Raw genomic sequence first — 559,336 nt, 5'->3', positions numbered from 1 at the left:
AGGTATAATGGACTTCAGGATTCCTTGAGCCAGTGGCTCAGCAATTTCATCAGAGACACAGTTTCCATTAGTCTCTGTTAGGTCTTCAGCATCATTAGCTGCGTGGTAGGTCTGGTCCCCAGTGCACAGGGCTGACTGGCAGTCGCTGGTAGTAAACCAGCGTAGAAGTACTAGATATTCCCTGTAAAAAGTTGCAGAGGTCTGCTAAATATGCAAATATGTAGGGGCTTCAGATGTTCTCTGTAAGAAGTAGCAAAGGCCTGCTAAAAGCCTCAGAAAGGAGGAATGTTGCAGCCACTCAGTGATTTACAAGCTAAGAGACCCCAGCCACCACATTTCTTCCCATAACCCCTATCTCCTCCCATTTGCTTGTGACTTGTTTGTAACATTTGCAAAGTTATATTTTACAGGATATCTAGCCTTTTGAAGATAGATTGTTTTACAGAGAAGCTGCACTGCTGCCTCCGGAGATAACTTTATGGCCCTGAGAACATTTGGCCTTGAGAGCTCCTGTTCCTGCTTGGCACCTGCAGCCCTGTTCTGCCCTCTCCTGCTTCCCACCGGAGAAGGAGCAAAACCCTATATAAGCCTTGCCCTATCCCCATTCGTTGTCGGTGCCATTTTGGAGACTTGGTCTCGGCCTGACCACCGGAAAATAAACCTTTTTGCTTACTTTATACACTGCTTCAGAGTGTTCAATCTTGCCTATGCAGCCACAGCACCAGCTGCATGTTTTCTCTTTCAGGGTGACAGACCACGTCTAGCCCAGCATGCCCAGTGAGAACACAGGGATTTGCTTTCAGGGGATCTCTTACATTACACAACTACCTTGAATCAAAAACTTTAGTGAGGGAAATGGAACGTTCTATGGGATTTCGACCAGGGCCATTTCTAAAACTAAAGGTGAGAGTGAGTGTTCCTGAAGCACATGGGCCAAGTGAAGAAAAGTATGAAAAATAAGTGAAAATATGTGTGTGAGAACAACCAGGTCATGGGATAGTAATGAAATGCCAGGTAGGGCGCTCACAGTAGACACCATGTGTAACCGCTTGAGTTTTCTCTAGTTGGCAATGTGGGTGCATACTTCTTCTTCTTCCTTTCATACCTATCCAGGCTTTTGAGTTAATGTCAAGGTTAGTGGAAGAATAATATCTAACAATTTTTCTTCCTGGCAAATTGCATAAACTAGATTTTTAAAAATTTTAGATGATTTTTCCCAGAAAATTAAAATTATTTCTGAAATAACGATTTTTATGTCTAGTTGCAAAATCACAGTGTGCCACAGGAACTGCACACCATGTGTGCACCAACTTTCTCCTCAGGTAATACACCATTGTCAGAGGGCACCTGTTACCTATCATCTGCACAGTTTATCTCTCCTGCAGGAGTGAAAATGACTGTAATTGCTAGGGTCATCCCTCATTTAGGATCTTTTCCTTTGTAATAAACCCAGGAAATTTTTACAAGGCATGGTGCCCATCAGAAATTAGTATAGAGTAGATTAGATAATAATCAGGAAATGATAAATAAAACAATGATTTTAAGATACATATATCCTTTAGAACAAAAAATGTCAACTACATTAGTAAATAAGTAAAACTAAAACTAAATTAGAAGTCATTTCGGATATGAAATCAGTGCTGTTAACAGTAGCATCCAGTGCTCATGTGAGAAGGCTTCTTGAACACTACTGATAGAGGTAAAATTTGGTACATTTTCCCAAAGGTTGAACAACTAGCAAGCTAGGAGAAAACAGGTTGATTTGGAGTGTTTTGCTTATTTCTATGTTATAAATACCCTTATCATGGCCAACTTCAAGGTACCAACATGATGTCACTGAATGCAGAGTCGGGAAGGCTGGTGCACATATGAGCTTGCTCTTTCTCAAGGGCAATTTGAAGAGATGATAAGACATTTAAATTCATGTCTAGGAGTTTATTCTTAAGGAAATATTCAGCTGCACAAATATATATATATATATATAAACATTCATTAGAGTTCTAGTTTTAATTGATGAAAACCTATCAATAGTCTGAATGTCTACTAAGATGTCAGTAATTAAGTAAATTGTTGGGTATCTATTCAACAGAATATTATGTGTACCTAGAGAAATAAATATAATAGGTCAGTGAAAAATCAGGAAATAATATATTTTCTATAATACCAATGTATTTTAAGTGTACTAGAAAAAAATACAGCAAGTGTTCATAGCAGTTTGTATGGTGAGATTATGATGTTTTCTGTTTTCTTTATACTTCTATACATTTTCCAAAGAACATATAATTATTGTAAATGGAAAGTAAATAGCATTGAGTACTCATTTTTTAAGCAAAAAGAGTACCTAAACAGCATTTGGGGGGTACATCCTGTTCAGTTCTCTTTTTCTATTTTTCACTAGTCAATTTCTGGACTAGGAAAAGACTGAATGTGTTTAAGTTTTTTATTTCTGTTTAACATTTCAGGTGAACTACTGTCAAAGGGCCACTGCTGACCCAGGGTCACTTTCCCGGCCCTGTATCCTTGTCTCCACTATCTCTTTTGCTATGGTGTCAGGAATTCAGAGTGGCTTCCTTTGTTTTGTGATGCCCAGCAACACATTTAATCCCTTGAGGTTGGTTTTTCCTTGTTTGGCCACAATAAAAAACAATGCTTTTCAGCTCTTTTTAGTTATTTTCCCCAAACACATTGATTTGTGTCCTTTTCTTTTCTTTCTTTTTTTTCTTTCATGGGCTGTTTTCTTACAATCATGGCCCTGGGACACTGCAGCTAACGCTACCACTACAGCTATCACTTATTAAGTGCTATTTTAAATTCTTTGTGTGTGTTAACTCATTTATCCTTCATAATGATTATATGAGGCAGTAATATTATCCCCATTTTTTAGATGAGAAAATTGTACAAGATCACATCTCCTAAATGGAGGAGCTGCGACTGAATCTACATTTTGGATGCAAAGCCCAGTCTCTGAGTCAGTAGAATATATTGCCTCCTAAAAACAGTAAATGAAGCTGTGAGCTTTCAGCTCTCATCTGTTTGGGGGTCAGAACCATAAAAGCTTACCCATTCCTCTTCTGATTCCACCTTTAGTAAAGGATATATATATATATATGCATATATGCTTTCATGCCTTGGAATCCTTCACAGAGACAACAAAATAAGCTGAGCAAATGAGAACGCGACCCCTGTCGGTCAAGTGAAAAATTTACATCAGAACTTTCAGAGTGATATCACATTCATTAGACTTCAGTCCTACAGAAGAATGATTCTTATCCTTTCTCAATGTTTTCTTACAACCACTTAAGACCTCTGTTGGAGTCATCTTATTATTGCAATCTATTATTAAGGTCCACGTGTAAGCTGGATCTCTCTGTTGTAACTCACTGACTTGTAGATAAAATTGGCTGTCAGCTCATGGAATTCAAAGCCCTTTCCAAAACGTCTCTTATTGTTCTGAGGGCTTCTATGCCTTCTGCCTCCTGGCATCCCGCTTCTTTACATGTCTTTGTTTTCATCATGTGAAGGCCTTTACCTGTCCACTCCCCTTCTGCTGCCCTGAACCCATATTACAGTCTTCACAGGACAGCCAGGCCTGGGAAGAGTACTATCAGTGTAAACTGGTTTAAAAATTTTAAATATTTTTGTAGTCATTTTAAGTCCACCACTGAGGATTCCTCACATTGTTCTTCCGTAAAGGAGTCTAGTCTCCCATCTCCCCATTTTCTCCCTCTCCCCATTTTCCTCTTTTTTTCCCCACCGATCCCCTGTGACTTTGCCACTGTAGGGAAGTAGCTCTCAAACTTGAGTGGGCATCAAAATCCCCTGGGAGGCTTTTTGTAAACATAGGTTGCTGGGCCCCACCCACAGAGTTTCAGATTTAGAAGGTCTGGGGTGGGACCTGAGAATTTGTGTTTCTGTTAGGCTGATGTTGAGAAATACTGCTTTAGAACAACAAATTCCTTTCCAAGCCTCGAAGGGAGCCATTCCATCCCCTTCAGCCTGGGTATTGCAAATACACAAACCCTTGTGAGCTAATATTTTATTGCAAGTGCTTACTAGTATATTTCCCCCCAAAATACAGGGCCTTTTCTAAAAGGAATGATAATGCCAGGTTTAAAGAAAATATGCTATTTTTCACTTTGTTATTTAATCATCATAATTGTCACTATTATTGCTATCTGAATTTATTATGTGATTCTTCTGTAGCAAATACTAAGCTGAATACTTTGCATTCATTTTATTCTTCAATTCCGGTGGGAGAAGATTTTCCGTGAATCTCTCACATTTCTCCATGTCTAGGCATCTTTAGTCAATTAGTTTAGATTTATTTTCCAGGATAGTAAAGACAGAGACCTCACCCTCTCCCCCCAAGGAAGATTTGCCAACATCTCAAAATAATAAATACAAGATTTTTTCCCCAGAGAACAGAGTGGGCAGGTTTGCCAGCAGCCCCTATGTAAGGTGGGGTTCCCCAAGCGTGGTGTTCTTCCTCTGTGACAAAGAATCACAGTGTGTACAACATCAACTTGGCCCCTCTTCATCACTTCCATGGAATCTGAGGGTTTATTGTCTCCATACCAGCCAAATCTGGGGACATATAGCAGCTGTCATCTGACACTCTTTAAGAACTACTTGACTTGTTGGCAAATCTCCAAGATTGGTTCATTATTCCAATTCTCTGGAAAAGAACCATTGAGGCTTAGTGCAGTTTAATAACTTGTCCAATACCACCAATTAGTAAGTGACAGTGACAGAATTTGATTTCATGGCTGCTTGGCTCAGAGTCCACATCCTTTGCATTTATCCATTTCTAGGAGCAATTCTGAGGCCTTTAAAGAAAAGCTGATAAGAATTGAAAGTCCTCACTACTTGCCGTAAAGCTCTAAGGAACCTCAAGGGAATATAGCAAAAGTTTCCACTCCTGTCCATATAACCAAGGGGAGTTATACCCATGTGCAAAATCTCTCTGAACAATCTTCTCTCAAAATCTTCCTTGAAAGCAGTGGCCTCAAAGTAAGGAGTGTGGGAGGGGAAAAGGCAAGCTCAGTGTTTCTGACAACAATCTAATAGTTTTCTTTTCCTTAGCTTCTCTTAATAACCATTTATGATATTTATAAATTTATAAATCCATTTTCTTTTTTTAAAGTATATTTTATTGATTATGTTGTTACAGTAGTCCCAAGTACCCTACTTCCCTCCAGCAATCCCACCCCCATTAGTTCATGTCCATGGGTCGTGAATATAAATTCTTTGGCTTCACCCTTTCCTATATTATTCTTAACTTCCCCCTGTCTATTTTGTACCTGCCAATTATGCTTCTTAATCCCTGAACCATTTCCCCATTTCTCCCCCTTTCCTCTCCCAACTGGTAACCCTCCAAATGATCCCCATATCTATGATTCTGTTCTTATTCTGGTTTGCTTAGTTGGATTTTGTTATTTCTTAGATTCAGTTGTTGATAGTTGTAAGTTTGTTGTCATTTTAGTGTTTATAGTTTTGACCTTCTTTTTCTTAAACAAGTCCCTTTAACATTTCATATAATAATGGCTTGGTGATGATGAACTCTTTTAACTTTACCTTGTCTGGGAAGCACTTCATCTGCCCATCCATTCTAAATGATAGCTTTGCAGGATAGAGTAATCTTGGTTGTAGGTCCTTGCTTTTCATCACATTGATTACTTCTTGCCAGCCCCTTCTTGCCTGCAAAGTTTCTTTTGAGAAATTAGCTGACAATCTTACAGGCACCCCTTTGTAGGTAACCCTCTGCTTCTCTCTTGATACTTTTAAAATTCTCTCTTTAATTTTACTTGTGGCATTTTAATCATGATGTGTCTTGGTGTGGTGCTCTTTGGGTCTAGCTTGTTTGGGACTCTCTGTGCATTCTGGACTTGTATGTCTATTTTCTTCACCAAATTTTGGAAGTTTTCCTTCATTATTTTTTCACATAAGCTTTCAAGTTCTTGTTCTTCCTCTTCTTCTCCTGGCAACCCTATGATTCAGATGTTGGCACATGTAAAGTTGTCCCAGATGTTCGTAAACCTTTCCTCATTCTTTTCAATTCTTGTTTCCTATTCTGTACTGGTTGACTGTTCTTTTCTTCCTTATGTTCCAAACCATTGATTTGAACCCGGTTTCCTTCCCTTCACCATTGGTTTTGTGTGGATTTTCCTTAATTTCACTAGCATAGCCTTCATTTCTTCCCTTATGCGTTTGCTGTACTCAAGCATATCTGTCAAGCCTGTGACCATCTTTATCACAAGTGTTTTGAACTCTACATCTGTGAGGTTGGCTATCTCCTTGTCGCTAAGTTCTCCCACTGGAACCTTGATCTGTTCCCTCTTTTGGGCCATACTTCTCTATCTCCTCATCTTGACAGGCTCTTGTGTTTGTTTGCCTCTGTGTCTTACATAGAGCTGTCCCACTTGTTACATTGTAAGGGGCAAAGCCTTAGGTATTTGTCAGTACAGGGAGATCCGTTTCACCACGTTGTGGCAATGTGGAGAAGGGGTCTGAAAGGGAACAATGCCACTTGCTAAGCACTCAGCCCTTTTCCAGGCACTTCTACCACTTTTGTTTGGGACTGGCACCTCTCTAGCTGTTGCTCTGGTTGTCGTTCCCTGAGTGGGTGGGTCTGCGGATGTTCTAGAACCATGGGGCCCTTTAAATAAGGGGACTCTGCTGAGAGACTGGTAGTTTCTTCCTTCACCCCACTCCCCACTGGTTTGCATAGTCAGAAGCAAGGAGGCTTTATTTTCCCCGATGCTGGAACCGTGAACTGCGAAGTCTGGTCTGGTGCTGGGGCCACTCCCCAGCTGTTTATCCTGACTTTTTAAAACGTGTGACTGCTTTCTGCTGGCCTGCTGCCGCCGCTGCTACTACCACCATCACACTGCGTCTTCTCTGCCCCAGCTCCTTCCCTCCTACCTGTCTGGGTGAGTATTTCTCCTTTCATATCTTTGTTTGTTGGACTCCATGCAGCTCTATTTTCTAGAACTTCTGGTTGTCTCTAGTTTTGAGGTAGTTGTATTCCTTCTTAGTTGTGTAGGGAGATGCAGTGTGTCTGGCTAGGCCTCCATCTTGACCGGAGGTCTAAAAGGAGCATCTGATTTTTTATTTTCCTACAATGACTATACATCACTTTCTTTGTTAACAAAATATTTGACCAAAAAAAAAAAAAAAAGAAGTGGCCAAAAGAAGAAATGATTTGCCTGCAGAAAGATCTTTTTCAAAGGTCATTCATCCCAGGAATCATGACCCATGAGCAAATTTTCCAATCAGTAGGAAATTCTCTTTCTAACTACTCCGAGGTAGCAACACACACGCACACATGCAGCTCCACGCAGTAAAATTTTTAAAATTAATTTTATTGATGTGACATTGGTAAATAACATCATTTAGTTTCAAGTGTACAATTCTATAATACATAATTTATATATCACATTTTGTGTTTACCACCCAAAATCTAGTCTTCTTCCATCACCATATATTTGACCCTCTTTATCCTCTTCATCCTCTTTCTACCTCATTCCATTGTCTGTATCCAGGACTTTGATTATTTCTTTTGTTTGTTCATTTGCTGTGAAGCAAAAATTAAACTTAAAAAAAACTTTATATACTACCAGGAGCCTGATAGTTTCCTAATATTCAGAAGAATGTGTTTGATGAAATCAGTGCGGATATTAACAAGTGTGATTTTTTTTGACATTGTGATAATGAAATTTGTCAACATTTGTAAATTACAAAATCTCATAAGGGCATATGTATACAAACTGATGAGTTTTCATGTAACAGAGGAAGAAAAGTTCACTGATATGGTTTGGGTTTCCCATTTAACCATTCTTTCAGAAGTTACCACTTTGTTTATTTGTTGAGTTCCAGTGTAGTACCGAATATAAATTTCAAATTATATAAGAAGGTTATTAAATACTCCTCCCTTCCCTGACTACATGTTCCTGTGGGATCAGATTTTCTTTATACATTTCAGCCAAATGACATATCACAATGGATTAAGGGCACATAAGCAGATTATGAGAATCTATTTTTCTTCTAGTAAACAAAACATTAAAAAAAAAAGAAATAGCCACAAAATAAAATAATGCTTTTGTAGTTTATTTTGCTTATTTATTTTAATAGTTAAAATATTTTTTTCAATTGTAGTTTATGTACAATATTATATTGGTTTCAGGTGTACAACATAGTGATTAGACATTTATATAACTTACAAAGTAATCATCCATAGCATTCATCTGGACTTCCGGCCAAGATGGAGGCATAGACAGACATGCTGCATCTCTCTCCACAACTAAGAAGGAATACAACTACCTCAAAACTAGAAACAACCAGAAGTTCCAGAAAAATCTAACTGTATGGAAGTCCAACAAACAAAGATATAAAGAAGAAATACTTATCCAGACAGGTAGAAGGGGAAGAGCTGGGACAGAGAGGATGCGGTGTGGTGGTGGCAGTAGCAGCGGCAGTGGCAGGCCAGCGGAAAGCACAGCCACATGTTTTAAAAAGTCAGGAGGGACACCTGGGGAGCTTTCCCAGCTCCTCACCAGACCTCGCAGTGCACGGTCCCAGCACTGGGGAAAATCAAGCCTCATTGCTTCTGACTGTACATACTAGTGGGGGTTGGGGAGGAGGCATAGACTGCTGGTCTCTCAGCAGAGTCTGCTTATTTAAAGGGCCCCCACAGACCTAGAACATCTGCAGAGCCATCCACTCTGGAAACGATGGCCAGGGCAGCAGCTGGAGGGGCGCCAGTCCGGTGCAGAAGTGGAAGAGGTGCCTGGAAAAGGGACAAGTGCTGGGCAGGCAGCATTGTTCCCTCTTGGACCCCTCCCCCAACATACAGAGCCACAACATGGTGAAACAGGTTGCCCTGTACTGACCAATCCCTAAGGCTCCGCCCCTTATAATGTAACAGGAATGACAGCTCTACCTGGGATGCAGAAGAAAACAAATGCAGGAGCCTGTCAGAATGAGGAGACAGAGAAATATGGCCCAAAAAGGGAAATGAGTCAAGGTTCTAGTGGGAGAACTCAGCGACGAGGAGATAGCCAACCTAACAGATGAGGAGATAGCCAACCTAACAGATGCAGCAGAATTCAAAACACTGGTGATAAAGATGCTCACAGGCTTGACAGATATGCTTGAGTATGGCAAACGCATAAGAGAAGAAGTGAAGGCTATGCTAAGTGAAACGAAGGAAAATCCACACAAAACCAATGGTGAAGCGAAGGAAACGGGGGTTCAAATCAATTATTTGGAACATAAGGAAGAAAAATACAGTCAACCAGTGCAGAATGAGGAAGCAAGAATTGAAAAAAAATGAGGAAAGCTTCCCAAATTTTGTGAAGGAGATGGACATACAGGTCTGGGAAGCACGGATGGTCCCGGGAGAGCTGGAGCCAGAGGGAACCACACCAGGATGCATCATGATTGAGATGCCAAAGATGAAAGATAAAGAGTCCTGGGGGCAGCAAGAGAGAAGCGGAGAGTTGCCTACAGGGGGTTGCCTATAGGACTATCAGCTGATTTCTCAGAGGACACTTTGCAGGCAGGAAGGGACTGGCAAGCAGTACTCAATGTGATGAAAGGCAACCTGCAACCAGGATTACTCTATCCAGCAAAGCTATCATTTAGAATGGAAGGGCAGATGAAGTGCTTTCCAGACAAGGTAAAGCTAAAGGAGTTCATCATCACCAAGCCATTATTATATGAAATGTCACAGGGACTTACTTAAGGAAAAAAAGATCAAAACTATGAACACTAAAATGAACACTCATAACTATCAACAACTGAATCTAAAAACTAAAAACAAAATCCGACTAAGCAAACCAGAATAGGAACAGTTCATAGGAATGGGGATCGTTTGGAGGGTTATCAGCTGGGAGGGGGGAGGGGGAGAAATGGGGATATGGTGCAGGGACTAAGAAGCATAATCAGTTGGTACAAAATAGACAGGAGGAAGTTAAGAATAATATAGGAAAGGGTGAAGCCAAAGAACTTATATGCACGACCCATGGACATGAACTAAGGTGGGTGGGACTGTTGGAGGGAAGGGGGTTACTGGGTGGAGGGGAGCAAAGGGGAAAAATATTAGAACTACTGTAACAACATAAACAATAAAATATACTTAAAAAAAATCTAGCACCCATCTGACACTATGTATAATCATTACAATATTATTTAGTTAATTTTATTTTAAAAACATGTTTTGTATGTGAATAATTTATTTAACATGTAATAGGTTTATTGTCATTTTAAAATACCTAAAAATGTCTTACAATTGATTTTTAATATCATACATATCAATAGATATTGACTCTCATAAACAAAAGTTCTCAATAAGTTTAATAGTATGATAGGTTTGTGAGGTCAAAATTTTGAGAACTGCTAAAAAAATGCAATCAAGAAGTTGTAGACTCCAGAAGCTTCTGACAGATTGCAAAAATTGTTAACCAGAGATGTCTTTCTTGACATGCCTGTCATTTCAGGAAGGTTTACAAATATCACAGTTCTAAGAACAGTTCTAGTTATCCACATGACTGTTAAAATTTTTGGTTGTTGCAATAAACAGAATTATAAATGAGTTACTTAATGTAAATGAGATTTTCTTACCCTATAAATAATAAACACTATAGAAGTATGAAAGACAGTTCGGTCCTTTGCTATAAGAAAAAAAATGGTACTTTATTAAAAGAAAGTAGAAGAAAAATGAATGGAAATTTGTATGAGAATATAAGAGCTTTGGAACCATTCTAGAGAAACAAGCCACTAAGAAACTTGGTGGTAAACAGGATTATAGAGCATTGAAAGATTAAAATTTTCAACTTGGCCAAAAGGATATTTGAAACAAGTTGAATAATATGTCAGCTAAAATAAAACCATAAGTTTAAGAAACATTCTGTTAATACTGTAGTTTTCATAAAGTATATGTTCAATGTAAATAACCAGATAAAACATATATTTTTTTATTCATGTAATTTCTCAGCTTCATGTCACAGAACAGCTGGGTCATGGCTATGGCCACGGTGACAAATAACAGCTCTTGAACTGACAGTTTGTAATGTGGATAGTTCACATATGGAGACTGGAGAATTTATTTTATGCAATTTAATTTTCCCTCTCTACCCAGTAGGGAAATTGTCTCCGATATTTTCCAGAGTAAATGATCATGTTTCCCCGTTTATGATTCTAGAGGTACAGTATTTTAATGCTAGTTAATTGAGCCAATGATTCCCTCAACACTCAGGCTCCACTGGCTGCACACAGGAGCTAAATGGGCCGTAACATAGCACTGGCTCAAAAGGGCTGTTGAACTACTCCATTGCTACACACATTCTGCCACAACGATAATGATTCAATGGTGGTCCAGATGGATGATGATGGCTAGAACTTACTGATGTTGCTGTACCACTGGCCATTTGTTTTACTACTCACTCACTTAAGTCTTGTCACAGCCCATCTAGTGTCTCATAAATTACTAGTTTAAAAAAATATATAAAAGCTTTAAAAAAATTGGGTTAAGGGGTCTATTTTCTCTGAGTGAAAGACTATAGATGAAAAAAAAATTGCTTTATAATGATTGCATTGTAACAACTGTTGTCGTGTTGAGTTCAAGTTAATTTTATGACACAGGTGTAGATGATGTTTGTGGGTTTTTGGTAACCAGTAGCTCTTGTCTCTTTCTCATAATAATTTTCTTTTGAAAACTGTTTTATTGTTCATTGACTTTAATCAGATAGAACATTTCTGTAGTTGAATGTGTTTGCCTGACCAAGCTAATGGCTTGGCATATAACCCAAGCTTGATGGATTTCCTATGAAAGTTAGATCTTGAGTGAACTGTCAGAGACTGACAATGGCTGAGTTGATTTATCTAATGTTACTAACCAGGGAAAGCTGTTCTTGCTGCCACTTCATTCCTGCTGCTCTTGTTTGCTAGCCCCTGGAGTTACCTTAATTACAGCCTATAAAGACCCTGCTTCTCCAGCTTGCCCATTGGTTCTCTGTACTCTTGATATCTTTGCAGAAAACTTTCTTTTTGCTTAAGGTAACCAGAACCTAAACATTCAGTTTTTGGCTTACACCCAAAGAACACCAATATAAACAAGTATCCATACATGTGCTACTACTATTTAACCTGTTCAAAGGATTTATAATTGCATACTACCTAACGAGAATTAACTTTAGCTGTCTGTAAGAGAGCTGGCATAAATACCCCAAACTTCCATCAATACAAACACCTCAAGTATCCATGAGAACAAAGGACTTAATTCAAGAATCATTGTAGAATACGTCCTCTGTGCCATTTTAGCATTGTGCTAAACCCTAAGCCAGGCAGTGGAAATGTGGAGATAAAAATAAAATGGCTGCTTGTCTTCAAAGAATGTATAATCTAGCAGAGTAAGGAGACAGATACACAATTAATTGAACCAACAAGATAAGTGCTGCAACTGAGGACTAAACAAAGGGGTGCAGGGGCCCAGAGGAAGCATCCATTTCCTTCTGCCAAGTAGTTCAAGTAGTTAGGCCTTGAAATAAACTTGATTTCTCCAACTAAAGAGGGAAAGAAAGGTATCTCAGAAAGAGGGAACACAGAGGAAAATTTAAAAGATTGTCAAAGATCATCACTTGTTTGGGGAACATGGAGAAGTTTGCAGTGGTTAGTGCTGAGTACAGGAGGTGACAAGGTGAGGACAGGGCTTGTGAGCATTGATGCAGGCCTGAGGATGAGTTTAGGTTAGATACAACTGGCTGTGGAGAGCCTGGACACAGTTTTGGATTGGGAAAAAGAATCAAGTGAACGATCAATCCTATATTTTAAAAAGAACTCATGAAAAATGGAGGCTGGAAAGAAAGGAGTCAAAATCACTACAGAGTGTACTGGAGTAGATGATGATACCATTAAATAAGATTAAAAAAAAAAAAGCAAGATGATGTGCAAATTTACAGGGAGGATATAATGATTCAGTTTAGGACAATATTAGGACTATATTACTAGCCACAGCAAACTTCTGAGCCACCTGGAAGGCATGCAGAGGACAGGACTGAGTTACAGTGACCTGACCCTCTGGGGTGGCAGCTAGGAAACAGACAGCCCTGAGATTGCTCCAGACTCTCTTGCCCGTCTCCAGTGTGGGGTGTGGTCTGTGGCAGTAGGGCCCTATTTTTACTCCCACACCTAGGATAGTGCCTGGTGTATCGCAGACATGGCATCAATGTTTGTTCAATAAATAGGCTGCTGAGGTCTTGAATCCTTCCCTTTCCCTCTTTCCTTCAGCTAGTTGCAGACGCCAGACTCTATTTTTTTTAATGTTGGTAATATCCCAGTTTCTTGATTTTAAATTTTAGTAGAGTGAAATGTGAGCAGTTGAGAATTATGAATTACTTGTATTTTGTTTTCATTATTATTATCATCGATACTCTTTAACACAACAACTGGTGCAGAATAGGTGTGGGCAGTTATTTGGGCTCTATTGGGCTCTCAGTTCATCTGAGTGTGCTACCTGGATAAAAAAATAAATGGGAAAGACACATTCCACCTCTAGACTGAATGGTGGGTTCTGAGAACCAGAGTAAAACAGTTTCGTGCAATTATGTCTCCAGCAGCTGGTCTTTGTTTCTTTCTTATAATTTTTTTTATGAGAAAATGGGCAAATATATATATATCTTCCTGCTACTCAAACTTACCCCTGTGAAAATTAAACCAACAAAAGAGTACAGTATCAGGAAAACGTTTTTTGTTTTCATCAACACATTTTATCATCCAGCAGGTGGTAGAACATATTTTTTGAATGATATAACTTTCAAAAGCTTTTATCATTAGTGACTGTATTATTGGTGATATCCCTTGCTCCATTTATCATAACTACCTCTTCTTATAGTAAACGATGTGAGTAAATATTGCCCCTGGCTGGTTTGGCTCAGTGGATTGAGCGTCGGCCTGCGAGCTAAGTGTCGCTGGTTCGATCTTCCAGTCAGGGCACATCAGAGAAGGAAAACTCTGACTCCAAAAAACCTCTGCTGCCTTGCGGCATACCTCTTCAGGGGAAAGGCTAAGGGAGTAAACCCCGACAGAAAATCCGGAGCCGGAGTCCCTAAGGCGGTTTGACGTTGTAGTCAACACCGGCAACTCCTGCGGCGCGCCTGAAGCCAAGCTGTATTGACTCCGTCTTTCCCTTGGACCCTTCAGCTGCGAAGAGAGGGGGGGTCTGCTGCATGGGCAACAGCAGACCCTCCATATCACCCTGCTCAGGCTCTGTAGCTTCAGCTTCACTGGAGAGGACACTCCAGCATCATCGCAAGATGTCGATTCAACACGGGAGGAGACAGATACCGTGTCACTCCCGAGTCGGACTGCACAACCATTCTCGGCGGTGCAGATATACTCTTAAGAAGCTACACCATCGTCTCTCGAGACGGACGGCTGCCGACGACGAAATATATATAATAAGGATATTACAAACATTGGAGATTTGCGGGGATTATTTTTAAGTACCTATATTTTAAGATTAGATCATAACATCAAAAGTCTATATACAGAGGACCAAGTCCTGAACAGCCACTTCACCTTAAATTCACTTATCAATTGATTCAAACATAGTTGTGAACCTCAGGCATGGGCAAGGGTCTCTGCTGGACTCTGAGGAGAGATGGTTGAGTATGATTGATGAGGGTTCTATTTGCCTACCTTTTAGCAAGAGAGGCAGAGATTAAACCACCAATTATGTAGTGAATTATTTCATTACAATTGTTGTCACAGCTAAAAAGATTAAGTACACAGTCCTCTGAGATCATGTGGCCTGACTGAAGTAGAAGTCTGTCCCTGTGACTCACTCACATTATTGCAGCTGGGGGTGGAGGAATCCTTCCTTAAGGAAATGCTGTTGTGGAGTCTTAACCTGAAAAATTAATTGTCTATTGAGGTGAGGGAAGAGCCTGGAGCAGGAAGGAACAAGATCAAGAGTGAGTAGCAGGAGCGCAGACTCTGTGACATACTTAGGAGTGTGTCAAAAAGCTCTGGCCTTAAGGTCACAAGAACCTCAACTTTTACTCTTGATCTTCTCTCTAATTAAGGTTGTATTTATAGTCATAGTATTTGGGAAGGTTTAAACCATGAGTTTATTAAATAAACATTTAAAAATATCCCATAGTTTTTGATTCCTTGTTTTATTATTTGGGGGGCTGGGTTCTTTTCTGTCAGAGGCATCAAAAATTCTATATGACTCAGGCTCCTTTCGCCTCAGTAAGGCTCTGCAGTTGAAAGATGGGAGTCAGGTCATACAGGGTCTTGCTGGGTGTGCTAAGGGTCTGGCTTCATATCACTAGGGCAATGGAGGCCTCAGAAGGGCTTCAGTTCATGCTTGAGAAACATCGTGGCTGTATTTCTCATTTATTATTTCTTTTCTACTTCTACCAGTGCCTGGTGAGGAAGATATTTTCAGTGTTATTTTATAAATGGGGAAACCAAGGAAAAGAAGTTAAGTAATTTCCCCAGGTCACACTGCTAGGAAATGTTTAAACTGACAGTTTAATACAGGGCTCTCTCTGCTGTCTAATAGCCACCCCATCGTACTGCAGATTAAAAAAAAAAAAAGATTTTATTTATGTATTTTTAGAGAAAGGAAAAAGGAGGGAGAAAGAGAGGGAGTGAAACATCCATCCTCCATTGGTTGCACACCCCCATTCAGGCACCTGGCCTGCAACCCAGGCATGTTCTCTGACTGAGCACTGAACTGGTGACCTTTAGGTTTGCAGGACTATGCCCAGCCCACTGAACCACGCCAGTCAGGGCTGCACCACAGAATCTTAAGAAGTATGAGCAACACTGGGGAGAAAGGAAATTATGGGCTGAATGCTGTCCTTCTCAAATTCATATGTTGAGATTTTAATCCTCAACACTTTACAGTGTGACCATATTTGGAGATGGGGTCTTTACAGAGGTAATGAAGTTAAAATGAAGTCATTAGGTGGGCCTTATGAGAAGATGTGCCCTTATAAGAAGATGCGATTAGAACCCAGAAATGTAAACATGAAAACAGAGAGAAGGCAGCCATTTACAAGCATTGGAGAGAAGCCTCAGAGGAAACCACCATTGCTGATAACTTCTATCTTGAAATTTTAGCCTCCAGAATTGTGGGAAAATAATTTCTGTTGGTGAAACTACCCAGTTTGTGGCGCTTGTTATAGCAGTCCTAGTAAATGAACACAGAGTCTGTTACTGTGTTTCTGTTTCTTTGCTGTTACTTTGTAGCTGAAATTGTTCCCTTTTCATAGATGCCCATGGTCCTGGCAGATTTCCCAATAAAATGTTCCATTGGCTACAGACAGTGATTTGTACACCTGGCCTTCTCCCAATAATTAAAAACCATCAACTTAATCCTCCTATAATATGATGACATATAGTTAAGTATTATGCCCTTTAAGCTAAATTCTGCCAATAATCAATATTAACCAACCAAATTGAGGTAAAGCCTTAACTCAGTTAAAGATGTTAACAATATTAAGACATAATTAAAATTCTTAAGAAGGAATGTGCATCTTAAGAATTTCAGGTAAAGAGGTTGATCAGAAGAGAGATTTCCATTTAAGGGAAACTTTCAGCATCTTTCGAATTATCCTCTGAAATTCACACATAAGGCTGACTCCACTGAAGAAAATATTTTGGCAGATGGAGATGCTGAATTTACTCTCTGTAAATTTATTCTCATTTACAATCTCTGGATTGTTTGGCTTCACTAATTGAATCAATATTTCTTGTGTATTTTCCTCTTTAAAAAAACCCCCACAAAACATATAGTACTAACCTAATGCCTTTAGGCGCTTGTATTTTATCTTCTGAAGACTTTTTACTGTTATAATTCCCTCGGCCACTTTGTAATTCTTTATTAAGTTTTAATGTGGTTTAAACTCTCCATCTGTAGACAATATTATATTTCCGCCTCTTTGCCAGCAGGTCTACTATTTCCCAGTAATCTGTTTTAGAGCTCCTTCTGGTGATTTAAAGCTATTATGACACGTCCATCTGTAGCATCTGCATCCATTTCATCTCACAGTGATTGCTGAGACCTGATCATCAAAACATAATGATAGAAGCTATGTTTTCAATGCAATTCAACAGAATGATGTCCAGATTTACAAATTAAGAATAATTATTCAACTTGTTACTGTCAGGAAAAGCAGGTCACAACCACTCCAGCAAATGGTCATTCTTCCTCTTGTGACTATAAAACATATTCTGAAGGATGCATTTTATACTCCTCTTGTTTGCTAAATTTGGCTAAATTTTTGGAAGAGTGGGAAGGTGGAGAAAGGGCTTTGGTTTTCTGTTATGTTTTAGCTCATGTTAATGTCATTTTTGAGGAGTGGCATATTAGAGTGTGGCAATATGATTAAGTATTAACCCCTTTCAAGACTTTCTGTTATTTGGTGATGAAGCATTAGTAGAAAGAGCTCAGTGACCTATGTTCATAATTGATCATTCACCTTCCAATCAAAGTCTCTGTGCCTTTCTTATTTATTTATTTATTTATTTGTCTTTTATTGGGGTGAAAACACATAATACAAAATTTACCATCTTACCCATTTTTAAGCCTACAGTTTCTGTGCCTTTCAGACTTTGCATCTTTTTCTATCTTTTCATGTCTTTCTCTTTGTCATTTCAAACAAATTTTAAAGTAAAACTTAAGTAATGATATTAAAATGAAATAAAATGTATAAGAATTATAATGATAAATTAGCCTACATAATGATGTGACCAGAAAAAGCATGTGAAAAACTTTAAAAACAAAAACAAAAACAAATCTAGATGTATATCAAAATGAATGTTTTCCTTTTTAAAGTTACAACATTGGAAAGTTAAATATGTAAAAGGATTTTATCTAAAATTGTAGATTTTGAAAAATATCTTAAAATAAATAATAATAAAATTGTTATTCATTTCAGAGAACATAGAATATTAATTATATTTTTATCATTGCAAAATAGTTCATCTTCAGAAGTGTTTTATTTAAGTATATTTTATTGATTATGCTGTTACAGTTGTTCCAATTTTTCACCCTTTGTCCCCCTCTACCCCATACCTTCTTCCCTCCAGCCATCCCTCTCCTTAGTTCATGTCCATGGGTTGTGTAAGTTCTTTGGCTTCTCCCTTTCTTATACTATTCTTAACATCCTTCTATCTATTTTGTACCAACCAATTATGCTTCTTAATCCCTGAACCATTTCCCCATTTCCCCCCTTTTCCCCTCCCAGTTGATAACCCTCCAAATGATCCCCATACCTATGATTCTGTTCCTGTTCCGGTTGTTTTGCTTAGTTTGTTTTTGTTTTGTTTTTTAGATTCAGTTGTTGATAGTTGTTAGTTTGTGGTCATTTTAATGTTCATAGTTTTGATCTTCTTTTTCTTTAATAAGTGTCCTTGACATTTCATATAGTAAGGGCTTGGTGATGATGAACTCCTTTAGCTTCACCTTATCTAAGAAGCACTTCATCTGCCCTTCCATTCTAAATGATAGCTTTGCTGGATAGAGTAATCTAGGTCATAGGTCCTTGCTTTTCATCACTTTGAGTACTTCTTACCAGCTCCTTCTCGCCTGCAAAGTTTCTTTTGAAAAACCATCTAATAGTCTTATGGGAACTCCTTTGTAGGCAACTCTCTGTTTTTCTCTTGCTGCTTTTCAGATTCTCTCTTTATCTTTCACCTTTGGCATTTTATTTTATTTATTTTATTTTTTAACCTATAAAATATGGTTTAATATAAGAAATAATTCAAACTTAATTTTGTAGGTTTACTTCTCGATAAACATTGAATAGTTGGTTTAAAAAAATAGCTCATCTTAAGGAGATTTCTTAGTATCAGACCCTGGGTTCAGACTTTGCCTTCATCATCTCTGAATCCTCACAAGAACCTTGTGAGGTGGTACTACTGGCATTGTCTCATCTTTTTTTTTTTTTTTATGTATTTTATTGATTATATTGTTACAATTGTTCCAATTTTCTCCCCTTTACTCCCCTCTCCCCAGCATCTCCCGCCCCCAGCAATCCCCCCCCAAGTCCATACCCATGGTTCGTGAAAAATAACTATCCCTCCCTCTCAGATATTAAGACCCTTTGTAATCTTGTAAAGGACAATGGGCGAAGATCTCAAGCTCCTCTAGCTGCTTCAAGCTGGACATGGTCATTGTCCTACCTACACTTGGGTCCAGAAAACCCTAATAATAGTGGGGGTGTGGAGGGGAGGGTGGCCTTCCCACATGGGGAAGGATCGTGCAGATTCCAGGTCAGTTGGCTGTCCCCGGACAACGACGTGCTTGGTTTAACAAGCTGGCATCCTTGTTGTGTTCTGGGGGCAACAGATTTGGCGAAAAGGGTTAAAAGACATCATTCAATCCATAACCACTAGTTGACAAAAGGCAGGGATTAATTTTTCAATGTCCCACATTAGGGAAAAGAAGGGCTTCTTTTCAGGAAGGTGTGCCAGGCACATCTCACCTGTCCAAAACCCTTTTGCCCACCATACTTAGTTTGGGCTGAGGGAAATAATTTAGGTTTCCCCCCTCTCAGACCTCTGGGACCTTTCTGTCCAAGCCTTTAGGATAGAAGAGAGAAACCAGTTTTAAAGTGAAGCCCACAGACCATCCCATTTTTCACCAACTAAGCCATTTAGTTCAGCCAAACCATTGAGTCTCAGGAGGCAGCGCTGCAGAGAGGATTAAGTGAGGCTTATGCGTACAGACAATCACTCAGGTAATGCGGTCATAGGCTTATGCCCTTTGAAAACAGAAAACACATGTTAATTTATGTAACATAACCCACAAACAAGTCTCTAAATCTGTAAGATTGTCCTATTGGGGAAACATCCAGTTGCAAGGCATTTGACATTCTACTTGCCTGCAACTTGAATATCTTTGATGATATCACAGACATGGTTTAATTTTCAAGTGAAACCATTTTTTAAATGAGAAGAAACTTTTAAGACTGTTAGTTGCCCTACTTTTTAGTCTACTACTGATCATTGTGATTTTCCTTGAATAATGATTTTTCCCCCTAAGATTACCCTCCTTGTCATTAAAGGGACTGCATTAAGTCCATTTTTAAATTATCCTGTTCATTTGCATAAACATAACAAGAGCAGCAAATGATCACTTATGATCTTTAGTTCTGCTTTGCTGGAACTTACCCAAGGAACATTTAGGGTGACCCTCAGTCTGCTCTTCATGGCACAGAAGTTGAGCCACATACCTGACGTTCATCCTTGCCCGTACACACCTGTCCTTTCCAAGTCTTTCTGGTTTTTCATTGTGCCTTATGGTCCTTTCTAGCCATCTTTCAGGAAAACAACCTTCGTTCCTTCCCTGGAAAGATTGCTGTGGACCGCACAACCAACCATGGTACCAGGCCTTTTATCTCGCGGGCTTTTATTACCTTTGAAAGTCATCCCCAGTTCCTCAGGACTTTTTGGTAACAACCTGAGCCCAAATATGTCTCCTTTAGGCTTGACATTCCAGTCAAAGACTTGGTCAACAAGACCTCTATTAACAACTGGTCTTATTAGTTCTATGCAAAGAAATTTCTGTCATTACTTACTTCTTTAGAATGCCAAACTCTGGAGGGATCAAATAGGGAGAAAAATATACAACGTGAAGGAAAATCTTTGTCCTAATATTCACTGAACTGGCAATTCCATTCTTCATATTTTCATTTTTCCCCCACTAAAAAAAATTTTTTTTTGTTTTTCCATTACTGTTGTCTCACTTTTTTCCCCCTCTTGCTTCCCTGCACCCTGCCCCTCCCTTCCCCCACATTCAGTCCCCACTCAGTTGCCCATGTCCGTGGGTCGTTTATACATGTTTTTTGACTTGACACTTCCCCTTCTTACCGCCTTCCCTCCCTCCCACCTCCCCCCTTGTTACTGTTAGTCTACTTCTTGTTTACATAGCTCTGGTTCAATTTTGTTCGTTTGTGTTGTTCATTAGTTTCCTGTAATAGGTGACAGCATAAGGTATTTTTCTTTCATTGCCTGGTTTACTTCGCTAAGCATAATTCTCTCTAGTTCCATCCATATTGTTGCAAATGGTAGAAGTTCCTTTTTTCTTTCTGCTACATAGAACTCCATTGTGTAAATGTACCACAGGTTTTTGATCCACTTATCTACAGATGGGCATTTAGGTTGTTTCCAGCACTTGGCTATTGTGAATAGTGCTGCTATGAACATTGGAGTGCATAGGTTCTTTTGAATTGGTGTTTCAGGATTTTTTGGATATAATCCTAGCAATGGAATTGCTGGTTCAAAAGACAATTTCATTTTTAATTTTTTGAGGAAATTCCAAACTGTTTTCCATAGTGGCTGCACCAGTCTGCATTCCCACCAGCAATGCACCAGGGTTCCCGTTTCTCCGCATCCTCGCCAGCACAAGTTGTTTGTTGATTTGTTGATGATGGCCATTCTGACTGGTGAGAGGTGGTATCTCATTGTGGTTTTTATTTGCATCTCTCTGATGGCTAGTGATGTTGAGCATACTTTCATATGTCTATGGGCCTTCTGTATGGCTTCTTTGGAGAAGTGTTTGTTCAGATCCTTTGCCCATTTTTTAATTGGGTTGTCTGTCTTCTTGGTGTTGAGTCGTATGAGTTCTTTATATATTTTGGAAATCAATCCCTTGTCTGAGATGTCATTGGTGAATATATTTTCCCATATGGTTGGTTTCCTTTGCATCTTGCTGATGTTTTCTTTATCTGAGCAGAAACTTTTTAGTTTGATGTAGTCCCATTTGTTTATTCTTTCCTTTATTTCCTTTGCCTTAGGAGATATATCAGTGAAAACATTGCTACGTGGGATATTGGAAATTTTCCTTCCTATATTTTCCTCTAGGACTTTTATGGTATCATGGCTTACATTTAAGTCTTTGATCCATTTTGAGTTTATTCTGGTGTATGGTGTAAGTTGGTGGTCTAGTTTCATTTTTTTGCATGTCCCTGTTCAGTTCTCCCAACACCATTTGTTGAAGAGGCTCTTTTCACTCCATTTGATGTTCTTTCCCCCTTTGTCAAATATTAGTTGACCATATAGACCTGGGTTTATTTCTGGGCTCTCTATTCTGTTCCATTGATCTATATGTCTGTTTTTATGCCAGTACCAGACTGTTTTGATTACCGTGGCCTTGTAGTATAGTTTGATATCAGGTATTGTGATTCCTCCTACTGTGTTCTTCCTCAAAATTGCTGTGACTATTCGGGCTCTTTTTTGGTTCCATATAAATTTTTGAAGTATTTGTTCTAGGTCTGTGAAATATGTTACTGGTATTTTAATAGGGATTGCTTTGAATCTATAAATTGCTTTGGGTAGTATGGACATTTTAATGATGTTGATTCTTCCCATCCATGAGCATGGTATATGCTTCCATTTATTTGTATCTTCTTTAATTACTTTCTTCAGTGTTATGTAGTTTTCTGAGTACAGGTCTTTTACCTCCTTGGTTAAGTTTATTCCTAGGTATTTTATTTTTCTTGTTGCTATGGTAAATGGGATTTTTCTTTCAGTTTCTATCTCTGAGTTTTTATTGTTGGTGTATAAAAATGCCTTCGATTTCTTAATATTGATTTTGTATCCTGCTATTTTGCCAAATTCACTTACTAGGTTGAGTAGTTTTTTTTGTGGATTCTATAGGGTTTTCTAAGTACACTATCATGTCATCTGCAAATAATGACAGTTTTACTTCCTCTTTTCCAATTTGGATGCCTTTTATTTCTCTTGTCTGATTGCTGTGTCTAGAACTTTCAAGACTATGTTGAATAGGAGTGCAGAGAGCAGACATCCTTGTCTTGTTCCTGATCTCAGGGGGAATGCTCTCAGTTTTTGCCCATTGAGTATGATGTTGGTTTCAGGTTTCTCATATATGGGCTTTATTATGTTGAGGTATGCTCCCTCTATTCCCATTTTGCTGAGAGTTTTTATCATAAATGGGTGTTGTACTTTATCAAATGCTTTTTCTGCATCTATTGATATGATCATGTGGTTTTTGTCTTTCATTTTGTTTATGTGTTGTATTACGTTTATTGATTTGCGAATATTAAACCATCCTTGCATCCCTGGGATGAATCCTACTTGATCGTGGTGTATGATCTTTCTAATGTGTTGTTGGATCTGGTTTGCCAATATTTTGTTGAGGATTTTAGCATCTACGTTCATCAGCGATATTGGCCTGTAGTTTTCTTTCTTTGTTATGTCTTGACCTGGTTTTGGAATTAGGGTTATACTGGCTTCATAGAACGAGTTTGGGAGTCTTCCCTCTTCTTGTATCTTTTGGAATAGTCTGAGGAGGATAGGAGTTAGTTCTTTCCTAAATGTTTTGTAGAATTCACTTGTGAAGCCATCCGGTCCAAGGCTTTTGTGTGTTGGGAGTTTTTTGATTACTGCTTCAATTTCACTAGCTGTTATTTGTGTATTCAGACTTTCTGCTTCTTCTTGATCCAGTTTAGGAAGACTATAGGTTTCCAGGAATTTGTCCATTTCCTCTAGGTTGTCAAATTTCTTGCCATACAGTTGTTCGTAATAATTTCTTATAATGTTTTGTATTTCTGTTGTATCAGTTGTGATTTCTCCTCTTTTGTTTCTGATTTTATTTATTTGGGTCCTCCCTCTTTTTTTCTTGATGAACCTGGTTAAAGGCTTGTCAATTTTGTTTATCTTATCAAAGAACCAGCTCCTACTTTTGTTGATCTTTTGAATTGTTAGTTTAGACTCTATGTCATTTAATTGTGCTCTGATCTTGATGATTTCCTTCCTTCTACTTGATCTGGGCTTTGCTTGTTGTTCTTCCTCTAGTTCTTGTAGCTGTAGGGTTAAATTTTTTATTAGAGATTCTTCTAGCTTTTTTAGGTAGGCCTGTATTGCTATGAACTTTCTTCTTAGGATTGCTTTCGCTGTATCCCATAGGTTTTGGGTTGTTGTGTGTTCATTATCATTAGATTCCAGAAACTTTTTGATTTCTTCCTTGATGTCATTGTTAACCCATTCATTATTTAATAGCATGTTATTCATTCTCCATGAGTTTGAATGTTTTTGAGTTTTTTCCTTGAGGTTGATTTCCAATTTCAAGCCATTGTGATCTGAGAAGATGCTTGATATAATTTCAACTTTCTTGAATTTGTTGAGGCTTGTTTTGTGTCCTACCATGTGGTCTATCTTTGAAAATGTTCCAGGTGCACTTGAGAAGTATGTATATTTTACTTCTTTGGAGTGAAAACTTCTATATATATCGACTAAATCCATTTGATCTAGAGTGTTGTTCAGTGCCTCAATATCTTTGGTGTTTCTTTGCTTCGAAGATCTGTCCAGTGTTGACAATGGGGTGTTAAAGTCCCCTACTATGAGTGTGTTGCTGTCTATATCTTTCTTGGAGTCTTTCAAAATTTTCCTTACATATTTGGGTGCTCCTAAGTTGGGTGCATATATATTTATAAGAGTTATATCTTCTTGATGGATTTTTCCCTTAAGTATTATGAAATGCCCTTCTTTGTCTCTTTTTATGGCCTTTGCTGTGCAATCTGTTTTGTCTGATATAAGTATTGCTACCCCAGCTTTTTTTTCATGTCCATTTGCTTGAAATACTTTTTTCCATCCCTTTACTTTCAATCTGTACAGATCTTTTGTTCTAAGGTGGGTCTCTTGTAGACAGCATATATGTGGGTCATTCTTTCTAATCCATTCAGTTACCCTATGTCTTTTAATTGGAGTGTTTAATCCATTTACATTTAAGGTTATTACCGATAAGTACTTGTTCATTGTCATTTTTCCCCTTTGTACTCGTGTTCTTCTCTGTCTCTCTCTGTTTCTTTATCTTCTTAAAGCAGACCCTTTAGCATCTCTTGCATTGCTGGTTTGGTGGAGATGTATTCTTTTAGCCTTCTTTTGTCTTCGAAGCTCTTTATTTCACCCTCCATTTTGAATGAGAGCTTTGCTAGGTATAGTATTCTAGGTTGTAGGCCTTTGTTTTTCATTGCTTGGAATATTTTTTGCCATTCCCTTCTGGCTTGTAGTGTTTCTGATGAGAAATCTGATGATAGCCTTATTGGAGCTCCCTTGTATGTTATTAGTTGTTTCTCTCTTGCTGCTTTTAGGATTCTCTCTTTGTCTTTGAATGTTGGCATTTTAATTATGATGTGTCTTGAAGTGGGCCTGTTGGGGTTCATCTTCATTGGGACCCTCTCTGCTTCCTGGATTTGCGTGACTTTTTCTCTCCTCATGTGAGGGAAGTTTTCTGTCATTAGTTTTTCAAAGAGGTTTTCTATCCCTTGCTCTTCTTCTTCTCCTTCTGGAATTCATGTTGTCCTTCAGCTGTCTTAGAACCTCTTCAGTCTTGTTCAGTCTTTTTTCATTTTGTTGCACTGTCTGGGTGTTTTTGTGTACGTTGTCCTTCAGCTCGCTGATCTGATCTTCTGCTTCCTCTAGCCTGCTTTTAATTCCTTCTACTGTGTTCTTCAATTCAGAAATCGTATTCTTCATTTCCTCCTGGCTCTTATTGATAGCTTCTATGTTCTTTTTCATGCTCGTGTAATTCTCTGTGAGTTCCTTGTAGTTTTTCTGGAGTTCCTTGTAGTTTTTCTGGAGTTCTTTGTCATTTCCGCTGAGCTCATTCAGCTTCTCCATAATCCATGTTTTGAATTCTGTATCTGATATTTTGCTCCCCTCTATTTCATTTAGCACTCTCTCTGGGGATTCTACCTTTCCTTTTGATGGGGGGTTGTTTCTCTTTCTCTCCATTTTTGTGATTCCTATTGTTTGTTGGTGCTATCTTAGAATGATCTGCTCTTCCTGTATCTGCCTCTGGTAGTGTCAGTTCATGTACCAGACTGGCCCTAGGCAGCCTATTGGAGACTTCCAGTGATCTACTGCCTTTTTCTGTTTTCTTTAGTTGTTAATCTACTCAATCTGTGATTAGCCATCGGGCTTAAGGACCGTGGATGTGACAGCTTAATTCCTGTAGGCAGGGCTTTTATTTCCCCTCAGGCTGATGCCACTTGGAGGGGAATGGTCTGTCTGCTGTACTGGGGCTGAGTCAACACTGGCTGGTCCTGGGAGGAGGTTAGTGTAGCTTTCACTTACTCCTCCGCCCTCTTGGATCTCCGTCTGTGTTGTCCTTGATGTTATTTCTTTAATCTGTCTGGTTGTATTTCAGCTACTCTTTGGTGGGTCTTTTTCTCTGGTTAGTTGATTGAAAGTCACTCTGCCCACCTTGTCTTGAGATCTTTTGTGGAGGTGCTGCTAAAACCTAATCACACAACCTAGGTAAGAAACCCACACCCTCCAATATCTCCCCCAACTACAATCTCGCTATAGGCTGCAAATGAGCCCGTATTAATATACTTGTGGAGATATTGGGACTCTTATTTCGTAGGAGAAACAGGTAAGAGTTGTTTTAAATGAAGGAAGGGTAATTTTTGAGCTGGAAGTTGATAGAGTAATAATATTAGCAATTGGGATCAAGGTTATGTAAGACAGCAATTAACATTTACACTGTATGTTTGAAAAGAAGGAGAAGCTTACAGTGTGGAGTTAGAAAGTGGAAGTGTATAGTGTATAGTGTATATGCTATATGCTATTTATAGCATATATATATATATATATATATATATATATATATATGTATAGTGTATAGTGTATAGTGTATATGCTATATGATTAGTGTGGGAGGGAGGATAGACACAACAGACATCTAGGGAGACAGACAGCCAGAAATTGAAAGAGAGGGCTGAGGAGGTTAGAAGGTAGGAAACAGATTGAGAAAGAATTTTTCAAGAATAAAAATACAGAGTAGAAAATAGCAATACAGGAAGGGAGAGAGGAAAGAGAAAGAGAAAATAGAGAAGAGAAGGGTAGGAGAAAGAACGCAAGAAGAAGGGGAGGAAGAAGAGGGGGGACTGATTTATTATTTTTTTAAAAAATTATATATTATAAAAAAGATTAGGAGATTAAAACATGATATAAAATTGCAAGATAGAGAGAAAGAGAGAATATATAGAGAGAGGAATAAGAGATGGGAAAGCAAGAGGATGGGGGAGGGAAAGAACACAGAGGAGGGAAGGATATCAGGAGGAAGAGGAGACATTAGGGAGGGAAAGATTGAAATTGAAGAGTTGACAAAAGATAGGATGAAGGAGAGAAATACAAGAGGGAGAGAAAGAAGTGAGGGGATGTGGTGGAAAGAGAGAAGGGGTAAGAATGGGAGGGTGAAGGGAGAGGGGGATAGATTAGAATTATAATTTGAATATTAAAAGATTAGAATATAAAGTGGAATAGGGAGAGAGAAAGAAAGAGAGAGAGAATATTTATAGGGAAATAAGGAAAATAAAGGCAAGGGATGAAAGAAAAACGAATGTAGATTGAAGGGGGACAAAATAAAGAAAGAGATTTAATAAAATTGAAGGTGCTTAGTGCAGAGAAAGGAGAGAGAGAGAAAGTGAGAGAACTTAAAATTAAAAAATTAACTGAGAATAGGATGCAGGGGAGACATGCTAAGGGGAGAGAAGGGAGGGAAGAGGAGGGGAGAAAAGGAGAGAGAATAAGAAAGGACGGGGGGGCAGTTAGAGAGAGAGTGAGAAATAAAAGAATGAGAGGATTTTAACTCAATTCAACTTTTAGGCACAGTCTCTGGGTATTTTGGTTTGTTTGTCTTTTTGTTTTTCCTTCCTTCCTTCCTGAGTCCGTTCCTATTCAAAATTCCATGAGTTTCAAATCTTTTCTGGTTGGTTGGCTGGCTGTGGGAGGGTTCTGTTTGATTCTGGGATTGCTAGTCTTTTATTCGTGGGCCTACCACCGCTCTGTTGTGAGCTGCATTCAGTTGTCCCCTCCTGAGGCGCCCTCAGCCCTCCTCAGGCTTGTCCAGCCACTCCCTCCCCCCGTTGATCCAGTCTGTGCCCCCCAGCAATCCCCGCCCTGCCTCCAGTCGTGTCTCTATTCCCAGGCCACAGCTTCTGTTCTCTTCCCTGTCTATATGCTTGCGCACCCCACCTCTCTCCCTGTCTCAAGATCGTCCCCCCATTTTGCAGGACTCTGGCACAGTCTGTCAAAGTGCTGGGCCCAGTGGCGCTCTCCTGCCCAGGGCCTCTCCCCTAGTCTGGAGCTGTGCAGTGGCTTTCCCACTCATGCTTTTCTCCTTGTCCCAAAACTGTCTCTATTCTGAGCTACAGCTTCCACTGGCTTCCCTGTCTATAGGCCTGCGCACTCTATCTCCCTCCCCGCCCCAGCACCATCCCTTTGTTCTGTAGGATTCCAGTGTGGTCAGTCAGCGCAGTGCTCTCCTACCCAGGAGCTCTCCCCCAGTCTAGAACTCCGCAGCAACCTTTCCCTTCTGGCCCCTCTCCCTGCCCTAAAACGGTCTCCACTCCAGAACTACCGCCTCCCCTGCACATCTTATTTCTCTCCTAGCCCCAAACCCACCTTTTGTCCTGTGGGATTCTAGCGCGATTGCTCAGTTCTCTCCCGGTCCGGAGTTCCGCAGTAGCCTTTCTGTGCGGCCCGTCTCCTTGCCCCAAACTGTCCCTTTGTTCTGTAGGGTCCTAGCACGAGTGCTGTGCACACACGGAATGCCAAGCTTTCGGTCGGAGGCTGCTGCTGAGGAGGTTTCCCTCCAGACTCAGATCACACAGTTTCTCCCAGTCCTGGTCGTTCACGGTTCTCTCCCTCCTCTGGCTTTTTCGGCCAAGTCTTCTCCCCAACTCCCTATAAGAATTCACCCACCGGTGTGCCCCTAGCAGGGGGAGTCTCCAAGCAGCTCTCGGTTAGTGAATTCTCTGGTTCAGTACTGCAGACACACCGAATCCAGCAATGACTCAGCCTGCAGTGTGTGGCAAACCCCTCCACCCCCCTCCACGCTGCTCCCACGCTCTCCTCCCTGTTCACACTATCGGAGATCCACACTCACTCAATCACTCCTCTCCGCATTCGTTCCTGGAGTCTCTCCCTAACAGGAGCGAGCTGAGAACACTGTCCCTACTCCGCGGCCATCTTCCCCTCCTTGTATCCCACCTTTGGCATTTTAATTATGATGTGCCATGATGTGGTTGGTCCTCTTTGGATCCAATTTGTTTGGGACTTTTGGGACTTCCTGTGCTTCCTAGACTTATATATCTATTTCCTTTGCCAAATTAGGAAAGTTTTTTAAAATTATTTTTTCAAATAAGTTTTCAATTTCTTGCTCTTCCTCTTCTCCTCTGGCATCCCTATGTTTCATATGTTGGTATGTTTAAAGTTGTCCCAGATGTTCCTAAGCCTCTCCTCAATTTTTGCATTCTTGTTTCTTCTGTTCTGGCTGAATGTTTATCTCCCTTTTGTTCCAAGTCATTGATTTGAATCACTGCTTTCTTCCCTTCACGGTGGTTCCCTTTATACTTTTCTTTATTTTACTTTGTGCAATCTTCATTTCTTCCTTTATCTTTTTTTGCCATATCCCATGAGTTTTCCAAGCAGCCCTATCACCAGTGTTTTGAACTGTTCATCTTACAGGTTGGCTATCTCCATTTCATTTAGTTCTTTTCCTGGTGTTTTGTTGTGTTCTTTCATTTGGGCCATAATTTTTTGTCTCCTCAATTTGGCAGCCTCCCTGTGTTTGTTTCTGTGTATTGGGTAGAGCGGCTTTTACTCCTGTCTTAGCAGCAAGGCCTATGTAGCAAAGACACCTATAAATTGTGTGGGGTAGAGTCTTAGACAATTGCCAGGGTGAGGCTACCCACTTCATTGCTTTATGGCTCTGTTTGTGGTGGGGGGCTCAGAGAGCGGACAATGTTGCTGCCTGGCTTCTGGAGATTTTCCCAGCACTTGTCCCATTTCCAGTAACTTCATCGACTTCTTAAATGTGATTGGCACTCTTACAGTTGCTGCTCTGGGGTTTGCGTATGTTCTTAGACCATGCAGACCCCTTAACTGGCAAAAATCCAGCAGTTTGTTCTGCTGTCTCAACTTCCCATCTTTTTTTTTACAGCCAGAAGTAATGGGGGTTTATCTTCCCAGTGCTGGAACCCTGGGCTTTGTGGTCTGGCCTGGGACTGGGATCACTCTCTCCCAGGGTATTCCTCCCAAGTTTTATCCACCACATGTGAACACAGAACCATCTGTTTTGCCCCTGTGGCCACCGCCACTTGGCTGAGCCATACAGCTTCTCCATTTCCCGTCTGTGACTCTGCCCCTCCTATCTATCTGGATGAATATGGCTTCTTTAAATCCTTGGTTGTTAGCCTCCCATATAGCTTGATCTTCTGATAGTACTGGGTGTTGTTTTTAGATATGGTTGTAATTCTTTCTATGGTTGCATGAGAAGGCAAAGTGTGTCTATCTACACCTGGAGACTGGCAGAGGAGATATAGTTAATAAAATAGATAATCAAGCTGAATCATAATTAGTGCAATGGTAAAACTGAACTATTAACTAATGAGTTGTCTTTTTCTATATAACTTGTTAATAGATTTTCTGGATAATTCCAAAATAGGAAATTAAAAAATATATTGGGAAATAACAACATTTTTGGAATAAATATTAGATAAAGGTACATAAGCTATTTAGAGGTTACAAAGCATTTCAACTTATATTTTCTCATTTGATCATAACAAACTAGAAATTAGATAAAAGAGATATTAATATTAATTATTACTATCCTTAACATGCACATAAAAAAATGAGGACTTGGGGAAGTAAAGTTTCTTCTTCAAGGTACCATACATAGCTTTTTAATGTGGGAGTGATAAATCCAGGCATAGAGAAGCAAATTCTATGGTTTTTCAATACCACCAGAACCTTTTAGTGAGACATGTCCAGGAGACATTCTAGGAGCTATAGCTTATGGCACTTTTGTTTCATGTAGAAAATCAGGTACTTCCTTATCACAAACCTATAAATTTTGTAAAATTCACAAACTATGTGCTGGGAGAGTAAAAAGGACTAGAAGAATATTTCTCCAAAATTGTTAACAGTTAATTGGTAATATGACTTTTTCTTCTTGAAACAATGAACATGTATAATCAGAAAAAGTGTTATTTGAAAAATCAATTAAAAAAAACTAATCGCTGAGTTCATAATTTGTAGTTTCTTTCCTGTTTATTAAGCTTTTATTTATTTATAGCAGTTTAAGGTTCATGGCAAAATTGAGAGGAAGTTACAGAGATCTCTCATATACCGCTTGACCATACACATACATATATAAGCTTCCACATTACCAACATCTTCCACCACATTGGTATATTTGTTATGATTGATGATCATGTAATAATCACCCGAAGTCCATAGTTTGCATTATGATTCATTCCTGGTGTTGTACATTCTATGGGCTTGGACAAATGCATAAAGGCATATATCTATCATTTTGGCATCATACAGATATTTTTACTGCCCCCCAAATTTTCTGTGCTTTGCCTACTCTTCTCCCCCACTCCTTCCAACCCTGGAAACCACTGATCATTCTATTATCTCCATAGTTTTGCCTCTTCCAGAATGTCATGTATTTGGAATCATTCATGGTCTTTTCAGATTGGCTTCTTTCACTTAGTAATATGCACTTAGTGTTCTTCCATTGCTTTCAGGATTGATGGCCCATTTCTTTTTAGTGCTGAATAGTATTCCATTATGTAGATATTTACAGTTTATTCATTCACTCAACTAGTGAGGAACATCTTGATTGCTTCTAAGTTTTGGCAACTATAAATAAAGTTGCTATGAACATCCATGTACATGTTTTTTGTGTGAACATGCTTTTTCAATTCTTTTGGGTAAACATAAAGAAGAGTGATTACTGGACCATATATTAAGAGTTAAAATGTTTTATAAGAAACAGCCTGTCTTCCAAAGTTGTTGTACCATTTTGCATTCCCAAAAGCAATGAATAACAGTTCCTGTTGTTCCAAATCCTCATTAGCATTTGGTATTGTCAGTGTTCAGGATTTGGCTATTTTCATAGGTGTAGAGTGGTCTTTCATTGTTGTTTTGATTTGCATTTCCCTGAACCTGTAGTTTCTTTAAAGAAATCTCTAGGATATTAGAATTGAAGTTTGATTGAAGAGCACCAAGGGAGATTTTTAGTTATGAATAAGTTCTTGAAAATGTATGTTGGAAGAAATCAATTTAAACCACTTATTCAATAAGAGCACATACAGTGGGGCTGGACTTTTAAAGTAATCTTTAATCTATTTTTTAAAACTCTTTTGAAATTCTAATGAAAACTGTGAACTTTCTCACTAGGAAAATGTATGTGATCTCAAAATTTTGCCTATAGTTTCAGAGAATTTGTAGGGTATCAAAAAACCATCCATGGGCCATACATGACCTATTCCTGTCCCCCCCCCCCCCGGGGACTTTTTTTCAACTATCAAAGTTTTTTCTTTTTTCATGTATTATAATCATGACACCACCTTCTTCTGAAGTTATTATTCAGATGTTGGGCCTGAAGAAATAATTTTCTTATATTTTCTCTCCCATTTTCTAGTCTTCTTTGTTTTACTTCCTGGCATATTTATCTTCTCTACTGGATTGATCCTTTATACCTCTTTGCCCTTAGTCTATTTTTTTAGAGAATTTTTTTACTCATCTACTATGTTTTACAAACTCTGCTTTTACTATTAACATTCAAGGTGCAGGGATTAAGAAGCATAATTGGTAGGAACAAAATAGACAAGGGAGTGTTAAGAATAGTATAGGAAAGGGTGAAGCCAAAGCACTTACATGCTCAATCCATGGACATGAACTAAGGGGTGTGAGATTGCTGGAAGGAAGGGCAGTACTGGGCAGAGGGAAACAAAGGAAAAAAATTGGAAAACTGTAACAGCGTAATCAATAAAATATACTTAAAAAATAAAAATAAAAAGGGAAAAAATACTTTCGTTCCCAAGAGTTCTTTATTTGCTTCCTGATTGTTCTCCTTCATGGCATATTGTTTTTATAGTGGAGTGGGGGAGGTTGTAATATTTCAGTTGTTCCTGAGTATACTAAAAATATATTTAAAATATTCATGTTTTATGAATTTTCTGTTTTCTCTTTGAATTTGGCTTCTCTGCTGCTTGTTTCTTTCTTATTCCTAATAATCCATGATTAACATTCTTATTTAAGAGAAGGCCTAGGGATTCTCACATGCCCAAATGAGATCAGGTATTTACTTTAGGCAGCCAAAACCCACACTAAAAACTTTAAAACTCCCCAGATAGCATTCATGTTTTTAGAAAATAGCCCTTTGGAATTTTTCCCCCAGAATTAAAAATGTTAGATTTCCTGAATACTTTGAGTGGTTAGGCAAGCTGGGGCATGGGAGGGTATACCATTTGTGTGCATGGGACTTGAATAAATTTTCTGTTTCTCAGCTCCACTTCTTACTCCTGCTCTTTGTCAGGTCTTCCGACTCTGAGCTCAGAGACTCACCCATTTTCCTGAAGGCAGAATCATCACCATCTCCCTTGCAGCACCGTGGAGCATATCCCCAATGGTTCCTTCCCCTGCTGTGTTTCATCTGACAATACATTCCATCCACTTTATGTGGTCCACCAATTTGTTGAAAATTATCATATGCTGTCGAGCCTTCTTATGTTCATTAATATTATAGAATATTCTTTTTTTCTTTTCTCCCTACCGGGTTCCATGAGGAATAGAGGGATATGTGCTCCTTTTCTTTTCATAAGTGCACAAAGGCAGTCAGTTTCAGATTATGCTCTGTTGTGGTCTGAGTCGAGTTCCTCCCAAATTCATAGGTTGAAACCTTAGTCCGAATGTGAATATATTTGGAAATAGGGCCTTTTAGGAAGTAAGTAAGGTTAAATAAAGTCATAAGGGTGGAGCCCTAATCCAACAGGACTGGTGTTTTTATAAGAAGAGGAAGAGATACCAGAATGCACGTTTACAGAGAGAAGACCATGTGAGGACAAAATGGGATCGATTCTATGGAAGCCAAGGAGAGAGGCCTCAAGAAAACCCAAACCTGACAACACCTTGATCTTGGACTTTCTACCCCAAGAAACATGAGTGATTAATTTGTGTTTAAATACCAGTCTATGGTATGTTGTTATGATAGCCTGAGCTGACTAATACATGTTCTAAGGAAAGAACCTATAATATATAATATATTACCAGGTAAGCGTTGGGCTTCCCATTTCAGTTGACACATTCCCATGAAAGTGAGGGGTCTAAGAAGGATGTTTATGAAGGAGAAAGCCATTATATTTCTTGTGAAATAGTTTGGGTTATATATATCATATATATATGTGTATGTGTCAGAGAAGGAAAACTCTGACTCCAAAAAACCTCCGCTGCCTTGCGGCATACCTCTTCAGGGGAAAGGCTAAGGGAGTAAACCCCGACAGAAAATCCGGAGCCGGAGTCCCTAAGGCAGTTTGACGTTGTAGTCAACACCGGCAACTCCTGCGGCGCACCTGAAGCCAAGCTGTATTGACTCCGTCTTTCCCTTGGACCCTTCAGCTGCGAAGAGAGGGGCGGTCTGCTGCATGGGCAACAGCAGACCCTCCATATCACCCTGCCCAGGCTCTGTAGCTTCAGCTCCACTGGAGAGGACACTCCAGCGTCATCGCAAGATGTCGATTCAACACGGGAGGAGACAGATACCGTGTCACTCCCGAGTCGGACTGCACAGCCATTCTCGGCAGTGCAGATAGACTTTTAAGAAGCTACACCATCGTCTCTCGAGACGGACAGGCATGGGCAACAGCAGACCCTCCATATCACCCTGCCCAGGCTCTGTAGCTTCAGCTTCACTGGAGAGGACACTCCAGCGTCATCGCAAGATGTCGATTCAACACGGGAGGAGACAGATACCGTGTCACTCCCGAGTCGGACTGCACAGCCATTCTCGGCGGTGCAGATAGACTCTTAAGAAGCTACACCATCATCTCTCGAGACGGACGGCTGCCGACGATGTGTGTGTGTGTGTGAGTGTGTGCATATGTATGTATTAGTAATGGAAAGGCTTTTCTGAAGATTATACTAGAGCCAAAATGCATAAGGGAGAAAAGTGATCAGCATAATCACATAAAAAAGTAAGAGTTCTATACAGAAAAAATAATGCCTTAAATAAGCTTAAGAGGGGAAAACCTGGGGAAGATATCTGGGCAATACATTTCAGATACATGGCTCAATGTTTACTAGATAAATAAAATTTTTAATGAAAAAGGTAAGCAGCATAATAGAAAACTAGGCAGAAAATAAGAATAAATGACTTACAAAAGAATAAATATAAAAGCCTAAAAACAGATTTTAAATTATAGCTGGTGTAGTACGCTTTTATCCCAAATAATACTACCTGAAACAGAAGTGACTGTAATGCTACTAGTCTTTGAATTATTCGCCACTAGCTTTTCATATGTATAAAACAGCCATTGTCTGTGGTACACTCCAGCTAATAAAAGCTAGGAGCAGAAAGAATTATGTACTCTGAGCCATGAGCTTTGGCATACTCTAAACTAGTGAGTGGGGGATGTTACTACTCACCTTTTAGAAATAAAAATAATTAAAAAGAAATTCTTTGAACATATGTATGGCAACAAGTAGGATAACCTAGATAAAATGGTCAAATTTATAGAAAGACACAAACTACCAAAATGAATTCAAGAAGAAATAGGCAATCTGAATAGATCTATAACAGTACAAAGATTAATTAGTAATAATTAAAAAACTACCCCCACAAAAGACCTAGATGGCATTAATGCTGAATTCTACCAAAAGTTTAAATAATTTTAATGCTAATTCCTTAAAACTCATCAAAAATATAAAAGAGGATAAACACTTCCCAATTAATTTTATGAGGCCAGGCAAAGACATCAAGAGAAAACTACAGACTACTATCCCTTATGAATACAGGTGCAAAAATCCTCAAAATACTAACAAACTTAATCCAGCAGTATATAAAATGAATTATACAGCATGAACAAGTGAGATTTATCCCAGGAATGCAAGGTTGGATTAACATCTAAAATCAGTTAATGTAATTCATAATATAAATAGATTGAAAAAAATTACATTATCATCTCAGTAGTTGCAGAGAAAATTAACAGACCTTAACAGTTAATCGTGATAACAGACTCAACAAATTAGAAATGGAAGGATTCTTTCTCAACATAACAAAGGACATCCAAAAAATAATCTGTAGCTAACATATTTAATGAATAGTTTCCCCCTAAAATCCAGACTAAGGCAAGACTGTTTGTTGTCACCACTTTTATTCAACATTTTCCTGGGATTCTAGCCAGTGCAATCAGGTAAGAGAAAATAATAAAAGTTATCCAAATAGTAAAGGAAGAAATAAAACTATCATTATTCACAAATGACATAATATTTTTTAAAATATGCCTTATTGATTATGCTGTTACAGTTGTCCCAATTTCTTTTCCCTTTGTTCCCCTCCACCCAGTGACCACCTTCCCTCCAGTTGTCCCTCCCCTTAGTCCATGTCCATTGGTCGTGCATACAGTTCTTCTCAACTTCTTCCTGTATACTCCACTCCCTCCTACTCGATCGGCAGCCGTCCGTCTCGAGAGACGATGGTGTAGCTTCTTAAGAGTCTATCTGCACCGCCGAGAATGGCTGTGCAGTCCGACTCGGGAGTGACACGGTATCTGTCTCCTCCCGTGTTGAATCGACATCTTGCGATGACGCTGGAGTGTCCTCTCCAGTGAAGCTGAAGCTACAGAGCCTGGGCAGGGTGATATGGAGGGTCTGCTGTTGCCCATGCAGCAGACCGCCCCTCTCTTCGCAGCTGAAGGGTCCAAGGGAAAGACGGAGTCTATACAGCTTGGCTTCAGGTGCGCCGCAGGAGTTGCCGGTGTTGACTACAACGTCAAACCGCCTTAGGGACTCCGGCTCCGGATTTTCTGTCGGGGTTTACTCCCTTAGCCTTTCCCCTGAAGAGGTATGCCGCAAGGCAGCGGAGGTTTTTTGGAGTCAGAGTTTTCCTTCTCTGATGTGCCCTGACTGGAAGATCGAACCAGTGACACTTAGCTCGCAGGCCGACGCTCAATCCCTCCTACTATGCTTCTTAATTACTGTACAATTTCTCTCCCTTTCCCCCCTTAACCCTTCCTGCTGACCTCCTCCCAATATGTTCCTCACACCTATAATTTTTTCTCCACTCTCAGTGCCTACTTAGTTTGCCTTTGTTTCAATTCCCTAGCTTATATTGTTAATCATTGTGATACAGTTTTCATCTTAATGTTCATAGCTTTGATCCTCTTTCTCTTAAACAAGTCCCTTTAACATTTCATATAACAGTGGTTTTGATCTGATGAACTCCTTCAGTTTTACTTTGTCCTGGAAGCACTTTCTCTGCCCTTCTATTCTGAATGACAGCTTCACTGGATAGAGTAATCATGGTTGTAGGTTTTTGCTTTTCATTACTTTGAATATTTCTTGCCAGTACCTTCTTGCCTGCATAGTTTCTTTTGAGAAATCAGCTGAGAATCTTACTGAGAACCCATTGTACATAATTCTCTTCTTCTCTCTTATTGCTTTTAAGATTCTTCCTTAATCGTTAATTTTTGACATTTTGTTTTGGTTTTTTTTTTGAAAGCTCAGCAAATGTTTATTATTCATCATTTTAGGAATGGAATGCTAGGACTGAGATCCTGCAATGAACTGATTAGAACTGAAGATCTGCATTAAGTGAAGAAGGGAGGTCTGGCATTTGGGGCTTGGAAAAGACCCCCATTCTTTCATCTCTGAACTTTGTATTTCCTCTGTGCAGACCTCCACCTGCAAAAGATTGGTGGCTATTTACATTGTTCTGCACCAAGTTCTGTCTAGAGACCTGGGAACAGGGGCAGGTATCCTGGCCCCACTCTGTCGCTGTCCTCTGCTAAGGTTCTGCTAAGTTTCTTTTCTTTTTTTTTTTATTTTTTTATTTTATTTTATTTTTATTTTTATTTTTTTAATGTGTTTTATTGATTATAATATTACATTTGTGCCAATTTCCCTTCCCTCTGCTCCCCTCCACCCGGTGACCCCCCTCCCTCCAGTTGTCCCCCCCTTTTAGATCATGTTCATTAGTTGTGCATACATTCTTCTTAACCTCTCTCTGTCTATTCCATTCCCTCCTACCATGATCCTTAATTCCTATATCATCTCCCTCCCTCTCCCCATTCCCCCTCCCTCTCCCCATTCCCCCTCCCTGTTGACCTCCCCCCAATATGTTCCCCGTACCTATAGTTCTTTTTCCACTCTCGTTGCCTGTTTAGTTTGCCTTTGTTTCAATTCCCTAGCTTCTGTTGTTTCTTGTGATGCAGTTTTCATTTTAGATTTCATTGTCTTGATCCTCCTTTTTCTAAACCAGTCCCTTTAACATCTCATATAACAGTGGTTTGGATCTAATGAACTCTTTCAGTTTTATTTTGTCCTGGAAACACTTTCTCTGTCCTTCTATTCTGAATGACAATTTCGCTGGATAGAGTATTCGTGGTTGTAGGTTTTGGATTTTCATTACTTTGAATATTTCTTGCCAGTCCCTTCTTGCCTGCAGGGTCTCCCTTGAGAAGTCAGCTGATAGTCTAATTGGGACCCCTTTGTACATAATTCTTTTCTTCTCTCTTGCTGCTTTTAAGATTCTCTCTTTATCTTTCATTTTTGACATTTTGATTATAATGTGTCTTGGAGTGGTTCTCCCTGGGTCTAGTTTTTTTGGAACTCTCTGTGCTTCCTGGACCTGTAAGTCTATTTCCTTCCCCAAGTCTGGGAAGTTCTCCTTTATTATATTTTCACTCAATTTTTCAAGTTCTAGTTCATCTTCCTCGCTCTCTGGCAAACCAATGATTCTTATGTTGGGCCTTTTATAGCTGTCCCAGAGGTTTCTGATCCTCTCATCGTTGCTTCCCATTTCCTCTCTCTGCATTGGTTGACTGCTTGTTCCTTCTCCATATTCCAGTTTGTTGAAATGAACTCTGGATTTTTTTTCCTCACCATCTGTCTCGTATGTGGTTTTGTTCCTTTCGTTATGAGTGTTTTTTGCTTCTTTCTCATCTTTTTCCAGATCTTTTGTGAATTCTGTAAGCCACCTGATAACAATGGCCCAGAACTGAGCATCTGACAGGTTTCTTATCTGTTCATCTGTCAGGTTCTCCATCTGTTGCCTGGTGAGCTGTGCCACCGGGATTTCTATAGTTGTCTGCCTCATTTTGACAGATACGTTTTGTTTTCTTGGGCCGGCTGTAGGGGGCAGTGCCTGTGTACTCGTAATGACCCAGCGACCGGTGCCTATCCGCGACCTATTTCGCAGCCCTGTGGCACTTTCTTTGGGGGCGGGGGTCCAATATGGATTCACACAGTTATTCCGCTAGGAGACCAGGATCCGTCCTCCCGCCCCCCTGGGCCTCACTGTTCAAAGCGATGTGGTGGCTGCTTTCCCCAGCGTTGGGGTCGCAAGCTGCCGGGGGTTTGACTGCAGCCGGGATTGTTCTCCCCGCCGCTGTCCCAGGTGCGACCGCAAACAGCTCCGCCCCCTTTCGCTCTTACCTGCCCAAAGGGCGCCGCTGGTTTATAACTTCATATGTTGGGCTTCCGTGTAGTTTTATTTTCTGGAATTTCTAGTTATCCTTTGTTTTGAAGTAGTTGTATTCCTCTCTAGTTGTAGAGGGAGACCTAGCGTGTCCGTCTAAGCCTCCATCTTGGCCGGAAGTCAATTTTTGACATTTTGATTATAATGTGTTTTGGTGTGGTTCTCCTTGGGTCCGGTTTTTTTGAAACTCTCTGTGCTTCCTGGACCTGTAAATCTATTTTCTTGCCTAAGTTAGGGAAGTTCTGCTTCATTATTTTCACATAATTTTTTCATTTCTAGTTCTTCTTCTTCACCTTCTGGCAACCCTATGATTTGGATGTTGGCCTGCTTATAGCTGTCCCATAGGTTTTGAGCCTCTCCTCATTTTCTCACTTTTGTTTCCTCTTTCTACACAGGTTGACTGCTTCTTCCCTATGTTCCAATTTGTTGATTTGATCCCTGTTTTTTTTTCCCCCTCACCACTTGTTTTGTATGTGTTTTTGTTCATTTCAGCAAGACTAGCCTTCATTCTTTTCCTGTGTTGTTTAAGATCTGCTGTCAGGTCTGTAAGCATTCTTATAACAAAGCTCTGAACTGTGACTCAGAAAGATTTCCTATCTGCTGATCCGTTAGATAGTTATTTGCTGGCTGGCCAGCTTCGTCACTGGGATCTCTATCATGATCTCTCCCATCCTGACAGTTATTTTTTTTATATTATTCTTTTTTTTAAGTATATTTTATTGATTATATTGTTACAATAGTTCCAATTTTTCCCCTTTGCTCCCCTCCGCCCAGCACCCCCCTTCCCCAACAATCCCCTCCCCAAGTCCATGCCCATGGGTCGTACATACAAGCTCTCCTACCTCACCTTTTCATATATTTTTCTTCTTCTTTTTTTAAAAATAATTAATTAATTAGTTAAATAATTTAACAATAAAAAATAACAATCCCTCCCTCTCAGACTTAAGACCCTTTACAATCTTATAAAGGACAATGGACAAAGGTCTCGAGCTCCTCTAGCTGCTTCAAGCTGGACATGGTCGTCGTCCTACCTACCCTTGGGTCAAGAAATCCCTAATAAGAGTGGGGATGTGGAGGGGAGGGTGGCCTTCCCACAAGGGGAAGGATCGTGCAGACTCCAGGTTGGTTGGCTGTCTTTGGACAACAGCATGCTTGGTTTAACAGGCTGGCATCCTTGTTGTATTCTGGGGGCAACAGGGTTAAAGGACATCATTCAATCCGTAACCACTAGATGACAAAAGACAGGTATTAATTTTTCAATGTCACACATTAGGGAAAAGAAGGGCTTCTTTGGAGGAAGGTATGCCAGGTACATCTCACCTGTCCAAAACCCTTTTGCCCATTATACTTAGTTTGGACTGAGAGAAATATTTTAGGTTTCCCCCCTCTCAGGCCTCTGGGCTCTTTCTGTCCAAGCCATTAGGATAGAAGAGAGAAACCAGTTTTAAAGTGAAGCCCACAGACCACCCCATTCTTCACCAACCCAGCCACTTAGTTCAGCCAAACCATTGAGTCTCAGGAGGCAGCAATGTAGACAGGATTAAGTGAGGCCTATACGTACAGACAATCACTCAGGTAATGAGATCGTAGGCTTATGTCCTTTGAAAACAGAAAACACATGTTAATTTATGTAACATAACCCACATACAAGTCTCTAAATCTGTAGGACTGTCTTATCGGAAAGACATCCAGTTGCAAGGCATTTGACATTCTTCTTGCCTGTAAATTAAACATCTTTGATAATGCTACAGATATAGTTTAACTTTGAAATGAAAACAAATTTTAAATGAAAAGAAACGTTAAAGACAGTTAGCTGCACTACTTTATAGTCTACCACTGGGCATTGTGATCTTCCTTGAATCGTGATTTTTCTCCCTAAGATTACCCTCCTTGTCATTAAAGGGACTGTATTAAGTTCATTTTTAATTTATCCTGTTCATTTGCATAAACACAACAAGAGCAGAAAATGATCACTTATGATCTTTAGTTCTGCTTTGCTGGAACTTTCGTAAGGAACATTTAGGGTGACCTTCAGTCTGCCCTTCAGGGCACAGAAGCTGAGCCACATACCTGGCATTCAGCCTTGCCTGTACACACGTGTCTTTTCCAGGTCCTCCTGGTTTTCCATTGTGCCTTAAGGTCCCTTCTAGCCATCTTTCAGGAAAACAACCTTCATTCCTTCCCTGGAAAGATTGTTATGGACCGCTCATCCATCCAAGGTACCAGGCCTTTTATCTCGTGGACTTTTATTACCTTTGAAAGTCAGTCCCAGTTGCTCAGGGCTTTTTGGTAACAACCAAAGCCCAAGCATGTCCCCTTTAGGCATGACATTCCATTCAAAGTCTTAGTTAAAAAAAAACAAAAAACCTCTATTAACAACTGGTCTTATTAGTTTTATGCAAAGAAACTTAGGTCGTTACTTACTTCTTTAGAATGTCAAATTCTGGAGGGATCAGATAGGGAGAAAATATATACAGTGTGAAGGAAAATCCTAGTCCTTCTAATATTCACTGAACTTGCATTTCTATTCTTTATATTTTTATTTTTCCCCCCACTAAAAATTTTTCTGTTTGTTTGTTTTTCCATTACAGTTGTCTCACTTTTTTCCCCCTCTTGCTTCCCTGCATCCTGCCCCCCCTTCTTCCACATTCAGTCTCCACCCAGTTGTCCATGTCCATGGGTCATTTATACATGTTCTTTGACTAGACCCTTCCCCTTCTTACCTCTTCTCTCCCTCCCATCTCCCCCTTTGTTACTGTTAGTTTATTCCTTGTTTACATACCTCTGGTTCAATTTTGCTCATTTGTTTGTGTTGTTTATTAGTTTCCTGTAACAGGTGATAGCATAAGGTAATTTTCTTTTGTTGCCTGGCTTATTTCGCTAAGCATAATTCTCTCTCGTTCCAATCGTGTTGTTGCAAATTGTAGAAGTTCCTTCTTTCTTTCAGTACTTATTCATTGTCATTTTCCCCCTTTATACTCGTGTTCCTCTCTGTCTCTCTCTGTTTCTTCATCTTCTTAAAGCAGACCCTTTAGCATCTCTTGCAATGCTTGTTTGGTGGAGATGTATTCTTTTACCCTTCTTTTATCTTGGAAACTCCTTATTTCAGCTTCCATTTTGAATGAGAGCCTTACTGGGTAGAGTATTCTTGGTTGTAGGCTTTTATTTTTCATTACTTGGAATATATTTTGCCATTCCCTTCTGGCTTGTAGTGTTTCTGCTGAGAAATCTGATGATAACCTTATTGGAGCTCCCTTGTATGTTATTAGTTGTTTCTCTCTTGCTGCTTTTAGGATTCTCTCTTTGTCTTTGAATGTTGGCATTTTAATTATGATGTGTCTTAAAGTGGGCCTGTTGGGGTTCATCTTCACTGGGACCCTCTGTGCTTCCTGGACTTGCATGATTCTTTCTCTCTTCATGTTAGAGAAGTTTTCTGTCATTAGTTTTTCAAAGAGGTTTTCCATTCCTTGCTCTTCTTCTCCTTCTGGAATTCCTATGATATGGATATTATTATGTTTCATGTTGTCCTGCAGCTGTCTTAGAGCCTCTTCAGTCTTGTTCAGTTTTTTTTCGTTTCGTTGCACTGTCTGTGAGGTTTTGTCTACATTGTCCTCCAGCTCGCTGATCCGATCTTCTGCTTGCTCTAGCCTGTTTTTAATTCCTTCTACTGTGTTCTTCAATTCAGAGATTGTATTCTTCATTTCCTCCTGGCTCTTATTGATAGCTTCCATGTCCTTTTTGATGCTGGTATAATTCTCAGTAAGTTCCTTATAGTTCTTCTGGAGTTCACTGTAGTTTTTCTGGAGTTCTTTGTAGTTTCCGCTGAGCTCATTGTGCTTCTCCATAATCCATGATTTCAATTCCATATCTGATAGTTTGCTCCCCTCTATTTCATTTAGCACTCTTTCTGGGGACTCTACCTTTCCTTTCGATGGGGGGTTGTTTCTCTGTCTCCCCATTTTTGTGACTCTTATTGTTTGTTGGTGCTTCTTAGAATCAGTACACTCTCTTCTTGTAGTTGAGCCTTGTTGTTGTTGGCAGGTTAATAGGAAAGTATTTACCCAGGCCAGTCAGCTGCAAAGACTGTGTGTGACCACTGACCACCAACCTCTTCCCTCTGTAGAGGATCAGCTGTGTTGGGTAGGGTGGCGTTGTTCCAATGTGGTCTGAAGCTCTCCCCTGGTTGCTCAGACTCTAGGTTTTCCTGGGTGGTGCAGGCCAAGGTCTACCCACACCTGATTTTTGCCCTAGGCCATGTTGCCTGAGCTTTAAATCAATCTGAGATAGCTGCTACTTGTGATGGCCTTAGAGATTCCCAGGCAAAAACAAAGCTGCAAATCTAGGCTAGCTGCTGCTAGTGCTTGACCTGTGGCTCACTGAGGCCAGCTTTTTCTCACTTAAAATGAGAAAATCCTGGCCTGGAAACATGACCTTGTAGGTTGACCTAAACTGAGGTTAGTCACATTCACTTCTTTGTGAATCTCTTCGAGTCTTGGACTCTGGGGAATCTCTATGTCATTGAGTGCATTCTTGCATGGTGTAGAAAAATGGCTTCTTCTTCATGAAGGTGAGCTGTGTTCTAAGCAAGGGAGCACATCAATGATAGCAAGAAGGCAGTCATGTTGAAGACTTCAAGTACCCAAGGTCTTCTGCCTGCAGGTCACATAGCAGCCACATCTAGTACATCACCATCAGTTAAACTTTGACTTGCAATTTCCTTCTGTTATTCTCAGGACTAATAAAAAGTGATCATCTTTCAGTCTAGTCTCAGCTCTGCTGTAGGAAATTAAGGGAAGTGTTCGCATTCATGCTTTGGCTGGAGTGGGAAAAGAAAAGGTGAGAATAGGTGCTGTGGTTTAATAGTTTCAATTATCACATGTACATAAAAAATTTCTTCCTAGATATATTTGTGCTTTCTTAAAACTGGCAGTCAATTTTGTTAGGTTGGTTTATTATTCAAAATTTGCTCATGATACTGACACAAATAACACCGAAGGAAATCTATGAGTTCTGTTTCATTCTGTTCACTCATTCTTTTCCTTATTCAATAGATATAGAAAGATCACCAGTTATCAACCAGGGATTGTTCTAAGTGTTGGAGACCCAAAGTGGATCCCTGCCCCATGGAAGCCAGACATGTAATGAAGAAGACTGATACCTAAATAAATTACTCCTTAGTGTGTAAGTGTTAAAATGGGACAAGAAAAAATAGTCTTTGAGACTCTAGTAGGAATAATTCTCTAGGATAAATACAGAATTACAAACCATAGGATTTCCTTAAAAAGAAATGGATTAAATGTTGGGCCTACCCCAAAAGACAAATGTTCTATGTAATAACCCTTGAGGAGGATACCAATATTATTCCCATTTAACTTATTAAAAAACTAAGGTGTAGAAAAAGTACCTAATTTGTACTTGACCACACAATTCATGAATGGCAGAACATGGATTTTAACCCATTTATGTCTGACTTCAGAGCCCAGACTCCCCCCTTCCCAAGTTTACTGAGAAATAATTGACATACATACATCACTGTGTAAGTTTAAGACATATGGCATGTGGATTGACATAGATATATTGTGAAAAGATTACAATTGGTTTAGCTAACATCCATCTTCTTATACAGATACAATAAAAAAATTAAAAAAAAACTTCTCTGTGATGATAACTCTTAGAGTTTACTCTTTTAACAATTTTACTATATGCCATGCAGCCATGTTAGCTATAGTCATTATTTTGTACATTATATCCTTAGTACTTATGTATCTTACAACTGAAAGTTTGTACCTTTGCAAAATCTGCCTCCAGTTTCCCCTATCCCCACCCTCCCTTCCACCTCTGGTAAACACAAGTCTTATCTCTTTTTCTGAGTTTGTTTTTGTTTTGTTTTTAGATTCCACATATGTGAGATAATACAGTATTTGCCTTTCTCTGTGTGACTTATTTCACTCAGCATTCCTCCAAAGTACTTTTGTGTTGTCACAAATAGTAGGATTTCCTCATTTTAATGGCTGAATAATATTCCATTATATATACAGGGCTAGGCAAAAGTAGGCTTACAGTTGTGAGTTCACAAAACAGAGTTTATTCTTATATTATTATTCACTTGTTAATCATTATATTACACTGGGAAACACAATTTTTGTTGAGTTAGATATGACACTTGTTTTTGACTAACTTTTGGCATTTGAATCCAAAAATAATCTCAGTTTTTCTCTATCACGTCAACTTTTTAAGGTACAGGATACCCTCCCTTTGTCCCCAAAATCATACAGAATGTACATACAAAGGAAAGTAAAGAAAAAATTACCTGAATATACTGTTTACTTAGAGTTATTTTATTAATATAAAGGGTATATATTGTTACTATAAGTCAAATTGTGTACAAGTAGTAAAGTTCTGCTACCAAACATACATATTAAGCTATTTTATCTTTTCAAACAACAGGCTAAGAAATGCCAAAATGAGATACTTGAAACAGTGTCCTTCAGTTAGTAAAGCTTTAACAAATTGCTTTATGAGATCCAGTTTATGTGCAAAGGTGTGAATATAATGTTCTTTCTGTCAACAAGTGGCTCATGGAAAATGTTTGGATCACCAGGTTTGAGGTCAGATCTTGGAGGCCAATTCAACTCCACCCAGTGCTTCTCATGAGCTCTGCTGTCCCACATACACAGAAAACAGGGATACTTGGTGTATCCACATTGCTGACCAAGAAGGAAGCAGACCATTTTAAGGTCAATAAGGATGATCCAATTGTGCTTGTGATATTGCAACAGATCAATGACTCTCTTTATGTCTTCATATCCTTCATGATAACAAACTGAATGGCCAATTGGAACTGTACCAAATAAATTGCCATTGTGGAGGAGGACACACTTCAGGCTCCACTTTGAGCTATTGATGAACAGTTGCCATTCAGTTGTGTTATAGATTGGAATTCCCAATTCATCCATTAAACCATGTATGTTATGGCAATACACGAAGCCACCATCACTTCAAAAGTACTGCAGAAATGCACTTTATCTTGATCGAAAGTAGGATACCTTCACTTCTTTTTCAAGCAAGTTTTTCTCATGCAATCTTGATGCTAGGAGTTCTGAAGCTTTTTTGGATAGTCCCAAATCTCATGCCAAATCATTCAACTCATGCTGATCAGATCCCTTACAAACTGAGTCATCTTCAATTTCAAAATCTTCATCATTGCTGTCACTTAGTTCTTCACTATACTCCTGTTTTTCGAAAGAGGGTAGTTCAATGAAAACTGGCATGAGGATTTCAGTTGAATGAGGCACTGGGTGTATAGCTGATGGTAGACTAGGATACTCTATTTTACATTTTTTTTTTGTTATATCCTCATGTTTTCACTATACAAAAGTAACAGTCACTTGAATGATCTCTGGCTCTCACCAAACCATAGGTATACCAAATGGCAATTGATCACGTGTTCCCTTCATCCACATCTGTAAACTCTCGACACACTGCTTGCACACCTTGTGAGGGGCCCAAGACTTATCTTGATCACCAAGCTTTACTTTAAAATATGCAAAATAGGCTTGCCTGACAAATGTGCTGATGTTTGTCCTTTGGGAATGGTGAAACTGCCACAGATATAACAAAACAAATCAGGGTTGTTTAGGCACTTATGATGAGAGATAGAGGGAGACATGATTTGAAGGAAAGGAAATACCGTAAGTACATATGTAAATAAAAAAATAAATTTTGCTAATTCCTTGTATACAGACAAGAACTCAGACTACACTTTGGAATACAATTCACTATATAGAGCTGCACACAACCTCTCACCACACTGTCTCATGTGTAACTGAATAGTCTAGCAAGTATGAACCTGTCTCTGGTCTCCAAGGTCATCCCTCACCCCTCCCCACTCGAGGGAAGTTTGCTCTCAGCCAATAGGAGAGCACTAGTGCTTCCCTTGATCCAGGCTCGATCCAGCCTAGAGTGGTCGCATTAAGATAAGCTGTACAGAAAAAACTTGACGTGATAGAAGAAAACTAACTGCAGCTTTTAAATCAGCATGCCTCTTGAAGTCTAAAACAGCTGAAAAACCAAACTCAACAGAAATTATGTTAAAAATTGTTCCCCAGTGTTATTTATTTGTACTTTTGTTCACCCATGTATCTCTCACAATTTCCTTATCTAGTCATCCATTTATGGACACTAAGGTTACTTCATATTCATGTCTTGGCTCTTGTAAATAGTGCTGTTATAAAAATGGAGATGAAGATATTTTCTGTTTCCTTTAGAGATATTTCCAGAGGTAGAATTGTTGAGTCACATGGTATTTTCCTATTTATTTATTTACTTATTTTTTCTTTTTAACTCTCACCCGAGGACATGCTTATTGATTTTAGAGAGAGTGGATGAGAGAGAGAAAGAGAGTAAGAGAGAGAGAGAGAGAAAGAGAGAGAGAGAGAGAGAGAGAGAGAGAGAGAGAGAGAGAGAGAGAGAGAGAGAGAGAGACATTGATGTGAGAGAGAAATACTGATCAGTTGTCTCTTGTATGAGCTTGACTGGGGATCAAACCCATAACGTTTTGTTGCATGGGACAATGCTCCAACCGAGTTATCCAGTCAGGACTGGTAGTTCTATTTTTTATTTTTTTAAGGATCCTTCATAATATTTTCTATAGTGGCAGAACCAATTTACAATTCCAACAGTGTACAGTTGGTTCCCTTTTCTTCACATCCATGCCAGCATTTGTTATCTCTTGTCTTTTTGGGTGTTTAAAAAGGTTATTTTTTTATTTTTACATTACAGTTGATGTACAATATTATATTAGTTTGAGGTATACAAAATAGTGGTTGAACATTTATATAAATTAAGAAGTGATCATCTCAATAAATCTGGTACTTATCTGACACCATACTTAGTTATTACAATATTATTGATTACACTTCCTATGCTGTACTTTACACCCCCATGACTATTCTGTAACTACCAACCTGTACTTCTTAATCCCTTCACCCTTTTTACCCATCCCCTCAACTCCTCTTTCATCTAGGAACTGTCAAAATGTTCTCTGTATCTGTTAGTCTGTTTCTATTCAGCTTGCTTATTTATTTTGTTTTTTAGATTCCACATATAAGTGAAATTATATGTCATTGTCTTGCTCTGACTTATTTTACTCAGCACAATACCCTATAGGTCTATCCATAGTGTTGTAGATGGCAATGTTTTATTCTTTTTTAATAGCTGTCATATTCCATTGTATATATGTACCACTTTATTCATTTGTCTCTTGATGAACACTTAGGTTGCTTCCTTATCTTAAATATTGTCAATAATGCTTCAATGAATATATGGGTGTGTATGTGTGGGCATTTCTGAACCCACAATCCCGCAATCGTGGATGAAGAAATTCATCCTGAGATGGATTGCCTTGGAAAGAGAAGGGAGAGTGCCCCTAGTGTGGGGTCACTCACATACTCCTTCCCAGCAGAGATTTATTGAGTAGGCTATGTGCAGAAATGCATGGTGTAAGAAAGTAGCCCTCCACCCAAACATAAAGAGTGTCAGTAAACAGAGATATGAATTAGCACACAGTGATATTCAGTTAGACTTTCTGGCATCAGAGTATAGTGTAAAAGTTCAGACTGTACTCCTGGAGTTAATCAGTCTGTTGATATAGATCTGGACTTACACAAAACAGAGCAGGCTTCACAAGCTTCAAAGGATACATTGCATTCCTCTTCCTCCTCCTGGAGTGTGGGACATCAGTGTGGTCATAGGATCGTGCCTACCAACTGCTTCCCATTTCTGGTCAAGTCTTATAGTCCTGTTTTTAGGCCTGGCTTGCACAGTGGTTACAGTTTCCTATTCCATACAAAATGGTCTCCCACACATATGTCTTTTTAATTTAGTGTTTTGGGTTTCTTCAGATAAATAACCAGAAATTAAATTGCTGGATCCTTTTTTGTCTCTTGGTATAGTCTTTGTTTTAAAGTCTGTTTTGTCTAGTATAAATATTGCTACCACTGCTTTTTATTTGTTTGTTTCTGTTTTCATGAAATATCTCTTTCCATCCCTTCACTTACAGTCTGTGTCTGTCTTTTGGTCTGAAGTAAGTCTCTTGTAGACAGCATATATAAGGATCTTACTTTGTTATTCATTCTGCCACCATATGTCTTTTGATTGGAGCATTTAACCCATTTACATTTAAAGCAATTCTTGATAGATATGTATTTATTGCCTCCTCCCCCTCCTCCTCTTCCTCCTCCTCCTCCTCCTCCTCCTCCTCCTCCTTCTTCTTCTTTCTTCTTCTTCTAGAAGACCCTTTAACATTTCTTGTAACTGTTTTTTTTGTCATGAATTCTTTAGCTTTTTCTTGTCTGGGAAGCTCTTTATCTGACTTTCAATCCTATATGATAGCTTTGCCGGGTAGAATAATCTTGGTTGTAGGTATTTGTGTTTCACCACTTTGAATATTTCTTGCCTATCTCTTCTGGCCTGCAAAATTTCTGTTGAGAATCTAGCTGACAGCCTATGGGAGCTCCTTTGCAGATAACTAACAGCCTTTTTCTTGCTGCTTTAAGGCTCTCTCATTGTTTTTAACCTTTGGCATTTTAATTGTGATGTGTTTTTGGCGTGGGCTTTTTTGGGTTTGTCTTGTTTGGAACTCTGCACTTCCTAGACTTGTATGTCTATTTCCTTCACCTGGTTAAGGAAGTTTTTTTGTCATTATTTAAAAAAAATAGGTGTTCAATTCCTTTCTTTCTCTCTTCTTTTTCTGGTACTACCATGATGGAAGTGTTGGTATGCTTGAAGATGTCCCAGAAGCTTCTTATACTATCCTCATTTTTTTGGATTCTTTTTTTTTTCCTATTCTGATTGTTTTTTTTCTGATTCCTTCTCTTGCAAATCACTATTTAATTTACTTTACTGTTGATTCCTTTTAATGTATGCTTCATTTCTGACTGGTTCTTTTTTATATTTCCTATCTCTTTGTTAGTGTTCTCACCAAGATCATTGAGCATCCTTATAACCAGTGTTATGACATCTGGTAGATTGCTTGTCTCCACTTTGTTGAGTTCTTTTTCTGGAGCTTTGTTTTGTTCTTTCATTTGGGACATATATTTTTGTGTCCTTATTTTGGCTGCTTCCCTGTGTTTGTTTCTATGAATTATGTAGAGCTTCTATGTTTCCTGGTATTAGTAGAGTAGCCTTATATAGTAGGTGTCCAGTAGGGCCTAATGGTGCAGCCTCCCTGGTTACCTGATCTGGGCACTCCTCCTGTTGTTGTTGAACTGTGCACCCTTCTGTTGTATTTGAGCCTTAATTGCTGTTGGCACATCAATGAGAAAGAAGAATTATTCCCAGGCCTATCAGGAGTGGCTGGGATCACAGAAGAGAAGATGCTATACATGGGCCCACCCCACAGAGCACCTTAGCAGGGCTCTGGTGTCCAATTAATCCACCCCTTGAGTATGTTGCTGGTAAAGGTTATTGGGTGGTTTGGTCTGAAGCTGGGGGCCCTGGTGTGGGGCTGGGACTCCTTGCTCCTGAGGGAAACCTCTGCGACTGAGATATTCCTCCTGATTTTTTACTGCCACATGTGGATGTGGGATGAGCCCATTTCACACCTGTGCCCTCCTACCAGTCATGACATGGCTTCTTCTTTATATCCTTAGTTATAGGTTTTCTGTTCACCTTGATTTCAGGTGTTTATCAATGATGCATGTTCTGAAGTTTAGTTGTTATTTTGATGTGGTTATGGCAGGATAGGAATACTGTGTTTGCCTATCTACCATCTTTACTGCAAGCTTCTCTTATCTTTTTGATGATAGCTATTTGAACAGGTGTGAAGTGATATTTCATTGTAGTTTTAATTTTCATTTCCCTGATCTGTTGGATTTTAATATATGTTCTTTGGAGAAATTGTTTTTCCAAAGAAGATATATTGGTTTTCATGACATTATGTAGTCTCTTCCTTTCGAAAGTTGGTTCTGGTAACTCACTTCTAACAAATAAAATACAGCAAAATTAATTTTTGATATAAATAAATAATTGATTAAATTAATTAAGGAGAAGAAACAGTTCCTTCTCACAATAGAATTTCAACTGATAAGTTTAAAAGAAGAGTGGGAAACAGTGAATCACATTAGGCAGGTACCATAGTAATTAACAAATGTTACAGTTAAGATCCACTCCTGGGTGTTAACGTAGGTGGAAAAAAGTTTGAGGGGAAGCAGAATTTGCCAAATCTCAAGTTATCTCCCTGAAGATACTTATCCATTTCATCAAGAAAGAGAGCAACTACAGTGGAAAAACACAGCAGACACCAATCTAACCAAGTGTCCAAGGCAACATAACCAGTAATAAGATATTACCAAAGCCTACATTAAAATTTTTTATTCATTAAAACACCTTAAAAGAGAGTGAAGAGCAAGACAAAGTAGGATAAAATATTTGCATCATATATAAATGACAAAAATCAAATTCAGACTATATAAAGCACTCCAAAAGCCAGTATGAAAATGACAACCCATTAAGAAATAGGTGAAAGACTTGAACAGGCTCCCTCCAAAAGATAAATCACAATATCCATGAAGCATATGAAATTACTCTTAACTGCACTGATAATCAGGAAAATGCCAACTAAAATAAAAATAAAATACCACTATTAAACAGCAGATTGTTTATAATAAATGAAATAGAGACCTAATAATAACAACTTTGGTCACTATAGGCACCACCAAAAGGTCTCATATTGCTGGTGGAAATGTAAATTTATACACCTGCTCTAGAAAATTTATTGGCATTAGATAACAAAATTGAAGATATGCATCCCCCAAGACAGGAATTCTACTCTTATGTTCATAGCCTTCAGATACACTTTCAGAATTGCATAATAAGAGGCATCAAAACACATGTGTGAGCACATTCATAGCAGCATTATTTATAATACTCTCAAATTGGAAGCACTGGATAGCAGAATGGATAAATAATTCGTTCAAAGGAATAGTATGTAGAAACAAAAATGAATTCATTGTATACCCTTCAATGAGTTCACTATACAACCATCAATGTTCTTGTAAATTAATCTTTAAAATATATAGTTAGGTGAAAAAAACCTCTCACCTACACACAGAGGCACGCACACAGGCACCATGCTCTGTGATTCTATTTAGGCAAAAATTTTAAAAAATTAGGGTTACTTAGTTTGAAGCTAAATTATAAACAAAAGAGAAGGGGTAACCAAGTGTCTTTTTCAAGTCTTAAGAATGCTTTATTTCATAATTTAAGTAGTGGTTACATTACTTTTATAATAATTCATTGTATTATACAATTTTTCTGTGAAAAAAGAATATAATATCTATTTAGTCTTTTGGGGGAACATTAAAATTTTCTAGTGCCACAAAAATATTTAATAAATATAGTAAGCTTAAGTACTTAGTTTTTACAATCATAAATATTTAGACTTTTCTGAACTTCGATAGTCATATCTTTTTTATCATAAGTGTTGTAGACAGAAAGATTCTTAACAAAATTTGTTGACAATGACAATCTGCTTTATCAAAATTTGCAGAAAATGTGGGCCAATTTCTTTTATTATAACCATATGTAATGTGAAACTAAAAGTCAAGATTTTCCTTAATTTACTCCCTTTTCAGTAAATGCCTCCAGGCATAAGAGGGGGCTGAATGAAATGTCTACAAGTGAGATTGCAATAAAAACATTCAGAATTTACTTCTTCGACTAGTCCACTTGATGGCACTAAACTAACATAGAATATGGGCTATCCTTCATATACATTTGATGCATTAATGTGTTTTTATAATCTTAGACCATGTGAATTCTAAAGGTCTTTTTTGGCTTAGAGCTTTGGATATATTCAGTAGGAAAAAAGGATTAAAAATTCTTAAAGAATTAAAGCTGGTTTTGAGAATTAAAGGAAGATATGGTATATTTAAACTGTCTAGGACTGGCAGAGCTTTTCATGTTTTCTTGTGTCTAGCTTCTTCCACATTTCCGAATTATAAACCCTAGAAAAGTAAATAATTTTTGCTCTAGAATTTCAGGTGATAGGGCTTAATAAATATATATGTACTGCAAAATTTTGAACTGAATTTTTTTGTGGGAGAATGAAATGGAGACAATTTGCTCCACATATCTTAGTCAGCTTGAGCTAATTACCATAAACCGAGTGCCTTAAAAAAACAAACATCTAATTCTCACAGTTCTGTTATTTGAGAAGTTTGAGATCACTATGATGGCAGATCTAGTCTTTGGTGAGAGCCCACTTTTTGGTTTGTAAATGAACATTGTATTCTTGTATCCCTACATGGAAAAGAGCAGAGATTGGGAGCAGGCTGTCCTGTCTCTTCTTATGTGGACACTAATCCCATTTTTTTTTTTTTTGTATATTTTGTTGATTATGTTGTTACACATGTTCCAATTTTTTCCCCCTTTGCTCTCCTCTGCCCAGTACCCCCATTCCTCGAGCAATCCCACCCCACTTAGTTCATGTCCATGGGTCATGCATATAAGTTCTTTGGCTTCACCCTTTCCTATATTCTTCTTTTTTAAAATAATTAATTAATTTTTTATAACAATAAAAGATAACAATTCCCCCCTCTCAGACTTAAGACCCTTTATAATCTTATAAAGGACAATGGTCGAAGGTCTCATGCTCCTCTAGCTGTGAGGGCTCCATTCTCATTACCTAATTACCTCCCAAAGGCCTCACCTACTGCTAGCATCACATAGAAGATTAGGATTTCAACATTTTGGGAGGATATGGACATTTCGTCCTTAACACCATGGTTCACGGACTGTGTACAGGGCAGAGTCAGGAAGGGCGAGAGCCTGAGCGCTGGCAACAAGGATGCAGGGAACCAGGTCTGGGTTCTGCAGTTCAAGGAGGATGCTGCTTTCTTTCTTGAAGGCATGTCTTTTCTTGGATCTTAAAGTAGATTCAGGCTTCTTTGCTGTGATTCCTCATCTGTAAGCACTGGGAATTGATTCTTGGCTGGTGAAGACAATTGGTAGAAGAAATGAGAGAGGTTATTGTTCCTTTTGGGTGCATTTACTGAAAAATGGGCAAATTAAAGTCTTGACTTCTATTTTCATATTACATATGACTATAAAAATGTCCTACATTTTTCCAGAGTGAAAAAATATTGCTTTATGTGTATCAAAAAATTGGTATTGTGAAACCATAGACAAATCTTTTAGTACTATGTGGAGCACCAATAATGATTATTAAGAAAGCGACAAGGATCTCTCTTCTAGGATTAACAGACCGTCTTCCTGATTTGTAATAAAGTAAGGCATTTCATCTAAATTCTTTTCAGACATCCTGTAAGGGCTTCAAAGTCCACACACCTTTTGTCAATAGCCACTGCTAGTGACAGGCTCTGTTTTCCTGGGAGACAGGAAGTTTCTTGAGAACAGACTGTTTTTTTTTTAAATCTCTATTCCTTACAACAGAGAACCCAATGACTCAAGAGTATGATGACTGAATTGTCATTCTGTTCAATCTAAGACCTGATCTTGTATTTTCATCCTTTCTGTGAAGATTTGGTTGTCTAATATTTCCATGTATTAATTATGGTATTACATCTCAAAGGTAGAAAAGTTTATAGCAAATGAAATAACATTGTGTGCATGGTATTAAATCTAAATGTTGTACTTTTTGAAATAAAGCATCACTGTGCTTTCCTTACCACTTCCTTCCTCTTTTGCTGCATAATACTTCAGATGACATTTATTTCCCTCAAGAATCTAAAAAGTTTGTAATCACATCTTCAGTATTATTTGACAATATTCAGCAATGCTACTTGTCTATTAAATTTTAAATATTACCCATCAGAAACAAAAAATAAATGTATTATAGTAATAGGAATTAAAAAAAAAGTAAACAGATCTTTTGGACTTAAAGCAAAACAAATACTCACATATGCTAAAAAACCTCACCAAAAGTGTGATCTTTTTTTATAATGTAGGACTCATCTCATTTTTGTTTCTTGAATTATCAGCCATTTGTCAAAATGCCAAAAGCAATGTCATACACAAGTGATATTAATTTTAACCATAATTCAGCTAGAAAGAGTTCCGTGAGCCAAATATGAATTCCATGCAGCCCACACACATTTTCTGAAGTATTTGAATAATAAGAAAAGATCACAGTGTATATTTTCTAAAATTTAACAAAATACAGTTTAAAAGTTATGAATCAAAAATCTCCCATCTTTAATGATAGTCTTTCCTAATATAGAAAAAAATCTTCACAGGCAAAATCCAGTATTTCCATCATAGGCTTTGATGAATATCTAAAACGTAAAATAACTTTATTGTATAAAAAATAAATTGTTAAAACAATGGTTTCCATGGGTCTCTCCGTCTGGGTCTAAAAATGTTTTCATATTCTGACTCTAAAGGTTGTTTTTCTTGCTCTCTGTCTACCTTTTAATACACAGAGGAGAAATGTTACTCATTAGCTGAGTTTGTCAACTAACAAATTTTGAATTTGTGGGTGAAAAGTGAAACAAAATAATCTCTAAGCACTGGATCCAGTGCAGACAAATGTTTCCTGATTTGGATGCATCCTCTGTGCCCAGCATAGTGCCTGGAACATAGTAGTTGCTTACTGAACATATTGAAAGAAGGGTCCACTGAACCCTGTGGAGTCTTCTTTCTCTTGAGATTTTAAATTTATTTTCATACCAATGTCATACTCTTATTTCTGGTCCTTCTCATCTCTGGTCTATTTGTTGTACTAGCCTATTAAAATATCTCTCTGGTGACTGTCATGTTTTTCTCTTATTCATTCTCTACAATGTAATTGATTTTTTTTTCCAAAGTAAAATTAGATCATGATAACAGCTAACATTTGTTAATCCCTAGTAGGTGCCAAAGAGTTTACATGCATCATCATATAATTAGATTCTTGCAGTGAGAGTAATAAGAGGGCATTGTTGTTCTTGATGTTAGACATAAATACACCAAGGCACAGAGAGGTTAAGTTAATAGACCAAAGTCAGTTTGGCTATTGCCATCTACCTTTAAGTGATATTATACCACCTGATGTGTTAGGGTGACTAATGATCTCAGTTCTGCTGGAATTGTCTTAGTTCAGCACTGCAAGTCAGGTGTCATAGGAAGTTCCTCTATCACAGGTAAACTGAGATATTTGGTCACCTTAAATATAGCATAAGAACTAAACAATAGTATACTTTTGTTTCTCCCCTGCAAACTGTTGTGCTATTTTATCAAATATTTTAATTTTCCATATGTGAGAAACCCCAAGCTACATTGCTAATATTTTTGTTTAAACAGTGAATTATTTTTAAATAAATCTGTCTACAGACACCCAGGTTGCTTTCATATCCTGGCTGTTGTCAACAATGCTGCAATGTATATGGGAGTGCATATATCTTTTTCAGATAGTGTTTTTGTTTTCTTCAGATAAATGCTCAGAAGTAGAATTACTGGATTATTTTACATGTTTTGAGAAACCTCTGTACTGGTTGCATACTTGTACCATTTTATATTCCCACCAACAGTGCACAAGAGCTATTTTTTCTTCACATCCTCATCAATACTTGTTATTTCTTGCCTTTTTGATAATAGCCATCCTAACAAGTGTAACAGCTGTGAGGTGATACATCATTGTGGTTTGGATTTGCATTTCTCTGATGATTAGTGATGTTGAACACCTTAGGCATTTGTATGTCTCCTTTGGAAAACATCTACCCAGTTTCTCTGCCCATTTTTAATTGGGCTGTTCTTTTAAAAATCTATTTAGTTATATGAGTTTTTATATATTTTGGGTATTAACCCCTTATTATATATGATTTGCAAATATTTTCTCTCATTTCAAAGATTGTCTTTTTTATTTTGTTGATGGTTTCCTTTTCTGTCCACAGACTTTAGTTTGATGTAGTCCCACTTGTCTATTTTTACTTCTGTTGCCTTTGATTTTGATGTTACATAAAAAAGAAATTACTGCCCTGCCAATGTCTAGGAACTTACCCTTATGTTTCCTTCTATGAGTTGCATGGTTTCAGGTCTTATGTTCAAAACTTTAATCCATTTTGAGTTAATTTTTGTGTATGATGAAAAACAGGGGTCCAATTTTATTCTCTTGCATGTTGCTTTCCAGTTTTTCCAACACCATTTGTAGAAAAGACTATCCTTTCCTCATTATATAGTCTTGGCTCTTTTGTTGTAAGTTAATTTATCAGATATACTGGGTGTATTTCTGTGCTCCCTATTGTGTTTCATTGATCTATATGTCTGTTTTCATGCAAATATCATATTGTTTTGATTTTTATAGCGTTGTAATATAGTTTGAAATCAGAGAGAGTGATGTCTCCAGCTTAGTCTTTCTTAAGATTGCTTTGCCTATTAGGGTCTTTTGTGGTTCCATACAAATTTTAGGATGTTTGTTATATTTTGTGAACAAAATGCCATTTGAATTTTGATAGGGATTGCACTGAATCTGTGGGTAATTCTTAATTAGATGAATGACATTACAAATTTCACCTTCTTGGTGCTAGCGTTCTTCTATTTGTATAAATATTGTTGAGGGGTTTTCCTGGGGCACAGTTAAGTTCCTGGGAAACATTTTGATCTTCTCAGGTCTTGATGTTAATGTTTGTCAGGCAGGATTTGAACTGTGCTCAGTCTAGGGATAATTTTTCCCCACTACTGAGGCAAAACTCTTCTGGATTCCCTACTCAAAGTTCCATGAATTATGAAGTTTTCCAGTCTTGCTGTTGAGAACAGGCACTATTCCTACCCCATTGTAAGTGCTGGGCACATTATTTCATCTTTTGGGTGGTTCTTTTCTTAGCCCCTGATAGTTTCCTTTCTCTGAATGCCCTGATGCCCTCACGAATCTTTGTGCAGCCTTCTCTTCTCCATTATTGTCTTGTGAACACTAGCTTTCTTGGTCTCCTTGGATTTTCAGCCTCATTTCCTCAGTTCAGAAAGTCCTCTGAGTTCTCCCTGGAACCCCCTGCTCCAACTTATATAAAAGGCTTCCCAAAGAAGTGAAGCTTGGCTAATGCATTAAAGGACCAAAGATATTCATCCTTGGGTGTTGGATGAAGAGCTCATGTAAAAGATTAAACACACGAAGAAACATGGAGTGCTAGAGAAAGTGCAAGCAGTCTGTACTGGACTGTTGTTCTGGTAATTTAGATTTTCTCATTTGGGTGGAATGTCTTTTGCATTCAGTAGGTATCCAGTCACAGTTTGTTGTCTGATTGCTTTTACAATGTTTTCTTTAATTATATTAAATTTGGTCTAAAAATGCCTATTGATGTGCTAGGGATTTTACAGACACATATGGGAGAATCTGACTATTGTCTGTGGCAATACCCATTCCAACTCCCTTATAAAATGCTAACAATTACATTTCCTGGACTTTCTTGATAGGGTCATGATTTCCCTCCATTAGATACAATACTCAGGACTTCTATCTCGAAAGACAAGGAGACAAGGAGAATATATGAATTATCCATATAACATGTTGAATGTGGCAGAGATGATGTGTGCACAGATTTTGCTGCTCTGGTGTCTCAGATTCATTCCCTTTGATCTCCAGCACCAGGGTAGCAGCTTGAAAGGCAACAGTGGCACAAAGGGAGGAACTGAAGTGTCTGACATCAAGGTGGCAGAGGCCATTGTTATTTTCTGAACCCTCCCCAACAGAGCCAGAGAACTGGCAAGCTGGTGCCATATCTGAACTCCATCAACTTGGCTAACACTGTTTGCCACCCCCACCCCCAGAAATTGCCAGAAACTCCATCCTACCCAGTTTGTGACCCACCCAAGCTGCTTTTTCATATGAATGGCTGATCTTGGCTCTTGCTTCATGACTTCTTAAAGCCTCTCAAACAAGCAATAGCCAGCCTCAGTGAGCCTCCAACCCCAATACCTCTAGCTAAGTGGTTCTAGGACCAACAGTAGCAGCAGTCAGCCTAGATTCACTGTTTGGCTTCACCTGAGAATTTACAAGGTGAGCACAAGTATCAGGCATCTCAGATTGCTTTATATAGCTCAGGCAGAGTGGCTGTAGGCAAAACAAAGGTTGGAGCTGACCTTAAGCTGTACCACACAGGAACACCAAAGGCTGTGCAACCACTGGACAGCTACAGACTACTTCAGAGCACCACCACCCTGCCCTCACACAACTGATACTCCATGAAGGGTGGAGGTTGGTGGTCAGTGGTCACAGCAAGTCCTTGGAGCTGACTGGACTGGCCTGGGTAAGTCCCTCCCATTGACCCGGCAACAGCAATCAAGGCTCAACTAAAAAATGAGGGTGTACTCAATCCACATGAAAGCCACACCTCGAGTATGCAATTGGGTTATAGATGAGATTGTGCCACTGGACCCTACAGGACACCTACACATTAGCCGTGCTACCAAGACAGGGAGTCATAGCAGCTTTACCTAATACATAGAAACAAACACGTGGAGGCTGCCAAAACCAGGAGATAAAGTAACATGGCCCAAATGAAAGAACAGATCAAAACCCCTGAAAAAGAACTAAAAAAATGGAAATAAGCAATCTGTCAGACACAGAGTTCAAAATGCTGGTTATAACAGTGCTCAAATAACTTCATGAGGATCTCAATTGCATAAAAAGATCCAGTCAAAAATGAAGAATAGAGATTTCTTTAAAACTTCTGGGCAAGATGGAAGTGTAGGTAGACATGCTGTGTCTCCCTCCACAGCTAAGAAGGAATACAACTACCTGAAAACTGTAGACAACCAGAAATTCCAGAAAATTGAGCTGCATGGAAATCCAAAAAACGAAGATACAAAGAAGTAATACTCATCCAGACAGGTAGGATGAACAAAGCTGGGGCAGAGAGGACATGGTGTAGTGGAGGCAGCAGAGGTGGCAACAGTGGCTGTGGCTGGCCAGTGGAAAACATAGTCAAACATTATAAAAGCCAGGGGGGACACCAGGGAAGCACTCTCAGACCAGACTGTGCAGTTTATGGTTCCAGCGTGAAGGAAAACAAAGCCTGTGAAAACCAGAGGTGGTTGAGGTAGAGGAAGAAACTACCGGTCTCTCAACAGAGTCCATTTGTTTAGAGGGCCCCCACAGACCTAGAACATCCAAAAACCTACCCACTTTGGGAACCATGGCCAGAGCAAAAGCTAGAGAGACACCAGTCTCATGGGAAGTGAGAGAAGTGCCTGGAAAATGGGCAAGTGCTGAACAAGTGGCTTTGTTCCTTTTCAGACCACTCCCTGACATAAGAGCTCCACAGAATGGAGAAATGGGTCGCCCATCACTGATGAATACTTAGGGCTCCACCTCTTACAATGTAACAGTGCAACAGCTTTACTTAAGACAGAGGCAAACACAGGAGTCTGTCAAGTTGAGGAGACAGAGACGTATGGCCCAAAAGAGGAACAGATCAAGGGTCCAGTGGGTGAACTAAGTGATGAAGAGATAGCCAACCAAACAAATGATAGTTCAAAACACTGATGATAAAGATGCTCACAGACTTTACAGATATGCTTGAGGAAGGCATATGCAGAGAGAGGAAGTGAAGACTATGCTAAGTGAAATAAAGGAAAATTCACACAAAACCAATGGTGAAGGGAAGGAAACTGGGATTCAAATCAATGATTTGGAATATAAAGAAGAAATGAACAATCAGTACAGAATGAAGAAACAAGAATTTAAAAAAATGAGGAGAGGCTTAGGAACCTCTGAGACAACTTTAAATATGCCAACATTTGAATCATAGGGGTACCAGAAGGAGAAGAGGAAGAGCAGAAAATTGAAAGCTATGTGAAAAAATAATGAAGAAAAACTTACCAAATTTGGCAAAGAAAACAGACTTAAAAATCCAGGAAGCACAGAGAGTCCCAAATAAGCTAAACCCACAGAGGATCAAACCAAGACACATCATAATTAAAATGCCAAAGAAAACAAGAATTGAAAAAAACAAGGAGAGGCTTAGGAACCTCTGGGACAACTTTAAACTTGCCAATATCCAAATCACAGGGATGCCAGAAGGAGATAAAGAGCAAGAAATTGGAAGCTTAAATAAAAAAATAATGAAGGAAAACTTTCCAAATTTAGCGAAGGAAAAAAAAACAACATATGAGTCCAGGAAGCACAGAGAGTCCCAAGCAAGCTAGACCCAAAAAGAACCACACCAAGAAACATCATCATTAAAATGCCAAAGGTTCAAGATTAAGAGAGAATCTTTAAAGCAGCAAGAGAAAAGCATAGCATTACCTACAAAGGGGTTTCTATAAGATCATCACCCGATTTATCAAAAGAAACTCTGCAGGAAAGAAGGGACTGGTAAGTATTCAATGTGATGAAAAACAAGGAGCTACAACCAAGATTACACTATCCAGCAAAGCTATAATTTAGAATGGAAAGTCTGATGAAGTGCTTCCCAGACAAGGTAAAGCTAAAGAAGTTCATCATCACCAAGCCATTATAAGAAACATCAAAGGGATTTACTTACGAAAAGGTCAAAATCATGAACATTAAAATGACAACAAACTCACAACTATCAACAACTGAATCTAAAAAATAATAACAAAATCCAACTAAGCAAACCAGAATACGAACAGATGCATAGGTATGGGGATGATTTGGAGGGTTATCAGCTGGGAGGGGGAAGAGGGAGAAATGGGAAAATGGTGCAGGGATTGAGAAGCATAATTAATTAGTACAAAATAGACAGGTAAATGTTAAGAATAATATAGAAAAAGGTGAAGCTGAAGAACTTATATGCATTACCCATGGACATGAACTAAGGGGTGTGGGATTGCTGGAGGGAAGGGGGTATGGTGCAGAGGGGGACAGGGTGAAAAACTGTGACAACAGTAACAGCATAATCAGAAAATATACTTAAAAAAAAAGAAATGATGGATACACTAATTGAAATAGAGAATAATTTATGGGGAGACAACAGTAGAGTGGATGAAGCCAAGAATCTAATCAATGATGTAGAACATAAGGAAGCAAAAAACAACCAATCAGAACAACATGAAAAAATAATCCAAAAAATGAAGATAGTGTAAGCAGCCTATGAGACAACTTCAAATGTTCCAACATTCTCATCATAAGGGTGCCAGAAGGAGAAGAGAAAGAGCAAGACATTGAAAATCTATTTGAAAAAATAATGTAAGAAAACTTTCCTAATTTGGTGAAGGAAATAGACATGCAAGTCCAGGAAGCACAGAGTCCCAAACTAGATGGATAGAAGGAGGCCCACTCCAAGACACATCATAATTAAAATGCCAAAGGTTAAAGATAAAGAAAGAATCTTAAAAGCAGCATGAGAAAAGCAGTCAGTTACCTACAGCTGAGTTTGCATAAGACTGTCAGCTGATTTCTCAAAAGAAGCTTTGCAGGCTAGAAGGAATTGGCAAAAAATATTCATTCATGAAAACCAGGGACCTACTGTCAAGATTGCTCTATGAGGCAAAGCTATCATTTAGAATTGAAGGGCAGATAAAGAACTTCTCAAACAAGAGAAAACCAAAGGAGTTCATCAGCATCAAGCCATTATTTTACAAAATGTTAAAGGGACAATATTTAAGAAAAGAACTTTCAAAACTATGAACAATAAAATGGTAATAAATACCTATCTATCAACAATTGAATCTAAAAATCAACCTAAGCAAACAAGAAGAACAGAGACAGAATCATGGATATGGAGAGCTCTTGATAGCTTCCAGATGGGAGAGTGGTGTAGGAGAAATGAGTGAAAACGTAAGGGGATTAAGAAGTACAAATAGGTAGTTACAGAATAGCCATGGGGATGTGAAGTAACTAAAGAATCTATACTGATGACCCATGGACATGAACAATGGTGTGGGGATTGCCTGAAGAGTGGGGAGTGTGCAGTGAAGAGGGGCAAAGTGGGAAAAATTGGGACTACTGTAATAGCATAATCAATAAAATATAATTTAGAAAAGATAGAAATGAAGCAGTGATTACTGAGCTTAGAATTCAGGCCATATAATTCCTAATCTAGAGCTCTTTTCTCTAAGTGGTCATTTGGAGAATAGGCTATTCTACAGGGAACCCACTGAAATTACACCTTTGCATTACTGAAAAAATTGTCATGTGGTCAGAACTCCCTAACGAAGATGCTCAACCCACTGACCTGTAGGTAAAAAGCATTGTGGTTCATTACTCGTCCTGTGAACCATCCTCTCTCACTTTAATAGCATGCTTAATGGAAACCCATCAGCTAAGTGAGAAGTATGTCATGTTACTATCACTTTCTTCACTACCTTCTTAGAGGTCATTTTGTGGCTCTATAAGTATAATGGAAACATTTATATTGAAATAGAAAAGCAAAAAGTTGCTCTAAAAGTTCAAAGAAATTCTTTTTTTTAACTTTAATTTTATTGTTTTTCTATTACAGTTGTCCCATTTTTTCCCTCATTGCTCCCCCCTTCAGCCCTCTCCTTCTCCCACAGTCATTTGCCAGCCCATTGTCCATGTCCACGGGTTATTTATACTAGTTCCTTTATTAAACCGTTCCCCTACTTACCCCGCTTCCTCCTTCCCCACTGCCCTCTGACAACTGTTATTCTGTTGCTTGTTCAATTTTTGTTCATTTGTTTATGTTATTCATTAGTCTCCTGTATCAGGTGATATCATATGGTATTTTTCTTTCATTGCCTGGCTTATTTCACTAAGCATAATTCTCTCTAGTTCCATCTATGTTGTCACAAATGGCAGGAGTTCCTTCTTTCTTTCTGCTACATAGTACTCCATTGTGTAAATGTACCACAGTTTTTTAATCCACTCATCTACAGATGGGCACTGAGGCTGTTTCTAGCACTTGGCTATTGTAAACAGTGTTGCTATGAACATAAAGGTGCATAAGTTCTTTTGAATTGGGGTTTCAGGATCCTTTGGGTATAATCCTAGCAGTAGAATTGCTGGTTCAAAAGGAAGTTCCATTTTTAGTTTTTTAAGGAAATGCCATACTGTTTTCCATAGTGGCTGCACCAGTCTGCATTCCCACCAACAGTGCACTAGGGTTCCCATTTCTCCACATTCTCACCAGCACTTGTTGTTTGTTGATTTGTGGATGATGGCCATTCTGACTGGTGTGAGGTGGTATCTCATTGTGGTTTTTATTTGCATCTCTCTGATGGCTAGTGATGTTGAGCATTTTTTCATATGCCTCTGGACCCTCTGTATATCCTCCTTGGAGAAGTGTTTGTTCAGGTCCTTTGCCCATTTTTTAATTGGGCTATCTGTCTTCTTTGTGTTGAGATGTGTAAGTTCTTTATATATTTTGGAGATCAATCCCTTGTCTGAGGTATCATTGGCAAATATGTTTTCCCATATGGTTGGTTCCCTTTTCATCTTGCTGATGTTTTCTTTTCCTGAGCAGAAACTCTTTAGTTTGATGTAGTCCCATTTGTTTATTCTTTCCTTTATTTCCCTTTTCCTTAGAAGATGTATCAGTGAAAATATTGCTACATGGGATATCTGAAATTTTCCTGCCTATGTTTTCCTCTAGGACTTTTATGGTGTCATGGCTTACTTTAAGTCTTTGACCCATCTTGAGTTTATTCTGGTGTGTGGTGTAAGTTGGTGGTCTAGTTTCACTTTTTTGCACGTCCTTGTCCAGTTCTCCCAACACCATTTGTTGAAGAGGCTCTTTTCACTTTATTTTATGTTCCTTCCCCCTTTGTCAAATATTAGTTGACCATATAGACTAGAGTTTATTTCTGGGCTCTCTATTCTGCTCCATTGATCTATATGTCTGTTCTTATGCCAGTACCAGGCTGGTTTGATTACAGTGGCTTTGTAGTATAGTTTTATGTCAGGTATTGCAATTCCTCATATTGTGTTCTTCTGTCTCAAGATTGCTGAGGCTATTCGGGGTCTTTTTTGGTTCCATATAAATTTTTGAAGTATTTGTTCCAGGTCTGTGAAATATGTCTATGGGAAGATGAGTTAGAAAATGGTAGAAAGCAGTAAAGCAGATATCATAGAGGGAAAAAGGAAAGACTGTTGCCAGTTCCTGACAATTCCTATTGTCGGGTTTGATAAATGTGGTTAGTTGGGAGAGCATGAGACTGGCCCACTAAATTTGGATTGTGCATGCCTGAATATTCTTTTTATGTAGCTCACATGTGATCTTTGCATGATGTTCATGCAAAATAAATAAAGACTCTTGCTCAGGACAGGCAAGAGTGTCGACACGGTAATAACCATATATATATGAAAACATGAGAAGATGAGTATATTTTTATGGGTGCATAAATTACATACACATCTCTGTGTCTTCTGATCTTTGCTACAGGAAACATTTTGAGTGGTGGTAGGGTTGTGAAGGAAAAAGTAGAAATATGTAACATATGGAGACTTACCATGGTTCAGACACTGTGCTAAGTATGCATTTTCTCATTAAAATTTCACAATAGTTTATGAAGTAGCTGCTTTTATTATCATTATTATTTTACAAATAAAAAATTTACAGATTCAAAGATTTTGTAACTTGACTGAGATAATAAAATTAGCGTTGCAGAGTCTCTGCATCTGTGCTCTTTTCCACAAAACTATAATTACCGTGCTGAGTCGTACTAACAAATTGGCTCCAGATGAATTCAGTTAAGTTGCAGGATACAAAATTGACACACAAAAATCAGTTGCATTTATATGTACTAATAAGTAACTATCTGAGAGAGAAATAGAGAAAGCAGTCCCATTTAAAATAACATCAAAAACAATAAAATATTTAGAAAAAAATTTAACTAAGGAGGTAAAAGGCCTTTATACTGAAAACTATGAGACAGTAATGAAAGAAATTGAAGACACAAGTAAAGCACAAGTAAATGAAAAGATTTCCCATGATCTTGGATTGGAAGAATTAATATTGAGAAAATATCCATATTTCCTAAAGATATCTACAGATTAAGTGCAATCCCTTTCAAAATTTCAATGGCATTTTCCACAGAAATAGAAAAAAATTATACTAAAATTTGTGTGGAGCCACAAGAGATCCCAAATAGCTGAAGCAATTTTGAGAAGAACAAAGCTCAAAGCACCACACTTTCTGATGTCAAAGTATATTACAAAACTATAGTAATAGCAACAATATGGTACTGGTTGAAAAACAGGCACATAGGACAGAGGAACAGAATAGAGTGCCCAGAGATAAACCCATGCATAGGTGGTCAGCTAATATTTGAGAAAGGCACCAGGAACACATGATGAGGAAAGAATACTATCAATAAGTGGTGTTGAGAAAACTGAATAGCAACATGCAAAAGAATAAAACTGGGCCCCATATCTTACAAGTTAACTTCAGCATACACTTCCATTTTGGTGCTTCCTCCTCTAATCATTGGAAACATTCTGTCCTGGAGCACACTTGTAGAGTCGTCTCTTTCATATCCTCATATCTTTGACAACATCAGATGTGAGCCAAGATAGGGACATCCCCTTAGATGTTTGACCACCTGGGAGATAAGTATCACATTCTTCCTTCCAGATGAATTTCTTTTTTAGAACCAACTCTCCTTCCTAGGTGTAAATTCTGATTTTAAGCACTGTTTTTCTCCCTGTTAATTATATACCTTGGGCCAAACAGCCAGAACTTACCCTAACACATGGCTAGACCAAGTACTGTTCACTGAATCTATCTACTTGAGAATGGGTAAAAACTGCTTTCCAGCACTTTTTCTGTCCTCTCATCCTTCCCAATCCTTTCTCTCTATGGTTGGTAAGGAACAAAAATTTGATGTCGGGATATCAGAGCATGTTCAATTTTTGGCTGATTATTGAGTTGATCTGGTACTCAAGCTGGCTTTCCATATCATAGGGAAAATAAACATTAGTCACCATTCTCCTCTTACACAGCAGCTGGACCATCTCAGCAGACAGCCTTCCCTGGTTATTGTGTTTCTTTACCCTCTCACTGCTTCAGACCATCCTCTGAGAACAATAACAGAGCCTCTCTGTAATAATGCAGCCTTAGGAGGGTTATAATACTATATTGATGGCCGTCTCTTACTCTGTTTAATTTTCTAGTTATACAACACCAAATAGAAATTTCCGATCCTCTTTCATATTGGTCACACATAGCATAATTAAGGAAGAATAAAAGAGCACTGGCTTATTCAACTTATATATTTAATTTTATCCAGACTACATATTCACAAATGGTAAGATGTAACATAAGATATAAGATATATATATGTGTGTGTTTGTGTATATATATACACAAACACACACATATATACATATAGGGTGGGGAAAAGAAACTTTATAGTTGTTCATATGAAAAATAATACAAGAATTGATAAATAACAATGCAAAAATAAACTGTTTTGCCTACTCACAACTATAAACCTAGTTTTGCTCCAATCTAAATATATATACATGTATACAGTACAAAAAACAAAAATAATTATTTGGAGCACCCGTGTAGAGGCTTAACTCATTTTCTCCCCAAGAGCCTATCTCAGAAAAGAGGATAGGCCATGGAATGCAATCACACAGAGTGAGTTTAGAGTGCCTCTACTCTCACTCCATACTGGGTTTAGATTCTGTTTGATTGACTGCCTGTCTTGTGGAGGGAAGATGCTATTAGATTTTACTCCTCTAAGGATATGAACCTTTATCACATATTCCAAGGTTCACTTTTTACTATGATTTCTGGAGGAAGAGTAGAATGTCACTTTGAACTCTGATGGCTTCTCTGTGTGATTGTAATGTAACAAAGAGGATAAACCGGATATCACCCTGGGTCCACAATTGGCTTCATTTATCATAGACAACATTAAATAGCAGTGAGAGAAAAATTAATTGAATTGTTGCCTAAAAATCCTTCTGGGCCTAGGGAAAAAGAGTTGCTGGTCTGTTATCTTCTTTTTAAAAAAGATTTTATTCATTTATTTTTAGAGAGAGGGGAAAGGAGGGAGAAAGAGAGAAAGAAACATCAATGTGTGGTTGCCTCTTGTGCGCCCCCAACTGGGGACCTGGCCTGCAACCCAGGCATGTTCCCTGACTGCTAATCGAACCAGAGACACTTCAATTCACAGGCCAGTGCTCAGTCCACTGAGCCACACCAGCCAGGGCTGTTACCTTTTATTTCTTGTTTGCACTTGGTCTTCTGACCCTGGCTGGTGTGGCTCAGTGGATTGAGCGTCGGCCTGCGAGCTAAGTGTCGCTGGTTTGATCTTCCAGTCAGGGCACATCAGAGAAGGAAAACTCTGACTCCAAAAAACCTCCGCTGCCTTGCGGCATACCTCTTCAGGGGAAAGGCTAAGGGAGTAAACCCCAACAGAAAATCCGGAGCCGGAGTCCCTAAGGCGGTTTGACGTTGTAGTCATCACCGGCAACTCCTGCGGCGCACCTGAAGCCAAGCTGCATTGACTCCGTCTTTCCCTTGGACCCTTCAGCTGCAAAGAGAGGGGGGGTCTGCTGCATGGGCAACAGCAGACCCTCCATATCACCCTGCCCAGGCTCTGTAGCTTCAGCTTCACTGGAGAGGACACTCCAGCGTCATCGCAAGATGTCGATTCAACACGGGAGGAGACAGATACCGTGTCACTCCCGAGTTGGACTGCACAACCATTCTCGGTGGTGCAGATAGACTCTTAAGAAGCTACACCATCGTCTCTCGAGACGGACGGCTGCCGACGACGACTTGGTCTTCTCCAGATGACTATGACTTTGCTCTGTGGGCCCAGCTTGCCTCAGGGACATTGTGAGTAGCAGTAAAAATTTGTCTCAGGGTGAGTTCTTTCCTTCCTCTGCCACATGCCTACTGGTGGTGGTAAATATGTGTGGGCATTCTGAAATGACCTTAAGGCAATCGAATTTTTTAGTACTGGGGAATGAGGAAAATAGGAAGCAATGTTCCTTTCAGCCCTATGGCATTTTCTAAGCCAGTTCTATGAGCAGGGAACCAGTTCTATTTAGAAGAACTATCTTTAATCAGAAACATTTTTCTAAGAAATATGTTTAATTACTGAAAGTTGAGAATCTAGGGCAAAAGACAACTAGTATCATTCAGAGCCTTGGAGTTGACAAGCTACAACTCAGTGATGCTCCTGATTCCTTCATGTGATTTGCAGGATGAGAACATACATGTCTCTATAGCTCCTGAGAACAACCATTTTCAGGGTAATTGGAGAGCAATTGTTTGTATCAACACATAATTCATCCAATTCTAATTATCAAACTAATTGGGTCACAATATGTTTACCTCAGATAAATTTAGCATTCATATCAAATTGACCTTTAACTAGTGGTTTGAAGACTCTGTGATCAGCTTCTATGGCAACCAAGAAAAATACAACCAACCTGTGACAGATTCAGCTGATCCTTATAAGCATTGTGGTGAAGTGCTGCTAAAAATGTCCATTTGCAGAAAAGTACAAATGTTGGCAGTTGTCCATATTAGCCCTGCTCAAATCCAGAGAACTTTTACAGATTCCTTTAAAATTATTAGGACCACTATCTCTTCTTTAATTAAAATAAATACTCATGTTCACTTTGGCAGTCTTTCTTTGTGTTTCAGTCAGGTTTTTAACATCTAAATTTACCACAGATACTCTTTAACGAGTTTCATTTTTATTCCACTTTTAAAAATTCAGATATAAAAGGCATCTGCATTATTAATATTCTTTTCAAAAAATGTATTTCAGTTCATTTTGAACAGTCACACATTTTCCCCCGTTTGGATGGAATCTTTTTCCATCTGGATTTTAATATAGACCAAATAAAATCAGGTTATGAATAAACTACCACAGCTGTTCAAAACATCATTACCACCATCACAATCATCAAACTCTTTATCATGTATTACATATAAGTAAAAAATACCTGAGTAAAATGAACTTATTTTAAAGACATATAAGCATACTCAAAACCTAAATTTTATATGCTATTTAAAAATCTAATATACTGTCAGTATGATTTTATATTAAAATTCTTTTCTGTAAATCTGTAGCTAGCATTATCAATGAGGCATATATAAAAACGCTGCAATCTTTTTTACGTATATTACTTTTTGCTTATGTTTTGATTGTGTTTTTAAAAAATTTTTATTGAGTTTATTAGGATGACTTTGGTTGATAAAATTATGTAGGTTTTGGGTGTACAGTTCTATAATATACATCATTTGTATATTGTATTGTGTGTTCAGCATCCAAGGTCAGGTATTCTTCTGTCACCACTTATCCCCTCTTCATCCTCTGCTACCTACTCCCAACCCCTTTCCCTCTGGTAATCATCATACTGTTAATCTATGAGGGTTTTTTTTTTTTTTGCTTAGTTCCTTCATTATTTTTTTACACAGTCCTTTAACCTCCATTTCCCTCTGACAGCTGTCCATCTGTTCTTTGTATCTATGAGTCTGTTTCTATTTTGTTTGCTAGCTTATTTTGTTCATTAGACTCCATATATAATTGTCTTTCTCTGATTGTAATACTCTCCAGTTCTTTCCATGCTATTGCAAAAGGTAAGATTTTCTTCATTTTTATGGCCAAGTAGTATTCCCTTGTGTAAGTGTACCACAGCTTTTTTATCCACTTATTCGTTGATGGACACTATGCTGCTTTCAAAACTTGGCTATTGTAAATAATGCTGCAATAAACATAGGGGTGCATATATTTTTTGATTCAGTGTTTTGGGTTTCTATGCAAATATTCCAAGAAGTGGAATCACTTGGTAATAAGGCAGTTCTATTTTTAATTGTTTGAGGTATCTCCATACTGTTTTCCACAGTAGCTGCACCAGTCTGCATTCCCACCAACAGTGCATGAGAGTTTCCTTTTCTCCACATCCTAACCAATACTAGTTGTACTATTTTTTTTTTTTTGATAGAAGAAGGACGGTTATAAAATTATATTTTTATATTATATTATTTGTTATGGGTTTTCTATACCCGCTGCTGTACTTTTCATATTAACTATAACATTGTGAGAATCAGATTCCCTGATTTTGTTCCAGCACTGATAATATTTCATCTAAGATATAAGACAGCTTTTTCTATCTCTTGGGTTTTATTTGGGCCATGAATAATAAAGTACTTAGTGGTTCTGGAAAAATAAGTGCTTCTTCCTAGTTCTGCTGTACAACGTATGTTCTCTCTCCTTTGTGGAGAGATGAAATAGGGTAAAGAATGAACAATTTTAAAGTAGTGACATGGAAAATTCTTAGCATTCTCTTTTTTAGTATCCCAAAAGCTCAACATCTCTCAGAAATTGAGCAACTGTCAGTATTTTGACAACCAAGAATATATTTATCTCCAAAACCTTTGCTATTTTAATTTCCCCTCATTAGATTCTCACCTCATCCCCTCCCAAAATAAACAAACCACACCCTCTAATCTGATCTGAATGGATCTTATATTTTCTATCATCATAATATAAATATTATTTTAATAAATGCATAAATCTGTAGCACAAAGTCCCACAAATTTGGAAGAAGCTTACGTTCTATTTTTTGACAGGTTAAATCATAGAATTTCCTGTTAAAAATCAGAGATTGCCAGAGAGACCTCTATATGTGCTACCTCTGATCTGAGTGCACACAGGTAACATGGGCTTTAGAACTCTTTAATCTGAGCACTACGGCAAAGTAGCCTGGCCTTTGGGCTAATGATAACTTTATTGAGAATTATCTGGAAGCCCAGCAGTATAGCTATTCAGACTGACTGCATTTTAAAAATCCATAAATTGCCTTTTAATTGTAATTATGTAAACCTCAAAACAAAGAAAGTGATGATGGTTTCATTGGAGTTGACTGGTCTCATTGCACACGGGATGATGGTAACCTCCATGGAGAGGTGCAAAAATTAGAGGTCTGCTGTATTTTGAAATCGTAGCTCATAGCTCAGTCTCCTTAAGCTTCTGGTTGGGCAGCAAAGCCAGAGGGCAATGACGAGGAGAGGGACAATCCCATGCTTGGTTAAGTCACTGATATTTTACATGAGAAACCAGGCCAACTTAGTACAGCTATTTGAGTATATCAGCAGTGGTTTCCAGAAACTATTGTTACCACAGATGTTACTGCAAGATAATCAAAAGAACACATCTAATTTGGGGATGTAGAGTACTTATTTCTGTTGCTGATTCTATCATTTGAAGCTTTCAAAGCTGAAGTCTTTCATGATTAAGCACATATTATTCTCCTGGAAGATATTTCTTTTTTGGCAGATAAGATAATGGAACAGATCCACTGTTTGTCAAGAGGAGTTACTATGTCATTAAAAAGCCTTTAACACAATGTTTTCTCTTTTCCATGCTGGTTGAAAAGATTTGAATGCAAAAGCACAGTATAACAATAACAGTACAAAACCTAAATTGTCCATGGAAAAGCTTAAACCAACTTGAAATTTTCCATTTGCCAAATGCTCTTCAGGCAATTTAAATGTAATTCAAAACAGGCACTCAGTAGCCACAGATGTGTGTTGTCTCCAAATGGTCTTTGTCTTGATTGCACACATCCAATTTCTTTCTAAAAATTGTCTCTATTACAGCAAGAGAAAAAATACACCTCAAATCAATTACAAATTTTATATGATTAAAATCTTTTTTGTTGTTGTTAATCCTGGAAAAGTATTTTCATTTACCTCAGAGAATCCTTTGAGTTTTAGCCTTATAAGTCTTAATATTGTTTTTTAAAACTTGACAAAAATGCCAAGAAGGGCTCTTTGCAGTGTAATGAGATTATTCAATATCTAGAGTTCTGAATTCAAGGAAATGATCTGAAACATCACAAATTTTGGGAACAGATAAGTGAGGCTTTTATTTTTTGCTCATTTGTATAATGAGGACATCACAACACCTTGTGTTGACTACAGCACAAAAATTTGCCCCAAGTATCTTTCAGAAGATTCTTGATGCTGCTAAGTGTCATCCCAAGATGCCTGTTCTTTCAAATATTAAAGTTCCTTGATAAATTTACAGTCCCAGATACACCTGAATAGAGGAAGTTATAAAGATTCCTGGGGATCTTTGGGGGTTAGTAAAGGTTACTGTTGCTCTAAGACTTTATTTGCCATCTCTAATCTTGGCCCACATTAGCACTACGCTCTATACAACTCTTAGCCTGAGTTTTCCCCCAAAAGATAGACTAATTTATGGGATGCTGCTCCACTTAGAGAATAGTCTCATTCCTTGAGGAGGATTCTCTCCCTCATTTCTTGGGTCCTCAGGAGATGAGAGGGCTCCTGGAGCTTTTGAGTTACCTCATTCAGTGGTCCTCTACCATGACTAGGACAGGGTAGTGACTGAAGTCTCAGACTTTGATTCATTCTGGCTGCATGCAATGCTGGCTTTCTCATAGAACTGGTGTATATAACTTCTCTGAGTCTCACAACTGGATAAGATTCATATCCATCTCACAGAGCTGTCAGAAGTAAATAGATTGCACATGGTAATGCTTGTCATAATGCCTGCTACATAGTAAGCGCTCAACAAACACTGGCAAGTGGTAGCACAGCTGCATTCATGGTAGCAATGTCCATTCTGATATATGGATGGGAATGTCTTACATTTCGAGAGTTCGGCTATGGAAAATGTTTAACAAAACCTCCATGAATAGTAGTGGTCCACTGTTTCTTTTCTTTCAACTTCCATGCAAGTACACTATGGATATGGATTCTACCTGATTTGTAAAGGCCAACGCAGGGCAAAAGTCATCAAGTCCACACTAATGGCTCTCTGGTGGCCTTTTATTTCACTTTGGGTAATGAGTATGTTTTGCGTTGGGTACTGAAAAGTTAATTGATAAAGCAGAAGGTTTATAATCTGTTCTCTTTCTGTGTTATCTTTGTGTAAACATGTTAATAGGAGACCTGGAAAACAAGCTAAATATTTTTAGAATGTATCATTTGTATAGGGTTGCTGTATTAAGCAAATCTGAAATCTGTGGATATATGGAGCATGGCCCCCTGGAATACCTCACAGAAGCTATGTAACTCCCTGAGTATAAGATGAAAAACTTTATGCATGAGATAACTCTCTATTTGTTGATGATGCAAACCACATCCATCACATAGAGATCTCACATGTTAATGTGGCCAGAGCTTGCCCACCATGGCATAAAATTCCCCAGAGAACCAAGTGAGGGTGACATACCTCTTCCTGCTTTTTCTGTACCTCACGATGACCTATATCCTTGAAGTCTTTAGTTAAGCTTGAGGTAAGGTCTCTGCTTCAATAGGCATCGTCACTGATAATCTGTGCTGTCATGGAGCAAGGGGAACTTTGTGGACACTTTGATTCTTAAACCACTCTGAAAGCTACAAAGGAAACATAGTATGTGATATACAAAAATGTTGTCCCCAGATGTTTGTTGAATAAATGGGTAAACCAATGAGAGTAAATGGGTACATGAATTAACAAAGACTTACTCTTCCTATTGTTGTTTGAAAATCACAAGAAGAAATTAGAAGAAATAAACCATTGAAGAGTGAATTTAATAGTCAATTTCCAAGCATCACAATTGACTGAAAGGGATATAAGAGGATCAGGAGACACCCAGAACTCATCAGACCTTGAACACTGTCTGTTTATGAATTTGTCTTGTATAACTTGTTTTTTTTTTTTTGAGGAGTTGGAGGGAGAGGGGTTGTTAAGTTTTTTGTTTGTTTTAAATATATAACAAAATGAATTAAAAAAAATTAAGTCAAGGTATGATTTAAACTGATTCTGCTTTAGCTTTTGCTTGTAGGTCATTTGTTGATTGTCCTGACTGCAAATGACCCTTAAGGGACAGTATGTGGAACAAAACAACTTATTACACTGCTGCACAGAGATCTCTTACAAAAAATTTCAGGACTTAAAAAAGCAAGAATTGGCAAGACCTCCTAAATATATTTTGGAATTACAGACTCCTGGCAGTGTGTAATAAACCAATCTTTACACCAAGATTCCTTATTAGCTTAAAATGAATCCTTCATTTTATGCAAATTGATGCCGGCATCAATGAATGGGATCTGGTTGGTCTTATTGAAATAGACTTGGAGGGAAAATAGAACTGGCACATCTGTCCTGGAGGAGACTTCTCAAAAGCCCTGTGTGCTTTATACCCAATAGAGTAGAACATGTATGATACTTCCAAGCTTTTATGCTGCACAGACCTCACTGAGGATATATTAAGGATTTATGATATTATATTTGGCATTACAAGGAAACAAGAGTTAAGTTGATAAAATTCTTTATAAATCTGATGTAAGCAATTGAAAACCCCAAAAGGAGATAACTCCACCACTGTTAGTTCTGTTGCTGTCTGTTTTGCTTACCTTTGTATTGTAGCCGTATTGCCTGGCACTTGTAAATGTTTGTTGAATTAATGTTTGGAACAATCAGTCTACTCACCCTTCCTATATTACCTTAAACAGCAAAATATTTATGTGTTCATCAGAACCTTGCTACATACAGTCATACTTTCTATGCTCGAGTCCTATTATATGGGAGCAAAAATGAGAAGGCACATTAGTTTGCTACTAGGGCAGTACTTATGAAAATTTCACAAGAGCAGAAAAAATTCCAGGCTCTGCTGTGGGAGCTACAGGCTAGCTAACTTCAGAGTAAGATATTTAAGGAAAGCAATCTTGTAATTATGTTAGCAGAGATTTGTAAATAGAAAGGAGCTACAGCCTGCCAAAGTATTTTTAAGAAGAGACATATTGTTGATTTGTTCCACATTTAACAACTAATATAAACAAGAAAATTCCTGCCTTTTGTCATGTGTCAGACATTTTGTCCTCTAGAATAACAGCAACTTCTTTAGAGAACACATCTGGTTTCTGAGCCCAGCCCTGTCCATCAATAAAGCAGATGGTTTTGAAAGAGAGACTCAGAAGGCGGGACCATGGATTAAGCCACAGGCATTTTTCCAAGTAGAATTTCCTTCTTGGCAATTTGAAGCTTGAAATATTCTCTGACTACCAAAACCTCATTTCATGTGTTTACAATGTGCTGTTGAAAATTAAAATATAGAAATAAGAGTGATGATAGGAACACAGCATTGGCTGTCCACATTTAAATTCTTAAAATCATAAATGAGGTTGCTTAATCTGTAACAATAGCAGTATGCTAGAAGATAATGAAAAGTGTCATAAAAACGCATAGGGCAAATTACACTTTGGCTTCCACCTTTAGGTAAATGGCTTAACAGCTCTGGTCTTAGTATCCTCACCTTCAAAGTAAAAAGGTTAGACAGGTGACTCTCATTTCTACTAGCCTTAGAATTATATGACTTGTATGTAATTTCATGGAATTTGATCTGCTACAATCTTTCTGAAAGACTTATTATAGAAAAATATAAAATATCCTAAAAATGATTATATATTTGGACTCTGTAATTCCACTTTCATAAATATATCCTAAGAAAAATAAATGGACAATATGAAAATATATACAGGCTATGTATTGCAGAAAAGTATAATAAGAAGATTTTGGAAGCAACAAAAATACTCATCTCCAGATGATTAGTATGTAAAAGCATTATGGTATATCTACAAGCTTGAAAAAACAAAAGATATTCTATGTCATGCTCAGCAACATTTTCTACTTACTAGATGGAATGACCAAAAAACAAAAAATAGTGAAACTATCTTGGACATAAACCTGGTATTCTAATAAGTGAGTCATCAAAATGGAGCCCTGCTCTAGTTGTTAAACACCTTGGGATTCCAAGTTGAAGCAGGAATGTAGGAAATGAACTATGGCTTGTCATGAGATTAGCTCATTGAGCTACCATTGGGAATGGCCTGGTAGTGGAGATTCAGGTAGGCATAACATGGTATCTAAAGAGTTCAGCATCAAGTCACAGTTTCTGTCACTAGCCAGCACCAAAGGATCCAGAAGTGTCTTCTCAGGTAGAGTATAGATAATGATGGGCAATCCAATCAAATGTTCAGGAAAGAAATATAACTCTTAATCCATGGCAGGGGTCAAGTTATGGGTGGGATTCAGAAACAAAGAAGTTGTAAGGGTTGGGGAGAGGGGAAGGTTAGAGAAAGATGGGCCACAGTATTACTACCTGAGAATGGGACATGTGGGGTGGGAAACACTCTGTAGGTATGGGAAATTGACTTTGGAAATCAAGCATAAACTTCATCTTCTCAGAACAGGTAATGGGGGAAGTGAGTGGCAACCCAGACTCAACTCAGAAATCTCATTATCTGGATCCATAGATAGCTATAGTTGGTTTAGCTGAGAGGATATCTGCAAGCTGCATTTCTAATAGAAACTTTCCCAGGTGGGGATGCCTGGTAGGGTAACACTGTGATCCTGTAGGGTGGTCTCTGATCTTTGCTGTTGCCTTCACAGGGAGCATCCTGATGTTATAGCCTTGGCTAAAGTCATACTTGTCAGTTGGACAGAAACCAAACCAGGAACACAAACAGAGCCAAGCAAAAGCTGGTAAGATGGTGAATTTCATGGTTACTTTTTAAATACCAACATGTTTTTTTAGTCCAGTGAAGTTATTGACTTTATACTTATTTTTGGACCATCATGTAGCAGCAACATGTCTTTATAGGTGTTTACTAAATAGACCTCCTTCTGCAGTCTAATTCAACAGGCATCTGTTGAATGCCCACCATGTGCCATGGACTGCACCCTGTCCCAGAGAAATAAAGATGAATCTTATATAGCTCTCACCTGTAAGGCGCCCTCTGTTAACTCCATCAATGGCAGGGTGATTGTAAATTCATAGACAGCAAAGATCATCTTTTCCTCTGAGTTCCCACATGGTGTTCACTGAACAATTGATTGATTCATGCATTGCCTCATATACCATTTCCATGTTTATTGGTACACAGACTTAAAAGACTTAAATACATGGCCCACTGCCATAATAAATTCTAACAATTACATAGCACTTAGGATATTCTGAATCCCTTCCTAAGATTTTATGTTATTACACTACAACAACCAAATGAGGCAAGTACTTTTATTATTCCTGAATTACAGGGATTAAGTAATTTGCGTAAGGTCACAGTTACTAAGTAGAAGGCTGGGGTTTGAACCCAAACAGTCCCATTTCAAAGTTAAGTGCTTAACAATTATGCTTTGTCTTATCAATAACATAGAAAAGAAGGGTATAGTCTCTACCACTGATAAATTTATAATCTGTTTGGGACAATAGAGCTAAATTGCTGAGAATAACAGTGGATGATAGAGCATTTAATGTATGCTGCAGACTGTAACAGCTTTAGAGGTTGAAGAAGTGTGAGTTCAGTAGTAGTGGAAGGCTAATTGTCTTGGGAAATTAATGGGATTTGGGGAGATAGAAATGCAAGGAGAGGGCTCTTGGTAGAATGGCGGGAAGTCAGGTGTGTGGGTGGAACACTGCCTGGTGCACTCTGTGGGCCAGTACTCAGTGCCAGGCATTGGGTCGTAGGAGAGGGTGCAGGGAAACCCAGGATGTGGTTTCTCATTTTTGCCCTCAAGGACAAAAAGTTTTCAGACTAACATCTTTTATTCATGCAGTACTATTTCTGTAAAGCTAAAAGTAACCTATAGGGTCTTTCAGTTTTAGAAAAGAAGACTTCTTCGCAGAATTTTCAAAAACTGGCAGGACTATTACAATTTTTAAACATTTGGGTTTTAAAAATATAATTGCTGTCCATTATATGCTCAATATATTTTTAATCTTCCTTAATGTGTGTACCATTATTCAACAGTCAGAACGAAAGTAATGACTACCATCGGGACTATACCTATTAAAAACACATTCAAACCTGATGTCTTATTTATTTTAAACTTAAGAGACGCTTAACAGTTCTGTGAAAGGAAGATAAAAGTCTGTGTTGTGATGATGCCAAAGCATTTGTTCATTTGATTCAGAGGGGAAAATAGGCTGAAACTATTGTCACAGCATTAAAAATACAAACAGAAAAGTAACATTTATAAGTACTTCCCACATGCCAAGATTTCTTTTAATTTTGCATGCATTACCTTCTTTAATATTTACAAATATTCTGTGAGAGAGATATTTACATCCTTATTGTACAGAGGAGAAAAGCAAGAGTTTGAAAGGCCACCGTTCCCAAATACCGTGTGTGGTAATGAGAGAGCGCAGATTTGAATTCAGGCTTTCTGCTTTATTGCTTCCATGTTCTTCATCTGATTTGGCTTAGTCCCCAGATGCAATCTGGTGTGACTCATGATGACTGCCTTCAAGGCCAGCACTGTGACCCTTGGTTCAGATTCCCTCTAGTACCTTCTGCTGCTGTGCAAATATGAGTGTTTTGAGGCAGTTGGTGAAGCCTGTGGTGGTGTGTGGATGAAATAACAGAGATTGTCTATAATTTTCAATGTTTTCTTGTATTTATGCTGTCATGCCAGAATATTTAATAGCCTACTCAAGATTTCAAAAAGAAAACACAGGACTTTTTCTCTAGCCAGAGCTCTGCCTGCTCATCTATTGGACTTTTACACGGCATCTCAGTGGAGCTCATTTCTAGATGTGGCCTGCAGATGAAAAGAATAAACTAAAAGAAGATCTCCAAGTCCTCTATGTTCTTTAATAAGAGAGTGCCTGCATGTATTAATAACTAGGTATAAGCTAAAGATGCAGCCCTTCTGGTTGGCTGTGCCTTATGTCCATGCCTCTCCACAAGGACTCTGTGAATTCAAAGCTCCTGGATTTTTTTTTTAAACAAATATATTTTAGTACCTCATAGAAAGAATTTAGTACATCTTAGACACGACAAATTGCACAGGTTAATGGCAAAAAAAACAATAAGTTGGGATAGTCATTAAGAATTCAAAAATAAAAGAATCACTCAGATTAAATTGAAATGTTCTAGCGGTTCTTTATAAAGGAACTTCTATTTTAGTTTTAATTTTTTATTTTTTAAAGTATATTTTATTGATTATGTTGTTACAGTAGTCCCAATTTTTTCCCCTTTGCTCCCATCCCCCCAGTATCACCTTCCCTCCAGCAATCCCACCCCATGGGTCGTGCATATAAGTTCTTTGGCTTCACCCTTTCCTATATTATTCTTAACTTCCCCCTGTCTATTTTGTACCAACCAATTATGCTTCTTAATCCCTGCACCATTTCCCCATTTCTCTCCTTTACCCCTCCAAGCTGATAACCCTCCAAATGATCCCCATATCTATGATTCTGTTCCTATTCTGGTTAAACTTGGTTGGATTTTGTTTTTATGTTTTAGATTCAGCTGTTGATAGTTGTGAGTTTGTTTTTTTAAATTTTGGAATATATATATATATATATATATTTCAACAAATGTGTTGGCATTTTAATTTTTAACAATTTTATTTATTTGTTTGTTTATTTATTTTTAGAGAGAGGGGAAAGGGGAAAGAGAGAGAGAGAAAAACATCATTGTGTGGTTGCCTCTCATGCGCCCCAGCTGGGGACCTGATGTGCAACCTAGTCATGTGCCCTGATTGGGAATCAAACCAGTGACACTTGGTTCTCAGGCTGACGTTCAGTACGCTGAGCCACAGCAGCCAGGATAGTTGTAAGTTTTTTTGTCATTTTAATGGTCATAGTTTTGACCTTCTTTTTCTTAAGTAAGTCCCTTCAACATTTCATATAATAATGGTTTGGTGATGATGAACTCCTTTAGTTTTACCTTGTCTGGGAAACACTTTATCTGCCCTTTCATTCTAAATGATAGCTTTGCTGGATAGAGTAATCGTAGTTGTATGTCCTTGATTTTCATCACTTTGAACACTTCTTGCCAGACCCTTCTTTCCTGCAAAGTTTCTTTTGAGAAATCAGCTGATAATTTTATAGGCACCCCTTTGTAGGTAACTCTCTGCTTTTCTTTTGCTGCTTTTAAGACTCTCTCTTTATCTTGAAACTTTGGCATTTTAATGATGATGTGTCTTGGTGTGGTCCTCTTTGGGTCTAGCTTATTTGGGACTCTCTGTGCTTCCTGGACTTGTATGTCTATTTCCTTTGCAAAATTTGGGAAGTTTTCTTTCATTATTTTTTCACATAAGCTTTCAATTTCTTGCTCTTCCTCTTCTCCTTCTGACACTCCTAGGATTCAGATGTTGGCACCTTTAAAGTTCTCCCAGAGGTTTCTAAGCATCTCCTTATTTTTTTCAATTCTTGTTTCTTCATTCTGTACTGGTTGACTGTTTTTTTCTTTCTTATGTCCCAAATCATTGATTTGAACCCTGGTTTTCTTCCCTTCACCATTGGTTTTGTGTGAATTTTCCTTCGTTTCACTTAGCATAGCCTTCAATTCTTCCCTTTTGCATTTGCCATACTCAAGCATATCTGTGAAGTCTGTAAACATCTTTTTCACCAGTGTTTTGAACTCTACATCTGTTAGGTTGGCTATCTCCTTGTTTGTTAGGTTGGCTCTCTCCTTGTCACTTAGTTCTCCCACTGAAATCTTTGTACATTTCCTCTTTTGGGCCATATTTCTCTGTCTCATCATCTTGACAGGTTCCTGTGTTTGTTTGCCTCTGTGACTTAGGTAGAGTTGTTGCATCTGTTATGTTGTAAGGGGAAGAGACTTAGATATTCATCAGTATAGGGTGACCTATTTACCACATTGTTGCACGCTTTATGTGGGGCAGGGGTCTGAGAGGGAATAATGCCACTTGTTCAGCACTCATCCCTTTTCTAGGCAATTCTCCCACTTCTGCATGGGACTGGCACCTCCCTAGCTGTTGCCCTGGCTGTCATTCCCAGAGTGGGTGGGTCTGCAGATGTTCTAGGACTGTGGGGGCCCTTTAAACAAGCAGACTCTACTGAGAGACCGACAGTTTCTTCCTCCGCCTCAACCCCCACTGGTTTGCACAGTCAGAAGCAATGAGGCTTTATTGTCCCTGGTGCTGGAACTGTGAGCTGTGTGGTCTGGTCAGGTGCTAGGAGTGCTCCCCAGGTGTTCCTCTTTACTTTTTAAAACGTGTGACTGCACTTTCCACTGGCCTACTGCTGCTGCCACTGCTGCCACCACCACACTACATCCTCTTCATCCCAGCTCTGTCCCTCCTACCTTTCTGGGTGAATATTTCTTCTTTATATCTTTGTTGGACTACCGATGCAGATTGATTTTCTAGAACCTCTGGTTGTCTCTAGTTTTGAGGTAGCTGTATTCCTTTTTAGTTGTGGAGAGAGATGCAGCATGTTTGTCTAGGCCTCTATCTTGGCAGGAAGTCTTATAAAGGAACTTCTTAGGATAGCACATTTTGTTATACATATAGATAGATAGGAAGTCTCCCCAGAATGTATCCAGCCAAACAATATGAAAAATAGAGACTTTTATTGAAGAAGCTACAAAATACAAGAAATCTTGTACATAAGACACTGACACCTCAGTTTCCTTTAAAGTAGCAACTTGGGAATTCACAGAGTTCTCCCAGTATCTCTTCTACTGCTCAAAACACTCTGCAGAATCCTTTGTGGGATTGTCATGAGTTAACCTGTGCTATTTTCTTGAATTTCATCAATGGTCTGAAATATCTTCCCTTTCAAAGGTGATTTTAGTTTTGGAAAAACCAGAAGTTGCAGGCACCAAATATGGGCTGTAGTGCAGCTAAGTCACTTGGGTGATTGTGATGTTTCACCAAAATCTTTGCATGAGACATAATACATGAGCAGGCGTATTGTCATGATGAAGCTGTTAATCATCAGTTGCCCATAGTTGTGGGTGTTTTTGAAGCGTTTTGTGCCATACTTTTATTTGCGCTGCACTTGTTGCATCATCTCTAAAAGCCTTTTGAATCATCCAAAAGTTTCAGCAGAGCAATGTTCAAACTTAACACAAAATCTGATGCAAATTCACTGCTCCTTTCACTCAGTCATTTTGAATGTGATGGCTACACAAGTACATATGCTCACCAGCAGAGTCTACTGCCCCCACAGACTAGTACAGTGAAGCCGACATTGTTTGTGCATGTGAATTTCAGTCCTCTCTCCTTGGCTGCCAGGTTACACTGATGTTGTGCAAACCATTCTCATTATATTAACAATGACTGGACTTTGGACTTTTTCTGGACAGACATATTTTTTTGTACACACATCTTTCCTAGAAGGCATTTATTTTGAAACCAGACTTTAGATTGTGCCTCTATTGTAGTTACAAAATACAAATTTAAAAAGATCAAACAAATAATAAATACCTCCTAATTACTCACCCTTTTCAAGTGTCAGTTTCACCTGTAAAGCAGATACAGTAATAGTACCCACCTTGTTTTCTTTCAAATTAAAAATTAAAAAAAATATCATGTGTAAAGATACTTAACACATAGTTCTTAGCACATAGGAAAAAATACATAATAGATAAAGTCATCATTAACAATATTATATTGTGGCCATTAGAGAATAGATATATCTTGACCTCTTTAGTAAATGAGCTCCAGTCTGTAAATCTAGAGTAACTCTACCCTGGTGCTCTCCCTTGCCTTTGAGTTGCAGACTCAGGGACTCTGTGGGGTGAGGCTATGCCCATTGTGATTTTTCCAGTAGCTAACATCACTTGGCTGGTTCCCAAGGCACACAAGTTTGCTGAATATTATATGACAAGTCTAAGACATCCATTCTGGTATTTATATATGAACGTTCTTAGGTTAGTTTTAAAATCTTTTGTTTTTGAGTTCATTTTTCTCTTTTTAAGTAACTTTATTTATATTATAGAATAATTGGAAATAATTTGGTTATGATAAAATCATCAGTGCTAAATAGCCTATTTTTTAAATGAATGATATGGTCACCCTTGGGGAATGTAACTGACCTCAAATTTAGAACTTATATTTGCTTTTCCTACACTGTGTCAACTTCTTGGAAAACACACACACACACACACACACACACACACACACACACACACACACACACATCATCCCTTATCTCAGGGAAGTGGTAGATGCTAATTATAAATGTTTATCTTCTTTTAACTGTGGTCTAGAAGATAGTTTTGCTACTTTATCACAGCTCTAATATTACAAGAAATGGAAGATTCATGCATGCAAATGTTGTTTATGAATATGGGGCAACTCTGGATGCATTTTTAATGAACACAGGACATTTGGCTTTGTACGTGGTAGCATGGAACACCTCCAGCTCTGCACCTTAGGAGACATCTAGATTACTTTATTAATACAATGGTTTCAATGACTCCAGGCACTTTTCAGGCACCTGAATTTTCATAAATGGTTCAAACCTCACTGATAGCATTTTATTTCCATGACTTTCAGAAGTTAGAGATCATTTGAGCTAGTTGGGTTTCTAAAAGTATAATAGGAAATAAATGCAAGCAAAGTATTAGAAAGCAAATTGGTTAATGCTTTATTTCATTATTGCTATTTCTTTAAGAGGTGAGTTAAATCTTGGGAGCTTGTGATGGCTGCAATGGACTGCAAGGCTTTCTCTTTAGAACATATCACGGGCTCACTCTGTTGCTCTCTAGTCACTTTCTTGATTTCTGGTGGAATAAATCTAATCTTTCTGGAGAACTTAATGAATAAATTGATTAATCCAAATCAATCTTTTAAAATTTTGTAAGTAGCTTATAATTATCTCTAACATTTATGTTTTCTAAGTATCTCTTCAAAAACTCCTATCTGTTTTCAATCTTACCCAGGCACTCTATTTTTTGAAAGAATTGGATGAAAAAAGATGACTTGGCTTTTAGTACAAAAGCCTCTAGAGAGCTGTGGAAAGTTCATTTGTGCACTTGTATCTTTTGACACTCACTCAGTAGGTGAACTTACATGGAAGAGAGCCGTGTCTAATAGGACTGTCTGATTCTATTTATTTTTGTTATCATTTTGTAGGGTTGTTTTTGGCATCTAGTTATTTTAGTTGCCAGTGTCCAAAAAACTGGGTAATCCTGTGCAATTTCAAGTTTTCCCTGAACACTTAAACATTGCCATTTTCTGTGCACTAAATTGTTTTTTTGCTTTTGAGAGCAACTAGAAAATTAAAGAATATGTTTCTCCTCTAGTGAGTAATTTAAACATCTTTAGGTTTCATTGAGCTTTATCTGTAAATGTTAATTCAAAGTTTTTTGGCTTCTATTTATTTTTATTACTATATATGCAACTTTTACCTCCCTGCTAAAAAATGAGTTTCGCACATTTTGACTTAGGTCTTAATGAGTGTGTATGTTTTGTATAAAGCTCAATGATAGTTTTATGTGTGTTTTTGGCTGAGAACTAGGAGACAGACACTGTCTAAGAATTCTAGAATTTTCTGAAACCTCAAAACACTCCCCTTAAAACAGTGTCTGAAAGCTTTTAAAAAATAATAATTTATTTAGTTATTCATGTTTGTTTGTTTTTTGTTTACTTACTTTTAGAGAGAGGGGAAAGGAGAAAGAGAGGGAGAGAAACATCAGTGTGGTTGCCTCTCACTTGTGCCCCCAACTGGGGACCCGACGTGCAACCTAGTCATGTGCCCTGACTGGGAATCAAACCAGCGACACTTGCCTCGCAGGCCGACGCTCAATCCACTGAGCCACAGTAGCCAGGGTGAAAGCTTTTTGATCTTATTAATTTATTGATAGAATTTTTAATTGAACCCTCAATATATATTTACATACTTATCATCTAACATTTTCCAAGTGGGCTTAGAAAGGCTGAAATGCCCTTCTCAAGGCTTGCTGCTTCTCTAATGTCCTTGTTTAGTGAATGAATTAATATGTCTGCCACTGTAGTATTAGAGATTTTGTATTACAAATCAAAGACACAAGTTAAGAAGATGAAGTATACACAGCAAAACATCACCTTATACCTACTAGGGCAGCTACTTGCAAAAAAAAAACCAAAAAAAACAGAAAATAGCAAGCATTGGTGAGAATGTGGAAAAAGTAGAACTTTGTGCACTTTTAGTGTAATTATAAAATGGTGCAGCCTCTTTGGAAAACAGTATGGAGGATCCTCAAAGAATTAAAAATAACATTACCATGTGACCCAGCAATTTCAATTCTGGGCATATGTTCAAAAGAGTTGAAAGCAGGTACTCAGATATTTGTACATCCATGTTCATAGCAGCACTATTCACAATAGCAAAGTGGTGAAACCAACCCAAGTGTCCATTAGTGGATGAAAATGTGGTCTACATGTACAGTGTAATATTATCCAGCCTTTAAAGGAAGGAAATTTGAACACATGCAACAACATAAGTTAACCCAGAGGACAGTATAAGTGAAATAATCCAGCCACAAAAAGGCAAAAACCACATGATTCCACTTACAAGAGGTACCTAGAGTAATGACATCCATAGAGACAGAAAGTAGATGGGTGGTTTCCAGTAGCTGGGAGGAAGAAGAAATGGGGAGTTGTTTAATGGGTATAGCATTTCAGTTTTCTAAGATGAAAAAGATCTGGAGGTTGGTTGCACAACAATTTGAACATATGTTAACACTACTGAACACTTAAAAATGGTTAAGATGGTAAATTTTGTTATATGTATTTTACCATAACTTTTAAAAAAGAAGAAATAAAAGATAAATGTGAGTTCTTATTTATTTATTTATTTAAGCATGCAGTAGGTTATTTTTACTTACCCCATTCTGGAGACCATTAGTTTTAATGTGTGTCAATAGGCAGACGGTGATGGACACAGGTTCCACCCCAAGCCGCCCACTCAGCTCTCCCTTCAAGGAAGGCTGTATTACCCAGCAGCAGGGAGTGTGCTCAGTAGATGGTACAACTGTCAGCCACTCTGGGACCTGTCTAGCTGCAGAGAGTCCTCTTGATGAGGTGACATCCTTCTGGAGGCAGCCTCTGTTGGTGACTGAACATGACAAGAGATGAATGTGGGACACTCTGATGGTCAGCCCTTGTTCCAGACTTTGCAAAGGGGTGACTGAGACTTTGTTTGTCTACCCTGCATTGTGGTTCTAGTTCTTTCTCTGCCCAAACCTATTTCTACTTCTTTCCTTTTATAGGTATGGATTCCTAAGAAAAACTGTGCACCCAAATTCCACCTCAGCGCCTGATTCTGGAAAACTGAATTTGCAACACAGATTAAAATACTAGCAAGAGTTTATAACCAGATTCTTTAATTTTAAAACAAGAATGAATGAATTTTTTAGTTACTTAGTGCAATGACAAAATCTATTACGCTTAAAGGATAAAATAAGAAACACATACACACACACACAAACACATACACGAACCAAACTAACATTAAAATTTATGCCACAGAATGAATAGAAACTTTGTCTCTAAAACTGTGGTGTTTATAATTCAGGTAAGCTTATTTTATATAAAGCAGGCATGATCAGACATTAATATTTGTATGTTTTCCCTGGGAGCACCTTCCCACATTGTAAATGTAGACAGTGATCAATGGGCCTGAAAAAAGAAGAGTTATGCATAAATATCCTAAGACAATAAACAGGTTAATCCATCATCAGACCAGTTCACAGTTATGGGGAGAGTAAGATAAAATGTGCTGAAAGGCCAAAATAAGAGCTAGCTGGTAGCTGAGAGCCTTTTAAATATAGTTACTCCCTTTTGAGTAATTATATAGTTGTATCTGTGATTCTTCTGCCTGTCTCTAGGAAAGTCCCTGGAATCTTGGAGTTTCTATGAGAAATTTCATACATCTGGGGAATCTTTCCCACATTTTAGTCTCTGGTAATGCGTTTTGTGCTTATGTATTTTGAAGCCGTGTTTACATTCAAAAGAGAATTAAAGAAATTACAATATAACTTAATTCCTACCTCACTTCAGCTTTAATTATCTGGATACAATAGAACTTCCAATGTGTAGAACATACTTAAACATAAATATATTTTAAAACTTCAAAACAGTCAGAAATCAATTGTTTGTAGTCATGGAAGGAAGAAGAGATATAGAAATGTGAAATAATTTGTAACATCAAATTAATTAAATTTCCATTTGGTTGTTGAATGAGGTAAAAATAAATCTACCAGTTATTTCTAAACTGTGATAGTGATAGTTAATATTTATTGAATACATACAATGTTGTTTTTACCAGGATTATCTCAGTAGTTCCCCAAAACAACCTGCAAAGAAAGAATTATTGTAACACTGTTTCACAATAATGAAATACACAGTTTAAAGGATTTAAATAATTTGCTTGAAGTTATAAAGGAAGGAAGTGAAAGAAACAAGAGGGAACCCACATGGCTGGCTCCAGATTGGATCTTGTACATGTGAATGTAATCAGCCAGTTCATCAACTCATTGTTTAATCGATGGTTTACATGGTGTGAATGCTCTGAGTCACAGAATTGTATTACTTAGCCCTGACAGATTTTAGAAAGAAAATGACAGGATACTTCAATTAACTTTAATAAGTTTTTCTATTAAAATAAATATTTTTCAGACCAGGTATAGTGAATAAATAGTTTGTTGGAAGAGTCATCTAAGGAGAGATTTGTGGGGCACCAAATGACTGATAATCTAATCTCATTTACTATGGAGATAATTATTTCATTTCTTGAATTTTGAATTTACCCAAGTCAAAGCCTTATTGCCTGAAACATCATTCTTGAGCACAGAAAGAGCAAACCCAAACCATCTCTCTCTTACCTGTCCTCCAGTCTATGCCTGTTGCAGCCAGTCCTAATAGCTCATGGCACCCACAGAGCCCATATGTGCCCAGAATCCATTTCAGCAGAGTGCACAGGCACACATTTCCAAATGACTGGAGTAAAACTTAGTGAGAAAAAACTTTTATTAGTCCTCTAGCACTTGGGGGCTGCTAGAAGGGAGTTCGAGGTATAATTGGTGATTCTTTTTCAAAACCTTTGAATTGTCCCAGTTTCCTCTTAAATTTTCTAATCAAGACTTGTGGCATTAAGGAAGAGAGATTTTAGGATGAGAGCTATTCTCCACCTTCGTCTTGAGTTCTCACTTGGTAACTGCACAATTAAAATGATAATATAATCTCATACTAATAAGAGCTTAATATAATGGTCTTCTAGCTAATAAATTTTCAATACTAAAGGATCTTTTCCCCTCACTCAGATTTAATAAATGAGTATGTGCTAGACATATGTTAGGTGATTTCAGAATCAGTGGTTCTTGGAAACTAATTGCAATGCTGGTTACTTCATAGAGCTTGTTCAACAAGCTAAAGAGGACAGTTATTTTGAGACAAGCCTTTTGGCAAACCTCACATAATAACTCAGGCAAGGTCCCTTTGCTTATAAGTAGGAATGAACTGTGGCTTACAACTAAATAGAAATAAATGTTCTCAGCAGGGAAGAATCATTACTAATTTAATGAACCAGAGTTCTGGTTATAGCTCTGTGAAGGATCATAATGTGTAAATTTAAATAAAGCACCATGGCTTTGGTTTTAAATGTTAATACGTAAAATATTACTCTCTTCCTAACTTTAAAAGCAAAACGTGTAAAATTAGAATGTGTCTATCAAGTTCACTGACAGGCAATATACAATGAGAAACTCCAAAAAAAATGCCGACAAGACTCTAAACAGTATCACTGCAAGATATGGGGTCCACATTGGTCAGTTACGTTCCATCTGTTTAGGGTTGATGGCTTTAGATAGCAAAGCACATTTAAATATATACTTATATACACTTGAATATGACAAGTCTTTTCTTTTTTTAAAGTATATTTTATTGATTATATTGTTACAATAGTTCCAATTTTTTCCCCTTTGCTCCCCTCCACCCAGCACCCCTCCACCCCCAGCAATCCCCCCCCACAAGTCCATGCCCATGGGTCGTACATACAAGCTCTCCCACTTCACCCTTTCATATATTCTACTTTTTCTTCCTTTTTAAAAAAATTAATTATTAATTAATTATTTTGACTAAAAAATAACAATCCCTCTCTCTCAGACTTAAGACCCTTTATAATCTTACAAAGGACAATGGGCGAAGGTCTCAAGCTCCTCTAGCTGCTTCAAGCTGGACATGGTGATTATCCTACCTACCCTTGGGTCCATACATCCCTAATAAGAGTAGGGGTGTGGAGGGGAGGGTGGTCTTCCCACATGGGGAAGGATCGTGCAGACTCCAGGTCAGTTGGCTGTCCCCGGACAACAGTGTGCTTGGTTTAACAGGGTGGAATCCTTGCTGTATTCTGGGGGCAACAGATTTGGCAACAGGGTTAAAGGACATCATTGAATCCATAACCACTAGATGACAAAAGACAGGTATTAATTTTTCAATGTCCCACATTAGGGAAAAGAAGGGCTTCTTTGGAGGAAAGTGTGCCAGGTACATCTCACCTGTCCAAAACTCTTTTGCCCATTATACTTAGTTTGGGCTGAGGGAAATATTTTAGGTTTCCCACCTCTCAGACCTCTGGGCCCTTTCTGTCCAAGACATTAGGATAGAAAAGAGAAACCAGGTTTAAAGTGAAGCCCACAGACCATCCCATTCTTCACCAACCCAGCCACTTATTTCATCCAAACCGTTGACTCTCAGGGGGCAGCGCTGCAGACAGGATTAAGTGAGGCCTATACATACAGACAATCACCCAGGTAATGAGATTATAGGTTTATGCCCTTTGAAAACAGAAAACTCATGTTTATTTCTGTAACATAACCCACAAACAAGTCTCTAAATCTGTAAGGCTGTCTTATTGAAAAGACATCCAGTTTCAAGGCATTTGACGTTCTTCTTGCCTGTAAGTTAAACATCTTGGATGATACCACAGACATAGTTTAACTTTCAAATGAAAACAAATTTTAAATGAAAAGAAACTTTAAAGACAGTTAGCTGCACTACTTTATAGTCTACCATTGAGCATTGTGATTTTTCTTGAATCACAATTTTTCTCCCTAAGATTGCCCTCAATGACAAGTCTTTTCTTTAAGGTGTAAACCAAAGCAATAAAAACATCCTTTGAAACTTACTGAAAGGTCTCTTCCTGGAGTTTCTTCTGTAGATCTCTTTTTCTCCACCAATCCTCCTTAATTATATCTCTGGTATTTTCCATTTCCTGTAAACTCCTAGCATGTGGTGACATGGTGGCCATGTTCATTATAGTCTTCCCAATGCCTAGTTCCATGCCTGGTTCATACTTGGTGCCTAAGACTTATTTGTTGAAAAAATAAGTGAATAACTTTTTGAAAAGTATAACAACTGAGCAAAAGATCTTGTACAATATCAGGACTTCTTTTCTCATAATTAACGAGTTTAAGTTCTTGAATAACAAGTTAGTTTAATTTTCTCAATTAATAAAATCAATTATGTTATTTCCAGGAGAATTATACTTTAGATGAACTGAGCCAGCTGTCTTTGAACTGGGGTTCAAGTCCTTCTGGGAATGTAAATGATTTTCCAGGTAGTCCATAGACAAAAATACTTAAAAAAATGCTTTATTGATTATGCTGTTAGAGTTGTTCCAATTTCTTTTCCCTTTGTTCCCCTCCACCCAGTGACATCCCTCCATTCAGTTGTCGCCCCCCTTAGTCCATGCCCATTGGTTGTGCATATAGTTCTTCTCAATATCTTCCTATCTACTCCACTCCCTCCTACTATGCTTCTTAGTTCCTGTACCATCTCCCTCCCTTTCCCCCCTTCCTCCTCCTTGCTGACCTCCCCTCATAGTGTTTCCTATACCTATAATTCTTTCCTCACTCTTGTTGTCTACTTAGTTTGCCTATGTTTCGATTCTCTAGCTTCTATTGTTGGTTGTTGTGGACAAAGATACTTTAAGGAAATCATTTTCAGGTCTTCAGTGTCTACATTTACTCTTTTCTAAAATTAATTTTCTTGAGAACACACATGCAAACCACTCCTACTCTCATTACCATGTTTCTTCTGCCTTACAAAAGAAAGGCATGTTTCTCACTCAGTTTAGATCTTACTATGGTGTGTGATATGGAGTGGAGAAGGTCAGGTGACCATAAAAGCTACCATCCAAACAGGGGCATTCCTGATAATTGACTTGGGGAATATAATATTGACAAGGTGTTTTGAAGATAACACTATTATAATTCCCCCCACTCCTTCTAGGTATACTGGTTTTAGAATGGTGTCACTTATTGAAATAGTAGCAGGTAAATTAAATGTTAAATGTTAATAAATTTTTTATGGTTTTCTTATCAGATATTGGTAAAGTGAATGAATTAAGATAGTGATTTCAAAAACTTTGTTTAAAAAGGAGGATCTTATTGAGTTATCAGCTGAAAGATCAAAATAGATGTACAAAAATGTTTATATCAGCATTATTCATGATAGTTCCCTATCAGTAGTAGAATAGATAAATAACTTGTGGTATAGTCATACAATGAAATCCTACATATCAGTGAAAAAGAACACACTATCACTACATACAATATGGATGATTTTCACAGACACAATTTTAACAAGTACATACTCCATGATTCCATTTTAATGAAGTTCAATGACAGACAAAATAGATTTAAGGTGTTAGAGATTAAAATAATGCTACCTTTGGGTGGGTTCTAGGCTAAGAGGGGCATAAGCAAGATATCAAGAGAAAAGAAAGTGTCCTATATCTTAATCTGAGTAGTGGTTATGTGGGTGTATCTATAACGTACTTAAAATTTCACTGAGCTATACATTTAAAATTTATAAATTTTATTGAAGTTATACATTAATTAGAAAGAAAAAGAAAATTATTTAATCAATAAAGATTTGCTGATGCACACACAACTGGGTGCTGGTGACATAAAAATGAACATGATCTTAAGAGGCTTATAATTAGGATAAGTATATCCTAGTTAAGCACTTATTTTTTCTACAATTATTAACATATATTTGCATTCCCCAAAATGTCCTGGTTTTGGTGATAAGTTACACATGGTCTTATGTTCCAGTTATCTATCACTATGCAACAAATCATCCTCAAAACTTAGTGGCCTGAAAGAATAATCATTTTAGCATTGTTCACTCTCTTGTGGGTCAGGAATTCACAGAGGGCTGAGAAGGATGATTTTTCTACCACTCCCAGCCTTGAATACAGCAACTTGGTGATATTCAACAAGCAGATGGCTGATCTGAAGGGCTCCAGCCAGCTCCACTCACAGACTCTGGTACTTTGGTGGAAATAGCTGGAGACTGGGGTCAGCTGGGGTTGTTGCCTGGAGCACCTCCATGTGGCCTCTCTAAATGGTGGTCTCAGGGTAGTCAGACCTCTCCTGTGATGGCTGGCCAGGTGTATTATTATGAACTTGCCTTGAAAGTCACATATTGTCTCTTTTGACTCACTCTGCTCACATTCAAGAGGTGTGAACATAGTCCCCATCTCTAGTGGGAGGAATTTCAAAAAATTTCAGCCATTTCTTTTAAAACCTCAATGTTCTACCTATAGACCAGATCCAAAGAGACTTTGTCTAACTCTACATTCTCAATACCTTTTGCAACCATCTCCTCTCTGTCTTTAGTGTAACTTCATTAACTTGGCTTCTTACAATCTCCAATCTGTACTGTTAGGTAATACTCTTAATTGATCTGTTCCTGGTTTTCCTGTCCTTCAGTTCATTTTATGAGTTGCTAACTAACGTTCCATTTTGTGTCTGTCAAGTTTTCTTTAAAAAGTATCATAAATCCAGGGAAACTACAAGGAACTCCAGAAAAATTACAAGAAACTTACTGAGAATTACACCAGCATGAAAAAGGACAAAGAAGCTATCAATAAGAGCCAGGAGGAAATGAAGAATAAAATCTCGGAATTGAAGAACACAGTAGAAGGAATTAAAAACAGGCTAGAGGAAGCAGAAAATCGGATCAGCGAGCTGGAGGACAATGTAGACAAAAACTCACAGACAGTGCAACGAAATGAAAAAAGGCTGAACAAGACTGAAGAGGCTCTAAGACAGCTGCAGGACAACATGAAACATAATAATATCCGTATCATAGGAATTCCAGAAGGAGAAGAAGAAGAGCAAGGGATAGAAAACCTCTTTGAAAAACTAATGACAGAAAACTTCCCTAACATGAGGAGAGAAAGAGTCATGCAAGTCCAGGAAGCACAGAGGGTCCCAATGAAGATGAACCCTAACAGGCCCACTTCAAGACACATCATAATTAAAATGCCAACATTCAAAGGCAAAGAGAGAATTCTAAAAGCAGCAAGAGAGAAACAACTAATAACATACAAGGGAGCTCCAATAAGGCTAGCATCAGATTTCTCAACAGAAACACTACAAGTCAGATGGGAATGGCAAAAAATATTCCAAGCAATGAAAAACAAAGGCCTACAAACAAGAATACTCTACCCAGCAAGGCTCTCATTCAAAATGGAAGGTGAAATAAGGAGTTTTCAAGACAAAAGAAGGCTAAAACAATACATCTCCACCAAACCAGCATTGCAAGAGATGCTAAAGGGTCTGCTATAAAGAGATGAAGAGAAAGAGAGAGACAGAGAGAAACACAAGTACAAAGGGGGAAAATGAAAATGAATTTGTACCTATCGGTAATAACCTTAGATGTAAATGGATTAAATTCTCCAATCAAAAGACATAGTGTAGCTGAATGGATTAGAAAGAATGACCCACATATATGCTGTCTACAAGAGACCCACCTTAAAACAGAAGATCTACACAGACTGAAAGTGAAGGGATGAAAAAAGTATTTCAAGCAAATGGACATGAAAAAAAAGCTGGGGTAGCAATACTTATAGCAGACAAAACAGATTTCACAGCAAAGGCCATAAAAAGAGACAAAGAAGGACATTTCATAATACTTAAGGGAAAAGTCCATCAAGAAAATATAACCCTTATAAATATATATGCACCCAACTCAGGAGCACCCAAATATATAAGGAAAATTTTGAAAGGCTCCAAGAAAGATATAGACAGCAACACACTCATAGTAGCGGACTTTAACACCCCAGTGTCAACACTGGACAGATCTTCGAAGCAAAGAAACACCAAAGATATTGAGGCACTGAACAACACTCTAGATCAAATGGACTTAGTCGATATATATATGGAAGTGTTCACCCCAAAGAAGCAAAATATACATTCTTCTCAAGTGCACATGGAATATTTTCAAAGATAGACCACATAGTATAACACAAAACAAGCCTCAACAAATTCAAGAAAGTTGAAATTATATCAAGCATCTTCTCAGATCACAATGGCTTGAAATTGGAAATCAACCTCAAGGAAAAAACTCAAAAACATTCAAACTCATGGAGAATGAATAACATGCTATTAAATAATGAATGGGTTAACAATGACATCAAGGAAGAAATCAAAAAGTTTCTGGAAACTAATGATAATGAACACACAACAACCCAAAACCTATGGGATACAACGAAAGCAGTCCTGAAAGGAAAGTTTATAGCAATACAGGCCTACCTAAAAAAGCTAGAAGAATCTCTAATAAAAAATTTAACCATACAGCTACAAGAACTAGAGGAAGAACAACAAGCAAAGCCCAGATCAAGTAGAAGGAAGGAAATCATCAAGATCAGAGCACAATTAAATGACATAGAGACTAAACTAACAATTCAAAAGATCAACATAAGTAGGAGCTGGTTCTTTGAAAAGATAAATAAAATTGACAAGCCTTTAACCAGGCTCATCAAGAAAAAAAGACAGAGGACCCAAATAAATAAAATCAGAAACGAAAGAGAGAAATCACAACTGATACCACAGAAATATAAAGAATTGTAAGAAATTATTACGAACAACTGTATGGCAAGAAATTTAACAACCTAGAGGAAAAGGACAAATTCCTGGAAAATTATAGTCTTCCCAATCTGAATCAAGAATAAGCAGAAAGCCTGAATAGACCAATAACAACTAGTGAAATTGAAGCAGTAATCAAAAAACTTCCAGCACACAAAAGCCCTGGACCGATGGCTTCACAGGTGAATTGTACAAAACATTTAGGAAAGAACTAACTCCTATCCTCCTCAAACTATTCCAAAAGATCCAAGAAGAGGGAAGACTCCCAAACTCGTTCTGTGAAGCCAGTATTACCCTAATTCCAAAACCAGGTGAAGACACAACAACTACAGGCCAATATCGCTGATGAACATAGGTGCTAAAATCCTCAACAAAATATCGGCAAACTGGATCCAGCAACACATTAGAAAGATCATACACCACGATCAAGTGGGATTCATCCCAGTGATGCAAGGATGGTTTAATATTCTCAAATCAATAAATGTAATACACCACATAAACAAAGTGAAAGACAAAAACCACATGATCATATCAATAGATGCAGAAAAAGCGTTTGATAAAGTACAACACACATTTATGATGAAAACTCTCAGCAAAATGGGAATAGAGGGAGCATACCTCAACATAATAAAGACCATATATGAGAAACCTGAAGCCAACATCATACTCAATGGGCAAAAACTGAGAGCATTCTCCCTGAGGTCAGGAAGAAGACAAGGATGTCCACTCTCTCCACTCCTATTCAACATAGTGTTGGAAGTCCTAGCCACAGCAATCAGACAAGAAAAAGAAATAATAAGCATCCAAATTGGAAAAGAGGAAGTAAGACTGTCATTATTTGCAGATGACATGATAGTGTACGTAGAAAACCCTATAGACTCCACAAAAATCTACTCGAAGTAATAAGTGAATTCAGCAAAATAGCAGGGTACAAAGTCAATATTCAGAAATCAAAGACATTTCTGTACACCAACAATAAAATCTCAGAGATAGAAACTGAAAGAAAAATCCCATTTACCATAGCAACAAGAAAAATAAAGTACCTAGGAATAAACTTAACCAAGGAGATAAAAGACCTGTACTCGGAAAACTACAGAACACTGAAGAAAGAAATTAAGGAAGATAAAATAAATGGAAGCATATACCATGATCATGGATGGAAGAATCCACATCATTAAAATGTCCATACTACCCAAAGCAATTTATAGATTCAATGCAATTTCTATTAAAATACCAATGACATTTTTCACAGACCTAGAACAAATACTTCAAAAATTTATATGGAACCGAGAAGAAGCCTGAATAGCCACAGCAATTTTGAGGAAGAAGAACACAGTAGGAGAAGTCCCAATGCCTGATATCAAACTATGCTACAAGGCCATAGTAATCAAAACAGTCTGGTACTGGCATAAAAACAGACATATAGATCAATGGAACAGAATAGAGAGCCCAGAAATAAACCCAGGTTTATATGGTCAACTAATATTTGACAAAGGGGGAAGGAACATCAAATGTAGTGAAAAGAGCCTCTTCAACAAATGGTGCTGGGGGAAATGGACAGGGACATGCAAAAAAATGAAACTAGACCACCAACTTACACCATACACCAGAATAAACTTAAAATGGATCAAAGATTTAAATGTAAGTTGTGATACCATAAAAGTCCTAGAGGAAAACATAGGCAGGAAAATTTCAGATATCCCACATAGCAACATTTTCACTGATATATCTCCTAAGGCAAGGGAAATAAAGGACAGAATAAACAAATGGGACTACATCAAACTAAAAAGTTTCTGCTCAGCTAAAGAAAACATTAGCAAGATGAAAGAAAGCCAACCATATGGGAAAATATATTTGGCAATGATATCTCAGACAAGGGATTGATCTCCAAAATATATAAAGAACTCATATAACTCAACACCAAGAAGACAGACAGCCCAATTAAAAAATGGTCAAACGACCCGAAGAAACACTTCTCTAAAGAGGACATACAGAGGGCCCATATACATATGAAAGAATGCTCAACATCACTAACCATCAGAGAGTTACAAATAAAAACCACAATGAGATACCACCTCTCACCAGTCAGAATGGCCATCATCAACAAATCAACAAACAACTTGTGCTGGAGAGGATGCGGAGAAATGGGAATCCTGGTGCATTGCTGGTGGGAATGCAGACTGGTGCAGCCACTATGGAAAACAGTTTGGAATTTCCTCAAAAAACTAAAAATGAAATTGCCTTTTGAACCAGCAATTCCATTGCTAGGATTATATCCGAAAAATCCTGAAACACCAATTCAAAAGAACCTATGTACCCCAATGTTCATAGCATCACTATTTACAATAGCCAAGTGCTGGAAACAACCTAAATGCCCAAAACAACCTCAGTGCCCATCTGTAGATGAGTGGATCAAAAAACTGTGGTACATTTACACAATGGAGTACTATGTAGCAGAAAGAAAGAAGGAACTTCTACCATTTGCAACAACATGGATGGAACTACCGAGAATTATGCTTAGTGAAATAAGCCAGGCAATGAAAGAAAAATACCTTATGCTGTCACCTATTACAGGAAACTAACGAACAACACAAGCAAATGAGCCAGACATATGTAAACAAGGAGTAGACTAACAGTAACAACGGGGGAGGTGGGAAGGAGAGAAGGCGGTAAGAAGGGGAAGGGTCTAGTCAAAGAACATGTATAAATGACCCACGGACATGGACAACTGAGTGGGGACTGAATGTGGGGGAAGGGATGGACAGGGTGCAGGGAAGCAAGAAGGGTAAAAAAGTGGGACAACTGTAATGGAAAAAAAAAAACAAAAATTTTTTTAGTGGGGGAAAAATGAAAATATGAAGAATGGAAATGCCAGTTCAGTGAATATTAGAAGGACAAGGATTTTTCTTCACACTGTATATTTTTCTCCCTATCTAATCCCTCCAGAGTTTGGCATTCTAAAGAAGTAAGTAATGACCTAAGTTTCTTTGCATAAAACTAATAAGACTAGTTGTTAATAGAGATTTGTTGTTTTTTTTTTGACCAAGTCTTTGACTGGAATGTCATGCCTAAAGGAGATATGCTTGGGCTCTGGTTGTTACCACAAAGCCCTGAGGAACTGGAAATGACTTTCGAAGGTAATAAAAGTCCACGAGATAAAAGGCCTGGTACCATGGTTGGTTGTGTGGTCCACAGCAATCTTCCCAGGGAAGAAATGAAGGTTGTTTTCCTGAAAGATGGCTAGAAGGGACCTTAAGGCACAATAAAAAACCAGAAAGACTTGGAAAAGACAGGTGTGTACAGGCAAGGCTGAATGCCATGTTAGTGGCTCAGCTTCTGTGCCCTGAAGGGCAGACTGAAGATCACCCTAAATGTTTCTTGCATAAGTTCCAGCAAAGCAGAACTAAAGATCATAAGTGATCATTTTCTGCTCTTGTTGTGTTTATGCAAAGGAACAGGATAATTTAAAAATGGACTTAATGCAGTCCCTTTAATGACAAGGTGCATAATCTTAGGGAGAAAAATCGTTATTCAAGGAAAATCACAATGCTCAGTGGTAGACTATAAAGTAGTGCAGCTAACTGTCTTTTCATTTAAAATTTGTTTTCACTTGAAAGTTAAACTATGTCTGTGGTATCATCAAAGATATTTAATTTACAAACAAGAAGAATGTCAAATGCCTTGCAAATGGATGTCTTTTCAATAAGACAGTCTTACAGATTTAGAGACTTGTATGTGGGTTATTTTACATAAATTAACATGTGTTTTCTGTTTTAAAAGTACATAAGCCTATGATCTCATTACCTGAGTGATTGTCTGTATGTATAGGCTTCACTTAATTGTGTCTGCAGCACTGCCTCCTGAGACTCAACAGTTTGGCTGAACTAAGTTGCTGGGTTGGTGAAGTATGGGGTGGTCTGTGGGCTTCACTTTAAAACTGGTTTCTCTTTTCTATCCTAATGGCTTGGACAGAAAGGGCCCAAAGGTCTGAGAGGTGGGAAATCTAAAATATTTCCCTCAACCCAAAGTAAGTATAATGGGCAAAAGGTTTTGGACAGGTGAGATGTGCCTGGGACACCTTTCTCCAAAGAAGCCCTTTTTTTTCCCCCTAATGTGGGACATTCAAAAATTTATCCCTGCCTTTCGTCATCTAGTAGTTATGGATTGAATGATGTCTTTTAACCCTGTTGCCAAATCTGTTGCCCCCAGAATACAACAAGGATGCCAGTCTGTTAAATTAAGCACGCCATTGTCCGGGGACAGCCAACTGACCTGGAGTCTACACGATCCTTCCCCATGTGGGAAGGCCACCCTCGCATCCACACCCCCACTCTTATTAGGGTTTTCTGGATCCAAGGGTAGGTAGGACGATGGCCATGTCCAGCTTGAAGCAGCTAGAGGAACTTGAGTCCTTCGTCCATTGTCCTTTATAAGATTATAAATGGTCTTAATATCTGAGAGGGAGGAATTGTTATTTTTATTATTAAAATAATTAATTAATCATTTATTTATTTAAAAAAAGAAGAATATATGAAAGGGTGAAGTGGGAGAGCTTGTATGTATGACCCATGGGCATGGATTTGGAGCGGTATTGGTGGGGGAGGGGGGCTGCCGGGTGGAGAGTAGCAAAGGGGAAAAATTGGAACAATTGTAACAATATAATCAATAAAATATACTTAAAAATTATCATAAAAAAATCAATTTTTCTTCACTAAAATCTAAACTTCTTTTCTTGCCATTCAAAACCCTTTATCACATGAGGCTAAGCTAACTTTCCAAACTTATCTTCAGTGGCCCCTTTCATGTACTTTAATGTTCAACCAAATACCCAATTTTTAATGCTCCTCTAGCAACCACACTCACAGCCTTAGTGCATGAACTCTTAGTTTCTTCTCTCTGAAATGTATCTCCTCACTGGACCTCCCCATCTCTCATTTTCTCTACCTGCCCAAATCTTACAGTGCTGAAAAATCCTGCTGAAAGTCTTCCTCTTTTGTTCACTCAGGAAAAATTATGGCAGTGCTTATTTGTCAGGCCCTGTTCTAGGCCATGGAAGCACAGGTGTGACAGGCAGACATGGTCTTTATCCTCAGAAAGCTTACAAATCCATATCTGGAAGTAATCTTGTCCCTTGATGTCTCATGAAAATTCATTGGTTCTTTTCTTATGTTACTTTTAGAGATTTTGTAAGTGGACTAGCTAAACATTAAGATCCTGAAACTGTGTGACTTTGAGGAAGTTTTTACCTACTTTGGGCCTCAGTTTTCTTTTCTATAAAGTGGGGATAATATAATACCCATCATATAATTGTTGTAAAGTTCAGACATGTTGTTAAATATAAAACACTTAGAATAGTTTGGTTAACGGTGAACACTAAGTAAGCTTTACTTATTATTACCATTGTTATCACCTTCATCATTCTTAGTTGTATGTGTTTTCCTCTTTTCTTGTCCCCCTATTAGATTATAAATTTACTTTTTTGGAGCTGGATAATACATATTTATTGTGTTTGGAAAGAATGGGAGCTTTTTAGTCAGGAGGAGATGTTTGTGTTCAGCTCTGCATCTCATTAACTGTGAAACCTTGAACATGCTACCTTTTTGTATCTTACTTTTTCCATATTTAAATTCTGAATACTAGTTTAACACAAAGAGTTTTCATAGGGATTTAATGAGGTCATGTTTGTAAGCTGTCTGGCTTAGTGTCTGATACACAGAATGTGCCTCCCAAATGACGATGATGATAATAATGATGATATAATTATAACTTTGACAATTCCTAAGACATTCTACTTTCTATGGTACATAACTTAGTAAGTATCCTTATGGACATTCTAATGCCTTTTAAACATTATTTTCTCTAATTATGATTATACTATGTTTAATTAATCTTCTATCATTTACCGTTAAGAATAGTTACCTTTAAATTTCAACCCATAGAGATTTGCTTTATCTTTTAAAATGATTTTATAGTGTTTGTGTCTTTATATATGTGTAACATAATTTACTTAACGTCTTTTATAAATGAATATTCAAGTGTTTTACATTTTTCTTATTATATACCACACTATAATCAAAGAAATTACATACACATGTTTCCACCCAGTCTTATTATTTCTTTAAGATAAGTGATTAAAGTTAAAATTGCTTGGATAAAGAAAATATACTTACAGATTTTATGCATACAAACAGATTGATCTCCTGGCTGGTTGTGCCCATCACTCCCACCAATGAGGACCACCTTTTATTTAGACATCTTTGCCAACACTAGATTGATCAGGCCTTTACATATTTTTCAAGACTTATTTTTTATCTATTGTTTTTTAACCCATCAGTGTATTTCTTCTTTAATTTTTAAATTCTTTATATTCTTATTGTTTATTTTATTTTATTTTTTAGGTATATTTTATTGATTATGTTGTTACAGTAGTTCCAATTATTTTCCCCTTTGCTCCCCTCCACCCAGTACCCCTGTTCCCTCCAGCAATCCCACCCCCCCTTAGTTCATGTCCATGGGTCATGCATATAAGTTCTTTGGTTTCACACTTTCCTATATTATTAACTTCCCCCTGTCTATTTTGTACCAACCAATTGTGTTTCTTAATCTCTGCACCATATCCCCATTTCTCCCCCTCCTTTCTCCCAGCTGATAACCCTCCAAATGATTCCCATACCTATGAATCTGTTCCTATTCTGGTTTGCTTAGTTGTATTTTGTTTTTATTTTTTAGATTCAGTTGTTGATAGTTGTGTTTGTTGTCATTTTAGTGTTCATAGTTTTGATCTTCTTTTTCTTAAGTCCCTTTGACATTTCATATAATAATGGCTTGGTGATGATGAACTCCTTTAGCTTTACCTTGTCTTGGAAGCACTTCATCGCCCTTCCATTCTAAATGATAGTTTTGCTGGATATAGTAATCCTAGTTGCAGGTTGCCTTTCATCACATTGAATACTGCTTGCCTCTCCCTTCCTGCCTGCAAAGTGTCCTCTGAAAAATCAGCTGATAGTCCTATAGACACCCCCCTGTAGGCAACTCTCTGCCTCTCTCTTGCTGCTCCCAGGACTCTCTCTTTATCTTTCACTTTTGGCATCTCAAACATGTTGTGTCCTAGTGTGTTCCTCTCTGGGTCCAGCTTGCCCAGGACCCTCTGTGCTTCCCGGACCTGTATGTCCATCTCCTTCACAAAATTTGGGAAGTTTTTTTCATTTTTTTCCCTTTGTTTCACTTAGCATAACCTTCACTTCTTCACTTATGTGTTTGCCATACCTAAGTATATCTGTCAAGCCTGTAAGCATCTTTATCACCAGTGTTTTGAATTCTGCATCTGTTAGGTTGTCTGTTTCCTCATCTGTGAGGTTGACTATCTCCTCATTGCTTAGTTCTCCCACTGGAACCTTGATCCATTTCCCTTTTGGGCCAAACTTCTCTGTCTCCTCATTTTGACAGGCTCTTGTGTTTGTTTGCCTCTGCATCCCAGGTAGAGCTGTTGCTCCCATTACATTGTAAGGGGTGGAGCCTTAGAGATTCGTCAGCATAGGACAACCTGTTTCGCCATGTTGTTGTGCTGTATGTGGGGGGGGGGGTCTGAGAGGAAACAACGCCAGCTGCCCAGCACTCGTCCCTTTTCCAGGCACCTCTCCCACTTCCGCACGGGACTGGCGCCTCTCTAGCTGCTACCCTGACCATTGTTCCCAGAGTGGGTGGGCCTGCGGACATTCTAGGACTGTGGAGGCCCTTTAAACAAGTGGACTCTGTTGAGACCAGCAGTTTCTGCCTCCATCTCAACCCCCACTGGTCTACATAGTCAGAAACAATGAGGCTTGATTTTTCCTGGTGCTGGGACCGTGAGCTGTGAGGTCCAGGGAGGAATTGGGAACGCTCTCCACGTGTCCCTCCTGACTTTTAAAAATGTGTGACTGCGCTTTCCACTGGCCTGCCACTGCTTCCTCTGCCACCACCACCACACCACGTCCTCTCCACCCCGGCTCTGCCCCTCCTACCTGTCTGGATGAGTATTTCTTCTTTATATCTTTGTTTGTTGTACTTCCATGCAGTTTGATTTTGTGGAACTTCTGGTTGTCTCTAGTTTTGAGGTAGTTGTACTCCCTTTTAGATGTGGAGGGAGATGCAGCATGTCTGTCTATGCCTCCATGTTGGCCAGAAGTTTCCCATCAGTATATTTCTTATAATATAAGCTTTTAAAAAAAGTATGTGTTTTTATTTCCTCTAGACTATGGATTGCTTCAGGGCAACCACCATCATTCATTTTGGTCATGGCTACTGGGCGGTGGTCCATTTATTGTAATCTAGAGAAAACACTTTTCTTTCCTCTGCAATTATTTGCCCTTCAAAGCAGATCCAGGGCTTAAATTAAGTTGTCTGTTTATTTAACAGTGTTTGGGGAGACACTGACTGGTGTGGCTCAGTTGGTTGAGCATCATCCCGCTGCATTGCAGGCCTGCTTAGGGCGTGTGCGAGAGGCAAGTGATTGATATCTCTCTCTCACATTGATATTTCTCTCCCTCTCTTTCTCCCTTCATTCCCACCCCTCTTAAAAAAAAAGCAGTTGGAGAGAGAAATGGTTTCAAATTATTAGAAATTATAACTTACATTTAGAATTTCCTTTCCTTTCAACTGTAACTCTTTCTTTCTGTTGACATTTCTAGAATATGATAGATTTAGAGGAGATGGGCATTGCACCCACAGCTCAAGAGACAGATGAAGGTGGGATGAGGAGGGGAGTCTGAGATGTTGACAGGCAAGCACAGAGGTGACTTTAAGAACGCTGTCCCACTATCCATCTTCCCATTTCAACTCACTGTCTCCCACCAGCCAGACATAGAAATCCTCCACCCAGTCAGTCTGTTAGAAAAGACTCCAACAAGGGTGGTTTCAGGAAAACAATCATTTGGGGAAAAAGTGAAAAAAGGTGGCTGGTGATGACTATTGGAAGGTATGGAGGGTGATGTGGGAAAGATGGGGTGCAGGCACAAATATTTGTTATGTGCTGCCCCACAAATGACAGTGGTACAGAAAATGATATAGAAGTTCTTAGAGAGATTTCCATATAAGAAGAATGAAAAGTTAAAAAAAAAAAAAACCCCACTGCTTTCTAAAGTAATCATATGCCACTTTAAATGAGTTCAGATCTCAATATTCCAAAGAAGTCCACCCTAACTAATAATAATGGTACTTAACACTCATACAGTGCAGAGTTGCCAACTGGAGGCCCCTGGGCTACATTCAGCCTTCAAATATGTTTCGTTTGGCTCAGGCAGCATCAGCCAGATAATTTTTGTAAAAATTTTTAGTGATTACCCAGATTTAAAATCATAGAAGGGCTGGCTATTCACCAAAGTACTTCTGCTTCTTCCTGGGTACACACTTTGATTCACTTTCCAGTTGCCACTGAAATAGTGTATGTCCCTGTGTCCAAGTTTTAGCCATTGAAACATGAATAAAAGTTATGGGCACCTCCTCCAAGTCTGGCCTGTAAAAACCAATTATGAGTGACTCTCCTTTCTCTTTTTCTTTCCTTGGCTTATGTAAATATCCAGGACAACCTGTTAAAGAGGATATAAACTTAGTAGTTGGTTTCCCTGAAAGACAGTGGTGCAGAGTCTCATTACCCACTCTTCACCCTCTGCATGACCCTGCACCAAACTGGAACAAGATTATGTGAGCAAGAAATTAGCTTCTGCTATGTTTGAGCCATTAGGTATGTTGAGGCCCATGTAGTATAACAGTCAGCTGACCCTAGATAATATATAATAATGATCACAAAATTGCTAGGATAGCATCTTACACCCCTAATGTATTATCCATTTATGTTTCCTGCTAGGCTCCCCTAGGTATTACAATTTTAGACTTTTATATGTTGCTTTATGGTTTACTAGGCATGAGCACATTCATTATTCCTTGAACCTTTCAACAACTCTGTGAACTGTTGGCAAACTAGATAGCATCATTCATTTTTCAGTAAGAGCAGTTTCATTTGAGTAAACAGTTGCTGAGTGTCTACCACAAATTAGGCACCATGCTGGGTGCAGGAGGTGCAAAGAGGAGAGATGAAGAATCTAAAACTTAGAAAGCTTTTGCTTACATAATCATACACTTGCCAAGTTACAGGCTACTAGAAGAAATGGGAGATGGGAGTATAAAACCACCAAAAATAATCTTTGAGAATTTGTGGTAATCTGAAATAATGCCAAAAAATAAGACATAAAAAAAGTTTGAATTTTCAAAAGGAAAATAACATGGTTTCTTAAAATTGCAAACCATTGTGTTTAATGTTAAAACCATGAAAAAAGTCTAGATGTCATTATTTAACAAAAGTTTTGTGATGACTTAAAAAGAGGGAGTTATACCTTGAAGTCACAGTCAGTTCTCTAAGAGAAAATTTTGCTGACTGTAATTTATCTGCCTTTAGGTTAGGGTTGACCACTTTATGAACTATGAAGAACATTACCAAAGTGGTTGTCTTAGTCTGCTCATCTGCTCAGGGTGCCATAACAAAATACCATAAATACAATGAGACAATGGCTTAAACAACAGAAATTTATTTTCTTATAATTCTGAAGGCTAGAAGTACAACATCCAGGTGCCAGCCAATTCAGTTCCTGGTGAAGACTCTCTTCCTGGCTTGCAGAAGGCTGCCTTCTGTGTCCTCACATGGCCCTTCTTTGGTGCATTCACACAGAAAGAGGTGTATTTCTCTTCCTCTTCTTATAAGGTAACAAACTCTATTGGATTAGAACCTCATTCATATGACTTCATTTACCCTTAATTAATTTCTAAAATCTCTAGCTCCAAATGCAGTCTTATTGGGAGTTAGGACATCAATATGTCAGTTTTGGGGTGGGGATACCATTCAGTCCATAGCAATGGTAGATATTGATTTTAAAAAGTATCTGACAAAAACATCTTTATGTTATCACTATAGACTAATGGAAACATATTGTAGATAATGGTGAATTTAGGTGGATGTAGATATTTTGAAATCAAAAGATTTAGATTAATGAATAGCAGTCAAACTTGAGAGAGGTTATTGATGGCATGCCTTGGATTCTAGAGCTTACCATATTCATCAAGAACATAGGTATAAACATAAAAAATATGCTGATTGAATGTGAAGCCCATATTACTGAGTGAAAAAAATCAAGGTTTAAAATGATCTCCAGGAGCAAGATTTACAGGCTTAACCAATAAAATATTATTCAGCAGGGTAAATGTATAGTACTTTTCCAAGGATAAAGAAATTATTATATAAGAAAGAAGGAAGGTTTAGAAAGAATCTTGGAAAAGTAAGTTATTGAGACCTGGGCTGTGTTCTGTGAGGCCTAGTGTTCAGGTCTGGAGGCAGTTAACTTAGAGAAAAGACTGAGGGTGAATAAGAAATTATCTTCAACTCTAAGAAATCTTGCCATGAAATGTTATAAAATGGTTGTATCTGGGTGGTAGGATTATATAATAACTTTTTCTTCTTTTTATTTAATTTATAAATATGTACCTTATTTAGACTTTTTATAATGCTACCAGGCACTGTGTCAAGCACCTCAAAAATGTCACTTTCTTTTAGAAAAATCTGGTGAAAAAATAGTTTTGTCCCCATATTATTGACAGGGAAACTGAGAGCTGGGAAGGGTAAATGGCTTCTCCAAGGTCACACAGCTAGTAGGTGAAGGGGCTAAGATTTGAACCCAGCTGTGTGAAATTAATTTTTTTTCTTTTATTGATTCTAGAGAAAGGGGAAGGGAGGAGGAGAAACATAGATCAAATCTGCAACTCAGGCGTGTGCCCTGAAAGGGAATCAAACTGGTTTGGTTTGTAGGATGATGCCCAACCAACTGAGCCACATTGGGCAGAGTGAGCTCTGTGAGATTTTAGGGCCTACACTCTTGGCCATTACACTTTATTGGCCACCTATTCTCTCCAAATGTCCTCCAGTAAACAAAACATTACATGGCTATCTAAGAAAAACATATTTTAAAAAGGAAACCAATAAGCAGAAGGGCAGAGACAGGGTGAGGTCAATGGGTGAAGTTTAAGGCAGTTAGATTTAGGTCAGTATCTGGAAGAACCATCTAAAATAATACACGTCCATGAGGGTATGGATTGGATTGCCTTGATAATCTATAGAGGCAATCATCTGGTTGATGATCTATAGAGACAATTGAAAAGAAGGAGGGCATTAGTTTATCTAGGCTCTCAAGATGTTCTATAATCTGTCTTAAAAGATCCATTCATTCCTTTACCTAGCACATAATCACTAAGAACCCACTGTGTATCCAACACTGATGTAGGTTCCAGGGGCACAGTGACCAAGTCCCTTCTCTCATGAAGTTTATGTTCTAGTCTGGGAAGAAAAAATATAAAAATATATGTCTAATAATAACAGGTACTATGAAGAAGGAGAGGGTAAGAGTAAAGGGATGGAGAATAGCTTTGGAAAGGAGAGAAGGAGAGAGATATTTTATATAAGTGATAGGTAAGATCTTATAGATAAAATTTTCCTGAAGTATACATTATACCATGTCATTCCGTGTTATGACCCTCACTGGCTTAAAATATTAATAAACCCCCAGTGGCTTCCCATTTCACTCAATAAAACCCAGAGTCCTTATGATAGTCTACCTTGTTCTATATAATTGGATTCCACACCACTACTGCTATGACCTCATCTCTACTACTATACTCACATTTGCTTTGTTTGTCACAGTGGTCTTCTGGCAGCTCCTGACACATGCCTAGCATATACCTGCCACAGGGCCTTTGCACTGCTTTTCTCACTGCCTGGAATTCTCTTACCTCAGGTAACCCCATGGCTCACTGTCACTTTCTTTTGATCTCTGTGCAAATATCCTCTTATTAAAGAAGCCCTTACAGTTAACACTAAGTGAGCCAGAGCACTTTTATCTATCACTTTCTCTCCCTGACCCAAGAACAAGCTACATACTTTGTAGGTCCCAGAACAAAATGAAAATGTGGGATCCCTGGCTCCAAAACGCAAGGAAAAAGAGTGATATTAAAAGTACTACAATAGAAAGCTTTTTTCTGGGGACTTCCAGCCAAGATGGAGGCTTAGACGGACGTGCTAGGTCTCCCTCTACAACTAGAGAGGAATACAACTACTTCAAAACAAAGGATAACTAGAAATTCCAGAAAATAAAACTACACAGAAGCCCAACATATGAAGTTATAAACCAGCGGCGCCCTTTGGGCAGGTAAGAGCGAAAGGGGGCGGTGCTGTTTGCGGTCGCACCTGGGACAGCGGCGGGGAGAACAACCCTGGCTGCAGTCGAACCCCCGGCAGCTCGCGACCCCAACGCTGGGGAAAGCAGCCACCACATCGCCTTGAACAGTGAGGCCCAGGGGGGCGGGAGGACGGATCCCGGTCTCCTAGCGGAATAACTGTGTGAATCCATCTTGGACCCCCGCCCCCAAAGAAAGCGCCACAGGGCTGCGAAATAGGTTGCGGACAGGCGCCGGTCGCTGGCTTGTGACGAGTACACAGGCACTGCCCCCTACAGCCGGCCCAAGAAAACAAAACGCATCTGTCAAAATGAGGCAGACAACTATAGAAATCCCGGTGGCACAGCTCACTAGGCAACAGATGGAGAACCTGACAGATGAACAGATAAGAAACCTGTCAGATGCTCAGTTCTGGGCCATTGTTATCAGGTGGCTTACAGAATTCACAAAAGATCTGGAAAAAGATGAGAAAGAAGCAAAAAACACTCATAACGAAAGGAACAAAACCACATACGAGACAGATGGTGAGGAAAAAAAATCCAGAGTTCATTTCAACAAACTGGAATATGGAGAAGGAACAAGCAGTCAACCAATGCAGAGAGAGGAAATGGGAAGCAACGATGAGAGGATCAGAAACCTCTGGGACAGCTATAAAAGGCCCAACATAAGAATCATTGGTTTGCCAGAGAGCGAGGAAGATGAACTAGAACTTGAAAAATTGAGTGAAAATATAATAAAGGAGAACTTCCCAGACTTGGGGAAGGAAATAGACTTACAGGTCCAGGAAGCACAGAGAGTTCCAAAAAAACTAGACCCAGGGAGAACCACTCCAAGACACATTATAATCAAAATGTCAAAAATGAAAGATAAAGAGAGAATCTTAAAAGCAGCAAGAGAGAAGAAAAGAATTATGTACAAAGGGGTCCCAATTAGACTATCAGCTGACTTCTCAAGGGAGACCCTGCAGGCAAGAAGGGACTGGCAAGAAATATTCAAAGTAATGAAAATCCAAAACCTACAACCACGAATACTCTATCCAGCGAAATTGTCATTCAGAATAGAAGGACAGAGAAAGTGTTTCCAGGACAAAATAAAACTGAAAGAGTTCATTAGATCCAAACCACTGTTATATGAGATGTTAAAGGGACTGGTTTAGAAAAAGGAGGATCAAGACAATGAAATCTAAAATGAAAACTGCATCACAAGAAACAACAGAAGCTAGGGAATTGAAACAAAGGCAAACTAAACAGGCAACGAGAGTGGAAAAAGAACTATAGGTACGGGGAACATATTGGGGGGAGGTCAACAGGGAGGGGGAATGGGGAGAGGGAGGGAGATGATATAGGAATTAAGGATCATGGTAGGAGGGAATGGAATAGACAGAGAGAGGTTGAGAAGAACTGTATGCACAACTAATGGACATGATCTAAAAGGGGGGGACAACTGGAGGGAGGGGGGCCACCGGGTGGAGGGGAGCAGAGGGAAGGGAAATTGGCACAAATGTAATATTATAATCAATAAAACACATTAAAAATAAATAAATAAATAAATAAAAATAATTCAACTGTAAAAAAAAAAAAGAAAGCTTTTTTCCTTTTGTCCATGACCCCTCTCATGTTGTTTATTTACAATTTAATATTATGTATCCTAAAACACAGAGATACTTGTATACTGAGAGGAGATCTCAGAAGCACTTGGGGTACTGGTGGATCTGTAGGAAGGGGAAATGCCTGGCTTGACATTTCTACTCCCATCTGGGCATAACACATCAGCCTGGCAGCTAACAAGAGGGGAAATCTGAGAGTCAGTGAGCTGCATGCAGACACTAAGTCATGGGGGGTGGGTATTGCAAGCTCAGCTCCATGACACACTAGGTGCCTGGATCAATGGTTAAGCCCCATTGAATAACCCACCCAATGCACCATGTGCTGCAAACCCTGAGATGGGCACAACCATTGTCTTTCTTCACAGGGCATTTTTTACCCACTCCAACCATTCTCGTGCCCATGTTGAGGGTGCTACTGGTCCCCAGGGTGGCAGTTGTTATGAGGTAGATGGGAAGTCCAGGTGGGGCCTGGTGAGCCAGCAGGTGGGAAGAAGTCAGGAGGCAGGAGCAAGCTGAGGCTCCTTGACTCTCATGCATGCTCCCTGGTCTCATCTGACTTCACTTATAAAATTAGTAAGACATTCAAGACAGTGACCACAGGGCATTAAACCCCAAGTGTGGAAGGCTGTACAACTGCACAGTTTGCACGCCTGGAGTGTTGGCCCTGCCGGACCACGATTCTGCCCATCCCTGTCACCACCCTGTTATATAATTATTTGATTGTTTATCTATTACTTTTCTCCTTTCACCAGAAGTAAGCTTCACTGGAGCAGGGCCTTTGTTCCCTTCCTACACATCTTCTAGTGCCTTCAGATGAAAACTGTAGTCTTCATCATCTTGGGGGCGGGACGAGTGGAGCTGGTATATAGTGACTTTAATTAAATATTAGATTGGCAGAACGTAAAACTTCAGAGCCAATGAAAGGATACATACCTTCACAAAATGAGTTGTAGGACGTGGCTGGAATACCCCCAATAAAGGTAGGGAAAAATGTGTAAGTAGGTCAAGTAAGATTTGAGTCATTTTAGGAAGAATATGTGTATGTTCATGCTACTCAGAGATTCCTAAGCAACATAGGAATGTTTAAGGGTCTTAACCACAAGACCTTCAAAATACACTGTCAATAGCAGCAAAAGCTCCAGGGCCACTATCAGTGGCTTAATCCTGGGCTGGTGACCATGGCTGATGAAGTGTAGCCTTCTTTTGTCCCTGTTTCCTGGTGCTTTCCTGCAGAGTATGGCTCAGTGCCCTGGGCCTGACGCTCTGAGAAGGTACAACAGAAATATAAAACATGGACTCCACCCGTATGTAATTTTCAATCACTCTTTGAGGAGATGAACTCATACAGAGGTATTTTCTTACTGAAGTATCCAACTGTAGCTTCATAGCAGAGCTGAAGCAGAGCCAGAGTTGCAACATCAAGCCTGTGCCCAGAAGGAAGTGAGCAAAGCCTTTCATGACAAGGAGTATGCTGGGCTCAATGCAAACAGACAGAACAAGCCTACCTCAGTCTCCCTTGGGGACAGGCAGGCGTCTCTGCCATATTATCTAGCTGGTGATTTGGTGAGTGAATCTGAGTTTGCAGCAATAAAAATATTCTAAAACCTATTAAGCATGAAGCATGAAATAAAATCAGTTCCTAATATTGACTTTTAGTTGCTGTTTCAGTTCCTAAAAGTCCCCAGACAGCATAGAAGAATTAAAACAATATACTAAAATGGAGCAAATACAGATGACTTTTCCCCTTTTCAGTAACCGGCTTGAGGGTTAGAATAAATCTTTAAATGGAAGAAAAAAGTCCTAGGCATCTTTCTCTTATAAAATTCTAGGAGTTTCATCTGTAAAAAGATATATATATCTATCTTAAAAGTTCTCAAGTCTTTCTCTCTCTCTCTCTCTCTATATATATATATACATGCACACACATATATACACACATACATATATATATGTGTGTGTGTGTGTGTATATATATATATATATATATATATATATATATATATATATATATATAAAATGTGCAAGACATTATACCAAGTTTAAAAATAAAAAGGAATGCCAGACACTAGGTAAAGCACTCAGACCAACTAGGAAGATTTTTTAGAAAGGAAAAAGAAATGGTTCTTTACAACAGAACAACAAAATACAATGTAAGTTTTAGGCAAAGCCACCCAAGACACAAACCTGAAAGGGAAAGCAATTGTAGTAAACCAACATACCTGAAAAATTAATTTAGACATAAAATCAAATATCTTACTTCAGTCTCATTGTAATCATATGGCGACTCCAGGTAGAGCTTCAGTCCTTCTGGGTAATCGCTCTCAAAATGCTCAGTGTAATGGGTGAAGCATACAAACCAGGAGAGGGTCTAATGAGCCAGAAAATCCGTTGGTTCTACAGATCCTCCTCTTTGGTTTCATGGGAACTTGGATTTGTACTTTTAGGGGTATGTCTGGATTCTCCCAAGAAACAGAACCAATAAGTTGTGTGTGTGTGTGTGTGTGTGTGTGTGTTTTATGTGAAGATATATATATGGAGGGAGAGAGACATAGAAAAAAAGGTGAAGAGAGAGAGAGAGACAGAGAGACAGGGACAAAGAAAGATTTATTTAAGGGATTGGCTCGCACAGTTGTAGAGGCTGGCAAGTCCAAAATCTGCAGGGCGGCCAGCAGGCTGGAAACTCAGGGGAGAGATGATACTGCAGCTCGAGTCGGAAGTCTGTCTGGAGACAGAATTTTTTCTTCCTAAGGGGACCAGTTTTTTTTCCTCTTAAGGTCTTTAACTGATTGGATGAGGCCCAGCCACATCATGAAGGGTAGCCTGCTTTACTGAATGACTACTGATTTAAACATTAGTCACATTTCGCAAATACCTTCACAGCAATATCCAGATTGGTGTTTGACCAAAATCCAGGTATTGTGGCCTAGCTAAATTGACACATGAAATTAAGCATCACGAGGGATGTGATTTTCATTCAGGTAGGACTGTCACTGAGCAAAACGAAGGAAAGGTGCTCCTTTCCGGACTCCAGGGGAATACAGCACTCAGCTCTCTGCTGTGTGGAGGAATCAGTGGCTTTGAGGATTTGGGCATCCCTGTCCTGAGCCTGGGTGCAGGCCTGGTCTCTCTCCCCTGGTTGGGTGCTGGTTGGGGAGGAAAGAAGCAGCAGGATGTATAAAGAAGATAGAAATGAAGGTGAGAACAGGGCATGAGGGGAAACATATTTGCTTAAGTTTTTTAAACATTCATAAGAGAAGAATGAGATGCCTGAGAGTTGTTCCAGCAACCGAGAAGTCCCTTCTGCACAGTTCCTGTACTTGTGAAGGTCTTAGGTGGGAGACTCCTTTCTGGTATGTGGGGTACCAGTCAATACCATAGAGTTGAAGGGTTCTATAACTGAAGGGATTTCTGAATCAATAGGTTTAACTCTTTGTGTAACAGGGAGGAAAAGTAACAACTCCATAGTCATTGCTGGTCCACCACAGTGATGGTTTGGAGTCTCGGCCTCCTGGTTACATGCCAATGTTCTTTCTATCCTGTTGGGTGATTGTTCCCTATGTGGTAGAGCCAGAGAAGTGGATCTGTTTTGAGACTGGGACACTGGACCTTGTTCCTCTCCGTACCCATCGCCATAAATTAGGATAATAAAATTGGAGGGTCTTTTAGTGCTTCTTTCTAGGGTTGTTCCACTTCATCTTCTGAGGATACAATTAGACCCATTATTATTCTGTAAATTTAAATTAAATATTCCACTTGCATTGATTTCTAAACTTCACAATGGCTAGTAATGATCAAAAACATTAATAATGACTATGAAGTAGATATGTACATACAGAGTGGGACAAAATTACATAAAACATAAAGTTTATTCTTGTATTTTATTTATTATTTTATTATTTTCCATACAAACAACTCTAAACCTGCTTTTGCCCCACTCTACATTTCACACACATTTTTGTCTCTTCAAATTACTATTGTCAAAAGGTTATAACATTCATGTCTATTGATGTCTGTTCCCTTGTTAATACATTGTAAAATAAATGTCATATCACATGGAGCACCCAGAGAAATAAGAAGGTGTATACCTACATTTCTTTTTATCAGTAAAGAAACCTCTCTGAGAAGCCAATGCTGCCCCCCAACAGATCGTCATTGCCTGGAATTATATCACATGTTTCAAATCCAATTACCAGTAGGGGGAAAGGAGGTGCATAGCTATATGGAGGAGGGGTGGGACTTCTCCCAAACTGGGGTTCTGATGGAAAGGAGGAAGTTGGGGGATGAATGTGCTGTTGGTGGCCAACAATGACTTCTGCACCTTTGGTTGGACAGCTTAAGGGAAACAGAATATGAGCGCTAGGAAGTTATTATAGGGAATTATTTTTTTTGCAGCCATGTAGAGCATGAGTTATAATATCAGGATTTAAGTATAATACTCTGCAACAGAGTTGAGGACACACCCATGAAGAGAGGATTGGTGACTTGAAGTGAACATTCAGGGACTTTATCATTGAACTAAGTCAGCCCAGCTGAAAGCTATATGCCCAGGACCCAGTACAATTTATGGTGAATCAAAGAGAGCACCAGTGATTTTCTTTAATCTTCAAGCTGTGTAGTTACAAGAAGCAGTTGCTTTAAAATGTGCATGCATGTGCACACACTAAGATATTAGAACTTAAAATATTAGAACTTTTAGTAATTTGTGTTCTCTCCATCAGTAGAAATGAGCTGAAATGTGAAATAATCCGTGGCCTTTAGATCTTAAAATTTCTCCTGTTAAGGCCAAGGCTTGAACACAACATAAAAGCTAAATAAACTGCCAATGATAAGGCTGTGGCTTGAGTGATTAGTGAACATGATCCTTGCCTTCCCTAATTCCATGATGACAAATAGGGAAGCTAGTGAAAGATCAGCTTTAAAAATATTTTAACCACAGAAACAGTCATGCTTGTCCTTCCAGGAGAGGGAGAAAAAGAATGCCCACTTGATTCTTCCTTTCCGGTAGGGTGTCTGCAAAGAGCAGCACTGTGTGGGCTTTATTGTCACTAGAATAAGCAGCTCTGTCACATTTGAACTCTGGACTCCAATAAAATCCCTCCCATCTTATCCATTACATAAGGCCAAGGTGGTGGGATTTGTGTTTTAGAATAGAGTTATTATTGTAACAGTTGTGCAATCACAATGAATTGCCATGAATGGCCTCCTGAATAGAAATAGAAAATAAAGGTGAGCTATATTTAATTTCTAACAGAATTCTCTTAAGTTCACACTGATATGTTTGGTCCTGATATACATAGGCTTTATTTATTTTCATGCTTATTATAGTCTTGAAAACTTTTTAGACCTCTGATTTATTGATTCCTCATAAATAACAAACATAATCATTTGATTCCTTTTGAATATGTATAAAAATATAGATATTATTGTGCCATGAGAGACTAAGAACATGCTTCATTCCTGGAAAAACATCTCTGAGAAGAGGAGAAAATGTCAGAAAAGGAGCATTTCCAGGGTGGTAATCTTTGGCTAGTGCTGGTTAGGTGCCAGACTGTGTTTATGGATGAATGTCTCAATATACCATCCAGGGGAAGGATGGAGGAGAGAAAAGGGAAGAGTGGGCTAGAAATCACTACAATGTCAAATATTACCAGATAAGAGAAAGAATGAGAATCATCAGCGGACCTGCATAAAGGATGCTTCAGAGAGCTAAAGGAGATTAGAAGAGAAGAGTCTTTGGGAAAGCAAATGATTAGAAAATTCTAGAAAGACTGGCAGTCAATTGTGCTGGATGCTGCAGAACTCAGAAGAAGATGAAGATCAGCATCCATTTAGTCATTGTTTTATGAGAACATATTATTTATGGGACATGGATCCAGATGCTAGAAATACAAAGAAAAAAATAACTTACCTTCACATAAATTACAACATCATGTGGGAGAGAGATGTGAAAATAGTTCAAATGCAATGAGGAAAATGGCTCAGTAAAATTATGTGGTAAAAGAGAGGAAGGAAGCAGGGAGAGAAGAAATCATAAACAGTTTCTTAGAGAAGGTACTATTGCACTAAGTCTTGATGAGGAACTTCCATGTGGAAAAGAAAGGCATGGGCGTTTCATAGGCGTTTCATGGGCAAAGGAGAGGAGGCACAAGATCGTGGTGCACAGGGAAGAACAGGTCAGTATGGCTCAATAATATGGATGCATGCAGCTCAAAGAACCAGCAGAACACAGATCACAAAGGGTTTGTATTAATGCTACATGGAAGAGTTTGAATTTCATCTGCAGGGAGTAGAATGCCATTGACAGGTTTAAATTTTTTTTCTATTGTAAATAGTTTATTTAATCAAAACTCAAGAAAGTTAAACTCTATTTTTCTATTAAAATTACAAATGTAAACTTAAAATTTTTTTTCCCTGTGGACATGAACTTAAATTTTTTATTTTAAATGTTTTAATCCAAAAACGTTATTGCATATTCAATAAAGATAGTGATATTTTACATTTCAGGAGTTGTTATTGATATTTTTTATTGCCATTGAAAGATTTTTAAGCAGAAATTTGAATGGTTAATCTTTATTTTTAGAAAGATCTCTTAAGTGACACAAAAAGAGGGATCGGAATGAAGAAATAGCTGGCATGAATAGCATTTGCCTACTGCAAAAGTCTAAATGGGAAGCATGGGAACTAGAACTAAGACAATGACAGTGAGATGGAGAGAAATGATAGATCAAGAAAATCTTTAGAAAGTTACAACTGATTTTGTGATTACAGGAGATGGAAGAGATAAAGGGAATTGAGGGCAACTTCCATGTTTTGGTTTGTGATCAATGAGAAGAGAGTGAAGGATGATGGCAGTGTCATTAATTGAGTTGAAAGCTGTAAGAAGATGAGTATATTTAGGAAGGATGGACTTAATGAGTTCAGCGTTGTATATGTGACAAAAATATTTCCATTGGATTTGTTGACTGGGAAATCCATTGGTGATGAGAGAGACAGAGACATAGATGGAGAGAGAGCCAAGAGTCTGAGAAAAGCATAGAGACATTGAAAGAAGAGAAAAAGAGAATAAATAGAAATTCTGGGAGGGAACAAACTTTCTTTCTATAGTTGAAAATATTTCTAGCACTTCAGATAGTTTCTTCCTCATTCCATGTATCCAATAAATCTTAAATCGAATTGAGGAAGAAGATGAGTTAAAACCTAACTAGGATGTGGGCTCAACCCTACCAGAAATACTTGCCAAAAATTTTGTACAACTTACAGAAAAATCTATAGTGTCACTAAGGTATAATCTTTTAAGAGTTACCCTAATGCAATAAGATCACATAAATGGAATTTGGAGATTTAAAGGAATGAACATCTGGTCATTATTTAGCCTACTGCTAATATTAAGAAAACACAGTGAATAATTTTGTTGCTACTGTTTAATAAGTGAATGGTGGGTGGAATTATTGCCTGACAGCCCACCACAAGCCATTTGCGAATGCCTTTGATTTGAGCTGATATATGCTCAGAAATTGACCATCATTATATTGTAGAAATAACTCGATTCTCCAGACTCAGTCATACTTGTACTTGTTTCTGGAATAATTTCTAGGATTGAAGAAAACCTATGAGAAACAGATTTTCTAATGAGAGAATTTTGTATTCCTACAAAATACCTATTATCCTCCACAGCAGGATTTTTATCTAAGGGAGTATATGAATACAGAATGATTTAAAAATCAGACCACAAATCCCAGAAGTACCCATGTCAACTGAGTTAGATTTACATAATAGAAACCCTAGAGAAGGTAGGCATATAAAACCTTTTCTGCCCTACTGGAATTAGCAGCCTTTTTTTTTTTTTTTTTTTTTCTCTTGATGAAAATTTCTTTCGGGTTCTCTGGGATTATTTTGCCTCCATTAAGTTGACAAGATATCCAGACAGACATGGCTACTTAATTCTTTCATGATAAAATAAATAAATTTAGCAAGTGTTTTATTATGTTGGGTTAACCAAAGAATTTCCAGGTAAATATTGGAGATGTGGTGCACAGTTTTTAGGTCGTAGGGACAGACATTAGTGAGCAGAACAAAGGTTCTCTGAGTTCAAATGGTAAGAGACAATAAGAAGCAGGAATTATGAACCTTTCTCTCTCCTCTGTTGCTAGTGACTTTCTGTGTGTCTCTTGGCCATGGGATTCCTACTGAATTGTCAGGATAACAGAAAAACTACAGAGAGGACTGTAACCTTTGTGTGTGTCTAGTTAGAACATAGGACCAGGGAGGGCAGGAATTATGCCTTCTATTTGACTTCCCAGTGGCCAGTATAACAAGGAATTGGGAGCAGAATATCAAGGGCAAGGGGAATCTCTGGAAGGGGTAAATGAATGACTGCTGTATCCTGCCTCAGCCTGGTTTTGGTAAAGCATTTTGATATTACAGGGATGACTGAATAGATGCACTTACCATGCACTCATTCTATAATGCAGACTTGAGGATTCATCAAGGGGGACCTTGACAAAATAATTGGCTTAAATTTTCTTTCTGCCTTTTCTTTTTGGCTTAATTTTCTTTTCACAAACTCTTGCCTGGTTCAAACTGCCTTTAATAAAAATTCAAAGCAATTCTTTCAAATTTCAAAGTCCATTTTTCTGTGTTTATCTTCCTTATCAAGTAAGCTAATGAAGTTTGTTAAAAGTACCAACTTAGGAGTCAAATAACTAGTCAGCACTTCTGGGTGGCTTCTGTATTGGTTTGGGTATTTTTTTGAAGTTGGACATAAGGAAGGGCATGTGGTGTATAGACAAACACTTCTGGGTGATAAGAACCTCACAATTAAGCCCATGAGTGATGGTGAACAGATGTTTCTCTTAGGCAGCTGCTCTTTCCAGAATGGCACTTGGATTTGACTATATGCAGGCACAGTTTGCTGTTACCTTGGCAGCACCTTGTAGTAAATGGCCACATGTGACCTAACTGCTCTGACAGAAATCCCATCTGGCACCTTCTAGTCTTTCTTTTGGTGGCTGAGCCTGCTGCAGTGGCAGTCCTTGTTTTTGTCACTGAGTAATTCAAAATAAGCCACCTCATAAACAAGCCTTCAAGAAAAGATGCCATCACACCCCTCTTTCTTCTGATACTCTTTCCAGTTCTTCTTTTCCCTTTTACTGCTGTTAAAATCCATCACCTTCTTTATGCGCGATGGTTGAAAAATTGTTGAAGCTACAGATTCCTAGCTATTTGTAGTCTTTCTACATTACTATTTTTCTCCTGTGAATCCTGGGGTGACTCCTTAGCCATTCAAGGGATATGTTGGCATTTTGTTGCCCTGGAACATTTTAGGAAATATAAATTTTGTGTGAGCAAAAACAACTGAATGGCATTTGCACTTTCATCGTTAGAACGCCAAACTACTTCCTGCTAGAATTTTTCTTATTCCACCTCTAATTTCCCATCAAATATTTCAGTCATCTCTGAGATGGTGGTGATTTCCAGAGCAACTAGAATCTTGTTGCTCTCAGCCTCGATCAGTACAGAGTGACCCTCATCAGTTTCAGGAACCTATCATGTTCCTTGGTTTATGAAGAAAAAAGAAAGACATAGGGTTTTCCTTGTTCCTGAAATGAAATGTTTAGGTTCCCCAAGGAGAATAAACTCTCCTGCTTTCCTTGCTGACTCCTTCGTGATGACAGGATTGTGACCTGGTATGAAGCTTCTTTCCACATGCTATCATTACCCAACATGACATCCGTAACATGAATCAGGGTCCTGAGGTGCAGATCTCCCTTCTGGTATGGTAACCATTTCCCCTTGTTCTCATTTCTTTTTTCCTATCTCTCTTTTAATTTGCAAAGTTAAAAGTTTGAGGTATTGGGTTCAAGATGTCACATCAACTCTAACTCATAGGATAAAATCAAAGATTAACTAGAAATTACTTGTCAGCCACATAGTTTATGTTGATCAGAGATGGTAAAAAAACAGCCCTTTTTAGAAATATGGGGTAGTCTTTTTAATATAACTCAGCATGGCTGAAAGTCCTGTGGATGAAGGTCATGGTATTGTATAAGGACAACTCTTCCATGCAGAGCCTCCATGACTTTCAGATCACTCCCTCATCAGCTTTGTTTTCCTTGATGGCATCAAGTATTTTTACTTTACCTCTTCAATGTGATAAGCACTGGTTATTTTACAAAGCCATAGTCCATCTTTCATGGAGCTACCTTCATGACCGTATGGCACAATGGATTGAGAAACTCTGACTTGAATGCAAAGTCAATGCAAACAAATTTTTTGGCATTTTCTTTCTGCGATTTGTAAAATGGTGTCTACTTGTCAAGTGACTGAAAAATATCAATTCTGTTTGTAATGGAATGTTTCTAGTGTTCACAGAATCCCAGAAGAGAAACTAGGAGAAATTCATATGATGTTTAAAAAATTTTTGTTTCAGAACTCCCTTTACCATCCCTATTTTTGGTTTATCTTTGAGACTAAGATTCAAGCAAGAAATCAAACAGCAAAATGAAAGGGATGCCCCATAAAACTCTAGAGACTTTTTAAACCAGAGCATGACAATTCTTCAAAAATTGGAGAAAAGTATGGCCCCACAACACTAAAAAGACATATGAAAATGAGCTGCTTGTATCTAGGCATTGCTGAGAGATAGTGTATTCTTGAGATGTTAGATGACATCATGGTTAGGCATTCTGGGCTTACTGATAGTGTCTATGAGCCTCCTCAGCTCACCAGAGGTTCTTTCACAGAGTACACACATATCGATATTTTGATTTATGTCCATTTTCATGTTGTACATTTGGTGTTGTTTGTCACATAGTGAATGAAAATTATAGATGAAATTGTTATAGAAATAGGAAGCTTTAAGATAACCAAAGGCAGATAAAAATGAAACACCCAATTTCTGTTTGTTGGTAGTCTAGAAATTGTCTTCCTGTCCCATAACAGAATTTCAGATTTCTAGAATTTCAGTTGCTCTAGTACTTTGTTTCTGAGAGCTGTTCATGAATATATCCCTAGATTTTAAATTCCATAAGGTATATAAAAGCTATGCATTTTGGGATTTGTTATGCCATGCTAGTGAGAGGCCTCCATATTGCTCCTCTTAATCTAATAGACTATTAAATCCCACAGAAACAAACGATTTAAATTCCTAAACTACTTAGGAGGATAGCTAGATATCCTGAGCCACCCCAAGCAGCTAGAGGATGATGTCATCTTTTGAATGCGTGTAACTTTGCTGCTCGTTGTTGAGTTCTATGGTACAGGCCTGTGAATGTGAGGGAACGTTTTACATCTGCCAGTGACAAGACCATGGCTCAGTGTTAATTTCTTTTCTGTTTAGATTTTGTTGAAAGTCCTTTTAGGACGTCAAGATAGAGGATCCTGTGTTGCAAATCCTATGTAATAATTTCTGGTTTCTTGAATATCATTTATCTAGTTTCAGTTTTACTACTAATGTATTATGGTTCATAATTTAAAAGGAAGGATTTATGTGCATACAACAATTTCAAAGGTGGGTGCGGGATCTATTATTCCAGAGTGTCTTTCTTACCTTGAATTCACATGGATTTGCAGATGATTAAAAAAAAAAATCAAACAAACAAAAAACCAACAACAACCATATCATGAAGGGTTCTTTTGCCTTCAAGGCACAGAGGGCTACAATTTTGACTAATCGACTGTAGAGAATTCCTGTTGAAAACTTTTGTCCAATCAGAAATAATCCTGAGGGAAAACCCTCTGGCAAGAATCTTTATACACATCTGTATAGAACATTGAAAGGTCAAATATGAGAGTTATTTTCCTACCCAGAAGTATCCAGGCAAAGAAATGATCTAGGAAAAAACTCTTCAATGGGGAGAAGTGTCAGGAATTAGGTTCCAGGAATCCAAAACTTTTCTTCAGATGTTGCGTTATCAAAATACAATGGAATCTTCCTATTTTCCTGCTAGACCTCCATAGAGAGCCCTTTTCTCCTGGGAACTATCTGCAGTTCAGCTGGGCTTCCCCAAATGAGCAGATGGATGATAATAACTGGACAGATTTTCCCAAATATGATTCATGCAATGTTAGATAATTGGAATAATAGGTAATTTTGAAATATGGCTTTATATATATAAAATACGTTTTACAAATGTCTTTATTAAAGTAACGGTTAAATGATTCAGTGCTTGTTTTTAGACTAAAGACTTTCAGATACAAGTTCTTACACTGTGGGCTGGTTGTGCCAGGTAGTGCCAGTGTTTTCTTTGAGTCTCGCATGGCTGAATGTTGGCTATGGTTGTGTTTCTCTCACCAGCTCACTTCTGAGAGAGACCTGCCTTGCTCGTCTCACGGAACATCTTTAACATAATTTCATTTTATTTAACTATACTTTCTCTTTTCTCCAAGAAATCAAAAAAGAAATGGTGCATTGTCTTAGACTGGGTTTCCTAGAAAACAGAAACAGGAATGGAGCTTTGTGTGCCTGAATATGGTTGGGGAGTTCTCTGGGGATCAACACCTGTGGAGGCTGAAGGAAAGATGGATAGACAGAAGGCTGACGGAGACACAATCACCAAAATGTCTGCAGCTGGCTCTGATCCCTTGGGAGCTCCAGGGCTGAGATGGCCCTTTGGAGTTGTCCCAGCTTGAGGCAATGACTGTAGAACAGCCATTGCTTGTGCATTGCCCCAGGAGATGGGGCATAAACTTTGGCAATGCAGCTTTCTTCGGCTGAGTGCAATTGCCAGAGAGGGACTCATCTGACAGCTCAGTAGGCAACACTTAATAGCTGAAGAATGAGTGCCCTCAGCTCTGAAAGGAGAGATCTGAGTAGCTAGCCATGGCATTCCTACATTTCTTACATGCTTCTCATATGGCTTAGTACTTAACTTTTTTGCAAAGCCTGGTACATCTGTTTCCCATGGGGCTCTGTTTCTTACCAACATATTTGCTTAGTTTGGGGGTTGGAGTTCCTCTCTGTAGTGTGTGTATGTGTATGTATACACACACATACATCCTATATCACATATCTGTGTCTGTCACAACATATGATCTATATCTATATTTATATCTACCCAGGTGTGCAATGCTGGTATGATCAGGACTCTATGGGTTTTTCTGGGTGTGCATAGGCAGATCAAAGCCTGGAGAGAAGAGATACTTTTGAAATGAGTTTTAAAAAATATATTTGATTTAAAATTTTCTGTCGGGTCTGGGTATGGCCTTAATGACCTCAGAGTTCTTGGTCTGTGGCTGCCTGAGAGTTTGTAGCCATAGGATAACAAAAAAAGCATGTTCCCTCCAAGAGTAGTTTGTGATCACTCTGTGGAACTTAGATAGTGAACTGCATTCTTAAACAAAAGAAACACACACCTCACTGAGCAGTTTTGGCTCTGAGGCCTTGGCTGCTGAGAACTGCCAAGGTCTAGAGGGCTGTGATGTTGTTCTGTGAGGTAAAAACTGGAGGTCTGCAAACTGTTCCAGCATTGGCTAAAACCTGCTATTGAGTGACACATTTCAAAGTACAGTTCACATATGCAGTGCTTTGAATCAGTACAGTGCTTGCTATTTACCCATGAGATGTTGACATTCTTTCACCCTGATTTTATGGATGAGGAAATAAAGGCCCTATGAAGTAAACCAATGTGTCCATGGTCTGCGTGGCTTCGGAACAAGGTGTTCATGCATGCTGTATCATTTTTTTAAAGTATATCTTATTGATTATGTTGTTACAGTACTTTCAATTTTTTTCCCTTTGCTTTCCTCTGCCCAGTACCCACCTTCCCTCCAGCAATTTCACCCCCCTTAGTTCATGTCCATGAGTCATGCATATAAGTTCTTTGGCTTCACCCTTTTCTATATTATTCTTTTTTATTTTTAATTTTATTTTTTGGTTATTCAATTACAGTTGTCCCATTTTTCCTCCATTGCTCCCCTCTCCCAGCTCATCCATTCTCCCACAATTATATTCCTCCCCGTTGTCCATGTCCATGAGTCATTCATACACATTCTTTGACTAGACCCTTCCCTTAATTATCCCCCTTCTCTCCCTCCCCCCTCCCCCCTACTGACTACTATTCTAGTCTTTGCCTATTTAGTTCGTTTGTTTGTGTTGCTCTTTAGTTTCCTGTATTAGGTGATATCATATGGTATTTTGCTTTCTTTGCCTGGCTTATTTCACTAAGAATAATTCTCTCTAGTTCCATCCATGTTGTCGCAAATGGCAGGAGTTCCTTCTTTCTTTCTGCTACATAGTATTCCATTGTGTAGATGTATCACAGTTTTTTGATCCACTCATCTACAGATGGGCACTTAGGCTGTTTCCAGCACTTAGATATTGTAAACAGTGCTGCTATGAACATAGGGGTGCACAGGTTTTTTTGAATTAGGGTTTTAGGATTTTTCGGGTATAATCCTAGCAGTGGAATCACTGGTTCAAATGGCAGTTCCATTTTTAGTTTTTTGAGGTAATTCCATACTGTTTTCCATAGTGGCTGCACCAATCTGCATTCCCACCAACAGTGCAGTAGGGTTCCTGTTTGTCCACATCCTCGCCAGCATTTGTTGTTTGCTGATTTGTTGATGATGGCCATTCTGACAGGTGTAAGGTGGTATCTCATTGTGGTTTTTACTTGCATCTCTCTGATGGCGAATGATGTTGAGCATTTTTTCATGTGCCTATGAACCTTCTGTATGTCCTCTTTGGAGAAGTGTTTGTTCAGGTCCTTTGCCCATTTTTTAATTGGGTTGTTTGTTTTTTTGATGTTGAGTCGTATCAGCTCTTTATATATTTTGGAGATCAGTCCCCTGTCTGTGATATCATTGGCAAATATGTTTTCCCATATGGTTGGTTTCCTTTTCATCTTGCTGATGTTTTCTTTTGATGAGCAGAAACTTTTTAGTTTGATGTAGTCCCATTTGTTTATTTTTTCCTTTATTTCTCTTGCCTTAGGAGATGTATCCGTGAAGATATTGTTACATGTGATATCTGAAATTTTCCTGCCTATGTTTTCCTCTATGACTTTTATGGTGTCATGGCTTACATTTAAGTCTTTAATCCATCTTGAGTTTATTCTCGTGTGTGGTGTAAGTTGGTGGTCTAGTTTCATTTTTTTGCACGTCCCTGTCCAGTTCTCCCAGCACCATTTGTTAAAGAGGCTCTTCTCATTTCATTTTATGTTCCTTCCTCCTTTATCAAAGATTAGTTGACCATAGAGGCCTGGGTTTATTTCTGGGCTTTCAATTCTGTTCCACTGATCTATATGTCTGTTCTTATGCCAGTATCAGACTGTTTTGATCACAGTGGCTTTGTAGTATTGTTTGATGTCTGGTATCATGATTCCTCCTGCTGTGTTCTTCTGTTTCAAGATTGCTTTTGCTATTCGGGGTCTTTTTTGGTTCCATATGAATTTTTGGAGGATTTGTTCTAAGTCAGTGAAATATGTCATTGGTATTTTAATAGGGATTGCATTGAATCTGTAAATTGCTTTGGGTAGTATGGCCATTTTGATGATGTTGATTCTTCCCATCCAAGAACATGGTATTTGCCTCCATTTATTTGTATCTTCCTTAATTTCTTTCTTCAATGTTGCATAATTTTCAATGTACAGGTCTTTTATCTCTTTGGTTAAGTTTATTCCTAGGTACCTTATTTTTCTTGTTGCTATAGTAAATGGTATTTTCTTTTTTGCCTCTGTCTCTGATATTTTATTGTTGGTGTACAGAAATGCCTTAGATTTCTGTATATTTATTTTGTACTCTGCTATTTTGCCAAATTCACTTATTATATCAAGTAGTCTTTTAGTGGAGTTTATAGGGTTTTCTAGGTATACTATCATGTCGTCTGCAAATAGTGATAGTTTTACTTCTTCTTTCCCAATTTGGATGCCTTTTATTTCTTTTTCTTGTCTGATTGCTGTGGCTAGGACTTCCAACACTATGTTGAATAGAAGTGGGGAGAGTGGACAGCCTTGTCTAGTTTCTGAATTCAGGGGGAATGCTTTCAGTTTTTGTCCATTGAGTATGATGTTGGCCTCAGGCTTCTCATATATAACCTTAATTATGTTAAGGTATGCTCCCTCTATTCCCATTTTGCTGAGTGTTTTCAACATAAATGGGTGTTGTACTTTATCAAATGCTTTTTATGCATCTATTGATATGATCATGTGATTTTTGTCTTTCATTTTGTTTAGGTGATGTATTATATTTATTGATTTGCGAATATTAAACCATCCTTGCATCCCTGGGATAAATCCCAGTTGATCAGGGTGTATGATCTTTTTGATGTATTGTTGGATCCTGTTTGCCAAAATTTTATTGAGGATTTTAGCATCTATGTTCATCAGTGATATTGGCCTGTAGTTTTCTTTCTTTGCTGTGTCTTGACCTGGTTTTGGGATTAGGGTAATACTGGCTTCATAGAAAGAGTTTGGGATTTTTCCCTCTTCTTGGATTTTTTTGAATAGTTTGAGGAGGGTAGGAGTTAGTTCTTCCCTAAATGTTTTGTAAAATTCGCCTGTGAAGCCACCCGTTCCAGAGCTTTTGTGTGCAGGGAGATTTTTGATTACTGTTTCAATTTCCTTCTTTGTTATTGGTCTTTTGAGACTTTCTACTTCTTCTTGATTCAGGTTTGGAAGGTTATTTCTATATTATTCTTAACTTTCCCCTGTCTAGTTTGTATTTACCAATTATGCTTTTTAATCCCTGAACCATTTCCCCATTTCTCCCCCTTCCCCATCCCAGCTGATTACCCTCCAAATGATCCCCATAGCTATGATTCTGTTCCTATTCTGGTTTGCTTAGTTGGATTTCATTTTTATTTTTTAGATTCAGTTGTTCATAGTTGTGGGTTTGTTGTCCTTTTAATGTTAAGAGTTTTGATATTCTTTTTACCAAGTAAGTCCCTAAGACATTTTATATAATAATAGCTTGGTGATGATGAACTCCTTTAGCTTTACCTTGTCTGGGAAGCACTTCATCTGCCCTTCCATTCTAAATGATAGCTTTGCATGATAGAGTAATCTTGGTTGTAGGTCCTTGCTTTTCATCACCTTGAATACTTCTTGCCAGTCCTTTCTTGCCTGAAAGTTTCTTTTGAGAAATCAGCTGACAGTCTTATAGGCACCCCTTTGTAGGTAACTCTCTGCTTTTCTCTTGCTACTTTTAAGATTCTCTCTTTATCTTGAAACTTTGGCATTTTAATTATAATGTGTCTTAGTTTAGTTCTTTTTGGGTCTAGCTTGTTTGGGACTCTCTGTGCTTCCTGGACTTGTATGTCAATTTACTTCATCAAATATGTGGAGTTTTCCTTCATTATTTTCTCACATAAGTTTTCAATTTCTTGCCCTTTCTCTTCTCCTTCTGGCACCCCTTTGGTTTGGATGTTGGCATGTTTAAAGTTGTCCCAGAGGTTCCTAAGCCTCTCCTTATATTTTTCAATTCTTGTTTTCTCATTTTGTACTAGTTGACTGTTGTTTTCCTCCAAATTATCGGTTTGAACCCTGGTTTTCTTCCCTTCACCATTGATTTTGTGTGGATTTTCCTTCGATTCATTTAGCATAGACTTCACTTCTTCCCTTATGCATTTGCCATACTTAAGCATATCTGTCATTCCTGTGATCATCTTTATCACCAGTGTTTTGAACTCTATATCTGTTAGGTTGGCTATCTTCTTGTTTGTTAGGTTGGCTATCTCCTCATCACTTAGTTCTCCCACCGGAACCTTGACCCATTCCCCCTTTTGGGCCATACTTCTCCGTCTCCTCAACTTGACAAGTTCATGTATTTGTTTGCCTCTGTGTCTTAGGTAGAGTTCTCACTCCTGTTACTTTGTAAGGGGTGGAGCCTTAGGTTTTCTCATCAGTAGAGGTCGACCCATTTCACCACGTTGTGGTGTTGTATGTGGGAGAGGGGTCTGAGAGGGAACAATGTCTCTTGCTCTGCACTTGCCCCTTTTCCAGGCACTTCTCCCACTTTGTATGGGACTGGCATCTCTAGTTGTTGCCCTGGTTGTCGTTCCCAGAGTGGTTTGGTCTGCGGACATTCTAGGACTGTGGGGGTCCTTTAAACAAGCAGACTCTGCTGAGAGATTGGCCGTTTCTTCCTCTGCCCCAGCCTCCACCTGTTTTGCACAGTCAGAAGCAATGCGGCTTTATTTTCCCTGGCACTGGGATCATGAGGTCTGTGGTCTGGTCTGGTGCTGGGAGCACTCCCCATGTGTCTCTCCTGACTTTTTAAAATGTGTGACTGTGCTTTCCGGCAGCCTGCTGCTGCCACCACTGCTGCCACCACCACAATGCTTCCTCTCCGCCCCATCTCTGTCCTTCCTACCTGTCTGTATGAGTATTTCTTTTTTATATCTTTGTTTGTTGGACTTCCATGCAGCTCAATTTTCTGGAACTTCTGCTTGTCTCTAGTTTTGAGGTAGTTGCACTCTTTCTTAGTTGTGGAGGGAGATGCAGTGTGTCTCTCTAGGTCTCCATCTTGGCTAGAAGTCCCATGCTGTATCATTTAATGTTTCCCCGGTCTACTATTCTGGTGCAATTGTTAGTAGTATCCGTTTTCATTCACACACATTTCTTGATTCAGATGATATGTGATCTCACTTTTGGGTCCAGGCCTCTTGACACCAAATCTCACAATCTCTAATGCCTAACAGATGATCTTTAAAAGTTAAAGCTTGACAAATGCATATGACCTGTTGAATCTGGAATGGTCCCTTCCACACAGAGCAGTGTCATTGATTATGCCCACAGTGTTCTATCTTCCTCCATAACCCAGACCAGGAGCACCCAGCATCTACCACATTTTTCACTGAGTTTTTTTTTTTCCTCAAACACGATCACAAAACTCTGAACCAAGAGAAACATTGATGTAAGACAAAGAGATGTAAGTTTTTATTATGTTCATGAGGCTGTCTTGCATTCTTTTTTTTAGATACAGGGTGCTTGGACCTGTGCTGACTTTTATAACTGGGTTATACTGTCTGGTGAGTGGATTAGCAGTTTAGATTCTGAAAGTCACCTTCAACCCAATGAGATACTTGGTATTTTCCCAGGAAATGACACTGTGAATAAGCTACTAGTGAGAATGAGCCATATCTCATGATGGTGGCTTTAGGTGTGAGGCTGGCATTTGGAGAGTATTTGAATAGTGAAAAATGCATTATCATCAGATGTGTCCTGCATTGGACTGCCCCTTGGAAGATAAATCATCATACTCAAAGCTGTAGATAAATATCTCAAAAATCCCCCACCCTCAAGTTACACCATGTGTTATCAAACCTCTTTGGTTTGATAGTTGTAAAAACAATGACGGGGTATGACTTCATAAAAAATATTTTATAATATTACTTTAATATGACTCATGCTTCAAAACAACTAATTGGCTTAACATTCAGAAATCTATTCATAGTAGGAATTATGACACCTTCCCTTAGGCATCAACTAGAAGAAATCAGGCTTTTTTTCGCAATGAGCATCAATTTCTGTTTTTATTAAAAATGACACCCCTCCCAACTCCCATTAATGGTATAAACAAAAAAACCTATGTGGTTAAAATTTAGTTTGGAATAACTTGAATAGTCTTAAATTGACATTAATTTCTAAATATTATTAAAATTATGTTTTCAGTAGTTTCACATGTTTGAAGGAGAAAGGAAAGATTACATATTTTTTCTAAGTAAAATTTTAACCTACTGGTGTGTGTGTGAGAGAGAGAAAGAGAGAGGATGAAGGGGGAAAAAGAGAGGAAGAGGAGTTCTTTTTTTATGTAAAGAAAAACAAATCTCATTTGAGCTTTCATTTCTTATTAAAAAACATAGCTAAATTAAAGAATTGGAAAACTCTCTATTTAAAAACTAACAAATAGGCAAACCGGAAAAGCCAAAGGCAGGAGGACCCTTCCAAAATGCCAGTTAGTAACCTCATTCCTGAGGTTCAGAAGTGAACAGAAAATGTCACTCTTCATTGTTATTTTTTTGGTTTCCAAGTGAAATTTCCCTGTACAGGTATAGATGATAGAATCCTCAATTAAATAAATGACTCACTTAAGAAATAAAAGCTTTGGAAAAGGCAAAAAAGAAAAAAAAAATCAATTCACTGTTGCTCTTCCTCCCTTGAATGACTTACCTGGCAACTTTACAAGAGACTGGAGAGGTGGCAGGTTAGATGTAGATATAGAAAAGTGTTTCTGGAAGATTTATAATAACAATTATTCAGGCCTGTGACGATATAAAATATTTCAGTCCACCCCCCCCAAATTTTTACCAATTCTGCCCCCCTCCATTTTCTTTATCCTGTCATTATCTTCTCAGGCACCCAGAAAATATGGGCACTCACTATTCTGATGTAGCCTTTTGGATGTACTCAGTTTAATAAAGCCATTTTTTAAAGAGAAACATTGTTGATAGGGCTTAAAAACAAACCATAAAACCTTCAGCTCTTAACAGATTACTAGATAATGTGTGAAATAGACATTACCATGTAATTCATGTATGCCACTTGATTCTGTGCCCTTCTGTTTTCTGGTCCCAACCATGGACTTTGGGAAAGGCTCAGTAAAGGGTCTGTGTGTCCATCTCACACTTTAGTTGGTATCAAAGATTTGTCTTTACATTTTCAATGATCTGTTTTGATATGACTGCTTCAAGTTGTTTTTACCAAGTGTCTGGCATTGTAACAAGTCATCTTAGAGGAAAAAAATGTCCAAGAAATTGTGGTGTAAAGAGTTTTGAACTGATTGTTAGAGGCTGCCTCATCCTTTGATAATGGGTTTTTTTTATGTCATTGTTCTTATATATTATTTTGAAGATAAACCTTTGTACCATTCAAGATGCTATGAAGCACATAGTAAAAACTGCTGGAGACAGAACACAAATTTTCTTGGAATAGAAAATACCAATCTGAAAATTTTCCTATCTTCTTTTTCAGCCCTGACATAATATGTAAGAGGAGGAAAAATGTAATATTGTAATGAAATAATCAAATGGAAAAAAGGAAGCTCTGTTTATTCAAGGTATGTTTAGATGTTTGCCAAAAGATTTTGGGAACTTCTATTGATAGTAATTACAGTTATATCGATAACATATGTATATATCACCTAAAACTTGATTGTTCTAAGGACCTGGTAAGATCTGCTCAAAGTCTCTTTCCCATATCCTGTGGAAATCCCTGTTCCCAGAAATCCAAGCTCTTTCCATGCTCCTGTGGATTCTGGGACAGGGAATGGGAAGCTGGTTCTCACACCTCATGGACATCTTAAACTGCAGGCTCCTACATCGACTGAATTTGGGAAGGTTTTGATTATCTATCACTTTATACCAGCTGTTACCCTTTTCCATTGCACTTTCTCAGATGTGGACTTGGTTGCTTTCAATGATATTCTTAAAAACTATGCATATGCATTCTTGTGTGTATAGATTTTTGTGAAATTGTGGGGTAACGTTAGTAGGGGTTAAGGATTGTGAGAGAACAAAGTGTTTAATCTCAAAATTCAAAATATTTAAGACTTAATGTTTCTGGACTTAAATATCTTTAAATTATCCAGCATTAAGGATTAAATTTGAGAAAATCCCAATTTTGAAATGTATTTAAAATATATTGGCACACAGATGGGACAGGGCGTGGGGGAATGGGTGAAGAGGTGAGGGGATAAAGAAGCACAAATAGGTAGTCGCAGAATAGCCATGGGGATGTCAAGTACAGTATAGGAAATGGAGTAGCCAAAAAACTTATACACATGACCCATGGACATGAACGATGGTAAGGGGATAGCCTCAGGGAGTGGGCAGTGCTGGGTAGAGGGGGACAAAAGAGGAAAATTTGGACAACTGTAATAGCATAATCAATAAAATATAATTTAAAACATACTGGCACTAATATAATGAAGGTCAATATACCCACCACCCAGACTTAGTCAATCATAACATTATTCCATACTTTTTTGGATACACCTTTTTAAAGAAATAAAACATTATAGATATAGTTAGGTTTCTGTGCAGCCCTCCTTAATCTTGTTTCTTTTCTTCCTCCAGTAAATAGCTGCTCTCATAAACTGTTTAATATTCTCATGCCTGTTTCTATACTTCTTTTATTCATAAAGGTGTACCTTGGAAATACTGGTGGTTCAGGTCCAGACCACCACAATGAAAAGAATATCACAATAATATGAGTTACACAAATTGTCTGGTTTCCCTATGCCTATAAAAGTTATACTCACACGATTCTGTGTCTATTGTGTAAAGTAGAATTATGTCTAAAAACATACTTACCTTAATTAAAACTAATTTAATGGTAAATGCTGCCCTCAAGACTGTAAAGGAGGAAAGAGGAAGGACATCTCTAAAATCAGAGAAGGAAAACTCTGACTCCAAAAAACCTCCGCTGCCTTGCGGCATACCTCTTCAGGGGAAAGGCTAAGGGAGTAAACCCCGACAGAAAATCCGGAGCCGGAGTCCCTAAGGCGGTTTGACATTGTAGTCAACACCGGCAACTCCTGCGGCGCACCTGAAGCCAAGCTGTATTGACTTTGTCTTTCCCTTGGACCCTTCAGCTGCGAAGAGAGGGGGGGTCTGCTGCATGGGCAACAGCAGACCCTCCATATCACCCTGCCCAGGCTCTGTAGCTTCAGTTTCACTTGAGAGGACACTCCAGCGTCATCGCAAGATGTCAACTCAACACGGGAGGAGACAGATACCGGTTATAAGCTCATCCGATTGGCGAAGGAAACGAGCGCCAGGGGTCTCCTCTGACGGTGGGAGAGGTCATCGCACCTCACTGGACAGCTACCGTCTCGCCATGGCTCGCCTGCCCCACTGGGTGCGTGGGGATCAGAGAGGCGCCTCTCGAAAAGTGGGCCACAAAACACCCGCACCAGTTAATTCCAAGCAAACAACAAGAAAGAAGCCTCCGGCTCTTCGCCTCGCTAGCTGGAACATCAGGACCATGTGCCCCGGACTTACTGCAGACCTTCCGTGGATCAAGGGTGCCAGGAAAACCGCTGTCATCGATAGGGAACTGGCACGACTAAACATCGACATTGCGGCTCTACAGGAGACCCGGTTGGCCGACAACAGAACTATCAGAGAAACCAACTACACCTTCTACTGGCAAGGGAAGTCTCCGGACCAACCAATACAGCACGGTGTTGGGTTCGCTGTGAAGAACACGCTTGTTAACTCCATAGAGCCACCCACAGGAGGCACAGAGAGATTACTTACCCTCCGATTGTCAACAACTTTCGGCCCAGTCAGCATTCTTAGCGCATATGCCCCAACCCTCTGCGCCACCACTGAAGAGAAAGAACAGTTCTACCATGCACTGGACGAAGCGTTATCCAAGATTCCCAGAAGTAACGCTCTCTATCTCCTTGGAGACTTCAACGCAAGAGTAGGAGCCGACCACATGGCCTGGCCCACCTGCCTTGGAAACTTTGGGAGAGGAAAGATCAATGAGAATGGTCAGCGACTGCTTGAGCTTTTGTGTCACCACGGCCTGTGCGTGACAAACACATTCTTCAAGTGCAAAGAGATCCACCAGGTGTCATGGAGGCACCCCCGCTCCCGTCATTGGCACCAGCTTGACCTCGTCATCACCAGAAGAACGGATATTGGCAGCACCCTCCTCACCCGCAGCTACCACAGTGCAGACTGCGACACGGACCATGCCCTCGTGGTAAGCAAGGTGCGCATAATGCCGAAGAGGTTGCACCACTCCAAGATGAAGGGTTGCCCACGCATCAACACCAGTTGTGCCAGCAACCCAGTTAAGACCCAGCAATTCATCAACAAGATGGAAGATGCACTCGGCGAGGGAGTGGCGGCAGATGACATTATCGAATCCAATTGGCCACGTCTCCGTGACGCCATATACAACTCCGCCATTATTGCTTACGGGAAGAAAGAGCGGAAGAACGCTGACTGGTACGAGGCTCACTGGGAAGAAATGGAACCCGTGATCAAGGCTAAGAGGAAGGCCCTACTGGCTTACAAGGTCACGCCCACTCCCGGTACACTTCAAGCTCTACGGGCTGCCAGGAACAAAGTCCAGAAGACCGCCCGCCACTGTGCCAACACCTATTGGCTAAACCTGTGCAGAAGCATTCAGGAAGCCGCCGATATAGGCAACGCACGAGGAATGTATGAGGGTATCAAGAAGGCAACAGGCCCAATCCCCTCCAAGATCGCCCCCCTTAAGTCCAAGACAGGTGAGGTCATCACTGACCAGGAACAGCAAATGCGGCGGTGGACCGAGCACTACCTCGAGCTGTACGCAACGAAGAACACCGTAACAGACACTGCTCTTAAAGCCATCCCAGACCTACCAGTCATGGAGGAGCTAGACACCCCACCTACTGCGGCAGAGCTCGGCAAAGCTATCGACCGCCTCGCTTGCAGGAAAGCACCAGGAAGCGACGGAATCCCTCCAGAAATCCTAAAGAGCGGGAAACCAGTCCTGCTACAGCCGCTCCACCATCTACTCTGTCTCTGCTGGAAGGAGGGTTACATCCCCCAGGATATGAGAGACGCCAACATTATCACCATGTACAAGAACAAAGGAGACCACAGCGACTGCAACAACTACCGGGGCATCTCTCTCCTCAGCGTCGTCGGCAAAGTATTCGCCCGGGTCGCTCTTGCCCGCCTGCAGACCCTTGCTTCCCGCGTCTACCCAGAGTCCCAGTGTGGCTTCAGAGCTGGCCGATCAACAGTGGACATGATCTTCTCCCTACGCCAGCTGCAGAAGAAGTGTCACGAGCAGCATAAACCACTCTACCTCGCCTTTATTGACCTCACAAAGGCGTTTGACCTGGTCAGTCGAAGCGGACTCTTCAGCTTGCTACGGAAGATTGGCTGTCCACCACATCTGCTTGCTGTGGTCATGTCCTTTCACGACAACATGCACAGCACGGTGTCCTACAACGGCGCAACCTCTGAGGCCTTCCCAGTCAGCAGCGGAGTAAAGCAGGGCTGCGTCCTCGCGCCTACGCTGTTCGGAATCTTCTTCTCCATGCTCCTCCAATACGCCTTTAAGGACTGCAGCGAGGGTGTCTTCATTCACACCAGATCCGATGGCAAGCTCTACAACCTGGCCCGTCTACGAGCCAAGACCAAAGTCAAAGAGGTGCTCATCCGTGAGATGCTCTTCGCCGACGACGCAGCTTTGACATCACACTCCAAAGAGGGACTCCAGCAGCTAGTCACTTGCCTTTCCCACGCATGCAAGGAGTTCGGACTAGCCATCAGCCTGACGAAGACGAATGTTATGGCTCAAGGCACGGGGACTCCCCCATGCATCACCATCGATGGATACACCCTGGAGGTTGTCAATGACTTCACTTACCTCGGGTCCACCATCTCGAGCTCTCTGTCAGTAGACTTGGAGGTCAACCGGAGAATCGCCAGGGCAGCCACAGTTATGGCCAAACTGAACCGGCGAGTGTGGAACAATTCCAGCCTCACTGAGAAAACCAGACTGCGCATCTACCAAGCCTGCGTACTCAGCACTCTCCTCTATGGCAGCGAGACGTGGACCACCTACGCAAGGCACGAAAGGAAACTCAACAGCTTCCACATGAGGTGCCTGCGACGCGTCCTGCATGTCGCCTGGCAGGATAAGGTCCCCAACACCGAGGTGCTGAAGCGAGCCAATATGAGCAGTTTGCATGCAGTTCTCAGCGAGAGACGCCTCAGGTGGCTCGGCCATGTCAAAAGAATGGATGCAGGCCGTATCCCCAAAGACCTCCTCTACGGCGAGCTAGCAGAAGGCAAGAGGATGACAGGGCGCCCAAAACTGCGGTTCAAAGACATCTGCAAAAAGGACATGACACAATGCTCCATCAATCTCAACACATGGGAAGTTCAAGCAGACGACCGCCTAGCCTGGAGGCTCGCGGTCAGGCAAGGTACGTCACGCGCGGAGGCTGCGCGCAACGAGGAGGCGGTCCAGAAAAGATCGAGGTGGAAGCAGCGTCTACAGCAGCAACAACAGCCATCTGCCTTCACCTGTACCAAGTGCGGCAGGGATTGTCACTCCCGAATCGGACTGCACAGCCATTCTCGGCGGTGCAGATAGACTCTCAGGAAGCTACGCCATCATCTCTCAAGACGGACGGCTGCCGACGACGAATGGTAAAAATGTTAATTATCATCTGAACCTTCAGAAAGCCATTACCTATTTGCTGGTGGAGGCTCTTGCCTCAATGTTGATGGCTGCTGAGTGATCAGGGTGGTGGTTGCTGAAGGCTGAGGTAGTGGTGGCAATTTCTTATAGTAAGACTGCAATGAAGTTTGTCATATCAGTTGATTCTCCCTTTCACAAACAATTTCTCTATAGTAAGTGATATTATTTGACTCCATTTTACCCACAGTAGAACTTTCTTCAAAGTTGGAGTCAATTTTCTTCTCAAACTCTGCTGCTGCTTTATCAACTAACTTTATGTAATAATCTAAATTGTTTATCATTTTCCTTATTCGCAGCTTCATCACTAGGAACAGATTCCACCTGAAGAAACCACTTTCTTTGCTCATTGCTAAGAAGTACCTCCTAATTCATTGTTTTCTCATTAGATGGCAACTATTTAATCCCATCTTCAGGCTCCATTTCTAATTCTAGTTCTCTGACTTGCAAGTCAAAGTTACTCCTTGATCCATGGGCTGCAAATGGATGTTGTGTTAGCAGGCATGAAAACAACATTAATCTCATTGTACATCTTCATCAGAGCTCTTGGGTGACCAGGTGCATTATCAATAAACAGTAGTATTTTGAAAGAAAAATCCTTTTCTGAGCAGTGGGTCTCAACAGTAGGCTTAAAATGTTCAGTAAACCATTTCATAAACAGATGTGCTGTCATCCAGGTTTTGTTGTTCTATTTGTAGAGCACATGTAAAGTAGATCTATCATAATTCTTAAGGGCTCTAGGCTTTCTGGAATGGTAAATTAGCATTAGCTTTAATTAAATTCACCAGTTGCATTAGCCCCTAACAAGAGAGTCATCCTATCCTGTGAAGAATTGAAGCATTGATTTCTCTCTAGATAAGAAAGTCCTAGATGGCATCGTCTTCTGATAGAAGACTATTTTGTTTACATTAAAAATATGTTTACTATAGCCACCTTCATTAATTGTTTTAGTTAGATCTTCTAAATAACTTGTTGAAGCTGCTACATCAGCACTTGCTGCAGCTGCTACAACAGCACTTGCTGCTTCACCTTGCACTTTTATGTTTTGGAGATGGCTTCTTTTCTTAAACTTCATGAAGCAACCTTGGCACGATTCAAGCTTTTCTTCTGCAACTTCCTTACCTCTCTCAGCCTTCAAATAATTGAGGAGGGTTAGGGCCTTCCTCTGGATTAGGTTTTGGCTTAAGAAAATGTTGTGGCTGGTTTGATCTTCTATCCAGACCACTAAAACTTTCTCCATATCGACAATAAGGCTGTTTCACTTTCTTATCATTCATACACTCACTGGAGTAGCACTTTTAATTTCCTTTAAGAACTTTTCCTTTACATTCACAACTTGGCTATTTGTCATGAGAGTCTCAGCTTTCAGCCTATCTATGCTTTCAACATGCTTTTCTCACTAAGCTTAATCATTTTTAGTTTTTGATCTGAAGTGAAGGATGTGCAACTTTGCCTTTCACTTGAACAGTTAGAGGCCAGTGTAATGTTATTAATTGGCCTAATTTCAAGATTGCTATGTCCAGGGAATAGGCCTGAGGACCAGGAAAGGAAGGGGGACACATCGGCCAGTGGAGCAGTCAGAACACACACATTTATGGGTTAAGTTTATTGTCTTATATGGACATGGTTCAAAATGCCCCCCAACAATTATAATATTAATATCAAAGATCACTGATCACAGAACACCATAAAAATGTAATATTAAGAAAAGTTCTAAATATTGTGAGAATTACCAAAATGTGACACAAAGACATAAAATAAGAAAAATGGTACCAATAGACTTCCTCAATTCAGGGTTGCCACAAACCTTCAATTTGAAAAAATGCAATATCTGCAAAGTGCAATAGAGTATGCCTGTGTATGTAGACATAATCCGTGTAGATTATTGTATTTTGTTTTTAACTTTGCATAAATGATATAAAACTGTACATACCATTATTTAGCCTTTTTTTTTCTTCATTCAACATTGATGCATGTATCCTGGCTCATTCCTTAGCAGCTATATTCTACTGCATGAATATTCCACAATTTATACATTTTTCTTCTAATGAACATTTAGGTAATTTTCAGCATTAGCTATCACACACAGTGCTGCAGTGAACATTCTTTCTATTTTTCCTTGAACACACATGTGAGAATTTCTTTAGAAAGTAAACCTAAAAGCCACCAACTACTCTACCTCTCACAGCCCTGAAGCTCATGTTACTGGGTGATTCCAATATTTCATCCTTTTTAATTCCTCTTTCTCACTATTTATTGTGTGTGTGTGTGTGTGTGTGTGTGTGTGTGTGTGTGTGTGTGTAACACATCCTAAGTCACTCAAAACTACATGCTTTCTGTTTTGGTTGAGCAATTCAGCTCTCTTTAGTCCTTGCACCTAAACCCAGTCCCAGGTTCAGCTTTGCCTATGCAATTCCATTATGGCATTCTTCAGAACAAAACCAGCCACACAAAGCCTTGTTTTCATAGGGCCCAGCCTCCTCAGAAGGTAATTATAATTATAAAAAGAATTTGATTTATTCAAAGTACTCCCATAGGCAATGATTTACATCTCTTTGTCTAGGGAATCATTATGTTTTTGTGAGATTTTGTCTAGAACAATAAAATACACTGTTCATTCTTTCAACAATCCTTTATTGCCTGTGTTTGCCTGACACAGTAGTAGGTACTTGGCTGAAGAGGATTTAAGGAACTCTCAATCTATTCAGGAAATTACACACTTAAGTAAATATTTACCATATTTAAAAAAATTCTCCCAAATTAGAACAAAATGCCATGGAAATATTGAGAAAGTAATGTTAATTTTATAGAGAAGTTTTTAGGGAAAAAACAGTAGTAGAAAGAATAATTGCAAGGAACAGAGTCTGATAGTCTAGTGTGGTAGGGATTAGCAAGAAATTTGGTGGCCAGATTTTAGAATCTTGGAAGGAAAATTGAGGAGCAGTAGCAAGTAAAGTAGATTGGTGCCAGATATTGTGTGGTTGTATTCATCAGGCTCAGCTGTTTAAATTTTAATCTATACTCAATGGGAGGAGCAATGGAAATTTAAAAATGAAGGCTTTATAATATTATATTGGGTTATATAAAAGAAACCAACAGGTGCCTATAAACCTGGAGACCACTTAAGTCACTCTGGTGATATTCTGGGGGATTGGGGAGAAAATGTAGAGGGGTTGAACTAAATTGTGGACAAGTGAACAGAAAATAATCCATGAAATTTGAGAACCAATCAGAATTGACCATAGTCAAATACAGAGATGGTCTTATCTTTGTAGGAGATGAAAGGAAGGAAGAGCTAAAGATACAAAGAATATTAATTTGGTAGGCTAATTAGGTCACATGCCATTCTCCAGGAATTTGAGAAAGACCTTTATTAAATTTGGTTTAGGTAACTTTTAATACCAAGTGGTTATAAGAAACCAGATAAGAGTTGTCTGTCTGTGGTCAGTGGAACTATGGTCTAATATGTAGAAGAGGTAAGACTAAAGAGAGACTTGGAAGAGAGTTTCAATAATATCGCAAAAGCAGCAGAGAAATCAAAGAAGATAATGCAGAACACAAGGCATCAGGACCTCACTGTGGATACTTTTAAAGAGCAAAGTCCATAGTGGTGCAGCAGAAAAAGCTTCAGCTGAATGAATGGAAGTTGGAGTGATGGACACAGCTAATTTTATTGCAATAATCTGTTCTCCCTGCCTTCCTTAGCAATAGAAGTCTGATTTTATTTAAGGGGCAATGAGCATCTAGGGATAAGCATGTGAGAGTTCTGGCCACTTAGATTTAAGTGGAAATCCGTTGGGGATTTCTGGGAAAGTTTTTGGTTATCTGACAGGCATTGCTCCTTCCATCTTTCCTCTTATTTCTTTTTCCTTATTCCTTCCTAGAACACTAAACAAGGCAACAAGGATGAAGATGAATGCTTACACATTCAGTGTGATGGGAAAGACAGTATTGTTGAGTGCTGGACAGCATACCTGCCGCTAAATTCCTTGTTGTGTAAGACTGTTTCAGAGCTTTAATTAGATAACTTAGAGATATGTTAGCTGGTTGTGTTCTCATTTTAAGAAGTTGATTCCTCAAGTTGGTATTAACCTTAAGCATTGGCAGCTGAGAACCTCAGAGTCTTCAAAATTAGTGGCAAGATTGACTTGATTTCCCCTTATATGATTAGTTTGTGCGCACATGCATCATAATCTCTTGGGATAGCAACAAAAATGTGGATACTAGGACATCACTCTAGACCAACTAAATCAGGTTATCTGGAAATAGGGCATGAGAATCTATTTTTAATATATGAAGGTTGGAGAAATACAGCTTCGATTTATGATTCCTCTATACTATTCTCAGATTCATGCATATAGGCATGTAGTGTACAACTATGGGCAGCCAGTGAAAGTGACTTTGTGTCCATTACACTGGGGCTAGGTGGTTATGCCTATATCTGGATGAGTAAAGGAAATAATTAAAGTGCTATTTGAAAACCTAGTGGTCAAGAAAGTCCAGTGTGGATGCTCGCACGTTCTAACATGATCCTATAAAACATCAATATTTTATGACTTCAACGTCTTGGAAGGAGTGGGAGGTCTTGAGGGCTACTGAATAATTGAAAGGGAAATAATGAAAGGAGTGAATCTTCTTATCTTCCTGACCATGGAGCCCACAGGTACACATGATACTTCTGGGGAAAGCAAAGTAAAGAATTTTTTCCCATAGATGTAAAGGGGATGGCAGGAAGGGAGATCAGAGTTGGAAGGCAAGTTGATCAGTTTACACCAGCTATGTTTTGAGAAATCAGTAATTTTCACACTACTTTACAGTTCTTGTTGTGATTCACTTGAGTAGGTTATTATATATTTAATTCTGCCATTGTAATCCTTAAAAAACAACATACAATTTTAAAAAATTCTTGTTGTAACACAGGAATGGAACATAGGTAATATCTAGCAACCAATGTGGTACATTGGCTTTGCACAACAACCATAGTGGGTAAAGTTTTAAACTTGTTTATTTGCAGTTTCTCACTTTGAATATCTATTCTGAAGAGTTCTTTTTTTAGCATGGTTTGTTGTCCAAATAAAAATATTCTCCAAAGTAATGACCTCAAGATAAAACCAAGATAAAGAGCTGGCATCATTGTTTGGCAGGCATAATCAGTACTTACGCTGAAATTGAAGTGATTGAAACTAACCTCGTGGAAAAATGCAAGCACTCAAAGGTTGCAAGAAAAGATATATAAAGAAAATTTGAAGAGCAATTCTAATGTCTCTTTTAAAAAAAAAAAAAACTAAGTTCCCTCTTAGGGGTCTCATTGACTTTACTTGAGTCCAAACAATTTTTGGGTGGCAGGAATGATGATGAGTAAAGCCTGAAACATCAGAAAAACAACTCTATATGTACAAAATGGGAAACAAACCTTTAGGCAAAATGCTAAAAATAGGTTCATTTTGGTGAAGTAAAGCTGTTTTTATCTAAACAATCTGTGAGATGAAATGGGAAGTCATACAGAAAAGTCCTAGAGACTTCTGATTGCTCCACATAAGAAAGAAGGCAGGGATGCGAAAAGATGCAATTCTCCCCATTTGTCAGAGAATTAACCAAAGGATCAGCGAAGTGGCCATGGAGGCCAACCTGTGCTGGCTGCAGGCAATGTCCATGTGTTGAAGATGAATGTTCTGGAAATGCAAGACCAGAATCATTTCAGGAAATTGATAGGCTAAAGTAGCAGATTCTTTCCTTTATAATAAAAGAAAGGGGTTGGGGGAGAGAACCCAACCTAAAACAACCCCAGGGACTTAGTGTTTTAAAGGACTGTCACTTCTGTTATGTTGGTCTGCTGAAACCACATCTTGAAACCAGGTGTTAAAAATGACCCAACTCAACAGCTAGTATAGCTTTGTAGATACTTATATTGTGTAATATTTCCAGGAAATTGCAGTTTATTTAGATATACCAATCTTTCTTCTTCTTATATGAACCTCTTGACAACACCAGATTTAGGTTTCTGTCAGTCTACTTTGATAAAAAAACCAAAATACTCCACAGAATGGGTTATAATTTGCAGAGAGATGAATTCTAAGAGGTTTCCTTGGGCTTAGGAAACTGTATAAAACTAGATCAAAGATAAATCTAACAATAATTATTAGTGCATGCTACTTTCATATGGTACATATCTATATTTGAGCACCATGCCAGTATGCTGGGTTTCTGGAAGGACTTTATCTACACACTTTATCCACAGACTTTATCTATCCTGTGGGGATAGCTTCCTTTCATTCATTGTTCCCTTGGTTTTTGTGGAACCACAGTGGGGTCCTCCACAGATCATTGGGATCCCTCACTTAGTTTATTAGCTTTATCAGAATTAATCTTTGAATTAGTTTATTCCATCACTTCCCATATTCAGCTTCCTGATCTGAATAATTGAAAGGCAACCAAACCTATAAAGCTATGAAGAAAAAGCTTTTTTCCAAATGTTCTCCTGCAAAACATGGTAAGAAAAGACCTATGTGATACCCTTGTCCCCACTCTGGCCTTTATTAGATTCTATTAAACACAATATTAATTTTTTAAGGAATATAAAGTTGGTGCTGTAGTCTCTGAATTTAATTAGCAATAGATGTGCTTTGACTCCAGCAACAGAGTGGCCCTTTTTGAGTAAGGTCTATGGCACCATCAGATCAAATAGAGAGGATGCATTTCTGCACAATCCAGCATCTGGTCTAATTTCAGCTCTTGCCCTAAAACACAGCCAGACTTAGAATAGTATGAGTTATAGTCACAGATAAGTTTTAAAGTGAATTCTACACTCTAGATTTTCCTTTGTCCACAGCCTTAGTTAGCATCAGCAGGACTAAGAATTAAAACTCTGAGCAGAAAGCCCCACTCAGTGCGGTGCATTGGGGCTCAGCGAAAAACACATCTTGCCTTCTGTTCCCAATAGCAAGTCACTTCATTTCTCTAATTGTAAGCGCTGAATTAGTACTGTTTCTTATCTACCTTTCACCCACATCATGGTATGTGGAAAGGATTAGGGATAGAGTTCTTAGATGTCTAAGGAGGAATGGCATACTTTCAGGGCTGAGCAGTATGGTTTGTTGGGCTATGTCTTAGAATTCGACAGGATTTGATCTCAATTCAAATGTCAAGCATCAGACTGCATCAATACCAAGGACTTAAAAAAATGTATTGGGTGGGGGGAGTTAAAACATTGGCAAATCCTGTCTTAAATATCCTTCCAGAAAACTTAGCTTCTAGGCCAATTTCCTCCCTTCCCCCACCCCTATCCCGGGGTAATGGAAAGCATAGTGAAAAGGTTAAGAGATGACAATGTCCTTTTATATCTGCTCGGACAACTCATTCTAGTCCAATACAACTGGAAAAGGTTGAGATTAATCCTCGAAAAAATAATCATATAGGAAAGATTCCTGTGAGTTTCCCCATAACACGGGGACCTTTATGGCTTAATGTTTAACTGCACTGGAATGTTATTCTTTCCATTGCCTTTATGACTGTACTTAGGTTTGAAACCACTGGGTCTTATTCCAGTACAAAACTCAATCTGCCCTTTCTCTCAGACTTCAAAACATCCAAACCTGTCTTATTCTACAGGTTTCTCCTCAATCAAAATGTGAGGTGCACATGTGACCAAGAGTGGTTCGTCCTCTCTCAGTGTCTAGGGAGAAATCTCAGTTCACATGATCACGTTTCATGGCCATGACTGAATTTTTCCTCAGCATCCCACTGTGGGGTCTTTTCCCAGTGTTATGGCTGATAGGGCGTGTGCCAGGCTGAGGGAACAAAACATTCGTTTTGGATATCTGCTGGCTCTAAATCTTTGATCACCGCTTTCTAACTGTCTTTAAAACCTTTTGCCTTACAACAGTTGCAAGCTGTGGTTTTGTGTCTGTGTGAAGTGACTAACAGCGCTACCACTCTCTATGTGGGGAACGTATTCATCTAGCACCCAAACCGCCCACTGACTTCCGGCACCTCTTATCAGCTAAGCCATCGGCCAGGAGCTGACATTTCAGCATTCAGAAGCTCCCCACCCCCATCTCAAAAAAAAAAAAAAAAAAAAAGTGACAGGAGGAGAAGAAGGCTCATTTGGCAATAGTTTGCTCTTGCTGTTTGGCCTGGAGAAAGACATTCAAAGTGGTAGAAGATTGTTTAGTAACAGCTGGCGAGCACCAGGGTGTAAGGCTGATTTTCAGATATGACAGGCACTTACAAGAATGCTGCCAGATACAGCTGTTTAAAAACCTTAATAAACAGCAAGTCAATACTAATCTTTGCCAAATTAATCTTTTCCCTGACAGCCCATCAGAGCAATTATGTTTAGGCTTATTGTAAACACACAATTGTCAAACAGGGATGCTGCAGCCTTTAAAACACCGTAGTTTGGTTCATAGTCTTTCTTTAGAATGTGTTTTTTTTTTTTCCCTGTAGAATTGTAAAGTCTTTCCATTTTATTTCCCAGTTGTTTTGTTTTCTTTTTTCTTCTGGTCTCATGTCAGTGTGGATGAAATTTCACTTTCAAGCATCTTTGCTAACAAGCTGCTAATAAAATGTGAAATGATGACAGTGCTGGTGGGTTCCTTTAATAAGGCACAACTCTGACCCCTGCTGAAATACATCATTGTTCTCAGTTGCCTGCTGGTCTGGAACCAGAACTTCACCTTCTTCTTACCTACTACGATGTAATCTTGTTCTGGATACAAATAACAAGATGTTGCCCAAGTGAGAAATGAGAAGGCAAAGTCTAATGTCTGTATACACATGGATTGTGAAGTGTGTGCATGTTGGTTCAGAAATTATCCCTGCCTCCCACTAACTGGAGTCTTGTGTAAGGATTTGGAAACTTTTCTCTTCCATGCAGGAACTTGGTTCGAAATAAACCTAGAGAAATCTTTATGAGTCTTAAAAAATAGAACCATTTCTTCTTATCCTGGTGTAATTTAGACAAAGTTCAGGGAATGTGATGTTTTATTGGCTCCATTTCACCAAGTCATACTAACACTTGGTAATTAGAAAAAAAATCAGCATCCTACCCATCAATGTTTCAATTTAGCATTCCATAGATGTGTCTCGTGAAATTTCTCTCCTGAGCTCAGTCCTCCTACTTGTCTAGCACCTTTTTTCTCCTTTGCTTCTTACTTTCTTGATGTGACTAATATGTATTATATCTTCTTTTGTAACTCGAAAATCTTTTTCAACTATGTAGACCGAAAAAATAGGGCACAACTCATTTTAAAACTTTTTCAATATTTTTGTAACCTTAGATTTCTTAATGAAAAATTTCCATTCTTTTTTACTTCCTAATGCTTGTCTGCAATTAAGTTCTTTCTCTTATATTGAGTTTTTAAATCATCAAAGAAACAGCACACAATTCCTATTGAGGATAATTTGTGATGTTCCATGATCTTTCTATATTTTATTGCATTTATTGTGTACCTACTATGTGCTCTGGCATTTCAAGTTGCTTTGGAGGTAAATAAATTATTTTAGGGAGACAAAAAGTTTGTACTGTTGGGTGACGTACATGAATTCAGCCATTAGGTGACCCAATATTATAAGTACTTGGGGTTAAAACTTATGATGTGAATTTTGCACTTTGCCTCACCACTATTTCAATGTTCAATTGTCAACAAAAAAGATGAATTCCTCTGTTTCTATCATTATCTTAAAGTGAGAATTATGAATGGAAAAAGAAAATGCAGATCAAATCCTCTTTCAACAATGAACATTAAGAGAACATCTGTGTGTAACAAATTCTTTCATGTGCTAGCAGATAACCTACTTATTACAAATTTTAACATAATTTTTTTGCCATAACAAAGAAATAAGAATATTTATTGTTATTTACTAAAATCTGGTAATTTAAAATATTCTTTGTTTGATTTAATGAAGATATCTGGGACTGATCTGAAGTGAGGCATCTTGTCAGCAAACATAACTTACCTCTTTCAGTATTTTTCCCAAGGATTCAGTCATTTTCGTATGTACAAGAGTCAAATATTGGCAATTTCATGTGGCTCAATCTAGTTACCTTTCAAGTGAGTGGGACAACTTTTTTGCAAATGGCAAGAGGTCCATGGATAAAGAAAATTGTTGATATGCTTATTTTAAGTTTTAAATTCATAAATTAAAAATATTTCTTAGTAACGAATCCCAGTTGGGACATACTTTTCTTTGTAATTATGGTGTTAAGTGGGTTGCTTGTGTCCTATTCAGAGGCGGATCTTTCCCTTTAAGGCAACAAGGTGAAAAGAGTCACAGAGACCAAGTTTTATCCACAGCTGTGTTCACTAACTTGATTAACTGGAAGTCATTATTTGACTAATTTTCCATTGTCAATTCATTCACATTTGAATGTGCATTGGGATTTTAGATGACTCATTTTGTGTATGGTAGAGACGCAACTCAACCTCTCCTGCCCACTGTCATACATATTGTTCTTTCTTCTCTTCAAATTAGGTATAGTTTTGATTTTGGTGAGTTGGTAAAGATATTTATATTGAATATTGTTGCCGAATTTCCCAGAATGACTTTATTTGAAGTGAAGGAATCCTGCAGAGTACTATAGCAGGGCACCACCTCACTATTCTTCTGAGTTTCAAGCTACAAACTACTATGCCCAGGCCATAAGCTGGCTTCCTTTAAACAGATGGAGGATTTCTCAGGCAACACCTCACCTCACCGCACTAGAGATCAGGTTGATGAGAGGGCATTCCCAGTGTTTCAGGAAAGAACATCAGAGGCATGGAACCCACTAATCCCCTCTGTGCTCAATCACTCTGCCACCAAGTTTATTTGGGATTTTTCACCTGACTGGGTCTGTCCTTTAGAGACTGATGGATGTCCAAATAGAATACGGTCACACATGGCAAGAATTTTTATTTATGATGCTTTTTTCTTTTATTTACATTTGTTTTGTACTGTTTTTGGTATTGAGTTTGAACACTCTCTCTACCCTGGTTGCACACCTGTTCTAGAAAAGCTGTAAACAACATTGTATTTTCCTGCACAAACTGCCTGTCAAAGTCAGAGCTTGCTGTTTTCTTCCCAGTAATTACCTTCTCAGTTTAGACTTACTGCAGGCGAAAATTCTACTTTATCATAATATAATAAATAAAAGACATTAGGTAATTAGTAGTGCTGGTATATTTCTGAAATACTAAACAGACAAACAATAAACTGTGAACTTAATCACGTGAGTTCTTATACAGTTTCAAGACAGGAAAATTAGAGCTCTCAGCTACAGTCATTTTAATAATCACATTGGATCTGCATTATTTATTAGTTATTACATGCTCAAGTGATTCAAGGTTGTACAATGCCTAAAATCATTCCAAAGCAAGCACACCTTTTGTCTTTTTAATCTGACTGGATTACACAATGCATATATTTGTATTTAGTTAAATTGCTAAGTTTATTTCACACATTTCATGAAAGAGACATCAGCCATTCTCTTGATTTCCAACCAGGCTAACTTTTAAAAATGCAACCCCCTGTAAGGGAATAATTCACTAGCTCTTTTAGATATAAATGCTATGCAAGCTTTCAGCCAGATTCTCAATGCTTTTGGTTCCCTAGTAAATCTTTAGTACTTTCAGAATTCTCTTGGGAGACCCAGGAATTCTGGAAAGAGAAGTAGCTTGTAGAGGCACAAAGAACAGCAAGAATTTCAATTTTTATCAACAGCTTTCAAATTTGGAGGCTTTCCCTTTCTTCTTTGCTGTCTGGTTGCTCACCTTTCATCTTTAGATATATTCTTGGCAGTACGCTTCTCCTTCCCTTCCTCCAACCTTGGCTCAAATCAATTCCTAAATGTTTTCTGGATTTTGTGAAAAGCCTGCAGCCTGAGGAATTTTGGTTGATTCAACATTAATTATTATTATTGTTTTTGGAGGAGGGGAGTTTACAGAATTGACTAAAACCAGCTGAGAACCAAGAAGCAACCCTTTTAGATCAAGAACCCGTCTGTTTAGTCTTGGAGCTTGTGTGACTTTTAGGGCAGTTTCTCTGTTATACCATACGAAGAAAGTTCTTAAATATCATAATTTTCCATTTGCATCAACCAACATAATGTAAAAATAAGGATTAGTTACTTTAATTTGCTGCTAAATGAAAAGTAGGTTTGGCTTTATTCATGTCACTGTAAAAACTAAATAATAAAGTATTCACACCAAGCGTGAATTTTTTTCTTTGCCAGTAAAAGTTAAAACATCAAAGAAACCTCTTTCAAATACTAACAAATTTACTTACAAACACCTATATTTATTATTTCATAAATAGGCGCAACAGTTTCCATAAAAAAGATTAAATACAGACACAGTATGAAGAAACAATAATACAGAGTCATATGTAAAGGTTATAATTTAGATTTTTCCAATCTGTTCCTGCATCTAATAAAATACCAGGTAAGCATTTGGCAGTTATACGTAAAGGACTTAAATGACATTTACTAACCATTACACAAAAAGTGATACAAAAAAGCAATTTTCTGCAGTACAAAATAAATGTGTTTGCGCTTCCCTTAACACTAGTTTCTTTTTTGTCTGATCAATGAGACAAAGCCAATTTATTTTTAAATTAAAATCATTTGGGAATACTTTTTTTTCAAACATTTTGAAAATATAGAACTATTAGTTATTTTAAAAATGAAGTAAAAATATGAATGTTTGCCAATTTAACCCCTATTGTGAAATCAATAAACTGGAAAGAGCCAGTTTCAAATTACAATTTAGCTACAAAAACATTCACATTTTATACTCTAGGAGAGTGTGACATAGATGCTATTTACAAACTTGCTATGACTGCTACATCAAGCCATTTAAAAAGTCTTTAGTAGTTTCATATAAACACCCATTATGAAAACCAATGGAAAATCCAGGATTTTTATCCGAGACATCTACAGTTGCTAAGGCAGTTACTATAGCGCAGCACTTCACAGCAAAAAACCAACATAAAATCTGAATGGTCCAAATTTCCTTCAGGAAAGAAGAAAAACAATGTCCATAAAGGATTAAAAAATAATAAAGAAGCATGACTATTTCTTCCAGAGTGGGTGACCCACAAGCTCAAATGGTCCTAAGTGCTTAGCAACTCGTATTTTCTAATAAAATGGAGAACTGCCTTGACTGTACAAAGCAATCCATAGTGAAAAGACTTCCCTGAATTCCTCAGTGGAAAGAAGAGGTGTTGAAATTTTCAGGTAAGGTAGAGTGCTTTGTCCCTCTGCATGTTCCTGTATGAAGAGAAAACAAAAAACGTCTTGTTGAACACAAGACGTGCGCTACAGGTGACCGCAGGGGAATGTAAGTCTATTTGTTATAACTTGAAGGATGATGAAGTTGTGCCCTAGGAAAGTGCACTATTAGCTAACCCACATCTGAAGCAAACAGGGATCTAAAGGCATTTATTCTTGGAATGGCTAGAAGACTGCTTAAACATTTCTGGAGCAGTGTCTTCTGGTTTCACGCACATGGAACCATTCCAGATAATCTTTTAGAAAGCAGGAAAAAAGACGGATATTTCCATGGACTAGGGAGCAGGGCACGATAGGCATGTTATGAGTATTGTCTACCACCAGGTGGCGATGACCGGCCGCTTACCCACTACTGCAGTAGTCGTTATTCCAGTCCACGGGCTGGGCGGGAGGATTTCTGCACCCAGAACGCACATACTCCATTGCTTGGGTGACCACTTGTGCAGCTGTAGATGTAGGATTGATTATAGTCTGATAGTCGGGTGGGAGAGTAAATCCCTGAAAGGGAAACAGTCCACAAATAAGGATCGAAGTGCCTTTTAAAGAAGAAATGCACCTAAATATTTATCCATTGTTTGCAAACACATTACTACCTTCTAGTTTGTGGCTCTGCAAGGGCAAGTTTTTTCGAAGGGCAGAAAACTTAAAACAATACAACCTTATTCTTCTTACCTTTCCCTTGTTTAACCATTTGTTAGAAAACCTTTAATTATACTCTTGAGCAGACAAAGTGAATTTAAAAAACAGTTTAAAATATAGAGAAGCTGATTCAATCCAAACAAAGGGTAAGGATCTAAACCCTTCAAAGTTTATGTTTTCTATCAAACCTAAGGATACGTTAATAGTTTATTCCACAGAATATGCAACAGAATCTTTTTTTTGAAGGATTTGGGCAGCAGGTGGCTGAGTGTTTTATTAGACTACACCTATTCACATATTGTTCTCAATACCCTTTTTCTTCATTCAATCACAAAGGGACCATCTGCTTCTTTTATTTGTACTTTTTTCTCAGCTAAAAAATTTCAACCAAAGCTTTTTCACAGTTGTTGGACTAACACAGGGAAGAAGATTCAAAACAACTTGCCATTGGAAAACACTGAGAAGGAAAAGTGTAAGAAGGAGCAAGTAATTTTTAATTGAAAAGTCTATTAAAAGGCAAATAATCACCAGACTTCAGGAAGATTCCTTTAATACACTGATATGGTGAAATGTTGAATTTTAATCCTCACAAAGCTATTAAAAAATCAAGGATAGAATCTCTGAAGTATATATCTATATCTGGTAAACAAAAAGCATTATACACTATGATTTTTTTTTAGCTTATCTGGTGAATTCAAAAGCAGCATAAGCAAGCTTTGCTGGCAATGACCAAAAAAGCAACTTAATTAATCTTGTGGTTGTCTCTTTTTGCAGCCAATTTCATACATGGTTTTAACCACTGAAAAATCAACTTATTTAAAAATGAACCATTCTCCATTTACTTGCAGGGAGCTCTTAAAAGCATAATATTATTGAGTTTTTACTTTTTCTTTTTTTAAAACTCATCAGAGTGATCAGAGGATTGATTTTTAACGAAGGCTATTTCCTTAGACTTTTAGTCATGTATGAATGTTCCCTTTGGGACATTCAATGTCCTCTTGTACTCAAAGATACCTATTATCAAATTTCCTTAATTCTCTATATTGGCTTTAAGATACTAATTTATTTTCCATTCAAATGATAAAGACTTCAAGCCAATGTCCACACTAACTCCCATCAAAGCTGTGGATGAATGAGAAAACTTTGAATAATTGGAAACAGATCATTGAAAAGTAGAGAATTCAGCCAGCCTAGTTATTTGACCTCCCACAGATGAAAAGAAATAGAATGTTTCCTAAATTATCAATTAGTTTATGGGAAATAAGTTTGTTTATGTAGCGACCACTTGCAGCTCAAGCTATAAAAAATTTTCCAAAATAGCAAGGTGAACAGTAAGTAAAAGGTTTAACTGGCTGTTTGGTTCTCCAGCCCTTTCCAGGCTGATTTCCTCTCTTTCTCCAGACCATCATCTACCTGTTATGCAGAGTCCCACTGGCTTCCACGAAGTGCATTCATTTCATTATGGTTCTACAGCATTGCCTTTATGGAGCTTATTGTCCAGCTTTCCTGACTTTTTTTCCCTAGTATCCAGTATAAGGCTGCGCAAACACAGGAAAAAACTCCTACAGCGAGGTGCCTCGTGTTGACTTCCATTTTAGCCCCTGTCATAAGGGCTGGCCACAGGGACTTGCTTACTGGATAGTCTCAGGGAGTAGCTCATAGTAGTGGCTAAATAAATTATGTTTTCCAGTAAATACAGTTTAACACAGACTACTTATAGTTACTGTTGGAAAGGCACAGGGAGTACAAATGTGTAACTCCCAGGGCTTTCCTATCTTTTTAATATAAAATTGTCCATATTAGATTTTTGCACATTTGACAAGATGTAACCTAAAAGTAAACAAGTCTCAAAAACAGAGTAATTGAAAAATATCTTGAGGTTAGTGAAAAGTATGGAAACATATGTAAAAGTAAAAATTAAATAAAAACCAAACCAAACCATTTCTTCCCCACCCCACACAACCAACAACAGAAACCACTATTGCTTCCCCTCACCCCCATCCAATGAAAATGCTTTCAAGGTTGGGCAGGGAACATTAGGAGAACATTAATTTTTGAGTTATTAGTCTAAGATTAAATGGGTAACGTCAGTTTATAAAACCAAAATTATGTGCTATCCACAAAGTTCAAAGCTTTAAAATTCACTTAACTCCAATGCCTAAATTTAAGATCACTAAAATTAAAACAACAAAAGACCAAGAAAAATACATCATGTTACTTGCTTTCAATTTAGAAAATGAAACATTCTCCTGAACACTATATACAGAGATTCTGAGGTCAAACCTAGAGCTAAGTACATTTTTATTATTGATGTAAATATGAAACAACGATGATATAAATTTTTGAAAAATGTTGGCTTAGCAGTCTAATTAAACAAGACTGAATATTTTGCATTTTAATGCTCAAGAGAAAAATCACCAACTGTTTTGTAGCATGCCTGGAATTTTAAATTTCATTTTCTGGTGCCAGATTGAAATAAAAATAGGAAACATGATAAAGATTAATTTGATGTCAGAAGGGACATTTGCTCTTTAATTAGATTTCTGTAGCCCTAGCAGTTCTGTTGTGCCACCATAGCAAGTCCTATAAAGCCTGCAGCACAACCAAACAGTGATCCTCATATCCACACTTTACTGGGAACTAATTTCATTTCCTGCCTGTCTGGAGAGGTATTTTCAACAGGCATCAATGTTTTTGTCTTCACAACTGATTTATTCATCAATCTCAATGTGATTTTTTTTAAACCTTTAAATTACACCCAAATCCTAAAGAAGCTGTTTATTACACAAGGAAATTGAAAATCTGTCTGTGTGATATCATACAAAGATTATTTTCTTAAGGTTATAAAGGAAGTTGACAGATATTAATGATTTTTTCCCTTGACCTCATTTGACAATATAGTGAACAGAAAAAAAAAGGAAGAAAACTGGACCAAAAACAAGCTGGTCTATGAGTTTAGTGTATAAAATATTTTTCTAGAAAAAAATGACACTATTATTCTTGGTGGAATATATAATTTTTTTAAAGGATACATTTATTTTCAAAAGGATAATAAAATAGCTAAAGTAATACTGAAATATGAGACATTATTTTAAAAAACAGTAGCCATTAACTTTCCCTTTCTTTCTTTTTCTTTTTCTTTTTCTTTGTCTTTGTCTTTGGTGTTTGAATATGTAAACATGGCCCCATAGCCCAGAAGCAAACATCTTCAGGATATAGGTGGTTTGGGTGATGCATCAGACAGGTGTAATTTCATCCACAACTTGGCTGTGCTTCGACAGGCTGAGGACCAACTTTGATGACTTAGACATTGGCCCCTACACACTGTTGTGATTGTAATAAGTTGAGTAATATGAAGGGGTGATGGACTGTTGAATTCTGATTTTAGGATTACCAACTTGTTGGGGCTGCTAGTCCTTGAACCTGGGGGATCATACTCCAATTACCTGCTCATGGATCTAACCTCCTCCCCCATCACTCTTCCTTTATTCGCCAGGCTCCCCACTGGCTGCCTTTCCATGTCCTGGACCAGTCCCTTCCTGCCCAGTGTGGTCCTTCCAGTCCAGAGCCTCTTTTCCTTGCTGCTGCTCTCCTGGCATTCCTTCCACAGTCTTCCCGCCTTCCAATACTAACGGCTGCCTCTTTTTCTCATTCGTTAGGTGCCTGTGCCAGCCCTTGATAGGGCTTTACTTACCTGTCAGCTAGCGGCCCCTGCAGGTACCCGTAGTGTGTCCTCCTGCTTTATTTTTTTCCAGGGGACCCTATTAATTTACCTGTTTATCTTATTACCACCTGCCACCCACCCAACTCTGATGTGAGCTCCATGGGGACAGAGGCCTCATTATTTGCTCTTATTGATCATCCCATTTCCAGAGCCTAGACAGTGGCTGGCATATGTTAGAGATTTTAGTAATCTTTTTTGGAATAAATAAAAGTTTAAAAAACTTCCAAGGAAAATAATAAAATAAAATCTTCCAGGGAATTGAAATTCTGCAAACGAGTCTATAACTTCTTCTAATATCTAAACACTTACTACTCACTAAAAAAATTCTCTTATTTGTACACTCACCATTATTTTATTGACTACCTACCATGATCAAGGCATTGTTAAAAGTGATTTTAGTCACTGTAGTCTTTCAGTCTCCACTTTGGGTCCAAGCCCTTTTGTCTTCTACTATTAATGTAAATTGAAATCAGTCCTACCATCTTGGTAAGAATACTTTTTGAGATACACTAATAGAACTGACTTACAGATTGATGAAAACCTACCCAATGTAATCTGTTCTTTTTCTTTTTTTTTCCTATTCGGTCCAGATTCTATATGGAAAGACAAATCACCTGAGTTTTCACATGTGGCCTTCTGTAATTCTGAAATGTTGAAAACTATTCAGGGTCATGACCAGCTCATCTGATTGGATAAATTAGAAAGGAGGTGTCGTCTCTGGCCGAGCTCTAGTCCTCAACTTGTTGCGGGGACTGTGACTTCTCTATTCTTTCTCCAAAGAGAAACAGCCTCATATTATAGAAGTATGAACAATATATGGACCCTGAGACAACAGCAAATCCCTTAGGTAGGAGTCAACAGACACATCCCTCTAACTATTAATTCTTCATGCAAACACTATTGGTTCACTAAAATGTAGGGACACACCAAAGTATCTCTTTTATTGTGAATGATGTCTGATGGAAAGAGTGGAAATTTAATGCTGTGAGTATCACTTGCTGATCGCAAACACTGTTGTAGGCAAGGCAAGATGGCAGAAGTCGGCTCCCCTTCTCCCCCCTCCCCGGTCATCCTCCCTAGAGAGTCAACAGCTTTAGTCTGTTGAACACAACTAAGCACATTGTCGAACTTTATCAATATCCTTGCCTTAGGGACCAAGGAAGGCTTCAGTTACGTTCTCCATAACCATTTTAATCTCAGAATTAACTAGAATTTAAAGACCCTCCAAATTCCTATGAGACACAGATTTTCTAATATAAATTTGGTAATAATCTACAAGGATGATTAAGAATGAGAGGCAGTGGGTCTAGTATTTAAGAATCCAGGGACTGATTTCTGAATTGACTGAGGTGTGAATTCCAGCTCTGACCTCATGGGCACATTACTCAACTCTGCCAAGCCTGAGTTTCCTCACCTGCATAATGAAGAAAATGCTGGTAGTTCCTACATTATAAATTTTCTGAAATTAAGGTTAAGTAAGGTAATATATTAATATTTGCTATTGTCAGCTCTCAGAAATTGTGTCTATAACTATAATAATAAAAATGAATAAATCCTGTCTATAAGTACAGTAATAAAATTAATTTGAGACTACCTATATTTAATTCCTTCTTCTGGTTCTTCTGCATCTTACCCCCGCCCCCATCCAACTACAGATGCCACTTCCACAGAGGCCTAGACATCAATTCTATATGAAGGTTATATTTTCATATTTAAATATAGATCTGGAAAACATAATTAGATTATAAAAGTGAAATAAATTTGTTATTATTTGTAGGTTTTTACCTATTTTTTAAAACAAGTTTTTATGATTTTTAAATGTTTTATGCTTGATTTAGTTTACAGCATTTGCTCCTCATTTCCAAGTTTTAAAATAAAAGCAGAATCCAAAAGGAAAACTTAATTTCAAAGAAAAGTTATGCTAAGATTGCACACAAATGGTTTCAATAACTGGGGAGTGGGCAGGGAGGTTTCCAAAGCCCTTATGTTTTCTAATATATGCATAAGCCAGGTATCCATTTAAAAATAAAACTCTGGTTACAATTTTCATTTCTTAGGGCTTTTAAGGTCATACCCATTGATACTTCTGACCAGAAACAGTGGGCCTCATTTCATGTTGCAGATTTTATTGGACTAAACAGTCATATCAGTCAGGACTTCCTTATATCTGAACAATATTTTAAAAAAAACACAGAGTTCTAAATCCCAAAGAGATCTTTAGTAGCAGTTGGCATCTCAAAATAACAAATGTACTTTACTCAAGCAGAAAACTAGGGTGATTAGAAAGGTGAAGCAAAATGGATACTGTGAGAAGGAAACCAGTGATTATGCAAAGAAGCATTTATCAGCTGTTGTGATTGTATGATGCTGCCCAAACTCTCCACCAGTAAATTATACTTTTCAGAAAGCGGATATTTCTTGGAATATTTTCAATTCTCTCTCCATTGAAATGGAAGTACGGAAAACACCTATTATCCTCTTTACTGGATGAACAGACCCCCCCCCCCTCCCCGCCCCGGCACATCTTCAGAGGAACCCAGCAGGTGAGCACATACCTGCTGCATGGTGGGTGAATGTAAGGCAGACTGGACCTGCATGGGGAGCTGGTTCCCAAGGGGCTGCTGCATGGTGAGTGGCTGGTGCTGCTGCATGTTGAGATGCTGGTGAAGAGGTGGACTGATCTGGAGTGGAGGAGTGGGGGACACAGCCATGTTTGCTATAGAGACAGTCACTGGCATTTGGTTATTCGGCTTGGGGGCTATGCTCCTGGGGAGATTTGGGTGCATGGCAGTTAGGTGGGGATTCATTCCTGGTTGTTGGTGATAGTGGGAACTTAGGTACAGAGCTGAATGGGCCTGGCTGGGCCCATGGAACACTGACGGCTTTGAATTGATCAGTTGAGGAGGTTGAGAAGTCTTAACATCAACAGGTTCACTGTAGCTCTGTGGAGGAAACAAACAAGAGCAAAGTTAAGATGTACACACACAGTGTTGATTTCTATTAACAAGATGTTCTGTGAGTTTTCACATGAACTTCCACAGGAATCAACACCCATTACTATTCTTGACTCTTGTATACAAGAACTCTGCCGCCATTATTTGTAAGTTAATTTATGCAAAACTGAGCTTCTTCTGTCTCTGTTATGAAATCTAAAACAATCTATGAGGACATTTTTTTTTTCTTTTTCTAAATGCTAAGCCCTAACTTGGTGGCTTTTCTCATTATTCAAATAAAGAGAAAAAGATCAAGGTGGGATGGATGCCATCATTGTCCTAATAGGAAATACATGTGTAGTTCACTTTGAAAGTAATTCAGTGTTGGAGTTCTTCTATTGATTATATGTTTAGTTTTTTCTTTTTTCTTTTTCTGTTCTCAAAGGGCCTTGGCCTAGATATTTGTACAAAGAAATCAAAGCTGGTTGATAGAAATGGATATGGAAGCTAAGAGTTCTAAAATACCTTTCTGAAGTCATATAAAACCACATTAATATATCTTCAAAGTAACCATAGAACTCATCTTGATTTTTAAAGAAGTTGGTGATGAATTGTCCCCCATAATGAACTGGATAAAAATAATCTTTATTAGAAATTTTAGACTCCATCATAAATGAATGTAATTTTGCCCTAATGTTTTTCATATCTTCATATGGCCATTTCCTAATAATCTTTTAAATGGTTTAAAAATGAGGCATTTCAGTCAAAACTGAAAAGAATCAAGAATTAACCCTGAGGCATTTATTTTTGGGCATGAACTGACCTCCTACTTTGCTGAGAGGAAGAGGCAGACAGAACAAACGGTGAAAGGTGAAACCAGCTGAAGAAAGAAAATGCTAAAATGTCGTTCTGGAGAAAAACATCACTTTGTCAAAACAAGGTCTTGAGGATGCATATATGTCCTTATTCTATGGCCTCGGTGTCATGCCGACTCAGTTTATAAGTCAGAATGAGTTTCTTGTTCTTCCCAGCAATGTAGAGTCTCTCTGAGCTCCTCCAGCTCTGTGTAACTCTGTTCATTTACAGGCATGTTAGGCAGACTGGTTCATCACACATGAAGACATGAAACTCGACATGGGAGCATTGTGTCAGCCTATGACCTTGCTAGCAGCACAACTCATTTTGCTCCAATAATGTAGGAAATTAAATGAAAACCACATGTGTGTGCCAACTTGAGAAGGGAAGGCTGGTTACATGGACTAGTACCCCACGTGCTGTCTCTCTGGAAAGGACACAACTGATATCTATGAAAATATGCCAAACTGTAGGAATCTGGGGCACCATGAGACTGAATACTCCATGCAGAGTATATATTAAGATGTACCCAAAGAGTTCAAGTCCCTCCAAAGAATTCTTTCATTATTTTTCTCTGTGTCAATGTTGGTGCAGCGGACACTAAGACTCCCTGTCTTCTGCAGTAACATTAAAAATGTCAAAAATTGTTCATAGAAATTTTCAAGGAGAGGCTTGAGACTAAAGAAAGAAGCTTTATTCAATATTGTACCTAAAAGGTGCTTTCAATGAAAAAAAATTAAGTCAAAAAATGTTTTGCTTCCATTTAAAGTCTTTTTGTTGATGCACAGAGTAGTGGACAATTCAAGGAAAAGGTCAATTAGGTTAATTCAGGCTGCATAAACAGTGACTAGTTCTACATACAATAACATGTACTGCACTGATACGCCTCAAAAGTCATTCCATACATGCCAAGATGATTATGTGTTTGTTGTATGTCTATGTGTTTAAGTCATTGGGGAAAGGGCTGTCATTGTGTTTGCATTTCCCCTTCCTAGCCTATTACAGAAGGGCTAATGTCATATTTAGTCACACACTGTGTCACTGTCACAGGGAAGAAATGATTACACAATGAGCAGTTAGCTATAACACCTAATACTTGGTGCATCTTTAGTTTTTGCCTTTTGATGTTTTTAACTCAAACAGAAGGAAAATTACTCATATTTGCCATATTCTCAAACCTATGAAATATAGGTAACTGTAAAATGTTTTTGTTTTTATTTCTGTGGCCAATAATTGCCCCATTACCTAGTGATATTATATATATGATATATGATATGTATATATATATATATATACACACACACATACATATCTCTCTCCTGAACTTACATATGCACCTATGAATACATAAACCAAATGTGCAGAAGTATATATGACATGTTGTTCAGACATAATCATATAATCATCCCAAGAATTACAACAATGTAATAACTTCATTTGTTTAAATTAAACAGATATAAGGAAATATACTTATGAAACACTTATACTAATAATGAGTAATCCTAATGAGCATAGACACTTAGCAAGGAGCTGGTCTGGCTTCATGGATGGATAGTCAGTCCTAGAAAGCAGTTCTAGGTGCAACAACCACTTTGCCCCCTGGCACGCAGTTTCCAAATTGTATTGAAGGGGTTTGTGAAAAAATAAATATCTTTAAAAAAACAAGGTTCATAATAAAGTATGTGTGAAGACAGCACTGGGTTACATAAGATTGAGTGGGTGCCTTTATAGCAGGGCTTCTTGGAACCTTCAATAGATGAATGTATGTCATAACTCTATAGGTGAGAACCACAAACATCTTTTCTCAGTGGGCCATTTCATGGCAATAATCTTCAATTAAAAATACTGGTGCAGAAGAATTACTAAACTGCACAGATATTTAAAGTGGCAAATAGAACATACATTTCAATTTAAATAGTCATATTTCTTGCCTCATATAAACTGGTTTTTACTGCCTCAAATGCATAGTTAAATTATATACATTCAGGTACAATATTAAAATAATCATTGTTTCATGTTTCCTGGAATAGTATCTGCATAGTGAATTTCATATTCTAGGCTAAGGACATTGACAGTTTCCTGGAGGATTTAGGAAGTTGGTAGCTTCCCAACTATAGCCTAGAAGAGTGAAGGTGTGGACATGTTAATGGTTTTCCTCAGTGTTGATTCAAAATAAACAATGTACCAAATTCTCCTGAATTTTACTGTTTAAATAACAGCATGTGGTCCAACATCTAGATAGATGATAGATGTAGAGACAGAAATATGGAGTTACAGATACATAGAAATAAATTGCAACCTAATTTGAAATACTTTACTGCCAAGCTTGTGAAGGCTCTCATTTCTCATTGTAAACACAAAACATTTTGTCTCTTCAGCTGTTTCTTTGTCATTTATCTTCTCTAGACTAAACCATGTGAAGATCAGTAAAACTAAACCTATTCTGGGGATTGACCATGGAAGCAGGGGGTGGGCTGGGCGGAGGAGGGCAACGGGGGTGGGGGGGAGGACAACTGTGATAGAACAACAATAATACCAAAAAGAAATTCACACAACAAAGGGAGATGAGGTATCCCAGGCTATGGAGGGAAAAAAAAGGAAATAGCAGTACCTTTTAATCACTAGAAGGAATATGGGCAAAACTAAATCGATTTCTAAAAGTAATGATATAGACAGCATTTGAAACATAATATATGACATAGAGGGGGAAAGAATTTTGGGAAGTTACATGATTTCTCTTTACTTTCTAAATATTTAATGTGACAAGATAAATAATGTGTCTAGCTATGTGACTGTACATGGCAAGCACCACAAAAGGCATTCTGTCCCTGTATTCTCTCTATAAAATGAAGTCCTCTATCATCAAGAAAAGGATCTTTTTTATGAGAGTGACTTGAATTTCTGTGTCCCATACATCTGGCACAATGCCAATTACCCAGAGACTACAAACATGTTTGTTGAATGACTGAATGACGCTCCTTGAACAATACTCCACATAATCACTGTTGCCCTTACTAAGACCCTGACAAAACATGTCATTCCTCTTCTCCAGGGGTGAGGAAAGGTCTGAAATCTTTGAAAACCTACACAATATCAGATTGATATTCCACTTTCCTTTTTGTTCTCAGCACAAACCACGCCCTTCTAGGAGTGATGAGAAATTACCTTCGTTAGCTTAGCCCTTTGGTTGGTTAACCCACCCTTTATTCCCCACTGGATTTTGGGTGAATGCAGGCAGTTGAGAAGCTGACTGTGCTCTGCTTATATTTTGAGAATCAACATCTTTATGTAAAGGTCTACTCATTTAGACAGGGATAAAACCTACTTCTAGTTTCATTTCTGATTAATTCTTAATCAGACTAATACAACAGGCCACCTATTAATTACAGAGCTATTTTACTATTTTGGAAGATAGGAAGAATAAGTTCATTTTCCATAGCAAAGTGTCATGAATTCATAATCTGATTAAATGGGAATATAAAAAAATCATAAATTTAATATACTGTCATTTTTTCCTAATTAAAATATGAAAGCAAGACTACAATTTTGCAAACTAATTATATTGTATATGAAGATCTCTATAGCTACTTTTCATAAAGTAGAACTATTTTCTCATATAGACTTAATAATTTGCATTTGTTTCTATTTTTGAACACATTAACGAGTTTTGTTTTAGTGGTGTGTGCTTTGTACAGGTAACCTGATAAATGTGATTTTATTACTGTACACACAACTGAAACCAACCCTTTAATCAGATATTTTTATGCAAAAACTGTGTTCTTGCTATCGGTTTCTGAACAAGTTCTATTTCCTGTGCTTTTGGACCCCTGATTCTGAAAGATACTCTCTATAAGCAAAATGAATGTATGCATAGCAAGAGAGACTTTTTGGTCTTCTTAGTAGAATCTTCCACAAGAGATACAACTCCATAAACCTTAAGATACTTCTTAATAACCAAATTGTTGATTATCCAATGTAAGTTTGATCCCATTTACTTTGTATAATGAAGATAACACTGCAGAGTGTATAAATGTCCCCATTCCGGGATGATAAGTGCTATAAAAATTAAAAATTGACAAAGCAATTTTTACTTAAAAAACAAAGTATAAACACAAGACATAAAATTCAGTGGGAGCAACAATATAGGATTTGCTGAGCCAAATAAGATTAATCATCCTTCTAATTTGATTCTTGTTCTTAGCACTGACCAATACTTGATGCACTGGAAATTAAACAAAATTTATGAACTGACTCAATTGTGCATTGTTACTTCTGAATGAAAAATTCTTCCTGGTCCTTGCAGGTGATTAACTTACACCCTGAAGCATGAGATTTTATTATCTTGAAATCATGATCTGGGCTTACAGAGCTGCAAATTTTACATTAACAGTCATAAAATGATCCATCCCGTTTCCAGATTTAGACTCAGTATTTGTCTCCATGGCATGAATTCTGTAAGTTACTTCATCATATAAAAAGAGATCATTTCTTTTATTCTGAATTTACTAACCCTCAATTGAACTGAGCATTGTGATTCTTTACTATTGGTAGTGGCAACAGAGAACTTTTGTAACTTAATTCAGTACTGTCCTATGCTGTACATTAAAAAAAATCGCTTCCACTGTCCCTATACATTTTAGCACAAGGTAGAAACAAAGTCTCCTATCTGGCGTGTGACCTCAAAGTCATGAATCTGATGACCCTCATTTGATAAACCAGAACATGTTCACACAAATGTTGTCCCCTTAGATCAGCCTTCTGAGAAAGTGGAAGATTCTATCAATAACACTGCTTTTACTTGGAATATTTGAGACCTTCTGTACTGGATTTCTCTTCAGAGCCTGTGGAACACTGTTTTACATATCCTCAGACAACACTTTGTCTTTTGATGGTGAATTTGATTTTTGGAAACAGCTAATAGTCACTTGAAGCCAAGTCTGTGGGTTATATCTGAGTGATGTTTGGGGAAAAGAATGAGGTGTGAAAACAATATAACAAGATTGACTTTCCAAAGTGGCTCATAAACTTTTCCTGACTACAGTTCTAAAAGAGGAGTTTCAAGAATCTTTTGAACTCAGGGAACAATAACTAAATAAGTTAGTAGCCTCCCCAGGTGACTACTTTGAATGCAACACTCATTTTGGGAATATAAATTCTGGTCTATGTGGTGAAATGAAATTAGTTCCAATTGCTTTAAAGTTATACATTGTTTTCAGCATAATAATTTAGACCCATGTCTATGGAAAAACTATATATCCCTAAGCTTTACTTAATAGCCCAACTCAAAATGACATTAAATAGCATGTAAAACTGCTTCAGCCAAGAAGCCCAAGCCTTCATAATAGCATATATTCTTGGCTTTCAGACTATTCTTAGTTTCTCCCTACTAAAGACTCATAGACTATTTCAATTAAGAAACCAGTGTAGATGAGTTTTTAAAATATCTAGATCATTTATCCTTACAAAAGAAATGATCTTGAAACAAATTTTTATTTTAATGTCAGTTTAAAAATTCCTTTATATCAGAGCAGCCTTGTAGATAAATTGAAAATATGAGCCAGCTAAATTTTCAATCATGCACAAAGTTTTCCTAGTTTTTTGCACACTTGCCAATAACATTAAAATAAAATTAATAATAATAATAAAAGTTGGTATTTACTAAGTGTCTCCTGTATTTAGGATCCCAAATCATGCAGCTTATATTGAGTTTCTTATCCTCATGGAAACCCTATGATGTAGGTGCTATTATGTTCTCTGTTTAACACATGAGTTAAGTAGAGACTTAAAACAGCTGAATAACTTGCATAAAGACATGCTGTCAGGCAGTGGGAAACCTGGAACTTGAACCCAGATCCACCTACCCCATGCCTGTGGACCTTTGTGCCCTCTGACAACTCCCTCAGTGTGACTTGAGTGGCAGTTTAGAGGTCCTCTGATGTTTCGCTTGACGCCTTATGGAAGCACAGAGGTTGAAGATACCTTAGAGATTTCCCACAATCCTTATTTATAAACCTTTGTTTCTTGCTTTTAAATTTCTCTATGAAAAAAAAGTTTACTTAGATAACTCAAGAGTTTAGTAAGGCCCTCTGGTCAGATTAAATTCCTTTAGTTTGAAATGGCACCTCTCTTCTTAGTCTAGCATCAGAGAAAATGGAGCATCAGTAGTCACTGTCCTATTTCTAATGACCATCATGGGCTTGAATGTGCCTAAGTCTTTGCATTACAGGCTTAGAAATTTCACATTTTCTCTTCTCTGCTACTACTTTCTGCCCTTCACCTTTCAGCCACTTAAATTTTTAACTTCTATTTTTCAATTACAGTTAACAATTCAATATTATATTAGTTTCATATGTACAACAAAATGATTAGATACTTACATACCTTATGAAGTGATCATCCTGATAAGTCTGTACACACCTGGCACCATGCAAAGTTATTAAAATATTATCGACTATATTCCCCATGCTGTATTTTATATCCTCATGACTGTTTTTATAACAGGCGATTTGTACTTCTCAATCCCTTAGCCTTTTCACACATCCCCTAACCCTTCTCCCATCTGGTAATCATAAATTTGTTCTCTGTCTCTATGAGGTAGTTTCTGTTTTGTTTCTTCATTTATTTTGTTTTTGAGATTTCACATATAAGTGAAATTGTATGGTATTTGTCTTTCACTGTCTGACTTATTTCATTTATCATAATTTTAGTTGCTTTTATGATGTTTTCTTCTGAACTTTCTCTAACTTCCCCCTTTAAATTATGGAGCCCAAAATCTAATAAATTATTACAGGGTCTGAGAAGTGTTGTTGATACAGAGAAATCTGATCAGACCACTGGGGAGGGGTAGAAAGGGCCAGAAGAGGAGGCTGCCCAAGGCAAATGGTAAATAGGTAGGTAAGATGGGATTGGCTGAGAAGCTGAATACCTCCAGAGTACATGGAATTATGGGTGAGAAGATTGGAAATAGAAGAACTCTCAGGCTCTTCTTCCTAGAAGACGTCTGGATGATCATGCTGCAGCTGCCTGTGTTTCCCAATGTGTGGCATTTTGGATGGGGAGGAACTCTGGGCAGGTATATTCTTTGGGTTTTCTAGAGGGAACAAGCTCTGAGGCAGAAGCCTGCCATTCTTCCAAAATTGTGTAGCTTTTGTATCTTATGTTGTTTTAGTTTGTAAACTAAGCTTCTAGAAAGAAGACAGTTAAAACCAATGGTGGGGGGGGGTTGATAGGACAACTCAAGTGTTAAAGAGTTTAGGTTTAATTGATAGGCTTAAGATACTCGGCGTCGTCGTCGGCAGCCGTCCGTCTCGAGAGACGATGGTGTAGCTTCCTAAGAGTCCATCTGCACCGCCGAAAATGGCTGTGCAGTCCGACTCGGGAGTGACACGGTATCTGTCTCCTCCCGTGTTGAATCGACATCGCAATGACGCTGAAGCTACAGAGCCTGGGCAGGGTAATATGGAGGGTCTGCTGTTGCCCATGCAGCAGACCCCCCCTCTCTTCGCAGCTGAAGGGTCCAAGGGAAAGACGGAGTCAATACAGCTTGGCTTCAGGTGCGCCGCAGGAGTTGCCGGTGTTGACTACAACGTCAAACCGCCTTAGGGACTCCGGCTCCGGATTTTCTGTCGGGGTTTACTCCCTTAGCCTTTCCCCTGAAGAGGTATGCCGCAAGGCAGCGGAGGTTTTTTGGAGTCAGAGTTTTCCTTCTCTGATGTACCCTGACTGGAAGATCGAACCAGCGACACTTAGCTCGCAGGCCGACGCTCAATCCACTGAGCTAAACCAGCCAGGGCCGGCTTAAGATACTAAAGCTGTAATTAAACAGTTAAACAGTTTAGCCTTAATTGTTAGGCCTAAGTGACTAATTCTTGTGGAAAGCTGTTGTTCCAAAATTGTGAAGCTTTTTAATAAAGACTCCTTTCCTTTATCACCAATCCTTTGCCTTTGGAATTTCGCTAGAGGGTGGCGGTGGACCCCCATTGCTGTTTGGTAACATTGTTTCAACAGTCTGCATTTTTATTCATGTGTTCAATTCTGTTATGTTTGCACAGTGCAGCATGGACTGTGGCTGGGTGGTGACCAGGTGAGGCACCTGCACAGCTGGAAGAGCATGGTACAGAGCGATGCTCTTTGAACATTCTGCAGGCCCCAGATTTCTCTGAGGGTCTCTGGCCAGGCTCTGGTGATGGTAGAGGGGGGTGAAGGTAGGCAACCTTCTACTCCCAGCCTCATTTAAGCCAGGAAAACTTTACTCTTAGCTATCTGATATGTAAGAGCTAGCAAAGAAGTTTATTGGAGATAACAAGAGGTCATAATTCTAAAGATATAAATATTTGACAACTACTTGGGATAGAGAAAACCTATAAGCTTTGGAACAAGTCAGTGAGGAAAATGGGTCCTCAGTCAGCCACTGCCAGCATTTCTTTATTGTGGGCAAGTTACTTAATCTCCCTGCCTAGGGACTGGCTAAAAAACAGGTCTAAATCTTACCTTGTAGGCTTATTGTGATGATTAGTAGAAATACACACACATACACACACGCGTGAAAGAAAAGGAAAACTCTGACTCCAAAAAACCTCCGCTGCCTTGCGGCATACCCCTTCAGGGGAAAGGCTAAGGGAGTAAACCCCGACAGAAAATCCGGAGCCGGAGTCCCTAAGGCGGTTTGACGTTGTAGTCAACACCGGCAACTCCTGCGGCGCACCTGAAGCCAAGCTGTATTGACTCCGTCTTTCCCTTGGGCCCTTCAGCTGCGAAGAGAGGGGGGGTCTGCTGCATGGGCAACAGCAGACCCTCCATATCACCCTGCCCAGGCTCTGTAGCTTCAGCTTCACTGGAGAGGACACTCCAGCATCATCGTAAGATGTCGATTCAACACGGGAGGAGACAGATACCGTGTCACTCCCGAGTCAGACTGCACAGCCATTCTCGGCGGTGCAGATAGACTCTTAAGAAGCTACACCATCGTCTCTCGAGACGGACGGCTGCCGACGACACACACGTGTGCGCACACACACACAGAGATATCTAGCACTGTGTGTGACACATAAAAGCTACTTGATAACAAGATATTATTTGTATTTGTATTATCGGAAAAAATTCACTGTCCTTCTGAGAATATGTCAGTATTATCACTTTGAAGCATGACAGGATATTCATTTACTATGATAGAGCATTCTTATTTTTGGTAGATTTTAACTTTATTCAGGCCAGGAGTCATGTTAATTAATTTATTGGATTAGGTGGTATAGAGTAGATGTAACTAAAACATAATGTGAACTTTTGAAAGAAGGGCATTGTTAATCTGACTCAACTTCATAGGTGGAGCCAGTGTTCACTGGCTGTTTCTATTTTTGATTATGTTCCGTAAGAAGTGGCTAATTTTAGACTGTAGTTTCAAACCTTTCAAGTGTCATGAAACATTTTCCTTTGATGTGCTGTATTCATCTTTGTGCTCTCAGCACCCAGCCCTGTGCCTGACATAAAACAGGTGTCATGCAGCCCTGGGAGGACACAGAGTGAGGCCTGGACTGCAAGCTGCACGAAGTAGCAGACTTGACATGGTGGGGCGGGGGAGTGGGGGGAGGCAGATTGGTGAGGGGAAGAGCTATTGGCCTAGGAATGCAAGGTCTTATTTGGTGAAGCGAATGGATTGCATAGGAAGAATTACTAAAATATGTAGCTCTGAAGACGTAAAGCAAGAACTTAGAAAAATGGACGTGATGTTCTCTGGCTAAAAGAGGATTTCATTGTCCAACAGAATATTTCACTGATGAGGGAGCCAATGCTCCACTGTGACTTGTAGGACAGAGGGTATTTAAGGAAGCAGGTCAAGTACACTGTCCAGACCCATGAGCAGCAAGGCCCAGCACAAGGACTGAGAATGGGGTAGGTCAACTCTAGGCCTGGGCACTTGTACCCTATGTGGTAGTTTTCCTCTCTATTGAAATGTTGATAATCAAGCCAAGTTTAGGTGTGGGGACTGAGGAAACTCCTTCACATAAAGTGATCTTTTAAAAATATAAATCTAATCATGCCATTCCCTACTGAAATCCAGTCAATAACCTCCCTTTGTATCGAATAACCCCAGTTCCTTTCAGCGTCCTGCAAGACCTTCCAAGTTTGTCCCCGGCCCACCTTCCCAGCTTTATTTTGAGCCATACTTCCTCTGTCACTCAGCTCTAGCCACACTACCTTTCAATTCCAGGGGACACTTTTGTCTTTGCTCCTGCTGCAGGGGTCTCCCTCAGGAACCTCTGGGCCTGCAAGTCCCAGTCTTCCTTTGACTCTCAACTGCAATGTCACCTATTCAAAGAGGACTGTGCAGTCCACCCTTTTAGATCCCTTGCTTTATTTCCTTCAGAATGTTTAGATTCTCAAAGCCCTTGGTCATTTATTAGTTTACATTTAACTATTGCTCTCTCAGACAAAAGAGAAAACTCTTTAAGTACAGGGGACACGTCTGCCTGTTTTCCACTGTGTCCTGAGCCAGGGACAGTGCTTGGCATAGACCACATGCCCAGGGGGATCTGCCAAATGAATGCATGATTGAATGAATGGGAAGAAAATGGAGCTTGGCTGGTGCACTGTGCTTACCTGGAACTGTAACTCTCAGTATAATGTATCATTTTATGATTGCACCTTTAGATCTTTCAGGATAGGAAAATAATTTATAACATATTTACAAAATTATAACATAGAAAAATATATGCATAAATATAAATGTCTATTATTTTCTTTGTTACAGTTTGAAATTTAAAAAATAGTTTCTTTTGATTTTACTTAAATGTGCAATCTTAAAAGGAAAAGAAAACCAAATGAGTAAATAAATCAAAAGAGAAAGAGACCCATACATAGATATAGAGAATGGGCTGATGGTTGCCAAAGGGGGAGGGGGTTGTGGGACCTGGTGAAAATAAATAAATAAATAATAATTAAATAAATACATAAATAAAGAAACTAAGTATTGTACCTGTCAGAACAGACAGTCACACAAGAATAAAACATAACATGGAAAAGAGATGGATTTTTACATGTTTCCATCTGTAATGGGAGGGTAGGCTGGTAATTTTTCTGTACATGCCTACAAGGTTATACTGTAAATTCCTACTCACATACAACATGAGAGGACCATTTTTTTCTAACCTGGAGAGGGTGTTTGTAACTTTCCTTCAATTTGTATACACACAATACACAGTTGTACATAAACAGACATTTAACAGTTCCAGCAATATTCCTACTGCCAAAGAGAAGAAAAACGTCAGAGTAAACTGTAAAAAAAAAGTGCTTGGTTTTTTAAATGTAGAAATAGCAATTCGCGGCATTTATACAAATTGCTGTATACTGAGGGTTGCAACTCGGAAAGTGAAAAGTAAGAAAAGTTGCAGCTAAGAGCAAATCTGAGGACACTTGTCTGAAAGCAAAGGCTTAGTCAGTATTATAACATCCTGGCTATCTGCATAGCATTAAACAGTGTGCTTTGTATTGGAATTGAGATTTTTTGTATTGGTTTTCTTAGATAAAATGCTTTGACTAACACTATTTAAAATGCTCAAAGAGAAATTAATTTTGGTTGAAATCTTACTTAATTTTTTTAAAGTCCCCCTTACATTTTGGGCATATTATCATAGTTTGAATAATATCAGTGTGACTATTTAACCCAATAGCTGGATGTATCTAATGTTTTTTGCCGTAATTTTACACACATTCTGTGAATTCTAAAAATACACAGAACTGTAAAATGGTATCAGCAGAAAATATAAATAGCTTCAAAAAAGTTAGATAAATTAGACAGTGGGAAATCCATAGTGAGAGAGTACAGGGGAGCTAGAAACTTTAAGGTTAAGTAATAAATATTGTTTTTCTACAATGTCATGCCTTAGAAGCGGAATATAAAGTAATAGAGCACTGGCACACTGAAATTTCTTATGTAAATATATTTGTGCTCTTTTCTGTTCTGCATCAGGATACTCAGCATATATTTCCCCCCTTTAAAAAACCACTTTATATAATTACTTTGGAGTTGTTAGAAGGGGCAATGGTATTTGTGGATAACAGAGAAAGTATTCTTCATGGGTGAACAGAATGAAGTCCAGAGCCCAAAGAAACACTGAGTCAAGTAACAGCGCAATTTGGACTTGAGATGACATAGTATCAAGCACCTATAAATACAGCCCTGTCTCTGTGAGGTTACATCCTGGAGAAATCTATAAAGGGAAATACATCTTTAATAACCTGAGACCAAACAGCCAACTTTTGAGTATTTATAACAGAAAAAACTAGTGTTTTAAGATAGTTTATTTTATATTTTACTTTATTTTATAAAATATATTTATTGATTTTTAGAGAGAGGGGAAGGAATAAAAAGAAAGAGAAAAACATTGATATGAGAGAGAAACATTGATAAGTTACCTCCCATATGTGTCCCAACCAAGATAAAACCCGCAGCCCAGGTACGTACCCTGACTGAAATCAAACCTGCAACGTCTTAGACTTCTGGCCAAGATGGAGGCCTAGACTGACACGCTCTGTCTCCCTCCACAACTAAGAAGGAATACAACTACCGTAAAACCAGAAATAACCAGAAGTTCCAGAAAAATAAATGAGTGTCCAACATATGAAGTTATAAAGAAGTGCTCATCCAGACAGGTAGGAGGTGCGAAGCCGGGGCAGAGAGGTCAAGCTGTGCTGGTGGCGGCAGCAGTGGTGACGGCAGTGGGATGGCTGTAAGCACAGACACTCATATTTAAGAGAATGCGAGAAGTGCATGGGGAGAACGCCTAGCTGCAGACCAGACCCATCAGCTTGTGATTCCAACACCAGGGAAGGCAGACCCCATTGCCTTGGACTGTGAGGCCTGAAGCGGGTGAGGATGGAGGAGGAGGCTCCCAGTCTCTCAGCAGAGAGTGAACGGCAGAAATCCATCTTGGACCCTCACCCCCACAGAAAATGCCACAGCGTGGTGAGAAGGGTCTCCCGGTTGTGACGACAGCACGGGGCTCCACCCCCTATAGCATAGGAGGTGTGACAGCCCCGCCCAGGAAGCAAAGGCAAACACAAAACTGTCAGGATGGCACAGATCATGATGGAGATCCCAGTGATGCAGCTGACCAGACAGCAAATATCTAATCTAACGAACCAGCAGACAGATAATCTTTCTGAGGCTCAGTTCAGAGCTTTGGTTATAAAAATGCTTACAGACCTAACAGCAGATCTTAAACAAGATGGGGAAGGAATGAAGGCTAGTCCTGCTGAAATGAATGAAAGCACATACAAAACTAGTGGTGAGGGAAAGAAAATCAGGGATCAAATCAACAAATCAGAACATAGGGAAGGAACAAACAGTCAACCAGTGCAGAAAGAGGAAACGAAAAGTGAGGAAAATGAGGAGAGGCTCGAAACCTATGGGACAGCTATAAGCGGCCCAACATCTGAATCATAGGGTTGCCAGAAGGTGAAGAAGAAGAACTAGAAATTGAAAAATTATGTGAAAAATAATGAAGCAGAACTTCCTTAACTTGGAAAAGGAAATAGATTTACAGGTCCAGGACGCACCGAGAGTTCCAAAAAAACTTGACCCTGGGAGAACCACACCAAGACACATTATAATCAAAATGTCAAAAATTAAGGATAAAGAGAGAACCTTAAAAGCAGCAAGAGAGGAGAGAATTATATACAAAGGGGTCCCAATAAGACTATCAGCTGATTTCTCAAAAGAAACTCTGCAGGCAAGAAGGGACTGGCAAGAAATATTCAAAGTAATGAAAAGCAAAAACCTACAACCACCATTACTCTATCCAGCGAAGCTGTCATTCAGAAGAGAAGGGCAGAGAAAGTGCTTCCAGGACAAAGTAAAACTTTGTAAACAAAGTAAAACCACTGTTATATGAAATGTTGAAAGGACTTGTTTAGGAGAAAGAGGATCAAAACTATGAACAATAAAATGAAAACTGTATCACAACAACCAACAACAGAAGTTAGGGAACGGAAACAAAGGCAAACTAAGTAGGCAACGAGAGTGGGAAAAGAATTATAGGTATGGGGAACATTATGGGCGGAGGTCAGCAGGGAGGGGAAAGGCGGGAAAGGGAGGGAGATGGTTCAGGAATTAAGAAGCATAGTAGGAGGGAGTGGAGTAGACAGGAAGATGTTGAGAAGAACTATATGCACAACCAATGAGCATGGACTAAGTGGAGGGGGGATGACTGGAGAGGGTTATTACTGGGTGGAGGGGAACAAAGGGAAAAGAAATTGGAACAACTGTAACAACATAATCAATGAAGCATATTAATAAATAAATAAATAAAAACACCACAAAAAGAAAAAAAACAAGATGCTCATTTGACCACTAAAAAAACAAACAAGGCAAAACCTGCAACCTTTTGGTGTATAGAATGACACTCATGAAAACTGATCCACTCCAGCCAGGGCAGTTTAAGATATTTTAATGCATAAAATACTTTTAAGTGTCATATTCCCTTTCAAATGAAATAATGCACTTTTTTAGGGTGTGGGGAGTCAGGCTTATATCCTAATGATGCTGTAATGAGGCTAGAATTAGACAGTTGGCATTTCCTCAGCCAAGGTCAATTGGAAAGGGTATGAAGAAGGAGGAAAATTAAGAGTCGGACACAAAGAAATAGAAAGTTGGCTGAGGGTTAAGAATGTGCTGTGACTAATCCCCAGGTGGACAATATTTTATTGAAGGCCCAGAGGATGTTGCTCTGGTCTTTTAAGTATGAACAGCTATTTCTGTAACATATAACTATATAGTTTTGTTTTGGATTTACTGTTTTTTTCAACAAAGAAGACTGTGCAAAAATGATAAAGTGATTTTTTATGCTTTTAAATGACCACCACAGTCTGCAAAAAGATGCCAACCATCTGACAGAATACAACACAATTGCATGTTACCTTGGATACAAGGCTGGCTCTGTATGCTGCTAGTTGCTTCAGGTACTCTTTCTTTGCAGCTTCGGTTTTCTTTTTATAGACCTGTAACAGCAACAAAGAGTCTTAAATTAGAAAGTGCATCTGCTTTTGTTTCCAGCCAAGTACAATACAGAATGACAATTGTGCACACACATGCACACACAAATTATATTATATAATAATACCTATCTTCCCAAAGATTGCATTCTCTTAGTGAAACAGATTTTTAAGAAGTATGGCAATAGGCTAGATAAGAAGATTAACAATAATACAATTTTTGGTTTTGTGTAAAGCATATAAAATGATTCATCTGGTTTACTCTGAGAGTAGAAATAGTTAGCTTAGAAAGATACTACTGATGAAGGCTCCCAGGGAAACACACACGAGGAAAGAAGCCATTCACATTTATATAATGAGCCGATAATTCTACAGTGCATTCCAGTCCTCATATATGTGTTCCACGCTAACTATAAAAACAAAGAGTTCAAAGATGACCAATGATGTTCAATAAGTAAATCAAAGGAATGGTATTGGAGTTGGCAAGTTCATCACTGGTTAAAAGTTTTGAGCCTTGAAGTTCTAGTTCAAAGACTCAGGAATTGGCGATGGCAGTAAACACATTCTGGAGTGGAATGGGGTTTCCAGTGGCTGAGGGACTGCGTGCGTGTGTGCGTGCATGCCATGCTGTGCGGCCTGCTCTGGTCATGTCCTTTCCCATGAGAATGGTAGATGATAGGGATCAGTGGACTCCTCATTTTGAAAAGGTAAAGATGTTCAGAAATGGATTTCAGTAAGCAGACGTTTTCATTTTGACTGGGAATTATCTTGAAAAATAAAAGTAAAGTCATCCTAAATTGAGCAAAACTACTGAAAAATGGCTTGCTGCTATGCTAAAGGTCACATCACTAAATTAAACAGAAAGGAGTCATCAGAGTTGAAAATGAAAGATTAGCAAAGTGAACACACATTGTTGTCTGCTACCATTAAGTTACTTCTTTCAAACCTTTAGTGTATTTTTTTACAATCGTTTGAAATCAGCCTTAAAAAACAAAATATTTTTCATAATTTACTGTGTAAATAGAAGTGTATTTTTATCAACAACTATTTTAAATTTCCTACATCTTGAAATTTATAGCAGGGAATGAATCTTGGCTAGTATTTTGTAATGCTGTACTAAAAAACACACAGATTAAGTACGAAAAAGTGGCTTTGGAATTAGAGTAGTTAAATATAAGTTATATCTAAACACCAAATATCTGCCAAAGTTGGCCACAGAAGTCAATTTATGGCTTTTAATGATGAAAAAGTTATGCAGAACCCAGTCCCCAACTGTGAATTCAAGATGAGAGAAATATTATTTACTCATGAATATTTTAATTAAAGCAGAGCATTTTACTTAAGATAAACAAATGACTGACCTTGACAACCAAACTACAAAGGACCCTATGAAATAAATATGCTAATCATTCTGTTCTTTTAGGGAAGTCTTCAGCCTAGACTTTTATACTTGGCATTTTGATATCATGAAAAGTGATTGCAGTAAGGCAATTAAGAATTTATACAATATTATCATATAATCAGTGCTCCATCTTTACTAAATATGAAACTCAAGACACTTAAAAAGTTTTATTTTAAAAATAAAAACCAATAAATACTTTGGTTAAAATATGAGTATTCTAAATTTACAGAGCTAATTATTGGAAATAAAATTCAGATACTTTGTTGGAAATTCAGATGTAAAAACAAATTAATGCTAGGGTACAGCTGATGCCTTTGAATAATATGCCCCATGTATATAATACGCCTTGGTTCAGCCACAATCAGAAAAACAAAGCTCTCCTGCTTTTTATTGATTTTTGTTTTTACCTTGAGAGACAGATTGCTGTTTCTAGTATTTTCTTCAACCACCTCCTCCAAGACATAATTTATAATTAATGATTTTAAACTGACAATGTTTACATTTACGTTTAATACCTTAAAAAGGTTACTTGAGAATTTTTCTCCAATGCATATAGAAATCCTATCCAGGACTTTAAAACAAATATTTAGTAAATACTGTAGACTTTAAAAAGAAATGCTTTACTGATTATGCTGTTACAATTGTCCCGATTTCTTTTCCCTTTGTTTCCCTCCATCCAGTTACACCTGCTCTCCAGTCCCCCCCGACTTAGTCCATGCCCATTGGTTGTGCATATAGTTCTTCTCAACATCTTCCTGTCTACTCCACTCCCTCCTACTATGCTTCTTAATTCCTGAACCATCTCCCTCCCTTTCCCGCCTTTCCCCTCCCTGCTGACCTCCGCCCATAATGTTCCCCATACCTATAATTCTTTTCCCACTCTCGTTGCCTACTTAGTTTGCCTTTGTTTCCGTTCCCTAACTTCTGTTGTTGGTTGTTGTGATACAGTTTTCATTTTATTGTTCATAGTTTTGATCCTCTTTCTCCTAAACAAGTCCTTTCAACATTTCATATAACAGTGGTTTTACTTTGTTTACAAAGTTTTACTTTGTCCTGGAAGCACTTTCTCTGCCCTTCTCTTCTGAATGACAGCTTCGCTGGATAGAGTAATGGTGGTTGTAGGTTTTTGCTTTTCATTACTTTGAATATTTCTTGCCAGTCCCTTCTTGCCTGCAGAGTTTCTTTTGAGAAATCAGCTGATAGTCTTATTGGGACCCCTTTGTATATAATTCTCTCCTCTCTTGCTGCTTTTAAGGTTCTCTCTTTATCCTTAATTTTTGACATTTTGATTATAATGTGTCTTGGTGTGGTTCTCCCAGGGTCAAGTTTTTTTGGAACTCTCGGTGCGTCCTGGACCTGTAAATCTATTTCCTTTTCCAAGTTAAGGAAGTTCTGCTTCATTATTTTTCACATAATTTTTCAATTTCTAGTTCTTCTTCTTCACCTTCTGGCAACCCTATGATTCAGATGTTGGGCCGCTTATAGCTGTCCCATAGGTTTCGAGCCTCTCCTCATTTTCCTCACTTTTCGTTTCCTCTTTCTGCACTGGTTGACTGTTTGTTCCTTCCCTATGTTCTGATTTGTTGATTTGATCCCTGATTTTCTTTCCCTCACCACTAGTTTTGTATGTGCTTTCATTCATTTCAGCAGGACTAGCCTTCATTCCTTCCCCATCTTGTTTAAGATCTGCTGTTAGGTCTGTAAGCATTTTTATAACCAAAGCTCTGAACTGAGCCTCAGAAAGATTATCTGTCTGCTGGTTCGTTAGATTAGATATTTGCTGTCTGGTCAGCTGCATCACTGGGATCTCCATCATGATCTGTGCCATCCTGACAGTTTTGTGTTTGCCTTTGCTTCCTGGGCGGGGCTGTCACACCTCCTATGCTATAGGGGGTGGAGCCCCGTGCTGTCGTCACAACCGGGAGACCCTTCTCACCACGCTGTGGCATTTTCTGTGGGGGTGAGGGTCCAAGATGGATTTCTGCCGTTCACTCTCTGCTGAGAGACTGGGATCCTCCTCCTCCATCCTCACCCCCTTCGGACCTCACAGTCCAAGACAATGGAGGTCTGCCTGCCCTGGCTTTAGAACCACAAGCTGACGGGTCTGGTCTGCAGTTGGGGGTGCTCCCCAGGTGCTTCTCACCCCCCATAAATACGGGTGTCTGCTTACTGCTGTCCTGCTGCTGTTGCCGCTGCTACTGCCACCAGCACAGCTTGGCCCTTCTGCCCTGGCTTTGCCCCTCCTACCCATCCAGATGAACACCACTTCTTTATGACTTCATATGTTGGACTTCCATTTATTTTCTGGAACTTCTGGTTATTTCTGGTTTTACGGTAGTTGTATTCCTTCTTAATTGTGTAGGGAGACAGAACGTGTCAGTCTAGGCCTCCATCTTGACTGGAAGTCTCCAATACTCTAGACTTTTGATAGTAGTATGCATTTGGTTGTATGCTCAAAACACTTATATCATCATGGTTTTATTAATATGCTACCTCAAACAATCCCCAGGCAGCTCACTGGCGTTCGCTTAACTCCCAAAGGTAAATATAATGCACTTTGGTCCATAACATTGCCCAAAGCATCATTTCCTTAGCAGCATATATGATAGTATTTCCAGATGGCCTGATTGTAGCATCTGTCATCTTTCTTGCATTTGGTAATTGTGCTATCCTTTTGCTTGGCTCCCAGGAGTCAATATCACACAAAGTGTTAACTTTCCTAGAACTTGTTGATTACCAACCACAGGAGAAAGGTGGCTTACAATGTATTTCAGGTGAATATGTACCCCCTAGCTTCACTTGGGGATCAATGTTGTTATGGGATGCATGACTAGTGTTCAGAGTGCCCTGTTTTCTACAAATGGCTCCCTATTGGCTATTGACAATTGGCTATGTGGAATCATTGCATGAGTGCCTAAATACCACTTTAGAAAAGAGTAAACTCATCACATCATATTATGTGGATTGCTGGATTCACTCTTTCCTGAATAGCTGCAAATGTTCACAGACAGGATTCAAAAGGCAGTAATTTCAGGAAGTATATTCCTGTCATTGTGTTTAAAGGGGAGTAGCCCAGATCGGGATTAAAATCTGAGTCAAGTTTCTCAACAGTAGTTGGAACATCCACCTTTGAGAAATACTGGTTCCAATATTATACACTGGTATGTCTTCCTGATGAGCCCATCTAAAATTTTACAAAGATGCTTTTCAATTCTTTATTTGCTGGAAATGTCTGAAGAAAGATTAAAATGTGTGAGAGAATGATAAACATATGTACATATTCAACATATAGGTGAAGTAGGGTAAATTCTTACTTTAGAATAGATATTTAAAAATCATCAGTAAAAAGTTCCTCAAAACTGTTTAAAAGCCTCTATTCATGGATGGAGAAAGTCTATTTTCAGAAACCAATGATGATGCTGACTGCCTTTGGCAATGAACAGCCCACTGCAATGATCAAACCTTCTAAGCTAGGAGGATGGGTCTGATTTATGTCAAAGTTCGGTTTGGGAAAGAAATAGTTTCTCTCTCTCAGGGAAAGACAAATATTTTAAAGTTACGTGATTCATACAGTAAATATTAGTACTCAGCTGAGCTACAAAATGGCTTCCAAATGGTCTACAGCTGTTTGAAATAAAGTGCAAAGTTGGCCAGATGGGGATTTAAAAATCATAATATATCATTTATCATTTTTCCCCAGCTCATCCAAACACTTTTGAATTCATCCTGTCCTAACTTAGTTATATGCTGTGGTTTGTTATTCTAAGAAAGCTACCATATCCTATTTAAGGATTGCATCTCAGTAGTTAAACTAAAACATACGTAGATAGACATCAAATAGAAAGTCTACAGAATTCATATCCTGTTCATGTAATCTAGTGATTCACTGAATCATTTTTGAAATGCTCTAAATACCAGCACTACACATGTTTTTACAGGCTAATTATCCATAATTGAAACCAGCAGTTCAATATCAGTGACTATAATAAACTCAAATAGAAAAAATTCTAATACAATCTGTCATTTTACTCTTTTACTTTCTGCTCTTTATACAAACAATCTATCCAACTCATACAAAAAAAGCAAACTCTTATAAATATCATTTAATTCCTTCTTCCGTTCTTCTTTTCTGTTCAGACCCCTAGTTAATCTCTAGTCATAGTTTATTTCAACCATGCCTTTACACTAAGAATAAGAAAAATATATAATTCTTCCAATGTTGTATTCTATTCAAACACACACAAAAAAAGGCATTTTTTTTAAAGGTTGACTTTAAATGCAGTTTTCTTCCCCAACTACAAGTTCATATTTATAGAAAATGTTTGGAAATACAGTTATATATTAGAAATAATAACAACCACAATTTTGTGCTATATCCTTTAGAAGTTAATGTTTGCAGCTTCTTTCAATGCTATTATTATTTAGGACAAGTAGAAAAAGTACATCTGTATTTTATGTAGAACTCAGTCCTCAAAGGCAGTTAGATTTCCATCTTGTGTAACTTGCTCAGCATTTTCTTAAGCATTCCAGAACTCAAAGAACTTCATAAAGTAGTATTCAGAGGACTAAAAATATTACACAATGTGAGAAAAATCTTGCTATTGATTCTTTTTGGTAACATCTGAATGTATCTAAAAGGCCGACATAATAATGGTAAGACCTGTTTCTGGAATGGTAGGTATAGGAAGCAAGCCCTTTTTCTGAAAAAAAAAAAAAAAAAAAAAAAAAAAAGCTACAAAATATATCTGTTCATTTATTAAGTGAGGATGGCTGTGGAAAGTATGATGTGATGTCATTTGTTCAATTACATGTAACAATATATTGAATGTCTAATACATGTTTGCCATGGTGTGATGCACTGAAGCTGTAGAATGAAAAAAGACATTAAAAATATTAGTATATTGTGTGCATTTTATGTTGTGTTAAGCATTTTATATGCTTGTATATTGTTGTCTTTAATTCTTTCAAGAAGAGTGTTGCAATGGTTTTTTATCATTCTCCTTTTACAGGTAAGAAAATAGACAAGAAAGGATAGTCATTTTACCCAATACCTTACAGCAAGCATGGTAGACCTGTGGTGCGAATCAAATTGATCTGGTACAAAGTTCCATCATTGTTTACTCAATGGTTCCTCCTAGCAACATGACAACTCCTTTGATGCCTCTCTGAAACACACTACCTCAGGGGCCTGACCTCTTTTTTTCTACAGCTGAAGCCCCAGGACACAGCGCAGTGCTTGGTGCATAGTGGGTGCTCAGGAAATATTCATGACTGAGAGTAGAGTCCCTAGCCTCAGCTTTTTCCTTCTGAGAGTCATTGTAAGCATGAGTGCTCATAAAAAAGTACTAATTGCATCTTCCACATCAATGGAAAGAGAGAATTTGATATATAGATACCCACCCACCCCAAACATTTTTACCAATAATACATAAAAGTGCCACTGACTTGAATGATTATTTTGTTCAAATTCTCTCCCTACCAATGTCATGGAAACTTTCAAGTGAAATGTTTGTTCCCTGTATATGAGCATAGGATATTTCTATATGTGTACACACATGTTTATGCTGCAGGCAGTAACCCTATTTATGTACTAACCATTATCTGTGCATATACATACTGGCATTTTAGAAGTAAAATATGCTCACCATTTCATGTAACTTTAATTGCTCAGTTTCCAATTTTTATGAACATAGACTTCTCTTCTACAGTTTAGAAAATGAACAATTATCTCAGACATCCCTTGGTCCTAGTTTAAAAACATTTTTGGTAAAATGCATAAGGAAATGGCCAAGATAAACATGTGTGAATGTTATATAGTGCAACAGGATTTAAGTTAACCTTAAGTATTGTTGACATAAACCCAAACTTTAGTCTAAGATAAGGGGAAAAAAAGAAAACCTGGAAGCACTTATGGAGTGGGTGTTTGAGCACCAATGAAGAGTAAATGATTTGATTCCATGGGCTCGAAGGATTTGTCAGCTGCCTCATAAGTATAATTCTGGCTCTTCATATCCCTGCTGCTTCTAATTTAGCAGGACAGGCTCATAATTGAAGCAAATTAACTATTTACACTTGCCACTTGTACCAGGGGAAGAGGACACAGCAGCGGGAAAGAATGGGTAGGAAATTACATTCTTCCCACTTGTGTCAGATCTCCCCTTATATAAACACATTAACAGTAATTTCACGAGGCGTCAAACATAGGAATAAATAGCAAGGGATAAAGTAATGTGTTGTTGCTATTGAGCTGAACTGCTATAGCGAATATCCTTGGGTATGAATTATGCATCCTGAAAGAAGGCATATGTTACAGTATTCAAACAGTTCTCTGCAAGTGCTCTCTGCTCATTAGCCTCTGGATCTCGAGGTAAATCTACTCTCCTCTTGCATCCATGACACCACTAGCATTTACAGAAATACACTCTCTGGGCCCGGTGGGTTGTGGTTTCTCCTGACTACATCAAACTCTGAACAGGCCTTCCACTCCATTTTTAGCTTAACAGCATGTTTATTTAGCTCTTTGGCTGGAGCTTTAAAGCCATTTAATGTAATGTAAACAAGAACATTTTGTTTGTAATTTGCTAAATGTATTACAGCCTGACTGTGTTTCCAATTAGGAACTTAAGGTTCATTTAGTCATTTACATCTGGTTCTGATTTAAGGTGACTTTCCTTTTTCACTTAAGAGTTGACTTTTTGTGACAAAAAAAGGACCCAAGAACCCTTTGTAGCTCTTTGGGCCAATCCCTTCTGCTTCGAAGCTGGAGAGACTCTTAACTTAGAAGGGCTTGATTTGTTCTCAATTCTCACTGTGGACCCAGATCCTAGACTTCAATGACCAGAATCAGAGAACCCCGAAATAATGGAAATAAACAGGAAATTGAACTGGAACCTCATAAAAAAAGATGCTGAGGATTGCTGAAACTCCAAGGAGTGCTAATGTAAAGGGTATGATATCGTCACAGTATTATTTTTCTCCCTCTGTAAGTTTCAGTCAGTGAAAGATAACTGGCAAAGACCAAGATCACAGCAGTACTTATGTTTTATTTCCCTTTCTCCATCTGGTATCTTAAAACAACTTACTATGCTTCTGAAATGGGCTCTCCATTGTCTTATACTATTCATTAGCATTTAAATCCTCCAGCTGGAATCCCAAACACAATTCTCTCCCATTCCACATTCACACCATCTTTCCAAGTATTAAAATGGAGAGAACTCTGATATGGGAAGTGTGTTCAGTGGCTTTGGTAGGAAGGAGTCTTAAGGGGGGTTTTGTGTTCCTGGAGGATTTTTATCACTTCTTTCAGCTTGCTTTTGATTTTTCTTCTTTGAGAGATCCTTCACAGAAACCAAAGTACATATAGTTTCTCACTCACCATAGAGTCTGAAAATAAAGATCTGCCCTCTGCAGTGGCTCCTTATTCCCGCCTATACTCCACAATGAGGAAGCATGTGATATAAACACACAGCAGCTATTAGTCATGTTCCCTCTGGCTGGTAAGAAAACAGTCAATTGTAATCTCACTAATAGCTGTTTTTCCTTAAATATTATAATTTTCAGAGCCTCTAATAAGTCATCAATAATTTTGGCCATTTTCCCCATTTTGTATTTATCTTTGTAGTTGTTCCTAATTGTGGGCTATTATGACAACAGGATTTTAGAACAATTGTGGCTCATGAAATCCTAGCCTTCTACTTGAACCAGCTGCCTACACAATGGGGCTGTTCTTAACATGCACATTTGTCCTAAATTTTGAAGTTTAATAGTCTGCCTCTCATCTGCTCTAGCAACATTCCTTTAAAAGTACATAGCAGTATGTGTGCTTTCCAATTTGAATATTAAATGAGAGTAAAATACAATTAATTTAACTTTGAAACAGGGATATTACATTATGTTGGCACAATGAGTTGACATAAAGGGAAAGAACAGGTGGTAATACACCATAATAACACTTTTGGATATTTTGCTAAAATTCTCTTTATGCCCAAATGTACATTCTAGGCGGGCATGTACGCTTTGCTGGCAATTTTTGCAAACTGTTAGAGAAGGGCTGCCACGTAGCAGCAGGGCAGTGGCCCGTGATGCAATATGCTCCCTTTTGTAAGCAGAGCATCTGATTTCACTTACTGGACTCTGCTTGTCTCTGGGATGGGCCTGCATCCTGTGTGTGTCATAAACCATACTTTTTAATGCCCAATGAGTTATGTAGGGTTAGCTATTATTTAATTTCATCCTTTACCTATAGAACAAATTATCCAGAAAACCCTCAACTATTTCCACTAAGGGAGTTACTACTAAATTTGAAATAAGTTACTTATTAAATTTGAAATAAAATTCAGAGGAGGAAGAGGAAAACATTTTGTTACCACATGTATACAATGAAAAAGCCGTTAATGTTACATCATAATTGTGATAATACCTGTGTTAGAAAGTCTCAGCCACAATTCTGAAAGGCATAATTGAGAATAGGAGTAATTTTCCTTTTTAACAAGACAGTAAAGAATAGTTGCTCTCATATTCTTTGCATCTGTAAATACAGTACTTATATGTCTAGATAAAAAAAGTGAAATATTATCTTAATGTTCTCCTCTTGCTGTAATAAAAATAAAAAGACTTATTGTAATAGAATTAGTGGTTTAACCTTACATATTCATATTTGCTGCCTTGAGGAACTACCGAAGTCTTATTATAAGAACATAATTCCTTAAATGTCTAACCACTATGCTGCACAGCTGAAGCAAATATAACATTAAATGTCGACTGTAATTGCAAAATAAAAAAAAGAACATTATTCTTTTCCATCAGAAACATGAGTACAAGTAACTGTACTGCCTTTTTATATTGCTAATGTAAAGGAACGATCATGGGTTAGGGAAGGCCTTTATAGGCCTTTGCCTTTTAAAACCTCTGGTCTTAAAACCACATGAGTTCTTTTAGTGAAGTAGGAAATAATTAGGAAAAGTTTCCTGGGGTCAGGAAGATAGATAAGGAGGAGTCAGATGGCTGGTAGTACAGGCAACTGATGTTCCTTGAAATAAAACTTTGACAAAGTAGAAGCTAAGAGAGCACAGATGAGCCTGGGAATTATACTCTTCTCTCAGTTGCTGAGCCCAGGGAAAGGGAAGAGAGGCTGAGTCTCAGAGGGGAATCATGTGTGTCCTCTGTTGAACAGGAGTTGCTGCACACACTCTTTAGGGAGGGCAATTGCTTTCCAGATGTCTCCTCTGGAAACTTTTATCTCACAAAGCAAAGGAGTTGTCATCACTGAAGCCTGGTGCCTATCCAAGAATACATACTGTGTTATCAAAGCAGAGAGAGTGTGTCCTGGAGTGTGGCATTGTGGGTGGAGCACGGAGGCATTATGATCACAAAATCCAGAAAATGGGTGGGGTTGGGATTCCTGGTCGATATGCAGTTTCTCATTAGCGGTGTTCTACTGAGCAGAGAGATGAAGTCACTGGACAATTTTACCATGAATGAATGGCCAACATCGGTTGGGAGCCACACCTCAGCTTTGGGACCGTGAGAGCAAACTGATCTGAGTTAGGAGAGAAACCAGTTCTAAAATCCTGAAACAAGTACAATACAGAATCACAAAACACAGTGTCATATTCTCTTAATAGTGAAATGATTACAGTGATACCTTGTCTAATGAGTGATCCTGCTAATAAATTTTTTGGCTAACGAAAATTTTTTTCGCACTGGGCTAACAAATTTTTAATGGATGTGCATGCTAACATAAAGCAGCAAACATGAATGGTCGGGCCATTGCAAGAGTTTATCTTTTCCATCTGTATGTGTGTGACAAAGAAATGAGCTGACCACACACATAGGGGAGACCCACCAACCCGACTGGGTTGTTTACGTTCGAGACAGTGAGAAGTGAGATGCCTGATAACATAGGCTGCTTCGGGTTTGATGATGATGTATATCAGAGGGTGAGAGCGGGCCATCGCTTTGACCTTCTAGATAGGGGCTTCCAGAGTGCCACAGAGAGCAACTATTCTTATATCAGTGTCAGTACAGTGCACACTCCATGGGCAGCATCCAGAACGAATTAAATGATTTTCTATAGAAACCTAAGGGAAATCACATTTCGGCTAATGAAGATTTCGGCTAAGGAAAGTAATTCTGAACGAATTATCTTCATTAGCCGAGGTATCACTGTACTGTAATTGAGCACACAGAAAGAGGTTCAGGAGTGTGTTTTTCATCCTGGCAACACAGTGTTCCACATGGTGGGCCTTGTGCTTCTCTATGAAGACATCCCTGGGCTCGCACTTCTGAAAGGACATAAGAAAATGTATAGAGATTTCTGATTGTAAAAGATAGTTTTGGCTTATAGGAAAGGGGGTTTGGAGAAAAGTGGAAAGGTATACTCTGTTTCCCTAGCAACTGGTTTTGCCATTACAACTGCAATTGATTTCAAAGAGTTTGCTAGAAAAGAACTGTAAGTTGAGTGGTAAGTTCTAGTCTTGGTAATACTATGTACCAGCTATGTAATCTTAGACAAATCATTCGACAGAATAGGGACGTGGTCTTGTTTTCTGCTATATCTTCTGTCTCTAGATCAGTGCCTGGGGCCCATAGTAAATGCTCAGCAAATATGTGTTCAATGAATAAGGAATGAATTTAACTATCTGGCCTCATTTCATAATCTTAAAATTTGAATTAAAGTATCTACAAGTATTGAGCAGAATAAATAAGGTAAAGCATGTGATATTGTTCTTAAAAGTATAAAATACTATATATATTATAGATACAGATATATATTCACAATATATAGGTACTTCTGGATGTATATATTTTGAGATATTTTTGTTTCTACTATACCTCCCTGGACCTGATGAAGAAAGTAAATGTTTCTCTCAAGACTCAAATATGGAACTAATATATCATTAATGCAATTCAGTATTTTGTAACAGCTAAAGCTGCATTCACATCATTGTTTCAATAACTATAATGACAATGCTTATCTATTTTTTTCCTTGTGACAATGAAATTCCAGGTGATGACAATGGCAATCTAATCCCTGGTTTAGAAATATGTGATCGGTGTTGCTTGTTGAGGTGGGCTACATCTACATACTGAACACTTGCTCTCTCTCCATGATTCCCATCCCCCTTGAGGCCTTCGGGCTGAGATGCAAAGTGTCTCATATGGCCTTCCCTAAGCATGGCCCTTAGTCACATCACAGCAATCCACAAGAGAAGAAAATAAGCAGGCATCTGGTCTTGTTTAATGCAGCACAGAAACAGGGTGTATGTGGGATTAAATAACATTCTCCTGAAGTCTTTAGGGAATGGCTAAGGGTAGAAACCCTAACATTTGAGGTTCATTTAGCAAAGAGAAAAGAGAGTTTTGATGACAAAAGGGTCAATAGCAAGTACTGAAGAGAGGTGTGGACAGTTTTCAAAATATTTCTAGTATTTTTTTAGGTTTTTATGATCACATTGGCAAAAGTAAGGAATGACATAATCCTGGCTGGGATATGTAAAAGTCCTTCCAAAAAGTAACTACACTATATAAATGTTGAAACAAAGGGCTAACATGCTATTTATGGGGGAGCAATAAAGGAGTAGAAAATCCTGTGAAAGACAAAGTCTCCTGCAGTCTGGTTCAGATGGGGCACATTCCCAGCCTTAGTTCTCATAGCTGAGGAACTCACCCAACATCCTCAGAAGCCATTTCTTTGGAGTGGATACACTTTCTCAAATCATGGTGATTCTCATTCCATTTTGCACATTTTCTTACCTGTTTTTGCTCTTCACCTAAACCATCCCACATTGAAGCCACAATTTTAGAGACTTCACCAAAGGTAGCATTTGGATTTTGGCCCTTGATGGCGGCTTGAGTATCACGGAAGAACAATGCATAGGCAGACACAGGCTTCTGGGGCTCATTAGGGTCCTTCTTCTTCTTCTTTTTGGGGGTTTTTGGTTTTTTCCCCATGTCAGAGGCAGGTCGCTTCTCTCCGCCATTGATCTGAAATAAAAATAAAATTAGAATTGTAAAGAAACTAAGAAAATTTGGGGACAGATCATATTGTTGTTCTCCTTTGAGGCTTAATACAGATATACTCATCCATACACATCACACAAACACAGACATTCAAAAGGGACCCTTCATTTTGTTGCTGTTTTCATATAAAACTTCGTATTTCCCAGTTTTCATGTTCATTTCTCTTCTGCCTAATTTACATAGCTTTAAAATAATATTATTGATTCCTTTAATAATACTATTATCTATAAAATATCCTTACACTCTCTTAACTTTTTATTTTTCTTATTCAGAAAGCATAATGATAAATAGCATTGTAACTATGATAGCTGCTAATTCTTTTTGTAGAAACCTATTGTATGAACAACCTAACTTGTTTTCTCCTGAGTTTATCGTTTTCTTCCTAATTATGACTTTTAAACCATAATGGGCAACATGCCCAATAAATGAAATTGAATGGTTTTTGATGTTGCACTTTGGTCTGTAGAATGCAATGCTCATGGTTTAGAGAATGGCATAATCTGGATATAGGTCAGTGACGTCCAATGGAACTTTCTGTAGTGAAGGTAAAGTTCTATAATCTGTACAATTCAACATGGTAGCTACTAGCCACATGTCATTAATGAGCATGTGAGATGCAGCTAACATGAATAAGAAACAAAGTTTTAAATTTCATTTAATTTTAATTGCTTTAAATTACACGTGGTTAGTGGTTACCATATTGGCCAGTAAAACTTTGGAAACTAGATTCTAAAATTCAGAATCTAATATTTCTAAAATAGCTTTATACTCAATTTAAAAATAGATTCTATTGTTAGAAACAGAGGTATGGATCCATGGAACACATTGAGTGAATGGGGGGAACTGGATGAAAGAAGATGAAGGAATTAGCCAAAGAACATGTATAAATAACTCATAGATACAGACCACAATGTGGTGATAGCCAGAGGGAAGGTGGGGTCTGGGGGTCTGGGTGAAGGTGGACAAAGAAGGAAAAATGGGAACATCTTAATAGTGTAAACAATAAAAATAAAATAAAATAATAAAAATAAAAAATAAATATAGATTCTATTTTCTCCCATTGTCCTCAAGTATGAATATTTGTATAATTTTAATTGTTACTGTGATGCAAGTAGAAAAAACACACAATATATTTAAGACATAGGCATTTGAATATTAACGTTGATCTTAACTAATTATATATGGTGCCACTTTATCCATATCTGTAGAATGAGAGATTTTGGCTAGGATTTACTTCTAGCTCTAAAATTATATGAAGCTACACGACTATCGAGCAGTGATGTTTCTTCAGGAATTCTCTTTCCACATGCCTCTCGCAGCACCATAAAGGCCCATGTACACTATCTCCTGATGGAGCTGCCAGTATTCTTGGGAGATTCTGCACCATCTTCTATTGCTATTGCTTTTCCTTCTCTGCAAACATAATGTAACATATAGTTTCCTCAGATAAATTGTGAGGCAGGGTAAACTGTGTAAAATAACTGCAACTGTTGAAGAGGAAGCATGACATCCTGAGAGGCCAGTGAATATGATGTCAGAGACTCCACACTCATGCCCTTTTTTACTATTTCTAGTGTGCAATCTTAGGCAAATTACATAATTTTTCTAGGCCTCTATTTCTTTTACTGCAAACCAGTTGCAGCACCATTTTGTGAAGTAAAGTATATATGATATTACATATACTTTAAAATGATATTCAAATGTTAACTATGACTTTGTAGAAACTTCAAAAAAATTCACTGACTGAATGGAAAGAAATGACCATAATACTAATTTGTGATGCCATATGGTCACTGTTTAAAAGATATGTCCAAGAACCAAAAAGAGAGAAGAAAAAAACTAAGTGAATTCTGTGTCTTTAGTGAGAATGATATATAACAGATGATCAATTTTAATTTGTCTACTGGAGCAGATCAACATCCCTACGAAGATAGGATGCTCTGAACTGAGATGACACTCTAAAGCAGATGAACACTGGAAGATAACTTCCCTAGGAGGGATCTGAGAGGTGAGCCTGTGAAATGCCTGGTCTCATGTAAACCTGTCAGAGAACTAGCATGTTGAGACTGAGTTGATACTGGGCAAACTGTTGTAACAGATCTGAACTAAACATGCAGGCAAATAAAACCTATAACAGTGATTCTCAAATATGGTTGCACATTAGAATCATCTGGGTAACTTTCCAATAATACCCTGATGCCTAGGCTGTCTTTACACAGATTAGGTGTAGGAGATGCTCACTCAGTCTTATCCTTCACTCTACTTCTCCAACTGGCATTTAAATACTTGAGACAAGCCAAACAAGCGAACTTTCCCTTTGCCTCAAGCAACATGTAGGCTGTCTTCTCTTCACAACCACACTCTGTGGAGTGGATTGTCTCTGCTGGCTGCAGGCAGCCTCTGCAACTCACTTCAATGTGCCTTCCCAGAGCAAAACTCTCAATGAGGTCACTAAGGGCCACAGTGCTAAATCCCATGTACTTTTTAGTGTTCCCTTGACTTGATATCTCACTGTGAGCACCTTCTCTTCCAACAGTTCCATTTCCCTTCATAGCACATATCAAACTTGCAATTATACACTAACTTAGGTAGTTAGATCGTCTCTTGTTTCACAGTGTAAGCACCATGAGAGCAGGCCCACGTCTGGTTTTGCTCACCAGCACTTATCATGTTTCCTGATACACAGTAAGTGTACAACATTTGTTATAATAGTAATAAATATAATAAAATGATACAATTCAAAGGATGAATGAATCAAAGCACAAATCATTTTGGTTACAGGGACTCAAGCCTCACTAATTTACTTGAGTACTTTACAATAGTATATGGGAAGACAGAAAACATGTATAAATTTTTAAAAAGAATTTGACATGTTAAGAGTAATTTCTTGGAGTTATAAAGTTGAGTCTTTATGCTTTTCTTCTTTATATTTTTATAATTTCCAAGTTTTGTAAACATGCCCATTCCTAACAATAAAATATTAAGAAAAAATAAATAAAAAGGAGTCAAGAACGTCCACAATAAAGAAAATTAAAAATGGAGTAATTATGATATTGGAGGTCATATTTCATGAAGGAATAGGAATATTTAGAAATAGGAAACAAAGTGTAGAGAAATGAATGTTTATATTACCTGGACTCATTTTAAATCTTAATTAAAAATTAATGATCAGACACATGAAAATCTCCATGATTGCAGGTTATATCAATCTTTTTGGAAAATAATCAAATGCCAAACTTGGAAATGAATTTTCTATGACTTGATGTAGATGTTCTTATTAAAAGATTTCCCCAAATTATTTAAATCATTTCTCTCTCCATTGTTCAAAATTGTATTTGAACTACAGACCTCCATGCTTCTTTCCTTTTAAAATTTGTGTTTGGACAATATGGTGCAAATTTTAGGTCTCCTAGATGTGATGCTGGCTATAAAAGAAAGGACAATTACCCTATTGTATTTGACAACATAGTCCTATTTTCTGGGGGTGATCTGAGGAAGTAGAAGAACCTGTTACTGTCATGGAGAAGAAGCTCTATGTATCAAATGTATGAAACCACAAATTATTTAGAGGCAATGCATATCAACCCTGTAGGAAACTGTAAACAATTTCATGCAACCAGTTGATTTAGTTCATTGTCTGGAGGCTTTCCCTATGTTCCTGGTTTGTCCTATAGGGTTAGCAAGATGCAGTCTTGCTCAATCTGAGAGTTCCATGTAGTAGAAGCAAGCATTTTTATGACTTGCCTCCACATTTTCAAGGTTTAGAAGATACCATTTATGCATATGGAACATTACCCTGGAGCTTCAGTTGTATCACTGCTTCAGTACCCGAGAGGTATAAAACTGTGCATATCGTCCCATTATGGCCAGACTACCAGCCAGTCTCATAACATTACATCACTTTTTTCTTTGTCATGCCTGAAAGCAAGAGCATATTTTAGAATACTACTGTGAACCTCAGTTTGAATTATCTGCCATCAAAGAAAACTATCATCTGAGAGGATCAACCTAAAGAATACACATAAAATATTCATTTCTCAAGATTCACTGCCTTTCTTTCCTAATTAAGCTAGATCGCTAAAACTATTTTCTTAGATTATAATATTCTGACCAATTATAGAATTTCCCTCATGGAAATGAACTACAATTTAAGACAATCCCTAACTTTCACCAAAGGCTACTATAAGGAGAAAAAACAAAAACTATATAGGAAAGTTCTCTATTTAAAAAAAAAATAAAATGTGCTTTGAAGGGAATCATTTGTTATATTGCTCAATGTTCCCTGTATAAAAACTTACCGGGTTTGCACACTACCTTTGTTTTCATGTTGGGATGCACTGTAATGGAATAAAAACTCCTTGCTGTGGTTTGGTGTCTAATGTATCCAAGTACTTGGGCTGTGCTATGAAAGGTAAGGCTGTCTGCCACTTGACCACTGGGTATTGCCTCCTGGTCTGTGGTGCTCTTGTTTTTATTTTGCATTTTTCTTTTGTTTGGGAGGATACGGGAGTGAGCTGCTGTTTTAGATTCTGTATAATGAGCTTGGAACATGTAAGGCCTACTTTCTGGAGGTGGTTCCATCACATATTTGCAAAACACATGGTCATTGTTCATATGCAAAGCCTCCCTAAAGAAAGAAATGTAGCTGTAATTTGGATCCACTTACATGCTAGTAACAGATTGCATAATGAAAGATACCTGGCTTTTCTGACCACTAACTATTTGGAATGAGCACAATGATGATGAATATGATTATGGTGGAAAAATTAGCTAAATGGATTTGTAATATGTCCCTGGACCTTAATTTTGAGTGTTGTCTGGATCCTGAATTCTTACTGAGATGGATGAAAGAATATAATTTTATGTCCTAATTTTCTAAGAGGCCCTGACTTCTAAAGTCCAGAGTAGCACTCTCATAGAATTTTCTGGAAAGATGGAAATGTTCTCTGTGCTGTCTGAAAGGGTAGCCATTAGCCATATGTGGCTTTAGAGCACTTTTGGCCAGTGCAGCTGAGGGACTATTTCTTTCTTTTTTTTTTTTACTTATTTAATTTTAATTGGTTATATTTAAATGTGAACTGTCACACATGATTAGTGGCTACCATTTTGGACAATACAGCATTGTGTACTGGGCTTTATGTTAGAGTACTATGTTTATAAAGTTGCTGGGATTCCAAGGCTTGAGAGTTAAACTTAATTCCAATATCATAATCTTTAGAATAGAGAAGAAACCATGAAATGCAGACATCGAAACTCCCTACAATGACAAACACATTGAAAGTGAAAACCAGGTCCCGTGAACTTTTGCATCCTCTCTGCATCACTGTGGTATCTTACATGCAATGGATTACCACACATTTCTACTCCTTTATTCTATGGCACTGGGCAAAAGCCCAGAATTACAAAGCAAAAGACATCTGAAAACATATATAAAAGCTGTATGAAAATCGTAGCAACTAAGAACATGGCTGGCTAGGTTGAGGCCCTGTCATCCACAGACTTATTTCACAATTAAAGCATAAATAAACAAATACATACGCAGATACATAAAAATATTACCTTCACATAAGTTTTACACAGATGCATGTGCTTTGAGTAACTTACTTGTAGACATAGATTTACTTCTAAAACCCCTAGAGGTATCCTTAGGTTTCTGGTAATCCACCTCATGCCTTATTGCTTAATTATAGTGATGCATTTAACTTATTTATCACTAGAAAACAATAATTTTTCACTTTACAAAAGCATGTGTTAACAGTGATGTTTAGATAATACTTCTTAAGAATACAGAGTAGGAGTTAAGACACTCAAGGAAAGAGAGTCACTGATACTGAAATGTCCCTGGAGAAGTTAGAAACGTCTATAAGCATATTTAAAATAAACTGTGGCAGTCCCACAGCCTGTAATGGAGGCTGGGAGAGCTGTTCAATGCACACTATCTTGCAGTAATCGCTGTAGTTTAAAATAGATTTTAATCAAGCACCATCTGCATAAGAGGCTGAACAAACAACATAGAACACCACTTCTAACTCTTATCATTGAAAGTAAATATTATAAAATCTTCACCATAGAAACAGAGCACAGCACAGTACTTTTTGTGATGCTGCTGTTTCTGTAAGTAAAAAATTTTGCTACTTAAACCCGTTCGTTCTTTCTTTTTTCTCTAAACTATACCATCTAAAATCCCCTTATGACAATAATTTCGAATAAGCATGGAAAGTAAGTCATCTAGTTACTGTGAAATCAGCAGGGCAGTGATACTTCTTTCATTTTACAATTGGCTTTATTATTATCATTAATAAAAACAGTACATTCAATGACTCAAAACATCAATTATAGAAAAACGTATATGAAAGCTATACTTTTGAAATGATTCACAAGAATGGGGCATTGTATTTGTATCACAGTGTGTAAAGCAAATTCATTTTTTAAAAAAATCTTTGATTCTGCCAAACATTGCTGAATATTGTTTTAAAATAAGTTTAGCAAAGACACTTAGTAGACTTATGTAAGATAAGAAATTTGGGCTACTGTCTAGAAAAATCACTTTTAAAGTGAGGAAAAGATTTCATTGTCATTATATATACCAATTAGTTATACTTATGGATTTTGTTGGATTCCCTGGTCTTATCTAAATTTGCCTAACTGGGGAAGTATGTTTACTTCTTGGTGTTTTGGATGGAGGGTTTCTCCTGCCTTACAAAGAATGCATAGCTACTGAGCAAGTCTCCCTGAATAAAATGCCAAATGCCTATGTTTAGCTTCACTTTATTTTTATTTCATGAATTAATAAAATATGCTCAATCAACTGAGGTATGAATCATCTAAAAACAAACACACCTTGAAAATATTATCCTAGTATATACTTGAATGAATTTTAGAAATTACTTTTTGAAATCGAGTATTAACTGGCTATTTGACTGAATTTTATTATTTTTTTTAGAACTAGTTTGTTAAACTCAGCCTTAACCAATGGGACACTTTTATTCTTATAAACAAGGAAGTGATATATATTTTTTCAGCTGCTGGGATATAAGGAATTCTTTAAAAGTATCATGCTTATTACACCATGCAAAGTGTTGAACAACAACTACTGCATTACAGGCTTAGAACCACAAGCTACCCAAGTTTACGTCTTTGAAGTTTTACTGTATGTCTAGTTGATGACTTCAGGCTGTAAACACAGCTCTGTAGCTATCAGAACCATGGTTAGTGTTTATAAGGTGATAACTTATTTTACTCATGTATTTACAGTATTTCTCTGTCAAAACAAACTTATTTCATTTAATTGTTCAATTAGATAAACTGGAATTAATATGTAATTGCTTAAGAGAGCATGAAGTGTTATAAGGGGAGCTTTAAAGGCTTCTTTTTCTGGTGTGAGAGTAAATATTCTTTTTTATTTCTCTTGGTAGAAATGATTTTAAATGATCTTTTTGACTTAATGTTATCTCATATTTAAATGGAGCTGTTTCAACACAACACTCCACATAAATCCTGCACACATATAATCTTTAACTATGATGGAGAATGCTTGAGATTTTTTGTCAGAGGACTTTTTTTTAGCCATTTAATAAATATAAGTTGAATAAATTGGTAAGGAGAACTTCACATTAGAATTAAGGTGAAGAACAGTATATAGAGTTGGAACAGGAGGGTGGATATTCTTTAGATGGAAATATACTTAATCTAACCCTTTGAGTGCCAACGTCGCTGTGAGCAATGCTGACAAATTTTCCCCAAAGTGCCAGCGTCGCTCCCAGCAACTCTTTTTTCGATGGCCGTAAATGTAAATAACAATGGAATAATTCATACTTTATGTTTTATTCTCTTTTGTTTTTGTACTTCAGGATATACATTGATATAACTTTTTCTCATGTTGATCCAAATTTCGAATTACGCATGGCACTCAAAGGGCTAAACATGAACTTGAGAATACTTGTACAGACAAGAAGCCATTTTGATGAGGGCATTTTTGAGAAATCCACCCCTAACTCTACACACATCACTAATTCAAGAACATACAGCTATTGAATATAGGTTCTACTATATAATGCTACACAATCATTACTAGTGAGCTATAAATTATTTTGGGATGTGGATATTGAATGCTTGATAGGCTACTCACTGGCAAACTTTCACACCAGCTTGGAAGCATATAACATACAAATTCATGCCTCAACCAATGATAAGATATGGACCAAGAGAACATGGCAGAATCTGTGAATGTTAATTCCAGGAACTTTTTCTTTCTTTTCAGAATTCTAATTTAGGTTGAAGAATGTGGAAAATATTATGTAAGAATAATCCTGCATAAACTTTATTGTCAGAAGATGCTATCATTTTACATTAATTTTCTGAAATTCTAGCAATGAATACTGAAAAAGATATAGTCCAGATGTGCAAATAATCTTTACTATGAGTAGAATATAATTTTTTTTCATTGCAGTATAGTACATATCATCTATGTTTAAGAAACTAACTTGAATCATCCATGCATAATCCAATATCTAAGTTACTGGCCACAAACATATTCTTGATGTGCACATTTAGGTCCAGGTACTCATTGGCTGTTGAATACCATTAGAATAATGCAATTCTCTTAAGAAAAGTATATGAGAGTTTGATAAAGGAGTTGGTTGGGAATGTGGGCTCTGGATTGCTTGGTTTGTTTATCAAAGGTGTACTCATGGGCGTCCTTCACTCTCTAGGAATTAGCTAGCCCTGGGACAGGAAGTCCGTTCAACACTAAGGCCCTCCAAAATGCCAGAGCATTAAGAATACTAAAAATAATAAAATATAGTCAATATAGCAGCCTCGTGTTTGTTATTGGGCTAAATAAATGTATAAGTCACTATATTTCCAGATATTAAAAAAAATTGTGTAGCTATTAGAAAATTAACCATACAGTATACAGTAGATTAGAATCCCATAGTGCTATCTTTGGTAATGTGTTAGGAAGTTTAATATCCCGAAAGCAGAATTCCCACAAAAGTGAAAAGAAATCAAAGGGCTGACACAAGTGAAAATTCATTAGTAATATTTAAAAAGAGAGAGGTACCTAGAAGTACACATGTAAATAGTAACTAGGTACAAGAGTCCTTCTCACTGGGACAAATCTGAAAGATGCTTTATCAATAAGCAAGGCAATACAGAGATAATTTTGGGTTTTTGAATGAGAATGCACTTGGTTTTGGTAACATCATTTAAAAAAGCTGCCTCGAATAGTTTAAAAAATTCTGCAGCTAATTTTTCAGTCTAAGGGCATTTAAAAATGCATATTCCTATAAAGATAACTTAAGGTGACAAAGATAGAGAGACAGACAGTCAAACAGACGAACATATTAGCATGGGGTTAACAACAGGCAAGCAATGAAATACGTAGGCTTCTCCTTTGGAAGGGAATCATCTAATATCCTTGCCCTTTACTTTCCTCATCACAATATGAAATGGTTGGGTCAGATGATCTCAGAGGGTTTACCTAACCATTAAAATCTCTCTCTCTCTCTCTCTCTCTCTCTCTCTCTCTCTCTCTCTCTGACACACACACACACACACACACACACACACACACAGAGCTATAGTTGTATCCCAAGCATATTGCTTTTTTAAAAACTAAATGGTTAAATTGCAACTGATTTTTTTTTAATAAGTAGTGAATTCAGCTTGATTTTGGATGTTGAGTCCTATGACTTATTCTCCCTTACTTGCTATGAAGACCCTATATTTTGTGGGTACAACTTTTATACTTAATACATTTGTATTTAAAACACTTATTAGGGACTTAATAATGTAATTGAACAAGGTGATTCAATTCATTCAGTTTATAATTCCATGCTTCATCAAAAAAGTACATCCCTTCCAGCAACATTTCTTATTTTGGCTGACATAAATTTGCACCCACCACAGGTCAAGAAAAAAATGTCAAAGAATACTTTTCTAGTCAACAAGCATTTCGCATAAGTCCTAAAAATAACCCAGTCCTACCTTAGAAGACTCATCGCCTTCATCTTCATGCACTGAACTGGATGGGGAAGGAGTTGCAGACTTGCTTCCGGGTGGAGATGGCGAGTTGTGGGGGACACTGCTTCCTCCCATATTCAACCCAAGCTGAGCACTTAGCTGGGACTGGTTGATGGTGGTCAGCTGGCCGTGCTGCATCATTCCTGGCTGCTGCCTAATATCTGCAGGCTGACCCCTGGGTCTCATGGCTGCCATCTGAGGATGGGAGCTGTATTGAGTTCCTTCTGGGTTCCGTATATCTTGCATCTACAAAAAAAAAAAAAAAAAAAAAGGATAGGAATAACTTTTCATAAACATGTTAACATGTTTCTGGAAAAATTTTAAAAATATTCCTTAGACTAAAAATTCAGTAGGATGTCCTGCTGAACTATGCACTTTTCCATCCCCTCCCCACCTCCAGAGTAGACTAATTCTAACAATATTTATTACCGTAAAAGGTGTCATTACTTATTACCAAAAGAATAGAATTTGAGAATTCAATCAACACCTTCCAAGAGCTTATTAATTATATTTACAGTCCTTTTTTAAACTAATGAAACATAAAATATCATTAATAGATATTTATGGTATAAGTTTCAAAATTATATAATTACTAGTGATTGTACCTTCACAGCAATTCATGAAACACTTCCTTTTATTATGATTATTTAAGAAAAGTTCTGGGAGTTAAGTGCACGGTGGTTCTCAGTTTAATTCTATATAGCTAGTTTTGGCCAGAATGATCTACCAAATTCCAGACTCATAACCCTCACAGGTTGGTATTAACCAATGGATTAATTAACTATTGAAATGATCTGACTGCACAGTCAGATTTGAGAGTGAATTTCTAAAGTTGCAAGGTCACCATATTAATCCATTATGCTATCTGGGTCACTGCTTTTTAGCCTTAATGAGACTCTCTTGTAATTCAAGCAATGAATTTCATCTTTGTAAGGATTAGAATTAAAAGCATTGGAGGATGAAGCTCTTAATGTACCTAGAGGTCAAATGTGTTGTGTAAGAGTATGGTGGATTTCATTTAACATTTCTCTGGCATTTTCAAACTTAAAATAATGGGGAATATTTTGTGGTGCTTATAGTGGCAGCTAAATTTTTTTCACTCTGACGGGGCTTGGAGATTTTATGCAGTTATTGGATTATAAAAAAAGAGAGAGAAAAAGGGAAGAAATGGAGAAAAAAAATATCAGTGAGAGTATATGTGGGTAAAGTTACATTTTGGAACTAAAAAAATAAAATTAATAATGTTATCTTTCTTGGTTTTACTTTTTAAAAATCCCATATTGTGTCAGAATGCCTAATAATTAACTGTCTGCAAATATCATGACACAGAAATACTGTAAAGGTCAATTAAATAACGTAGTCATAGGCTTTTTTTTTCCTTTTGGTAATAAAATCATTTTCTACCAATACTCTCCAGTCATTTTGCCAACTTAGTTTCATCTGAAACTGAAGTTGTGACCAAAGATCTGCCTGTGTTAAGTTTACTGTCTCCACCACGAGGCCTCTATGAGTCAATATCACCCTTTGGACCTCTCCAGAGCTCACTCTGCTTCATCTTCAGACTCAGTTCTAGATGTCCTAGAACCTGGCTTTTCTTGGTCAGGGCTTACAATGGCCCATAGATTTGTACCTGCTGCTTTTCCGTTTCAAATCAATATATTATTCCCATAAGTTAACCTATATTCCTCCAATCCTTCAAAAGTATCTCATAGCTCTCCTTTTTAGGAAGTCCCTCATTAAGTAGTTGGTACATAATAGAGCTTCAGAGGTCCATAGTGACATTTTCTCAGTCTATAGAAGAGGAATCTTAGGGGGAGGCCATCATACTACCTTGTTGAATGTTTGTAGAATAAATAAATGAATGAATAAATAAAAAACAAATAAGGATGAATAAAGCCCAGAGAAGTTAAATGACATGCCCAAGCCACAGAGTTGGAGTTAAAATCTGCATCTCTCTATTTGAGTTTTTTGATACTTCCTACTGTATAGCAACTGATTTGACATTTCATGTGTCCCACAGAGTTATAGTTAACTAAAAATAATAAAAAAGACCCTGTCAAATGTTGTCTACCATATTGATTGTTTTTACCTAGTCCATTCATGTTACCTCCTCTCACATTTACGAAAATAGTTTTTTTTCCTTCTTGGGCTCTCCCATAACTTCTGTAAGCTGACCTTCCATATGAAATAATACTAGCTTTCACAGACACCCTTAAAGTTTTGCCACTGACAGAGGGGACCATAACAATCAGGACACTGGAGAGGCAGTGTATACTAAATCTCTGTTTAGCCCCACTCTCTAATCTCCCGAAGTCCTGTTCTGTTAGACTATGGAACAGTACGCTCACTGTGAGCACGGAGTACTGGATGCCCACATGGGCACTGAGAGAGGGGAGCCCCTCTCTCAACTCTGCGCTAAACAAAGCACTAATGTCCATGTTCAAACATATGTGTTGTAGGAGAACACATTTTCATAGTCCTGTAAATTAAAAAGGTTTACTAGCCAAAACATATTTTAACTAAATTATCTTTCCAAAAGTGTTTAGCTAATTGACATCATTGTTTCTCCTTCACTTAAATATCAAGTTACAAAGCATGATCAGTCTAAAATTTATCTATTTGAAGCTCACTTCTTAATCTCACTCTTTCAGAAATATGGTTTTTAACATGGTATTGGAGAGGAGATTTTTAAATTAACTTACATATAGTTTTCAGATTTAGGACAACCAAAGGCCTTCAAATGTCTAAAGCAATTTCACTTTAGAGCACCTAGCTCTTCCATCATTTTGTAATTTTTTTGATTATTTTCTTATGTTAATTAGTGTCATTGGTAGCCCTGACTGGCATGGCTCAGTGGATTGGGCATAGTCCCACAAAGCAAAAGGTTGCCAGTTCCATCCCTGATCTGGACACATGCCTGGGTGGCGGGTTGGGTCCCTGGCCTGGGTGTGTATGAGAAGCAACCGACAGATGTTTCTCTCTCACATCAATGTTTTTCTCCCTCTATTTCTCCCTCCTTTCCCCTCTCTCTAAGAATGAATAAATAAATTTAAAAGATAGTGTTGTGGGTAGATCTTTGAGTATTAAAATTTGTATTCTCACCTTTGTACTATTAGTAGAAAGAGGTAGGCATGGCAAAAGAGGGGTAAAGAATCAATTCAGGCCCTGGATGGGTGGCTAAGTTGGTTGGAGAATTGTCTGTATACCAAAAGGTCATGGGTCCAATTCCCAGTCAGCGCACATACCTAGGTTGCGGGCTTGATCCCTTGTCAGGGTGTGTATGGGAGGCAACCAATGGATATTTCTCTCTCACATAGATATTTCTCTCTCTCTCCTTTCCCCTCTCTCTAAAAAAATCAATGGATGTAGCCTCAGGTGAGGATTAAAAAAAAGAATCAATTTGGGTAGGGACAGTGAGGTACTCAACAGGGTACCTCTTTTTCAACAGACTCATCATTAGTTGGGAATACCTTGTCACCAATGATGTTAGGACATTCAAACAGCAGCTTTAACACCAAATCAAAAAAGATTTTCCTTTTTAGAGGGTGGTGATAAAAAATTAGAGCTCATACTCCTCTCTTAGCTCTCAGATGCACTTCGACATAGTCAGATCTTAACACCCATGGTGACATTTGTGAATTAGGAGTGTTTTCATTTTACCTTGCTTTCATAGGAGTCAGTTCAGTATTAATCACTACCTAATGGATAATATGGGGAAAATCAAACTGGATAGTGTCTGATTACTGACAAATAAGAATAGCTAACTGATGAAGGGTAAGCAAATGTTTTGATTACTGGTTTCCTTCTACAAAGGTTTTGATTGATGACAGGTCTTAATGTCAAATACACAAACTTAACTTGCAAAAAATTATTTCCTATTAACCTGTAATATTTTTAACTTACTGTAAATAATTCACTTAACTCATGTTTAATAACAACTGCTGTTTTCTCTGATTCTTCATGACTTTTCTATTGACTTTTTTCCCTACAACTTCCCAGCCCTAACTGATTCCTGAACATTGTTTCTGATTCACATTTCTTCCACCTACCTCAGATTCCTCATAGTTTAGTTAGTGGGGAATATTTTACATTAAAATGTACAGTTCTGACCCGAACTCCAGCTCTAGCTTTGCAACTGCCTGCTAGACAACTACTTGGACATCACCTCTGCTAGAAATGTGAACAATGTTTTCTTTCTCAAACCTATAGTATACCATGTGTTTAATTTTGGTGATGGCACCTTCATTCTCCAGGTCACCTCTACCTAAAATGTTCTAGTAATCTTTTTTTTAAGTATATTTTATTGATTCGTCGTCGGCAGCCGTCCGTCTCGAGAGACGATGGTGTAGCTTCTCAAGAGTCTATCTGCACCGCCGAGAATGGCTGTGCAGTCCGACCCGGGAGTGACATGGTATCTGTCTCCTCCCGTGTTGAATCGACATCATGCGATGACGCTGAAGCTACAGAGCCTGGGCAGGGTAATATGGAGGGTCCGCTGTTGCCCATGCAGCAGACCCCCCCTCTCTTCGCAGCTGAAGGGTCCAAGGGAAAGACGGAGTCGATACAGCTTGGGTTCAGGTGCGCCGCAGGAGTTGCCGGTGTTGACTACAACGTCAAACCGCCTTAGGGACTCCGGCTCCGGATTTTCTGTCGGGGTTTACTCCCTTAGCCTTTCCCCTGAAGAGGTATGCCGCAAGGCAGCGGAGGTTTTTTGGAGTCAGAGTTTTCCTTCTCTGATGTACCCTGACTGGAAGATCGAACCAGCGACACTTAGCTCGCAGGCCGACGCTCAATCCACTGAGCTAAACCAGCCAGGGCCTTTTATTGATTATATTGTTACAATATTTCCAATTTTTTCCCCTTTACTCCCATCCACCCAGCAGCCCCTCCCCAAGCAATCGCCCCCCCAAGTTCATGCCCATGGTTCATACATACAAGCTCTCCCGCTTCACCCTTTCATATATTCTTCTTCTTTTTTTAATAAATAAATGATTAATTAATTACTTTAACAATAAAAAATAACAATCCCTCCCTCTCAGATATTAAAACCCTTTATAATCTTATAAAGGACAATGGGCGAAGGTCTCAAGCTCCTCTAGCTGCTTCAAGCTGGACATGGTCATTGTCCTACCTACCCTTGGGTCCAGAAATCCCTAATAAGAGTGGGGGTGTGGAGAGGAGGGTGGCCTTCCCACATGGGGAAGGATCATGTAGACTCCAGGTCAGTTGGCTGTTCCTGGACAACAGCGTGCTTGGTTTAACAGGCTGGCATCCTTGTTGTATTCTCTGGTTCAATTTTGCTCATTTGTTTGTGTTGTTCATTAGTTTCCTGTAATAGGTGACAACATAAGGAATTTTTCTTTCGTTGCCTGGCTTATTTCGCTACGCATAATTCTCTCTAGTTCCATCCATGTTGTTGCAAATGGTAGAAGTTCCTTCTTTCTTTCTGCTACATAGTACTCCATTGAGTAAATGTACCACAGGTTTTTGATCCACTCATCTACGGATGGGCACTTAGGTTGTTTCCAGCACTTAGCTTTTGTAAATAGTGCTGCTATGAACATAGGGGTGTATAGGTTCTTTTGAATTGGTGTTTCAGAATTTTTCGGATATAATCCTAGCAATGGAATTGCTGGTTCAAAAGCAAGTTCCATTTTTAGTTTTTTGAGGAAATTCCAAACTGTTTTCCATAGTGGCTGCACCAGTCTGCATTCCCACAAGCAATGCACCAGGGTTCCCATTTCTCCGCATCCACTCCAGCACAAGTTGTTTGTTGATTTGTTGACGATGGCCATTCTGACTGGTGTGAGGTGGTATCTCATTGTGGTTTTTATTTGCATCTCTCTGATGGCTAGTGATGTTGAGCATTCTTTCATATGTCTATGGACCCTCCGTATGCCCTCTTTGGAAAAGTGTTTGTTCAGGTCCTTTGACAATTTTTTAATTGGGTTGTCTGTCTTCTTGGTGTTGAGTCGTATGAGTTCTTTATATATTTTGGAGATCAATCCCTTGTCTGAGATGTCATTGGTGAATATATTTTCCCATATGGTTGGTTTCCTTTTCATCTTGCTGATGTTTTCTTTAGCTGAGCAGAAACTTTTTAGTTTGATGTAGTCCCATTTGTTTATTCTGTCCCTTATTTCCCTTGCCTTAGGAGATATATCAGTGAAAATGTTGCTACGTGGGATATCTGAAATTTTCCTGCCTATTTTTTCCTCTAGGACTTTTATGGTGTCACAACTTACATTTAAGTCTTTGATCCATTTTGAGTTTATTCTGGTGTATGGTGTAAGTTGGTGGTCTAGTTTCATTTTTTTGCATGTCCCTGTCCAGTTCTCCCAACATCATTTGTTGAAGAGGCTCTTTTCACTCCATTTGATGTTCTTTTCCCCTTTGTCAAATATTAGTTGACCATATAGACCTGGGTTTATTTCTGGGCTCTCTATTCTGTTCCATTGATCTATATGTCTGTTCTTATGACAGTACCAGACTGTTTTGATTACCGTGGCCTTGTAGTATAGTTTGACATCAGGTATTGTGACTCCTCCTACTGTGTTCTTCTTCCTCAAAATTGCTGTGGCTATTCGGGCTCTTTTTTGGTTCCATATAAATTTTTGAAGTATTTGTTCTAGGTCTGTGAAAAATGTCATTGGTATTTTAATAGGAATTGCATTGAATCTATAAATTGCTTTGGGTAGTATGGAAATTTTAATGATGTTGATTCTTCCCATCCATGAGCATGGTATATGCTTCCATTTATTTGTATCTTCTTTAATTTCTTTCTTCAGTGTTATGTAGTTTTCTGAGTACAGGTCTTTTACCTCCTTGGTTAAGTTTATTCCTAGGTATTTTATTTTTCTTGTTGCTATGGTAAATGGGATTTTTCTTTCAGTTTCTATCTCTGAGTTTTTATTGTTGGTGTACAGAAATGCCTTCGATTTCTGAATATTGACTTTGTACCCTGCTATTTTGCCCAATTCACTTATTAGGTTGAGTAGTTTTTTGTGGAGTCTATAGGGTTTTCTATGTACACTATCATGTCATCTGCAAATAAGACAGTTTTATTTCCTCTTTTCCAATTTGGATGCCTTTTATTTCTCTTTCTTGTCTGATTGCTATGGCTAGAACTTCCAAGACTATGTTGAATAGGAGTGGAGAGAGTGGACATCGTTGTCTTGTTCCTGACCTCAGGGGAAATGCTGTCAGTTTTTGCCCCTTGAGTGTGATGCTGGCTTCAGGTTTCTCATATATAGCTTTTATTATGTTGAGGTATGCTCCCTCTATTCCCATTTTGCTGAGAGTTTTCATCATAAGTGGATGTTGTATTTATCAAATGTTTTTTCTGTATCTATTGATATGATCATATGGTTTTTCTTTCATTTTGTTTATGTGGTATATTACGTTTATTGATTTGAAAATATTAAACCATCCTTGCATCCCTGGATGAATCCCACTTGATCATGGTGTATGATCTTTCTAATGCGTTGCTGGATCCGGTTTGCCAATATTTTGTTGAGGATTTTAGCATCTACGTTCATCAGTGATATTGGCATGTAGTTTTCTTTCTTTGTTGTGTCTTGACCTGGTTTTGGAATTAGGGTTATACTGGCTTCATAGAATGAGTTTGGGAGTCTTCCCTCTTCTTGGGTCTTTTGGAATAGTCTGAGGAGGATAGGAGTTAGTTCTTTTCTAAATGTTTTGTAGAATTCACCTGTGAAGCCATCTGGTCCAGGGCTTTTGTGTGCTGGGGTTTTTTTTTGATTACTGCTTCAATTTCACTAGTTGTTATTGGTCTATCCAGGCTTTCTGCTTCTTCTTGATTCAGTTTGGGAAGACTATAAGTTTCCAGGAATTTGTCCATTTCCTTTAGGTTGTCAAATTTCTTGCTATACAGTTGTTCGTAATAATTCCTTACAATTCTTTGTATTTCTGTGGTATCGGTTGTGATTTCTTCTCTTTCACTTCTGATTTTATTTATTTGGGTCCTCTCTCTTTTTTTCTTGATGAGCCTGGTTAAAAACTTGTCAATTTTATTTATCTTTTCAAAGAACCAGCTCCTACTTATGTTGATCTTTTGAATTGTTAGTTTAGTCTCTGTCATTTAATTGTTCTCTGATCTTGATGATTTCCTTCCTTCTACTTGATCTGGGCTTTGCTTGTTGTTCTTCCTCTAGTTCTTGTAGCTGTAGGGTTAAATTTTTCATTAGAGATTCTTCTAGCTTTTTTAGGTAGGCCTGTATTGCTACGAACTTTCCCCTCAGGACTGCTTTCGTTGTATCCCACAGGTTTTGGGTTATCGTGTGTTCATTATCATTAGTTTCCAGAAACTTTTTGATTTCTTCTTTGATGTCATTGTTAACCCATTCATTATTTAATAGCATGTTATTCATTTTCCATGAGTTTGAATGTTTTTGAGTTTTTTCCTTGATGTTGATTTCCAATTTTAAGCCATTGTGATCTGATAAGATGCTTGATATAATTTCAATTTTCTTGAATTTGTTGAGGCTTGTTTTGTGTCCTACCATATGGTCTATCTTTGAAAATGTTCCATGTGCACTTGAGAAGAATATATATTTTACTTCTTTGGGGTGAAAAGTTCTATATATATTGACTAAGTCCATTTGATCTAGAGTGTTGTTCAGTGCCTCAATATCTTTGGTGTTTCTTTGCTTCGAAGATCTGTCCAGTGTTGACAAAGGGGTGTTAAAGTCCCCTACTATGAGTGTGTTGCTGTCTATATCTTTCTTGGAGTCTTTCAAAATTTTCCTTACATATTTGGGTGCTCCTGAGTTGGGTGCATATGTATTTATAAGGGTTATATCTTCTTGATGGACTTTTCCCTTAAGTATTATGAAATGTCCTTCTTTGTCTCTTTTTATGGACTTTGCTGTGAAATCTGTTTTGTTTGATATAAGTATTGCTACCCCAGCTTTTTTTTCATGTCCATTTGCTTGAAATACTTTTTCTATCCTTTCACTTTCAGTCTGTATAGATCTTTTGTTCCAAGGTGGGTCTCTTGTAGACAGCATATATGTGGGTCATTCTTTCTAATCCATTCAGCTACCCTATGTCTTTTGATTGGAGCATTTAATCCATTTACATTAAAGGTTATTACCGATAAGTACTTATTCATTGTCATTTTCCCCCTTTGTACTTGTGTTTCTCTCTGTCTCTCTCTGTTTCTTCATCTTCTTAAAGCAGACCTTTTAGCATCTCTTGCAATGCTGGTTTGGTGGAGATGTATTCTTTTAGCCTTCTTTTGTCTTGGAAACTCCTTATTTCACCTTCCATTTTGAATGAGAGCTTTGCTGGGTAGAATATTCTTGGATGTAGGCCTTTGTTTTTCATTGCTTGGAATATTTTTTGCCATTCCCTTCTGACTTGTAGTATTTCTGCTGAGAAATCTGATGATAGCCTTATTGGAGCTCCCTTGTATGGTATTAGTTGTTTCTCTCTTGCTGCTTTTAGGATTCTCTCTTTGTCTTTGAATGTTGCCATTTTAATTATGATGTGTCTTGAAGTGGGCCTGTTAGGGTTCATCTTCACTGGGACCCTCTGTGCTTCCTGGACTTGCGTGACTCTTTCTCTCCTCATGTTAGGGAAGTTTTCTGTCATTAGTTTTTCAAAGAGGGTTTCTATCCCTTGCTCTTCTTCTTCTCCTTCTGGAATTCCTATGATACGGATATTAATACGTTTCATGTTGTCCTTCAGCTGTCTTAGAACCTCTTCAGTCTTGTTCAGTCTTTTTTCATTTTGTTGCACTGTCCGGGTGTTTTTATCTACATTGTCCTCCAGCTCGCTGATCCGATCTTCTGCTTCCTCTAGCCTGTTTTTAATTCCTTCTACTGTGTTCTTCAATTCAGAGACCGTATTCTTCATTTCCTCCTGGCTCTTATTGATAGCTTCTATGCTCTTTTTCATGCTGGTGTAATTCTCAGTAAGTTTCTTGTAGTTTTTCTGGAGTTCCTTGTAGTTTCCCTGGAGTTCTTTGTAGTTTCCACTGAGCTCATTCAGCTTCTCTATAATCCATGCTTTCAATTCCATATCTGATAGTTGGCTCCCCTCTATTTCATTTAGCACTCTTTCTGGGGATTCTACCTTTCCTTTCGGTGGGGGGGTTGTTTCTCTGTCTCCCCATTTTTGTGACTCCTATTGTTTGTCGGTGCTTCTTAGAATGATCTGTTCTAGTAATCTTTTATTTTTTCCTTTTCTTTCAAACTCTTGTGAGTTCCATCAAGTCTGCTCTAAAATATCCTTCCCATCTGCCCTTCCTTTCATTCCAAAACTCATTCATGTATTTCAGCCCTTCATTACCTCTTCAGTTACAATAGCTACTTATCTATAAAGAATCTCTTCTCACCTATGCTGAAGAGTACTGCAAAACTAATCTTCATGAGTTATAGAGTCAAAAAATCCCCAATGTCATCTGCTTACCAAATTAAATCTAATCTCTGCAGCATGCCATTGAAGAGTCCACATAAACTTGATTCCTGTAACTGTTCTTCACACACTTTATTGTTCAGCCAAACCCAAATAATTATTTTTCTTTGCCTATGTCTCTCCCCTGTAAATGTGTGTATTAGTCTATTACTGTTTTTTTTGCATTCATTTTCTGAGCCTCTGCTGCCTAAAATTCAAAAAATTAGTTTAAAAACCTTACTTTGCTCAGTGATTTGTGGTTTGCACAGTATTTTTACCTGTAGAGTCTTACAATTCCCCTTTGAAGCAGCTCTATAACAATGACTGTTTTGCATAATTTTTTTTTTGGAGGATGGGAGAGGTTAAGTAATCTCAGGTTTTTCTACCAGCAGACATTAAAGCAGAAATGAATTATGATTATTTTTACATATTTGTGTTCTTTTCACGGTACTTATATTGCCAAACCCTAAATGTATATTAAAGTCAAGTTAAAAAAAAATAAGCTCATCTACAAATCTTTCTACTCTGAACTAACAAAGCATTTTGTTTGTACTTTATAGAACACCACTTTTCAATTTTTTAGTCTGATGTGTATATACTTCTAGACAGTAATCTTGATTAGTACACAGCTAATTAAATTATATATTTCAAGTATTCTAAAATATTTGCCGAGTCATTATATAAATGAAGAAATAAATGCTACAAGTATGAATTCACTATAACCAGTTTGATGATTTTTCTTTTTTCCTGTGAACATAATCTAGCATTAGTAACAAGATGAAAAGAAAATGTGAATAATGTCTATTTCCCTTTGTGGCAGAAACCTCAAGCTGTACCCTCCCATATTCATTATACTTTTGTCCTAAGGGACAGGCCTCCAGTATTTAGTTGTCTAGCCCAGAAACTAGCTAACAGAGGGCACTGCCTTTGTAGCTTTGTATAGCCATATGACCAAGTTTTGGATAATGAAATATAAGTGAAAGTGTTGTGTGGTACTTCTCAGAAATCTTCCCAAAGGGAAAGGTGCACCTTCCTTTGTTCCTTTCTGCTGCCAAAACTGTGAGTGTGATTAGAGCTTGGGAAAACGTTTTGGACCTTAGCACATTGCAAGCACAAGGTGCTTGAGTGTTTGACTATCATGGAGCCAACAGAGCCTGGACAGTCTATCTACTGTGGGAATCTTTAATGTGAAAGAGAAGTAAATACTTATATTTCTTAGCATCACTGTCACTTCAAGTTTTCTATTATATGCAGCTGAACCTAATCTTAACTGATATACCCTAACAGATTATAAACTTAAAAAAGCAGGGATAGAATCTATTTTATTGACCATTGTGGCCCTAGTATCTAGCACAGATCTTAACACATTGTAGGTACTAAACATATATTCCTTGAGTTACACCAATTAGATGCTGAAGCCAGGTACAATAAGGATTGTTGATGCTGGCTTCACATGCACAGTATTACAAACCCTTGATCTTTTGGGAGCTACTTTTGCTAAATTTTCAGGGCTCAAATGTCTCAAAATTACTTTTTAATGTGTGTACTTATTTTGTTGATTTCAAGTCCAGTGAACTTCCTTTTTTCTTAGCTAAAAGTCCTGTACGTCATTGGCATTTCGGTTTTGAATGACTTTTAATATATATCTCCCTGTCGGGGAAACTCAATCCATTGAACATGGGTGCTAGATTTTACTTTTTTTGAAAGTCAGAAGTATTTTCTTAGATTTTAAAGATTTCTATTGAGTACTAATATTGCTCTATAATTATGGGAACTAAAAGATGTCAATTAAAACAATTAAGGAATATTATGGTGAGAAAGAGAGGATTTTGTGTGAATTTTTTCAAAACTTTACTCTGGTTAATGGAAAGCAAAAGCTCAGTTAAATTAATTAGAAAACCAAAGCAGATATTACATATTCTCCCTCATGCCCTGCCTTGTTATCCATGATTTAATGGTAATACCACGTTCCCCTCTTCTCTTGCCTAATTACCTTCAGTGACAACAATTTCAGGTTGAGGACAGCCCACAGTGAGAAACTCTAGGTACTCTGATATATGTTTGGCCTATATTTGCTTTTCATTTTCCTTGGACTTTCCTTGACAAGGAAAAAAATACCCAGGTTGCTCATCTTGGATTATTTTTTCTTTTATCCTCATCTGAAGATTTTTTTTAAAACTGCTTTTAGAGAGAGAAAAACATTGGTGTGAGAGAGAAGCATTGATCAGTTGCCTCCTGCATGTGCCCCAACCAGGGATTGCACCCACAAACTTTCGGTTACAGAATGATGATCCAACCAACTGAGCCATACAGACCAAGGCTCTTGGGTTATTTTTTTTTTTAAAACAAGTAACATTTTGGTAACTGTAATACTCCTACTGCCTCCCCCCACTCCCCAAATCCTTGGAACATTAGTTGTATTAGTGCTAAAGAGTGTTAAAACTGCACACTTGAATGGCACCAGAACAAGTAAAGGCCTGAATTTCAGTGCTTTAAAGCTGTATGTTTCACAATCTTTCTAGAGTCTGTTTTCTTTTTTCAAGTATCAGCATCCATCTCAGTCCAACATGCAAGCCTTGAAAGCTATCATTATCTCTGCCTCTAGCAGACAATCCATATGAAAACAGTTGTACACATAAAACCCTAACGACATCTTGGCTCACTCTGATCCAGCTGTTTGAGTGAATAGCAGTTGGTGAACAGAGCCTGGAACATGGGGAGGCCTGAGGCCTTATTTGCTAATGTGCCTCACCAGCTGCTGCTTTCTGTGGGCTTTTCAGGCAAGGCCTGGAAGTTTGCCAACTGCAGCAGGAACAAGAGAACGTGAGGAATCTCCAAAACCCTTCCATTTACTCCTGCCTGTCAGCATTTGACACCCTTTGCTGTTGAGTGCTTTCCGCAGGGCCAGGAGGAGACCCTGCTGGCTTAGGCTGTGACAAGTGCTTACTCTCGGTTCCTTTTATACACACTATTAAACACATACCATCCTTAGCATCTAAATAAAGACTTCTGAGCCTTGTTTTTGGTAGTCCACCCAGCTGTGCATGGTTAATCAGGCCAGGAAGGCTAAGCAGTTCCATTTTTCTTAGGACTAATGCCCTCTAAGAGGCTATGAAAAGAATGTAAATGTTGATATTATTTAATTCCCAATTTGATTGAATATTTTTGCCAGGAATTCAATTAATATGTAAATATATGTACCAGAACAAATGCATGGTAAATTTTATAATTAATTTTTATTTATTGTTTTCCTAAATGCATTTCCAAGAACAAGCTAAATTATTTGTTGTCTAAGCAAATCAAATAAATTGTTTCTAAGTGAACTTGTGTGATTTATTCATTATTTAAAAGTGTATACTTTAAATAAGCTTTAAGATTTTTTGTTATTAGACTTCTGATACTGACGATTGGAAATGAATAGCAAAAGAGAGGAAATCTGGAAAATACATATGCAAAGCACATGATATATTATATTTTTAAAGATTAGGAAAAGTGAAAGTCAAAAGAAAGATTAGACATTTTTATGAAAATGTCTTTTTATCCTCAATATTGGGTCAGGATAACTTAATTTCTATTGTAAAGTTCCAAAAACAAAATTGTTATTGATTTTAACATTTGGAATTTACTTTTCTTCTAAAAGACAATATGGACACATAGGACTCAGATTTCTTTATGATACACTAAAATGAGTTATTTATAGTTTAGTTAGAGTAAATAGTCATTATAAAATTAATTATCACAGGAAAGCAAGAAATCTGGAGAACAATTAATTAGATGTTTGCCAAATGGGAGGACATAGCACTCTCTAGAACCACCATCTTTGGAGATTAAAACCATCTCAAAAAACAAACTCTGATGCTCACAGAAGCTTCAATAATGCCTTATTATCCTCTTCTTTCAAACTGTGGCCTCTCCTTCATGGTGGTCTTTTCCCTGAATGGGGGATCCTTACTATTCAAGACATTTGATATGTTAGAAGAACTGTCATTGAGAGTTTTAAAACTTATGGCTAAAAATGACACTGGCTAAAGATCATTTGACCAATGTTTAATTAAATTAATTAATTAATTAAAATTTTATATACTCTCCCAGGAATAAACCAAAGCTCAGACCTTGAATATCATCAGAAAGCCACAGAGGGAGAGAGGAAACCCCATCTCTCAATGTCCTTAGTGTCCTTGCCAGGCGCTGGCCCTCCTTGACCAAGCTCAACCTCTGTTCTGTCACATATCCTAGGAAGAGGCATCTTAATTGCCCTAGTGCATGCATCTGGATTCATTTTTATAAACATAACTGAAAAAGCAATTTTATACCATTATATTTGATTTTTTACTTTTTGTAGGTGGGAGGTAGTGTCCTACAGTGGAGGAAACCCTGCTTGTGACATCATCAGGTTGGCTCTGTTTCTAATTTTTCCAACTTCTGTAAATAGTGATAACAACTTTTCAGCAACAAATATTTATTGAAGGCCAAGCACCACTCCAGGTTCCAGGTAAATCACTTGACCAAGCACGCTGAAATCCCTGCCCTTATGCAGCTCACTGTCTAGAGGGGGAAATAGATAATATGATAAATGTGCTTTGTTTGATAGTGATAAGATTTAAGGAGATAAATATGAGAGAAATGTACTGACCTGAAATGCTTGCTTTTAAAGTGTGATTGTGAGGATTAACTAGAATAATGACAAAGAAGATGTGTCAAACATAAACATGTTTTTGTGGTTGTTGCTTATATGCATTAACTTTTGAGGGAGATGCTGATGTTTGTCATTTGTTACCATCCTTGACTCTCTTTCCCTGACTAGTTCTAGTTCACAGTGACACATGGAATAGTTGTGACCAAGCATTCTGGTAGCCAAAAGCATGTGTTAGGAGAGACTTTCCCTGGGATAAGCTGGGCAGATTATGTCATAGAACACAGGGTTTCACTGTGTGAAAGCAAATTTAGATCAGATAAAGCTTGACCTTATAACCCGGATTTTAATAGCTCCCTGATCAAGGTTCATACACTAACTGGTAGACACAAAGTTCTAAAAATTTAATGCATAGAAGGTAGTCTGGTCCATAGTACACCATTCTGTTCCATCAACCTTGTACATATAACCTCTCCTTTGGGTCACAGTGAGGGACAGGAGGTTATGGGGTATAGTTATGCCTTTTAATCACACAGTTGGAAAGACATTTTTACTCACATTGAGGCACCCTATTTCTGATAGCTTCATGTCAACACTATTTGTCTCCTATTGTTATTGTCAAACTATCAACATCCATATTACCGAGTGTGGCACTGTGCTTCTGTGAGTCCTTGAAAGGGCTCCTCTGCCCAGCTCAAATAAAGGAAACATGAAAATATGCAACAAGCAAGCGCAGCTGTTAATTGACAAGGAGCATCTCTCATAATCCCAGTTAATGGAAGGACATGAAGGCTCATGGACTAAAAGCTCTGTCTTATTTAAAAGGGTTTTAAGCCCTGCCTGAATGGCTCAGTTGGTTAGAGCATCATCCCATGCACCAAAATGTTGCAGGTTTGATCCTGTGATTAGAGTCAATGAAGCCCTCCCTCTTTTTTTAAAACTATGCCTTTTACTTCTGCACTACAAAGTGTAGGCAGCGCTTTGCTCATGGGGCTATAATCTTACATTAAAGTGTATTCAAACATGTTAATGTCTGTTCATATCTTGCTTTAATTTGCACAGGGAAAGGACTGAATAATGTGTCTTATTTTCAGAACATTTTCAAAAAATTGTGTGCATTGAAACAAAAAGAATGGATTGGAAGGATAGGTGATAAGAAAATTGGGAAATGCTGTGAGACATGGCCTATGGGGGTTTGTGGTTTACCTATGAGAACTAGCTCTGTGTATTTATAGTATCACAAGTTAGCTGAAATGATTCTTTATACTATATTTAAACCTGAAAATTTAACTGAATTTTATACTCTCCACTGGAATGTTAATGTGATGTTATTAAAAGTGGAGATGTCAAGTGGAATATTGACTTCTTAAAATCAGTTCAGAAAAGTGATATTTGAGTTCATTTAGAGGCTCTTAAATCATGAGATACACATGGCATTCACTTAAAAGTACATTTCAAGAAGCAAAATTAAAACCTTACATTCTGCTTGGGCCAGATAGCTTCCTTGTGCAGAATATATGTACGTCCCCATTTATTGGGGATTTCAAAAAAACATACAATTTTAAATTAATATTTTATTATGGAAATATTTTATTATGCCTTTTAGTAATATATTATAAAATATTAAAATAGCATGAAACTAAGATAGGAAAAGGCTGGAAATCCCCTTTTATTGAAGATAGTATTAATAACTTGGTAAAATCAGTCTAGGAAAATTAGAGTGTCTTTTAGTTCCTTTAGGGTATCTGACTCTGTAAGTGACCTTAAGCTTCTTTAAAACAATTAAAAATTTAAATATTTGTCTGCCAAAATTTTATGGCATGTTAGATAATGAGATGAAGGTAGTTTTATACAGTCTCTATATATCTGGGTGCACGTAATTTAGTTACTATTAACATTATTCACTCATTTATACTTTTATTCACTTTGAGTCATAGAAGGTCAAGGTCTCAAAACTAATCATAAAAACTACTGACTGCTATTCATGCTAATATAATAACCCTTTCTTTAAAACAACTGCCAATAAAGTTCATTATAAAAAGTTATTAAAAGGGTTAAAAAACTATTAAATGTCAAAGAATTTGCCTGACTGAAAGTTCTAATAAAGAAAGAGAATAGGCTTTCTTTTTGAATTATTTAAATCTTTACTGACTGTGCACTGAACCATGAAATTAGAAAAGTGTTATTAGAAGTGTTCTCTGGTTTTTATAAAAGTTGGAACCCAGAATGTATCACGCCATAGTCTTTAACTAGACTAGTTAAAGCGGTAGGTTTTTAATCCCAAATACAAGGCTTATACTGATATAAAGGTCATAATTAAAACTCTATCCTGAAAGTTGGTGATAATAAAATTATAATTATTATTACAGAAGCACACATGTTCTTTTAGAATATGGGAGCTACATGTTTAAATTTTAATTTGGACAAATATCTTTATTTTTTTTGATCTTTCAATGTCCATTAACATTAGATCCACTTAACCAATAATTAGGTTTAAATAGAGGCTAATTTTAAAAGACTAAAATAAAAATTTTGAATAATATATCACTTGTAAGTTAAACATCTACCCATTATATGTTAAAACTGATAATTATTATCTAAAAAGTTAGAAAATATCCTAATTTTATAACCCTATACAATGATGATATAAAATTAGTTTGGGTATCAAATGAACAAAATGAACTAGTGAGCAAAATAGAGACAGACTCATTGATGGAGAGCAGATGGCAGATAGTGGGGGGCAGTTAGGAGGTAGAGGAATGGAGCAAAAAGGAAAAAGGACTCATGGACCTGGACAACATGATAATTATGGGGGGGGGCGTAAGGGGACTAAATGGTAGTGGGAAAAAATACAATAAAGATTAAATTTTAAAAAAGAGAAATTAAATGCTCTTTGGAAAAAACATATAAATAGCAAAAAATATAGCAAATATACTTTTCCATATTAAATCTATTTCTCCAGGAAACTACACTTAGCACAACTGATTTGGGCTGGGCTATGCCTAATGAACAGTTAATCATTCACAGATTAGTGTCCTCAACTGCTCAGTGATAGCTAGCTTTTGGTAATTGTGGTCTTAAATTTTCTTACAAATATCAATATTTGTTTGTCCCAACTTATATATCGAGCACATTAGTAAGAAGTTTATATGCAGTGCCTTATTTAACCCTCACAATAACCAGGTGACACCATCACACCTGCAAAGAACCAGAGTTCAGAAAGAGGGTTCTTCCATTACTTAGTGGACCAGCAGGAAGTTGTCACAGGCAGCTGGACCTCAAATCCCATATTATAACAATGACACCCTTGCTATTGACCTTGTATGTATGTATGATCTGATGTTTTTAGATGTTCTTTTAATAAGAGATGGTTTGAAAAGCTTGCTTGGGAAGATGCAGCTAGAACCTAGAATGACTGGAAGGAAATTTAATTAGAAATATTTTACTGAACACTTACTCTGTGCTTAGTATTATGAAAGTTCCTAAGGGAAATAAAGACAGATAAGACTGTCTCTGTGCTTGAAGAGCTCACAGTAAAGAGACACACCATAATACAAGTCAGAAGTGCTAATTCCTGTAAACAAAGATACAATGCTATAGAATTACAGAGAAAGGAGTGTGACTTCCAAGCAAGGGACTAATGGCTGACAGATGGGACTGAAATGTGCAAATAATGCTGCAACAAGGAGTCTGTCTGTATTGCATTGAAATTGCAGTGAGCATCACTGAGAATTAAGAATGCTTTTAACATACAAGGCATTTGAAAACTGGAAATAAATAGAATTTAACTCTGAAGGCAATATGACTGACACTAGACACACTATCTGATTATTGAATGGTCATTAAACCCACTATGTTTTCATGAAAGTAATGATTTAACTAAGATAATGTGATATAAAATTGAATACAAATAAAATAATTATGTGGCCCTTCCACAAAAATAAGGAATCATTTTACACCTTAAAAGTTCAACATACAATCAAATCATACTTTTAAAAAAATGTGACTAAGAGCCATCTGATAGTTTGACTTCTGTTTGAGAATTAGCACTTTTATTTTCACATATTTTATTTTCTAAATTGTAATATGGTTAGAGAGACAGTCTATATCTTTAAGAATATATCAGGCTATATTCTAAAGTATTAAGTTGTTCTAACTGATAGAAGCCAATAAAACACACTAACATTTGATGCTACATTAGCAGAAAGACCACTTTATCAGACCCAAATATGAGCCTAATGTTTCAAAAATAACTTGGGTTTTTTCAATGGATCATAAAAATATTTATAGTCCTACCAAAAGTAGTTATTTTTATCTGGATCTTTACAACATTCATTTGATTAGCTAAAAACGGTGCTACATAAATGATGCTTTCATGAAACTGCTGACTCAAACATTTTGATCAAAATGTTTCTTTATATTGCCCCACTTGTCAACCAGTGCCATTCACTTGTAAGTGAAACATACTGTCCAGAGGGAAAAAGAAAATAAAACATTCTGGAAGAGAAGGTGGGGATACATAAGTCTTACCATGCGTCTAAGTTGAAGACTGTTCTAGAATGCCTTGCCTACTTTTCTGCTTCAGTTAATCACCTGATTCTAAAAGAAATGCAATATATATTCCTTTAATAGTGAATCTTGAAGCATTTCAAGAGCATACATTTTCCTCTCAGTAATCATTTTGCAGTGTTGTGGCTGTGCTATGTGGACTAATTGTTTGCTGATCCGTGGATACACCCTCCCTAGGGAATGCATTTCCAAACTTTAAAGTGTTATGTGGTAAAAAGAAAAGTGAAGTAAAATAAAGTACTAGTCAGCTGAGAATCTTGCTTAGTTGGACTTGTTAATAGAGATTTTAGTATGCCAGGGGAATTTATTTTAAATTAGAAGTAATACTGAATTTATTATTGCATTACTTTAATTCATAAATTTTAGTAATAGCATTGACATTGCTTAACAAAAATAACTGCTATCACCTTAGATAAAGCCTCAAAGCATATCGTGAGGCTAAATCCACATACTAACATAACTATTTAAACAATAAAATCCTGCATTGTAAAAGAGTTTACTTGCATTTAGTTATACAAAGATTGGTGTATGAGAAGTTAGGCTGACTGACATATGTGTATTCATCAAGTGTTGGTTCAAAAGAAAAGCCCAACAGGAGCAGAGTTCTAGAAACTGTAAAAGAGTAATTATTTTAGAATTTGCATAATTACTAAGCTGATGATCCCCAAACATTTCAATGCTACCATAATAAAAGTTTATCACTAAAACAATTTCAATAATGTACCTGATAGGAACAGTTGCTGTATTAGAATTTACTTCTGAATATACAAATGTTTATGCTGTCTTTACTTTTCTTAAGCAATGCCATGAGACAATCTTAACTTAGGTATGTTTTCTTCAAATGACAGCTTGCATCCTAAAAAAAGTTAATTGGCAGAAGGGCCATTCAGAATAGAAATAGAATCTTACTAAATGGTCAGTGACACGCATTGATACTTGCAATTCTGTTGACCCATTATTTCCTAATAATAAAATAATCCAAATAGCAATGTCAAATCAAGTGACTTTTAAAAGAATGTTAAATATATGTGCTACTGCAAGGCAAAATATTTCTTGCAAGTTATGAAAAGTGCACTGTGCTCATGGGTAAAATGTAGTTTAATGATATGGAAATAAGTTCATAGTTCGTTTGTATTGTATTTACAATTTTGTGTCTAAAACATATTTAATATCTCTAGCTTAATTATATGACCACAAGATGACAACTCTGATAAATGGGAAAAATCTCAATTACATCAATCAGCTGAAGAAAAAAAAAAACTCACACCATTAAAGTTTAGAGCCTATTATAAGGGAACAAGAAATAGATATCTACCCTGCAGTTTTTAAATTTAAAACCATATGATCATTTTCAGCATCTACATTTATAAAAGCTAATAGAATTTTCCAGTTACAATTTATTTTCTGAAGAAGAAAATGCTCTTGGAAAAGAAAAGTGTCAGAATTGTTTGAAAAAGTGCATTGCATTTTAATTTCCCTTTCACAGGCTAGGGTATTTTAGTTGAAGACTATAAATATTTATATATTAATTTTTCTCTTATTAATAAAGCAGGGAGATAGTTTTTTGGAGCTTATTTCCCTTTCCACTCTCACCCCCAAAACATTTATTGGGTGCTCACTAGGTGTGACACAAACAGGTGCCACCAGGATTTGGTGGGGGTGGGTGGCAGGAGAGTAGGATGGTGGGGGTTAGGAATTCAAAGAACTAAAGAGCGGGGTTGAGATGTACAAGGCTCTACACTGCATCTCTGAAGGGCAGCCTTCTCAGAGACAGTTGCCCTGATAAGCCTATAAGAGGAGACCCATCCTTCCCATCGCAGGCATCTTCTTTACAGCACAATCTAGAATTATTTAGGACAGGACTCTGCAAACTTAACATGCACATGAGTAGCTGTGGCTCTTTCTGAAGTGGAGTCTTGGAGCCTCATATTCAACATTTCTGACAAGCTCCCAGGTAGTGCCAATGTAGCTGGTACATAAACCTAAATTTGAATGATCAGGTACCAATTAGTGTGTTTCTAGATTGTTTGGTTCTGAAGATCCAGGCTCAGAGAGAATTATGCAGTGATAATTCAATTGCAAATCCATTTGGTAAAGCTCCAAGCTTTCCCAAGAGAGGTTTTCTTTTTTTTTTTTTTTTGCATTTTTTGTGGTGGATTCATTTGCTAATAGTCATGCCAGGAAATTATGGTGTAGAATTACCAACTGACAATAGGGCACTTTGATCTGGCATTTCCGTGGGTTGGGCTGATGAGAAAGTTCTTTCTTGCAGGTCCCTGGTTATTATTAATTAACAGGGGATAAAGAATGGAGGTGTCTCCATCCATCAAACATGTCAGAGTTCATTGGCTAATGTGGGAATAAACCATGATTCTTGGCCTTTAAAAAATTTCAAAATCTAGGGTAAAATCTTTCTAAAGTAGTTAAAATGAGTTACTTAGAATTTCTTAACATATTAATAACTTAGAGAAGAACTAAGTGAAAATAAAATTACAATTAAATCAAATTTGTGTGATGCAGTAAAAGTAATGCTTAGAGGGAAATTTATATAACTTAATATAAATTATATATATATATATATTAGAAAAAAGTCTAAAATCAATAATCTACACTTTTGTAACAGGAAACTAGAGAAGACAGTGCAATGTAATTGTGAACCTAGTAGAAGAAAAGAAATAATAAAAATGGAAGGATGATAAATCAATGAACTTGACAACAAAAAATAGAAAAAAAAATCACCAAAAACTAGATGTTTCTTTGAGAAATTAATAAAATTAATAAACTGCTAGACAGGTTAACCAATAACTACAAAATAAGAGAATACAAATTACCAATACCAGAAATAAAAAGAGGGATCACCACTACTAAATTTTACAATTTAGATCAATTGGAAAAATTTCTTAAAATTAAAAATCTAACAAAACTCATACAAAAAGAAATAGATAACCTAAATAATTCTACATGTATTGAACATTAAACAAATTAATCAATAATTAACAGTCTTTTCAGAGGAGTCACCAGGCCCAGATTATTACTTCCAAACATTTTAAGAAGAGATCATACCAGCAAGATCCAAGATGGCAGCAGAGTAGGTGGATGTTAACTTACCTCCCAGGACCAACTGGAATTACAACTAAAATATACAGCAATCAACTTGAGTAATCAACTGAATATTAGCTGAAAAGAAGTCTTATAATCACGGATTTACAGAAGACACATTGAGACTAGTAGGAAAGACAGAGATGCACAAAAGGGCTGGCCCTGCTCCCACAGGTGGTGACTGAGTTTCTAGAGGGATATCTCAACTGCAAAGGTTCCCCCTAAGGAGAGTGGTTTCTCAAATCCATGTTGGGCTTCCCAACCCAGTGCACCAGGCTCAGGAAGAGGCACCCATATAACATCTGGCTGTGAAAATCAGAGGGGATTCTGTCTGCCAGAGAAAGATAAAGTTCCGCTAGATATGCGGGTCCCCTCTTATAGGGCCAGTATACAAAATCTCATTCTCAGCCACTCACCCTGGGCTCCAATGGAGGGAGAGTGGAGTGAACTAGAGTTGTGTGAGGAGAGACTGGGTTTTGTGGCTCTAGGGAGAGAGCTGAAAGGTTGGCCACCAAGGTACCTGTGCTGAATCACTCTCCCAAAACACAGCTGCCATCTCTCTTGGTGGAACACTTCCCTTCATATGACATCAGCCAGGAAGAATGCAATAGCCCTACCCTCTGGATTCCATGCAGCCCTACTCTGCAGAGTGTGTGCCCTGCTGAGGAGTCAGTTGCCTCGGCTGGGATATAGAAGTATGAGCAAACTCACGGGTGTCAATAACTGAGTTGTGAGGCTTTGCGGTAGAGGCCACCCCCCCCATTTTCCCATAAACCTGACCAGTGTCCCCCACTTCATGGGAGATCCACTAGCCCCATTCGCTGGGCTGTTGGGGGCCCCACCCTCCTGACTCCTGGTGTCTCTGCCTGCCAGTGTCTGGGCACAGACAGAGTTGTGTGGATCTGGGGAGGGCAAACCTCCCACCCCCACGTTTCCCCAAGCCTGAATGATACCTCTCCATCCTCTTGACTCCCGCTGGCCTGCCCTGCAGAGATGGAGCTCCTGGTAGAATCTGGGGCAGACTGAGTTGTGTGGCTGTAAGGCAGAGGTCATTTTTCCCTCCCATACCCAACTGGTTGCAGAGCCCTCCCTTCACAGGGCCAAATCTTGATCTGTTTGGGCCTTATAAACTCCTCTGGCTTTACCTTGTCTAGTCCCTCCTGGGACTCCTGCCCTGCTACAAAGGTATGCAAGCACCTAGCAGGTGGCAGCTAGATTTGGTGTACTTTGTATTATATGGAACCAAAAGAAGACCCCAAATAGCCACAACAATCTTGAGAAAGAATAATGAAGTTGGAGGAATCATGCTACCTAATATCAAACTACACTATAAGGTCATAATAATCAAAGCAGCATGGTACTGGCATAAAAAGAGGCATATAGATCAATGGAACAGCACAGAGAGTCCAGAAATAAGTCCACACCTTTATGGTCAATTAATAGTTGACAAAGTAGGCAAGAATATACAATGGAGTGAAGATAGTCTGTTCAATAAATGGTGTTGGGAAAATTGAAAAGTTATGTGTAAAAAATGAAACTAGACCTCCTTCTTATACCATACACAAGAATAAACTCAAAATAAATAAAAGACTTAGATGTTAGATTCAAAATCATAAAAATTATAGAAGAAAACATAGGCAATAATATCTCGAACATTTCTCATAGTAATATTTTATCTGATCTATCTCCTCAGGCAAGAGAAACAAAATAAAAGATAAATAAACTGGACTACACCAAACTAAAAAGTTTTTGCACAGCATAGGAAATCATCAACAAAATGAAAAGACAACCCCTGAATGGGAGAAAATATTTGCCAATGATACATCTGATAAAGGGTTAATAAGCAGAATTTATAAAGAACTTATAAAATCAACTTTAAAAAATCCAATTAAAAATGGGAAAAGGAGTTGAATAGACACTTCTCCAAAGAGGACACACAGATGGCAAATAGACATATGAAAAGATGCTCAATGTCATTAATCATCAGAGAAATGAAAATTAAAACCACATCTACTGCCATCAGAATAGCTATCACTAATAAATCAATGAACAAGTATTGGTGAGGATGTGGAGAAAAGGGAAAACTTGTCCACTGTTGGCGGGAATGCAGATTGGTGCAGTTATTGTGGAAAGCAATATGGAGTTGCCTCAAAAAATTAAATTAAAATGCCTTATGACCAGCAATTTCACTTCTGGGATAATTTCCAAAGAAACCTAAAGCACTGATTCAAATGAATATATACACCTCTATGTTCATAGCAGTATTATTTACAATAGCCAAGATCTGGAAGCAGCCCAAGTGTCCATCAGTAGATGAGTATATAAAAAAGCTCTCGTACATTCACACAATGGAATACAATGTGAACACAAAAAAGATGAAAATCTTACCTTTTGTGACAGTACAGGTGACCCTGCAGAGCATTATGCTAAGTGAAATAAGCCAGTCAGAGAAAGACAAATACCAAATGATTTCACTTATATGTGGACTCTAATGGACAAAATAAACTAAAAAACAATAGAAACAGACTCATAGATACAGAGAACAGACTGACAGCTGTCAGAGGGGAGGGGTGTTGAGGGGCTGGGTGAAAAAGGTGATGGGATTAAGCAAAGGAAAAAACCTCATAGACATAAACAGTAGCATGGTGATTACCAGAGAAAAAGACATGGTAGGGGAGGTAGAAGAGGGCCAAGGGGGGATAAATGGTGATAGAAGGAGACTTGACTTGGGTGATGAACTCACAATACAATACACAGATTATGTATTACAGAATTGTATACCTGAAACCCACATAATTTTACTAACTAATGTCACTCCAAGAAATTCAATAAAATAAAAAGAATAAAAAATTTAAAACGTGGAAATCATAACAATTCTCCACAATGTCTGCAGAAATAAGGCAGAGGAAACACTTCCTAACTAATGCTACAAGATGAGAATTACCTTAATAACAAAACTATATAAAAACACTACAAGAAAATATTAGCTCAATAGCTCTCATAAGCATAAATGCAAAAATCCTCAATGAAGTATTTACAAATTGAATCTAACAATGTATAAAAATGATTGCACACCACTAGAAAATACAACTTATTCTAGGTGTGCAAAGCTAGTTCAATATCAGAAAACCCATCAGGGTAATCCAACACAGTCACAGGCTAGAGAAGAAAAAAAGCACATTAAATTAATAGATGCAGAAAAATCACATGACAAAATACAATCCTATTTATGCTAAAAATCCTTAGCAAACTAGAAACAGGAAAAAAATCCTCAACATTTAAAGAAATCTACAAAGCCTTACAGCTAACATACTTAATAGTGATAAACTGCATATTTTCTCCCTATGATCAGAATCCAGGTAAGATATCGCCTCTCACCACTCCTATTCAGCATTGTACTGGAGGCCCTAGCTAATGCAATAATAAATTGAAATAAATGGATGTCCAGCCTGAAAAAAAAAACAACTCTCAGTTTGCAGGTGACATGATTGTCAAAAACAACATCAACAGCAAACTCTTGAAAATAGTAAGCAAGTATAATAAGTATGCAAGATATATCAGTAGTCAAAAATTAGAATTTGAAATAAAAAAAACATCATTTATGGTAGCATTCTGAAAATGAAATATTTAGGTGTGAATGTAACAGAAGATGTACCAGCCTTATATACAGAAAACTACAAACCACCGATGATCTAAATAAATGGGAGACATTTGGAAGATTTGCTATTGTTAAGATGTCAGTTCTTCTCAGCTTGATCTATAGAGTTAATACAATCCCAATCAAATCTTAACAAGCTATTTTATAGATATTGACAATGTGGTTCTGAAGTTTTATGTCAAGGCAAAGAACCTAGAATAGCTAACACAGCACTGAAGAACAGTTTGAGAACTCACACTGCTTAATTTTAAGACCTACTACAAAGTGATAGTAATAAAGACAGCATATTATTGGCAAAAGAATAGACTCACGGATCAATGAAACAGAATAAAGAGCCCAGAAATATACCCACACAAATATAGACACTGATTGTTGGCAAAAGAACAAAGGCAATTCAATGGAGAAATACAGTCTTTTAAACACATGATGCTGAAACAATTGGGCATCCATATGCAAAAGAAAAATATACAAGATCTTTTATTTAGTGCTTGTGAGAATGTAAAATGATACAGCTATTTTGGAAGACAATTTGACAGTTTTTTACAAAACATATAATTTCACGATCACACTCCTAGGTATTTACCCAACTGATTTGAAAACATGTCCAATCAAGAACCTGCACACAAATATTTACAGCAGATTTATACACAATTGCCACGATGTCCTTAATAAATGAAGAAATAAACAAACTCTAGTACACCTATACAGTGGAATATTATTTAGTGATAAAACTAAATGAGCTATTAAGCCATGAGAAGGCAAAAATGAATCTTCAATGCATATTGCTAAGTAAAAGAAGTAATGACATTCTGGTAAAGGCAAAACTAGATATGGTAAACACCAATTGCCAGACATTTAAGAGGGGGAGATGGTTAAACAGTTAAGACAAAAGGAATATTTGAGGGTATTGAAAATATTCTGTATGATAGTGTAATGCTGAATACAAGAAATTAAGCATTTGTCAAAACTCAGAGAACTTTACTACACAAAAAGCAAACTTTAATGTATTAAAATTAAAATATATATATATATATATTTAGGAGATTGGGGAATCCCAAGATGGAATGCAGAATGTGACAAAATATTCTTAATGTATTTCAAATATATGGAACAATTTCATTAAAAGAGATGGGTAACAAGTTGCTGACATATGTGACTTTGGAAATGAGTAGAGTCCGTTAAGACTAAAGGTAAAAGGAACTTATTATAAGCACTGTACCCTCCTGATTAAGTTGATTCCCACAGGAGTATGGGTTAACAATTCTGATGCTATTATGTATGTTTCCTGGATTGGAACAATGAAGTAAATGGGTAGTGAATGGTGGGGGCCAGGGTTTCCACTGCTGTGTAAGGTTACGGATGGACAAGAGCAGAAGGCTATTGCAGCATTGGATTAGGGTTGAAGACATTATGAACTAATGTTTAGTTTAATATAGATACAAGTGGTAACATATAGAAATCTTCACAGATATGTGTATATATATGGGTATTTATACATATATCTATCTGCTCTGTCAGCTGAGAGGTCCTAGGAACAATGAAACCCCAGTAGCAATGAACATACCTAGCACACAGGTCTTAGTTTTTGATACCATTCTCCAGTAAAAGGAACCAGGGTGCCTTGGAGAAATGGAAAAAGTAAAGAAGTGTTCAAAATACAAAAACAAACAGCAGTACACACACACACACACACACACACACACACGCACAATTAGTGTTTGTCAGAGGGATAGAAACAGAAGAGCCAACTAAAAGAGCTCCCAATGGCGAAAGCTGGAATAATTTGAGATAGACGATAGATAGATAAAAAGATAGATATATGATATATAGGTAGGTAGCTAGATAGATAGATAGAATAGTATTGAATTTTAACCCAAAGTAAAAAAAGAAATCCCATGAGTCCATACTAAAAAATATAAATGATTGAGTAAGTAAATAGATGATTAAATAAAGGGGAGAGAATAGACAATTCTCCAATGCAAATACTTTATGTGAAGTATTTCACTTCCACTTTCAGGGAAGGGAAACATAGCTCCCTACACCTTAAATGTGGGCTGCTCATGATGACTTTCTCCCAAAGAGTGCACTATGGGAAGGGAGAATAAGAAAAATAATAACTTTATAGTGGAGAAACTTTATGAACACTACTTCAAACAGGTGATCAAGGTGATCACCAGTGATAAGTAATATTGATAATATAAACCCTTGATATGATCCTGTGAAAATAGCACTTTACTTATTTGAGTTTCCACCCCAAACTACATTAACTCTAATCTAATCATGGTAAGAACATCAGACAAATCTTGACCAATGGACAGTACTCCTTAAAATTGTCAAGGTTATTAAAAACAAAAAAAATTTGAGAAACTGCCACAGCCTAAGAAGAGCCTCAGGAGATATGTTACTAAACATAATGTGGTGTCCTCGATGGTATCCTGAAACAGAAAATGGACATTAGGGAAAAGCTGAAGATATCTAAATAAAGTATGGACTTTAGATAAGAATAATGTATTCTTTAGATAAGAATAATATATCAACATTGGCTCATTAATTGTGACAAATGTACCATACTAATATGTCAACAAAAGGGGAAACTAGGTCTGGGATATGTAAGAACTCTCTACTATCTTCAAAATAATTTTGTAATTTTAAAACTTTATGAAATAAAAAATTTATTTAAAAACCTGGCCCAGTTTTATTCCCAGTAATTGAGCTGTAAGCTAACCAAAAATCAGATACATCAGTTCTTAAACCTGTTTATGTCCATTAGTGCTTTATTAATGAAATTGCAACATTTATTCAAATAGCTTATAAATTGATTAAATTTGCATGCATGCAAACAGAGTAGTTTCTATACAAATTATATTTAATGCTCTGGAAAGACTGAATAAAGATACACCACTTAAAAACTTGTTGCATAATTATGACAAAATGATGCTTTCAAAGATTATGAAAAATACTGTAAAAAATTTCATAAAGAATCTTCTTTTGGATAGCCTCATAACACTTTTTTAACTTCTTGCACCATTTTAAATAAATTTAAAGGGAAAATATTCTAGACAAAGTTTTGTGGCTGTTGTTTATATTACAAAGACCACAGGGCTGCAATGATTGACCCAAACACTAAGACAGAGTGTTGGTTCTGCCCCCAAATGACTGGACACCTAAATGCTTAACTGCTTTTTTAACCAAGTGACTATTGTGTCCTGGTCTTCCTTACTACATTCTAAAAATGTCACTGTGTGTAAAAAGAGATTTTTACACACTTCACTGTCACAGGCATGAATCAGGCTGTCTGAGAATGTGAGCACTGAATTTTTGTCACTCCCCAAGTGCTCACTGTGCTTACGTCTGGGTGTCGTTCAAATATAGGTGCTAACCTTCCACTAAGCAACTGTGGAAGATACTAGTAATGTACTGTAAATTAGTATACCAGTGGGACATCTGAATGCTTTGGCTCTTGGCTCATAGGGGGAAACTATTTAACTGTTTAGCTGCCAGAGATTCTGTGAATATTGGGCATTTCTCTTCTATAATTTGTTCAAAGGCAGAGACCAGAGATTTCCTGAGTGAGCTGTCCCGTCTGAAAGGAATACAGGACCTGAGTGCCTGAAGGGCCATTGTTGGACAAGTGTGACAGGAGCTGGGCCCTATCATTCATCATACTGAAGGCAAACAAACACCAGGGTGTTGCTTTTTCCTGGCTGGTGGGTCTACTGTAAGGGGCCTCACCCATCTGTGCCTGGCATCCATTCTACCAGATTTCTAAGTGCAGAGTGTTAACAAGTCCACCAGGTTTTGTTTTACCCAGTGGATTTTTAAAACTTTAGTAATAAATTTTTCTGCAGGCAAATTTTTCAGTTTCCACAGAAGTACAGAAGTGCTTTTTCAGAATGCTGGGCTTTTTATTTTGTTTTGGAGAAGGAAAAGTGCGAGGGATGTTTTGAGCATGTGTGTGTGTAGACAGTGGTAGGAATATATGTGTTCCTGAGAATATTTTGGCTTCCTAAGATGCTGTGAGCACTAAGGTATTCTGGCTTTTGGATTCTCCTACTTGAGGCATTTCATGGCCAAGATTAGAAAATGAGAGCCAAGGATGTGAATCATGTTCTATTTATTGAGAGAAGAAAGTCTATTTGTATTAGACTCAATTCTCAAAGGATGTCTAAAAATTGCAATAGCTACTGCAAACATGTTAAAGGCAAAATTAATTTTAATCCACTTAAATTTAAAACATGGATATTATGCCATGAAAAACATTTAGGAGCAGAAAAGAATGCTGCAGAGGATGCCAAAGACTTGTAGGGTGTCCAACACTAGAAGGCTGTAACTCCTGTTATCACTGAGACCTTTTAGACTGTGTCTATCTTTTCTACCCTGAAGGCTTTATTTCAATACTCAACATGGTGATTCCTATATTTGTCTCAGGAGCCAGTGAGCACACAGAAGGCCTTTTACAATTAAAAAAGGAGAGGGGCAATAAATATGGGAGCAACCTAAATGTCCATCAATGGATGAATGGATGAAGAAAATGTGATACATATACAATGCACTATTAATTAAAAGAATGAAATCCTGTCATTTATGACAACATGGATAAAGCTTTTGGTAATTATGCTAAGTGGAATAAACCAGACAGAGACAGATAAATATCATATGATCTCACTTATATGTGGAATCTGAATGAATAAAAAACCCTAATTCATAGATACAGAGAACAGATTGGTGGTTGAGGAGCAGGTACTGGGGGAATTTTCAGTGAAAGCGGTCCACTGGTCAATAGGTATAAACCTCCAGTTATTAAAAAAAAAGTAAGTCCTGGGGATGTAATGCACATGTGCAGCATGGTGGTCACAGTTAATAAAATTGCATTTTATATTTGAAAGTTGCTAGGAGAGTAGATCTGAATGTTCTCATTACAAGAAATAAACATTTGTAACAATGTGTGGCAATGGTTGTTAATTAGACTTACTGTGATCATTTCACAATATATACATACATTGAATCATTATGTTGTACCCCTGGAACTAATATAATATTTACATGTCAATTATATTTCAATTAAAGAAAAGACAAATAAAAGAAAAAACAAGAAAAAATGCAAAGAAAGGGAAAAAAGGGGCCAATTGCTTTCTTCTTTCTCAATAATGGTAGTAACAAAGAGGCAAGGACAAAAATAAAAATAATATTCCTTAAAAAAAAAGACCTTTGAGAACAAATCACAGTTCATGGTGCCTTTCAATAGTACTTTTTGGTTTTGGGGATTAAGTATAAGACCTTTCTGGCAGAGACTTCTGTCACTGCTACTGTATCACATATAGGAAGCCTACTATAAGACCTTTTACTGTTTTTGATGTTTATTATTATTTTAAAAAATAGAGTAGTATTTTCTAATATGGGGACCAAACATGCATCTTATAGATTCTTCTGACTCAAGAATTTATCTTCCTTACGAAGTCTTCTCATGTCACCTAAAGACCTCAAGCATGAAAGTATTACATGGTGGCCTGGCCCACCAAGAGAGGAATACAGTAGAATAAAGTAATTCATTTGTATTTTGTGCTTTCTTTTTGCCTTTAAGTTTCTCAAAGATGATGTTCTGAGCTCAGAGATTTTTTTCTCCTGGGCAAGATCCATGAAAATTTAGACTCAAAAGTGATCTCCTCTTAAAATGGTAAAACACCCTGAAGTAGAGCACTAACAAATCTCATGGCTGGGCATTAGAATAACTAAAACCAAAATTCTCCTGGTTAATATTTTTGATGACATCCTTTGGCAATTCATTTTGTTTGCAATGGAAAAAAAAGAGTGAGCAGAGGGTGTAGCTCATGTCTTGTGTGACTTTTTGCAAGGGTCAGAAACCTGGGTTCAACTCTAGGGGAGCCATGGTTGGCCATCATAAAGTGTCTCTAAGTTTCAGTTTTTGTTCTCTGAAATATAGGGGGATGACCAGATGATTCCTGAGGGTCTCTGTTTTTGGACTGTGGCTCAGCATATATGTATTGTATCAATTACAAAAAAAATAAATGAACAATTTTAATTCGGTGTCATCAAGGTTATAATTGATGCTTGAGACAGATAGACTTGGTTCTCAAATTTTTCCAGATCATTTTTTCTTTGTATATTGAACCCAAAATATTTAATAAAGCTTCCAAGAATGTTTTATTTTTCTGTCAGATGATAATATTTGATCAATAAACTAGGTAAAGAGATAGAGAGGTATTATATAAACAAATATTTTCACAAAATACACACATTAATGTACAGTTTAAAATTTTTTTTGAGAAGAGTCTGCTAGATAATGTATAAAGGGAAAGCTAAGTACCTCCAAATAAAAATACTTAACAATATTTGACTGAAATTGTATACTTACATACTTTTTATAAGCCTGAATTTCATCATGAGAATAAAGTTGTTCAATTGGGTTAGTCTAGGGTATTGGTGGGCAGAACAGAATATGTCATGATTAGAGGTGGTCTAAATAAAGCTCCCCAGACTCAAAGTACCTTGAGTAAAATACATCTTTAGGCAATCACTAATGTGGATTTACATATTTCTCTTTTAAAATGGGAGAGAATAGGAACAACAGTAAATATGTATATGTAGCCAACCATAATCATTCACGTTTCTATTTAAATTACTTTAATCTAATTGCTTTCAGTAGTTCTATTTTACTCCTAGAAATGGAAACAAATATGAACAATATACTTTCAGACATTCAAAGAATATTTTGAATTCCAATTACTAAAGTCTCGTCAATATATTATATTTTGAATTTTTAGGAAGAAACACATTAATAATTTAACATTGAAGTGAACTACAGTGAAATGATGTAGAATTAAAAGCATACAAGCGCTGCTAAAATATTTATGAAAACTGTATTTTGACTAACGGATTGCATTTATTGAATGATTTATGTCCCGGTTTCTGAGATCTCAGTTTATAAAAGGAGCCCAAGCTGGAACCAAATTTGACAATTGTGTTGTTTGCTATGAAATGATTTTCTCTATGTCTTACTTCTCATTAATTATTACAATGATGTGTCTAGGTGGTCTATTGCAGCATTATATATTATTTTCAAATAATACCTCTATAAACATATAGATAATCAGGTGGTTTTTACAAATTAAAAACAGCAATGGAACAGTGACATGCAGTTTAACATAGTAAATGCATCAATCAAGAAGCAAAGCAAAGCAAAATGTTACTAGTTATAGTAATGTAGAGGAAAGGTGTGGTCTAGAATAACCTTCTCTAAACTTTATTAATTCTGTGTTTATACACCCTGATTATAGTAAATGTATTCACTTTCCCAGTCTTCTGAAATAGAGACTCAACAAACCTTTTTAATAACACTCCAACCTTGCCTGCTGTTTATACACATGGTTAGTGGAATCACAGCACTGCACATAATCCAATAAAGCTCACACTGCAAAAGATGTATGTAATCAAGGATCTGAAAGAACATCCTCTAGGTTAGATTCAGTCTCTTTTAACTTGTACTTCACAAAACAAATAGCCTCTTCAAGCAGAAAGAACATATATGTCTGTCATCCAAAGCAAATATGAAGTCGCGCAGTGTACTAAAACGTGCAGGCTTCTCAAACACTTTTTAATCCCAGCAACAGCCTCTGATTCATTGCAGAAGTAAATGAATATTTGGAGAAAGGCCACATGTTAAAAAAACAAGTCTCAGGAACCCTCCAATTGGTTTTGCCTGCTCCAGCTATGTTGGTTTGATTGCAAAGGGCAATGAGTATGACAAAGGCGCTGCTTTACGTTATCCAGACTCTATTTCCTAACAGGAAGCAGGAGCGAATCAAATGCTGACCGATGTGCCAGGTAACCAAAGGATTCCAGCAACCACAGTGCCTACAGAGTAACTCCTGGATTTCAGAATAATTGAGATCTAAAAGTCACCTCTAGCAGTGAAATCCACTTTTGCTTGATTCCGCCTAGACTAAGAGTTTTTTCCCTTTTTTTATAGGAAGGGGGAAGCAGGCAATGACTCAGGTGGTTTTTGGAGGAAAAGAGAAAATTGGGAACCTCCTTTGCCCTCCCTAGGGTCACATTATCATCAAAAGTACAGAGAGTAGGGCGAAGGGCCAAGGACAATTTTCTGTGGACAGTACACTTCTATAACATCCTTTTGTAAAATCCCCAAAGAAATCTTTTGTGAGTCAGAGGCATTTTGTAATTTTAAGTCTATCATCCTTTTTCTCAATCATCTTTAAAATCCGTAGGCTTTACCCTGTATTCTTTTTAAATTTTCTCTGAAATAATTAACTAATTAATCCTTAGATGAATGTTGGAATAAAGCATGCCATTTGAAAATTTAAAAAATCATCAATCAAATTCCACTTCATAGCAATGATACCACAGCAATGTGTTCTTGATCAAATATAGTCTGATTGTTTTGTCTTTGATAAGATTTCTATTTTTCTGTCCCTCTTTTGGGCCCTGTAACTTACCCAGGGCCTTTCAGTAGTGTCTAGTTTTCTGTGGTTGAAAAGGAAATAAGCTTTTGTGAAGGTATTTGATGAGAATATTATATTCTTTGCCAGTGGACATATCTTCACATAAGAATTGTGTTTTGGTAAATGCAACAGAGGAAAATAAATAAAATCTCATTTCCATTAAGAGCTATATTTATGTGCAAAGGCTTCCAATTAGAATTTTATAAAGTCAATGACACTTTAATATTTGGTATACAAATCATACTAGAGTATTGGCATGATAACTAAGAATTCTTGTGTTTCTATGGTAATTTAGTTTAGATAGTTTTGCCATTATGATTAAAATAAAATGTCAATTAGTGTATATAATTTAGAAATTATACTCGTCTTCCAGATTTTAAGTAAAAATCAGCTGTTCTCTCAATAGAATAAAAATTAATTTTCTCTACATAAGCATCACCACATTTTAAGAAAACTCCTCTAATTCCTACTAAATACCAAAAGGAACCATCTAATTTTGGGAATTGAAAAGTATATAAAGCCACATATTTTTAATCAGTTATTACATCAAACAAATACACATTATTATAAGTGAAAAAAATATGCCCCAAGAGTAATCAACCATGTAATCCAGCTGTCTAATAAATTCTTCATTGTGGTTGACTAGTCCTTTGGGGAATGCCACATTTTACTTTCCCTGCAAAAATCAAGGGGGTGGCTGATACTAAAGGATGAATTTCTTAAAAACAAAATGAATGAAGCAAAACAAAAACTTAAGTTTATAGTTGACCAAACTGTAAAACAAACTATGCTATATTGTATCAACTTTCTGTGACAACACTCAGGACATATATTTCAGTTATTTGATCCCTAAGAATTAAAAATATATATTTCCAATAGCACCACCCACTCTTTGTATGTCATTTAGGCACTGGGGTGACCTATTTCTGAGACTTCTTTTACTTTCTTGAAAGAAAAAACACCGAGTAAATAGTTTATGTTTTATTGCCTTCAGTGTCTCGTAAAACTGTTCAGATCTATCTTGGAACATTCAAAAAGAAAGACTGGTCTTTCAGGAAATTCATTTTTGAAAAGAACTAGAGAAGATGACACAGCTACTGGTTAGAATGAGTTATTCCTGGGGCCTGGGAGGTGTGGACAGGAAGATACCGGCGGCCTTGAAGACAAAGGGAGAGACAATGGTGTGCAGGTTTCTTCTGCCTGCCTGGAAGGCAACAGTCCAGGGGGACGGCCAATCAGTGAGTCTGTAGAGGGAGGCAATGACTAAGCAGAAGAGGCAAGGGCAGATTATTTAACATCTCTGAGTTCAAAGTTCCTGAAACGTAAGATGAGGGGTAATAAAACCCAGCCTCTCAGATGTGAGAATTAAATAATACATGCAAATAATCTGGCATATATTAAGATCTTAACAAAGGGTTACTATTATTATTATAGTCATTAGTTGGAGAGAGTTTTAACACACTTAAGACTTTATTTTTTATACTGGGCAAATAATCATGAGAACGCACCAGAATGGCAACAGCTGATTATCCTTAGTGGTTAAGATCTTAACAAAGGGTTACTATTATTATTATAGTCATTAGTTGGAGAGAGTTTTAACACACTTAAGACTTTATTTTTTATACTGGGCAAATAATCATGAGAACGCACCAGAATGGCAACAGCTGATTATCCTTAGTGGTTACTGGATGGGCTATTTAGGAAATGCAGGCATTCTCTTTCTGCTAGAACAAGACTCACAAAGCTAAACATGCCAAAGCAAAATGAAAGGAACAGGGCTGTGAATGTGCCTGGAGAAGGAACAGACAGCAGTACAGTGAGCTGGAAACGTACTTACATGTACCTGAGATTATCTTTCAATCTTATTACAGATAAAATGTCTATGCTATTCATCTGAGTTATTTATGCTTTAATGTAGTGTTACTTAAGAAAAAGCAACTGGATTTACTGGGCATACTGAGAGCCTTACTTTTCATTACTTCAGTTGCACGTATTGAAGGTATCCATGAGCAGCTACCTCAAAGTGTGACTAATATACCAGCCACCCTCTAAAGGAAATGTATCACCTATTGATTTATTTAACAAATAATACTATGGGCCTCTTACACAGGAGGCGTTGTGCTGGAGCCTGGGGGCAGGGATGCGGTGTGGTAGGGGGAGCTCAGTTATAAAGATGTAGAACACAGATACCTGAAGTTTAGCATTTCCCCACCCACAAAGTGTTTTTAAAGTGATGGAAATGAAGATTTATCAACTTTTAATGTTAAATGAGTACATAAGCCAAATGTAATTATATCTCATCACCATTTCATAAAAGAAAGGCTATTTTCACACTAATGAAATTAGATGGACACCTCTGAGTAAAGGATTGTCCTCTAAAGGAAATAAGTTTAGATTTATGAGAACAATTTCATACATTTTCTTATTTTTGTGAGGAGCAGTAAGACCTTCAGGATAAACTAACACCCATCCTCTCATGGGCACATGAGAACCACTGACTTGGAGGTTAACAGCTTACACTGTAGCTCAGGGAACATAACATGTATTCCAAGCCACAACATTGGGACTACATAAGGGTCCCATGGGTACTATAATTTAATTTGATTATGCATCATCCTCATCTTTAACCTGAAAGACGAATAGAGAAAACATGCTATTCACTTCTTTTTTTCAGGAAGAAATCAATACTCAGAGAAGTTCAGAAACTTGCATGAGGTTCATGTAATTGAGACACTGTAACTAGAACCCGGCTTTCTAGTTCAGTAGCCATTTCATGATGCAACAGTGCATGTATGTCCAGTGAACCATGACTGGCAGAGAAAATAATTACTCTTGTTTTCAAGTCACACAGCGGTATCACACAATACCATTAAGATGGCATACATATGGAATTAGAAGACTGTCATGTCGCATACCCCTTGTTGGAAATCTTTGTTTCTTGCCTTGCTGACACATTTTATGTCTTGCTCTGCATCGCCTTTACTTTTCATTGCACAAGCAATTTCTGTAATACTGGGCAATAGAAAGCTACAATTGCAAATGGTGTTTGAGAATCACTTCATAGTGGTCAAGACTTCCTTAGCTGTGACTCTGTTTTCATAGTAGCTCTAGTTTTCTTAAGAGAACTTGACTAAATGAGTTTCACTGAGGCTGGCCCTTGCTTTGCTCTGCCATCCTCCAGATCTTTGAGGGTACCTGTGTTTGTGCGGTCAGACTCATTTCACTAGAAACCCACCTATTTCCTCTGAGAACACTCATCCAATGCTACTACATTTTTGAAAATAAATAAATAAATAAAGGGTTGGTTCAAGTTCAACATTGAAAAGAACTTTAACAAATGACTGTATGGTATTGGAATGGGTTGTCATGCAAAGAAGTCAGCTCCTGTCACTGAAAGTATAAATGCGCAAGCTTGACAAATACAGGAGGGCAATGTGGAGTATATTACTGCAAGTTGATGCTGTCACTATCAACTATAAGATTCTTCAAAGCGTCCTATGCAAGCATTATTTACTGACAAGATCTAGAATTGATGAAAGAAATAGTCACTCAAATTCAAGGTTCCATTTTTTAAGGTACAGAAAAAATTGTCTCACTTGCTAATATCCATTTCTGAATAAAATCATTCTAAGGCTAAGAGTGTTTCGATGAAGGACCAAGAAGCAGAAAAAACTCTAAGGTTACAAGTCTGAACCGCCTGCTCTGTGCTTTTCTTTCTTTTATTTGGTCCTCTCAGCAATCTGTGTCCTAATGGCTTTTTCAGGCATCAGGGCTGAGCCAGGCACAGTGTTAGGCTGTGGGGCTAACATTGCAGAATTTAAGGTTCCCATCTGAAGTCCTCACAGGCAGGCCAACACATGAACACACAGCTCTATGCTTCGTGACACCTGTGGGCTCTGAATCTCTGACAGGAAGTGATGCCTTAAACTTTTTGTGTGGCCTTGGTTTTCTCATCAGGAAAATAAAGAACTTTGGTCACAGGACTTATTTGTTTTCTTTCAGAGCAAGAATTTCCTTAAATTCTCTTTTATTTCATTCTATTTTCTCTGTGTGACCCATTAAAACCTTTAAAAGTTTTACATTAAAAATGACTTATTTCACCATTTTATTTTCTCTGTGGCCAATTAGTAAAATGTTTAGTTTAGGAAGTTTTACTATAATGAAACTTTATATTGCTTCACTTCTTAAAATGTGTTTTCTAAATTTACAAATAATCACTCTGCTTTCAAATTTTTTCTGCAAAGTTTTGATCTCCTATGGAAATTAATCATTGTGACAACCTTGTAGAATGAAAACTACCATTTAAATTAAATTTTAATCACTTATTTAAAAACATATTTTAGAACTTGTTTTTCTGGCTAAGTAGAAAAAGTATGGAATGTGGGATTTCCATTAAAATTGCTCATTTGGATGTTAATTTTTGAAAAAGTGAAACTAAGTATACAGAAATTGTAATAATAAGCAAGGTATAAATTGAAACCTCAAAGAAGACATCTGATTGACTTGAAAAATAATTGGTATCTTTCCACTTAATCTACACTAATGTAAACAATAAATCTTCTCTTAAACAAAGATTGGTGAATCTTCATTTATCTTTCATGACAAGAGAGCAAAGGTTGTAGTTTAATGAATGGAAAGAAGCAACAAGGTCAGTTTCAAAAGCCTCACAGGTCAAATGTCTGACATCACTGAACATTAAAATAAAAAAAAACCTTAACATGGTAATTTCCATTTTAGTCAAACCACCAGGGTCCAGCTGAGGCTTCAAGTAGAAAGAAAGAAAACACCATAATTTAGTAACATAGAGACAAGCGAGTGGAATGACATTATCTTTTTAGGATGTATTTGCCAGCTTTTTAATAAGGTTGAATTGGGTAGATTTTAAAATAATTTTGAAGCTTTAAGTTTAGACAGCTGACAACCAGTCCTGGCATTGATAAAGAGATTGGAAAACGAACAGCATATACTTTTATTTTACATATGCATTGATTTCCCCCCAAATGGAAGACCTCTGTCATCTAAAAAGATTATTCATAGATCCAAAGAACTGATCAGGGTCATTAATAACAATAGTAAACCGATCATCGTTCCAATGGGACCTGACAAGTTTCTTTTCAAAGTGGTTACTAATGTATTGATATCCGTGAAGTTCATTACAGCAGTAATAAATCATTAGTCTGTGCAAAATGATTTATAAGTTGGTTGAAATGCATTACAATAGACTGTCAAAGAGGTCTGCAGGCACAAGAAGGCTCTCTGGTGCTTCTCCTGAAATTGTGATGGCTTAGAAGAATTAGACACTAACACCAACATCAACACTACTAAACGCATTGTAACTAAGGTTGTTTCTTGTTTGCTTAAAAACCAAGTTTTAATTCAGCATATTCTTACTCCTGCCTTGAATTATTAGTGTCTTACAAAGGCTTTAAAAATTCTTTTTTTCTTTGTTTATTCTATAAAGTTTCATTGTGACCTTTGCTAATTAAAATTGTTTTAGCTTTAGCAAATAATACTTAGAGCATTTCTAGTTGCAATTACTCCCTTAAGATTATTTGCATGTATAATAATATCCACAGTAAATACATTCTCAGGCATTTAACATTATGAACTAACTGTAATGAAGTGATTCAATGCTGAGCAAGGACTGAAATGTTTTTATCCAAACCTGTGTAGCAGTGTGTCTTTAAGAGTCTTATAATATTTTCAGAAGAGCAGGCACTATTTGTCCTCCAGAGAAAATAAGGAACAAGTTCAAGTTAAAACCCTATTAATCTTTTCAGAAAACAAGAAGGACTTTCTGGTAATAAGGGTAGTTCAGCATTACAACAGAGAAATGGGTTCTCGTATCTACTTGTTTAGTTTGGGTACAGACTTAACTTAATGAAAAAAAAAAAGTATTGTATCTTCTATCATTCCTGTGTTTATTGGGAAACATGGCAAAAGGAGTAATTTCATGGTTACTGATATTCATTTTAAATAAAGCACTTAACACATAATTTTTGTTGAGTACAGTAGTCATATTGAAACCTACCTGTTGCTACCTCTGGCTGAAAAGCTTATATAAGTGTGTCTATATCCAAACCATGTCTTTTCAGGGTAGCTTTTAACTGTGTGAAATCTCACCTCTTGCATTATCACCTTTCTCTATTCACATTGGCTGTTGTACTTGTTTTCACAAAATGATGCTGTTCAGATGGGAATAATAGTATATTTGGCTCTCTAAAGAGTTTTTCTATGTTAGTGAAAAAAAATTTCAGTTTGCCAGCAAATGCTAACTAGTACCATCACATGATTTCAATTCAGATTCACTTATCACCTGACCTTGGCTGTTTACATGACTTATTGTTGTCACTTCATGGAGCCCATGGTTAACAAGAGCAATTCTGCTCTGGAGTACTACAGCATAGTGTTTGCTGTGAGGATTTTCAAAAATTAATTGTTATATTTAATCCCCAAAGTTTATGCTTCAATGAGGCCTTATAGTATTGGTCCTGTACAATGGCTCTTACTCCATTAATGTGCATATAATATATCCTGAAACTTCAATGAAAATGACTACCTCGAGTAGGACATTTGCAGTAACATGGGTTTTCTTAAGATATTAAATCATGATGCAATCTACAACATACTGGAGGTGGATACCTTGAATATAATTGCATGATGAGGTTTTAGTGTTTTTTACACACTAATACACGAGTCACAATTTATTCCTAATGATTGTCTCAAAGTGCACTCTACCAGTGGATTGCTACTGCCCAGTCTAAACCAGGTATAGACCTCAGCTGGTTTTAGGAGAGAATGACTGTCTTTCTTGGTATACATCCATCTAGAGATTGTTGAATGGACTCAGACAACCCTCACTGAGCATGACGCTGAAATCTCTAGTCTGCATCCCACATACCTTACTTTTTAAAAACTCTCACTTACGAAAGTACCAAATATTAAGGAAAGCTATGGTAGACATGTGTCATAAAATTTAATTTAAAAGCACAACTAATTCTAATTATCTCATCAAATGCTTTTCTAAACCTATTGTTTTCTGCTGTAAATGGAAGTGTTGACACCACAGCTACATCAGGGGAAATCAGATGCCGTACAGTCAAGGTTACATGTGGACTGTGCATATCGGTGTTTGATGTGGAGTTCTTCCCAGTGAAAAATAGGAAGTCAAGATCATTGACAGAGAGCCCAGATTCTACCTGTGGTCAAATAAAATACACAAATTTGGCAGTTAAACATAATTACTTTTGATGCTCAATGGAAAAGACAATGAAAACATACTCTTCAGACCAACATTGAGTGTATCAGTTATGTATGAAAATTATTAATTTCTTTATATTAAATTTGCCTTTGACTTCCCCTGTTGTTTTTGGTAAGTTTACATTATATTTTCTTGGGTTTTCCAAGGACACCATAAAATCATCTGTGAGTAAGCACAGTTTGACCTTTTATACCAGCACTTATAATGTTTATTTCTTTTGTTTAATTATATTAGCTAGTATTTCTGGTGTATTAAAGGTAGTTGGTATAGGGGGCATTCTTGTCTTATTTTTTACTGTAACAGGACTGATTCTAGTGTCTCCCTTGTAAACATGAGCCTTACTTTTATGTGGAGATAAATGTATTCTGTCACATTAAGAAAGTATCACTAAGTCTTATTTAATTAAGTTTTAAAAATCAAGAATGAGTGTTGAATTTAATCAAATACTGCTGTTGATTAATTATGTAATTTATGTAAAATGAATTAACTTTACTTTGATTTTTTATCTTTTCTGTGATCAGCTTTTTATTCATTTTATTTCTCCATATTTTTTCAAACTAATTTATGAAGAATTGAACAAAGTAGTCTCTTACGATGTTCTTAATCTTCTATATGATTCTGGGTTAATTTTATATAGCTTGTGATTTACTGTTTTCTTTAACTGATTTATTTTACTATTTTTGCAAAAAACTAGATGTTAATTTTATATTTTTAGTTTTACTGTCTTTCTGGTACCTAGTTTGTTATTTTCTTCTCTTTATTGACACCTTTCTTTTGTTTTCCTTACATTTATTTTGTTGCTTCCTTTCTAACAACTATATTTTAAATATAACTTATTTATTCAATTTTAATACAGTTTATATACTAACTGACATAAGTATTTAAGGGTAAGAATTTTCCTATGAACATAGCATTAGCTATATTTTATAGGTTCTGATATATTGTACTTCATTTTTATTTGCTTTAGAAATTGTTCAACGAGATAAAAACATAATAGAGAAAATGTTCCATTTATAGTAGCAGCATAGACTATCAGTTTAAGAAGAAATGAACAAGATATATGAGAAGAAAACTTCAAATTACTACTGATGGCCACAAGAGAAGACTTCAAAAAATTGAAATACATATAATGTTCTTGAAATAGAGGACTCAATATTATTTACATTTTGATTTTCTATACATTAGTTTCTAAATACAGTGTTATACTAATAAAAGACTACTAGAACTTTTTCATTTTATGAGCTTGGGCAAGTTATCCTATAGTACAAATAGAAAAATTAATAGAAATAGCCAAGAAGAGCAATGAATAGGATTAGAAGTAATAGATACTAAAATATATTACAATACCAGGAAAATCACAGTAGAATGTTAGCACTGGTATAGAAAGACTATATAACAGAGAATCTGGAACTAGCTTCAACTACATGCATGAATTTAGTGTATAATAGAAGAGGCATTGCAAACCAGTGAATTAAAGATGGATTGTTTACATAATATACAAGATAACTGGTGAGTCAACTAAAAAAAATAAATTTTATCCACACCTCTTACCTTACATCAAGATAAATTCTAACAGAAACTAACAGAAAAAAAAAAGAAAATATGAATGGCTTTTAATTATATGAAAAAATATACTTAGATTTTTTTTACTTATCAGATTGACCAAAATCCAAATGTATGACAGAGCTAAGGGAAGCAGACACTCCCATACTTAAATAATGACATTTTAAATTAGTACAACACATATAGAGTGCAATTTGGCATAGTTATTAAAATTACAAATGCATATACATTTTTATCCAGAAATTACACTGCACCTGTATTCATATAAAATTTGTACAAGGCTCTATATTGCAGCATTGTTTACAATACAAATGAATGACCCATGGACATGGACAATGAGATGGGGATTGACGGTGAGAAAAGGGGTGGGCTGGGTGGGGAGGGAAGCAATGGGGGAAAAGTGGGACAACTGTAATAGAAAAACAATAAATAAATCAAAAAACAAAACTGAAAATGCAATACCTTGCAATGGGAGATTAGTTAATTGAATTATGAAGCACCTACAAAATGGAACACCATGAAAAGATAAAAAAAGAATAAAGCAGCTATATCCTAATGTGAAAGATTTCCAAGTGAAAAAAAGGAAAAAGTGGAAGAGTATTTTTTATAAAAAGAAAAAGTGGGGAAGATAATAAGAATCTATAAACTCTGAAAGGAGACAGAGAGAAGTCAGTGGTTGAGACAGAAATGTGAAGATGGAAGATCAGAAGGGGATATTTCCTGATGTTAAGTCACCAAAACCTATTTCTAATTCAAATTGAAAAAGAGATGTTAACAACAATAAAAATGACAATAATACTATGAAAAAATTAATCAGCAATAGAAGGATCTCTTGCAGATATTTTGAAATAAGATTTTACTTCTTAAAAGGGAGCTTATTTAATAAAGGCCGTAATTTAGGAAGTGAATTGCTCTACTCAAAAGAACTGTCACAGTAAAATTTCAATGCTCAAATGCCTTGTATTCACTTTGATTAATATTGCTAAACGTGTATTTTGAAATCAACTAAAGGTGCATTATTAGTTGCCAAAAGTTCAAAATTCAAACTATGATTAAAGTGATCTCTTAACAACATTATCAAAACAAGGTTTCCAATTTTAAAAATTTGGAGACTATATATGTTACGACATATGACTCACACTTTCACAGATGGATATGTATTATTCACCACCAAAGGTTGGGTGTAAAAATAAAAAAATATTGTTTAAAATTATGTTAGTAGAAAATCAGAGAAGTATAATAATTTTGCATATTTTACAAAACATTTTATGTCCACAATTTTTGGGGGCCCAATTAAAAATAAGATCTATCTGGTAATACATTAATTCATTCAATAAATGAGTCATAGTGTACAAAATAAGGTTGGCACTCTACATTGAGGAGAATTCAAAGAGGAATCTGGTGTAGCTATCATGTTCAGGGAGCTTATATTAGAGGCCCTAAGACACATGTTAACCATTAAGAGAAGAATGAGGCAGAAAGTCATTGAAGGCATCCACAATATAGTAAGAAAACAGTGGTAGGAGATAGACTATGTTCACTTAAAAGCATATTAAAGTGAATTTTGAAAGGTGGGTAGAATTTTAGTAAACAGAGGTGAGGAAAATGGAACATTTCAGTTGGGCAGAAATGTTTAGAAACATTCATAAAATGGCAGTGTTTACTTTTTTTGGCTATATATGGAACAAGTTGAGACACAAAGAGAAACAAGGCTATACTAGGAGATGAACAATACTTGATATAAGACCATAGGGAAGAGAGTGCCATTATGTCACATAGTTCCAGGGAAGACTGGGCCAGTGACCAGCTGACTCCAAGGGGTACATGTCATATGATAGTAGCCCTGCCCTAGGAGTATATATGTCTTTTATTTAATGAGCAATGAAGAATCCATCAAAGATTTCAGAACACTGAAATGTTAAAATAAAACTATGTCTTAAAAGAAATATTATGGTGATTTGTGCATAAAGGAATGGAAGGAAAAGAAACATTTTAGGGCCTTGACAACATCAGTCCAAATGAGAAATAACCTCTCACTTTCTCCTGCTTAGAATTGTTATTAATCTTCTACATTGGGATGCTGATACTTGGAATGCCCAGGAAGTAATAATGAGAGAGATACTGCAGAGACAGAAACAGGCTTTGGAGACCATTGAATGGAAACTGATGACAGAAGGTTCAGATCTTGGTAACCAGGAGCACAGCAGTGGCATAGGTGGAGTTCAGAGGAGAAACCAGGTGTAGGGAGGAAATTGTTAAATTTGAGGTGTCAGCAGAAGACACTGGAGGGGTGATCATGAGGTATTTGAAGTCATGGAATTAGAGGTCGAAAATGAGAGTAATGTGGGAGACACAGATGTGTCAATCCCCTAAATGGGTGGTGGTGGAAACTGTGGGGCTAGCTGAGATCACAGGAATGCAGACATAGGCAAGCAGAACCCTGGGGGGCTGTTCATTTCAGACTGGCAGGAGAAATGGGCCAGTGACAAGCAGTGAGTCACACGATCACTTCCCAGAAGGAAAGAACATGTGAGATCAATATATTTGTTCCCTTAAGTACACTGATCTCCAAAATCCTTCCTTCCTCTTTTCCTTTTCTTGCATTTTGCAGGTGAGCAAACTGAGGTCATGAAGGGAGACCAACGGTTTCCAGCTATTCATATAAATAGAGGTCACCTTTTAGATTTAGGATCATGGAGAAGAGGGGAGAAATGGGGCCAAAACTTTGGTAAATAGCAATCTTTAGAAACGGTTGTTAATTGTCTCATAAGAGAATAAGACATGTTTACCTACCAACATGTCTTTTTTTTTTCCTTATGAACATGTTTGCAGGCAAAAGGAGGTCAGCCTAACAAAGAGATTCAATATTTAAAAATAAAGAGGAGTTCTGGTGGGCCAAGCACACATTTAGACATGTTGTTTTCCCCCCAGATTTCCTGAGTATAATTGACATATAACCATTTAGACATGTTAATATAAAAGGAAGAATAAAGGAGAGGCTGCTGCCTCAGAAGCAAAAGGGAAGGAATAAGAGAAATAAGACATCATGCTGTGTGCTTTATGTAATACATACTTTTGGGAACACAAGGCAAGGGAAGGTGTGGAAACTTCTCCACCTGGCAGATTGGTGAATAGTGAGGGAGTTCCCATACACATAGCCCCTACCTTAACCCCTGATACTCTACCCATGCCTGCATGGGGAAAAATATGACAACAAAGCGCTTGGAAAAGGGAGAAGTTGGAAAACTTTTTGTTAGTTAAATATGATTTCTTCATGAAGGGGAAGTTAAGCTGCACTGTTGAACTGAGTAGTTGGGGGCTTAAAGAGAAGGGGAGGCTTGCACTTGAACATGATCTTAAATGTAGGAGCAACTCTACATTTTGTGCTGCTCTTCTGCCCTGGGAAGGGTTTAAGCTCTGTGTTTTCAGCAAATAGGGTTCTACAAAGAGCTGTGGTTAGGTATGATTTTTAATTGTGCATGTTGGTCCTCTCATAATATTACCCAGTTTCTGGCACCCAGTACACTTTCTAAAGCATCTGTATTCTTACCACACCGAGGATGGAATCAGGCAATGAGACTGATATGTGTGATAGAAGAAAAAGCTTCATTCCTGGGTGGGAATCATTTCTAAAGAGCTTACTCATCAAGCTTTTCATAAATGTCAACAATTTAACTCTTGTTATAATTGTATGACCCTTCTTTCTATATATCAGAGACATACAATGCTGAAAGCCATTAAATAGCCTGGCATTTTGGATCTCACTGCTTCTTCGTTTTATGGCATGCCTTCAGGCAAAGTGAGGCAGCCACACAATGGATTCAGTTCCAGGAGGTAGAAAGTTCTGAAGGAGGCAGACGTGAGGACATTGAGAGGGAGGGAGAAACAGGAAGAGGGACATTAATGAGACATTGTCTTCTTCACTTCCAATAAAACTGCATTTCCTGGTGACTTCTAGCCTGTTGTATTTTTCTAGTGGGCACTGTAATGGTTAAAATAAACAAAAACAAACTTGAACTGCCCTAATACTAGATTGAAATTCTTTTGGATTATAGATGCATGAAGGATGTTACTTACACTGTATCTAAAACAGATGAGAAAGGAACAGATGTGGCTTTGGGCTCCCTTAAAAGTGTCATGGCCACAGGAACTCTGCCAGGGCAGGATTTAAAGTACCGAGTTAATGGAGAGATATGCAAAATCTCTCAAACTATTAAATTTGATTCATATGTATGGATTGTATCGCTCCCACATGGTGGTCTTTGGAGAAGTACTATATTGGGAATCAGTTTCTCATTGTTTTTAGCCTCATTTCTGCATTAATTCTGTATGATTCTTGGCTATAATATGGGACTCCCTATTACTCAGGAGAGTTGGGACAATTGTGGGGACAAAACATTAGAATAGCTAAGATGTAAGCAACCATAATATGCAACATTACAGAACTATGCAATCATCTAGTCTTAGAAATCACTAGAAGCAGATGAATTTGTTGGTCCAACACCATATACTTCAGGTCAAATAAAAGTTTAAGTGCTTTAATTGCCATTTAACCCAGAAACCTAACTGCTTTGTGTCTATAGTAATATTGTAAGTTTATAATTTTGCATGGGTATCATGACTTACTCTTCAAATTGCCCCACATTACACACACACACACACACACACACACACACACACAGTACTATAAATATTGGGAGAAACTGAGTTCTAAATAATTTCATTTTTCATCTTTGGCTGGCCAGAAGAAAATATTTTTCCTGCAAAGACATTATGTCTGTATTTATTTTCTGAAATTAATGCCCATTCCCGATATTGCCCATTTCCAGATGACATCCACTATTGCACAGGACCTACGTAACACACATCATACTTCTTAGAAATAGTGTTTTCAATGTCTTTTCCAAACAGAAAACGTAATTATAACATCTATCACACATAACTATTTTCAGCACATGTTTATATAAATTCTTTAATTTGCTACACATTTAGGGCAATTATTATAAGACTAAGTCTGTTTTATTTGGCAGAAAGTAACAAAAGCTTTCAAACACTTTACTTCAAGGGAAAACTGAACACTAGGCTCTCCCTTAAAATAGTTTAAGGTGTAAATGTAAAAGCTATCAGAATGAAAAAATTAGTTATGAATATATGAAGTAGAGAATTTAAAATATGACATGCTTTGTAGTTAACAGGTAAATTAAAAAAAAAACAAAAAAACAAAAAAAACCAATCCTATGCCCTGACTGGTGTGGCTCAGTTGGTTGAGTATTGTCCTGAAAAGTGAATGGTTACTGGTTTGATTCCCAGTCAAGGCATATATCTGAATTCTGAGTTTGAATGTCCCCGGTCTGGATGCATACAAGAGACAACCAATCAATGATTTTTCTCTCTCACATTGATGTTTCTCTCCTTCTCTCTTTCCCTCCTGTCCTCTCGCTCTAAGAATAAATAAATAAGTATATATATATTTTTTGTTAAAAGCTATCTTAGTTAGCAGATGGAATACATTCACTTTCCCCTTATGAACTATTCTTACATAAGAAAGAAGATGTGGTACATATATACAATGGAATATTACTCAGCCATAAGAGAATATGAAATACTGCCATTTGTGACAATATGGATAAATCTTGAGAATATCATGCTAAGTGAAAGAGACAGAAAAAATTAAGAACCATATGATTTCACTTATATGTGGGATATAAAACTAAAAGCAACAAGTGAGCAAATAACACAAACAAAAATTCATAGACACAGACAAAGGTATGGTGATTACCAGAGGCAAGAGGGGTATGGGGCAGTAAAGAATAAAAGTGGTCAAATATATAGTAATAGCAGATTTAACTTGGGGTGGAGGTCACATAATGAAATATACAGATGATGTATCATGTAATTTTACACTTGAAACCTATATAATCTTATTAACCAATGTCACTTCCCCCAAAAGAATAAAGATCACTTTTTAACTGAATATAGGTCATATTCACTAGAGTAATAAGGGTTGCTCTTTAGCCTATTGAAAATTTGATTTGCAAGAATGTCCCCTTTTGTTTTTAATTGGGTTGAAAACCTTACTGAATGACACATGTGCTTTGGAATAATAGTATGAATGGCCACAAATCTAAGTTTCTTTGAAAGCTGAAAACATTGCCCTGCCACCAGCTAAGGGGTCAGATTTGGACTCAGAAGCTTGATCAATTGTGAACCTTGCTACAGTGATCTGTGCAGGTGCTTCAGAAACATTGTGGCATATAGTTCTATTATTTCCACTTTGTAGATGAATTAATAAAGGCTCTTTGAAGTTCAGTTGGACATTACCTGGGGGTTTCTACTTTACATCTGGGCTTGTCCCATTTTACTGATACTGATTTTTAAAAAGTAGAAGAATGAGCTAAATTAATGTCAGTGTTGATATAATAATGCATTCTTAAAAGAATAACTGTTACTATTTACTAATCATTTTTCTTTTCTAATATGTGCAATTTTAACAATTCTGTTTATTTTAGGCCTCTGCTTACTTGCAATTATATTATATTATAGTTGAGCAATCTTCTTTCTATTTTTAAAATAAGACTGGCCTTTGGAAAACAAGTAAACAAACTAAAAAGACTTGGAGAGTCTATTTCCACAAACAAAAAAATATTATAGGTTTTACTCATAAGATTATTTATACACAAATAAATACATAAAACATTGATTAGACTATCTATTTTTGTATAAATATATAAAAATAAAACCCCAGAAAGTTGTACAGATAAGTAGGAAAAAACTTGGAAGAGACATTAAGTCCCATAGGACACTAGTAATTCAGTGAGTCAGTTCTTACTGCTCAACTCCTAATAATTCTGAGTGTGAAGTTTATCAGTTATAGTGTTTGCTCTTTGTGTGTCTAAATCAAAATCTGATTTGACTGAATTCTCCCTCACTTGAAAAGTATGAAAATCTGCTTTGTTCTGTGGGTCACAGTCTTAGGCTTCTAATCAGCAATTATTCTATGCAGGATGATGTCACCATTCCATTTGTTCTTCATAATATGGCAAATGGTTATGGCTGAGGCAGCTCTAGAAAGATTGATGGAGAGGCAGACTTGGTTTTAATTTTTGCTTTACTTCATTCCTCTGAGACTTAGTTTCTTTGTTTACAGACATAGGGATTCAGTACCTACCTCCGAGAGATGCTATGGATATTAAATACTGTAATGCACCTATGAAGCTTCTAGAATCTGACCCACAGAAGGTGCTTTACAAGTTATTCAAGAGTTTCCTGTTATATATACAGATAATCCTTGAAAATAATTGCTGGAACTTTTTATACTTTCTTTTTTTTTTGGGGGGGGGTGGCAATATTGGTAATATTTCTAATATTTATGTAACATTTATTCACTAAATGTTACTGCTTCCTGTGTTTGATGGTGTCAAAATGTGCGGTGGATCCTTTCTGGCACGATACAGATGTGATAAAGATGTACTAGTCAGGCCTTACCCTGCTCACTGGGAGGTTCAAGTGACAGAGCAGTAGGACACGAACAAAATGGCAAGAGGAGATGTCATATCCAACTTGGGGAAGATGACTCTGCTGAAGAGTCACTTTCCTTGAGCTGGCCTTCTGAATATCATCGTATATCAATGTTCTGAAAATCCTTTTTAATCTTGAGTCCAGCCATTTCAGTACTTTTGTCTCTATAACAGGCTGGCCTTAGTGCTATTACCCAGCACGAACCATATGACGACTTGCATAAGAACAGGCAAGAAACTCTTTATTTACTTACTTTTGCACTTCATACAGGAAGAAATGCTGATATTTATTACTGCCACACATTCCGGTATTAAGGATCAGACATGTATTCTGCCTCAAGTAGCAGAAAGGCAAATAAGACAACTTGGTCTTTTACTAGTCAGATGGTTGTTTTTTTTCCTAGACTTCAGCTCTGAAATTCTGCAATTCTTGTACCATGCAGGCACTTGTAATACATATTCCTAATAATTATTATCAGCTTCTTATTATCACCACCGATGGACTGAAGTATCAGGGCATTTATATCCAAGTTTATAAAATAGCTTTTTAGGATAGAAAGTTCTAGGAGCAAAATTCACCTCCATGAAATTATCCTGCTTTTCCAAGATCATGATCACCATTTTTACTAAGTGTCACTTACATCATACCCTGTAAACATGTTTATTTTATTTTAAATTAATATTTAATTTGCTCTTGCTATGACTTTCCTATCTGGATGACAGAATTCAGGAATTCCTGGATACTGTAGAATAAATTAACATGTCAGAAAAACAATACCCTTATAGACGGTGGGTTTAGAACACATTCAGGAGGATACATGTATAGGCTATGTATCATAAATACATGTTAACCACAGGCATGATGGGAACCCATTGTATGGAAAAATTTACTGCTCAAAATCAAACTGTAACATCAACTAAAACTTAGTAATGTGTCCTCTGCTTTTTTTAACCTTCTGTTGTTGCTTATTTGAAAATCCTGGCAACTGTCAGTGATGGAATATTCATGAGGCTATAGTCATTCCAAGACTAAAATGTTAGATTCTGCCACTTTTTCATAGATGGCGGTAGAGGTGCAATTTCATTTAAATAGAAGTCTTTTTTTTTTTTTTAAAACACATCCTACATACGTGAGTCAGTAACAATTGTGGTTGAGCCATAAATGTAATTTTCATGAATGATAAATCCTGTTTGCCCTCCTACCCTGAATTTTTTTTTTTTTATTCTACTAGTGTTTTGGCAATCTGTCAAAAGATTGGCTACATCCTGATTGTTTCTATGAAGAAAACATTTTTTTAATTAAATAATTTTGTGGTAGATATTTTAAATTTAATACTTGTTTCTCATAATCACAAGATAAACTAATAAGAGGGTCCTAAACTTAGCTATATCATAACATTTTGATAATATATTTGATACAAATGTACAAATATTTTCAGGCACCTTTCTCTATTAAGAATCTTTTTAGCTAGTAAGCACATGGTAAACACATACAGAATGTATCTCATAATTCTATGCAAATGTAAGAAAGCATTTCAATTTGGCTCCCTCAATAACTACATAGGATTATTATGTGTGTAACAGTTTTATGTTCAAGTGAGATTCTGCTGTATTAAATTTATTATTAATCAAGCTCTCTCTGGAATTTCAATTTACACCTTTGCAAAATATTAGCAATGATTAATATTGGATTTATTCATATTGTTGATTACTCATATACACCTTTAAAAAGAAGGCTCTCACCTCTCAAATCGATATTCATCTTTAGTGAGGATGAGCAATGTATATTTTAGTTCTAATAGGATATAATTAACTCTGGTAATGTAACTGTTAATGCATTAAAAGTCAAGGCAATATTTGTTCTACAAAACTTCTCAATTTGGAAAGCAAGTCATATTGTTCCCAAGTGTAAAGTATTTGGGATCTAGTAACAAAGTCTCATGCCAAAAACATTTCAGGGGATGCAAGCAGTGAGCCTAAGAGAAAGGTTTTTGATAAAGGCAGCATTTGGGCTCACCCCAGGGAATAACAGAATCATTTGTGCTTATATTTTTGTTTGAGTCCCTTCACCACCTCATCTAGTTTCTTCACATGATTCCTTTGCAATAGAAACTCTTGGGGTGAAATCCACAAGCACTCAGAGCAGGTGTTAGGAGTGTTCAACCCCATCTATGCCTTTTTGTAGCTGCTTGACCTTGGGAAATCAGTTGCATTCTTTCAATATTACAAACTGATTATTTAGGTTTAAATTTTATTCTCATTTCTTTAGTATTTATTACATGCTAGGTGCTTTCACACATTTAATTTTGACATCAATTCTCTGGGGAAGGCAGTATCGTTCCCTTTAGAGCAAATCAAGACTCTAAGGGGTCTAGGGATTTGGCCAAGGAGACAGTTAAGGGGCAGCCCTGATCTTAACATTTTTCTTGTCACTCCCAGTCTCGTGCTCTTGGCAGTAAACTCTGCCTTTTCTAATGACAGCACCTGTCCTATTTATACCACAAGGTGGTTGTGAAAATCTAATAAGATCATGTAAAGAAAAGTTCTTTGTAAGCTATAAAGAGCAGTAATGGCTTACCCAACCATTGTCTCCCACTATCTGGTTAACAAGAGTAGTATAAGCTTCTTATTATCTACCAGGGAAAACCAGCTTTCACCATCATTTTAGGAAAAACAGTAATAATCAATATAAGTAGACACTGTCATGTTTCAATTTTTGGTGTGAATTTGGGCTTTAAACACCAGTCTTTTTAAAAAATATTAATTCTATCTCTTTGGATAAGTGCTTTGAGACTTGCTCAAGCAAAACTGTGTCTGAGTCTCTCACACAGTTGTGGTAGAGTGTTCAAATGAGAACGTCACCACTTTGAAAATAGAAAACCGGGTCAATTATAGAATTCACAAAAAGGGAAATACCACTATCCTAATTTTGGTTAAAGGAATAATATAACTAAACAAATATGCTACCAGTTGGAAATTCAGGCTCCAGAGAAAATACTATCAGTAAGTGTTATTGATGGAAATCACCAACTTGTTTGCCTACCCTGATCTGTTTCAACAAATATATTTCCAATGCTCTTTTTTAGTTGGACTATAAAGATTGTGCCAAGATGGTCAATTTAAGAAATGGTCCTTATGTGGCTATCTATATAGGTAATTATTCTGTATAAAATTCTTTCCATTTATGGTGATCAATAACATTTCCATTTGACCCTCCCTCCTGTAACTAGCTTGTTCTGAGCCAGGCTTGAATTGAATAGCTACTTAAGGACAAAGAAGTCTCCACTATTCACCCAGTGGAATAAACATTGGCTCAACATAAGTCTTTTTTCAACCAGAGATTATGTTATCATAAAAATGAACCATGTACTGAACAGTCAGAGCAATATATTATACAAAATGGTGATTAAAAATGTAATGCTTGGCATTTAAATAATATAATTTCCATACATACATAAGTAGATGAATACATATGATACTGTATTTTGCACAGCAAGATAAATATAGTATATGAAATATTCTAGATGTAGATATAATGATAATATAGAGATGTAGAAAATGAGTAGACAAAAGAAAATCATAAACCAAGTATATGAGCTCCCATTTTAATAGCTTCTGCTCTAAGCTCTTTTTAACCTTTTCAGTTTTTGGTTGTTTACAGATAGTTTTTCTGAATCTAAGCAGATTTTATTTACTTTAAATTGAAAAAATGCTCATACAACATATCAATTTCAAATATGTACTTTTAGTAAGTACTGATGCCACTTATTCACGTCACCTGAGCATATTTCTTGGGTCATGAGACTTGCAAGGCAATGCTATACAGACACTGATTTGATCATTGCAAATAAGGAAAACCTAGGAATGAAAGTGTTTAAAGCAATAAAATTAAATGAATTAAACTGAAGATTGTGTGAAATTGGTAGAGTTCTTGGTAAATTTTTACACATTTGTTGAAATACATTTTTAAAAAGTAATAGCAAAGACTAAAATTTAAAAATATTCTTCTGTATTTCATTGTCAACAGAATGTTTCTATACTTCATATAACCAAGAAGAATCCACTATTTTAACCTTATAGTTTTATAGGATCAGTAGAATTTTGAATTCTATCTAAGGTTATTTTTAATTAAAAACCAGTAATGGAATGGCTTATCAAATATTTTAGACCTTCCTTCAAAAATTCACATAGGATTGTTTGGTGACTTTGCTTTGAAGAAAGTGTCTTTTATTACTTATTTTAGTACAACACATTAAAATCAAATATCTCCTGTAGCAAAACGATTCAAGTCCCTGGAACTCAAATAATTTTCTAATAAAAAATGCATGAGACAAATAAATGCACTTTATGTTCCACAAGAAAAGGCAGTTTCAACAGGCTAATGCTCAGAGAAAATTCATTTTATCAACCAGCCATTTCATTCTTTGGTGCTGTTACAAGCTCCTTCCAGTTGCTAGGCAACCATAATTCATAGTACCTTTTAATGGATACTATGCTACTGCTGAGAACATTAAGGTGAAGAGAATAAATGCCTTGGGTGAATCTTGAAATCTTTCATTATGCATGTCATTCTATTTCTGTAATGCTATAATGCTGAAATGTTTCTGTGGCAGGAAACTGAGTTGTAGTAATTGCATATTCCACTCATATATGTTTTGTAAGCAGAGCAGCACGTACTTGTCTAAAATGAGTTATTTCAAACATGATCGAAATTGGACTTTTCTACTTCTAAAGGTAGTAAATAAATCTAAAGAAAGAAAGAATAGGTTTAAAGTAAATGTCTTGAAACTTCCAGTAAGAATGAAGAAATCTTATAGCACAAATCAAAAGTAATCAAGCTGGTTCAAGCTTGATCAAGATGGTTTATAAATATTTGGTACGCACAAGTTTAAATATGAAAATACAACAATAGATAGAATGTACTACAAGCTTTAAGACAATCCAGGCCACCTTCATAATCAGGTATACATATGCCAGTGATATTCATTTGTCCAAGTTTTATAAATAGGATTGGGAGTGCACCATGTATACTTTTCATGCTCTTATGAAATGGAAATGGATTATATATTAATGTACTTAATATTTATTGTACAACATGCTATTTTTTGTTTAATTTCAAACATTATTTTAATTTTTTAATACTGGTAACAACTCTATATTTTTATGTATAGGTTCATCTTTTTTCATTCAAACTCAGGGCAATCATCATTAGAATGAGGATATTTTTTTCTTTTCTCCTCAGTATGGTGAATATAATTTTTTCAATGCAAAAATAATAGCTTTTTCTCGGATAGATGTCACTTTTAACTATTTCTTGTTGTATTTCCTTACTGCTCACCATCAGTTCATGGACTGAAAAAAACCCACCATAACCAACCATGCCTCTATTTTCATGCATGAATAAAAATGAACACTTCAACTCACTGTCTACATGTTGAACCAAACCAGTGGTTCTTAACTGATGGCAGTTGTAAGGGGTTTATATAAGAATTTGTTGGCTCTCCCAGACCTCTGAATCAGAGTCTCTGGAAAACGGATGTTGCAGATAGAAGCACTGAGCTTGGGACTCAAGCCCAGGCTGAGAAAACAATGTCAAATCTTGAGGCTTCCCCAAATCTAGAATGTGGGTATTTTGTTAGGTTTCCTTGTGCATCAGGAAACTGTTATTACAAAGATACATCTTACATATTGTCTGGAAAGATGAGCCAGTTGGTCATATTATTTTGTCAAAAATGGGATATAAATCCTTCTTTCCTCTGTTCATTTGGATTATTTAAATTCATTTTTCTTTTCATAGCTGTATGAATTACATCTACCACTTCACAGTAAAATGTAGCTCTTTCTATCTTGCCTAAAAATAATGCTGAATATCTTTTGTGAAGGTTTGAAAATCCAGCAATCTTTTCATGAATGCCTATGAACTCTACTCAGTATCCTCTTGCTTAGAATAAAGCCTGCTCTACCAGCTCTTGGTTAAGTGTGACCTCTGTTACAAAGCTTTAAAATTACTTTGTATTACCCTCTGTTCTCACTAACTGCTGGCTGGAGGCCCAGTGTGAAGCATGAAAATGAAAGTAGCTGTCCTAAAAAAATACTGTTTACTTTTTTAAAAAATCATGTCTTTGAACGAAGAATAACCTTTTATGAAAAGCACTAACTGGGCACATAGAATTCACATGATCCATCCAGGTACCAATTAGAAAAATTAAGAATTGCAGAATTAAGTCAGAATGAGACTAGAGACCCTGGAGGGAAAAGGGAAGACACATTCTGTAAGAATTGGTGCTGATGAAACACCAATGCTCCAAGATGGGGATAAAGGGAATTTACTACATTACAAATGTATAGTGGACTCTTGTTTTAGGTGGAGTGTTAAGGCTGAGGGTCTTGATCATATGCCATCATTAAAAGATCCCATGGTAAATGTACTACTTGTAGAAGGAGGTGGGTTAGATAAAAGCTTTTGGATAGATTCCAACTGAGTAATTACAGCCTATCTAAATTCCCTGTGTAGTTTCAATTGGATAAGGTATTTTTCACTTCTAATCCAAAATTCAGATATAGCTTTTCACTGCACTGCTAAACAGCTGCTGCTCCCCCCCACCCCAGTGGTATTTAGAATTGGACTCAGGTGGGTTTTCCATCAATTGCAGGAATATTCTCTTTGCTTTCCAAGTTTAATAAGGGATTTTTTGAATATTGGCTAATATTTACATTACTAAAAGTCTCATTAAATTGGGGTACATGGTAAATATAAAATTTGTGGACAGGAAGTGACTTCAGGGATCATCTAGTCTTGCAGCCTTCCTTCACAGGAAAAACTGAATTGCTAATGAGTTAACATACATCCAGGGCCTACTATTTGAATGTAGAGATATTTAATTAATGGATGGCTCAAAGTTACATAAATATAAGATATCAGATCCAGAACTCTAACCCTGGGTCCTGGCCTCATCACACATGGCTCATTTCACTATGCTATTGTGTTTATATTTTCTAATAAAATATATTCTCATATTCCTGGTTATAGAGATCGATGAGCAAGCAGCATCAAAATGAATCAACTAGTGATACCAAATTTTAGCAATTAAATAAGAATATATGTTTAGGAAACAGGGCTCAGATCATGCTTTATACAGAGATGGATATATCTGTTCCAATGAGAAAAGGACTCAAGTACATTGGTTTGAATGGTTTTGCTAAGAAAGATACTAAGATTCTGGGTTCACAAATGCTACAGTATAACAATTTACAAAATGCTTTTACATTGTTAATGTGTGATTTTATTTGTATGTGTATTTAAAATTTGTCTCTCATCCTAGACTTTAAACAGCCAGATTGTAAGGACAATATACACTTATTTATTTATATTTTTATAATCATACATATCTATGTTGTTTCCTGCTATATACGCTACTAAAGCACCAAGCCTAGTTCTAAGTAGGGGGCTTAATAAATATTTGCTGTTAGATTATTTAGAGGTTTTTCCAGATTACAAAGAAACACCTTTACATTTATTATTTCTCTCTACTTCAACAGCCTATTGAGGCTGGAAGGACTATTTTCACCTATGGTTGAGCTCTGGCAATCCCTGGAAAATGACATTTGCTGGCCTTCTATAGAAACAAACTGATGAGTTCTGCCACCAGATTCCTGGCAGGCTCACATATAATAATATAATAGCTATACTTCCACAATCACTTCCATGTTTTTTAAACTATTAAGCAGCGGTAGCAGAGGTCTAATCATGGTAATGATCCTTGTGTCTACTTTTTGTTTTCCCACATTTCATTGGCTGATAATACTCAAAGTTTCCACAAGCTCACTATGACTTCAACATGCCTGCCACATAGTAGGAGCTCAATAAATATTTACTGATGAATAAATAAAAATAAAATAACTAAATCTGAATAGATGGAGAGAGCATGCAATAAAGAGAAGGGAACAAGGGTCAGAGTCAGCATCTGTCCTCATTTTTGTTTTTCCATGAATTAGCTGTATAACCATCTAACTTCCCATAACTGGGGTTTTTCCATCTGTAAAATGGAGAAGGAGTTGCCTAAACATCAAGTCATTTCACAGCTCTAGAAGAATTGACAGGTTTGACTTTCAAATCCTTTCCACCCTGTTAAAGTGGTACCTAGTGATAAGCAATATGACAATCAAGTGGCTAGAAAGCAGGTGGCAAATGATTGAGAAATAAAATGTCTCTATTATGCAAAATTAGATAGTTGGTCATTGAATAACTTTATTTTATTTTACTATCACAGGGGAACAATTATATTTATTAGTCAAATGACAACTTTTCAAAAAAAAATTTTTCATAGAAAGGCAAAGTTTCTCATTCAAAACTTTTCTAATTTGAAAGACGTGTTTTGGAAAAAATCATTGATTACAATTTACTAGAGATGTTTTGCTTTTTTTTGAAAATAAAACAAAACCTCCAATACTTATGCTGTCAGAAGGTGATCAAGGTCATTATCAGTAAACTGTCTCCTTGGCTGGATAAGATGTACAGGTGGGGACTTCACAGTCAACATAGGCTTTGCTAAATTTGCTTCTTTTTCTAGAAATCAATCCACGTTTTATGCTTTATGTAGGGATAGATTTCCAGTGATTGTGATGTTCAAGCTCACAGTGTGTACAGCGACTCGCATTATTCCTTTGTGCTGTCAAAAGTGTGGAGTTACAATTTGGATTTCCTTTTCCATTATGTTCCATTATCCTATCATCTGATTTTGAGCCTATGGCAATGTTTAGTCATATTTCTGAATGTTCCTTATGAAGATCAGGAGATGTTTTGTCACAATCATGCCAAAGACTGAGCAAGAAGAGTAGAGCATCATATAATTTCGCCCTGCCAGCATTTTAAGGCCATTTTCCTTTTAATTACTGTCAAATTCAATTTCACACCTTTTCATTCTTTGTTTAAGGATGTACTTTTCTAGGGAATATAAAATATTAACTGATATTTACACTTTGCAAAAGCTTCCTATTAATCTTCCCCTGAAACAAATTTAACTGTAAGTTCAATATTAATTTGAAGTTGATGGGGATGACTATTATATAAACAGAGAAAATGAATTTCCTGTCAAGTAAAATGAATTTCCTGTCAAGTAAACATGCTTTTTTAAACCTTCTGTTTGGTCCAATACTTGTATGGGAAGGGTCACAATAATTCAAGAATAACATGAGAAACTAATATCTTAGTTGTGCAAGGAGAAAAAGAAAATAGCTGCTCAATATCATTTATCAAAGAAAGAAGAAAAAGTAAAAAATAAAAACAGAGACCCATCCAGTGGAAGGTCACAGCCAATAACATTTCTGCAAATAGAAAAGGACGCTGAAACATCAGATGTAAATTGTTGTTTGCTGAGAATTTTAATGGAGTTCTACGTCACATTATAAAATGTTTAATTGTAACCCCATTTTAATAACATCATCTGATTAAATGAAAAGACGCCTTGCTGATCGCAATTACAATCTGTCAAACTGCATATTTATTTACAGTTTGGTTTTCTAAAACCATAAGATAAAAAAAGAAAACTCTATTCAGCTTGTCAGGAAACCATAATTATTGTGTATCCTTCTGTCAGTTTCTGCATAAAACTTTTGGTCCTAAAATGGATCTAATTATATCTACATCAACATTTTTATAAACGCTCCATTTTTTTCTCCATTTCAGTGAAATCTCTGTCGTTAACTAGGAAAAACATATTCTCTCTTTTTAAAAGGCATTAGCCAGGCTTGTTTGCTTTCTTTCCTTCAAGATGTTATAAAATCAAACATCCTTTTCAAAATATAAAAATATTTGCTTATGTCCCTCTCTCCCCTGGCATGAGATTATGAAAAAAAACAAACAAAAAAAACAACAACAACAAAAAACCAAAACCCAAAAAACACAACAGTTTTTGGCTGTTCCGGCAACACTATTTGTGATTCTCTTGAATATCATGAAATTCCTTCAGTCTTCAGTAATAAAAATTTAAGTCTCTTTTCATAATTATATTCTGATCTCCAAGGCCTAGGGCTCTTCTACAGGCACAGGTAGGACCACGCTGCTGGGACCCATGAGGGAAGGATTGGGCAACCTGAATGTCTTTCCTCTGACGTCCCGCCCACCTCCAGCCCTTTGTGTTTTCCCTGCTCACCTCTTTCCTATGCACTCAGCGCTTTCATTCTTCTTGGGACCACTTACTTCACCAAGCACCACATAGAAATGCCCCAAGCACTGAGTATATATCCAATCAGACATGTTTTACCTCCTGTCTTTTAAGGGTCTATTTAGGTGAAAGATTTGCTAATTTTATCGATATATTTGTGCAGAGATGTTCATGGGTGACAATGCTTAATATTCTGCCCATTCTAGGAATCCTAACTATGATGTCAACTAAAATCTAATAAAAGAGTCAGTGAATTCATTTAAATGAGTGTGGGGACTGTGGTTTTCTGCTCAAAGGCAGCACATATGCTAGTTTAGCACAAGGGGCTGAATTGGATCCACCTCATGTCCTACCACCTCGTCCAGCCTTGACGAGGTTCTCTAATAAACTGTTGGACAATTTCAGGTTAGTATAATCAGGAATTACTTAGGATGAAAACAGAGCAATTCCTGGAGGGCAAAAACTTGATACCCAGTTTCTTATTCAGAAAGCTTATACAAATTCAATTCATAGGATCTCAAATATGCTCAGTATCTTCAATACAGTATATATATATAAAGATCCAAACTCAGAAACTGGAAAGAGGAACTGTAATTTGTTAAACATGAGACAATGACATGATCTAAAAAAAAAAAAAATCCCTCATGGTAGAACTGTACGGTGATTATATTAATGGGGAATTTAGAGGTTATCATCTGCGACCTTTTACATGTAACTCACAGATATGATTTAAACATGGCACACAGGCCTTTATGATGGGATTGCTGCCAACATGGCTGGCCTCCTCTCCCATCATGCACCTTGCACTTTTACACCATCTCCCATTTCCCAAACATGCCACTTTGACCTCTATGCCTTTCTTAGATCATGCTGTCCCTAGTGACTTGAAAGCCTGCCTTCCTTCTGCATCTGGGTTTCACTCCTCTAAATATTGCAAAGCTCAACTTTGAAAGTCTTATGAAAAGAGCCATTCCTAAATACTACCAGAAGATCCATGAGCAATTTCTCTTATGTTCTTTATGCAATTTGTTTATACTTCCTCCAATGCAATGATTATAACATGCTATACATTTGTATGGCTCTTGACTTGGTATGACAGGCGATGGCTGTGGTATTATTGCAAGACCTATGCCAAGCACAGCGCCTGTAACACAGAAGACAATAATATACATCTGCCAAATGTATTAATCCAAGAGTCTTTTCATCTCATCTGATGGAGAATCCTCTTGCCTCAAACTGTCTTGTAGGGACAAAATTACTTCAGTCTAAAGCAGTCTAGTCAAGTCATCAGCAATCTATTTCATACAGTGTTTATTTTTTTCCCATACAAAGTTGAAAACTGCCTGCAGCTCTCTGTCCTTCATCAGTTTGTCCTCTAAAGGTTCTCATTAACAGGATGACCTTGCTATCTTACCTTCATAAGAAGAGGCAGGTTAGGAGATTAGTGACTTGCAGAGAAGACAAAAACTAGCTTTGTGGTTTTCAACTCTGGTTGCACAGTAAAATCACCTGGGGAGTTTCGACAAAAATACTAATCTTTGGACCCCACCCCAGAAGAATTAGATTAAATGGCTTTGGGGTGGGACCCAAGCATTCGCCTCTTGATGAGCACTTTGGCTTGACAACATAATTCTTCCTGGGGCTCAAACTGTGGACCTCTAACTAGCAGCCTACGTCTCAGCTCTCAGGCCCCACCTGAGACTTGCTGAAGCAGAATCTACATTTTAACAGAGTCAATGATTACCAAACATATTAAAGTTTGAGAAGCACTGAATATGTCTCTCAGTCTCTTTTGGATCTCAAGTTTCCACAGTGTTTATCAGAAAGATTGTATTTCTGACAGATAGTTTGGTAAAGAGGGTGACGGACTTGAGTCCAACATCAGAGACCATTTCAGCATCATGTTAAATTGCCCTCATTGTCCCATACTTTGATACAGTAATAACTGAATGTAAATCAAGAAGTTCTGGAATTATTTCAATGGTCTAGGCATCCATATGCAAACCACAGAAATGTACAGCCGTAGCTGATAATGTTTTTCCAAGTCTTTACTGATAAGGTTGATAGTCATAAGATACAAATTAATTTAGTAGCATTACTGAATCCTTTGGATGTCATATATTTTTTAAATTAATGAATCTTGAAAGTTCAACTATGAAAAAGTTGATGACATTTGATAATTGTTTGAAATTAGAATATAAAATGTTTGGGAACTGCTAGAGTTGAAATTTTAAGGGCAACATGTCAAAGCGGGGTAGATGTTTACTGGATCCTGTGCGAACAGAAATAACACAAGATTTCAATGTCCAACTGGCTTTTTACGCAATGGATAGTCTTTCACATCTAGTAGGTGGCCCACATTCCATCAGAGGATATTGTGACAATATGAATTAGATTATCTGAGAACTTACTTCTTTCTCCTGGAAAACAATTTTGATATTATAAAATAAGTTAATTAAAGAACATCATTTAATCAATCAAAATGTATTTTACAAACATCTTTTAAAGGGCCCATTTCACCCTGGCTGGTGTGGCTCAGTGGATTGAGTGCTGGCTGCAGATTGAAAGGTTGCTGGTTTGATTCCCAGTCAGGGCACATGCCTGGGTTGCAGGCCAGCTCCCTAGTCAGGACCATGCAAGAGGCAACTGATAGATGTTTCTCTTGCACATTGTTTCTCTCTCTCTCTTTCTCCCTCCTTTTCCCTCTCTTTAAAAATAAATAAATAAAATATTTAAATAAAGGGCCTGTTTCCTTAGTAGCAGAGCGTCTATAAATTCTTTCCAAGGCACAAAGAAATAGGCCTGTAGAAAAGTTATTTGTATTCTTCTCATTTAGCTGTATGTGTCCCTCACCCTGGGTCCTAGTTCTAGTCTGAAGCTATTGTTGGTGTTTACCAAGGATATCCAAAGAACAGTTACAAATAAACATAGTCATGGTCAAATGATGTTAGAGATCTGAGGATCAGCAGAACATGCATCTTGGACAACTAAAGGCATGTCTTTTCCTGAGAATATTTCTATATTGAATTTTTTTGGTGAAATATTTCCCAGTTCTTCTCTTTTTTTTTTTTTCAAGAAAACATTATTCCCTATAATGTATTTTTAGTCTTTTCTTTTCACTGTCAAATTATACAACCTCTTGGATATCTTCCAAATTCCCTTGGAGTTTATTTCATGGTTTAATACAGGACGGCCCATTTTAAGCAGTTCCCTTTGAAAGTGTTGAACAGGGACTGTTTTAAATGGGTCACTCTCAGTTTGGGACAAGGGTAGTTATTTGGTTTAATACCCTAGACATGTAGCTGGAGAGAGCATTAGAAATGTCCAGAAACTTTAATGGCAAGACCTGAAGCAGAATGGGGATATGTAAATAAATTCAGAAATATCTAGCTCTATTCTAAATTTTATTTTAATTCTATACTATTTCTCTTATTTATTGTAAATACATATATATATGCATATATTAGGATATGAGTACTTTTTCTTACTAAATTTACCCTATTTTAATAACTTAAGCATTAAATTCATAATATGCACAATTACATAAAATACTATAGTGTAGATAAGCCCTCATGGAAAGTTGTGTATTGTTCAGCATTGATTAAATGCTGAAATGGCTGAACTGAAGCTGATCATTTAGAACTGCAGTGGAAGATGATCAAGTCACCCCTGAGCAGAAAAAAAAAGAAGAATATATAATACTCAAGTTCAATTACTTTTCAATTTAAATCCCCTGATACCACTCCAGCTAAAGTCACAGGCTTGAGCTAAAATGATAATGGAATTTTGGTGTTCCAGAAAGTATCTTTAAAATGGACTTTGGTTTTGTTATAATTTCTTCTAGTTATAGAACTTAATCCTGACTGGTTGACTCCAAAGATTCTATCATACATTTTCTTTAATTTAATGAATTTTTTAATATATTTAAAAAATCAAACCAGTGTGATCTATACTTTAATTTACTTCATTCATGGATTTAAATAAGGTTTTCAATAGACTGTTTTGCCCTTTCAGAGGCATAAGGAAACTGAAGACTGAATTTAATTCAGGTCGTTAGTTATGATTAGTTTATATCTTAAACTAAGATTGGTTCAAACTGCCTGTGATTTTTTGTGTGTTTTTAAAGCAATGACTACCTTTTTCCCTAAGGGCAGGATGCCTAAGCTTTTTTCTTCTTTGTTTGTTTCTTTTGTCTATCTAGGGAAAAAGAACAGTATTTCTTTGTTTCAAATTAAGTTACTTTAGAAAAGTAGTTCTCAAACTTAGCATGCAACAGAAGACAGGGAGATCTTATTAAAAGACAGATACCTGAACTCAAGAGCCAGATTTCAGAAGGCGTGGGGTAGGACCCAACAGCTTACCTTTTCAACAAGTTTCTAGGTGATGTCGATGCTGCCCTGAGAGCTGTACTTGGAGATAGCCCAGGCTCAAGAATGAACATACCTTTCCAGACCTGGTGGGGCATGTGACACAGAACACATAGCTTCTCTTTTTCTTTATTACCATGATCCTATTTGTATCAAATAAATATATCTTCTCTTTTCTGTCCATGAGTTTGATGATTATGCCAACCTTGCCCCTTCCTGATGTATTTCAGTCATGCTTTAATGTACAGCACAACCCTTTATCCATATAGGAAACTCATGAAGTGCCTCAGGAAAAGAATGGTAAACTCTGTAACTCTAATCACATCTCTTTTGAGTAAAGATCCTCCATCTGTTCTCATTGACTAAAAAAATTCAAATACCTTCAGCCTAATATTCATTCTTTTATCACATCCATCACTTTCACAAAATTTATTTTTTGCAAAGAATTGTCTTAGATACTCCCACTTTATGTGTCATTTTCCCCTTCACCTGTTATGACATTGGATATTATTTATTTGTTTTCACTTCCCTTCACATGTGCCTTTGCTTGCATTGTTCCTACTACTATATTTTTGTAAATGTGGAAAATAATATCCATTTCAAATTATAAGACTACATGAAAGTGCTTGTACAATAAAGTGCCTAGAATGGTGCCTGGCACATAATGTACTTTGGATTAATGTTTGTTTTCCACTTTCTCTTCTTTTCTGTACATTCTTAGTGCTTTACCTATAGTGTCATAGTAAAATTATTGCTTTAGTGACCTATTGATGCATGACTTCCTAGGGTGTCTTGTTAATTTCCATATATATATTTTTTACAAGGATAGCTTTCTGCCTTGAAGCTAGTAGATGTTTAAGGAAAATGTTGACTATTACTGTTTTTTATTACCAATGCTTAAAAATATGAGGATGTTTTACAAAGATCTATTCAAAAGTGTGAAAAATATTTATTACCAGATTTTTAGATGCCTGCCCAAAAGAGAAAAATTTAAATTTATTTGTTATAATTTACATATCACTGAATTTTGCTCAGAGTTAGCTTTATTTAGCCATTTTTGGAGAACAATATAAATCATGTCCTAGTTATCAGAATGACAGGAGATGGAGACAGAGAGCTGAAAGTGTGCTCAATGGAGTGGAGAAAATTATACGTGACAGTCAGTCCACCTGGCCTCATTCTGCAGTTGACTAAGTCATGGAAACTGGAGTAAGTGGTGTTTGTCAAAATGGTTACCCAAGGAAAACGGTGAAGGTCATAGTTTCAAGCACCATGCTGTCAATATCAATGCCTCCTTTATCCAGAAGCAATGAAGTATGGTGGGAAGAACTTGAAGAGAGTCAGGAGAGGTGGTCTAGTCTTGCCTCTGATAGCTATATAAATCTAGCCAATCCTGAACACACTTAACAATTGGCTTGATAGAGTTGAAAAAGGAAGGATTTTGCCTAGTGACTCATGTAATTTCCAGCTCAACTCTCCAATTCTATGCTTATTTCTGTAGGACTAACACTGCACATAAGTAGAAGCCCATTTCCTCTTGCACTGTCTTTGAAAAGAAGGCCTGTGCAAATCTCTAATCACTGCCCATTCCACATTTACAGAAATTATCTAGTTAGAGCGTGGTTCTCATTCAGAAGCATTTTTTTCTTCAGAAAACATTTGGCAATGTCTGGAGGTTTCTTAGTTACTACAACTAGAGGATTTGGCATCTAGTGGGTAGCAGTCAGGGCTGCTGCTAACATTTTATAATGCAAAGGAGAAGTATCCCCTCCCCAACAAAGAATTATTCAGCCCAAAATGTCAGTAGAGCCAAGGTTAAGAATCCCTGATCTAGATAGTAAGCTAGATAATAACTTCTCTGTGAGAAGTTATTTCCTTGGCATTTATAATAGTTCTGGGCACAGAGCAAGAGCTCAATATATGCTTGTTAGAACTAAAAAGGAAGTCACATATTTTTAAAATATCTGATATTTCCAGCTCATTAATCATTCCTTTGAGATAAAATTGTGATGATGCCTCTAAAAATGCATGTATGACTCATGATGGGTGACACATAGACTGATTTATTATACTATGTGTCCAGTCACTTATTAGGACATATTCAGCCCCATGTGGAGACAAAGAGTCAAGAAAGAAAATAAGAACCATGAAGTAAGTGCCCTTCATTAGGGTCATACCATGCATAATGTCAAAAGGAAATTCAGCCTAGTAGATGAAGATTTCTCACTATCTCTTAAAGATATGCAACTATATTTAATTTTTAAAAAATTATTAGTACACTAAGTGATACAAAATGATTATATTTGAAATTTAGTTACTAATCTATTGATACTAAGAATGAAACAAGAATTAAGTCATTTAAATGTCCATAAACAACATCAAACAATACCAAGTCATATTCCAATCTAGATAGAAATGGATAGGGTCCAAATTTCATAAACAATTCTTTAGGACATAAATCTATATGACAATTTTCCAAGCTTAAATTGTTACCTATAGTTAAAGAAGGGACTGGCAAGAGGTTTTCAAAATTATGAAAAGCAAGGACCTACAACCTAGATTACTCTATCCTGCAAAGCTATCATTTAGAATGAAAGGGTAGATAAAGTGCTTCTCAGACAAGGTAAAGCTAAAGGAATTCATCATCACCAAGCCATTATTACATGAAATGTTAAAGGGACTTATTAAAGGAAAAGAAGAAGATCAAAAATATGAACACTAAAATGACAATAAACTCACAACTATCAACAACTGAAGCTAAAAAACAAAAACAAGCTAAGCAAACAAGCAGAACAGGAACAGAATCATAGGTATGGGGATCATTTGGAGGGTTATCAGCTTGGCGGGGGAAAGGGGAGAGTGGGGGAAAAGATAGAGAGATTAAGAAACATAATTGATAGGCACTAAATAGACAGAGGGATGTTAAGAACAGTATAGGAAAGGGAGAAGCCAAATAACTTATATGTATGACCCATGGACATAAACTTAGGGGAGTACCAGGTGGAGGGGGGCAAAGGGGGAAAGATTGGGACAACTGTAATAGCATAATCAAAATGTACCTTTTAAAAAGAACATTAGAGTACATTTGGGGTTAAGACCCAGATAAATTGACTTCTCAGAGTATTTTAGTTACATTCCCAATATCTCTAATTACTCTAAAAGTAGTGTTAATTTAACTATAGAACAAGGGTTCTTTTCCTAAATTGATTGCTGGAAAGAAAAATAGAAGTTTCCAAATGTTTTTCTGACCCTCTCAATACACTTTTTAAATAATCTGAATATTATTTGCCCATCTACTAGATTTTATCAAAACTTTTTAACCTGAAATTTTTATAATTGTTTTCCAAAATTAGGTCATTAATTTCTTTCCTAAATACCTCTAAATGTCTGAAAGATTTTCAGTTTTCAAAGCCATTCTACTAGATACATTTTTATCTTAATGTTTATACTTCAAAAGTATGTTGTAACTCCAACCAAACATGTAGGTGTCATCATTATGATGTTATATTAACTATGCACCCCCAGGTTTTATCATTTTGTGGGATGATCATTAGAAAACTTGGGGTGGGAATAAGAATTCTGTGCCATTTTCTTGATTCCTAGTTTCCCTTCTGCTTCATTAGAGAATGCTGTGGCCTGATACAGTCTAAGGCATGTGAGCTGGGAGCAATAGCTGCCTCAGTTTAGGATCTTCTTAAGTGAAGGTGCTGTACAAATGTGAATTACCAATGAGATCATTCATATGGCTTATATACCAATCTCCCTGGTGGCACAAGCATTTCTGTATGCTCTCTTGGGGTTGCCCTGACTCTGCACTTTATGAATTTGAGGTTCCCAGGATTATTGTTTAGGACCAAGGGGCAAGAGATGAAGGCAAAGATTTTATATATGTATAAAATATATATTATATATATTTAATTGTTTTTCTATTACAGTTGTCCCACTTTTTCCCCCATTGTGTCCCCTCACTTTGCCCACCCCTTCTGCCACAGTCAATCTCCACCCTGTTGTACACGTCCACGGGTCATTTATAAAAGGGTCTAGTTCCTTGACTAGACCCTTCCCCTACTTATCCCCCTTCTCCCCCCCCCCCCAGCCCCATAACTGTTAATCTGCTCTTTGTTTACGTGCCTCTGGTTCAATTTGCTTGTTTGTTTGTGTTGTTCATTAGTTTCCTATGTTAGGTGATATCATATGGTATTTTTCCTTTGTTGCCTGGCTTATTTTGCTAAGCATAATACTCTCTAGTTCCATCCATGTTGTCGCAAATGGTAGGAGTTCTTTCTTTCTTTCTGCTACATAGCATTCCATTGTGTAAATGTACCAGTTTTTTGATTCACTCATCTACAGATGGGCACTTAGGTTGTTTTCAGCACTTGGCTATTATAAATAGTGCTGATATCAATATAGGGGTGCGTAAGTTCTTTTGAATTGGGGTTTCAGGGTTCTTTGGGTATAATCCTAGCAATGGAATTGCTGGATCAAAAGGCAGCTTCATTTTTAGTTTTTTGAGGAAATTCCATACTGTTTTCCATAGTGGCTGCACTAGTGCACCCACCAGCAGTGCACCAGGGTTCTCTTTTCTCCACATCCTCACCAGCACTTGTCATTTGTTGATTTGTTGATGATGGCCATTCTTACCGGTGTGAGGTGGTAACTCATGATGACTTTAATTTGCATCTCTCTGATGGCTAGTGATGTTGAGCATCCTTTCATATGCCTGTTGGCCCTCTGTACGTCCTCCTTGGAGAAGCATTTGTTCAGGTCCTTTGCCCATTTTTTAATTAGGTTGTCTGTCTTCTTGGTATTGAGCTGTATAAGTTCTTTATATATTTTGGAGACATTAAAATGTCCAGACTACCCAAAGCAATTTATAGATTCAATGCAATCCCTATTAAAATACCAATGACATATTTCACAGGCCTAGAACAAATATTTCAAAAATTTATATGGAACCAAAAAAGACCCTGAAAAGATAAAATATACTTTAATCAAAAATTAGCCTACTTACACAGCTAAAATGAGTGGTATTTGTGTGTGCATATATGTATACAACCATACACATACCAAACTCTTCCACCGGTTTCCATGGTATCCCTGTTTTATTAAGATATAAAGTGTGAAATTTCCTTGAGTCATCTGTTTCTTAAGGACTCCTTTAATCTGTCCGACACAGTAATGAACATACAGGCCTTCATGCAACAACTAGCAAGTGGATGCCTACCATGTTATCTATTCTACATGTGCAGGATAGAGCAGGGATTAGACAGCCAAGGTTTCTACCTCTCATGGAATCAGATGCAGTGAGAAGCAAATAACCAACTATTTAAATAAACTAGACTATTCAGAGAGTAACAACACCAGGATTTATTCATTTCTTTCCATGCGCATTTTAGAGTGTTAACTCAGCTGATAAAACAGGGCAATATAATGGGGGTGAGTGGTGGGGAGCAGGGCCAACTTAGACCAGTGTTTCAGAAAAGTGACATTTGAGATGAGAACTGACTGAAGATCTGAGGCAAGAGTATCAAGCGTGAAGGTCATTGGGTGGGAGGAGGTGACAAAAAACTAGTGAGACTGTAGTTCAGTTAGGGGCAGAATAGTATGACTATTATATTCATTGACTCTGGTGTGAATAATATATTATGGAGGGACAAGAGTTCAGAGGGGAGGCCAGTTAGGTTACCATTACTATAATCCAAGTGAAGATGACACTTTGGACTAGGGTGGGAGCAGTGAAGAAGAAAACTATGTGGGTAGACGCTGAATGCATTTTTGAGGCAATCCAGTCAAGACTTGCTCATAACTGGATGTTTGGAGCAAGGGGAGAAGATGAACCAAGAACGAATCCCAGGTTTTGGGGTTGAGCATTCGGAGGGGGTGATGCTTCAGTTCATACAACACAGTGAAACTCCTCCCTTCAGAAACATCTCCCCTATTTCTCCCTGCCAATAATCCATAATTTTTTGAGATCCTGTTCAAATGTTACTTATATTAATTACCTTGCTTGATTCCTCATGTATAGGAAGTACCATGCTTTGAAATGTTGTCTGGCTTTTTAAATAGATAATTCATTTGTTTTAGTGAATACTTGAAGATAAGAACTAGTCCCATAAAACTTTTGCATCCTCACCACCAATGTGCACAGTGCCTGATATGCAGTTACTGGAACTTACATTCTATTTCCTCAGGACAGTTCCAGCTTTAGGCCTAATCATTATTAGTCACCTGCTTCACTCTCAAAACTGTGTTTGTTTGAATGATAAATTATGTAGTAATCCTACATATAGAAGATGCCTGATACTGCCTAGTAATTCTAAGACTCAAGGCATATGAACAACAAAGGAAGAATTGGGGTTCCATTTTAGAATCTGCAAGATTCCACGAAGCTCTAAGCTAAGAATCTCCTAATACAGAATCCAACCAAAAGGGAAATCTGAGCTCTCTCTGTGTATGGGAAATGAAATGCAGAACAATGATTTGCAGATATTTGACTACCTTAGTGCCTCAAACATCTTGCTTTTTTTAGGTAAATATGTATTTTTAGTATTATAATTCTGTGATTTCCCACTGACCTATGAAGTTGCAAAAGATGTAAGAAGGAGGGATTTCCAAATTCTACAGTATGTGTTAGTACATTTTTATACTAAGCAGAGGTAGGGAGGGTTTGAAATGAAACTCCCTGGTAACTGTCAGGATTACTGTCTCGAACACTCATTCGAACATTCTCAAGGCAAAGGAACCCATTACCAGGTTTACTCTTTGTCAACACATTTGTTTGCTCTCTTGTGGCCATAACCCTAATCACTTTCTCAGCTCAGACATTTTATGCTTGAGTGGTGTCTTCACAACTTGGACCAAGAGCCCTTTGGGAAAGATCCTTCCTTGCCAGGCAGAGTGCAGCCCTGTATTCGTGCAGGTGCTTATTCAATAAACTGTAATAAGGAGAACTCGCTCTTTTATGCATCATACAGTTGTCACTGAGGTGCCTGAGGAAACTTTTTTGTTATCCACGACTCAGAGTTATGTGCACTTGTCTCCCAATAGATATTTGATATTTTCTCAGTAGTAATCTATTTTTCTCAACATTTTGATAGATTGCCCAGGGAGATTTGATTCCTCATTTCTTCTGTTTCTGGCCTCTGCAAGAAGCTGTGTATTGTAGTCATTTTGGTTTTGTTTACTTTACTTGTGTTTTTTTGAGATAACTTCACATTTCTTCATTTCATATGTGATCATTATAGATGATGTGAGAAGAAGCGAGGCAGTGCAGACCTCCTCCCCTTCCTTGCTGTTGAGTTCTTTACTGGCAATAAGCAGCCTCTGAATTTTACACATGGAGGTGCCTCATCCACAGCCACAGCCCATGTCTCTTGGAGCAGCTGTATCCCCTCCACCCTGAACACCAAGCTTTCAATGGCAAGTTTGATGAGAACTTGAGATTAACTCAAACTCTTCAGGTAGTAACCATGCCTTTAAGCCTCAGTGAATAAGAATCTATTATCTTTTTAATTTAAAAAGGCCAAAAATTTAAGTGAATACATATAAGAAAGCACTTTGCAAATTATATCAGTAACATATAGTATAACAATTAGATTCTTTTGATAAAACCTCACATGAGAATAAGGAAACTGCAGTATTAGGGTACATTCAAGAGAAATTGGCACTTATTACCTGTTTACAGCTTATTGTGTATGAGAACTTATAACGATGGGCTTACTTGTGCTAATCTCACTACAAAAAGAAGAAATGCAACATACTAACCACCCTTTCCATTTCACTAATGGGGAAATGGCTGAAGTACCCTGTGCCAGGTCCCGCTGCTAGGAAGGGCCCGCCTTTCCAATCATTGTATGATAATGGGAACTTTGGACTCAGTGAGGTGACGTTTGGGATCCTCTACCCTCAGACAATCCTGATTTCCATATTTTTTCCCATTATACAGTGAAATACACCAGCACTGTCACAATATCATTTAAATTACCTTGTGCTCTGTGAAGTAGCTCTTTGCTATACCATGTCGATGGGACTGCTTTTCCGTAGCTTATGCCACGTGACACTGAGGTGCCATTTTACTGTGTATCAACTCTTCCTAATAGGCAAAGATGATGTGCCCCCTCCTTACAGGTGTGGAAACTATGCATAATAGCACCCTGGTTCACTTAACTACCTTAATATATCCATTCTAGACCAGATCCTACTTGGGAGACCCTGTGCAGGCAGCTGAGTGCCTGGGTTAACAGACTGTGAATCACTGAAAATCTCACCAAGAGCCTATGGGACAAACCCTATAGCTTCTCCTCTGAGATAATTAAGCACAGTCTTTGCCTTCAGAGTAACTTCCCTGCCAGTTTCTGGCTCCAGGAGGGGATCTGCACAGCACTGCTCCGAGGCTCGGGACATTCCATAGTCTGAGTGAGAAGAACAAGGTCATTGACGCAGAGAGCTTTGAAAGTCACACTCTGGCCCCACCATCCTCCATGGACCAGCTTTTCTATTCATGCTCTGGAGTACATAGATCAGGGAGGGTCCTGAGCTCTTGGGGGGATCTGAGCATGCTGCTTATTTGGGACTAGGCTTGTCAAGATGCTTTTGTGACCCTGGACACATTAATTTATCATTTTTGGACAACAATGAAGAAAATTTGAAAATTGTTCATGATTTATTGTCTGTTTCTTTGGCTTTTCTCAATTCCTAGTGTTATAGAATATTTAAATTTTTATGAAGAGACAAATTAATATGGACACATCAGAAAAGTAACAAGGATTTAATAAAGAGAAGGAAATATTGCTAGGTAATTTCAGATCTGCTATGCTTGGCAAGCTGCCCAGAACTTTCCTCCCCTTTATTTATAAAATAACTTAAATATTTTTGGACTTTTAAAAGTAAATTTTGTGTACTTATGATGAAGGGGAAAATACTTTGAGGTTAGCTGATTCATGGCAAATGGCAGATAACCCACCTCCTGGTCATAAGGCACAAACCCTAGTCTGTAAGTACAGCCTGTTGCTACCTGAGGAGGTAACGCCATCTTCCTTGCAGAAGAGTTAATAATTTAAATTATCAAATTTTTAGCAAACAACAAAGATTTTTCACTAGCTGGAATGCTAATTTATTCAACACAATAACTAGAGAAGGTACTTAGACTGTCAAGTGCTAGAAATCTTAATCTGGTATCTTACTTAAACCCCACAACCTCATGGTGATATCAATATTATTGTTATCATATTATTTACTTATTTTTTTACAGTGAAAGAAACTAAGAGTCAGAGATCAAGTCATTTGTCAAAGTCACCCAGCCAGAAGGCCATCCTCCCCTTTTCACTCAACAATATGATCTCTCTTTCCTTCTACTCACTCTCTCTGATTATTATTACTTCCTCAATGCAAAAATAAGATGAGTTTATTTTGTTTTTAAAAAAAGGCAGAATTGAGAATGTTGCCTGGACTGCTCTGCCAGCGTGAGCAGTGATGGCACCACCCCATCAGAACACCCTCCACAGGGAAGAGGAAGAGGATAAAGGATCACTTAAGGCTTTCGATGCAAAGTTCCAGAGCCCTCCCAGTGTCAGGCACAGCCCCTGACTCACCGAGATGCAGAGGGAACAAGCACCTCAGTCTGCCTGCTTCTGCACTTACCAGTTGTCCACCTGTATAACCTGTCTCTGCATCCTCAGTCACTCCTGGCCAGGGTCAGGAGAGGGTCAGGGTAGTACCACTCTCTTCGGATGTGATTATGGCAATTAAGGAGAAGATTGTGTGTGCCTAGGACCTGGCAAGACTAGATATTCAATAGATGCCAGCACAGTCATTCTTAGGATGTCCCATAAAACATGAACACTAGTAAGAGGAATGATAGGCGATGTAAGGAAAATTCAGACCAGCAGCTGTGGGGCTTCACTGGATAATAAAACAGGTGGCATGAAGCACACTGTCTGGTTTTGCTTGAGGGATTCAGGTGTATAGACTCATTCAATTCTTATCACCAATGAGAGAGGTAAGAGGTACAGAGAGGTGAAGTCACTTGCCCACAGCGATGTGTAGTCAGGAGAGTCTAGCAGCATCCCAGTCCAGGCTGCCTTATCCTTGAACCAGCCCAGAACTGACCACTCACATTGCTTCTCAAAACCAGGAGGGAAGGCATTGGCCGGTTTCTGCAGGTAACTCCCACACTCACTAGGTACTGAATTTGAGAACTCAATCTTACATGGTCTCATATTTTCCACATGTCTCATATAAGCAAAACCCATCTTCCCAAGTAAACTGTTAGCTCCTGGATTCGAACATGCAGTGCACATAACACCCAGCAGATCAGAGGTACAACGAAGACACTCCAGAAATGCATGATGACTGGGGTGAAATGTACAGCAAAGCACAGTTTCAGAGAAGCAGTGTCTGCTGTTTGCCAGGAAACAAGGTCCCGCCCCACATGCTGTTCTAATTAGAAATGAGGCTGCTTTGGGGAAAGCAAGAACAACCACGGAAGCAAAAAAGTACCCCAGGTAATATGGAAGCAGTTAACCAAAGGTCCCAGTTTGCATCTGCCTAGTGGAGGAGTGGACTTCGCTGACCACTGACACTCTCACAATGTGATAAGAGCCTCAGCCACACAAACACAATCAATGTATGAATGTGTAACTGCATACATTTATGTGGTAAGAGAGACAGAGAGATAAATAAATACAGATGAAAATAGCATGTTTTTATTCAATGTAAATAATAGCTACATGGTCAACCCGACTATTCTCATTAATTCTTCAAGAATTATAGGATATGTATAATGTACAATGAAAAAAGTTATTTTAAATGCTAATAATTTTGTTTGGATTTTGGTAGTCATAATAATATAACCTTATAAATCTACCATCTTAAGAATTGAAGAGGACATTTTTTTCTTTTTTTTTTATAATTTATTTGTTTTATTTATTTTTAGAGAGAGGGGAGAGGAGAGAGGGAGAGGAAACATCACTGTGTGGTTGCCTCTCACTTGCGCCCCCAACTGGGGACCTGACGTGCAACCTAGTCATGTGCCCTGACTGGGAATCGAACACGCGACACTTGGCTCGCAGGCCGACGCTCAATCCACTGAGCCACAGCAGCCAGGGCCCCTTTTTTTCTTTTTCATTTTGAGCATCTTCAGGTTTTACAATGTATGGAATATGGTCTTATCACAATTTGGTAAACCATTGTTTTTGTTTCCTGGTTAGCAGAGAATGTGATTAAATATGCAACACATATAAAATATAACAAATTTTAATAGTGTAAATTATTTTGAAGTTTGAATAATTTTTATTAAAAAAATCAAAATTTTGATTGAAAAAAACCTCCTTAAATGTTAAAGAATATAATACTTTTAACAATGCTTTTAAAATATAACAAATATTGAGACAGTTGCTTGCCTATCAAAAATGGAATTGCTATCCTGAGTTATAAAATGTAGTGAAATTCTTTTTCCATCAAACAGTACATAGATTTCCCTGGGGAATTTGTACATTCCATTAAATTCTGAAAAGTTCAACTATCAATTTTGTTATTATATATTTATCAAAATGCTGTATATACTTATTAAGTGAAGGGAAAAAAGTACCTGTTTTCTGGATTATAATGGCACTTGTGATGTTTTAAAAGATCCAGAAAAGGAAAGGTGAATCTATTTTGCTACTTTAACAATTGAATCACATGGTCAAAGACCCTGCAGCACTTCATGCCTTTTCTCCAATGGAGTGTGTGCTGCTTTTGGCAGGGAAAATTACATAAATGGCTAATATAAAAAGACAAACATTGTGTTCTTGTAGGCAATGCTTGTTCGCATAAGGGAACCAAACTCACTGGAAAAAACTGAAATGGAAACAAAACAAAACAAAACAGAACTGCTCTTAAAATGTTCCCGTATGCACTAGATAAGAATAGTTAATGAATAATGAAGGAAGTGGTGTCTTGAAATGAGACTGGTTCATTGTTCTCCTGAAAAGCATTTTAAACTAATTTTCCTATGACAGAATGAGTAAATGGGTTTATAATACAACATTTTAGTGTTAAAAATCTATTTGCACAAATCAAGCAAATAGAAAGTCAAAGATTTAATCACTTTGTAGTAAAACAAAAAACAAACACTGGTCAGATGGGCCAGTATTTAATAGACATTTATTATCCACAGTGCTTCTCCTACCCCCAAGATATTTCTTTAGAAGTCTTGAAACTTTACTAATAACCTTTCTCCATAAAAAATAGTCTTTTCATAAAGTAAAAGTATTCATTTAAAAAAGATGCATTATAATTAATTGTCATATATATAAACTTAATAATGGTATGGATTAGGGAATTATTAGTAAGTTTATTAAGTATTAAGGATACAAGATCAGACATAAGTTTAGGGCTCACGTGTCACTACATTGAAAGTATTGTAGCAGGCTAAATGACAATGGCATTATATATACTTTTTACAAACTGGAATATTTTTATCAATTTAGAAGACTATACAACTGCTTAGAAGTGTCAGCATAAAAAGCAATAATGATCTTGTATTGTCTGGAGGAAATATAAGGGTTGCCAGGGGCACTAATGAGTTCATCCATTCTTTCGGAAATAGTTACTGAGCTCCTACTGTATGTGATACATATATGGTATTATCAATTATTTTCACATGAAAGTCTCAACAATGAAACCAAGTAAGCTCTTAAGGTTTTTAGGCCCATTTTTCTGTAAAGAGCTTACTAGGCAGGTGAGAGGGAACCAGAAACTTTCCTTCCCCAGGGACACTTGTCCTGAGAGTTCAAGTGAAAAGGCAGGAAGGAAAGAGAGAGCAAGAAGAACGACCCACGTGAAGTACTCAACTCAGGGCCTGACTGATCGCCAAGGCTTGATACAGGAAGTGTCATCATTATTATTTAGGGTAGAGGGGTGAGGATGGCACCTGAGTTGGGCCTGAAATGAGGAGGAGAAACAAGCAAGGAGCTTGGAGTTGGAGAAGGGGGGCAGGGAGGCCCGGACAGGAAGCCACCGCAGATGGGGCCCTCAGGTACATGGTTTTCCTGTTGAACAGGCTTCTGTTTTTACTTGCTGTTTATTCTTCCTGCTCCCAAGTCTTTTTCATCCAGGTTCTGTGCTGCTTTTCCGAAACTCCCCCCTCAACACTTCAGGAAAGATTTTATTAACAATTTGGAGGTTATAGCAAGTGAGTGAAACCTCATAGCCAGGGCCAAGGGAGTCTGACTTATGAGCCCACTTAGAATCTGTTTATCCAAGGATGATTATGAGTACATAACTATATTTTTCTTCCCGCTTTTTATTTGCTAAGGACTATTTAAATAATGGATACTCAAGCAGAAAAAAAGATGACTTGAAGAATAACACCATGATGGCCTTTCCAGATGTTTGCCTTTAGGATGTAAAATGAGTTACACAGAAACAAGATGGGGGAATTGCTGGCTGGATACCAACAGAGCAAGAACACACCATGGGAGTGATCGACAGGTCTAAAATTAAATATGTCAGCAATCAACGATGCTATTAAAGAGCCTATCATAAAATGTCCACGTGGGGGTGGAGAATTATTTGAAAACTTTAGAAATTAATCTGCAATCTCAAGCTCTGTCTGGAGCTCTGCCTCTCACTGTGGTTGGCATTCCTTAAGATCAAAAAATTAAAAAAACAAAGTTAATTTGATGGAAACATTGATAAGTATGACCTTTGAGGAAAGGTTAAAAGAATTGGGGTTATTTGGGCCAGGTAAAACACAACTGCAGGATTGACTTAATAAATGTCAAATACTTGAATCAACTGCTCCCTGAGCATTCAGACATCTGAAGCAGACAAAGTAGATTGAAATTGCAGTAAGAGATTTTAGTTCAACTTTAATAAGGAACTTCCTGGAAGAAATCTAAATCTCTTAGTGTAATTTAACTTAATGTTACAAGGTTAATTAAACACAAACAGGCTACCAAGGAAACTTGTGGAATCTTGGCTCTCAGATGGAAAACCACATATCTTAAATGGTTTAAGTTTACTTCTGCTTAGAATTAAGCGACTGGATTGAATAACTCCCAGAGTTTGCTTACAGTATATTATATAACTAGTTTTATAGCTTTTTTACTTCTTTCATGCATGGGTGAGGCACAAATCCATATGAAGTCCAGGGTTGAAGAGAAAGTACAACAAGCCCTGTATACAAAGTGAATCTTGAGTTTTCTTACTTGGCATAAAAAAGGAAAAATGTTATTTTTAAATTGGCTCTTTTCCTGAACACTATTAAGGCGAGCTACAGTTTGGAAAAATATTTTATTACAGCGCTATAAGATAGTCCCAAATCATTAATATAATGAGGACATTGAACTACTTATCAATACCACATTCAAAGTAGTCTGTTTTGAGCAAAGAAAGGGCTTAAGTAGAGTTTAACAACTAACCACAAACAACGCTTATTTTTGGCCTTATTAGGACTTTGACATTAAAAAACCCAACCTAAACCACACACTTTTATTATATATGGTCAAAAATAAGAACAAAAAAACAGCTCATTTATTCACAGTACTAAAGTGGTTTAATACATTGCTCTCATGTGCTACAATGTTAAAAAAAAAAAAGATAATTTGTGAAAAAACAGGCTGTAATTGCTAAACATGTGATGAATTGTGGCATAATGCTAAATAATTATTCTTCATTCTTTTTTCTGTCAAAATGGGCAAAATCATTTCTTTTTATTGCTTTTCTCCCTATTTTTTAAAGAAAGAAACACACTGTTGTGACCTCCATTTCATTTTAAACAAATGCCTCTATTATTTCATATCTAAATGGGGTTGACATCATCAGCTCTTTCGTGTCCTGAAAGATATTTAGGTCTAGTCCACTGTTACATACTTTATGCATTACATGAAATAAAGTATCTCAAGATTTTGAAAATATTTATTTTAAAAATAGCAATCAAATTGTCTGTAATCACATTTTCTGCTTGGCTTTGAAAGCTACATTATTCAATATGCCAGTGGTCCTTTCCATAATGGCAACAGATTAGAAATTCATGCTGCTCTAATACATCTGACTTCCTCGATGTAACAGCACTCCCTGTAGACCCAGAGGAACACTCCTGCTCCAGTCTTGTCTATCCTGCACAGTACCTGCTGAAGTGATGGTTGTCAAAACAGTTGTACAGTGGCCTTTGAATGCAAAGTGTACCATGACTGAATGCTAAAAATGACAATAAATCTGAGTATATATATTATGCTTGCTTTTGTTGCCTGAAAAATAAGGCATTTGGGAAATAAACCCCCCAATTTTATTGCTTTTAACATCTTTTTTCCATTTCAAAATCCAGAACTAGAAATTTGAAGCATTCAATGAAATTGAAATCTCCTTTGTTGCTTTTTTCATTGTAAATTTTCTATAATGTGTTATTAGGACCACACTCTACAAAAAGCCCAGGTTCTAAATGAATCCTTTCTGTGAGGCCATTCTAAAACTTTGCACGGTTTTTCTTTGTATGAAAGAGCTTCTGTTGACTGCACAAAGAACAAGCAATCGCCACATATATGCCAGGCAGCGAGGCTTGGATGACTTTATACAAGGTTATATTTTGCCTTCCACCAATCCATGATTAACCCAGCAGTGAATGTACCAGAGTGGAGAGAAAAAGGAGAGCCTCTCGATTTCAGTTGGTAGGAATCTTAAGGATTTTTCTGAATCTGTGAATACTTAATATGGATACTTTCTTATTCTACTTTTCTCCCCAAATACAATAGTTCTGTAGTTTCTAACAGCATGAAAGCACTGTCTGCTCTCACAAAGCAACATCACTTTCTTCTTAATGGCAGAATAACATTTCTCACCCCAAAGAAATGTTCTGTTCAATAGATTCAAATATCTTAATAACTGAGTAGGCTTCAAGGGACAGGTAAAACACTGAGAAGCTGAAGTGATGGGTGGAAAAATTAGTAAGCAACTAAAGTGACACATTGAGTGAGTCGTGACTCTGGATCATGTTGTGTGGTCAATAGAGAATGAATCATAGGAAAACACTAGCCCTGGGAGGATATCAATGATCAACTGCTCTTGTGACTTTCCATCTTCTTGAGAGGCAGAACTCTTTGTTCAAGGGAGCTTTGACAAGAAGTGTGAACAAGTGAGATGAATAAGAGCAACACCCCTCTGGCTGATTCCCGCTTTCCCTGGCTCCAAGGACCCCAGTTTGGAGCCCCTCATCTAGCCCAGCCCTGCTCCTTACAGACAGGGTTCAGTGAACTGCCCCTGGCTAACAAGCTTACCGAAGGCAGGGCCTGGCTTCTAGACTCTCATTTCAGTGCTCTTATAACCATACTCCACTCCTTGATCAATTACCCACTATCAAAATAACTCAGGGGAATTTTGAGTAAGTGGAACTTTTACATATTGGATCATGAATAGCTGTTTAACTTGGACCCAGAGAATCAGAACTAATTGGCACTTATTCGACAGTATATACTAATAGAAATTCTACCTTCTTTTATAGTCTGGTCTTGGAAAATAGCGGCTTTAAGAAAATGGAATCTTTGTAAAGTGCCAGAAATCTAATTTCTTGCAGAGTCCTGACTGACTACTAACATACAAGATGGCACAGGCAAGAGTGTATGAAAAGAAAGCAGGGAGGGGAAATTTGAAGAGGAAGAAATTTCACCCTATGTATGCTTCACCACATACATGTTTATGGCAAATTTTAGAAGGCAAGCTAGACATTCCACCCTGGTTACCTTTTTTTTAGAAAGAAATTCTCACTGAATATATCTAGCACCAAGTACCTAATAGGCACTATTTTACATATATTAACTAATTTAATGCTCACAACATGATAGGATTAAATATTTTACTATACCAATTTTATAGATAAGAAAACTGAGACACAGGAAGGTTATATAAGTTGTTGAATGTCACACAGCTGGTAAGTGACAGTGTAAGTATTTGAAATGAGCTAGCCCAAAGATGATGTCAGTTTTAACTATAATAGTATGTAAGGACACTTAGTAAAAGGTAGAGACTTCTTTGGTTAATAGCAGGCTCATTGCTTTTTTTTTTTTTTTTTTTTTTTTTTTTGACAGGTCTGAAGAAGATTAAGGATTAAAGTGTAAATAACTCTTTGGGAAAATCTCTCTCATGCATTTTAACTTCTTCAAAAAGTCATACAAGCTTGTTTTTCATATTTTATTTAACAAACATATAATGCTTCTTATGTGCCAACCACTAATCTAAGCAATTCTTACTCATTTACCCCATGAGGTAAGGACTATTATTATCCTTGTTTTTCAAACAAGGAAGCTGAGGTATTTACTGGCTGAGCCACGGAGCAAGTCACTTAACCACTCTGATCCTCCATTTTCTATTTGTGAAACTTGGATAACAATACTCATTCGCATATTGGTTTCTCATATGGAATAAATGCTTATAGTTCATATATTAGACAACTGCTTAAAAGCAGTGACATTGTAACACATATATAGTTACTGGGGACAGGAGACAAAAAATTTATCTTTAGAATAAAATCTCAAAACATTATGTATAATAATTTATCTTTATCTTTAAAATAAAATCTCAGAATTATGTTATATAAAATTTATATTCTAAAAATATTAACATCTATAGCGTATAATGAGGCATATATATTAAACATTACAATAACCTCTAAAGTACATATGATATCTAAATGGGAACTAAAATATTTTCACCTTAGATTCATATAAATTCTAAAATTCCATCATGTGAAAATACTAACACAAAGATGTAAGCACCATACTAACAGCAAAAAGCTCAGCTTTAATAACTTTGAAGAGTTTTTGGATAACAACATTGGAAAGAGCTGATCTTGTATATAATTCTGCTGGGGGTGGCTTGTACTCACAGGATTTTAAAACTTTCAGCAAGTTCATTATGTAAAATTTACAAGTGTTAGCTCTTCTTGGGTGTTCCCATACTGTAGGTGACCTTGAAAGAAGAACTCAGAAAGAGCACTGCAATTTCTTGGTGGGTAGCATTTACCTCCTGATTTCAGGAGCCGTAATCTCCTTGTCTATATGAGCATTGATGACTTAAATTGTGCACTCTTCATATATAGTTCAGCAACTGGCAAACCAGTCAATAGTTGGCTGTTAAATTTTGTGATCACATTAGGAATGCACAAGTTGCTAAGGAAAGAGTTTTAGCCAGTTTTTACAAAGAAGTGCGAAGAGAATATTTTATCATCCCAAACTTCCTTACAAAGAAAATAACCCCTTAGTGCTTTTTAAATGTAAAATATGATGATATGAAGGGCTGTTTGTCTTTAGATCCATATATAGTTGGGAATGATGTGAAAACAGCTTAGCACCCCATCTTTCTGTTCTCACTGTCACCACTCTGTGTGCCTCCTCAACACCCCTCGCCTGGTTATGACACAGGCTCCTCAGACTTTCCCGCACTGGCAGATTCCTACCACTGCTCTCCATCCAGGGAGGTGCCAAAAATGTCCTCCTACAGCACTGCTACCCTAATGCGTTTGCCGTGGAGAGCAGGGACATGAACATATGCTCGTGACATTTGCCTTGAGTGAAAACAGCCGATAATTTTTTAGAATCCATCATATCAAGCCCACAGAAGTTTGATTGATTTTGAAATCTTGGGTAAAATCTCCCAACCTGAAGTATCTAACCTGCTTTTGAAATGCTCTCCAATATGCCTCTTCTTTTCTATTTGCCCAAATCAAAACTATCTTTCAAACCCTGACTACAGTCCTGCCTTTTCTACTAAGTTTTATAAACTACCCTAACCAGATTACTGTAATCTCTTCCAACTGAAAATTCCTACTGGGTTCACCACCAATAAAACTAAATCAAGCACTTTCCTTGGCCTCTCTCTCATTGCTTCATGTCTCATTCCAATTGTTTTCAAAGTATTCACTTTTTCCTCCCTATAGTTTATAAGTTCCTAAAGACAGTAACCCTGTCTTATCAATCATTCAAGGCCTTTCAAACATTTAGACCATGGTAAGCATTTAAAATGTACACACTATGAATGGCATTCTAGATACATAATAGCTCAAAATAAGAAGTGAAGAAGCTCTGTTTCTCAAAGGAATTAGTAGACTCCAATAAAATTGACCCTTCCGACTTTATTAGATTTCTATTGCAACTTTATAATATATCAAACTCTGGATCCTGGAATCCAGCCAGAGCTCAAAGGATTAAAACAGAATTCTTATAATAAATTCAATCTCCAAATCGGTCTCTAAGACCACTCTGGCTTTAAAAATGGGTTTAATAAGGACTTAATGTTAGAATCAACATTATTAACTAGATGTATGGTGCTCAATATAGTAGCTACTTGGTACATATGGCAAAATTAAAAATAATTGAAGTGTAATAACATAAAAATTAGCCTTCCATTCACACTAGCCACATTTAAAACACTCAATAGCCAACGACTACTGTTATTGGACAATATGGATAATAGAAAAGCCATCATCAAAGACAGTTCTATTGGACAGTGCTGGTGTCTCTCCAAAGCCTCACCATGACTTGTATTATCAGCTGGGGTAGCTTTTCACTTAAGACTAAAGTGTTAGGATCAGTACTATGAGTAGGCAAAGTAGGTACCCATGTTGAGAGGTCCTGGGAAGGTTCACCATCCAATGAAAACCCAGCTAGATTCTCCTTGCCAAGAGCTGAATAGCAAGTTGGAGCTTCATCCCCCTCAGTGTAGGCTGATCAGTGCGTTCTGCTTTGTAAAGTGTTAAAAGTTCCAAGGGAAATGCTATGCTAAAAGGCAAATACCTAAGTTTGGTTTTGGACATTCAGTTGGGTGGACATAGCATAAAGAAAAGTGGATGAACAGAAGCTCCTGAGAGGTTAAGAGGAAAGCACAGTGAGGAAGGGTCAGCACAGGTGTAAGTAGGTCCAGTCCTGAGCTCCATTTGAGAAGGAGTGAATGCCATGGGTGGAAAATCTGGGGAAGGCCCAGATACATATTTGTTAAAGTTGCGCAAGAGTCTTTTAAAGAGTAAATGGTGTATTGAGAGGGTCCTAGGAATGCTAAGAAGGCAAGTTATATAAAGGAAAAGGTTTAGGGACTTAAATTATGTAATTGAATATTTCATTATCCCTCCTATGGCCCAACTCCATTCATACTATAAGGAACATAGGGGATAAAATTGATATTTTAATACACTGTCTGCTCTTCGTTTCCTTAGTGAATGGGGTGCTTATAAAGCCATTCCTGGGCACCTATTGATTCATGAACTGGATCTAAAGGTTTAGCCCCAAAGAATAGCCTATGATTTTCCAAGGTGACTACTTTTAAGTACACTATTCAGGTTTACATATTTAATAAGTCTGTTAATAATCCACTGTCTACTTAATGGAGTCATAGTAGACTTAAGGTAAATCTAGACAGGAGAATATAATATAAAATACTAAGGGAATAGTGCTGAGTTTCCTACCACTGCTAGTAATGCAAACAGGTTCTCCCCTCTTCACCAACCAGCTAGCTGCCAGTTCTTAGGAAAATCTTACACCATCATGGCATTAGGCTCTGGGCTGCATTCCCTAAAAAATGACTACTGGGGGGTTTCTTTCAACTTTCCTTCACATACACCCTTTCTGTTGGTAATTAACAGAAAAACCTTCCTGTGAAGTCATTCAAGTTAGAAATACACCCCCAAATGACTGAGATAAGTGAAAATATAAAATGCTTTCCTATCAGAAACAATATAAACAAGTTAATAAATTTGTTCATAGTGAATATGACAGCACTATTCAGCGATTTACAAAAATGACAGCATAGCTGGACTGTTAAGTGACTGAAGAATGGAAACCAAAGGGTGCTAATTCAAAGTCACTATTAGCCCTGGGGAGAGTTTTATGATGTGGTAAAAAGCTCCGTTCTTGCCACATCTTAGTGAAAATATTTTTCACCACTTGTAATATAGACAGAGATATTAAGTTTTTAGATGACATAAAGTCAGAAGGAAAGATTTTATGATAAGTCAGGGATGCTTGTTAAAAATGCAGACCTCTGGGCTCTGACTAGGGGCTGGAAATTTAATTTTTGCTGGTTTTCTTGATGACATCCATTTCCACTAAATTTGAGAAGTATGGAACATTAGAAGATTTTGAGACCAATAGGTCCAGTACACTGGAACATGTTAATGGGGATAAATTTTGATCATAAGAATTATATATCTCCAACATCAAAATGAAAATTGTTTTACGTACTTCTTTCCTATTATGTAAATTTAGGAGTTTGAAAGTGAAAAATAGGGTAGAAACCAAACTTAATAGTGATTCTTGTTCAGAAGATGTGAAAGTCATACTTGTGGTGAAGAATCCTTCACTACTGAGAAGGTAGCACCTTTAAAGAGAACTTTTTATCTGAAACTAATCAGATAGTTGGACTTTATATGTGAACAGTCAGTGTCAAACAGTACTGAGTACTTTGATTTATATATATGCATAATTAAACGTGTCATTAATTGATTTTGCTTAGACTTAAATATAAAATGGAAAAGTGCCTCAGCATTTTACAGGATTTATGGAGAACATGTTCTATAGTTTTAAAGTTATTTCTAGTTTCAGAATACTGCAGTGTTACAATTGAAAGCTTCTTGAATTTAATTTAACTTCGTCCAGCCGTTCTCTTGCTCCCCACCACGTATTGGTAAACAGATCCTTACCACGGAGATGGAGTTGGTCAGCAGTGCTCCGTCCTGCCCCAGCATGTTGGACACGGTGATTTCAGGTAGGTCCATGTTTTGAGGATGAAATGGTAGCAGGCCATTGTGGTTCATTGGGTGACACAGAGAGTGGTAACCAGCTTCAACTTCATTCAGGTGCACCAGTGAGTGTTCGGGGAGGGAAGGAGGGGTGATTGGTGGGATGTTAAAGTCTTCACTTTCCAGGCTTGGACCAGGGTAGGACTGCAAAGACACAAAGTGAGATGACTGTACATTATCATCCACTTCTTCTTTCTCACCATAAACAAACACACATGCCCCCTTCAGATATTATTACAAGCAGCATTACAATTTTGGCCAAGACATTTCCAACACTCAGATTATCCAGCCACAATTTTCACTATTATGCACAGAAGAAAATTGCCTCAAAGGCATAGCCACTTCTCATACAAAGAGTGCTTCCATTAGGCAGTTTAATTTTTTTCCAAGGAGCTGAACTCAAACAGATTTCAAAAGTCCCATTAAAATTTTCCAGAGTTTTAATCTAGCTGAATACCTTTTTCATAAGAATTGTGGGGAAGGAAGGCAATTTATAGAGTTAATGTTTGATCAAACATGTTTCATAGGACTCCCTACTGCTCAGATCATGAGATGTAATAAAATGAATTCCAGAAATTCTGAGGCAATTTGCTTTTGGGTTTTGAAAAGCTACATGCTCTGATGGGCGAAAGGAAAGTAATTAGTAAAGAAATATCTTAAAGCATGTTGCATAAGTGTGGTTGCATAGAAAGTCTGATATGAAAAAATGCCACTTAAAGCTGTTCTTGTCACAAAGATTATATCATCAAAATAAAAATGAAGATCGCTTTCTTGATTTTTGGCTATTCACATTTATTTAATTTATAAAAGTTATGTTTAGCTTTAATAAATAATATTGCAGTCATTTAAATTCAGTTCAGCCAATTTTGAAAAGCAAAATTAATGTTAATTATTATAATACAAATTTAGAAATAAAAGTCATTCACTAAAATAAATAACAATAGCTTTGGATAAAAGAGGAGAGGAGGGAGCAACGAAGGAAGGAAAGATTATATGAGGAAACTCCTGTTTAAAAATGGAACACGGCAAATGTTGAAAATGTTTGCTGCAAGATAATTTGAGGAACTGAATAATAAAATATTGCTATCAATTAACGTCAAGACACAGTGATATTTAGCAGTCCTTTATAGAGCAAATATCCTAGTATAAAAGGAAACAATTTTGATCCAGATAATTTTTGCAAAGCCTGTCTTTCAAATTAAGCGAGTCTTCATAGTATTTGAGTGCATGGGTAACAAGGACTCGTTTGTCTCACAGCACAGCGCCTGTTGAAGTGTGCAAGATTTGAAATGAGCAGGCAGAGGGTAGGAGCCAAAGAAAGTAGTGTAAGGTATTCATTGGGTGTTCCGCCAATAAGCTTCATGCTCCTGTGTCCAAGCGCCTGGGGTTATTTTTTCCAGATGGCGTCTATTTGTCTAACGGAAAGAAAATCTTCAAGTTGCACTTGCTAAATGTTGTACAACTTTTGATATATTTGTTTAGGTGCTGTCAGAAGACATGATGAAATGAAGAGCTACTTGGAACATCTGGAATTGAGACTTGGTCGCAGAGAGGCACGTGTAGGTTAGAGACTAGCGGTACATGAAGGAAAGATTTGATTCTTTTAAATATCTAAAGTTCTGCTAGAAAAGAAATCACCAACTCTAAAAGTTCAATCATCACTTGCTAAATTATCCTGCTTGCAGTGCATATCTGATCTGAAAAACATATTAGTGCTCTGTGTCAAAATTACAAGTTTGAGTAACTTCTCACTTTTGCTATATATTTTAGACCTTGTGTCTTATAGATCTAAACTGTCAGTTTGGGTACAGGTATTCATATAGGAAGAAGGATAAAAGATGTGAAACAGGGAAGTGGAAGAGAGAGGAAGCATATTTATTAATGTTGATTTCATATAAAGCACTGTGTTGAGTGCTTGGCTGTGTCTTCATCTAATTCTCACAATAATCCTTTGTGTAGCTACTATTACCCTGATTTCCTGAAGAGAAAATTAAGACTCAGAAGTTAAATTACACTTGGCTGGTAAATAATGAGCTCAGTACATACGAAGGATGAATATGTGAAGGAGGAAGGCGTTTTCATTCCTGTTATACTTACCTTTACTTACATAAGCATTTTAATTGCTACTATTTTATTAGGGAGAATGATACAAAGTTGCCAATCAACTGTTTCTGATGCACAAAATTTCATAATTTAAGAATTAGTATTAACATTAATATCAGGTCTTCCTTTGTCCGAAATTCCACCTCAGTGCCTACCCCACTAAAATAAAATATTTATATGAGCACAAAAAATTATAATTTGTCTTTTTGTCAACATTTCAAAGGTTGAACTCATTGATATATGTATTTTAAGAAGTTAATTGGTGTATTTGAAATTTTCCTGGATAAGGCACAGTTAATGCCAGCAATAAAGGAGAAAGATGTTTCTAATTTTATAAATGTCATTAAATCTCTGAAAATATCCAGAGATATTCTACCTAAGGTATACAATAATTTTACATTCTAGAATTTCTGCAATAGTTAAATCTTAATTTGTGGTGTTCTGAAGGAAGGTTTAATTGGTATCACTTTACATTCAGTAGTAACGATTATAATGCAAGTTAAGCTATATGGTTTATTTTCATGTAATTATACATTAATGTTATGTAATCCATGCACTTATATAACAAAACCACAGATTCCACAACTTAACTCGTAATGAGTAGTTATGTGGATCAAAAATTTAAAAAAAATATTTTATTGTTGTTCTATCACAGTTGTCCCAATTTTTCCCTTTGCCCTCCTCTGCAAATTTTAACAACATAAGACTACTGAGTAGTTTCTGTTCTTTACATTAGAAATAATGATATGAGTATACGCCATAAGCCTATTACAGTGAAACTAATGCCATATAAAAGTACCATGGAAATTGTATAAATGTCAAAATGTCACAGAATTTACAAAAACTTCAATGCCAAACTAATTGCTAATTTCTCAACATTGATTTCTATGGCATGACATCTTTATTTTAACATTTAAAAACTTAATAGAAATAAAAGTGACCTAACAATAGTAAGTTGTATATTAGAAACAATGTGCAATTTTGAGGGGATGTATAAATAAGATATGATTCAATATTTTCCCTTATTTCATATGAAGCTGCCTGGTTCAATGTTTGTTGAATGAATTAACAAACAAGTCATTGAATGAATGCATACATAAATGAATTAATGCTAAAATGACTTTTTAAAGGCATGAAGGTTGTGAATATACTCGTGTTATTCCTTGTGTTTGAATAAATATCTTGTATTCCCAAGACTTTGCACTGGCCATTTGACAAGAGGGTATGTAATGTTAATCCCTCAGCATGTCAGGAAGCAAAAAGTATCCTGTTAGAGATATAAAGGCTTAAGCAGTCTTAACAAAACTGGGGCAGGGTAGTTTGGTGCCTCTCTCTGGCTATTGATCTGTCGCCCCGAAATGGCTTGCGCATATTATTCTATAGTGACATAGAGGTCCCTGGGGATTCCCAAAGGTGGGTTTAGCTCTTTTTGGCTCTCAGAAGTTGTTGGAACCTAATCCCCACTGCAGGTACAATGCCAGCTAAGGACTAGGTGGAAGCCTTGGTTCCACATCAGGATCTCTTGGAGACAGCGGGTCTGGTGGCCCATGGCTAACTGTTAGCAAGGGCCAAATTAGACAAGTGGGCATAGAGCTCATGGGAGGGTACTCGGATCTGAGAAACAGGAACATCAGTGGTGTGATGACACCTGAGGCTGAGTGGCCAGAGAAGGCTTCTTCTGTTAAAACCACCCTTAGGGGGTACAGTGGGCCTTCAGCACCTGTGTACCAACTCAGGGTTCTTGTCTGACTTGGGCTTATTTTCCTCCTTCAAGTTTCAGTGAGGCCAGGAGTTTCAAGGTTCTTTCATATACTGGCTCTCTTGGGACCAAAGCATATTCCATGAGACACATAACTGTTTTTTGGGTTTTTTTGTTACCTGAGTTAGTGACCACCAAAGAGTCAATCCATGCCCTCTGAGGATCTATGGGGCTGGGTTCCAGCGTTGAATACTACAGGACCCTCAAGAAAATTATCTTCCTTATCACCCTCTATAGTGCCTTTGCCCCTCCCAGTCTAGAGATCAGAATTTTACCAGCAGTCTGAGCCATACAGCTTCCCTTCTCCACAAGGAATGATAAAAGTCAATGGTGACCATCTACACAAGTGGAAAGTATTTAGGGATAGTGGTATGAAATTCAAGCCAATACTTTTAATTTTATCTTATATCTTCATCATGTTAAAGAAAGGTAAATTGCAAATAAACATTCAAAGTGATTTGCTCCAAAACATAGCCAGTTTGCAGGAGCCAAATGATCCAAAAAACTTAAAATTATATTATTTCTATATAACCAGATTCTCCCTGATCTTAAGCTACTCACTGGTTCTAGACACAGGAGAGTTTCCCCATATGCTGGTGCTGGGATATACCATACACTGCCTACCCCTCTGTGTCCAGGGAGCAGGAGCCCAGGGTCACAGAACATGGGTTGGCATGGGCTGTACCATCACGATACTTGGCCAATTCTGGAATATGTAATATATAAATTTTTCAAGGCCACAGGGGACTGTTGGAAGCATTAAAGTATTAATTTCAAAATACAGTATCATCTTCCTCAAGAGAATATTTTTATAGTTCTAAATAATAGATTCGGTGACTATTTCAAGTAATTTTCTTAAATCCTTAACACTGAAATTTGCATATTTAGCTTATGAAGTGCTACATCTTTCTCCATGAGAAGGAGACAGATTTTGGTCTGGTTGAGAGGCCTCATAATGATTCCTTCAGTGACTGATAAGAATGGGCCACAGAATATGTCAGAAAGAATTGAAGCTCTGGAGTCCAATAGAAAGGGACTGCATCCAGGTTCTTTGTAGCATTTATTTGTGTGAATTCTTGGGAAAGTCTCTTACTTTTTGTGAGCCTAAGTATCAAAACCTACTTCTTGGGGTTCTTATGAGCATTGAAAACAAAAACATAAGTTAGGTTAAAAAAGCCCAATAATATACGTCTGCCACGAAGAAAGTTCTTATAAATGGCAGCTTTAGCCTAGCTACAGTTATTGTTAAATGGGTTTATATATGCCATCCATGGGGTCATATCCAAGAAAACAATTGGCTGTGAACAGTATGGGAGTGAATTTAGTCATCATTATACAGGAATTTCAATGATTTTGGCACTGATCAGACTTCATATTGAAGCAAAGTGTAGCCCCAGTCATACATAATTTGTTTATTTAACTGTTCTTCATAAGTAGCTAAGATAAAATTCCTCCTTTAAGAACATTCTATTGTATTTTTGAAATTAAAGAATAAAAAGATAGTGGGAAATGGTGAACAGGTGAAGGGTGACAATGACCTCATGTTCAAAGTGCCATAACTGCTTTTTCAGAGAATTCCACTGGCATACCTGTGACCCAGGCTGATCAATTCCTGACAGTCCCATTCCTACTGACCCAGGCAAAGGGCAGGAGAATGTGGAACCATAATTTCAGTATCTAAATTCTCAACAAAACTATACAAATAATTTCTAACATACTGGTTTTGTGTTAGTAGAAAAACTACCTTCCTTGGGAGATTCTTGGCAAGGTCAAAATACTAATAAAATGGATTATTTTTCAGACTAGAATCAAGAAACAGGGTTAGGAAAGTAACAGAGGATCCTTCTGATATGTTTTTACTTGCTCTGTTTGGGAGCTTTTCCAGCCTCTTACCTAAAGCCACTGTCATTTTCCATGTGCAATCTACTCCAGTCTCCCCTTCAGTGAAAAAGGAAAGCAAATTTCTCACCTCATCTTTGGAAGACTTCATTCTCCCTGTCTGTTTAATTACTCACATTCCTTTTTAATCATATTGCTTTACATATTCTATGACCTGTGTATCCTGTTTACATTATTGTCTCCTTCTGCAATCCACATTGCCTTTGGCTACGGCCTGTTCTTAATTTTTTATTCTTATGCTACATTATTACATCTGGAAGTGGGATGTTAATTAGGCTGATTTTAATTTTGACTACAGAGAATTCTTGTTTTCATACTGTCTAGAGAGTGTTAATATATGCTGACCAGGAACAAAAAATGGGAACTCTCTTCTGGCCTTTGCCTTTTCTTCTCTTTTTAAAATCTAGTTTCTCCACCAGATGAACCTTGCATTTGTGGGTCGCTGTCCACATATTGCAATCATTATATAGAGCACTCAATCTTTGGTGACAAGAAGTCCCATAATTCAGAAGAACTTAAAAAATATCATCTCATACATATCTTTAAATTATGTGATGGTTTCATGCAATCATGCATACACTAAAAATATGGCTATGGTTATAACATTGTAAAATATGTTTTTCATATAGCTCTTTATTTGAAAGATAAATAAATAGCACTGCCATCAAATGTATATAGAATGCCTTAATTTTTAACTGTAACATAATTCCTGAAAGTTCATGATAGAAAAATGCAGGGGTGGGTGGGCGGGGCAGGGGAGAGCAAGCAGGGAAAAATTGGGTCAACTGTAATTGAACGACAATAAAATTAATAAAAAGGAAAAATGCCAATGCTTGAACATGTTTCATCTTCTATTATTGAAAATTCTTGTAGTATGATTCAAATAACAGAATAGAAAGCAAACTGAGTTCATTTGAAAAATAATAAATGTACTCCGCATGTTTTCATAAGTTAAGATATTGCATGTAATGGTGATTTCTCTCAAAAGAGTTTAAACAGCATCAACATTATCTCCTATTTCTTTGAGGAGACTTTCAAAGTGGGTAGCTTTCAGATTCTTTTGTCTCTGCATGAACAAGTGTTGATAGCTTGAGACTATAATGTATTACTGTGGAAAGCTTCAGTCTGTTACATAAATCATCTTAACACTCAGCAAGAATTGTCCAACAGTGCCATTGATGTGCTCAAGCCAATGATCCTGCAAACAATTTTTTTGTCTTTCTTCACATGTTAGACAATAGCAATAAATCATCTTCATTTAAAAACACACAATGTACTAATTTTTCAAGCAACAGTTATCAAAATACAATATTTGGTAGAAAGTACATTTATTTTATTTGTGCTCATTAATTTTTGTAACTGGTATTGAGTAAGTGAATGACTATCTCACTCTCCATAGAAACATGTGTTGTCCACCTACTATGTGTAAGGCATCCTGCAAAGTATGATTTGAGATACAAAAAAAATTATAAGATGCAGCTTGTTAGAAATGAATTTGAAAAGATATAAGTATTTAGGCTCCCAATAAGGAGCATGTTCAAAGTGTCAGGCTTAGTAATATAAGAGTGTAAATAAAAGAAGAATTATTTGAAGCTTGGATGCTAAAGGAATTATTATAAGCAGATTTACCCTTATAACAGAGCCCGAAGACCAGACATTTCTGCTGAGATGCAGTAAGTGATCAAGGGAGGTACACAAAACTGTCAAATGAAGGCCTCTAGACAATGAAACAAGGAGGTTCCACAGCAAAGTCAGGTTCTTAGTCTTCAAGAAAACTTCAAGGGCAAGACTGGCTCCACCAATCAAAAAAGATATTTGGGGTACTAGGCCCAAAGCAAGCATCTTTTGGATTTGGCTTTTATTGGATTATGATTTTTACGTTATGAGCAAAGTTTGAATGAGACCAAAAAACAGAGTCAACTTGATGTCACTCCAGAGAATGTCTGACATTGGCTCTTCCAAGGGCTAGAACTGGGTAAACCCAGCCCCTTGTAGTAAGATTAGCAAGCTGAAGCTTTGAGGATCCAGGGGGATCCCAGCAGTACACCAAGCGCTCTCAGATGAGGGGTGGGTGGGGCAGGACTGTACAACACTCCTCTGTGAATCATGACTGCTGCCAGGGCCACCTCTCCAGGGACTTCCAGAATAGTCCTTAACATTTACATATACACATTTCTACTGTCATAATTCGTTAATGATACTGAAATGGGGAACAGATCCCCCCCTCTATTGTTTGAGGGTCTTCATAAGTCTACAAGCTGCATTTTTAGGAAATATTTTAAAGCCAAGTGTTATGTGCAGTTGTTATAAGGGCCTCCTGATCTCTGGCTAAAAAATAATAGAGGGGAAACAAACAATGTACTCCCACTACCACCCATGGCCCACACATGGATGATTAAGGAGAGCAGACCGAAGTGCAGGGACTATTTCTGAAAACTCGGTGGGGCCCAAGTATGTTCTTCTGGTAACAGGTCATCATTGCATATTCAGTGTTTAAAGGGGATCATTAAAACATTCAGATGTAATTGTCTGACATACAATTTTATGTACAAATGCAGTTTACACTTTTTAAAAAGTTTTACAGATGCTTTCAATTCTTACATTCAGTTAATATATTCTGATATTTAGTTTTATACCTTTTTGTTTCATTTTATAAATAATCCACATTAACCAGAAAAAAAAAAACAACACTGAAGATATGTGTGAAAATAATCACTCTTAATTCAACTATTCTGAAAAACACACATATGCTATTAAAATGTGTATATTTTAAGATATTTTTTAGTTTGTATTTTCTATTTTGTTTGGTGGTTTTGTTTTCTCACATTATTATAATTTTTAATTATATTTTTTAAAAGTCAGAAATGCAACATTGAGCTAGAGATGCTACCTGCAAAGCTCAGCTCATCTCTTAGTATATGTAGTTACTGAACTCCTCTAAGCCTTATCTGTAAAATAAGGACGATAAATAGTAATCAATTCATTAAGGGTATCTATATAGATATCAAGATTAACCCCTTGAGTGCCAATGTCACTGTGAGCGACACTGACAAATTTTCCCAAAAGTGCCAGCATTGCTCTCAGCGACTCTTTTTTCGATGACTATAAGTGTAAATAACAATGGAATAATTCATATTTTGTGTTTTGTTCTTTTTTGTACCTCAGGTTATATATTGCTATAACTTTTTCTCATGTTGATCCAAATTTCGAATTACACATGGCACTCAAAGGGTTAAATGAGGTAAAATAAATAATTTGGGTAATATTATACTGGCTCATAAGAGAATCAGTAAATGTCAACTACATTATTATTATTATACCATCATACAATTTAATCTGATCACTGAAAATGGATTTTGAATAACTTCATGTCAATTAATATCACTACATTATTATCTAATAGCTATATATATTTTTAAGTATATTTTATATTATGTCATTGTGTGCATGTTCTACAATTTATTCCCTTGGATTTCTATTATCAAACATTGAAGGTGTTTCTGATTTTTCTGTTAAGAAGCAAAGTATGACAAAAACCTTATATATTTTCTCCTTGAGATAATGTTCTAGAGCACTGTATTTATGCTGAAATGGAATCACAGAATACTCACTTGAGAGAAGACCTCAGAGACTATGCCCCACTTTACAAGCGAGAAAACTGAGGCCCAAAGAGGTTAAATGACCTGCTTGTATTTAGAGAACTAGATGGGCAGAGGGGAAACCCATAGCATCATTACAAAGCTGTTTTTTTATATTTAGTAATGAAATAAAATGCACTGGGTTTTAATATACCATTTTAAAATACTTATGGCCTTTGAGCTTTAATAAATTTTCTTTTTTAAAAAACCTGAGTGAAATGGTTTTTTTCTTATGGTCAGTTTCTATTTGCTAAATCGCAAGCAGGTAGACAATACAGAGTTGAACATTCAGTGTTGGCCTATTTTTTATGTAGGTAATTTATATGCAAAGTAAAAAAACATGCTGTGTTTATGGCCATTCTCAATTTTGACTTTTGTGTAGAAATCAGCAAATGTTGACTATGTAAACACGCATGCTTCATAAGCAAGGCCTGGTCCCTTGGTTTGGCTTCTGCCTCAAACAAGGAACAGAAAATGGAAAGAGTTCCCGTTTGTATTCATCACCCTCTCACAGGCTATTCCTACTCTGGAACGTTTCACAGGCACCCACTGCATGGGGGTGCCTAGATATTTGAGGATCATCTCACTCCCTAAAGTCTTTGCTACAAAGGGAGCTTGTAGTGAAGTGGAGCTGAAGATGGGGACATGGAAGAAAAATAGTGTGAAACAACTGGAGAGAATTTCCTGTTTGATAAAGATGAAACCTGTTATCCTTGAGCTACTGGAAGTGGGATCCCTGTGGAAGAATAGAAAGGGTGAGTGTCTTCTATGGAAATATCTCCTGTCCTTGTTTTCCTTCTGGAGGATGGAAGGAAAAGTGCTGCAGGCGGGAAAAGTCCAGAACCCTGACAAGGGAATAAGAGGTAAGAGGACAGCAGTGACGGCAAAGGCGTGGAAAAGAATGGAAAAAAAGGAGAAGGAAGGAATTGCTGGTCCGGATAAAAGAAGCCAGGATCAGTTAATAAACACCTCATCTTGCCAGCTTTTTATGTGTGTTTGGACAGATAAAAGATTGCTGCTTTTTCAGGTAAAAGATGGTCATATATCTGCAGTTTCATTTGATTCAACTTAGTGTTTTCAGAGGATTCACACACACATTCACGCACTGTAGTTATCTCAACGCTAACAAGGGCTGAGGTTAGGGCGGCAGCATTCTAGAATAAAATGCAAATATAAACTAGCTGACCAAGGATGGGTTCTGATGTGGGCGTTAGGCCTTCCCAGGCCAGAATCCTAACTCTGATAGCTACTATTTTTTTGGATTTTTTTTTGCCCATCATTCTACCTCTCTCATCCTTGCTGAATTATTCTAAGGATTGAGATAATGTATGCAAAGCCTTTGCTTAGTGCCTTGCCAGACGCAGGTAGTTGCCAACTCACAGTTATTATTATCGTTATGGATCTAAGTCATCTATTACACTGTGGGTAGGGGAATGTTAACCTAAAATTCCAGCCAAGCAGAAACTTTCTACTGAAAGTTACCATCATGTTGACAAGCAAGAAGTTAAATTGAAGTCAGAGTATAAGAAATAAACATTTGGATGCTCACAGTACAGATGAGCCCAGACTGCCCCCTACCAAGGCAACTTCTGTATCGGGCTACTTGCCTTGCCCCACACCTGTGATCCTACTGCCTGTCCCCTGTCCCCAACCACCATTCCTCTAAGGCCCCTTGCTTTCTGAGTTCAGAAAATAACTCACAGTGTGTTTAGCTCTTCTCGAGAGAGGGCCTTCTCCTGAAATGCAGAAAAACCCAGCTGCATACAGGGAAGCCTTCATTACTGGTCTCAAATCATGACCAGGCTATTCTATTTGAATAATTTGATGTTAGGACTCAGAAGTCACTTGTTTGACTGCTAGCAAAAGAATCAATCATCATAACTTATAAACAGCAAGGAATGTATAAAGAACATTTTTCAAGACAGTCATCAATTACTTTCAAAGCATCAGGGTTATAGGTATAAATTTTTATATCTAAACTGTGAAATAACATAGGTGAGAAAAAACGTAGGAGAAAGGGAAAAAACGGATATAAATGACAATGAAACTGAAGCCTTCTTAGTGTTTCTGGGAAGTCTACCTCAATCTGCTCCCAAACCGAGGAACTGAAACTGCAAAGGGAAACTTGACACTGTTTTGAAGGTGTTTGGGTGGCAGATGAACATATAAGAAGGATGTCTCAGAAGAGATGCAGGTGGATGGAAAAAACCTCAGCTTTTCCAAGCCTCAGTGTTCATATAGCGAAAATGGACAAAATCGCTTTTACTTGATATATTGGCATATTAAAATTTGAGGGTTTGTTTAGAACAATCTTTAAGTGCCTTGGAAATGGAGATAGATGACATCATTCAACACATTACTATCTTAAAGTGAAATATTATGTTTAGTTTTTGGACATTCTTTAGTGACAGATTTATTATAATAAGTGCCAGGAAAAAAATCTAATGTGTTACACCTTGCAAAATTTAACAGGGGAGAGCACTTAATTTTCTTAGTTGTTCACGTGCTAAAGTAAAAAAAAAAATCTCCAAAATGCAATTCTGAACAAGCCAAAGGGTTGTTTTCAAAATGTGTCAACTGCAGCTGGTTAAGTTGTCAAGCTGTGCACTAGAGCCACAGCACCTCTTCCCAGCACCTAAATGTCTTGGTGTCACTTGACAGTTGCCCACTGAACAAATGATCCTCCAAATGGAGCTTGGATGCTTTGAGAATCTATTTTGAATCTTTTACCACCAATGTTATTCCATTCAGATATTTTCATAATTTTTATCACTGAAATTTATTTCCCTAATGCTCGCAAAACATAGTATTAGACAATTATAATAAAATTCTTGAGCATACTCAGCAACAAACATTCATTTTCTGAAATAAAAAATGAGTCTTATGTTCACAAATCCCACAGCCTGGAAATCTATGTGATACACAACATTTAACCTGTCAGCAGCCTCATTAGTGTCAATGAGTAGGAACTGGCAATCAGTAGATGGTGTGCTCTACATGTGTTTATGTTTTAAAATGTTCCTGAAATAGCTCCATTATAGAGGTTGATATAAAACACTTCTACTGGACAAATGAATTTCAGTTTAAATTTTATGGTCTATTTAAATGTTTTTTGAAAAATTCATATTTCTCCTGTTAAATGATCATTTATAGTTAACAGTCAAAACCCAACTAAAAAATAATAAATAATAAAGACTTGGGTAAAGAATCATCTGAAGTTCAACCACACCAATATGTAAATAATCAAGAAAATATGCAGGAAGACTGATGTATGTTTGGCTATCAAGAGCCCTAAGATATATGTTTGGATGGTGCCCGTATTCAGTATCCATACCACTATTAAGACATTTTTATAAACTGTAAGAAATATGTGAGCTATTTCAAGATATAATTCTGAAAAACAGACTTCCATGTAAGAAGCCAATTTAAGAAGAAAACAACATAAACAATAGTAACTTGTGTGCTCAAATGAAGCATCTTTTTAATTTTGAGTAATGAAGATGTCAAGCCAAATGCTAGAGTAGTTTAACTTAATTAGGTGGCCTATTTTTCCAGGCATCCTTTCATTTCCCATTGAAAACTCAGCTTGTATGCAAGGCAACAAGAGCAATTTTGTCTGTAATGAATGCCTCCGGGACTGCGCAGGGTAATCATTTGAATGCTACACCGAAGACTGGTTTGAGTAACTAGTTTGGGCTTGTTAAGATGCCAGACTTTGTTGGACTAACTAGATTATTCAAAGCATGGCAGCTTTGCCATTTTATTGGGTCAATGGTCAAAAAGTCAAGTAGACTTTACGCTTGAAACTTCTGCCAAAAGGAACCAATCTAAAAGTAATTGGTCTAATTTATAGTTCAAATTTATGTCATCATCATGGACATTTTATGGCCCATAATCAAGAATTTTTTTCAAAAATGCTCTTAAAAATATACTATGTATGCCCCTTTGTTATACCTCATTTACATTTTAACCTAGAAATTTTTCTCATTTGAAAAACATGTAATTAAAAATATGGATATAGTTATTAAAATGTCTGCAAACTCAAAACATTGTAATTCTAAGAGATTTAATAAAATATTGTATAAAACAGTACTTGGAGAGTCCTCTTGTTTCCAGAGCCATTGTATTGCTGATGACAAACAGTGACATGGTATCATTGTAAGAATAACTCCTATTATTATTTAGTTCATTATCACACTAATTCTTTGCGTCCTGTACTTGACACTATTTTCTGAGGAGGTGGGAGAGTGGCTTCCTTTGTTAATGTGTCGAGGCATTCACACCAGACAGAGGAGTGCTAGTAGAATGGAATAGGCTGGGCCAGATTTGCTAAGTGTCTGCAATGCAGGGCTGAAAATCATTGCAACTAGAACACTCAGAATAAATGTGATTTTAAAATATATACAAGATAAATGAATTCATTTCCTCATCTTTCAACAAAAATTGTTGCATACCTCTGATGTGTCAAACATTATTCTATGCACAGGAGATCCACAGAGAAACAAGAGTGAGTGCTACCTTCAAAAGCTCATAATCAGATGGGAAAAAAAATTGGTCCCAATTTTAGCATGCTGCATGCCACAGAGGGGCAAATATGTGCCTCGATAACTCCAATTTGCACACACTAGAGGCATGAAGGTGTGTAAGTGGGGAAGAAACATGGATCATTCAGCAACAGTGAGAGGAGAAATGAAAAGGTGAAAGTGAGATGAGATGTGACAAGTTAATGAGAAACTGTGGGTCCCAGAACTCAGGCAATAATTATATACAGGGAAAAGAGGAGACAGATTCAAAAGTTATGCAAAAAAGTAGAACCAACACTATTTGTGATTAACTTGAGGCTGAGTGATAAAAGAGACTGTCCAAGTCTCTGTCTTGGAAGACTGGGTAGGTGGTGTTAACTGTTATGACTATAGGCAATAAAGGGAAAAAAGAAGTTTAGGAGGTGAAGGAGTAGGTTGGAGGGGAGGAATTTCAATTTGATGCATTGATATGTTTAGTCTGAGCTGTTGCAGGGACAGGTGTATAGTAAAGTTAAAAATCAAACCCGAACGCATATGAGAAAACTGCCCTAGATACATAAATGCCCTTCAGCTTTTGTGTTCAAAACATGTGGTATAAAATATATGTCCCATACTTCACTGTAAGATTCTGAGAAAAAATATTGGTCTATTTGATCACCGTTATTTTTTAACTTTGAGATTTGAGGGCCTAGGTAAGAGACAATTTCAGTGGGGGAAGGAGGAAAGAAGCAGAGAGAGAAACCTAATCATGACCTGAAAATAATATAAAATGGGGTCTCATTTAATATTTTTGAGTTTATTATGATGCTCAGAGTTAACAACAAAAATTAGTTGATGCTTAAAGGATAACTGTTCATGGAAAGAAGGAGGAAGAAAGGAAGTAAAAAGGGTGGAGGGAAGGAGGAAAGGAATGAAGGAAACAAAAAGAAATGGTTTAGTGGAGTACAGGCCAATGTCAAGGAGGAAGTGAATTACTGAAAATATGTTCCAATCAAGTAACCAAAGCTGCTTCTTGACCTGGAACCAGAAAAATCTTTTTATTTCCCCTATTAAGCAATTATTTCTTATATAAAAAGGCCAGTTCTTTTCAACCATTTTCCCACAGTATCCCAAGTAAGGTGTGCATGAGAGGTGTTCTTATGTCAGAGAACTGATTAAATATGTTGCCTGTGGATGTGGAAAGCTTGGAATGAACAGGTAGCCATGGAAAATGATATTCTGGGAACTCCTAGAGAAGAAAAACCAATGAGAAAAAGTAATGGCACATGTTCAAAACTAAACATAAATGAATTATTAACCTTTGTGTCATTGAAAGTTCTGATCAAGAGAACCAGACTCCTGTTTCCTTTGATGTATGCAATTCAAACGTACATTTATATCTTGAGTACAACCATAGATGAGGAAATAAAGAAGGTACTATAATTCTAGGGGCTGGAATTTTTTAGGAGAAGAGAAAGACACATAACATGTGAATCTGAGTGGGCCTGGGAGATTCTGGAGAAGTATCTGAGCTCTGGTGAGAAGCCCAACCCTCTCGGTCTTACTGTTGTGTATTCTGGCACACTGGTCAATCAAATGGGACAGGGTAAGGATGAGAAGGGAGTGAGTTTATGAAGGACTGTTAGCTAATCTTCAGTTGGCTTCCCTTTCATTAGTCTACTCACACTTTCCCACAAACTCTGAAGGAGGGAACCTGCAATTTCATAAGGTATCAGGCCACATGAGTCCTCGTAGCCAGGGTCTGGAAACACAAAGAAACCTTGCACTGCATGGTTCAAATTTTATCCAGAATAAGAAAAATTTAAATGGTGTTAAGATTAAAGCACTGAGTGGTCAGTGTACTTTATTAAAGGAGAAAATAGCCAATATTCCAAGAATGGAGCCAGAAAGAAGTGGAAATGTCATGTGTTTGTATTACATCTCATCAGGCTTATTATGTGGTGGCATATTTAACTTAAAAGCTGCCTATCAATTACAAAATTATATGCAAAAACTTTAAGGGTTTGTATACACCCACTTAAGAGGTATAGAATGCATGTGGTGGATAGTGCCGAAGAGCCCTTTGGGACTGCCTAAAAGAGTATCACTAATTTTTATTGTGTACTTCCATTGCTGGAGCTATTGCAGCATTGGCTTTCTATAAAAATCATTTCAAGTTCAGAATTATGCTATTTGCTTGCAGCAACATCACAGGAGCAGTAGTACACCATATGTTCCTACTTAGCAACTTAGTCTATAAGTCTCAGAGCATGTACTGATTTGAAAATTGAACAGGAATTATAATTGTTGAGTGATGCTATGAGGCAAGTTGTCTTGGATTACTAAGCTATGCAGATGTTTGATGTTATGGAGAAAAAGAACAAAACTTTTTTTTTATTTCCTGCAGGATGACTAAAATCTTATTTATGATTGCCAAAAGGGATAAATTGATTAAAATCCCCTAAAAGAATACCTGGTAATGAATTCCTGAACACACCATATTACAGTAAACAAAAGGAATGTTAAGTGGAAAATTTAGCTAAGGCCATTCAACTTATGTAATTTGTGAAGTTTATTTGCCCCAGAGTATGTATTATCTTACATTAGTCTAATTTTTAAAAGGAACACATTCTAAAACATTTTAATGTGTGCTACATTATTAAAAAATAGTTTGATTCTGGCACACACAAAGACAAAGTATTTGGAGCTCTTACTCCTTCATAAATTTTATGACATTCTTAGTAAGTCCTGACTGAAATATTAAGAAAAATAATGTTATTTGCTTAATTTTAGTCAGGGCTTACTATTATCCGTTGTACTTGAATTAAAAAATCTAAGGGCTCAAGCTCTTATGATGTATATGCTTTGAATTTCTAATCCTTTATCCAAAAGTCAAGAAGGACATAATGATTCTCTGAGAGGGAGCAGCTGCTTTATAACAGCAATCATTTATTGAGTTTGTGTTTCTACTGTTTCAAACAAATTCAATTAGCTCTTACACTTCAAAACCCTAAAGGCACCGAAGAGATGATACTGGGTTGCTCTAATCTAATAGTAATACTAAACTTGTCAGTACAGTTTTGGGATTGATGGTTAGAAGAAAATTAATAGTAACATTTTTCATTTTTTAATCAAACAGTCCTATTCAGAACCACCTATGGATCTTGGAGGCTACTTAGCAGAATGAATTCAGTTCAGTAAGAATTTTAAATGCAAAGCTCAGCCTTCCAAAGGTATTCTGGTGTGAGCAACTCCGTTGAATGGGAGGAAATGTAGTCCGGATCTTTGAACTTCACAATGACCTTTTAGTCTGAACAATAAAGCATGGTTTCTAGAATGTCTGCCAGAGGAGGCAGTGAACATAATGACTTCGAAATGCAAAGTTCATGGAGAGTCAGGCCTGCCTCTGTTTTGAGTTAAGCACAAGACATTGTGTTCTTAGAGAAATTTCAAAGCCCCACAAAGTGCACCACTAACATATACATTAGATTTAATTCACTGACAACCACCATGAAGAACAATAGAAATTTTATAATCCCCCTGCCCCCACCCTTCCTAGTTAACAAGCCTATTTCAGCAGATATGTAGGCATTGAAAACTACAATACTATGCTAGAGTTTCCGTCATAATCACTGTTACAAGAAACTCCAACCTACCATGGTTTTACAGTCTTCTAGGAAAAAAACACATTCAAGCCCACAAAATGCTCCCACGAACTCACACTCACCTTCATTCATTCATTTGTTTATTTTTGCTTACAATGTTCTTACATATTATGTTATGCTGGAACCCTAGGGAAGTTATAATTTTGCTTTAAATGCTTTTGCTGGATCAAAGGCCCTGGTCTTAAGTATCTAAAAATAAATAGCCAAGCATTTACTTTTATAAATATAACCATTGGACTTTTGTTGTCACTTCTCATGATTAAATACTTCGTCAACCATTTCCAGCAAAATGGATACAAACGTGCCCTCAAAAGGTTTCAATCATATCATACATTTTGGTTTGAAAACTACCCACCCAATAGATTCTGAAAGCAGCTGTATAGTGCTGATCGGCCATGTGATTTTGGTTATAAATATAACATTTCACTGAAAACTGCCCCAACAGTGGATAATTAAAGCTATTTGTGACATGTGTAGCTTATAATGATTAACTTGTCTCTAGTCAGAAGCACAAATAACCTGCACCTGTAAAGACTTTATTTCCTAAAGGTAAAACAACTGTTTAGCAAAGATCATGCTGGCAAAACAGCTGCTTGCCGTTCTGGAGGGGAAACAAGGTAGTATCTTTCAACAAATGCCAACTCCGGTGTTTTATCAGCTCTATCTCATTAGCTGGAAACAAGGCTTAAATGCTTTGTTTATAAATTATGATTATTCCTGATTGCAGCAGTTACTGATAGTGCTACTCATTTGCAATGCAACTCTTTGAATTTGTTTAATTACAATTTGAAACAAGGCAGAGAAGATTAATTAACCCACCTGGCTGGCTGGCACATAGTCCTGGCTCGGCTCTGTCATGCTCATGTACATGTTCTCACCGTCAAACTGCGAATGAAATAATAGTAAACATTGAGCAATCTTGACTGTGTGCAGAGTTTTTGTTTTTGTGTGTGTGTGTATCTTGTTTGTTTGTTTTGTTTTGTTTTGTTTTTCACCATCAAGCTAAAAAACAGTAGCCATAAAAAAATACTGTGTTTGGGAATACAAAAAATCTGTCCTACTGAGTGAGCCACATCTTTTCTTTGATGTTTCTGTTGTCATCCTTCCTGACCTTGGATGTCAGTGATTTGGAGTAATTAGTGCTCTAGTAATTACAGCAAGCAAGCAAGAAATGAATGGTTTCCTTTCATCTGCAATCTGTTTTAAAACAAAATGGCTCATTTTGTGTAGCATGTATACATATTGCAGTTTAGTTGTAATGAAGTATTAAATGAATGGCACACTTTCTGGGGGAAGAAAGATAATGGAAAATAAACTAAGGCACAGCTCAATGCATTCTGAGTTTAGCTCTCAAAAATGAAAAAGTGCAGTGGTTTCATAATAGACTAAAACTGGCTTCATCACAAGTCTTATGATTAAAAATTTTAGCTTTATAATAATATTTGAAAAAAGCATGTGCCACTACATCCATGGCTAAGAATGATGATAATAATAAATAACAATAAAAATATACAGGCTTGATGATTAAATTTCCATCTCTGAAGTTTTTCAATGACATAGAATTAATATAAGTATTACAAATGCATAGAAATTTATACACAAATTTACAAGTTAGGAATAAGATGGGAGGAGAAAATTCACCAGGCAGGGCAACTGCAGAGCGATACAATAGTTCATGCAACAGCAACAACAACAACATACTCTCCATTATTTGGGCTTTTGAAAGCAGTAATCACTGCATTCATATTTAATCCTTAGCTATCTTTAGTCACTTGTTAAATGGGCAAGGCATTCCTTTTTTCGTTAGAGGAAAAATGTTCCCAAGAAAATAATCAAATGGACTAATACATCTGGTTTCAAAGAGCTGAGTTTGAATATACTTTCATTGGCAGACTAATTTCAGACAGAGGAACTTGAAAAATTACAGTACTTTTCAAGGCAGAATGATGTTATTGATGGAGGTACAAGCACAAAGTAACATGGATATAATTTATATGCCATCAAAAAATTGTGTTATAGACATCACATTCTACTACCAATGAGGTGCTAGTACAGGAGGGCTGTACAAAATACAGGTACACACCAAAGCCTCTGAATTGTAGTCAGCAACAGTGGGTGCCCTGAAGATTCACATAAACATCAGCTGTACGTGTCAAGACCTCCCTGAGGACATGGAAGCACTGACGAGGTTAAGTTCAAGGAACCAAAGGATATCCTCACTCATTACCCTGCAAATATATTTCATGTTACGTGAACAAACTTATCTAAACAGATATGAAATCACTTTTTGAATGACATGGTTGTTAAGACAAATCAGAAATAGCACACTTAGAAAAGACTAACTGGACATTTTGGTTCCTTTGTCCTCTGGCTTAAGAGCCTGAGTCCAAGTAACTTACCCAAGGTTGCTTTTCCATGAGTCAGGTGATCAATCACCTTCAACCCAAAGACATTTCTAACCCTAGACAATCTGTCTGTTCCTCCTGACAACTGAAAACCTGACAAAGCATCATTTAGCATTTCTCCACCCACATCCACTGTTGGTTTGTTTGCAAATATTTTTAATGTTAAGATGCCAAAGAACCACTTAAAATATGGACAGTTTCTCTGACTATAACAAACTAAATTGAACAGAAGTAGTGAAGTGAATCAAACACTCCACTGCCTATGCATATTCTATAAATGTGTTACTTTCTATTCCATCTTCTTTAACTCATTTGCTAAATCTGGTGTCATTTTCAAGCCAACTAAGGCTTTGGAGTTTTGGTTTTAGTCTACCCAAAGTCTATGCTAATTAAGCATATTCAATGTTACTGCTCTTGGTAAGGACTCTTTACTCAAAAAATTCCAATGTTGAATCATATAGACTTCCAGCCAAGATGGAGGCTTAGACTGACACACTCGGTCTCTCTCTACAACTAGAAAGGAATACAACTATCTCAAAACAAAAGATAACTAGAAATTCCAGAAAATAAAACTACATGGAAGCCCAACGTATGAAGTTATAAACCAGCGGTGCTTGTTGGATGGGTACGGGGGGCAAAATCAGGTGGTGCTGTTTGTGGTAGCAGCAGAGACAGCAGCAGGGGGAGCAATCCTGGCTGCAGTCAAGCCCAGGCAGCTCACGACCCAACTCTGGGAAAGGCAGCCCCCACACTGCCTTGGATGGTGAGGCCCAGAGGGCAGGGGGACAGATCCCAGTCTCCCAGCAGAGAATAACGGCAGGAATCCATCTTGGACCCCCGCCCCCACTCAAAGCGCCACAGCACGTCGAAAAAGGTCACCAATCGCCGCCAGTCACCGGGTAGTGACGAGTACACAGGGCTCTGCCCCCTATAGTTTACCCAGAAAGCAAAGCAAAACACAAATCTGTCAAAATGAGGCAGACAACTATAGAAATCCCAGTGACGCAGCTCACCAGACAGCAGATGAAGAATCTGAAAGATGAACAAATAAGAAATCTTTCACAGGCTCAATTCAGAGCTATAGTCATTAGGTGGCTTAAAGAATTAACAAAAGATTTGGAATGAGATGAGAAAGGATTGAAAGCCACTCATACTGAAAAGAACGAAAACACATACGAGATAAATGGTGAGGAAATAAAATTCAGAGATCAAATCAACAAACCGGAACATAGGGAAGGAACAAATAGTCAACCAGTACGGAAAGAGGAAACAGAAAGCAAGGAAAGTGAGGAGAGGATCAGAAACCTCTGGGACAGCTATAAGAGATCAAACATTCAGATTATAGGATCGCCAGAGGGTGAAGAAGAAGAACTAGAAATTGAAAAATTACGTGAAAAAGTAATGAAGCAGAACTTCCCGAACTTGGGGAAGGAAATAGACTTACAGGTCCAGGAAGCACAGAGAGTTCCAGAAAAACTGGACCCAGGGAGAACCACTACAAGACACATTATAATCAAATTGTCAAAAATTAAAGGTAAAGAGAGAGTTTTAAAAGGAGCAAGAGAGAAGAAAAGAATCATGTACGAAGGGGTCCCAATTAGACTATCAGCTGACTTCTCAAGGGAGACCCTGCAGGCAAGAAGGGACTGGCAAGAAGTATTCAAAGTAATGAAAAGCAAAAACCTACAGCCACAACTACTCTATCCAGCGAAACTGTCATTCAGAATAGAAGGGCAGAGAAAGTGCTTCCAGGACAAAGTAAAACTGAAGGAGTTCATTAGATCCAAACCACTGTTATATGAGATGTTAAAGTGACTGGTTTAGAAAAAGGAGGATCAAAACTATGAACATTAAAATGAAAACTGCACCACAAGAACCAACAACAGAAGCTAGGAAATTGAAACAAAGGCAAACTAAAAAGGCAACGAGAGTGGGAAAAGAACTATAGGTATGAGGAACATACTGGGAGGAGGTCAGCGGGGGCAGAGGAAGGGGAAGAGAGGTAGGGAGATAGTACAGGAATTAAGAAGCATAGTAGGAGGGAATGGAATAGACAGAAGAGGTTGAGAAGAACTATATGCACAACCAGTGGACATGGACTAAAAGGGGGGGACAACTGGAGGGAGGGGAGCCACTGGGTGGAGGGGAGCAGAGGGAAGGGAAATTGGGAAAACTGTAACAGCAAAATGAATAAAACATATTTTTAAAAAAATACCAATGTTTATGTAATATTGGGCCAAGGCTAAAACAGCATTTCATAATATAGCCATAACCATTTTATTGAATACCTATATCTTTACATTAACTGATATGTATTATCTGATTTAATCTTTGACCAAGATTTAGGTATTTTTATTACCTGCACTTTATAGATTAGATAAAAAGGCACAAAGAACTTAAGCCAGATGCTCAAGGTTACATAGCTCTTAAAAGGCAGGGCTAAGATTCAAAGCCAAGTAGCTTGGCTTTTTAGCATAGGAACCTAACCACCAGAATGTATGAATATAGTCTGAATCATAATAATAAATTAGCTATCAATTCTGAAAATGTCAATGAATTATCAAGGCATATCATTGGCTATATTTCAATGATGTTGAGATATTGTCCAAGAGTGTCTATAGTATTGTGAGACTTAAAAAAAAAACCAACATGTGTCTCAAAGAACAAAGTCAAAGTGTTACAGTCCCTGACTTCAACTTACACTAAAAAGTGACAATAATCAAAACAGCATGGTAATGGCAGAGCAAATACATACATAGACCAATGGAACAGAATTGAAAGTCCAGAAATAAACTCACATGTATATGAGCAAATAATTTCCTTAAAATTTTTTTTAATGTATTGATTTTAGAGAGAGGGAGGGAGAGAGAAATATCAATGTGTTGTTTGACTTATCCATGCATTTATTGATTGACCCCATATGTGTCCTGACCAGGGATCGAACCTACAACCTTGACATATCAGGATGATGCTTCAATTGAGTGAGCTATCTGGCCAGGCTATGAGCAAATAATTTTCAACAAAAGAGCCAAAAAACATAAAATGGGAAAAGAAAGCCTCTTCAATAAATGGTGCTGGAAAAATTGAGAAGCTACATGCAAAAGAATGAAACTAGACTGCTATTTGCAACTATACACAAGAACTAACTCAAAATAGATAAAAATATCTAAATATAAAACCTGAATCAATAAATTACATAGAAGAAGACATAGGTACTAAAGTTAGGGACCTTGATCTTAGAGAGGATTTTATGAATTTGATCTCAAAGGCAAGGAAAGTATTATAAAAGCAAAAAGAAATGAATGGGGCTGTATCAAACTAAAAAGCTTCTGCACAGCAAAAGAAACCACCAAAAAAAAAAAAAAGAAAAAAAAAAAAGGCAACCAACCAAATGGGAGAAGATATTTGCAAACAATACCTTTGACATTGGGTTAATATAAAAAAATTATAAAGAACTCATAAAACTTAACAACAAGAAGACTAATAATCCAACAGGATGTATGTATACAAATGTATAAAAATTAATTTTTAATTAAAAATGGGCAGAGGACCTGAACAGACTCTTCTCTCAAGAAGACATACAAATGGCCAACAGGTATGAGAAGAGCTATTAAGGAAATGCAAATCAAAACTACAATGACATACCACCTCATACCTGCTAGAATGTCTATTATCAACAAGACAGGTAATAACAAGTGTTCAAGAAGTTGTGGAGAAAAAGGAAGCCTCATTCACTGCTGGTGGGAATGTGCACTGGTGCAGCCACTATGGAAAGAGTATGGAGGTTCTCAAACCATTAAGAACTGAATTAGCATATGACCCAGCAATCCCTTTTATGGGTATCTAACTGAAAAATTTGAAAACATTTATTTGTAAAGATATATTTTGCATTATTCATTTCAGCATTATGCATGGTGGCCAAGACATGAAAACAATTGAAGTGTCCTTCTACAGATTATTACATAAAGAAAATGTGATATATATGATATCATATATACACATATATGACATTTATGACAACATGGATGGATCTTGAGATTATCATGCTAAGCAAAGTCAGTCAGATAGAAAAAGTCAGGAACCATGTGATTTCACTGATATGCAGAATATAAAACTGAAAGCAACAAAAGAACAAACTGAGAAAAACAAAAAAATCATAGATGCAGACAACAATATGGTGGTTACCAGAGGCAAAGGGGGGTAGGATGAGGTAGTAAAAGATAAAGAGGATCAAATACATGGTGACCGGAGGAGATTTGACTTTAGATGGTAAACACACAATGCAATTTACACATAATATATTATATTATAGAATCATGCACTTAAAACCTGAACCATGTCACCCCAATAAATTCAATTAAAATATTAAAAAATAAACAAAAAAAATCCCACAAGTCTTGGTGAGCTATCAATTTAGTAATCATGTTGATGAATGTCCCTGGAAGCTTTCTAATTAAATCTTAAACAATTGAGATATGATGTGATAGTTAATATTATTTGCCACCTTGACTGGGATACATGGTGCCCAGATATTTGGTCAAATACTATTCTCAGTATATCTGTGAGGGTATTTTTGGATGAAATTAACATTTGAATTGGTAGACTGAGTAAAGCAGATTGTTCTCTCTAATATAGGTGGGCCTCATCCAATCAGTTAAAGGCCTGAATAGAACAAAAAGGCTGATCTTCATGAGACAAAGAGGGAACAACTCCAGCTTGACTGTTAATCTGGGACATTGGTCTTTTCCTGCCTTCAGTCTTGAACTGGAATATCAGCTCTTCTTGGGTTTCAAGCCTGCCAGCTTTTGTCCTGGAACTATATCATTAGTTCTCCTGGGTCTCCAGCTTCCCAACTACAGATCTTGGGACTTAGCCTCCATACTGCATGAGACAATTCTTTATAATAAATCTATTTCTTTGTATACATATATCCTGTTAGTTCCATTTCTCTGGTAAACTTTAACTAATACGGGTGGCTTCCTCTATTACTATCAAGATATTCCCAATTCTTCCAACAGCTTATTTCTGGAGGACATACGATGTAGAAACACACGAAGAGCTGACATCTTTTTCATGCTATTGCTTGCTTTCTAGGGGCACAGAAGCCAGTTGATTTTGCGATGAGAGGGTGTGGCCCCACAGGGTCCAATCCCAGTGCCCTAGCGTACCCCACATACATTCACACCTTTGTTCAGAATGCCTTGCTTCCCTTTTACTTGTTGAAATTTTCCTTACACCCTTCAGTTCCCCTAAGTCAGGGCTGGGCGGTGTCCAGCCTCTGGGCTCCTTCCTGCAGGCGGTCCTCTGGCTCCAGCCAGGTCTTGTTGTTAGGGGACTAACTCCACTGGCTGTGAGCTTACCAGAAGACACAGGACCCATCTTAGTTATCTTCAGTGCATCTTTATCTTAGAGCCAGCACATAAAAAGTCCTCAAAAATGTCTAGTTAACAAACATTAAATAATATTTGCTAGATTAAATACATTACCATCCTAGAGAATGCAATGACTTAGAATAGGAAGAGGATGAAGCTTCTAGAGAATAATTTGAAGGCTTTTAAAAGGTGTCAACTCCAAGTCTTACAGTGAATTAAAGCTGGCTGTTTTAGGAGTAGAAGCCCTCATAAAGAAAAACATGATGTGCAGGAATAGCCAGGACACCATTACTCAAATGCTAGATCCACTTCTATTGCAAGATTTTTATTTAAGTAGAAAATATATTGATTGGCCAAAAATCAAGAAATCTGGATCTAAATGAGTGTATGCCCTTCTTCTGAAGAATTTTGAGTTGCCAAACTAAAGCACGTATATGTGTCAGACAGGCCTAGTTATTCCCCTTGTGGTTGGACAAACTCTTGGACTAAGGAAGAAAATTAAGCCAAGATTCCAGTGGGGCCCCCTACCCACTCCCAACATAGACTCTGTCAGATTCATGTCATCATTGTACTTTCACACTCCACCCAATCCCACCCTGTTCAGGAACTGTACCAGGATTCTCAACAGGCCTCATGCAGATACAACATTCTTGGAATGCATCCTGTGTTATGGGCGTGTATCAAGTTGTCATTTGAAGTCTGATTATATAGTGCAATAGAGTCCGAGAATTTTGGTCTTGGGAAGGTCTCTGAAGGCATCATATTTAAACCCCTCGTGTTACGATTGAAAGAAACAGACTTTTGTTGGACATGCGGTCCATCTGTGAATAGAATCAAGGCCTGGGATTCCAAGGGAAGAGTTGTCCACTGTGACATACTGTTTTATACTCCATCACTAATAAAAAGTGAGGTGTCAGGCCATAGACTATTTGTGTATGGCTTGTTTGCATACCCCACAGTCTTGAATGTGCAGCACTCGCATTATTATACAAATGACCCCACTTTATTTCACCTAGACCTCACATTAGATGAACCTTATTAATAAATGTTGCAATAACATTCTTTTATTAAACATTACTAACTATTTTCTTACTCTTTATGTTTATCACAGTTATTATTCTTAGAGTCTACTGAATTTAGGCATTATAACTTTTTAACATGTATCTAAGCATACTAGGACTTTTAATTTCCATGTATTCTCAATTTAAAACCTGAAGCAAAGTTTGAGAGAATAAATAGGCTGACTTATTTAAATCTAAATGTAAATGGCATCAACTCAGGATTAGCCTTTCTGATCAAGTGCTTTTATACTCTTTATTGTGTTTTTATTTCAAAGCACCAGGGGATGCAATCACATAAAAAGTCATTTATAATCTTCTAGTACAGTTTTTTGAAATTGTTTTTAGAGGATATTAACCAAACCCATAATCCCAGAGAGCTTTTCAAGCTAGGTAGTTATTATTTCTTCTATTTAAAAACTGAAAGCAGACATCCAACACTGTCTGAACATAGTGAATGATGAGCAAAAATAGGCAATATTAGGCTACCGAAACCACTAAAACAAGAAAAATCAAAGATAGAATGTGAAGTGTAAATCAATCATTAGCGCTGGTACAGGAAATGGGATCTTTTTAAGGAAACCATTAGAAGAAAACCAGAAAACTGCTGCTGGGGAGGGTTCGGGTGGGGGAAGCCTCATGGAATTCATGAAACAGTACCACATTGTATGGCCTATAAAAAGGAAACCTTACATTTCTGGGTGTTTCCTGAAGGAATATTTGATACTTTGACTTCTTTTTTAAAGAGCTAAAAATGGAAATATTTGTAATAGGGAGTTAATTTGACATTTCTAAGAAGATGCATTATAATACATCATTATAAGAGAGGGTAATATCCTCAAAATAAAATATCCATTTGTGTATTGCTTGGCTCAGTGTAAGCCTGCATGTCATCTAATTTTTTTTTTTTTTTTGTAATGGAATAAATAACTTTGGTTTTGGCCATGAAATCAAAGACTTATGCTGTTTCATGTAGAGCAAGGCATTTTTGAGAGCTCTAAGCATCATGTGTAGGGTAATAATGTGCACTGAGCTCAGCTATCATGGTAGTTCAAATGTATGTAACCAACATGACTATATTCGATGCTAATGTGTTCAATGAAAGTAGAGCAAGGCCCACTCCTACACTATTATGCATCCTTCCGTTCACAAGGAAAAAGGTCACTAGAGAGACACTAGACACTAGAGAGAGACACTAGAGAGAGAACACGTGTTTGTCTTCCAGCTTCAAAGCTGAACTTGATGCAATAGTCTAAGGCAGACTGCCTCCACGCCAGCCGGGCTGAATGAAACTGGTGCTGAGTGGAGTGGGCTGGAAAAGGGACTCAAAGCTGACACATCCACAGAGGCTATCAACACCCAAGGATGAGAAACAGACTTACTTTAGCAGTGCTTTGAATGGATGTGCATTACAACCCAGGAGCACACAGATCTGAACTCGGAGAGAGAAACTCCTTTCGGTTGGGCTCCTGCCACTTGAACTTGAGTGGTAAACACTCTGTTGCAGGTCTGAATGCATGGAGAGGAAATGTGGATCTGCGTGCAGCATGACTGCTTGGAAGACTCGGGAACCAGAGAGGGAGAGGGAGAATGTACACTACCCACAGTAACCACAACTTAGAATCTGGACTCCATTTGGAACCGGATGTCTGTTCTCATTTTTGTTTTAGTGATATACTTATCCAGGGAAGAATTTCCTATCGTGTCTCCTTTGTTAACTTTGAAAACTGAGATTTTCAATAATAATGTGTATATATTTGAATCTTTCCTACATTCAGACTCAGCAAGAGGCTCTGCACCTGGGCCAGAGCCGAAGAGGTTCTGCCTTTCCCAGAGTTGATACTGACAGGCTGGGATAACATATCCTGAGAGTGCTGAGGAAATATGGACCAATGGAGAGCACTGACCCAAGCATTCCCCGGAGACTCGTTAAAGAAGTTGCTCAGGCCCAGTAACCAACGATGCTTGGTTGCAAACTTGTGGCTCTGTGGAAACACATCCATTCTGGTTTGTTCTTTCTGCTTTCTTGCTCACCACCTCACTCCCTCACTCTTGTCTTCCTGGGCTTGCACGCCAGTGTTAACATGCAAGCTTTCACTACACGCCCTGCTTTCCGGGGAACCTGGGCTGAGACAGCATGCAATGGGGTACAGTTAGAATGTCAGTGCTCTTCACTGCAATGCTACGCTAATCTCATTATGTCTTGGTTTTTCCTTCGTCATATCATTTTTAGAATCATTAATTATATTTTGAAGTCGTGGGCAAAGACAGAAACAATCTTATAAAACAGTAATAAATAGAAGAACTAGGATTTTCCTATATCATGAAAACCTCACTTCAGTTTCAAAAAACTAAAAACAAGTTTCTAAAACCAATTAACTCCAAGATTCCAACACAAAGCAATTCATTTTCATTATGTATTATTTAAGAAAGAAAAGAATGTGTGGATAAAAGCTTAACTGTAACTCCAGATTCACTCTGGTGAATTTAATAAAAATAGTTTAACCAAATCAAAACACGCAGATACACACTTTTGGTTTTTACTAAAACGCCTCCTCAAGGTGTCTGATAGTGGAAAATCAGGAGCAATGATTTTAGATTCCACGTAGGAACCTTGTTTTGGAAACAAATTCCCAAGTAATTCTCGAGTTTCTACAGATCGTAAAGCTGTAAAACTATACCATATAGTTGAAACTCAGTGTAGTTTGAAATAATTGCTTCAGAACATTCTTCTAACTTGTCATGTTTCAGACAATTTTTTTCTGAATCCATCTAGTGAGGGAAGAATTTTAGAAGTACATCCAAACTTGCTGGCAATCCTTCCCGAAGCTCACTTATTCCCACATCATATCAGCTCTCACCTCATTTACCAGAGTACCTAAGTCCTGCATAGATGTGGAATGAAAAGTATGAAAGTCGTTACTTTTGGGAGGTTGGCTCTTTTATTGCTAGTATTCCCTTTTAAGCACAGTGAACATTTTTCAGTTCCTGACATGTAAAGAAAAAGGTGAGAATATTTTTCTACACATGTCTCGTCCAGAAGAACATGTTCTCTTCTGGGAACCTCCAAACAAGAAAAATGGAAGGGACTAGCAGAAGTTCGGAGCATTGAAAAGGTTATAAGACTTGACTGGCAGATGTATAAAAAAAGATGAACAGAGAAGTTATACTTTGATGGTTAGGTGACAACTGAGAGAGATAAAAATATTTTAAAAGATTTGAGGACAAATCATTTTAAAATAATTTTGAGATTAAAAGTGGTAGTGCCAAATGAAAATACAAAAAGGAAGGTACAGAGTTATTAAGATGGAGATTCTCACTTCCCTATTATTGTTACTCAGAAAATAAGATTGTGACTATATATAACGTTACAGGAATAGACTTTTGGTAGTTAAAATCTCCTAATGGCAGGACAGGTGTTAAAATATATTTTGCTATGTTCAGGATGAACCTGACCATTTAGAAATATGATCAGTTCAGTCTAGATTCACTCCATTTTCTTTTTGAGATCATACTTAACATTTTTTAAATCTTCCAGACAATTTGTTTCTACATGAAAATGTAATGACATTTCAAAGAACTGGATTAAATAGGAGGGGAAAAATATCCTCCAATTCATTCAGTATGGGTTTGTCCATCATGAAAGGAAGAAAACTTCTGTAAGCATGGATCTTTCATTTTAAGAAACTTGAAGTCATTCTATTTATTTGTTATATCAAAAGGAGTATAATTTTTGACTTTAACATTTTCAAATACCATATAGTTATATCTATTTTTGCTTCTTTTTTTTAGTCTCCCTTTTTCAACTGTGATTTCATTTGACTTTCCCTTCGACTTACATTGTCACTTTCCTTGCTTTAGTGTAAGGCTTCCTGCATAGGATGTCCCCTTCCCAAGGCACATTCATTCCACATATTGATAGACTTCAATTCCACAGTTTCTTTTCGTTGTCTTCTGGTTTATAGTAGTTCTAACTACTTCCCCTAGGTTATTCTGCCACTCCATTTGACTTTTTTTGTGGGGGGGGGGGGAAATAATCTCCCAAATACTTCATCCTCCATTTGACTCTGTCCTTTTCATAGCAGCATATGTTGCCAGAAACATGTTGGAGCTGAAACTGCAAGTCTTGTTTCTGAAAAGACTTGCCTGCTTCTACTAAAAGGCTTATTTAGGCTGTATGATGAAGAGTGATTGGTTTCCTGTTTTACTTTCTAGAATGGTACCATATGATGTTTTTTGCTAAAAATTGAGAGAATAGTACTATCAAGGATGAGCCATCTAGCATGGTCTTGCTGGTATATCAAAATTCAATGGTAAGCAACATACTTCCAGATGTAAATGATTCATTCATTTGTTCAACAAATGCCCACTTTCACCTATGGTGTGCCAGGCCCCATTCTCAGTGATAGCCACTAACATTTATTGAATATTTATTCTGAGCCAGGTACACACATGCATTGACTCAACTTAACCTTACAACAGCCTTGTGAGGCAGGCAGTTTTTGTGTAATTTTTACCAATAAGTAGAGCAAGGTCTAAAAATTAAGGCAGTTGAAAGGGGTAGAGAAAAGCCTCAATTCCAGGTCTGTTTGATGGCAGGAAAGTACTTAATAAGAGATCTCCTAAGAAAGCAAAATCCTTGCAAAAGAGGATCAATCAACATGTAAGACATAGATATCCCAAAGTGACTGTATAATTAATGTATATCATAACCAATTCAATGACTACCAGGACAGCTGACTTTATTCCATTATTTTAATGACAATACCCACTTCAGAACAATGGGTATTTCCTATAAGTACATACTCTATGCCATAATCCACTCTAACTGGACCGGAATAGTCCTCAGCAGACGCAGAATGTGTGTTAGAGAAACCACATTATCCAATGATTCAAAGTATGATTTGAGACCTATCTTTGCCTCTCAGCTGTGGAACTTGGGAAGATCTGACTTCTGTGAACCTCAATGGCCTTATTATAGAATTGTCATGAGGGCCAGACCTGCATAGGGAAGCACCTAGCATAACGCACATGCCTAACAGATACTCAAACAAGTCCCCTACTTTCTCTTTACTGCTTGATGACCTAGACTAAGCTAATCTGAGTACAGTAAACTAGTCTTCTTCTCCTCCACTGCTTAAAATCCTTCAGTGATCCCTATGGTTTTCAAGGTAAAGTCCAACTTTCTTAGTTTAGAACACAGGTCCTTCCTGATGTGAACAGCTGTGTAACTTGTTTATGGCTGGTGTCCATGCTAAATGGCCAGGGTTAGTGCCATGCCATGTGCTAAATACTTTTAACATCATTCCTTTGTGAATCTCTTGTGATTCTACATATCATCCTTGCTTAGTGATTTTCATATGCCCCCCCCCCCCAAAAAAAATCTCTACCTTTATTGCTTCCCAGCATCTCCTCTACCTGGAATACTTTTCACCTCCTACTCTGTTATTTCCTCCCTATCTCCTAGTAGGAAGATGCTCATACACTGTATCAACCAACCTTGCACACTTCTGAGAGAGCGAGGAGCTAGTATAACAGAGTATGGTGGAACAACAGGCCTAAACTTGGACTCACTCAGTCAAGGAGAATATTCCCATTAGAAGGTAAGCCTTGTCTGACATCACTGATGATTTACAGTCCCTTCTCTGTGCCTCTGACAGTTTTGTATGGCATCTGGTGCTTATTGCAGCCTATGGCTCATTGTATTCTCATTGTTTCGCTATGTTGCTTCTATGTTGGACAGTGAGCTCTTTGAGGGCAGGAACTTTCCTATTTATTTTTCTGTCCCCAGCACTGAGCATATGCCCAGCACATATTACTTACTAAATAACATAAAATGATTAAATAAATCCAGTGCAAAATTGTGAGAACTGAAAGCATCTCAGGTATCTCACTATTTCATTATTTAGCCCACATGATTTCATTCTCAAATTGATTTCTGTCCATGAAAATGACTGATCCTCCAGGGGCATTGAACAAAGCTTCCATAAACCAGTTCACTCTCTAGTTTTCCACTTTTTCCTGTTCTATAGGGACTGAATTTTCTTCAGTCATTCTAGTTTGAATGATTGTAAAGAAGCTCATTTTATAAATGCCTGTATCATAGCTAAAAGATTCATGGTACTGAGTAGGCAAGTCCAGTCTCAGTAAGCAGATTGAACCCACATTGCTCTCCATCAATCTGGTTTATTTTTTCACACTGATGTCAACCTGCTGGTGAACATATTGCTCTCTGAACCATCTCCAAATCTATACTAGCAGGCCAATGAAAAACCAACTGGATTGGCAGACACAGTATAATTCATTCCTCCCTTTTTCTCATGTGCTTTGTGAGTAATTCAGGCCCTCTTATATCCTTGCAGGTATGGCAGAATTGCACAGAATTAGGAGAGACTCCATCATGGAGAGGAAAATAAGAAGACCTAGATAAGAGTCTTGATTCTAACACTTCCTAGCAGACTGATCTTGGACACGAGAGGGAGAAGTATACTTTCTGCATGCAATTCTTTCAAATTCAAATGAGATATGCAAAAGCATTTGTATATTGAAAAGTGCTGAACATATAAACCCTGTGCTACATTCTGGAAACTATGGTACTTTCCCTAATGGCAAGTTTATTTGACTGTTTCCATTATTAATTGGAAAGAATGATAGGCAGAAAGTAGTGGAAAGAATCAGTCTCAAAGTGCCCTAAATTAACCTGTGAAAAAGTCTTTAATATGGAAAATGATGCATAGACCTTATTTTTTTATTGCTATATATGTAAATGCAGAGTCCTACCTTAAATATTAGAAAAGCAAAAAGCAATGGAGCGGGCAACAGAAAATAGTAGTGTAATCACTAAATAAGTGAAAAATTTGTGGAGCATCATGTCTGTATGTATGAGTATGTAAATATGTGCATATTTATTTACTCCATGTGCATGCAAAATATTTTTCTCCTGAAATGTTTTTTATTTGGCTAATACTTAAGATATTTTAGGTCACACAGGGAAGCAGCTATTATGGTCCAATATTAAAAACTGCCACACAAAACTGCATAAGTCTGAAAATGCAAAAACACTATTGAATTCTTCTCTTAAAACATAGAGAAAATATTACCCAACCATGTGAACTGCACCATATCACATTCACTAAAATTTCTTCGGGTGAGTTTATTATCATAAAATGAAGATTTCAGACAGTTTGGGCATAAAAAATGCAATGTTATACTTAAATATGTAGTAGTATAATATAGGATGGTATAGATCTTAATAGCATTTTATTTGCCATTCCTTTATGTTTTATGCATTAACTTATCCATAAGATAACAATTGTTCTTTGTATTTTATGATACTACATAACAACTATTATTCTAGTTCAACAATATGACCTTATATAACCATAAATACTTAAACTGTTTTAGTAATCAGTTAATATTCCTTATAATGCTCACATCAAAGAAATGTATTCTCTACTACTCTGTAACCTATTATTTCACCTTCTGTGAGAAACATCACATTATTAATATTATTAATATCTTTTGCACATTCAGTATTTACTATAAAAATTTTGTCACAATATAATTTTATAACCATTAAGTAAATTAATATTAATGTTAGGTTAAATGGTTTCAGATTTTTTTTTTGGTTGAAATGCCTCCTGAGTAGTTCAGAGCAGAATGTACATATTTTAAATATATCTAATGAATCTTGTCTTCAAGTAATCCTTTAATATTATTTGAGATATTAAACTTGAAACAAATAATTTAAACATGTATTGAAGTTAGAATAGGATATATACTACACTTTAGAGCAAGATTAAATTATCTAAGACAGATTTTTATTTTAAAAGCAGAACAATGATACCTTTTTTTAGAGCTAACATTACTTTCCTCAGAAACTTATATTATAGTGCTTACTCCCCATTCTACATAATTTAGGCAACAAAGCTCTTTAGACACAGGACAGAGAATAACCAGCCTCTAAGATTTAAAATCCATTGTTTATGATGCCCCCATTACATTTGATTTCAAGCAATGAAACTGCATTTGTACTAATCTATTTGTATTAGTGGTTCTAAAAGTTAATGTAGTTTATGAAAACCTGTATACTGTAAACTTTATGGAGATTGTAAACTGTACTTTTTAAAACAGTGAATTTTCACACTGTCAGATTGTTTAAAAGGAAAAGGCTTGTGAATATACATTTGTAGGAAAGTCTGTGAGGTTTCGAGCATCTGTCATTTTCTCCATAACTCTTCTATTTTATCCATTAGCAATCACTGGAGACTGTTTTTCAGTCCAACATTGTTTAAGGTGTGAGGCTGACTCAATGAAGGGTTTGAAGTGTTTTTGTAATGCCAGCTATACCAACCACATAGTTTAAGCAATTCCACTATTTAGATAGTTATCACCATTCTCTTGGACCTTTTTTTGTAAAATTTATAGTAAGAGTTTATTGTGCATATAAGATCATCTCACAAACAGGGAGCTTCTTTATTATTATTATTTTTATTGAATTTATTATGGTGACATTGGTAATAAACCACACATGTTTCAAATGTACAAGTCAATACAACCTCATCTACAAACTGCATCATTCGCTCACCACTAAAAGTCAATCTGGTCCTATTTACCCACCACCCCCAACCTCGGCTATTTTTGGTTTCAAACTTTCATTTGATTTTGTTTCTTCAACTGACTGGCCATAGCTTTACTCATTCTATTTAATAATATTATGATGGCTATAAAGCAATCTACATTTCCTATGGACGTGGTTTTAAACTCCAAGCAAGTCTGCTCCTCCTCCCTTTTTATTGTCACGACTGAGTAGTGCTACTGGCATCTAGTGGGTAGTGGTCAGAGATGCCCCTGTGCATCCCTAATGTAAAAGACAGCCCCATAGAAAAGAATTACCCAGCCCCAATGTCAACAATGCTATTGTTGAGATACCCTGGTCTGAGTAGCAGTGAGTGTGAGGTTTTGGTCATTTTTATGAGAAACTGGGATGAGAGAGGACATCAACTATAAAATGATTCACTTAAGTAATAAAGGTAGCTCAACTTCAAAATTAATTAATAACTTTATTTCAAAAATCATTTAGATGTGGTCTAAGTAGTTTTCACAAAGCCATGGAATTATACAACCCTTATAGGCCAATAGCACAGGTGCTTCAGGTACGGTGTTCAAAACAAGAATTAAAGAGCCCTCATCATTCCATGCTTAAATTCCATTAATTCAACATAAACATACACTGTACTATGTAAGCTTTGGAGTTACAATCACTGTGGATAACTAGAGAATAAGAAAAGGGATTCTTCAAATGACACATGAAAACTGCCACTTGTCATGGTTAACACCTAATTGCTATAAGAAGAATTAGCAATTTGTTAATTAGGATTCTATTTACCCTTTCATGCATAAAATTAATTATTTGTTTGCAAAATGCTGCATCTTCATTAGAACCATTAGTATTCTGAGTAGATGGCAGTGTTAATTTTATAAATGGAAGCTCACCACTGTTTTTCATCCAGCTCTTAGGACAGTGAATATTTCCACATGATGTTATCTGGCTAAACAGGACAATGCTTTATAGCAACAAAAAGTAGTTCTTTCTAATTCATAGTATTCATTATTTTTGAGTAGTCTTCCCAGATATCAAGCAGGCATATGTATTGCTCTTTAAGGGAGCTATATGTAATAAGTATATATATGAGGTTGGGGAAAAAGGTAGACACTATTTACCATACCTATCTCCCCAAAATATTGCTATACTTTAAGATAAAGGGAGGTCATCTCCAAAATTTTTCTAAGAAAGGGGAGTCTATGACTAGGTTATCTTCTAAAAGAGCAAGAGTAACTAATTTAAAATTAATTAATAAGTAATTTGAATTTGGAATGTATTCCATAATTTTAAGCAGCATGTTTATCTCCCCAATTGTAACTTAATTGATTAATTATGTTTAAGTTTCATTCACTTAGAATGTGGTGGTTGGGCCTTAAGGGAATGTATAGAGCAGCTAATGGAAGTCTGCATGGGATTCGAGATGGGCAGGCCATTCACAAAGTAGATAATACTCCCAATGGATAACTGGAAGTGAGAAAGGGGAGCCATCCGTCTGAGGGGAATCAGAACACATAGCAAATGAGAAGTGTTCAGAGAAAAAAATCTGCATAAGGCAGAACTGTGGGAGAAGTTGGCCTGGGTTCTCCTCCACACCTTGAAATGGTAGATACTCTCTGTGCTGCTGGGGCCCGCTTTTCAAATTGGCTAAGTAATTTTAATGCATAAGGCAAGGAATATGCATGCAGAGTACTCTGACAATCTTAGAGAAAATGAACTACCTGATGTCTATCAGTATTTAAGCACTATTCATTTCTAGATAGAACAATATAGATGAGCAGATTTGCTTTTTAAAGTAACATATTGCTTAGATTTTTAAAAAATTAATAAACTTTATTTTTAGAGCAGTTTTAAGTTCACAGCAAAATTAAGTGCAACGTATAGAGAGTACTCATACACCCCTGTCCCCACATGCGCTCAAATGCCCGATTATTGACATGCCACATCACAGTGGGGTACTTGCTACAATCCATGAATGTACCCTGACAGGTCATTACCACCCAAAGCCCATATTTTACATTCGTATTCACTCTTGATGTTGTACACTCTACAGGTTTTGTCCACCACAAAGTATCTTACAGAAAAAAAGCTACATTGATAGTTTTTTTAAAATGTATTTTGTCTATACTATTAAAGTGAAAAGGATTTTTTTCAGCCAGTACTGCCTCTAGCTACCTCCCAAAAGTGCTGTTGCTAAAAATAAAGCCTCTGGTCTAAGCTCCTACTTGTAGTCCTCACCACACTGAGTATTAATTGGATTTTTCTTAAATTAACATTAGGAAAGGGTTATGGAAAATGATATATCTATTAAATGCTCTGCTCATTTGACATGATACCTTTCCAGGAATATCTGTAAGTAGATACAGAATTTTACATGGATTAAATGTCAGTAGTTGATTTCATAAAGAGGCAATACCACAATTATACTTCTTGTGCTGTTCCATACTGAAACTGAATTTCTGGGAACACTTCCAACTATCCCCAACAGTCTTTCTAGGTTAGTGACCAGGATGTTTTCAAGTGACTAAATTTATATTATTTGAGCAAAAACTTCCATTTGTGTTTTAGGCTATGTTGATACAAAGTGAAGTAGAGAACTGGCAATTATCCTATTAATTTGATGAATGTAGAAAGCCATACCAGATATTTCAAACCACCAGATAGAATTTCTTTGTTCCAATGATCTAATTTGTTAATCAGACAACTGCCAAAACTCCAACTTCATTCTCTTCCATATAAAATTATTCATAATTTTTCAGTATTTCCAGTATCAGCCACTTAAGGGAAATATATGTAAATATATGGATATTTTTGCACTAAAGCTGTACTTCTCACTCCATGTTGATGATACAGGGTGAAACAGAGACAGAACATAGATAGTTATTGCTATTTTTGTCCTGCTTCTCAAATGACCAGTATATATTAAAAAGCAATATGGCATGATGGCTAAGATCAACAGCTTTGGAGCCAGAATGCTTGAATTCAAATGTTGGCTCTGCCTCCTTCTGTAAGTGACAAATGTCTCAGTTTCTGTGTCTGTAAAATGAGAAACAATAGTGCCTCTCTCGTGGGTCATTGTAAAGGTTAAAGGAGTCAGTACTTATAAACTTCTTACAACATAGCTCAGGTCATAGTAAGCCTGGAATAAGTATAGTATTACCCTTACATTAAACTCATCATCAAGATTGATCAAACTCATGATGGATCTTTCAGGAATGATGAAGAAATATCATAAAACTAGATTTTGTGGATGGTTGTACAACTCTGTAAATTTAATAAAAATCATTTAATTGTCCAATTAGCACAGGGGGATTTCATGGTAAGCAAATGAAACCTCAATAAAGCTGTTAAAAATCAAGACTGTCAAGCCTGGTTGACTCAACAGCTTTAGTCTCCAAAGCTGTTAAAGCCTGAGAGTAAAAAATTAGAAGAATGGGGAAAGGAAGAGAGAAAATCCGGAGGCGCGGGGGCCAGTTCCCTCTCTTTTCAATCCTATTGTATGTACAGTCTTAAGGCAGGAATAGAGCATCTCATCAGTTGTTTCCTTTAAGCTGCTTCTCTGAACCTGTCCTCCCAGAGCCCACAAGTTGCTGTCAATAATCTGTCCAGTACTGTGAGGTGAACTTGGAAAAAGCCTAAGAATTACTCTGCTGTTTAAAGTGTGAATTGAGCCTATTCCTAAATCCTGTTTCTTGCAACCCTGTTCTTTAAAATTGAGTACAAGTTATGATAATCACTTTTTCACTCCTGTTACCTCGTTGACTGATTATTTTAAAAAATTATAACATTCAAATACATGGAGGCTGAATAATATGTTATTGAATAATGAGTGGGTTAACAAGAGATCAAGAAATAACTCAGAGTACCTAGAAACAAATGAAAGTGAACATACAACCCAAAACTTATGGAACACAGAGAAGGCAGTCCTGAGAGGGAAATTCATAGCAATACAGGCCTACCTAAAGAAGATAGAAAAATCTGAAATAAACAACCTAATCTTACGTCATTAAAATGTCCATACTACCCAAAGCAATCTATAGAGTCAATGCAATGCCTATTAAAATACAAATGGCATATTTCACAGATCTAGAACAAATGTTCCAAAATTTTCTGTGGAATCTTTTAAAAAAGACTCCAAATACCTCAGGAATCTTGAGAAAGAAGAACAAAGTTGGAGGGGTCATAATACCTGATCTCAAAACTATACTACAAGGAGGTCACTATAACCCAAAACAGTCTGGTACTGACATAAGAACAGACACATAGATCAATGGAACAGAAGAGAGAGCCTAGAAATAAACCCATGTCTCTATGGTCAGTTAATATTTGACAAAGGGGGCATGAGCATACAATGAAGTAAAAACAGTCTCTTCAATAAATGGTGTTGGGAGAACTGGACTGGTACATGAAAAAGAAAGAAGAGAAACAAAGGATGAAAGAAAGAAAGAAAGAAAGAAAGAAAGAAAGAAAGAAAGAAAGAAAGAAAGAAAGAAAGAAAGACTATACCACCAACTCACACCATACACCAGAATAAACTCAAAATGGATAAAAAACTTAAAGTCATGACACCATAAAAATCCTAGTGGAAAACATAGGCAATAAAATTTCATGTAGCAATTTTTTGCCAATATAACTCCTAGGGCAAGGGAAATAAAGGAAAAAATAAACAAATGGTAGTACATTAAATTTAAAAGCTTCTGCATAGCGAAAGAAACCATCATCAAAATGAAAAGGAAACTGACCAAATGGGTAAAGATATTTGCCAATGATATATGGGACAATGGTTTAATCTTCAAAATATAAAAAGAACTCATACCACTCAACACCAGGAAGACAAACAATCCAATTTAAAAAATGGACAAAGGACTTGAACGGACACTTCTCCAAGGAGAACATACATAGGGCCCATAGGCATATGAAAGGATGCTCAACATCACTAGCCATCAGAGAGATGCAAATTAAAACCATGACACACCACTTTACACCTGTCAGAATGGCTGTCAATAAATCAACAAACAACAAGTGCTGGTGAGGATGTGTAGAAAAGGGAATCCTAGTGTACTGTTGGTGGAAATGCCTATTGATGTAGCCACTGTGGAAAAACAGTATGGAATTTCCTCAAAAAAGTAAAAATGGAACTGTCTTTTGATACAGTAATCCCACTGCTGAGATTATACTCTAAGAACCCCAAAACACCAATTCAAAAGAGCTTATGCACCCCTAAATTCATAGCAGCGCTATTTACAATAGCCAAATGCTGGAAATAGCCTAAGTGTCCATCTGTAGATGAGTGGATTAAAACACAGTGGTACATCTACAAAATGGAATATTACACAGCAGAAAAAAAGGAGAAATGCCTACCTTTTACAACAGCATGGATGGAACTGGAGAATATTATGCTAAGTGAAATTAGCTGATTAGTGAAAGACAAATACCATATGATCTCACTTCTAAGAGGAATCTAATGAACAAAATAAAGTAATCAGCAAACTATAACCAGAGGCATAGAATCATGGAATAGTTTGACAGAAGTAAGAGGGGAGGAGAAGTGAGGACTGTTTGAAAGAAGGTGAAGGGATTAGCCAAGGAACATATATGAAGGAACCATGGACATGAACAATGGAGTGGGGATTGACTATGAAAGTGGGGGGCAAGCTGGGTGGAGGGGGGCAAAGGATTAAATAATTGGAACAACTGTAAAACATAAAACATTCATTCATTCATTCATTCAGCATTTATTATGCTACCACTCTATACTTCAGACATATTCTTAGAAAGTAGAGAGAAAAAAAAAAAGACAAAGACAATGTGGTCCCTACCCTCATGAGTCTCACAGCTGATAACATGGCTCAATCTGGACATGCCCCTCTTCAAGTCTACTCATTGTTTCTCAATTAAAAACAGCACCTAACAGACAACAGCATGGCGATTGCCAGAGGGAAAGGAGAAAGAGGGGTGTAAAAGAGGGGAAGGGGGGGTGATAAATGATGGCAGAAAAAGACTTTACTTTGGGTGGTGAGCACCTGATGCAGTATGCAGATGATGTTTTATAGAATTGTACACTTGAAACATGTATCATGTTATTAACCAACGTCACCCCAATAAATTCAGTAAAAAACATTTTGAACATGCTTTGGAGTTTCTGCCACGTTTCTGATGTAGATAACCCTTCTTACTCCCTCATCTCACAGGTCAAGAAGAAGAAATTAGGAAAGGTTCCTTCCATTTTCAACTACTGCTCTTAGAATCTACATCATCTGCTTATCCCACATTTTCTTTTCTTTTTTTTTCTTTTGTATTTTATTGTTGTTCAATTACAGTTGTCCCAATTTTTCCCCATTGCTCTCCCCTGTCCCACCCATCTACCGCTCTCACATTAAATCCCCACAACAGTCCATGTCCGTCGGTCCTTTATACTTGTTCCTTAACTAGACCCTTCTGCTTCTTTCCCCATTATCCTCTCCCCACTCCCCTCTGGTCACTATTGTAAATAACGCTGCTATGAACATAGGAGTGCATAGGTTCTTTTGAATTGGTGTTTCAGGATGCTTAGGATATTATACCAGCAGTGTTATCCCACATTTTCTCTGTCTTAATTGTCACCTACTATTTTCTAGGACACCCTCCTCCCTCCTTCCCTCCCTCCCTCCATTCCTATTCATTACCTTTCCTAATTTCAGTAGCCCTGTGGCTGACCTTTTCAACAACTTCACTTTTTTTTTTGGTTACAGTTTTAATTAACGAATGTACTTCAATTCCAGCAGCACCGGTAGTATGGTGAACTTGTCATCATATAGGACTGACCTCACTGGATATCAAGTGATAAAATTTCTTGCTGGCTAGAACTTCCTCTTCTGCCACTTCCACTTTTTAACTTCTGAGTCTTCTATCTGTTCTTCCAACTACCTTTAATAACTGTACCTCTTTCTAGTTTTGTTCCATTGAGTCTAAAAATATGCACATTAGATCTCATAGTTGATCATTTCAAAGAGGCTCTTTCTATTACCTTATTTCTTTTAACATCTTTATCCTTTTTCTCCCTTGTACCTGTCTTATGTTTCCCAATCCTAGAGAAACAAATCCCACTATCTTGCTTTCTCAGTCCCTGCTTCAAAGACACATAATGTTGTTAAAGATAATCATGAGGTTGAATTGATTAATTGCACTGTGCAATCCTGTTTCCAAATTTTACCTAGGCACAAGTTAGCTCAGCCTTTCCTGATCAGGAGTGAACCATATTCCAAACTGCAACTAAGAAATTATTTTCATAATTATATTGGATGAATTGCATTTAGAGAAATCTGGGGATAGAAGACCAGTTAGAAGAGTGTGGCAACAGTCTGGGAAAGAGGTGATAAGGACATAGATTAGACTTGAAGTGGTAGGAATTCATATTTCAGGTCTATAATCTGCAGGGTTTGGCATGTCAGGGAGAGAGAAATATCCAAAATGTATTTAAATTATGAGATTTAGTGACTCAGGAGCCTGAGATGTGTCATTAATAAAAACGGAGGAACAGCTTTAAAAGGAAGAAGAGCTGAGCCTTGAACACAGTCTATTTGGGCTTCTGACAGGTGTCTTTGATAAAGACAGCTGACAGGAAGTAAAAATGAAAAGATGGTTGGAGGCAAGAACTCGTATTGGGTTTCTATCATATTCCCCACCTTGCCTATTCCAAGCTTTTTCTGAACCCTTAAAATTTCAATCCTTGATGACTTCTCTCTGATGTTCCTCTTATTGTACAGAAAAATCTACCTAAGTTGCCTTAATTCTCCCCTCTTTTCCTCCAAACTTGTGCTTGAAACCAAATTTTGCCTTTTATTCTTTCCTTTTAATTTTGGAGGTAAATATCTCTCCCTTCTCAAAAACTCTCCTCTTGCACTCTCACCTATATCCTTCTCTGGTAATTTGTTCAATCAAATATTTCTCATCTTTTGATCACCACTCTATCTACAAAAAGGCTCAGATTCTGCTTCATCTCTACAAAACAAACAAAACCCAACCAACGAACCAATGATTCTTCCCTATACTCAACTATTCTCCCAAGTTACTAATTTTACTCTCTCCTTTCCATGATTGATTACAGAACTGCTCAGAGGAACTTGGTGTGATTGCTGCATGCTTTTCCAACCAGCTACTCGCTTGTCACCTGACCTCTGAAGTCTTGTGCTGCCCCCTTCACTCTACACTCTGGTTCGCATTCTTTTTCCCTCATTCAGCACTCACAACCAGTCCTTATTTCTTGAATCTCTCATTCTGTGATTTTCACACTGATCTCCCCAACAGCCTTTTCTCTGACCCCACTCCCCTTTCCTGACCCTGAGTGCTACCAAATGGAATGGCTCCAGGAATGCTCTTCTCAGGAATGAACTTACTTCTACAGAGAATCAGCTCACTCTCAAATATTTTTTCAAAAACAATCCCTCTGCCTACATCTATCTTTTTATTTTTGCTCCCTGCTGGCTATCTTCATCAAAGAAACCTGACAGAACCTCCAAATGACTGTGGTTAAGGCTCAACTGTTCTTCCTTGTAAAACTATTTCTCTGTTTTTATTCATGACATATCTTAGGGTCCTTAGTCACCAAATTATATAATGTATATTCTTGGATACTTCTCTCTCTCTCTGGCATATCAAATCCTGCAGATTATAGATCTGAAATACCCATTCCCACCACTTCATTTCTAGTGTGTACACTCATCACCTGTCATCCAGACTGTTGCCATACATTTCTAACCAGTCTTCCATCACCCTGCCTTCTCTTAATGAAATGCAACCAATATAATTCTGAGAATAATTTCATAAATTTCAGTTTTGAATGTGGTTTTCCCTTTCTCAAAACATGCCTTGGTGTCTCACTGTCAATTGAATAAAATAAAGTCATCTTATTCTGATATCCAAAGCTCTCTACCATCTGCTCTCAGCTCACTGAAGCTAGAGCCACTGCCAGACTGAACTGCTCCATGTGCCCTCTGAGCTCACCATTTCCCCCACTGCATTTATTCATGTGGTTCCTGTTTGGAATGTCATACTTCATCTCTGAATATCCAGATTCAGCCATTGTTCTTTTATAGCCTTTCCTAATCTTTAAACTCAAGTGATATTTATCCTTCTGCTGAATTAGAAAAGTCTCCATTAGATTTCTTTTATACTAACATCACGGTGTACCTAAAAAATGAGCTGTGTCTTCCTTTATCTGCTAGATTCATTGAGAGCAAAGGTTGTGGACTCGTGTCTAGTTCAGTGCCTGTAAACACACCACTGCATGGAGTGGTGGTTCCCCTACATATCATGAACAGAATTCCCTAAAAGGTTTGTTAAAACACAGGCTACTGGACTACTCTTCAAGATTTCTGAGTCAGTAGGTCAGGAAAGAAGCATGAGAATTTGTGTGATGCTGATGCTGTTGGTCAGAAACCACAGTCTAAGATTCACTGGCATAGAGAGAATAAAAGGTTTTAGGCTCAAATCTGTTTTTTACCTCTTAAATGTTACAAAATGTTGAATAAGTAGACAAAGTTTCTAAACCTCAAGATCTTCATGTGCAAAAGTGAAATCATTTTATTACTAGTTCTACGTACATCAAGGATGGTTGTTAAAATCAATCACTAAAAAGATGTAGAATTCCATAAAAATAAATGTCAAATTAATAAAAATAGTTAAGCTATCTACCTCAAAAAGCCAAATTCATTTGGTAATATTTTTCTCAGTGCTCCTTCTTTCTTCATGTATGCCTTTAAGTTTATTATTCAGTGAAATAATCACCTCCCTTTTCTCCAATAAAGGTACATCTATAAAAATGGCTGAATAAAACTATGTTAAAGATTATATGCAGTAAATATATTCAGAAATTCTCCATTTGGATCTGTTGGAAAGGTGCACATGGAAGCAATTTGGCCCATCACTTGAAAAATTCCCTTCACTAGAAATGAATGACTTGGTTGTTGCATAGTGTTCCTAAAATTTCAGGCTGGTGCTGGGGTAAGGCCAGATTGCCTCATGAGAAAAACTTAATGGAGTGCTAAATAATTGAATAGTCAAAGTGAATGATATTTTAATGTGATATTTTTTAAAAGAGTACACAAAAAAAAAAGACACTACAATTGTAGGGATAAGCTTCATGACATTGGATTTGGCAAAGATTTCTTAGATATGACACCAAAACCACAGACAACAACACAAAAATAAATAAATTGCACCACACAGAAATGGAAAACTTCTGTGCACTATAGTGTACAGTCAAAGTGAAAAGGCAACCCACAGAGTGGAAGAAAATATTTGTAACTTATATATCTAATAAAGGGTTAATATCCAGAATATACAAGGTCTGTCCAGAAGGTATCCAGACACGTAATATAAAAAATAGAGACATTTCTTGAAGAAGATACAAGATACAAGAAACACTGTACATAGGACAATGACACCTCAGTCCCCTTCAAAATAGGCACCTTGGGACCTATTCTCCCAGTGTCTTCCACTGTTCAAAACACCCTGCAAAATCCTAATTTGGAATCACTATCAGCTGACCTATCATCATATTTTCCTGAATCTCATCAAAAGTCTAAAATCTCTTCCTTTTCAAAGGTTATTTTAGTTTTGGGAAAAGCCAGAAGTCGCAGGGTGCCAAATCTGGGCTTTAGCAGGGCTGAGTCACATGGGTGATTTGATATTTTACAAAAAAAATCTGCAAAAGATGTGATGCATGCGTGGGCACATTGTTGTGATGAAGCTGCAAATCACTAGTTGCCCATAGCTGTGGCTGTTTTGATTGTATTGCATCTTTGCACTCATTGCATTGTCCCCTGCAAAAGTCTTCTGAATCATCTGAATAGTTTCTGTGGAGGAATGTTCAAGCTTAACAAAAATTTGATGCAGATTCATCGCTCTACTAGCTCATTAATTTTGAATGTGAGGGCCACATGCTCACCCAGTGGTGCCTATTGCTCCCACTGACTAGTACAGTGAAGTAGTCATTGTTCACACATGCGTATTCCAGTCCACTCTCCTTGGTTGTCAGCTTACGGTGATGTAGCACAAACCATTCTCATTATGTTAATAATGGCTGGACTTTTTCTGGGCTGACCTCATATAAAGAACTCTTACAACTCAATACCAAAAACTAACAACAGGGTAAAAAGAATGGGCACATGACTTGAGAATTGATATTTCTCCAAAAAAAGATATACCAATGACCAGTAAGCACATGAGAAGATGCTCAACATCACTAATAATCAGAGAAATGAAAATCAAAACTACAGTAAGATTCCACTTCACAAACATTAGGATGGCTATTATATTAAAACAAAACAAAACAAAACAAAAAAAGTGTTGGCAGGATGTAGAGAAATCCAAACCCTTGTGCATTACTGGTAGAAATGTAAAATGGTAGAGCTGCCATGAAAAACAGTATGGCAGTTCCTCAAAAAATTAAACACAGAATTACCATAAGATCTAGCAATTCCACTCCTGGAATTGCTACCCAAAGGATTGAAAGCAGGGACTACAAAAGATATTTGTACACCCATGTTCACAGAAGCATTATTCATAGTAGCCAAAAGGTAGAAGCAACCCATAGATGAAAGGATAAACAGTTTGATACTGATACTGATACATGCTACAACATGGATCGACCTTGAGGACAATATGGTAAGTGAACTATGCCAGCCACAAAAAGGCAAATACTGTGCAATTCCACTTGTATAAGGCATCTAAAGTAATCAAAATCATAGAAACAGAAACAGAATTGTGTTTGATAGGGACTGGGTAGAGGAGACATGGAAAGTATATGTTTAATGGGTATAGAGTTTCAGTTTAGGAAGATGAAAAAGTTCTGGAGATTAGTTGAATAAAAACATAATGTACATTTAAAAGTGATTAAAATGGTAAATTTCCTGTTATGTGTGTATTACCATAATTTTTAAGGTAAGTAAAATATCCATGATAAATAGAATAGCAAGATATTTAATAAAGGCAGGATGGGTATAACTTTTCAAAAAATTTGTTTGGTTCTGTAGTTGAGATCAAATGAACATACATTCTTTTCCTGTATTTGTGCAAATTGGTGAATGTGTCCTAGTGCCTTATGAAATGATTCCCCACCCTTAGTGCTTTACCAAAAACTAATATGTTTGAAACTTTCAGGCAGCCCTTCCATTTTTAAAAGCTTTTTGTTTTTCTGCCTGTGAGTGCACAGTGAGCGATCTGAGAGCACAAAGGGCCACCTAATGACTCATCAGTGGTTATAAATCTTGTGAGGAACAAAAACTCTCACATATGTTGATCTATAATTTATTTTATTATCTTTTTAATCCTCACCTGAGGATATGTTTTATTAATTTAGAGAGAGGAAGGGAGTGAGGGAAGTGGGGAGAGAGAGAGAGGGGTGGGGGGGGGAGAAATATGGATGTGAGAGACAAATATTGATCTCCTGTACACACCCCAACTGGGAATTGAACCCACAACCTAGGTACGTGCCCTGACTGGGGATCATACTGTCAACCTTTTGGTATATGGGATGATGTTCCAATTTACCAAGCCACCCAGCCAGGGCTGATCTATAATTTAAGTGCTCTGATTATTGTTCAAATACCAGTCCTTATAATATTACACAGCATGGTTAAGTCTCAATGCACTTCAATAAGCTCATTTCAAAACCTCACTACGCTGCTTAAACATAGTACTTAAGTGTTGTCACTTAAATTTACTGATGGAGAAACAGGACAGAGAAGACACTTAGGGGAAGTGGTTTTGCTAATCAGAGGACAGAAAAAAACAGGGGAATTTTTATGGTTTTTAGAGCTGGGCTCTAGTGTCTCAACCATGGTGTCTAGTAAAGACTACCAGAGGATTTAAAAAGAGAATATAGTTCCCAATCCTCAATCTCATTTACTAGCCACTGGTTGCAACTGAAACCACAGTAAAGCAAGTGAGTTATAGTTTGGCCTTTAGTTCACACAGTTCAAAATAAGCACTGAAGATTGTATAAGTCTCAAGAGTCAGAAAAATGCTTTGATGAATGTCTTTTATACCTTCTTTTTTAGAAGCTCTAAGAGCAATTTGAATTATGAATCTTATTTTATTTCTTATTGTTAAACACATATATCGAAAGGTTTATCCAGGGCCTGTAGAAATACAAAGTAAAAGCAATGTCACGCATTCTGCTCCAGCAGATAATTCAGTGTTTTAGGATTAGCCAAGAGATTTATCAAACAGCCTCCATGGGAAGCAGAGTTCAAGTCTGGGCTCATCAATAATACATAAATAAACTGAACAATTAGGTACAAAGTGGCTATCTTGTCAGACGACTTATTAGCCGATAAATGATACACTCACTCGCTGCCTTGAGTACAGAAAGAAAAGATGTATTAAGACAGAAAAGGGGCTTAATAAAAAGGAGAGACTCAGGGAGCACTGCCTAACCTGCCCACAGACTTCAGGCTACATTCCTGTGTCATCCTGGTATTAAGTAAGGCCTGGCTGTTAACAAGTAAAGGTGGATGAAGCTGAAAATAGGAGCCCCACCTTTGAATTTCACTGCCTCTTTAAGAAGCCTAGAAGTTGATGCCACTAGGTTTGCACATGTTTTGGAGAAATTGTGGACGGGCTGGGAGTCTCTGTGGAGATTAGATTCTGAAGCTGACCTAACCAAATGACCCTAGAAAATTCCTGATGTCGCCCTCAGGTTTGTGTCATACAGTGTTCAAGCAGTGGGACAACTCAGCCCTTTCCCCAATGTCCCAGCCAATGTCGCAGATGCCCACCCTTGTCATCTGAGGTGCCTGTGCATCTAAGGGCCACAGCATAGAAGAATGGCTATGTTCACACACCCACCTTCATCTCACCATTATGAAGGGGGACAAAGGACAGGAAGCAAATGCAGGATGACAGCTGCTACCTCCTAAGAGGAAACAGTACACTAGGATGTGACACATTTCACCTTTTTGGGTTTTAGTCAAGACTCAGAGTTGAATTCGTTTTTGTTAAATATCCATATTTTGCCTCCTCTATACACGATGGATAGCATAAGTACCCATTCTGAGGTTGCACTGTAAAATACTGAAATGTAAAACAATGGAAAATAATGAAAAAATAGCAAAATTAAGTGAAATACTAGTTCTGGAAGGGTTTTTCAACATTGGAGGGGGGGCGGTGGGCATTGGTATTTTGCTCTAAATCAGTTTTAAGATAAATGACAGGTAGAGTCATAATTATCCCTGATAGCTAAGCCTCCAGGTTGGTGCCTAATGAAGTAGATGGCTTGTATTCAGCAACAATGGGATACTTTGGTAAGTATTTTTAACCAGCAAGATCTCGGTCTGTTCAAGGTGAGGTCTACATTATCAGAGGAACTGGAAGTGAGGTTGGCGGAAATGAGATTGGCAGAAAGCATGGCAAATCCACATTCTTCAAGTCGTGCACAGAGTAGATGGTCCTCCGCCCCAAGGGCCAGTGGAAACTTCTGCTCTATACTGAAGCTCTTTCTTTGAAAGATATGGGAATTAAGGCTCAGAGAAAAGGACTTGACTCAAATCACACAACTAGTTAGAAGTAATGCAGAAATCTCAAGCCAGGGCTTGTGAATACCCAGGGCTTTGATGGTTTCATTACCTCTATGCAGGTTGATTAATAACAGAAGGTAAATGTAAAGCCTAGATGAAGAAACACCATGCAAAGGCACACATTGAATGAATAGTGATCTGGAACTTTAAATGATGAACTAAAGTGTCAATTTCATCATTGCAAAGCCTGAAATGAGGCAACTATAAAGAAATGAGACAATTATAAAAACTCAAAAGAATGAGTTGAAGGCTACCAAGGAAATACAAGCTTTTGTGAATAAAAGTAGGTTTGAAAGAATACATTCATCTAAGTCAGGGATCCATAAGCTATGTCCATGGACCAAAACTGACCTGCTACCTGTTTTTATAAATTAAATTTTATGGACACACAGCCATGCTCATTTATTTATGTATTGCTATAGCTGCATTTGTAGTACAATCCAATAGTTGATTGTGCCATAGGCTGTCTGATCTGAAAAACCAGAAATATTTACTATCTGGCCCTTTACCGGAAAGGTACGTAAACCCTGAGCTAAGTCATGATGACACTAGGATAGGTTGAAAAGAGTAATCAACTAGTCATATTTGTTCATCCATATGGGCAATCCTCAAACTGTGCCTCACAAAACTAAGTTCTTTTGATGTTAAAAGTTATTCTGTAAAAATGGGTCCAAAAGACAAACAAGTTTGGAAAAAACTGGGAGGATGATTAAAAAAAGAAAAATAAAAAAAGCTTAATATAGAACTCTTAGTCGTCAATGTGCCAGTACACCCTGGGAACCTCCAAGTTGAGATGAGGCTGTTATTACATGCTGTACTCTCCAAATTCATTGCCAATGGTATACACACCATGAACTGAGTTCAAGGTCTCACAATAGTGGTCTGGCTGGGCCTCTGCCACAACTGAGACACCTAAAGGAAGATGTCAAGGAGGGCAAAACTGCCACGACTGGGAGGAAGTCATTTATTTCTTCACTAGCTCACCAGGATTTTTTTATACGTATGATAGAAATAACCAAACTGTTCCTCTGTGAGAGCTGAGCAGAGATCAACACACTATTACAGAGCCTTAGACAATGAAATCTTTTAGCTAAGCTTAGTGTGTGATAAAATAAAGAGCCCTTCTTAGCATAAACCTGTATCACCAGAGATACCAAATGGGTGTTGGGATGCAGAGTATCCATGAGAAAAGGGAGCATTCTTTGTGCAATGATGTGACCATTATTTGGTATATAGTTGATCTTTGAAGAATGCACAGGTTGGGGAAGCAATCTCTTACACAGTCAAAAAACTGCATGTAACTTTTGACTTCCCCAAACTTTATCTATAATCATCCCTTCGTATCCATGGGGGATTGGTTCTAAGATCTCTGTATATAGCAGCATCCATGGGTGCTCAATTTCCTCATATAAAATGGCATAGATTAATTCATACAACTGGCCCTCTGTATCAACTGATTCCTAACCAGGGATCAAAAACACTCTTTCAATTTATGGTTGCTAAATCTGAGGATGCAAAACCCAGGGATGCAGATGACTAACTAAATAGCTATTAAAAAACCCTGCATATATAAGTGAACCCGCAGAGTTCAACTGATGTTGTTCAAGGGTCAACTGGGTATATTTGTATATTTTAGCAGCTTTACACATTTTGCCTCTAGTGTTTTGTTTCCATTAACTATGAGCTAAATGTCTGCTTGAGTAATTGTTTCTCCTTTGCTGTTAACCAAAGAACATGTGCTATTTCACTTGCATCTTATTAAGCTCTTCAAATATTAGAGTTGTAGGAGTCTTGGTATTTCTACAGAAAAAAAAAAGAAAAAACAAGTGTATTCCCATGAGCTGTATTTGACAATGTGTTAGTTATTAGTATAAACTATTTTCAAATGAAATGTTTTATGACCATTCTTTTTTTCTGAACTCAGAAGAGTGTATGCATGTCATGGCCAGTGACTCATAACCAAAGCCCCCAGCCAGGACACCATATCCTTTGACCCCAGCCCAAAAATATGGATGGCCCATAGGAGCTCTATCCACACCACATGATCCAGACCTGAAGCCAGACACAGGCTAAGCCAATCAGATTTGCTCCAGATGCACAGTCTTCAGAGCTGGGCCTTAGCAATGGCAGTGTCCCATTGTGGGGCATTGGGGTTGGGTGGGTGGGGGTGGTATCAGTGCCCATGGTTCTAACTTAATCAGCCCTCACCCAGTGCTTACTGTGTCTCACTGTTCTGAGCCCTTTCAGTTACTACCTCTTTTAATAATTATCTCCATTTTCAGACAGGGAAACTGAGGCACAGAGTAGGTAAAGAACAGCCCATGATCACATAGTTAGCAAGCTGAAGAACTGGGATATAAATTCAGACACAAGTTGGCTCTAGAGAGCATGCTTTTAACCATGATGTGATAGGCTCGAGTTTCCGTTGTCCTTCCCAGACTTGGCTTTTCAATTCCTGAATTCCATGAAATACTCCAGTATCCTACTAAATTTTTGTTTTTGATTAAATTAGCCAGAGTTGTTTTCTATTACCTGTAATGAAAAGAAACTTAACAGAGGAGAAAACACTCCTCTCTTTTCTCACTGATATTTCCTCTACAAACCCTACTTGAATGACATCACTATCAGTTTCCACAGTTAACGCCACAGTTCTACAGTGCACAAGTAATGTGGGCCAGCAGAGATGCGCTGAGACAGAGGAGTTCTCCAGAACATCCCAGCATGGCCCTGACCAGGTAGCTCAGTTGGTTAGGGCATCATCCCTATACACAGAGGTTGCAGGTTTGATACCTGGTAAGGGCACTTAGAAGAATTGACCAATGAATGCATAAATAAATGGAATACCAAATCTCTCTCTCTCTCTCTCTCTCTCCCCACTTTCCTCTCTCTAAAATCAATCAATCAATAATTTGACTTTGGAAACAATAAAAGACTACCCTAGCACCATGCCGGTTTGCGTGCACTTGCTGTCAACTGCGGAAGCTATGTATGGCCTTTTAGAGCTTCCTTGTCAAAGTCTGTGACAGAGCAGAGTAAAGGCATCCTCCCATCTTTTGCCCATCCCCTCTGAACTGTGGACCACAGTTAAGCTAAATGCATCCCTTGGCACTATCCTTTAGAGCAAAAGGTACTTTTTTCCCTTAGGTCCTCAAAAACAATTCCTCTGCCCAGAGGCTTTCATTTGTTTTTAATCTCACATGTATTGAGCACTTACACAACTGAGCATTTTTCTGAGTGCTTTACCTTTATTACTTCTGGTAATTCCCACAAGAATCAAATGAGATTTGACAGATGAGGAAAACTGAGGCAGAAAGGAAGCATGCAGTTAGGATCAAGCTCAGGCAACTGGTCTTAGAGCTGACAGGTCCTGCTATTGATCGTGTAAAGAAGATTGTGTGTAAAGACAACCAGGAAAATAAGCTGACAAACATAAATTGTAATTCTGATAAAAAATGGTTGATAATTGTGTAATCCAAATTATCCTATTTAATGAGGCTGAAGAGAATTGCTCATTTAGGATACAATTAACAAGAAAATTAAGCATTGGCCTTCAAGCTAGAAAGAGTGAATCACGTGCTTCTTCAAGCATTAGAGGAAGTCTGCTTTTCCAGAGTGACAGTACTCTTTAAGAAAACCCAATAGCGTTTATAGAAACCCAAAATGTGTAGTAGACTAGTTAAAAGGAAAAACTACAGTAAGTTCTGGGTGAGGGGTAATTGTTGCTGAAGATATCGTATCCTAATCACTTCTCAGGATCTAATCAGTTCTGTCTTCAGTGCTTTTGGGGGACCATCAATGTCTAGTTAAAAAGCATATTTTCTCCAACAGGCTTTTACTCTTCGCACTAGTAATATGAAACATAAGTGTAATCTGTGACTTCAAAAATTCTTCCAAAGAAACATCCTTGACAATAGTTATAATTTGCTCCACATTCACTTGTTTTGTGAGAGTTTTATCTGTAGCAAGGAATTAATCTTTAAAAAGCTCCAGCAACACATTGATGGTACAAATACACACTTGCAGAGAAAGTGTATCTTGGGGTCTTAAGGAGGGTTAATGCTCTTTCAGACTATAATCAATGGGAGCAGCATGATGTACAGAATCTCTCCATGCTGTCAAGCAGCCCCAGTGTATCGCTGCATGGATCTCGACGCTGGCTGGGCTGCTGGCAGGATGGAGATGCTGCAGTCCTCTTTACACTTGTTGTACCTGGCAGGCTGTGCTGGGTCTGTGCAAAGATAAAATGAGAAATCCCTGGGCAACCGCAGGCTATCTGTCCCTGCTACATATGCTGCTGGCTGTAGCTCTGTAGTTTAGCTAGAAATAGTTGTTTTCTGAGATAGAACGAAAGCAAGGTGAAGAGTGGCAAGCAGAGGCTGCAACTGAGAAAGAAGCTCAAACTCAGGGGCCCACGTCTAAAAGAAATTCTGATGGGTGAGTTGCTGAGTGGCTGACAGGCAGCCAGGAGGCAGCCTCATCATGCCTCCCTTTATGTTTTGGTCAATGTATGTGAAAGTTTGCTACAGGTAGAGATACCTCAGTGTTTTCAAAAATAGAAATACCATAATATTTTACAGATTTTTCTCTTTCTTATATTGGCACAGGATATCTGTCTGTTTTGGCAGCAACACACAATTCATATCCAGATGTTTCGGAATGAATTTTTGCTTTTAAAATCACATACACATTATTTTTTGCTTTGGGAGGCAAACTCTTTGTTTCTCTTGCATAGATTCATGATCAATTATACTTTGTCATCTTCTGAATTTACTGTAAGAATCTTTAGCATTAGCCTTCTTTAGAGAATACTGGCTTTTATCTCTCATGAAAAGAAATTCACATCCTAATCCATCATCTTATTGAGGTTCCAGGGGACTCTGTACTAAGCAAAAGCTGCATTTTAAGAATTAAGCATTATACAACTTTTTTCTCTCTCTTTTTAAAGTATAGTTTCCATATAACATCATATTAGTTTCAGGTATACAACACAGTGACTTGACACACATATCTTATGAAATGGTCACCGTAAGTCTGATAAACACCTGTTATTACAATATTATTAACTGTTTTCCCTACACTGTACATTACATCCGTGACTTATTTATTACTCAACTTTTTTGAAGTCAACCAAATAGAACTCTCATCACTGTTAAACTGGCTCAATTTTTTTTTAACCTCAATTCTCTTCTTTACCTACAATTTTAAGTTTAAAGAAGAAGATGATAAAATGTAAAGAAAGTATCTTTCTTTATCTGTGGCTGTGTTTACACATGGAATGTATGTTCATTATATAAGATCCCAACAATGTAAGTTTGAATGAGCTCTCCTCACACACCAAAGTTTTTAAAAAAGTGAAAGAACAGGAAGTGTGGGAGAATGTGGGATCATTGTCTGGAAAGGCTTGGTGGTCAATGGACTCAGGTAGGTGGGGAGAGACCTGGAGGAACAACCAAACAGACAGCAGGAGCTCACGGATAGTCTGGAACCTAAACCAGGAAGAGTCACCAATTTTGTTCTAGGGGTTGACAGAAAAGGACTTTCTAACAAGAAGCACTCCAGAAATTCTATATCTGAGAGATCTAGCAAACATGCTAAGGGTAGATTTTATTCGGGGAGATGGAGATGTGTGCAAGAGACTTTTATGGTTACAACCTCTTCAAGAGGTACACTGACTTTGATGAATATTAATGAAGTTCTACCAGGAATGGTGGAAGGAGGAACCTATTATGTAAGCACTGGATGTTCCAAAGCTGAGGCTAGAAATTTTGGGGCCAGATGGGAAATGTCTTTCTCACCCACAGGTGCAAGAACAGCAAAGCTTTCCATGGAAAGATAATGAATATATTTAAGACATGTTGAGGCCAAAGTTTCTTCTGAGACAACAGTGATAAGACCCAGGGGTAAGACCAAGATGGGGTTCTAGGGTTGATGGAGCATTTCATTTTAGTCATGCTATTCAATGTTCAAGATGCTAGATCAGGTTAAAGGCAGGAGGGAGGACTAACTTGAGTATAGGTCTCTAAATTTAAGATCACAGACTTTTACTCTTGAGTCAAAGATTTTTGTCTGTAAATAATTTGCATTCTTGATTTATTTGTAATAGTTCTTCTGGGAAATTATATTGTAGAGTCTTCTATGATGATCTAAGGGGAAAGCATCTCACCACATTTTAGAATACCGAAATCAGGATTCCCCACTTGGCTGGGTGACCAGTTGCCATGGTAGCATAATATATGGTCTAAGTATAGGCTTTGTGAGATGTTCTACTACGGAAAGTTTTCAAAAATGGAACACAGCCTATTGTAACCTACATCCACAAAATTTTCTTGTTGGTATTTATCAGGAGTTTCTAGAAACCTTAGCCAAATCTAGAATAGCCAGAAAGCAAGGGAGTGGATAACTGGACACGGCCTTCTTTCTTTGTCAGTCCTTCCAGTAATGTATAGACTTCAGTATAGAAAAGTTTGCATTTCCAGAGGAAGCTCAATCTAGGAGTATGGCAGTTCCTGAGAGAAGGGCCCAGAAAAATAATCACTTGTGATGAGGGAAGTATGGATAAATCCATTCAAATTCACATAATGAGGGAATGAATATAACAGATATACACACAAACAGACCCTTTTTCATGAAGGAAAACGATCGGTAAAGTTATATGTCTATATTTAGACTGTAGCTTCACAAAGGATTTTTTTGTTGTTGTTGTTGCTGTTTGTTTTAATTTTAGAAAAGACTAAATCCCTTAGGGCTCTTAAGAATTCTAAGTCCCTCTAGTGGAAAAGTCTTATTGTCTGGAATGCTGGAATTTTCTCCTGGAATGACTGCTAATTCCCTACTGCTAACCTCTAAGTATAGCCAGTGGCAGAAGCTCTATGGTACTCTTGTGATCCAAAACAGAGGATGCGTGTATGGAAAGGCCATGCAATGTAAAACACAGATTAAATCAGCCGTGGCCAGTGTGGCTCAGCTGGTTGGAGCATTGTCCTATGGACTGAAAGGTTGTAGGTTTGATCCTCGGTTAGGGCACACACTCAGGTTGCAGGTTCAGTCCCTGGTTGGGGCATGTATGGGAGTTTACCAGTCGGTGTTTCTCTTTCACATTGATGTTTCCCTCTCTCTTCCTTTCTCTCTCTCTCTAAAAGCAGTAAAAAAAAAAAATGTCCTCTGAAAGATTACTTCCTAACTTTTCAGAGATGACCTGAAACTCAGTTGTTTCAAAGAAAGCTGTTGGCTTCTCTCCCTTTTTGCTCTGATTTTCATTTCCATAGAGGTGACAATGCACTGTGGAAGAGCAGCTGACCTCTCCTGCGGTGAGATGCAGCCCCCTACCCTGAAAACTGCAGGAGCTGAAAGCTCTTTATTACTTCCTGGTCACTGCAGTCAACTTCTTTCTCAGAGTTCTCCCCTCTTCCGTATCACTGCCCCTTCCATGTATTGTACACCCTTACATCCTGTGTACCTCACAGTGACATTTGATACATTATTTACACAACCATCTGTCCTACTGGACAGTGGCAGAGCAAAGCTTACTTAAATTTTAAAATCTTTCATCACCAATATCATCTGCCACTAACTTTTAAAAACTTCACTTGAGGAATAATTGTTATGATAATGGAGATACAGATCTAAGTACAGCAGTTATTATTAATAACAATGTGGGATTTTAAAATTTTATAAACTAAATACCATAATACAAAAGCTAGGGATTTATTTTCCAAAGCAAAAAATTCTATTTCAATTTCCCAAAACAAAATAAGTATTCTGAGTTTCTGTTAATGGACCCCAAATTTCTTCTGATTTTACCCTTAAGAGAGTGAACTGCAAACACTCAATGAACTACATTGCCCTAAGAAGCAAAATGAAGGTGGTAAAAAAATGATAATCATCTTCTTTCATTTTAATGTCACAATGAATATTACTTATAATTTAAATCAAATTATGCTACTTATAACTTACATAATTTATATCAAATTGCATAGTGTACATAGTTACTCTTCATGCCTCTGTATCACACATATGACTAAAAATGTATGATTTAAATGATCAACTTAGAAATACACTTAAAAGTGATTATCTCCAAAACAGAAAAAAATATATATTCATTTTGTGTTGCAAAAATATAATAAATGGGAGGAGAGAAATTAGACCCATCTCTTCCTATGGTGGTCATCTTTTCCATCATGAAAAATATACTTTGGCATCTTGCACCTCAGTGATTGATGTACTTGCTTGAATGAATCCTTACCAACAGGTAAAATATCATTTTGATTACTTTGTGCCATTTCAAAACTGAGGTGACTTACTCAGTAATGAGATACAGTAAAAAGCAGTTGTTTCTAGTGGGTTTTTCCTGGGGCAGGGAATCATTTTAATTTACTTGTCCCAGATGCCACATCTCATCTAGTTGGTATTCCCTCCATTACTGGGTCTGTTCTCCCCTTACTCAATAAATATGGAAATCTATTCCTCGTCCAGTTTGAACATTGTAATTTTTATAGCAGTTTTACTCTTTCTGACAAGCATATTTCCACTCTCTTTTCAGTCCTGGGGAATGTGAAAAAATGCACTCTTCCCTGAAAATGCTTTGCATGTGTAAAATATATTTCAGGGCTCAAATTTTCTACACGTAGTGTTTAATTAGTCTTTACCAAAAGGCCTCACAGTGTCCTGCCACACTACAAGGCTAAGCAGAGACTGAGAGTGGGCGTTGACTGGGGAAGATCTGGCCAGGGTGAAGTCCAGTTATTAAGTCCAATTTCAAGAGTCTTCCCTCCCAGTCTCGTTTCTGAGGAGCATCCAGCCTCCATCTCAGAATCATCAAGGTTGTAGTTCTGCATACATCTTAGATTATAATAATTTATCTTTCTTTAATTTGCCTTTGTGGGGTACAACAACAACAACAAGAACAAGCAAATAAGGGAAGGTAACTTAATAATGAAAAAATTAATTATGCCAATGCCCCTTTCCTATAACTTTAATCTACTTCTTTGTGTCCTTTGATGCTAAACAGCCTCCTTTTTCTGTTCTTACTTGAGAAAAAGATTAATGAAAAATATTTTATAGTAAAATTACAGCTACATTTACAGTCATTAGAAAACTATTTGTTATTTAATAAAAATGACAATGAAATAGTCATACCAATTTCTTTTGAAAAGACCATGGTACTTGAGTTTGAGTTGATGAGGTGTTTGGGTAGAATTCACTGAAGGCTCAGTCAGTTAAGACATGACAGCCCCCTTTTCAGTCTCTGCAATGGAGACCTGCCTCCAGAGCTTTCTTTCAAACTCACATAGCTGTGGTGGTTGCTTTCCTACATAACTATTTTAAGAAATGCACCACGATATGAAACACACATCTTTAGTCTAGTAGCCAGAACCAGACTGACTGATCCCTCTGTCAGCACACTCTGAAAGAGGCCTTACAGAAACACAAAGGTAAGACTATCTCCAATGCAAAATAAACCCTAAAGGAGACACAGCCTCCCCTCACCCCCCCCCCCCAACACTCATAGGTAGAATTCTGAAAGGTGCAGGAGTCCATGAAAAAAATTGGTATCCACAAACCAATTTGATCAGAATTGAAACAAGGGCAGGGCTGCTTTGAAAGTTATTGTTGGGAGCAATTTAGAGAGAAGAAACAAGCGAAACTAAGGCCAGGCCAGAGACCAGAGGATTAAGACATGAACCAACAGTTCAGGTTGAACAATCTGTGGACCCAATTTAAGTGCATGTGTGTCTGGGGACTATGACTTTGATGAGCCTTTCACTCCTAAAGACTTTCGCTAGGCCTCAAAGCTTCCGAGTCACAGGCTCCCATCCCATCCAGCTGGAACAACTACACTCATCAGCCTGCCAAGAGCAGAAGGACGTCAGAGTCAATGACTTAGTTATTCCCCTGCTCCACTTAAATATTGTGTTTGCAGATGATTATTTGACAAGATCATACTAAGCATAGAGGGTGTCTAAAAATAAAGGTTTGGTCACACCCAATAGATAGTCAAACTAATATTTTACTTGTAATGTCTTACTTTGACCCTGACCCTGAATAAAGTATACATTTAAAGTATACATGTAATTTAAAATGGTATTATAAACTTGGTAATTATTTATTCTTAGGCTAGTAATATACAAATACTGAGACTATATCATATATAATATTTTGGCCATATTAATATTAGTTAATCAATGGTGAACATGTAAAAATAATTTAATATGAGGAAAATAATTAGCTCTGACTCAATAAAAATATATGGTAAGATTTGAAAAATCTTTTAGTGATTAATCAGTAGCACACCAAAAGAAACATTTAATCAAAGTTCACTGCCCAAAAAGATTCTGTTAACTGTATAATCAATTCAGAAAACTTTCTTATTTTGAATAAGAAATTCCGAAGGTTGACCTTTATATCAAACAGTATGATAATCTCAGTGCAAAAAAATTAAGTGAATTCTCTAAATCTCCTGAATTCTACCAACAGAGCACATTTCAATATCACCAGTTACTAAATTAATTTTATTAATTTAGTTCAATCTGTTGCTTCCTGTAGCTACCAAATGTATTCTTCGGCATCATGTTTATAATCAAAATGTTTGCTTTAAAATTAAAACATTTGTTTTGGTGACATAAGTCTGTAAAAGCAGCTGAGCCTTCCCAATAACTGAAAAGAAACTAAATTCAAATTGCCATAGAGAATTTCTGCAACTCTCATTGGTAATCGGGGTAGCATAAGCTGAGAACAAGATATTTTTGCTTTTGAGGTTAGAAACATGATTGAAAATAACTAATTTAAAGATAATCTGCATGGCCAGTTCATTAAAAATGAACCTGATGAAGAAGTCCAAGAACAATTAAAAACTGAATTCTTTAATCTTAGGAACATCAGTCAATAATTTCAGGAAGAGATAAGAAATTAAAGTACCAAAAAAAGGAAGTTAAGTCCCTGCATTGGATAGCAAGTCAAAAGAGAAAAGAAACTAAGAGGTAAAGTAGACCAGGTTTCTGAAAGCTAAAAAAACAGGAATTGAAAGTGTTGTCAAAACTATTGTGTAAATACTGTAGGCCCTGAAGGGGAAAGTAAAAAAAAGATGCGAAGCTAGAGAGCTGGTGACTACCTCGGACATATTTTGATGTAAAATATAAAATACACACGCTGAGATTTGATCACTTTGAGATAAGAATGCTGGTATAGAGGACATATGTGAAAGAGATGGATTCATGAGTTTCTGCAGCAGAACTATTCTTGTGCAGGTGTGACAAAGACAGGCAGAGAAAGTCACTGGAGGCAAAAGCACCACAGATCTAACGGTCTGGTGATATATGTATATATATATTTTTAGAAAGAAGTATGGGGAGCTATCAATCCCAGAAATCAAGACAGAAAGACCAAGGGAAATTATGGATCTGGGTATTTAGTTAAAATATATATCATGCATACACACACACACACACACACACAACACACACAATTGGGTATCCTTTGAAAATATGTCATGCCTTTGTAGGAGGAAGGATTTGATCTGAAAGGATACACAGGGTAAAAGCATAGGAAATCTGTCGGAGGAAATGAAAAGAATGGATGTGTATATTCAGTTCTCACAGATAATAGCTGAGGGGGTTATAAAATAAAGCTAAATCAAATTGATTGGCAGCAAGGGAGAAGTGATATTAAAGAGAAAGTGATAAGAAAGGAAAATCACATCTATGGTGATCCACTATAGAAATAATAAAGTAATTATAATGAAGACACTATGGGAATACTCAACATGTATAAAGGAGGTGCTAGAGGCTACATGAATATTATTTAAAGTTCATTGGGAAAATGAGCTGGATGCTATAGAAAAATGAAGTTAGATACTAACTTACCTGCTGGATTTATAACTGAGCCAGTTTTGCATTATAAATATCTTTTAGATTAACCTATAGTAAAAGAATTTCTTCTTTAGACATACAATCCTCACTTAACGTCATCAACAGATTCTTGAAAACTGCAATTTTTAAGCAAAATGGCATAAAAAGAAGCCAAATTGACCCTAGCCTAATTGATATATACAAGAGTTAAGCTCCTAAGACATATTTCTGGTCATGAAAACATCAGCAAACTCCTAAAGACCCAAAGCACTTCTAATATTAAACACTGAAATAAATGTACACACATTTTAAAAAGATAAAAAGAAAAAAGAAGTAAAATCATTATTTTCCAACTCAATCATTCCAGTTGAGTGTCCAGGTGGTGGGAGCCTGTCCCAGCAGCTCAGGGCAAAAGGTGGGACCCACTCTGGATGGGACGCTCTTCCATTGCTGGGCCACTCACATCCACACTCACTCAGACAGGGACATTGGAGACACACCAGCTAACCTCAGGTGCACATCTTTGGGATGCGGGAGGAAATCAGGGTACCAGGAGAAAACCCACACAGATATGAGGTCAGTGCAAACCTCACACTGACAGTGGCCCTGCCAGGAATATATTTTCTTTCACTCTCATCAACATGATAATGAAACAGCATTGAATTAAGCAATGCTATTTGAGGACCTCTGTACTTAGTTCAGCAGGAGAATCTTTTAATCCCACTACAGGTCTGTATAATTAACTAAATTCAAATTATTTAGCCTTGTTACTTAGTAGGTAACTTGCTCTGGATCAATGTTTCTTGACTATTTTAGGATATCTGTATATTGAAATTGAGAGAAAAAATTTCTGTGATGTTTGACATTTGTATACTAATATTATATCAGTAATCAGAAACATACACTTACATACATTAAAGAGATCACAACTCCAAAGAAAATTTTCTTTTTGTCACATATCACTACTCTTATGATATTCAGGACACAGAGGAAAATACTGAAATAATTCAAGAAATTAAATTCAAATAAGGCAATTCAATTATGAAATTTAAAAGTACTTTCTTATATCATTTGGGTGTGTTGTCCTCTCTTTGTACTAACCTATCTAGTTCTGTAAACTAGGAAGAGAATATGGACTCATAATAGCATTATGATAGCAAGGTCGGTACAACTGGTAATTATTGTAGTCTCTGGCATAATAAAAATCTCTGTAACAGTCTCTAAGCAGAAATGGGCTGGCTGAACATCTACAAGAACTAAGATCATTCTTTTTCTGCCTCAATTTATTCACCTCCCACGTGACATGAAGGACTTTCCCAGGTTCCTTTGGTTAGACTGAGTTTCAAGGTTACAGCCTTTCAGGTGTAGACTATGATGCTCATACGTCAAAGAAACAGCGAGGATGATCTGACAGTTGTTTCTGTCTTTCCTCTTCTGGTTCAACATTAGTTGTTTTCTTGACGTAAATGCTATTAACTATTTGTGGTTCAATTTCCCTCACTTCTACCAAACCCATACCTCCTGCCCCACCTTAAATAATTGCATTCAGAAACAGGCAAATGTCTAATAATAGGAAAACCAACTATAGCAATTCACTGCAATCAATCATCCATTATGATGGCACTTGAATTGACAGGACTGATCAAAATTGAGAAGAGGGTATTTTGTGCCTTACTCAATTATGTGATCATGCAAGGATGCAAATAAGTTTCAGATGTGAATTTTAATGGGTGAGCTGAGTTTGACATCCATAAAAATATGGACCTCTAGAGATAGGGACCTGTTAATAGAACAAAAAAAAAGGAGACTAAAGAGTACTATTCTTTTGAGTAACTTTGGTCTGCTATTTTGGAAATAGCTATATGGTCAGTCAGATGACAAAATAATATGTGTTGTAAACACACACACATAAACACACACCCCTAATCAAAAGAGACGGAGAAAAAGAAATAATAAAATACTCACAGAATTATTAAGTCTTAGGAATAAGTGGGTTTTGACAACTTTCCCTTTATCGATAAAAATATCTCTCCATTGTCAAGGAACACCTTGACAATGGTACAATTTAAAATACTAAAATATTTTATTTAAAAATGTAGGCACATAATTTTTAAAAAGCCCAATATTTTAAAATGACTTGTAACCACTTAATATGTGTATAATATTATCAGGTGAATAAATATTATAGTGTTTTTTTTAAAAGATTTTATTTTTATTTATTTTTAGAGAGACGAGAAGGGAGAAAGAAAGAGGGAGAGAAACATTAATGCAAGAGTGAAACATTGATCAGTTGCTTTTTGTATGTGCCCTGACTGGGGCCAGAACCTGCAACCCCGGGCATGTGTCCCAATGGGGAATCGAACCGGTAACCTTTTGCTTTGTGGGACAACGCACAACCAACTAAGTCATTCTGGTCATGGCAGTGCTTTTCTTTTGTTTTATAAGGAGACAGTATATGGACAATAAAATAATAGTCCTTCTTACCTGGAATAAATCAGTCATGAACAGTGAGCTGTTTTGTGGTAGAATGAATGCACTACAAGTTCATGTCGACTAAAGCCTTTTCTTGATGTTCTTCAAATTATTAGAAATGGTGTCTCAAGTGAATGAAAAGAGACACATAGATGTCTACAAATGCTGACAAGGAAAATTTCATTTCCTTATATTTAAGTCCATGCTTTATTGTTTTTGAATTTTTAACTTGAGGCTTCCGAGCTAATTACATATTGATAAAACTTATCTTTGCTTTCATTTTCTTTAAGAAATAAATGGCTTTTATTCTTCTTAAATAAACAAAGATCAAACCAAATTTCAAAATATTTTTACAGATGTACACTCTTTCATGCAAATAGTTACATTGTCATTACTAGGTAACAAAAATTATTTTATTATCTCAATATTTTAAAAAATAACAAATTACATGGTTATTATTTTCAATGCCTTTTTATCTATTTGGTTACTACATTTAGTTAAGTTATATTCATTGAGATTTTTTTTCCAGATCTAATTGAATAAAATATTGTGCTGCCATGACTTGTCACCTATGAAGTTTTTCACACTCTGCTTTTACTCCATTCTCACCTGAGTCTGGCCTATGCACCAAGATCTATTAGCAATGGGATTTTAATGAGAGACATAAGGAAGAAGGAGCTTACAGTCTTTATTCAAGTTCAGAATTCATGACAACTATGGAAAAGTACAACACAAGATTTTTTCCAACAGTGAAAGGCATAAAAGAGATGAAAAAAAAAAAAGAGAATGAATGAAATGTTCAGGTTTTCGGATGTTAAATGATTGAAACAGTTTCTATTTAAATGCAAATTTGACTTTTTAAAAGATGGAACTACCAGTAACTGCACCCTAAATGGTAAAATGAAAATCAATTTAAAATATGGAATGAATAAAGTATATGTGGACTTTCTGGGAATAATTTTTTATTATGAAAACCCTGATGCATTTTCCTTTGCTCAATCCATCTTAGGCTTTGGACAGCTATGTCTAGGATGAAATGCAAACATTTTTTAATTTGTTTAAGCACAAACATGGTCAGCTCACTAGAAGCTGCCTTGTTCATTCGAATCAGATTTCACAAAATAATCATCAATAGTATGGTTTATGTAAAGTACAAGACCTAATATAAGAGTTTAAGTGCAGCATTCTAATGACCAGTAGTCACTATATGTTTTTTACGATGTTGGGAAAATCACTTTTAAAAAATGGAAATCACTACATTCTATTGATTCCAGAACAGAATCTTCAGACATAAGTCAGCAGCGTTGACACTTTCAAATACATAAAATGTGACATCTGCTCTTACAAATGCACTATACAGGCTGTAAATCATCAAGGAGAAAAACAGTTCAATGTCATTTCAGCCACTGTAAGCTATGGTTTACAGCTGAGAGATAAAAATAGTCATACTGTCTCTGTGACATCTAAACCACTTTTCTATTGCAGTAGTCCATGTTCTAATTTATCTTTGTGGTTGAATAACACACAATCAATTGTAAGCAACTAGTGTAGTTTGATTCCAGTCAACTGCAATTTTCTGTAGCTTTATCTTTTCCCCACTGAGGTGACTTTTAGTAATATCCACAACACACTATCTCAATTTTTGTGGTTGCTTAAGTATGTCAAGCTTTTAGGCATCGTTCTAAGGGCTGACTTATGGAATTAATCCACACATGAAACATATTTTAAATACAATAGAGACATTAATATGGATATGCATTATAATAAAAGATCTGCAATCCACTGGAAAAAGAAGTTTTTATTGGACTTAAAGTAAGATCAGAAAGAGCATGATCTTTTATAAGATTCCTGGTTTCACCACTATTTAACAATGAAAATTTAAGCAAACTATTTAACCTCCAGGGCAGAATCAGCTAATTTATAGGAAAAATGAGACAAAAGTTCCTATCTTTTAGAGACTGTTTTAAAAATTAAGTGAGATCATCTAAATACCTAATACAGTGCTTGACATATACACCAGACAACACAGGAAATAGTGACAATTATATTAATATTGGGTTATTTTTTATTATTATCATAGCAGCATAATGAATTAAAATGCTTTTTATTGTGGTTATAGTAAATAGCAATGTTTGTGCACTTATTCCAGTGTTGAAAGAAATCCAGCATAGCAGCCTATACTTGGGATATGTGATTATATTTTGATTTTAGTTTGCAAAGAATACTAATATTTAAATATCTTCAGAAATTTATTTTGTGTAACCTTAACATGAAAATATAATTTTCACAAGTTCATTTAAAAAATTCTATAATGAAAATAATTACAGCCCTTACCAAGTAGCTCAGATGGTTCAAGCATCATCCCCATATGCCAAGGTTGAGGGTTTGATTCCCGGTCAGGGCACATACAAGAATCAATCAATGAATGCATAAATAAATGGATCAACAAACTGATCTCTCTCTCTCTCCCCCCTCTTTCTCTCCTTTCCTCCTTTTTTCTAAAATCAATAAATAAAAACTTAGACACAGAAAATGATTATAGCAAGTATTACAACCTAGCTATTATGTGTTTAGACATATTAAATAAACCTTTAAGGAAGGTAATACTTCCCATAAATTAATAATTGCTGGCAAATGGGATCCTATGCATAATAATTAAAATTTTATCACATTTTTGCAGTTGTTAAATAATAACATTAACATCTTGGAAAAGTAAGAATTATTACAACAAATTATAGCTAAATAGTTAAGACTTCGCTACATAAACAGCAATATAATCACCAAATTTCTATGATTTTTTTTTTCTTAATGAGCACAAAATAATGAGAAAAGACGTGATAATCAAGCTAGGTATAGGAATGACAGACTTGTTCATTGACAACCTTGGAACTGAAACACAGTGTCTTGGTTTTTTTTTTCTTCACAGTACTGTAGTGAAGCTCAAAGCCCAACCTCCTGGTATCCACCAGCCCCTAGGCTACTGTTGAAAGGGAACTGCTGTCCTGGGTGGATTTAAAGCTGTTAGTTTAGCAGTTCTGATTCATTTTTTCCTCAAATATTTTTACTAGGAAAGCAGCACACCCCAGGGTGTGTGCCTGCCAGATCTTTAGAGGTACAGTCTTTGGCTGCCCTCTCTGCCTCAGTTTGCCAAATGTGCACAGTTACTGTCCAGTGCTCTCCCTGTCATATGCTCTTGCTTATGGAGACATTTTGCATGGATTCCAGACCTTCTAATGTTTGAATAAGCAGGCAATGCATTTCCCTTTCATTTGTCAAAAAACAAATGTTCTCTGAACATTCATGTTTCAATTGATTGTGTCTGAGCTGCTTTTATTTAGTGAAATAAACATTTTACATGTAGATCCTAAGCCTCTGGGCTTTGCACAGAGTCCTGAGAAAGTGTGAGAGTCCTGAGAAAGAATAAAACAAATAGTTTCAGAAAAACCAGCTGCTGTTTCATTAACTCACTGGGTCCTATCACTGGCTTTAAAAATAATCCTATGTCCTGATAGATTTACTTCTTCTTTTGGCACAGTAACTGCTGTGCTATTCTGATGGACCTTTTTATTGGAAGAAGGAAAGGGATGTAGGGAAGAAAACAAAGTTGTATTTAGGTATATGCTTCTAAACTTTTGATCTGAGTCCTGTAATTCTATCCCCATTGTCAAAGACCCAACATTGCAAGCTTATCAAGGACAGGTGTCTCATCTCTTCTATACTTTATATTTCTCCCAAAGGACTTAGTATGTATCTCACCCTCGAGTAACATTCATTAAATATTGACTTAATATCAGCTACCTTCCTTTAAACATAATATCTAACTTAGGCCTTAGGTATACCATTGGCTTTTAATTCTTGAGATACTAACTTTACATAGCTAATTGTAATAAGTTAACCAAAATTTAGAATCAGTGGGATATTTTTGTGCATAGACCTCCAGATTTAAAAATAAATAACGTGGAGAAAAAAAACAAAACTCCATTTAAGACAGGTATTTCAGCTGTGTCTTCTCATGCTTAAGCTCCAATTCCTGGATGAATCCTCCACTCTAACTCTAGAATGCATAGCTGATCGCAGGCATGAGTCTAGTACACACTTGCTGATGGATTGAATCATGTTGCAATTGGGCAGAAAAACCCTGGACTATGAAGATTCAGAAAAGCTCGATATCCCTCAGCAAACCACCCTGGGCCTGACGATAGTGTGTTTGCCAGCCCCATGCATTCTCCAAGCGTCCACAAAACAAACCACTGCCCACGTGCTTTCAGAGCTGCCAGTCATCCTCACTGCTCTACTGGAAAGTATGGCATTGTAATAATTTCTTTTTAATTATGCAACTTTTTTATCATACGCTATCATTTGACACAGTTCAATGAAATTCTTTCTTGAAAAATTAAACTACTGGAAATGTCTAAAATTAGTAGGAAAAAAAGAAAAATGGCACATATAAACAGCAATGTATGAACTTTTCAGTAGAAGGTAATATGTGTAGTTTTTTATGCAGTACTTGGGGCTGGTTCTTGACTAGTTACCAGAGTTTGAGAAAAAAAGTACATCCAATGGTATGAACTAAGGACTATGTTCAGAGAAAATATGAAGGGAACTGAAACATTCAGTTGAGGATAGAAATCAAAAAACACAATTAAATGATGATATCTGATCAATGTAATTTGTTTACTACCAAACCGCAATTTCAGAGGGAAGGAAATCTATTTTTGAAAGCACAATGGAATCTCCTCCAATTCTTTCTGGAATACTGTGGGGTCATATCAATAAGTAAACAAATAAATAAAAGAAATGCTGACATTTTTTGGCAAACTTAATTAATCATTCTGTCCATGAAACTGTATCATATGCTGACGTTATTTAAATATTGTCTAAAGATATTAAACTACATGGTTAACAACAACACTAGTGTATGTGATAATAGCCTTTTTGAAGCTTATCTAAGAAGGTGGAAGGTTCTCAGCTATACCACTGATAGCCTAATTGAGGCAAAGATTTCTTTCTTAAGAAGATCCTAGTTATCTTAAATTTAGCCTTTTTCCCACACACTTATCTCTTACCTGCTTCAACATCCAGTGAATTTTAATTTTAACTCATGATTGGACATTCAGAATAGAGAAAGTATACTACACTTAAAAAATTATTTTTATAGATTAAAATTATTCCTTTTTACTCTTAGTCTTTTAAATCAAATGAGAACAAGTTTAATTTGAGTGATTTTCATTTCCTCAGGTCAATTGGTAAAAGACTGGTTACATTATCTGTGCATTTGTTTGAATGAAAGAACTGCAGTATGCTATATCCAGATTTACAAGTTATCTAATTATCCACATTTTGAGGCTAATTTAGTAGTAGAATCAAATATCTTATAGAATTTGTACAGGTTTAAATTACTGCCTGTGTGACATGAGTATTAATGGATAAATGGATAAATAAGAAACTGGGAGATTCATTGAATAAAGCTACCTCTCAGTAAAGGAAAGAAATCTGCTCACTTACACCACGCCCTGGCAGAGGGACTGATTTGCTTTTATCTGTGAGGCCTGCTCTAAGCCTTGAAAGCACTGGCTGTCCTAGTGACAGGCCCCTGTCAAGATTGGTGCTTCTTCCTCTGAAGGTGGAGGCTTCTAAACAGAAACACATTTCCCCCTGACCAAGAGCCATTGCTCTAAACATGCCATGAGATTTAATGACCAGTCGTAAGTCCTGCAGAGTTCAATGGAAATGACACATTCCAAGGGAAGCCTCTCCATGCGGTGGCGTCCTCAAGGTGGAAATGTTTCTCATGGTGGCTGTCTTGTACACATTTTCCCTTGGAAATCTCATTGGCAAGTCACGCTGTCACAGTGTAGATGACCTCAAATATGGCCACCAATAAGTTTATTTCTTAACAGAATTTGGTACATTACTAATATTCAGTTAGCTGGTTTTAAAGCTACAAACAATGCTTTTTCTTGGGGAGCATGAAAGGAGGGGTGGAGTCAGAAAGATTTCAGTAGATATTACTTTCTTTTGGCTTAAATGTTGTTTAATTTTTCTTCCCTCCCATCCATCCTTCCTTCCTTCCTTCCCTCCTCCTTTTTTTCTTTCTTCTCTTCCCTCCCTCCTTCCTTTCTTTATTCATTCTTGCCTTCCTTTTTTTATTTCTTAATGAGCACTCCTTCTCATCTCCCACCTTGTACTCTCCTGTTTTTTCTCTCTTCTCTTTTCCTCTCCACCCCTTTCTCCCTTCCTCGTGCTACCTGTTCTTTTTTCTTTGTTTCTCCGTGAGGTAGAGGATTTTCTTCCAGATCCTCTCCTTTTCTACCACAAGCATAGGTCACTGTTTCAGAGGAATCAAATAAAAAATGACCAATTCCCAGTTTTGTAGCTTTTGCAGCCATTTAATCTCATGTGACTACAACATTGTAACAGCAAAAGAAGGTGAGAAATAAACAGAAAGATGCAAATAAAAAATGTATTTAAAAATCTGACCAACTGTCAGTAATTTGTAGTCCAGATTTGGCATAAACAGGGAAGAAAAATGGGATGTTTTCTCTAAATTCAGAGCTTTTGTTTGATTTGGAAGATTGGGGAGATAGAGAGGTTCTATCAAAATTACTCTTGATTTAAAAAGTGATCTTCAAAGTTCATCTCTAACATACAAAATTGTGTAGAATTTATGAACATTGGCTCTAGCGCTAGGTCTGGATTCACTTTTGAGTTCTTCCTGTTAAGTAGATATAAAAAAAAAAAAATCACTTGCGCTCGTTACTTAGAATCTGGAAGCCTGAGTTTCTCATGAATAAAATGAGCATACAGAGAGTATTTAATCAAAAGATTATTGCAAATATTAAATGTCATAGTACAAATAAAATGCTTAGTAAGTTGCCTTACACTTCAAAAGCTGGTCACAAATTTTAGCTATTCTTATGACCATTGCTATTACTGTATTTTAAAAGACTGTCATGGAAGAGTTTAAAAATTGCAAGAGATAGTTAAGGTATTTTGGGCGGGGAGCTGCTGATATTAAAATACTGCATATAAGTTAAAGAATGAAGAGGCCAACCAAAATTGAAATGTAAAATTTGTGAAGGTTTTATTTCCAGTTACTTGTTGTAATCATACTGGATTCTACCACAGTGCAAAATATTATAATGGGATTGTGATCCCAGGTGTACCAACTGATAATTTTGTGAGATTATAGAAGCCATTTAACCTTTCAGAATCTCGGCCCTTAAAGCCCTCTTTGACACAATGGGAATAATAATGCCAACCACATGGAGTTATTATGAAGATCAAATATAATAATGTATTCGACAATGCTTTATAATGAGGCTATTCTATTATCCCCATTAGATACACTAAGGGAACTCAAGTTTACTTCTCCTATAGTCACACCCCTATTAAAAACAAATGGAAGTTAAATGAGAGGACGTTAGTGTTTTTGACAAAGATTGTTGCTCATGTCACTTTCATTGGCCTCCCTGATAAAGTGCAGGTGGCCAGTATGTGTGTCCATTTGCATAGCTGAATCGCAATCTTATGATAGTAAGAAAGGGTGTTTCTCATTACTGTTCCTTGAAATGAAATTAAGCTAGCACCTCTGGGAAAAGAAGTTTGCCTGGATAAAGGAAGAACTCATGGAAAAACCATGAAGCTAATTTCAAATACATTGTATTTTAGATCCCCTTTCACTTGACTCATGGACATGTCAGTATTGACAAGTACACATAATTTATCTAAAGAACATAAAGATACAGGTAGTAACTGGACATTATTTAACAAGAGCCAAGGTAACAAAGAGACCATGGATTAGCCTGCCACCAATGTGATTTCAATCCATCAAAAACTCTTGGAGTAAATCCTATTTATTTCTATTCTATCTCATAAGCACAATGAGCAGCTTTCCCTGGTGGGATCCCTGCCCTGCAAAGAAGCAGACTGAACCAGGAACGTCTGCTAAAGCAGCCTTGAGTCGCCCAGCAGAAATCACCACCCCAAGCACACTTTTTAACTGAAAAGCTTTGGGAAGAAAGAGAGGATTTTTGTTTGTGCTTGTTTTTTAAGAGAGCCTAAACTTTCTTTCTATACATGGCACTCTGGGTTGATAAAACTCAGTCACTCCCTTTTCAAGAGTTCTGAAATATCTGTATTTATTCATCATGTCTTTTTTTAAAACTTGCTTCTTTGGGCTGCACGATAAAAATAGCAGTCTGGAACTTTGATTAAGGTATTTAACCTTTCCCCTCTCCTCCTATCAGTTTCCTAATTGATAAGCTGAGAATAATAGTAATAATACCACCTCTCTTTTGGGTTTCACTTGAAGATTAAGTGATATCATATGTGAAAATGCTGACCCTGTTGCCTGGCACAAAATAATAACCCAAATACCTTAGCTTCTCTCCTGCCACCTCTGCTCTGGGGCCTACTTACCTGCTTTTCCTTGTAAACAGTGATCAACATCCAACCCAATACTACTCCTTAAAGGAACCAATGCTGTGCACATGATGGGGACAAAAATGCTCCACAGAGGAATTGATTAAATGTCAAGGTGAGGTCTGACACACAGATTAAGAGTGGATGAAGTTAATTCCAATGTGGTCCAATTATAGAGGTCTGACTCATTCCTGGGTCAGCTAAAGCCACTTTGATGCTATAGACCCTCCTCCTCAGTCACCCTGGCCTCCTTTCGACAAAATTCAATCAAACTTTTGTTTCTTTAATGTGGTTATAATAAAAATGCATAAATGACTTACAATCCTACTCTAAAAATTAGAAATTTAATGGTGAATTAAACCAATAAACAATCTGATATTTGGATTAAAGACCATTGGAGGACCTTTGATTATTAATTATTTAGAACCAGAGTCTGACCCCATGTTTGGAGAAGGGTTGGGGGTAACTTAAGAAAAGGGCATTTTAGCAATAAGTTTGGGGAACCCTGGGAATATTGGCAGGGGGTGTAAGGGAGAAGCAACTGGGAAAGACAGACCCCAGGTAGTGGGATAGTTAAGAAAGATTATTTAAGAGACATTGTCACCCCCTACAAGAATGAACACACATCTCTGGAGAACTTAACCTGAGCTGACAAGAGGCTTCAAGCTCTACCACAGATCTCCCATGAAATAACATGTTTTATTGAAACAAAATTAATATTCAATCTAAATTTGGAATTGGGATATTGTTTTCACTCTAGAAAAGACTTGGAGTTATAACTAATGGAATAAAATTAGAAAATTAATTCATATTAATTTTATCTTTCATTAATAAAATAGTGATCATGATCACAGCACATTTTTTTAAAGCATCATCTTTTTGCAAATACCTCACTTTCTTTTTGAACTCAAAAGATATTAATCATAAGGAGATAAGAGCTTACTGTCTCTCAGCTCTACCCAGAAGGCAGCTGAAACATGAGAGCGAAATGACTAGTCCACGTGTGCTCAGCTGGCTAGCAGAGACCAGCAGAAACCTCTGGTTCCCAGGCAGTGTGCTCTTGCTGCACCCACATCTCTTCCCACAGGCTGAAAAATACCCTAAAATAAACTGAGTCAGGAAACACTGGTGACAAAGAAATTAAACTTGTGGTTAATACTGTGATACAGAGTCCTTTGTAATATGCTGGCAATTCTATTCCTGTTGTGTTTGAAGCTTACAACTAACAGCTCATGTTTACATATTGCTTCATGCAACTGTGGGCACCGCAATATTTTCTCAATTCTAGGATATCCGGCAGGCCACAGGGTGAGATTATACCACACCATAGACTTGCTATTGTTTATTTCATAGTACACCCTCTGCTCCCAGAACATTGCCCCTGTCCTGGATTTCAGTCTAATAGAACTTACTGTTAAGCAACATCCCACCTTGGATTTTGCCACACAAGGCTACCATCAAGTATATAATGTACTGCAGGCATAAAACTGTAAGTAGGAGGTTTCAGATTTTGTTCAAGAAATCATTCCATAATTTGAAATTCTGCATGTTTGAAGTTCTTAACTCTTAGATTGGCTTGCATGAGGCATAACTATTTCTGTGCGAAGCACACTCTGCCCTCAGTTTTTCCCATCTGAACCTAACTGTGACTGGAAACCTTTTTATTTAATTCAATCTAGTTAAGTAAACTGAGCAAGAAAAATGAAGTCATATTGTTTCCTTCCATTTATTTTGATTAGAAAATTAAGAAACGTTTTATAAAATAACTGTGCTTCTCTTTTGAGGTTAAGTATAACATTAAAACACCTTGCCAAATCTCTTTCTAAAACCCATTATCCCAAAGTGACTAGTACCATCGATTACATGGTTTTATTATAGGGGGTTGTAGGGAGAGGAAGGAAACTGTCATTGTTTTAGAAATGAAACTGCAATTATCCAGTATATTTAGAGAGTGCTATTTATTAAGTATTAACGTATAAAACTATTATAAGTATATTGAAAACAAGACTTTTGTACAATGGTGAAGTTGACAACATGTTATTATTCTGTGGCGTACATAAGAAATAAAGGAGTTCAGGGAAAGAAAAAAAAAAAAAAAACAGTAATGAGAGTAGCTAAAGCTTTGCTTTTCAAAAGTTCCTTTAAGTCCAGATGCTATCAAAAGGTTAATACTGGACATCTCCTTGTAACACCACTAAATTCACTTTATCTTTCATCTCTGATTGTTTGAAATTTTCCTGTCATATATTTGCATAGTGAGAGTTGAGATTTTTTTTTTATTCCCCAAGTCTCTGGAAGGGAGGAGGAATCAAAGCTTATGTTGCTACGTAGAACTGGAACTGCTTTCTATCACTCCACAGAGCAATCCAAATTCAAGCTACTGTTATGTCAAAACTTGTGAGGAGGAGATAGAGAAATATACTGATGGAAATGCTGATGACCTGCTCAAAGCTTAAATATCTTTGTTGCAAGGCCAGTGACAAATAGAGAGCTGTTAAGAGTCATCTGGAGTACCAAAATTTCATTGCACTACTGTATTTATTTTTAGCATTTATTATTATTCATTGGGTACTCCTAGAATAATGCTGGTGTGAATTATGCATAGGAGAATGGAAAGGGGGAATGGTGTTTATAATTCTAAATTTACAAACATGAGAGAAATTAGTAATACTATAGTTATCAAAGGAAACAGGTCTAATTAAAGGAATAACTGTTACAAAACCATATGCAACTCCAACCAGAAAAAGACAATTCAAATTTAATGAATGCCTTTAATATTAATTACAGAATTCTTAACAATACATTGAGAAAGCTCTCCTGGAGAATTCAGCTTACTGTTTAACAGTTTCTGACTAATTTTATTAACCTGTACATCTGAGAGGATCAACCCCCTCTGGGTTTAATTAGAAGAAAATTCAATTTAAATCTAAATGTCAACAGTGGTTACTAATTATGGCAGGGTCCTGGACAGGACAGCAAGTCTGTAATCAGGCAGTTCTCTGGTAACAATTAACACTTTCTTTCTGAGTTAGGAGTGTGTTAGGATATTTTAAAATAAATATGATTCAGCATGGGACACTGCTTATATCATGAGCCCCTACTGCTAGGTGCAGACATGCAGAAGAGGATGCCAAATTAAATTACAGAGATTTCTCAAACATATAGCTGAATAATAAGCAGCTACAAAACTAGGTCAGGGTCTAAGAGCTAGAGCTGAATGCCCCTCCCCCAACATGCAAAATAAATATACCCACAATCTCTGAATAGAACTCATTCTTTTGTTATGCCCTTTGTCAAGAATACATTATTGCAAAATGATATTTATTTCCACAATCTTCACAGCTGTGAGCATGACTGAATTAATCTTTCTTGAACTGATTTCATTTGCAATTTCATGATTACGATTATAAAATGTAAATTTATTACTTAAAAAAGAAATGATTATAAAAGACAGATTTAAAAAAGACAGTTCTTTATCTATTGGTTTGCTTTGCTCAATACTAATGAAATAAATAGCTGAATAATCCTGAAGTAAAAACAAACAAGGTAAAAGTGATTGCAAAAATGTGAAATAAAAGCTATAAAGACAATTAAAAATCAACTCTTTTAATGTAACACATACAGTAAATATGTGGCTTGAGAAGTACCAGGACATGCAAATTTTTTTCATTTAGTCATTTAAGATTTTTTCTATAGCTGCCATTCTTTAAATGTTAGCATTAAAGATAATATAGAAAATACTTGGGTACTACTAATTTTTTTTCCCCCAGCTTTTAGTTTATGCTCTTAAAAGATAATCTCTAGTAGGGCCATTTTCAGACTGTTTAATATTGATGACCTAAATAACAAATTAGTTTTAAAATCCATATTTATAAGACTTCAATTTTTAGTGGAATTCAGTCACTAAATTGGTCTCCTCTTCTTGAAATATATTGCTTCTCATAATCAATATTTAAGTCCCTCCCTACTGTGTGCAAAGGATATACACAAGAATTCAAAGGCAGGCATTGTTGGGTTCAATTATTGCAGGCTGAAATAATAAAGTCAGGTTTTTTTGTTTTTTTTTTTTTGTAGTTGTTTGTTTGTTTTTGTAATAACTAGGGCAAAATAAACCAGTTATTTTATGCAGTAACTTTGTTTATACAACTCACTTTTCCTTGCTTTTTAAAAATATCAATTTAATTTTCTCCATTTTAAATTAGGACTCATAAATATAGACAAACACAATTAGGATACATTGCGTTAAATATATTCAAGTGCCAAATGTCTATTTCCAGAAAGACCGCTGCCGATAACTATGGCTCAACTAAAAAATAAAAGTCAATAAGTGGTTCTATAAGCATTTATGCTCATAATAGAAGCAATCACATCTTTAAATAAATATTAACATGTAAAACTGCTATTTGTCACGTCAACTCCATCAGTGGAGATCATGTTTCTACCCTAGGATTGCATCGGTTAGCTCTCTGCATTTGCTCACAATCACAAAGCAAACGCAAGCACTGTCATAAGACATTTATTGTATTCAATTGGACCCAAACTAGCTGCAGAGGAAAAGGCCATTTAAAGCTTATGGGACAAAATAAGCTATGTATATATGAATAAATTATTTTTTACTGCATGATTCCTATCCATTTGCTTTACCAGTCTAAGATTCTGAGTTTTCAATAACATATTTCTACTTATGACTTTTATAGCTGTGTAGATTGTGAGTCTGGAAGAGCTTTCAGTTCATTCTCCTAATCCAAATATTATCTATCACCTCCTCTTGCGTGAAGGTTAATAACTCTTGGCTGCAGATGTCTATATTGCTTCTTTACTGTTCATAGCCATAGACACTTCCACTGGGAGGGAAGGCGTCCTTTCTTCTTGAAGAGTCCGAATCTCACCTCTGGGAGGCATGCTACCTCCACCAGGCTGCTACCACAGGACAGTGTGCCTACTTCCACCAGACAAGTATGTGGCTGGTGTTATTACATTCTGCAAGGAAACCTTTACTTGGCTGTAATAAACATATGCTGCTTGGCATTGTCAGGTTGCTTATGAATTCGTGTATAAATGAAATTTGGAGAGGCTGTGCCTATGGAAATTGTGCCTTGATTTTATTTTTCCTCTTTTTCTCACCTTCCTCCCACCCTCGCTTCCTCCCTTCCTTTCTTCTTTCCTTCCTTCCTTCCTTCCACCTTTCCTTTCCTTTTCTTCCTCCCTTTTAAAAATAGCATGATGCATCAGAGAGACTTGCACTAACTCCTTCAGCTTTCTCCAGTATCTTTCAAAATGCTACCTGAGGCACTGTATCATCTCCCAAAGGGACACAGCATAACAAGTGTCTTGCTGGTTAATTGTAAAGCTTGGAAGTTATTGTTAATGGCTTTGCTGAGGATACCTTTGAGATACTTTTCATATAAATTTAATTATTAGACACCTGTTAGGTAATAGATATCTAAGAAAAAAAATATGTTCTTTCAAATGAAGTAAAATGAATAAATAAGAACAATGACATTAAATACATGATAGACAATAAAATAAGACATGGTTTTTACATCAGTTTTAAACTGTAACTTACCAGGTAATATTATTTTGAGTATTATATTACAAACTCAGAACAGGTGTCTAGAGCTATTTTCCTACACTTCTAAATGTTAACTCTTTCTCCCTTCTTAACTGAAGCTTTAGTTAAGATCTTTTGATAACAAAACGGAAGTTCTAAAACCACAGCTCAATAATAAGGTGAATGGAAAAACAGTTGGTTTCCGTCTCTCTCAACTGCTTACCTTTATGTGTTCAAGTCAAAAAGAGAAAGAGAGAGTGTGAGTTCTCCATTGTGCCAACAGCCACGATGGCAAATGATAAATACAAAGCACTGTTTTGTACTCCCTGCTGTCATAAAGTTTTTATTTTTAACTCTTAAGAAAAATCTAATTTTTATTTTAATTTAGGGCCATAAGTTTCAAGCAAAGGCTGAGTGGATTTACGTCACACTGTTCAACAAAATATTTTCAACCATTAAAATGGTAAAATTTTAAGAAAAATCAAGCTTTATTTTATATCTGACAGCATATTATGGTAGTTTCCCAGCAACTTTTCAGAGAAGCAGACTTGATCTTTCTGTGGACAAAGATCCAGGTAAAGAAAAAAAATGTCCTGTGGCCAAAGAGGATGTGCCATTGGCAACCAGAAATTAGGAAGGTTCTGGGGACTTGTTTCTCAGTCCTTCCCTCCTCCCACCACCCCTAACCCTTTGTCCCTGGCAGTTGGGTTTAGTGATTCAGAAGACACTTCATGTTTAATTTTAGAATCGGGAAAAATCTAGAATAACATTTCCCAAAGTGGGTTCCACGGCATGATAATGTGTTATACTTAAATAGGTTAATAAGTTAGGACATGCCAGGTTAGACAAAGGTCAGTCAGCTTCTTTATAGCAAGATTTCCTGATTCTGTGTCATGCGAGAAAATTCTAAATCCCTAACATCTCAGGTGCTTTCTCCAGCTCTCACTTTCTAAGATGGCCCTGCCTCAGCTCAGAGCTGCTGAGAGAGTCCAGGGCCTGCTGTGCAGGGTGGCTGACTGTGGCTTCCCCAGGGGGAGGGAGTTCCTCAACCACGGATCAGAATATGCTGGCTTTCCCCTTGTTCATAGTTAATGCCTTTCTTCATTTCTTCAAAATTTAAGATTCACTTGCTTTCTTTAATATTCAAAATGTAAATATTATAGACTGTGTCCTAAAGCTGAGAGATAGCTACATTATCTAGAAAAAAGATATACAATAGATTAACAATCACAGTATTCTTCAGGGTATCATGTTTTAAACATATATTGTTAAATAAGATATTTGTTAGCCTCAAGCATAAAGACAGATTATTAGCAAACAACTAAGTGGAACCAAGGAAACTACAACCCAGATCTTATGGAAATAATTACAGACCTTTAATGTCTCACTAGGCACTGAGTCAAGAAGAATGCAGCAAAGAATGAGCAGCGTTATGGAAACAGACAGAAGTGGGACAGGCAGTCTCCTTTTTACCCAGCAGACACAAACTCCTGTCAACAGTGGAAGAGTATGAAAATGATTGCTGAACCAAAAGTGAAATTTTAATTTGTGTCTCAATTGAAAGTGTTTCTATGTCAAATAAAAAATAAATTATAATTTAATTGGATTGCTCTTGTCTTTTCATATAGGTACACAAATGTTTAGGTAAACTAAATGCATACTCTCATGTATATATGTGTGTGTATTTAACTACAGAGAATGGAATGAGAGTTTGCACAATACATGTGCTTTCCTGCTTTGGAATTATTATGAATTATTATTTTAAGAAATAGTGTATTTAAGGTCCTATAATTTAGTTATATAATACTTACAAGTTAACTTGCTATGCAAAATATTCTCCAAGTGAACCTTGGCTATAGCTCTACAATGAATCATATTTGTCTCTGCAAGTTTCAACATTAAACAAATACACATAAAACAACTGCATGACACATAATAGGTGCTCAGTTTGTAAAATGACTGAATAAATGAACGAATGCATGCCTTGCCTATGAGTGATTTCTAAATGGTAGTTTTCACCTTTAGCTCAGAAGATAGTGCTAAGAGCTTTGCAAAGGTGCTTCAAGGAATAACCTTTAAGAGCAACGATTTATTTGTTTCATAAACTATGGGCTTCCACTCAAATCTTTATTTATAGAAAGGACACACTGTTTTTGTTTTCAGTGTAAAAGCCATTGGCTTACGGAGTCATTCAAGGATCTTCACAATTTGGCACCACCCCATTTTCCAATCCCTTTTCCTTATATTTCACTTGCAACAAGCTGAACTGTCATCCCAGGACCTCCCACCTCACTGATAAGCCTTATGTTGTTCCATCCTGCAGAGAATGCTTTTATATCTCCTCTGCCTGTCTCAAACCAACTCTTTATTCTAGGCCTGGTTCAGAGTCAATGTTTTTACATAGTTTCCACATCATACCCATAGCTACTATGCATGCATATGTGTTAAATTAAAAGTATTTGAGATATAGTTCTTGTTAAAGCTGTAAAATGCCAAGCACTTACATGAAAAGGCATTAACTAATTACATCATTAGACATCTTAGGATTTCTCTTTACTTAAAGTATTATATTTTACTTAATAGACAAAAATAAATGTTGGAATGAATTTTCACTGTTAGAAAGTTTTAGATACATTTTCTGTTGTTATTTTTGTTTAAAGAAATTAAAGTTTATAAATTTACTCTTTTAATAAAAAGAAAGACTTCCTTTTTACATAAGAATAATTAATATTACCTAAACTATATCCTACAGATACATCTTTAAAACAATATTATATGAAGTGCAAGTGCTCCCATGCGTACCAGCTCCTGACAGAGGGTGGATAATTTGAAAGAGAAAAATCATTTCAGATCCCTTGGTAGCTAATAAAGACATGGCTATTGTCCCTGAAAACACTGCCATCTGTTGTCAGAAAAGAGGGGTCACTTCTGAACTTTTACTGGGCAATAGGTTTTCTACAAGTGAAGCAAAACATATCTGAGACAGTTTCTTAACTGAGCTGGTCATTTGGCAAGAAAGAAAGGTCCCTATGAGAACTACAGTTTGGAAGATATCTAAAGCACAAAAGCAAATTGGTCTTCTCCAATTGTGAAATAATTCTCTAAAACCAATGATTCTGACATGAGAAGTTTTAATAATCACCATATACTAGTCTATATTGTTTTCATTTTCTTTTAAATATACAGAGAGCCAAAATCACGATTAAAATTCCAACCATCACACTTGGGTTAATACCATCTTTTTCTTAACTTTTAGTCAAACTTCCCATTAAACTTTATTAGGTGGTAAATGCCACAATATTCTCTGTAGAGCTATTATAGAAGAGAAAGGGGATAAATCACCCAAATCATCATCTAGTCCATCTGTAAGTAAGGGATTTTAAAACACTATATGTAACATGATATTTTCTGTTACAAAGCAATTCATATTTCCTAAGAAAGGATCATTACAGAGGCTGTGTGTCATGTATCCACCCTGTGAAGTTTCACCATTTTTAATTAGAAAATTTAATTTGCATCCCATATTAAATGGAGAAGGTGTTTATGAGCCATCATTACATCAATTTAGATTTTCTAAATTAGAATGAATATTTTAACTATGACTTAGAAACTCTAATAATACAGTGAAACAGAGTTTAACTTAAGTTTAGTAAGTTTTATACATTTCATTGGTATGTTCTCCATCCTTAAACCTAGCCATTTTTATTTCAGTCACTCACAATGATCTCAGTAATGAAGGGGGAGGATCAACGTAGGAAATCCAGCAAAAGACTCTACGCCATGCCCTCTGCTATGGCTTTACACGTGGTCCTTTAATCCACACAATGGCATGGGACTGGCTCTTGAGACCACATTTACAAATGAAGAAATGAGAGAAGTTATGCATCTTCCCTAAGTTCACACAGCCAATAACAGCAAAGTTGGGATTCAAACCCTTGTGCACCCAGCTCCCCAGTCATTGCTTTTCTCTATACATTGCGCTGTTCAGTGTGTGCGCAAGTATACCTGTTTCCTACTTGTATAATATTGTTTTGTAGTGTGTACAGTGATTGATTTGCTTTTTCTTGAACTACTTCTGCTTCTTGAAATACTAAATTCATAGTGAGTGAAGGCATCAACTAAGGTGTCTAAGTGGAAGCAGATCACCATCATGGGCTTTAAAATGATGACAAATGATTAGGAAAGTAGAAATAAACAAGTGAGAAATCTGGGTTAGGTGTGAAATGCTAGCAGGCCTGAATATTGCATGCAGTGGCCTTGACTGTTGGTTCACTTTGCCTCGAGGGACACCGCAGTGAGAAGTGACAGCAAAGCCCAGCTTGTTTTGGGGTTGGGAATTGAGACCTTGACTACCCTAGTAGGAGGCGAAAGGTGAAAAGCATCTATGAAAAGTACGCACACCATTCCCAAATGGCTAGAAATGAGTTACTATTATGAGCTCAAACTCCTTTCACTGACAGTTATGTTTAAATTATGAAAATCTCAGTGGTGTATGACTTCCACCATGCAATTTTTGAAGTTCATACTAATGATGTTGAACAAACCTGCTCTGAGATCCCATCTTGCTGAGGAATGGAAGGCTTTGTGAAAACCTTTGAGCCCACAGCTTAGCTTCTGTGTGTTCAATGCATTCTGTATGGTTTTGAGAATAATTTATGAATCTGGTTTAGCCCACAGTTAATGTCCTACCTATGCCTGTAACTGTGATAATCCATAATCTTAGAAACAGTGTGGTATGAACCCTTCAGATTCTCATGCACTGTGAAACAACCTGAAGAGACTGCTTTGACTAAAAACCATTTTAAATGTACTCTATGACTGTGGTTTTCAATATTTGAGAATCATGTAATAGATTTAAAAAATATACTTGTGTGCTTCATCTAGTCAACCCTTTAATTTTACACTTGGAGAAACCCACCCAGAGGTTAAGAGATTTGCTCATAGCCCCACCACCATTTAGTTTCAGAGCTCATCAATGCTGTGGCTCTTTTGAATGCATTTCAAATGAAGAATCCTATTATTTTTTCATAGGCAAGAAGTTCTGACTGTCATAATGCCAGATAATTAGGTCACTAAGATTTATTTCCTTGATTTAAAGACTATTGCTGAACACCAACACGCTTAGCGTCTGTGAATCTTACTTTCCTCAACTATAAAATGGGAATACTTCCACTAAGTAATTGGGAAAATCAGAGACAATTCCAAATGGTGCCTATAAAAGACAAGATTTTAGAGTTGTTGTTCTAATCAATATTATATTTAAGATCATTACAGGTAATGAAAAGAATAAGCAATAATAACGGCAAAAGAAAAAAAAAGAACCGGCCATCTGGAACCTGCTTGGGATTGGTCTTTCCCTGTGCTTGCTTCTCTCTTACCTCTTAGGTCTCTTCCACAGGTTTGCAAACCTACTGGGGCAAGACTGAGACCTCATCAACCTTGTAATTTTGTAGTAGTTTTAACACAGTGTCTGACATACGAGAGGCATTACGTAAGTGCTCCTTGATATTAAAAGATAAACTGGGTAGTTATCTTTGCCTTTTAGCTCAGAAATAGCCTATGTTTCAAGGCATTTTGACCATTCTGAATGTAAATACTTCTAAAATGAACTGTGTACCACTTTATTAAAGAGCTTGCTTAGCATAGTGTTTTTTTTTTTTTCCTGGATAAATCAGAATGTTTATTGGACCATAAATTACTATAATCTGCCATAAAAGGATGATATTTTCAGGGGCTACTAAGTATATGTTTGGTTTGTATAAATGACCACAAACCTTTATGCTTCTTAAATGCTTGTGAATGCGTATTTCTGAAATTTTTCCAGGATCCTATATACCTATCAGGTTGTCACATTTTGTGGTCAGCTATATGCTTGACATTAGTGACCAACAGCCCACTTCATAATTTGCTGTTTTTAAATGCAGTGGTCTATGAAATCTTATCACCAACTCTGCTAGTCTGTGCATAGAACATGAGTTTCAGATAACCTGGATTATATCTCTTCTTCCTGCTACATTTGAAAACTAACTTCTCTGTGTTTGGCTTTACCCACCCCCCAAAGTCTAATTTTAATAAAATGGGGTGTTATTATCCAATATAATCCAGAAAAACAACAACATGTTCAAAGATTCATTTTGTTTTCAAAGTAAAAAATATTAAAGTGGATACAAATTCCAAAATAAGTTAAATTTGTCAAAGTTTTCCATTAATAAGACTATTAAAGATAATAAAGATTTTTAAATGTCAACTACTAGAAGAAAATGAGAGTAGCCATTGAAATTCCTTGATAGATATATATACACAGATAAACCCAAGGACATGCTTATCGATTTTAGAGAAAGGAGAATAAAGGAAGCAAGGGAGAGAGAGAAAAAGAAACATCGATGTGAGAAACATTGATTGGTTGCTTCTCATATGTGCCCCAACCAAGGACCAAACCCACAACCTAGTCATGTACCCTATCTGGGAATCGAACTCATGACCTCTGTTTATGGGACACCACTCCAACTGAGCCACACCTGTCAGGGAAAAATTCCTCGATATTTTAAAGAAGTTCTACCAACAGACTTCTACCATTTTGAAACTACACAGACACAAGGATTATATTTTATATTCATATTCTTTGATGTAAAAAGATACTCAGTGGAGAAAACCTTAGGCAATATTTTTAGTTATATTTCAAAAATATTAATAATTACATGATAGAGTAGAAATTATACTTGATGTGTACTCCAAGGACCATGAAGGACTCAGCCCTAATGGCACTTAGTATTGCAGCTTTGGGCAAGTCACTCAGTATTATGTGTTCTGGACAGAGTTGCAGTCTGGCCAGATGATTGTGAAGTCTCTTAGGATGAATCTACCTAATTCTATTGATTCCACGCTATGTGTTAAGTGAGACTTCATTACAATATATTTGTGTGTGTGTGTGTGTGTGTGTGTAGGGGGGATTATTAAAAAAATAAATTGTGAGTTTATCCAGTCAATGAATTCATCAGCTCTGTATTTAATTCACTAGGTATTTATTAATGGCTTACTGTATACCTTGTATGAAATTGAGGCCCAATCCCTGCTCCCCCAAGGCTCACCATGTTCTAAACAGGGAGGTAAAACTCATACACAAACAAGACAGTAAAGTTTACATGTACAGGCACAAGATCTTCATGACTTCATGCTAGCTCCTTCTTTGCTCCTTTGCACCTTTTTTATTTGTGGTCTCCCAGGGAAAGCTATACTTGTTAAAGAAATAGACTATGTGCAGGCAACAAAGAAAATGCTTCTGATTTTGGTTCAATGTTAAAGTTTTGTCCAGTCCACCTTTCTAGCCTCCCTTACAGCTATAAATGCTGCCACATTTTAAAAACACCAATTAGGTTGCTTTTGGCAGTGGATACAGGTCCCCACGTCTTTGCTCATGCCGTCCTTCTGCCCGCTTCCCCATGTCTCTCAACCTGCCTGGAGATATTCTGCAAGGCCCAGCTCAGATCTTCTCAGCAGCAGTCCAGCTCTCTCTTGCTCGGGCAGGACTATGAATCTTCCCCTCATGCATCCTACTCATCATCACTGCACTTTGGGGGCAGTAGTAGCCTCTCATGTTCATATGACTACCTCCCCTAGTAGGAGCACTCTTCTAGGACAGGGATCTTCCCTTTCTCCAACTTGACCCCTTGGACTAGTGGAGTTTCAGGCATAGAGCAGGTGCTCAAAAATGTTGAGTGAATAAAATGGAATTGGTTGTGATAGATGCGGTATTTGAGTGGTATAAGCATTCAGGATCGCAACTCTATCAAGCTGTAAGTTTCAAAAGTGAGGAAAATGAGACACACAGTTACACACACAATCTTCACTCATTCGAGGCCATCAATGCATTTTAGATTTGTTTCAATTAATTTTACTTATTCATCCGTCATTCATTCAATGTGCTAAATCATGAGTCACTATTGAAATTGTACAATATCTACAGGTTCTTTTGATCTGTCTTTTTTTTTTTTTTTTTAAGCACAGTCCACAGTTCTACATCACTGTGATGGCTTACTTCAGAGAGCTGCTGGCATCTCCGGGGGCATGGTTTTAGTGATCAGCAAAGTCAAGGGCCAATAGGAAAGCCTGAGAGGCATGTGTAAGAAAAGCAATAGAAGCATTTAATTTAGCAAGCTCTGAATGCAAGTATCTCACTTTCTTCAACAGCAACAATAAAAGGAGAGGGGTGGAAACTTAACTGGTCACTTTTCCAGCCTACACGTATATGTACTGTGCGACTCAGGCTATAGATTCTTCAAGGTCTTCTTTTAATCTGATAAATGAGCTATTTTCTTTTAGCAGTCTGGGTTTGGATAAGAAAGCTTACAAGATTGAGAATCCACTATTATTGTCAGTTCTATAAGCCTGTAACCCTTGGACACTGAGAAATGCGATTAACAGTGCTTGCCATTTGAGTGACATTCAGATATCATGTATTGGAAAAAGTGATTCTATCATGTCACTTCTCAAAGGTTCAAGTTGCCAGAGAGAAATACATTTCACTTGAGTTCCAATCTTGAACAAATGTTAGTTTTCTGCCTCCCTTGTTCCAAGAGCACCAAATACCTGGATGCAAAATTTCCATGAGGATATGGGGCAATCTAATACAGCTATAGGATTGCTGTAAGATCAAATCAAAACAAAATAAACTAAACCAATATTCCTGTGATTAGGTCAGAAGGCATGAGAAGAGGGTTGGAAGGTGGAGATGGTAACTGCCGAAGGCTTCATGATTACCCCAATGCCATTGCTAGTTCCCTCTTTGCACCTCTTTATTTGTGGTCCCACAGTGAAAGCTGCACCTGTTAAGAAACAGACTGGGTGCAGGGTACAAAGCAAATGCTTCCATGTTAAAGTTTTGCCCATGTTGTTTATTCCTAGACCCTGGAACAGAACTGGTAAGTAAATATTGGGTAGCTAAGAAGGCTCCAGATTTTTAATATAATATTATATATACATATATTAATGTATATCTACATATTTTACATGTGTATACATTAATTATATAATATATAAATTATATACACATACATATATATATATAAACATAACCTCTAGTATGCAAATACATCTATGTATCTAAGAGGTATAAAAATTACCATAGAATCATCCTTTAATTGTACTTTTAAAAAACATGGGACCTTTAAAATTTACAGATATTTTTGCAACTTATTTTCTTTTTCTCTTGTTAGTCATATGCAATATGTATTTGTAATATGAACAAGTTTGTTTTAATTTTCATCCACTTAAAGATGATGCAAAATATGGAAAGAGTTTCTTTTTAAAATCACCTTTCTGTTTGACAGCAGCAACTGGTTTGAGTCTAAGTACCTTTCTAAAACATTCTTGATTTGTTGCACAGATTTATATTTTTTCATGTTCCCTCTCATCATTAAGCCAATTATGAAGGAATTATTACCTTTGCTCAATCTGATTTTTTATGGACTTCATTGAAATGTCTCATCACTCACAATACACTCAGGAGATTGGTCCATTGCCCAGAAGTACACAAAAGAAATTTTTGGTGAACTCCCCTTAGCCTTATGAGGAGTTACCCATATACATATGATCTTCATCAAGAGATGGATAGAGACTTCTACATATTTGAACTTGGTAATAGATCCCTTCTTGCATAACTATGACTTACTGCTCTTTGTTCACATGCTTGTTAGCCAGTTAAATTTAGGAGGGCTTCATATTTCACTTCTATCCCACATGAATTATTAGGCATCAACTCCCCAACATCAGGTCTTACAACTCTGTTCAAAGCAGAAACATCTTTGAAATCTTTCGAAGCATGACTTCATTAACAGATGATATACGAAGCATTCAAATTAACTGTATGGATGTGTATCTGTTACCATGTATTTGGATGAAATAGCAATTCCTTTTAATATTACTAATCAAAATATTTTATTTCTGTTATTAAAACAACAGCACATGTTTGACCCAGCCATGCCTAACTTATCATTTCTCAGTAAGAAAATGATTTTTCTCTTTAAAAGGAAGTTTGTAAATATGTTAGGAACATATTTCTAACTCTTAATTTAAAACTGATGGCTATAATAAGGACTACGAAAATGAAATGTTCTTTGCTCACAGCCATAATTCAGAAAAAAGGGTTATTGTACAAAGGCTTACAAAGTATATACTTTTGTATCTTCTTAGACAGAGAAAATGGATTGTTTGCAAAAAATTCATGATATGTGCTTCTGGCTATTTCAGCAAATGAATAGTATTGGGGACATCTAATATATATATATATATATATATATATATATATATATATATATATTACCTATGAACACTTTCTAAATAATACCAGAGTTCTCTTTTATTCAGCTGCAATGTCAGTGAAGGGGAAAAGAGAGCTTTTCTTTTTTACACTTAGGTTTTCAAACAATAGCAGATATCATAACTGCTATTAATATAAACAAAGTCTACTTGATCCCTCACAGTTACAGTGAAAAGTTACTATCTGATCTGTTGAAGCTTGTTAAAAGATAACTGTAGAAACATTACACTAACCATAAAATTTTTAAAAATTGTGGCTACTATTGCTATAGTTTTTTGCTTGATTAGCAAACAATTATCTCCGCAAAACTTGAGGATTACCAAGTTGTAAAATTTTGAATTAAGGATTTGGAAAATTTGTTTGGTTGTTAACAGCATACTGATAGGTAATTGCTCGTTTGGGGCAGGAATGCTTTATAACTAAAGTACTTTCCCCCTGAGGGAATCATGCTGTCATTTGTTTTCATTTTCAAAATGAAAACAAATGGCACTATAATTCCTGAGGGCAGAAATGACTTCAGTCTATTTCTTCTCCTATACAGTCTCATCTATTCATTTTTAGGTAGATGGAATATAGATATAGTCCCCCACCCCCATAACTTCCATTGCTGCAAAATGTATTCACTTGCTGTACAGTAATTAACAGCTCTTGACTGGAAAACTGCCAGCATGTACAACGTGACACTCTTCCTTTGAACACTAACAAAGTGCATAAGTAATTTATGTTGGATTAAATATCCCTAACAGGGACCCTTAAGTAACCCAATCACTTTAAACAGGCTCCACATGCATGCTCCAGTGCAGTGAAAATGTCAGACAGTGATAACCCACTAATAGCACAATTCTAACTATATTCCAGCCATTAGCATTTTATGACATCAATCCTCATTAAACCTGGCAAGGCAAAAGATACTAATGTTTCCCAATTTTACAGCCAAGGTGGAAGAGAAATGGAGAAAATGTAGACAGGTGCTGTCTTCCAAAAAGGATTAACATTTTTAAAAATGTGGTAGCAATTTTCTGTTAGTACCTTTGTTTGCATTGAAAGAGAGACAACAAAGAGGTAATGGCTACAAGGACCTCGATGGAATTCAGCCAAGAGTGAAAGAAAAGACTGGTATTTCAGCTATTGTGCTCACTGCTAAAGCACTGTGCCAACTCATCTTCCAACCCATTATATGAAATTTAATTTAACCTGCTATGCAATTAATTCAGATGTTCAGCCTATTTTTCTCATGGCAGAATCCCTCACACAATGCCTTATTTAAATATTAATCAGTCCTCTTTCAATTAGGACTAATTTGCTTCACAGGGTTTCTCTCATCTTCTGATTGCAGAAAAATGGAGGTAACTTGCAACGTTTGAGGATAATTAACATGGTATTTTTATAATACTGATACATCAAATGGGACCTTAATGAACCCCGCTGATTCCATTTAGTAAAGCATGCCTCAAAGTTATAATCAAGACGAAAGCCATTGCCATCTGTTTAAAATACTAAGGAGCACAATTTAAACACAAAATGCTTATTTCTCTAAACTGTCTATTGTAGAGGTCTGCAAAAGTCATTTTTCTATGCAAACTAATTGTACAGTATTTTAATTTGAACCTTTTATCGCACATATACAAAACAGTGACATCTTAAGATGTAGGCGCCCTGTTTAATTAAATGTTGACAACCACAGAAATAAGTAATGTTTGTCAATGTATTTTTTTAAAGCACGCTGAGCAGTTGACGCTAGAGCAATGGTAGTAAGTTTTACATTTCTAGTGAATCCAATATTTCACAGCCTTTTGTTTAATATTTGAGGAACTTTTCTTAACAAAAGCTACGGAAGCTCTGTGCAATGGAAAAACATAAGCATACGCTGTTGGTTCACTGCTTCTAACGTCACAGAGTAAACAGGTTAACATTTACACATGGCCAGGTGTGCATAGTGTTCCATCTGCTTCCAGGCAGGTTGAAGGTCAATGTTTTAGGCTTTGAGCTGTTCTAGAGTTCCTTGGTTACATCTAGGTTACAGAGGCTATTGGCTCTCAAGGTCATTATCAAAGCACTCAACATGTTCCAATGGTAATAAAACATGATTGATAACAGATCGCTTATTTACAATGTTTACACTATAGCCACAAGGATTTCCTCTGTTAACTTTTGAAAAAGTAGGCATTATGTGTATGTTTTATATAAGAATCAGAATTTCCCCCTCATTTTCTTTATAAAGCAACTCCACATGCTGGATCATTATTCAGAAGCAATGTAGGTCAGAATTTCATTGTAGAGACACAACCAAATATTTGATGTAAAATATCACACTCATATTAATGATCATTCAATCCATGTATCAATTAAATGCTTACAATGTGTTTACTATATGCAAAAAATAAATTATTGGGGGTACAAAGAAGTACAGGCAATCCTCCACTACAGACCCCCCAAGAATGTAAACACATTGCAGTTAGGCCAGGCAGAAGAGCAAGGGAGGCCACAGTGGGAAAAAAGCACAATGAAGAGATTACTAGATTGGAAAATGGCAATTAGGTTGAAGCACTATAAAAAATAAAAAATCATAGTTAAAGTTCTGATATTTCATTAATCTACATTATTAGAATGTTGAAATTGTTTCTGTGTTTGTGACTTTGCTGAGTTGGAAAACTCTGGGATGAGATCTGCACATTTGTCATTGCAAAGCCCATTGCAGTGCTGTGTTTTACGCACAGACCAATGCAAGTCAACCACTTATTGAATTTAACATGTTCATGTGCTCATTTGGCAAAAACCTGCTGAGCAACACCATGTTCCAGGCACTGGTATAATAACTGTGTATACATTGTTGAACAAAAGGAGTTTAAGTTCTAGATGGCAGAGAGAAAGAGACAATTCAGGTGGTAAACATATAAATGGGACAATGTCCAGTCATACAAATTTATGAAAAATGCCAGGTTATGTGTTAAGGATGGAAATTGAATGGTGGGACATTTTGGATTGAGTGGTCAAGGAAGGCTTCTCTGAGGAGGTGACATTTAGGCTAAGAATTTAATGACAACAAGCCAGCTTCCAGGTAGATTGTGGAGCCTGAGAGTGCAGGTCAGAGGCAACCATGAGCCTAGAATAAGCTTGGATAGTGTGAGAAACACTAAAACATAAATTAAAAAATTTAAAAAAAAAATCCAAAATGAGGTTGGAGACATAGACAAGGTCTGGAAATTTCATGGCTGTGAGTTCATGAAAAGAAATTGGAATTCCCACCTTCCCAAGTGCAATGGGAAGAAAATGAAGGGTTGCATGTAAAACATGACATAATCTAATATGTGTTTTTTCTCTTATCTTATTTTTGGAAAAGGGATGGTATAGGAGTAGTCAGAAAAGGAAAGAGACCACTTAGGAAGCTTTTACAGCAGTTGAGGCAAACTATATCCATGGTCTGATTAGAGTGGGAATAACAGCAATGGAGAGAAATGAATGCAAATATGTGACTGTAAGAAATTGCGGGGTCAAAGATGACTTTCAGGCTGTTGCCTTACATAATTGGGTATCTCTGAGATAGAAACACTAGGGAAGGAACAGATTAAGAAAATACCTAGAATTCTCTTATGGTCATTTGAAGTTTATAAGTTGAGAGATGATGTAGTAAAATCAACTTACTGAAATAATATTTAAATAATTTACTATTATTAGTGACTCTATGAATATTCTTTTCAGCTTTTGCAGTGGTTACCTCCTTTTGGCTTCCTTAGCAGAACATGCAGTCTGATGCTTCTGAACCTTTGCTTATGCCATCACCTCTGATCGCATCGCTCTTCCTGCGTCTATCCTTCTAGCGAATATCTAGTAATGAAAGCTATTACTGAAAATTGCTTGTTGAGTGCCAGGCACTGTGCTAGGTGCTTAAATGATATTAGTTCACTTTTGGCTAGGCCCTTTTGCTCTAAGTTTGCTGGGTATGCCCACTCTGAGTCTGTAAAGAACATGATCCCCAAATTGTTGGACTCCCCTCTTATGAGAACCTTGTGCACAGAGATCACATCTAACCCATCTACCTGTCATCAGCATATAGCAGGCACTCAGGAAAAACAAAGTTGCTAAAAATGAACTATTTATCATGGTTACAAGGGTCTGGTGGAGGGGAGGAAGGGGAGTTATTTAATGGGTACAGAGTTTCAGGTTGCGAAGATGAAAATGTTCTGGAGATGGATGGTAGTGATGGTGGCACAACAATGTGAATGTATTTAATGTCACAAAATTGTACACTTAAAAGTGGTTGAAATGGTAAATTTTATGTTATGTATATTTTACCACAATTAAAAACATGAATTATATATGCCCGGTAACCACTATTGCAGGAAAGGAGGTATCGGCTGGAATTTATCCCAGATGTGAATGTAAAAATCTGCTGCACTATGCGTAGGAGGAGAATCAACTATAGAGAAAAATGGCATTACAGAATTGGGGCAAGTCATAATTATATGTCTAATTTCTTTACCACATCAGTAGAAGAAAACTATTTAAAGTAAAGCCAGTGTTGGGGAGCATGTAAAGATAGTGTTCAAAGCAGATTGCCTAGCCTCTTGAAACATCTGTTCCATAGGATGCATTTTCTTGTACCAAAAGAACAGGGTGAGGTTGCTCCTATGATCTCAGATTAGGCCATCTCAATGTACATTTCCATAGTAATTTCGCAGCTGCTCTGCCCTGTCAGACCAAAAGTCCTTGGAATTCTCAGGGAAGCACCCTGGAAGAAAATGTACCCAAATAAAATGCTCAAAGTAGACAAGATTTTGATTTGCACATGTACCATCTACAAAGGGACCTTCCAGCCGTCTGCCAGAACTGCGATTCCTGCCCAAAAGACAGAGGCCAAATTCTTAAAAATGCTCTCCGTAATGCCCAGGAGTTCTCCATGGTCTCCCATCCAATTACTTATCCCTTGCAGCTTGAGAGATTGTATCAGTCTCACAGTTTAAAGACAGAACGGCTGCCAACAGGCCAAAACGATCATTAATAAGTTAACTGCTACCAGATAAGATTGAAATCTATGCCAGTCCTATTTTAAAGTAATCTCTACTATAATTACTACACAAACTGCTGCCAAGACACCAACTCTGACGTGGGAGCATGATGATGAGGTGATGTGTCCCCTCACAGTTCAACAGGTGCATGTAGCCTTAAGCATGTGCCCTTTCCCAGCCACTTCTTCTCACCCCCAGGAGCAGCATATAATGAAATGTATGAAGAATGAGACAGATGTTTGTGTTCCCTCCCATCCTCTAAAAAACTAAAATCTATACAATTTTATTAACCAATGTCGCCCCCAATAAGTTTAATAAAATTAAAAAAAACCTAAAACAGAATGGCTTGGTTCTGTTTGTCAGTTGACAGAAGATAGGCCTGTTGCTGAGTGTGGCAGTAGGGGAGAGGCCAACCACCTGCACTCTTAACCTAAGCAAATCCAAAGATGAACTTCTAACCAGCACCCCACCTTCACTCTGTCAGTTCACCATCAATCCATTTTGCAAAAGGATTTTTTGAGGAGGAGGAGAAGAAAATAGAAAATTAGAGAAAGAAAAGGTGATAATAGTTAAAACAGCAAATCCATATATAGCACTCACCTTGTGCCAGACGTTGTTCCAAAGGCTTAGCAAACGTGAATTCATTTTATCTGCACAACTCTGCAAGGCAGGAACAACTATTATCCCCATTTTATAGATGAGCAACTTTAGACACAGAGAAGTTAAGAACCAGCTCAAAATCTCTCAATTAGTAAACGAAAGGGAAGAGGGAAGAGAGGAAGGTGAGCCAGGATACAGGAGAAGGCGCAACAGGGAAGAAATAAATGCAGACCAAAGGAAAATCGTGCTGGCCCTCACGACCAAATGTACCTGCCAGACCCAGCTTGTCATAAATATTTTCATAGAATACTGTAGTATTCTTTGTTAGCCTACTCTAGTATTGAATAATTAAGTATTTTTCTAACTAGATTTTCTTGAAAAAGTAATAGATGAATATGTTAAACCTGTCAAATAGTACTGAAAGATATACAGTATAAAACACATTCCTCCTACCCCGGACCTTCCGGACAATGACCACTACGGACATTGCTGTGTATACCTTCTAGCACACATTCTTACCACTCATTAAACATGCTTTCAAAGCCCATTTCTTCCTGTTCTGTCCCTTGTGGAAACTAACAAGTTAGAACTGTCCATAAATATATGAGCCCACATACTTAATTTAATAAAAAAATAGATTTCCACTGCTAAGCAATATAAGTGAATACGTGGTTGAAAATTAGAACCAATAACTTAATAACAGTAATGGTGACTAAAGGAAAGCAGTAATTACCAGATTATACCTAATTTGCATTTCTATTTTTTATTTGCTTAAGCAACAAACAAAAACCATGCATTCGGTTGCTGACATAAGAGCTGATAGCCACTCTTTTTATCATTTATTCACTTACTTGGCAATATATTTAATGAAAAATATTATGTACTAAGGATGTTCGACCCTGAGGACACAAAGCCTAAAATGGCACGACAGGAGATCTCTTTGCTGAGATCAGCAATGTAGCCCTATGTGAGTGACATGTAATCACAACAATAATAATGAGGACATGACGATGGCACAGACCAGGACACTGATGATGGCTCACCCTGCAGGGCTTACTGGGTGTCCGCTAGCTAAACCTGTGCAAACACGCAGGGGTGGGCAAAAGGAGGTTCACAATTGTGAGGAGGCCGGACACAGTTTATTTTTGTATTATTGTTTCTTAATTATTCTATTATTTATTTGTATTACAACTGTAAACTTACTTTCGTCCAACCCTGTATGTGAATTCATTTCATACCATCTCAGGCGGCTATTGCTGTTATCCTCATTGGACAGAGGAGGACAGGGCCCAGAGAGGTAGAAACTCTTATCACACATAGCCCCTCGCCCCTCGGTTACAGGCTGGCCCCCGCTGGCACCCTCTGGCCCAGGCACACGCTCGCTCTGTCTTTGCACCTGCCTGTCACATGGCATTGTGCCCACAACAGTCCTGCTCACACTGTTCTAGAAACTCAAGAAGAGAAATGCATAGGAGAAATACCATGCAGGTGGTAGGAAAAGGGCATTAGGAAAGCTTTCAGGAAGAGGTGCTATTTGCATTTAGTTGTGACGAAAGCAATCAGATAAAGGTATGTGGTGTGGGAAAGAGTAGGCATTATCTAAACGCAGGGAGTCCAGAAACAGCCACCCATCTCGGAAATGATGTCATTTGCCCGGGGCTGACTGAGGCTGCATTCCACGGAGCAGAGAGCATTCTGGAGAGCCAGTGCTCTTCAAGGACGCAGGGCATGGGCCTACTCGGGACTGTAATATTTTAGCCCCACGCTACCTCATCCTGTAACTTGTGGAAAACTGTCATTTGGATTTTGAATAATTTCAGGGACGTGTTGGTCTTGCTGGAGAGTACAACTTTTGGAAATCCTAAAAACACCTCTGTGTAGTACTGAGGCCATTTCCTAAATTATTAATGAAAATATTAATCCATGAATAAAACTAAGTTACATTCAGATGTATTTGATAATTTATTCTTCTTTTTCTATGCTGGCTAAGAATATTTATAAGATGAAATTGCTATATTTGCTTTATTCATTACTACTATTAAAATCAGTATGATTTATTTTTTACAAATCTGGTGTGTGTTTGTGTATGCGTGTGCAAAGATGTTTAATGCTATTTGTCCTTATAAGGTTCAAGTTAAATTGATTGCTTTATTTTTGTCTGGATCATCTTTCTATTCTTTAAAAACAGAGGTCCTTTGTGTGTCTTTTCTGAGACTTCATATATTTCTTGTACTTATAACAAGGCTTCACAAACAACAATCGTTCTAGAATAATATCTGGCAATCCCTATGTAACCTATGATTCATGTCAAGATTCACAATTCATGTCCATAGGTAGGCTGCACAGATCTCACCCAGTCATTTCCAACCTGCCACCATCCTATGGTGTGGTTTTGTGATCATGGATAACCTTTGTGTTGAATAGTGAAGGCGCTACTACCAGGAGCTCTAACATTTTCGTACTCTGTTTGCTTTTCCTCCTATATCTTGGCCCTCACTGTTTGATTACATAAGTATATGCTTTTTCACACTTATTAAATGTTTACATATTCCTTTTTTCTATTTTTCATGAATGTATAGTATTTCTTTCTTTGCCTAATTATAATTTTGTTTCCAAAAAACTTTCCCTTTCTAGTTTTTAACCCCTTTAAAGGTCTGTTTAAGTTCAATGTAGACTCAGATGATCAATCTACTTACTCTCAACCTTCTTCCTATGAATTATTATAGCTTATGTTATTGTACTCATAATTATGTGTTTAAAACAATAAATAAAATAAAGCTGTCTTTCTCTTTTTTTGGATCTAAAAGTTTCTATGTGCTTTTAAAACTATTTCCATTCATTTTATTTTTCCTTCAAGTTATATCCTTACATGACACTTTTCCTTCCTTAACATTCCAAAGACACATCAAATTTGCATGCTCATCCATTCCATCTTAAAGTTGCGGAAATATCATAATATAGTAACATTATACAGGACAAACATAAAATATGAGGGCTCCAAGACAGTTTTAGAGAGGGCCTCGTGGTCTATGACTCTTGAGATGTAAGAGTTCTCTTTGGGAGAATTTCCTTATAGTGATACCAATTAAATCCCAAATTAGGTATCCAATAGGAACTGCCTGATATTTTTATGTGTCCCTGCTTTAAGCATATACTATAGTTATAATGGTAAACCCAGGCAATTTATTTTAACAAAAGACTTTAAAATATTAAATTTCATTCTGGCATAATGGTTAATATATTTTACTCTAAAGAAAGAACTATTTAAGTTTCTCACAATGAAAGGCTGTCTGAACACACAGTTGAGATGGCAATTTTAACTTTCATGTCAGTCAGATAAATGTCTATGTAAGGCCAAGAAGTAGATTATAAATAGCAACAACAAGGTTAGTTTTTTGACATTTTTTAAATAAAAATTTGTTCTTTGCTTGTGCTGTGTCCTCCCTGTTAAAGGGCTGAATTATCAATGTTTTCCTCATATTTCATCTGAGATATTCAGCCCATAGAATATTTTTTAACAACAGTAGCTGTTTCTAAGAGATTACACTGTTATTTTTCTTCATTGTGTTAAGGCATAAACCGCAAGTGTTCTTAATAGTTAATTTTAGCTTGGTACCCATAATATTACATTAGAACTTTAAAGCTGGAAGAAACTTTTGATTTCATTGGAGCCAGTCTCTCCCTTTAGTATCATCTGGAGAAGTAAAGCTATTTGCCATCTTTCCAAGCTCACTAATTATCAGGGACCCTTGAGAAAGGACTCCTGACTACTAGGCTGATTCTCCCATATCACATGCCTCTCCCTTCATGGGCAGTTTTGATTTGTTCTTTTGAATTTCTTTTTTTTTTTTTTTTTTTTTTTTGCTTATTTTCTCTTGGGTCTGCTGGCATTCCACTAATTTTCACTTTAGGCTAAAAAATTAAAGAATCTAAAACATTTCTGTAAATTGCTGAAAAGGATTTGTTTGCTTTTTTCCTCCAGATAACATATTCAGCAATAACATAATACTTTTATATATTTACCTTCTCGTTTTGGATAGAGAAAAGCTGATGCAAATACATCTAAAAAAATTATATTAAAGCCAATAACAAGTTGACTGACAAAATGGCAGCCAAAAGGGAAAGAGTATTTTCTGAATCTTCATGTATTTCTCCACTATTGTCCAGAGTTCCTGGAGCAGGGTGATGTGATGAAATCTCACAGACTAGGGGAATATGGATAATTCCTACCTAGTCATAGGTCTTAGGCAAAGGCACTTTGCTTCTCCAGGATTTTATTTCCTTCATCTCTGAAACGACAGTTGGGCTAACTGACACCTGACCTCTCTTTCCTACTTTTGAATTAAAACAATATTCCCCCAAATACACTGAAGTCAGTCAAGAACATCACTATGGTAATCTTACATTATGTCAATTCACATCAATCATTCATTAGTGGTACATATCTCAGAAAGTCTGAGCAAGCTTGATTAAGCAAAGAATTTCTAACTCAACCAACCTTAAACAGATTTGATTGAATAAAAATTGTATTGTTCACATACCTGTTATGACTGAAAGCAACAATTATCAAATATTTTCCAAATTGTCTTCTAATGAATCAAAAAGGTTGTTTATGTAGTTGAAAGAGCTACTGTTATACATTTTTTCTTTTCTTTTTTTCTTATCACAATTGCCTTGAGTTGTTTACCATTCAGTAGTGTTCTATACTCCTCATATGGTGAAGAGCTAACATACAGCTGTAGGAGAAAGTGATAGGAATTTTGTTTATATCCTCATTATTTCCCTACACACAATTCATTCCCCTGCTCATTTTCATTAGTGCTCCCTCCTTTCTTTATTTCTTGTTCCCTCTCATTATCCTTCTAATAGGATAATGTCCTTCCATTGTCCATTTTTCCTAATTTTTCTCTTATCATTATCTTAACTACCTCATTCTGGCATTCCACTAATTTTCCCTTTAGGTTAAATATTAAAGATTCCAAAACATTTCTGTAAGTTGCTGAAAAAGATTTGATTTTTCCCATCAGAAAAAAAAAAATCAGTAATAATTTACAAAGGCTTTATGCTTTTACCTTGTGGTTTTGGACATAGAAGAGCTTATGAAAATACATTTATAAAAAATGGTATTCTCAAAGAAGAAATAATACATTATTTATTTGATTAACACTTTATACTTAACACTTTATTTTTTTACTCACACCGTTTTACATCCACTAAAGGGGAAATGAAAAAACCTCATAAAATTATAATAAGTCCTGATGTTCCTTAACTTAAGGGAAATTTACACATAAAAAAATAATTTTGTCATGACTGGACTCTGAGAAGCATTAGTTTCCTTCTATTGCAAAAATTGTGGAGGTCCCCTGTCATCTTAGACCATCAGCAACAACTGAAGTTTGAGGCCTCTCGTATTAGGTACAGTGGTAATCTCCCACCCACCAGTGATAGACATTTTGTCAAGCTCAGCAAACACTGATCTGAGCACTCATATTCTGTATAAAAGGCACTAATCATTAGTTACATAAACAAACCACCTGAGTGTACAACTGTCAACATGACAAAAAGCTGCTCACCTACGGATCAACCCCATGCCCTGGCCAGCCCTTGAAGGCCTGTAGACCTAATTATCCACACTGCTGCTAAGTCACAAGGACCACATTAGCTCAGCGTGGACAGAGCATTCTTTGACTGTCATATTTAAAGGTAGTTGGGAAAAAATCTCAAATCAGAACTGTCTTTGGAGCCTCACTGACACTGCCTTAGGAAACACTTCCGCTGCCTCTGGTCTGGGATAGCTTTGCTGGTCTCCCTGACCCCTTCCTCTCCCCTCATTGGTTCCACTCTCCCTAGCTCTTCTGTTCATAGCTGAAAACCAAACAAATGTAATCAGGCCACACCCTCGCTTCAAAACTAACACTGGCTCTTTGTAACCAGGTGAAGTCAAAACAAGCTTTAGCATCAGATGGAACTTGTCACAATCTCATGCTTCAGTCACTTGCTGCCAGTGAGACTTTTGGCCATGGGCAGGAGGGTGGGAAGTGCCTCACAAGAAGAACTGAGTGAGTGAGTGAGAGAGAGAGGGGTGGGGGTGGGGCAGCACACACACCTATATGCACGTGTGTAAAGCATTAAAGCACCTAGCATTGACTAAGTATTAAATGCATATTACTTTCCTTCCTTTCTTCTCAACTGCTGGGCTGATTTCCAATTCTATGATAATGGTTTAGTAGGCCCTCACTATCTGAATATCTGAAGCAAATTGTGTTGCTTCAGTACCTGTTTTCACTTCTCCAGCCCACCCCTGCTTGAGACAAGTGTTCCCAGACTAATCAGGCACTCCCTGGAATTTCTGTGTCTTATGTGGGTTGTCCTTTAGCCTTTCTCCCCTTGAAAATGTGTTCTAATAATTTTTTTTTTTTTTTTTGGTGAGTGAAGAGCAATAGAAGATAAAAAGTGATGTGCAGGAAAAAAAAAAAAGCAGCAGGAAAGCAAGGACAATCACCAAACATCTGTCATTCCAAACCCAAAAAATACCCGGGTGAGAGCGAGAACGCAGTCCCCCCCTACCACAAATTATGCAGTCGCGTTTCCCACATTTGGGGAAATCGCAGGGGTCAGCACATCCGGAGTGCAATGGATAAGCCTCGCCCTGGGAAAACCACCTTCGTGATCATGGTATCTCCCCTGCCAGGTAAGTATGTGTGTTCTAATAATTTAACATCGACTTCTTATGTCTTTCCCCAGCCAGTGAGTCCAAGCTCTTTTTACATACAAGTATATTCATTCATTCATTCACTCACCTACTCATTCAGAGCAAATCGAGTCTATGACTACGAGTGTGGACTCCTAGTCAAATTTGACTCTAGCCTAAGTCAAATTTCAGCTTGGTCCACTCACCATTTAACTGGAGCAAGTTACTTAATCTCTGTGGCCCAGCGTCTTCAGCTGTAAATAACAGTTAAAAACCGTGTCTTAAGAATGTTTGATATATTGTATAAAGCCTTATATTCTTTTCTGGGTTCTGCTCTTTTATTACATGAGTGAATTTTAGCAAGTAGATGAAATCAACCCTAATTGTCAACCTTACTGAATGATCCACCATCACCTTATATGTAAAATGAGGGGATTGAACTGAACAGTCTCTTTGAGGTCTTGTCTGTGTTTATAATTCTAAAATTTTCTCTTAATCTGTTTATTTATAATTTTTCAGAGCTATTTTTGTAAGTTTTTCTTGCGTTAATGTGGCTGTAGAATTCCTTAACACATTGCCAGACCAAATGCCACTTTAAGAAAATTCTTTCAAGTTTTCATTTCTATATAGTGTGTCTCCTTCAGACAGGAATACTTGTACTACAGCCAAATGGATTTCAAATAAAATCAAAATCAGGTGCAATATTAAAGGACTGATCACTAATAGTAAAGGGTTAGAGGCTTAACAAATCAAAGGTTACGGGAATTTGATATTTATAGGTGTTTGCATTACATGTCAAGGAGCCCAAAGTAGTTCCTGTCAAGCATAAGAAGTTGGTCAACCAAACATCATTTCCTGTCATTCACATCTACATTATCTTTTAAATATGAATACTTGATACTAAAATCATAAAGACATTTCAGAGCTGATTGATTCAAAGCATTTAGAAGCCAGAGGAAACTTTAGCATTTTTAAGACAAATATTCTCTGTTGATGTCAGATATCATCTTTATATATGAATCCATAATGTTAACAAGAGAAGAACAACTAAGAACAATTTAGCTCCCTGTAAGAACTCATTGCATTTTTATTGTTGTGGAAAAAAAATGGGGAATCAAAATTATCACATAACAAGAATGAATAAATTTCTCTCTATTGATTGTCAACAGTCCATATATTAATAATTAGTTTTTAGTATGTAGCTTTAAGTTTACTTTCATGTGCTTATAGATGTCTGGATCTAGCCTAGATCTAATCTTATAAAGCTGTTATATGGCTACAGCCATAAATTAGCTGTGCCTCTAAAGTACTGAGTAATTTTTAAGCAAATAGACCAATACTGAACCATAGATATTAGCTAATCTTTTTAAAAATATTGAAGTCACTTAATAATATTCTAATGGGTCTACCTTTATCTCAAACTCATGTTTTAGAATTTCCTACTTAACTTTATGTCCTTACGTGTTGTGTGTGTGTTTGTGTGTGTGTGTGTGTGTGTGTGTGTGTGTGTTGTGTGTTGGCAAGAATATCTAATTTTTAGGGTGAATTAAATTCAGAGAAACTACCAAAAAGTCAATGAGCTATGTATTAGAGCAAGTAAATCAAAATGTTATTGTGGTATCCAGCTTTGTTTTAAAATCTTTCAACTGTGCTATATTTGACTATTTTCATAATGAATGATAGAAAAAAATCAGACCTAAACTTAATGAGCAAAATAGATAATCTGTTGAGTAACAGACTGACACTACAAAATAACATAAACTAAATAAATAAGATATATATATTCATAGTTCATAATTTCTTCTCTATAGAAAATTATAGAAGAGGTTTCCCTACTTCTTTCAAACAATGGCAGTACTTTCAGATTAACTGTGTAGTATTAAAGGGGATATAACTTATTCTGGTTTATAAATTCTTGCAAATATATTTAGTCTAGAACATGGGAATTAATTTTATGACTTCTCTCCACTAGCCAGGAATGCCAGATGGAGGTGTATCCTGAAGTAGTTCTGTCATCCCTCTACTAAAGTATGCTTCTTTTTTGAAAGGACTATGTAGGCAAGAATGGAGATTTGATCAAACATGTGGAACTGATTGATGCTGGCATTCAGCCCTGAATTCATTTAAATTATGATACCAAATACAGTAGAAAGGGCCCAAGACTTATGAATGGATACTTCCTGTCTTTGAGCGGCCCTCAATCCCATGGGGTACCTAAACCATAAGTCTTGCAACCGCATAATCTACTCTTCCTATTTTCTGTTCCCTTTTCTCTTTTGGAACCCATCAAATCCTCCTGACATAGCTATTTCCCTGAGCCAGTTTTGGTGTAACATTTTTTAAAAACCACAGAATTATGCTGGGAAGTTAGCACCCATTCCATGATAAAACTGTGAAACTGTTTCAAATTCAGAAAAACTGTGGTGGTATCTATCATCCAAAACTTCAGAAAGAAAGAACATAATTCCAATTTCTCTTTCATGGAACTCATAAAGAAAAAAAAAAAAAAAAGGTGGACGACAGCCACCAACACTGTGTGAAGCAACAGCTCTGCCAAAACTGTGAATAATTAACAGATTTGAAAATATAAGTAGCTTAAGCCAATCACACATTTGGCAGAGGTGAAAGTTGACTGTGGCAACTTACTATTACAAGTGCACTCTTCTGCAAAAACATGATTTCCCACCTGTCCCTCGCTGACTGCAGAGAGTCAATTCCCAGTCCCTATTTCCACAGGCCACAGTGATGTATTTGAAACCCCAGTGGAGATAACAGGATATTTATAACATTCTACACTCAGAGCATTTCAGACTGTTTTCTGAAAAGTAAATTTTTGTCATTTAAAATAAATTAGCTTATTTCTCCAGGTATATGTATATTTTTCACTTAGAATAGATAATTAAAATTATCTAAAGTTCACTTTTTATTAAATTATGGTAGTGTTTTAAAGTCTACATGGGAACTCTTTCAAAACATGACACATTTCTTCTTCATACATGTATAACAACTACACAAAAGTTGGAGTGTGTACTTTAAAAAATGAGTGCTGCCACTCATTTAAATAACTTCTTTAAAGAAAAAATATTATACATTGATTCATAATAAAACAAAAGAAAGCATAAAATGAAAAACTAACAGATTAATAGTATGTATGAATAATTGGCTAGCCACATTTTGCTGCTTTCAAAAAATTAATTGCCGAGAAAACTTAGGTCATCAGTCCAATAAAAACTATTCATATCATTCTTCTAAGTAAAAGTGGTACACACACACTTTTGTATAGAATTGTTTTAAAATAATAGAATGATGGGCCTTTCAGAATTATTTTCCAGCCTTTTTTGTGTGTGAGTATGAAAATCAGGCTCATTTCTTTCCTGTATAGTTTCATTTTCTTTTCAACTTTTTATATTTTCTTTGCTACTTTCACGTAATTCCCTTTTTAATTTTTACTTCTTTAATTTTTACTTCTTTACTTGCAGACATAATTTTTTCTTAGTTATTACTTAAACAAACTATATTTAGAAACAAATGCACTCTGTTTCTTTTAAAATATGAAAGAGAGTTCACCTTTGGTAGTACATATCTGTTCTTTTCTATGTTTATGTGATGGTGGTAACAAATGATTTTTCAAAAATGTCTCAGCACAAGAATTTATTTTTTAAATAATTCATAGACAAGGCTTGTAGATGGTGCAAAAAGAATTCTGCTGCTCAGATGCAAAGAAATCATTTTTGATGTTTAATGGCGAGGAATCCATTTCCTATTCATGGTTGCTGTTTGAATAACGGCACAATCTAGACACATAGTAGTTAAGTCTCTAGAATATGTCAAGGTCACCATGAATTCTAGAGAGCCTTAGGTCCCTCCACAGTCACTCAAGTTAAAACAAGTCCCAAACAGTTGTCCTACTGGGGGAGCTAACACACAATGAGTATTCAAAAAGCATCCGCATCAGATAAGTACAATCCTGGGGTCTTGGAGTCCATTCTACTTCTGTTTTGCCTGGAAAGAACTACTAATCTCATCTAATTTAGGAAAGATTTAAATAATGATTTAGTAGAAGCTGAATTTTATAGGACTCAAAAATATTTGCTGGCAGAGTACCTGTGGCTATGATAGAATGAGGCCAAAATATTTGAAGGGCTCCTTTTGCCCTTGGCTTCAGAGAGATTTTACCAGAAAGTTAGAAGTAAAACAGGGCTCCGGCTGTATTACTAACAAAGTCACTCAATGCACCCTGAGGTAAGGTGGTGCATCTTGCCTGTCCTTGGCAACTACAACTCAGGCTTATGTTTGCACCCAATGGCGATTTCCATTATTGAGGCTTACGGCCTCTGTACAAAGACTGCGTGTACTGACTTTTATGAAACTATCAGTTACAGAGACATGCTGCTATGTGATGATCTTTACCCTTCATGTTGCATGATTTCATTCAATTATTCACTTGACAAAAACACAGATTATAATAACATAAATCCCATGTTTATGGAGAGCCTGCCATGTGCCAGGCCATTTTACATTTAAGAGATATATGATGTGATTAATAATGGCATTGTAGAAGCTTCTATAAAGTAAATATTTAATGGCAATGAAAAAACAAACAAACTCTGCTATTCATTATTCATTTCAAGAGAGCCAACTTCTCCCTGTGCTCAAGCTGCATCAACACTTTCAGTCCTGAGGGTCTTATGGGTGAGCTGCAATTTCAGAAAACTAAATAACAACCTAGGTGTTAATGAAACTCAGGGTTACCAAAGGTTCATAATTTACAAACAGGGAGCAATTGAGTAACTAAAGGGTCAGAAGCCATCCTTCTGTTGGAAAGTAATACTCTGAGCCTGAGTTGAAGTCAACTGGTTCATCATCCATACCTCGGTACCAAGTTTTGTAAATTGCACATAGCACAGGGCATATATCGTGTCTACTTACTGATAACAATCCTGTGCCCCCTGAGGTAGGCCAGGCTAGGGGAGAAATGTGTCCACGGAGAAAGAGAGAGAAGGGGTTCCAGCTTTTATGTTTGTCCTCACTGCTGGCAACACCTTCATATACTCACTATGCAAACTAATTAAATGTAGTCTTTTAACAACATGTTATTTTATTTTGAATAATTCCACAATTAACCTGGGGTAAAACTGAAAATTGTGCTGCAAACAAAGCGCCTAGACACAGTTCAGATAATTTTTTTTAAAGAAGCAAAAAAAAAAGGGGGGGGGGATAAAAAAAGAAAAACCACCATCTATACACACTAATTTCAAAACATCCCAGAATGAAATAATAAACAATATTACTTAAATTTTCAGAAAAGCAATTATAACAATTCAATGATAGACTTCTATTCAGAATTTCAATCTTTGCATTATGAGCAAAAAGAGAGTACTATGTGTAACTGTTTTTGCAATATAGTGACATACAGATTTTAAAAATCCAGCCAAAATTTGGACTAATACTCAGATTAAAAATGAATCCAATAGTATGGAACTCTTAACAGTCACTGTTATAATAATAATGTAGCTTCATTAAAGTAAGTTTTTACAGAAAAATCACTATTTTGCTAAGAGTAAATGAGTTTTATTCCCTTCTGTCAATGAGGTCAAATGAACATTGTCCCAAAGGCTACCATCACAGCTTCTCAATAAAAAGCATTTTCAGAATTAGAAAACATTTTCAAAGGAAGCCTGCATTATCGAGTCTTCCCTTTCAGTCCAATAAAAAACATTTATATACTGGTGTTTACAGTTCTAATGATAACAGGCAAATTCTGTTCTTTGCATTATCAGTAGCAATAACTAGGAAGCAGTTGAACTAACCGACCTGTTCAACTGCCTCTAGCTATCACTCTTTGTGCCTTCAGAGACCCCCCTGAGTCGACAGCCCACAGACAATTTCAGGCAAGCTCACCCTGTATGAATACTGTAGATATTTTCTCATTTTACTGATTAAAATACCAAAACACCAAAAAGTTAGGGAACCTACCCCCCACTCCCCCCAAAAAGACACAGACTTTATAACTAGTACAGCAAAATTTCTGGTCTTTTGACTTCAAGTTAATATATCCACTTGCAAAGTGCAGGTAAAAAAAAGGAGTTCTCTTAGAAGTGTTCTCATTTTTTACACTATGATGAATGGAGAAAAAAATGGACCCCAACTGCTTGCTTTCCCCCAGAGACATTAAAACACTTAAGTAACACCCTCTATTAAAAATAATTTGTATTTATACCATGTAATGTACTACTATTTATGTTTATATAAGTATATACACACATAATGTATGGAACATAGTTCAAAGAAATAAAACCATTTTCAAAATATTTTAATTTATTCAAGGACTTAAAAATTATTCATAAGCTCTTTTTAGCTAATCTGTAATCTATTTCATTGACTCATTTTCAATGATGTTATAAGCAAAATAATGTATCTGTCAATCATTACATGATCACCAGGTAATAAAAATTAAAAAAAAACATATACAGCTGGTGACATAAGAGAACAGGCATGATTTAAGCATCTTAACTGTATTTAAATCTATAATACAAGTCACTTTGCTCTTCCAATTTATGGACAGAGCAGTTAATTAATCACTCAACTGCTAACAAATGTTACTCAGGCTTCACTTGGCAATTATGTGGTCACTCAGAGAATCAAAGGCAATTAAGTAGCTAATCAATGAGCTCTCTTCAACGGATGACAAAGACTCCAAGGTTTTATCTCCTGTTCTTCTAAATAAACTAGAGAAACCATACATTTTTTAATCAGAATATTAGGCTAAGAAGACTTAAAACTCCAATATCATTTTCACCTTTTTAATATAGATTAAATCCAATGTGCTAATGTTTATATCTACAATATAACAAAGTACCAAGTATTAGAAACTAGATTTAGGAGAGAAAAATCCCTCTACTGAATAAAATAACTAAAGAGGACCAAAAACTAAGCAATTATTCAGCTGACTGAAAACAGCAATGTAGTGAAGTTGTCCAGATTTCTGTTTTGCTAATCTACAAATTATTTTAAATCCTTTGTAAAAAGATTTCAATGGGATTTCAAACAATGATTTTCAAACACTCAGGTAGAAGAACATTTCTGCTGGCTACTGATAGCTTTATGAACTCCCGAGTAAAACCACTTCTATGGATCACAGAGTGCTTTATAGTTTCCCAAAAGAAAGTAAATCTGTTTGAAATATGAGTATTTAGAAAGTTCACCTCTCTTGTGGAATATAGTCATAGAAGAGAGCAGACTGGAGTGGCAGGGGTTTCTCTACTAGGCAGGCATTGAAAAGTAAAAGAAAGAAGTATATGTTCTCGTATTATACAGTCACACTAATAAAAGCAATAAAACACATCCAGGGGATGCTTGACATGAACAATTTCATAAGCCTGGTATCGATCCCCTGATTCTTTTCAAGTGAGGTTGGTTTGCAGTAACCCATCCCCTTGTGCATTTACTATCCATTCACTCTTCTAAGCCTTGTGCTAAACATAGGACAGCTTAGAAGTTTGTGCTCTGCAACAATGCAGCAATTTTTTGTAACTGATGTCCCACTGTAAAGTTTATATACAGTCAGAATTAATGCAAGTGCATGAGGAAAGCAGGCACATTGAAGCAACATCTCTGAGCTGATGGGGGAATGGATTTGGAGTTGGGTAGCCTTTAGTTTTTCTTCCAGGACTGTTCTTATGATGAACATAGATAGTGTTTGTTAAAGTGTTGCATGAATTACACAAGAATACTGAAAGATTGGAAATTATAAACCAAAGAGTGAAACAACCACCTACAAATGCCATCCTCTTAATAGTCAACATTTTGTTTCCTTGATTCAGTACTTAAAGAACCATCAGACTCATGAATTAAGTAAAATCAGAATTATACCATCTTTCGTTGAGATTTTCTCCCATATCATAATGTTAATACCACTTTAATTTAATTCTACTGTACATTGTAAAGCATAGGTAAAGAGGAAAAGCCCATGCTCTCATTTCACCCTAAGTCCTTGTATTAATATACATTTTTAAAAAACTGAATATGTTCTAAAACCTCTGTGTATCATGCAAGAAATTCAAGGTGACCTCTGGATTTTCCATTTGCATCGCCTAATATTTGTTGCATGATAAGTATTTTTTATCCTTTATACCTTCATTTGACAGTTTGAATTGTTTCTGTTTTTGCTATGAAATAGCTATAAGAACAAAACTGGGAATGCTCAGTTGCTTTATGCGTGTTGCATTCTGCAGTATTTCACCAATATGAAAACTTTACAGTATTCCTGATAAAGGTACTAAATCATTCTTTGCTTGAAAGTTCAATCATTCATCATCAAATATTTATGGGAGTCTATTATATGAGAGATGCCATAGTAGAAACTGGTCATACAAAGATTAAGATAAATATGTGTATTTTACTGGTTTCTGGCATAAAATTATCAACAGGCTCAGGACGATTTCAGATGACCTCAAGAACAAAAGAAGGGTTGTTGCTGATATATCTTAACATTTGACATCAGCATATAGAGGCATTTGTAACCTACAAAATAACCATTTGTACTATTTATGGGGGGGCAGGTATCATACTGAAGAGAATGAGACAGATTTTGTTCTTTTTACAAAGGAATAGATTCTCCACTGTCTGAAGATGTAGTTTCCTTTACTCAATGTCAAAGAAAGCAGTAGTTTAAGAAATAGTGAGGGCAGTAAATAACTCCAAACCAATCCATAAAACTTTGGGATTATGTCAGATACCTCAAATATCTAGAGAGGTTTTAGTATCTCCAGCACACAAATACAAGAGGTAACTTCAAAACAAACACAATTTTCATATTAGTTAAATGTTTTACCACTTTTCCTAAATACCTCTATTTGACCCAAGTCTTCAAAAACAAAAGAAACAAATAAAGAAAATCTAGTTTGATTTTTCAAAAAAGTTTCCAAACAATCTGGGCCACCAGTGGATGCTTTAAAAATGCATTTTGGATAAAACTGCATGCTTACTTTTTTCTTTTTTGTTATTGAATTTATTGGTGTAACATTAGTTAATTAAGTAGGTTTCAATGTGCAATTCTATAATAGATATCTTTATATTGTATTATGTATCCATCACTCCAAGTCAAGTTTCCTTCCATCACTATTTATCCCCCCTATATCTTCTTCTGGTAATCTTCCCCCCATTTCCCTCTGGTAATCACCATATTGTTATCTGTGTCTATGAGTGAAACTGCATGTTTGGATACTTCATTGGAGCCATAAAATTATATACTTGATAAAGAAAGGTGCACTACTATTTCTACTCCCAGTGTTACACTGACTTCAGGCTTTTCTCCACTGAAAAATTAAATGCAGAAGTTGATTAGCCCTATTTAGTGAGTCAATATAATAAGCATAGCTGAACAATCTTATTTCTGTTTCTTATTAGTAGGTATATTTACCAAAATTTGTGTTTTGCTACTTTGTCTTCCTCTAGAATCATAACCCTGATAAGAATTTATAATCGAAGAAAAATAAAACTAAGGGATAAAAATCCAATATAATATTAAATCTATAAAGAAAAATGTGGTGAAATTTGAATGTCTGATAAATTATCTCATAACAATTTTACATTACATACTTTTACATAGATGAGAGGATTCTCTCTCTCTCTCTCTCTCTACATATATATATATATATATATATGTAGTAGAAACACATGAATATATCATTATAATGTCAGTTTATATGTATGTGTTTTCTTACAATTAAACTTACAATAATGCCAAGAGTGTATACTCACATATTAACTCACAATTTACTAAAGTCATTTTTCAATAAATATTTTAGTGCATTTGCAAAGCATGCACTAAATGCAGTGAATTCTAGACTATGAAAAGATCATTTTAAATAAAATCAAATGTCACATGTAATATGGTGATAAATCACATTATCTTTAAGAATAAATAAGCATTTACCTTCTCTACTGAAATTTATAATAACCTACACCTGAAATGGTACAGCATCAATAATTCAAAGATTTAATTTTCAGAATTAATTCAAGCATGGATTTTAGGTGACTATTCATAACAACAGAAATCTCAATTTCCCATTTACCAGAAGGTTGTGAGTTGCTTCACCAGCAGCAGTCTTCTTTGGAATAAATATTCATATCTGTTTTTAGGTTCCATCCACATTCAAACCCAGCTCTGCCACTCACCAGCTGGGTGACACTGAGCAAATTGCTTAACATCTCTGTTCCTCAGTTTCTTCTGATAATGTTAGTGTGCACCTCATATGGTTGACAGGACATATTAGTACATTCTTCAGAATTTTAGTAATATGCATCGCAAAGGTGCTACGAGGTTTAAATAAGTTCATATTTGAAAAGTTCTTAGAAAAAGGCCCAACATACAGAAGCTCTAAAATAAAAAATTTTAAATATGCCCTACTTTAATATCACTTACGTGGGACCAAAATCTAAGCCTGCATAATGAAGAATATAGACATAAAGAGCTCAAGGCTTATATAAATCTAAATACTTCTTTGAAATCCACATGACAATAAAATTAATGATGATTACAACTTTCAGAGAATGCTTTGACATTTCTTGGATGAAGAGAAATCATATATATACTATCAAACAGACCACGTTCAGTGACAAAAAAAATTTGTTCAGAAGTGTTTTGCTTAACACACAAACATATGCTCTCATTGACTAAGCCATTCAGTAATAAAATAAAAATATCCTAACACTCAGTACTTTAACCAAAAAAAAATCACAGAAATTCTCTCTCCTTTTTTATCTTTTAATACGTTACAATAAAAAAATGTTATTTCCCATAAAACAATAATGACTTAAAATCCCTTGTGAAAAGATCAACAGAACACATGGTTTGTGTTTGCCCGCATTCAGAGCAAAGCAACCCTCTCTCCACCACCCGCACTGCCTCCAGTCTCTCCCCAGGTTCGTCTGCAAAATATATTGGTCTGCCTCAACTAGAAAAAACATAAAACATAATCTTGACTGTTGTTTCATTCCTTTTATAAGACTAATAATTCAGTTGTCTTATATCCAGAAACGTACTCTTTATAACATGTTCTCTTTTGTACTGACATTTTTACACCATTTTTCTTTAAATGTCATATATTTCGAATGGCTTCAGAGGAAGAGTTATTGCTCAGGCGGCACCACGTCCCTCATGGAATTCAGGGACCTTGGGTGAGTGCGCAGGGGTGTTGAGAACACGAGGACACTATGTAGGGATCAGAGCCTTATCACTAGTCTGGAGATATTCGAACACCTAATCTATTTCTATTTAAAAGTAAAATAAAAAGAGTAGTTTTTCATCATGTTTTAATGTCACTTTTCTTAGAGTTGTAGTCATTCAAGACCAAGCCTACTTTACGTAAAGTGAAAGTATTTTTCTCGTTTAAAGAAGCATATATTATATGTTTTTTTCCACGAAAATCATGTGTACTTTTATTAAACATGTTTTTCCCATTTTGCATCTGGAGTATAAAATTAATTTTTTTCAATTTAGAAAAAATATTAGAGTACTATGAAAATATGGTTAGTTCAAGAACTTGAACTGATGTGAAAGTTACTCTCCTGTCCAGTGTTCATGGCTCAATGAGTGAAAGTGAAAGATGAAAATGATCTAACAAAACTCTCCAGCCTTTTAAAGTTACATACAGATATCAGCAATTCATTTAACTATTAATCAGATCCTTACATTATAATACCCATAAATAATTTAAGCTATAATGAATCCTACTATACACAGTTCATGAATAGGTCTGAGTACAGACAGATCACTCCACTCTTTATGTCCTCTTTGTTTCCTCTGTCAGGAAGAAAAAAAATAATTTTTTTAAAATACTTAACAACTTTAAAGCCTTGTCCTGTGTTCCCAAATGTCAGAGATCAGACACTGTTTATCTTTTATTCTGTCAATCTGTCCTTACAGTGATATCAATAAGCTCACTGGAAATGGCTTCTATGATTTGTATCACATAAGTTACAGTTGTCAAGAATCAGTCATTTTAAGGGAAGCAAAGTCTGGGGTCTGGTATTAAAACTTTGACAAAGACAAATATATTGTTTCAAAAATACTCATATGTTTAGCAACTTTTCCAGGAACAACAACACTAAACAAACCAAAAAAAGAAAGAAAGAAAGAAAAAAAGAAACCAACATGGTTCTGAGAATTATATTAAAGACTAGCTCATTCTAACTTTGAAAAAGAAGTTTCTCACCACAAACCAAATGCATTCCTCTAAGTGTGCACTCTCTCATAAATTATAGAGATATTCTCTACCATGTACCACCAGCCACCACAAGCTCATAGAGTGCGAGGGAGGGGAAAAAGAAGATGAAGGAAAGAAAGATCTAACTGGCTGCATTGTAAGAACTTAACAGTTAGTTCTCCAGGGACCGTGCTCAGAGGGCATCATGCCCACTAGGCTGATTTGAGGACCAGTTTGCTGCCTTACTTTGTATACTCCTGGAATTGGATACAAAGAGTAGACTTGCTGTGATCCCATGCTCAGATCAGGGGCAGAGAGGCCCCAGGGACAAGCACTGTTGTAAACCAATGGGAGCCTTATCCTTGGATCAATAGTAACACACTGGGACCAGATGAGCTTATTAGTCTGCTTGAGGCAAACCGGAGGAGGGCTGTGCTCTCCCTATCCCATCAGCTGTGCCACTTTTTCCAGTCTGAACTTATGGATCAAGGGCTACTGTGTCTTGTGCCTCTGGTTAACCTGTTAGCATTGGTCTGCTAACAGAGTTCTAGGGGCAAGGAAGGCTGCAGCCAGGAGGCTAGGGCTGAATGAGGACGCAAGTGCAGCCACCACGCATGAGCATACATCTGGGCCTGAATGGACTGAATGAAAGAAAAAGTCCAGAAACCCATCAAACTCTATATGGGAAATTGAATACATGATTAAGGTGCCATTATGGAAAAATGCTGGATTCCTGCCTTACACCTTAGTCAAAAGTAAATCATTACAGGGTTAAATATTTTAAAGTAAAAATAAAGTGGGAAGTACTTCATTTTGAAGTGAAAAGACTTTTTAATAACACCAAATTCTCTCTAAATGTCTGAATTTCTTTCTCAAACCATCAACTGGATCTGCCTTCCTAGCACTTGCTGACTTTATCAGGACTATCTAATCTCCAAATACTGTCTGTCCCATCTTGCAACTCTAACCAGACCACATGGAAAGACATCTTGGGATACAAGAGCAGTGCTCTCTGAACTCCCTTCTAGAAAGAACTTGGCAACACAATACAAAAGTGTAAGTTACCCCTTAGAACTCCTAAAACAATTCTACTTTAAGTAACTATCAAGTAACACCATGATATTGGATATATTCATAAACATTTCTTTTGACAAAGAGATCAAAACACTTTGCTAAATAGTCTATAAAAATTATAAAAACAATTAATTTTTAAAGTTTTCACTGGAAGTTTTTCCACACCCTGAGCCCTGAGAATTATATTGATACCACTATAATGAAAATAAGGAGAAGCCTCCTTGATGTAAAATGTTTGAGAATAAAATTGTTAGGTGCTTTTCTAGAACTGCAGTTAGTTATTATCAACCACAACCCCTCATGTGAAAAACAGAATCTGTGAACACTGGTAATCTTTCCTGTTCAAGGACTGAATTCTACGCTATGAAAAGTCAAGAAAAAGATGTTTGCTGCTGTTACATGTCATTCATTATATGAAAGACATAGCCATGAAAGCAGAAATTTCAACTATATGTAGATTAACTGGAAAGCCACATTCCCCCTGTGTAGGAAGTAAGTGATACAAAAGCCAACTGTGCATAGAATTCCACCCAAGGAGTCACTAGGAAAAGGCAAAAGCAACACATCTTTATTTACAAGTTAAATTATATCCATTTGAACTAACCACTTGGGAAGAGTTGGTTAGGTCTTGACACCTCTAACTAAACAGTGAGCTGATCTGAACAACAGAAAATATACAAGAAGCCATTCCTAGCCTTTATTAATATAAGAATCTGAATTTCATCCCTGGAATAAAAAGTATGAACGATATCCTTTATTTTTTATTTGAAGACGTTAACTCATAAATTTAAATAAAATTATCATTCTGGGAAAATGGTTAAACATAAAATGAAAACTGTGTTATAAAACTTCCTATTATTATCTACATCTTGAAAAAAAAAAAAAAAAAAAAAAAAAAACCACGTACAAATAGCTGGTATTTACCATACCTCTGACACTATACTAAACTCTTTATAATTATGGTGTACACACAACGAAAGGCAAAGGTTTATAATATCCACCTAATGGGTTTATTGTGAGAATTAAAAAGAGTTGCTATGTAAAAAATATCTGACATTGGAGACATTCAATAAATATCAGTTCCCAGTATCTCATTTAATTTTCACAACAAACGCCTGAGGCTTAGAGATGTGAAGTAACTTTCCTAAAGTAACAATGTCTTACTCTGGAGTCTCTTCGTAGATATAAATAAACAGTATATTCTCACCTTTCTCTAGTTCTCCTTCTCTCTCTCTCACCATACAGTCTACATAAACAGAACAGTTTGTATATGAATGACTTCAATTTATATATTACATATATAAATAATGGAATAAAATATATGCTGAGTGGTAGAATTACATATTCTTATAGCTTCATTGTCCATATTTTCTACAACAGGCATGTCCTCAATCATGAAAAGTTTAAGAAGTTTTAAGTGCCCAATTATTTACCATGAATATCAGCAAAGATTCTTTTTTAATACAGTGACTATCACCACAAATTATTTCTTTCAGTGCTAAAAGGTGCCTTAGTAAATACAAAGAGTTGGACTGCGCCCCTGCCTCCTAAAGATCCTCATTCCTCAAGGATCAACAGCAGAGCAACTCCTTGAATGTCACTCGGAAACTTCCAGAGGGTGCCACAGAAGGTGGAGGACAGACAGGTAGGCCCCTGCTCTGGAGGAGCGGGGATCATATTCTGTAGATGTGACATAAATGTCACTGTGCTTTTAAAAGTTTTTACTTGAGATACTGGTTTCCTCATTATTTGGAGACCTGAGGAAAAAACTAATTAAGCAAATAAGCATTACCTTATGGCAGCCGTGCTTTATCGTGTAAATTTGCTAAGGAGCAGACTTCTCAGGTGTTGCTGGAAGCGACACCTGAGTGTGGAAGCTGGTGCAGCAGCTGATGGTGGCTTCCTGGGAGAGCTGAGTTTGGGAAAGAGCTTGGCTTTAGGGAGAAAGGATGAAGAATATTTTTCAGGAATACATACTCAATATGACAAGGAGGTGGGAGGGGAAACGGCAGAAGCAGGTTCCTTCAAGTGGTCCAGAACCAGCAAGTGGCGCCCCCAGGGGAGCAGAGGAGGCTGAGGTCAGACCTTGCAACTGAGTGGGAGGAGCTGGATCCACCTGCCTCACTTCTGGAAGGAGGTACTTTGATAATTTCCTTTCTCCCTTTTTCTTTTCAGAGATACTAAGTTTAGAAAGAAAGATGGCCTCACTCTTATAATCACGTGATAAATCCCAGCTAATGGTGCATCGAGCCTGAGTGTGAAAACACAGCCGTTAATCCTTAAATTCCATGCTGGCAACCTGCTTGTGAGTGGTGATGGACTGTCTGCTCCAAGTCAGAAAACCCGACCTCCCAGACTGCTGAAGGCAAGCTCCAAATCATTCCCCACCTGCGACTCCTATTCGTAGCCACTATCTAGCAAGAGTCTCCTATTCCCAGAGCCTTTTATTTGTTGGAAATTCACAAACAAAAACCTAGGTCTGCAGTCCAGTTCAACAAGCACACGTGATAGCCGACTTCTGAGCAAGGTGAGGACAAGACTGTCTTTTTCTAGAATATGAGAGTCAAGAAGATAAAGCACTTTAAAAAGTAAGAGGAATCAGCCCTAAGAGGATTTGAACTCATCCCATCCAGGCTCTGGTGCCCTGGCAGCTTTTCTGTTAGTGCAGAGAGGAGAGAAGGTAGAGGCAGGTATTTTAAACAGATAATGAGTATAGGTAACGAGGAAAGTAAGAACCAGCTGGCTATAAGTAATTATTTTCTAGAGTGTAAAAAGAGAATTTAAAATGCATGGTATCTTTTTAATTCCCTACCCCTATGTCACCAACATTAAAAGAAAATTAAATAAGTATACATTCAAGTTGCCTTTCTAAAAGACTAAGAAGGTGGGGCTATCTCTGGATGTTAAACTAAAGATCAGGTGAGCCCCCCCAGACTCCCCATTCCACCTTTGGGGAGAAAACAATTTTTTTTCAATATTAGAATTATAGTTTTATTATAGTAACAAATAGTTGTTGCAGGGGAGAAAACAATTTAATTGGAAGGTACAAAGAGAAAGAAAGCATTTTACTCCTTTAAAATATTTTATGAAGGAATATTACCTAGTTGGTAAAGATACAGAGTGGAAATAGCTTAAAAGAAGTAGCAATAAATGTATCTCCTTTGAACAAATTCATACTAACATTGTTCCTTAAATCTCCATACAGTAGTCTACTGTCAAATTAGATAACATGGATTTATATTATTATTCGAGAAAGAATTCCATATCAGGAGGCCCATATTTCAGTGCAGAAAGGATTACATTATTCTTCAAGGAAAGCACATTACTCTTTGAAAAACAGAAAAGTTGACCTTGGCAAAGAGTTAGTGAAATTGTTCTCGACTTGATTTCCCTTATAGGCAGTGTGTGGGAGAGTACATATTTAGTGCTGCTTTGTGGCATTGTTTCAAAAGAACTCTCATTATTGTAGCCAGAAACGAGTAGAGAACATCTAGAAAATAGTTCACATTATGGTGTTGGGAAGTGATTGAATTCTTGTTTCCACCCTTTATGTTAGGTAGTAAAAAAATCTTTTAGAAGGAAAACCATCTAGATTTTGGTAGTAAATAAGTACTGACTTAATGCATATTTATTTATTTTCTTGATCAGCCATAGTCATTTTTTTCCATAATTAGAAATAAAAATAAGCATTAATTATTTGATAAAATTCTAAAATTATGTAACTGTTTTCTGTTGTATTAGTTTGCTATATTATATTACCTTATAATTCAGCTTTTCTGCAAGTGGGACTATAACTCATTTTATTACAATTTATAATAGAGTGTTTTAATTTTGTCAAGGCAAAGCTTTGTATCCTAATATATCTCTGTCTTTGCCTGTGGATTTCTCAAATCTATCTCATCAGATTTACCTATCCCAACTCTTCCCTTTGTTCTCATCCTTCTGACTCCACATCTCACTACTGTTCTTGGTATTAATCACTTTATGTGATAATAATAACATAATAATCACAACAGAAAATATTTGTTGGGTGCCAATAAATTTTTGAAGCAATCTTTGCATGTTATATCATTCGATTCTCTCAGCAGCATTCATCATAAATTAGATATTACCATTGTCTATTGTTTAGGCCATAGATGAGGAAACCAGGACTCAGGGAGATTGACTATAACTTGCCAGTATCACAAAGCTCTTCATGGGTAGATAAAAAGGACATTTACTTCTGATGCAGAAAGCTGACCCTCTGTGAAGGCAATCTGCACCTTGTTGTTTAGTGCCCTTCACATTTTCAACTGAGGATGAGAAATTAAGCCACTCCTGGAGAACAATTCTGCTGTTGGGGGAACAGCTAATTGAAAAAAAATGTAATGAAATTTTTCATGCTGAATGTCCTTCCTTTTTGTTACTCTCCACTCAAAATCTACCATAAAACTCCAGCTTTTTCTATTTACTGAGAAAAAAATGAGTCAGCAAGGATTACGGGAGATTACCAAGAGATTGTACAGTAAAAATGACAATGACAAAATAGGCAATGAAAATAATTGTTTTTCAAAACTGCATACAAAATCTGTATTTGACTGTGTCTGTGCATGCAAACATCCAACTGTGTTACTAAATGACTAGATCAAGATATTGTGAATGACAGTGCTTTAGCTTCTAAATGATCAATATGGAAAATCAGTAACCAATGCAACCAAAGCAATTGATGCTGGTTGTTTTGAGAAAAGGCATTTGATTAAAAAATTGATGAATAGCAATGCCATGAACAAGTTCACCCCTGTGCAGAGATCCAGCCTCATATCTCTAAAGATAATGTGCAGTTAAAGTTTTGTAATTACCTGGTATTTCCTCTCTTTGATAGTCTCCATGTTCTGTAATTTCCTCCACCACAATTTTTAAATAAAATTTTAAAAATATTTATCTGGTAAAAATCCCCTATTTTCCCCTATCCCATAGTCCCTCGCTACTAGCAAAATTGCCACTGATCTGGCAAGAGGACAACAAGCCATTGAATAAGACCAGTTCACTTAATTTTGGTCATTGCACCACTTAACACATCTCTATATAAAGCAACCTAGATAACAAGGAACCCAGAGGTTTGGAATTAGGTCCTCTTGGCCATCACCATATAGGAGGAAGGCAGAGCTAGAGAAAAGCACCCCAGTCCTCTTCTCAAGCCAGAGGAGCCAGAAGAGGCCGAGCAAATTAGAATCACTTTTCTGTCCTCTGATCTCCTTTTATTCTCATTCATATTTTTAAAATTTTATTAATTTATTTTTATTCAAATTTTACAAATTAAAAACTTTACTCTCCCTAAGCTAGAAGAGTCCTCCACTGCGGCATGTTTGGAATCTCCCTCATGTCACCAACCCAGAAAAAGCTGCCCACATACACACATAATCCTTATTTAACAGAACCAAAAGGGTAAAGTAAAGTAGCAGGAAGCTAAAAATACAGACATAATACCCTTTACCCTCAGGTAGCACTTTTTCATCCTGGACCATTCATTCCCTTCTCCCTATCTCTCTTTCTCCTCTTCCTCTGTCCCATCTCAGGTCACCACAAATACCTCCACTGGGCTTCCTTACATATTTATTTTGTACTACCACTCACCAAGCACCTTTCTAGAAATGGGGAACTTGGGGTGGATAGAACATATTGCCCAGACTTACGAATTCAAGTCAGAAAGGTAAGACAATAACTACAAAGCAGTACTGGAATGGGTGAGTGGAAAGAAGTAGGTTCTAATTTCCCAGTGGCTGGGGAAGCCTTCCTGGGGGTAACTCCTTAAAGGAGACTGAATGAGTGATAGGGGGAGAAGATATCCAAAGAAATGAGCTTTTAGAGCAACTATCAGCACGAGGGGAAGCAGGGTGATTACTCAAAAACACAATAATTTTATAAACACAGAAAATGTAATGGGTAATTAAATACAGTGTTCCTTCACTTAAGCGGGTATTACGTTCTAGACACCCGCGCGATAGGTGAAAATCCGCGAAGTAGGAACCTTACATTTATTTTAGTATTTATATATATTTTAGGGCTTCCCACGCACCTATAAACCCTTCCAGCACACCTATAAACCGTTCCCAGTTCCTTATTAACCTTTCCCACTCCCTTACTAACCTTTTCCACACTTTTATAAACACTACTTATGTTCTTAAACATATTCTACACTCTTAAACCTACGTAATTTTAACAACATGCTTATACAGTACTGCAAAATCCCGCGATATAGCGAAAAACCCATGATAAATAATTAAATATATTTTTAAAAATCCCCCAATACAGTGAGGCCGCGATAAGTGAACCGCGATATAGAGAGGGACTACCGTATAAAGTGAATTTGGAGGCACCGTGGAAATAAAGGAGGGAGGAGGCAGTTTCTACTTAAAGCCTTTCTATTAGCGTGGTTGCCAGCATGGCTCTTTTGGATGATCAGTATTACCTGTTCTAAGTAGACAGCTTTGAAAGGATATGGCAGCTGGGTCATATTCTCCATTTAAAAAAGAAATTTAAGAACAGGAGGTTGTTGTTTTATACTTGCTCCCCAGTGGCAGGGGTTGAAACAACCATAAAATTCCAAACCTTTACTCCTCACTAGTGACATCAGACCACCTGTATACCTTTTTGTTACTTCAACAATGTCCAGATCCATGAGGAGTTGCGTGTGTGTGTGTTTGTGTGTGTGTGTAACAGAGAAAGAGAGAGATCAAGAGAGTAAACATTTATAGATTTGTCATCAAGCTTTAAGTCTATTGAAAGTCAATTCTTTTCCTTGATAATATAGATGAACTTTTTCTAAATGATTTGATTTAATATCTTTAACAAGAAAATAAAACCATATGAATCCTTCATAGAAAAGGGGAAGAAAGCTTATGAATTTATTCTGTATTTTTAATTTTTGCCTGAGTAAAAATAAGCTTGCAAAAATTATTCAGAAATAGCATTTTTGTTCTCAAAATACACATTTTTAAATATATTAATTACAGGGTGCTAGCTACTGAAATTCTGTAGATTCCTCACTGGGGCTACCTACAAATTAAACATTAAGAATGTGACAATCAGGGGTGGGAATGCTAGGGGAGGGGTGGTGCTGGGCAGAGAGGCGCAAAGGGAAAAATATTGGAAATATTGTAATAATATAATCAATAAAATATATTTAAAAAAAAGAATGTAAGAATCTCAGGCTAACATTACAACTACCAATCCTACGTATGTGATGTGAGCCGGCTAGGGCAAGGGACCTGGCTTGCTCACTGAACCTATAAGGTAAATATCGTACACACTATAGATTAGGTGCTAATAACTGCTTGTTTTTATTTCTAATCCAGCAATACAATTTGCAATTTTATTTTGTTCAAAAGACTGAATGTTGGTCAGACTGTTCTAGCTAATGATGGGATTACCTGACTAAGGATACAGCTTTTAACTGACAGCATGGCTTTAGACTTAATCTTAGCTCTAAAAGAGTATTCCAGTTTTGTGTTTCTGCAAATTATCATTGTAAATCACATAAATGGAAATGTCTATAGACATATTTAAGTAAAGAAAATCATTCTTAATTCCTTGCACTTTGAGGATATATATATATATATATATATATATATATATATATATATATATACACACACACACACACACACACATATATACACACACATATATATATATGTACCTGAGCTATGCTATACATTCCTTGAAGATCAATGTTGTGCTAAATGTACTATAAAGAGAATAAAAGACATTGGAAATGACATAGATTTAAATTCCTTTGACTAATTCAACTGGGCTTGCTACAGTGCTTGGAAGGGAAGGAGGTTGAAAGCAAGAATAGAAAAGAGACAGATATTACTGCCTGTTGTAATTACTATGTCCCCATGGTCTAAAATGCTAAAAATGAATGTTTCCTCTATAACAAGAATATAGACCTTTCTTACTGCAAAACTATTAGCATATATAATGCACATGTCTGGAAACCATGCTGTCTTTGTCGTTCTTTTGAGAACTTTAGAGACGTGGGTTATTGTATAGTCCTGAATTATAACCAAAGCATAATTTGTAGTCCTGTAGTTTTCCAGCATATTTTAAAAAATCAGTACAAGAAATTTTAATCGTATTTAATGGCTCAGCCTTTTCCAGCAAATTAAAATGTTTGTACTGTCTTAAATCCAGAAAAAATTGCTATTCAATTTACAAAAGAGAAGACACATTAATATACTTTATCAACTGCCAGCAGTTCTATCAACAAGATAATTTAAAAATGTAATTCTAGAAATTTATTAATGTACTATTTCTTTAAAAGTAAATAAACAAGCTTCTCAGAAGTCAAAACACATATAAAGTTTTGGTCTGCTCACAACACGCATGTAAAGTCACAAAAAAAATGAATAACATTAATCTGTATCTTTTGTGCAAATACATTTTCTCCTGTATTTTGAGGGCAGAAATTGTATCTTAACATATTCTACATTCTTTTCTCTGATTTCAGTTCTTTCAACACAAAGGTAGAATAAAACAAGAAATGTTATTTCCCTTGTTCAGTTTTAGTTTAATTTATGTCAATTTAGCACGTTTTAAATAGTCTATATAATTTTTAAAAATAAAAGGACCATTCTAATGTTAATTTGGATCAATCTTCCAAACATATGATTCTAGGTTTCTAAAAAGAGCCCTCTTGAGGGGGCTTTTTAAAAGTGAACAAAAAAGCACCCTGAGGCTGCCCAATTCACATTTAACCTACTTACATGAAAAAAGAACTGCTTTGGTAAAGACTAAACTTCCACAAGCTCAGGTTCAAGCTAAACACGCCAGAGTATTAGTGAGGAAATGAGACAGCAAATAGTAACTCCTTTCATACTATAAAAGAATACTGTATTTATTTAAAACAGTTGGCAGAAATTCTCATTTTAATTAAATTACATTTACTGAAATAACATTTTCATAATTAAAAAAAATAACCCATTTCTTCCAAAGAGCTAGCAAAAAATAATCACAGTAACTTAACAAAGGCAAAGGAGCTACGTGATTGTTAGAATAGAAGTGGCTAATTTGAATTGTGTATTAGTTTGGTATTTTTCAGTGATTCAGAAGCCACTATTATCCTCTGTTGCCATGTAAAGTTAATATAAAGTAGATAGTGAGTTTTGTTTTTACTGATTATTTTTAGAGGAAGTAACTTAGTACAACTTTCATATCATATTTTTATTATTTGTGAAGGGGTTAAGATATGCCATTTTAGCATGAGAAGTATTTTGAGCTGAAGGCAATTGAGACACTGAAGTCTCAAGAGAAACTTCTACCCTTCCCTTAAATACTTAGAACAATCTAAATTTGGGACATTGCTCATAATAAGAGTTATCACCAGAAACAACCTTTTATGACCTATCTGTAGGGCAGGGCCAACTTCCAATTACTGAACATCTGCTCTCCTTATCTTCCTGCAAATGACCTTCCTCCCCTCTGGAGCCCCAGGCTCCTTACCTCATTCTTAGCTCAGAATGTCATATATACCAATTTTCCCTTTCAGTCCTGAAATCTCATGTACGTGGGGTACCATACACATATATGTAATGAAATGTGGTTATTTTGTTCTTATTAATCAGTCTCATGTTGATTTAACTATTAGACCAGCCACGTGAACTTAGAAAGGTAGAGGAAAATGTTTCTCTTTCCCATTTGTATAATAACCCTAGAATACTAGTTTAGATTAAATTTAAAATGTTATAATCATACCTCTTCTTTTTACAAATTAAGAAACTGAGTCCAGAAAAGTTAAATGACTTGTTCTTAACCATTTAGCTAGTTAGAAGGACTACTTCTGGAGCTCAGAGGCTTTCCATTGCACACCTCCAGCACAGAGCCAAACATTTCTACCTTCACAGGTGACAGAAGAAAGAGAGAGAAAGAAAATGCTACACCATCTATGTAGTTATGGTAGAACAAAATTCTATTCCAGGCTAAGTTTCTGTTTCTTTCATTCCTGTTTCCTTTCTTTTAAAAGTTCACATAGAAACCAAAGTTTAAGTCCTGGAGGGAACAAAAATTGTCAAATAATCAATTTAAGTCTCATGTATTGACAAAACCAGTAACTGAATAATATATTTTAATGACTGACCAATGACAGCGTGAGAAAAAATTTTTCCATGAAAAATATATCTTTTTTTTCTTTGTGAATGCCTAATTTCTCCAAATATACAAAAAGATGGCCGACTTGTTTAAAGGATCAACTTCAGTCATGAAAGTGATACAGGGAAAAAAGAAGAAGATTTAAATGAGGAGAGAAAGTATACCAAACCCTGGGGAACATGGGACCACCCTCATCCTTCTTGGATATTGCTGAATGCTGGTCTTGTGAAGAGTAAAAAGCATTATGTGGCATAGCTGTGCCAAAAAAAGGTTCTACCATTCAAAAAAGAACTTACAGTGATTTCAGACATGTGCTGTTGGATAATTTATGGGCCAGTATGTCATGATTAAAACCCAGACAAGAGAAGTTTGCTACAGTTGTACGAAAAGAACACCAACAAGGTTTCATTAGCATCCTTCTTCATCATCAGCCTAAATCAAAACACAAATGAAGGAAACAACCACACAACAGCTGCTTTTTGAGAACAGATTAATGCTGTATTAAATGCTTAACTAGTTGTAGTACAAAAATCAAGTACAAATACAAGCTAAAACAAATAATATTGAATATCTGCCACAGTGACTTAAAAAAATGGAGCTCCCTCTTTTTTTTTTTTTTAACTAATTATGGTTGCCTCCCTTTCCCCCTCAAATTTTAGGTCTCACAGCTCAATTGAACAGGCCCCACAAATTCTTTGCATTGCAGAACTTCCCCCAAATTCTTTCAGTAACAATCTGTTTCTTTTTCTGCTCTGTGTAATGTTGAATTGAACCATAATATGAAGGCCATTTCAACTCAGAGGCCCAGCTACTGTTAGGGAGAATTTTTGTTTGTGTTTTTTTCCTAGCAGTCTAATTTGCAAATTAATTTTCTTGTTCACTGTCAGCTATTCTCAACTTACAAGCTTGTAGGTCAAACTCATTATGACCAAAAACTCATTATGACTAAAATACAACAAAACTTAATTTTAATTAAAAAATGCATTATATTTCATAGGATTGAATCCAAACTGATAAACATACAAATATTATGCAAACTGTACTTCGCAGATCACTAATGTGGCTGGAGATATAAATAGATATTGCGGTGGAGGAGGAGAGGGTTTTAAAAAATATTGAGTTAACCCAAGTTGCATTTGTGTCTTTTTTGCAGACCCTCTTAGTTTCTCTTAATCTCACTGCAAGGGGTGCTTGGTATGCTATCATTTTCCAAACTTACTTAAGCATAGAAAACCAATTTTTCTAGAATCCCTCTTCATTTGTGAAAAAGAAAAAATAAGCAATCTTAAAGATGTAGCATAGCTAATGTCCCAATTTAAAACTACAATAATAACAAGCACAACACATTATTAATTCTAAACACATTCCCTATTTCCAAATGCATTGTGGAAACTGAAGTTGCCACAAGTGTGGCTGGCCCAAAGCTATTCTTTGTAAATGGTGGAAACAAGAATTAATTCCAAGGATCAAGTTCCTTCCATTACAATAAACAGAGAAGCTTATCTCCTATTGACAACCTCACCCCAGATTAGAATTGTGGGTACATGTTTAAAAAAATGAAGACTTTATTTTACCTATTTAATTTGCATATCAAACACACTAAAGATTTTTCCTATATTTTTCTCTGATGAAAAATTAGATTTCTTTCCTTGTATTTCAAAGACATAAAATCATATCTGTCATTTCTTTTCTAGTGTAAAAAGGTATAACTATATAATAACTATTCCAGATAAAATAAGTAATTAATTGTGTGAACTGAAAAAAACAACTTTGATTAGTAGACCTTATAAGTGGGACAATATTGTTGTGAGCTAATATATGCAAAGCTCTTTTTTTAACCATACTTGACATATAAAAAGGGATATATAAATGTTTGACATTATAATTAAGCTTACCATGTACTTATATAGGACCTCATTCTGGCATATTTAGCATTGACATAGGTTTCCTAAAAACCTCTGTTATTTTATCATTAACACAGAAAAAATATTAACTAACTCTGAGTGGTAAAAATAATAGCTTTTTAAAGGTAGGGAAAAATTTTTCTCAATGTCAATAAATAAAATCCTTTATTATAAAATATGGGGCACAGAATTGAATATAATATAGTCTCAGTGCTCACAGAGCTTCACAGAGATAGAGTTGGGAAGATGGTTATAAAGGAAGATGAGGCAGAGAATGAAGATAAAGGAAACAAGGAGAGGAAGAGGAAGAAGAAAAAGAGGAAGATGAAGAAAGAAGAGGAAGAGGAGGGAAAAGGAGAAGAAAGGAAAGGGAAATAAAGAGGAAAAAAGAAAATAAATAAAATTAACTTTTATTAATGACTTGCTCTTGTTTAACAGGCATTCTAAGTATATTACACATTTTTGTTCAGTTAATATTTACAATGACCCAATCTGGTTGGTAATTTTATCTCCATTTTTAGGATTAGAAAATGAGGCACTGACAGGTGAGGTTAACTTGCTACCATCATGATGTGAGTGTTGGAACTTAGCCATATTCCCAGCCAGACTGATTGTGGAGCCTAGGTTTGTAATGACTTCACCAACAATTACAACATTACCTACTGTCCTAAGGTTAAGGAAAGGTATACAGAGACAGCTATGGGCCCAGAGGAAGTACATTGAACTGTAGCTGGGTTCAGTGGGGCTAGAAAGGCATCCTAGAAAGAACGATGTAGAAAGAGTTTATAGGAGTCAGCTAGATGAAGCAGAAAGGGGGCATTTGAAGCAGGGAGAATAGCCTGTGTGAATTTAAGGTGCATTCAGGTTCAAGGGCACAGTGCATGTGAGGAAGTGTTGAGAGACGACACGTTGGAGGAAACTGGGAGTCCAAACAGGAAGACCTGTGTGCCATGCTAAGGACTTGACAGCAAGAGGAATGGTAGGCTATTCAGGTGATCAATTCAGTGAGAAGTAATGAGGTATAACCTCAGGGAGAGAATATAGATAGCAAAGGAAATGGGGGAGGTAAATAAGAGAAAATGAGGCCAAGAACAGAGAAAGGTTAGCAACCCATTGTGTGTAGAAGATAATAAAAAGGGAATAATCTAGAATCCTTCCCAGGGTGTTTGTTGACTTGGGTGAACAGGCAATTGGTACAATTATCTGTATTATAGATAACAGCAAAGAAACAAGCAGGCTGGGGAGGAAAGATGTTATGTTTGAATCTCTTGATTTTGAGATGCAGAATATTTAATTATAGATGCCTTAGTGGCAACTGAAAATAGAGGTTTAGAAATGAGAGAAATCCATTGAAGATATAAGACATCAGTTTTTGAGTAGCAGTTGAAGCTATTTGTTTGGAATCAATTACTCTGGGAAAACATATTTGTAGAAAGGAGGTACTAAGATGAGCCCCAGGGGTTAAGACACAAGCTCTTAATCACACTCTTCAGAAGTTCAGCAAACTCTATCCAGAGACGTCTCCTAAATAGGCTACAATTTTCAATGATTTAAAAAGCACTGGCTCATTAAGAGGTCCACAGAAGTGGAACATGGGAAAAAAACAGAAAAAGTACAAGAAAAAATAGAAATTGTTGTATAGGGAGTCAGATACTGAGGGGAGAAGTTTGACAAAGGAAGGTGTGTAGTGGATTTGGCAACATGGAGATCACTGTTGAGTTTTAAGAGTGACAAGGGCCTAAGACATGTTTAGAGCAATAAAAAATCAAAAGAGGTGAAGACAGTGTGTAACATGACTTTTCAAAAAGCTTGGTTGGAAATGGAAGAAGACAGGATCGAAAGCCTAAGAGCAACCTGGGTTCAAACCATTTATATTTTCCAGATGGAAGAGGCATGAGCATGTTCAGAAAACAGGGATACTCAAGATTGAAGACATGGGAGAGACAGAGCAAGAAAGAACATCAACAGTGGGTGCAGACAGGCTGTTAGATGTTATGGCCAGAAGGAAATATTTGTTCACTTAATGACCTCTATTTTTTACTGATGTATATTTCAAGGTCACCTTCTGAAAGTGCCAAAGTTAAGTGGGATAGAAAGTTTGACAATGAGGTAAAATTGTACAATTACTTCTGAGGAGAATTAGAGAGGTGACTTATACTAAACAAAAGTAATTTTAAAAAATCCTTGTAAGGTAGAGAATATCAACCACAGATAAAGCTAGAAATATCTCTAAAAATAAGAAAGCAGTGTTTTTTATTTTTTAGATATTTTTTAGATATAGAAAAAAGTGATTATCAGCTACATTATAAATGGCAGATTGGTATAAATATATACATATAAGATATATATATATACACATATATATGTAGTACACTATATATATGTGTGTATACACACACACACACACACACACACATATATATATATGTAGCTTTTGTTCATAATCATGAAAAGTTCACAAATTGGGGAGGGTATCAAGGGTAAGACAATTTCAGAGTCTGAGTCACTGAGTTTCTATTTAAAAGAAGGGAGGGCATAAGGAGGAGTCAGGATTGGGGAGGATGGGGTTGGAGCAGAAGGAAAGTCTCAGAATGTCAATATGCAATTCACACTTGTGTTGACACACTTGTCATCTTTTGTACATGCCAGAAAGCATGAGCTAACTACTTAAGTCTTAGGAACCGGACAAGTTTACAAAACTTCATATGAAATGCTTTCTACTTGAGATATCTTTTTCCCCCTTAGATATTAATCCTCAGAAAAGAAAATGCTCAATTATCAAATTCTAATGACAATTGACAATTACCAAATGACAGCTGGCCATAGTTATGTTTTAATTTCAAAGAGTATTACATGTAAAGTAAAAGAAATAACTTCTGAAGAAAGAATTGCATAAAGATTAAAACATATCAATTTTAGAATTATAAAACAACCAAACTTCTATACTTTTTTTTTTTTTTTTTTTTTTTTTTTTGGTTACAATGCCCTGCAGTGTTTAATTATGTTTGTGTCTACAAAGGTCAAATTGAAAGGAAACTTGAACAGTTGCCAGTGAACTTCATCCAGGTAAGTAGGTGGCTATGAGGATTTATGGAATAAAAATCCACTCATTGACTAATCCAGATTACCGCTTATAGCCATGAGCAAAGACGTTAAACCTAGATAAATTATGAATTTAAAAGAAATTACAAATTGTTCTAAATAACTTGTATGTTCTATTTTATTAAGTCTATATATTTTCCCTTTGGACAGAGTATTTTAGAATTCTTCATAATTTTACCAATTAACCAAAAAATGAAATAAACATAAATATAAAGGTAAAATTATACTAAGGAGATCACCTTTTAAATTCTTGGAAGGCCTGAGCTTCATCTGGCTTTCTTATTTCCTTCTCTTTTCTTCAATCTCCTCAGGGACTTAAAGATTATACATTATGGGTATTCAGGTAAGTGCTGAAAAGTCAAAATCCATTGTAGTTTAAATATATATATTTTTTAAATTTGAGGTTATATAAACAAATAGATCAACATGCTAACCAAAAAAGAAAAAGAAAAAAGACTTCTGCATTTCTAATCAATGCAAGAATGCCAATTTCCATGGTATCCTTCCTTGATCATCAAAGCATTCTGACATAGACATAAAAATAAAAGATCTTTTTGCAATAATGTCTGTAAGTATATTGCCCTGTAGCTAGAAACTGCTGAATTTCTTTTTCTTTTCTTATCATGGTGTTTTGCCACTGCTGGACCACAGGAGATCAAAGCCATCATCATACCCAATGATGAAGGAAGGGTTCCTACTCAAAATAAGAGCTGAGGAAACTGCTTTATGTAGAGGACGTTTTTAAAAAATTAATATTTTTAGGGAAAGAAATAAATTATGCTAATAATCAGCAGGGTATACAGTAATGAAGTAAAGAATTTGTTGTTTGGTATCTTGCTCTGAACACAGCCGCATAGCTTTGTATCACAAGAAATTGGAAACTACAGAGATCTTTGTAGACCATGAGACTATCTTTTGCAGCTATAGTGTCTTCCATTGGGAAACATGACTAAGGATGCTTGTCATTATCAGTTATAGGAGTTCCAATTCTTCCATTATTATATTACAGCTACTTCAAGTGCCACAAGTTTAACAATACCTTTATGAGAGCAAAATCTATTATTTGCAACATTATAAAAAATGGTAATGATTTCATTTCCTACTCATATTTTCACCAAAATTAAAAAATATTTTTATATTGCTTGACATTATTTAAAATTGTGGCAAACTTGAATACTTTTGTTTTTAATCCTGACTAAATTTACACCAAATATATGACAGAGCAGCTATGTACAAACATTTTAAAAATAAGTGATTCTTCTACATTTTGTCTCCTTTCTGAATGGTTACAAAATTTAATTTTAAAAGAAAAGTTAGGACACATGCACTTTTTGTGGGTTTCTTATATGTACATAGTGATAAAATAGATTTGAATCTTAAACTAAAGATTCAAAAACTAACAAAAACTCATTTTACTGGTCCTCCCTGGGAACATGCAAATCTTTGTCTATGACTTTGTTCATCACCTCAGAAGGGATTAGAAATATCTCAAGGGTCAGTATTATAAACTTCATAAGATGCCATTAATATTAAAACCTCTATATTTTATTAAATATTCCTTTTTTTGTACCCTAGAAACAATCAGGAAAGCCTCAAAAAGTAAATAAAAACAATAATAGCAATAGTGATTATCCAAAACTTTATTGAGCAAAACCATGCTAAATACAGTATTTGAAACCAAATAGCTATTGGGGTTGGCAGGGCTGTGGGGATCATAGCTAGAGTATTCAGGGAGCAATTTATTTTGAAGCCAGCATGGATAGTAGAATATTTTTTATCTTAGTTTTTCTATCATAGAATTAGAGTCCGGAAAGACATTATTATTGGAAAGTATCCCAGAAAACTAAACACAGATCTCTGAGCTTGAGAAGAATGTCTGTGGTCTCCATAAATCCATTTAATGGAAATCAAGAGTCTTCTCGTGGACAGATTTGGAAGACATGACTTAAACAATATTAAGTGTTCCATCTAGAAATGACATACTATAATATGTAATTTGCCCCCTGCCCTCCAGAGGACCCCTAAATAAACCCTTGAGTTGTGACCAGGCACTTTCTTCAAAACCTTCACCTAAATAACATGGGTCCAAAGGAGCTTGAAAATATTATTATGTAAAAGTAAAGCATTAATTTTCAGAGCTCATAAAACATACTCCTATTTTCCCTGGCCCTTGATATTTATATCTTTTGCTTTTTAAAAAAAGCTTTGCATTGTCTGAATAATAACTTTAATTCTCCACTTTAATGCATAGCGCTAAGCACTGTCATAGAAATAAGTAATCTTGCGCAAGTTAATTTCTCCAAAAATAAATCTATCTGCAAGCATCCCATAATCAGTTCTCTGACCAAATATCTATCAAACTTCAGTTGAAGAGAGGCAAGAAAAACTTGTGTTTTCTGCTAATAGTGCTATCCAAGTGCTCATAGGATGAGTGCATAATAGATTGATACCTATTTATTAAATGTACTTTTTACAATTTTTATTTCTTAACAAAATATTGAGTATTTGTAGAACAGAGAAAAAGCCACAGGTGGAGAGTGAAACACCTTCCTTGTATGAAAACGAATCATCAATCAAGCAATAAGCATTGATTGAACATTTATCTACTGTAATGTGTCCTGTAGAATATCCACATGGATCTAGATGAAAAATGTCTGGCCTGTAAGAGCTGCACCTTATTGTTGAGACATAATTAATTCACCCACAAAAATGATAAAGTGATAATGAGATATAGTAAAAAAAAAAAAAAGTAGGGTAATATTAAGTGCTAAAATGTAATTGACTGCTTCTGAAAGTTACAAAGATGGAAATTAGAGAAAAATCAAGGTGAACTGGGATTGGGAAAAGTTTAGAAGGGAGATGCGGCCCTTGACTCTGCTACATAGGAAACAAAGAATTTGGGTCAAGTATGGGTGTTCAAGGTGAGAGAGTGGCACGGAAAAGACAGAGATACAAGAATGTCCAACACTCAGAGAGCATGAGATTCCTGGCCCCTGGGAACAGAGGGCAGCATCGTGAATAGGCCACAAAATTAAAGGTTTCATGAAAGAGAAAGTAAGCAGCCACTCAAAGAATAAGAAAATTAAATCGCAGCTAAAGAAGGTCAGATGTCTCCTTGGTCTGTTACATGCAAGCAGAACTTGGAGGCAGGAACAGCAGAGAAAGGCTCCCATGGAGACACGGCCAGGAGATGACGCTTAGGAAAACAGAGATTCCAGCATAATCGAAAAGGACAAGTTGACAAAATGTATTGATATAATAAAGAAAAGGGTGCAGTCAGATAAAAGTTCCAGATTTTTTAGCTTGAAGGACCAGAATAACAAAAATAAGAATTGCAAAAATGGTAAAAGGGAGACAGTTGATTAGTTTGATTTAAGATACAATGACCTGAAAGTACCTGAAAACATAAAAATGAAGAATTATAGGATTTGAAGTCTGGTGATGTTAGTTTTTTATTCAGCAGAATCAGAGCTAAAACCATGACAGCAGTTGTGCCCACTAGAGTCATAAGGGCAAAGAGAGAAGCCAGCATTTGACAAACACTCTCCCTTCAAGCAAACTTGAGTCATAGTCCTCCATGCCCTCCTCTGAGTCATGCCTCAATCTTGGGCTTCAGTGTCCATCTTTGCAGTGTTCAGGTCTAGCAAGAATCCTGATAAGCCAGATTAGACAGAATCCTCCTACCCTCAATATCTGATCAAATTCCTCATTCTCCACCATTGCACCCTTAATATCTGATTACCCTGCTGTGCCTTTAGCAAGAACTCTGTTATGTCATTTTGAAAGAATTTTCCCTATTTTTAGTAATTACCCTTAATAGTCTCTGTTTCAAACTAGCTCCTTGACTATAAATCCCTACTTATTCTTGTTATATCCATAGTTGAGCCTGATCTTTCTCCCCCACTGCAACAGTCTTGACACCACACATTGTAATACTCTTTTTTTAAATCCTTACCTGAGGATATGTTTATTGATTTTAGAGAGAGGAAGGGAGAGAGACAGACAGAGAGAGAGAGAAACATTGACATGAAAGAGAAAATCGATTGGTTGCCTCCGTTATGTGTTTACCTTGACCTGGGGATCCAATGCACAACCTAGGTAGGTGCCCTGAGCAGGAATCAAACCCATGACTTTTTGGTGTATGGGACCATGCTCCAACCAACTGAACCACCTGGCCAGAGCACAACACTCTTGAATAAATGCTTCCTTATCATTTTGACAAGTTTCAGAATAATTTTTTCTTTAACAAGAGTCAAGTCAAATGGCTTATTCATCATGAAGGGGTCATGAAGGGTCCATGTGAAGGAGAGAGAGAAGTTTTAAGAGTTCAGGAGCGCTGAGAGAGTAAGCTACTTCAACCAAGCAAGAAGACTCTTTCAATAAGAAGTATCTCCAGTGTACAACACACATCCAAGAGAAGTCAGCAAGGATAAAAATGACTTAGCTGGGAGAACTCAATATTGGTGTTTGGGAAAGCATACTACCCTAAGGAGAAGATGGCAGCTGAGTAGCTGGAGGCGAAGTCCCTAGCTCTTGCCTCCAACTTGGATTCTCGACTGATCTTCCAACAAGTAACTTGAACAATCAATGGAATCTTTGCTGATATGAAGTGTTGAAGGCAAGGAGTACAAAAGACAGTTCACAATGCGTGGTAAGGCGATTTTATAAGTTGAAGGTGAAATACCCCTTGGTGGCATGTGCAGCAGCAGAGAGACCATACAGAAATCGCAGCTTTCCAGCTCCCTCCCCTCCCAGGGCAGGGGGTCCCCTGTCCTGGCAGAGAAACCCCAAACCGTGGTCAGGAGAGACTTGGGAAATTTTACAGAGTCAGGGAGATCCAGGCTGCACATACGCAAGAAACACCACATCCATAGCTATAGTGCCAAATTCCAGAGAGAGAGAGAGAGAGAGAGAGAGAGAGAGAGAGAGAGAGAGAGAGAAAGAGAAAGGAACTCTATCTCCCCAAAAGATCAGAGGCCACTCCTGCGTTGGGTGGAGGTAGGCTGCAGACAGCCATGACCGTGAGAGACTTTTAGCCTTTTGGAGAGCTGGCATGTGTGGAGAACTGGACAGCGAATTAGTCCTGTGGTGGTGGCACTACAGTAGACTTTTCAAAAGGGGAGCTGAAGCGTGCTGGGCAGGGACGCCATGCGCAGCTGCCCTGCCAGCACAGGGACAAGATTGAAAGCGCAGTTTGCTCCCTCTGAATACAGTTGGGCAGGGGGATCAGAAAGGTGCGCAGCAAACGTTTTCTCTGCCCCAGCCCAGCGTGGCTAGCAAGCCGGGGTCTACGCAAAACAGAGAGCTCGGAACTGTGTCTACTGCAAGAGTTGAGTACCTGAGATTATTCACAGCCAGGCAGAATCTCCGGGCAGGGAAGGACTGACCCACCCCTGACCTTCTGAAGGACTGCAAGCATCAATTGCAACAGGGAAACTCTAACAGAACAGTTAGGCTGGGCTCAAAACCCCCTGCAGGGTGCATTTCCACAGGAGAAAGACAGGAGGAAAAACTCCAAAAGGGCCCATTTTGAACTCCTCTCAGAGAGACGAAAGATACTGGTTCCTAGGGCCCTATTCCACTAAGGCCAGCAAAGCAGGGAGATCAGAAATCGGTGCAGCAAGGGGGAGTCAGGGCCTGCTCAGCCTCTGCTTTCATATACAGTAGTCCCTCTCTATATCGCAGTTCACTTATCATGGCCTCACTGTATCACGGGATTTTAAAAAATATTATATTTAATTATTTATCATGGATTTTTTGCTATATCGCAGGATTTTGCAGTACTATATATGTATGTTGTTAAAGTTACGTAGGTTTAAGAGCGTAGAATATGTTTAAGAACATAAGTAGTGTTTATAAAAGTGTAGAAAAGGTTAATAAGGGACTGGGAACAGTTTATAAGTGTGTGGGGAGGGTTTATAAAGCCTTAAAATATATATAAATACTAAAATAAATGTAAGATTCCTACTTCGTGGATTTTCACCTATCGCGGTGGGGTGGGGGTGGGGGTCTAGAACGTAATACCCGCGTAAGTAAGGGAATACTGTAGCACTGCTGTCAGCACCAAGCAGGAAGGAGCTGACCCTCTTACACAGATTGGTCCTCTCTTGAAATGAAGAGCTAGTTCATCAGAAACTACACATTATTGGAAATTAGGAAATAAGCTGGGACAGACAAAGCTCGGTGGTACAGGGGCAAGAAAGCACATCCACAATTTTCCCAGAAGACTGAACAGCACCTTCCAGGGGAGACCCAGGGCTTCCACACTCCCAATTGCAGTGGGAGTCCCCTCTAGAGGCAGTTGAAGGTGATACAGGTGGTGCTGCCAGAAGTTGGATGACCCACCCATGGACCCTGAGCTGATAATAAACCAGAGGCGGGTCTAGGAGGACAAGACAAAAGGCAACCACCAAACACCGCTGAGACGAATTCCACCTTCTTCTTCTTCAGTATCCGCATTATGTTTTTTCTCTTGCCTAGCCTTTTAACATTTTTTATTTTTCTTCAATTGTATTCCAACTGTCACTATTTTTTGACTTTTAAAATTTTATTTATATTTATATACTTTAAAAAATTTTTATTTCAAATCTCACATTGTACCCTTCCCTTGTCTTACTTAATTTTGCCTTCTTCCTTCACTTTATTTTCATTTAAAATTTTATTTCCCCCTTTCGATGCGTTGTTCCTGTTCCTTACTCTTCCTATTTCTCCTCCCCCATCTTATCAAAATCATTTTTATTTCCTCTAGTCAGCTCACATTATTTATCCTTTTCTTATAATATTCTTATTTTCTTTCCACCTTTATTAATTGTTACTTGTTTAGCATGGATATTGAGGTTATTGCTGTTTTTCTTCAATTTTATTCCTATTTGTTCACTATTTTTTATTTTAAATCTCATAGGTTACTCTCTCCCTGTCTTACTCCATTTTGCCTTCTTCCTGCCCTTTTTTTTAATGTTGGTTTTGAGTTAGAAATTTTATTTTATCTCTTTATTATCCTGGATTCTATTCCTTACTCTTACCATTTCTCCTCCCTCTATCCCCTCAAAATCATCTTTCTTTAGACATCTCATATTTTCTTCTTTTTCTTATAATATTCTTATTCTCTTTCTACCTTTATTAACCTTTGCTCATCTGTCATTGTTATTGACCCTGTTGTGGTCTTTCTTTAATTTTGTATATTGGATCACTAGTTTTAAATTTTACTTCAAACCTCATATTATACTCTTTCCTTTTCATACTCCATTTTGCCATCTCCTTTCCAATTTTTACTTATGTTTTAAAATGTATTTTCTCCCTTTCTTTGCATTGTTTCTATTGCTTACTCTTATTATTTCTCCTCCCTCTTCTCTCTCAAATTCATTTTCTTTCCTTTAGTCATTTTATAATCTTTTTCCCTTACAATATTCTTAATCTCTTTCCACCTTTATTAATCTTTTCTCATTTGCTGTTGATATTGCTGATGTGGTAGAGGGGTATTTTAGCTGGTGTAGGTTTGGTTTCCTGAGTAGTTTTGCTTTGTTCTGCCAGCACCTGTACAACAGCATGCAAGACATGGTGGGGATTATGACTCTAAGTCAGCCAGCAGAAGGGTAGAACCCATCAACAAATGAGCCATCAATACTTAAAGCCCAAGTACAACAAGAAAGCCAACACAGACAGAATAAAGGGCATTCCTAGAGCATCCAGATCAGGAGATCATCAAGACTGTACCACTGAGTCCCATAGAACTCCTACCACAGAAGGTCACCCTACAAAGACATGGAGTCAGAGCAGAGCAATTTGATATTCAGAAACAAACAAAAAGAATCACCTAAAATGGAGAGACTAAGAAATAGCCACCAAATGAAAGGAAAAGAGGAAGCCACATAAAAGCTAAATGAAACTGAGGCAAGCAATCTAACAACATAGAGTCTAAAAATTAATTATAAGGAAGCTCAAGGAACTCACAAGGAACTTTATAGACACTACAGGGAACTTAGTGGGAACTACATAAGCATGAAAAAGGACATAGAAACTATGAATAAGAACCAGGAGAAAATGAAGAATACAGCATCTGAAATGAAGAATACACTAGAAAGAATTAAAAGCAGGCTAGATGAAGGAGAAGACAGAATCAGTAAGCTGGAAGACAAGGTAGAAAAAAATAGAGCAACAAAATGAAAAAAAGATTCAGAAACTTTGAAGATGTATGTAAACAAGGAATAAACTAACAGTAACAAGGGGGGAGGCAGGAGGAGAGAAGAGGGTAAGAAGGGGAAGGGTCTAGTCAAAGAACATGTATAAATGACCCATGGGCATGGACAACTGGGTGGGGACTGAATGTGGGAGAAGTGGGGGGCAGGGGGCAGGGAAGCAAAAGGGGGAAAAAAGTGGGACAACTGTAATGGAAAAACAAACAAAGAAAATTTTAGTGGGGGAAAAAATGAAAATATAAAGAGTGGAAATGCAAGTCCAGTGAATATTAGAAGGACAAGGATTTTCCTTCACACTGTATATTTTTCTCCCTATCTGATCCCTCCAGAGTTTGGCATTCTAAAGAAGTAAGTAATGACATAAGGTTCTTTGCATAAAACTAATAAGACCAGTGGTTAATAGAGATTTTTTTTTTTTTTTTTTGACCAAGACTTTGACTGGAATGTCATGCCTAAAGGAGACATGCTTGGGCTCTGGTTGTTACCAAAAAGCCCTGAGGAACTGGGATTGACTTTTGAAGGTAATAAAAGCCCACGAGATAAAAGGCCTGGTACTTTGACTGGTTGTGCGGTCCACAGCAATCTTTCTAGGGAAGATATGAAGGTTGTTTTCCTGAAAGATGGCTAGAAGGGACCTTAAGGCACAATGGAAAACCAGAAAGACTTGGGAAAGACAGGTGTATACAGGAAAGGCTGAATGCCGGGTATGTGGCTCAGCTTCTGTGCCCTGAAGGGCAGACTGAAGGTCACCCTAAATGTTCCTTGCGTAAGTTACAGCAAAGAAGAACTAAAGATCATATGTGATCATTTGCTGCTCTTGTTGTGTTTATGCAAATGAACAGGATAAATTGAAAATGGACTTAATTCAGTCCCTTTAATGACAAGGAGGGTAATCTTAGGGAGAAAAATTGTGATTCAAGGAAAATCACAATGCTCAGTGGTAGACTATAAAGTAGTACAGCTAACCGTCTTTAAAGTTTCTTTTCATTTAAAATGTTTTCATTTTAAAGTTAAACTATGTCTGTGGTATCATCAAACATGTTTAATTTATAGGCAAGAAGAATGTCAAATGCCTTGCAACTGGATGTCTTTCCAATAAGACAGTCATATGGATTTAGACTTGTTTGTGGGTTATGTTACATAAATTAACATGTGTTTTCTGTTTTCAAAGGGCATAAGCCTATGATCTCATTACCTGTGTGATTGTCTGTATGTATAGGCCTCACTTAATCCTGTGTGCAGCGCGGCCTCCTGAGACTCAATGTTTTGGCTGAACTAACTGGCTGGGTTAGTGAAGTTTGGGGTGGTCTGTGGGCTTCACTTTAAAACTGGTTTCTCTTTTTTATCCTAATGGCTTGGATAGAAAGAGCTCAGAGGTCTGAGAGGGGGTAAACTTAAAATATTTCCCTTAGCCCAAACTAAGTATAATGGGCAAAAGGGTTTGCACAGGTGAGATGTGCCTAGCACACCTTCCTCCAAAGAAGCCCTTTTTTTCCCTAATGTAGGACACTGAAAAATTAATACCTGCCTTTTGTCATCTAGTGGTTATGAATTGAATGATGCCTTTTAATCCTGTTGCCAAATCTGTTATCCCCAGAACACAACAAGGATGCCAGCCTGTTAAACCAAGTATGCTGTGGTCTGGGGACAGGGAACTGACCTGGAGTCTTCAAGATCCTTCCCCATGTGGGAAGGCCACCCTCCCCTCCACAGCCCCACTGCTATTAGGGATTTCTGGACCCAAAGGTAGGTAGGATGACAACCATGTCCAGCTTGAAGCAGCTAGAGGAGCTCAAGATCTTCACCCATTGTCCTTTATAAGATTATAAAGGGTCTTAAGTCTGAGAGGGAGGGATTGCTATTTTTTATTGTTAAAATAATCTTTATTTATTTATTTATTCTAAAAAGAAGAAGAATATATGCAAGTGTGAAGCGGGAGAGCTTGTATGTATGACCCATGGGCATGGAGGTGGGGGGGTATTACTGGGAGAGGGAGGGTGCTGGGCGGAGGGGAGCAAAGGGGAAAAAATTGGAACTATTGTAACAATATAATCAATAAAATATACTTAAAAAAAACTTTGAAGATAGTTTAAAGGAGCTTCAGGACAACATGAAACATATCATAGGGATACCAAAAGGAGAAGAAAAAGAACAAGGGGTAGAAAACCTGTTTGAAAAAATATGAGAAAACTTCCCTAACTTGGTGAGGGAAAACGTCAGGCAACTTAGGAAAGCACAGAGGATCCCAATCAAGATGAACACAAAGAGGCCACTCCAAGACACATCATAACTAAAATAAGAAAATTCAAAAACAAAGAGAGAATCTTAAGGGCAGCAAGGGAGAAATAGCTAGTAACATACAAGGGAGCTCTGATAAAGCTATCAGTTGATTTCTCAACAGAAACACTACAAGCCAGAAGGAAATGGCATGAAATATTACAAGTAATGAAAAGTGAGGACCTGCAACCAAGACTATGCTACCCAGCAAGGCTCTCATTTAAAATGGAAGGCAAAATAAAGAGCTTCCCAGACAAAAGAAATGGCAGAAGAGCACATCTCCACCAAACCAGCATTGCAAGAGATACTAAAGGAACTGCTTTAAGGTGAGGAAAGAATATATATATATAAAACTCTGACTCCAAAAAACCTCCGCTGCCTTGCGGCATACCTCTTCAGGGGAAAGGCTAAGGGAGTAAACCCCGACAGAGAATCCGGAGCCGGAGTCCCTAAGGCGGTTCGACGTTGTAGTCAACACCGACAACTCCTGCGGCGCACCTGAAGCCAAGCTGTATTGACTCCATCTTTCCCTTGGACCCTTCAGCTGCGAAGAGAGGGCGGGTCTGCTGCATGGGCAACAGCAGACCCTCCATATCACCCTGCCCAGGCTCTGTAGCTTCAGCTTCACTGGAGAGGACACTCCAGCGTCATCGCAAGATGTCGATTCAACACGGGAGGAGACAGATACCGTGTCACTCCCGAGTCGGACTGCACAGCCATTCTCGGCGGTGCAGATAGACTCTTAAGAAGCTACACCATCGTCTCTCGAGACGGACGGCTGCCGACGATATATATATATATATATATATATATATATATATATATAGAGAGAGAGAGAGAGAGAGAGAGAGAGAGAGAGAGAGAGAGAGAGAGAGAGAGAGAGAGAGAGAGGGGGGGGGGAAACAGAGGCACAAAGGGAAAAAATGGCAATGAATGAATACCTATCAATAATAACCTTAAATGTTAATGGGTTAAATGCTCCTATCAAAAGACACAGGATAGTTGAATGGATAAGAAAACACAACCTGCATATAAGCTGTCTACAAGAGATCCACCTCAGAACAAAAGATCTATATAAGCTGAATATGAAGGGATAGAAAAAATATTTCAAGCAAATGGACATGAAAAAAGCTGAGGTAGCAATACTTATATCAGACAATAGACTTCAAAACAAAGCCCATAACAAGAGACAAAGAAGATCACTACATAATACTTAAGACAATTGTCCAACAAGAGGATATAACTCTTGTAAACATATTTACAGCCAACCTAGGAGTATCTAAATATATAAGTAAAATTTTGGAGGATTTAGAAGATCAACCACAATACAGTCATCATACAGGATTTAGAACCCCACTGTCAACAATGGATAGGTTCTCCAAACAAAGAATTACAAGGATATTGTGGATTTGAATTGACAATCTTATTAAGTGGACTTAATTGATATTTACAGAACATTTCACCACAAAGAAGCAAAATATACATTATCTACAAAGGCACATGGATAATTTTCAAAGACAGATCACATGGTAGGACACAAAACAAGCCTCAACAAATTCAATAAAACTGAAATAATATCAAGCACCTTCTCAGATCACAGTGGCTTGAAACTAGAAACCAACCTCATGGAAGAAAACTCAAAAACATTCAAATACATAGAGAATGAATAACATGCTATTAAATAATGAATGAGTTAACAATGAGATCAAAAAAGAAACCAGAAAGTATCTGGAAACAAGTGAAAATGAACACACAACAAACAAAAACCTATGGGATACAGAGAAGGCAGTCATGAGAGGGAAGTTCATAGCAATACAAGCCTACCTAAAGAAGATAGAAAAATCTCAAGTAAATATCCTAACCCTACATCTAAAAGAACTAGAGGAACAACAACAAACAAAGTCCAAACCAAGTAGAAGGAAGAAAATAATCAAGATCGGAGAAGAATTAAAAGACAAAGAGACAAAAGAAACTATTAAAAGAGTCAATGAACTGGGAGTTGGCTCTTTGACAAGGTAGACAAACTTTTACACAGACTCATCAAGAAAAAAGAGAGAGGGTCCAAATAAATGACATCGGGAATGAAAGAGAAGATATCACAACTGATATCACAGAAATACAAAGGATTGTAAGAAATTACTATGAACAAATACATGCCAACAAACCAGACAAACCTGGGTGAAATGGATAAATTTCTGGAAATATACAATTTCCCAAAACTGAATCAAGAAGAAGCAGAAAGCCTAAACAAAGTGATAACAACTAGAGAAATTGAAGCAGTAAGTCCAGAAAATATCGGTACACGAAGCCCTTGACCAGATGGCTTCACAGGGAAATTTTACCAAACATTCAAAGAAGACCTAACACCTATCCTTCTCAAACTATTCCAAAAAATTCAAGGATAAGGAAGACTCCTAAACTCTTTTTATGAGACCAGTATCATCCTAACTCCAAAACTAGGTAAAGACACAACAAAGAAAGAAAATTAGAGGCCAATATCTCTGATGAACATAGATGCTAAAACACTCAACAAAGTATTGGTAATCCATATCCAGCAATATATTAAACAGATCATATACCACAATCAAGTGGAATTTATTCCAGGGATGTAAGGATAGTATAACATTCACAAATCAATAAATGTAGTAAGTCACATAAATAAAATGAAAGACCAAAATCACATGATCATATCAATAGATGCCGAAAAAGCATTTGACAAAATCCAGCACCCATTGATGATAAAAACACTCAACAAAATGGAAACAGAGGGAACATACCTCATAATAAAGGCCATATATGAGAAACCTACTGCTAACATCATATTCAATGGGAAAAACCTAAAAGCATTTCCCTTAAGATCAGGAATAAGACAAGGGGTCCCACTTTTACCACTCTTATTCAACATAGTACTGGAAGTTTTAGCCACAGTGATTAGACAAAAAGAAGAAATAAAAGGCATCTAAATTGGAAAGAAGGAAATAAAAGTGTCATTGCTTGCAGATGGCATTATAGTGTACACAGAAAACCCTATGGTCTCCATCAAAAATCTACTGGATCTAAAAAGTGAATTTGGTAAAGTAGCAGGATACAAAGTCAAATATAAAGAGAAACTAAGAAAAAATCCCATTTACTACAGCAAAAAGAAAAATAAATTTCCTACAGATAAATTTAACCAAGGTGGTAAAAGGCCTACACTCAGAAAACTAAAGAATACTGAAGAAAGAAATTGAGGAAGATACAAATAAATGGAAGCATATATTGTGTTCATGGATTGAAAGAATTAACATCATTAAAATGCCCATACTACCCAAAGCAATCTACAGTTTCAATGCAATTCCTATTAAAATACCAATGACATATTTCACAGATCTAGAACAAATATTCCAAATATTTATATGTAAGCAAAAAAGACCCCGAATAGCCTCAGCAATTTTAAGAAAGAAGAACAAAGTTGGAGAGATCACGATACCTGATATCAAACTATACTACAAGGCCACTATAATCAAGATAATCTGGTACTGGCATAAGAACAGATACATAGATCAATGGAACAGAAGAGAGAGCCCAGAAATAAACTCATGTCTCTATGGTTAATTAATATTTGACAAAGGGGCATGAGCATACAATGGAGTAAAAACAGTCTCTTCAACAAATGATGTTGGGAGAACTGGACTGGTACATGCAAAAAAAATGAAACCAAGCCACCAACTTACACTATACACCAAAATACACTTAAAATGGACAAAGGACTTATAAAATGAAAGTCATTATACCATAAAAGTTTTAGAAGAAAACATAGGCAGTTATTTCAGATATACCATGTAGCAATATTTTTGCCAATATTACTTCTAGAGCAAGGAAAATTAAGGAAAGAATACTCAAATAGGACTACATCAAATTTAAAAGCTTCTGCATGCCTAAAGAAAACATCATCAAAATGAAAGGTAACCAACCATATGGAAAAACATATTTGCCAGTGATATCTTGGACAAGGGTTTGATCTTAAAAATATATAAATAAGATAAAGAATCTTAAAAGTAGCAAGAGAGAAGAAAAGAATCATATACAAAGGGGTCCCAATTAGACTATCAGCTGACTTCTCAAGGGAGACCCTGCAGGCAAGAAGGGACTGGCAAGAAATATTCAAAGTAATGAAAATCCAAAACCTACAGCCACGAATACTCTATCCAGCGAAACTATCATTCAGAATAGAAGGGCAGAGAAAGTGTTTCCAGGACAAAATAAAACTGAAAGAGTTCATCAGATCCAAACCACTATTATATGAGATGTTAAATGGACTGGTTTAGAAAAAGGAGGATCAAAACTATGAACACTAAAATGAAAACTGCATCACAAGAAACAACATCAGAAGCTAGGGAATTGAAACAAAGGCAAACTAAATAGGCAATGAGAGTGGAAAAAGAACTATAGGTATGGGGAGCATATTGGGGGGAGGTCAGCAGGGAGGGGGAAGGGGGAGAGGGAGGGAGATGGTATAGGAATTAAGAAGCATAGTAGGAGGGAATGGAGTAGACAGGAAGATGTTGAGAAGAACTATATGCACAACCAATGGACATGGACTAAAAGGGGGGGACAACTGGAGGAAGAGGGGCCACCGGGTGGAGAGGAGCAGAGGGAAGGGAAATTGGGAGAAATATAACACTATAATCAATAAAATACATTAAAAAATAAATAAATAAAATAAAATAAAATTACTATATATATATATATATATATATATATATATATATATATATATAACTCATACAACTCAATATCAGGAAGATAAATTAAAAAATGGGCAAATGACCTGAATATATACTTCTCCAAGGAGGACATACAAATGGCTCATAGACATATGAAAAAATGCTCAACATCAGTAGCCATCAAAGAGATACAAAGTAAAACTGCCATGAGATATCACCTCACACCAGTCAGAATGGCCATCATTAATAAATCAACAAACAAGTGCTGGAGGGGATATGGAGAAAAGGGATCCCTAGTACACTGTTGGTGGGAATGCAGACTGGTGCAGCAACTGTGGAAAACAGTAAGTAATTTCCTCAAAAAATTAAAAATGAAACTGCCTCTTGACCAAGTGATTCCACTGCTGGGAATATATCCTAAGAATCCTGAAACACCAATTTAAAAGAACTTATGCACCCCTATGTTCATAGCAGCACTATTTACAATAGCCAAGTGTTGAAAACATCCGAAGTACCCATCAGTAGATGAGTGGATTAAAAAACTGTGGTACATTTACACAATGGAATACTATGCAGGAGAGAGAAAGAGGAGATTCTACCTTTTGTGACAGTTTAGATGGAACTGGAGAGTATTATGTTAAGTGAAATAAGGTAGTGGGCAATGACAAACACCAGTGACCTCACTTATAACTGAAATCTAATGAACAAAATAAACTAACAAGAAATAGAACCAGAAACATGGAAGCATGGAACAGACTGATCGCTGTAGGAGGGGAGGAGGGAGGCAGGGAATGGAGGAAGAAAGGGGAAGGGATTAGTCATAGAATATGTATGAATGACTCATGAACATAGTTAATGGAGAGAGGATTGACTATGGGAGAGAGTGATGGGCTGGGGGGGGACACAAGGGGGGAAATTGGGACAACTGTAATAGAATAAGCAATAAAAAGAAAGAAAGGAAGCATACTAGTAGGAAAGTTGAAGTAAAAGTCACACTGCAAGGGGTGGATTAGGAAAAGCTCCTGAAGAAGTAAAAATTAGTTTCATCAAAGAAAACTAAGATAAGCCACCTTATGATATATAGCAGATTTTCACTATAGGGAAGAGTCAGAGAGATAAGGAAGATAATGTGGGAGGGTCTTTGAATGTGAATTTTCACACTGGTACAACTGGAGTCAAATCTAACATAACTACTTAGTTTTTTAGAAAGAATTTTAAATGTAAAGTACATAACCTTGATAACATGTTAAACTAAATATATATGCTTTTGGCTTCTTGCTACTTGGGAATCTGTTCCTGAGAGGGGTAAAAATATACAATGTGATATATAATGTTTTTTTTTTTTTTGTTTTTTTATGCTGGTAAACTTTTGCTACTAGGGTAGTTAATTGTTGTTATAAAAAATAGTCTCTGATGAATGTTACAAGTGAAAACAGTGTTTCTTTAAAAAAACAAAAATGAACTCTTTCCCTTAGGTATCATAGGTCAAATCTTTTAGCACCCAGTGTGCCAGCCCCACATTAAATTATATTCTGCCTTATGCTCTTTTCTAGTCTGATCATATGTGGTCTCCCCAAAAACTTAAATTTAAAAAAAACATAGTGTAATAACAAAAACAATAATGACACTCTAAGTAGCAATACTAGGATATCATTTGTATTTCACTTTACAAAGCAATTTCACATATATTATCTTGTAATTTAATCCTAGCAACATTCCCAAAGGCCTATAGTATTTTCACATTTTATCAAGCAAATAGAAGGCAAAGAGAGTCTGAATGGGCTGGGGTCACAGCGCTCCTGTAGGACCCACGTTCACAGCCGAGTTCTGGCCATGGCATCAGAACCCAACTGACTGTGCAAGGCAGCTCCGGCCAGGGATGACATCTCTGAGGAACTGCACTGTGCTCATAGATGACCACTTCCCCTGAAATTATACATGTCCCCTTGTGTTTTTAAGTCCATAACTATGGGAGGAATACATCTGAATCTTTGTTCTCAATATCTTTGTTCTGCCAATGAGTACACTATTTCCTAAAATGCTTTTGGAGGCCTGATGTCTATGCTGTGACTCCAGCTCCTTCTTTCCCTTGTAAGCTTGGACAGAAATGTGTTCCCTGTTCTTTAGAACTCCTTCAGTTCTGCATCAGAAGTCTGTGGGTGCAAGGCCATTCATCTCTAAAATGGAACATGACCAGAAGCATTACGCCTATACAGAGATAGATGTAATTATTATTCTGGTACAGAAAACAGCGCCTGCACTGATTCCCTCCTGGTGGGAGTGGAAGGTTCCAGATAGCCTTGATGAAAGACTAAAGCTTTTCCAGACCAAGAGCCTAAACAACTGACATTTTATTTACATGGTTGATACTGAATGAAGTTCAGTACTTATTGATCTTTCTTGTTTGCTAAGGACTATGATGTAGAAAATGTGTATTAAAAAAGAAAATTTATTTATTGGACTATAAAGAATAGAGGCAATTGAAAGTTTGGCAACTCTGTATTTAGAATAATCATTGTGGTCCCTTAACTCATGATAAGACAAATGTTAAACATAGGGAGTGGCAACTTGCTGCTTCCAGTGCAGCCTTAGTTGCACTTGTGGATGCATGCACTATTGCAAGTAGAAAATAAATCAAATTAGGAGAAAACTAATGAAGAAATAAAGAAAATTGAGCCAAAAGTACTATCCACACAAACAGCTAAATTATGAAAAATATTAGTACTATGACCAAGAATCCTAAGGCCTAATTCTACCTGTGCTACTCAGGGGTGGGCAAAAGTAGGTCTACAGTTGTTTGTATAAAAGATAACATAGTAATAAATAAATAATAATAAAATAATAAACTCTGTGTTTCACATCCTCACAACGGTAAACCGACTTCGTGAGCCACTTTATGAACTTTGTGACAGAACAGGGATGGCAAGCCAGTGATCTGAACAGCCACCCTCTCTGCAGGCTGATGGGAAGCTCTGACAGTCAGGACTCCTTGCAGAGCCTGGGACAGCAGGCCTACCCACCAGGCGGAATTCACCTGGGGGCTGGTGAAAATTATAAATTTTTACACACTGTATCTAACAGTGCTCCTGTAAGATTGTTAAATGGGAGAAATTTGATTCTTGTATAGAAAGGGAGTTTTCAAATTAATTCAGGATCACAGCACAAATGAGTTGAGAAATAGAAAAAATGTAGGTATGGCTCCCACACGAGATTCCTACAATTCCCTAAGCAACACACACTCATCTGCTTAAGGTTTTCTATATTCCTGTTACTGCCAAACAGAAGAAGGAACTCTATGTGTCTCTGGCGGCTTTAAGTTTCACATTTTGGTCGCATGTTCAGAGCATCATTCAGTACCTATGAGAAGTAGCATTTGAAAAAGTGTCTTTACATGACATCTAAGAAAAGTAGAATAAAACACCTCTGAAGTATTGATCAGGTTACTTGGGAAAGCTCTAATAACTGTGACTAGTCAGCAGGATAAAGAACTAGCTTCCTTTGGCATCGTGTTCAAAGCAATGGTGAATGAGTGGATAAAATTAAGGCAAAGGAATAACAGGTAACTCCATCCTGTTTTAAAAAGCCTTAGATAACTGACAATTGGGAGGTATTTGAAAAAAGCAAATACTGAATGACTGGCTTTCCATGACTATTGTAATATTATACCTCCACCAAAAAAAAAAAAAAAAAAAGTGTGTGTTTCTTCCCATTTCCCATAAGTTATATTGGATCATTAAATATTTATAAAGGGAAGAAGAGATAAAATTATTTTACCCTTAGCCATAATAATCAAGGAAGTCTGTTTTAATTTGGTTCTCTGACCTGAGTGTTTCCAGTCAACTAAATCAGTGATTTAATTCATTCTGAGTTATCCGAGGAGAGCTTTTTAAAACTGAAACATCATTTTAGTGAAGTTCTAATCATGCCCTACTCTTATTAATATCATTTGATAGGCCTATAACTATTGACTTTTGGCTATCAGTCTAATTTTATTTTGTAACATCTTTTATTTGTTTGTTTTGGTTCTAATATGGAAAATGCTCATATTCATTTCATTTTTGAAGTTAGAGAACCAGTAAAACCTTAAAAATCTGTTTTTGAAAAGTATCTTCCACAGTGAATCTGTGAACTGACGGCATCACTTCTCAGGGGGTCTGTCGGCCCAAAGCCTATCTTTGAGGCCATGAGATGGAAGGTTTCCTGGAGTCAAACAGCACTGTGAAATCTACTTGAGACCAACACTGGGGGTTTGCTTGCAGACGGCATGATTACACACACGGGTACCACCACTATCTTAAAATATATTCACGTGCATGGATTTTAATTAAAATTAATTAACTAATGCCTCAGTCCTGTATATCTCTACTCTTCATACATACACAAAACACATTTATTTAATGCCTTCTGGGTGAAGGTACAATGCTCATTGTAAAGACGACAGGAAAATGAACAAGACAATGCAAAAAGCAATCTAAAATGTATGGTACACCTACTGTACCTTGTGCCACACCCTAGACTTTATCTTCCTTAAAACTACAATTGTTCTTAATAATGTTGAGACTTCTGTCAGCTGATACAAATAGCCTTTAAGTTTTCTCTCAGTGTGTCTTCATTTGTGTATCTCCACACTTGTGGATTTGTTATTTCTCTATAAATCAATGGGAGGAGGAAGCGGTGTCCCGCATCCCTTTTCTTCCTTTATTCTGAAATTGGGGAGGAAAAGAACCTCACGTTCATCTAATTTCATTTCTCCCTACCCCACCCCCTTCATCATTTTTCTTAAAGTATTCACAGTCAGTCAGAGATTTGCACTGAAGAGGCTATTTCTGGACTTCTGCTGCTGTAGATGGGGGTGGGGGAGTGAGGGGAGGCAGAGAAAACCTGACTCCAAGGACAGGCTTTCCTTTGTACCTCAGTGGACAATCAACAGACTAACTCAGGAAAGGAATTCCAAGTATAGTTGTCTTAAGAGGCTAAAATTTGAAAGGGGTGGGGGGTGAAGGGTAGGACAGAGCAAGGAATGAATGAAAAGGGAGGGAGAGAAGCAAGGAGAGGCTACACAAATGTACTTTGTAAACGCTTCCTCTTGGAACCTACATCTTATTATAATATCTATTTAAGCAAAATTTCAAATCAGTCTTTAAATGCTAGCTGTTTCTATTTTAAATCATCTTCAGTTCTGTATGTCGTGAGGGAGGGACATACAGAACAGTCCTCCTATTAATATTTAAATAATACTCGAAGTTTTTCCAATATATTAGGGTTATTAGGTTTACTAGAAAAATAAAATTAAAATGAGTGCTGATCACTTGTGTTTTTAAGTCAACACTACAAAAAACATTTATGGAGATGAAATATATTTGCAATAAGAGTGCTTTGAAATCAATGCTATTAAGAAAGCTAAGGGAATGATGATATTTTATTTCAACAGAGAAAAAAAGAACAGTTGAACTCTGCTCTTGTCTTCTGTTTCAACATCATGTCTCTTTGTCCCTCCTCCTCTTGTAATAAATATTCTCTTGCCAGCCCCGTTACTGACAATAATGTAGGTGAACTCTGCACCATGTACATCTGTCATTATTAATGATCACAGGAGAGAGAAACGATAACTCACTATTGTAGGAACCAAGAGGGCAAAATTCTGTAGAAATTGCCTTTTGCGTTTTCTGCTGCAAGAATGTATTTGCATTTATTCTTTCTAAATTCAGAAACAAAGCTCAGTAGCAGGATAGAAAAAACAACTCTCATATTTCTAACTTCAATTGAAAATTTAAATGTGTAGAAACAGAAGACACTTGTTGCTATATGAAGGTTTTTATGAAAACAACACTGTACTCAATGTTTTAGGTCTATAATACATATAATCTTTTTAAAGCTCATGCTATAAAGAAATTTTATGGTAGGAAACATTTCTTTTACTCACAGGATTAAATAACTTTCAATATGACTAGCCCACAGAACGCTCTTACTAAAATACTTATTGCATTTAATAGGTTTATAAAAGTATATATTTACTTTAAAGTATGCCTCGAATTCTGAAAGAAGCCTTAAGATATATTTGTATTATCAGAATACAAACCAAATACTCTAAAGACAAAGAAAAAGATAGAGACATGTGTTTTGCTAAAGAACAAAGAGCCCTTATTATAACACTTCTTAGAAAAATGAGAGGATGATTGTGTTAATGGTGGGCTGAAAAGTAATCATAAAAGTCTGTCTCAGCCACTTTTTAATGGAGGGACAGGTAATATTCTCCAATGAAATAAAAATATACCAATGCAAGCAGACATTTTATTTCAAATTAATTCTTAGGTAACAACTTTCTATCTGTCCTCAACTTTAAGCTATATACTAGTACAATCTTTAACTTCCCCTTAGCATTGATACCAATAAATGTTGTCATAAGGGTTATTTTGATTTGTTGGAAATGGACTTTTCCAGAACATAAAGTTTAAGATTTTGATAGATTGGAAGGTCTAAGTTAAAGCTACTAATATGCTCTACAAAGTCTTTCTTTTCTTCCCTCTGGCTTTTTACAGTTTCATTGATTTGTGGAAGTCTAGAAATGTCAGCTTTTGTCAGTTACAGTCTACACAGTTATTAGTAGCTTTTTAAGAAAGTACAAAAGAATATTAGAAAAAATAATTTTGTCTGTAAAATATCCACAAATTTTAAACATTCTCTCTCCAATCCCAAACTGAAATATACTTTGCCAAATGTAATGACAAGTATAAATGTAATCAGATATGCCAATGAATACTGCAGTAGTAACTCCAAATTTTACATCTGTTTAAATGATAAATCATACCAAATAATAAAGAAACCAACCAAGCAAAGAAACATAAAAAAATGGATAGCCACAAATGGGCCCTCCACATCTGCCTAAAACATTTCAGACTCCTCCAGATACTACACTATAGAACTGACTAAAATCTCATTTGATCTGAAAGATATCTTCTACCCAACCTGATGAAAAGCAATCCCCTCGATTTTTATGTACACAGTTCAATGAATGAATCAATCAATGAAAAACAGTCATATTCCAAAACTATTATTTTTAGGTACCAGCAACCAGAGCCTTCATTCAACTTCTAAATGTTATTTGTTTACATTTACTTAAAAAAAAATTGAATCCAGTTGAGTGGTAGATTTTATAAAAATTGTATGATGTCAAATAACAAATTTGAAATTATTTTCAAATTCATTCATTTTTGGTTCAAATGTAAACATACTGAAAGGGCCCCCAGGCTTTGTGTTGAGAGAGGGCCTCTTGTATTTAACCAAAGGATCCCAGCAATTCTCTTATTATGAAAAGGAAAAGGAGGGTGTGAGGTTTGGGAGACAGAGAATGAGAAAGCTTTTTCTTTACAAACCTTCATTCCTCCAAGTCTCTCACTATCATTTTCAGGGTGAATCAAGCCATCCCACCAAAGCTCACAGAAAACAAAACCTTGTTTGACTCTTGGGTTGTGGGGCATTGTGGGGAGCACATTACCCCATTCCCCAACTCCACCCCTGTTTTTATCTCTCTCAACCTGTTCATGCCCAGATGACAGAATCCAGCCCAAAAGGTTTGTTTCCATCTCTCTGTTATTGTATTTGCTAAATAGAATCCCCTCATCAGTATTATAAAGGGGCCTATGTCTTAAATGTTAAGTCACTAAAACTGAAAAAGAAGTATCAGTAACATTTCAGGGACATAAAATTATTCAATTCAACAAACTGTTCTGAATCAAATTAGTCTGAAACACTATTCTTAAAACTGCGAAAACATTGTGATACTAAATATTCAATATTATCAGTCAGGCAAATTGGCCCAGGTCAAATGAGCAAATCTGAAAAATGAGATTGCTAAATTTCTCGGCTTGCTAGCTCCGTAATAAATAATGTGCTTCTATTCAATCTGTACATTAAGTCTTTTATGTGGCCTTAAGGCACTCTCTGATGGCTATGCCCATTACAATGTAGCCATAGAAACTGACACATTTATTTCTTGGATTAGTGTGCCATTGAAAATATTAATATGATGCAGTAAATGGGGACTTAATCTAATCTACTGATGCTAGGATGAAGTTAGTAAAAGGTTGAGTGCCCTTATGGAGAAAGATTATATCAGCAGAGAGAAGCTTGTTATTGGTTACAAAGATCAACTAAACAACCTATGACATATTATGCACTTTCTGCATTTAATCAGACTTTGTCAAATTCAGCGGAGAAGCTTTTTGGCAAGCTGAAGAATGCTTCTTCATATCACACACACACACACACACACACATATTCAAAGATTTCAATATTCAAGCTGAAATACCTTTAATCTATAAGCATAAACATAAGACCACAGCTCTCACAATAAATGTTGTGAAGCATGATACTCTGGGCAAAGTTGGCACGCCCCAAACCATTTTCTGAAATTTGTTTTGTTTTGATTTGGAGGCATGTGCTTAGCCTTTCATATTTGCCAAGTGTTGAAAACAAAAAATCAGAACTTCATCAACGAAAGCTAAGTTTACTTAATGTGTTCTCAAGAAACGTTGCTAATGACTTTCACTGTTAATTTTGTTAATTTCTAACTGGAAATAAGATATTGATAAATATTCCTTTTGTTGTGAGCTGGATCACATATGACTCTGGTGTCTCCTAATAATTCACAAGACTCCAGGTCCGTCCCCCCTTTACTCTGCAGCAAACTACATAAATTTGAAAGATATATTCTGACAGATGAGGCTTTGTTGAAAAGCAAAGTACAGCACTTTGTCCTTGAAATGTTAACATGTAATGCCATAAAGTATTCAAATAATAATTTACTCAATCTTTCAGGGTAATTAATTAAAATGCTTGAGATGTTGGAGAAAATCACCTTGAGCTTATAAAACTGGAAAGCCCCTCTCTCCTCTCTGCATGCAAGCTGCCCCAGCAGACCTACCACATGCTTTCCCAGTTATGGGGTTTGATTTCAGAAGATAATAAATAGCCAGGATCTAATTTTGCCATGTCACAACCGATTATGTTTCACAAGAAAAGGTGGAGTGCTCACCTACCAGATGAAGGTGAAACATAAAACCACTTTTATTTATGTCATGTGTCCAAATTCAACTAAACCTGGCCCTGGATACTATGAGTGTGTGGACTTCCACTGGCATGCGAATTTATGCACCTCAAGAAAGTGTGTCAAATATAAGCATAAATTTAATCAAAGGGATGGAAACCTTTATTATAAAAAAAGTAAAACACATTTTTGACGTCTAATATAAATTATTTTAATGTGTTTTTTACTACTTCTCAGAAGGTCACAAGGAAAGAATAAGACATTAAACAGACACAGCCTCTAGCTGCATCTTAATTCAGGTAATGATTAGCGGTATAATTTAGACCCAAGCTTATTTCTAAAGGTATTTTTGTTTTTACTTTCAGAAGTTAATTTCAGCTCACTATCTTAATCAATTGCACTACATAGTTGCTCAACTATAGATTACCCAGGTAGAAGTAACAATGTAAAGAAAAATTTATCATAAAAGTTTATATTTCCAATGGGATATAATTACTTTTTATACCTTCAAGTGAAATGAAAGACTCTAGACATTTTCTGGGTAAGTTAGTTCAAAAATACATTTCTAGATTATGAATATGATCACTCTAGCATTACATTTTGAGTGCAGAATCAAAGACTAAGTTTAAACATCAGAGTTCCTGTTTCTGTTCATGTTAGGAGAGGATAAAACAAAAGGCTAATAACAATAGATTAACAAGCCCCAGGTATTATTCAGCCATTCCCCTCAGTTGGATAGGCTTTGGACAGAATTTTAATGACTGAAAAAACTGCATATGATGAATAAGGATGTCATTTTCAATTAACAAGAACAAAGGATCATTCTCATATTTGGCAAATGAGGTAGTTGTGGTGTAAGAAAAGCTGGAGCACTCACAGACAAGACATCGCCACTTGCAAACCAAAACAAACTAATGACACTTGGGTACTCTTGCACAGTGGCATATCTACAATTTTTAGGAGGTACTTATTAGCCACAAGTTAATAGATTGCACTAATAGCCTGCTATTAATTAAAAAGGATACTGGTTTTAGTATTAACAGTTAGTGAAAACCTAAATGGACCACAAAATTAGTCAGCACCCAAGTTTATTTAACATAAAATAAATATAGACCTAAAAAGAATTTATAATAGTATTCCATGACAAATTGGAAATTGAGATCTTGATAAAGCTTAACCTCTTTGAACTCACTTTGCAAAAAGCCTGCTAAGAGAGCCCAGTGCTAACAATACAAAGAGCAAACACACTCAGGACATATCATACAGGGTTAGGGTTGTATGATACAGACATTATCTCTCAGTCATCTCCTGTTGCATGTTTTCTCACTTTCTCAGTTGGTTGTGGGACCCCAAAAGTGACCTCTGTTAGCTCTTCAGTAACCTGGGGGTACAGTCAGAATTCCTGAAAGTCCATCAAGTAGACCTATTTAACAGAAGTAAGTGCCTGTTGAAAGTACTCAGATTTAGTGACTACCATGGGATTCCATTCACTCCTTCATGGCATGTCAGAGCTTCAGGGAAACAAGACCAACCTTACTTAATTCAAAGCACTGACCATAAATTCTGTGGGCAAATACTGCCATCCACTCTGGGAATGTAAGACTTTATGTCCAGCACTCTCCAGTAATGGCTCTCAGCCTGAAGTCCCCATCGGACTCAACCTGGGGGTCATTGACAAGGTCAGGTACTTTCCGGGCACTATGGCCAAATACAAAATCATTGTTTCCTGACTGTGGTCTACTGGGTTACACAAAGTTACACAAATGGCAATCCAGCAGGACTTCTTAGAGCCTTTTATCAACTAAAATGTAATGAGTCTTTGAAAGAAGAATGCATGTAATGATGTTTTAATTTGTTTGACCTAGAAAAACTTTGCTCTCGGGAGGCATCTATTGAAAATTTCACAAGACACTCATATTCCCAGTAAATAGTCTGGAAAATCCTGTTGTAGGTAACTGAAGTCAAATTATTATCAGTATACTAACTGCTCTGTAATTTTTAAAGTTTTTCCTAGATCTAAGCTTTTTTGGTAGTACCATCATCATCCCACAACAAAAAAACTGCGAAACAACATATTTATCAGAATGTATCCCTGTCATTAAGCAGTGTGTGACTGTATACTCAAGTCTTTCTTATCCAAAAATAACCACCCTGGCTTGCTGTCTCCCCCAATACTGTTCTATCTCTTTTCTTACCTTTTCTGGAAAATGTATTGAAGAGCCTTCTATATTCCCGGCCTGAATAGTCTCAATTCCTCTCATTCCTCAGTCCATAATTAATGGACTTTGAGACTCAGCATTCCATTAAAACTATTTTCCTCAGTTGCTGATGATGTCCATACCGGCAAATATTCACTATTAACAACACGCTCCTTAAAACTCTCTGTAGTTCCCTTGGCTTTTATGACACTTTTATATCTTTCTGATATTTCTTTCTTTTTTGTGGAAATTTCTTCCTGTGTTCATCACAAAATCTGGACTGCCCTATCATTCTTTTCTTGGTCTATTATTCTTCACTCCCAATAAGTTCTTCTTGGATAATACAGACAGATCTGGGTTTTAGTTTCCTCATCTGTAAATTGAGGTTAGTGATAACATTTCTCTTATAGGGATGTTATAAGAACTATATAATTCATGTAGAGTACTCAGCACAGGGCTTCATACATGCCAGCTTCATGGGATCAATTAATGTTGTTATTATGTTGGAAATGATTTTCTTTCTCAGTGACTAGCATCCAACCAGTCATCCACGTCTGATTTTTTTTCCTGCTGTATACATCACAAACCTTTCTATTGATCTCTGCCATGGTAGATCAATGCTGCCACTTCATTCTCCCTTCATTTTTATCTAGATCAATGGTTTTAAAAATTTGTTCCAGCAAGTCTTAGGATTCTTCTTTTTCTACCTCCAGTATTTATTAAATTTCAATGTAAGATTTGAGCGTTTTAAAGCTTTTGCTGCTATAAAAAAAAAGTTGGGAAACTATCAATCTGATGGCTTTCTAATTGGTATTCCCGCTTTCCATCCTGTCCTTAAAAATCTGCTCACTACACTGAAGTCAGAGTAATCTCTCTAAAATATATATCTGATAGGCCACTTCCTAAAAAAGAAAAATCTTTAACTTGCTTCCTTTAAACATCAACAGATAAATGCCAAGATCTTTAATGTAACCCATGAGCCAGAGTGTAAACCCAGCCCTCACAGCTCTTGTTCTAACAAAACCAATGTGCAAGCAGGTCCCCAAAGGCTCAGGGTGATTCATAACCACACCCTGACTTATGCAGGTTGGTCTCTTTCCATCTTTTCACCTGGCTTATTCTTTTGATTTTTCAATTCCTAGCATCTCCTCCAGGAAGTCTTCCTTGAAATTTAGGATGGATTAGGGCCTCCCTTTGCCCTCCCAGTACATTGTTCTACTTTAGCCAAGTCTACAGGATATTGTAATTACCTCTTTATGTAGGTGTCCCTCTGCCCTACTAGACTGTGCACTTTTCTAGACAAGTGACCATATCCTATTTACCTTTAACTTTCCATGCCTAGAACAGAAGAAGTGCATTGGAAGTGTTTGTTACTCTAAAATAAACTGTGTTTTCGAGAAGGAACAGGATATAGTGGAAAGAGCATCAGATAGGATTGGCAAGCTGATAACCAGTTGGATACAAAAATCAATGAGTGGACATCTAGAAATGGAATATGAGGCTGTATCTGAGCTAGTAAGAAAAGTCAGAAGATCTATTAGCACTTATGCATTGGATGGGGTCATGATATAACTTGTGCAATTGAAACTTTTGTCCCTCCTATGTAGGTTCCAAGGTGAAAGCCTCCTTCTGATTCTGGTTTCATCACTCAGTGCCTGAGCTTTGTCACTCTGGTCTCTCTGTAACAGTGTCTGCTCTCCATTATAGCTGCTAAGAAATAATGTAGGTGAAAGCATTTATAAAACTTAAAAGTCCTTGAACAAACTGTGTTTTATTCTTATTATAATTCATAGTAGAGTCAAGCAAAGTTGGTTAAGTGCTCAGTTAACACTCATTGAATGATTATTGTGTACTTTGTTATATCTAGACATAGATTAAGTGCTGAGTGCGTTACCTCTGTTTGAAATATTTCAGTTCCTAGAAATGCTTTTGAGCCAACTTTTGTAAATGTTGTTACTTCAGTAAATATATCCTTTAAGCCTGGTAAAATAATTAAATATTTATAGCTATGTCAATGACTTTGTAATGGGGAATACCTGTCTAGAAAATGCACATGGAGTCTTTTCTTTCTTTTGTAAGGTATAAACTCTTCTGCTCAGTTTCACTAGCACCTAGGACCTGTTTGCTTGAAAATACATTCTTGTTTCTGTCTATATGGTTTTAATTAAATAGCAGAGTTACTTGGTAACTTGAATGTCTTAGCTACAAATCCTACTTTTTTTTCCTTATTAACTCAAACTTTTTAAAGTAATTCAGGAGGAATCAATTATAGACTTGATCAACTTTTATTGGTCTGTTGGTAAGTGCCAATCACAAAGCTTCCTGCAAAGATTGTCACATTGTTTGCATTTACTCATCAGCCTGTCACACCAAAGAAGAAAAATAATCACTTGTAACATAAAGATTTCAGAAGAGTGATAATAAATTATTTAATAAAAAATTATGATAAGCAAAAGAAAACAATATAAGAGAACGATTCTAATCTGTTTAAAAATTACATGTTTTATGGATTCTGTAATGCCCTAATAATGTAAATATTTATGTGTAAAGAAAAATAATGAACACAATGGAAAGATACACACTAAACTATTACCTAAAGTTATTTCTTGAGCTGGAATTAGATAGGAAAGTGGGTTTTTATTTTGTTTACTTCTGTACAGCTTAAAATATAATACATGCAAGAAGTATTATAATTATCGCATAATTATTGTGTTTGAAATATTTATAACAATAGGGTTTTTAATTATATAAGTAATTATAATAATTAGGTTTTTTAAGACTTTATAATTTAAAAAAATTTTAAAAGACAAACTAATAATTGGCATGCATCACAGTGTAGAAGGACTTCTGAAGCAGTGCAAAATTGGGAAGAAATAGAGACTGTACTGTTAACAGATCTGACGTTTCTGAAAATTGAGTAGTAGTCTTCAAAGTTATCCAAGTCCCAAGAGAGATATGCATTTTCACAGGCAACTCTATAGGGAGACATATATTTTAGTCACCTTTCCCTCTCGTTTCTAGAGAAAGGACACTCAAAAGCCTTTTTGTCCTTATGGATGTCACCGTATGTGGTAGTAGCACAAAAAATAAAGCCCACTCCTATACTGTGTCACAATATAATGATACAGGGGAAGACTAGATAATAATGTGTTCTCGTAATATTTAGATACTGTTATTGAAATTTGACTAACATTTGCATTTCTTTCACAGTACCATCACTAACATATCCTCATGGTGCAAATGTGTCAAACAGCCCATAATGTTCTAAGTGCCTGAGGGCAGGAATTATAGCTGATCATTATTGTCTTTTCTGTGATTTTGCTAATTTTTGTTGAGTTAAGTAATTGAGGTCACTTGTTTTAAGACAGAATTTGACCTTGCAATTAGATACACAGAGGAAGCATAGCTTTAAAAGTTCTTGTTTTGGCTTTCCATAGAAATTTCAGAATATATATTTTGCCCACATTCCAACACACTAAAAAATTACACATATGATTTATAATATTCACTTTAAGGAGCTTTCTTGCATTGCCAATCTTGAATTTATGTGCATTTAATTATCTCAAGAATATCCTGCAAGAAAAGTCATATTACAAGTAACAAAAGAGAAGCAGACTCCTGCATATTCTTTGAAAACAAGACTACTATAAGGTTAAATAAATGAACATTTCCTCAGGTGTTCTCACTGAGCCAATGATTTGAAAGTTTAGGCAGACATGCCTGTTATCTCTTTTTCAAGAATTCAGCAGAACTGGTGGATTGTAGAATGGATATGGTAGAGATGTATTCCTATCAGCGCACTCATTTAATACATCCCTACTTAGTCATTTAATAGCCACGTGATTTTAAATAATTCACTTAAGTGCTTTGAATCTTAGATTCTTTTACTGTAAAATGGAGATCCAAATATCCCACTCCCCTACCCCAAAGTGTTGTTATACATACGTTACAAATGTACGTAAGATTAAGTGGCAATATCAATTAAAAGATAATCTCATTATCCATCACTATAAAAGTATAAATTAAATAGTAATATCTCTTTCACCCTCTTATTATCACATGGTGAAATAGACTAACATGGTTTTAAAAATGACTTTAATTAGCTTAATTTTTAACACCATTAGCACTCCTAGTATTAGTGGTTTGAAGAGCTTTTGTTCGGTTGTTTATGTACAGGTCATTACTAACCCATCTTAACGTCCTTGCACTTTGTAGATTCATTTTTTAACTAGCTGAAAACCAAAGCTAAGTGTCATAACAAATACATTGAGTCCATACCTTCAATTTAGAAGTGAGTTTCTCTCACCTTTCATGGAATGAAACTGTACTCAATGAAATCCAGATTGCCCTGTATGTAATATCTTAGAGTTCTTCAAACTCTGTCACACACACACACACAGATTATGAGTCTATATCTGAGTTAAATGAGTAAAATTCCACCTAGAAATCTACAAGGATAATTTGGCTCCTCCTTTATAAACAACGGTCTTAATGTAATTTCTTAAAATTGTAGAGAAAATAAAAAGATCATAGAGGCATAGAGTTTCACAGGAGGAGAGACTTTGTGCTGACCCCCATGGATTTGTGACTGCCTCCAGGAGCAACCTCAGGTCAAGTGCAGTTAGGAACCAGGTGAAATCTGTGGCTGGTGGCCTGCCATCATTTCTTTCAGTGAAAAGCTTCCTGTTCTCTCCATCCTGTGTACCAATGGTGTGTGTTGTGCATAAGTCTAGAGGCATGTTGGGTTGAAACTTTTTTGTCTGACATCTCTTGGGGACTAAGTGTCAGTTTGCTAATGTGAAAAATCAGTCTAAGCAAGTGTATTAAGGGAACAAGGCTGGAGGGCTAGCTCAAGTGACATGCACATTTTACTGTGGCCAACTGGAGCTGATGCATCAGCTTTTGTTTTGGGACTTGACTATAACTAAAGGTGCCTTGGACCATATGTGGGGGAGCACCTGAGGCTCAGGAGGCCTGCTGGCATCTTCAGGTCAGGTGTCCCAAATGGTCTGCCATATCTGGGATGGTTCTGACTATTAGACCAAGATGAGAACGTAACAGGTTTATGACAGCATTGGTGTGGTCTTACAGCAATATCTCCGGCTTCAAACCCAGTCTGAGGACCTCCAAAGAAGTCTAGACAACGGGTTTCGCAAGTGCTGGAGTTTACAAACAACATGAAGTCCTCTGGCCATGTGTATGTAGCCAGAATGAATATGTGAGCAGCAGCAACAGCAGCTAATTGTTTACTAAACACTGTTCCAGGCAGCCTGGGTGGAGTTTTACACACTTTCCAGCATTTAATCCTCACTATAAACCCCATAAAGGAAAGAGTAGTATAGTTCCCACTTTGCAAGTGAGAAAACTGAGGAACAGAGAAGAAAGGAAACTTGCCAGAAGTGTTCTCTGATGCCTCTATGAAGCTCAATGCCTCAAACTATCTTATTTGGGCCTGTCCCACACCAGAGCTGCTGGAAAAATCCATCTAGATAATTCCAATAACCTGAGAGTTAGCAATTCAGTTTCCACTGTGGCCTTGATCAAATGGCTGGATGGGTTGGTATTGAAAGGCTCCAGTGTTTTCTTGAGGAACTGAAAATAAACTAATTAAAACTAAATATCTGTAAACACTGTTTCATGAACATGGTTTTAATATTTTGCTTTCAGGGGTTTTATAACAGTTATCTTTGATACCACTTTAGCTAGTGGTTGTCAAGTAAGTTTGTCAGTTTCTTCATGGTGGGCATCTACACTTAGATGAAAATGTTAAATTCATCTTTTCCTTATGTGAGATAAATTACCTTTGGCTCTACCTGGTCTGGGGAACATTGATGGGGACATGTCATGTGAGGCAGCCAGCACAAATGCTGCTGAGCAGCTGATCTTACTGCAGCTAAATTAGAAGGTGTAGGAGCAACAATAAGTCAGCTAAGAAAAAGGGAAGCTATTGGAACATCCCAAAATGTGAGTTTACGGGAACCTTACAGAAGGCCCACAGTCAGGCTCAGCAGTTTACAGGATGAGCTACGAAACAGTATAACTGTGGAAAAATTCTTTTTTCAATTTTATGAAACTTTATTTTTAAGGCTTTGACCTATTAATTCCTTTAAACATAGTGTCAGAAATTCTAGAATATTTGCATGTACATGTGAACCAGCAAGGTTAAGAGTGACTGATTGAAAATCTAGCACTAAGAATATATTTTCTCTTTCATGTTATTCTCTCTAAATGTTTTCTTCTTCAAGTACAAACTCTTAGTTTTTTTCCAATCCTGAACTTCTTAAAGTCTGGAACTCCACCTCCTTGTCCTCTGCTGACATTGTATTTGTGAAAGACAGAGCAGGGTGATAGAAGGCAGGCCCATTTTGAAGGCCTGCGCACTCCCCACTTAAAATAAAGCTTCTCACATTGCCTGAAACAGCAATGCTAGTATCTGTTGCAGCAAAGTAAGAATCCTAATAATGATGATAATAAACCTGTGAGTGGGACAGGAAACTGTTTTAGTTCATCACAATGCCTGGATGTGGATGTTTGGCCACTCTTTCAGGCTAGGATATTTCCCTGGGACCTCAGCAACCCACCTTCAGAGGCTTCCGATTTGCCAACTCCTCTCCTAACTTATCTATGATGTGACCTGCTCGTATAGTTGACCCCCTTGAACAACATTGGTTTGAAATATGCAGATCCACTTATACACACATTTTTTTCAATAAATATGTACAGTACTGTAAATGTACTTTTCCTTATAATTTTCTTAAGAATATTTTCTCTAGCTTACTTTATTATTTTTTTGCTTGTTTTCTTTTTTAGGATTTTATTTATTTATTTTTAGAGAGGGGGAAGGGAAGGAGAAAGAGAAGCAGAGAAACATCAATGTGTGGTTGCCTCTTGCACACCCTCAACTGGGGACCTGGCCTGTTTGGGAATCGAACTGGCAACCCTTTGGTTCACAAACCAGCACTCTATCCACTGAGCCACACCAGCCAGGGCTTTTAGCTTATTTTATTGAAGGAACACAGTATACAGTATATGTAACAAACAAAATATTTGTTAATCAACTTTTATGTTATCAGTAAGATTTCCAATCAACAGTAGACTATCTTAATAGTTAAGTTTTGGGGGAGCCAAAAGTTACACATGGATTGTTGACTGCATGAGGGTCAATACCCCTAACCCTCAAGAGTCAACCATATATTGAACATGAGAGAAATATTTTATCATTTGAGACTTTAATAAACTCAAGTTACCATTTAGCAAAAATGGTTCAGGTGTAACTCAATTTTACAGAGTGATGTTTTCAGTTAAGATGAAACTGGTTAAAATCATGCTCAATGTTTACTCTAAATTTTGCTCCTTGAAAATTTATTTTGCTCTACTTTTTTTATCATTTAACTGATTGAGTTATAATGGATTCTAGAGAGGTATATAATAGAGAACAATACATTAGGTTTTTAATTTCGGTGTCTATAATAATTTTGGTTGCTTTTATCCTTAGGCCTCTTGATATTGGGGAATCTCCTGATTCTTTGGGCAGGGAAGAATTTTAAATCAATCCCCTATTTTTAGAGAAAAGATGAAAAGTATGTAACTTGTTGCACATCATGTGGTTAGTTCAATAATTAGCATCTAAGTCTTAGGAATCCTTCTTCATCTTCTTTCTACAACAGTAAGCTACAAATAGAACCATTTAATGAGTTAATCTCATTGTCGTTACTAATAATAAAAAAATGGTTAAAAGTTACCTGGAAGATATAACCAAATTGTTTAATACCAAATAAATTGTTTTGTTTCAAAAAGTATATTGATAAAATTACATACTTAATATGAATACGTATACCTGTAGGGTATTAGCATTTGACTCAAATCTGTCTAATTTTTCAAAGGGAGAAGAAATCACTCTACATTGACATTTAACAGCAGGAAACACATAAGGTGATTATATTTTAACTAGTTTCTATTATATGTATTTTAAATGTCAAAACTTTATAAGATGGCCTAATATGTAGTTATTCCAATGTAAGTAAGTTTTTGAGTGAAGTAAAATGGTAAAGAAAAAATTCATTAAAGAGGGTAACAGACTGTAGCATATGGCTCTCAAAGTCAACCAAATTCTTTTTGGAAGACTCTCAAAGACCATAAGAACTGTTTCTTTTTTTGAGGAGAATATTTCTCTTCGTAATGTAAAAGAAAGGTGCCTTGATTTTGTTGTTAAATCTAAATGTATTCCATATATGAATATATGTCATTCCAATTTCCACATAAAGACATGGAGTGGAGTCTCGTCTTTTTCCCCCATAAAATGCAATTATGGAGAAAAGAGCTTGTGAGTGAATGATTTGAAGTAGAAAATCTTAAACAACCTCTTTCAGGGAAAAGGAGCTCCAACATTGGGTAACATAATGCTCAGATTGCTACAGACACAACCACACTATTAATATAGTGTTGTTTGCATTTTATTTCTCTTTGACAAAGATCACAAATAAATATGATATCTTAAAACACACATGCCTAATTCCACAAGCTGTTATAATGAAGTCCTTTGAATTATATTATAAATGCTTGAACATTAAAAATTCATCAGCAAGGAGAGAGAGGCACATTCTATTTGTAGTGTTCTGGATTTAAACACAACCCGTTAAGAATGGCTGATTGTCCCGAGGAAGCACCGCTGACAGCCATCAGCAGGTCTGTGCAAATGGTGTATGGAAACGGTAATAAGAGCTTCAGGAGTATATTTCAACCCATATAATAAAGTAATTGTGAAAGTGTAATTGCAGTCTGGTTCCATACCATATTAGGGTAAGGAATGAGATGGTAAGAAAATAGGAGATTCACAGAATTATTTTGAAGCAATTTCAGCAATGACTCTGTCCCAGAATATGCAGCATTTGTCAGAAAAAAAATTTTTTTTTAAATGCACAGTGGTGTTTACCTTTGAAAACCATTATCATGAACCTGAACAAAATGGACATTGATAACTTTACCATTTACAACATATCCTGAACTTATGAACAACTTCAAATATAAAAATGATATTGAATGTTGAGCAACTGATTTCAGTCCATTAAAGCAATTTTTAAAAATTGAGCCTAAACTTCATTTTCATTTTTAAATAATGCTAGGTTCAAATTTCTAAAGATTTACATATTTGCACGATTAGAATTTCAATTTTAAAAAATTAATTCCTTTGGCTACTTCAGAAACAATCACTATTGGCTTAAGTTACCAAGTTACTGTATCCCATAGGCTATCAGTTGCTCTCATAGCAAGACCTGAGAAAGGGCAAGGAATGCTACTTCTACTCTCCCCATATCATTTAGACCAAAAAAAAAAAAAGGAAAGAAAAGGAGCAGAGAAGGCAAATGCATGAATGAACACAGGGATATTCAGAGCTTAATATAAATAGTATCTAGGTCAATATTAAAGTGCATTTGAGTCTCAGATACCCTATCTTCTATTAACAAGATTATTCATATCATATCTAAGATTATTACATCTCTAAGTGCACACACTTTTTTTTTCCTTTTTCTATACCTACAACTTAGCATAGCTTCTGGTGCATAGTAATCACTCAGAATATTTAATGAATAAATTAACCAAGATTTGAAATATCTTGCGGCTAGAAGTGGAGTCTATAAAAAGTCTGTGGCATGGGCCCTAAAACACATGGAGAAATGGGCTACAGAATCAAATATAAAAATCTGCTTCTCTTTATTATTATTTTTTGTTCCACTTTATGGGACCTTGTGAATAAATGTATGTAAACTGGAGACGTATACAATGTTCATTCCCCTGGTCCATTAGTTCAGATGAAACTTCAAAAGATATTATATACAGGGAAAGCTCTTTGATTTGGGTAAAGGAAAAATCTAAAATGCTCATCTGCCTATATGCAATTTCTAGAAGAAAACACATAATTTTGACATTAAAAGAAATATCCATTATTTATACATGGCTGTTAACAAAGAATTTATTTCAAAAACAGGCTTATTTCAAAAGCTAAAGGCTTAAATGAAATAAAGGAAAAACAAACCAACCCGATTTAATGGTGTGCTATGAACATCGGGTAGATTGGCATTTGTTAGGAAATCTTGCATACACACACCCAAAATCCATCCATCTCCTTTTGCATAACAGAATATGTTTTCCAAGAAAAGATCAGTCCACTGAATTGTGTACTATTGATGATGGAGAAGTAAGAGAGAACGGCTGCCCAGAAGCAGAAGCCCACTGCAGGCAGGTAAAGATGTATGTGTAGAGCACTGGTAAATGTCATCTAAGAAAATAAGTTTAAAGAAATCTTTAAAATAATGTCAGTCATCTTACAGATTATGTCTGCTGTGATGGAAGGAAGGGAGGAAGAAAGAAAGGAAGAAAAGTGGGAGGGAGGAATCCAAGTTTGAGCCAATTGTTATGTTAGGGGTCTCACCTGTCCTATACCTGTCCCCACTCTACCTGCAACCATCACCCTAATCATTCAATTTCTTCATGATCCCTTCCTTTTCTTGGATTTTCTAAATTCTTTTCAGGTTAGCCTACCAAAATGACACCACTCTTGACTACCTTCTTCCATAGCAGAACACCATGAGGTTTTGCCAGTACTATGAGATTTCTCTCTGTCATCTACCCATTGGATATTTGACTTCCTTCTTCTTCAGAACTTTTTTCCCTTTAAGCATAATGTCACTATGCCCCGGCAATTACTGAGTCCTAGCTACATAGTCTTCCACTTTAGACTAAGATCAAGTACTTTGTTAAGCTTTCTTATAAAGAATAGAGGATTAGTGAAAGGCAAGGAAAGAATAAGAATGGACAAAATGTTCCATTCTCTGTGGGAGAGATGTCCCAACAAAATAAACCTATGCAAAATGTCTAGTCTATTTTTGAATAATAAAGACAAATGACCATTATGTTATTTCATGCTTCCCAAATGCATGCTCCTAAAAATGGAGTAATATGTCAGGAAAGTAGAACTCTAGAATATCATGGACTATCTTCCTGGAACATAGAGTGGCCTCAGTTGTAAGTGATTTAAAGTATAATATTTACATAAAAGCAGACATGAATGTGTTATGAAACACAATATAAAATCCATATATTTCCTAGAGATGAAATGTCAGCCCTCTAAGACCTATGTAGATTCCAGAGACAGTTTTGGGCTACTTGTGGTGGAAATTCATTAGTGCACTTCCATAGAAAAATATGAGGACTTTGCTATGAGGATATTTGAAGATTGTGAGATACCTTTAAAACTGGTGATAGATACTTCTGAATGTGTTTGGACACTTGAATATGCTTCCCAAGTTTACTTAATAATAGTATGTGTATTTATCACTGAACAAGGCATTTCAGGAAAGGAATTATTAATAATTTTGAAAGTTAACTCATTATGAGTACTTCTAAGACTACACAAGACATTAATATCCATTGTTAATGACTGGGCTTAGTTTAAAAAAATAATTTTCAGATTGATAACAACACTCTAGTGTGCTTTAAGAAGTTAAATTTTTATATAACTCAACCTTTTGGCTTAAGCATAAAACCTCTAGATGCTTATCATTCATCTATAATTTGAAAAGTCATCGAAAAACAGATAAATACCAATCATTCACTTCATCATGTAACTCCCCCAGGTAGTCTTTACTGGTACATTCTTATTAGAGTTGAATCTAGCCCACTTACTGTAAACAGCTGGAATTCCACCCAGCTTCTGCCAAGCCATTCTCTATAATGACAACAGCTACCTTCCTAAAACACAGGCCTGATGCTTCCATTCTACTTGGCCCTAAACTGTTTCTGGTTCTCTCCCATTCTTATTCCAGTGAGCCCCTCTACCTTCACTGTGTCCTATTTCTCACCACAGATAGCTCAGTCTCAACCCGTGTACCTCAGATTACTGCCCAGATAGCTCTTTATATCTCACCTCTACATATTTCTTCATTTTATGTCTTTTGCAGTCTTTTACTAGAGAAAAGCATTTTACTCATGAATAATCTGTGTTCATACGTTCCTCTGATATCAAAATTTTGTCGCTCAGTGTGTTTCTATTTGGCCCTGACTCTGAGATAGAAAGAGCCAAATCTAATGTTAAATTATAGTGATAATTCCTAAGCTAAGAAATATGAATCTCTGCTTCCTGGCTATAATGTTCTGCATTAATACTAATATTAGTCTTATTGTATATGTTGCTTTTTATTTTAAGTTGACTCAAGTGAGTGTAAAAAGAAGGAGAAAGTTTAAAAAAATCAGTTAAAAACTAGAACTAACTTTCCCTGTAACCATTGCCCAAGTTTTAAGGGTAATTGAAATGCCATTTCCTCCAGGAAGCAAGTCTGGATTTCCTCACTTCATTACTTCTACTGTTCCCCAAAGCACTTTGACCATAGGTTTCATGTCCCATCAATTATACTTCAGCTGTGTTATGATTATTTTTATTCCTTTCTTGATTAGCCACGTGGAATCAGGGCCCACAATTTACTCGTCTCTGTGCCTGTCTCAGCCCCCACCCCCAAACCTCAGCATAGGGCTTTGCACACAGTTGGTGTTCAGTAAATGCTTTCCAACTTCTAAAAATGAATTAAATGTGCCTTATTAACAAAGCCCACAGCTCCTTTAGAAGTGCATTCAAATAAAAAGCCCTATTTCTAAGCTAAAATATTCTCATTTCATCCCTGTGCAAATATTTGTATGGGGACTGCATTAGAGCTACCTGAAAATAAGAAGTTATAATGGAAACAGTGACACAGCCTTAAGTGAGGCAACTGAAATAGGAACTACTTTAATACTTTTACTGAAATGTTCTCTGCTTGATAAAGTTCATTACCAGAATATCATCTTTAAAAGTGAAATGCATTCAGCTGAGCAGGTTTTTTCATTTTGTAAATAGATTTTTCCTTGCCTGAGCTCTCAGTATAAAGTACAAAATAGTCTTCCATAACATTAGAAAAATGTCACCTCATACACAAAGTTAAATTTTTAAAATAAAATAGATTTTTCTTCTTTAGCATTTTAAAGGTACAGTAGCACCTTCATATAGCAATCACACTGAACTGCATACTATATTAAGGGCTGAATCATCAGCCTGCAATTTGATATGTTCTAAAATGTGTTGAGATAACATATTAGAGCCGAGTACAAAGTCAAGTCCTGTGGGATGTCCTAAGGCTATAAAGTCACCGTCTTTTCAACATCATCCAACTTATTACTATGTTATATTTAAAATGATCCTGGCACTAATCTTTTTCTCACCTATTGAAAATGACATACAAAATTAGCTATATTCTAAATTTAAAACCCAAGTTCCAAATTTTTACATCACATCAAGTGAAAAATTATGCATGGCATATTCATTAAATTTTTTCCTTTTCCATTAATAAGTTCCTGACCAGTCTAGAGTTATTGTAGCCAAAGTTACCTTACAGAGTAAGTTTTGCCCCACTCTGAAAATCTCACATGTATTGGGTTTAGAGATCTCAATAAAATAAATGGTGTATCATCACTATTGCTTCTTGGCAAAGAAGTGATAGCAGAAATTGATCTTTGACCTTTAAGTTTTCAGCAAAGGAGTCATTTTTCCAAGAAATGGACATTCACTTATTTAGTAATCTCATTTTACAATAAGCACTGTATTTTAACCAAAATTTAGATACAACTTATAACCAAAATTTACAGGCAAGTTTATGAACCTTCCACCTCTCAGAAATATATCCTTTCTTCTCCACCCACCCACCCCCAGACCTTTTCTCGATTCCAAGTTACAGAAAGGCAATTGACCTCAGTAAAATTTTCCACTGGCTTACATTTTTTCTTTCTTTTCAAAGTACTCTTTAGGGGAAAAAAAAAGAAAGACAAACACTCTTCATATAACAAGTGCCATAAGAAAAATATGTTCTGGCAGACTTTTCCCAACTTGTAACTGAAAAGAATTTACATCATCCAAGTGTAAGTGCAAAGAGTAAAAGAAAGAAATCTCAAAATGGATTTTTGTACCACTTTCAAACTCTGAGACTAAGGGAACACAAGTGTTTCACTTCAGAAATGAATAACGAATGACTTCAGTACACATACACCTTTCTCTTTTTGGAAAAATTGCACATAAAAGAGCATTTTTTGGCACGGCTGACCAGCAGAGATATGGAGCTAAGCAGAGTCATGAATTCACTCACTCTGATATGCACACATGATACGCAATTAAAATCTCCATTCACATTCCTGCCGGGTTGTCAATCATGAGGAAAGCCTTTTTGACAACATTCAGCGAAGCGTACCAACTAACCGCTCAACAGGAACTTAAACAGTAACAGCTTTTGTTTCTAGCAAGAATAAATTTTTTTTTTTACCAAGATTAGGTTCAGTTTCTAAGAAATAATTATGCTCTGAATTTTAGGGCCTTTCATTAAAAATGAAAATGTGTCAGAAAGATTTCGTATGGCAATCCATGTGATTTAATATCTAGAAAATATGAGATATATAAAAAAATTCCAGCTTTTTAAACTGGAGGAATCTTTTTAACTTTTCCCGTTGAGAACAAGGAACAATGATCTTATAAAGCAGTTCATTGGGCAGAAATATGACGTTTCTAATTCATTCTGAAGTTTTTCACTAGGATTTAAAAACTTTTTAAAAATATCAGACTCTAATCTCACTTGAAAACTGACTGACCAGTTTATAAAGCAATGGAAAAAATGACTTTTTTTAATCATAAGAAGAATATTTACAATATATAGTTGATGCAGTATAGGATTGTACACCTGAAACCTATATAATTTTATTAACCAATGTCACCTCAATAAACTCAATAAAAAAGTATAAAGAAGAAAGAAAAAGAGAGGAATATTTAGCATGTCAGAAATACAGCATATATCAAACCTTTCAATTTATGGAGCTCTATAGAAAATATTATGCACATAAATTCTTTCCAGATGAACCCAGGAGGTACTCTGCTCATAACTTAGTTTCTGTTGAACATCTAATCAAAGACTGTGCCCTTCATAATAGCACATTAGTGTGCTTTAAAGTCATAAATCCCTAAAAACAGGGCACAGTAAAATTGAATATAGGATGCTTGTTAATCTGCTGCTGTGTCTGTTTTGAGCAACTAACCTTGGATTACAAATTTGAAACAAGTTACTACTATCAGATATTGAAATATTTGTCTTCTTCTTTATCATGCTCTGTAACTGAGAGAGCAGATGCATCCTGACCATTAGCAGTCATGACAAATTGCCTTGCTAATGAACGTTACACACTGAAAGTGCCATAACTGATTAAACTACAATTTCCCACTACCAGATAGAGAGAGAGCTGGGGACTCCAGCAGTGGGCAACTCTGATATTCTGCCAACAGGCCTTCAGGGCACAGTGTGATATTTAGAAAAACACTCTAAATTCCATATGAACATCTTCTAAAAGCCTATTGTATACAACAGGTTTTTAAAGGACATTAGATAAAACAGCTTAGGTTGTAGCTGATGAGCCATGAAAAATGGATGTCTTTTAACTATTTGGTATCCTTGCAAGTATGTGATGAAGAATATTCTGTGTGGGTTTTTCTCTCTCTCTCTTCTTCCCTTTCCCCTCCTCCAAGACATTGTGTGTGCTTTGCATTTCACATAAAATCTTTCTTTTGTCAGTTCCTTTGTTGGTGCAAAATTGGCAGCAGTTCAAATTCAAAGTACTCCTATTCATTTACTGACCAATGTCATGCTAGTTCACATCAGCCAGGAGCTAAGCTCTAAAAAACATAAAAGACTTGCTTCACCACTGAGGAATAATGTGTACATTTTTACAGAGCTTAAGCCTTAATGCTTTCCCTGAAACTAACAATACAGTATATCTTATCATTCCTTTTTCACAAGCAGGCAGCTGCTGAAACGCTTGCCACTTCAAAATATCAATTGCTTGCCAGAGTTTTCCTCAACACACCCTGTCAAACTCATGTATATTGTGCAATGAAAATGGTGCAGGACTGAAAGCTAGAAATTGTGTCAAATTCTGCTGTAAGGGTATGATGTGCAAAGAACAATGTATGACAACCGTAGAGACTACAAACAATGGCACTGGAGCCAGGGACTTCATAGATCACAACTGCGCCTGTACATATTTTAGTGTAGGCATTATATATTTAAAGCATGACAAATGTACCATTGTATGTTATGTGCAGCACAAATAGAAGCTCCACCCACTAGTTTGCCTTTTGCGTTTCTACTGATGATGGAAACAGTTGAGTTTCATTTCTTCCCATTCTCTTAAAACATATAAGAGTCTCCAATCATAAGGAAGAAGGCTCACATACAGGGTTATCAAAATGAGTAACAGAAAACAGGAGACAATAATACGAGATGAGAAAATAAGACCTTGTTCACTTAACATTTTGGCTTCTCTCTGAGCCCAGCAAAAGCAAGGATTACCGTAAACACTAAGCAAGGGTGTCAGGAGGACTACACTATACCACTATGCCTACAAATTGTTGTCTACCTAATTTTAATGCAGATAAGTGCTGGCATATTGATTTGCACGATTTTCTGGCAAAATTGAAATCCCACGTGAATATGTTCTTTGTGTGCAGAAAATGTGGTTTAAGAAGCTTTTACTATTATTGCTTTCCCATGCCCAAAGAACAATTAAGCAAATAATATTTCACTGCTGTATCAGGGTTATAAACAAAAACCAAGTCCTGTCTGTTTAGAATTTAAATATCCCTTCTCATTTCCTGATTTGCTCTGTTTACTCTGAATGACTCTGGTTACTGAAAAGTTGTGTTTCTTCCAAACACCACCTTAAATAACATGTAAAATCTGAAAACATTCTCAATTTGGGACAAACCTACTTAATTATCAAGCCATTTCTGGCTATCACAACCCTACATTAATTTAGTCAATGAGTGTGGAAATGGAAACATGTATGGGAGAAAATGTTGAATATATATTCATTTCCTCTATGACCTAGCTTAGGTAAGAAAATCTTTATCACACAAGCAGTCTGGAGTGGCATTAACTACTCTGAGGCTAAGGGAAATGCACAGATATGCTTTGAAAGTGTTAATAAATATTTTGGAAAGACCACAGGTGGTTTAGGTTCTGAGGGGTGCTGACCTTCAGTGTGTTTATTAGTGGGACAATGATGCACCATTAACACACAGTAGCTGCACCTGAACCGCTGCCATGAGTACAGGGTGGGACAAAAGTAGGTTTACAGTTGTGAGTATGCAAAACAGTTTATTCTTGTGTATTATTTATTGAATATTGTATTATTTTCCATGCGAACAACCGTAAACTTACTTTTGCCCAACCCTGTATAATAGCCTTTTATAGCTATCAAGGGAGTGAGGTAGGAGGCCTTTATTAACCATTAGATGAGTTTAGCATACTATGTGAACCTTAGTAGGCAAATTATCTCTTATTGAAGTGTGATGTTCATTATAACTAATTGTAAACATGATTTTTAAAACTTCCCAGTGAACGACTCAGTGTTTTACTACTATTCAGCTCATAATTGTCTGGTAATCAACGAAAACATCCTCTATTGCGGGACATACCGGAGCTGAATTTTAAAGGCAGACTGTGTCACTGAAAGTTGACTTTAAAATTATTTGGCATTACAAGTTCAGGGATATTAGCATACATGCAAACTTTCTCTAATTAAATAAAACTGTTCATGAACTAGAAAAGCTGCTTTAGAATTTTTCTTCCTCTTTATTTCCTAAGCAGTTCTTAAAAGATTAGTTTTGCAGTAAATTTTTGAGCATTACCTTGAAAAATAACAGCATAATTTATTTCAAAAAAGCTTAATTTGGGGAGAGAAAAGATTATCCCATTAGCCTTAGTAACTGAACATAGCACAGAGAGTCCATTATGAAGAGTCTTTTATGCCCTGGCAGAAAGTCATTAACATAAAATAAATCATTAGCTTTGATATTAAGCTTCTACTATCTGCAGGTTTCTATGATTAATGCTCATGACTGCATCTTTCAAATAATAAAATATACTTTTTTGTTGAAAGGTTATCCTGCCTCTTTATTATTAACATTTCTCTTTATACAATTGTTACTGGCATTTTTAGGTTCAGGAATATTGGCATAGGAAAGAATTGGGTTTTGCAATGGTATAAAGATACCAATGCATATTACACTTTACCCATCAGTTTTAAAAATTAGCCATTTAATTGAGTTAAAAGACCTAAAGAAATGAGTGGTACACAGATATGCTTTCAATGTAATTGGACTATCTTTCAGACCCAGTTGGTTCATTTGTTAATTAATCTTGCACGCTGTATTTCACATCTCTGACCCACATGTCACGGGAAGGTACAAAGGGGTGAGTTTGTTTCCCTGAGGTCAGGAACTACAAGAGGGCATTTCCCTCTGTAGCAGTTATGCTCAACTTTTATTTTATCTTCTTCCACTGCAAACCAGGCAACAGCTCCCATCAGTAGCATCTCTCATTAGGTGCATTGGCTCTCAATGTAGAGAGAGAAAAAGAGGCTCCCTGGGGTAGGGGGCTTATCAATATCTGAGGGAGGGAGATTACAGACTTATCTGCATTAAAATTAGGTACCTACACACACCCCATTTTTCCAAGTTCACCTTTGACCTTCTAGACAGCTTATCCCTTGCAGAAAGAATCACTAGTCTACAACTTTGGAAAACACATTTATTCTACTAGGGTAGCAGAAATAGAAGAAATTAGCTGAGAATGCAGTATTTTTCTACGGTGTACCATTATTTGAATTTTTGAACATCTTTCGCCACAGGATTTCAAAATAACCTACCTCTCTGTTGACTCCTTAATTCTCATAAGGCTTCTTGATAGACATATAAATAATTTCCTCTAGTGGGTACATGCAGGATTTGGACATAGATGGATTAAGGTTTTAGTGTCAGAATTTTTACCAGACATAGAACAAAGTCAGGCTTCTAAAGAGAAAGGGGAGGGAATCATATCCTTTCACAGGTCTATTTATTTTGCCTTACAAGTAAGTCAACACTGCTCTAAGAGACTTCAGTTTTTACCTCAAATCTTCAACAAAAAGAAATCCTTTCTAAGCCCTGGGTGGTGTGGCTCAGTGGATTGAGCACCCGCCTGTAAACCAAGTGTCACTGGTTTGATTTCCAGTCAGGACACATGCCTAGGTTGTACACCAGGACCCCAGTTGAGGGCGCACGAGAGGCAACCACACATTGATGCTTCCCTCCCTCTCTTTCTCCTTTCCCTTCTCTCTAAAAACAAACAAATAAATGAAATAAAATAATTTTTTTTAAAAAAGGAGTCCTTTCTTGAGAAAGACCTATGGTTTTCCCCAGAAATATCTAGTTCTTCAGTCTTCTTTACTAGGTAACAATATGCCCTATTAAAGCCCCACTATGGTCAAAAGCATCTTCTCCTGTAAAACACAGCAACATTTTTCAAAACAAGTAGTAATGAGGCATTCCTACTAGTCAATTCTTACCATGATTTCTATTATTATTCCCATATATATTGATAGATTTTTCCATTTATGATAAATTCTCATGTATTTTTGGCTGGAAATATACCCAGGACCATGAGAAACACATTAACACACACACACACACACACACACACACACACACACACACACACACACCCTATTTCTCTGGCTAGGTCACCCCCGGATAGGGTCTTAAAGACTTTAATCTAAAGACACTTTATGCAGATGTTGACACTGCCACTACTGTGGGTCAGATACATATGAATTGTAAGTCTACACAGCCTCTCAAAATACTTTATATTTTCTTGGGCATTAGTAAAACTTGTTATAAACCAGCCATAGCCTTAGTTTAATTAGGAGTCCTTTTAAGACAGTTTCATAAAAGCACATAATTCAAGAATGAAAAACCACAAATACTTGGCTAAAGAAGAACCATTTAAAAATCCAAAGTGAAAAATGGACAAAGAGAAAAGCACTATTAGTGACATCGTTTTTATGACCTTTATTATAAATATGTCGATACTAATTTTTCATGAGCAAAATGGAAATTTAAAGATAGTTTTCAAAAGTTAACTTTAAAATTTTTAACCAAGAAAAGCAAAGTTGCTTGAAGAGGTCTGGGAAAGTATTGGTATGTCTTGGCATGAAAGAGGAGGTTTTTTTTTCTTCTTCTGTCATTAGCATTCCTCTGGTATTTTCTGCTGTACCATCAACATCCAAGTACAGAGCAATATAATGTTCCCATTTTCAAAATAATGCTATAGGGCCAAACATGTTACAACCAGGAAAAGCTCATGCAGGTTAATGTGAATGACATGTCTCAAAGTATTATGGAAGAACTGCTATAATTAACAGTCTATTGGCACTTCCATTATAAACCACATTTCTAAGCAGTTTATAACTCAACTGTTTTTAATGAGAAATTGCTCTTCAGGATGAAACTTGGCATGGATGGCTTAAAACAAACAAACAAAAAAATCCTAAATTCATTAGGGCAGATGTTAGCTGAATAATCTTGGCATTCCAGTTTTCCTAGTGGACAGTCCATTTAATACAATTTGCTATCTACTGCTGTTCCTATCAACCAATAGAGACCACAGATATCTGACTCTGAAAAGCACACCTTCAAAGAAAAAGATCCATTGAAAATAGATCAATAACACCAAAGAGGAAATAAATGAAAGAAATTAACTCTAAAATTAGTAAAAGTAAATATTCCCACATTGAAATTTTGTTTGAATTCAATTGAAATAAACAAGGTGGCTTTCAAGCATTTAGATGAAATGCTTCTTGCAGGCAAAAACTATAATTACGATTCTTGGAGCCACAGTATTTATTAAGTATGGTGTATTACAATCTTGTTTTTACTTCAATGTACACATTTTAGATTCTTTGATTTGATTAAATACAATGTAAGTTTTATCTTAAACAACTGATTACATTTTAACATGTAATTGATAGTGTTTAATCAAGGCATGATAATGTCACTTCATTTTTATTAGGATATGAGATAAATATTCTACTTTATGACTTCCCAGAACCCTTGAGATTCACATTCAGGTAGCTAAAATGTAGGATAATAAGTATCTGAAATTGATCAGCTAAGTAAGTTCTATATGTCCACTATTCCCATCTTAGTTATCTCTACATATTCTGATGAGAACACAGAAGTAGGTTAACCCTTACTAAGGGTTACTCTAATTGTAACTTACCTAACTTACTGTATGCCAGCTAAAGATCAGGTGATCACAGTCTCACCTTCATAGTATTTTAGTGTCTAAATAAAGATTTCTCACTAATAAGGGATGTTCAAGGACCTGTTTCCAAGCTCTATGTAAACTGTATATAAAATGCGGGGAAATAATAAGAGATTTGAAAGATCTGCCATAGTTATTTTTCCCCTCAGCATCAGATCTGTGTTCTTGGTATGTTATTGTATGACCTATGCCATTCATTCCGATAGGGGAATTGGGGGAAAGGAGAACAGCCCAATACAGGATTTTGAAAAGTGGATATAGGCCTGAGAACTGGAAGATACCAATTTCCTTAACCAGAAATAAGGTCAGGTACAGGAGGAAGAATGGATTTGATCACATGATTATGATAACAATTTATGGTCAGCAGAAAAAAAGAGTATGGCGGCCAAGATAAACACAATGGTGAGTCAAGGACCTGAGGAAAGGGAAGAGATTTCGGAGTAGAGAGCACAGACCTCCCAGGGGCAGATTAAGATTCTGGAAGAGAAAAGCAAGGGGGGTGGTTGTTCCAGGGTTGGGGGTGTCTGGGAAGGGGAAGAGGAGGAGGGGGGAAGAGGCACCTGGCATAAGGACAGACTTACTGCTGGGCAGGGATCAGTCAGGGCAGGAAAGCTCACCCCTGGCTGAAAAATATCCACATGGTCTTTTCAACTTTCTAGTATCCTAACCAAATGTTGGAAAGCACTAGAATAAATCATTTTCCCAGCTAAATAAAATGTCCCACTACAGTTCTCTAAGTTACCCCTTTCCTGAATTGAGCCCATTTAAAAAAAAAAGTATGCTGACAAGAAATAGCCCCACATACCAAAACCAACATTTGATACCCCATTTTGGTACCCAAAAAGCCATTGTTAAATCGGGAACTTTCCCTACTTCTTCTAGTTTCAGGTGTCTTACTTCTTTCCTCTCTTCTTATGTCCTTTGCAATTGCAATCACATCACTTAAAAAATTTTATAATAAGCAGTAGATTAAATAATATTTAAACATTAGTTTAGTTTTTCTAACTAAGCAAAATATCAAAATGCTCCTTGATAACATCATTCAGTGACTTTTAAAACATATGATAAACTGGAAGATTAGACCATCTTAAAATAACATTATATCTCTCCAAAGCCCATAATTATCATTTTTGCATAATTATTTATGATTGAAATTTGCAACACTGAAATATACAACCAAGTCAAGATAGCTACATTTGAGGTTTTTGTATGATGTCTGATTCAGTGGCCAAAGCCATATGATTGTTTGGTTTATACTTTCTTGCCTATAAATTTATTTAAAACATATTTAAAGACCTAAAAACTTATGAAAGATGCCAGCTAATAAAACTCACAAGGGAGTTTTAATTATACTAATGATGTCCAAAGTATCAACTATGAATCTCCTAAAGTTCTAGAAGTTATGGAGGTGGATAAGAAACTAATCAAGCATGAAACACTAAATTGCTTATAACCCTCCCCTTCCTCCTCCTCCCATTCTCACTTGTTTTCTTACATTTATTAATTAAAGTAGAAATAATGACTCCATTCTGATGTGCCTTGTAAATTCTGTGTTTTATATATGATGAGTTTTGCCACATGAAAGTACATTACATAATACTCTAAACATAAAAATAAGCTCAAAGGAGATTTTGCAGAGATGATAATGAATCTCGTTTTTCTCAAAAGTTATCAGATGTCTAATGTTAGCCCTGACATTTTAATGCAGAGTTCATCACAAATAAGTCCTTCCTCTGATGTTTATATGAAAAGATTATACACAGTCCTTCCTCATTTCAATGATGAAAGCCCAATATACCAAATGCCCATTATTCTTTATATATAGCTAGTCTTAAGCGTGGGTTTGTGTTTTGGACCTCCCTGTGTCTAAATGAACCAAAGAAAGATTCAGGACCTGATTCTACAAAAGCAACCACTGAGAACAGTAAAGACCATTATTTCCTCTCCCACTGCTGGCAGAGGTCAGCATCCCTGTCATTAGCCATGTCATAACATAATTGTATTACTACTCCTTATGTGGGCAGATACTGAGCAATAACTGAACACATGACATCATTGCAAAAATGAAAAAGTGCCATTTCTTTGTCCCAATTTAGCATAAAATCAGTGAAAACAATCTTCAGAAATGACACTGCACTAAGAAACTGAAAGGAACTGTTATTACTCGGTAGGTATATATTTAAACTGATGCTCTGACATCCGCGACTAGACAAAAAATGGGACTGTATTTTACTACTGAACTCCCATTGTGAGCCCCTATAATAGTTTCTTTTTGTAACATTCAGTTCAATTAAGGGATACAATGTTACTTAAAATGGTCTTAATTAGATGAAACACCACTGTGGTGCCCACATCTCAATGTGTGACATATTAACATGCTATAAGTTGCAAGAGGTGAAGACTGTGACTTCTAGCCTCCATGCTTCTGTCCGGTCTATGAGCTACACTGCGTTTCAAAGGCTGACCTATATACAGCAACATGCTATCCATTATGGCTGTTTGTGTAAGAGATTCCTTGCACAGTTGCCATAACCAACATCATTGTCATTGTTCTCACTTTTCTCCCGCAATGGGCTATGTGAAAATGGAGGCCAGTTGCACGGTTCCACAAAACTCCTCCTACAGAGTTTATTAACTGAAAAAATATAAATGGTATTTTAGCAATCTATAGAGCAGCAGTACTAGAAAGTGTTAGCAGAGTAAAACCATCACATTTGAGTTTAGAAAAGCTTCAGGAAGAGGATATTCATTTTCTCTATTAGGGTCTCTTCTGACATTGAAAAAGTGGGAGTGGGGAAACTCTAGTTACAACAGCATGATACTGAAGCACAGAGAGGTGCTTAGTTCTCTGGGATTTAGCACACCAACTTTAAGTGTTGACAGATTTAAAATAAGGATAATTAGTAATTTATGATCTTATCACTCTATTAAAAACAAGTAACCTGACAAAGTGACTGTTTCTTGTAATGAACCACATACTCATTGCATATCTGAAAGAGACAGGGTTTACACTGCAGTCTCGTCTCTTTTAAGGAAGTCTGTCTCAACTTGTTTTTTACTAAATGTAGACACAGATTTCTTATTTCATCTCTTCAAAACTTCTGCCAGTCCTTCAGATCCCTGCAAATCCACTGGGTGATTGCAAAAATGAAGCTAGTTGACTATATTTTAAGCCATTAAAAATGTGGAGCTGGATAGAAATTTTGTACTAATGATAATCATGATGGAGTATGAAACACTAGCGCCTGGGCTTTTGGGGGCCTAGAGAACCTATTCTGGACATTTAATAAAATCTGGCTCAGTAACAAATATATTTGATAGACTGCTACACAGAGAAGAGCAGGAGAAAATGTCCTGCAAGAAACATTTCCATGATGTCTCTTCCTACTTTGACAAGTACATCTTATGACTTTACATCTTTAAAAATCCATTATTCCCTGGATAAGTTAAGTAGACTTGCAACTAGTCCATAGAAAGGGTGGCTAATTTGCATTTTAAAAGAACAGTTTGCTCCTCACACACCGGTGACTTAAAAAGAACTTCAGTGAGCTGGTAAAGAAATTCTGAAGACTTTCTAAATTAATATATTCAATTCACAGCACAACTCACTAAAATTATTTAAAGCATTTAATTGGGAAATGATTTAATATATTGAAGTAATTCTTGATTTTCCAAAGCATTTAGCTTTTAAATTAAATTTGACCCTACTATCTCAAGAAGTACAACTGAAACGTGTATCCAAGTCATTACCCTCTTTTTGGAGCCTAAAACCACTGATAAATTTAATAAGATGTGCACAGTTTCATTGCCAAAATGGTTCTGATCTTCTGGTTCAGTACTACTGTGGAATATGTCTTTATTATCCAAGATAGGACTGCTACTTTATTATTATTTTTATTAGTACTAGTAATAGCGCCATAGCAAAATAAAATGTTACAAACACAAAATGCTTGCTTATAAAGGGAAAACTGATTTTAGAATAAAAGAACTGTATCCAACTAATTATGAAACTTTAGCACAGAAACTTCTCTTGCCAAAGTTACCCGTGCCTTTCAACTTGCCTGGAGCTGAAGGTTTCCCTGTGTGATGAAAAGCCTATCTGCCTTCACGAGACTAGATTTTCCTTGTTTCAAACTTGCTGAAACATCATCAGCACACAGCTCATCCCTGTTACTGGGTCTCGCACTATACACAGCATTTAGGAGCTTCTCCACGGGGGTGATATCTGTGGTTCACTTAACTCACAGCTGTGTGTGTGTGTGTGTGTGTGTGTGTGTGTGTGTGTGTGTGTGTGTGTGTGTCCCAACTGACCAAGACACGGGGCTACAGGTCAGTTTTGTGGTGGGAGCCTGGGGCTGAGGATGCAGCGCGCTAAATACCTCTGTTCTGTATCAAGTAAAAACGCTGTTTGATGATGACTCGCCACCGGGCAAATGTTAGGGAGTCCCAACGATTTATCCAGTGGAATTCACTGGGGGGCCAAAAGGAAATTCCTTGCTGGGGCTGTATGAGGCAGGTTTACCACCAAGAGGGAGCTGGGCATCTAAATCGCTTGCCCGGTCTTTCAGAGAACTCAATTCTCCCCGCCTACGTTGACCCGGTGGTAGAGCTTAGACACGTCCGACTAGCCCAAGGCAGGGATGGCCTTGGCCCTGCGTTGCGCTAAGGGGGCCGGTCCCCACGCGTCCTCCCTCTCGGGGCTGAGAGTTCAAAAAGCCCCAAGAATAACCTCTTCCACAAGTACCCCCTGACTGTTCTATCCTTGGGACGAGTGGAGCTCCGCAGTAGCTCCGGCGGGCGCCCCCACTCCGGGCCACCCGCTGGGTCAGCCTCGCCCGGGTGCCCCGCGGCCTTGGCGCCTGGGGTCAAGGGGCTATGGGTATAGCCCAGCCTGGGATCCTACTCCAGCCCTGTGAAGCGTGCTGGAGCTTTGGACGTGAATGTGAAGCGCTCGCCCGGCTCCTAACAAACTTGCAATTTCCGCGCGCACACCCCAACCAAACCGGAGCTGTACCCCGGGAGACCCGGCTTCCCCGCTGCGCCCCGGCCCGCAGACTGGAGTCCGAACACGGGGCTCGGCCACTAGAACGGGTCTGTGAAAACAAAAGAGTTGTGGAGCAATTTTCCCCGCGGGGGGCGGAGGCGTCTCCCAGGTCCCGCACCCCGACTCCCGGCTGCTCCCCTGGCAACTAATCCCGAGCAGGGAAGCGGTGCCACGAGCCCCTGCTGCCTGAAAGAGGGAGGGAGGTAAGGAGAAGGGAAACTGGAAAATAAACTGAATTCTCTCAGTCTCTGCCTTGGTTCCCGGACACCAGACACACCCCCAAAGTATACCGCGGGTTTCTCCTAATTTTTTTAAACGCCCCCCGGCAAACCTAGGCAGGAATCCTTAGTCGTGAACAGCAGGAAGGAAAGAATCCGAGCAAATCGTGTCACTTTCCGCACCACCGCGGTGTTTCACAAACCCCGGAGCCGCTCCACAATATTTACTACCCAAGCGCACGTAGGGCTGCAACGGGTTGGGAGCCGAGCGCGCCCAGGACTGGCCTCCGCCGAGCACCCGGGCCGCCGGGCTGGCCCGGCCGCCGCCGCCCCCCTCCCGGGATCAAGCAGCGAGAACACGGTGGAAACAAAAGCAGAGCGTTCACCTTGTTGCAATAGTAGGGGTCCAGGCAGGGAGAAGGTCCCAGACAGGGAGAGTCGGGCGCAGCGGCGGGCTGGGCTGGAGGTGGATAAAATCTTACGTCCATTTCACTCTCACATCAAGCAACTCCTTTTCTTTTCCTCTTTTAAAAAAGTGTTCAGCAAAACAAGCTTAGACGGAACGGAGAGAGGTGTCTGGACTCAGGAGTAAAAGAAACACCTTCCTTCCCTCACATCCGTTTGCGGTTTGTTTAAGAAGAAGAGAAAAAAAAAAGAGAGAGAGAGAGAGAGAAAGAAAAAAAAGAGGGGGCAAAAGCGCTCAACTCTCCCCCAAGCCGCGGCGCGCACCCGTCCGCGCCGAGCGCGCAGCCAGCTCCGCAGCCGCCTCCCGGCCCCGCCGCCACCACCGCCGCTGCCGCCGGGCAGGTAACTTCATGCGCTCATTGTCCCCCCGCCCGCCCCCCCATCCCCGCCTCCCTCGCCCCTAGCCGCCGGGCACACGCACTTGCGCTCGGGCTCTAGGTACTGGGCGTTTTATTGGAGTCTGTGAGTTGCTCTGCTTTTACTTTATTTTTTCATCTTGGAGGCCTGGGATGACGGGGAGAAATAAAGAGGGGGACAGGGCGTGAGGGGTGGTGAACGCTCCAGGCCGGGCGGGTTACGGTGCGCGCAGGACACGGGCTGCTCCAGGCCCAGCGACTGCTGCTCAGGCCGGAGGCTGGAGGAGGGAGGAGCGGTGAAGCAGGAGGGAAGCGCGCCCGGGCCCGGGACGAGGCACCGGGACCCCAGGGAGCCTCCGCTGTGCGGGAGCCGCGCTACTCCGGGTAGCGCGTGTTACACAAAGGGGCTGGCGAGCCCGAGCCACCGGCGGCCGCGGGGCACCACCGGGAGCGCGCAGCAAGGGGGCGCTGTGGCGCACCCCGCCCCGCAGCCCCGCAGCCCCGCCCCCGGGCCCGCCCCGACCCCACCACGGTCCCACCGCCCCCTGTACAGCCGCACCACTTCCTTTCCTCCGTCCTCTACCTCCCGGTCTGCGGCTTTCCCTACCCAGTCTCCGCATCCCCATCTCTACTCCCAGTTCTTGGGAAGGTAACTATTCCTCACAGCGATGTTCTCGGGGACCGGGAGACCGCAGAGAGCGCGAACCCTCTGTGTGCTGTGAGTGGGCTTCTGTCTCACGGACCCGAACGGACCTCATGGTGTGGATGGGCTATAAAAGTCGTCCCCCTTCTGTTGCTCACTGCTGCCTCCAGCCCTCACCTCCTGGTGATATGTATCCCTCTGGAGGGTTGCGAGGGCTAAGGATGCCCTAAGGACTCGCAAAAGACCACAGGGGTTACTCAAATAATATAAATAGGGAACAATTATCAGCCCACACGATAAGGCTAGAGGGGAAACACGTGGGCTTGCTAGTTGCAGATTATGGGGTTCTTGTCTTTTAATAGTTGTAAGCCCAGTGATGCTCTTAGAAGTGCACGGATGACCTAGAAAAAGCCTCCCATTTCTCTGGTTGGTAAGTGGGACGAGGAAATCACCAATAACATTTTCCCGCCTTACCACAAACCCCGAAACTTTCAATTTCATGTCTCCACGTGGCTGGAAAAGTTTGGCGTACCTTGGCCGCTGTCCAACAGATGGTATTGCCGGGGCTCTGTCCTTGGTGGAAGGTCCAAGCAGGAGTGTGTAATGTTACCTTCTCAGGAAGGAGCAGCCACACATACTAGGGCCCAAGACCCTGCAAAAGAGCCTGGAAATACTTCATCTGTTCCACTTGTTTCTGGCACCAGGAAGATACTAGTAACATTTTAGCACTCCGCACAACCTTCTAGTGTACGTTGATTACCAAATGCTCTGCAACTTTCCCACAACTATATTATTGCTTCCTCTGCATTTGAGAGCAGAGATCTGGAAGAAAATCCATGAAAACGGTTTAAAAATATGATCAGATTAACATGTTTGGGTGTCTATACATGGCTCCTTTAGGTACCTTTTGTTAAGCATTGCTTTCTACTCCTTATATCATTTGTCTCTTAAGCCAGTGTTTGTTTTTTTCTCATCCTTTCATCATTTTTATAAATAGCAAAAATCTGGCTTTCTATCTCAAGATTAACACAGTGAAGACTGGTGTAGGAAAGAGAACAATGAAAAAAAATTCCTCCATATTTAAAGGTCCTTCAAGGCACGAAATGAAGTAAAAGTAAATAGAAAATATGTTTGCCCTCTGATAAAGTTCTTTACAATTTAAATGAAGCTTTCTGGTTTGTAATTTCAGTGTTCAAAATTTCAGTTGTAGATGCTAAAATGTGCCTGTATGTATCTCCTTCCACAATTAAAAAAGAAACCCTTTTAGGTTAAAATTAAATATTTTTAAGATTAAATTTCTGTCATCAATCCAGCATTTATTGCCTACATATTACATCGTTTCAAAATTCAATTTAAAAGAACTCCGTTAAAATCCATAATTGCTTTCTATTTGATGGTCTTGTGAACATCAGGAAGATGAAATGGTTTGGAGTGGGGAGTGGGGGAGAGCAATATCATTATCAACATCTTGACACCTGGGGGAAGATAATGACATCTCCACTTTGCTCCACAGACCTTCCACTTTTCTCTGTCTTAAGGAAAGCCCAAATGCATGGGACCTGGGTGTGCCTCTAGTTAATCAAGGGCCTGGTTACTTCCATGGACAGTGCATAGACTCAAAGCGATGTGTTTGAGCATTGAATGCTGTGATGGGTGGAAGTGTATCTGTTGATTTAAAAAGCTCTTAACTCCAGTCACTCATACATGGAGAGGAGACCATGAAGGTCAATTCATGGTGGGGATGAAAATGGAGTTATTGGTCTATCATGCTTGTGTAGTGAAGTCTCCATAAAAATCCCAAAAGTACTAGGGTCAGAGAACATCCAGATTGGTGAACACATTGAGGTGCTGAAATAATGATGGTCCTGAAGAGGGTGTGGAAGCTCAGTGCCCTTTTCTATATATCTTGCCCTAAGCATCTCTTTTACCTGGATGCTCATCTATATCCTTTATCAAGTCCTTTTATAATAAATTAACAAACAGTACATAAACTCTTTTCCTGAGTTCTGTGAACCACTCAAGCAAGTTAATCAAACCCAAGGAGAAGGTATTGGGAAACTCTGATTTGGTCAATTGGTCAGAAGCATAGGTGACAACCTAGACTTGTGATTGATCTCTTGAAGGCTGGAGGGGGGGGTAGTTTGTGCATCTGATACTCTTTCCATGGAACCCAACTCAGATGGCAATGTAAGCATTAATTAAAAACAAAAACAAAAACAAATGTTTACGTCATAGAGAGTAGAGCACAAAGCCCATCTCAGTGTAAATATGAAGAAAAAAACTTTCATTATAACGCTCCACCCAAGGCCTATCATATATTGAATGAATGTACTATTAAGAAAAACTTGGAGGAGATTGAATAGCTAAACCTCTGAATAAATATTATTAATTTGGAGGAGAAAACAGTAATTACTTGTCAATTTCTAGGACATTCAACTTTATATCATGGCTAAGTTTACTCATGTATTTGTTCACTAATTCATTCATTTGTACGTTATTCAACAAAGACAGAAGAACAGAGCAAAGCACTATGCTATATGTTGTGTATAGGTTGACATATGAAAACAAATTAAAAGTTTCTGCTTTACCTGGCTGCTGTGGCTCAGTGGATTGAGTGTCGGCCTGCGAACCAAGTGTCGCTGGTTCAATTCCCAGTCAGGCCACATGGCTAGGTTGCACGCCAGGTCCCCAGTTGGCACATGAGAGGCAACCACACATTGATGTTTCTCTCCCTCTCTTTCCCCTTTCACATCTCTCTAAAAACAGATAAACAAAATAAAAATAAAGTAATCTTGTTAAAAAATAAATTAAAAAAAAAGAGTTTCTGCTTTAGTAGATGTGTTTATAATCTTCCAGATCAGTATTTCCAACTTTAACTGGTCAGTGGAGTCTTCCTAGATGCTTTGAAAAATACTCATTCCAGTGTTGTACCCGCAAAGATTCTGATTTAATTCATTTGGAATTAGGGTCTGGGCACAGGGATTTTTCAAAGTTCTCTAGTGGTTTTAACTTTCAGGAAAGATGGTGAAATACTGGACTAAAAGGATAGATAAGATGGGCACAAATGGAATACTAAAAGCAGGAAATTTTAGTAAATAAAATTTACAGGCTGGGTTGATATTTTGTGTCGACTTTCCCAGGGGGGCATCAAGGGTCACCAGTCCCAGAACACTGTCATCTGCACTGCCCTGTTAGAGATTGAGTGTGGCAATCTACCCAGTTACTCTAACTAAACATAAATGAATTGTTCTGTACATCTAGATTACAGTCTGGTCATCTGAACTAGGAACTTGATAAACTGGAATTAGCAGAAAATGTATATCCATGAACAAAACATCTCCCTACTAATATTGATGTAATAATTTACGAAATGTCTACATCCTAGACCTGCTCCTGATTTTTTTACATTTAATTTTACTGTCTCATTTAGTTTTACAAATTACATTGGAAACCCTAACCAGTAATTACAAACCGCACTTAGAGTTTGGTTTTGTTCCCTCAACATTACTTGTCTTCATTTTAATTATAGTTTCATAATTGTTGTGTTTCAAATTTGAGATTGTTTTCATTGCCCACATTTTATGTTTATTGACTCTTTGTACTATGTAGTAAGTCCCAAGTCATGTAGTAACACCTGCAAGTTACATACAGAATGTGTTACTTTAGGGAAAATATCCCCTAGACATTTAATCCTACCCATGATTTATGAGTCTTATAAAAATTATTTAACAACAACAACAAAAAAAGGGTCTATTTTAGGAGCAGTTTTGGTTAGATTTTTGAGCTAGTTTTTCTTGAAGGGTATAAGTCCTCTACATATTGACTATGGAAATGAAACATCATTTAGAGGGATTTATTTTGAAATGCCAAAATTAAAACTAAAGTCAAAACATGCCATATTTTATAACTAAATTAATATTTAGTCATTCGCTGGCCTCCTCTTGAATATGAGCTTTCCAGTGATAGCTGATGCGTCAATCTCTCCTGTAGAATAAAGCCTCATTTAAAAAAAAATTCCACCCATTTGACACAGCATACGGGCTACCTTACATTACAAGGCATCTTGTTATTTGTGTGTTTACAGGTTTACCTTCCTAACAAGATCATAGGATGAAATAGCTATGTTTGTTTTCTTAGAACTTAACCAACACTGAGTCCTTCGCATTCTAAAGGTTCGAGAAACATCATTAATGGTTTTGATGAGAAATGTTTACTCTTCTTTCAATTTACCAGTTAGAATTTACTGTTGTCCAGAGTCATTCAATATTTTTCTCAACTTACTTAAATAGAAAATAGAATGTTATGCACTACATAAGATGATGCAATGGGAGAACACAGAGCACTGAAATTTATTTCCTCGGGAGACTAGTGAGAAATTACTAGATTGTAAGTTTTCCAACCAGAAAATGAAGGATTTCAGAATGATGAGGGAAGTTTGAAGGAAGTGATGTAGGGTCCACAGATACCTCACATGATACTACATGACTCATAAAATGCAATCTTTTTAACATAATATGAGGAGTGTGTCATGCTTGTACCTCTCACCATTGAGTGTGGTATAGTACTTTGATCTTCAACAATATTCAACATTTGTGGCATAATAGCTGTAATAGGACTATTCAGTTATTTTACATGGCAACAATCCAGTCATCTCTCATCAAGATAAACTGTGAGGACAAATCCTTTCAAAATCAGAATTAGTTTCTTGTAGAAGAGCGAGGCACAATTATCCCTTAAATAGGAGCAGCTGCAACATGGTCTCGGCCTGGACTGTAGCAGTGAAGTGTTTTTCCAAAGCAATTAAATGGATTTTTTAATGCAAACATATTCTATAAAAAGTCAATTGGAAAAAAAAAGTAAATTGGAAGGTGAGTAGGTGTGGAATTGCTGAGATTGTTACAGAAACAAGGGTGTCCAAAAACAAACCCCAGAGTTTGCAGCTGGGGGATGGGGAAAAGGAAGCAGCTTTTAAGATGCCTTTGCATGCCTGGGGCTAGTTGCTAGTGTCTTTGTTATGCAAAATGGCTTTGATACTTCCAAGGCCCAAGAAGATGGGAGGAGTCTTGAACTGTGGGATGGTACGGAAGGAACCTACAGAGCCTGCATAGGGTTCTGTGAATGGTCAGAACTGGTTGCAACACCCATGCATCAGAGGACGCAGTCAGGGATATATAAGCAGCTGCGGACATTTTATCTGGGGGGCTCTCTCACTCTCCCGCTCTCTGGCTCTCTCACTTGCTCTTGCTCTCTCACTTGCTCTTGCTCTCTCCCTCCATGTGGTTTGGAGGAGGGGATTCTCCAGGTTGCTCTCTCGTGCGCGCCCGCACTCCCTCCATGTGGCTTGGGAAAGGGGCCTTCTCCATGCACTTTTGAGAAGCTAGGTTCTCCATGCAGATTAAAGAAGCTGAGTTCTCCATGCGGTTTTGAGAAGGAGAGGAGATCCACTCGGTTTGCAGGAAGAAGGCAGTTTACAAGGAGGCTGAAAATCCACGCAGTTTTGCATTAAAAGCTGGAGGACACCACAGCGCAGAAAGGACTTCCCCAATCAGAATTGAGTGATTAGCAGCTATTGGTAAAGCTGAACTGTGCCTAAGAAGTAGGGAAACGGTGTTTCCGACTTTTCTAAGGCTGGCCTGGTTTGGTAGGGGGAGGCAGAACTATGTGTTTGTGAGTATTTTAAAGAACATAAGACTCAACAGCAGAAATCCACAAATAATCTAAATCTATTTAACTGTTAAACAGTTCTTTTTCTTTTCACTTAACTCTGGTACTGAGAGTTGTAATTCTGGCAGTGGGCAATCGAGCCCCTAACTAAATGGCCTGTGGGTTCTGTTTCTGTTTCAATCGGAGCAGCCCAGAGGTTCTATTACAAGATGAAAGGGACAGTAGTTTTGCTTATAGAGTTAATATTTCTGCCTGAGTAAATGCTTTTTTTTTTTTTTTTTTTTTTTTTTTTTGGTGAAAATGGGTAATCAAGGCTTGTACTTTCCAGAGAAACAGGGCCCAAAAGGGAACTAGAGTAATAAAAAGAACATTCTGGTTTACTTGTACACTCCATGTCTTATTTTGAACTGTGTTCATAGCTATGTTTTGTTATTGTTTTCCAAAAAAGATACAGTGAGTCAACAGCAATGCTTCAATTTAAACAGGGAAGATAACACTTGGGTGGAAAAAATATAAATATAACTCATAGGACTTATACTAGTCAGTGCCTATGTCCAAAAAGAGACAAAGAGCGATGGGAACTTTGTTTTTTACCACAAAGATGATTAAAGGGTTGGAAAATAAGACCTTTAAGAAAGATTAAAGGACTTGTCTAGAGAGGGCAATACAGAGAATCAATGTAATATCTTCAAATCGTGTTATCTCAAGAGTTCTTTCATAAACAAGGAGAGAGCACCTCCACCAAAGATAGGATGTGAGGAAATGGATGTAATACTAGAGCACTGAGATTTAGTCACACTTAGAAAGCATTTCCCCCACAATCTTTAATGCAGTGCCAAGGAAAGTGTGGGCTCTCCGTGGACCTAATTTTAAGATCTCTTACACCCAATGAAAATTTGTCAAGTTAACCGTGCACCCGCTGACACCACCCGACTTCTTGAAATACACCTTCTTTATATGTAAATGATCAAGTGGGCAGAGAGTTTGAACTTACCTCTAATTATCTAAAGCACTTCTGTGCTCATGTATTTTAGATAGCAGAAAGCGAAGTTCATCCAGACAGTGAACCAAGATGTCTCTTGTGCTTTGAAATCTAAGAATATTTTTAATATTATATTTTGTTTCTGAGCATTTTCAAGGAATTTGGTTACAAAGAAAAATAGCAAACATTTGGCTTTGCAGGAAAAAAATGTCAAGAAATTATATAAACTAAAGATTGAAATATTTGAAAACCTAATGCTACTTTAAAATTAAAAAAAACAAAAACAAAGATACTCTCAAACAATGGGAATGGCCTTTTAGGATGATCTCAGAGCCAGAGATGAAAGACTAGGCATCCCCCTGCTTCACAATGGAGGAAGAAAGAGAGGGAGAGAAGCTTCAATGTTTGGCTGCCTCTCAATAACCCACAACTGGGAATCGGGCATGTAACCTGACTGGGAATCGAACCAGCGATCTTTTGGTTCTCAGACCTGCACATAATCCACTGAGCCACACCAACCAGGGTTACTGTGGTATATTTTAATGTGTAGCCTTTATGCCACTGATTCAAAAATCACACATTTTTATGACAGACTCTTCAAGGTCTCATTCAGGCTGATAGTTGCAGTGAATTCCCATTTCTTCCATGAAATCTTCCAGCATTGATGAGGTAAGTGACTCTTTGCTCTCACCCTGCCCTGTTTCCACATGTAGTTCCTGCTCTCCACCCTGATTAGGTACTCACTGCTTCCTTCCACTATAAATCCACTTATGCTTGACCTTTACATAATGCAATTACCTATCTATCTATGTATTGCTTTAATGTTTCCATTTTGTTCCTAAGGGCGGTCCAACCGTATTAACATGTTTGATGATGATTATAAGCTCCTAGATCAGAGAAGGAAAACTCTGACTCCAAAAAACCTCCGCTGCCTTGCGGCATACCTCTTCAGGGGAAAGGCTAAGGGAGTAAACCCCGACAGAAAATCCGGAGCCGGAGTCCCTAAGGCGGTTTGACGTTGTAGTCAGCACCGGCAACTCCTGCGGCGCACCTGAAGCCAAGCTGTATTGACTCCATCTTTCCCTTGGACCCTTCAGCTGCGAAGAGAGGAGGGGTCTGCTGCATGGGCAACAGCAGACCCTCCATATCACCCTGCCCAGGCTCTGTAGCTTCAGCTTCACTGGAGAGGACACTCCAGCGTCATCGCAAGATGTCGATTCAACACGGGAGGAGACAGATACCGTGTCACTCCTGAGTCGGACTGCACAGCCATTCTCGGCGGTGCAGATAGACTCTTAAGAAGCTACACCATCGTCTCTCGAGACGGACGGCTGCCGACGATAAGCTCCTAGAAGGAGTGGACAGAATTTCTTTACATTGAACTGATGATCCCTTTATCTCAATTCCTTTAAAAGTGCTCTTTGCAAGAAGACAACTTAGCATACTTTTCCTTGTTCTCAGAAAGAGTTAATTGAGGAAGCTACTGGTAAAGATTCAAGATGTCATAATATGTAAACACTTTTACTTCACTAAGACAGGTTGGAAAAGTTACAATAGTATTAGGTTCTCTGTGTTGCCTCATCTGTGTTATATAATGGCCGAATATCACTTAATTAAGGAAACCATTGCTAAAGGCCGTCTATGTGTTAGGTGCCCTAAGTAACAATATATGTTAGCTCTTGTTGCTCTTACCCCCTTGTCCCTTTGGCTATTGGAGGTTTATATATTTATGTTTACTGTGTAGCCTCTGTAAGCATTTCCAATCTCTAAAACACATCAGTCAGAGAACAGAGAAAACAGCATTTAAACAGAGAGAAGAGCATGAACAAAGCCAAAAAGACTTTCAAGACAAAGAAAAGTTTCAGAACCAGAAGAAGCAATTGTGTATTTTCTGTAGTTTTTAGGGTGCCTAGGTGGGATAGCAGCAGTGATGGTAGGCACAGAGAGAGTACTGAAACTGTGTCTAACTAAGAGCAGCAACTTTATCTGGCAGAGTTTGGGGAATCTTGAAGGACTTTAATATAGGACATGACTTTGATCTATTTGTATTACAATACTATATGGACCATGGAGTTTTAATGTACTCTTTAATTTTAATCCTTACTCTATCACAGTGAGGACTCCATAGGCTATTGCAAGAGTTCATTACTAAAAGAGAAAGCAGATACTCCTTTTTCTATGATTTTGTTAATCTGCCATATTACTACCTGTGGTATATACATAAATTCAGAAAAATATTAAACTGCATGTGTGACCCTCCATAATCTATCTCTCCAGCCTCATATTTTGCCATTCTTACAATCTCCCTCCCCTCAGCCCCAATCTCTACATTTTAAGTTACAGCAAGTACCAGGCTGTTTGCATAGGACCACAGCCCCTTAATCTCAGTTCTGAGATTCTTTAGCTCTGAAAACATAGTTTTTTCATGACACATTTGGTAGCAATATTTAGAAACAACATTTAATCTAAACTTACAAGAGTCTCTTTATAGAATGTATTGATCCTACTCAGTGAATATTCATATGCTTTGCTTCTGAAATGTACTGGTTTTGATTTTGGGGTGCTTTTCTAAATCCTGCATCAGAGGAATATTCAGGAGAAAGCAAAAGTAGGTGTACATTTGTTTTTATGGAAAAAGAAATGCAGGTTATGATTACTACAATAGATTTATTAACTCAAAAGATTGTCACAATGGCACAGTGCACTTATTTTTGCCCACCCCTGTATGTAATATATGGTATAAGCTTTCAAAAATTCAAAAATTGTTAATTTCCAACATATTTTCCCTGTAGGGTCTCACATAAGGGATTATGGACCTGTACTTGTAGTAACTTACATACCCTATGATTTCTTCTGAAGCAAATGCATCAAGGAATAATTTATCTACAATAAAGTCTACTAATTTTTAAAGGACAATTTAGTGACTTTTGAGAAATGTATATAATTATGAATCACTGCCACAATCATATAGAGAACAGCTCCATCAGTTCAAAAAATTCCCTTGGGTCTCTTTGCAGTCAATCCTCTCTCTCAACTCCCAACCCCCAGAAATCCCTGACCTGATTTCTATCAGTTTAGGTTTTTTTCCCCCCAAAATGTCATATGCAATATTTCAATCTGTGACCTCTTATGTCTGATTTTTCCCTTAGCATACTGTGTTTGAAATTCATCCACACTGTTATATCTATTAATTAGCTTGCTTTTTTTTAGTGCTGAGTAATATTCCATTGTGAATATAACACAATTTTATTTATCCATTTGCTAATTGATGGACATGTGAGTTTTTTACAACTTTAACTACTATGAATAAAGCTTCTGTGAAAACCCAAATACAAGTATTTGTATGAGCATATGTTTTCATTTTCTTTGGGTAGATATCTAAGAGTGTGAATGCTAGATTTTATGGCAAACGTATGTTTACATTAATAAGAAACTGTCAAACTGATTTCATAAATGACTACCTTTTTTCATTTCTACCAGGAATGCATGAGACTATTGATTGCTTAAAATCTTTGCCAACACTTGGCATTATCAGACCTTTTAAATTGGCTTTTCCATTGGGTTTGTAATCATTTTACAAATTTACATTTTTCTAATGCCTAATGATGATGAGCATCTTTTCATATGCTTCTTCTTAGTATATCTCTTTTGATGAAGAATTTACTAAGAGTTTTTGCCTTTATAAAATTCAATTGTTTGTCCACTCATTACTGAGTTATATTAGTTCTCTTTATCTTTATATTCTGGGTGTAAGTCCTGTATTAGAGTCTATAAAAAAAAAAAAAACTACTAAAACTAATAAGTTTGTTTAGCAAGGTCGTAGGATACAAAGTCAACATATAAAAATAATTATATTTCTATATACTAATAACAAACAATTAGAAATTGAAACGTGACTATTTATAATAGCATCAAAAATAGTAAATACTTAGGCATAAACTTCACACTAAAAATTGCAAAACAATATTGAGAAAAATTAAAGCAGAACTAAATAAACAAAGAGCTCTATCATGCACACAGTAGGAGGGCCTTAACACAATTAACATACCATTCTGCCCAAAACAATATATAGGAAGTTTCAGTAAAAATGCTAGGGTTTTTACTTCCTTGAAAATAATAAGTTTATTTTAATTTTTTATGGAAATGCACAGGGCCAAAACAATTTTGAAAAAAAATAAAGTTGGAAGAATTATGCTACTTGATATTGAGACTTACTGCAAAGTTTAAAAAAAAATGAAGAGCACATGGTATTAGTTAGCCTTATAGACATGTAAATCAACTAAACAAAATAGAACTCTGGAAATAGACCTATTAATATGAGGTTAATTGATTTTCCACAAAAGTACCAAGGTAATTCAATGGGAAAATGATAGTTTAAAAAAAAAATTATGCTGGAACAGTTGAATATTCATATGCAAAAATAAATTTTTACTTCACACCATATACAAAAGTTAACTCTAAACAAAGCACAAACCTAAATACAAGAGCTAAAACCTAAAAATAAAAAAAACCAGAAAATATGTAGGATAAAACTGTGACTGGGGTTAAACAAATCTTCCAAAGGCACAAAATACAATGTGATAAATGAAATTTTAGAAAAATTAAAAATTTGCTTTTCAGAAGATAATGTAAATAAAATGAAAATGCATTTCACAAGCTGGGAGAAAAGACAAATAACTTGTAACCTTCACATTCTTTTTGTTGTTGTTGTTCCCACTATTTCCTCTGCCCAGCATCCTCTTCCCCTTCCTCTTTTCATGAAGCGCTCCTATTTCTCTTTTATACCTGGGTCAGGCATCAGGTCATCAGTGTCTTCATGAAGGCTTCACACATCCTCCAACTCTCACTTCTAGGCTGGTCCTAGTCTACCTCCCAGTCAATTTACGTGTCTGTTTTCTTTAATAAACAGTTCCTGGAGGTCAAAGACAATGTTTTCTATGTTTTGTTAAGTTCTTGGTTTAAAGAACACTCACCTTTTCTGTACCCACAATTCCTCTCCCTCAATCAAAACAACTTTTGACTTTGCCTCCCCTTCCAGATACAGCTCTATCTTCTTCTACCCAGTTGCTACTAAACTTCTTGAGATAATTCCCTATCCCTTCTTTTTTACCCCACCCATTCTTTCTTCAACCCACAGCAATCTGGATTTCTGCTACTGAAATACTTTCTGTTGGGAACATTCTGTCTAAGATTTCCATTAAATTTATACCTGTCTGTTTTGCTGGGCATTCTTTATTGCTCATCTTACTTGACTTTCTTGGTGCATTAAAAAAAAATGGTTTCCCATTAGATTGTGAAGCATTTGAACCAAGGGATCCTGCCATATTTATCCTGTGGTTAGACAGATAGGGACCACCATGTGAAAAGAACAAATAGGTAAAGAAAGCAGCATGATAAGAAATAGATGAATTTAAAAAATCAAGGGAATGATCCCAAGGAGAAGAACATCTCAGGAGGGAATTGTACACATTCATCCATTCCCTCATTCACTCAACAAACACTGCTTGAGTGCTTGCAATATGAGCCAAGTTTACAGAAGCTTTTCTATACCCTGCCCTGGATGCTCATCTGTTTTACTAGCTTCAGCTACAACTTATTTTCCAGTTCCTCTCAAATCTATATTTATTTTCTATTTTCTGAGTCCCAGGTGCCTATTTCCACCTGTCTACCAGCTATATCTGCTTGTATTTCTTCATTCAAACTCAGCATATACATATAAATCTCAATAAACACAATACATTTATAAGTAATTTCATCCTGGAATACATATTTCATTTAATAATTATAGTCAATACCTATGGGTAATCATGGCTCTCATCATTTCTTATTTCTCACCTGGACTTTTGCAGTAGCCTCTCACTAGGTCTCCTTACCTATAATTTAGCATCTACATACCCATTATGATTATTAAGCTAAAAGAACAACACTCCATTCCTCAGCTTAAACACTTTGAACAATTTTCTGATACCCAAACACACCAAACCATTTGCCCTCCTGCAAATAAATAGCCACATGTGCTGGCTTTATTTTCAAGCATTTGTACCTACTGTTTCCTTAGTCTGGGAAGAACATCCCACTACCACATAGTCATGTGACAGACCCTATTACATTCAAGACCCAAATTAGATCTTACTTTGGCCAAGCTGTGTTAAGCCTTCCTTCCCCCAACAGACACATTGTGTGTTTCTTTATTACTGTGTTGTAAGGATTTGTTTATAAACTTTCCTTCCGTTCTAGATTATATCTCAATCAGCTTTGTACTTCTAATATCTGGTATAGAAACAAGTACAAAAAGTTAGTTTTATTAAAAATTTTTTTTTGCTTAATCCCTTCACTTTTTTCTCTCAACCCCCAAACTCCCTTCCTCTCTGAAAGCTAGTTTAGAAAGGGCAAGTTTTGTTCTGATTTTGAGGTGACCAGCTTCTATTTGGTATCATCTGGAACTATGTCATTTTTATAGTGAATACAGTAGTTTAAAAACAGATTTAGCCACTTCCTTAGCAGAGGTTTATCTCTTCCTCAGAGAAAACCAGAATGAGATTTTTAATACAATGATTGAAAAGGTACATTGAATCTTCAATTTAATTATTTCAATTCTTGCAAAAGAGTTCTTTGAGAAAGGCTGCCACTTGGTAAAATGTGATAAAGTTCCAACACATTTTTAAAAAATTGTAAATAATTTATACATTTCCATTCAAAGTTTAATCTGTTATTTTCACATAAGAAAACTCATAGGATTTCTTCCTGTTGATCTAGTATCTTTGGGTCTAAAGTTTAAGCCAGTATTTACTCCATTTCTAGAATCTTCCAGAGATGCTTGGTACACATCAGTGAATATTGCCCAGCATACATTTCTAGTCTTATTTCTTTATTTCTCTTGAGTTTTGTGTTTCTACCAGATAAGATTACTTTATATTCTTCTACCATGCCCTGACTTTTCCTGGCTCCTCTGTATTTGTTCCTGGGCGATGTCCTGCCTTGCTTCCCACTTCCTCATGTTATCATTATTACTCTCTTGCTTCTGTTTTTATCTTAACTGACACTGCCTTCCTGAAACTGCTGCCCCAGTCCTTCCGACTGGATCTGGGCTTCCCCTGATATCATCCCTGAAGCCTTTATTGGTGATTCTGTTATAAGACTTCTCATAGTTCACCATGTGCTATAGTCTTATGTGTTTTATTCTATCTCTCTTCTAAATAAGTTGTTGGGGCCGGATAACCATATTCTATTCATCTCTGAGGCCCCTGCAATGCCAAACGCGATTTCTTAAATATAACGAGTACTCGATAATTGATTGTGTAGTTAAACTAAGTTCAAATAAATTCCTTCTCTTCATTATTTGTAGACAAAATAATTATAAGAAGTTCATAAGCACAATAAACAGTAGAATCAAGATTTCAACATGGGCAGTTGAAGGCACTTTACCCCTGGACTTTGTTGTTTCTATAACAGAAAGACTAGCTATTGATCCAGGTATATAAAATAGGTCTAATTACTAAAACCTAAAAGTTGTCTTAATAAGTCTGGATATTTTCTCCTTGACAGTATTGGGAAAAAGAAAATATTTTATTGTCTGTGACATTAGTTTTAAAGAGTGGGAACATATACCTATTTAAGAGCATCCTTTTAATAAATTTAGCTTGATCTTATCAGCTATTAACTATCATAATTCTTTCAGGATCTTACATACAGATATAAAGACATATAGATATAATCACACTAACTATACTATTGGACTGAGATGCCCAATGTGAAGACCTGATCAGTGACTCAAAGGTAGCAAAAGTGGATTTAGACCCAAGGATGTGGAATTTGGAATAAAGCTGGCCTACAGTTTAGGTGTTGGGACTTGAAAATTAAGAAAGGGAGTATACAGTATAACATTAACTTAATATGTTCCCACATAAAGTAACCACTTGCTCTAATTGAAAGCACTATTGTCTGTATTTGTAGAATATGGGAAAGAACTGACTGAGCAGTGAGGCAGCCCTGAATGCCCCTTCTGTAGTTGGAGGATTCATGTCAATCAATTTTTCTCAGTGGCTGGGTTTTTTCTGGGATACAGACAGAGCAGAAAGTCTCTTTTACAATGCCTTTTAACAACTGTGTCAAAATTTTGCAATTGTTCCCTCAATTGTTACAGCTGAGTTGAGTTTATTTTTATAATTTGATGTTTCAAGTCAATGTGCACTTCTCCATAATCTTTTTGGAAAGCCACCTTTCAGCTCAGCAGTGCTCTGTTAAAAATATCTTAAGTAGATTTTCTTCTTTACAAACCAGCATACAGTTTCCTGTCTTTAAAATATTTTGAGAATGTGAGGTTCTGGCAGGATATAGAGATGACAAATCAGATTAAATAATGCCCATTGCCAAGTGATCAGACAGACAAGGAATCATACAGAAATGAGAACTCTAGACCATGTTGTTGGCCTCTCTCTATGGCACTTGGGCACTGCGTGTTGAGTGGTCTGGTTCCAATGGCAGTGAGCACTAGCTGCTTAGAAGAACGTTAGCCTCCTGTTTCAGGCTGAAAGAGATCATACCAAAACAATTTCAGCAAGCAAGTTTGCCCTTGTATTTGGTCTATGGGAACTTGCAAGTAAAGGTAGGTCTACGGTCTCATTAATCTCACTAATTAAGTAAACTTAGAAGAAAACTGTATATTAGGGAAAGTTTTCTCCCTCCACCCCCCTATTTTTTAGATGATGCTATTTGACTTTGCTTTTATATTGAGACTACTCCAATGCAAGCAACAATTTATTTCAAAAGAATAGAATATCTGCTTCTAATCTCTTGGCTAGTGTGTACTTTCTGGTGGTGAAGAGTTCAGGCTCTGGTGCCCACCAGCCTGGGTCTAAATCCAAGTTCTGTTATTTGCCAGACTTTGGGGAGTGAATCCATTTTTTAAACCTCAGTATGACTAGGATGCTAAGAGTATAGTGCATATATTATGGTAGGTAGACTCGCAAAGGCTATAAAATTTATTTACACTAAGAGTAGGTACTGGTTTAAGCTCCTCATATGTATTATCCCATTAATTTCTTATCCCATGAGGTAGGCTTTATTATTATATACTAATTTATCAGAGAAGAATTAGGGGCACAAAGAGATAAAGTGGCCAACTAGGGAAATCCCACAGTAAGTGAGTGCCAGCCAGAATTTCAGCCCATGCTGATGCCTCTGCAAGTCTGTTCTTCAGTATGCAAAACTGCGTTTTCACAGGCATGGCTAAAGTGAAGCCTGCTACCTCTAGAGCACACGGATATGTGTGCATTTAATATGCTGAGTGCTCCTGAGCTTGTGCCACAAGGCCAAGGGAGTCATCCAGGGTTGGCAAGGGCCCACGGTTCATCACCTGCCTGTGCAGGTCCTGGGTTGAGTATTTGGGAGAAAGTAGAGCCCAGAGGCTAGAGTTGGGCCTCTGCCACCTTGCTGTGCCTGCTCTTCTCTAAGCTTTTTCTAGAAGCCTGAAGGGGAGATCAAGTTTCTTTCCCTGTTTTTCTGGCCTAATATTTCTGCACTTCACTACCCACCATGCTATCCTTAAATATAATCTGCCAAAGAAATAAGGAAATATTCCTGAGGCTGCTTTTTAAGATGCTGTGGGCAGGGAAGCTCTAATAAACGTGTCTCATGTATTAGTTAGACATGTTTTCTTGGCTCATCCAATGTTAACAGATGTTCTACAAATAATACTCTCATTGTGAAGTCAAGTCTTTTCTCACCTCTTTGGCCCAGTTTGAGTGTTTGTCTTTTATGATGTCTCCCACATGCTGCTATGTATTAGGCATATTTGTGAACATGTTTATACCAGCCATAAGACTATAATCTTCTTGCGGACAAGGATTCTGACATGCTTGTCATGCTATCTCCTGCAGCATTTAGTGTCTAACAAATAGGAGTTCATCTGTAAATAGAAAAATGTAATGCATTTATAAATCAGACTATCTCAAAAACCAAGTTAAAATACAAATGAGCAGAAGAAAATCTTTTTACCTTATGCAACAGTGTTATTATCCATAACATACAAATAATTTCTACAAGTTAAAACTAAGAGAAGCAGAAATTATTAAAAAATAGATAAGTGGCATAGTCAATTTACAGAAGGGGAAATGCAATTACTAATGGTCAAGAACATGCAAAAATTTTTGAATTCTTATTAGAAGTCAAGAAAATGTAAATGACAATAACTCTGCCCCATTTTTAAAGGACTAGACAAAAGCTTTAAAAGATTTACTTCCAGCAAAAGAAAAAAAAATAAAAAAGGGTATGAGGAGATTTATGTACAAAAGGTGGTCTGAAAGAGAATAAAGGTGTTTGAAAGCACATATTTTATGTGAAATTATATAGACTGTATTTGTCTGCTAAGGCTGCTATAACAAAGTAGCACAGACTGGGTGGCTTAAGCAACATTTTATTTTCTTAAAACTCAGGAGACTAGAAAAATGAAATCAAGGTGTTGACAGGACTGGTTTCTTTGTTAGCCTTTTCCTATGGCTTATAAATGATCTTTTTGTCCCTTTCTCTGCATATGGCCTTCCCTTTGTCCATGTCTGTGTTCTAACCTCTTTCTCTTATTTGAACGTCAGTCATATTTAACTAGGAACCACTTGAATAACCTCATTTTAACTTAATTACCCCTCCAAAGACTCTATCTCTAAATATAGTCACATTTTAAGGCTGGAAATTAGGACTTTGATGTAAGAACTATGGGGGACACAACTCAGCTTATAATAAAAATATACAATAAACATAGAGGGATAAACAGATAGGTACTTGATAGGTAGAGATATACTTCAGAAACTAAGAAGAATAAACATCAAATTGTTAGCAATGTTTAACTTGAGGGTTGTCAGGGATAGATAGTATTTCCTTCTTACAATATTAAAAGATCTGAAATTATTCATGACTTATTCTATTTTGAGTTTTTCAGGATTCCCAAATAATAATAATAAAATTGTCGGCAGCCGTTCGTCTCGAGAGACGATGGTGTAGCTTCTTAAGAGTCTATCTGCACCGCCGAGAATGGCTGTGCAGTCCGACTCGGGAGTGACACGGTATCTGTCTCCTCCCGTGTTAAATCGACATCTTGCGATGGCGCTGGAGTGTCCTCTCCAGTGAAGCTGAAGCTACAGAGCCTGGGCAGGGTGATATGGAGGGTCTGCTGTTGCCCATGCAGCAGACCCCCCCTCTCTTCGCAGCTGAAGGGTCCAAGGGAAAGACGGAGTCAATACAGCTTGGCTTCAGGTGCGCCGCAGGAGTTGCCGGTGTTGACTACAAGGTCAAACCGCCTTAGGGACTCCGGCTCCGGATTTTCTGTCGGGGTTTACTCCCTTAGCCTTTCCCCTGAAGAGGTATGCCGCAAGGCAGCGGAGGTTTTTTGGAGTCAAAGTTTTCCTTCTCTGATGTGCCCTGACTGGAAGATCGAACCAGCGACACTTAGCTCGCAGGCCGACGCTCAATCCACTGAGCCAAACCAGCCAGGAAATAATAATAAAATATACTAGAAATATCACATAAAGAAAACATTATCAGAGGCACAAACTAGTTAGATATTCATCAGTACTATTTTTAGTTTAAGGACACAAGAATACTACATTTCCCAGTACCCTTTGCAATAGATGAAACTATGTGAGGTTTTTTTTTTTTTTAAGTATGTATTATTGATTATGTTGTTACAGTAGTTCCAATTTTTTCCCCTTTGCTCCCCTCTGCCCAGTACCCCCTTTCCTGCCCCCCTTAGTTCATGTCCATGGGTCATGCATATAAGTTCTTTGGCTTCACCCTTTCCTATATTATTATTAACTTCCCCCTGTCTATTTTGTACCAACCAATTATGCTTCTTAATCGCTGCACCATATCCCCATTCCCCCCCCTCCCACCTCCCAGCTAATAACCCTCCAAATGATCCCCATACCTATGATTCTGTTCCTATTCTGGTTTGCTTAGTTGGATTTTGTTTTTATTTTTTTAGATTCAGTTGTTGATAGTTGTGAGTTTGTTGTCATTTTAATGTTCATAGTTTTGATCTTCTTTTTCTTAAGTAAGTCCCTTTGACATTTCATATAATAATGGCTTGGTGATGATGAACTCCTTTAGCTTCACCTTGTATGGGAAGCACTTCATCTGCTCTTCCATTCCAAATGGTAGGTTTGCTGGATAGAGTAATCCTTGTTGCAGGTTGCCTTTCATCACATTGAATACTGCTTGCTAGTCCCTTCCTGCCTGCAAAGTGTCCTCTGACAAATCAGCTGATAGTTCTATAGGCACTCCTTTGACTCTCTGCTTTTCTCTTGCTGCTTTTAAAATTATCTCTTTATCTTTCACCTTTGGCATTTTAATTATGATGTGTCTTGGTGTGGTTCTCTCTGGGTCCAGCTCACCCAGGACCCTCCGTGCTTCCCGGACCTGTATGTCTATCTCCTTCACAAAATTTGGCAAGTTTTCTTCATTTTTTTCAATTCTTGCTTCCTCATTTTGCGCTGGTTGACTATTTCTTTCTTCCTTATGTTACAAATCATTGACATGGGCCCCGGATTCCTTCCCTTCACTATTGGTTTTGTGTGAATTTTTCTTCATTTCACTGAGCATAGCCTCCACTTCTTCTCTTATGCATTTGCCATACTCAAGTATATCTTTAAAGCCTGTGAGGATCTTTATCACCAGTGTTTTGAATTCTGTATCTGTTAGGTTTTCTATCGCCTCATCTATTAGGTTGGCTATCTCCTCATCGCTTAATTCTCCCACTGGAACTTTAATCCATTCCCCATTTTGGGCCATACTTCTCTGTCTCCTCATTCTGAAATGCTCCTGTGTTTATTTGTCTCTGCGTCCCAGGAAGAGCTGTCACTCTTGTTATGTTGTAAGGTGCGGAGCCTTAGGGATTCATCGGTAAAGGGTGACCTGTTTCATCACGTTGTGGCACTGTATGTGGGGGAGGGGTCTGAGAGGGAACAATGACACTTGCCCAACACTCACCCCTTTTCCAGGCACTTCTCCCACTTCTGTAAGGGACTGACGCCTCTCTAGTTGTTGCCCTGGCCATTGTTCCCAGAGTGGGTGGGTCTGCGTATGTTCTAGGACCATGGGGGCCCTCTAAACAAGCGGACTCTGCTGTGATCGGCAGTTTCTGCCTCCATCCCAACCCCCACTGGTCTGCACAGTCAGAAGCAATGAGGCTTGGTTTTTCCCAATGCTGGGACTGTGAGCCCCGAGGTCTGATGAGGAGCTGGGAATGCTCCCCAGGTGTCCCTCCTGACTTTTTAAAACATGTGACTGTGCTTTCTGCTGGGCTGCTGCTGCCACCACTGCTGCTGCCACCACTGCTGCTGCCACCACACCACCTCCTCTCCACCCCGCTCTGCCCCTCCTTCCTGTCTGGATGAGTATTTCTTCTTTATATCTTTGTTTGCTGGACTTACATGCAGTTTGATTTTCTGGAACTTCTAGTTGTTTCTAGTTTTGAGGTAGCTGTATTCCTTATTAGTTGTGGAAGGAGACCCAGCATGTCTGTCTACACCTCCATCTTGGCCGGAAGTCCCCTATGTGAGTTTTGAGCAAAGGAATGTGTAGAAGAAAATAAGTCACTTTGAGTCTTGGCCTTATAATATCTCCCAGTATTTTCTTACCCTAACTGTATCTCTTCTTGGCAGCTTGTTGAATGCAGAAGATTCAGAGAAGGGATTCTGAGGCCACTTCCTGAGGTGGCGAGAGTACATAGTGGAAGAGGCTTGGGCTTCTGGTGTGGAGCAGAGCTCTTCAAGATGGTTGTCTGACCTGTATCTGACTTTCTTTGTGTGAAGTCACTATGTTTTAGGGTTATTTGTTCCAACAACTGGCATTAATTACTCTGTCAAATATGTCACCAATACCATCCCCTTTCTATAAATTAAATTAATTTGTGAGAATGAAAAATATATACTCCCTTTGAACCATAAGTTACCTTTCTAGGAAACAAACATTAACAATTAAAGTCAAGAGTATACAAATATGTGCTTGTAAAGATATGCTTGCATTAGGGAAAAAAAAGTCAACTGTATTTCCACCTATAGGGAAATAGTTAAATAAATTATGACACACTGATTTATTAAACTTTATGTAGACATTAAAAGAAATGATTTAGCTATATGTACTGCCCTAGAAAGATGTCATGACTTAGCAAACTTGGAGATAAATATAGCATAATTTTTTTTATTAAAGTTACATTTAAGGATATGATAAACATAAGGGAAAATTAGGAATAATAAAATATACAATCTTATTATAAACAATTGTTATGTTAGGTGGATAGATTTCAGAAGCAGTCCCGATTCTTTGCCCCTTTCTTACCCATACCATTTGCAATAGAACTTTGCAGTTCTTCCCATCAGGAGGTGGAGTCCATTTCTGTAATTCCTTAAGACTTGATTAATAGTGGAATTTTTTTTTTGCAAAATTGAAAATGGTAGAAACTATAGTGTGTTAGTTTCAAGCCCAGAATTAAAGAGGCCTTACACATATTCTCTTCTTCTCCTTCTCCTTCTTCTTCTTCTTCTGCTGTGCCACCATGATTAGAGCAAGCTCAGGTTAGCATTCTGGAAGAAACTGACCAAGGTCAGCAAGCTGACTAGTGATGTACAAGCAAACACAGCTGAGACAGAGGGCTGCCTGGCCACCCTGTAGATTCTTCCCTCTCTATCTCTTTTTTCCATCCTTCCTTCCCTCCCTTCTTTCTTTTTTCTTCTTTCTCTCTCTTTTTTTCACCAAATATAAGGTTTCTTTCAAATAGAAATAGCCCATCACATCTCCCAAGATTAGGCCTGTAGTGATTGAGATCAGGCAGCACACTTAGCTCTGCAACCTACCAGGCAAATAGATTCTTCATGAAGCCAATGCACTGAAGAAAGTAGTGTAAAAATTATCACAACAGAACAAAAATTTTTTTCCAAATAAAACAGCCATTTTGTACCTAGGCTACTTTTTTCCCCCTGTTTGAAGTGAAAAAATATATATATTTCCCTGTTGTTCTCCGGTACTGGTTATATAGACAAATGAGATGCACACACATGCTATTCTTGCTTGCAGCACACATGCTCAGTGGGCCACTTGGCTCTGCATATAAAGGCAATGAAAAGGTATAAAGCTTTTTATCTGAGATCCAAAGGAATATTCTATTGGGGGTATCACACAGTTTCATTGAGATGGCCACATTCTCATATGAATGGCCTTCTCTTGAATGGTAAATTATTATGAATAATAATTCAATGAAAATACAAATGAATGATTGTTCCAAGGAATGTATCATGGAATGTATCCTTTTAGAAGGCAAAGGTTAATTTCATAAGAATGTGATGAATAAAACTAAAAGAAAAGCTGATGGTTTTGCCAGCTATATTAAACTATAATAGTTCATTAAATAATGTCTAAGAATTCCTTTAGGTGACAATTAGCATATCGTTTCCCAGACATAATGGAAACAAGCAATGGAGTTAAGCAAGATGGTGGTACACCCCAAGGAGCCCTGGGGTAGAAAAAAATTAACTGTAAAATAGCCAAATTAAAAATTATTTAAAGTCAGATTTCAATACAATATTGGCCTTTTAAATAGAAAGCATGAAATTATATTAAGATTCATCCTGATTATTCAAAGCCATGACTAAGGATTTTTATTTATTTATTTATTTATTTGTTTGTTTGTTTGTTTGTTTGTTTATTTTGTACAGCAGTGGGTTTGCTGAGCAGAAGCCTGCATTTGCTGCTACACTTCTTTGCATCAGCACATAATTGTTCACTCGTATGCCAGTTATTCCATGGATATTGAAAGATGCTGGGGCACTGAGCTAATCCTCAGTTTTAACACAATGCTATGCTTGGCATAAGAATCACAAATATTTTGAATAAAGAAATGAACAAAGCTCCAAACTGGATAATTAAAAGCACTTGATATTCCTACAAGGGAACTGGTTAAACATATAGCACACTTCATTTATGTTTAATTTCACAAGTAATCAGTAAATCCACATTAAATCGTCAGTGATACATCACTTTTCACCTATCACACACGGCAGTGAATTGTAAATTGCTACAACCCTTCTAGGAAGCAATTTGGCAAAATGCATCAAGAGCCCTAAAAGAACTCATACTCTGTCAGGATAATAACACATCCAAGAATCTATTCTAAGAAAATAATCAAAGATAGATTTTTTATACAAGGATATTAGTTGTAACATTATTTGTAACTGTAAAAATATTAAGATTTCTGAAATCTTAGTGTCTGGAAACAGAATTCTTAGCTAAATTATGCTACAATTGTATAATTAAATGCTGTGGAACCAATAATAATCACATGCTAGAAGAACACTTAATGACAGAAATGTTCAACTTCGCTTTTGTATTCTGGTTTTGTGCACATATGTGTGAGGGAGAGACAGAGAGCAAGAGAGCAAGTGAGAGCAAGAGAGACTGAGAGAGAGGTGTAGAGAAAGAGAGATGTTTAGAAAATCCCTCTCCTGGTACAGGCAAAAAATAAAAGTGCAGTAATATAATATATATAAACAGAAATATTTTCAATGCATGATGGAGCTTCTGGAAAAGATAAAACTTTATTTAATAGAATTTAAGGATTGAATTATACAGAAAGCACAAGGAAGGGAGAAACTATATAATAACTAAGCATGTGCTAGGAAATAGCCTTATGTAAGAGATAGGAAATAAACCACTGGGCTGAGTAGGGTTAATGTCAAATTGGAGAAGCTCACATAAAGAAAGGAATTGCTAAAGGGTACCCACTCCCTCCGCTGCCTAGTCCAGGATGTGCATCTATCTTGTCTTTGACTTTGAGGAAAAAGAAAAAAAGAGAGAGAAACAAATTTCCTCCAGTGGAGGTATAAACTTAGCTTACACTTACCTGGGTTGAGGCATGAATTTACATTACAACATGACCCCAACTTCCTAAGATACAAACTTAGTTGAAGCGTTATATGTCAATAATGACCTCAGAACCCAGTGTTCGATTTGCCTCTTCTTCATCCTATTGGTGAGGGACAGTTTCCCATCCTAGGGAAATGAGGATGGCCGAACTTAGGACACTCAACACTGGACAGAAAGATAGCATTTGATTAGTCAAATATACTCACAGCCTGGGGGAGGAGGACACTGTCAATCAGGGTCACACAGGGGCTGCATGTGAAAACAGAGTGAACAACAGAGCTGTGAGTGGCCAGTTCTGTAGTATTAAGAGGCTGAAATGACCCTGTTTCCTGTGAGAGGATGTAACTGGCTTATTTGAATGACTCTGCAGACTGGCAGGGCACTGATGCCCACTATTCAGGGATAAGCTAGTGTTTTGCTTGGTCTCCATGATAATAAGGTTGTTTGGCCAGGGGACATTATCCAAGGGATTAGAGTGTGGAAGGAGAGTTTTAGTTAGGCCATTTGAAGCCCTCCAGGTTTCAGATGTCAAGAAAGCACATAATATTGAATTTCAATTTCAGGCCTTAACCACTCTCAGAAGAAGCAAAAACACATACTCCCTTAGAGAAATGCACTTAAAACCCAGGCTCAGGTCATTCCCACAGCTGACATTCCAGAAAGTATTTCTAGAAACAGGAGAAACCAAGCTATTCTGGTGAGAGTCATACTAAACAATAACAACAGCAACAACAACAACACAAAAAAAAAACACACTATAGAATCATATCTTTAATTACTAAATGTTAGAATTAGCTGATAAAAATATGAAACAATATGTTTAACATGTCTTAAAAAGAAAGCATGACAAAATGAAAAGAGCTACCAAAATTGACCAGTGAGAACTGATAAATAAAACAGAGATCCTAGAAATGAAATTAGAAACTAAACAAACTGATTACACAGCGAATTAGAAATAGTTGTAGAAAGACTCTGCAAACTAGAAGAGCTATCTAAAAAAAGAAAAAGAAAGTTGGGAGACTTGTAGAACAGAGTGAGACACTTCAATAAGTGTCTAGCCAGTATTTCAGGATATCACAGAAAAAATAAGAGAGAAGAAATATTTAAACCTATAAATATTAAAAGAAAATAAAGTTTAAATTTAGTAAGGTCAGTGAATCATAAGAAAGAACAAAAATAGGGTTCAAAAAAACAGTGAGAAAGTGTTTAACACAAGCCAGGCCAAATTCTGGGCAGTTTAAATAGATTCGTCGGCAGCCGTCCGTCTCGAGAGACGATGGTGTAGCTTCTTAAGAGTCTATCTGCACCGCCGAGAATGGCTGTGCAGTCCGACTCGGGAGTGACATGGTAGTATCTGTCTCCTCCCGTGTTGAATCGACATCTTGCGATGACGCTGAAGCTACAGAGCCTGGGCAGGGTAATATGGAGGGTCTGCTGTTGCCCATGCAGCAGACCCCCCCTCTCTTCGCAGCTGAAGGATCCAAGGGAAAGACGGAGTCAATACAGCTTGGGTTCAGGTGCGCCGCAGGAGTTGCCGGTGTTGACTATAACGTCAAACCGCCTTAGGGACTCTGGCTCCGGATTTTCTGTCGGGGTTTACTCCCTTAGCCTTTCCCCTGAAGAGGTATGCCGCAAGGCAGCGGAGAATAGATTTAAATAGATTAACTCTCTTATTATCACAACATGGGAAGTAATTGAGGCACAGCAAACTTAAATAATAAGGCCAAGCTTTTATGGCTAGCAAATTAGAGTTACAGTCAGGCTCCTGAGTTCATGCTCTTGACCACTATATGATTCTGCCTCTTGCAGATAGGCTCAAGTAGGTACATCTAATGAAATGGCAAAACACCAAAAGCAGATAAGCTATAAAGGAAGGATAATTAAACAAATAGCTTGCTTCACAGTTGTAATAGAAGCCAAAAGAAAAGTACTTGAAAGAAAAACCCTCAATTTTGGATTATATTTGAAGAGTGAAGGTAAAATAAAAACATTTCTAACCAATGAAAATGTAGAAAATTTATTACTACCAAGCACACACCAAAAACAAAACAAAAAGCATATACTCCAAGTAGAAGGATCAATGGTCATGAGATGAAAGAAAGCATATTTCTAAACTAGCAGAGGGAAACATGGGTGAAGAGTGGAAGCCACAAAAAATTCAGTAAATCTAAAATAACTGCATAAAAATTTAAAGAATACAAATATTCATCTAGACTGCCAACAAAAATCAAAATGATAGGCAATAAAGAAAATTGCAATAAATGTCAGCAACATCCAAAACAGAAGGACACAGAAAGACTAACAGATAGAGAATATACACCAGGCAAATCTAAGCACCAGGAAGTTACTGATCTGTTCTCAGGTCTGTTTCTCATGCTTCCTCTCACTCTACTGTTCATCACATGGAACACTATTCCCAGGTTACTTTGTGCCCTGACTTAGTGTGATTTGAGCCTATGGGAAGCTCTTGCAGAAGACAAGAAGACAGAGGGAAGGGGGAAGACAGTTATTTCTAGTAGGAGTTCTAGCAGCTTCTTTTCTCTGCAGCTCTATTTCTTTTGGAAAACCTCTCCCTCTGTGGTTTTAGCTCCTGATGGGCAGCTTCTGCCTGATAGAATCTTTTTCTGGACTCTAGAACATGACTTTCCTATGCTAGTCTTCCTGTTATAAGGATGGTAGAAAATTCTTGTTGTTGCTAAACTCTATGTTGCCTCATTGACACATCTTTGCCTCTCAGTTTGAACAAGTCTTAGTATTAAATCTCGTTTAGTTGAAATAGCAAGAGTGTTGTTTGGGGAAAAAAAAAAACAAGTAAGAGTAGCTATATTAATAGCAGGTAAAAAACTAAGTCCATAATGGTTCCTAGTAATAGTAACTATATTTGATAAAAATAAATCGACTAGAAATATAATAAAATTATATTTGTATGCATCTAATAAAATAGCATAATAAAATAATATAATAAGATAAAATCAATAGAACTTCAAGGGAAGATTTGCAAATCAACTATATAGTGGGAAATGTTAACACTCTTCTTTCACAATTGGCCAAAACAAACAATTGGGGTATTGAGGATTTAAATAACATAATTAACAGGCTTGAATGAACATTTTAAAACTGAACCATAGAGAATGATGATATAATTTGAGCATACACTATGCTATAAATCATGTTTTTATAAATTTCATTAATTTTTTATTTAGTTTTTACTCACTATTACATATATTTGAAAAGTAAGAAAATATACTTTAAGTTATGGATCAAAGAAAAATTACAATGGAAATTAGAAAACAAATAGAAATTAATCATCATAAAAATACTATATTTTAAAACTTGTGAGATATAATTAAAGCAGTGCTTAAATGAGAATTTAAGTCTAATTGCCTATATTAATAAAGCAGAAGAGTTAAAGTTTAATAAGTCAAGCAGTTAGATGAAGTTAAGAAGAAAGAAACCCCCCCAAAGAGAAAGGATTAAAATATTGATAAAAGCAGAAAATTAATGAAAGAGAGAAGAAAAGTAAAAATAGAGCATAACAAAAAAATGAAATATTATTTTAAAAGATATTAGTCTCTGGAAATATTGATATTGGAGAAAACTAAAAAAAATGTTAGGAATGAAAATGGGAAGTAACTATAGATATATTAGATAATAACAAGATATTTTGAGACTATTAAAAACAGCATTAATTTGGTAAAATTAATACATTTGAAAAATATAAATTTCCAAAAATTATTTAAAAATAAATTAGAACCTATATAGTCTTATAATAATTTTAAAAATTGAACCTGTATTTTGAAGTATTTTCCCCAAGAAAACTCATATTAAAAATAAATAAATAAATAAGTTCAACCAAATATTCACAAGTCAGAAAACTAAAACTTACACTAATTCTTTCAGAGAATTAAATAAAGGAGCACTTCCTAAATCATTTAATGAGATTTGTGTGAGTTAATATGTATGGTGCTTCAGCTTATGTCTGTTATGTACTGAACATCATACAAACATTTGCTAAATAAATAAAATTATATAACCTGGATTTCCAAGTAAAAATGGACAGTACAGTGTGGAGCAAAGGTAGATTTACAGTTGTGAGTATGCAAAACAGAGTTTATTCTGTATTATTATTTATTATTTTTGTGTTATTTTCCATACAAACCTACTTTTGCTCCACACTGTATAAAAATCTTTCTTTTCAAGTACAGAAAATAACTCACCAAAACCAAATTGAATTTAGAAATGTGAAGAATGATCACATGTAATAATCAAGTAGAGGTTATACCAAGTATATTTCAGATATGTGAAGTTTCTTTAACATAAGAAAATGAAGTTATGTAAACACCATATTAAATTATTAAAGTAGGGATTGATCAACTTTGTAAAGGGCCAGGTAGTAAATAATTAGGATTTGTGGGCAGTATGATTTCTGTCTCAGCTTCTCAATTCTGTTTTGCAGTACAAAAGCATCCATAGACAATATGTAAATGAACAGACATGGCTGTGTTCCAAAAATATGTTATTCATAAACATAGGTCAGATTTGTCCACAGGCTGTAGCTTACCAATCTGTAGACTATATCATTATATACCTGCATAGATGTAATAAATGCAAAAAGGCATGTGGTAAAATTTCACACCCATTCATAATAATCTTTAATAAATTTAGAACAAAAGAAAATTTCTTAACCTGATAAGAAAAACAACAGTAAACAGCATATGCAATGAGGAAATCATAATATTTTTTTAAAAATGAGAACAGGGCACGGAGTTTATCATCATTTATATTCAGCATTCTATAAGAGGTCTTGAAAAGTGCCACAAGACATAAAAAATAAATAAAATATATACAGATTGCTAAGAAAGAACTAAAACTCATTCACTCATGGTATAACTGTCTATGTAGAGATTCAAAAGTAATAGAAAATAGAAATAGAACATTTCCAAATTTTAAGCACTTCCTTTTTCTCTCAATTTACAGTTCTTTTCATTTTACAGTTTTAATACCCATTCTAATAATTTTGGAATTAATTGAAATTTTGTTGGTGGCCTAATATTTGTAACTAGTTTGTGAACTTTTGAAAACAAAATATAATATTTTCAGAGTACAAAATTTAATATACCACAAAGCCAATTCTGTATCTTCACTTTTTATTTTGATCTGCCAAAGACCAAGAGAAGCATGTTAAACTCTCCCACAAAATTTGTTTTTCAGGTTTTTCTTTTAAGATAGGGGCCCTACATACTGTGATACTATTTTATATAGTACACAGTATATCTTGTGCATAACCATTTCTTTGATGTTGATATACCCCTCTTTGTTTTAACACTTTTGCCATGAATTGTAATCTACCTAAAATTAATCATGCTATTGGCTCCCTTTTTGTTTACATATGGTAGTATGGAGATTTTTTCTTCACTTTATTTTTAAATCATTTTATTGACTTTATTGGGGTGACATTAGTTAATAATATTATATAGGTTTCAGGTGTACAGTTCTATAACACATCATCTGTATATTGTATTGTGTGTTCATAACCTCAAGTCAAGCCTCCTGCCACCATTTAGCTCCCATTTACCCTCTTCTATCTTCCCCACCCCCTTTACCTCTGGTAGTCACCATATTCCTGTGTTTCTATGAGTTTTTCCTTCATCTTTTTCACCCAAATCCCCAACTCACCTTCCCTCTAACAATATTTTAATGATGTTAAGTCTTCCTATCCACAAGCATGATATATGCTTCTATTTAGTATATCATTTTCATTTCTTTCTTAAATGTCTTATAATTTTCTGAATATAAATCTTTTACCTCCTTTGTTAAATTTGTCCTTAGGTTTTCTTTCTTTCTTTCTTTCTTTCTTTTTTTTTTTAATGCAATTGTAAATGGGATAGTTTTCTTAATTTTCCTTTCTGATACGTCATTATTTATGTATACAATTGCAACTTGATTTCTAAATATTTATTTTGTATCCTACTAATTTACTGAATTTATTTATCAGTTCTAGTAGTTTTTTGGTGGAATATTTAGGATTCTCTATATCCAGTTTAATGTCTTGTGCAAATAATAATAGTCTTACTTCTTCCTTTACAATTTGGATGTCTTTTATTTTTTCTTGTCTGATTGCCATGGCTAACACTTCCAGCATTATGTTGAATAAGAGAGGTTAAAGTGGACATTCCTGTTTTGTTTTTTTTTCCTGATCTTAAGGAAAATGCTTTTAGTTTTTCTCCATTGAATTAGATGTCAGTTGTCAGTTTGTCATATATTGTCTTTATGATGTTGAGGTATGTTCCCTCTAAAAACTCTGCTGAGAGTTTTTATCATAAATAGATGCTGGATTTTGTCAAATGCTTTTTATGTGTCTATTGATATGATCATATAATTTTTATCCTTCATTCTGTTTTTGTGGTTATATCATGTTAATTGATTTGGAGATGTAGAACCAATCTTGAATCCTAAGAATAAATCCCACTTGATCATGGTGTATGATCTTTTTAATGTATTGCTGAATTTGGTGCGCTAAGATTTTGTTGAGCCCATTTGCGTCTATGTTCACCAGAGATATCAGCCTATAATTTTTATCTTTGTAATGTTTTTGTCTGGTATTGGAATCAGGATAATGCTGGCTTCATTAAATGAGCTTTGGGGCCTTCTCTACTCTTGAATTTTTTGTAATAATTTGAGAACAGGTGTTAACTTTTCTGTGAATATTTGGCAAAATTTACTTGTGAATCCATCTGTTCCTGGACCTTTGTTTATTGGGAGTCTTTAATTACTCACTTGATTTCATTGATAGTAATTCACCTATTCAGATATTTTTATTCTTTTTGATTTAGCCTTAGAGGATTGTATATTTCTAAAAACGTATCCATTTTTTTCACATTGTCCAATTTTTTGGTATATAATTCTTCATAATACTTCCTTATAATCTTCATATTCCTGTGGTGTTAGTTGTCAGTTCTCTTTTATTTCTGATTTTATTTATATGGGCCCTCTCTCTTTTTTTCTTAATGAGCCTGGTTAAAGATTTATCATTCTTGTTTATCTTTCCAAAGAATCACTCTTGGTTTCATTGATTTTTTTTTTATTGTTTTTTAGACTTGATTAAAATTTTTTTTTACTCTAATCTTTATTATTTCCTCTTTTTTGCTCACTTTGGGCTTTGTCTGTTTTTAATTTATTTAGATGTAAGATAATTATTTATTTGAGATCTTCCGTGTTTTTTAGATAGGCTTCTATGGCTAGAATTCCTATCTTAGAATTGCTTTCACTGAGTCTCATAGATTTGGGTTATGTTTTCAATTTCATTTGTCTCAAGGGCTCTTTTGATTTCTTCCTTGATCCCATTGTCAATTTATTTATTGCTTAATTTATTTATTGTTATTTAGATTCCATGTGTTTATGTGTATTTCAGGTTTGTTTTAAATAATTGACTGGTATTACACATCATTGTGGTCAGAGAAGATGCATGATATGATTTCAACTTTCTTAAGTTAATACTTGTTTTGTGGCTTAACGTGTGGTCTGTCCTGGAATATATTCCTTGTGTACTCAGAAAGAATGTGTATTCTACTGTCTTGGTACGATAAAGTGCTCTAAAAATATTAATTAAATCCATCTGGTCTAATGTGTCATTTAAGGCTGCTATTTTCTTGTTGATTTTCTGTGGGGAAGATCTATCCATTGATGTCAATGGGTGTTAAAGTCCCCTACTATAACTGTATTATTATCAATCTCTCCCTTTATGTATATAATATTTGCTTTATATATTGAGGTGTTGTTATGTTGGATGTATAAACCTTTACAAGGGTTATTTTCTCTTTTGGAATTGATCCCTTTATGATTGTGTAATGTTCTTCTTTGTTTCTTAATATAGCCTTTGTTTAAAAACTTATTTTGGTTGCTATAACTATTGCTACCCCAGCTTCTTTTTCATTTCCATTTTCATGAAATATGTATTTTTTCCATGCCTTTACTTTCAGTCTGTGTGTGTCTTTCTTTCTGAGGTTGGTCTCTTGTAGGCAGCACATATATATGGGTTTTGTTTTCATATCCATTCAGCTACCCTATATCTTTTGATTGAAGCACTTATGTATGCATTTTATTGCCATTTGATTCTTTAAAATTATATGTCTCTCCTTTTGTTTCTTTTTCATAATGAAGTCTCTTTAACATTTATTCTAATACTGGTCTGGTGGTAATGAACTTCTTTAACTTTTCTTGTCTGTGAAGTTCTCTTTCTCTTCTTCAATCTTAAATGATAAACTTGCTGGATGGAGTAGTTTTGGTTGTATGCCCTTGCTTTTCATTACTTTGACTATTTCATGCCAATCTTTTCTGGCCTGCAAAGTTTCTGTGGAGAAATCATCTGAAAGTCTTATGGGAGTTCCATTGTGGATAATTGTTTTTCTCTCACTGCTTTTAAGATATTTTTCCTTGTCTTTAATCTCTGCCTTTTTAATTATGATGTGTCTTTATATGGATTTCTTTGGGTTTATTTTGTTTGGGAATCTCCTGTACTTCCTGGATCTATGTGTATTTTTCCTTCACCCGGTTAAGGAAGTCTACAGTCATTATTTCTGAAAATAGTTTTCAATCATTTGCTCTCTTTCTTCTCCTTGTGGTACCTCTATGATGCAAATGTTGTTGTACTTGATGTCTGAGAGGTCCTTTAAACCATCCTCATTTTTAAAAATTCTTTTTTTCATTTGCTTCTCTGATTTTGTGTTTTCTACTACTTTTTCTTCCAAATTACTGATGAGATCTTCTGCTGTTGATTTCTTCTAGTGTATTCTTCATTTGAGTTTTTGTAGTCTTCATTTCTGACTGGTTCTTTTTTTTTTTTATGGTTTCTGTATCTATTTTATGTCTGCAGTCTCTCTGTTGAAGGTTTCTCTAAGTTCTTTGAGCATTCTTTTAACCATTGTTTTGAACTCTGTATCTGGTAGAATGCTTACCTCTGTTTCCTTTAATTCTTTCTCTGCAGAATTTTTTTTCTTTCTTTCGGAACATGTTTCTTGGTGTCTCTATTTTAGCTGTCTCTCTGCATTTGTGTCTATGTATTAGGTAGAATCCTTATGTTCCTCAGTCTTGGTAATGTGCCTTATGTAGTAGGTGTCCTGGGGGGCCCAGCTGTGCAGTCTTCCTGATTACCTGAGCTAACTGCTCCAATAGTGCTCCTTGTATAGGTTATGTGTGCCCTCCTGTTGCAGTTGAGCCTTGATTGCTACTGGCACATACATGGGTGCAGTCAACTCTCAGACTAGTTGACTGTGAGGACTGGCCACAACCACAGAGTCCGGGCTGCTGTGTGAGGGCTGGCTCCATGAAGCAGAATTTGCCCCGGCAGGGTCTGATGCCTGTGGAGACTTCCCTTTGATTATGTCACTTGTACAGAAAATTAGGTGGTGCTCTGGTGTGGTCTGAAGCCAGTCACCTGGTGTGTTTGTTCTGGGTCCTCTTGGGAGAGACTCTGATGAGAGTCAATGACAGACACTTTCTGGGTCTACATGTTGAGAGCTACGGAGCGATCCATGGTTGGTTGCTGTATGTGCATGGACTCTGTGCACATGAATGTGAATGTGGCCAAGCTGTGAACTGAGGCTGGCTTTTACCAGTATTGAGCCCAAGGCCCTAAGCACCCTGGGACCCACTGCCACCTGCTTGCTGCCCATAAGGCTCACCCACTAAAAGAGCCTCAGACTGTATAAGAGTTTCACAAGGCAGGGTCTCAAGGAGTTACCAAGAAGAGATGAATGGTTTCATTAAGTTGATAAAAATTTAAATTTGGTGTCAGTGCTGGGTCTAAGACTACTCAGCAGAAGTCTCAAGATACACCAAGGCCAGCCACCATGCACCTGGGGCCTGCAGACCTTTTCAGTGGGGAAAGTTCTCAAAGAATCATTAGGTAGAGCAAGCAGAATTCAGCAGACTAATACAGATAAAGATTTGGCAGTGTGAAGAAAGGGCTCAACACAAGAAAGGTGCTGCCATGTTAGAAGAGAGTCCTCACTCAAAGATGCACAATTTAGCTTATCCCTGGGTGCCGCCATCTTGATTAGAATTTCTCAAGAGTTTTTTTGTTTTCATGATAAAAAATGCAATAGGGGCCCAGGATTGTTGCCTCTGACAGTGCCTTGGGCCATGCATTGGTTGGGTAATGCTGTGTTGGGGTGGACTTAACACAGGGACATTGACAGGTATCCCTCCAGCTCTCTCTGTAAATACACACAACTCAGTCTCTCCATATACATCTCTGGCACTCCTTTAGCTACTGTCCCTTTTGCAGGTGTAGTGCCTGTGAGTGAGAATTTGTGTGTTGTCCTTTTAAAAGGCACCTGGGTTTCCAGCAGCTTTCCATCTCACCCAGATAGATGGAATCCCCATTGATTTTCACATCTAGATGTTTTTTTGAGCTCCTCTTCCTGGCATTGTTGTTCCCTGCTCCAAAGCCCAGAGTGGGGCTGAGACCCCTTGCTCCTCAGGTTGGACCCTGCAACTGTGATATCACTCTGGATTTTCAGCAGCTGCATATGGATCAGGGTCAGATCATTTTGTGTCTCCACCCCTCCAAGAAGCCCAACATAGCTTCTTTTGTACATTCTTAGTTATAGAACTTCTGTTCAGCTAGTATTCAGATGGTTATCCAGGTTGAATGTTCTATAATTTTGGTGTAATTTTGATGTGGTCATGAGATGAAGGGAATACAGCTTCTACCTATTCTGCCATCTTGATCTTAATAATAAAAATTTCTAAAAACACTCAATCATTCTCAGAAATCAGATTTATGTAGAATTTATATCTTACATCTGTTAAGCTTTTTTCACATTATCATTTATTTAAACTCCACAGAAGTAAAGATTATTGTTCACCTTGTCCTCTATGCAGTCTTGTGCAAGTTATTAAAGCTTTCTGCTCCTTAGTTTCTTCATTTTAAAATATACCTAAAAGTACTTACAACTGTTGAAGTAATCAAACAAAGAGGCCATTAGACTGAGGTGGCTCTAATTTCATGGTGGCCTATGTAAGTTGTGATTCCCTTTGATGAAAACAATCACTTACTTTTGGTGACAAACCTGAAAACATGTGTGCCACTGTATAGTTTAATGATGCCATCTAGTTAACACATTATGCATGCCCCTTGAAGCGGTAAGTTAGATATTATCATTTTCTCACTTCATTGTCACTATTATACAGGTTTTGCTCTGCAGGTAAATACAATATGCTAAAAAATCAAACAGAAAGTGCATTATTCTGCCTATGAGAATGAAGACTTCCATGCATCATAACATGTAAATTAAATTTTTAAGGACAAAATAATTGGCAATGTAGACAAAATTTAGGAAAAAATGTGTGGAAGATCTTTATCTTATTTGAGTTCAGACTTGATCCAAGAAATGAATGTATCTTCTCTTTTATATGTATGATTCTGTCTATTTTCTCTTGGAATAATGCAAAATTCACATTATGAATAAGAATGAGCAGTTCAAGGAGCTAGTCTGCAAAAATGAAATGTGCAGTAGCAGTGATATTTATTTCACTCATTTAACAACTATGTACTGAGTGTCTACCATGTCCCAGAAACTGCTCCAAGTGCCAGCAATGCTATGGGGAAAAAGACAGACAGACAAGGTCCCTTCTGTAATGGAGCTTGTGTCTAGTCTGGGAATCATACAGTCATCAAATAACAAGGACACACAATAATTTCAGATAATGATAAGTAAAGAAAATAGAACATGAAAGGGGACTCACATTTTATTAATGTGATTGAGAAAGGCCTGTGTGAAGAGATGATATCTGAGCTGAGATTTGGGTCACCAAGGAGCCAGGAATCTGAGAATCTGAGAGAAAAGAGTCAAAGCAAGAGACCATGATTTTGGAGAGAGCTAAGGAGCTTTAAGGAAACCCAAAGAATGTGTGCACTGAAGCTGGCTGTGTGGTTGGGAGAATATTGGGAAGTAGGGTTGGTTAGGTGGGCAGGGCTAGAATTTCTAGCATATTGCATTCCCCGGTAAGAAGAGGTGAGGAGCAAGCATGGCTGTGGTAGTGGGCCTGCTCCTGCAGCAGCTGCCGAGATTGGAGAGAAAGCCTGCAATGGCTCTGCCAAACAAGTCTTAGGGCAGCTGAGACCAGGAGGTGGCTGCAGTCAGCCATCAGGTTCTCTTAGGGAAGAGGGATACCAGCAGTTTCCATCCTCCTGATCATACATGTCCTCCAGGAGAGAAGAGTTCCAAGCAAGTACTCAGGAGAGCTCAGATTAATGTTAAGGATCTTTGTGAGCTTCATCACCTAATAGAGAATATGACCTTTTCCTATTTAGACTGGTGGACTCTAGAATATAAACTCTAGGATGGCAGGACTTTGTTTTATTCATAGATGTATGCCCAGGACCCAGAACAGTGCCTGACATCTAAAATTTCAACAAATGTATATCAACAAATATACATCACATTAATGAAGAAAAGAATGATAGTAGTAGCTAAGATCCCTGATTTTTTCTATTACGAATGTGGACTGGGAATATAAGAGTTAATATTATTTTTGAAATAGATTTTCTTTAATTTAGCTACATGATTCCAGATTGCCACTATGTATATAAAACACAACCAAATGTTCTTTTCTCTCTAGTCATATCTTATCAGTGTCAGCTGAACACAAAGCCTCATTGTTGAGATATTTTTCATGAACATTTTCCTTTAGCAATGATGAAATCTGAAAACGGGAGTTCTATAAACTTCAAGACTTTTCTTTGTCAAAATGTTTCAAAATCTAAGTTTTGTTTCAGTATAATTATTAATTAAAACTTCCAACTGAGGAAGTAATTTTTCCCCTGTTAAGCATGATTGAATTAGGAAACGTAAGGAAAGCATTTAAAACATAATAAGAATGTCACTTGTTAGTTTATTCAGCTTTTGGCTCTGATATGTGGCCCAGAAAAGCCATTCTCTGTCTTCATGGATGAAAGGGCTGCAGCTGAGAGAATCCATGAGAATGAAAATGTCTGTGTCATGCTTTGTGGAAGGCCAGTTACTTCATCCAATTTCTAGGACTCTTAGAAGGTAGGAGATGATCATTTTCAGAGTTGATGTAAATACTCAACTCTGTTGTCTTAGTGTATCCCTGCCTGTGACATGGAAGGAAGTAAAGGTCATCCCCATTGTTGACCTAAGAAGAGTTACATGTCTGAACCACTTCAGAAACACCTATATTTTTGTCCAGTCAGATTATACTTATAGATTTTTAGCAGCTAGATCACTTACAAAATCATATGCTATCAAAACCAAAATTATTGTATTAATGACTATCATTTAAAGAGTTTATGACGTTATTTTCAGCACAAGGAATATTAACTGTGATCTGCTTAAAACAATATAGCTTTGATACCTTTTAAGTAATCTCTATTTATTCTTTTTACTTATACAAATGATCATGCCATACATGTGAACATGAAATAAATCTTAGTTGATAAGAGCAATGGTAAAACAAAAAAAAGTTTAGATATGAGTAACACTTTAATGATTGTAATGCCAGTCTTATTATAAAAAAGTGCTATTCTAGAATTAGGATGCAAACCAAATAATCCAATTGTGCAAGAGCAGATGTTTTGGAAACTTATAAATTTCATACAATAAAAGCCAAAATTGTCAACTTAAACCAAGTGCTGAAATTGATATAGAAGTGAAATGTTCTTTCAAGCATATAGAACCTTTTCTTTTGTGGTGATAAATGTCATTCTTATTACCGTGCTTCTCTTTTGGTATTGCTTCAATATAAATCATGAAGTCAAAAAAATACATAGTAACTGCAGACAGGAAAACATGAAAGCACTCACTACATTGTTAGCAAGTCTAAACTGAGAAAAAATATTTAGTAGTGGAATTTCTCGTTCTAAATTTGATGTTGGAGAAAAAAGTTATCACCTGTCAAAATATATTTGAACCTGTTTAGTTCTCCCTACTTCCACATAAAAAGCCTGGTCCAAGCCACTATCACCTCGACAGCAATAGCCTTTAACTTGTCTCTGCCTCCACTCTTGTCTTTCCACCATCTGTTCTCCAATAGCAATCGTAGTCATCTTTTTCAAATGTGGTTTAGAACAAGTCACTTTCCTGCTTAAGACTACCCCAATGCACCCCTCACACAAGATCCCAACTCAACTTTTCTTGGACTAGGTCTCTTCTGAACTGACCCCTGGTAACATTTCTTACTCCCTACAAGGGTCTGTCCTGCTCATTAGACTCCAGTCACACTTACCTTTTCCTAATCCTCAAACACACCAGGCTCTTCCATGACTCAAAACCTTTGCACTAGCTGTCACCTCTGTCTGAAAGGTCTTCTCCCTAGAGCTTCTCAAGGCTCCCTCTTTCTCTCCATTTAGCTCTCAGCTTAAATATCAACACTCAAATATCAACCCTGGCCTCACTATCCCAAGTCACTCTCTGGTCGTATCACTTGGAAGAATTTGTCGTCATAGCTATATTGCTACCTAAATTATTTCTTCCTTTTTAAACTGTTTATTTATTTACTGTGTATCACCCATACTAGATATTTATTAGCACTCCATTAAGTATAGGGACACAATGTTCATTTTTTAAACCCTTTAAAAGCTGCAAGATCTATAGTGATATCCCCTATTTAATTCTAGATACTCGGGATTTGTGTCTTCTCTACTTTAAGTCTTGTTGGTCTTACTAAATGAAGACTTTGATTTTTACTATTTTTTTCAAAGAATCAGCTTCTTGTTTCATTGATTTTATCTATCACATTCCTATTTCTAATTTCATTCATTTCTGTTCTTATCTTTATTCTGCCTACTTTCTTCAGGTTTATTTTGCTCTTCTTTTCCTGGCTCTTCAATAAGAACTTAGGTTATTAATATGAGACGTTCCTCTTTTAAATGAAAACATTTAGTGCTATAAATTTACCTCTCAGCACTGCTTAAATTGCATCCTATATATTTTGATACATTTTCCTTCTAATCCATGTATTTTTAAATTTCTTTTGAGGCTTCTTCCTTGATCATAAAATAATTAGAAGTATGTCTCTTTCCATGTGTTCAGAAATTTTCATTTTCCTTCTATTTACTTATTTCTATTTTTATCCTACTATGATAGAGAACATACTCTCTATGATTTCATTTTATTTAAATTTAAAGTTCATTTTATGGCCCAGGATATGTTCTTTCTTGGTAATGAATCATGGATTCTTCAAGAAAAAGGTATTTTCCTGTTGCTTGGTGAAGTGTTTTTTATATTTCAATTACATGCTACTAGGTGTTTATACTGTTCAGATCTTCCACCTCCCTGCTGATTTTCTTCCTAGTTCTGCCAGTAACTAAGAGTATAATGGGAAGTTCCAAGTATAATTGTGGGCTTGTCCATTTCTACTTTCAGCTCTATTTCTGTTCATGTATTTAGAGGTTCTTTTGTTTGATATGTACACATTTAGGATAATTATGTTTTCCTGGTGGTGGATTGATCTTTTTCTATTTATTATTGTAATAGAACATTCCTCTGCACTAGTAATATTTTTTCTGAAACCAACTTTATTAGATATTAATATAACTACTCCTGCTTTTTTGGTAGCAGCTTTACTGAGATATAATCCATATCTCATACAGTCCACTTAAAATGTACAATTTAATAATTTTTAATATATTCATAATATTATGCAGCCATCACCATAATCAATTCTAGAACATTGTCATTGCTTTAGAAGGAAATCCCATATGCTATAGCCATCACCCCTTGATTTCTTTATTCCCTTCAACCTCCAACTCAGTTCTAGCAACCACTTATCTACTTTCTGTCTCTATTGATTTGCCTTCTGGACATTTGATGTAAATAAAATAATAAAATATATGCTCTTTTATGACATATTTATTTCATTTAGTAGAATGTGATTAAGGTTTACCCATCCTACAGCATGTCATTAGTACTTCATTCAGTTTATGGCTGAATAATATCATTACATGAATATGTTACCAAGTGAAAAGGGGGTTCTTTCATGTGGTGCCTTGGTGTAAAACCCAACAATCAGTGTTGAGGAAAACAGGTCTTTATTTACAATATTCCAACCAGGGGAGGGCTGTGAGCATTCCTGCTCAGCGCCCCGTTCTTCCACGGGACCCAGCACTTCTCTTGCTCCCCAAAAGGCTATAAGCCAAAACCATGTCCAGAAGTTCCCCATCCCTTGTCTGTCAGCTCTCTCCTTCAGAATCTGGGGTAAAATGTCACCAGCCTTTATATAATTTCCCAACACCAGTCCAGGAAAGCATGTGCTGTGTTGCACTGGATCATGGTGAAGTCCAAGTTTTAACAGAGTTCTTTCTGCCTGTCCTGAGTTCCAAAAGTCCAAAATTCTAGGTTTTAGAGTCCGCTAAAGTTGGCACAATTAAAGCAGCAGCAGACCAGCTTTCTTACTAGCATGGGCCACAAAGCCTCCCTTTCCCTCTTTCAGACTGCATGGCTCTGCAACCTTTCAAAACCACATGGTCCTCTCCTGCAAATGGCTGCCATCTTATTTTTAAATCTCTGACTATGGCCTGTGATGCAGTCATCAGGGAAACCAGTTCGGACCATTCACAGAACCTTGCGCAGGTCCCATATGCTCTTTCCTCACCATTCTGTGGTCAAAACCCCTACCATCTCCTTGGGGCCTTGGAAGGACAAAGCCATTTGCATAACCAGGACCCTAGCTACCAGCCATAGATATGCAAAGGCATCTTGAAAGTTATCCCTTTCCCCATCCCTAAACTGCATGCTCTGGGGAATTTTGGGGCCTCGTCTGTAGCATATATACCATATTTTATTTATCCATTTATCAGTTGCTAGACATTTGAGTGTTGCCACTATTTGGCTATTATGAATGATGCAGCTATAAATGGTCATGTACAAGTTTTTGTGTGAGCAAATGTTTTAATTTCCCTTGAATATATAAATAGAAATAGAATTACTGTGTCAAAGGGTGACATCATGTTCCATTTTTTGGAACTATCAGAATGTCTTTCAAGTGGCTGCAACATTTTGCATCAGACCAACAGATCTGATTTCTCCACTTCCTTACCAACACTGGCTATTGTGTCTGACTTTTTGATTCTAGCCATTCTTCTGGGTATGAAGCGGTATCTCATTGTAACCTTTATTTGCATTTCCTTAATGACTAGTAATTTTGAGCATTTATGTGTTTATTAGCCATTGCATATCTTTGGAGAAAGTCAATTTCAACCTTTTTCTCATTTTTATATGGTTTTATTTGTCTTTTTTCTGTTGAGTTTCAAGAGTTCTTTATATATTCAAGATTTAAGTCCCCTATAATACATGCATTTTTATATTTTATATTATATGTAATTTTCAAATATTTCTCCTATTCAGTGTCTTATATATTTAGTTTACCAATAGTGTCCTTGGAAGCACAATACTTTTGATTTTGATAAAAGAAATGTATCCATTTTTTCTTTGTTGCTTATGTTTCAATGCTGGGACAACTGGACATTCACATGCAAGAAAATGAATTTGGACATGCTACCTTATGCTCTACCCAAAACTTAACCCAAAATGAATCAAAGACCTAATGTAAGGACTAAAGCTCTTAGAAGAAAACAGAGTAAATCTTGGTGACCATGGATTTATCTCACCTTTTTCTTAACACCTTTTAGAGTTCTTTGATTGTGTCTTGCATCACTTCAAGGGTTTATACTTGGGCTTAGCAGGGAAGATTTCTTTTACCAAATAAGTACTTCTAAAATGATCTAATATAGCTCATCCAATTGTTGGGTCTACCTACCTGAGAAGCCTGTACTGGGTCATTTCCATTGAGTCTATGTCTTAGCATTCTTTGGAGTTTGATCCATCCAATTAGTTTTGCTTAATAGACTTTATTTTAGGTCATGAGTGGGGTTTGTGATGAGTTATCAGGGATCTTCTCATCCCCAATGTCCATTCAGTTAAATTCCATTTATAGAAGGAAGAGTCATGAATTATCACTTTGTCAGAAAAGTGAGAAAGGGAAAAAAGTCATGTTCTTGCTGACATGAAGGTAAAGGTTTACCAACTACTGTGGCTCTTCTCAGATACTTCCATTACAATTGCTGGAATCCCACACTGCCGGTCACTGTATTGATTCATAGCAAGTGAATTAGTCAGAGAATTTAGTATTTGTAAGGCTATGATTTCCTTATGTGGAATGCAGGAATCTAATACTTGTGGTAAATATTCTTTGAATGTGTATTTGACTAAAAAGGATGAGACAGGGATGTTGTACATCTAAACACATTATCTTTGTTTTGTATCATTTGCGGATTAGCATGGTTTTCAAAGTAGACATTTTGTGCTACACGGGTCTTACGTTTTGTTTTAAAAATGTATGTCCCAATGCAAAATAAAACATTTACTTTTTAGAATAGTATATAAAGATTTTTGAAATACAACCTGAGCTTATCTCTCCAGACTGTATACTTCCTCATACACAGCCTCTCCCTCATATACATCCTATTTCCAGAAACTATTGTATTTCCCATGCTCTTTTTTTATCTTGAATCATTTTTGTATCTTATTTCATTTCCCGGAAATATCCACCCACACATCATTATCCAGTATCCAAAAGATCTGTGTAACTTTGTATTTATTTGTTTAATTTTCTTACTATCCAGTATATGACTATCAAAATTTAGAAAGTTTTCAGTGCTTTTTCTTTCTTAGATGATTTTTAGAATCTAAATAATTAATTTCATTAATACTGGCATATTATACTCTGATATGGAGTAATCTATGAACAGTGATTACAACAGACTATCAAATATTGGCACAATATTCAATCATCTTCATTCTAATGCATGAGCCAAACATTTAGGTCTAATAACTCATACAAAGGCATAAAATTATATGTGTTTTGTGGTAGACTGGATATATGCCGACCAAACCCACTGCTACTTCTTGAGCACATATTTGCATTTCCTACCCTCCTAGAATTTAGGGAGGGCCATGTGAATATTTCTAACCAATGGAGTTTGAGGAAAAGTGATGTGTCACTTCTAGATTAAGGAAGATAAAGAAAATTGTACCTTCTCCACATACCATATCCTCCCTCTTCTCCTCTACCCCTGCCACCTTTAAACTATGTGGTCAATGTGATGGAGATACTATATGAAACAAATTATAGAGTGAATTGGACCACTTGTCCCCCATTCTTCACAGAACTACACTGAAATGCATTAAAGTTGTTATTTTTAGCCATTAACAGAATCTAGTCCATGTTTTAGTATTTATCCAAGGATTGTCTTAATTACTATCTCTCTGGGCATATAACCTGGTGTTTTGAAAAATGAGGAATAATCAGTAATTCTCTCATACTTTTTATAAATTCCACACAAAACTATAAATATTTATCAGTTCTTAATATTACAAAATTCCAAGTAGGAGGAATGTATTCTCTAAGAAGTTCTTGCCTTCTAAATAGTAACAAAAAGTTATAAAAAAATATACTCTTCATTGATTTTATCCAAACTTCTCTGAAGATGCCACAAGATGCCTAGAAACCAATGTCATGTGGCAGTTTGTACAATATTTTTAAAGAAAGTCTTGTGCAAAAGCCCCATTTCCTTTCACCAACTCAAGGATACTTTTCCAGCAATTCTATATCATTAATATTTTTGCAGTCTGATAGATCTTTTCATTACATGTTGTTCTTTTTCTGATGTAATAGAAAACTTCTGATTATAATATTTGCATAATTTATATAATCATTTTTTTGATTTTTTGAAAAATAACTTCTCAGTTAGTGGTTTGTATTTAATTTCCTTCGGTTTTCCTGTTTAATATTTTTACTTAATCCCCACCAAGTAAACTTTTACTCTAACCAACTCACTGAGGACTCTGGTCAAGACCAACAAAAAGCTTCATGTTACTAAATTTGATTGTCAGTTCTCTGTCCTTTGATTGCTGCTCCTTATTGGCAAACTTTCTCATGTGGCTTCGAGGATATCACTCTCTTTAGCTGTTCTTATATCACTGGCTACTCCTTATCAATTTCCTGTTTTTGTTTTCCTTCACAATATCTTAATATTATAGTGCCTTAGTTTTTGTTCTTGATCTTTTCTTCTCCATTTATAATTATGTATTTGGTGATCTTTTCTAGTCTCTTGTCTTTAAAACCATCTACATGCTAATATTTCCCAAATTGATGTCGCCAGGACAGAACTCTTTTTGAAAGATTCCAGACTTATACATTCAACACTCTGTGGGTGTTTCCACTTGAGTGAACAATAGATAAGATGCTTCAAAATCAAAATGTTCACAACTAAACTCCTGATTTTTCATTTACTCTCTCTACTGAGAATTTTTCTTACCTCATTTGAAGGCAACTCTATATTTCTGATTATTCAGGAAAAAGACCTTGGAGTTATTCTTGAATCTTCTCTTTCTTTAATATTCTACCAACAAGTCTTTAGAAAATCTCCTTGGCTCTATCTTCACAATATACCCAGAGTCCAAATACATTTTTACCACCTCCACTTTTACACTACTTTTTAGCTAGCCTCTCTGCTTTTACTCTTGTGTCTCTACACTCTATTCTCAATAGTAGACAGACTGATTCTTATAAAAAGTAAATTAATCATGTTGCCTCTCTCTTAAAACCTTGCCAGTGGCTGCTCACTTATTAGAGTTGAGGCCAATGTTCTTACAATGACATATAAAATCATATTTTTAGGCCCCTAGTTTCCTATTTGGCCTATTTTCTACTTTTTTTCCTTCTTTTTCACTTTGTTCTATTCACTTCGTCTTCCTTGCTTCTCTTAAATATGCCAAATATTGTCTTAGTCTGCATATTCTCTGTTCCCTTTATAATAATGCTCTTCCCACAGTTATCAATCTCTTTCAACTTCATATTTTAAATAAAATATCAATTTTTTAAAGTAGCCAATGCTGACTACCTGATTTAAAATTGCAGCAACCCTTACCCATGTTCCAGCTCTCCCAATTACTTAGCATGCTCTATTTTCGGTCTTGTACTTATAATCTTATACTCTATAATTTGCCTATTTATTATGCTTACTGTTTATTGACAGCCTCTACACCCTCCCACTACCACTAGAATATAAGATCCACAGGCAGAAATCTTAGTCTGTTTTGTTCACTAATGGATTCAAAACCCCAGGACAATGCCTGGCATACAATACATGCTCAGTATATATTTATTAAATAAGTGAATAAATAAATTGTTCACCTGAGAAAGTCAAAATCATCATCAAAGGTACTGAAAATGATCATCCCTAATTTTTACAAATTAGTGATTTTGATTTTATTTATATAAAAAATCTATCATTCAACAAGTAACAGAAAGATTCACAAAAACACCAAAATATGTAACCTAACAGTAATCTTGTAAACAGCCAGCATTATTTTTCTAATGTGCATCAGAGAAACTTTACCAACAACAGAAGGTCTTTGATGCTGAGACATAAATGAAGCCAACACTCCAACTAAATTAGATTTTGAAATTCAGAATATAAACAAATCAAGTATTTATGACTATTTTTAATGGTTATTAAAATACATTATTCAAAATAATATTGTAAATCTTACTTGGAATGTATTCTTGATTTGCTTTATTAGTCCTGTGGTTGCATAAATATACCTATTGATTGCTTTTAAATTATTATCTGAAAATTGCATAAACTTGTAGCTTCTAAGCTAATGTTTCTCATAATGTGTTCCAAGAACTGTTAACAGGCCTTTTATGAAAATGTGGAGTCCAAGTCCAGGTAAGTGTGGAAGACAACATGTTTAAAAGGTTTCTTGACTATGGGACCACATTGTGGATTTGAATTTCCAAATCTGGTGTGTAGCATGTCCCACATTCAAAACTTTTAAATCAAGAACCATCTTACATTTTGGATAATGAAGCTATGCGCAAGTAAAAATATGATCAATTATCAGATTTTTGGTCATGTTTATGATTATGTCATTCATTTGTTCACAAATAATTACTTAGTGATAACTTGTACAATACTAGCTATGAGTAGAAAGGTTTGCCAATGTCTGGATAGAAGACATATGAAAGCTGAGTGAAAAAATAAATGTTGATTGAACACTAAGGTGTCATGAACTTGAAGGGAACAGTAAGCAGAAAAGGAATAGAGGCGGAAGAAAGGATGGAGAAAGAGCTGAGAATAAAAGAACAATAACTAATACTTTTAATTCATGACACGCAGTCAGAATCCAGATTTGGGCCTGTGAGCTTGTGTTGTGTTGAAAGTAAACAAGAGTGGATACCCTGCTCTATTCTTCATTTTATATTTCTTACGTAGGTAATAAAATGATCAAGAGTAAGCAAAATACACATTTCATATAGCATAGTTGTTTTTTTCTAACAAAGGAGCAAATAGCTTCAGGAAATCAGATTCTTGTGACATTTATTATTTCTTTACCACTGAAATACAGTGTTTGTCCTCAGATTCTAAAGGACATCTGATTAGCAGCATATATGACATCATTGAAAAAGCATAATTGATGCCATGACATGTTGTTTAAAGAGAGTAAGAGGACAAAGAGGGTTTTTTATTTGGGGAAAGAGGTAAGGCAATAAATCTCAATCAGTTATTAGTGGTGTTTATTGGTGAAAAAGGAAAAATTCTACTTTGGCTCAATATTGACCAAGTTTATTTTTGGGCTACAGCATGGGACCATATTAAGATGTCCCTTAGTTTTGAAAATGATTATTTATCTTTGAATAGGTTGTTTAAATGGTTTATAAATAGTTACATACATTTGATATTCAATTCGTTGGACTAGCATACCCTGTTCCTTAAGATAATCAGTTTTACGCAGGTTTGCTCTAAATTTATAAAAAGAGAGTATTTGGGAATGAGTGATACTATTTAAATAAAAGCTATATTCTGAACAACTGTTTCTCTCATCATATTATCTGATAGTTAATTTATGTAGTTTATCAAGACACTTAGTTTTGATATCTATTATTGAATTAATATTTTCAGAACTTTTCTGCAGACGCCACTGAAAAAATATAGTCAGTTGGGTGCCTTTTCTTCATTAGGCACTAGTCTTAACAGTAGCTTCTGCAGAGTCAGAACTTTCAATGGAAGGAGACAGTTTTCCAGCCCAGTGGCTGCTGCTGGGTTGTAAATAGTAGCCTTGCTTTTAAGGAAGGGAGACTGTAACTACAACAGCTACTCCCAGCTTAGTTCATTGCTTCTACCACCTGCCTTCTGGCTTAATGTTGGAAACAAGAAGCATGCAATTAAGTATGAGGAAATGAAAATAAATGACACCATTCATTGCACATTACAAAGTGCCTGGCAGAAACAATGCTGTTTGTAGAGACCCAGTGGCCCTGTGGAAAGTGTGCCTCTGCCTGAGAAAATGCTGAGGACTGTTGCTGTGACCAAGGTTATCTCTATCACCTACTGTTGCTGTAAACCAAATAAAATCCAGGTACAACTCTATAAATGCTCAGGACAGTCACAGTTTTGTAGTTTGTAGAGCCAATAATTAAATTTGAATATAAGAGAATATAGTCAGAGTGACATGTTTCAGCTCATTTTGTAAGGTCAATTCTGTAAAAAATAGTGATTTTTAAGTAATTGATTACCTTTTAATTACCAATCATTTGGAAATCATTTTGTAAACTAACAAATATGGAAGGCCAATTTATTTTCAAAATAAATTTTTTGAAAGCACTTAAGTGAGCTGCTTTGAGTTTACTCGGTGAAGGAATGTGCAGTTCATTTGTGCCAAGTGGACAATGAAGAGTCTAGAGCAGAAAGTGCATTGCTCTTGGACATAAAGCTTGAAAGAGCATGGCTGATGTGGCAGAGAATCTCAGAAAGCCTTTAATTTCATACTAAGATTTAATCTAGTTAATAAAAGTATATTTGAGATGAATATATCATTTCAAGAAGAAAATAGCATTACAAATCATTCTACCATACAGATTTAGTACATGCTGCAGAGAAACCGCAGAACAATTTGTTATATGTGATATTTTTAAACTATCAAGAGGGTTGGGGAATTTGTATTTAAGGAACCGAGGAATGGTTTTCATAATGAACCCATCATCACTATTTGAAGGAAGCCCATCTTATAAAAAGTGGTGCATGTAGGTCTTTTCATTTTATAGAAACATGTCAGCAGGCTGAGGAATAAGCTCTGGCCAGCATTCCAACAATGATCTGCATGGCAAATGGTCTTTCTGAAACTGGAAAAAGTAGGACTCAGTAGTTGATTAATACTTGAAGTTTTAAATACTTATTGTAATTCAAATTGTGGATGTCAACACTGCTAATGTCAGCGGTAACCTAATATTTCATTTTTAAGGAGTGCTTATTGTAATTCAAATTTTCAAGTCAACTTGCTCCACAGGTGGAGAACAGAAATTAAGGATCTACGCCGTGGATGCTATGATGGTCTGAAACGTGCTGCAGTGAAGACCTTTTCCCTGCCAGGAATGCTGTGGGAAGATGACTCTCTGCTGTAGCTCCTCTACCAGATGACCTTGGCTCAAGATGACTGCCTCACTGGAGAACATATCTCCTTTCAATGATTGATTAATGCTGGTGTGTAAGGGCCTCACTCACTTGCCTTCATTCAGAACTAAAGATGTGGGAGAAATGCAACCGGAAAATTGGTGACAAGGAGACCTGAGAAAGGTATATGGCTAGATTTCTCCAAATGGTAGCAGAATGTGAAGAGAGCCATGTCCCATGTGAGTGCTCACCATTGGGGACTTCAGCAGAAGTAGATAAGATGACTTGTTTTGTTGATATAAGTCACCTTTCTCCATCTACTCTTGTTATTGCCCAATGGGCTCATGAGCAAAGTGGCCATGGTAGCAGGGATGGAGTGTATACATGTGCTCGGCAACATGGACTATTATTACTCACCACAGCTAACCTGGCTATAGCCACTGCTGAGTGCCTCACCTGCCAACAGCAAAAACCAGCACAGAATCTCCAATATGACAGTGTTCTCTAGAGTGATTAACCAGCTATTTTGACAGAAAAATGCTTGCATTTTACCACTTCCATCATTGAAAGGGCAGTGTTTTGTTCTTGATGGAATAGATTTGTAGTCTTGATAGAGATTTGCTTTCCCTACCTGCAATACTTCTGCAAAAAAACACCATTTGCAAACTTATGGAATGTCTTGTTCACTGTCATTGTATTTCACACATTATCTCTTCCTATGAAGGACTTTATTCACAGCAAAAGAAATCAGCAATGGGCCCTTGCTCATGGACTTCTTGGGTCTTACATTTTCCCCACCATCCTGAAATAGCTTACTTGATAAAATGGTGTAGGAGCCTTTTGAAGAAGCCTCAGTCATGGCATCAGTGTCCTCCAGGCATCAGGGCAGGGCAGTGTCCTCCAGGAGGCAGTATATGATTTAAATCAGCATAAAATACATACATTCTTCTCTTCTTCCCATAGTGAGGATTTGATTTCCAGGAATAAAGGGATCAAAATGGGAGTTGTTTCACTCACTACACACTATGGTGCCCCCTACTAGAAGTCTCACTTCCTCTCCCTGCTGTCCTGAGGTCTTAGTTCCAATGGGAGGCATGCTCCACTGGAGATCCAAGAATGACTTTATTTAACTAGAAGTTAGTACTGTTACCTGGCTTAGAAGGATTTGTGAAATTCTAAATTTATTTTCCTTTCTAGATGCTGAATTGTCTTTCATCTCTTTGATCTCTAATCAATATGTTTGTTTTCTGTAACTATAATTATATTTACATACTTACATATGCAGAGAGAGAGAGAAAGAGAGAGGGATAAGAAAGTGAGCACACTCTTTCTCAGTCAGTTTTTAAGATAAAGAGCATCATTATTTCTGTAATTCATGACAGCAGCTACATGGCAGGAAAAGCCCAGGCTTTGAACCAAATGGGCAGCTGTGTTCAAATTCCAGTTCCTTGGTTTACTAAATTACTTAATTTTCAAGACTTAGTTTTCTCATCTGTCAAACAGGGATAATGATGCTGTGATCCATCTATTTTGTGAGTGCGAAATAATTAAATAAGGCCAAGTATGTCATAGACTCAGCATAGTGCCTGGTTGGTCATCAGGAGGGGCAATCCTATTTGTGCTCGTTGTCTTAGAATAATTATTCATAATGATATTAATTAGTACTTATAACTGTATTAGTGATTATAATAATTACTAATACCACTCCCTTTTAACCTCAGAAGTTAGAAGGATAAATTTTGTGTTCACTCCAATCATTGTCAAATGTTAACTTGCATTTTCCACTTTCTGATTGCTTATGGTTGAAAAGATCATCATTACTTAAAATTTAAAAGCCGTGCTACCTCCATCTGGTAAACTTAGGTTTTAGTTGGTAATTGCAACTTTTAATATTATGGTGAATAAAAAAAGATTGCAGGTGTTGAAATTTGTCTGATGATAAAATTGCAAATTGATTATCTTATTCAGGAGTTAGGTTTATTCAGGGGGGTGATATAACATACACTGTGTCCCTATAGAGCTCTTGAAAAAATCTTAAGTAGAATGTCATCCACTATTTAAACATCACCAAATGAAATATTTGTTCAAACAATTTAGAAGAATTATAGTAGCCTATATTCTAAAAACACTTGCTAGTTGTGATTCCTTATACTTTGTTGCACACAGAATATTCTAGTAGAGACAGCCTTCGATGGCTTTCATATGCTCACTGGAGGTGGAAACTCATCTCATAGCCTTCTTCATACCCTCTGAGGACACAGGTTTATTCTTTCATTGCTAGACAATTAAGAGAAGAATAATCTGTCAGAGTATTTATAGAAGCTATTAGCATGATGAGTGTAGTCTATGAATAACTGATGGCTCTTAAAAATATGGCCTTAAGAAGAGAAAAAAATTTGTAGGGTGTCTTTTCCAAATAGCACATTGCTATAAATTTGAGTGGTCTGAGGATTATGACAAATGTCAAGGACTGCATAGCCCATAAAAGCAACTCATTATAGCTGCACACACAGAGCCATGTTTAAGGTTGAGTGGCAGATTTTCTTGCAAACACTAATTTTCAGATTATACAATTTGAAAATTTTAATTAGCCATGAATCCTTCTAGGGATAATTTTCCTACATCTCTTTATAATACATTAAAAACAAGTCAAATTCTACTTCAGCAGAATAAGAGCTCAAAATAAGGGTTTCCATGTGGTATTATTTGCTCCTTAAATGTTAATTTTGAAAATTCATGTTTCAGAAGAATTAATGGCCCAATCCTGCAGTCAGTCTGCATTTCTAAATGTCATTAAAGTTAATAAATTCTGAAAAAATGTAAAGAATAAAGCTTTTTTTTTGTTTGTTTGACTGCATTTTTACTGTTTAGTAACATATGATCCAGTTACTTAAAATTATTGGTGGGTGATATGCACCTTTTAAATGGCAGCTGAATTCATACATGACATCTTTATTGTTGGGAAGGTAATGTAGACAGCATAAAAACAAAGTAATAAAAATTCAGTTAATGTACTGAGCTACTTAGACTTAATATGTGTCATATTTAGAGAATGCAAAAATTCAGTGAATTGCATAAACACAATCCTTGGCAATGAAAGCATTTCACAAAAGATTATCTTCTTAAGGTTGATTTCAAAAGATAATTTAGTATGTGTGTACATAAAACTATGTGAAATATATAAATAAAAAGATAAACAGATAAAATATATAAATATAAAATAAATAGTGTATATAATTAGAGAATTGCAAAGGACACAGGTAATATAACTCTACTCGACAAATGCAGTGTTTCAGATGGACTATTAATAGTCTTGTCTCATTTGTTTAACTTTTACATTTATCTCATCTGTTGAATAATGTCAAATCATTTTCTACTATACTGTGTGTGTTTGTTTTCCCCTGACTCCAGATTTCCTCAAATGTATGTTTTAGAGAGTCTCTGTAGGATAATGTATTTTCCTCTGAATTTCTATATTCAAATGTTTTTATAATTTTTGGTAGACTTAAAGCTTCAGGAAGCCAACATTTGATTCTTTAATCTTTTTCCCCATGGGCTCTTCTCAACCTATATAATCTAAAACAAAAGATATACCTACACAACACTGTGATTCATTTGTTGGAATCTGAATTTTGCATGTGGGGAAACTGAGGTACTGAGCAACCAAGTGCCTTGTCCATGGTTATGCTCAAGTTGTAGACACCAGAGCTGGAGCACTGTTTCAGTGCCTGGTTCATGATAGGGCTGCTCCCCTACTGTACTCTCTGTGTTGAATTATCTCCAATACCATTTTATAGTTGCCATTTTTGTTAAGGATTCTTCCTGAGAAATACGAGGTCTGTCCAGAAGGATCTTGTCATGTAATATGAAAAATAAAGATATGTATCGGAGAAGATACAGGATAAAAGAAACATTGTACATGGAACAATGGTGCCTCAGTTCCCTTCAAAGTAGCACATTGGGACCTCACACAGTTCTTCCAATCTCCATCAGTTGCCCCATCCTATTTTCATGAATTTCATTGATGATGTGAAATCTCTTCCCTTTCAAAGGTAATTTTAGTTTTGGGAAAAGCCAGAAGTCACAAGGCACCAAATCTGGGCTGTAGGGGGGCCGAGTCACCTGAGTGACTTGATGTTTCATGAAAATACTCTGCACAAGACTTGATGCATAAGTGGGCATGTTGTCATGATGAAGCTTCCAATCACCAGTTGCTCATAGCTGTGGCCTTCCGAATCATGTGAACAGTTTCTGTGGAGGAATGTTCAAGCTTAATGCAAAATTTGATGCAGATCCTTGCTCTACTCACTCAGTCTTTCACATGGGATGGCCACACAATACACCCACTCACTCAATGGCATCTACTCTCCAGACTAACTAGTACAGTGAAGCTGTCATCGTTCATGCACGCACATTCCAGTACACTCTCCTTGGTTGCCAGGTTACATCAATGTCATGCAAACTGTTCTTGTTATATTAACAATGGCTGGACTTTTTCTGGACAGACCTCATATACTTCATTTTACTCAAATTTCAATCAATTTTATTTGATCTCAGAACCAGTGAGTAGGTTTTATTTGAGACACTTCTTTCTATCAGGTCTTCCTTTCTACTTCTTAGTGTCTTTAGCTCCTCTAAATTCTAGAGGCTTATTTTTGCAAGAATATTTTCTTCTATTCAGTGGGAACATTATGGTTGAGAGAAAACTCGAGGACTAAACAATTCAGTAACAATTAAGTTTCATCCTGGATTTTCCAATGTACTTGTTGGAATATAAACTTGATCACCTAAGCTCTATGCACTTACTATTCTAATCTATAAAGTAATGCTATTTTTGTCAACTTTTTTCACATGTTTCATGTGAAGAATGACATAAAAATAAATTTTAAAACACTGAATATTAAGAAAGAGTCATAAGAAAACCAAGCCACCAGTAACTGAAGGGAAAGACACATTTGTCATAGATAGCTAAGCCATAGGCCACCAATTTCTGCCACGTCATGACAAGGAAAGTTCAGATCAATTCACAGTTCCCTTAATTCTTTCCAGCTATTACAGTTGACCCTTGAAAAACAGCAATTTAAACTGTACTAGTTCACTTATACATGGATTGTTTTCAATAAATATAATCTGTTCCCCCTACCCCTGGGTTTCACATCCACAGATTCAGTCAAGTGTAGATTAAAAACAGAATTTTCTATCCATGGTTGGAAATCCATGGATGGGAAGGATGGACTATATGTATTGTTATAGGCCACTTTATATAAGGAACTTGAGCAGACATGATATGAATATTTACAGAGGTTGGGTTCTGAAACCAAGTCCTCATGGACACTGATGGACAGCTTAAACTCTTGGAGAATCAAAGCTATACTTGGATTTTCAACTGTGCAGGGCTTAGCACCCTAACACCCACTTTCTTCAGTCATCAACTATAGTGTAAACTGCCTTTTCACCACAGCTTTTTTCCTCAGAACTGACTAAATGAGTATTTTATTTACTGGTTAAATTGACTTTGATTTTTCTTGGATGGAGCCACCACTAAATAATGGTTTGAGCTTCTATTATGGTCTGAATTTCAACTGGCTTTATGGCTCTGGAAAAATTAATTAACTTTTCTAAGCCTTTATTTTTAAGTAAAGATAATAATCATTCCTTTCATGATGATAAAATAATATATATTTTTACAATGCTTAGCATTGTGTCTTGAAATTGGTAGTATTGTCAGTTTTCATTATTTCCCCTGTTCTTTTATGAATAAAAGTATCTTTATATTTTTCTTTCATGATTTAATTGTTTAACTAACTACCTAGGTATGTCTCTAACCCTGGCAGATGTATAACACATTTTTAAAATTACCTATATACATATTTAATAGAAATGATTTAGCATTTTTTTGTAGTTAGTCCTGCACTTCAGTCTGGAACCCATCGTGACTCTATGCTAATCAAATAAGGAATTAAGTTTCTGGATTTATCTCTCTAGTACATTGATTTTATTGCTGACTATGTTTTGGTCACAGTGTCTTGTTTCTTGATGATTGGATTCTTGCCTTTAGACTCCAATTTCTTTTAGAAAGTACTTTCTGTGTTGATGTAATCAGACCCAAGTAATTCATTTTCTTTTTTTTTAATTTTTTTTTTTTTATTGTTGTTCTATTACAGTTGTCTCAACTTTTCCCCAAGTAATCCATTTTCATTGTTAACTACAGAAGTCAACTGACCCTGTAAGGGAAAAAACATATAAAGCTAAACCTTCAGTGTAACATCTTATATTTCTATATCAATTTTAAGACTAAATGTTAAGTAGGGCAGAATGATGAATTACTATAATTTGTTGTTCTTTAGTATTTGTCTGGGGAAAAACTCTCATTGACCTTTGAAGGAGATACATCTTATTTCAATAAAATTCTGTATGAGTAAAATTAAAAACTGTATACAGGCAATTATCTTTTCATGTCATAAAATAAACTCAACTGTTTCTATTCACATCTGCTCCTCTGATAATAATAATGATAAAAAATATTTAGGCTGGGATAAGTTAGAGAGTCTGCACTCTACTAGAGTTAGGGGTTGGAGTCCTGGTCTGGGTTCTATCTCCAAATAGCCAAGTAACAGTAATCAAGGAATTAACCTAACAAGACCTTCTTTTCTCACATGCAATGTGAGTAGATTAGATGTTCTCCAGATTCTTTCCAGCAATAGAGTTTATGATTTTGTTAGGTATTTGGTGACTTCAGTTTCAGTCTTAACCTGCTTGTGTAAACTCAGAAATGGACACAATCTTTTTACCACACTGTATACTAATTTAAAATGGGCATGCTAGAATTATGAGAAAGAATAGTGTGATAAAAGGCTAGTGAATAGCTTTTCTAGAAATATGTATTATTAAAAATCAAACTAATATGTGGACACACTATAAATATCATCAAACTAAATAACTTTTTTTTTTTGCTTTAAGTTCATGATGGTCTAATACATAATAAAACAAACTCAAAAAGCTAATTAAGCACAATTCTTGGAAAGCGGTTAAGATAATAAGACAATTAATCTACATTAATATTTGATCTTTAAATTTTTACCAGAAATCAAGCCAAACCAAACTGATGAAAACAAAGACAACAAAACGTTAAAGTTCTATACTTTCAGAAATTACTTCTACACACGTGTTTCATTAGAGATTGCTTCAGCCAAGGAAATATGATTTGGTATCTACATTTTTCATTTCATGTCTCTATGCTGAGATTTCTCTGAAAGAAATCTTCTTGGTTCCTCAAAGATTCAAGATTGCTCAGGAAAGCATCCTTATCCAGGATCTTTGTTAAACCCTAGGGAAACTTTCTAAATGCTTACTGAACTTATTGACATGGAGACTCTCTTTTTGCCTAGAATTCTTAATTTGGAACACAGGATCAAAGTGCACTGTGCTGGGTGCTAAAATCAAAGCAGTGTACTTTCTTATATATATCTGGTTTGTTGAGTCATAGTGTATGCTTTCTTGAAAAAAAAGTGACTTTTATAAAATTCTTGACTGTTCAAGAAAATAAGTTTGTTCAAGATATTATACTTTCTATAAATTTAGAAAAGAGAGCCTTACTGAATTTTTCCCCACACATGCATATTGTACAAAATGGTATAATGTGGTCAAGTTATATGTAATTCAGTTTCAAAAATTCTCATGAAAATGCTGTGGCACTTAGAAATCTTTTAAATGTATGACATGAGATTCACAGTATAAATAATTCAGTCTAGTGGTCATTCAACACATATTTATATAAGGGCACTAAATGTTTTAAAGAATGGTGAAGATAAAATCCATGAATTCAAGGAACTTACATTCAGTGAGAACCAGTCAAACAAATATCAATTGTACACTGGAATCATAATTGTTAGAACAGACGTATGATGGGCTAACAACTGTTAGTAAAGGAACAGTTCCAGCCTTTCCTTACCTGTCTGTAATAAATAGTATTCTGGCTCAGTTCACTTGTTTCTTTCTTTCTTTCTTCTCTATGGAAGAGCCTGCTTGTCTAATGAGCACTTGGGTTTTTTCGACAAAATAATGTGAGAAAAGGAGGTAAGGGAGGAGGACGAGAACAGGCTTATAGAGACAAAAACCAGAAATTATTTTGGGAGGAAAATATTTTGATAAAAATAGTTATAGTTTACAAGGGCAATATAGTTGGGCTAGGAAGAAAGGAGATTTTTATGTGTTGCCGGGAGCTTATGCATTTCCTAAAGGTGTTTGGGGAAACAGAAACATTGATTTTTATTAAAATTACTTTTTGGATACATGTGTTCTTTTTAAAAAAAATAATTTATGTATTTATTTGTTTGTTTGTTTATTTTTAGAGAGAGGGGAAAGGAGAAAGAGAAGGAGAGAAACATCACGGTGTGGTTGCCTCTTACTTGCACCCCAAACTGGGGACCTGACGTGCAACCTAGTCATGTGCCCTGACTGGGAATCAAACCAGCAACACTTGGCTCGCAGGCCGACACTCAATCCACTGAGCCACAGCAGCCAGGGCTACATGTGTTCTTTTAACTACTGTACTGTTTGGAATTGAATCAGGCAGGTCATAATTAATCCTTTATAGTATTTATTGGTAGATATGAAGTAAGCATTATTGAATATGATTGAAGTCAAAGAAGCAGTATATTCGATAGTGCTTGTGGGATTAGGAACTTTCTAGATGTATGAATGTGTCAGCTGAACCTCAATGGATGAGTATAAGCCAATCAAGCATAGTGGTAGGGTTGGGCATGGTAGTAGTGATTCTGGAAAAAAAGTGATCAAAGAAGAAAAAAATTCAAAAAGGCTGGAAACAGAGAAATAAATAATGAAAAAAAAAAAGAATTACTGAATTAATGGACTTTTGAAAAATTTTCAGGTTTTATATACATATATAAAGTTTCGCCATGATAAAAAGATGCTTCAATAAACATATGCACATATTGATTTCCTTGTAGGATAGTTTCTCTAATGGTAGATAAAAGCATCAAAGAGCCTTTGTGCCATTTTTGTTCATCATGTATCATCAGTTCAAAGAGAATGCCAGACACATACTATGTATTATTTCACACATATTGCTAGATAAACAAATACAGATCAATGGGTTAGAGGGCAGAGAAACCATGAAGTGGCATTGAAGACAGAGATAATGGGAAAATTTTGAAAATGTTTAAAGGCAGTGTTCATTGTACTTTATGACCAGTTGGATGGGAAAGGGAAGAACATAAGAAAATTCTGAATATCTTTCTTATGAGTTAAGTATATATGTATTTAACTTTTAAAATTAATCCATAATCTACTTATAGAAAGGGCATATATTTATCAAAATGGGTTTCTACAAATTGAAGATATTTATGTAACCAGCACTCAGATTAATAACATGTGACTTCTAACACACTAACCTCTAAAATAAAGATTAGTATATGAATGGAATCAATGTAAATGGAACATTTTTATGGAGCAGTTGCATTCATTGATTCTAATGTTGGATAGTCTTCTACGTGGTATAAATATACTACAATACTTTTATCATTCTACTGCTGCTGGCCATTTGATTATTTCAAGTAATACTGCTAGTTGTTGTCTAGTGTGTCTGCTATGAATTTCTAGTAATTGTCTCTTGGTGAACAAATGCAGAAATTTCTTTTGGGTATATACCTTGGAATTGAACTTCTGGGTCCTAAGGTTTTCATGTATTTAAGTTTAGTAGATAATGACAAAGATTTTTCTAAGGAAGTTGTGACAATTTATTCTTCCATTTGGAGTATAGGAGAGTTCCCAATAAATGTATATCTTCATCAATACTTGGTATTTTTAATCTTTTTTCATCCAAACATTATTGCAAATGTATTATAATATTTTATTTTGTTGTTTCAAGTTTTAGTTTAGTGTGTATATGGCTTACCATTTGATTATCTTTTTTTTTCAAGTGTCTGTCAAAACTTTTGCCATTTTTCTACAAAGTTGCTAGTATTTTCTTATTTTGATTTCTAAGACTTTAAAAATATAATCTATATAGAAATCTCTTTGCTAATACATGCATTGTGAATATATTCTCTCATTTAAAATTATATTTTCAAGCCCTGGCTGCTGTGGCTCAGTGGATTGAGTGTCGGCCTGTGAGCCAAGTGTCGCTAGTTCAATTCCCAGTCAGGGCATATGAATAGGTTGCACATAAGGTTCCTAGTTGGGGATGCAAGTGAGAGGCAACCACACAGTGATGTTTCTCTCCCTCTCTTTCTCCTTTCCCCTCTCTCTAAAAATAAAATAAATAAACAAACAAATAAATAAAATTATTTAAAAAAATAAAAGTGATTTAAAAAAAATAAAATAAAATTATATATTCAGACTCTTAATGGTAAATCTTGATTTTTAAAAATCTTTATTATAGTCTAAGTTAATGCTTCTCATGTGTTTTTGGTTACCATCATAACCATTTTAAATGTACACTTTAAAGTGTGAGGTACAATCATAATATTGTGAAATAGCACCCAACAGCTTTTATTTTATTGAATTTTAATTGACACACAGCATTATCTTAGTTTCAGGTGTACAATATAAGGATTGAACTATTGTATACATTGCAAAATGATCACATTACTTTTCTGTTTGAATAACATATTTGTTGTTAAGTAGGGTATCAAAGTTTCCCACTATCATTGTATTGCTGTCAATTTTTCTCTTTATGTCTGTTTATATTTGATTAACATATTTGGTGCTCCTATGTTTGGTACAGGTATATTTACAAATGTTATATTTTGTTGTTAGACTGATTACTTTATCATTATGTAATACCCATCTTTGTCTTTTATTATAGTTTTAACATCTATTGTATTATGTCTAATATAACTAGAGCTACTCACATTTCTTTTGTTTTTTTATTTGCATAAACAAAAATCTTTTTTCCAGTCCTTCACTTTCAATCTGTTCATGTGCTTATATTTGAAGTGAGTCTCTGGTATGCAACATACAGATGGTTCTTTTTTTTAATTTTTTTAACTCATTCACCTAGTGTGTGTCTTTTGATTGGAGAATTTAGTCCATTTATATTTAAAGTAATTATTGATAGGTATATACTCACTGCCATTTTATTCATTGTTTGTGTGTGTGTGTGTGTGTGGCTATTTTGTAGTTGTGCTCTGTTCCTTTCTTCTTTTTTTTACTTTCATCCCTTGTGGTTTGATGACTTTTGGTAATGGTATGCTTAGTTTCCTTTCCTATCATCTTTTATAAATCTGTTATAAATTTTTGGTTTGTAGTTACCATGAGGCTAACATAGAACATCCATTATATATAATGGTCTATTTGGGGTTGGTAACACATTATTTTTTAAAAAATGTATTTTATTGATTATGTCATTACAGTAGTTCCATTTTTTTTCCCCTTTGCTCCACTCTGCCCAGTAACACCCTTCCCTTCAGCAATCCCAACCCCCTTAGTTCATGTCCATGGGTTGTGCATATAAGTTCTTTGGCTTCACCCTTTCCTATGTTATTCTTAACTTCCCCCTGACTATTTTGTACCAACCAATTATGCTTCTTAATCCCTGCACCACTTCCATGTTTTTCCCTCATCCCCTTCCCAGCTGATAACCCTCCAAATGATCCCCATACCTATAATTCTGTTCCTATTCTGGTTTGCTTAGTTGGATTTTGTTTTCAGTTTTTAGATTTAGTTGTTGATAGCTGTAAGTTTGTTGTCATTTTAATGTTAATAATTTTCATCTTCTTTTTCTTAAGTAAGTCCCTTTGACATTTCATATAATAATAGCTTGGTGATGATGAACTCCTTTAGCTTTACCTTGTCTGGAAAGTACTTTACCTTTCCATTCTAAATGATAGCTTTGCTGGATAGAGTAATCTTGGTTGTAAGTCCTTGCTTTTCATCACCTGGAATACTTCTTTCCAGTCCCTTCTTGCCTGCAAAGTGTCTTTTGAGAAATCATCTGATAGTCTTATAGGTACCCCTTTGTAGGTAACTCTCTGCTTTTCTCTTGTTGCTTGTAAGATTCTCTCTTTATCTTTCACCTTTGGCATTTTCATTATGATGTGTCTTGGTGTGGTCCTTTTTGGGTCTAACTTGTTTGGGACTCTCTCTGCTTCCTGGACTTGTATGTCTATTTCCTTCACCAAATTTCGGGAGTTTTCCTTCATTATTTTCTCATATAAGTTTTCAATTTCTTGCTCTTTCTCTTCTCCTTCTGGCACCCTTATGGTTTGGACATTGGCATGTTTAAAGTTGTCCCAGAGGTTCCTCAGCCTCTCCTCATTTTTTTCAATTCTTGTTTTTTCATTCTGTACTGGTTGACTGTTTTTTTCTTCCTTATGTTCCAAATCATTGATTTGAACCCTGGTTTCCTTCCCTTCACCATTGGTTTTGTGTGGATTTCCTTCATTTCATTTAGCATAGCCTTCACTTCTTCCCTTATGCGTTTGTCATACTTAAGCATACCTGTCATGTCTGTGAGCATCTTTATCACCAGTGGTTTGAATTCTGCATCTGTTAGGTTGGCTCTCACCTTGTTTGTTAAGTTGACTATCTCCTCATCACTTAGTTCTCCCACTGGAACTTTAATTCGTTCTCCACTTTGGGCCATACTTCTTTGTCTCCTATCTTGACAGGTTCCTGTGTTTGTTTGCTTCTGTGTCTTAGGTAGAGTTATCACTCCTGTTACATTGTAAGGGGCAGAGCCTTAGGTATTCACTGGTAGAGGGTGATCCATTTCACCATATTGTGGCATTGTGTGTGGGGGAGGGTCAGAGAGGGAACAATGCCACTTGCTCAGCACTTGCCCCCTTTCCAGGCACTTCTCCCACTTTGTATGAGACCAGTGCCTCTCCAGCTTTTTCTCTGGCTGCCGTCCCTAGAGTGGGTGGGTTTGTGGATGCTCCAGGACCATGGGGGCCCTTTAAAAAAGCAGGCTCTGCTGTGAGACTGGCAGTTTCTTCCTCCACCCCAACCTCCACCAGCCTGCACAGTCAAAAGCAATGAGGCTTTACCTTTCTCAGCACTGGGACCATGAGCTGCGTGTATGGTGCTGGGAGTGCTCCCCAGGTGTCACCCCCAACTTTTAAAACATGTCACTGCACCTTCCGCTGGCCTGTCACTGCTGCTGATGTTGCCGCCGCTGCTTCCACTGCCACACCATGTCCTCTCCAACCCAGCTCTGCCCCTCCTACCTGTCTGATTGAGCATTTCTTCTTAATATCTTTGTTTGTTGGACTTCCATTCAACTTGATTTTCTGGAACTTCTGGTTGTCTCTAGGTTTGAGGTAGTTGTATTCCTTCTTAGTTGTGGAGGGAGATGCAGCATGTCTGTCTGGGTCTCCATCTTGACTGAAGTCCACATTATGTTTTAATGCATTCTAAAACTCTTCATTTTGATCTCCTTCCCTAGCATTTTATGCTTTTAATATCAAACTTTATATAATTTTATTTTCTGAATCCCTTAACTAATATTTGTAGTTGTATTTATTTTTACTACTTTTGTCTTTGAACTTTTATACTATTTTCATAAATAATTAATCCACTTTCTTTACTCTATATTTACTTTTACCAGTGACATTTTTATTTTTATGTGTTTCTTGTTACTAATTAGTGTCCTTATCAGCTTTAAAAAGTCCCTTTAACATTTCTTCTAAGGCTGATTTAGTGGTGATGAACTTCTTTAGCTTTTGTTTATGTGGAAAGTTCTTTTTCTCCTATTCAATTCTGAATTATAACTTTGCTGAATAATAACTACTTCTTGGTTGGAAGTAGATTTTTCTTTAAGCTTTTTGTATATATCTCACCAATCACTTCTGGCCTACAACGTTTCTGTTGAGAAATCTGCTAGTTATCTTATGGTGGTTTTCTTATTTGTAAACATGCCAATTTTCTCTCATTGCTTTAAGAGTCTCTTTATCTTTAAGTTTCACAGTTTAATTATAAAGTGTCTTCATGTGGGTCTGCTTGGATTCAACTTGTTTGAAACTCTCTAAGTTTCCTGGATCTGGATGTCTGCTACATTCTTCAGGTTAGGAAAGCTTTCAACAATTATGTCTTCAAACAAATTTTCTCCCCCTGTTTCTCTTTCTTCTTCAGACAACAAAAGTGTGAATATTATTCTGCTTATAGTTGTCTCATAGGTTCCATAAGCTATCTTCACTTAAAAATTATTTTTTCTTTTTGCCACTCTATTTGGGTGAGTTCCGGTACCCTGCCTTTCAAGTCACTGATTCTTTCTTCTTTCATATAATCTGATGTTGAATCCCTGTAGTTTAGTTTTCAGTTCAATTACTGTATTCTGAACTTTGTGACTTCTGTTTTGTACTTTCTTATATATTTTCTTTGTTGAAGTTTCTTCTGTGTTCATCTTCTCCTGAGTTTGATGAGCATCATAAAAATTTTTTTAAATATGTTTATTAATTTTAGAAGAGAGAACAGCAGAGAGAGAAAGAGAGAGGGAGATAGAGAGAAACATCAATGTGAGAAAGAAACAGTGATTGGTTGCTTCCTGTATGCTCCCTGACTGGGGATCTAACCCACAGCCTATGTATGTGCCCTGACTGGGAGTCAAACCCAAATCTTTTGGTATATGGGATGACGCTCCACTCAAATGAGACACATCAGCCACGGCTTGATGAGCATCTTATGACCATTACATTGAACACTTTATTATGTAAGTTACTTATCTTTGTTTTATTAAGGTTTTTCTAGGTCTTACCCTGTTTTTTATTTTTGTTTTTGTTTGTTTGTTTGTGACATCCCTTTGTTTTCCAATTTTCCTTGATTCTCTGTTTGTTTCTATATATTAGAAGAAACAACTCTCCCTCCTACTCTTGAAGAAAAAGGCCTACGTAAAAGATGAACCTTATCATTTAAACTTGCTCTAGAGTTGAGTTGTAACTTGAACTGTCTCTCTGATTGTTTCAGACCAATGGGACCTAGAAAGGCAACCCCCCCTGGTTGCCAGAATCTGACATTCAAGGGTTGTTTCCTACATGGGCTATTCATCACTGCCAGCTGTGAAGGGATCATAGGAGCAATGTTGGGGGGGGGGGCATTTACTTGCTGCCTCTAGCAGGTTAGAGTAAGAATGCAAAAGTGGCACTTGCCAACACTGGCACTAGCAAGGTGGAAGAAAATGTGAAAATGGTGCCCAACAGCACTTTTATCCCTGGAAAGAGTCTCAACAGGATTATGCCCCTCTGGCAGATACTTTAAGACTAGTATATAAATCTTATTCACATGTGGTCTAGGCTCTTTTCAAACTGTTGTTTGTGCACTGGGTCTCAGAATGTCCTTTAATTGTGAAATCTTGATTCCCTATAAGACTATAAGACTAACGGTTCTGCTGGCTATAAGCCCTGGTGGTTTTCAAAGCCTAATGTTTCAGGGGCTTGTCTCTCAGAGAAGGTCTCAAGGGTTGTGGTGCCTGATGTGAGACACAAGCCCTTTGCTCCTCAGGGAGAAACTTTATTTATTGAAGTCTCCCTTTATATGAGTCACTGCACTAAAAGTGTTTTATTTTTTCTTTTATTTTTTATTTTTTCTTCTCTTCTCTTCTCTTCTCTTCTCTTCTCCTCCCTTCCCTTCCCTTCCCTTCCCTTCCCTTCCCTTCCCTCCCCTCCCCTCCCCTCCCCTCCCCTTTCCTTCCCTTCTCTTCTCTTCTCTTCTTTTCTCTTCTCTCTCTCTCTCTCTCTCTCTCTCTCTCTCTCTCTCTCTCTCTCTCTCTCTCTCTCTCACAAACCTGTGTCCCTGCCTCTGCAACCAGTCTTGATATGGCCTTGATATTCTCTGTTGTGAGGTAGCTATTCAAATAGTCCTCGGGTTCTTTTCAGGGCAAATTGTAGCATATGTGGCTGTTGTGTTTTTGCTTTTGTGGAAGGAAATAAGTTTAGGATCTGGATTTTTCTGTGCTGCCATTTTTGACCACCTCCAAGAACTTTTTATCTTGTAAGTCTGAAATTTTATACTTATTAAACAAATTCTCTTTCCTCTCTTCTCTCCCAACACCTGCAACTACCATTCCATTTTCTTTTCTTATTACTTTGACTACTTTAGATACTTATTTTGAATGGAATCATATACTATTTGCTTTCTTCATGATTGATTTATTTTACTTAATATGTTCAAGTTTCATTCATGTTGTAACATGTGGCAGGATTTTTCTTCCTTTTTAAAGTTGACTAATATTCCATTGTGTGCATATAATACATTTCATTTATATTTTCATTTGTCAAAAGATGTTTGGGTTATTTCTACCTCTTGGCTATCACAGATAGTGCTGTCACTAACATGGGTGTGCAAGTATCTCTTTAAGACCCTGATTTTAATTCTTCTGGATACATACCCATAGTGGAATTGCTGAATCATATGATAGTTCTATTTTCAACTTTTTTTCAGATCCTCTATGCTGTGTACCATTTAAAATTTTCACCAACAGAGCACAGGGATTCTACTTCTTCAAATTCCTTCTAACACTTGCTTTTTAAAAAATAGTATCCATTCTAATTGGAGTACGTTGATATCTCACTGTGGTTTAATTCATACTTCTTTCATGATTAATAATATTGAGCAACTTTTCATATGCTTGTTGGCTTTCTCATGTCTTTTTAAAATCACCGTTGATTACTCCAAGATTACAAATATGTTCTATTTTTTTAACAACTACTTTTGTTTTATTTTTATGATGTATTCCTATACATCATAAAAATTGTATAGGAATACAACTGACTTTTTCTATTGATTTTGCATTCTGAAACTTAGCTAAATTTTCACATTAATTTCAATAGCATGCATGTAGATTCATGTGATTGTTTTTATATACACACTCCTGTTGTCTTAAATAATCATTGTTTCATCATGGTTTTTATATATTATTATTGTTTTGTTACATTGACTAAGATAGCTAGGAAACTGTTGAGTAGAAGTAATTATAGTGGTGGCCACTGCCTTCTTTCCAATCTCAAAGGAAGTTTTTAAGATTTCATCATTAAATTTATTGTTAGCAGTAAGTTTTTGGTTTGTTTGTTTTTAGATAATTCTTCACCAGATTAAAATTACATTCTCTTTCTAGTTTGTTAAAAGTGTTCATAATAAATCAGTGCTGTATTTAGTCAGATGCTTATAAGACTAACCACAGAATCATATGCTTTTCTACACTTATTATATTTCCTGATTTGAAAAATATGTATATTAATTAGCTCTTAAGTATACATCTACATATAGCTTAAATAAAGATCATCCATAAACAGCTTAATGGAAGAATATTTAATTTCTAATTAAGAGATTTGCATGTTTTTTTTCCAAGGGTAGTTTAAGTTCCTACTATTTTGGCTTGGGCAATGTGTTACAAACTCTATTCCTACTAGTTATACAGAGCTGATTGTACCTGTACATTTTTCTGGACTCAGAAAACTATCCATCTCTTGAAATTTAGCTTTATCTTCAATAAGCCTCCTATGTGTTCTATGTCTATATCTTAATTTTCAGTCATTATTGAAATATATATATATATATATATATATATATATATATTCTGTTTATATCTAGGACTGGTCCTTGGCTGTGGCCCTGATCACCTGCTTTGTTCTTGTTAGTTTTGTCTCCTTGAGGTCTAAAAACTATCTTTGTCTCTCTCTGTTCCAAAGTTTGAAAGGTGCCCCAAAATAATTATATCATCATCCTTCAGACTGCAGTATTATTATAAACAGATTTGACCCCTTATAAATAATACTCTTTGTAAATAAGTGCACCTAAGTATACCATGCTTCTCTAACTTTTGTAATTTTGTTGCTGGCTCTTTTGGAGGTAGCTGGATGAACAACTGAACTAATCACCCTAGTCTTGGTCTTGCCTTTACTTTCTTTCTCTTTACACACCAAAATTCTTCGTGGTCTTACATTTCTTAGACAAATTTAAATATTTTTAAAACAACCATAAAGTAAATATTCATAGGCTCATTGAGCAAAAACCACAAAGAAAATGTTTTCTTCCACTCTACAAGGTCATAGCAAGTCCATTTTGGTTTGACTGATAAAAGACTGTTCTTTTTATACATGGAAGCATCCAGTCTTTCTGTGAATAAATACATGATCTGAAAGTCTTACTTCTTAGTGTCTGTAATTGACCTCAATAAAACTGAAGAGACTAAAAGAAATAAGAAAGAAGCTGCTGATGGGTGCCTTGTCCTGAAAGGAGTTTTACTGTAACATTTTCATTTTATCTTAGTGGCACTTAGTGACAATCATAATGCCCAATTTCTGGAACCTCTTTCACTTTGATCTAATCTTATAATAAATAAGACTAAATGATTTTCTTCCTATTAAGGCACACTTATGATAGTCACCTCTAAAGCCTTCTGATGATACCAAAAAATTGATCAGGATTTGAAAGATTCCTTCATAGGGCTTTTAGGATTAGTTTCTTGTTAGTACCAAGTCTCACTGCTTCTAAAGGCCATATAAGTTGTCAAAATATATAAGTTTTTCTGCCCTATATTTTATTTTATTTCTGTTATAAATATAACTTAACTATTAAACTCATGTCTTTCAAAGATTCTCTAAAATCGAATGTTTTTATTCATATAAAAACCTGTTTGATTCAATGCAATTAATTCCTCTTTTAAAACCATGTAAAGTTGAGATACTTACTCATATGTTATCAGTATCAAGAGTAGTTTTGCTTCTGATTTGTGTAATTATTCACATAAATAAAACAATGTAATATTACAAGTTGATTAATTTTCTTTAGAGTTCTCACACATTTCTTTAGAAGTGTTAACAGTTTATGTGTAGAAAGCTTTTATTATAAATAATTTTGATACACTTTCTACCAAAAGAAAAGAAGAGAATTATGTTTCTAATAGAATATGTTTCTTGTGATGCAGTAGGTATCTTCAAAAAGCTAAATAAATAAAAAATAACACCTTATATTTACCTTGCTGGGGGTGAATAAACACAGTGACATGAAATAAATTATTTTCCTGCAAGCTAAGCACAGTCAACCTTCTTTAATAAGGTGATGAAGCAACAGAGCAATACTTTGTTTTTCACCTTTAGTATGGCAGAATCACATCTCCAGGGAAGTTAGCTTTGAACTCTAGATTCATAAAAATCTTAATGTCATTGCTTGTGTTTTTATCCATATTTCCACTCCACAGGTATTCCTTTAGTTCCTACTTAAATATTCTTTGTCTCAAAAACATTTTATGACCAAATTATAAGGCTTTATGATTAAATTATAAATATTTGGAGATATAGTAAAGCCACAGCACATTGTTATTATATATACCTATGAAAAACTGGAGATTTTATTTTTAAAATTTTTCAAAAAAACACTTTAATAAAAGACACACTGTTTTTATTTGTTATTTTCACATTATTTTACCTGAGTTTTTCATTGCTGCTATTTAATGTGTTAAAATATTTTTTATTGTGCTGAAATATATGTAACAAAATTTACCATTAAACCAATGTAGCATTTAGTGGCATTAAGTACATTGATAGTGTTATGCAACAATAACCACCATCCTCTCCAAAACTTCTTTATCTTTACAACTAAAATTCCATATTCATTAAAGAATAACTCCTAATTTTCTCCTCCTTCCCAGTTTCTGGCAACCACCATTCTACTCTCTTTCTCTATGAATTTGACTATTCTAGGTACCCCAGACAGTAAGATTATGAATATTTTCTCTCTTATGATTGACTTATTTCACTTAGTGTAATGGATGAATGTCAAGGCTCATTCATGTTGTAACATGTCTCCGAATTTCCTTTCTTTTTGAGGCTGAATAATATTCCATTTTATATATGTACTGTGTTCATTTACTCATTCATCCATTGATGACACTTGTATTGCCTCTATCTTTTGGCTATTATGAATAATGCTGCTATGAACATGAGTGTACAAATACCTATTTGAATCTCTTTCATTTTCTGTGTAGATAGTAAGAAATGAAATGACAAGATATTATAATTTTATGCTTAATTGTTTACAAGTTGATATATAATTGACACATAACGTTGTGTAAGTTTAAGGTGTACAGTGTGCTGATTTCATACATTTACATATCACAATATTATTACCACCACATCCCCCTGGCTGGTTTGGCTCAGTGGATTGAGCGTCGGCCTGCGAGCTAAGTGTTGCTGGTTTGATCTTCCAGTCAGGGTACATCAGAGAAGGAAAACTCTGACTCCAAAAAACCTCCGCTGCCTTGCGGCACACCTCTTCAGGGGAAAGGCTAAGGGAGTAAACCCCGACAGAAAATCCGGAGCCGGAGTCCCTAAGGCGGTTTGACCTTGTAGTCAACACCGGCAACTCCTGCGGCGCACCTGAAGCCAAGCTGTATTGACTCCGTCTTTCCCTTGGACCCTTCAGCTGCGAAGAGAGGGGGTGTCTGCTGCATGGGCAACAGCAGACCCTCCATATCACCCTGCCCAGGCTCTGTAGCTTCAGTTTCACTGGAGAGGACACTCCAGCGCCATCGCAAGATGTCGATTTAACACGGGAGGAGACAGATACCGTGTCACTCCCGAGTCGGACTGCACAGCCATTCTCGGTGGTGCAGATAGACTCTTAAGAAGCTACACCATCGTCTCTCGAGACGGACGGCTGCCAACGATTACCACCACAGCATTAGTTAACACCTTCATCACATCATATCCTTCTTTATCATTTCTTTTTGTGATAGACATTTAAGATCTACTCTCTTAGCAAATTGTAAGTATATAGTACAGTATTATTAACTCCTGGAGTCCCCCCATATTTGTAGAACCCCTAATGGATGCCTGAAACTGCAGAGAGTATTGAACCTTATATACACTATTTTCCCCTATGTTTACATACTGGTGGTGAAATTTAATTTATAAATTAAACTCAGCAAGAGAGTAACAACAATAACTGAAGTAAAATAGAATGATTACAACAGCATACTGTAATAAAAGCTGTGTGAATGTGTTCTTTCCAAAAATATTTTATTGTACTGTACTCTCCCTTTTTTGGTGATAATGTAAGATGATACAATGCCCAGATGATGAGGCAAAGTGAGGTGAATGATATAGACATTGTGAAGTAGGGTAGGCTAGGGGGTTGCTTGAACTCAAGCATTGAGATACCATGAAAGTCAAGCTAATAACTGAGACTGTTACTAGGTGACTAATGAGCAGGGAGTATATACAGCATGGGTACTCTGAACAAAGAGATGATTCATAGTCCAGGCAGGATGGATCAGGCAGGCATGAGATTTCATCATGTTGCTCAGAAAGGGCACAATTTAGAACTTATGAGTTGCGTATTCTGGAATTTTCCATTTAACATTCATACCAACCCCCTTCCTCTCTAACACCTGGCAACCATTAATGTGTTCTCTAGCTTTATAATTTTCTAATTTCAAGAATATTGCATCACTTCAATAATACAGCATGTAACCTCTTGAGATGGGCTTTTTTTCATTCAGCCTAATTTCCTGGAGATTCATCCAAGTTCTGGTGTATGTCAATAGTTTCTTTTCATAGCTGACTAATATTCCTTGATAAATATTTATTAGAGTTTATTAAACCATTCACCCTTTGGAAAAAATTTAGGTTATTTCCAGTTTTGGGCTATTATAAATAGAGCTTCTGTGAATATTTCTGTATAGGTTTTTGTGTGAGCACAATATTTTTTTTCTGGGATAAATTCCCAAAAGTGAAATTGCTAGGTTATAAGGCAGTTGCGTATTTAGATTTATAAGAAACTGTCCAACTTTTTCCAAAATTATTTTACATTCCCATAAACAATGTATAAGTGACTCAGTTTCTTTGTATCCTCACTGTCATTTTGTGTTGTCATTGTATTTTATTTTGGCCATTTTGATAAATATGTAGTGATAGTGATCCTTGGTTTTAATTTGCTTATTCTTAAGGATAATAAAGTTAAACATGTCTTTATGAGCTTAGTTGCCAATTGTGTATGCTTTTTGGTGAAATGTCTGTTCATGCTTTTGGCTTATGTTGATCTGTATTCCTTTTTAAAACAAGTATTTAAATTTGAAAGTTATTTATGAGGGGGGGGACCCAGAAAACCCCTAAAATTTATTTATAAAAACTTGTGTATCTATTTTTATATATTTAAACATAAGTCATCTTTAAAATACTCCCTATTTGATGCAATACATATATTGAGATTTTTTTTCCACTGCTCAAAACAGGTTTGAACTTGTTAATTTTGAAGACTTTTGGTGCTTCTGCCTTTTTTTGTTGTTGTTTGTTTGCTTCACCTATTCCACATCAGCAAAACCTTTAGCTTTGAGGATTTTTTTTCATCCTGGGAGAGAGAAAAAAATGTCACTCTGGGAGGGATCAGATGAATAGGGAGGGTGGGGCACAGAGGTCAGGCTGTTTTTGGTCAAAAACTGCTGAACACTCAGAGTGGTGTGGGCAGGTGTGATCATAAATCACCCATCATGAAATGGGCAAAGGAGTTAAAAGAGTCTTCAAAAAAATATTTCACTAAAAATAAACACAGCCTTTTAGAACAATGCCAGTGGGTACACTGATACAGATAGGTTCTTAGAACATTCACCTAGCAGGGGAAGCCTGTAGTACAAGGGATCCATCCCCATGAGATAATTCAGGTTTCTTTGGGGTTCTGCTTCATATATAGTTTAGATTCTAGTCTTTTGTTAGATATGTGGTTTGCAAGTATTTTCTCCTAAGTCTTTAACTTGTCTCTTTTTAAATTCTCATCTGAGGACATATTTTATTGATTTTAAAGAGAGAGGAAGGGAGAGAGAGAGAAAGAGAGAAGAACATTGATGTGAGAAGGAAATATTGATCAGTTGTCTCCTGTATGTGCCCCCACTGGAGATCAAACCACAACCTGGGCATGTGCCCTGACTAGGAACTGAAGCAGCAAACTTTTGATGCACAGGATGATGCTCCAACCAAGTGAGCAACCTAGGCAGGGCTAGCTTGTCTTTTTATCCTCTTTACAGGGTCTTTCACAGAGTAAGGTTTGTTTGTTTCATGAGGTCCTACTATGTATAACAGCTCCTAAAATTAGCAGGGTACTGGGCACACAGTATGTAATAAATTTTTGCTGAAAAAATGGAATGAAGAAGTGAGAGAGGAACTAGGAAATTTAATTTGTTTTTGTGGTATCTACTTTGGATATCTTCATCATTGTTTGATTTGAAAAGAGTAACATCTTAAACTTTCTTTTTATGTATTTCACATTGTACAATGTATAGAAGCACATAGAAGTAATACTTATTTGTGTCTTATGGATCCAAGAAAAGAGTGGAGGATGTAAGGGAATAAGAATGAGTAGGGGGAGAATAGGGTGAAATGCTCGAATGCAGCATTTCTCAAAGTCAAGCCTGCTGATTTTTGATATGCACAAGACACCATTTGCCTTTTGCACCTTGTTATCATTTGCACCGCTGATATTAAAGCACTGGTTGGTGCAGAGTGAAGGGGCTAAAATTGCTGGGACTTTAACATGAATCAAGTTAGCAATAACAAAGTGTACTAGAAACCACTATATTCTTTACCAAGCACCTGCAAAAGAAAAAGAAAAACTAGTTTCACTTAGGAATATCCTTGATTCAGCAGTAAAATCAGTATTTTTAAAAAATCTAAATCCTGAAGTAAACTCCATTTTTATATATTTTGTGTGATAAAATGCACAGTATAAATAAAGCACTTATGCTGCATACTGACATGTTAAGGTTGTTTCCAGGGCAAAGCACATCTATGATTGTTTTAGTTGCAGACAGAATGAACCATTTTTTGCATGGGACACCAATTTTTCAGTTTATATGACAACTTACAGACAAACTACTTTTCAGCCTAGGGTATTTGGCAGGTATTGTCTTGAAAATAATATGAGTGGCCACAAAGTGTCTATACACATTAATTAAAAGAATATTGTGTGCCTTGACTGGTGTGGCTCAGTATATCGGGTGTTGTCACGCAAATTGAAAGATCACTGGTTCGATTCTACATCAGAGCACCTGCCTGGGTTTAGGGCCAGGTCTCCATTTGGGGGTGTGTAAGAGGCAACCGATTGATGTTTCTCTCCCTCTCTCTCTTTCTCCCTTCTCCTCTCTCTAAAAGTAAACAAATACAATTTTAAAGAAAAAAAAAGCCTGTGTCCTATTTCATTCTGTACCACAAATTTCATTTCTCCTATATTATTCTAGATATCTTCTGTCATGTTACTGAATCAATAGCTTTGAATTCCAATATCATATTCAGAAAGACATAGGGGAATTTAACCATGTTTTGTGGAGCTTAGAGAAGAGTATACAGAAAATATCTATTTAGTATGCATATTGGTTTCTGGCCACCAGGTAAATACTCATAGTTTAGTGATTAATAAACATTATTTTAATTGCTTATTTACTTGTTACTTTTAGACACTAGATAACACTCTTGGAAGGCAGGGAGTATGTCTTTTTATCCATGACATCTCCTAAAATTAGCACTGAGTTTGGCACAGAGTGTGTGTTTGATATTTCTTCACTAAAAGAATGGAATGAAGAAGTGAAAGAGGGACTACCAAATTTACTTCTACTGTGTTTGTGGTATCTATTGCTGACATTTTGATTATTGTTAGTTTTAAAAATAATAGAATGTAATAATTTTTTAAAATATTTTTATGTTTTAGAATTTATCACCTTTTTGGCTAATATTGGTATTAAATAAAAATGCTTTAATTCAGCATAGTATATGGTGGCAAAATGTGGGTGATAATGCTTATTTTATAAGTATATGATAAATTAATTATATATGTATGTACACACACACATATGCTCATATATGAAGCATTTAGCTTATAATCCAAATATGATAACGGTTATTTTTATTAGAATTGCTATGGAGACTGCAGTAAGAAGGGAACTCGACTCATTCTGCTTTTACAGTCACCTACTTAAGAAATTTCTACTTGGAATGTATAGATAAATGATTTAAGAAAAAAAAATTACATTAACCCTGACCTCTTTGTAGCACCAGTTCTAATTCTGACATTTCTAAACCAAACCCATAACAACAAAATTTTTCATACTTTAAGAAGCCATGACTAAGAGGACTCTGAGGTACAATTTTAGGTCTAAGATCTTGTATTTATCACCTTATTCAGTTGTTTTCTCAATAGGTAAGCACAAGAAGCAGGATCACGAGTTGGAAATGGATACCAGTCATCTTGACATCCACAACCTTGGTGTATCCTATGTTATTGGTAGGACATAAGAAATACAAGATCATGGACTTGTGCCTGTTTTGTTCATTGCTACTTCCCTAGAGCTTACCTCTGAGGTCTTCGACTTATATTTTTTCAATGATTGCATCACTGTTATTCAAATTTAAATATGTGAAGAATTATTCTTCATTAGTGCTTATAAGCTTTTATTTCAATGTTCTATGATAGAGCAAAGGGATTTTTTTAAAGGTAAGAGTTGGTGGTGGTGGGAGAGGGACATCCACAAAGACATTTTTGTGATATAGATAAAGTATAAAAATTCATTTTCAAACATCTTGTAGAACTTGTGTTACTCTTATAAAAGTTTGTCTAAATGGCAGTGGGTGCCAGGTTGAGAGGCAGGAGGGATGAATAGACAGCACAGAGGAGTTTTAGGGAAGTGAAACCACTCTATATGATAATACGATGGTGGATAATGCCATTACACATTTGTCAAGACCCGTAGTATGAACAAAACCAAGAATGGACCTTATTGTAAATTGTGGACTTTGGATGGAAATGATATGTCAATGCAGGCTCATCAGTTGTAACTAATGTACCGCTCTGGCATGCGGTGTTGCTAGATGGGGAGGTTGTGTGTGCGGTGGTAGGGCACTTATGGGAAATCTCTGTATCTTTCACTCATTTCTGCTGTGAACTTAAAACTTCTCTCAACAATAGAGTCTTTTTTAAAAAACAAAGTTAAGTTAAATGGTAACCCCAGGTTAATCTTCCACCAAGCATTATAAAATAAAACCACTTCCCCTGGAAAATAATAAATGAGGTCTCTTTGGCTTTCCATCTTTGGTATCATGGCTTAATCATTTCCACTACAATGGAAAATTATTTTACTTCTATTTTCCCAGAAATTATCTTATTTTATAATAAATGCATAAAATGGTGTATGAAACTATGGTACTTTTGGGCTGCATAAATCCAGCTATATATTAAATAATTAGTTTTTTCCATAATTAATTTAGAATCTAGATTGCTTAAGGTGTCACACTAAGTGTTCTAAGAAATATAGAAATTTTAAAATAATAATCTGTTTCCTTTGCAAGGTGGCTTACTGTTTGCAGACCACTTACACATATATATTTTTTTATTTGTTCTTCACAACACTGGGCTGTTGACAGGGAAGGTCTTAAACTCCCATCTGAGAAATTTCTATTAATTAAAAAAGTTTATATGAATTTAAAAATTTGATATTAATTTTTATATGTATATTTTTATACAATAATAAAATTTAAAATGAAAACTTTTTGACAATAAAACAACTTTAATTTTTAAAATGTTAGTTTTTAGAGTAATCTGACTGTTATCTAAAGAGTCATCATTATTGTGCCAGAAGTGGTATTCAGAGATTTTTTTAATAGAAGTAGAAAAAGTTATCAAAGTTAGGGACTAGAAATAAAATGTGTTAATAGCATCTTTAGGGAAATCTCTAGTGGTCAGCAAGACCTTGCCAAGTGATGGAAAAAAGGAACAGAACTGGCACATTTGAGAGGGTTTTGTAAATATATATTCTGAGGCAAGAATGAGGGGAGTTAAGAACACAGTTGTTAAAATGAGTGGGTAGAGTAAGTCTTTTGAAAGGCTGAACTTCTTGATGGTCCTGGAGAGAGGGCCTTTCCCCTTGTTAATGTTCACCATTACAAACCTCTACCTTACAAAGAAGCAAATAGAAAAAAGAGGAGGAGTAACTTGTGTCTAGTTAGTTCTGCTTGGAGAAAGCCCAGGGGGGCGTGGATGGATAGGCTCATGAAGACTAGGCTTTAAGGTAAAGACATAAGAATTCTTCTGAGGACAACAGTTGTTTATTTCACTGATTTTGATGGGCATCACTGTTGATTATAAAGCATGGATTGCCCATCGATGCTCTCTTTCCGAGTGGATCAGCCTGGCTCTCTAGGAGGAAGTTTGGATGGTAAATATTGGTTACTGGTTTCAGAGAAACTACAGAAGACTGTTTATTAGATGGGTCTTCCTGTTCTCTACTAGTAGCCAGGAAAGTTAGGCCCACCCAGAACCCCCAAAGTAGAACAAATACTCAGTTGGGTGCATGATGATTTCTATAACAATAAAATAAAAGTATTTTATTTTTTTGCACTTTAGAGGACAACTAGATTGAAAGTTGAATAATTTTATGATAATTATTTTGAATCACTGTGTCATATTTTACATGTTGTGCATGTTACTTTTTTCTAAATATTGAAATCATATTTCATAATTTTATTATAAATATTAATAGTGTGACCATTTTACAATTTATATTATATATATTGATATTATCAACATCTTTATTCTGTACTATTGCATTAGAAGTGGAGCTGGACTTATCAATTCTAATATAAGGTATAAATGGACAAGCTTTAAAAATATTGCTTTTATTTTAATTTTCTGTTACACATCTCAGCCCAACTGTCATTTCCTCAGGAAAAACTCTCTTAACCCAGCAGTCTAGTTCAGGTTCCATTGCTACATGATCTGAGCAGACACTGTTTCTGTCTGAACAGTATTTGTCTCATTTATACTCTCAATAGACTCTAAGCCATATAAAAGCCAAGGCCATATCTCGTGTTGCTTACCATTATATTTCCAGACACTATCACATTGCCTGAAACTCAACACTATTTATTAAATGAATAAATAAACTGCATTTCCAAAATTCAAAAGGGATCATGTTCTTCTCATGTTTAAATCCTTTAGACAACCTTCCATTGTGGGCAGGATAATGTTCAAACCCCCTACCATGGCTTGCAATTCACCTGATGCTTTGCTTCCTGGTCACTTCCCAACCTCATCTGAAGTCATTCTCCCTATACCAGTATTTCCTGAGCCCCTAGTACGCACCAGGTAGTGTGAGTGCAGATGACTTAGTGATAGACAAGATACTATGCTTACACCTGTGGAGATTATGCTTCCAGGCAGACATTAAATGAGCAATGGAAATTCTGATGAATCAAATGTTATATAAGTTATAAAAACACTTCCTACTTCACACTTTATGTGCCAACCAGCCGCACAAGTTATATTGCTTACTAAATACACTACGGTCACTTATCTTGTGGGCTTTGCACATTTTGTTTCCTTGTCTTGCTCAAATTGGCACATCTGTGTTCCCTCTACTGACCTTTCACTACCCTCCCCCTGCACACACACACACTCAACTTGGCCTGGTTTACTCTTATTAAAATTAAATTCTTTTTGTTATTGTCCCTTGATATGAGCACATTGTACTTCCACTACATTCACACATGCAGCTCTGAAAGTGTCTCCTACTGGACTATATGCTCCAGGAGGGCAGGCTTGCATCTGGCTTACTCCTGTGTCAAACACATAATGGGTGTTCATTAAATAAGTCTTAATCGAGTAAATGGATGAGTGTCAAGTAACTGAATCAGCAAGTGTTATGGGAGTTTTAAGAGTAGAGGGTTGTTACTATGTTACAAATGAAGAATGATTTATGCAACAGTTAAGATGCCTATTTAAGCAGAAAAAGGGTTTGACCTGGGCTACAGCTTTGTCAAAGGCACATTTAGAATTACCAATGTTTGGCTTTTCCCACTCAGGCCATGATTGTGAGTTGACAAGGAGATTTCAGCTGTTTGCAAGGATGCTGCTATCAAGGCCTTTTATAGCACATTCCCTTCTAGGCTGGGTATTTTTTTTAAAAGTTCAGAGATTCCTGAGTAAAAGCTACATAGAGACAAATATTTTGATGTTCCTACCTCTGACCACAAACGGTTACATCATGTCCCAATAGCATCTGTTAAGGTAGCGAACTGTTCTTCCTGGATGCATTGAATGAGGTCATTGTTATAATCACTTAGCCCTGCCAAATAGTCCTGGAAATAGCTCATCTTTTCTCACTGATTGAGCCTGAGAGGGTATGGGAAGCCTGAGTACAATTCCTGATTTAAAAAAGATCACAATATCCAAAATATTGTATTTGTGGGACAGGAAATAATGCAACACATTCCTTGTTGATGTCAACAAGAAGTCACAGTCAAGGGAGAGCCTGAGTAGTGTTTGGGGAATTCCTATAGAAGGAGGTACATATAGTTTGAAAATTTGGCTATTTTGTTGTTTGTTTGTTTTCTCTAATTATTTTTACTTTTTGTCCCTTAGCATTTAATGAGGTTCTCTTTGAAAATGTCAGCTGGTCCCAAATGTGTCACGAGGACACAAGGAAAACTGTATGTTTTGTCTTGTTAAAAGATTAACTGAGGTACATTAAATTGTTGAAGAGTTTATTTGAGCAAAGATTAATTCAAATCGGATAGTGTCGTACTAAAAGTGGTTAGGGGTACTCTTCCAACAGAAGTTTGGGAAAGGCTTTTATAAAACTGATGTAGAAGCAAAGCAAGAAATTATTTGATTGGCTATAGCATGGTTGTCTTATTTGGGAAAGCCTCATTGGTTGTTGATGATTTGTTGTTTTTAGATATTGATATTTCAACCTGGAGGCATTTACAGGACTTGACTCTGGCTTAAGTTTCAATTTGTTTACTTAGGCTACCAAGGCATTAGAGCCATGTCAGACTAACGGCCTCATTGTTTAATTACTTTAACGGTGTTTTCTTCTGTTTGTTTTGATGTGTGTTAACAGGTGTGGTCATAATATTAAAAGGAATGTGTTCTCTCTGGAGGGTCAAGCATAAGGGTGGCAGCAAGAACTAAGTGAGAGAATATTATGTAGTAGAATAGTAAGGGGAGGGCCTACCCTACTTGCTCCACCGAAGTTTATTCAAGCTCAGATACTTCTGCCCTCTACTTAATGAGAAATTTAATCTGAGTCTGATATTGCAGCACAATCTATAAAGACCACACATTTCAGAGTGACTTCAGAGTTTAATGCATTATTTTTTCACTGTGAATAATGTTCCCAGGGTGATGATAATGATAAACAAATTATTGATGTTTTTAGTTACAACTTCCATGTCTGACGTAGAGTACTTTGAACTGTCATTTATTTATTTATTTTTGACCGCAGATCTTATTACATGAACCAACTTATTTATACTTCTGGTGTTTTGGAGAAAATTTATAAATCATTCAGAGAGAATTTTGTGAGCCATTAATCAAAATAAATAAATAAAGGATTGTATCATTCTCCAAAATAAAATGTACCAACTGTTAGCCAACAGAAATATAAAGCAGTCTTTACCTTTGGGTTGCTGCTTTGCATTCAAATGCTCATAACTGTTTTAAAAAACTCAACGCCCACACTGCAGGATCTTGCTCCTCTTTAATTTTCTCTAATTTGTGTAGTGAATAACCAAATACTCATAATGCAATTAGAAGATAATCAGGCTTGTAATTATGTTAATTGTTGGAGACTTACATCAATCCTCCAGCAAAGTGATAGGATTTCAGGGGAACTATTAACATGGCAAGAGAGTGAGGGAGAGAACAGGTCGGGAGAGTGGATAAATTGATGAGCAGCTTTGACTTGTATCATTTAACAACACAGAGAAGACAATGGAGCCTCACATGAAAGCGGCTGTCAGAGGAGATACTTAACAAACAGGATTTTAGGTTCCAGAAAATCAACCTCTTTTGTTGCTTTTTCCTTCCCATAAATAATCACATTGTCCACCTATATTTATCATAAGAAGCTTAATTCAAGGAAAAACAGATAAATAGATGGCAGAGAAAACGTGTGCAAGAGAATTACTAATTACCCTTTACCCCTGTCTTCCACAGTACTGAAAAAAAAGACCAAAACAAATTAAGACTTTAGTAGCATCTATGCTTCTGTGCTGGAAGTTTCCTTTTCTCAGGCGATGGTGACCAATAGTCAAGCAATGACTATTGTAATCTATTTTTAGATTGCCACTTACCCATTACATCTGCATAGCAAAGATATTAAGCTTATTTCTAAATACACTACACTCAGATATTAATTAGGATTTTCAAGTTTTCTTTGGAACTAAGCTGGACATTTGGAGCCTGCTCTGGGCCAGTTCTCTGGTCTTCATGAGCAAGAATAGTTTGAGAAGTCTGCCCTTTCCTTTCTTTCACCCATTTTTTTAATTTCTTTTCCTTCCACCCATGTCTGCTGTATGGTATAGCAGGTGAAAAAGGCCTGTGGTGAGGTTTAACTGCTGCTTGAAAAAGATTTATAACACCATCTATTTATTACTTCGTGATGTGAAAATTACAATTACCTCATAAAAGGGTATGGAGAAAAGGAAACCCTGTGCACTGTTGGTGGAAATGTAAATAGGTGCAGCCACTATGAAAAAGGGCATGGAGGATCCTTAAAAAAAAAATTGGAACTATCATATGACCCAGCAATTCTATTTCTGGGTATATAATGCAGCCTTGTAATATGTAAAACAGAGATAGTTATTGAAGAAGATACAAGATACATGAAACATTGTACATAGGACAATGACACCTCAGTCCCCTTCAAAGTAGAAACCTTGGGACCTCACACAGTTTTCCTAGTCACAGTTGTTTTTTCCTGAATTTCATCAACAGCCGAAAAATCTCTTCCCTTTCAAAGGTGTTTTTAGTTTCAGGAAAAGCCAGAAGTCACAGGGCACCAACTCTGGACTGTAGTGAGGCTAAGTCACCTCAGTGATTGATGTTTTACTAAAAAACTCTGCATGGGATGTGATGCATGAGTGGGTGCATTGCTGTATTGAAGCTGCCAATCACCAGTTGCCCATAGCTGTGGCCTTCTGAATTATCTTTGGAGGAATGCTCAAGCTTAATGCAAAATTTTATGCAGATCTGTTGCTCTACTTGCTCAGTCATTTTGAATGCAACCCCCACACCGTACACATGCTTACTCAATTGCATCTACTGTCCCCACTGACTAGTACAGTGAAGTCATCATTTTTCACACATGTGCATTCTAGTCCACTCTCCTTGGCTATTAGGTTATACAACAATGCCATGCAAATTGTTCTCATAACAATGATGGACTTTTTATGGACAGATCTCATATATATGAAGGAAATGAAGTCATTACTTCAAAGAGATATCTGCACCTTCATGTCTGTTGCAACATTATTAACAATAGCCAAAACATAAAAACAACGTGTGTTCATCAATAGATAAATAGATAAAGAAGATGTGCCATGTGTATATACATAATAAAGTATTATTCAGCCATCAAAAAGAAAATCCTGCCAGTTGAAATCATGTAGATGAACCTTGAGGGCATTATGTCAAAACTAAAGTTAGTCAGACAGAAAATGACAAATACTATGTAATATCAGTTATATGAGGCATAAAAAATAACTGACCTCATAGAAACAGAAAATAGATTGGTAGTTAGTTACCAGTGATGTGAAGTGAGGGGTACACAAAAATGTACACGTTTCCAGTTAAAAGATGTATAAGTCCTGGGGATGTAATATACAGCTTGGTGACTATAATTAGCAATATTGTATCATATATTTGAAAATTACTTAGAGAGTAGAACTTAGAATTTCTTATCACAAGTAAAGAATTGTAATTATGTGAGGTGATAGATGTTAAACTAATTTTGGAAATTATTTCACGTTATATGCATATATCAAATCATTGTGTTGTACAACTTAATACAATGTTATTTGTCAGTTGTATCTCAATAACACTGGGAAAAATAAATAGAGGGAAGAAAAAGCCTCAGGTCATGTATTAGATATAGTAACTTTGGTCAGAACTGATGCTAAATTGCGTTTAATCACCATCAGCTTCCTTGGTCAAAAGATGGAAAATGATTTCCCCACAAGGTTTTGCTTATTATCTTGGAAATAAAGGACCAGGAGATCTTCTGAGTAGGGTTTAGTTGAATGCCACCTATAAATTACAATTAAGGCAGGTTGACATACTTCTTGCTTTTCAAATGCATGCAGACAAAAATGACCCTATGCAACAAAAGTATGGCCATAAAATCCAAATTTCCCCCATTACTATTCACTATGAATACAAACAAATGCTCATTTGAGTCATAGCTTATATTTTATACCCTTAATGTCAAAATCAAATAAAACATTTCAGTTTGTAGTTCACCACATATTTATTGCTTCTTGGCCATTTGGGAAACATATTGGAACTGTACAGCACATAATTAAACTGTAAGAATGCTGTAAACTGAGTTAAATAAGGTGCCTTTCATAATGTTTACTCATTTTCTGCTACATTTTTTATTGTTAACCATTCATGCAAACATAGGTTCTTAAAGTTTATGAAAATTTGGGTCATTAAAATGACCCACATGGTTAGAGCCTACTGGCTACTGGAAAGTCAGAAAGGAAAATATATGCTGAACCTGGAACTATTGTAAAGTTTCTTGGAAGATGTCAGTCAACAGGCAATTTACTTGGAAATATGAGGATATTGCTATCATCAATAAAAGAGTAACCACCAGTAACTAATATTTAAGAATAAATGAGGGATTTGAAAAAAGGCCAAATTTCATGAAATGGAGTGATAGGAAAATATATCACTCATAGAAACTAGAAACTTTTCCTGTAACTTATTTATGTTCGGCAAATTGTTCAAAAACCTAATTAGACAAGCTGATGTTCTTGGAAGAGATCTCAGACAAGCTCATTACATTAACTCAATAAATTTGTTCTTTCAGAAATCCCCAAGTAGCAACTAATCATAGAGAGTTTCTTGTTTTTTCTCATTCTTTAATTTCAACTTTTGTTATTGGCCAGAATTTTACTTTTACTGAACACAGAAATAACTGACCCAGAAAAAAATTATTGCACTATTAATCATCACTTCAAATCAGATGCAGATTTGGGGATAATTCAGTTAACATTCTACAATGATTTCTCATTAATACAAAAATATGAATTCCATTTCCAAATCTCTTTAGTTTATAAAATAAAAATAGAATTTATGCTAGCATTGTTACATAAGGAAAGAAAGGTTCTTAGTCCTCAAAACTGTACTCTTTAAGATTGAAATTGGTTTTATAAACTTTATTTATTTTTGTCTCTCTAAGGCCTTGGAACAATGGATGTCCCAATTTGTGGAAGGGTAATCACAGTGATTGTGGTCAAGCTCACAATGAATTGATGGCTTACGTTCTAACTACTTGGAGATAAATATACTACACACTATTCATAAATAACTTTTCTGTATAAGTTTCATGGAATATAGTATTTTCGCTATTAAAGTATCACATTTTAGGCTATTTAGGCCATTATGTATGAATGACCATGGACATGGACAACAGTGTGGGAACTGACTGTGGGAGTTGGGGAGTGGGATAGGTGGAGGAGGACAAAGGAGGAAAATTGGGATAACTATAATAGATTAACAATAAAAAATGATTGAAAAATACTTTGCTTCACATTTTTTCCTCTCTCTTGTCAATATTTTTTTTCATGTTCCAATGTCTACCATAATTAACAAATTTAAGTCTGTGCAGAGTTTTCCCAAATTGCATCCAGGTTTCCATATACTCTTTAACAACATTTTAACTTATCCCACTCCATGCTGATTTATTTCCTTATATGTGAAAATATTTTAAGTGAGTGATTAATGCAATGGAGAATAGCTAAAACCTATATTTAGAGTTTAAAAGACTATTGGACCCAGACATCCTAAGAGTAGTAAGAACTTAAAGGAAAATGACTAGACATGAACACTGAATTTACTTAAGAACTAGTATTTGTCAAAGTCAAGCTTATGGCTCTGGATAGGAGTATTCAAAACGTGTTTTAAAAGTAAATATTCCAGTTGTGCAACCTGAAATCCTCTGTGAAAACTCTAGAAAGTATTGCCTTAAAGTGTGACTAAATTATTAAAGGCTTGTTGCTTTTGAAATTCAATTTTTATCTATTAATTATATTAATAGTTAACAGAGTAAGAGTTGAAAATTAGTGTATGCCATTTCTATTTTTAAAAAAAGTCTAGTAGTATGTTTGTGTACTAACATGAAAATTATTTGGTTTATAAAGAACTAAAAGAATATGAGAGAAATTAAGGTACTTTTTTTCAAGTTTAATAACTGCAATAATTTATTCTGGTTAATAGATGGCTCAAAGTTTACTTAAAGGATTTGAATTGTTGAAGGAGAGAGAATGGTTGGTCATCACCTTCTCTAATGGGATGAGAATATGAGTTAAATATGTGGTCCATTTACAGAGTAAAAATTGTTTTCAAGGAAAAACGTAGAAATAGTAAAAAGTACTTTTGAGGAGATTTGAACAAACTGTATGTATGTCTGCATAGGATTTAAAAAGTAGTATAAGCATACAACTATAGATAAAGTTTTGCCTTAAAATAAATCTTTGATCAAAGGAACTTGGTAGTTTAGAGACAAAAACCTCTTAAGTGCTCATATATATAGTCACAAAGGTGAAGATATTAAAAATCGAATAGATTAAAAATATATACAGTAATGTAAACTCATTAAACACACAACTGATGGTGGGAAAGTTATAAATCATAAATGAGAAATTTATTACAAAAGTAGCATGTGAAACTAAAAAAAAAAATCTGAATTTAAACCAAAAATATGCCATAAGATGGAAATAAATCATATGTACCAACACTGCACATAAAGGTTTACATAAATAAACCAAATAGGGTATTTTATTTCACCAAAATTCAGACTATGCCATACTACAAATGACATTATAACTGTGCAAAAGTATATCCTCTCCCTCCAAAAGATTATGGTATAAAATAACAGACTAATTATAATTACTTAAAAGATTTTCAGTTATGTTAATACCAAATGAATGTTGGGCTACAAAAATTGTTTTATAGAAATGACAATAAATATGTTTTTTATGGGTTATTTAAATTCAAATTGCCAAATGATACCTATAGAGTTCTAAGTAAATAGGAAATTAAGAAAATAATTAAACTATCAATCTGGATGACACTTTGGGGGAGTATAAATTGACAAAAAAGCTTGGTCATTTGATAGATTTCCTTAAAGGGACTGAAGAGACTGCCAGCCAAGATGGAGGCATAGACAGACACGCTGTGTACCCCTCCACAACTAAGAAGGAATACAACTACCTCAAAACTAGAAACAACCAGAAATTCCAGAATATCAAACTGCATTGAAGTCCAGCAAAGATATAAAGAAGAAATACTCATCCACACAGGTAGGAGGGGCGGAGCCAGGACGGAGAGGACAAGGTGTGGTGGCAGCAGCAGCAGTGGCAGGCTGGCAGAAAGGGCAGTCACCCATTTTAAAAGGTCAAGAGGGACACCTGGGGAGCATTCCCAGCTCCTCACCAGACCTTGCAGCTCACCGTCCCAGCACCGAGGAAAATCAAGCCTCATTGTTTCTGACTGTGCAGAACAGTTGGGGTTGGGGTGGAGGCAGAAACTGCTGGTCTTTCAGCAGAGTCCACTTGTTTAAAGAGCCCCCACAGTCCTGGAACATCCACAGACCCACCCACTATGGGAACGACTGCCAGGCAGCAGCCAGAGGGGTGCCAGTTTAGTGCAGAAGTGGGAGAGGTGCCTGAAAAAGGTGCAAGCACTGGCCAGGTGGCATTGTTCCCTCTCGGACCCCTCCCCCACATACAGCGCCACAACGTGGTGAAGCCCTGTACTAATGAATCCCTAAGTGTCCACTCTTTATAACATAACAGGAGTGACAGCTCTACCTGGGACACAGAGACAAACAAACACAGGAGCCTGTCGGAATGAGGAGGCAGAGAAGTATGGCTGAAAGGGGGAAACAGATCAAGGTTCCAGTGGGAGAACTAAACGATGAGGAGATCGTCAACCTAATACATGAGGAGATAGAAAACCTAACAGATGCAGAATTCCAAACACTGGTGATAAAGATGCTCACAGGCTTGACAGATATGCTTGAGTATGGTAAATGCATAAGAGAAGAAGTGAAGGCTATGCTAAGTGAAATGAAGGAAAATCCACACAAAACCAATGGTGAAGGGAAGGAAACAGGGTCTCAAATCAATGATTTGGAACATAAGGAAGAAAAGAAATAAAAGGACAGTCAACCAGTGCAGAATGAGAAAGCAAGAATTGAAAAAAATGAAGAAAACTTCCCGAATTTTGTGAAGGAGGTGAACATACAGGTCTGGGAAGCACAGAGGGGCCCGGGCAAGCTGGACCCAGAGGGGACCACATTAAGACACATCACAACTAAAATGCCAAAGGTGAAAGATAAAGAGAGAATTTTAAAAGTAGCAAGAGAAAAGCAGAGAGTCAAAGGAGTGCCTATAGAACTATCAGCTGTTTTGTCAGAGGACACTTTGCAGGCAGGAAGGGACTGGCAAGCAGTATTCAATGTGGTGGAAAGCAACCTACAATCAAGATTACTTTATCCAGCAAAGCTATCATTTAGAATGGAAGGGCAGATAAAGTGCTTCCCAAACAAGATGAAGCTAAAGGAGTTCATCATCACCAAGCCATTATTATATGAAATGTCAAAGGGACTCACTTACAAAAAAGAAGATCAAAACTATGAACACTAAAATGACAACAAACTCACAACTATCAACAACTGAATCTAAAAAATGAAAACAAAATCCAACTAAGCAAACCAGAATAGGAACAGAATCATAGGTATGGGGATCATTTGGAGGGTTATCAACTAGGAGGAGGGGGGGGGAGAAATGGGGATATAGTGCGGGGACTAAGAAGCATAATCGATTGGTACATAATACACAGGGGGATGTTAAAAATAATATAGGAAAGGGTGAAGCCAAAGAACTTATATGCATGACCCATGGACATGAACTAAGGGGGTGGGATTGCTGGAGGGAAGGGGGGTACTGGGCAGAGGGGAGCAAATGGGAAAAAAATTGCAACTACTGTAACAACATAATCAATAAAATATACTTAAAAAAATAAAGGGACTCAAGAGAAAACTGTCATTATTGTTATTCAAATGAATACTTTAATTATTATTTTTGTTAAAGGACTATACTATAACTGGCCTGAAATAAAAAATCCATAAAGTATTTTGATTAAGCACACTAAAATTGTTCCTCCAGTTAATATATGAACTGAATTAGAATTTATTGAAGATAAAAATGTCACTTTAGATATGTAATAACTCCTGTGGTCTCAAATGAATGGTAATATCTCAAATGGATGATAAAAGATTATGTTCATTTTACATAATAACTCACATAATTTAGAAAGCAATTGACCAGGTAGAAAAGGGCCCTGTTTTTAATACCCTTGATTTTCCTATAAATGGAATAGTGTAGTAGTGCAAATGTAATCCTAAACAGTAACTCTATTGCTCCTCAAACCTATATTTTACTTTTCGATGAGCCATGATTTGTAAAAGAAACTCTCAATCATATTTTCACGTTCAGGATATCTAGTAAACTAAATCACCTTTCTCTGTTACCTCTAAGTATATTTTTCTTTTCCTATTTTTAATATCCCTAAACAAGTTCATGTGAACCATTAATCTTAACTTTTAGATTTATAAAAGGTCTCCATGCTCTTAATCTCACATAGGATTAGTACAAATAATCTATTTTAAAAGGAAAAATAATGAGTTTAATATTTAGAACAAGTTTAGATTTATAGAAAACTTAGGAGAAAGCAAAAAAGAGTTCCCACATCTCACTCCCCTGATTACTAATGTATTAATATGGCGCATTTCATATTTGTTACCATTAGTGAATCATATTGAGACATTATTCTTACCTAAAGTCCATCATTCATTCAGATTTCATTAGTTCTTGTTCTCCTTCAGTATCCCAGAAAGTACCTGGCATTCCATTTAGTGATCATAATTCTGTGAATGTTCTTGGGTGTAAGAGTTTCTTAAACTTTGCTTACTTTGATGACCTGGACAGTTTTGAGGCATATTGGGTAGGTTTTGTAGAATGCCCTTGATTGGAATTTGTCTGATTTTTTTTTTCATGAATAATCTCCATTGTTCTTCTCATTTACCTCAGATTTCTCTTCAGAGCTGTCACAAATCTTTGCTGTGTACAAGTAAGCTCTTCAGGAGGATTTTGTCACCCATGGGTCTTCACTTAAATCTATGTGTGTAAAGGAATGGTTTCTCTTCCTTGAGAGTGAACCTCTGCATGTGTTACTGAGAGGGTATGTGGCAAAACAGCTGTAACCGTTAAGGGTTACAAGGACTATCAAGGAGATATTAAGACCAACCCTCAATGGATTTATGGTTTAGAATTAGCAGAAGACCATCTCAATTCAACATGGTGACTACTGTAATTTCAAAAAACCATATAAGGATTCAGGATGGCCACCAGGGCTCTTCTGGTAAGTCTGAATTCCTTTCCCAGAACAATCCTGAATATTCCTCTCCCTTATTGAACACCCTACCCTTTGATGAAATGAACCTCAATAAAAAAAGTAAATTCCACTAGAAAGGGGCTGCTCCATCTGTGGAGTAGCCCACTCTCTGTCTCACTGCTTCACAAATAAGTTCATCATCACTTGAAACTCTATGCTAGCTCATATTTGAATTCTTTCCTGCTTAAAGCCAAGAATCCACAGTAAAGTGTGGACATTTGGGTCCCTGGACCTTTGGAACTGCTGAATCATCACAAGCTCCTTCTAAGAGTATGACCAAATACTCTGTCTACCTTAGGCATTACGTCTTGTTGTCTTTATCAAAAATTTAATGGCTTTACTTCACACAGTCTGCTGAAAGCTAGTTTAAGACATAGGGGAGAGAAGCTTAATGTTATACAAATCAAGGTTACCTAAAGTCATAAAATAAAATAGAAAAATGAACAATATTTTAACTTTTCATCACATGGTCAGAGCATTTCTCGTGGGTGGCACTTCTTATATTTAGCAAAAATCCACTTTTGAGTAATGTTTTTCATTTTCTCCTTTCACAGGATATATTTTTCTAACAGTCACCTTTCTTATGAAATAAAATTCTTTAAATAGTCAATTATTTGGCACATAGTGGGCATTTAATAAGTGTTTACTAAATAACAACTAATTGAATATATAATGAATAATATGTTATTGATTCATGTGACCTCAACAAATTTTACTCATACATTATTGGATTTTTCTTTTTTTTCTTTTTTTTTTATTTTGGTTTTTCAATTACAGTTGTCCCCTTTTCCCCTAATTTCTCTCCACCACCCAACCCACCCCTCTCCCGCAATCATATCCCTCCCCGTTGTCCATGTCCATGAGTCTTTTATACAGGCTCTTTAATTAAACCCTTCCCTTACTTATCCCCCTTCTCTCCCTCTCCCCTCCCCCCTATTGACTGCTATTCTGCTCTTTGTTCTATTTAGTTCCTTTGTTTGTGTTGTTCTTTAGTTTCCTGTATTAGGTGATATCATATGGTATTTTTCTTTCTTTGCCTGGCTTATTTCACTAAGCATAATTCTCTCTAGTTCCATCCATGTTGTTGCAAATGGCAGGAGTTCCTTCTTTCTTTCTGCTACATAGTATTCCATTGTGTAAATGTACCACAGTTTTTTGATCCACTCATCTACAGATGGGCACTTAGGTTGTTTCCAGCACTTAGCTATTGTAAACAGGGCTGCTATGAACATAGGGGTGCATAAGTTCTTTTGAATTGGTGTTTCAAGATTCTTCGGGTATAATCCTAGTAGTGGAGTCGCTGCTTCAAAAGGCAGTTCCATTTTTAATCTTTTGAGGTAATTCCATACTGTTCTCCATAGTGGCTGCACCAGTCTGCATTCCCACGAACAGTGCACTAGGGTTCCCATTTCTCCACATCCTCGCCAGCACTTGTTGCTTGTTGATTTGTTGATGATGGCCATTCTGACTGGTGTAAAATGGTATCTGATTGTGGTTTTCGTTTGCATCTCCCTGATGGCTAATGATGTTGAGCATTTTTTCATGTGTCTATGGACCTTCTGTATGTCCTCTTTGGAGAAGTGTTTGTTCAGGTCCTTTGCCCATTTTTTAATTAGGTTGTTTGTTTTCTTGATGTTGAGTCGTATCAGCTCTTTATATATTTTGGAAATCAGTCCCCTGTCTGTGATGTCATTGGCAAATATGTTTTCCCATATGGTTGGTTTCCTTTTCATCTTGCTGATGTTTTCTTTTGCTGAGCAGAAACTCTTCAGTTTGATGTAATCCCATTTATTTATTTTTTTCTTTATTTCTCTTGCCTTAGGAGATGTATCCATGAAGATATTGTTACGTGAGATATCTGATATTTTCTTGCCTATGTTTTCCTCTAGGACTTTTATGGTGTCACGGCTTACATTTAAGTCTTTGATCCATCTTGAGTTTATTCTTGTGTGTGGTATAAGTTGGTGGTCTAGTTTCACTTTTTTGCAAGTCCCTGTACAGTTCTCCCAGCACCATTTGTTAAAGAGGCTCTTCTCACTCCATTTTATGTTCCTTCCTCCTTTATCAAAGATTAGTCGACCATAGAGGCCTGGGTTTATTTCTGGACTCTCTACTCTGTTCCACTGTTCTATATGTCTGTTCTTATGCCAGTACCATACTGTTTTGATTACAGTGGCTTTGTAGTATTGTTTGATATCTGGTGTTGTGATTCCTCCTGCTGTGTTCTTCTGTCTCAAGATTGCTTTTGCTATTCGGGGTCTTTTTTGGTTCCATATGAATTTATGGAGTATTTGTTCTAGGTCTGTGAAATATGTCATTGGTATTTTAATAGGAATTGCATTGAATCTGTAAATTGCTTTGGGTAGTATGGCCATTTTGATGATGTTGATTCTTCCCATCCAAGAACATGGTATTTGCTTCCATTTATTTGTTTCTTCCTTAATTTCTTTCTTCAATGTTATGTAATTTTCAGAGTACAGGTCTTTTATCTCTTTGGTTAAGTTTACTCCTAGGTACTTTATTTTTCTTGTTGCTATAGTAAATGGTATTTTCTTTTTTGTCTCTGTCTCTGCTATTTTATTGTAGATTATTGGATTTTTCTTATGTGAAACACACTGTGGCAGGTGGATTAGGTGAAGCAAAGATGAAAAACTTTGAAGAAATGTAGCTCCTGTGTTTTCTCTAGGTTTTCCCCTGACCTGTGTGTCCTTCCTCACCTTTTCTCTTTTTTTGAAAGTTAAACATTATTTTCATTTTTATGCTCTTATACAGTTGTCCTAATTTTTTCCTCTTTGCTCCTCCCTACCCCTCTTCCCACAGTCTATCCCCACACCATTGTTCATATCCATGGTTCATGCATATATATTCTATGTTCCCTTCACTTTTTTCCAACCCATTACACCCTCCACCCTCCTCTCCTACAGCTGTCAGTCTTTTCAATGTTTCTGTGCCTCTGATTCTATTTTGCTCATTAGTTTATTTTGTTCAATAAAGTCCAGTTATAAATGAGGTCATATGGTATTTGTCTTTCATTGACTGCCTTATTTCACTTAGCATAATAGTCTCCAGTTCCATTCATGCTGTTGCAAAAAGTAAGAATTTCTTCTTGTTTACTGTTGTGTGGTATTCCATTGTGTAAATGTACTACAGCTCTTTTATCCATTCATCTACTAATGGGCACTTAGGCCTTTTCCAAATCTTGGCTATTGTATATAGCACTGCTATGAATATAGGGGTGCATATATTTTTTTGAATTGGTGTTTCAGGATTTTTAGGATATATTCCCAGCAGTGGAATTGCTGGGTCAAAAGGCGTTCAGTTTTTAATTTTGGAAGTAACTCCATATTGTTTTCCACAGTGACTGCACCAGTCAGCAGTCCCACTAACAGTGCACTAGAGTTCCTTTTTCTCCACATCCTGGACAGCACTTGTTATTTGTTGATTTATTGATGATAACTATTCTGACAGGTATGAGGTAATATCTCATTGTGGTTTTAATTTGCATCTCTCTGCTGGCTACTGATGTTGAGCATTTTTTCATAAGTCTATGTTAGAGAAAACTGACACCAAGATTATGGCCTTGGAGTTGCTTATGCTTTTCTATTTTTATTTTAGCAAAATATTTAACCTCTTTGAGCCTTAGTCTCACATTATATAAAATGGGAAAAATGATACCTATGCCACAGGTTATTGTGAGAATTATGAAGTAAAATATGTGAAAGGTCAGGTACAGAACCCTGACCTTGGCATATACTCCTTCATATCAAGTCCTTCTCTGCTTTTTCCCTCCATTCTTTTCTCAAGCCCTCTGATTTCCTAAATGTTTTATCTCCCTTCCATGTTTTGGTCTCCCTTTAAAACTTATTTTCATCTAATTCATACACATTATTACTCTTGTCACTCCCATAGTATGTTTGCTTCCATTTCCCCTATCCTTTATCATGATATTAGTCTGTTTGCATTTCAAGGTTTTTTGTTTTTCAAAAACAATAAAACAAACAATCCAGCAGAAAACTCAGAGTATAGGATAATGAATGAAGTTACTGAATATAGCTTTCAGAGGAGTTGTGAACTTTGAGTTGAATTATAGTTGCAGAAACCAGATTGTGGAGGCTTAACAACTGGCTATATGGTAAAGAAATGCAAGTGGACTTGTGGATTATATTTTAAAGATTATCAGAAAAAAGAAAAAAAGATATTATGAGAAGTCCC

The 559,336-nt window shown here is 36.8% G+C and overlaps 1 protein-coding gene and 1 non-coding gene across 3 annotated transcripts; both read right to left on the bottom strand.

Annotated features, from left to right (window-relative positions):
- Nucleotides 1-148,200: 148,200 nt before the first annotated feature.
- Nucleotides 148,201-466,951, bottom strand: TOX (thymocyte selection associated high mobility group box). 2 transcript variants are annotated; one of them, XM_090283657.1, is made up of 9 exons: nt 466,553-466,951; nt 302,785-302,850; nt 284,301-284,543; nt 196,875-197,156; nt 186,621-186,851; nt 173,390-173,470; nt 157,244-157,630; nt 150,672-150,823; nt 148,201-150,304 (listed from the first exon to the last, which is right to left on the bottom strand). In XM_090283657.1, exons 1-9 carry the CDS (start codon nt 466,652-466,654, stop codon nt 150,268-150,270), a joined length of 1,581 nt encoding a protein of 526 aa, XP_090139783.1. In that variant the 5' UTR covers nt 466,655-466,951; the 3' UTR covers nt 148,201-150,267. The 2 variants fall into 2 exon arrangements, with proteins under 2 accessions (XP_090139783.1, XP_090139784.1); XM_090283658.1 differs by having other exon boundaries at nt 157,244-157,369.
- LOC150004381 (U1 spliceosomal RNA) lies at nt 384,707-384,870 on the bottom strand. Its single transcript, XR_016512490.1, has one exon. It is a non-coding gene; the product is annotated as a U1 spliceosomal RNA (small nuclear RNA).
- Nucleotides 466,952-559,336: the final 92,385 nt, after the last annotated feature.

This window comes from Furipterus horrens, unplaced genomic scaffold, assembly GCF_987537825.1.
Source record: "Furipterus horrens unplaced genomic scaffold, mFurHor1.1.pri manual_scaffold_7, whole genome shotgun sequence".
NCBI classification, from domain to species: domain Eukaryota; kingdom Metazoa; phylum Chordata; class Mammalia; order Chiroptera; family Furipteridae; genus Furipterus; species Furipterus horrens.
Note: the sequence above shows the minus strand (reverse complement) of the source record. Positions and strands in the feature narration are given on the sequence as shown.

What these genes read in the sequence shown, in the direction of transcription:
- TOX (XM_090283657.1), bottom strand. Translation starts at nt 466,654, where the DNA reads ATGGACGTAAGATTTTATCCACCTCCAGCCCAGCCCGCCGCTGCGCCC. An exon ending in TGACCAACTCCATCTCCGTG is followed by an intron (nt 197,157 to 284,300) that starts GTAAGGATCTGT and finishes TTTTTTTTGTAG; the next exon opens with ATGCAAGATATACGGAACCC. An exon ending in AAGGCGATGAGTCTTCTAAG is followed by an intron (nt 186,852 to 196,874) that starts GTAGGACTGGGT and finishes TTTTTATTTCAG; the next exon opens with ATCAATGGCGGAGAGAAGCG.